This window comes from Bufo bufo, chromosome 3 (assembly GCF_905171765.1).
Source record: "Bufo bufo chromosome 3, aBufBuf1.1, whole genome shotgun sequence".
NCBI lineage: Eukaryota > Metazoa > Chordata > Amphibia > Anura > Bufonidae > Bufo > Bufo bufo.
In genome coordinates, this window is record NC_053391.1 from 597,934,300 (window position 1) to 598,511,015 (window position 576,716).

Here is a 576,716-nt window from a genome sequence, read left to right on the forward strand (position 1 = left end):
TAATGGGGACACCCTTTAGCTTGGTTTTTCTTCCCTGGAGGGATATCTGGCTTTCACTGTGTTAAAGACCCATAACTGGGGCTCCATAATTATTTTGCATATTACTGTTCCCCAGGAAGCTTTGCACTTAGGATTACTGTGTTGAGACTCTTAAATGAGGTTCAACGGGGGAAGAAGGAGGTGGACGTTCGCCCCAAGTGCCCTCTCTCAGGGGGGTGCCAAAAGCAAGAAGTGCTTCCATCAATACAGATGGAAGCGCTCATTGCTGGAGCATTGAGAGCTGCAGTCCTGTCACTCACTGACTGCTCAGATCCCCACTCTCCTTCCCTTCAGGCAGACAGCATACTGAGTGGTGAAGTACTAAGCCTGCAGACACAGATCCCGCTGCCGTCCTGTGTGGGAAGAGCCTGCAGCCGAGAAATCTGCCTAAGCTCCTCCCACATAGTGCTGCAGAGCGATCTGTGTCTGGCTGTCTGCAGGGGGAGAGCTGGATGTGAGCTTCAGGAATGGGACAAGGTGAGTAGTTACTGTTTGTTTGTTGTTGTTTTTTCATTAACACGGGGAGGGGCACAGAGGGCATTATGACTGTGAAGGGGGCACAGAGAGGGCATAGCTACTGTGAGGGGGCATAACTGTTATGAGGTCACAGAGTGGGCATTACTACTGTGAAGGGGGAAAAATGGTCATTACTACTGTGAAATGGTAACAGAGATGGCATTACTACTGTAAAGGGGACACAGAGAAGGAATAAGTATTGTAAGGGGGCACAAAGAGGGTATTACTACTGTGAAGGGGCAGAGATGGGGCATTACTACTGTGAAAGCAGAACAGAGAAAGCATAACTACTGTGAAGGGGGCACAATAAAGGGATAAGTACTTTAAGGGGGGCACAATGTGGGCATAACTACTATGAGGGGACACAGTGTGGGCATATCTACCGTGAGGGGGCATAATGTAGATATTATTACGGGGCACATATCTGGACATAACTACTGTGAAGATTGCACAATGAGGGCAATGCTACTGTGAGAGGGTACAATTTTGCAAGTATTGGGGGGGATGATGCCAGAGAAAGGACCCGCCCCAGGTTCCAAACACCTTAGGCACACCACTGGGTCTCCCTAAGATCAGCTATTGTTTTGTTTGACACTCCAGAGTTAGAACCTGCCAAAGAGGTAACCATTGTACTGTTTCATTTAGGGTTGCCACCTTTCCTACAAAAAAAAACAAACCAGGTTTACAGGGGTAAAAAGAGGCTATAGTTTTAAAGGCATGGCTGATCACGGGTGGTATTTCACACCAATGGTTTGATCATAATTTGTATTTTGCAGCATTTTTTCCTGTCATTTTAAAAATAAAATGCAGCCAAAATGATACAGTGCCATCATGTGTGGACAGTTGTAACTAAATGAACTCTTTTTTGAGAAGCAAATAACCACAATGCTAGAAAAATACATCTTCTACATCCATTTCAGTGCTGTCCTCGAACCGTATGCCTTATCCAGGAGTCCACTTGCGCCGGTTTGCCATTTTCAAATTGAAAATAATCGTTTTTGATGACAAAGAGTGAAAATGTATTTTCTGACTGACAGATACCTTTTCAATCTGTCAGACATATATTAAATATCCCCCTCTAGTGATAATCGTTATCACTGTTACTGTACAGAATAATAAGTAATGTTTTATGTTATAGAGGACTTGTCACAAGAAATTCCATTTTTATTTTTTTTAAAATTATCATTCGGCCTTTCCTTCCACCGCATTGCCCCCACTCTGTTTTGGTGCCTAATATTCACATGGAGGAGGAGACCTCTGCTCTCCTCTTCGGACATTGTATTTTCCTTGGCTATGACGCTGTCCAGGCGCAATGGACACCTTCACAGCCAAGAGATTTACCAAGTCGTGTGAGAACAGACAATGTAAGCAATTCCCGACCAATGTCACTTCGATGAGAGGAGAAGACATGACAGGCAGAAAGGAAGAGGAATCAAAGATGTGAGTGAAAGATCTTAGGATTTGAGCGTTGGATCTTCACGTTCTCCTTCTCTTCTGCCTGTTGCACATTCTCCTCTCGTCACAGCTTCTACATTTAGGAAATAACTCTTTTCAATGAGCATGGTCTTATTAAAATGATATTCCAATCCCAAGCATTTTTGGCATATCCAAAGAAAATACCAAAAATGCCTCATGGATGCGAATCTCGCCCCTGGGGCCTACACCTGTCTCTAGAATTGTCCAGCCTGGATGCACATCTATAGGTGGGTAGGACTACAAAAACAGCAAAGTGGCCTGTGCTAGGCGGGCTGTTTCTGCGTCTCACAAGAATGGTAACTGCCATATAAAATTAAAACTGGAATTTAGTCTCAGGACATTTATACTGTATCTCCCAATAACAAAGGATAAAGCACCACCTTCTGGCCTGGAGAGCTAAGCACTACAGACAAGTTGAAGCCTGAACATAAGTGCAGAAAGAGGCTGCCCATCCCCAAGACCAGTCAGCCTACTGCCAAGTTCACCATGCAGAGGTGAACTGTGAGCTATACTGTGTGTTGTGAGAGGGATACTGCAACTGTGGTGGGATAGCACATAGTATGCATGTACCTCATGCATGTATAATACATCTACCACACCTGTTAGAGACTGTGTAACACCCCGGAGTGGTGTTACCATTCCTACATCCTGCTACTGTCTCTAATGGGCAAACACCAATGCCATCTATGTATTTCTGTCTAGGTCCTCTACATTGTACAAAGATATGATTACTATGCAACTGTTATGTTCATGTAATATGCCTGATTCACCAGCAGGTGGCAGCGTATATGGCAGAGCGATATTTAGATAGAATTGAACTCACCATTCCATTCTCCCCCCTTTGGGCAGAAGTGGGCCAGTCCTCTTCCCACCAGACGAAGGGGTTGCAGTTCTAGTTTACTCCAGTTTAGACTCCATGTTGGGGCCGAGAACACCTGAAAGAAGTAGCAGTCAGAGGAAATTGTTCTTCGGCTGAAAATAAGTTGTTTACCGAGTGTCAGGAGAGGAATAACAGTCGACGGCACCCCATCCAAGGATACCAGAACAGACCTAAAGTATAGAAACCAGACTTATGCGCCTTTCACTCGAGCGAGGTTTCCACACTGGTGCAATGTGTGACGTGAATGCATAGCACCTGCACTGAATCCTGACCCGTTCATTTCAATGGGTCTGTGTACATGAGCTCTGCGTTGCTTGAAAAACGCAGCATGTTCTATATTCTGAATTTTTCACGCAGACCTGGCCCAATAGAAGTGAATGGGGCTTCAGTGAAAAGCACATTGCATCCGGAAGCAAGTGCGGATGCAATGCGTTTTTCACTGATGGTTGCTAGGAGATGTTTGTAAACCTACAGTTTTTTATCACACACGTAAAAAACGCATCAAAAGGAATTGCACCCGCGTGGAAAAAACTGAACGCAATTGCAGACAAAACTGACTGAACTTGCTTGCGAAATGGTACGAGTTTCACTGAACGCACCCTGAATGCATCCGGACCTAATCCGTCACACTCGTGTGAAAAAGGCCTTAAGCAGAGTTTAGTGCAGCACAGAGCAAGAAAGCAAAGTATTTAAGCAAGCCTGTCAGCCCAGCAGAGAAAGAGAGAAAGCAGAGTTATTGAGTTTGCCTGCCAGTTTATGCCAAAACCTGCTGGGACCAAGAGAAAGCCTGAATATTGTCTGGAAGAACGTTTATTCAAGTAAAGCTGCCATTGAATTTCACCACAAGGTCTGGACTCAAGTTATTTTTCCTTCATCCCTCAATTATTCCCCCTTTATTTTGCTTCGGAGCCAAAGCCTGGGGTCCAGGAGTATGCAGGTAGGAGCACAGCGACGCATAAAGAGATATTTAGGCTGCACTACACCACTTGGCATTCCTACTACACCTGGGACTCGATAGGGGCCCTGGGGGGCGGCGCATTGCAACTGTCCATATGGTGTGAGGCCACACCACATGGAAGAGATGTGGTAATGCCAACTAGTAGACTCCAACCAGAATGTTGGCACCCAAGGAACTTGGGTGCACATTAAGTAAAAGGAAGAGAGTAAGATGTTTCCTCTTAAAGACACAGTATTACTGTTACATCTGTTTCCACTGACTAATACTGTGCCCTCATTGAGAGACTTTGTAACTAGGGATGAGCGGACCCGTGGATGTTCGGGTTCGCCAGGTTCAGCTGAACTTCAGGTCAAAGTTAGGGTTCGGGACCCGAACTCGAACCCCATTGAAGTCAATTGGGACCTGAACTTTGGTGCACTAAAATGGCTGTAAAATAGTCATAGTAAGGGCTAGAGGGCTGCAAAAGGAAGCAAAAGGGGGGTACAAGTAAGACAGTTGCCCTGTAAACAAATGTGGATAGAGAAATGACTTAAAACAACAGAATAGAAAAAAATAAAAAATTATCTTCTTGAACTAGGTCAAGGTGTAGTAGGAGGTTGAGGAGGCGGTGGATATGACAATGTAGGTGGAAGCGGTGGTGGAGGAGGAGGATGTAGCCAACATTGTTTTTGTTTTATTTTTATTTTTTCCTTTATTTATTTATTTATAAATTTGGGAAGACCCCAAAACATTGGGAAATAGAAAAGAGAATGCAAAAAGAAAGTGCGGAGTATAACAATGGCTGGGTGCGGCCGGTATACTTGTCTACTCAGCACAAGGTACGGCCAAGTCCTGTGGGATCCATGCCTGGTTCATTTTAATGAACCTGAGCTTGTCCACGTTGGCTGTGGACAGGCGGCTGCTCTTGTCTGTGATTACCCCCCTGCCATGCTAAACATACGTTCGGACAATACACTTGCTGCAGGGCATGCCAGCACCTCCAAGGCGTAAAGGACAAGCTCATGCCACGTGCCAGACCCATCAGTCAGTACATGTAGGCATGTGCACACATATTGTTCCACCATGTTGCTGAAATGCTGCCTCCTGCTAAGACGTTCTGTATCAGCTGGTGGTGCTGATTGTTGTGGCTTGCTGACAAAGCTTTTCCACAATTCGGCGATGCTAACCCTCCCTTCTGTGGTGCTGGTGGTTCCCCAGCTATGTTGGCAACTTCTTCCTCCTCCTCTTCTGCCTTGTGTTTCCACTGACCCCCGCTTTCAGGTGTAAATGCCATTAGCAGCACATCTACCAGCGTGCGCTTGTACTCGCTCATCTTCCGATCACGCTCCAGTGATGGAATTAAGGACAGCTCATTGTCCTTGTAGTAGGGATCCAGCTAGTGAACACGGTTCCTTCTCTCATCACCCTCCTCCTCCTCATCCTGCAGAACTGTGCCCTGGCTGGACAGTTTTGTACCTGGCCTCTATTGGTGCAGGAACCCACCCTCTGAGCCACTTGTGAATGATTGGCCTGATAACCGTGGAAATGATACCTCTTTCTCCGCCTCCTGTGCACACCTCTTCCATTATCACCCAAAGTGTTTTTTCAAGGAGACATAGAATTGGGATAGTAACGCTGAGGACTGCGTCATCGGCACTGGCCATGTTGGTGAACTACCCGAAACAGTGCAACACGGCACACACCACACGTCCAGCATGGAGGCCTACTCGTTGGTGGTGAAGTGGTGCTGTTACGCAGTGCGACTCACCCGTGCGTGCTGCAGTTAAAACTCCACTTTCGCCTGCTGCTGCTCGCACAGTCTCTCCAGCATGTGCAAGGTGGAGTTCCGCCTTGTGGGTACGTCGCATATGAGGCGGTGAGTGGGAAGGCCGAAGTTACGCTGGCGAGCAGCAGCAGGATGAGAACGCTGAAAGCACGCACAGACGGCCCGCACTTTCAGCAGCAGCTCTGACATATCGGGGTAATTTTTCAGGAACCTCTGCACCACCAAATGCAGCACATGCGCCAGGCAAATGATGTGCATCAAACCGGCTAGCCCCACAGCTGCTACGAGATTTTGCCCGTTATCGCACACCACCAGGCCAGGCTTGAGGCTCAGCGGCACCAACCACTCATCAGTCTGTTGTTCAAGCTCCTGCGCGGTGTGGGTTTTTTCCCTACAAACAGATGAGTTTCAAAATAGCCTGCTGTCGTTTTCCCCTGGCTGTGCTGAAGTTGGTGGTGAAGGTGTTACGCTGACTGGATGAGGAGGCAGTAGAGGAGGAAGCGGAGTAGGAGGAGGAGGCAGCGAGAAATGTCCTGCAATCCTCGTTGGCGGAAGGACGTACGCCAAACTGCTATCTGCCTCAGGCCCAGCCACCACTGCATTTACCCAGTGTGCAGTTAGGGAGATATAACGTCCCTGACAGTGCTTACTGGTCCACCTATTGGTAGTAATGTGGACCTTGCCACAGATGGCGTTGCGCAGTGCGCCACTGATTTTATCCACCACTTGATTGTGCAAGGCAGGGATGGCTCGCATGGAAAAATAGTGGTAGCTGGGAACCACGTACTGTGGGACAGCCACCGCCATAAGGTTTTTAAAAGTCTCTGTCTCCACCAGATGGAATGAAATGCTGGCATTCAGGGCCAGGGATCACGGGTGGGTAGGGGGGTACTTCCTCTTTCTCTTCAGTGTTTGGGGAATGGACAGCTGAACGCTTCCATGGGACAGTGTGGACAAGCTGGGTGACAGTGGTGGAGGTGGTGGTGTTGCTGCCACATCCTCTGTTTGCGGGGTGGCAATGTCACTCCAGAGGCAGAGGAAGAGGCCAAAACCGCATCACAAGAGGGAGCAAGAAGAGCCTGAGATCTTTTGTGGTTTTTCAGGTGTGTACTCCACTGCAGCTCGTGCTTTGCATTTAGATGCCTGGTCATGCAGGTGGTGTTCAGGTTTAGAACATTTATGCCTCGCTTCAGGCTCTGATTGCACAGCGTGCAAACCACTCGCGTTTTGTTGTCAGCACATTGTTTGAAGAACTGCTACGCCAGGGAACACCTTGGAGCTGGCTTTGGTGTGCTCAGTCCCGGGGTGCGGTGGGCAGTAGCAGGCATACTGGCTACGGGATGGCCACTCTGCTTTTGCACCCTGCTCCCTCTTTTGTTGTGCGGCTGGCGCTGTCTGACCACCACCTCTTCCTCCGAACTGCACACATCACTCGCATGACCTTGATTCCATGTGGAGTCTAGGACCTCATCATCCTCCACATCATCTTCTACCCACTCTTCACCCCTGCCCTCCTTGCCAGTCTGCACACGGCAGAAAGCCGCAGCAGTTGGACCTGTGTTTCGTCATCATCATCAGAGACTTGCTGCGGTGGTCCTCCCATGTCCACATCCTGAAACATAAGTGGTTGGGCATCAGTGCACTCAATCTCTTCCAATTCTGGGGCAGAGCTAGGTGGATGGCCCATGGAAACCCCGCCAGCAGAGTCATCAAAAAGCCTAAGAGACTGCTACATGACTTGGGCTTGCAGGTGCCAACTCTGCGGTTTCAGCGGGGGACCAGGTGGGAGACAATGTCAAGGAACTGGAGGCACTGTCAGCCATCCAATCTACTGCCGCCTCTATACAGTAGGTGAAACTCAAAAAATCTGAATATCGTGCAAAGTTCATTTATTTCAGTAATGCAACTAAAAAGGTGAGACTAATATATGAGCTAGACTCAATTTGGATGATTATGGCTTACAGCTTATGAAAACCCCAAAGTCGCAATCTCAGGTACCCTTTTCTCAGGGGGTATGGATTAATTAGCTGACTAGAGTGTGACACTTTGAGCCTAAAATATTGAACCTTTTTTCACAATATTCTAATTGTAAGTTGCATTAATGCAACTCCTTTTAAGTTGCATTACTGAAATAAATTAACTTTTGCACGATATTTAAATTTTTCGAGTTTTACCTATACTTGTTCTGGCCTCACCATTCGTACACCGATATTCAGACCTACAAAATGATGCTGAAAGTCCTGTTGCCTACGTTCACCTGAGGAAGGTGTTTCATTTGGGGGCGTGTAGCTGGCACAGATCGACCACGTCCTCTCCCTGCAACAGGAGCTCCACCAGCAGCACCACAACCATGGCCACTTCCCTTATTTATTGCTCTCCTCATTCTTTGAGGTCACCCACCGAACTAATAGACAGATTAACTATATTAATTTCCCTGTCACGTATGCAGTGCAAGTGTACATCACACCAAAAATGGGAATATGTCACCCACCGAACTAACAGACGGATTAACTATATTAATTTCCCTGTCACATATGCAGTGCACATTTATCTCACACCAAAAATGGGTATATGTCACCGGCTGAACTAATAGATTAAGGCCGAATGCACACGTAAGAATGTATTACTGTAGTGCAGCGGCGGCATGAAGCGCGCGGTATCATAGCAACCAATGACGCCGTGCGCTCCTGCTCTCAGCAGGATGCCAGGCCGGGATACCACGGACCGCTCAAGGCTAACTATATTAATTTCCCTGTCACATATGCAGTGCACGTGTCTCATACCAAAAATGGGTATATGTCACCGGCCGAACTAACAGATTAACTATATTAATTTCCCTGTAATGTATAAAGTGTAGGTGTATCTCACACCAAAAATGGGTATATGTCATCCACCGAACTAACAGTCGGATTAACTATTTTAATTTACCTGTCACATATGCAGTGCACGTGTACCTCACACCAAAAATGGGAATATGTCACCCACCGAACAAAAATTGCACCCACAAAAAATCACTATAGGTCACCCACAGAATTAACATCCAGATTAATTATTATATTTCTGTGTCAGGGGTACAAAGCTGGTATATTGCACCCACAAAAAATCATTATTGGTCACCCACAAAACAAATAGCCAGATTCCTAACACTCTCCCTCACTTCAGCTGCCTGCTTCCTGTCCCTGCACTACTCAGAGCTGATGGGCGGTGCTACACGTGATCCAGCTTGTATAGAGGCTGGGTCACATGATGCACTGGCCAATCACAGCCATGACATTACTAGGCATGGCTGTGATGGCTTCTACGCGCCCACAGCTTAAAAGCTTATTGATTGACTGACCTGCAACCTTTCAAAAGCTTTATTAAATGCCAAAACACCGAACTCGAACCCAAACTTTTCCGGCACATTGTTCTATGTGACACTGTAACCACTAAGCCTGTTCTCTCTTTTAAGACTGCTGTAACCATCAAGCTTGTCTCGTGTGACATGAGCAAATATTCTTTTTGCAAGTTTCATCTTTGTTATTACCCCATCAATATCAGATATATGGGGGCCCGATTCTTAACACCCCCACCAATCAGCCTTTTGAAAGGTCCACGGTGCTCTGCTCCATTATCATTATTTTCCTAGATTTGTCTACCTGCATGGCTGATTACCATCTACTAAGTAGCAGCTCTGCAGGATATTGCAACTTTCATTCACTTGAATGGGATAAAGATGAATCCACTGCATCACCACTACAAAGTAGACAGTATGCAGATAGACATCGCCCTTGCCTAACATTGAAGAGGCCGCAATGCTTGCACAAGTGTTTTGGCCCCTTCAGGTAGCTGACTGATGCAGGGTATCAAGAGTCTGACCACACCAGTCTGATATTGATGGCCTATCCTGATGGGTGATCAATATGCAGACGCTAGAAAAACTGGAAATATAAAGTATGACAATGTTACTAAGATTCTAAGTTGTTTTTATTATGTTTTGTATTGTAGTTTTCATTTTCATTTAATGCACTGCCCAGCTTCACACATGACATTTATATATGCAGTTATATTAATAATCTTTCAAAATTCCTCTTGGGTAATGAGCTTTGGGACATATGCGTCAGTCTAACTAATTGGCTCAACCTTTCGCAGATGGCTTTAGGGGCCACAGAATGGATTAAGCAGCGGTTGTTTGGTGGATTGATGTCACCTGTATTTATTTTCATCCTTGCTATGCTTATTTGTCTAATGTCTGTTAGATATGCTCCACCACAGCCAATGACCAGGTAAAATGTTTAAGTTCTTGTCATATTATTCTACTGGATCAATATAGCCAGTGCGTACACGGGTGTACTTCCTCCAAATATTTCTCAACACAATAAATAAAGTACCAATATACCCATAAATATATCCAAATTTATGATATTCTCATAATTTTTTTTTTATTACATTTAATTAATTGCTGTTCCCCGCGCGGCACAGATGATAAGAAAGTGATGCTCACATTGAAAGACAGATAGGGATATCCGGTTTGTGTTACACATTGTATGTATCTTAGAAATATTCTGTTGATGTTATATATCGTATGTCTTGAAAATCCCAAGATTATTTAAAAACTTTAAATGTTATATATATTTATGTACTGGAGAAAAGATAAGAACAATGATAGGAAATAGTTAGATAATAGATCCTCATACAGATCAAGATTATTAACCTTCTGACTCCAGTGCGCATCGCGGTTCAGAGGTGGGCGGACTTGCGCCGTTCCGTCACTGGTGTTCTTGGTGATGTCAGACGTAGGGCTGCCCTCACTGGGATCACGTAGGCGGAAGGGCGGAAGTTCCAGATGCGCCATACTAGTGAACTATCGCGATGCGCCGATAACCGAGCAGACGTATCTTTGATCACATGGACGCTAGGGAGATAGATCATTGGTTGTTAGGACAGTTAAAAAGACCTTCATGGAAATAGTGTAGCCACTCCTCCCGAAGAAGCTAACGCGAAACGCGCGTAGAGGGGCACGCCAGTTAGCGATTGAGAGCCATCACACATACCAGAGTGACTAGGTAAGAGTGGATAGGATTGTGCAGTTATATTCCTAGGATACGTTTTTGGATGCATGAGCATACTGGTGAGAGTGGTCCCGGTCTGTGTGGACCAATTAATCAGTATAGATATAGGATGTGATGCACTATATAGGGTGATTCCTGTGCTCTTTACAGTCTTACATGACATTATGACATGTTAACTATATATGGCTGCATAGTTAGTCTGAGAGGACATAGACATATGTTTATATTTATGATGTACTTCAGATAGTAGTCTATGCATGACATTATACTATGGTGTCATAGGATAGATGTGAGCAATCGCTTGTTGGCACTTTATTTGTTTCCACGTTATTGTATGTATGTATGTTTTTTAATGAGAATATAATAAATTTTGATATATTTATGGGTATATTGGTACTTTATTTATTGTGTTGAGAAGTTCTTGTCATATTGTAGGTATTGAGGGAGATCTATCAAAACTGGTGCAAAGAAAAACTGGCTTATTCTACTTTCACACTTACGTTTTGGCTTTCTGTTTCTGAGATCCGTTCAGGGCTCTCACAAGCGGTCCAAAACTGATCAGTTTGCATTCTAATGCATTCTGAATGGAAAAGCATCCGCTCAGAATGCATCAGTTTGCCTCCGATCAGTCTCCATTCCGCTCTGGAGGCTGCCTGCAGCATTTTGGTGTCCGTCTGATGAAACTGAGCCAAACGGATCCGTCCTGGCACACAATGTAAGTCAATGGGGACGGATCCGTTTTCACCGACACAATCTGGCACAATAGAAAATGGATCCGTCCCCCATTGACTTTCAATGGTGGTTAAGACGGATCCGTCTTGGCTATGTTAAAGATAATACAAACGGATCCGTTCTGAACAGATGCAGATGGTCGTATTATATGAATGGATCCGTCCATGACGGATCCGCACAAAACGCGAGTGCGAAAGTAGCCTTAGCTGTCCATGGAAACCAATCAGAAACCACCTTTCTTTTTTTTAAAGATATATCCCCCCCCCCCCCTTTGTGTGTTGTTGATGTCTCAATAGTGGTTGATGAGTCAATTTCTTGAAATTCAATTCAGTTTAATCAGTCAGGCAATTCTATTTGGGTCTGAATAAATTCAACCTGAATCAAAAGTGCTCCAATTGCCCTGAAAAATTGTGGATGACATTCTGGGGTCTCCTAGGACCATATGTAACTCATTTTAAGCTCTTTAACGCCAAGTCAGCATCAGTAATCTTAAAGTGACAGTGACATACCATATATGGCTATAGGTAAATGCGTTGCTGCAGGTAGCAACAAACAGCCTGTTTAAAAGTTAACTGAACTGTAGGATTTTTTTATGCTTTTAAAAAACAAATGGTCCAAAAATTTTTTACTTTTTGGTGGCAAATGCCTGCCAGTGTATATACACATAATCTGCCTGTGGTCATATGATTCTCCATGGACTACAATGTCAACAGTGCTGTGTAGGTGCTGACTTCTGTTGATGGAGCTACACAGACCAGCTCAATTTAAACTCTTGGCAACCCCTCTAAAACTGGATTTTTTTTTTTTTAAAGTTTAGCAAAAAGCTAACCCATTCCTGATGCAGCAATTTTCAGGGGTTTTTTTTGTTTCAGTTTTTTTCTCCCTGCCTTCTCGGAGCCATAACTTTTTTTTATTTTCCTGTTAAAATAACCGTATGAGGATTTGTTTTTTGCAGGACAAGTTGTACTTCCTAATGCCACCATTTAATATGGCATACAATGTAGTGGGAACCGGGAAAAAAATTCCAAATGAGGTTATATTTTGACGGCTTAGGCGTTCACTATGCGGTAAAACTGACTTGTGCATATGTGGTGCGATTACCAATATACCACAGATGCATAGTTTTTCTTGCATTTTAATAATCAAAAAATAATAGTTTGTTTTCTTTTCATCGCCATATTCTGACCCCGATAACTTTTTTTTATAGTTATGTCTACAGAGATGTGTGAGGGCAAAATTTTTGCAGTCTGCCGTTTTTGATAATACCATTTTGGGGTGTGTATGGCTTTTTGTTCCCTTTTTTCCTTTTTTTTTTTAGAGTGGGGTAAAGTGATGAAAAATTACAAATCGGACATTTTTATTTCCGTTACGCCATTCACTGTATGGGATAAAAAAATGTATATCTTATTAGTACGGGCATTTTCGTATGTGGCAATGCCCATGATGTTGATTTTTTGTTTAAGTATTTTCATTTTGGGGAAATGGGGGTGATGGGGGGAGGTGTTCCAGCCTGTGAAGAGCCACTTCCTGGTTTCTGGCTGCTCAGATGCCGCGGTCACATATTAAATCAATAAATAGATTAATACATTTTGGTTAATATGCCTTAAAAATTTATTATACAGTATGTACAGTCGTGGCCAAAAGTTTTGAGAATTACATAAATATTGGAAATTGGAAAAGTTGCTGCTTAAGTTTTTATAATAGAAATTTGCATATACTCCAGAATGTTATGAAGAGTGATCAGATGAATTGCATAGTCCTTCTTTACCATGAAAATTAACTTAATCCCAAAAAAAAAACTTTCCACTGCATTCCATTGCTGTCATTAAAGGACCTGCTGAGATCATTTCAGTAATCGTCTTGTTAACTCAGGTGAGAATGTTGACGAGCACAAGGCTGGAGATCATTATGTCAGGCTGATTGGGTTAAAATGGCAGACTTGACATGTTAAAAGGAGGGTGATGGTTGAAATCATTGTTCTTCCATTGTTAACCATGGTGACCTGCAAAGAAACGCGTGCCGCCATCATTGCGTTGCATAAAAATGGCTTCACAGGCAAGGATATTGTGGCTACTAAGATTGCACCTCAATCAACAATTTATAGGATCATCAAGAACTTCAAGGAAAGAGGTTCAATTCTTGTTAAGAAGGCTTCAGGGCGTCCAAGAAAGTCCAGCAAGCGCCTGGATCGTCTCCTAAAGAGGATTCAGCTGTGGGATCGGAGTGCCGCCAGTGCAGAGCTTGCTCAGGAATGGCAACAGGCAGGTGTGAGCGCATCTGCACGCACAGTGAGGCGAAGACTTTTGGAAGATGGCCTGGTGTCAAGAAGGGCAGCAAAGAAGCCACTTCTCTCCAAAAAAAACATCAGGGACAGATTGATCTTCTGCAGAAAGTATGTTGAATGAACTGCTGAGGACTGGGGCAAAGTCATATTCTCTGATGAAGCCTCTTTACGATTGTTTGGGGCATCTGGAAAAAGGCTTGTCCGGAGAAGAAAAGGTGAGCGCTACCATCAGTCCTGTGTCATGCCAACAGTAAAGCATCCTGAGACCATTCATGTGTGGGGTTGCTTCTCATCCAACGGAGTGGGCTCACTCACAATTTTGCCCAAAAACACAGTCATGAATAAAGAATGGTACCAAAACACCCTCCAACAGCAACTTCTTCCAACAATCCAACAACAGTTTGGTGAAGAACAATGCATTTTCCAGCACGATGGAGCACCGTGCCATAAGGCAAAAGTGATAACTAAGTGTCTCGGGGACCAAAACGTTGACATTTTGGGTCCATGGCCTGGAAACTCCCCAGATCTTAATCCCATTGAGAACTTGTGGTCAATCCTCAAGAGGCGGATGGACAAACAAAAACCCACTAATTCTGACAAACTCCAAGAAGTGATTATGAAAGAATGGGTTGCTATCAGTCAGGAATTGGCCCAGAAGTTGATTGAGAGCATGCCCAGTCGAATTGCAGAGGTCCTGAAAAAGAAGGGCCAACACTGCAAATACTGACTCTTTGCATAAATGTCATGTAATTGTCGATAAAAGCCTTTGAAACGTATGAAGTGCGTGTAATTATATTTCACTACATCACAGAAACAACTGAAACAAAGATCTAAAAGCAGTTTAGCAGCAAACTTTGTGAAAACTAATATTTGTGTCATTCTCAAAACTTTTGGCCACGACTGTAGTACTCTAATAAATAGCTGTAACAGGAAACTTTTTTTGAACCAGTTTCCCTTTAAATACCAACCTAGAAGAGGGCTGTGGGTGTATCTCTTTCCAGTAAAAAGTAAAAGGATTAGACACCTTCCTTCTTTGTGATCACCCTGCTTGTTGAGGCACTTATAACCTATAAGTATACTTGGAATGTTTAATGTCTAAAACATTTAAGACTTTAATTCTACCTTTGGGCAGTGAATTTCGTACCAAATCTATGATCCCATCTGACAACTTCCAATGACCTTTTCGCTTGTCCAACATCTAAGAAGAATATATAGTTGATATGATTAGTCTAGCAGCTTCTTGTAGATGATGCAAAGGACCACAGTAACACCTTCTTGGAAAGTCACAATGAAGGAGTGGAAATTATAATGACTTGAAGTCTAAAATGAGATGCTCTATTGACCTACCTGTCATCTGGGAGTTTTGTGACTGCATAAAAAGGACAACACATGGAAAGCAGGTCTAGAAACGACACCATCAACTAACCGAGAAACCAGAGAGCCGTAATTAAGCTCTTTACAAGGTAAGTTTATGAGATCGTGATATGAAATCTTCAAATTTGTTTTATTGTATAGATGTTGAAAAATATTTTACTATAGTCCTGTAGCTTTCATTTATACATTTTTAAAGCATGCTTCAAGATGTAGACAAAACTCTTCTGATAATAAAATATCATTGTTATAAATAAATGCTGTAATAAGTTTGATTATTTGTTACTGTTCGTGCACAAGAGATGTCTGTCAGGCATAGACATCAGTTGTATAGGTACCTAACAATCACACCACAATCTATCTAGACTAGGAGCTGAATACATTAAACTTCATACGTACAGCAGCATTACAATTATAAAAGGGAATAAAAAATAAATTGTGCATAGTTTTATTCATTTGTCTATGTTATATTACTTGTTCCATGCAGAAATACAAGCACAAACCTAATCTGTCGCTACTTCCCCACATGTAATCTCTGATCAGGGTTGCCAACCAGAATTTTTGTTTTCTCTGGATAACAGCCAACAATTTTAAATGGACAAATTGGAAAAGCATAATGAATGATAAAGATTATAAGTATAATACATTTATACCTCAATAAACCGAGAAGAACTCATTTACCGGTATTAACTGTGAACTGTAAAATAATAATATTAATTACGACTAAAATTACTTGCTCAAGTACAACAAGCCTCAAAAATATCATAGACTCGTGAATTATTTTTTTCACCGACACAGGAAAAAATCTGGACTGTCCAAAAAAATTGGGATGTTTGGCAACCCTGTCTCCTCTTGTCTGCTCCGCACAAAACCATCTCAATGTTTCTCACCTGCATCCTCCATATTCTAGAACTTACTACCCCAACATAGACTGTCCTCCAAACTTTAGTAACATCAGTAACACACATCTTTTTGGAAAGGCTACAACCTTGCAATAATCCTGCTGCCAACTACATAGCTGTAAGAGCAGCGTCTATCCTCACTTACTGTCTCTTTCCCTCTTCCCATGTAGATTGTAAGCACTCCATAACTATAAGTAATATAGTAACTATATCCTCAGTGTCAGACTGGGGTGCCTAGCGCCCCCACCATGAAAATTTATTTGGGGCGCCCAATGTACGGATACATTCAAATACTACCTGTTTACACAGCAGCAAGATGCTACCAGATGATTGAATATGGGGGTCTCTGCAGCAACTTTGAGAACCTTCTCAAAGTTGCTGCAGAGACCCCCATATTCAATCATCTGGTAGCATCTTGCTGTTGTGTGAGCAGGTAGTTTTTAAATGTATCCGTACGGTGGGCCTCCAAAATTAATTTTTATGGTGGGCCCTAGGCACCCCAGTCCGAAACTGGGGAAAAGAGGATACTGACTAGCTTTCCTCTATATCTAGAAGTCATCTCAGCTTTCTGATTCTGTCTATAATGTCTATCAAGTTTTTTATATCTACATAGGGTGGTTGAGATCTGTATATTGAATATATGTATGTAGAGCAGTAAGTCTCCTGTGTTATATGCTGCTTGTGCATGGGGTTGGGAGACTAGGGGTCCATCGGGGGATTCACCTGTACCCCTGTGGGCCAGTCAGAGCCTCGATATCCTTATGAGCAGATTATTAAATAATCACAATGCATTGATATCATACTACTATTATGATACTATTCTCATGTCTTGGATGCTTTTCTCCAGCTTACCAGATGACAAAGACGCAACTAATGTACCTAGTAGTGGCAATCATTTTGGCTATGGCTACAGAAAGTCTGCAGATCTTGGTAAGAGATTCTTCTGATGATACCAGGTAAGAGTAGGTATAAAGGTATGAAGATATTGATGGAAGGAATGTGATTTCAAGCACTGGTCTTGGCTACATGGGCAGTCATACCATTGGAGCAACCTGTGGAGCTGAACTGCAGCCCTTTCGCAAAAAAATGGGGAACATACCAAAAGGGCACCAAGGTTGTCCTGGCTCAAAATTACCAATGAAGTCATCCATCAGATGAAGGATTGACCAGATAGTCATAGCAAGGAGAAGTATTATGAGCCCTACACTGTTGATAAATTAGCTGTCAAACAAGGGATCTGCATACATCTATATCTATATGTCCATCCCTGCTCAGATATAAAATGTATTATAATGACCCTCAACATAACATGGGTCATTTGTAGTATTGATGTGCTCTTCTATGGTAGAGGAACATTTGGTCTTCCTAACGCACTGGGGCCTTGGTATGACTACAACCATTGCTCCATAATTATACTCCTTTGTGAAGCCCTTGCTCATTTGTCATTCTACATCATATGACAGTATGTGGTAATCCCTGGACATTCTTAATTTGTAGAGCCTGTTCTCCGAAATTAAAGAGAACCTGTCACCTCTCCTGACATGTTTGTTTTAGTAACTGCTTGCATTTCCCTGGTAATGACTATTTTGGAGATTCTATTCTTAGCACTCTATGTTGTGCCATGTTTCTATTATCCCTGCTAGAAGTTATGAGTGCATTGCCAGTAGTCTGCAATGAAGGTCCAGCTGAATGTTACCAGTTGGGGGGGGTGTCCCAGAACAGGCTGTCTGATCCAATCAGTGCCTCCAGTGACAGACTGTGCTGGGACACCCCCCCAACTGATAAAAATCCGTCTGGACCTTCATTGCAGACTTGCTAGAAAGTCATTCATAAATTCTAGCAGGAATAATAAAGGAACGGCACAACACAGAGTCATAAGAATAGAAGCTCCAGAATAGTTATTACATGAAGAATGCAAATAGTTACTGAGACATCAGGAAAGATGATAGGCCCTCATTAAAGAGGACCTGTCACCACTCCTGACATGCCTGTTTTAATAGTTTCATGCATTCCCCATGTGATAACCATTCTGAAGCATCTATTATTATGGCTCTTTGTGCCATTCCTTTATTATTCCTGCTAGAAGTTATGAATTAATTGCTATTAGACTTCAGTAAGGGTACAGAGGGGTGGTTACCAGTTGGGGGGGGGGGGGGGGGTACCTGCACAGACTGACTCTATCCAATCACTGCTGCCATTTTCAGACTGTGCAGGTACACCCCCCCCCCCCCCCGACTAGTTACCTCCCCCTCTGTACCTTTACTGAAGTCTAATAGCAATTCATTCATAACTTCTAGCAGGAATAATAAAGGAATGGCACAACATAGAGCCATAATAATAGATGCTTCAGAATGGTTATCACATGGGGAATGCATGAAACTATTAAAACAGACATGTCAGGAGCAGTGACAGGTCCTCTTTAATGAGGACCTGTCACCTTTCCTGATGTCTCAGTAACTATTTGCATTCTTCATGTAATAACTATTCTGGAGCTTCTATTCTTATGACAGGTGGCAGGGCCTCTTTAAATGTGCACCCCGTTTCTTCATTGCACTCACTAGGCAAAATTGAATGCACAATTCTGTCAGAAGCAGCACAAAACAATAGTAATACAATGCCTGCTTCAAAATGTCTTTGTATCTTAGATATGTTTTGTAGAGACTAAATAAAAATCCATGGCTAAAAAGTGTCAGATGTATTAAAGATATGCCCCAGTTTCTAGTTTAAATTATATGTATTATGCGGGAGATGAGGTGCAATCAGGAGCACATTTACTAGTGCGAGAACTTACACTTAGGCCTCTTTCACACTACCGTTTTTTCTTTCCCATTTTGCGGACCGTTTTTGGAGTTTCGTATACGATCCGTATACGGAACCATTAATTTCAATGGGTCCGCAAAAAAAAACGGAATGTACTCCGTATGCATTCCGTTTCCGTATCTCCGTTCAAAGATAGAACATGTCCTATATTTGGCCGCAAATCACGTTCCGTGGCTCCATTAAAGTCAATGGGTCTGCAAAAAAAACAGAATGCATCCGTATGTCTTCGTATCCGTTCCGTTTTTTGCGGAACCATCTATTGAAAATGTTATGCCAAGCCCAATTTGTTCTATGTAATTACTGTATACTGAATATGCCATATGGAAAAACGGAACGGAAAAAACGGAACAGAAATGGAAATACAACGGAAACAAAAAACGGAACAACGGATCCGTGAAAAACGGACCGCAAAACACTGAAATAGCCATTCGGTAGTGTGAAAGAGGCCTTATATGAAGCAAATCTATTCATTCCACTCTACTAATGAATTGTAGCCTAGTCTATTTTTTTCACTACTAGAATAAGAAGACACAAAAAATCAAAAATTAATTTCTTTGCCTATTTTGGATTATATATGTACTAAATCAGGAACAGGAGATGGCATTGTAATGATGGTATTTCATAGCAGAGCTATAAATGGGATTCTGATCTACAATGAAAAGTTTAAAGCCTCTTCCACACTACCGTTTTTTTTTCCGTTTTGCGGGCCGTTTTTTGCGGTCCGTATACAGAACCATTCATTTCAATGGTTCCGCAAAAAAAATGGAATGTACTCCATATGCATTCTGTTTCCATATTTCCGTTTTTCCGTTCCGTTGAAAGATAGAACATGTCCTATTATTGCCCGCAAATCACGTTCCGTGGCTCCATTCAAGTTAATGGGTCCGCAAAAAAAACGGAACACATACGGAAATGCATCCGTATGTCTTCCGTATCCGTTCCGTTTTTGCGGAACCATCTATTGAAAATGTTATGCTCAGCCCAATTTTTTCTATGTAATTACTGTATACTGTATATGCCATACGGAAAAACGGAACGGAAACACAATGGAAACAAAAAAAACACAACGGATCCGTGAAAAACGGACCGCAAAACACTGAAATAGCCATACGGTATTGTGAAAGAGGCCTAAAGGCGATTACCACGTTGAAGATTAGCAATCAAGACCTATTGTGTGAAGGAAAAAAATCTAACTCTGCTGCAACCAGCAAACATCTTTAGAAGCTTCCTTTCCCATCTCTTAAAGCACAGGAGTAGGAGGAGGCAAAGCAAAAAAGATCCAGTTACATGCACATGGCTATAGAGTTTATACGGATTTTCGTGCTGTTTTCTTTGCATTTCTGTCCCAACTGCATGTGTTACATGCCGATTTTTTTGTGGATTTTTACATAGATTTGTCCTATATTTTACCTTTTGCATATATACAGGTGAAACTCCAAAAATTTGAATATTGTGCAAAGTTCATTTATTTCAGTAATGCAACTTAAAAGGTGAAACTAACATAAGAGATAGACTCATTACATGCAAAGTGAGATATTTCAAGCCTTTATTTGTTATAATTTGGATGATTATGGCTTATAGCTTATGAAACCCCAAAGTCACAATTTTGAGGTCCCCTTTGCTCAGGTGTATGGATTAATTAGCTGACTAGAGTGTGACACTTTGAGCCTAGAATATTGAACCTTTTCACAAAATTCTTATTTTAAGCTGCATTAATGCAATTCCTTTTAATTTGCATTACTGAAATAAATGGACTTTTGCACGATATTCTAATTTTTAGAGTTTCACCTGTACAAAGATAAAGTAACAGTCACAGAAAATAATCCAAACAAATGGGCCAGCTCCACATCAGCCAACACCCATATAATACAAAAAGAGATGATCACAGCTAGACACATCTAAGGCTAGGTCTACACGACGACAATAATTCGCGCAACAGATAAGACACAACTACACTGCAACATTTGTCGCGCAACATTTTGTTGCACCAATGTCGCACGTCAATTTTTATAATGGCAGTCTATGGTGTGGCACTGCAACATGCGACATGCTGCGAGGCGACAGTTGCAGAAAAATCCAACTCGAATGGATTTTCAGCGACTGTCGCGTCGCAGTCGCAGAATGTCGCATGTTGCAGTGCGACACCATAGACTGCCATTATAAAAATTGACGTGCGACATTGGTGCAACAAAATGTTGTGCGACAAATGTCGTCGTGTAGACCTAGCCTAAAGGTACTTTCACACTTGTGTTTTTCTTTTACGGCAGAGAATTCCGTCCTAGGGGCTCTATACCGAAAAAGAACTGATCAGGTTTATCCCCATGCATTCTGAATGGAGAGCAATCCGTTCAGGATGTCTTTAGTTCAGTCTTTTTGACTAGAAGGAATTAAAGTGGAAGGATCAATTAAAACCTTGTTTTACACCCCTACACAAATCATACCATTAAATAATGAACTACATTAGTAAATAGCGTTTATATTAGACTTTTTCTTTTTACCACGATCACAGTTGGCAGGAATACCAGGCCCAGGTTTTCACATCGAATATTAAGCGGCACTCTGAAGGAACCTTCTCCAGTGACCTGACGAGATATCTGGACAGGAAGAAAGCAAAAGACTTTGTGCAGTGGTTGATGAACAAAAAACGATTCAGGTGAACATATGTGCTTGTGTCACACACATACACACACGTTTTTTGGGGGGTATTTTTGAGGGGTTTTGTGAGTTTTGGTGCTTGGCAAAAAATGCCAGTTCCAGATGTTGCATGGAAGTCTATGGGAAATATTAAACAGGAATTTTTGTAGTGCAATTTTTTAACCTTTGAGGTGCACTTTTTGGGTCAGTATTTTTTAAATGCAGCATGCTATGGGTCTGGCATTTTTTACATCATTGTCTGGCAGTTTTATCCCATAGACATCCATAATTTTTTTGTCCTGTTTGAAAAGACCCACTGTATGTTGCTTTTTTTAATGGCGTTTGCATTGTGTTTTTTGTACCATAAAAATGCACAATACAAAACTATGTGTGGCAGCCTCCTAAGACTGTTTTAAAGAATTTGCCTCATTAAGACAACTTACCCTCTATCCACAGTAAGGCTGGGTTCACAATTGAGCGCATTTTATATGCGCGTTTAACGCGCGTTTTTGTCGCGCGTTTTTATGAGCGTTTTTTGCAATAGTAAACGCGCGTTTGTGTGATTGACTGCAGTGTCCTATGGCCACAAACACGCGTCAAAACGCCCCAAAGAAGCTCAAGAACTTGTTTGAGCGTAGGGCGTTTTTCAGCGCGTTCAAACACACTGTAAAACGCTCAAGTGAGAACCAGGGCCATAGGGAAGCATTGGTTTTCATGTGTTGAGCGTTTTACAGCGCGTTTAAACGCGCTGTAAAACGCTCAAGTGTGAACCCAGCCTAAAGGGGATAAGTGTTTGATCAGCAGGGGTCCAACCACTGGGATCCCAACTGTTGTAGAAATATTATCTGTTGTAGAAATATTAATAGTTGTAATCCGCTCTCCAATGTCTTTGTATAAGGAAAGGTAAGAATCTCAACCGCAGTCAGAGGCACACACAGGTATTACCATCTTGCTTGAATTCTTGCTGAGCACTCCTCCTCCCCCCTGCCCAGTCTGTTTCTTTTATTTACTCACAAAAGGTGTAAAAGGGGCTGGCCCATAACAAGGATGCAGGAAGTGATGACATACAGGAAGTGATGACATACAGGAAGTGATGACATAGGAAGATGAGAACATAGCCAGCTCACAAACACATGTATACAATAACCACTGGAGCGAACTTTATTCAGCCTTGCTCAGTGATCAATGCCAGATAAAGTTACTATGATCCTCATGCATGTTTATTTACAGGACAACGTCATTATCTCCAGCGGCTGATCAGGCGCACTAGAGACAACAAACGCACGTTCCTTTCATATATTGTTCTCTTAACAAATGCATCCACACCAAGCCAATAAATTTGCGTCTTGCGCGAGGGCCCTAGCCGGCGTCCATACATGAGCCAACAAAACACTGCTCTGCCAAACACATCAGTCTCCCCTGGCCCACAGCCCAGTGCTTAGCACATGGACCATTCGCCGACGGAGACCTCTGCGCCCAGCAGCTGTGACAGGACATACACGGGAAGATATCCACTCCAATGGTTTACCCTGACACTGAGAGACATGGTGACAATACACAATATATTAAATACACATCCTAATAAAATTTCCACAACAGTCCCTCCTCTTTGTCATATGCTCCCCAGTGTCCCTCGACGAATCTCGATCTTCTTCTTTGAAAAAAACAGTCTTGTCTGCGAAAGGTCCTGAATCCATAAAACAAAACATGATGGAAAACAGAAAGTCAATCTTGACACGTAGCTTAAAACAAATCTTGAATTGGAGATTCTTTTCTTCGGGAGCGGATTCAGGAGGTGGTGTTTCGCGCTGGTCGTTGGTTGGTTTGGAATCCTCTGCATCTGGTCCATGGTTTGGTCTTCAGGGCATCTTGTCTGTTCGGGCTTCGGTAACTCAGTCTATTAGACATAGTAACATAGTACATAAGGCCGAAAAAAGACATTTGTCCATCCAGTTCGGCCTGTTATCCTGCAAGTTGATCCAGAGGAAGGCAAAAAAAAAACCTGTGAGGTAGAAACCAATTTTCCCCACTTTAGGGCAATAAAACATTCCTTCCCGACTCCAATCAGGCAATCAGAATAACTCCCTGGATCAACGACCCCTCTCTAGTAGCTATAGCCTATAATATTATTACGCTCCAGAAGTACATCCAGACCCCTCTTGAATTCCTTTATTGTACTCACCATCACCACCTCCTCAGGCAGAGAGTTCCATAGTCTCACCGCTCTTACCGTAAAGAATCCTTTGCTATGTTTGTGTACAAACCTTCTTTCCTCCAGACGCAGAGAATGTCCACTCGTCACAGTCACAGTCCTGGTGATAAATGATGGGATAAATCTCTGTACTGACCCCTGATATATTTATACATATTAATTAGATCTCCCCTCAGTCGTCTTTTTTCTAAAGTGAATATCCCTAATTTTGATAATCTTTCAGGGTACTGAAGTTGCCCCATTCCAGTTATTACTTTAGTTGCCCTCCTCTGGACCTTCTCCAGCTCTGCTATGTCTGCCTTGTTTACAGGAGCCCAGAACTGTACACAGTACTCCATGTGTGGTCTGACTAGTGATTTGTAAAGTGGTAGGACTATGTTCTTATCACGGGCATCTATTCCCCTTCTGATGCAACCCATTATCTTATTGGCCTTGGCAGCAGCTGCCTGACACTGTTTTTTGCAGCTTAGTTTGTTGTTTATTAAAATTCCTAGATCCTTTTCCATGTCAGTGTTGCCGAGTGTTTTATCATTTAGTATGTACGGGTGACTTGCATTATTCCTTCCCATGTGCATAACTTTACATTTGTCAGTGTTAAACCTCATCTGCCACTTATCTGCCCAAGCCTCCAATCTATCCAGATCCCTCTGTAGTAGTATACTGTCCTCTTCAGTGTAAATTACTTTACACAGTTTAGTGTCATCTGCGAAAATTGATACTTTACTATGCAAGCCTTCTACAAGATCATTAATAAATATATTGAAGAGAATAGGGCCGAATACTGACCCCTGAGGTACCCCACTAGTGACAGTGACCCAATCTGAGTGTGTACCGTTAATAACCACCCTCTGTTTTCTATCATTGAGCCAGTTACTTACCCACATACAGACGTTTTCTCCCAGTCCGAGCATTCTCATTTTATATACTAACCTTTTATGTGGTACAGTGTCAAATGCTTTGGAGAAGTCCAGATATACGACATCCATTGATTCACCGCTGTCAAGTCTAGAACTTACCTCCTCATAGAAACTGATTAAATTAGTTTGGCATGACCGATCCCTCACGAAGCCATGCTGATATGGCGTTATTTGCTTATTTCCGATATAGCATCTCTCAGAAAACCTTCAAACAGTTTACCCACAACAGATGTTAAACTTACCGGCCTATAGTTTCCAGGCTCTGTTTTTGGACCCTTTTTGAATATTGGCACCACATTTGCCATGCGCCAATCCTGTGGGACATTCCCTATCAGTATAGAGTCCGCAAATATCAGAAATAAGGGTCTGGCTATGACATAACTTAATTCCCTTAGGATACGGGGGTGTATGCCATCCGGTCCTGGCGATTTGTCTATTTTAATCTTTTTAAGTCGCTGATTTACTTCTTCCTGGGTCAGACAGGACACTTTTAATGGGGAATTTATTTTTACATTCTGCATGTCATCTGACAGTTTATTTTCCTCAGTGAATACATTGGAGAAAAAAATATTTAACTGCTTTGCTTTCTCCTCATCACTCTCTGCGACTCCCCCTTCATTACTTTTTAAAGGGCCGACACCTTCAGATTTATACTTTTTAACATTTATATAATTGAAGAACATTTTAGGGTTAGTTTTACTCTCTTTGGCAATTAATCTCTTGGTCTCTAGCTTGGCCGCTTTTATTTGTTTTTTACATGTTCTATTTTTTTCCTTATAGTTTTTCAGTGCTTCCATGCTACCCTCCTGTTTTAGTAGTTTTTGTCATTTATTGCTTTCTTTACAGTTCTATTTATCCACATTGGTTTCTTTTTGTTCCTTAACCTTTTATTCACATACGGTATGTACCTCTCACAATGAGATTTTAAGATGTTTTTAAAGATATCCCATTTTGTGGCTGTATTTTTTATTTTTGAGGACTTTGTCCCAGTTAGTAAGGCCTATGGCCTCTCTTAGTTGGCTAAATTTAGCTTTTTTGAAGTTTGGTATTTTTGTTCCTCCCTGTAGAAACGCTCTTTTGAATGATAATTGGAAGGTTATTACTTTATGGTCACTATTTCCCAGGTGTCCACCAACCTGCACGTCTGTTGTTCTGTCAGGCCTATTGGTTAATACTAAGTCCAGTATGGCCGTCCCTCTAGTCGGGTCCTGAACCAGTTGGGAGAGGTAATTGTCTTTGGTTATTGCCAAGAACCTGTTTCCCTTATGAGATATACAAGTTTCCTTTTCCCAGTCTATATCTGGGTAGTTGAAGTCCCCCATAATAACCACCTCATTATGATTTGCCGCCTCGTCTATCTCGTTTAGTAGTAGATTTTCTGTGGACTCTGGTATATTAGATGGTTTATAGTAAACTCCTATTAGTAATTTATTGTTGTTTTTAGCTCCATGTATCTCTACCTACAGTGACTCCACATGTTCATGTCCCTCACTTATTTATTCCAGCGTATAGAAGGAATGGAAACAAAAAAACATAAGTACATGTCCTATTTCTTTTCGCCCGGATCCAATGGAAAACCAGTGAGCCCCAAGACCTCCCAAAGCTTTAACCACTTTACGTCCGCCCATAGGATATAAACGTCCTATGGGTTGATCTCTATTTCTGAAAGAACGTTTTAAAACGTAAGTTCAGAAATTGCAGCTGCACGCTAATCGTGCAGCTGCTGATCGGGTTGCCCGCTGTCAGTGACAGCAGGGCAACCCAGAGAGAAGGCAGGGACAGTTCCCAGGTGTCCCTGCCTTCTGGATCGCTGCATACACAGCGCTAACCGAGCGCTGTGTATGCAGAGCAGGAAGCGCTATGCGCTTCCTGTTCCGGCCCGGCGGTCATGTGACCGCCGGGACCGGAGAGTGCAGGGGCTGTGTGAGGTCTTCTACAGACCTCGATCAGCCCTGCTCTGAGGCTGTACAGCACAGAATTATGCTGTACAGCCTCTCTGGGGGGTGCATTTCTTCTGTAACTGGGGCTACTATGTCAGCCCCAGTTACAGGCGAAATCAACAGTGAAAAAAAAAAAGAAAAAGTGAAGTAAATGTCCCCCAGAAGTCTTATATGACCTTATGGGGGCCGAAAAGTGTAAAATAAAATAAAATAAAGGGTTGAAAAAATAAAATAAAAAAAAGTTTCACATGTAAAAAAAAAAAAGTCCCCAAGTAAGGAATAAAAAAAAAATGTTAAAAATAGAAAAAATAAAATAAAATAGACATATTTGGTATTGCCGCATCCGTAAAAACCAGCTCTATAAAAATATCACATGACCTAACCCCTCGGGTGAACACCGTAAAAAAATTAAAAAAAAAATGTGTCAAAACAAGCAATTTTTGTCACCTTGCATCAAAAAAGGTGCAACACCAAGTGATCAAAAACGCGTATGTCCCACAAAATGGTACCAATAAAACCGTCACCTGATCCCGCAAAAAATGAGCCCCTACATAAGAAAATATCTAAAAAAACTAAAAAAACTATAGCTCTCAGAACATGGACACATTAAAACAGAATTTTTTTGTTTCAAAAATGCTATTATTGTGTAAAACTTTAATAAATGAGAAAAAGTATACATATTAGGTATCGCCACGTCTGTAACAATCTGCTCTATAAAAATGTCACTTGACTGAACCCCTCAGGTGAACGCTGTAAAAATAAATAAATAGAAACTGTGCTAAAACAACCAATTTTTTGGTCACCTTGCCCCATAAAGTGTTATAATGAATGATCAAAAAATCATATGTACCCAAAAATAGTACTAATAAAACTGGCACCTTATCCCCTAGTTTCCAAAATGGGGTCACTTCTTGGGAGTTTCTACTGTAAGGGTGCATCAGGGGGCTTCAAATGGGACATGGCATCTAAAAACCATGTGGAGTTCCTTTTCTTCTGCGCCCTGCCGTGTGCCCATACAGCAGTTTATGACCACATGTGGGGTGTTTCTGTAAACCGCAGAATCTGGGTAATAAATATTGAGTTTTGTTTGGCTGTTAACCATCGATGTGTTAAAGAAAAAATTGGATTAAAATGGAAAATCTGACAAAAAAGTGAAATTTAAAAATTAGATCTCCATTTTACTTTAATTCTTGTGGAACGCATAAAGGGTTAACAAAGTTTGTAAAATCGGTTTTGAATACCTTGAGGGGTGTAGTTTCTACAATGGGGTCATTTATGGGGGTATCCACTATGTAGGCCCCACAAAGTGACTTCAGACCTGAACTGGTCCTTAAAAAGTGGGTTTTGGCAATTTTCTTAAAAATTTGAAGAATTGCTTCTAAACTTCTAAGCCTTCTAACGTCCTAAAAAAATAAAATGACATTTCCAAAATGATGCCGACATGAAGTAGACATATGGGGAATGTTAAGTAATAAATATTTTATGAGGTATCACTTTCTGTTTTAAAAGCAGAGAAATTGAAATTTAGAAAATTGCGAATTTTTCAAATTTTTGGGTAAATTTGGGATTTTTTCATAAATAAAAGTGAAATATTTTGACTCAAATTTATGACTATCATGAAGTACAATGTGTCACGAGAAAACAATCTCTGAATGACTTGGATAAATAAAGGCGTTCCAAAGTTATTACCACATAAAGTGAGATATGTCAGTTTTCCAAAATTAGGCCTGGTCAGGAAGGGGGCAAATGGCCCAGATGGGAAGTGGTTAAAAAGGATTCTGACCCTCACTAGTCATAGCTCCGCCTCTGCCCTGCTCCTGTCAGTATGGGCCTGACCCTTGTCAATGGTGTCTGCTAGCCAGGCATAACCGTATACCTTCCTCACAACTGGAGGATCCCACATCTACGGGTCGCCTAGCTGCCCAGACACCCATACAGGATTAACAAGCGAGGAGCAGGAGCCAGAGCTAATATTAAACCTATAGCTGATATTACCCTCTAGGAATGTAAAACCAGTGCTATCAACAAATGTCTCCTTGTGGACTAAACAAATAAACAAAAGTGATACTCTTCATTCTTTGACGTAGTTGAACAGCTTCTTGCAGTGACCCGTGTGGATCCAGTTGTCTCGTCCCTCTAACTTCAGAGAGGTTGGTGTCATCAGCAGCACCTGGAATGGCCCAAGATATCTCGGCTCTAGTCCCGTCCTCGGATGTTTCTTTAGCACGACCCAATCACCTGGTTGACTAGAATGAACATTGGTTATTGAGTCTGGGTCCGGGAGAGACTCCCGAACCCGGTGGTGGACATTGGGTGATAACCCGTGGGGCTGCCTGTGGGCATACCTGATGTAATAAAGGGTTACAGCGGAACATTCAGGCCATGGATCGGCCGTGATTTTTACCTTCTTTGCAAAAATCTGACCCAAGTGCCATCAAAGAAAAGGCAATCGTGATGGTTCTCAACGTAATTCTCTACTAGGTTAGAAATTGATTGACATTTGAGAGGGTAGAATGGTTAGTAAAAAGTTTGAAGATCGTTGTTTTCTGCACCACTTTCCCCCCTTCTCATCGTCCTTAAAACCAGGACGAAGAGAAGCTGGATTCAACATGGTGCATCGTCTGAAGGTTAGATGGAGAGATGAGGGAGGGATGAGAGGGAGAGATAGAGAAAGAGAAAAGCGCTTCTATTGGACTCTGCAGTCTTAGCGGGACGGGAGTACATGACAGTGTTAGTTTGCACTGTCTGGGACTTTTGAATGCCCTGTTGCTGGAGATCGATGGATTCGTGCAGCCACAGTTCTGCTTTCTGGAGGGAACCATGGCTTTGGAGTCTAGTGGGAAATTTACGGATTAACTTTTTCCCAATCCAGACCTGAAAGGTCCCTTCTTTGGGGATGGTCCACTCTGAACCTACAGTCCCTTGGTGTCAATCTTTGAGGGGCTTAACAACTCCTCCTCCATAGATGGATTTTATGTACTGCTTGGCTGTCCTATAGTCAGAAGTGGTACCCTTCTGTTCCCTAAATACCCTAAAGCCATGCTCGAGCCTTCTAAAAGTAGGTGCGTCCATCCTACAGTGTTCCGCGACCTACGCCTGGACTGTCCCGCGACACACGCTTGGACGGCTGCTACTCCCCTTCGTTCGCCTCTGAGTTGCCCTAGGGTTTCTGGCACCGACACACGGACTCCGTTCACCCTAGTTAGACCTTAGGAAAAGGAGTAATCAGTGTGAGGAAAAGGGCTCTCGCCGACACACTGCGGCCCTCAGAGTCTCCTAATGAGATATACCAGCCTTGGTTTTGGCTCTGAATAGTGACCTGACCACAGGATAGGGCTTCCAATTGACCTGGAGTGGAAAAAGGGGTGCACAGAGAACACACAGTACCTTCTGTGGGGACGAGGGGTGCACAGGAAACAAACACACAGTACTCCTGTGGGGAATGAGGTTACTCACACAGCTATTGGTATGCCTGGGTAATATAAATCACCTTGTCTCCTTAAAAAAAGCTCATCAACTCACTTTCCTTTGCCGATATGATTCTATATAGTCAAGCTGAACAGCACACAAAGCCCTTTTTGCAGTGACTGATCAAAAACCTCTTGCTCAGCAGCAACCCTTGAATTCAGACAGTAGTTCCCACACAATATCATGAGACCCCCAGTACTCCTAACCAAATCTACAGAGAAGAGAGAGGGAAAGAAAGAGAAAAAGAAAGAAAAAGAGAGAAGCGCCAAAATATGAAAAAGGAAAAAATTAATAGACTAAAAATAAAAATGGGTTGGTAAATAAGGAAAAACTGAAAAAAACTTGTTGACATCAATAAAAACCTAAAAAATAAAAATGGATTAGAAAAAGAAGAAAAATTTTAATGTAAATTAATACCCAAACAAAAATAGACAAAAATAGCTAAAAATAAAACCGAAAAAGATGGCAAAATATGAAAAAGGAAAAAATTAATAATAGACTAAAAATAAAAATGGGTTGGTAAATAAGGAAAAACTGCAATAAAAACCTAAAAAAAAAATGGATTAGTAAAAGAAGAAAAATGTAAAAAGCAGAGAAAAAAACAACATAGAAAACTTCAGTTACAGAAAATCTTGCTATATACATTGAGATTCAGTAAAAAGTAAATGTTAACTTAAAAACTGAGACTCAAATACAAAAACAAAAAACCTTTGGAACACATACAACTGTATAGGACTGAATTAACAAATCAATGTCTTGGAGGGTTCACCTGAAACCGTACAGGAGAATTTCTACCCACCCAGTCATTGAAATGTTAATTTGCCCAGCCCCAAACCAGCTTTAGATAAATTTTACCAGAGAAGCAGGATTTAACATTACAAGGTCCCAAAACCGTTTTTTCCTAGGGGAAGGGAAAAATCTATTTAACCACCTCCGGACCGCCTAACGCAGGATCGCGTTCCGGAGGTGGCAGCCCTGCGCAGAGTCACGCATATATGCGTCATCTCGCGATGGGCGAGATTTCCTGTGAACGCGCGCACACAGGCGCGCGCGCTCACGGGAACGGAAGGTAAGAGAGTTGATCTCCAGCCTGCAGCGGCGATCGTTCGCTGGCAGGCTGGAGATGTGTTTTTTTTAACCCCTAACAGGTATATTAGACCTGTTTTGATAACAGCGTCTAATATACCTGCTACCTGGTCCTCTGGTGGTCCCCTTTGTTTGGATCGACCACCAGAGGACACAGGTAGCTCAGTAAAGTAAGCATCCAGCACCACTACACTACACTGTACAAACCCCCCCCGTCAGCTTATTAACCCCTTATTAGCCCCTGATCACCCCTAATCACCCCTGATCACCCATATAGACTCCCTGATCACCCCCTGTCATTGATTACCCCCCTGTCATGATCAACCCCCTGTAAAGCTCCATTCAGACGTCCGCAATGATTTTTTACGGATCCACTGATAGATGATCGGATCCGCAAAACGCATCCGGACGTCTGAATGAAGCCTTACAGGGGCGTGATCAATGACTGTGGTGATCACCCCCATATAGACTCCCTGATCACCCCACTGTCATTGATTACCCCCCTTGTCATTGATTATCCCCCCTGTAAAGCTCCATTCAGACGTCCGCATGATTTTTACGGATCCACTGATAGATGGATCGGATCCGCAAAACGCATCCGGACGTCTGAATGAAGCCTTACAGGGGCATGATCAATGACTGTGGTGATCACCCCATATAGACTCCCTGATCACCCCCCTGTAAAGCTCCATTCAGATGTCCGCATGATTTTTACGGATGCACTGATAGATGGATCCGATCCGCAAAACGCATCCGGACGTCTGAATGAAGCCTTACAGGGGCATGATCAATGACTGTGGTGATCACCCCCCTGTCATTGATTACCCCCCTGTAAAGCTCCATTCAGATGTCCGCATGATTTTTACGGATGCACTGATAGATGGATCGGATCCGCAAAACGCATCCGGACGTCTGAATGAAGCCTTACAGGGGCATGATCAATGACTGTGGTGATCACCCCATATAGACTCCCTGATCACCCCCCTGTAAAGCTCCATTCAGATGTCCGCATGATTTTTACGGATGCACTGATAGATGGATCCGATCCGCAAAACGCATCCGGACGTCTGAATGAAACCTTACAGGGGCATGATCAATGACTGTGGTGATCACCCCATATAGACTCCCTGATCACCCCCCTGTAAAGCTCCATTCAGATGTCCGCATGATTTTTACGGATGCACTGATAGATGGATCCGATCCGCAAAACGCATCCGGACGTCTGAATGAAGCCTTACAGGGGCATGATCAATGACTGTGGTGATCACCCCCCTGTCATTGATTACCCCCCTGTAAAGCTCCATTCAGACGTCCGCATGATTTTTACGGATGCACTGATAGATGGATCGGATCCGCAAAACGCATCCGGACGTCTGAATGAAGCCTTACAGGGGCGTGATCAATGACTGTGGTGATCACCCCATATAGACTCCCTGATCACCCCCCTGTCATTGATTACCCCCCTGTAAAGCTCCATTCAGACGTCCGCATGATTTTTACGGATGCACTGATAGATGGATCGGATCCGCAAAACGCATCCGGACGTCTGAATGATGCCTTACAGGGGCGTGATCAATGACTGTGTTATCACCCCATATAGACTCCCTGATCACCCCCCTTCATGATCTCTCCCCCTGTCATTGATCACCCCCCTGTCATTGATCAACCCCCCTGTCATTGGATCAACCCCCCTGTCATTGATCACTCCCTCTGTAAGGCTCCCATTCAGATATTTTTTTGGGCCCAAGTTAGCGGAATTTTATTTTTTTTTTCTTACAAAGTCTCATATTCCACTTAACTGTGTCATAAATAAAATGCTCACATGAACTCCCCATACCCCTCACGGAATCCAAATGCGTAAAATTTTTTAGACATTTATATTCCAGACTTCTTCTCACGCTTTAGGGCCCCTAGAATGCCAGGGCAGTATAAATACCCACATGTGACCCCATTTCGGAAAAAGACACCCCCAGGTATTCCGTGAGGGGCATATTGAGTCCATGAAAGATTGAAATTTTTGTCCAAGTAGCGGAACGGGAGACTTTGTGAGAAAAAAATAAAAATATCATTTCCGCTAACTTGGGCCAAAAAAAAAAAATTTCTATGAACTCGCCATGCCCCTCATTGAATACCTTGGGGTGTCTTCTTTCCAAAATGGGTCACATGTGGGGTATTTATAATGCCCTGGCATTCTAGGGGCCCCAAAGCGTGAGAAGAAGTCTGGTATCCAAATGTCTAAAAATGCCCTCCCTAAAAGGAATTTGGGCACCTTTGCGCATCTAGGCTGCAGAAAAAGTGTCACACATCTGGTTATCACCGTACTCAGGAGAAGTTGGGGAATGTGTTTTGGGGTGTCATTTTACATATACCCATGCTGGTGAGAGAAATATCTTGGTCAAATGCCAACTTTGTATAAAAAAATGGGAAAAGTTGTCTTTGCAAGATATTTCTCTCACCCAGCATGGGTATATGTAAAATGACACCCCAAAACACATTCCCCAACGTCTCCTGAATACGGAGATACCACATGTGTGACACTTTTTTGCAGCCTAGGTGGGCAAAGGGCCCACATTCCAAAGAGCACCTTTAGGATTTCACAGGTCATTTACCTACTTACCACACATTAGGGCCCCTGGAAAATGCCAGGGCAGTATAACTACCCACAAGTGACCCCCATTTTGGAAAGAAGACACCCCAAGGTATTCCGTGAGGGCATGGCGAGTTCCTAGAATTTTTTATTTTTTGTCACAAGTTAGTGGAAAATGCTTATTTTTTTTTTTTTTTTTTTCATACAAAGTCTCATATTCCACTAACTTGTGACAAAAAATAAAAAGTTCCATGAACTCACTATGCCCATCAGCGAATACCTTGGGGTCTCTTCTTTCCAAAATGGGGTCACTTGTGGGGTAGTTATACTGCCCTGGCATTCTAGGGCCCAAATGTGTGGTAAGGAGTTTGAAATCAAATTCTGTAAAAAATGACCTTTGAAATCCGAAAGGTGCTCTTTGAATATGGGCCCCTTTGCCCACCTAGGCTGCAAAAAAGTGTCACACATCTGTATCTCCGTAATCGGGAGAAGTTGGGAATGTGTTTTGGGGGGTCATTTTACATATACCCATGTTGGTGAGAGAAATATCTTGGCAAAAGACAACTTTTCCCATTTTTTTATACAAAGTTGGCATTTGACCAAGATATTTATCTCACCCAGCATGGGTATATGTAAAAAGACACCCCAAAACACATCCTCAACTTCTCCTGAGTACGGGGATACCAGATGTGTGACACTTTTTTGCAGCCTAGGGGGCAAAGGGTCCCACATTCCAAAGAGCACCTTTCGGATTTCACAGGTCATTTACCTACTTACCACACATTTGGGCCCCTAGAATGCCAGGGCAGTATAACTACCCCACAAGTGACCCCATTTTGGAAAGAAGAGACCCAAGGTATTCGCTGATGGCATAGTGGAGTTCATGGAAGTTTTATTTTTGTCACAAGTTTGTGGAATATGAGACTTTGTATGAAAAAAAAAAAAAAAAAAAAAATCATCATTTTCCACTAACTTGTGACAAAAAATAAAAAATTCTAGGACTCGCCATGCCCCTCACGGAATACCTTGGGGTGTCTTCTTTCCAAAATGGGGGTCACTTGTGGGGTAGTTATACTGCCCTGGTATTCTAGGGGCCCAAATGTGTGGTAAGGAGTTTGAAATCAAATTCAGGAAAAAATGGAGGAGTGAAATCCGAAAGGTGCTCTTTGGAATAGGGGCCCCTTTGCCCACCTAGGCTGCAAAAAAGCGTCACACATCTGGTATCCCCGTACTCAGGAGAAGTTGAGGAAGTGTTTTTGGGTGTCTTTTTACATATACCCATACTGGGTGAGATAAATATCTTGGTCAAATGACAACTTTGTATAAAAAAATGGGAAAAGTTGTCTTTTGCCAAGATATTTCTCTCACCCAGCATGGGTATATATAAAATGACACCCCAAAACACATTCCCCACCTTCTCCTGAGTACGGAGATACCAGATGTGTGACACTTTTTTGCAGCCTAGGTGGCAAAGGGCCCATATGCCAAAGAGCACCTTTCGGATTTCACAGGTCATTTTTACTGATTTGATTTCAAACTCTTACCACACATTTGGGCCCCTAGAATGCCAGGGCAGTATAACTACCCCCACAAATGACCCCATTTGGAAAGAAGAGACCCCAAGGTATTCGCTGATGGGCATAGTGAGTTCATAGAACTTTTTATTTTTTTTTACAAGTTAGTGGAATATGAGACTTTGTAAGAAAAAAAAAAAAAAAAAAAAAAATCATCATTTTCCGCTAACTTGTGACAAAAAATAAAAAGTTCTATGAACTCACTATGCCCATCAGCGAATACCTTAGGGTGTGTACTTTCAGAAATGGGGTCATTTGTGGGTGTTGTACTGTCTGGGCATTGTAGAACCTCAGGAAACATGACAGGTGCTCAGAAAGTCAGAGCGGCTTCAAAAAGCGGAAATTCACATTTTTGTACCATAGTTTGTAAACGCTATAACTTTTACCCAAACCATTTTTTTTTTACCCAAACATTTTTTTTTATCAAAGACATGTAGAACTATAAATTTAGAGCAAAATTTCTATATGGGATCTCGTTTTTTTGCAAAATTTTACAACTGAAAGTGAAAAATGTCATTTTTTTACAAAAAAATCTTTAAATTTCGATTAATAACAAAAAAAGTAAAATGTCAGCAGCAATGAAATACCACCAAATGAAAGCTCTATTAGTGAGAAGAAAAGGAGGTAAAATTCATTTGGGTGGTAAGTTGCATGACCGAGCAATAAACGTGAAAGTAGTGTAGGTCAGAAGTGTAAAAAGTGGCCTGGTCTTTCAGGGTGTTAAGCACTGGGGGCTGAGGTGGTTAAATTAGGTCTTAAAGAGGTTAAAATGGTTTACAAAGACCTTAATGTACCCTTCTTTGGCACACAAAAATTAGAAACTCTACTGAATTCCAGGAAACGATCTCTTTCCTCTCTGAGCTTCACATTTTCAAATTTTAACTGTTCATATTGGGATTTAAAATCTGCTTCATTGATCAATGACCTTGGCTGTCCCTGGGTTCTATGCCTTTGCAAAGAACCATGTCTGGGACCATTACCCCACCTTGCTGAATAAACCACTTTACTTCTAGGTGTGGTTCTGAGGTACTTAACATACCTGTATCTGTTGCCATTAGCAACGTCACAATATCGTGCAATGTGCCCGTATTTCCTGCATGCAAAACAACGTATAGCTTGTCTCCCTGCACAATATCATGTCTGGGCACATGGTGATTTGACTTGGCACACAACATTAACCATCCTAGCATGACTATATCCCACACTACTATCTGTATTGAGTCCACTTACCACAGACTCATCTGAGGAATCTTCTGGCCTTGTGTTAATACTTCCAACTCCAGGGTCAGACACATTGTCCATCTCCACCCCTGATTCAGATCCACTATTTGAACCACAGTCCTCAGACTTCCCCATGCTTACAGCCCATACATTGCCTCTAATCCCAGACACATTGCTCTCCAACGGTTGTTTCAATAACTCTGACAATTCCCTTACAGCACCCTGTGCATGCGTCAGGCTTTCAGATAAACATTAATTTTCCTTGCGCAGCTCAGTATGACACCTCACAGTACATTCATAATTAGTGCTAGCTCAGGCTGCCTGCTGACAAGAGTTCTCAATTTAACAATTTCCACTTTTAAATCTTCCACTTCTCCTTCCAAACTCAGCTTCAGCCTACAAGACTCCTGATATTTATCCGCTATCCAACCCAGCAGCAAAAATCAAGAGCATACTTGCCTTCCCTTTTTTCGCCATTTTTTTGGTACCGATCAGGTTTGCTACACAATTCTGAGCCTGCAGCCATGGATCAGTAGATCCCTGCATAGCCTGAAGAATGGCCGTCGTGTCCTTCAACTTTGCGACTTCTTTAAAAATACTTTCCATTGCACAGCTACAGAAACACCACAATGGTTGCTTACAAAAAACAAGACACTAGTACCAATTTCTAGGAGTTGTCCCAATACTTTTGGCACAGAACCTTTCTACACTGTAGTACCCGTATTAATTATGCCAAACAAGTCTACAATTCAGTGTAACAGCCACAGATATACAAACATTAAGCAGAAGGACGATTTCACCGCTAAACTTCCACTAAGGCCTCATGCACACAACAGTATTTTTTCACGGTCCGCAAAACGGGGTTCCGTTGTTCCATGATCCGTTTCCGTTTTCGTTTCCGTGTGTCTTCCTTGATTTTTGGAGGATCACCAGACATGAAAAGTGAAAAATAAATCTAAGTCAAGTTTGCCTTGAAAATGATAGGAAAAAAACGGACACGGATCACGGACGCGGATGACAATCTTGTGTGCCTCCGTGTTTTTTCACGGACCCATTGACTTGAATGGGTCCGCGAACCGTTGTCCGTGAAAAAAATAGGACAGGTCATATTTTTTTGACGGACTGGAAACACGGATCACGGACGCGGATGACAAACGGTGCATTTTCCGAGTTTTCAACGGACCCATTGAAAGTCAATGGGTCCGCAGAAAATCATGGAAAGCGGAACAACGGACACGGAACACAACAACGGTCGTGTGCATGAGGCCTAATGCTTACACAATGATTCCCCTATCAGACTGGTCACTGCTCTATACCATAACCGAACACTCAACTGATATCCAGCACAAAACTTATCAAAACAAAATCAAACTGTACATAGAAAGTTACAAAAATACAAGATAATTATTCTGGACAAAACTAACATTTCAGGCAAAAACAACCAAATCGCTTTCCATAGCAAACTAACCAAGATGGCCGACAAACCACATTGCTTAAAGATGGTCAACAAAGCACATGGCCTTCACACAAAGGAAATCAAGATAGTGTCTACCAAATACAGCAATAGGAACAGTTTCTATATTCCCTGTTCCCTACCCCCGAAACCAGAGCAAAACCTCCACTCTGTGGGTGATTTACAGGTTAACAATCTAAACATGCTCTCTAAATGCTGTCTCTAATGTACAAACACTAAAACCAATTGCTGCCTCTATAAACCTCTATAAAATCGCTTCTTACAAAATCACAGTAATATAAAAGTTAAGAAGTTACAAAAAAACACAATACCCTGTACTGCTCGGCACACACATCACAATCTCTGTACAATCAACTCAGATCCACCAAAAACTACACAACGGAAAAACTCTTACCTTATCCTTACACAAATAGAGCGCAAAATCTTCTTTTAACAAGCAGAAATTTTCTCTGATACAGCAGACAAAACTATAGTTTACTACTCTCTCCCTTTTACCTGCTGTGCAGAGAAAAAAATCTGTTGAATCCTTCCAAGCTCGCCAAACTGTTGTAGAAATATTATCTGTTGTAGAAATATTAATAGATGTAATCCGTTCTCCAATGTCTTTGTGTAAGGAAAGGTAAAAATCTCAACCACAGTCAGAGGCAGACACAGGTGTTACCATCTTGCTTTAATTCTTGCTGAGCACTCCTCCTCCCCCCTGCCCAGTCTGTTTCTTTTATTTACTCACAAAAGGTGTAAAAGGGGCTGGCCCATAACAAGGATGCAGGAAGTGATGACATACAGGAAGTGATGACATACAGGAAGTGATGACATAGGAAGATGAGAACATAGCCAGCTCACAAACACATGTATACAATAACCACTGGAGTGAACTTTATCCAGCCTTGCTCAGTGATCAATGTCAGATAAAGTTACTATGATCCTCATGCATGTTTATTTACAGGACAACGTCATTATCTCCAGCGGCTGATCAGGCGCACTAGAGACAACAAACGCACGTTCCTTTCATATATTGTTCTCTTAACAAATGCATCCACGCCAAGCCAATAAATTCGCGTCTTGCGCGGGGGCCCTACCCGGCATCCATACATCAGCCAACAAAACACTGCTCTGCTGAACACCTCAGTCTCCCCCGGCCCACAGCCCAGTGCTTAGCACATGGACCATTCGCCGACGGAGACCTCTGCGCCAAGCAGCTGTGACAGGACATACACAGGAAGATATCCACTCCAATGGTTTTCCCTGACACTGAGAGACATGGTGACAATACACAATATATTAAATACACATCCTAATAAACTTTCCACAACACACCCATCATGAAAACAGGACTCATGCCCACCACTTGTTCCCAGCTACTCCCAGCAGTCCCATAGAGTTGGATAGAGTGGTGGACAGCATGTGTATGCTGCTCCATTCAAATGGGGAGCACTGGCCGTTATCATGATCAGCTGGGTCATCATTGATCAGACCCCCATCGATCAGACGCTTATGCCCCTATCCTGTAGATAGGGAGTTACGTTTTCTTAATGGGACAACTCCTTTAATTTAATTAGTATAGAAATCTTGTATTTACAGAGTTTGCATGCAAAACTATTAATACTGCAATCACAGAAGTCTGGGACAGATTTACTAATACTATCTCATTTTTAGGCCTCATGCACACGACCGTATGCTTTTTCAGTGTTTTGCGTCCGTTTTTCACGGATCCGTTGTTCGTTTTTGTTTCCGTTGTGTTTCCATTTTTGTTCCGTTTTTCCGTATGGCATATACAGTATACAGTAATTACATAGATAAAATTGGGCTGGACATAAAATTTTCAATAGATGGTTCAGCAAAAAACGGAACGGAAACGGAAGACATACGGATGCATTTCCATATGTGTTCCGTTTTTTTTGCGGACCCATTGACTTGAATGGAGCCAAGCACTGTGATTTGCGGACAAGAATAGGACATGTTCTATCTTTTCACGGTACGGAAATACGGAAATACTGAAACGGAATGCACACGGAGACACTTCAGTTTTTTTTTGCTGAACCATTGAAATGAATGGTTCAGTATATGTACCGCATACTGAACTACAAAGACGGCCAGTATACGGAACGCAAAATACTGTCGTGTGCATGAGCCCTTAGACAGTGCAGTAGTATAGTGGGACATGTCTCGTCAAACTCAAAGTGACAGGTGCCCCGCCCCATTTTCACACTATAACCCCTCCCAGAAACGCCCATAACCCTGCCCAGATCCGCCCATTTCTCTCCCTCGCCGCCCCAAACCACCCTAAATGCCTCCCACTTTGATATGATTTTCCTATCATTTTATATGGTTTAATATAAATTTTATATCAAATGATAAGCTTTTTATAATCATTTGATAAGGACTTATAAAGTGAATTAAAAAGCTTAGCATTTGATATAAAATTTATATTTAAGCCATATAAAATGAGAGGAAAATCATATCAAAGTGGGAAGGCATTTAGGCGTGGTTTGGGGCGGCGAGGGGAGAGAAATGGGTGGATATGGCAGGGTTAGGGTGTTTTCTGGGAGGCGTTATGGTGTGAAAATGGGGGCGGGGCACCTGTCACTTTGAGTTTTGACGAGACATGTCCCACTATACTACTCAGTGCACACAGACTAGACAGACTAAAATTGTGCCAGATTTATCACTGTGGGCTGATGTTGGATGATAAATCAGGGGGTTACCATGTATAGTATATGTTTATACCACTTATTAGTTGGTTTACTTTAAGAATTTTGCACCAAAATTTGGGTGCATTTTCAGCACCCATTGCTGCATCTTACATCATGCCATATTTTCAACCATGACTGTAAAGCAACAACCCTTCCTTGGTGTCAAGAAAAGTGGTCTAAAACACTAGAATTGTGCAAAGCAGTGCTCCAGTTTTTTTTATGTAAATTACGTCAGAATTTTGATGTCTTTCAGCAATGCTCCTACTCTATAGTATTTGTGTAGTGTGGACGTTCTCATACAACATGAATAAGCAGCATGCTATGCAAATAGAGTAGGAATGTTACATTAATGGTGTGGCACGCAACAGTATTTTTTTTTTATATTGCATCATTGCTATACACAATATCAGTTGGTACAGCAGTGGATGCAGAAGTTACCAAAATTACTCACTTTCTTAGAGTGCAGTTTCTGCAATTTCTGCGACTGAAAATCACTTCCGTTTGTTTGAATGGGGCAGCTAGCACATGGATTTCTGCATTCTCCATTCAAGTGATTGCAACTGATTTTCAGTCACTGAAATTTCTGCAATACAATCTGCCGTATGTGAAGGCACCCTTACCAAGAAGCACCAGAGGCGGTTTCTCTTTTGCGAGGTCCTCACGATGGAGTGTTGCTTAAAGGGAACCTATCCCCGGGATTTTGTGTATAGAGCTGAGGACATGGGTTGCTAGATGGCCACTAGCACATCCGCAATATCCAGTCCCCATAGCTCTGTGTGCTTTTATTGTGTAAAAAAAATGATTTGATGCATTTGCAAATTAACATAAAAGAGTCATATCTTACTTGTGAGAAGAGTCATATTTTCAAGCTCTGACTCATCTCAGGTTAATTTGCATATGTATCAAATCAGTTTTTTAACACAATAAAAGCACACAGAGCTATGGGGACTGGGTTATGCGGATGTGCTAGCGGCCATCTAGCAACCCATGTCCTCAGCTCTATACCCAAAATCCCGGTGACAGGTTCCCTTTAAGATATCCATGTGACTCCAGAGCTGACGTGTAGGGAACAAGACAGCCAACAGTAAAATCCTGGTGACCCCCAAACTTACTCCATGTTAATTCTGCAGACACATCCCCAGCTTCCATTACTCCTTGTGAGATCACTGCAGAGGAGTGGGGCAATTTATGTTAATGCAAACCTGAATGATTGCTATGTTATGCATAGTGCAAAGGTTGAAGGGGGATACATGACACGGGTGTTTAGAGGACACCAGAGAACGGATCAGTGTTTCATGCATTGTCCACTCAGTCCCTCACTAGGTGCTGTATAACACGGTCCATCTAATTTTCCAGATATGGTCCTTTAGTTATACAGGGGGAGATTTATTAAGATCGGCATTGACAACACCAGCCTTAATCTGTCCTGCACTTGCGTGAAATGTGCCACAATTATTAAGTGGGTGCACACCCATTAATCACTGTGTCCATTCAGGCTATCCATGTCCAGAAAACCGAAATATACTGTAGCCGGGGAGCTCATTTTCTGGTGCATATACGGCGAAAGGCTATGTACACCTTTGGAGGACAAGTTTTTTATTATTGCTTGTACTTATTTTAAGCTAAAACTGGTCTTTATTAAAAAGATGGTATCCTTTTTTTGTCTACATTAGCTGAGAGGTGCAGTAGCAGCCAGTGGATTTTCTCTCTTTTCCATCATTGGGGAGCTGACAGGCTCCTTATCTCTGCTCTCTGACCTTATAAACACTCATAGCTCAGTTCGTACCCTACTGATAAAATGTGCTTAAATAAGTGTTTATGACCTCTTAGTAGTTTAGAGATAAGGTTTATTAGATGACCGACACAAAGTGAAAGACAAAGCACCAGTCCACATGGCTAGAAAAACAGTTGTGACAAAAGTGCTCAATATTTTCAATTGAAATATGATTTTAGCGTAAAAATTAGTAAAATTCTATTGTAAACACAAATTGCCTCTGAAGGTGTACATAGACTTAAATGGTGTTGGGTCACTGATGTCCTGCCTGCTGACCATCCCCCCATGCCCATACCTCACCTACTTTTTACAAAAGTGGCAGGGGTGAACATAAAGGGGAGGGGAAAACGGCATCAACGGCCTAATAAATCTCCCCCTCAATGTCTACATTTATGCATAGAAAGCACTGCCCCAATTACCAGGGGGTAAAATGATCTCCCAGCACTGATGGGGATATCGCAGACACTGTATCCAACTATTGACTTAACTATATTTCTTAACAGTGACCGCAAACTGACATTGGCAGCGATATGAAGCTTTCAAAGCTCCAGCCGATGCTTCATTCCTTGGTAAGCCACAGTACATTTGCCAGTAATCATAAGTTACAGTATATTACATGGCTATTTTCTCTCTTTTTTATGTTGGACCAGTCCTGTTAGAACGACATAATTGGATGTTTTGTATAAGAAATATTCCTGTAATTAACAGACATTGCAGACTTTCTGCATTTTTTCTATGCAGATATATTAGTCAAATAAGACCCCCGGCTCTATTAAGAATATATGATTTAGGGAATACCCCTACATGCTCACAAATGATTGGGGTCATGAAGCCTCACAATCACTATTGACAACAAGGTTTGTGATTGGACAAAGCTCTCAACGAAGCTCCAACCTTCAGACATGTTTCCATACAGTTGGACCCCAGTAGAGTCATTCATCCCTAAGCAACATTTCCTGTAAAACTGCACAACAGGACACAAAATAAATAATTCAGTGATTACTTTCCAGAAAATGTAATTTTGAATATAAAATGCTCCTTAAAGAGATGCTGTCACCTTCTCCCTGACATGTCTGCTTTAGTAAATAACTACTGAAGGACCCGTGTATATTTAACCTATTTCATTTAATGTTTCTGTGTGTCGTTAAAAGATATCAACACTATCCACTGTAACAGTGACATCTACAGCACCCCGCCCCTTAACAGTGACCACCACAGCCCCCCACCTCTTAACACTGACCTCGCCCCCCACAGTGCCCCGTCCCTTGAAATTGGACCTCCACATCAGCCCACTCCCTTAAATTTGACCTTTACAGCAGCCTTCCCCTTTAACTGTGAGTTTCACAGCACACCACCCCCCCTTGACAGTGACCTCCAAAGGGGCCCACCCCCCTTAACAGTGGCCTTTACCAGCAATCTGCCCTTAACACTGACCTCCCCTTAACACTGACCGCCATAGCGGACCAGATTAGGGGCGTGGCTTAGCGGGACCTGGGGGCAGGGTTTTAAAGTTAATCTTTTGAGGTGGGCACAATTGTGGCAGGGGGGCGTGTCTGGGCTTCTTCCTGCAAGAGTGACGCCCCTCTGTGACCTCCTCAGCAGCCTGCCCCTAGGGTTGCCAGAGGTCTAGTTTTAGGGGCCAGGATAGTCCGGCTTTCAGACTCCCTGTCCTCCATCTGGCGCAGGGCCTGACGGACATAAAAACATCTATTGCTGGAACAAAGGCACATTTTGAAATAAGTTACTAAGTGCTATTAGGCCATGGCTTTACTTCAATAGCGATTATCCTGTGACAGATTTCCTTTAAAGTTCACCTACAGTAGTGAAAATAAAACTGTGTATGTGAGGCTAACGGCCCTGCGAGCTTCTATTGGCTGATAAGGATCATGTGACCAAGCTTCTATTGACTAATGCATTTTTTGGGAATATCTCATGAACGGTACGGTCCTAGAGAGCTGAGACCTGGTCTAAAACCTTCCCGACACCTGATGTACCTGTGTGCCAAATTTCGTGATTGTAAATGCGACGGTGTGGATTACTTTAGGCGGACATACATACACACACACACACACACTCAGCTTGATATATTAGATTGTATGCCTTATGAAATAACAATTATGCAGCTTTGATTTTTATGACTGGAGATGAGCGAAGTTTTGAAAAATTTTATTTCGCACTTCACCAAAGTTCGCCAAGAAATTCGATTCCTTCCGAATTAATTTGTCATGAATCGCTAAAAATTAGGCATACCCAGGCCACTCTGCCTTAGGGTCTCATGCTCACGACCGTTGTTGTCTTGCTGTCCGTTTTCAGAGATCCGTTGTTACGTCTCTGAGGTTTTTTTCTCTGATTTAAGTCCTTCTATCGTTCCGTTATTCCATGTTATCCGTATGGTTTCCGTATGCAATCCGTTTTTGCGGAGCGGAAACGGAAACAGTAACTTATTAATCACCAAACACATGAGCAATATGGGCTGGGCATAGCATTTCTACAGTATGGATCCGCAAAATACGGATGAAATACGAATGTGTTCCGCGTGCGTTTCGTATTTTTTGGGACCTATGTGACTTGAATGGGCTTTGGACAGTGATTTGCGGACAATAATAGGACATGCACTACTTTTTGGCGAACGGAAATAACGGAAACGGAATGCACACGGTGTTACCTTCCATTGTTTTTGCAGTCCCATTGAAGTGTATGGTTTTCCACATACGGTCTGCAAAAAAAACGGAACGGAAGCGGAAAGAAAATACGTTCGTGTGCATGAGCCCTTAGAGTACGGCCACACGGAGCATCTCTGCTACTGGCAGGTTTCTGTCATGCTGCGGTGAAGAACCATGTGGCCAATTAGCCGCATGTAATAATGAAGACCGCATTGTAAAGGGTGGGCCATTTATATGGATACACCTTAATAAAATGGGAATGGTTGGTGATATTAACTTCCTGTTTGTGGCACATTAGTATATGTGAGGGGGGAAACTTTTCAAGATGGGTGGTGACCATGGCGGCCATTTTGAAGTCGGCCATTTTGAATCCAACATTTGTTTTTTCAATAGGAAGAGGGTCATGTGACACATCAAACTTATTGGGAATTTCACAAGAAAAACAATGGTGTTCTTGGTTTTAACATAACTTTATTCTTTCATGAGTTATTTACAAGTTTCTGACCACTTATAAAATGTGTTCAATGTGCTGCCCATTGTGTTGGATTGTCAATGCACCCTCTTCTTCTCCACTCTTCACACACTGATGGCACACCTCGCAGAGAAATGCTAGCTCAGGCTTCCAGTATCCGTAGTTTCAGGTGCTGCACATCTCGTATCTTCACAGCATAGACAATTGCCTTCAGATGACCCCAAAGATAAAAGTCTAAGGGGATCAGATCGGGAGACCTTGGGGGCCATTCAACTGGCCCACAATGACCAATCCACTTTCCAGGAAACTGTTCATCTAGGAATGCTCGGACCTGACACCCATAATGTGGTGGTGCACCATCTTGCTGGAAAAACTCAGGGAACGTGCCAGCTTCAGTGCATAAAGAGGGAAACACATCATCATGTAGCAATTTCGCATATCCAGTGGCCTTGAGGTTTCCATTGATGAAGAATGGCCCCACTATCTTTGTACCCCATATACCACACCATACCATCAATTTTTTTGTTCCAACAGTCTTGGAGGCATCTATCCAATGTGGGTTAGTGTCAGACCAATAGCGGTGGTTTTGTTTGTTAACTTCACCATTCACATAAAAGTTTGCCTCATCACTGAACAAAATCTTCTGCGTAAACTGAGGGTCCTGTTCCAATTTTTGTTTTGCCCATTCTGCAAATTCAGTGCACCAATCTGGGTCATCCTCGTTGAAATGCTGCAGTAGCTGGAGTTTGTAAGGGTGCCATTTGTGAGTAGATAATATCCACCGAAGGGATGTTCGACTAATGCCACTCTCCAGTGACATGCGGCGAGTGCTACGCTGTGGGCTCTTGCTGAATGAAGCTAGGACAGCCACTGATGTTTCTTCATTAGAGACAGATTTCATGCGTCCACATTTTGGCAAATCCAACACTGAACCAGTTTCACGAAACTTAGCAAGCAGTTTGCTAACTGTAGCATGGGAGATGGGTGGTCTCATAGGGTGTCTTGCATTGAAATCTGCTGCAATGACCCGGTTACTGCATTCACCAGACATCAACACAATTTCTATCCGCTCCTCACGTGTTAACCTCGGCGACATGTCATTGGCTGTAAACAAAGAGAAACTTGTAAATAACTCCTGAAATAATAAAGTTACAGTTTTAAAGTTAAAACCAAGCACACCATTGTTTTTCTTGTGAAATTCCCAATAAGTTTGATGTGTCACATGACCCTCTTCCTATTGAAAAAACAAAAGTTGGATTCAAAATGGCCGACTTCAAAATTGCCACCATGGTCACCACCCATCTTGAAAAGTTTCCCCCCTCACATATACTAATGTGCCACAAACAGGAAGTTAATATCACCAACCATTCCCATTTTATTAAGGTGTATCCATATAAATACCCTGTATAGTCCTTCTTCATTGTTAATGGCTACGAGGCACCTTTAAACAGGGGCTGTTTCTGGTATGGGGTTAGGCTGGTTAGGTGGGGGGACAATATGCATATTATTACTGTTCTTGCCTGCAATCTCCTGCAGGTTATTTGACAGTAAACACAGAAAATTATTCAGCTCTGACATACCCACTTTTCCAACCCCAGCGCTCTCCTTTCCTTTTCTTTTCAGTTTGTTTCCAGAAGCTCATGTGCACACATCTTCGGCCAGGGGTGCGCAGCCCCCTCTGCCACATAAAAAGACACCAGTATTAATAAATGGCACAGGGTAGAAGAGGTCTGTTACCGAATTTCGCATTAGGGAAAAGGAAATTCAGCTTATACCTTTGACTTTGGCTTGTTGTTTCTGCAGTCCACCCCAACCCTCTTTAGCAAATAACCTCCCTATATAGTTGCCCCTTTAACACTGCCACCATGAATTGTCCACCAATACTATGCCCAGTACTGCCCCATGTGCCTATATTAGTTTACTTTAAAACTGCTAAGAACATGATAAAATAATAAAAGCAGTGAAACTTTTTCGATCCCACCGCTCACTTCTCAATCACTGGCTGCAGTGGTCTCATGTCTCAGTGGAGGGGGACATAGAAGTACATAGACCAGCGAAGACATGGGAAGTAGTGGAAGGAGTGCGGCAGGGATCAGAGATGTATCACTACTTTTATTACCACATTCAAATCAGTTTTAGAAATTGAATTTTACATGGCTGGATAAACCCTTCTTAACACAGAGCCCACATGAGATCCCATAATTAAGGCAGACCTCCAGACCAGATCTCAAAATGTATCCAGATTCCAGATCAGCCCCCAAATTCATACAGACCCCAGATTAGACCCTAAATTAGCCCCAATCCATTCAGACCCCAGAACAACCCCCAAATTCATACAGATCAGCCCACAAATTTATACAGGCCTAAAATTTATTCAGACCCCTGTCGCCCCCTATAACCTCCACCTCACTCCTTAGTACATTAAATACAGCCATGAGACTAAAAATATATATATATGGTGTAATACTCCCCTCTCGCTTCTCCTCCAGACGCCATCGCTCTTGGTTTAGCGTTGTGTCCTGGCGCCAGGTCATAGTGTGCTCCTATGTGCAATACGTCCTGGAACTGTGCGCTGCCAAGACATAGTGCAGCACTAGTGCCGCCACAGTATCTCCCCTCATACACTGAGCACCCCCATCCTCCACAGCATCTCCTCTCATACATTGAGCACCCCCATCCTCCACAGCATCTTCCCTCAAACACTGAACACCCCCATCTTCCACAGCACCTCCCCTCATACACTGAGCACCCCCATACTCCACAGCATCTCCCCTCATACACTGAGCACCCCCATCCTCCACAGCATCACCCCTCATACACTGAGTACTTCCATCCTCCACAGCATCTCCTCTCATACATTGAGCACCCCCATCCTCCACAGCATCTCCCCTCAAACACTGAGCCCCCCCATCCTCCACAGCACCTCCCCTCATACACTGAGCACCCCCATACTCCACAGCATCTCCCCTCATACACTGAGCACCCCCATCCTCCACAGCATCACCCCTCATACACTGAGTACTTCCATCCTCCACAGTATCTCCCCTCATACACTGAGCACCCCCATCCTCCACAGTCCTCAGTGCCTTGTCCTCTTCTCACACAAGGCCCTTCCTCCTCCCTCACACACACTGCACAGGCTGCTCTATCCCCGAAAATATTGCAGCCAGACAGAAGAGGGCCAGCGGTGAGTACAGCGAGTGCTGGGAGCGCTATACTCCCTGTTCCTTCAGCTTCCTTTACTAATTTCACAATGGAAGGGCTCATTAGTTGCGTCCTGGCCCTGTTGCTCATCAGCTGTAAATACCAGTGACCAGCGCCCCCTTTTGCTTGTTAACCCCTTAAGGACCGGGCTCGTTTTGACCTTAAGGACCAGGCCATTTTTTGCATTTCTGACCAGTCTCACTTTATGTGTGAATAACTTTAAAATGCTTTTACTTATCCAGGCCATTCTGAGATTGTTTTTTTTTCATCACATATTGTACTTCATGACACTGGTAAAATATAATTTTTATTTATAAAAAATACCAAATTTACCAAAAATGTTGAAAAATTTGCACATTTCCAAGTTTCTATTTCTCTACTTCTATAATACATAGTAATACCTCCAAAAATAGTTATTAATTTACATTCCCCATATGTCTACTTCATGTTTGGATCATTTTGGGAATGCCATTTTATTTTTTGGGGACGTTACAAGTCTTAGAAGTTTAGAAGCAAATCTTGAATTTTTTTTAGAAAATTTCCAAAACCCACTTTTTAAGGACCAGTTCAAGTCTGAAGTTACTTTGTGAGGCTTAAATATTAGAAACCACCCAAAAATGACCCCATTTTAGAAACTACACCCCTCAAGGTATTAAAAACTGATTTTTACAAACGTTGTTAACCCTTTAGGTGTTCCACAAGAATTAATGGAAAATGGAGATGAAATTTAGGAATTTCACTTTTTTGGCAGATTTTCAGTTTTAATCATTTTTTCCCACTAACAAATCAAGCATTAACAGCCAAACTAAACTCAATATTTATTGCCCTGATTCTGTAGTTTACAGAAACACCTCATATGTGGTCATAAACTGCTGTACGGGCACACTGCAGGACGCAAAATGAAAGGAACACCATATGGTTTTTGGAGGGCAGATTTCACTAGGATAATTTTAACTTGCCATGTCATATTTGAAGCCCCCCTGATGCACCCCTAGAGTAGAAACTCCCAAAAAGTGACCCCATCTTGGAAACTACGGAATAAGGTGGCAGTTTTGTTGGTACTATTTTAAGGTACAGATGATTTTTGGTTGCTTTATATTACACTTTTTGTGAGGCAAGGTAACAAAAAAAAATTGCTTTTGGCACTCTTTATTTTTTGTTATTTACAACGTTCATCTGACAGGTTAGATCATGAGATATTTTTATAGAGACGCGACAATACCAAATATGACTACTTTTTTGTTGTTGTTTGTTTCAGTTTTTTATAATAAAGCATTTTTTTTTTAAATCATTTTTTAGTGTCTCCATATTCTGAAAGCCATAGTTATTTTTTCTTTTTTGGGCGACTGTCTTATGTAGGGGCTCATTTTTTTCTGTATGAGATGATGGTTTGATTGGTACTATTTTAGGGTGCATATGACTTTTTGATCGCTTGGTATTACACTTTTTGTGATGTAAGGTGACAAAAAAAAAGGCTTTTTTGACACCGTTTTTTTTATTTTTTTATTTACGGTGTTCACCTGAGGGGTTAGGTCATGTGATATTTTGATAGAGAAGGTTTTTACGGATGTGGCAATACCTAATGTGTCTACTTTTTTTAATTTACACTAATATTTTTGAAACAAAAAAATAATCATGTTTTAGTGTCTCAATAGTCTGAAAGCCATAGTTTGTTTTTTTTTTGGGCGATTTTCCTATATTGGGGCTTATTTTTTTGTGGGATGAGGTGAATATTAGATTGGTACTATTTTGGGGGGCATACGCCTTTTTAATCGCTTAGTGTTGCACTTTTAGTGATGTTAGATGACAAAAATAGCTTTTTTTGACATTGTTTTTATTTAAATTTTTTATGGTGCCTATCGGACAGGGTGGATCATGTGATATATTTATAGAGTCGGTCGTTACGGACGCGGCAATATCTAATATGTGTGTTTTTTATTTTTTTTTATTATAAAATTAGGGGAAAGGGGCGTTTTTTTTTTTTAACTTGAAACTTTATATTTTTTTATTGAAAACACTTTTTTACATTTTTTAAAAACGTTATTTCTGTCCCACTCTGGGACTTCAACTTTTGGGGGTCTGATCCCCTCTGTAATGCATTACAATACATCTGTATTGTAATGCATTGCCTGTTAGTGTATTACACTGAGTAATACACTAACAGGTTGCCTAGGAGACCAAGCCTGAGGCTGGATATCCTCGGCACCCGTAGAAGGCAGTTCCCGATGCCATGCAAGGCATTGGGCAGCCTCTGCACGGCAACGGGATGCCTTGTCACGCATCGAGTCCCCATTCACAGCAGCGCAGGGATTCGATGCGCTCCCTCAACTTCTATGTTGCGGTCAGCGCGGACCGCGGCATAGAAGGGGTTAATCCACAGCGATCGCCGATATGGGGGAGTCACAGGATTCCCTTCGGCATTGTCACAGGGTGCCTGCTGAATGATTTCAGGAGGCACCCATTCCGATCACTGCCTGCCGCGCGGCGGTAATCGGAAATACACAGGGTGTACCTGTAAGCCCTGTGTCCTTAAGGACTCGGACATCAGGGCGTACAGGAATGCCCTGTGTCTGTAAGAGGTTAATGTGATGGGCCCCGTGCGGTTGCACCCCTCGCCCGGCTCTAGAAATGGCCCTGTCCTGCCTTACAGGTGGAAGTCCTTCTTCTGCCATCTGCTTTTCCTCCTTTTCCACATCATCTAATATCGATGAGAACATGTCATCGGGGACATCCAGCTCCTCCTCTCTCTGCATGTTGCTAACTTTTCTAGGAAGTAAAGCCAGCAAAAGATGAGAATGGTCATCATTAAGATCTGGCCCCTGGTCCCCCCTAAGGGGTGCAGACTAGCATGCTGGCAGTGGAATGAAAAAGTCTTACATCTTATTGATATTGAATTACATATCTTAGTTTACGGCTGATGTAGGAATAAGTAAATGTAGGGATAGATAAATAAATAAAACTGACACAGAATATGTCTCCCTGCACTCTCATTCTCTAATATTCTTCTGTGAATCATTTTCAGCAACACTGTCCCTAGCACATGAGCGCTCGCCACGTCTCTCCCTATGCTCAGCTCACAGGACAATGACGAAGACCACGCGGGATGAGGCTTTATAGGGCTGTGACATCACAGGGGATGGCTATCTGCGGATTTTCTTGCTGCACAGCATTATGGGTGATTTTGCATTCCCAGGCTTCTTACTTTCATTGTAAGCTGCCATTTTATGAAAAACTGACGTTTTAGAACCAATTAAAGTCTATGGGGCTACTGCCAAAGAAGCAATAATGTTCTTATTCACTGACAGCAAACTAAAATCTTAGAAATGCTAAGTATGAAAAGTATATTAGAAAGGTGTCTTTGTACACTGATTAAAGGAGTTTTCCAGGGCTTACGTACTAATGACCTGTCAATAGGATAGGTCATCAATATCACATCGATGGGGGTCCAGTACATAGCAAATGTGGTGCCAATATTCAAAAAGGGTCCAAAAATAGAGCCCAGAAACAGTGGCGGATTATAATTGGGGCGTTTGGGTCGGTAGCCCCAGGCCCGGCATCGCTGGGGGGCCCAACGCCGACCCAAACACCCACAAACTATGGTGGGGCATGGGAGCGCATAGTTCCCTGCCCCGCCGCAGTCCACTGATCACGGCCATAGGCCTGAACCCTATGCGGTAGTAAAATCCCGACGCAGGCGGGCGAAATTATGTCATCGCGCAACGCCTGTGCCCGGTCAGTATGCGCAGTGCGCCTGCACCATCGATGAGTGAGCGCCAACTGGGACACAGGTAAGTATTAACTTTTATTTATTTATTTTTTTGTGTGCCAACTGCCAACTTTGGGGGACATTACTGAAAGGACAGTGGGGGAAACTACTACGTGGGGCAAATTACTAGTGTGCGGGAAATTAGTACTCTGGGGGCAGTGTGGGGGACAATTAATACTGTGGGGGCAAATTACTACCATGGGGGGAATTAAGACTGTGAGGGCAGTGTGGAGAAATACTGTGGGGGCAGTGTGGAGAAATTAATACTGTGGGAGCAGTGTGGGGGGCAAATTACTTAATGGATGGCAGTGTCGGGGCAAATTACTATATGGATAGCAGTGTGGGGGCAAATTACTTAATGGATGCCAGTGTGGGAACAAATTACTATATGGATGGCAGTGTCGGGGAAAATTATCTAATGGGGCAGTGTGTGGGGTTATTACTTGATGGGGGCAGTGTGGGGGGGAAATTACTTTGTGGGGGGAATTACTACATGAGAGGCAGTGTGGAAGAAATTACTGTATGGAGCAGTGTGTGGGGGAAATTACTATATGGGGCAGTGTGTGGGAAATTACTATATGGAGCAGTGTGGGGGAAATTACTGTATGGGGATAGTGTGGGGGAAATTACTATATGGGTTAGTGTGGGTAAATTATTACTATATGGGGCAGTGTGGGGAAAATTACTATATGGGGGTAGTGTGGGGGAAATTACTATATGGAGCAGTGTGGGGGAAATTACTGTATGGGGATAGTGTGGGGGAAATTACTATATGGGGCAGTGTGGGGGAAATTACTATATGGGGTAGTGTGGGGGAAATTACTATATGGGCACAGTGTGGGGGAAATTACTATATAGGAGCAGTGTGGGGGAAATTACTATATGGGGCAGTGTGGGGGAAATTACTATATAGGAGCAGTGTGGGGGAAATTACTGTGTGGGGGCAGTGTGTGGGAAATTACTATATGGGGCAGTGTGGGGGAAATTACTATATGGAGCAGTGTGGGGGCGTTTCTATTAGGGGACATTATTTTTGGGGACACAATACAGGCATTATTACCTGGAGCACAATATAGGCTGTTATTATTACTGGGGGCACTCTAGGGGACATTATAATTGCTGTAGACACTATAGGGACCTTTGGGGTAATTTATCAAACTGGTGTAAAGTAGAACTGGCTTAGTTACCCATTGCAACAGATTTCACCTTTCAATTTTGACAGCTCCTTTGGAAAATGAAAGGTGGAATCTGATTGGTTGCTGTGGGCACCTAAGCCAGTTCTACTTTACACCAGTTTGATAAATTACCCCAATTATGATAACTCTAACAAGTCTATGTAACAAACTCTGTGGAGACGAGATGCAGCTGAAAGAATTTGTCATGGTGGTCTGGGTCAAACGGAGGAGGGGAGGAAAGAGAAGATCTACATGACTGGAGATGTCACTGGATGTAACAGGTATGTGGAGCTGTATTCTCCTATATGTAGAACTGGCTCATTACTGTGAACCTGTGTCTCATCTTCTCCTCCAAGTATTTTTTTTATCATAAACGTATGTATTTTAAATTTGGCAACTAAAATTTTAATTTAGTGGTAAGTTGTGGTGGCTCACTAGCAAGTAGTTAAGGTATGGTGCTGCAAGCTCATATAGAGGGAATCACCCCACCCTCTCTTAAAAGGCAAATGTAGTAATAGAATAATGAGCGAGCACTCATACACTTGGCAACCAGATTGACATGTGCAGAAAATATTTATTAAATCCCCATAAAATACAAGTAATAAAATTTATAAGAACAATGTAGCAATAATATACAACATTACAGTCACATATATTGTGGTAGATATGATCGACACTATATTCATATGACTCAATAGATAAATTCAATAGTATATATCTCACCAAAGAACTTCAAGTATATGCTGTTATTTGGGAAGAGGGGGTATTATCTTCTAGCGCTCTATCCCAATTTGGGAAACTGAATGTCACTGAAAATGTTGTAGGTGTATTCACTGGGAGCGCAATATGTTCATAAAGTGTCCACAGGAATCCTGATAATGTGAAAAGTCTCTTATAGCATATCCTTTTAAGCTCGATATGAGCTTTGGATTGAAGAAAACTTTAAATCGATGTTTGGCTTACCGTCTAGCGTCTGCTGTCTCCCTATTGCTTCAATGGAGCTTTAAATATTTGCCGGCTTATTCAGTCGCTCCATACAGCAAGCTGGTTTAAATTTCGCGGGAGTTCCAAAGATCGCAGGAGTTGCCACTCTGTTCCGCAATTTCCTTTGGTGCAGCTTTCAACGATAAGAATAGTTAATCCTTTACTGTAGAGATTTTCTTCTGTATGGCCATACAGTATTATCGGAGGCTTTTCAATGCAGGTACATCACTTGTTTCACCATACGCGTTACGGGTAGATTCACTCTCCCTTCCTCAGTGGTCCTTCTGAGGAAGGGAGAGTGAATCTACCCGTAACGCGTATGGTGAAACAAGTGATGTACCTGCATTGAAAAGCCTCCGATAATACTGTATGGCCATACAGAAGAAAATCTCTACAGTAAAGGATTAACTATTCTTATCGTTGAAAGCTGCACCAAAGGAAATTGCGGAACAGAGTGGCAACTCCTGCGATCTTTGGAACTCCCGCGAAATTTAAACCAGCTTGCTGTATGGAGCGACTGAATAAGCCGGCAAATATTTAAAGCTCCATTGAAGCAATAGGGAGACAGCAGACGCTAGACGGTAAGCCAAACATCGATTTAAAGTTTTCTTCAATCCAAAGCTCATATCGAGCTTAAAAGGATATGCTATAAGAGACTTTTCACATTATCAGGATTCCTGTGGACACTTTATGAACATATTGCGCTCCCAGTGAATACACCTACAACATTTTCAGTGACATTCAGTTTCCCAAATTGGGATAGAGCGCTAGAAGATAATACCCCCTCTTCCCAAATAACAGCATATACTTGAAGTTCTTTGGTGAGATATATACTATTGAATTTATCTATTGAGTCATATGAATATAGTATCGATCATATCTACCACAATATATGTGACTGTAATGTTGTATATTATTGCTACATTGTTCTTATAAATTTTATTACTTGTATTTTATGGGGATTTAATAAATATTTTCTGCACATGTCAATCTGGTTGCCAAGTGTATGAGTGCTCGCTCATTATTCTATTACTAAAATTTTAATTTGTCACCTGCAGTCCTATGTAACAGCTCAGATAACAGTGATAACTTTCTGTGTACAGATAATGTAGTAGATGTTACATGCAGTCCTATGTAACATCCCACATAATGGACTTTCAATACTGTTAAAGACGGATCCGTTTTGGCTATGTTACAGATAATTCAAACGGATGCAGAAAGTTGTATTATCTGAATGGATGCGTTTGTGTAGATCCATGACGGATCCACACCAAACGCGAGTGTAAAAGTAGCCTAAACTGTTTGAAGGTTTTCTAAGAGATGCTATCTTGGAGTACCTCAAGGAAAATAAGCAATAACGCCATATCAGCATTGCTTTATGAGGGATCAGTCAAGTCAAACTAATTTAATCAGTTTCTATGAGGAGGTAAGTTCTAGACTTGACAGCGGCGAATCAATGGATGTCGTATATCTGGACTTCTCCAAAGCATTTGACACTGTACCGCATAAAAGGTTAGTATATAACATGAGAATGCTTGGACTGGGAGAAAATGTCTGTATGTGGGTAAGTAACTGGCTCAATGATAGAAAACAGAGGGTGGTTATTAACGGTACACACTCAGATTGGGTCACTGTCACTAGTGGGGTACCTCAGGGGTCAGTATTGGGCCCTATTCTCTTCAATATATTTATTAATAATCTTGTAGAAGGCTTGCATAGTAAAATATCAATTATAGCAGATGACACTAAACTGTGTAAAGTAATTAACACTGAAGAGGACAGTATACTACTACAGAGGGATCTGGATAGATTGGAGGCTTGGGCAGATAAGTGGCAGATGAGGTTTAACACTGACAAATGTAAGGTTATGCACATGGGAAGGAATAATGCAAGTCACCCGTACATACTAAATGGTAAAACACTGGGTAACACTGACATGGAAAAGGGGCCTGATGAGATACACCCAAAATTATTAAAAGAGCTTAGTGGTGAGCTGGCAAAACCGTTAACAGATTTATTTAACCAATCATTAGTAACAGGAGTCGTCCCGGAAGATTGGAAATTGGCAAATGTCGTGCCCATTCACAAGAAAGGTAGTAGGGAGGAATCGAGCAACTATAGACCAGTGAGTCTGACATCAATAGTAGGCAAATTAATGGAAACCCTATTAAAGGATAGGATTGTGGAACATCTAAAATCCCATGGATTGCAAGATGAAAAACAACATGGGTTTACTTCAGGGAGATCATGTCAAACAAATCTTATAGATTTTTTTGACTGGGTGAATAAAATAATAGACGGTGGAGGTGCAGTAGACATCGCATATCTAGATTTTAGTAAGGCTTTTGACACTGTCCCACATAGAAGACTTATCAATAAACTGCAGTCATTGAGCATGGACTCCCATATTGTTGAGTGGATTAGGCAGTGGCTGAGTGACAGACAACAGAGGGTTGTAGTCAATGGAGAACATTCAAAACAAGGTAATGTTACCAGTGGGGTTCCACAGGGATCTGTACTGGGACCGATTTTGTTTAATATCTTCATAAGTGATATTGCAAAAGGCCTCGCTGGTAAGGTTTGTCTTTTTGCTGATGACACAAAGATATGTAACAGGGTTGATGTTCCTGGAGGGAAACGCCAAATGGAAAAGGATTTAGGAAAACTAGAAGAATGGTCAGAACTCTGGAAACTGAAATTTAATGTGGATAAGTGCAAGATAATGCACCTGGGGCGTAAAAACCCAAGGGCAGAATATAGAATATTTGACACAGTCCTGACCTCAGTATCTGAGGAAAGGGATTTAGGAGTAATTATTTCAGAAGACTTAAAGGTGGGAAGACAATGTAATAGAGCAGCACGAAATGCCAGCAGAATGCTTGGATGTATAGGGAGAGGTATAAGCAGTAGAAAGAGTGAAGTGCTTATGCCGCTGTACAGAACACTGGTGAGACCTCACTTGGAGTATTGTGCGCAGTACTGGAGGCCATATCTCCAGAAGGATATAGATACTCTAGAGAGAGTTCAGAGAAGAGCTACTAAACTAGTACATGGATTGCAGGATAAAACTTACCAGGAAAGGTTAAAGGACCTTAATATGTATAGCTTGGAAGAAAGAAGAGACAGAGGGGATATGATAGAAACTTTTAAATACATAAAGGGAATCAACTCGGTAAAGGAAGAGAGCATATTTAAAAGAAGAAAAACTACCACAAGAGGACACAGTTTTAAATTAGAGGGGCAAAGGTTTAAAAGTAATATAAGGAAGTATTACTTTACTGAGAGAGTAGTGGATGCATGGAATAGCCTTCCTGCAGAAGTGGTAGCTGCAAATACAGTGAAGGGGTTTAAGCATGCATGGGATAGGCATAAGGCCATCCTTCATATAAGATAGGGCCGGGGGCTATCCATAGTATTCAGTATATTGGGCAGACTAGATGGGCCGAATGGTTCTTATCTGCCGACACATTCTATGTTTCTATGTTTCTATGACTTAGGTATTTTTGTGAACAGCAAACTTAGGCTACTTTCACACCTGCGTTAGGTGCGGATCCGTCTGGTATCTGCACAGACGGATCCGTACCTATAAATGCAAACAATGGTATCCGTTCAGTATGGATCCGTCTGCTTACACTTAGTCAAAAAAAGTCTAAGTTTAAGTCAAACGGATCCGTCCTGACTTTACATTGAAAGTCAATGGGGGACGGATCCGTTTACAATTGCACCAATATTGTGTCAATGTAAATGGATGCGTCCATATTGACTTACATTGTAAGTCAGGACGGATCCGTTTGGCTCCACCGCCAGGTGGACACCAAAACGTTGCAAGCAGCGTTTTGGTGTCCACCTCCAGAGCGGAATAGAGGCGGAACGGAGCCAAACTGATGCATTCTGAACGGATTTGCATCCATTCAGAATCCATTGGGGCTAAACTGATCCGTTTGGGGCCACTTGTGAGAGCCTTGAAACGAGTCTCAGAGGCGGACCCTGAAACAGCAGTGTGAAAGTAGCCTAAGCTGTAGAAACCAGTGTCAGGCAGCTGCAGCCAAGGCCAATAAGATAATGGCTTGCATCAAAAGGGGTATAGATGCCTGTGATGAGAACATAGTCCTACCACTTTACAAATCACTAGTCAGACCACACATGGAATACTGTGTACAGTTCTGGGCTCCTGTGAACAAGGCAAACATAGCAGAGCTGGAGAGGGTCCAGAGGAGGGCAACTAAAGTAATAACTGGAATGGGGGGACTACCAGGGGCGTTGTTAGGGCAAAACATTCAGGGCTGGAGCCCCGAATGTTTTGTCCAGTGCCCCGAATGTTCATGCTGGCAGCTGGTGGTGGGCAGAGGCGTTGAGGTTCTGTCAGGGCCGGCAAGAGCCCTGACAGACTCACCTTTTCCTTCCTGGTCCTCGGCACTCCACTATAAAGGCTGCGCACAGTGTGAGGCTGCACTGTGACCTCACACTGTGCGCGCCCACACAGCAGACTATACAAGAGGATTACCGAGTGGTGAAGAGCGGCAGCATCCGGAGCAGGAACGGTAAGTGTTTTTTTTTTTCTTTTTTTATTTGGCGGCTGATGAAGGCACTGGGGGCTGAAAAGAGGCTGCTGGGGGGCTGATATGAGGCACGGGGGGCTGATATGAGGCACTGGGGGGCTGATATGGGGCATTGGGGGCTGATGTGAGGCACTGGGGGGCTGACGAGGGGCATTGGGGGCTGATGTGAGGCACTGGGGGGCTGATGTGAGGCACTGGGGGGCTGAAGAGAGGCTGCTGGGGGGCTGAAGAGGGGCACTGGGGGGCTGAAGAGGGGCACTGGGGGGCTGAAGAGGGACACTGGGGGGCTGAAGAGGGGCACTGGGGGCTGATATGAGGCACTGGGGCTCTTATCTGAGGTCTGATTGGGGGTCATTCACATTGGGGTCTGATCTGAGGTCTTATTGGGGCCTTATTTACATTGGGCGTCTGATTGGTGGTCTGACCTCGGGTGTAATGAAAAATATTTTTTTCTTATTGCCCCCCTCTAAAACCTAGGTGAGTCTTATGGTCCGGAGCATCTTATAGGGCGAAAAATACGGGTACGTTTAAAAATGATTTCTTCTCCCTTCATTATATTGATAGTGCAGGTCTGTATGTATGTATATATAGTGTATTTGTGTATATATATATATGTGTGTGTGTGTATGTGTATATAATATATACATACATACACGCGCGGCGTGTGTGTGTTTGTGTTTGTAGGGTGCAAACCCTAATGCAATAGGCTGCGCACGCCTATGATGGTGGGATTTTTTTATTTTTATTAGGCTATTCGTAGCCATCTGGGCAATCCCACAGATCATCCCCCAACCCCCCTTGTACTTGTTCCGCTACTTGCAGGTTGCACGGGCATGAGTTCAGAACTTCAGTCACTTCTGTCTGAAAGGGTGACTGCTGAAGGGGTGACTGCTGAAAGGGGTTAATAACTACTGTGAAGGCACCCGATGCCGATGAGGGCGTGGCTTCATGGGGTGGGGGCGTGTCTTCATGGGGTGGGGGGGTGGCTTCAAGTGGGCTCGTGCCCCGGATGTCTTCAGACCCTAGCAACGCCCCTGGGGACTACAGTACCCTGAAAGATTATCAACATTAGGGTTATTCACGTTAGAAAAAAAGACGACTGAGGGGAGATCTAATTACTATGTATAAATATATCAGGGGTCAGTACAGAAATCTCTCCCATCATCTATTTATCCCCAGGACTGTGACGAGGGGACATCCTCTGCGTCTGGAGGAAAGAAGGTTTGTACACAAACATAGAAGAGGATTCTTTACGGTAAGAGCAGTGAGACTATAGAACTCTCTGCCTGAGGAGGTGGTGATGGGGAGTACAATAAAGGAATTCAAGAGGGGCCTGGATGTATTTCTGGAGCGTAATAATATTACAGGCTATAGCTACTAGCAGTAGCGACTCTAGGAACAATATATAGGGGGGTACATAAGATACCACAGTCAAAAATAGGGGAGGCACTAATCATTTTCACCACTTAATTATACTATTGAAAAAAAAACGAAATAAGTATATATAAATAAGATTACAAAATATGAGAGTATTGCGGTATTCAGGGATACCTTTTTATTGTACTAATCTAATCCTTAAAAGCCAAGCTTTCAAGAGTTTTCCTTTCTTCCTCGGTATTGCTTCAGACCTGAGAAAGAGAGAAACACTCAAAAACTTTTCTTTATAGTTTAAAGCAGTTTCCGCAAACACCAGGGCTGTGTAAATAATCCCATATGTTAAACATGTCACTAAAGAAGACCAATGATCAGACGCTCACAGGCTTATTCAGAAAAGGGTGAAGAGTTTGGAGAAGGGAACAATCTAGGATAGTGGTGGCGAACCTATGGCACGGGTGCCAGAGGCGGCACTCAGAGACCTATCTGTGGGCACTCGCACCCTGGAAAAAGTCTATGGTGTACCAATATGCCTTAGACTTTTCCTGCCATTAATCAGCGCAGGGCGCACTATGAACGGCACAGGCAGCGCAGTGAATGCAGACAGGCTATTATAGCTACATGATAAAGTACATGGAAGATATACTATATTGGACTGTAGTATTTAGGTTAAATTGCCGTGTTGGCACTTTGCGATAAATAATGGGTTTTGGGTTGCAGTTTGGGCACTCAGTCTCTAAAAGGTTCGCCATCACTGATCTAGGACAACATAACTGAATAGGAAAGTGAGCTGAATTGGATATTTTTTTTTAAATCAGCTATGTTGTCCTATATTGTTCACTTCTCCTGACTTCTCCAAACTCTTCACCCTTTTGTGAAATAACCCTGTAGGTGTTGTTGGTGTGTGCAACTAATACTACTTATTCTGCTTATAAAGCATAATGCGGCGGTCAGGTGTGCGTGTAACGCAGAATGCAGCGGTCAGGGGTGCTTGTAATTCAGAGTGCGGAGGTCAGGGGTACTTGTAACACAGGGGGCGCTGGTCAGGGTTGCATGTAACGCAAGGTGCGCTAGTCAGGGGTGCATGTAACGCAGAGTGCGACGGTCAGGGGTGCATGTAACGCAGAGTGCGGTGGTCAGGGGTGCATGTAACGCAGAGTACGGCGGTCAGGGGTGCGTGTAACGCAGAGTGCGGCGGTCAGGGATGCGTGTAACTCAGGGTGCGCTGGTCAGGGGTGCGTGTAACTCAGGGTGCGCTGGTCAGGGGTACTTGTAACACAGGGGGCGCTGGTCAGGGGTGCATGTAACACAGGGGGCGCTGGTCAGGGGTGCATGTAACGCAGGGGCGCTGGTCAGGGGTGCATCGCAGATAGAAAAGGTACTTACAGTTCTGATGTGCTCTGTCCTCATGCTTTCTTCCTCTAGACATGGTGGCAGGGGGTGGGGCGCGCAACGATGTTTCCTGATGTTAAATCCCCAAGCAGCATTCTCTTCTGCCTCTGCAGGCCCTGCTAGGCTGAAATACACAGGCATCCAATGGCAGTGCTGCCCTATCCCTTCCAGCCAATAGCAGGTGGGCAGGGAAAGATTCACTTGGCTGCCGACTGCCAAGGAGCCCGTAGTGAGGCGGGTGGGCAGAATGGGCAGTACTTTCAATTTGGCAAAACAGACAGATCGCTGCTGCACTCAGGGCCATCTTTAATATTGATTGGACCCTGAGCAAGAATTTACATGGGCCCCCTGGATCCCGCCTTCCCACACCCTAGCAGGCAATCACGTCCTCCACCACAACACACACACAAAAAAAATCCACACACCTCGTAGTAAACAGTAAATAGCAAACTTTAATACTGATGAGTGGTCACTAGAGGTGTTCCTTGGCAGTAATGTAAATACTGCCTTTTTCTGAAAGGGCAGTGTTTACATTAGAAAGCTTGCAGAGACATGCTATAGCCACCAGAACTACTACGTTTAGCTGTTGTGGTTCTGGTGACTATAGTGTCCCTTAATATAGAAAAAAATGAATCAGCACAAAAGTATCAAATAAAATGGCTGTATCATTATTCTAAAAATTAAAAAAGCACAACTTCTGACACAAATATATATTGTTTTGCAGATTACTTTTTTTTTACAATGTGCAGATAGTACTGTACTACTAACCCCTCCATCCACCCCTACATAGAGGATAATACAGCGCCACATACCTCTTACCTCCAGTGATGTCTCTTTGATGTAGATGTTCTCTTTCCTCATCTTCTCCTTTCAGACCTTCAGACCAGACCACCATTTTTCAGCCATTTCTCGTCTCTGCAGTTTGATAAACAAAATCTTAGTTTACTACTTTTCATCATCCTCCCATCTTCTGGACAAATCATCCTACCACCCCCAATACTGTTCCGCTGTGCTCCCCAATACTATACTGCAGAAACAGATAAACCCCCTAATAATAGTAGTACCATGCAGATAGTGCCCTTCAATAATTATTGGCACACAGTGCCCTAAAAGCACAGTTATTTTAGGACGCTGTCTGACAATAATTATTGAAGGGCACTATCTGCATGGTACTACTATTATCAGGGGGTTTATCTGTTTCTGCAGTATAGTATTGGTGAGCACAGCGGAACAGTTTTGGGGGAGGGAGGATGATTTGTCCAGAAGATGGGAGGATGATGGAAAAGTAGTAAACTAAGATTTTGTTTATAATCTATGCAAATAGTGCCCATGACACTAATAGTGTAAACATAATGCCCCCCAAAAATAATTGTGGTAAGCTGATACTGTGCCAAGGTGCCCCCACAGTAATAGTGCTCCCAAAAGTCCCACCAATAGGAATAATTCTCTGTTAGAGCACACATGGTAGTAATAGTGCTACTACAGTGCCCCCAACATGTCCCCACTGTGCCCCAGAAGTAATATTGCTCCCATAGTGCCCATACTAGTAATCATGTTCCCCATAGACCCCCAGTAGTAATAAAGCCCATCATAATGCCCCACCCCCAGTAATAATAATTTTACTTATAATGTGCCAGTGCAAAAAATACCCCCTTTTAATTCCCCCAGTTGAGCTAATGTCCCCATAGTGCCCCCATAATGTGCCAGCATAAAATACCCCTATATAGTGCCCCCAGTAAATGCCCCATAGTGCTCTTCTCCCCCCTTCTTCCTAGTGCCCCCATAACGTACCAGTATAAAATGCCCCATATATAGTGCCCCAGTAGATGCCCTCAGTGTACCCCATAATTTGCAAGTATAAAATACCCCTTCTTAGTGCCCCCATAGATGATCCCATAGTACTCCTCTCTCCCCTTCCCCATAGTGCCCACCATAATGTGCCCCAGTATAAAATACACCTATACAGACCCCCCCCCCATATAAAATACCCCTTCTTTGTGGCCTCAGTAGAAGCCCCATAGTGTTCCTCTCCCCCCTTCCCCCATATAAAATACCCCTTCTTTGCGGCGTCAGTAGATGCCCCCATAGTGCCCCCAATTATGTGCCAGTAAGAAGTGCCCCCATAGATGCCCCCACAGTGCCCCCCAATAATGTGCCAGTAAGATGTGCCTTCATAGATGCCCCCCAATAATATGCCAGTAACAAGTGCCCCCATAGATGCCCCCAATCATGTGCCAGTAACAAGTACTACTATAGATGCTCACCAATTATGTGCCAGTAACAAGTACCCCCATAGATGCCCCCAATCATGTGCCAGTAACAAGTACCCCCATATATGCCCCCCAATCATGTGCCAATAACAAGTGCCCCCATAGATGCCCCTCAATCATGTGCCAGAAACAATTGCCCCCATAGATGCCCCCCAATCATGTGCCAGTAACAAGTGCCCCCATAGATGCCCCCAATCATGTGCCAGTAACAGGTGCCCCCATAGATGCCCCCCAATCATGTGCCAATAACAAGTGCCCTCATAGATGCCCCCCAATCATGTGCCAGTAACAAGTGCCCCCATAGAGGCCCCCCAATCATGTGCCAGTAACAAGTGCCCCCATAGATGCCCCCCAATCATGTGCCAGTAACAATTGCCCCCATAGATGCCCCCCAATCATGTGCCAGTAACAGGTGCCATCATAGATGCCCCCCAATCATGTTCCAGTAACAGGTGCCATCATAGATGCCCCCCAATCATGTGCCAATAACAAGTGCCCCATAGATGCCCCCCAATCTTGTGCCAGTAACAAGTGCCCCCATAGATGCCCCCCAATCATGTGCCAGTAACAAGTGCTCCCATAGATGCCCCCCAATGATGTGCCAGTAACAAGTGCCCCCATAGATGCCCCCCAATCATGTGCCAGTAACAGGTGCCACCATAGATGCCCCCCAATCATGTGCCAATAACAAGTGCCCCCATAGATGCCCCCAATCATGTGCCAGTAACAAATGCCCCCATAGATGCCCCCCAATCATGTGCCAGTAACTGGTGCCATCATAGATGCCCCCCAATCATGTGCCAATAACAAGTGCCCCCATAGATGCCCCCCAATCTTGTGCCAGTAACAAGTGCCCCCATAGATGCCCCCCAATCATGTGCCAGTAACAAGTGCTCCCATAGATGCCCCCCAATCATGTGCCAGTAACAAGTGCCCCCATAGATGCCCGCCAATCATGTGCCAGTAACAGGTGCCACCATAGATGCCCCACAATCATGTGGCAATAACAAGTGCCCCCATAGATGCCCCCCAATCTTGTGCCAGTAACAAGTGCCCCCATAGATGCCCCCCAATCATGTGCCAGTAACAGGTGCCACAATAGATGCCCCCCAATCATGTGCCAGTAACAGGTGTCCCCATAGATGCCCCCCAATCTTGTGCCAGTAACAAGTGCCAACATAGATGCCCCTAATCACATGCCAGTAACAAGTGCTCCCATAGATGCCCCCAATCATGTGCCAGTAACAGGTGCCCCCATAGATGCCCCCCAATCTTGTGCCAGTAGTAGTACCATATAAAAAAAATAAACACATACTTTCCTCCATCAGTCTGGCAGCGATGCAGGCCTCTTCCGGCCTGTGTCCGGCTCAGGTGGTGCGATGACGTCATCGCGTCACCTGCAGTGGCCTCTGAGGAGCGGGGACGGGAGATGCCTCTCCCTCCCCTGCCCCGCCGCAGCACTTCCATCTACATCGCTGTCCTGAGGATGGCGATACAGATGACTATGGAGATGAGCGCTTCCACAATGGAAGCGCTCATCTCCCTGTGCCCTGCCGCTGCCCCCCACGTCACCAGTGGCCAGCAGGGCTCAAGAGGCAGCTCCCTTGGGCCCCCCAGGAGCAACTGGGCCCAGGGCAGCTGCCCTTTTTGCCTCGCATTAAAGACGGCCCTGGCTGCACTAGTTTTAAAGGGGAATCAGCGGGGGGGGGGGGAGAATTGCCCCCTCCTTGTCTCCCTGTGGCGGCGCCTATGGCTACTAGAGAGGGGTCGTTGATCCAGGGAGTTATTCTGATTGCCTGATTGGAGTCAGGAAGGATTTTTTTTCCCCTTAAGTGGGGATAATTGGCTTCTACCGCACATGTTTTTTTTTTTTTTTGCCTTCCTCTGGATCAACTTGCAGGATATAAGGCCGAACTGGATGGACAAATGTCTTTTTTCGGCCTTATATACTATGTCACTATGTTACTATGTTCCCTCTGCGATCAGCTGTTTGAAGCAGCTGCCCTGCTGAACGGGAGGATGCCGAAAGTCAGACTCTGACTATCTGATATTGACGACTTCTCCTATGGATATGTCTTCAATATTTAAAGTGGTATTCCAGTTATATAAAGTTATCCACTGTCCACAGGATAGGGTATAACTGTTAGATCGTTGGGGGTTCTACCGCTGGGACTCTACCTATCATGAGAACTAGGGCCTCAAGTCCATGGTGCCCCCCTGGGATGAACGGAGCTTAAAGAAAATGCAAATGCCAATGTGTGCTGTGTTTTTAATTGCATATTGGCATAACATTTTTTAACAAATACATTTTTACATACTGCTCTACCAAGGAGGTGACATCGAAGGGAGCACATACTTTTCTATGTAAAAATGCATGCAATAAAAAAAGGTCTACAAAAATGTTGTCAGGCATTGTTGGATGCGTTTTTGGGTGAAAAAACAAACTCCCAAAAACTGGGTGTGGCAGTACCATCACACGGACTGTGTGACATTAGAAAAACATGTCTGTTGTTTTCCAGAAACAGCACCACTCTTCTCGTTGGGCCATGTCTGGCATTACAGCTAGGCTCCAATCAAATGACCTAAATTAATTTCAGTAGAAGCACATCCATAATACAGCCTTGTAAAATCTTCTGTAATCTTACAGAATGCAGTAAAACAGAACATAACATGATCTGAGCTCATCTACAGATATTAGTGCAAAGGTTGTGCTCTCCAGGGATGATACTCCAGATGTATAATACCTGCATCTAGTGAGATTGATATCCCAGGTGATGGAGAGACAGGCTTCATCAGTAACTAAGGTCGGATGTGTCAAATGTAATAAAATAAATTACAAGTTCACATGAACACGTATATATCTTGTTCTGAGTTCTGTTCACCGTTCTTGAAGGCTCTATACACCCCAAAACACCCAGCGCTTTTTGTGGAACAAAGAACTACCATTAATGGCCAACTGGTGGGTTCAGTGCTGCCTTCAAGACAATATTGTTGGTGCCATCTCTGTCAGATACCTTTTTAAAAAGTGACAGAATAGATGCCAGCATGTACTGTATGTCTGGGGCATATTGCTGTAGTAGTTTCCCTGCAGGGACATATCCGAAGAGTCCAGGAGTAGAGAAAATACTGACTACCGCACATACTTCTGGAAACTCTTTATTTATTTTTTAAATATCTTCTTCCAATGACACTGGAAATGTGTACAGCTGATTTGACCGTCGTGATTTGACAGGGTTCATAAAGGATTAGAAAAATATGGTAGGTGTCTGCCAAAAACAGCATCACACCGGTCCACAGGTTGTCTGTGGCTTTGCAGCTCAAACCTATTTTCTTCAAATAAGTTGATGTGCAATATTAATCACAACCCATGGATGGGGGTGTTGTTGACCAAGGAAGGAGACCAGAGGTGGGTTTGCCATTTCTGCACCCACCAATCCACTGTTAGTCTTACCACAGCTGTAGTAGGATCACGCAGCAAGTCCTCAGTGTCCTGTCACTTCCACCTAAAAACAAGGCCCAATGGAGCAGATAAGAAAAGGTGGCACTAAACCAGCAAACCTTGTACATGGAAATATATAACTAAAAACATAATAGTGATATGTGATAAATTGTATATTTTACAGGTATGACTGAAAAGGGGCCTTCTCCATGGACTCCTGAATGAGCAACTTCTTATTTCTGAAATAAAAATAAGAAATCTTTATAAGTAATAAAAGAAATAGCGAATGCAGTCCTACAATCCACATGCTGACATTATTATTTACTGGAAATGAATATTATATGTTTTTATAACCTCTGATTGTTAATATTAACCTGTCTTAAGGGGCTGGATGACAGAATATCATTATACTCACTCTTTCACTGTCTATTGTGCAGTTATGGAATATTTCACCATACTGATGTAAACCTTGTTTGACATGTAATAAAAGAACATTATGTCTTCTACAGTTTTTATCCCCGCATGTTCTATTGGTGCCCTGAAAGTTACCCACCAAAGATATAAAAATGAATAGTTGAGAAGGTTAGGTTATTCAGAAAAGAAATTGCCATTCTGGCTATTTCAAAGCTAGATTGGTTCAGCGGGTGCATTTATCAATTCTGCTTACCAGTTGGCGTAAAAATGTTGCAAGCTATGTCGTATACAACATTTTGTGCATTTTCTTTTGCTAATTTTGGTGAAATTTTGCAACTTTTTATGAGATTCACCACTTTCAAAAGTGGAGTGAAAAGCTAGTTGGGTTTACAGATCAGAAAAACTTTTGTGTCTCAGTTATTATATTAGACTACTTTAAAAGGAACCTAGAGCAGAAGTAGCTAAGCAGATTTTTTTTCTACAAGCACCCGTACCCTCTGCAAACCCTTTGTATGCCACGGTCAGCTTTGACTGCTGCATACAAGAGGTTAACTCGCCAGCATTGGTGTTTTCACCGATGCCGGTGTATGCAGCAGGGACCCGGCAGCTCCTGCACCCGCCCAATCATCCTGCCATACATGTACATCACTGGTCTTTAAAGGGAACCTGTCATGTGGATATTTGATTATAATCTAACTAATTATATACAATCATAAACTACTAAAAAGTACCTTAGATGTATTCAGTTACTGGTGGGACAGATGGTTACCTCATAATATACACACAAAGATGCCTCATGCTGCATGCTAATGAGCTGATTTGAGTCTGGCGTGATGACATTGAGTCCAGCGTTTATTTAATTAACAGCTATAGCCACTCCCCTGCCCACCTGCTGCTGATTCATATGGAAAAAAATTGTCATTCAGCAGCAGGTAGGCGGGGAGAGTCAGGAGCTCATGAATATTCAAGACTCATCATTATCAGCTGGAGCTTTTCAATACAAGATGTTGGCAGATTGACTGGGTCAATTAAAGAAAGTGACCCAGCATTGTGCTAAGAGAATCAATCACTTATTTATGTTGCCCTTAGTTAGGACACCATAAAACTGATGACAAGTTCCCTTTAAGTGACGTCCAGCTTTGACGTACATGTATGGCAAGGGTCCTTAAGGGGTTAAAAGGCATAAAAAATTAGCATCTCAACACAAGGTAACCCTTGGAATAATTTTACTGACAGTGGTGAAACCACATCACACTTATACCAAATTTAATAAAACCGAGCGCCATCCTCATAAATTTGGTGCAGGTGTGCAAAGCAACTATGGCCTAAAAATAGCCCCAAACACACCTACAATGATAAATTCCCCCCATTGTTTACAAGCAAATGAAGAGCATTCAGGCATGGTTCATTCTACAGTCATATGGAGACTGTGGTTTCCTACTGCATTTATTTGCCTAAGCCTCATTCACAAATCAGTATTTTGGTCAGAGATTTCCATCAGGGATTGTGAGCTAAAACCAGGACTGGAGCCTCCACAGACATAAGGTATAAGGGAAAGATCCGTACCTGATGTGTGTTTAGAGCCGCACCTGGTTTTAGCTCAAAATGACTGATGGAAATCACTGACCAAAATACTGACGTGGGAATGAAGCATACCCATAATGTCATACCAGAGAGGGATTCATTCAGATTCAATAATATGGAGGGACAGATGTGGCGAAACCAACCTCACCACTGGGTTTTGGAGGGGCCTGTTTGCCAGCCTCTTGCCCCAGGATTATGGGCCCTCTCATCAGCCCATGCTAAACTGTTGAACCCCTGGTCTAATTCGTGCCATTTTGGGATATGTTAAATGTCTATGTGTACTGTAAAGGGTGGGACATTGTATATTTCAGTAGTGATGTCTGTCCTATTGTCTCCACGTGTGTATTGGCGATTTCCCTTTGTCCTGAGAGATAATTGACTTACTCCTCGGTTGTCTCCAGGACAGAAGACATTGTGTATTGTGTAAGGTAATTGTATCACAGGCAGAGGGGAGGATTTTGTGTGGGAGTGTTTTACTGTATTGTACGTGTTTATTGGTTGTTTTTACAAAACCCTGTGGGTGGTACTGATGTGTACCAATGTTATATAAGATCAATAAACACACAGCTATGGCTGACCACTGCTTGACCCTCAACACGGAACCTCGTCTCGTTCTTGGGGGGATTCACTGTATGCTGTTAGAGACTGATTGCTAGGAGTGTAAGCCACTTGGGTGCGTTTCCTATTCGTCTGCTAGCAGCTATTTGTGAGGTTCCGTTCCGAGTTTGGAGCATTCCCTTGTATGCCGTTACAACAGATAGATTCAGTTATAATTGTGTAAAAAATCCATTAAAGGGGTTGTCCGGGTTCAGAGATGAACCCGGACATACCTCCATTTTCACCCAGGTAGCCCCCTTGACTTGAGCACACCCTTCAGAGCCGGTGATGTCACCGAACACACTGCCGGGTGGAAGCTTCCGCCCGGCAGTGTGTTGTTCTAAACAAAAGAGCCCTTGCCCTGCGTGATCTAGCGCAGGTCAAGGGAGTGCATCAGAGCATGAGATGCTCCGATGCCAACATCAGGGGTGCTGCCTGGGTGAAAATAAGGGTATGTCCGGGTTCAGCTCTGAACCCGGACAACCCCTTTAAGGGTACGTTCACACGAGTAAATTGATGGCCATTTTCAGAACCAATGCACTTTATAATTTTATTCACATGGCCATTTTTTGTAAAAGGCCATAAATAACAGATGTTAAAATATAGGATATCCTATTTTGTCCATTTTTTTTCACAGACAAACAACCCCCATACAATTCAAGGGGAACATGTTTCAGAAAGGCATCACTGAAAAAACAGCCAGAAAAAATAGACCGTTTTGCTGTTTTTAACGTCCATTTTTTTCACTGTTGTAGTAGTCTAATATTTCATTGGTTGGAAACAACAGGTTCATAAGAGGTCAACAGAGCAAGTTGAGAAGTTGCCCATACTGTAGTAAAGCAGAACGTCGAGAAATACTGCATCTTTAAGGCTACTTTCACACTAGCATTCGGGTGTCCGCTCGTGCGCTCCGTTTGAAGGGGCTCACGAGCGGCCCCGAACGCATCCGTCTGGCCCCAATGCATTCTCAGTGGAGGCGGATCCACTGAGAATGCATCCGCCTGCCAGCGCTCAGCCTCCGCTCCGCTCAGTGAGCGGACACCTGAACGCTGCTTGCAGCGTTCGGGTGTCCGCCTGGCCGTGCGGAGGCGAGCGGATCCGTCCAGACTTATAATGGAAGTCAATGGGGACGGATCCGCTTGAAGATGACACAATATGGCTCAATCTTCAAGCGGATCCGTTCCCCATTGACTTTCAATGTAAAGTCTGAATGGATCCGCTCAGACAACTTTCACACTTAGAAAATTTTCTAAGTTTTAATGCAGACGCATCCGTTCTGAACGGATGCGAACGTCTGCATTATCGGAGCGGATCCGTCTGATGAAACATCAGACTGATCCGCTCCGAACGCAAGTGTGAAAGTAGCCTTAGTCTACCACTCTCTGCATCTTCTCATACGTGAACTTCAGAACTAGATGAGAGCTCCTGACTCCTCTTCTGTCTCAAGTCAATATAATAGAAACATTGCTACAGTGGGAACACAAAACTAATATTGGGATCAATGTACAATGGTGCTTTAAGGTTTGCTAAGCCTTCAGAAGCACAGTGGCTCAGTGGTTAGGTACTTTTACACTTGCGTTAAAGTTTTCCGGTATTGAGTTCCATCAAAGGGACTCAATACCGGAAAAAAAAATGCATCAGTTTTGTCCTAATGCATTCTGAATGGAAAACAATCCGTTCAGTATGCATCAAGATGTCTTCTGTTCCATTTCTTTTACGGTATTTGGCAGTAAAAAATACTGCAGCATTTTTCTCCGGCCAAAATTCCGGAACACATTAATTTCCATTGAAATGTATTAATGCCGGATCTCGTACCAAGTGTTCAGGAAATTGCCGCATTGATGGATCCGGTCTTCCGGTCTGCGCATGCGCAGACCTTAAAAAATGTGAAATAAATAAATACCGGATCCGTTTTTCCGGATCACCGGAGAGACGGATCCGGTATTTCAATGCATTTGTCAGATGGATCCAGAAACAAATGATATCCGTTTAAATACGGATTTCCGGATCCAGCAAGCAGTTCTGGCAACGGAACTGCCTGCCAGAATCCAACAACGCAAATGTGAAACTAGCCTTAGCACTGGTGCCTTGCAGCGCTGGGGTCCTAACTTCAAATCCAACCAAGGACAACATCTGCATGGAGTTTGTATGTTCTAACCATGTTTGCGTTAGTTTCCTCTGGGAACTCTGGTTTCCTCCCACACACCAAAGACATACTGATAGGGAACCAAGGCTAGTTTCACACTAGTGCTAACCAGGGGCGGACATACACAGGGAGGGGGGCCCTTCCCAGTGCTAACAGAGATGTTTTTTGTATTTTATTATTTTTTCCCTCCCTTCCTCTGCCAGGGTAGCCTGGTCACCTTGGGGTGGAGGGGGCGTTTGGGAAGGGGGGGCTGATAAGGACTGAATCTGCTGCCTGTTCTGCCTATACTCCATAGCTGAAGGACCTGTGATGATATCATAGTCATGGGATCTTTTCAACAGTGCAAGTGGTGGCAGGACCTGTGATGAGGTCACCATCATGTGAACAGTGCAGAAAAAGGTAGCGCTCAGCAGTGGAGACCTGTAATGCCATGGAATGAATGTAAGTGCCAGAGAAATGCTGGGAGATGTGGTTCTCCCCATTATACCTCCTCTCTGCTTAGTGGGAGGGAAATATGCTATTTAACTGGGACTGTATGTTAGAGGGGCTGAAGGGAGGGGAGGGGTGTCAGTTACATAGGACTGTATGTTATAGAAGATTGGGGGGAGATTGGTGTTATTTACATGGGACTGCATGGTATAGAAGACTGGAGGGAGAGGAGTGATGTTATTTACATGGGACTGTATCATATAGAAGACTGGAGGGAGAGGACTGGTGTTATTTACATGGGACTGCATGGTATAGAAGACTGGAGGGAGATGAGTGATGCTATTTTACATAGGACTGTATTGAATAGAAGACTGTAGGGAGAGGACAGGTATTATAATTTATGTGGGCACTACAGAGAAGATTATAACTTCAGGGGGTATGGCAGGAGGCATTATAATTATAGGGGGCACTGCAGGGAGCATTAGAAATACTGTGGGCAGTGGTGGCGGTATTACTACTACTGAGGGCTCCATAGGAATGTCTTTTACATTGGCCTTATTTCTATTAGGGGTGCCTTATTAGTACTGAAGGCACTGTAGGGGTACTATGGTGAGGGGGGGGGCTTCCGCCTAGCAGTGAGCCTGGTGACGTCACCTGCACTAATGGACGGGCTTTAGTGCTGCCTTAGCCTGTAAAGCCACCCATCAGTGCCGGGAACACTGCTAGGGCTGTAAACAAAACAGCCCTTTCCCTACGCTTTACAGCGCAGGCCAAGGGAGAGCATCGGAGTATGAAATGTCCGAGGGGCTGAGTGGGGGGAGAAGGGGAACCCGGACAACTGCTTTAAAGGGCATCTGTCAGCAGTTTTGAACCTATGAGCGCTTGGCAGCTGAAGGCATCTGTGTAGGTCCCATGTTCATATGTGCCCACATTGCTGAGAAAAATGATGTTTTGATTTATGTAAATGAGCCTCTAGGAGCAACGGGGGCGTTGCCATTACACCTAGAGGTTCCGGTTTCTTTGCAACTGCCGCTCCCTGTCTACTTTGACAGGGCCTGGCAGTGAACATGTCATCACAACTGGTCATGTCAAAGTGCAGAGGGCGCTGCAGTTACAGAGAGAGCGGAGCCTTTACACTGCGTGCAGAATTATTAGGCAAATGAGTATTTTGACCACATCATCCTCTTTATGCATGTTGTCTTACTCCAAGCTGTATAGGCTCGAAAGCCTACTACCAATTAAGCATATTAGGTGATGTGCATCTCTGTAATGAGAAGGGGTGTGGTCTAATGACATCAACACCCTATATTAGGTGTGCATAATTATTAGGCAACTTCCTTTCCTTTGGCAAAATGGGTCAAAAGAAGGACTTGACAGGCTCAGAAAAGTCAAAAATAGTGAGATATCTTGCAGAGGGATGCAGCACTCTTAAAATTGCAAAGCTTCTGAAGCGTGATCATCGAACAATCAAGCGTTTCATTCACAATAGTCAACAGGGTCGCAAGAAGCGTGTGGAAAAACCAAGGCGCAAAATAACTGCCCATGAACTGAGAAAAGTCAAGCGTGCAGCTGCCAAGATGCCACTTGCCACCAGTTTGGCCATATTTCAGAGCTGCAACATCACTGGAGTGCCCAAAAGCACAAGGTGTGCAATACTCAGAGACATGGCCAAGGTAAGAAAGGCTGAAAGACGACCACCACTGAACAAGACACACAAGCTGAAACGTCAAGACTGGGCCAAGAAATATCTCAAGACTGATTTTTCTAAGGTTTTATGGACTGATGAAATGAGAGTGAGTCTTGATGGGCCAGATGGATGGGCCCGTGGCTGGATTGGTAAAGGGCAGAGAGCTCCAGTCCGACTCAGACACCAGCAAGGTGGAGGTGGAGTACTGGTTTGGGCTGGTATCATCAAAGATGAGCTTGTGGGGCCTTTTCGGGTTGAGGATGGAGTCAAGCTCAACTCCCAGTCCTACTGCCAGTTTCTGGAAGACACCTTCTTCAAGCAGTGGTACAGGAAGAAGTCTGCATCCTTCAAGAAAAACATGATTTTCATGCAGGACAATGCTCCATCACACGCGTTCAAGTACTCCACAGCGTGGCTGGCAAGAAAGGGTATAAAAGAAGAAAATCTAATGACATGGCCTCCTTGTTCACCTGATCTGAACCCCATTGAGAACCTGTGGGCCATCATCAAATGTGAGATTTACAAGGAGGGAAAACAGTACACCTCTCTGAACAGTGTCTGGGAGGCTGTGGTTGCTGCTGCACGCAATGTTGATGGTGAACAGATCAAAACACTGACAGAATCCATGGATGGCAGGCTTTTGAGTGTCCTTGCAAAGAAAGGTGGCTATATTGGTCACTGATTTGTTTTTGTTTTGTTTTTGAATGTCAGAAATGTATATTTGTGAATGTTGAGATGTTATATTGGTTTCACTGGTAAAAATAAATAATTGAAATGGGTATATATTTGTTTTTTGTTAAGTTACCTAATAATTATGCACAGTAATAGTCACCTGCACACACAGATATCTCCCTAAAATAGCTAAAACTAAAAACAAACTAAAAACTACTTCCAAAAATATTCAGCTTTGATATTAATGAGTTTTTTGGGTTCATTGAGAACATGGTTGTTGTTCAATAATAAAATTAATCCTCAAAAATACAACTTGCCTAATAATTCTGCACTCCCTGTAGATGTAATGGTAACGCCCTCCGTTTGTATATAATAAAACATAATTTTTCTCAGCAATGTGGGCACATATCTGGACATAACTACTGTGAAGGGGGTACATATCTCGACATAACTACTGTGAAGGGGGCACAAATCTGGGCATAACTATTGTGAAGGAGGCACATATCTGGATATAACTATTGTCAAGGGGGCACATATATGGGCATAGCTACTGTGAAAGGGGCACATATCTGGGCATAACCACTGTGAAGGAGGCACAAAGGGGAAATAAATACTACGTGGGAGCATTAAGGGGACTAGGTGTATATAGTTATGCTTTAGGCAGAGTTAGAGGCTTGGCCTAGTATAAAAAAAATATATATACATATTGACCCATACTAACAAGTAGAGTTGAGCGAACACCTGGATGTTCGGGTTCGAGAAGTTCGGCCGAACTTCCCGGAAATGTTCGCGTTCGGGATCCGAACCCGACCCGAACCCGAACCCCATTTAAGTCAATGGGGACCCAAACTTTTCGGCACTAGAAAGGCTGTAAAACAGCCCAGGAAAGAGCTAGAGGGCTGCAAAAGGCAGCAACATGTAGGTAAATCCCCTGCAAACAAATGTGGATAGGGAAATGAATTAAAATAAAAATTAAAAAAATTAAAATTAACCAATATCAATTGGACAGAGGTCCCATAGCAGAGAATCTGGCTTCACGTCAGCAGAGAATCAGTCTCTTCATGCCATAGCAGAGAATCTGGCTTCATGTCAGCACAGAATCAGTCTTCATGTCATAGCAGAGAATCAGGCTTCACGTCACCCACCACTGGAACAGGCCACTGTCACACATTTAGGCCCCGGCACCCAGACAGAGGAGAGAGGTCCCGTAACAGAGAATCTGGCTTCATGTCAGCACAGAATCAGTCTTCATGTCATAGCAGAGAATCAGGCTTCACGTCACCCACCACTGGAACAGGCCACTGTCACACATTTAGGCCCGGCACCCAGACAGAGGAGAGAGGTCCCGTAACAGAGAATCTGGCTTCATGTCAGCACAGAATCAGTCTTCATGTCATAGCAGAGAATCAGGCTTCACGTCACCCACCACTGGAACAGGCCACTGTCACACATTTAGGCCCCGGCACCCAGACAGAGGAGAGAGGTCCCGTAACAGAGAATCTGGCTTCATGTCAGCACAGAATCAGTCTTCATGTCATAGCAGAGAATCAGGCTTCACGTCACCCACCACTGGAACAGGCCACTGTCACACATTTAGGCCCGGCACCCAGACAGAGGAGAGAGGTCCCGTAACAGAGAATCTGGCTTCATGTCAGCACAGAATCAGTCTTCATGTCATAGCAGAGAATCAGGCTTCACGTCACCCACCACTGGAACAGGCCACTGTCACACATTTAGGCCCCGGCACCCAGACAGAGGAGAGAGGTCCCGTAACAGAGAATCTGGCCTTTGTCAGCACAGAATCAGTCTTCATGTCATAGCAGAGAATCAGGCTTCACGTCACCCACCACTGGAACAGGCCACTGTCACACATTTAGGCCCCGGCACCCAGACAGAGGAGAGAGGTCCCGTAACAGAGAATCTGGCCTTTGTCAGCGCAGAATCAGTCTTCATGTCATAGCAGAGAATCAGGCTTCACGTCACCCACCACTGGAACAGGCCACTGTCACACAATTAGGCCCCGGCACCCTGACAGAGGAGAGAGGTCCCGTAACTGAGAATCTGGCCTTATGTCAGCGCAGAATCTGTCTTCATGTCATAGCAGAGAATCAAGCTTCACGTCACCCACCACTGGAACAGGCCACTGTCACATATTTAGGCCCAGGCACCCAGGCAGAGGAGAGAGGTCCCGTAACAGAGAATCTGGCCTTATGTCAGCGCAGAATCAGTCTTCATGTCATAGCAGAGAATCAGGCTTCACGTCACCCACCACTGGAACAGGCCACTGTCACACATTTAGGCCCCGGCACCCAGACAGAGGAGAGAGGTCCCGTAACAGAGAATCAGGCCTTATGTCAGCGCAGAATCAGTCTTCATGTCATAGCAGAGAATCAGGCTTCACGTCACCCACCACTGGAACAGGCCACTGTCACATATTTAGGCCCAGGCACCCAGGCAGAGGAGAGAGGTCCCGTAACAGAGAATCTGGCCTTATGTCAGCACAGAATCAGTCTTCATGTCATAGCAGAGAATCAGGCTTCACGTCACCCACCACTGGAACAGGCCACTGTCACACATTTAGGCCCCGGCACCCAGACAGAGGAGAGGTTCATTCAACTTTGGGTTGCCCCGCAATATAATGGTAAAATGAAAATAAAAATAGGATTGAATGAGGAAGTGCCCTGGAGTAGAATAATATATTGTTAAGGGGAGGTAGTTAATATCTAATCTGCACAAGTGATGGACAGGTCCTGTGGGATCCATGCCTGGTTCATTTTTATGAACGTCAGCTTGTCCACATTGGCTGTAGACAGGCGGCTGCGTTTGTCTGTAATGACGCCCCCTGCCGTGCTGAATACACGTTCAGACAAAACGCTGGCCGCCGGGCAGGCCAGCACCTCCAAGGCATAAAAGGCTAGCTCTGGCCACGTGGACAATTTGGAGACCCAGAAGTTGAATGGGGCCGAACCGTCAGTCAGTACGTGGAGGGGTGTGCACAGGTACTGTTCCACCATGTTAGTGAAATGTTGCCTCCTGCTAACACGTTCCGTATCAGGTGGTGGTCCAGTTAGCTGTGGCGTGTTGACAAAACTTTTCCACATCTCTGTTATGCTAACCCTGCCCTCAGAGGAGCTGGCCATGACACAGCTGCGTTGGCGACCTCTTGCTCCTCCTCTGCCTTCGCCTTGGGCTTCCACTGGTTCCCCTGTGACATTTGGGAATGCTCTCAGTAGCGCGTCTACCAACGTGCGCTTGTACTCACGCATCTTCCTATCACGCTCCAGTGTAGGAAGTAAGGTGGGCACATTGTCTTTGTACCGGGGATCCAGCAGGGTGGCAACCCAGTAGTCCGCACACGTTAAAATGTGGGCAACTCTGCTGTCGTTGCGCAGGCACTGCAGCATGTAGTCGCTCATGTGTGCCAGGCTGCCCAGAGGTAAGGACAAGCTGTCCTCTGTGGGAGGCGTATCGTCATCGTCCTGTGTTTCCCCCCAGCCACGCACCAGTGATGGGCCCGAGCTGCTTTGGGTGCCACCCCGCTGTGAACATGCTTCATCCTCATCCTCCTCCACCTCCTCCTCATCCTCGTCCTCCTCGTCCTCCAGTAGTGGGCCCTGTCTGGCCACATTTGTACCTGGCCTCTGGTGTTGCAAAAAACCTCCCTCTGAGTCACTTCGAAGAGACTGGCCTGAAAGTGCTAAAAATGACCCCTCTTCCTCCTCTTCCTCCTGGGCCACCTCCTCTTCCATCATCGCCCTAAGTGTTTTCTCAAGGAGACATAGAAGTGGTATTGTAACGCTGATAACAACGTCATCGCCACTGGCCATGTTGGTGGAGTACTCGAAACAGCGCAACAGGGCACACAGGTCTCGCATGGAGGCCCAGTCATTGGTGGTGAAGTGGGGCTGATCCGCAGTGCGACTGACCCGTGCGTGCTGCAGCTGAAACTCCACTATGGCCTGCTGCTGCTCGCACAGTCTGTCCAGCATATGCAAGGTGGAGTTCCACCTGGTGGGCACGTCGCATATGAGGCGGTGAGCGGGAAGGCCGAAGTTACGCTGTAGCGCAGACAGGCGAGCAGCGGCAGGGTGTGAACGCCGGAAGCGCGAACAGACGGCCCGCACTTTATGCAGCAGCTCTGACTTATCGGGGTAGTTGCGAATGAACTTCTGCACCACCAAATTCAGCACATGCGCCAGGCAAGGGATGTGCGTCAAACCGGCTAGTCCCAGAGCTGCAACGAGATTTCGCCCATTATCGCACACCACGAGGCCGCGCTTGAGGCTCACCGGCAGCAACCACTCGTCGGTCTGTTGTTCTATACCCCCCCACAACTCCTGTGTGGTGTGGGGCATGTCCCCCAAACATATGAGTTTCAGAAAGGCCTGCTGACGTTTACCCCAGGCTGTGCTGAAGTTGGTGGTGAAGGTGTGTGGCTGACTGGATGAGCAGGTGGAAGAAGAGGAGGAGGAAGCTGAGTAGTAGGAGGAGGAGACAGGAGGCAAAGAATGTTGCCCTGCGATCCTTGGCGGCGGAAGGACGTGCGCCAAACAGCTCTCCGCCTGGGGCCCAGCCGCCACTACATTTACCCAGTGTGCAGTTAGGGAGATATAGCGTCCCTGGCCGTGCTTACTGGTCCACGTATCTGTGGTTAGGTGGACCTTGCCACAGATGGCGTTGCGCAGTGCACACTTGATTTTATCGGACACTTGGTTGTGCAGGGAAGGCACGGCTCTCTTGGAGAAGTAGTGCCGGCTGGGAACAACATACTGTGGGACAGCAAGCGACATGAGCTGTTTGAAGCTGTGTGTGTCCACCAGCCTAAATGACAGCATTTCATAGGCCAGTAGTTTAGAAATGCTGGCATTCAGGGCCAGGGATCGAGGGTGGCTAGGTGGGAATGGAGTCAAGCTCAACTCCCAGTCCTACTGCCAGTTTCTGGAAGACACCTTCTTCAAGCAGTGGTACAGGAAGAAGTCTGCATCCTTCAAGAAAAACATGATTTTCATGCAGGACAATGCTCCATCACACGCGTTCAAGTACTCCACAGCGTGGCTGGCAAGAAAGGGTATAAAAGAAGAAAATCTAATGACATGGCCTCCTTGTTCACCTGATCTGAACCCCATTGAGAACCTGTGGGCCATCATCAAATGTGAGATTTACAAGGAGGGAAAACAGTACACCTCTCTGAACAGTGTCTGGGAGGCTGTGGTTGCTGCTGCACGCAATGTTGATGGTGAACAGATCAAAACACTGACAGAATCCATGGATGGCAGGCTTTTGAGTGTCCTTGCAAAGAAAGGTGGCTATATTGGTCACTGATTTGTTTTTGTTTTGTTTTTGAATGTCAGAAATGTATATTTGTGAATGTTGAGATGTTATATTGGTTTCACTGGTAAAAATAAATAATTGAAATGGGTATATATTTGTTTTTTGTTAAGTTGCCTAATAATTATGCACAGTAATAGTCACCTGCACACACAGATATCTCCCTAAAATAGCTAAAACTAAAAACAAACTAAAAACTACTTCCAAAAATATTCAGCTTTGATATTAATGAGTTTTTTGGGTTCATTGAGAACATGGTTGTTGTTCAATAATAAAATTAATCCTCAAAAATACAACTTGCCTAATAATTCTGCACTCCCTGTAGATGTAATGGTAACGCCCTCCGTTTGTATATAATAAAACATAATTTTTCTCAGCAATGTGGGCACATATCTGGACATAACTACTGTGAAGGGGGTACATATCTCGACATAACTACTGTGAAGGGGGCACAAATCTGGGCATAACTATTGTGAAGGAGGCACATATCTGGATATAACTATTGTCAAGGGGGCACATATATGGGCATAGCTACTGTGAAAGGGGCACATATCTGGGCATAACCACTGTGAAGGAGGCACAAAGGGGAAATAAATACTACGTGGGAGCATTATGGGGACTAGGTGTATATAGTTATGCTTTAGGCAGAGTTAGAGGCTTGGCCTAGTATAAAAAAAATATATATACATATTGACCCATACTAACAAGTAGAGTTGAGCGAACACCTGGATGTTCGGGTTCGAGAAGTTCGGCCGAACTTCCCGGAAATGTTCGGGTTCGGGATCCGAACCCGACCCGAACCCGAACCCCATTTAAGTCAATGGGGACCCAAACTTTTCGGCACTAGAAAGGCTGTAAAACAGCCCAGGAAAGAGCTAGAGGGCTGCAAAAGGCAGCAACATGTAGGTAAATCCCCTGCAAACAAATGTGGATAGGGAAATGAATTAAAATAAAAATTAAAAAAATTAAAATTAACCAATATCAATTGGACAGAGGTCCCATAGCAGAGAATCTGGCTTCACGTCAGCAGAGAATCAGTCTCTTCATGCCATAGCAGAGAATCTGGCTTCATGTCAGCACAGAATCAGTCTTCATGTCATAGCAGAGAATCAGGCTTCACGTCACCCACCACTGGAACAGGCCACTGTCACACATTTAGGCCCCGGCACCCAGACAGAGGAGAGAGGTCCCGTAACAGAGAATCTGGCTTCATGTCAGCACAGAATCAGTCTTCATGTCATAGCAGAGAATCAGGCTTCACGTCACCCACCACTGGAACAGGCCACTGTCACACATTTAGGCCCGGCACCCAGACAGAGGAGAGAGGTCCCGTAACAGAGAATCTGGCTTCATGTCAGCACAGAATCAGTCTTCATGTCATAGCAGAGAATCAGGCTTCACGTCACCCACCACTGGAACAGGCCACTGTCACACATTTAGGCCCCGGCACCCAGACAGAGGAGAGAGGTCCCGTAACAGAGAATCTGGCCTTTGTCAGCGCAGAATCAGTCTTCATGTCATAGCAGAGAATCAGGCTTCACGTCACCCACCACTGGAACAGGCCACTGTCACACAATTAGGCCCCGGCACCCTGACAGAGGAGAGAGGTCCCGTAACTGAGAATCTGGCCTTATGTCAGCGCAGAATCTGTCTTCATGTCATAGCAGAGAATCAAGCTTCACGTCACCCACCACTGGAACAGGCCACTGTCACATATTTAGGCCCAGGCACCCAGGCAGAGGAGAGAGGTCCCGTAACAGAGAATCTGGCCTTATGTCAGCGCAGAATCAGTCTTCATGTCATAGCAGAGAATCAGGCTTCACGTCACCCACCACTGGAACAGGCCACTGTCACACATTTAGGCCCCGGCACCCAGACAGAGGAGAGAGGTCCCGTAACAGAGAATCAGGCCTTATGTCAGCGCAGAATCAGTCTTCATGTCATAGCAGAGAATCAGGCTTCACGTCACCCACCACTGGAACAGGCCACTGTCACATATTTAGGCCCAGGCACCCAGGCAAAGGAGAGAGGTCCCGTAACAGAGAATCTGGCCTTATGTCAGCACAGAATCAGTCTTCATGTCATAGCAGAGAATCAGGCTTCACGTCACCCACCACTGGAACAGGCCACTGTCACACATTTAGGCCCCGGCACCCAGACAGAGGAGAGGTTCATTCAACTTTGGGTTGCCCCGCAATATAATGGTAAAATGAAAATAAAAATAGGATTGAATGAGGAAGTGCCCTGGAGTAGAATAATATATTGTTAAGGGGAGGTAGTTAATATCTAATCTGCACAAGTGATGGACAGGTCCTGTGGGATCCATGCCTGGTTCATTTTTATGAACGTCAGCTTGTCCACATTGGCTGTAGACAGGCGGCTGCGTTTGTCTGTAATGACGCCCCCTGCCGTGCTGAATACACGTTCAGACAAAACGCTGGCCGCCGGGCAGGCCAGCACCTCCAAGGCATAAAAGGCTAGCTCTGGCCACGTGGACAATTTGGAGACCCAGAAGTTGAATGGGGCCGAACCATCAGTCAGTACGTGGAGGGGTGTGCACAGGTACTGTTCCACCATGTTAGTGAAATGTTGCCTCCTGCTAACACGTTCCGTATCAGGTGGTGGTCCAGTTAGCTGTGGCGTGTTGACAAAACTTTTCCACATCTCTGTTATGCTAACCCTGCCCTCAGAGGAGCTGGCCATGACACAGCTGCGTTGGCGACCTCTTGCTCCTCCTCTGCCTTCGCCTTGGGCTTCCACTGGTTCCCCTGTGACATTTGGGAATGCTCTCAGTAGCGCGTCTACCAACGTGCGCTTGTACTCGCGCATCTTCCTATCACGCTCCAGTGTAGGAAGTAAGGTGGGCACATTGTCTTTGTACCGGGGATCCAGCAGGGTGGCAACCCAGTAGTCCGCACACGTTAAAATGTGGGCAACTCTGCTGTCGTTGCGCAGGCACTGCAGCATGTAGTCGCTCATGTGTGCCAGGCTGCCCAGAGGTAAGGACAAGCTGTCCTCTGTGGGAGGCGTATCGTCATCGTCCTGTGTTTCCCCCCAGCCACGCACCAGTGATGGGCCCGAGCTGCTTTGGGTGCCACCCCGCTGTGAACATGCTTCATCCTCATCCTCCTCCACCTCCTCCTCATCCTCGTCCTCCTCGTCCTCCAGTAGTGGGCCCTGTCTGGCCACATTTGTACCTGGCCTCTGGTGTTGCAAAAAACCTCCCTCTGAGTCACTTCGAAGAGACTGGCCTGAAAGTGCTAAAAATGACCCCTCTTCCTCCTCTTCCTCCTGGGCCACCTCCTCTTCCATCATCGCCCTAAGTGTTTTCTCAAGGAGACATAGAAGTGGTATTGTAACGCTGATAACAACGTCATCGCCACTGGCCATGTTGGTGGAGTACTCGAAACAGCGCAACAGGGCACACAGGTCTCGCATGGAGGCCCAGTCATTGGTGGTGAAGTGGGGCTGATCCGCAGTGCGACTGACCCGTGCGTGCTGCAGCTGAAACTCCACTATGGCCTGCTGCTGCTCGCACAGTCTGTCCAGCATATGCAAGGTGGAGTTCCACCTGGTGGGCACGTCGCATATGAGGCGGTGAGCGGGAAGGCCGAAGTTACGCTGTAGCGCAGACAGGCGAGCAGCGGCAGGGTGTGAACGCCGGAAGCGCGAACAGACGGCCCGCACTTTATGCAGCAGCTCTGACTTATCGGGGTAGTTGCGAATGAACTTCTGCACCACCAAATTCAGCACATGCGCCAGGCAAGGGATGTGCGTCAAACCGGCTAGTCCCAGAGCTGCAACGAGATTTCGCCCATTATCGCACACCACGAGGCCGCGCTTGAGGCTCACCGGCAGCAACCACTCGTCGGTCTGTTGTTCTATACCCCCCCACAACTCCTGTGTGGTGTGGGGCATGTCCCCCAAACATATGAGTTTCAGAAAGGCCTGCTGACGTTTACCCCAGGCTGTGCTGAAGTTGGTGGTGAAGGTGTGTGGCTGACTGGATGAGCAGGTGGAAGAAGAGGAGGAGGAAGCTGAGTAGTAGGAGGAGGAGACAGGAGGCAAAGAATGTTGCCCTGCGATCCTTGGCGGCGGAAGGACGTGCGCCAAACAGCTCTCCGCCTGGGGCCCAGCCGCCACTACATTTACCCAGTGTGCAGTTAGGGAGATATAGCGTCCCTGGCCGTGCTTACTGGTCCACGTATCTGTGGTTAGGTGGACCTTGCCACAGATGGCGTTGCGCAGTGCACACTTGATTTTATCGGACACTTGGTTGTGCAGGGAAGGCACGGCTCTCTTGGAGAAGTAGTGCCGGCTGGGAACAACATACTGTGGGACAGCAAGCGACATGAGCTGTTTGAAGCTGTGTGTGTCCACCAGCCTAAATGACAGCATTTCATAGGCCAGTAGTTTAGAAATGCTGGCATTCAGGGCCAGGGATCGAGGGTGGCTAGGTGGGAATTTACGCTTTCTCTCAAATGTTTGTGAGATGGAGAGCTGAACGCTGCCGTGTGACATGGTTGAGATGCTTGGTGACGCAGGTGGTGGTGTTGGTGGTACATCCCATGTTTGCTGGGCGGCAGGTGCCAACGTTCCTCCAGAGGCGGAGGAAGAGGCCGAGGCGGCGGCAGCAGCAGCAGAAGAGGCCGAGGCGGCGGCAGCAGCAGAAGAGGCCGAGGCGGCAGCAGCAGAAGAGGTAGCAGGGGGAGCCTGAGTGAGTTCCTTGTTTTTAAGGTGTTTACTCCACTGCAGTTCATGCAGGTGCCTGGTCATGCAGGTTGTGCTAAGGTTCAGAACGTTAATGCCTCGCTTCAGGCTCTGATGGCACAGCGTGCAAACCACTCGGGTCTTGTCGTCAGCACATTGTTTGAAGAAGTGCCATGCCAGGGAACTCCTTGAAGCTGCCTTTGGGGTGCTCGGTCCCAGATGGCGGCGGTCAGTAGCAGGCTGAGTCTCTTGGCGGCGGGTGTTCTGATTTTGCCCACTGCTCCCTCTTTTGCTACGCTGTTGGCTCGGTCTCACCACTGCCTCTTCCTCCGAACTGTGAAAGTCAGTGGCATGACCTTCATTCCATGTGGGGTCTAGGACCTCATCGTCCCCTGCATCGTCTTCCACCCAGTCTTGATCCCTGACCTCCTGTTCAGTCTGCACACTGCAGAAAGACGCAGCAGTTGGCACCTGTGTTTCGTCATCATCAGAGACGTGCTGAGGTGGTATTCCCATGTCCTCATCATCAGTGCGTTAGTGCATTCTATCTCTTCCACCCCTGGGGAAGGGCTAGGTGGATACCCTTGGGAAACCCTGGCAGCAGAGTCTTCAAACAGCATAAGAGACTGCTGCATAACTTGAGGCTCAGACAGTTTCCCTGATATGCATGGGGGTGATGTGACAGACCGATGGGCTTGGTTTTCATGCGCCATCTGTGCGCTTTCTGCAGAAGACTGGGTGGGAGATAATGTGAACGTGCTGGATCCACTGTCGGCCACCCAATTGACTAATGCCTGTACCCGCTCAGGCCTTACCATCCTTAGAACGGCATTGGGCCCCACCAAATATCGCTGTAAATTCTGCTGGCTACTGGGACCTGAGGTAGTTGGTTCACTAGGACGTGTGGCTGTGGCAGAACGGCCACGTCCTCTCCCAGCACCAGAGGGTCCACTAACACCACCACGACCATGTCCACGTCCGCGTCCCTTATTAGATGTTTTCCTCATTGTTCCCGTTCACCACAATTTTGAGAATGGCAAATTTGGGAATAGTTTTTCAACCCAGAACAAAAAATGTGCTTTTACGGTCACTACAACTAACTTGACCAGCTAAAACAGTACAAATTTGGTTGAATAGAAATGTCAGGTCTATTTTTTAGGCGCTGAGTGACAGGCTCAACTTGCCCCTGATGTAGTATATGGCCAAAAAATAACCACACTATTGATGGTTAAATGCACTTCGGTGACACAGGCTCAGCCTGCAGCTGATGTAGTATATGGCCAAAAAATAACCAGACTGTTGATGGTTAAATACACTTGGTGATAGCTTGTGCTGGCGCACCACAAGCCACAAAATGGCCGCCGATCACCCCAGAAAAAAGTGATCTAAAAACGCTCTGGGCAGCCTCAAAAAAGTGAGCAAGTCGATATTAGCACTTCAATGATCCACAGCTGCAGATCGATCACAGAATGAAGTCTTTTGGAGGAGTTAATCTGCCTAATCTCGCCCTAACGTCGCAGCAGCAACCTCTCCCTATGCTTCACAATCAGCAGAGTGACGTGCAGCGCTACGTGACCCAAGCTTATATAGAGGCTGGGTCACATGATGCACTGGCCAATCACAGCCATGCCAATAGTAGGCAAGGCTGTGATGGCCTCTTGGGGCAAGTAGTATAACGCTTGTTGATTGGCTGCTTTGCAGCCTTTCAAAAAGCGCCAAGAAAGCGCCGAACACCGAACCCGAACCCAGACTTTTACGAAAATGTTCGGGTCCGTGTCACGGACACCCCAAAATTCGGTACGAACCCGAACTATACAGTTCGGGTTCGCTCATACCTACTGTTGAGACATTCAAATGGTAGAGTCCGAATTTGGCGTAAACAGAATGAGAACATGTATCTATCCTCTGATGGCTATTTCCAGCAGGATAATGCACCATGTCACAAAGCTCGAATCCTTTCAAATTGGTTTCTTGAACATGACAATGAGTTCACTGTACTAAAATGGCCCCCACAGTCACCAGATCTCAACCCAATAGAGCATCTTTGGGATGTGGTGGAACGGGAGCTTCGTGCCCTGGATGTGCATCCTTGTAGTCTGGAGGAGCTATATGTTTGGTTGGTGACTTGATCACCAGTAGTTAGAATGTATGTAAACAAAGTGGTAGTGGTGATTTTAGGTTAAAACATAACTTTTAATATATACAAAATTAGAATATGTCCCTAGATGCTATGATGAAAGGTAAAGAAAAAGTGCATGATGGCACCAGGGATACGAGTGTGCTTGGTGCACGGCGGCACCTTTAAATGCAAAAAATAATAATAAATGGGTGCACGGCGGCACCTTAGATAACCAGTAGGTCCTACCGTTGTGGCCGTGGTCCTCTGGTCTCTGGAGATGTCCAACGCAAGAGGGTTTTGCTGTAGAGAAGAGCGAAGGGGGCCCGGCAGGGATATTTAGTGGGTGAGGGGTACCTGGACAGCCCTAAACTAAGGGTGCTATCTCGCCCCTAGCGTCCTAATACGGAGCACCCGTTCTGAAAAGAACGACCCCGTCCGGAACCTGGCCCTTTTTCTACTTGGCCCTATTGTGCCCTAGTGTAGCTAGTCCCTACACGCATGTTTCATTTTTGCTATAAAACTCATCAGGGGAATGTTAGGCACACATAGAGGGGCAATATAATCTAATGACATATAGTGTTGGTAACTTGTGATCAGTGAACAACACATATGTCATATATAATTAGGATGAAAATATGACACAAATGATACTGAAACGTATTGGCCTTTAGTGAAGGCTCTAATCGAGTATCAGGGCTGGGTACTTGCCTAAGATATAGAGACAAGATCGAGGGGGTCACCTGGAGATAGTCCGGTCCCTCTCTTGGAGCGCAGCGGCGTGTCCAGAGGCCGTGATGAAGCCTGCTTGCCGGCAGTCGCCCGCTCCTATTTGAACACCAGATGGCCTCAGAGCGAGGCTTGAAGCGCAGCGTGATGACGTCAGCGGGACCGTCGACGCGCTCACGCATGCGCTATCAGTGCTGTGAGAAAGCACAGAACGGCCTCAGAAGGAGGCTTGAAGCGCAGTGCCGTGACGTCAGCTGGGCAGCCGACGCAACCGCGCATGCGCTGCCCATGCTGAAGATAACCAGCATGGTAATAAATCTACTGACGTGATCCGATGCCGATACGTCATTTCTAATGGCTGAGGATTGTGTCATCTGCCCGGGACATGTGTTATCCACCAGCCAATGTTTAGTTGGTTGCCAGGTGACCGGGACTCTGTGTGGCAACCATAAATTCAACACCGTCTATAGCAAATGCGGTGCATGTTAATGTGACATTTCTTGCAATATGATTATATTAAAAGTGTTCTGGTCAGTGGTACATAGGCACGGGTGCATAAAGAGCAATACATGATAAATGGGTGCTCTTGTCTATCGGGGTGCACCTGTCTGGGTTTTAGCATCCAATAGACGAGTTTTGAAATGCCAAAAGGCACATTGTTTGGTATCAGTCTATACAAGTATCGTCACAGGGACGCCCCCTAGATCTGATTATTATTATAATGGGCATGAAGCGTGCCCTAAGGAGGGCACGGTTCCTGTGCCCACAAGGTGTATAAAGCATAGACTCTGATGTACTTTTATCTTTTATTTCCGTGAAGTAGGTGCGTTCTGGATAAGGAAACCAGCCAGAGGGGGCTTATTGTTTAACGTCTCTCGGTTGACAAATGCTGTTTCCATGGTATGTGTTCTTATCATGTCTTGTTCTGCCAGCCAGTCCAGGTCATATAGGGATATGTGGCGCTTCGTGGCTGGTCTAGTACTCATTAAATGAAACAGCCGAAGCACAATTGCTCGTTTAGACCTTGGGGGGCTGTGGGGGGCTGTGGTCCGCAGCGTGTGCGATGTGCATCCCTCAAATCTCCATCAACTGCAAGATGCTATCCTATCAATATGGGCCAACATTTCTAAAGAATGCTATCAGCACCTTGTTGAATCAATGCCATGTAGAATTAAGGCAGTTCTGAAGGCAAAAGGGGGTTCAACACCGTATTAATATGGTGTTCCTAATAATTCTTTAGGTGAGTGTACATATACCTGCTCACATTTGTGAAACTTCTCATAACCAACACTCCTCCAAAAGATAACACATTTTTATTCATTTTGTCATACACACAGATTTCCTACATTGTCCATTATTATATATTTTCTATATATATATACTTTTCGTTTTAACTTAACTTTTTATTCATGGATTCGTTTATTTGTATATACATTATATTATCGACCTTTGTGTTGTTTTTTTAGACTTGATAATGGGGTCCTGCGTACCCCGAAACGCGTCGTCTTTTCTAAACAAAAAATAAAAAATACTTTGTATCCTCAACTGGGCTGTGAATTGCGCCTTGTGTCCATCCGCTCACCGCACGAACCAAGTGAAGACGAGATCCCCTTCATATATCACAATACGCACCAAAGCGGCGGCTTGGCTCCCGCTAATGGTCAACTTGGACGAAATTCGGCTGCACCAACCCAGATTACCCCTACTATTTTATCTCTACCGGAACTGCACTGCACACAGTGCATCTAAACCAAGGTGAGTAGCAATCACTCACCCTGGTTAGGAGTAAGTAACAACATATCTTGTTCACCACCACCTATGAGCGCCTTCTCCCCTTTCTTTTTGGCCATTTAATCACAAGCAGTGTAACGGCAGGCGGTTCTGTTTATACAATTCCTGGAGGGCATTCCTTAAGAATGGCTGAAATGAGAAGACAGTTTGCCAGCATCTTCAACAAGCCATGTACTTTTCTAAAAGACATTGCAAGACTGGGTTTATCGTGTGTGCCATGCAGGGAGCATGTGTTCTTTCTCCTATGTTCAGCGTGGCCACGATGTTGCAGCCATTGTAGCTGACTAGCTTTCCCAGTTGGAGTTGGTGAAGAGACAGCCATTGGGATGTTTTCTGCTTGATGCGCTTTAGCTAGTGATGGCTACTCTTGCCCAGGCTGATCAGCTTTAACACAGCATGGTGACGCTTGACTTTACATGTGACAGGAAGTCAAAGGAATGGAAGCGACGCTCTGCCCTGCCACTGCGGGAGATGGGAGGATGTCCATCGGGGAGGAGGTAGAGGTTAAGGATAAGAGCCAGGGCAACAAAATCATGAAGGGGGGGCATGTCCTTGTTGCAGGGGCGCTGTCGCAGTGAAAAACATGGACCCCTTGGTCCATGAAAGACATGCACTCTACCTGCCCTTAACAGCTGATCACTGTGGCGTGCACCTTGTTGCATAGCAACAATTGCTAGGAGTGGCCCACATTTTCTGCCATGAGAGTAAAAGGAAGGGGTGGCTTTTTGTGAGAAATAATGCCAACTAGGTATGTTCTAGTGAGGCTGAGCGCATGCCATCGGTTCCCTAAAGGTAGCAGACTATATTAATGATACAGCAGCAACTGCACCACCAGAAACTTGGCAAAGTGGGAGTTAAGCTGGCGCGCCATGGGATTGCTAGTTGTGCAGAGTTGTTTCCTGGCTACAAATACCATTGTTGATGGTTGACAATGGAGCGGAGGAGAAAAGTCTCAGTGGAAGAAGCAGTAAGTGATGATGACGAACACAAGGACACCATACTGCCTCTGGATACGGCATGGCTGCTGCAAAGGAGACCAGGAAAATGAGGAAACTCTTATTGCTCTAGCTGGCGGACACCTATGTTTTCCAACTGGATCGAATGGTGCTGCTTCATGTGGTTTAATAGAGCTGTGGTGCCATGTTTTAGACTGCCAAAGGCTTATTTTACTCTTGCAGATATTGCACAGGGCAATACTGTGGTTTTCGACCATGTGGAGAAAAACTACCAGACGGGAGATACTCATGCAGAGCTAGTAGCAGCCGAGCTTGGCTTAGCTGTAGCACATTTTGGGCCTGCTGCACTCACAGTGGCATTACAAGTCACAGAAGCAGATTTGCCCCTGGAGGTTCTTTGGGAGGTAATGGCCATATATCGCCTCTGCTCTTTATTGCTGCCACTGCCCTCTTCCCTTGATGTTACTTCCTCCTCAGCACCCCGATGTGGCTTCCAGGTCCTGTCCAATCATCACAATCATTATGAGAGTTCTCACTTTCTTTGCCACTTCTATCAGACTGTGATATCTCATGGTGGGCTCCTTGGCCTCAATTCCCTGCTCTGTATTTTACCCATCTGCCACTGTAGCTACCAGTGCCATCACCACTACCACAAACACAAAGGGGTCCACCATCCCTCCTTGAACTTCCCACGGTAGTATTTCTGGATACCATGTAATTTGCATTTAGTTTTATTGGTATAAAAATGCTTTAGCTGTTATGTAACACGTTGAAGTGCTGCAGTATGCTCAGCCTTACTCCGAGAGCTTACCCTGATTAAACTCCCTCTTTTCTTTCTATTCTTTCCCTACACTGTCCCTGTTACACTAGAATAGATGCTTGCTTATGCCTCTGTACATTGTGTAAAATCGTTTTCTGTCAGACATTGCATAGACCTATCCATCCTCATCAACAGGTCAACACGGATTAGCAGATTGGCTGATGAGGTTTTTTCAGCCTCTGAGCCAATCAGGGCAACCCCCTCCCCTCCATTTCCTCCCATGTGAGCATCCTTCTTCTTCCTCCAACTTGGTTTTGCCAGCCAATATGTTCAGTACAATGGTGCTGCTCGCCTTTTTATTCAGTTCCTCCGAAGCAAACCTGAAACGCTTTGGTTTCCCTTGGCGGCCAAATTTTTGTGTAATTCGTGACAAACCCCATTTGTAACCAATAGATTTGCTCATCCCTAATTTGAACCTTTGCTTTCAGTATTTGGTGTAAGCCCCTTGTGCAGCAATAAATGCTTGATTTATAATAAATAAATGTTGATTTGTCCTGCACATCAGCTTAGAGGAATTTTTAGCCCATTCCTCTATACAAAACAGCTTCAACTCTGTTATGTTGGTGGGGCTCCTCCCGTGAACTGCTCGGCACAGGTTTTTCCACAAAATTTCTACTGGATAAAGGAAATATCGGTATAGGATTGGCGTAACCACAATCCAACGAATCACAGAGTATCACCTGCATAAGAAGTAACCTTTATTAAAATTAAAATTTGAGTTAAAAAGCAAGTTAAAACTTCCATGGGAGAGGGTCGGGGGGGGGGAATTAAGTGCCTTGGTGATGTAAGAATGGAAAAACTCGCCCTTATCGCTGACCCTACAGGCAATTAGCATTGCCTATAAAAGGAATGGTCACCTCGATAGGTCTGGAACCCCCTATGTATCCCTGTGATGGTACTCTGTGACTTACACTCTAGTGATGCCAGTGCTATACCGAGATTTTCTGATAATTCTAAAAATCAGACCTGTGGTTAAATTATTTGAGAATTCATATTCCCTTTCTGTATCTTTCTAAATTATCTTTCTAAATTATGGTCAGTTTTTTTAAATCATACCATGATACTGATAAATGGTCAACTTGGAGCAATTGATGTGTTTTCTGACAGGGAAGTTTAACCTCTAAAAAATCAAATCACCTTCAATCAAGGAGGTCATTAAGGAATTATACAATATACACAAGGAATATTTAAATTCCTGGCGGGAGGTACAATCCCTTATATCTATAATAATATGAAAGAATAATATGGTCCCAAAGGGGTTACGAATTTAACACCCGTCCGGCTGCTAGAATATCTACAAAACAGCTTCTTACTAGTTACTTGGGAATCCACAAAAACTGAGAGCTCAATTCAGTTTATGAAACTACTATTAAAGGAGGAAAATAGATATGTTAATTCACTAGAAAAAAAAATTGAAGAATTGACACAGAACACACTAATTTGTAAAGACCATACTGAGTTTAATAAAAAGAGTCTGAGTTACAGACAAAAATTGAGAGATTTAAGTCTATCTTGTTGGATCGCAAGCACAGAAAACTTGACCGGGACATAGCAGAGTTCAGACACAAAATAGCATACTCTAACCCCCAGCAAACGAGAAGGGGCTCCATTACTGAAACTTCTGCCTCAGATATAGGCAGGTCAGACTGTGAGTGTCAAAACTCACAACAACCTTGGGTTACCAGAGGTTCCAATAGAGGCAGAGAGCACTCTACCGGCCGAGGGAGAGGCACCTCTGGAAGAAGGGGGGGGGGGCTCTCATTCATATTCCTACACCTACTTAGGGCCTCATAATCAATGGAGGAACCCTACCTCAAATGTTCATACCCCAACCCTGGGGGAACTGTTAATTGGTGTGTCAAACTCATCCCTGTATTCTCCTGCTTCCTCATCATCCCTAGGAACTTTGAATCCAACAGTACCGTCTTTTTTAGGACACGCCACACAACAAAGCTCATACACGCTACTAGACCATACACAAGTCCAATGGAGGTGACTAACAGCCCTGGATCAGATTCCCCACTCATTATCAACCTGTCGTGGCTAATTCTTGCAGATTTCGAGCTGTCGATCATATCTAAGGGGCTAACCTCTATGACCACTAGGTTTTTCTTATTAGAAAAATTCAGTGGCACAAAACATTTACACAAACTAACAGCAAAAAGTGTCAGGAACTCGGGGTTGACTTGGAGGACCTACAGGAAGTTGGGGACCTAGTGCATCTATTAGATAACATTGAAAGGGAGAGGGGGAGGGAACCTTTCACATCTCTAAGAAATAAAAGTAAAAAAATTGATTTAAAAGGGGCAGATCAACACATTGATCTATTCCTAAACTCTGTCATAAGGGATCTTAAACACCTGGACTGCGACAAACATACACCACAGACAAATTACTCTTTCTCCGAGATGGAAGGTTTGAGAAACTTTAGCAAGAAGAGGGATTTAATTATAAATCCTCGCATAAAGGGAGAAATAGTGTGGTCCTAAATTACAGAAAATATAAATGTGTCCTTGTTGTCGGATACCACCAGTTATGAGGTCCTTGATATGGCCCCTACTACAAACTATTGGTCTGAACTCTCTTATCTACTTAAGGAGTCTCTAGAGAACCAGTGGATTGATCGCAATGAGTTTGACTTTATAGTTCTCCATAACCTGAGGATTACCACGTTTTATGGACTCCCAAAAGTCCATAAAGGTCTAGATCCATTGAAATGCTGCCCCATTATTTTGGAAATGGGGAATCTTACGCAAAATGCAGTTACATATATTGACAAAATCCTACACCCTTTTGCTGTAACGTTAACTTCATACATACGTGACACCACAGATCTATAAAAAAAAAACTGAAAGATGTGTGGTTGGAATTTATTGATGACCTCTACACATCCATCCCACACATCAAAGGTCTGTTGGCAGTGAAAGATTATCTTGATACCAAAAGTAACCATTTTCAGGGTCACAATGGATTTGTATTGCATCTTTTGAAGTTTATTCTGAGCCATAATTTCATTTGTCTTAGACTCCAAGTACTACCACCAGTTCAGGGGCACTGCGATGTGTAGCCCATGCGCATCCACATATGCTAACTTGCTCCTGGGTTGGTGGGAAGACACTATAGTGTTCTCAGAGAAATACAGTCAATGGACTTATGCCATCTTACTATTGGTTAGATTAATAGACAACATTCTAGTCCTTTGGTCCGGTAGAGATGGGGAATTCAGTCAGTTTGTTTATGAACTAAACCAAAACCATTGGTTTATTTTTCACTCATGAAATCCAAAGGGAATCAATCTCCTTTATGGATGAAACACAATATTATCCATACTACTCTCTTTCGGAAGAAGACAGCTACAAATCGTTTTCTACAATGGGGGCATTTTCATCCAAACCCTCTAAAAAGAGGGATCTCCAAGGGGCAGTTTCTAAGGATACAGAGAAACTGCTTTGAGGATGTGAGAGAGGCTTCTTGTCTTTGCCAATGTTTCTGCCAGAGAGGGTATCCTGACTAGGTGCTGAGACGAGCATGGGACCATGCAAGCACCAGCGAAATATCGATATTATTGACCCCACGACCAAAAGAACAAAACCAAATTACCATTCGGGTCATAGGGACCTATGACTCCGTGACATAAGAAGCAAGGGACATCCTGGGGAAATATTGGTCTATCCTTAACTCTCATCTGGACCTCTTTGATATGATCCCAGACTTCTCAGTTCTGAAGTATTTGGGAAAGAATATGGGCGACAGATTAGTACACATGCATTTTCCCCCCCCCCCCCCAAAAAAAAAAGGAACCTGGTTCGCAAATAGAAGTATGGGTACTTTTAGGTGTAAACACGGTAAGGCTTGTCAGTTCATCCTAACTAGATCAACTTTCTTTGATTCCAATGGCTCAAGGACATTTGCTAACTGCAATACAAGAGGGGTGGTATATCTTTGCAGATGTATCTGCAATCTTCTTTATGTATGTAAGACCTGCAGAGAATTTAAAAAGAGGCTCCTTGAGCATGTTGGTGATGTGAGAAATATAGGAAAAGCCAGTCTCCAGACATGTTGTCCTGAAACATGGAGGTCACCCTAGAGTTCTAGCATTTTCTGATTGAAATTATCACCACAGGCATGAGGGGATGTGACATGGTCAAAGAACATTCCATTAAACAAGGATATTCAAGGCCCAAGGGGGAGAATTTAGTGAGATTCATCACGACCTTCTCCCATGGACATCAGGACATAAGGAGGGCCCTGGCGAAATATTGGAATGTTCTGAATATGGACACCATTATCTATCAAAGACATCTAGAATCAAATTTTGGAAAAACAAAAATTTTAAGGACATACTTACGAAGAGTCACTACACTGGAATGAAACCGGAGAGAGCCTTTGGATCCAATTGACCTAAATGGGGGGTGCCGACCGTGTGGGGTGTCCTAATGTGATCAGAACTACGGTCTTTACATATTCTGGAGGAGACAAACAAAATACAACCACACAGTCTATCACATGTAACACCATCGGGGTGATCTACTTAGCAAGTTGCCCATGCAGTCTTTCGTATGTGGGTCAAACGACACGAGAAATGAAAAGAAGGGTACGGGAACATGTGCTGGGTATACAGGCAGCAAAGGAGGAACAAGACATCTCAAAGTTGAAAACCATCCCTAGACATTTCAAACAATACCACAACAGTGATGGTCGCCTATTACAGGTGAGGGGGATTGAAAAACTGCACTTTAATTTCAGGTAATCGGAAGCGCCTTTTGGTACAACGAGAAGCACACTGGATATTTATATTGAATACGGTGACTCCACATGGACTCAATGAGGGGTTTAGCTTTGCCCCATTCTTGTGAAAATGGGTATCTATCTTCTGCTCTGGGTTGTGACATGCACATATGGGATAACTGGTCCCTTGGTACTTTTTTGGTTTTAATTGTTTTTAGTTATGTACTGAGAATACTTACCTCATTAACTATTTCTGGTTTCTCCATAGATACAGAAGTATTGTTGATACTATCTGCCGCTGGATGGATTTGGGACATCACCAGACACATTATAATGCGAGGGCTGGCACACATATACATTCCTGTATATAGACCCATTATGGGAATTGATCCCTGGACCGTCGATAACAGTTTGGATTGATTAAAGCCACCACATTAAGCATATATAGTTAGACATGTTGGGCTGTATATTGAGGACTACTTTATTATGACTGTATTGTTTGTGGTGTATTTTCTTCCATAGTACTATGATGTAGGGGATCCATCATGTAATATAACGTACTATTGAACTGGCATTTATGCATATTCTCTTTCTCCCCCCCTTTGGTTATCCGTTTCCTTTTCCCGTTCCTCCCCTTCCCTCCCTCCTTTTGCCTTCTTTTCTTTTCTACTATCTCGTTCTTCTTCCTGTGATAGGATCATCACATTATTATATTATATCACACATTGAATTATGAATAATAAGGTTGGCACAGTAATAATGTTTTTCTATTAATAATCATGCATTGAATTTGGTGATGCACTTTAAGTATTATTTTATATGCAATCAATCATACCATGGTTATAATTAAATATTAATCATGACTTTTGAAATTGTATTAAGATTTATGAAATTTGTCATTAATTATGTATAAATTTTGGTGATGTATTATTATTAACTATTTTTTATTTCTTATATAGTAATGTAATTAAGTTAGTATGGTTATAATTAATTATGAATTATGATTCATTAAACTATATTATGATCACAGCCCGGGGCGCACTTCATCACTGTTATTTTATCACTTTTTTTTTACACGGTTTCTGTAATTAATGTTGTTTTTTCACTTTCACGAGTGTAGCACTGTGTCACTTTAACCACCTCCGGACCGCCTAACGCAGGATTGCGTTCCGGAGGTGGCAGCGCTGCGCAGAGTCACGCATATACGCGTCATCTCGCGAGACGCGAGATTTCGCTCAAAGCCGGCCCGCGCATGCGCATCGCGGGCCGGCAAAATTAAAAGAAGTATTTCGTCACCAGCCTGCCAGCAACGATCATTGGCTGGCAGGCTGGCGATTTTCAAAAAATCCAATCCAAAGTCATATAACAGATCATATTAGTAAATATGATCTGTTATATGGCTTGTCTGCTCCTGTGCTGGTCCTTTTCGTCGGTTGGATCCAGCACAGGAGCAGACTGAACTGTGAGTAGCACCAACACTACACCTTAGCCCCAGATCACCCACCTGCACCCCAATTAACCCTTTGATCACCCCTTTGATCGCCCCTGTCAATCACTAGTGAAAGGAAAAAAAGTGATCAGTGTAAACTGTCACTTTTTTTTTTTCACTGGTATTGGCTGTTAGGTTTTAGGGATAGTTTAGGCCCCTTGGTTAGGTAGTTAGCGTCAGTTAGCGCCCACCCCACCGCACCGCAGTCACTTTTATTCGCTGTTTAGCGTATCGCTAATCAGCATTTGTACTTTTATAACTGATCACGGTCAGATCTATAATAGTATTAGTGTCACTTTAGTTTGCCCTCCACCCAAAACGCAGTGTTTGCCCGATCAGGCCTGATCGGTCGCCCACACGTGCGTTCACCCACGCCCGCCCCACCGCAGTGACAAAAAATATATATTTTTTGATCACTGCACATTCATTTTACACGCACTGCGGCGATAAAAAAATCAGTTTTGATATTTTTTATCAACCGCAGCAGCCTCCGGTACTTCGCTAGCCTCCCCTTTGTAAGACAGGTTTGCTTTTTTTCTTGGGTAGTCTCAGGGAATACCCCTAAATTTAGTAGTCCAAAATGTCAAACAGGGGGTATTCTTCTGAAGAGGCCTACAGGATTCTGACCCAGTCGGATGAGGAGTGGGAACCCTCATCTGACGAATCTAGCGGGTCAGAATATGAACCTGTGGAAAGCAGTGGCTCTCTGACCCAAAGTTCGGACGAGGAGGTGGAGGTCCCTGGCAGCACCAGGCGTACCCGGCCCCATGTCGCTAGACCACAGGTTACGCAGGATCCGCTTCAAGAGCAGCAGAGTGGGGCTGTCGCTGCCGGATCACGTGGTGAGGCATACACCAGCAGCGCAGCCCTTCCTGGACCTAGTACCAGCACTGCCGTACAACATGGTGAAGTAGCGAGCACCAGAAGGGCAGTTGAAGCTGGTACGGTGGCACGTGCAATAGTTACCCCGTCGCAGCCACCGCAAAGACAGGCCCGTAGAGCCCCTAGAGTCCCTGAGGTGCTGGCAAATCCTGATTGGCAGTCACCAACTTCAGCCGCACCAGTAGTTCCCCCTTTCACCGCCCAGTCTGGAGTTCGGGTTGAGACGGCTCAAATCGGTTCGGCCCTGGGATTTTTTGAGCTGTTCTTGACTGCGGAGCTCTTGGACTTAGTCGTGGCAGAGACCAACCAGTATGCCACACAATTTATAACCGCTAACCCGGGAAGCTATTATGCCCAGCCTTTCCGGTGGAAACCAGTCCAAGTTTCCGAACTTAAAATTTTTTTGGGCCTTCTCCTCAACATGGGCCTGACAAAAAAGCAGGAATTGCGGTCATATTGGTCAACGCACCCAATTCATCACATGCCCATGTTCTCTGCTGCTATATCCAGGACACGATTTGAGACCATCCTACGTTTTCTGCATTTTAGCGACAATACCACCTCCCGTCCCAGAGGCCACCCTGCTTTTGACCGGCTCCACAAAATTCGGCCCCTCATAGACCATTTCAACCTGAAATTTGCAGATTTGTATACCCCTGCGTAGACGAGTCCCTAATACATTTTACCGGGCGCCTTGGCTTCAAACAATACATCCCAAGCAAGCGTGCCCGGTATGGGGTCAAATTGTATAAGCTCTGTGAAAGGGCCACAGGCTATACCCACAAATTTCGGATCTATGAGGGAAAAGATCAGACCCTGGAGCCGGTCGGTTGCCCTGACTACCTGGGGAGCAGTGGGAAGACAGTCTGGGACTTGGTGTCACCCTTATTCGGCAAGGGGTACCATCTTTATGTGGACAATTTCTACACAAGTGTGGCCCTCTTTAGGCATTTGTTTATAGAACGGATTTGCGCCTGTGGCACCGCGCGAACTAGTCGCGTGGGCTTCCCCCAACGGCTTGTAACCACCCGTCTTGCAAGGGGGCAGAGGGCTGCCTTGTGTAACGAAGAACTGCTCGCGGTGAAATGGAGAGACAAGCGTGACGTTTACATGCTCTCCTCCATTCACGCAGACACGACAATCCAAATTGAGCGAGCAACCCGTGTCATTGAAAAGCCCCTCTGTGTCCACGACTATAATGCGCTCATGGGAGGGGTGGACTTCAATGACCAGATGTTGTCTCCGTATTTAGTTTCCCGCAGAACCAGACGCTGGTATAAGAAGGTGTCTGTATATTTAATTCAATTGGCGCTCTACAATAGTTTTGTTCTCTACAGTAAGGCTGGGAGAACAGGATCCTTCCTCAAATTCCAGGAAGAGATCATCGAGAACCTCCTTTACCCAGGAGGTTCCGTGGCCCCATCCACCAGTGTAGTTAGCCGTCTACACGAGCGACATTTCCCCAGTGTCGTTCCTGGTACCTCAACCCAACCGTCACCCCGAAAAAGATGTCGTGTCTGTAGCAGGAGTGGAATAAGGCGTGACACCCGCTATTTCTGTCCTGACTGTGCTGACCACCCTGCCCTATGCTATGGAGAGTGTTTCCGGAAGTACCACACACAGGTACACCTAGCATAGGGATCACATCTCACCAGGACAGGCACACAGGGCTATTAGGGCCCATTCACTCACAGCTGCTGCAAACCTCTCCTTTCACCTGGGATAAAGTGCATAACGTACTTCGCCACATCTTTGGGCGATTTGCGCTTTGCACATTGTCCCATGGGGAAGGAGAGGTTTGTTCTATAAAAGGTAAAAAAAACTAAACAAAAAAAAAAATACCGGTAAGTAAAAAAGTTAAATGTTCAGTTAAAAAAGTTTAAAAAAAGTTTCTATGTTCTGTTCAACAGTTAATAAAGTTATTGCTTTGCGGCCTGGTTTTTTCTTTTTTGTTTTGTTTTTTTTACCTTTCAGGTGGACCAACCGATCGACTAGCTGCAGCACTGATGTGCATTCGGACAGAAGCATTGCGCTGCTGTCAGATTACACGCAAGTCGGTGTATGCGGCGCTGCAAGACGAGATTTCTCCTCTGCAGTAAAAGATACGTTTGCCGAGGCATATGAGCTGAGGAGGTGGCGGTGTTCATATACTTTGGCAAACACTTTGTATATATAAAAAAAAAAATCCCGGCAATGATTTATTCATCCACATCGATTGATGTGAATGGAAAAATCTGGTTTGCCAGGGCATACGAGCTGAAGTGGGTATGGATGTTGGGCGGAGCTCCTATGTCCTGGCAGACGCCTTTCCCCTCCTTTTTCTTTTTTTGGCAGAGATTTTTTCATCCACATTGATCGATGCGAATGAAGAAATCTGTGCCGTATGCTCAATATAAGGAGAATAGCAGAAACTCCTAATGCTGGGCATACATGTAATGATTGCGGAGACCCTCAAATGCCAGGGCAGTACAAACACCCCACAAATAACACCATTTTGGAAAGAAGACACCCCAAGGTATTCGCTGAGGGGCATATTGAGTCCATGAAAGATTGAAATTTTTGTCCCAAGTTAGCGGAAAGGGAGACTTTGTGAGAACAAAATCAAAAAAATCTATTTCCGCTAACTTGTGCCAAAATTTTTTTTTTCAATGAACTCGCCATGCCCCTCATTGAATACCTTGGGGTGTCTTCTTTCCAAAATGGGGTCACATGTGGGGTATTTATACTGCCCTGGCATTTTAGGGGCCCCAAAGCGTGAGAAGAAGTCTGGTATCCAAATGTCTAAAAATGCCCTCCTAAAAGGAATTTGGGCACCTTTGCCCACCTAGGCTGCAAAAAAGTGTCACACATGTGGTATCTCCGTATTCAGCAGAAGTTGGGGAATATGTTTTGGGGTGTCATTTTACATATACCCATGCTGGGTGAGATAAATATCTTGGTCAAATGCCAACTTTGTATAAAAAAAATGGGAAAAGTTGTCTTTTGCCAAGATATTTCTCTCACCCAGCATGGGTATATGTAAAATGACACCCCAAAACACATTCCCCACCTTCTCCTGAGTACGGAGATACCAGATGTGTGACACTTTTTTGCAGCCTAGGTGGGCAAAGGGGCCCACATTCCAAAGAGCACCTTTCGGATTTCACAGGTCATTTACCTACTTACCAGACATTAGGGCCCCTGGAAAATGCCAGGGCAGTATAACTACCCCACAAGTGACCCCATTTTGGAAAGAAGACACCCCAAGGTATTCCGTGAGGGGCATGGCAAGTTCCTAGAATTTTTTATTTTTTGTCACAAGTTAGTGGAAAATGATGATTTTTTTTTTTTTTTTTTTTTCATACAAAGTCTCATATTCCACTAACTTGTGACAAAAAATAAAAATTTCCATGAACTCACTATGCCCATCAGCGAATACCTTGGGGTCTCTTATTTCCAAAATGGGGTCACTTGTGGGGTAGTTATACTGCCCTGGCATTCTAGGGGCCCAAATGTGTGGTAAGGAGTTTGAAATCAAATTCTGAAAAAAATGACCTGTCAAATCCGAAAGGTGCTCTTTGGAATATGGGCCCCTTTGCCCACCTAGGCTGCAAAAAAGTGTCACACATCTGGTATCTCCGTACTCAGGAGAAGGTGGGGAATGTGTTTTGGGGTGTCATTTTACATATACCCATGCTGGGTGAGAGAAATATCTTGGCAAAAGACAACTTTTCCCATTTTTTTATACAAAGTTGGCATTTGACCAAGATATTTATCTCACCCAGCATGGGTATATGTAAAAAGACACCCCAAAACACATTCCTCAACTTCTCCTGAGTACGGGGATACCAGATGTGTGACACTTTTTTGCAGCCTAGGTGGGCAAAGGGGCCCACATTCCAAAGAGCACCTTTTGGATTTCATAGGTCATTTTTTACTGAATTTGATTTCAAACTCCTTACCACACATTTGGGCCCCTAGAATGCCAGGGCAGTATAACTACCCCACAAGTGACCCCATTTTGGAAAGAAGAGACCCCAAGGTATTCGCTGATGGGCATAGTGAGTTCATGGAAGTTTTTATTTTTTGTCACAAGTTAGTGGAATATGAGACTTTGTATGAAAAAAAAAAAAAAAAAAAAAAATCATCATTTTCCACTAACTTGTGACAAAAAATAAAAAATTCTAGGAACTCGCCATGCCCCTCACGGAATACCTTGGGGTGTCTTCTTTCCAAAATGGGGTCACTTGTGGGGTAGTTATACTGCCCTGGCATTCTAGGGGCCCAAATGTGTGGTAAGGAGTTTGAAATCAAATTCTGAAAAAAATGACCTGTCAAATCCGAAAGGTGCTCTTTGGAATATGGGCCCCTTTGCCCACCTAGGCTGCAAAAAAGTGTCACACATCTGGTATCTCCGTACTCAGGAGAAGGTGGGGAATGTGTTTTGGGGTGTCATTTTATATATACCCATGCTGGGTGAGATAAATATCTTGGTCAAATGCCAACTTTGTATAAAAAAATGGGAAAAGTTGTCTTTTGCCAAGATATTTCTCTCACCCAGCATGGGTATATATAAAATGACACCCCAAAACACATTCCCCACCTTCTCCTGAGTACGGAGATACCAGATGTGTGACACTTTTTTGCAGCCTAGGTGGGCAAAGGGGCCCATATTCCAAAGAGCACCTTTCGGATTTGACAGGTCATTTTTTTCAGAATTTGATTTCAAACTCCTTACCACACATTTGGGCCCCTAGAATGCCAGGGCAGTATAACTACCCCACAAGTGACCCCATTTTGGAAAGAAGAGACCCCAAGGTATTTCGTGATGGGCATAGTGAGTTCATAGAAGTTTTTATTTTTTGTCACAAGTTAGTGGAATATGAGACTTTGTAAGAAAAAAAAAAAAAAAAAAAATCATCATTTTCCGCTAACTTGTGACAAAAAATAAAAAGTTCGATGAACTCACTATGCCCATCAGCGAATACCTTAGGGTGTGTACTTTCCGAAATGGGGTCATTTGTGGGGTGTTTGTACTGTCTGGCCATTGTAGAACCTCAGGAAACATGACAGGTGCTCAGAAAGTCAGAGCTGCTTCAAAAAGCGGAAATTCACATTTTTGTACCATAGTTTGTAAACGCTATAACTTTTACCCAAACCATTTTTTTTTTTACCCAAACATTTTTTTTTTATCAAAGACATGTAGAACTATAAATTTAGAGCAAAATTTCTAAATGGATCTCGTTTTTTTTTGCAAAATTTTACAACTGAAAGTGAAAAATGTCATTTTTTTGCAAAAAAATCGTTAAATTTCGATTAATAACAAAAAAAGTAAAAATGTCAGCAGCAATGAAATACCACCAAATGAAAGCTCTATTAGTGAGAAGAAAAGGAGGTAAAATTCATTTGGGTGGTAAGTTGCATGACCGAGCAATAAACGGTGAAAGTAGTGTAGGTCAGAAGTGTAAAAAGTGGCCTGGTCTTTCAGGGTGTTTAAGCACTGGGGGCTGAAGTGGTTAATATCGCTTTATAACGATGTGATCTTGATGTATTATATTATGTATTCATGCCAGATATGAATTCCAGTATCTGATATTGATAGACCTGAGGGGTATCTATGGTTATGGATTGATGTCCCTAGATGGATCCTTTTAATAAACGGCCCTGTGCTGCGTTCCATTGCAGATCATCTGCAGAGTGTTGAGGATGCGGTAGGAGGAGTTCCAGCCAGCCGTGCATACTTCCGATCATATGTTATGACACGTGCGCTCAGTGTCGGACTGGGGTGCCTAGGGCCCACCAATGGAATTGATTTTGGGGGCTCACCCTAGAGCTGGAGATATTACTTGTTCATTTTTCAGTCTCGCACACATGAATGTATGCATTTTAGCACACAATACAGTAACAGTATGCTAAACAGAACAGTATTGTGCACTGCACTATATCAAATTGTTCCTCCTTAACCTCTTCAGGACACATGACGTACCGGTATGTCATGTGTATTTCTGATCATCGGCGGGCGGTGATCGGAACAAGGTGCCTGCTCAAATCATTGAGCAGGCACCTTGGCTAAATGCGCGGGGGGTCCCGTGACCCCCCGTGTCGGCGATCAATTCAGACCTGCGGTTTGCGGCTTTTACCTGCGGTTGCGGCGCCATCGGGTCCCCATGTGGCTGTAGGGGGGACCAGATGGCATGGAAGGCAGCACGATGCCTAAGGAAGGCATTGCGCTGCCTTCCGGTGACGAGCCTGTGAGATCCAGCCCCCTGGAGCTCACAGGCCGGAAGCTGTATGAGTAATACTCACAGTATTACTCATACAGCCAATGCATTCCAATACAGAAGTATTGGAATGCATTGTAAAGGGATTAGACCCCCAAAAGTTCAAGTCCCAAAGTAGGACAAAAAATAAAGTGAAAAAAAAAGTTGAAAAATAAAGTTTCCCCCCCCAAAAATTAAAAGTTTCAAGTAAAAATAAACAAAAACGTCATTTTCCCCAAATAAAGTAAAAAAAAATTGGTAAAAAATAGGGGGGGGGGGGAAAGTATACATATTAGGTATCTCCGCGTCCGCTCTATAAACATATCACATGACCTAACCCCTCAGATGAACACCGTAAAAAATAAAAAATAAAAACTGCTAAATAAACCATTTTTTTGTCACCTTACAACACAAAAAGTACAACAGCAAGCGATCAAAAAGGCGTTTGCCCACCAAAATAGTATCAAATGGTCACCTCATCCCGCAAAAAATGAGCCCCTACCTGAGACAATCGCCGAAAAAATAAAAAAAAACTATGGCTCAGAATGTGGAGACACTAAAACATCATTTTTTTTGTTTTAAAAAAGCTGTTATTGTGTAAAACTTACATAAATAAAAAAAAGTATACATATTAGGTATTTCTGTGTCCATATCTACCGGCTCTATAAAAATATCACATGACCTAACCACTCAGATGAACACCGTAAAAAATAAAAACTGTGCTAAATAAACCATTTTTTCTCACCTTACATCACAAAAAGTGTAATGGCAAGCGATCAAAAAGTCATAGGCACACCAATATAGTGCCAATCACACCGTCATCTCATCCCGCAAAAAATGAGACCCTACCTAAGATAATCGCCCAAAAACTGAAAAAACTATGGCTCTCATAATATGGAGACACTAAAACATGATTTTTTTTTTTTTGTTTCAAAAATGATATTATTGTGTAAAACTTACATAAATAAAAAAAAAGTATACATATTAGGTATCGCCGCGTCCGTATCGACCAGCTCTATATAAATATCACATGACCTAACCCCTCAGATGAACACCGTAAAAAAATTTAAATGAAAACTGTGCTAAATAAACAATTTTTTGTCACCTTACATCACAAAAAGTGTAATAGCAAGCGATCAAAAAGTCACACGCACCCCAAAATAGTGCCAATCAAACCGTCATCTCATCCCGCAAAAATCACCCTACCCAAGATAATCGCCCAAAAACTGAAAAAATTATGGCTCTCAGACTATGGAAACACTAAAACATGATTTTTTTTGCTTCAAAAATGAAATCATTGTGTAAAACTTATATAAATAAAAAAGTATACATATTAGGTATTTCCACGTCCGTAATAACTTGCTCTATAAAAATATCACATGACCTAACCCCTCAGGTGAATACCTTCAAAAAATATAAATAAAAACGGTGTAAAAAAAGCCATTTTTTGTCACCTTACATCACAAAAAGTGTAATAGCAAGCGATCAAAAAGTCACACGCACCCCAAAACAGTGCCAATAACACCGTCATCTCATCCCGCAAAAAATCATACCCTACCCAAGGTAATCCCCAAAAAACTGAAAAAATGATGGCTCTCAGACTATGGAAACACTAAAACATTTTTTTTGTTTCAAAAAAGAAATCATTGTGTAAAGCTTACATAAATAAAAAAAAAAGTATACATATTAGGTATCGCCGCATCCGTGACAACCTGGTCTATAAAAATACCACATGATCTAACCTGTCAGATGAATGTTGTATATACCAAAAAAATAAAAACGGTGCCAAAACAGCTATTTCTTGTTACCTTGCCTCACAAAAAGTGTAATATAGAGCAACCAAAAATCATATGTACCCTAAACTAGTACCAACAATACTGCCACCCTTTGCCGTAATTTCTAAAATGGGATCACTTTTTTGGAGTTTCTACTCTAGGGGTGCATCAGGGAGGGGGGCTTAAAATGGGACATGGTGTCAAAAAAAAACAGTCCAGAAAAATCTGCCTTCCAAAAACCGTATGGCATTCCTTTCCTTCTGCGCCCTGCCATGTGCCCGTACAGCAGCTTTCGACCACATATGGGGTGTTTCCGTAAACTACAGAATCAGGGCCATAAATATTGAGTTTTGTTTGGCTGTTAACCCTTGCTTTGTAAAAGTAAAAAAAATATTAAAATGGAAAATCTGCCAAAAAAGTGAAATTTTGAAATTGTATCTCTATTTTCCATTAATTCTTGTGGAACACCTAAAGGGTTAACAAAGTTTGTAAAATCTGTTTTGAATACCTTGAGGGGTGTAGTTTCTAGATTTGGGTCATTTTTGGGTGGTTTCTATTATGTAAGCCTCGCAAAGTGACTTCAGACCTGAACTGGTCCCTAAAAATTGGGTTTTTGAACATTTCTGAAAAATTTCAAGATTTGCTTCGAAACTTCTAAGCCTTGTAACATCCCCAAAAAATGTAATATCATTCCCAAAATGATCCAAACATGAAGTAGACATATGGGGAATGTAAAGTAAGAACTATTTTTGGAGGTATTACTATGTATTATAGAAGTAGAGAAATTGAAAATTGCTATTTTTTACAAATTTTTGGTAAATTTGGTATTTTTTTATAAATAAAAATGTAATTTTTTTTACTTCATTTTACCAGTGTCATGAAGTACAATATGTGACGAAAAAACTATCTCAGAATAGCCTGGATAAGTCAAAGGAGGGGGCTGGTACACACTAACTAGAACTTTTCTTCCTCCCCATGAGGCAGGATGTGGGAACATTCCACTCCTCCTCAAAGAGGGGGGAGCTAGATTGGAATGAACTATTCCAGGCTAGCAATACTAAACTGCCTAAGATCCTGTTACATACTGCTGCCACCTGCTGGTGTACATGGAAATTACAGCAAAATACATAAAACAGGCCTGGATAATGCACATTATGGAGAGAGTGATGCAAACTTATACCAGATGACAATATACATACACTGAACATGTTGTAGCGGGGAGAAAGAGTTTTAGTGACATACTCTGGGATGTTACATACCCGCTTACTTTAAGTGAAGCCGTCCTCGGCGTATGCTTAGGAGGGTGGAGAAATCAGCTCTGGGTACCCAATAAATACAAAGTGCTGCGTGAATTACATATAAAGACATACATAGACAAAACATGAAACGGCTTTCTCGAGGTTCCTGCCCGCTAGAGTAAGGTGTCCAACACACAGTTTCCTTCTCTTGGTATAACCAGGTAACCTAAATACTGCACAAAGCAAACATTACTGACTGACTTCGTATGTCTTTAGCGCTGTTGACATCAAAGAAAGCATGGGGGTGTCTTTACTCCGTAATCCCACCATTATGTAATGGAATGCCCGCAAATGAAAGGGTGGCTTTATCCTGTATTCCCTTCCCTGCACCATAGCCTGAAGAAATTTGGCTTGTAGCACGATCACTATGATGACTAAGAGGAAGCTAAAATAAGGCTCTAAGGCTTGAGGTACCATACCTTAGGCAAAAGGCTCAGAAGGGGAGGTATTTATCATCTCCGTATCTTCTGGCAAGTCATAGGAGGAGGGCCTTTAATCCTGTGCGCTCCTGGAAATGAGACACCTCAGGATGGGAACAATCCTGAACATTTAACAAGCGGGAAGGAGCAGTCTAGGGCTTCTAACGATTCCCGAAGCAGCAGGGGTACCTGTGAAGTTACTGGATCTGCCAGGACTTACCACTTGGTCCTACTCTGGATACCTATGGGTATATATCACCGGGTGTAGGCCATTAGTATTCAGCGTCTGTGTGAAGACAGTCCGTATAAAGGGGGGAGAGAACAAGAGCTGTAAAATACGGCATACTTTAAGTGGGTTACATGGCTTTTGCCCATTTTTGTTAAGTGCAATGGTTAAGTGCAATCATTCTAAACAGTGCATAAATTCACATTGCGGCACCTAGAAGGATAATACACACAATGGGCAGGTTATCTTAAACGTTGCATAACATGTAAACTGGTACTATAAGTGCAAAAACATTATGCAAATATCAATGCAATAATACGTTCAAATATGACTTGAGTCCTTTTACTAGAAGTACTTGACTGTGGACAGGAACAAAAAGTCCATAAGTCACTTGTAATCCAATGGGCAACGATAGAGTTAATTGTAATTCACACAAGGTAGTGGGTATTTGCAATAGTGGGTAGTTTTCCTCACAGGAAAGTCTGGAAAACATCCTCCTGGATCCCATGTTTGAGGAGGCAAAAGTTCTTCTTTAAGCTGTCTGGTGCTCTCTGCAGCTGTAATGGTGCACCACTGCCCTTTTGTGGTGTCTTTTGGAATTGGCTGAGCAGCTGCAATAAACAGAAAGACCATATCCACATCATCTAACATCAGGGATAAAGTTTAACATAAGTCTATGACCACAAGGGTAGTCCTCACTGGCAGATGGAACTTACACAGGAGGATGACTCCAGCTTACATAGCTGAAGTACCCTCAGACTTCTGAATCACAGCAGAAGCTATATAGGCCCAAGTAGCCACACCCACACAGACACACCCAGTGCTCACATACTCAGAAGGGAGTTAACCCTTCCTAGACCAGGCAAGGGAAAACAGCCACATACAGGGGAAGTGTACAAACCCTTATCACACTGCAGCTGTTACCGCAGGCAACGACATGCGTGGCAACCGTGTCCTGGGACTCAGCCAGAAGGCCAAGACACTGCCACCACATGTACAGAATACAACACGTTACCTCGGGCAGCCACAAGTGAAGGGAAACTATCACAGTGCACACACCCAAACTTCGTGCACACCAAACATATAAAACGGCACACCTACAAAGACAGGTTGCCAGGTGTAACCGCATGCAGATTGCAGCAAGGTGCCAAGCACAAACATGTTGCCAGCGGCAACCACATGTGAGGCAACAATCCAGCCGCCCTCACCATGTGATTGAAAAAAACCAAACCGCAGGCAACAGCCTGCGGATCAGGAGTCACGACCATAACCATGGTCGTGACAACCTCCGGCTGAAGGGGCTCTGGTAGGTAAACTGAGGGTGCCTGGGACAGCTTCCAGGGCAAAATGTAGGGTTGTACTCTGGGATTGAAAGTCAGGACAGAGTTATTTATTTGCCCCACATGTAGAGTTGGAGCCGCCGGGATTTCAGGAATCACTATGGGGACCTCTGGGTTTAAACGTCCCGCTCTGGCGGTATTAGCTCTGGGCGGCAAAGTGGATGTTCCAGCCGCCTCCGCCGCACCAGTATGTGTGCATGGCGGAGCAGGCGTGTGCCTATCAGGGGTATTGGGACCCACAGGGATCCTGGGCCTCAACTGAGGCTGGATCTTAGGTTGGGATCCCTGTTTCTGGGAGCTCCTACCAACACAGTCTTCCCCAAGGAGAGGGCAGGTACACACTGACTAGAACTTTCCTTCCTCCCCATGAGGCAGGATGTGGGAACATTCCACTCCTCCTCAAAGAGGGGGGAGCTAGATTGGAATGAACTATTCCAGGCTAGCAATACTAAACTGGCTAAGATCCTGTTACATACTGCTGCCACCTGCTGGTGTACATGGAAATTACAGCAAAATACATAAAACAGGCCTGGATAATGCACATTATGGAGAGAGTGATGCAAACTTATACCAGATGACAATATACATACACTGAACATGTTGTAGCGGGGAGAAAGAGTTTTAGTGACATACTCTGGGATGTTACAATATAACCTCCAGAGACATTACATCACATGTGACTGATATCAGCCGCTCCTCTTATAATGCTCCAGTACTGATATAACCTCCAGAGACATTACATCACATGTGACTGATATCAGCCGCTCCTCTTATAACGCTCCAGTACTGATATAACCTCCAGAGACATTACATATTATGTGGGGGTGAGGGGCTGGGAAAATGTGAAATGCCACTGATGAGAGGGAAGAGGGGGACACTGGGAGACATAACTTCTTGCTCTGTATAAAGTATAGGTGAGATAGTCAGTGGGCAAAGGTCTGTGAGGGGCAGGAACAACAGGGGGACACAAGATGTGCAGGGGCAGCAGCTTCAGGACTCTACTAACTTCCCAGTTCCCTCCCACAGTAACTTACCCCAGTGCTGCTGTGTGGAGTAGTGGGACCAGTAAGAGAAGTGAACTTTATACTGGAGGCACAGTGACACAGGAGGTCAGAGAGAGCAGCGTCTCCATTATCTCCTGCTGCTGCCTTGGCTCCTCTGGCTCCGCCCCCTCCTCACACATGATGGAATCTCACACTGCAGAGAGGAGGGGGGGGCTGTCCGCTCATGTCGGGTCCGTGAATCTTTACTTTGGAGAAAGGAACAAGCGCTGCAAGGTATTGTGCTGTCCCTTTCACCAAAGTAAAATGATATGTGTGCCAGTGCTGCAGTCCAGCACCTGATAACAGCCAGGCGCCTGAAAGTATAGTAACTGCCCTGCTGGTGGCTCTGGCTGTAGTATAAGCAGACAGGCAAGGGGCCCACCGGGCATTTCACTGGGTTCCCGGTGAGCCAGTCCGACCCTGCGTGCGCTCCATGCTGGAGCGCACGCACATTACTTCCGGTCTGGGTTTGGCGGCAAGGCGTTGTTTGGGCTACGTATTCTCAGGTGGGTTACATGGGTTTTGATGAGGGTGGGTATATATGGTAAAGGAGGTACATAGCTCAACTAGCACTACCCCCTGATGAAGCATTGAGCGAAACGCGCTTCGGAACACGGGAGATACAGATTTTACTTTTAGGTATACCTATGTTACCATGTGGGGATCTAGGAGGTTGGGATTATCTATCGATTCATAGTGAGGCACTTGGCACTTTATGTGATGATCTTGTCAAACTCTATGTAGTGGCTTTATACCCTATTTATGTATGACCGACCCATACTTTGGCACATATACTGTTTGTTATCTCCTGTGAGGGCATTTTACTGCCTTATGTGCATCTGCACTACCAACTGATTTTAAGTTGTATTTTATTAATTATGTATTAATAAAGGTATTTATTATTTTCTATCCGGATTGGCCTTTTTTGTGTAACTTATCTTGGGGTAATGTCCGGATGGTGTTGTCTTTTTCCCCATATATATTGGTGTTTATGGTCAAACTATTGAAACAAAAGGAGGCTAGATGGACATACTGACTCAAAACCATAGCCCCCCTGGGACTTAATGATTAAATTGATTACACCTATTTTATTGAGTAACTGACTACTTTAGTAATTTTTGCTGTCTAGGGGAAAGAGGCTGCAAGGTGATCTAACTAGATGGTATTAATTGTTCAAATGTAGGGGGTAGTAACTTCCCCCTTCCCTCCAATAGATATATCCCATTAACATATTACCATTAATATTCTGATTTATAATTATATTTGTAACATAGTAACATAGTACATAAGGCCGAAAAAAGACATTTGTCCATCCAGTTCGGCCTGTCATCCTACAAGTTGATCCAGAGGAAGGCAAAAAAACCCTGTGAGGTAGAAGCCAATTTTCCTCACTTTAGGGGAATAAAAAATTCCTTCCCGACTCCAATCAGGCCACTGGGTTTTGGAGGGGCCTGTTTGCCAGCCTCTTGCCTCAGGATTATGGCCCATACTAACTTTAAAGGAGAAGACAGACCGGCCGCACAGCTTAAATCTGTGGAACTGTTTTGGGCAGGAAAGCCATGCTTGCGGTCGGCCAAATGTGACTTCCATGTAATTCGGGAACCCCTGCTCGGATCTGGGTGATTTTTGGATATGTTGTTCACCCAGATCAGAGCTATCCATGGATGTATACATTATGGGGATATGTGGGGTTTTGAGGTGTGTGACAGAACCATCTGTCTTTGGAATTGTATTGCATGTTATGTGAGGGTACCCAGATAGCTAATTTTATTGTATTCGTGTAGTCTGAGTGCCATTCACCTAATAATATGCACTCATACTTGAGCTATCTGGGGATATGTTAAATGTCTGTGTTTACTGTAAGAGTTGTGACATTGTATGTTTAAATGGTGATTTCTGTCCTGTTGTCCCCACATGTGTATTGGCGATTTTCCTTTGTCCTGAGAGATAATTGAATTACTCCTCGAGTGTCTCCAGGGCAGAGAGGAGGAAACCATGATGCATTGTGGGGATGTATTGTGTCTGTGTATCCTGAATTGCTGCATATCTGTCCTGTGTCACAGTCTTCCATCTGGTCCCCTAGGGGAGTGTCCACCAGATGGGGACCTGCATAAATACGGGCGGGTAGCCGTCAATAAAGAGTTCCTGTTTTACACTCAACATAGAGCCTCGTCTCATTTGTGTGGGGATTGCTATACGTGTATACTCCCCTGGCTATTACTCCTAGCTCTTGTAAGAGCTGTTCCTGTTCTTGGTTCCTGTGGTGGTATCGGTGTCGAGCGGAGTGCTTGGAGTCCTCAAGAGGCACTGGGAGCATTTATCAACGGAGGTACCCGGTTGGGGGGCCAGGAGATCCGTTACATTGGTGGCAAGCGGCGGGATCGTACCCACAGCCAGAATGACAGCTACAGGAGACACCATTCCATGGATTTTACAATTTGAGGGCAACGCATGTCCTAGTACAGTGACCCTGACAGCACCAGAATGGAAACAGCAGTGGAGTACGATGAGGGTGTCATGGATGACCAAGATGCAGTCCGCAAAGGCATCTGGTACCAGGTACTGGGTATTGTGGAGTATATGCGGGACGAGAGACTCCCCACGGAAGACCAGCGGTTGCAGAAGCGAGTAGCTCTGCGGATGCCCTTGCTGGGAGAGCAGCCCCGGGAGGAATGGGTAAAGGAATCGGAACTCCTAGCATGGCAGGAGCTGTGGCTGGAAGATGCCTACCAGGCGCTCTGGTGGTATGGGGCACAGTACCTACCCAGGACAGCTGAGCATGACAAGCCAGAGGGAGAGGAGTTTGATGGTCCTGGCTTGTTATGGGAGACTTTTTCAGAGCTGGAGTTTGGGAGCCCTACACAAGCCCGGTTCAGAGACCTCTTTGAGTGGCGGGAGAGCAGGTATGACTTGGACGACACTCATGAGATTGAGCAGGACCTGGTCCACCTGGTGACCCGGGAGATGGAGCTGGAACAGGGCTACCAGCAGCTGTTCCACTCCAGTGAGAAGGCTCAGCAGGAGAGCAGAGTGACAGACCCAGAGCCAGACCTCTTCAGCTGGGAAGATATTGTGGATGTTTACTGGGAAGAACCCCCAGGTGGCCGGTGGAGATGGGACCGAGGTCTCTCCACTGCTCCTGCAGGGAATTGGGAGCCCAGTCTCCATTCCACAGCGGCAGGCTGAGTTACAGGGGGCAGAGACAGTCAGTCCTGTCCCCCAGCGGCAGAGTGTCCTACAGGGAACAGAGAGCCCAGTGTCCTTTCCCCAGCAACAGGACACTGTATTGGGAGCGGAAACAGTCGGTCTCCCTCCCCAGAGGCTGGAAGTATGTATGGGAGAGGAGCTTGTTACCCCCTCTCCCTATTGGCAGTGTGAATTGCAGGGAATTGGGAGCCCAGTCTCCATTCCCCAGCGGCTGGGTGATTTACAGGGAATTGGGAGCCCAGTCTCCATTCCACAGCGGCCGTGTGATTTATTGGGAATTAGGAGCCCAGTCTCCATTCCCCAGCGGCAGGCGGAGTTACAGGGGGCAGAGACAGTCGGTCCTGTCCCCCAGCGGCAGAGTGTCCAGCAGGGAATAGAGAGCCCAGTCTCCTTTACCCAGCAGCAGGACACTCTATTGGGAGTGGAGACGGTCGGTCGCCCTCCCCAGCGGCTGAAAGTATGTATGGGAGAGGAGCTCGTTACCCCCTCTCCCCAGCGGCAGCTAAACGCACCAGGGGGAGACAGTAAGCCCCACAACAGTGCAGATGGGACCGTGGTCTCTGCACTTACAGCACAGGGGGTAGGGACAGTTGGTCCTGTCCCCCAGCAACAGGGCTGTTTAGCCAAAGGGGAGACAGTCGGTCTCCCCCTCCAACAACCAGACTACAACCAGGCTTCTTCCGTGGTAGCGCTGGCACCAGGGCAGAGTACCGCTGATCCCTGCCCACAAAGCAACCTCCACTCCAAGCCAGGGAGCAACACAGAGACCGGGAGTACCAGCTACCAATATAACCTTGGTGGATTCACTGGACAGAGACAGGCTACCAAATTCAACAGGTCCAGTATTTGGTTATGGGTGGGCTGCCAGACTAACTCAGGTACTGACCGGCGCGAGGTCAGGTATCTGGTTAGTCTTCCCTGGGAGGGGGAGATGTGTGGCGAAAATAACCTCGCCACTGGGTTTTGGAGGGGCCTGTTTGCCAGCCTCTTGCCTCAGGATTATGGCCCATACTAACTTTAAAGGAGAAGACAGACCGGCCGCACAGCTTGAAACTGTGGAACTGTTTTGGGCAGGAAAGCCATGCTTGCGGCCGGCCAAATGTGACTTCCATGGAATTCGGGAACCCCTGCTCGGATCTGGGTGATTTTTGGATATGTTGTTCACCCAGATCAGAGCTATCCATGGATGTATACATTATGGGGATATGTGGGGTTTTGAGGTGTGTGACAGAACCATCTGTCTTTGGAATTGTATTGTATGTTATGTGAGGGTACCCAGATAGCTAATTTTATTGTATTCGTGTAGTCTGAGTGCCATTCACCTAATAATATGCACTCATACTTGAGCGATCTGGGGATATGTTAAATGTCTGTGTTTACTGTAAGAGTTGTGACATTGTATGTTTAAATGGTGATTTCTGTCCTGTTGTCCCCACATGTGTATTGGCGATTTCCCTTTGTCCTGAGAGATAATTGAATTACTCCTCGGGTGTCTCCAGGGCAGAGAGGAGGAAACTATGATGCATTGTGGGGATATATTGTGTCTGTGTATCCTGAATTGCTGCATATCTGTCCTGTGTCACAGTCTTCCATCTGGTCCCCTAGGGGAGTGTCCACCAGATGGGGACCTGCATAAATACGGGCGGGTAGCCCTCAATAAAGAGTTCCTGTTTTACACTCAACATAGAACCTCGTCTCATGTGTGTGGGGATTGCTATACGTGTATACTCCCCTGGCTATTACTCCTAGCTCTTGTAAGAGCTGTTCCTTGGTGGTATCTGTGTCGAGCAGAGTGCTTGGAGTCCTCGGGAGGCACTGGGAGCATTTATCAACGGAGGTACCCGGTCGGGGTGCCAGGAGATCCGTTACAATATTATCATAACCAAAATTTATATTTGGACTAACATCAATAACTATAGACCAATTTCCCTTATAACATATCCCCTATAGGGATGAGCGAATTTAAACTTTACAGGTTTGGGTTCAGGTCGTGTAGGAATTCCGTTATAATAGAATATAACGGATCCGTCATGCTTGACCATAGACTTCTATTATGACGGAGCAAAACGGAATGCCTTTTAAAGGCTTCCATTTTGCATTTAGTCTACGAATTCGTACACTACCCGAACCTGTGTATGGGTTTGCTCATCCCTTATCCCCTAAATTTCAAGGGGCCATAAAAAGCATCATTATTGCTAACTTCTTGGTTTTGCATGTCATCATGCGTTCCAACTGCTCTCCACATTCTGACAGAGGGACTTCAGGGTGGCGCAGAGTGCGGCTATTAACAGACACGCCAACCCAGCATGTGCACAAACATCCATCGGCAATCTTTCCACTTGACAGTTGTCTCTCTGTCTGAGGCACAGAGCGCACCTTAACCATTTCTTCCTCAGGCGGAGGAACAGCTAGTGCGGGCACGCATGTATCATGTCATCATTTGTGGCAGTTCATCATTAATGCCATCACTTGCGCTCCACAGCTCTGATGGTATAAAGTCCCTTATACATATTTAGTATCCCTTGGGACATCTTTAGCGATATGTATGCTGCCTTTCTCTACAATAGATCATTTTGTTACGGTTATTGTCATCTTTTCTGGATAATTCATTGATACTTTTGTTGGGCATTAACCCTTGTTAAACACTCCTAAACTAGAGACCTCACAGTCCCCTAATGAATGAGACCATAGATGGTGCAGGAAAATGCGTCGGGATGTGTGTTGTTGCAGGTTTTTACCATCTATACATCTTGGGGTAACCATCTGGAGTATCTATATGCCTATTAAATATATATATGTTGTTGATGACACTTTTTTCTATGTGACTATACATCCATTTATTGGGAATAGTCATAAGGACCATTGACGATCTGTCTGGTGATAGTATCTATCCCTTGTCAGGGCATAGCAGGGAGGTTCCAGACATGGGATTGCCCCTATCGGGGCGGCCATTCCGTTTATAGGCAAGGCTAATAGCCTGTAGGGTCAGCGATAAGGGCAAGTTTTTCCTTTGTTACATCACCAAGGCACTTAGTGGCCCACGGCCCCCTTTCCCCCCCGGAAGTTTTAACTCACTTTATAGGGTATTTTAATTATTAATAATAATGGTTATGTTCTATATTGGTGATAGTACTCTGTGACTTACTGCATTAAAGGGAACCTGTCACCGGGATTTTGTGTATAGAGCCTAGGACATGGGTTGCTAGATGGCCGCTAGCACATCTGCAATACACAGTCCCCATAGCTCTGTGTGCTTTTATTGTGTATAAAAACCGATTTGATACATATGCAAATTAACCTTAGATGAGTCAGAGCTTGAAAATATGACTCTTCTCTGGTCAAACAAGTAAGATATGACTATTTTATGTTATTTTGCATATGTATCAAATCATTTTTTTTACACAATAAAAGCACAGAGCTATGGGAACTGGGTATTGCGGATGTGCTAGTGGCCAACTAACAACCCATGTCCTCAGCTCTATACCCAAAATCCTGGTGACAGGTTCCCTTTGAGGTAAAAACTTTGACTTGGTAATTCCAAAATTTCAACTTTATTCTTGAACCTTTCTTTGGTAGAAGGACTTTGGGTCGTTGTCTTGCTGCATACCCCATGTTCTCTTGATATTCATCTTATGGAGAGGTGTCCTGACATTTTCCTTTAGAATTTGCTAGTATCATTCAGAATTCATTGTTCCAAAAATAATGGCAAGCTGTTGTGGCCCAGATGTAACAAAACAGGCCCCAACCCTGATGCTACCACCACAGTGTTTCACAGATGGGATGAGGTTTTTATGCTGGAATGCAATGTTTTCCTTTCTCCAAACATAATGTTTCTCATTTAAACCAAGAAGTTCTACTTTAGTCTCAACAGCCTTCTGGCTTGTCCAGGTGAACTTTAGCAAACTCCAAACGGGTGGCCATGTTCTTTTTGAAGAGCAGCAGCTTGGTGTATTACAGTTTGTATCATTATTAGAGACGAGCAAAGTTTTAAAAAATTCGATTCGGACACTTCGCCGAATACATTTTTTATTTTTAAATTCAAATTAATGTCACGAAGTGCGTTATATATCAGCTATTTTCTGGCCTGAAAGGAGAGTGTATCTCGGTGTACATCATTGTGCATCGCAGAAACATGTATAGCTGTGAAAAAAACTAGAAGAGTCCAGCTTCTGATAAAACGATATCCTTTATGCGATGCGGTAAAATCCATACAAGCCAAGACAGATGCAAAATCAACGCGTTTCGGATCTCAAGTTAACGATCCTTACTCATGATGTTATACTCCTATCTATATCATGAGTAAGAATTGTTAACTTGAGATCCGAAACGCGCAGATTTTTGGATCTGTCTCGTCTTGCATGGAATTTTCCGCATCGAATAAAGAATATCGTTTTATCACAGGCTGGACCCTTCTACTTTTTACACAGTTTATGTTGGCTTTGTCCTGGCCACATCCGTGCCTCTGATACGATACACAGGTGAGCGCTGCAATTTGACTTTCTATATCTGAACATGTATAGCTAGTCCATTGTGGTAGTGAAACAGTTACTGTGTGTCAGTATGACAGGCAGGTGACAGGCGTCACCCTTAGACTCACTTCACTTATTTGGTCAGTTATGGGCCAAAAACTGACCAAATACCAGGTCAATGTTAGCGTCAGGTATAATGTACTTAGCCGTGCAGTGGCCCAAGATTCTACTATAGAGTGAAAGAGCGCACTCCTTTTACACCGTCTGCTGATTCCACAAAGATTGCTAGAGAACCTGTTCTGTTAAAAGCTGATACAAATAGTGGCCCCATGGCACAGTGGAAAGGGTGTCAGGAGTACGTTTGTGTTGACGTCACTGCTTATCTTTCCCTTCTTCTGATCCATCATTAAACATGGGCAGCTTCTTTTCAGATGACTATAGTTTGTCATCAGTTGGCTAAAGCAGTGGTCCCCAACCACTGGGCCATGGCTCGTCTGGTACCACAGAGAGTAGGAGTGAGCTTTATTTATTTTATTTTTTTGTGGACACTATGTGGAAGAGTCTGGAGCATTATTTTGGGCAGTAATTTTTAAGAGGCCACTACAAGTATAGAGGCTACTATTGGGCAGTACTATATGTAAAGAGGCCACTACTAGGGGTTATTGTAAAGAGGGTATTACTGAGGGACATTATACGCAAAGAGGCCAATACTGGGGGCATTATATGCGAACAGGCCACTATTGTGAAATATTATATGTAAAGAAGGCACTACTGGGGGTCATTATATGTAAAGAGGCCCCTACTAGTGGCATTACATGTAATGAGGGCACTTTTGGAGGCGTTTTATACAGATGGTACTACTGGGGGGCATTATATGTACAGAGGGTACAACTGGGCAACATATGTGTAGATGGCACTACTGGGGGGCATTATATGTACATAGGTAACTACAGGAGGAGTGGTGTAGTGGTATTATTTAGGAGTAATGTTGACCACTAATTCTGTAATATGAACTTTATTGTGTTTTGCTATGGCCATGATTTCCATAACCGCCTAACTCCCGCCTTCCCTCTTCTGTGGGAAAATTTTGATTGTCTTGCATGAAACTGGTTTGCGGTGCAAAAAGGTTTGGGACCACTGGGCTAAGGATCCTCCTAGTTTATTTTTAACTTTCACCTGACAAGCAGTCATTTTGGTTTAAATCATCCATTTTGATCAACTTTACACTAATGTGTATTGCCACCGTAACTGTAAAGAACCCTTTCCTTTACTGATGTCTAAATAGTTTTTCCTCCACATGTACTGAGTGTCCTTGGTCTTTTTCATTAAATATGCTTTACTTCTAGTATGGAGGTTTAGAAATTAGAAACATTTATACAGTATAATATTAACAATTTGGGCCTGTTCCTAATGTGACACAACATGCTCCATATCTTTTCAATAAACCTTGTGCATCTTATAGCAGTACAGACTGTATTATCCTGATGGCGGTCCTGATCCTGATGGCGGTAAGCCACAGTACTGAATAGTTGTGTTTGGACAAATAAAAAACAGCACACTTGCAAGTTTTTTTCTATTTATTAAACTTTGCCAATAACTTTATAATATGTACCCTTAACTAAAGTACACAGTGTATGCAAGTAGTGTTAAAGAGACAAATCCCCAACCTATATTTTACAAGTCATCATTTGGTCTACCACATGACAACCGCCTCGGAAAGTTATTACTGTAAAGCTCAATGTCCCCAAACACTCCACAAAAGGTAGGGATGTATTTCATAAAGTTCACTACCCAGCCATGCCCACATGATGTCCTGTTTGACACCACAATGTGCTTTAATATCTGTCTTATAGCATGGCATCTGGCAGTGGTTATTGTCAAGGATTCCACCAAATAGTAAAGTATTAAACAAACTTACATAATCAGTGGCACCCATTAGATGAAAAAAAATTAAAAGTGCTACAAAAATTTGCGAAACTGATTACCTAATTCACATATATAATGTTCTTTTCGCATTAGCTGAGATTATACTCTTGTAGACATTACTGTGTCTTCATTTCACCAAGAACAATACATAGAACAATAAAGTGGAAACATTCTACTGTACTGTATGTCCAATTATTTCAGAGCGTGTCAAAGTATAGACACATTCATCACCTATGTGCTTTGTCAGTAGCCTTCAACCTGCACAGAGTGAAATGACAATTGACTCACATAGGAAATATGTACAGCAGATTATTTTATGGTTATTTTGCTCTGCAGAAACGAAGACCACTATACACTACTTGTATACATCAAAATCACTAATATGTTGTTGAGGATTTGTCTCTTCACTATACACCAATAGATGGTACAGTACATAGCTTTTTTTTATTTTTTTTACTTTTACTCAATGAAAACAACAGATATACCCAAGACCGACAAAACTTAGACAGTGGAACACACAACCACAATCACTGGCTAAGAATGACTGAAAGACAGAAGAGCAACCAGGTTCAGAAAAGATGTTTGAAGTTGTAGAAGAACATCTATTTTTTGTCAACAATTCCATGTAATGTTAGGTTTTCTAGAGATATCTTGTACAAGGTTCTATTGTATCTAGATTCTATTTATCAAAGTGAGAAAACGTCAAAGTCTTCAGCAAAAGACTGTAGACCCGATGCTAAACTCAACATCCACTTATCGATATCCAAACTTCTGTTGGCCAAGCAAGCTGGCCAGATAAGACATAATTGAATTATAGGATGCCTCAGTACGTAACCTGGTTGTTCAACTATGAGAAGACACAGTGTTTGGAGAAGAATGGAAACAAAGCACGTATCTGTACCTTACCAATACCTCATAGGAAAATGAGAAGAATTAAAAAAAACACATTGCTTTTTACATCACTCACAACAAGAATTGTTTCTACATTCTTTAAAACAAAATAAATATATATTTCAGTATCTCAAACAAAATAATCTATATTTCTACTAGTGGTTAAGGAAGAAACGCTCATTGTGCCAGCACCGTATTTGTATTCCTTCCTTATTATGGGACCACCAACCTGCTCAAGCGACGAGGTAATCTGCTGGGAAGAGAGACAAAGACTTGCCTTGACATGGATGTCTAGATCTGAGCAAGAAGGTTTTGTATTTGATATTGGCTTTGGTAGGCAGAGTGCCTCTTTTTTTACTTCAGAGAGCTCAGCTCATGAACGTGGTATGATAACTTCTTATAAAAGATGTGTGGAGGCAATTCAGTGTTTAATCACACTTAGCTGCTAAAGCCAAGGGGCAACAGGGCACCCATCGGGGAGTGGGAAGCTTCATCATTAGTTTAATGTCCTTAATGTGGTCTGATGCAATTTTCAACACAATATCCATTAGTTACATATGTACAAAGCTTGAGCCACATTCAATCCTATAACATTAAAGAAAATTTTAAACAGGATATGAAAATAAATTACCTAATTCTACATAGGATGTGGATGTAAAGTTTCTCTAAACATTAAGCCTGATTCATGCAGGATTAATATAATGAAAAGGGAAAGAAATTATTCTTTGTTAGGCTTTGGTATAATTTGCCTTAATCTAATATAGTAATTTATTTCAATGGGCTGAAGCTAAGCCACATACAATACACTGAATACTTTTTTTTTTTAGACGGTTCGTTAAAACACAGTAATTGATTCTTCATTATTGTCTGCAGAAATTAAAAAATTTACAGTGTATTTTAGATATATGTAACTGAACAGAATATTGTCAATTTCTTTTTGAACTTGGCATGGATATGGGCAAATAGACATGATAGCAGGAGTACACAAGAGCAGCTAACAGCCACTTTAGATGATTCTGCAGTCAATCACACATTTTTACTGCCTATATATTTAATTTTTCTTAAACAGGTTTTCTGGTTTCATAGTGAATTTTTTTTCTGTCCAGAGTACCCCAAACACTGCATGATTTTGACCCATATACCTGTTTTTCATGCCAGCACTTTCCTTCCCATGACTGGATCCTGGCAGTATGTTTACATGCAGAACTTCCCATTTCATCAGCTTTCTCCTTTCTAACCAACCCCAACTAATTGCTCTGTAATGTTGCTCAGGGCTTTTTCCACTAGTTAACATGGAAAGGGAGGTGTAGCGGGTGTGACTATTTCAGCAAAAGAACAGTGAGGCAGGCAGAGCAAGTCCTGAGTAACATTATAGAGCAAAGCAGGTTTGGTTGAACAAAAACAGCAGGAAGGTGATAAAAACAGGAAGTTCTGCATGTAAACGTCCAGTCACAATGCAGTGGTGTTGAGAACAAGGTAAAGAAAGTTCTGGCATGAAAAACAGGTAAATTAGTAAGAATATGCAGTGTTTGGGGTACTATAAGCTGACAAGAAACTTCATGATAAAACAGGAGCACCTCTTTAAAGCAGTGCTCTTCAAATATCATGAAAGTACAACTCCCCGCATGCCCTGCTGGGGAGTTGCAATTTCAAAAACACCTAGAGAGAAAAAGATTGGAGACCAGTGGCTTAAGGAGCTTCTGTAAGCATGATTAACCCTGTTAAACCATGCATATTTCCTGGTGGGGTTGATTATGCCGACTAAAATTATACCTTTCTTTTGTCTCTAGGGTTAATATTTACAGATTTACATTCATTTTGGAGCACCAAGGGGCTGGCTATAGTACAATGAGCACTGCAAGCGCAATGCCCATGTGCTCTCTGTATTCCCCCCTCCCCTTGTTTGACACGGCTGGACAACTTGTCTAGCCCTGTGTTCTGGTGTCAATGTCCAGTCGGCTCACCGACTCAGCTTCTGTGCAGTGGGATCTGATGAGCTCAGAAAGAAGCGCTCATCAGATCCACTGCACAGGTTCTGAGTGACTTCGTCGTCTTGGCACTTACACAATGGATCTGCTGCTACTTCCCAAGCTCAGGAAGCAGCATATGATCCCCTACACAAGCGACGAGTCACTGAGACGACTTTTCCCTGGCACGAGAACACAGGGCTAGATGAGATGCTAGGCTCTGTCAAAGGGACGGGGGTAGTACAGAGAGCAGAGGGGTGTTGTGCTAGCGGTGCTCCTAGTGCTAAGGCAAGACCCTTGATGCTCCAAATACATTGTTTGCATAATTACAAAAATGACAGTAAGTCTACTAATATTAACCCTAAAGACAAAAGAAAGGCATCATTGTAGTCAGCATGATCAGTCCTACCAATATGCATAGTTTAATAGGGTTAATAAGCTGACAGATGCTCTTTAAAGGGTACCATTTTAAAACTTTTGTTATAATGATTGTCAGTTTTAACTGATGGGGTCCGAGTGCTGGGACCCCTACTGATTGCAGAGCCCCTTTGTTTATGATTAGCGATGCTAAGCTCTTCTAGGATAGCGGCGTATGCGGTTCATGTGCCAAAAACTGAAATTTTACACCAGACAGGAGCTGATTTAGATTTCAGGAGTAATTTATGCATTTTTTGCATAAATAATGAAAAATCTGTTATAGGAGCATCCTTCCACTCACTTTTTAAAAAAAGCTGAGAGCGTAGCATAAACGATCAAATAGTAAGAAATTTTTGCACAAAAATGTGCAATTTTTCTACGCCAGAACATAGACGCAGCAGCTTTAATAAGTGCCCGTCTCTTTGAGGACACCCATGGAAAGCAAATCAGAAACTAAGGGGTTTCAGCAAACGCCTCCCCCCACCAATCAAAACTTTACTATGACACGTCAAAGGGTTTTTTAAATATCTGGTACCCCTTAAAGAGAATTTATCACTATGACAAACCTATCGTATTAAAATAAGGATATCAGTATGATACCCTTATAGTAGTAGTAACAAATGTCATTTCAACCACTAAACAGCCCCCAAAATACCAAGCAGGAGGGCTGAAAACAAAGCATTCTTAGTAAAGTCATGTCTGGTATCATATGAGCTTTCTCAGCCAGTTATTGCCTCAGAAATGGATCATGTGACATACACTCGAGTCAGAGACTGCATCACATGAGCCTTTTCTGAGCTGCCAACTGGCTGAAGATCACGTGATTCACCATGTGACTCCACAGAACCAGGAAGTACTTTCTTTTCCACCTCTTTGTTTGCCACTTCAGTTGGCTGTTTACTACGTACATTTGCACTCACTAATATAACGCAATTAGGGTTTCTTAGTGTCAAGTTGTCTTTAATTATGTTTATATACCTCTCAACATTCAAATCCAAACTCGCATTAAATTTTCCACCCTGCTTTTGTTTTGCTTGGAACACCCCCAAATTAACAAACTAGTCTGCACCCTCTGTGACCCAGTTCATGGGACAGTCTCACAAAAAGGATGGCGGGTGTATGATGTTAACGTACATAAAATAATGTTTAATGCAGACAAGGTTTTGCCCATAGGCAGGTCAAGCAACATCACCTTATATTGCTCGTTACTTAGAACATTAACTAAAAATCTAACAGTAACAAACTGTCACAAATCAGGTTTAGCAATAAAATACACGTACATATTTACAATGACATATGCAAATGGAATAAAAATAAAATGAACGTAAAAAAAAAAAAATCAGCACTAGCTAGACAGAAGACTGCTGCCTGCTTGCCTGAAGCAAGTCGGGATAACTTTTAGGAACAATGTTCTATTGGTTAAACCTAGTTGGTTAGTATTTATGTTATTTGTTGGCTCAGTATTCTGTTGCTGTAGTACCCACATGCCCAGTAGGTGGTATCACTGGAGGATCAGGCATACACTCTAATCAGTTTGAAAGAGGGTGACATTTGGCTTGTAGCAGCTAATAATTAAATTACATGAAGCTATAATTAAATTCTTTAGTTAGTTCAGTGTAATCCCGGCAGAGGATAGGTCTAGTATCAGTTCAGCTCGGATCAGCTGAACTTGCCTTAAATTACAAAGCTATATAAACTCTTATTGCATACCGAAAAATACAATGAAAATCAAGGAAATTTTACTAGAGATAGAAAAAAAAAAAAAAAAAAAAAAAGATTTATAGATTACACTGAAATTGTAATCACAACATCTTGTGTGAGTGCTAAACATCTGCCACGTTTGCCTACGAGTTTAGGTTGAGACTCACCCACAGCGATACACTATGCCGAATGTCCAGTTTATACAAGGTCTACAGATGCACAGATATTCACATAAGCATGTGCCATAGACAACACCAAGAGCCTGTGACAAATAATTGCTGATTATATATGTTCATCTCTGTCTAGAATCCTTCGGCTGATGCTGGTAATAGGATTATATATTTACAGGAAACCCATGTCACATGCCTAGAATGCTTGGTAAAGGAGCATAAAATATTAAGAAAAATACCTTCAAAGAGATACATAAAAAAAACAACACTGGTGTCTGCACTCTTATTGCCATGTCATTAAAGATGCTAAATAAAAGTGGATTACACGGAAAATGTAAAATACATAGTCTATTACTTTCCAATAAGGCGCAAAATTAATTATTCACTACACCAGATTAAAGGAAGAGCAGTGCATCGAATCTCCAGACTATGGCCACCTTTTTATTGCTCCAATTCAGCGCAGATTAAAAATCTCCAAGCGGTTTGCGTCTGCAGCTCCTATGCAGACCTATGTGCCCCTATAGGTGCAAATTATAAAGTACCTGTATTCTATGGTACTCCCGTTCAATTTGATCCCTACTTCCTGCTAGCATACATTTGGTGGATTATCACAAAGTAAGGGCCAGATAAAAGGGAAGTATAAATTCAGTACCAGACTACAAAGTGCTTGTTTGTAGTCTGTAACCATGGAGAGACATGGGAATGTACTGGAACAGCAGGCGCTAAATAGTAGACCTTAAAACTATTTCAAAAAGTGCGTAATTTTTTTTATTTTGAGTGCTTTGGTGCAATGTAAAGGTGTAAATAGCCTTAGAGTCTAGATGTAACAGAGTTGGAATTGTCATTTATGTGTTTCTTCTATTACGCAATGGGAGAACATGCACACACGCACGGCCCCTCCATTCATTTCTGTGGGAGTTCCGGAGATAGCCGAGTACAGTGCCGCCGTCCTACCACTGGGACCCCCACCGATCTAATAGTGAATTGAAACAACCTGAATTATCCTTTTAAAGTGTAACTGCCATTCTATTTGTGTAATGTGTAGGGGCAGTGATGCTGACCCTTTTTGTAATATTCTTTAATTACTGAAATCATACATTTCTATTAGAAAATTAGCTCTAAAGTGGCCCATTTTGAGCCCTAGAAACGCTCCTCTGTCTTCTGTTTACATAACTGTGGAGACGCGCTCCATACTGACTGTGGTATGTAAAGAGAAGACAGAGGAGCGTTGCGAAGGCTCAAAATGGGCCACTTTAGAGCTAATTTTCTAATAGAAATGTATGATTTCAGAAATTAAAGTATATTACAAAAAAGTCAGTATCACTGCCCCTACACATTACACAAATAGAATGGCAGTTACACTTTAATATATATTTTTTTTTAAATAAGCTCTGTTGTCTCATACACCGGTTTGCGAGACAATCCCATGAAAAAAAGTACTCTGGCTGGTACATAGTAAGTTTATCTGTATTCCTATGTCAAAAACATAGGTAATATATAATGTGCTATCATGGCGCAACTAGCTAAATGACAAATTCAGCACTGCTATATCTACACAGCGTACACTGCTCAGACTTCCGGGCTGGAAATTATAGGCACAAAAACAAAATAAAAGTGTACTCCATTATAACTGCATACTGACTGATTGTAATACATTACATCTCACCAAACAGCAGTGCACCCACCCAGGTCAGGCCCCTGCCAGCGGTCTAGATGCTGTGAACCTGTATTTTGCAAGACAACCAGCCAATTACCACTGCCTGTCTGAATATATTGTTTTCTATGTCGTACAAAACTCTAGACTATACTCATGTGCTAGGAGTACATAGTAACATTTCTATTTTGGCTGCCAAATAGGAGAACAGGTAAAATGTAGATTGAATGTTCCCCTCACAGGGGTAAGTGGATCTTGTGAGATTCTCAGAATCCTTCTTGTCACGCTTTCACTGAATCCATGTGAAGTCCCAGTTCGACATTGCTGTGGTGGAGACTCCCTCTTTACACGTGCACCGATGGCACTGGACGATACCAGCTTGTTAAAGCACACACTGAAAATTAAATAGAAAAACTATACATTTATATAAGAAAAAAATTCGGATGGCTTTAACATGGATCCTTCGTGTGAAGAAAATACGGGGAACTCCTTTCAAAAACGGTATGCCACATTTGGGTCTTGGCCTTTCCCTGAGTCATCGCAGTGTCCTTCACTTGCCAAGACGCCTATTTACAAAAAGCTGCAAGAAATGGAAATGAAATGGTTATAAATAGGAATAATTCTGACGTGAGCAGCACATTTTTATAAATAAGCCAGTCATGGTCGAATACACTCATTTACAACAACAGTTGTACAATACATCAGGTCAGTGACTTGACAGTTAGGGAATGTGTCATCAGAAAATGACCTATTGTTTAAATCCCGTTTTTATGTTTAACATATTTTTAAAGAATTTTTGATGAGGTTATTTTTAATTTTCCACGTCACTGTCCATATTTAAACAAAAAACATAAAATCCTGCAGTTTTCCCACTGGCCACTAAGGCTGTATTTACACGAGTCAAAAATCGTCCAGATTATCAGATTATTCCTGCAAGAGGTCGTTCCCGACTAGGGTTGTCTCGATACCAAAATTTGGATTCGGTTTCGATACCATAAAAAAGTATTGCGATACTCGATAACATGAAAATTTTAATTTTTTTAAAAACACACACAAAAAGCCGCCTGCATTCTGCATTTTTATGGAACCTCCGGCCCATAATAGAACAGTCCTATCCTATTTTTTGGGGGGACAAGGTGACTAAAAATGGCGAATTTTTTTTTTCTTTTACAACGTTCACTGCATAGAAGATATTTTTTTATATTTTAATAGTTTGGACTTTTCGGACGTGGCGATATGTAAAATGTTTATTTATTGTTTATATATTTTATATGTAAAATTGGGAAAGGAGGTGATTTATACCTATAGCTTGGTGTTTTTTTTTTTTACTTTATTTACTATTAGCCCCCTTAGGGGCTACAACCTAGGATGTTTTTATCCCTTGTCCTATTCACCCTAATAGAGCTCTATTAGGGTGAATAGGACCTCACACTCTCCCTGCTGCCCTGTGCATCAGGGAGCTTATCATGGCAGCCAGGGCTTCAGTAGCGTCACCACTGTTCTTAAATACTGGGGAGGGGAGGGGGCGCACTGCGCCACCAATGAAGATAACTCGCCCATTAATTCAAATACAGGAGGCGGGTACTGTCTGCAGAATCATATAGCCGGCACCCGACCTCTATGAGAGGTAGCTGCGATCCGCGGCAGTTAACCCCTCAGGTGTGGAAACTGAGCTCATGAGGAGACATGAAGTACAGAGAGTAGGGTGGGGATCTGGCTAGTCTCCATTATGACAGCCCCACATTACCACAGTCTGTCCTGTCTGTCTTCTCTGTACTTCATGTCTCCTCATGAACTCAATTTCCACAGAGATTCAGCTGAAGATCCAAACAGCTGTACTCAGGATCATAATCCCTGACAAGTAGAGCAGAGAGGAGGATGAGGCAGCATTTTAGCTCAGTGTTGTGAAGTGACTTGTGCTGCTGTGTGATTAGGACAGGTTTTGTGTGCACTAATAGGACGGCGGTCATTTTATTTCTCCTAATGATTGCTTCGTAGACAAAACGAGCCATTATAACGAATGAAAGGTACTTGGGGATATATTTATGATAAAAGTAATATTTAAGTATTTTCATTTTCTTAATTCTCAGAGAACCCCTTTAAATTGTAATGCTCTGCTGGAAAAATGGTCAGGATTATCAGACTGCCCAAAACAATTAAAAAAGACCTTCATCAGTAATCATGGGCAGCATGAAACAATAATGCTTACCCTTTTTAAGTATAGATAGAGGGAGTGGTCGAGTAAACCAAAAGTTTCTCATTGGAATTATTGGTCAATATAGTTGCCCACTGATTTCAGGCAGGGGAGGACTGGGAACTTGAAGTGGCCCTGGAAAAAATACTAAAAGTGACCCCTTTTGTAGTGGGGTCCAAATTGATGGAAGGCAGAGCCAGCAATACTATATTGTGGCACATTATACCATCCCACCAGAGCCGAATACCAGTCTAACACAAAATACTGCCAGCAGATACAAAATGCTTCCCCAAAAACTTCCACTAGCCAGCTATGAGGAGGGCCCAGGTGGCCCCCTGGGCATCGGCCCACCGGGAAATTTCCCTGTAAGGTCTATGTCCATTCCGCCCCTGATTTCAAATAAATTGACATCACATTTCCTCACACAGCTAAAAGATTATGGCAGAGGTCTGATCACCATGTGAGGGCATACAAGCCTGACAAGCCTTTTTTTCAGAGGACTCTTATAAGACCACCTTCACATCATTGTTTTGTTTTCTGTTCTTCTGATCCATCAGAAGAACAAATAAATAAAAAAAGGGTCCTTGATTTTGTGCATCCGTTGTGTTTATTTTGCATCCGTTTTTGTCTGTTCCCTCCTCCTCCTCCATAGAAGACCTTTTCCTTGTAAAAAAAAGACGTAACTGACAAAAACAGATGCAAAATAAAGGATGTTTTTTTTTTTCCTATTCTTCTGATGGATCAGAAGAACGGAAAACAAAACAACGATGTGAACGTGGCCTAACTAGTTACAGTTGCAAGAAAAAGTATGTGAACCCTTTGGAATGATATAGATTTCTGCACAAATTGGTCATAAAATGTGATCTGATCTTCATCTAAGTCACAACAATAGACAATCACAGTCTGCTTAAACTAATAACACACAAAGAATTAAATGTTACCATGTTTTTATTGAACACACCATGTAAACATTCACAGTGCAGGTGGAAAAAGTATGTGAACCCCTAGACTAATTACATCTCCAAGAGCTAATTGGAGTGAGGTTTCAGCCAACTGGTGTCCAATCAATGAGATGAGATTGGAGGTGTTGGTTACAGCTGCCCTGCCCTATAAAAAACACACACCAGTTCTGGGTTTGCTTTTCACAAGAAGCATTGCCTGATGTGAATGATGCCTCGCACAAAAGAGTTCTCAGAAGACCTACGATTAGGAATTGTTGACTTGCATAAAGCTAAAAAGGGTTATAAAAGTATCTCCAAAAGCCTTGCTGTTCATCAGTCCACGGTAAGACAAATTGTCTATAAATGGAGAAAGGTCAGCACTGCTGCTACTCTCCCTAGGAGTGGCTGTCCTGTAAAGATGACTGCAAGAGCACAGCGCAGACTGCTCAATGAGGTGAAGAAGAATCCTAAAGTGTCAGCTAAAGACTTACAAAAGCCTCTTGCATATGTTAACATCCCTGTTAGCGAATCTATGATACAAAAAACACTAAACAAGAATGGATTTCATGGGAGGATACCACAGAGGAAGCCACTGCTGTCCAAAAAAAACATTGCTGCACGTTTACAGTTTTCACAAGAGCACCTGGATGTTCCACAGCAGTACTGGCAAAATATTCTGTGGACAGTGTGAAACCAAAGTTGAGTTGTTTGGAAGAAACACACAACACTATGTGTGGAGAAAAAGAGGCAAAGCACACCAACATCAAAACCTCATCCCAATTGTAAAATATGGTGGTGGGGGCATCATGGTTTTGGGGCTGCTTTGCTGCGTCAGAGCCTGGACGGATTGCTATCATCGAAGGAAAAATGAATTCCCAAGTTTATCAAGACATTTTGCAGGAGAACTTAAGGTCATCTGTCCACCAGCTGAAGCTCAACAGAAGATGGGTGTTGCAATAGGACAACGACCCAAAGCATAGAAGTAAATCAACAACAGAATGGCTTAAATAGAAGAAAATACGCCTTCTGGAGTGGCCCAGTCAGAGTCCTGACCTCAACCCAATTGAGATGCTGTGGCATGACCTCAAGAAAGCGATTCACACCAGACATCCCAAGAATATTGCTGAACTGAAACAGTTCTGTAAAGAGGAATGGTCAAGAATTACTCCTGACCGTTGTGCACGTCTGATCTGCAACTACTGGAAACATTTGGTTGAAGTTATTGCTGCCAAAGGAGGTTCAACCTGCACTGTGAATGTTTACATGGTGTGTTCAATAAAAACATGGTAACATTTAATTCTTTGTGTGTTATTAGTTTAAGCAGACTGTGATTGTCTATTGTTGTGACTTAGATGAAGATCAGATCACATTTTATGACCAATTTGTGCAGAAATCCATATCATCCCAAAGGGTTCACATACTTTTTCTTGCAACTGTATCTCTGCTGAGTATCCTGCTTGTAGTCCCATAAGATTACAAATGGCCTATGAGCCATGATGTCTCTCACCTTCTCTCCTTTGATTTTGAGCTTTCATTATTCATGCTGAGTGCTTTCCACACAGTAGTTTTCGGCATCTCATCCGAGATATTTATATCAGAAGGATCGCACCTTTAAAAAAAAAAGAAAAAAGACTATTATAGAAGGCAATGGGAATTTCAAGCGTGGTCTTACATTAGGAGTACATTCACATGACCGCGTATGTATTTTGAGGTCTGCAAAACTCGGATCCACAAAATACCAAGGATGTTCAGTTTTTGCGAACCTACTGATTTCAACAGGATAGATCATCAGCATCTGATCGGCGGGGGTCCAACACCCGGGACCTCCGCCGATCAGCTGTTTGAGAAAGCAGCGGCGCTATAGCAGCGCCGCGGCCTTCTCACTGTTTACTGCTGGCCCAGTGATGTCACGACTAGTATCAACTAGCCTGGGCACGGCTAAGCTCTGTTCACTTGAATGGAGCTTAGCCGCGCCCAGGCCATTGATACTAGTTGTGACGTCACTGGGCCTGCGGTAAACAGTGAGAAGGCCGCGGCGCTGCTGGAGCGCCGCTGCCTTCTCTAACAGCTGACTGGCGGGGGTCCCGGGTGTCGGGCCCCTGCTGATCAGAAGCTGATGATCTATCCAGAGGATAGCTCATCAGTTTAAACAAAGTGCAGAACCCCTTTAACTGAGACAATGAAATAAAAAGGAAATCGCCTACAGTTATCCTTTTAATTCAGCTGACAAGTCACTAAGGATAGGGAATAGCAAAGGGCCATGGCTCAAAAGGAATCTATCATCTCCAAGATTCCCTGAAAGTACACTAAGTGGTTTATAGTGTAAATGAGTCCAATTATGTACTGCCTTTTTCGGACTATAAAACACACCTGACTATAAGACGCACCCAGGTCTAGACAACAGAAAATGAGAAAAATATATATTCTACTTAATAAATCTTCCCTGGTGGTTTAATGAAGTGGAGGGGTCAGGGTCACTAACTTTGGGGTCTAGCGTAGAGAGGGTTAATAGTTTTGGTCAGCTCCTATTAGTCTTGGTGTCTCATCTGCTGACCATTGTGCTTGTGGTCATCTCATTAAATGTACCTAGCCAAGTAAATGTTTCTCCTGTCATTGTTCTGTAGCGTCTCGCCATGCTTGTTCTGCTATAGTATTTATTGTTTTAGGTACTTTTTTTTTTTTACTTTCCATGATCAGGACACTATACAAATACACACACACAGCTCTGCAGCACACACTATACATACACACAAACAGAAATCTGCTCTATGCACAGCTGGCATATATATGCGCACACACAGTCCTGCTGCATACACACCCGACAAAACACAGGTGTCATTCGTGTGCTGTCCGCATCCATATGCCCGTTCCACAAATTATAGAACAAATCCTATTCTGGTTTGCAAAACAGGACCACAGGAGTCAATGGGACCAAAAAATAAATGCGGACACCACACGGATCCACAATTTGCAGTCTGCAAACGGAAACAGTCGTCTGCACGAGGCCTAATTGGAGTTTGCAACTCCTTTCACTGCAGCTGGGAGACCTTCAAGATGGATGTGATTCTAAGGGCTGTTTCACATGAGCGGATGCCATGCGTGACATCCGCTCCGTGAATGACAGCCAAGACCCGATGCAGATTGCAGAAGCACGGAGCATTAACATGATTGATAATGCTCTTTGCCTCTCTGTGATCTCTTTACTACGAAATCACAGTGAGATAAAGTTGTCACCGTGATTTCGTAGTAAAGAGATCACAGAGAGGCAAAGAGCATTATCAATCATGTTAATGCTCCGTGCTTCTGCAGTCTGCATCGGGTCTTGGCTGTCATTCACGGAGCGGATGTCACGCACGGCATCCGCTCGTGTGAAACAGCCCTAATAGTCCTCTCCATGATGGCTCACTGTTCTCTCCTGCCTGCACTGATCACCTAGGTGTTGGCCAGGGAGAGAGAGAAGTGTGCAGACGCACAACTTTCTCTCTGACTGTGCAAAGCGCTGTATAAGAGCTCTGCTGCATCATTAAAGGGTTCTTCCTTGACTAAGGCCTCTTTCACACTTGCGTTGTCCGGATCCGGCGTGTACTCCACTTGCCGGAATTACACTCCGGATCCGGAAAAACGCAAGTGTACTGAAAGCATTTGGAAGACGGTTCCGTCTTCAAATGCTTTCAGTATTACTATGGCACCCCGGACCTATTAAAGTCCTGGTTGCCATAGTAGGAGCGGGAGCGGTGGGAGCGGTATACTTACAGTCCTGTGCGGGCTCCCGGGGCGCTCCAGAATGACGTCAGAGCGCCCCATGCGCATGGATGACGTGATCCATGCGATCACGTGATCCATGCGCTTGGCGCCCTGACGTCACTCTGGAGCGCCCGGGGAGCCGCACGGACGGTAAGTACACTGCTCCCCCGCTCCCCGCTACACTTACCATGGCTGTCAGGACTTTAGCGTCCCGGCAGCCATGGTACCACTCTGAAAAAGCAAATGTCGGCTCCGGCAATGCGCCGAAACGACGTTAGCTTAAGGCCGGATCCGGATCAATGCCTTCCAAAGGGCATTAATTCGGATCAGGCCTTGCGGCAAGTGTTCCGGATTTTTGTGGCCGGAGCAAAAAAGCGCAGCATGCTGGCGGTATTTTCTCCGGCCAACATAACGTACGCGTTACCGGAACTGAAGACATCTGATGCATCCTGAACGGATTACTCTCATTCATGAATGCATTAGGATAATCCTGATCAGGATTCTTCCGGCATAGAGCCCCCGACGACGGAACTCAATGCCGAAGACAATAACGCAGGTGTGGAAAGAGCCCTTATGTAAAAAATGAAAATCGGTACATCATACAGTACATGAAAGTCTCTTTCTAACAAAGCTTAGAACCGAGCCCTGTACGCTCACATGGAGACTGTATCTACACCATTCATTGTTTTGGCTAGATTTATATCAAGCTGACAGCTCAGAGGCAGTTGAAGGATGACACTGAGCATGTGCAACCTTCTGAGTGAGCAGGTCAAAGAATAAAGAAAAAAAAACTAACAGCAGGTGGCGCTATACAGATGCATTTTATTGAATAACTCAGTGGCTATACTAAATTTTTCATTACATGCAATTACAAAAGTATTCAGATCCAGATACTGGTTTGAAACCTCTAGAATACTTTTTTGGGGAACCCCTTTCAGGAAGCAGTCAGGGAGGTTTGGCACTGCCTGGAGAGAGAAAGAGAGAGAAATAAAGAGAAAGAGAGAGACACTTACCGTGTATTATTGTTTCTGCCAGGGCTGCCCAATAACTTTCTGGTTTCTAAGGGAAGCTGTACTCCTTTATCATCTGGAGCCTGCAACATCTTCTCTGCCTCCTATAAAAAAACGTTTCCTGTAATGACTGTAAATGCGTACGTCTGCCTTTCTTTACTGCGTAGGGACAGTTTATCCTAGTTATTAAATAAATTGAATATGTAACATTTCTGCAAAGCTATTACACAAGCTATTTGTCCAAAACCATCCAGGACAGATCAAAAGTGGGAATCTAGAGGGAGTTATATACAAAGCTTATTCTTAACTCTATCGGACTTTGTAGACAGATCATGGCACGTTATGGTCATAATTTTAAGAAGATAACACATTTACAGCTTGTATTGTACTGTAGTGACCTCTAGTGGAAGCAATTGGTAATACAGATATATAAAGACAATATTATTTCAGACTTTTCCTTGTTTCAAGATAACTACCTGCCGTAATCAGCATTGAAAATGCATATGTAGCCCACTGCACAGTGGAAAGTTCAGAGAAAGATGGATTTCCACCATATGCATTGCCTTGGAGAGGGAGCAATAGAATCACGCTATAATATACTTGATCTGCAAATGCTATAAAATATATCTAAAATAATTTCCTTATTTTTTTTTAAGCTACGGCATTTTCTCTTTTTCCCATGGAAAAGAGTCAGTTGTGACTGCAACCTATATAACTCCTATTGCTACAAAGCTGCCATTGAGGATAATAGCAAGCAACCGGTCGGTCAAGTAATTTTACAATATGGAAGCTACTATAAAAGAAACAAGTGCCTAGAACATATTCAGTGTCAGATAGGTGCAGATCCCACCTCGAGAACAGACGCCCCCCCAAAGTGGAGGAGAGTGCACAGCGCAATCACAGCCAAACTCCATTCACTGCTATGGGAGTTCCAGCAGTCTGTGGTGTCTGTGCATGTGCAGCGTGTTCTCCATTCACTTCTATGAGACTCCTGAAAATAGCCGAGCGCTCACGCTTGGCTATTTTCTGACCTCCCATAGAAGTGAATGGGAGCAAACCGCAGTTTGCTTTAGGGGCCAAGTTCTGGAGGAAAAAATGCTTCATCTGTAACTGGTGATCGATATGAACGAAGTGTTAAGAAATACAACCTATGCCAACTTACACATATATATTGTGTTAAGTTATATTATTGAATTAATCTATTACAGGTTCAGTCTTCACACTGGATGGGTGCAGTCTGATATGCATATAACCAGGGGTGCACCTAGCCTTCTGCTATCTGAGACGAGAACTGAAACGGCGCCTCCCCTCAATGCCAATTTCTTAACCTAACCCCTTTGCCACAATGAAAGCGCTCATTGCCCATGGCCCTTCTGCTGCCCCCCTCTTGCCCCTACCTGGTGCTGCCTGAGGCAATCGCCTCACCTGGCCTCATTGGTGGTGCACCCCTGCATATAACAGTCATACACAGTCTCCATCCTTTACCTCCAGTTCCTTGGCTTTGTTCTTCGCATCATCCAGTTTCTTCTTCTTACTCTCCGGCATCAAGTCGTCCAGCCAGCTCAGCTCCCGGTTAGTGAAACAGAAATCCATTACTTTGCGGACAAACACCAGAGCCAGGACCTGTCACAGGCAAATAGTCACTAGCATTACCATAAGGAGGAGAGTAAAGCTGGAAGAATCTAAGTAACTTCTCCAAATGATTCACATGATATACTCTAGGCACAGAGGGTGTCTAGCTGCACAACATGTCATTATATCAATATTACACAAGCCATGAACGCTCACACCTAATACTCATTTATCATATCTGCGTCCTTGTTCCAAATGTCACACATGGTTTGTTTTTTATACGCCCTTTCCCACATGATAGACAACAGCAAATCTTTGGGACTTGTCAGTGCTCCTCTCTCTAAACATGGGTTCATAAGCATCTCCTTCAAAATAGGGACAGCACTGAAACAAAACTATTAGTAGTGTATTCACACTGCTGTAAGACAAGACGTGAGGCCTTTGGGCGATTATATCACTATTCTTCAGAAAGATTAATAGTAATGGTGTTTCTTACCCCACACACCCCGGCTCTACAGACACTAATGCTACTAATCCGGCTGAAGAAGAGCGCCAGAAACATTGCTCGCTCATAGTGGTGGAGAGAGACGGAGAACTTACTTATGATGCTTCTCCTTCTAAGGAAAGATCACAAAGTACATATCTGGCAACACCTCTATTGATGCATTTCACCCTAAAAATAAACTCTAGCGAATTCTGGAGCTTCCCGAGTTTCTTTGGAAGTACTTCACTATTTGTCCTCGCAACAGATCCCTCAGACAGTGGGCATCTGAGGAGGACGTCCCACCAGCAACTGTATCCCTGGCATTTCTCAGGGCCATATGGACTGGGGAGACGGTTGTTTTATAGGTGGTGGGTGGGAGGGTTCGGTGATGGCAGGAGAAATGTTAGCTATCCAACACTGTAAGTGTTATATAGGATATCGGATTGCAGATCCCGTGAAAATCTAATATCGGAGATTTATCAAAACAGGTGGAATGGAAAAGAGGAGCAGTAGTCCACTTACCGTATATACTCGAGTATAAGCCGACCCGAGTATAAGCCGAGCCCCTAATTTACCCCCAAAAAATGGGAAAAATTATTGACTCGAGTATAAGACTAGGGTGGGAAATGCAGCTATAATGCAGAGTGTATGTGTATATAATGCACACACTCTACATTATATACACACATCTGCAAGAGGGTGACTCCCTGTATTTAATGCAGAGTGTGTGCATTATATACACACACACCTCTGCATTAAATACAGGGAGCCATCCACAGATCTCCCCCCTAAACAGTGCCATCACAGATCTCCCCCCTAAACAGTGCCATCCACAGATCCCCCCTAAACAGTGCCATCCACAGATCCCCCTACAGTGCCATCCACAGATCCCCCTACAGTGCCATCCACAGATCCCCCTACAGTGCCATCCACAGATCCCCTACAGTGCCATCCACAGATCCCCCTCCCCGACGCTCACAGCAGTATATTTAAACTAATCAGTAACCTTTAACTGTGGATAATCTTACTTTGTCTTTGCTCCGGTAATACAGGCAGTGCGGGAGCGGCGCTCACTCACTGACGTCACGCGCCTTCTCCCACTAGGCGGCGCAGGCGTGTGACGTCAGTGAGTGAGCGCCGCCCCCCGCACTGCCTGCTATTACCGGAGCAAAGACCTAGACTCGAGTATAAGACGAGGAGGCTTTTTGAGCACAAAAATATGTGCCAAAAAACTCGTCTTATACTCGAGTATATACGGTATTCCCTGCACCAAGTTAGACAAATCTCTTCCAATGTGTATTGGGATATATGACCTCCCGATTGTACCATGGGGGAGGATGATTTGGATGAGTCAGATAAATATCCCATCTGATCCTCCTAAAACAACATGCATATACTGTATGAGCATGCTAACAGAGAAGATGGCGAACCAATTGTTCCTCTGACTGTTACCTTCTGTGCATGGTCAGGTTTGACCTTTTGAGAAGTCATACCATTTAAAGAATGTGCACAACATAAGGCTCATGCACATGGTCGTATTACAGCTCAATTTGTACGGAGCTGTAATAGGGCAGCCACAGAGGTACAAATACCGTGGAAACATTTTTTCCATAGCACTCTGTATATACAGAGCTATAGCATTGCTTCTAGGGGAGAATATCTCTATATACAAGGAGTCTGACTGAGCCTGCACGGCGGTGAACAAGGACTGTAAGGCTCCATACTAAGGTGACATACAGGCACCGTACCAGGTTACATGAGTCATTTCAGATATTGGCAAAAATTGTCTTTCCGGAATATGAATAGACATACCATCATAGGAAACACAATTGCAGCTGGAGAAGCTTTAATAACCCAAAGTAGAACCAGGCAGGTGAGCTGGATTATAGTGAAAAGGTGGACTTTGCGCAGCGGAACGTGCCGCAGGTAGATGAAGTCCGGCTGGTGTTTGGCCGGCATTGCAAACAGAAGGAGACGGTCGAAGAACTGCAATTAGAAAAAGAAAAATTAGAAAAAGTGACCATTCTCAAAAGAAACACATTAATTGCTATTGGCTTTAGCGTTATGTTTCATTATTATGTTAATTGTAGGTCAACCTTAGCATTTCAAACTTATTTTCCTAGAATTTAGCAGCTGGTCTGCTGCATATTATAGCTTTGATCACCGAGACTGAATGTTATCTGAAATATAAAAAAGTTTTCTTATACATCACATAAAAGAAACTATTAAAGTTGGAAGATTTAATTAGAAAAGTCCATAAATTGTAATAATTCTAATAAAATTAAGGCAGGTTTATTACAGGTCTATTCCACCTCAGATGTAGTGATCCAACCTACATCAGGGGTACACCACTTAGGCTACTTTCACACTTGTGTTCAGAGCGGGTCCGTCTGATATCTGCTCAGACGGATCCGCTCCTATAATGCAGACGTTTGTATCCGTTCAGAACGGATCTGTCTGCATTATAGTTTGAAACAATTTCTAAGTGTGAAAGTAGCCTGAGCGGATCCGTCCAGACTTTACATTGAAAGTCAATGGGGGACGGATCCGTTTGAAGATTGAGCCATATGGTGTCATCTTCAAGCGGATCTGTCCCCATTGACTTACATTGTAAGTCTGGACGGATCCGTTTGCCTCCGCACGGCCAGACGGACACCCGAACGCTGCAAGCAGCGTTCAGGTGTCCGCTTGCTGAGCGGAGCGGAGGCTGAACGCCGCCAGACTGATGCATTCTGAGCGGATGCGCGTCCACTCAGAATGCATTAGATCTGGACGGATGCGTTCGGGGCCGCTTGTGAGCCCCTTCAAACGGAGCTCACGAGCGGACACCCGAACGCTAGTGTGAAAGTAGCCTTAGAAGTACATGATGCAAAAAGAGAAAAATGGCAAAGTACAATAGGAAAAAGTAAAGTGGTTTGCTTCAAATATACATTTTTATAGTATGGAATCAAAATTCCAATTTGAATTAAAGGGGTTGTGTGGTTTTAGGAGGAAACTGGACAACACAGAGGATCCTCCTGCAATAAAGAGCTGACCATTACTTAACTGGCAGATCTCACGCCATTGCCCTGGTTTTCCAGCTGTGATGTTGCATCTACAATATGTGACTACAGTAGCCAATCACTGTCCTCAGCAGTACATCATAAGGCCAATGATTGGCTGCAGCACTCACGTGCTGTTGCAGTAGCCGGGTTTGCACCCCCAATGCTACGCTGGGTCCCCCGGACACAGTCGAGGTGTCACCGCGTGTTACTGCTCTCCAGAAGGGATAGTAAGGCATAGTGCACCCCAATGGGAAATAAGTCCAGGGAGTGAGTGTCTGCAGTAATCCAGGGTGCTTCTTTACTGGAGGAATTCAGGCGAGGCATAGGGCTGACTTCTCCAGTCTTCTCGTTGGCAGAAGAAGGGTTTGATGCAGAGGAAAGGCCTGAGCTAGCTGTCCCTTTCTCTCTCTCAGATGGTTGGTACCCTGGTCAAAGGCTGGAGGCCCAAGGTCTATAGCTCAGTAGTCAAGGTGGCTCCTTGGTCATAGGGTTGGTGACCCATGGTCTGTGGCTCAGAGTCCCCTTCTCAGCGTCTTCTTCTGGTCACTCATGCAGACAGGCATGAGTCTCCTCTTCTAACCACTAATCCCTAACTGCAGAACACTAAGGCCTCTTTCACACGGGCGTTGCGGGAAAATGTGCGGGTGTGTTGCGGGAACACCCGCGATTTTTCCGCACGAGTGCAAAACATTGTAATGCTAATGTAGTTCGGGCTTGGGATCGGTGTTCTGTAGATTGTATTATTTCCCCTTATAACATGGTTATAAGGGAAAATAATAGCATTCTGAATACAGAATGCATAGTAAAATAGCGCTAGAGGGGTTAAAAAAATAATAATAATAATTTAAAGGGTTTCTATCACTTCGTTTCACATATTTAGCTGTCAGACACTAGCGATCCGTTAGTGTCTGCTCTAACAAACCATCCTAATATAATAGGTTTTGGGGCAGCCGTTTCCCTAAAAAAAGAACTTATATCGATATGCTAATGAGCCTCTAGGTGCTATGGGGGCGTCATTAGCACCTAGAGGCTCGGTCTACCTTCACAAACTGCCGCCGCCCAGCGCGCCCCTCCAGCCCACCCATCTCCTCCTGAATGCGATCCTCCCCATGCGCCTCTGTATTCGGTGCATGCGCAGTGAATGTCTGACCGCTTCCCGGCTTAGACATCTCCACTGCGCCTGCGCCGATGACGTCATAGTGCTCCGAGGAACAGGCGCAGTAGAGATGTCTGTGCAGGGAAGCAGTCAGACATTCACTGCGCATGCGCCGAATACAGACGCGCACAGGGAGGATCGTTGCTTTCGCCCCAAATTTTTCATTTTCACAAGGGGTAACAGGAGAAAAAGCACCCCATAATTTGTTACCCATTTTCTCCTCAATATGGCAACACCCCACATGTGGTGGTAAACTGCTGTGGGGGAACATGACAGGACTCAGAATGGAAAAAGCGCCACATGGCCTTTGCAGTGCAGATTTTGATGGATTGGTTGATGGGCACCATTGGTTTTTATTTTTTGAGTGATTGTCTTATGTAGGGGGTAATTTTTTTGCGGGATGAGGTGACCATTTCATTGGTACCATTTTAGCGTACATAAGACTTTTTGATCGCTTGGTATTACACTTTTTGTGAGGCAATGTGAAAAAAGGCTATTGTGGCGTGGTTTTAAAATTTTTATTTTTTACAGTATTCCCCTGGGGGAGGGGGGGGGGGCATATAATGTGATATTTTTTATAGAGCAGGTTGTTACGGACGTGGTGATACCCGATATGTCTTTAATTTTTATTTTTGTTGTAGGGTCTCATTTTTTGTGGGATGAGATGGCGGTTTGATTGGTATCATTTTGGGGTACATAAGACTTTTTGATAGCTTGGTGTTACACTTTTTGTGACGCAAGGTGACAAAAAAATGGCTATTTTGGCATAGATTATATATTTTTTTTACAGCATTCACCTGAGGGGGCATCTCATGAAATATTTTTATAGAGCAGGTTGTTACGGACGCGGCGATCCCTAATATGTCTATGATTTTTATTTTTGTTCAGTTTTACACAGTAAATGGATTTTTGAACAGAATTAAATGCTGTAGGACCTTGTTAAAAACTCCTTTAAGTGGCGACATTTCCTTCCTGCCTCCTATTCCTTCACTGCAAAGGACGGCGCTCACTGGTTATTACCACCTCCTGCACCCCCAGATATACTGTAGGTGCCCTGCAATAACCAGTAAGCATTTTTTCTGAGGGCTAACGCACACTGCCAATGTTTTAGTTCGCATCTGAGCCGCATTTTTTTTTATGTGGCTTGGATGCGGACCCATTCACTTCAACGGGGCCACAAAAGATGTGGACATCACTCCATGTGCTGTCCGCATCTGTTACTCCGTTCTGCAAAATGCAGAACACACATGGCTGGTGTCCTGCGGACCAAAAGAAAAGGTGCGGTCGTGTGTATGAGGCCTTACTAGTCGGGAAAGCACTTATTGGTTAACCCTTTAATGATCAGGCCTGAAAAGACCTTAATGACCAGTCACTTTTTTGTGATTTAGCACATGTGGTTCAAACACTTGTAACTTTTTTATTTTTTGGACTACTCAAAAAAACTTTTGCAGCTTTTTATTACATAACACAGAGCTTTTTTAATATATATATTTTTAATTTTATTAGGGGGAAACTCTACAATATATATTTTTTTAAACGTAATTTTTATTCAAACTATAGCTCATTTAAATATGCTAATTATTATAATTAGTTCCCCATAATGTGTTGGATAATTGTATTATACAATATGTATAGTTTTACATGAATGGGGTGATAAATGTAATGGTTTTGGTTGGTGTGGGTGTTTTTTTAAAATGTATTTTACAATTTTAGCGGGAATCTGTCACTAGCGACCTCCCTATCCAGCTGTTTGCATAGACACATAGCTGTGGTTCACCTGATTAAAACACGGTTATGTTTTTGTTGATCCGATGCTCCGTTCCAGAGTTATAATGCTTTTTCTTAATACGCAAATTGGGAGTTTGGTGCAATGAGGGCGTCACCATTCTCTTGTTGCACCCAAGCACCACTCATTTCCGTGGCCAGCCCCTCCCTCGCTGCTTTGATTTACAGGGCCAGGAGTGGTAATACAGCGAAAGAGGGTCTGGACACAGAAAGGAGTGGAGCTTGGGAGAAACAAGAGCAATGGCGAAACACCTTCATTGAGCCAAAGGCCTAACTTGCATATTAAGAAAAGTATAACTCGGGAAAGGAGCGTCAGATCAACAAAAGATTAACAGCGTTTTAATCAGGAGAACCACAGCTATGTGTCTATGCAAACAGATGGATAGGGAGGTCGTGGGGACAGATTCCCTTTAAGTGTGTCAAGCTACTGCTGCAGATCCTGCCTCTTCTGGTTGGGACAACACTGAGCAATTAGAGTACAAGACTAGTATTAGATTTAATTAGGTTATTTTATATTCGTATAATATATCTGCCCCTTCTTATAGTTGGGTGTGTATGTGTTTCTGTTTTCTCCTCTATGCAGTATATCTGGTTTGGTAACCATTATCCACACCAGCTTTCTATTTTATGATATGTGTCACTACTTTGTAAAATCCAAAATATATGTATGTATCTTTGCGTGTAATAATGTATATAAAGAGAATGATTCCTTAACATGTCAGACAGGCCTCGTTACCCACAACAACTAATAAGAGCTCCGGTTTCAAATCTTAGGCTCAGTTTACATCACGTTTTTGCCCTACTTTTAACGTACATGTAATATAAAAAAGGTTACAAAAGAGTAATACACTACATTTTTCCATCCTGGTGACCATAGAACTCTATGGAGACGGATGTATGGTATCCGTTTAACATAAATAGTTTTTTTTATATACGTTAAAAGTAAGACAAAAACGTAATGTAAACCCAGCCTTAAACTGCTGTGGAAAAATGAAAGCTGCATTGTGATTAGTTGCTGTGCGCTAGAATTTCCAGTTCATTCCACGTGTTTTCCAGGTGCTGTCTGTATGGAACGATTTTTGAGTAGGTACAGTAATGAGGAGGATGGGGAAGCAACAGGTCCAGAATTTGGGGTATGAGTTTTATGGGGAGTTTGTGTAGGTTGGGGAAAATACAAGACAAACGACTTGACTGGAAGAAGTCGTCATAGTGGTCCGAACCAGATGGAAAAGGCAGGTAAAGTGAACAACTCCAATCAGAGACGTCAACTGTAAGGCATTGGCTATAACTGTACTGTAATCACTTATATTGCCTGCAAACACTTATGTCAAGCTGATAGCTAACAATATATCGTCAGAGTATGGTGGTAATTGCTGTTTGCACAGTAATAGTATGGTAGTGATAATCAGACTTGGTCATGGTGTGGCATTTTTGGGGCTATAAACCTGTCCAGGTCAAGTGCATTATCAGAGCTGTGTCTCCTAAGCTGTGTACATGTGTGTCCATTACAGGACAGATTAAATTAAAGTTCCCATGGAAAACCAGCAAGCAGAGATGTTGAAGCCCACAAGTAACTGATGCAGAAAGTATAATGGAAAAAGTTATAACCTTAATAACATTTATTTGCTGGAACAGGAATACCCCTTTAGCCGAGGAAGAACTTAAAGCAGGGCTTGACAAATTTCCTTGGAATCTAGGAGCCAGCTAAAAAAGTTAGGAGCCAGGCGGAGCCGCGTCATAAAGCCCCCAGTAGGTGCCCCCATAGTGCTCCCCCCCCCCCCCCACTTTTCCATAGAGCCCCCCAATAATGCTGTATACCATGTTACATATACCGCCGCTCCGTCCCCGGACCCTATTGACTATAATGGGGACGGGGGTGGAGCTTCGGCGCAGCACGGCAGTTCGCGGTGAGAGGCCGCCGGACTAAAAAGTTGGACATGCAGTACTTTTAGTCCGGCGGCCTTTCACCATGCACTGCCGTGCTGCGCCAGAGCACTGCCCCCATTATAGTCAATGGGGACGGAGCGGTGGTCCGGCGAAACAGCGGAAGGACGGATCCGACAGGGTGAACAGCCTGCCGGATCCATCCTGCCGCAAGTGTGAAAGTAGCCTTATAGTTATATAGCTACTGAATGAGACAGAAGGGATGCCTTTAACATATATATCTCCTTGAGAAGCCAATTTGATCCTAAAGGGTTAATTAAACCTGTAATCTAAACTCTGTCCTGTCACTTCTCTTATCTCTCTGCTCCTGTCCCTTAATCTTATCACTGCTGCAACAAAAGCATCAGCCGACAGCCTCAGTGTAACCTGTTCTTTTAACTCAAAGAATGAAATGAGTCTCTAACTAATCGGATCTTTAGATTCTTTTAACCGGAGACTCATTCGATTCTTTCTAGACTCCCTCCTGTACTTGTGTCAGTGACTCAGAGCTGCTAGTGCTTACCTTGCCTCAGCTCTGATTGGTTGGTGGGCGGGGAGGGGAGGGGCTGCCAGAAGCAGCTTCCACTCTAGGATCAGATTACACTCCTCCCGAGCCCCTCCCCTCCCTGCTGCCAGCGTCTCGCTCTCTGTGTGCTGTGACTCACTGACTGAGGAGCTGTTCACACGGTGCTGCCTCCGGACAGAACGGCAGCTCCGCACACATCGCCCGGGCACCTTTGAAAACGGGCTGACAAATACCCAAGCGCCAGGACTAAATTCCTGGTCGCCATGGCGACCTGGCGCCTGGGATTTGTCGAGCCCTGACTTAAAGTAGCCCCACATTGTAGGTGGGTCCAAGCTGAAAGAAAGTGGGGCAACACAAGTAGGCAGGGCCAACAGGGATAGGTGGGGCCAGCAATACCACAGTGCAGAACAAAATACCGCCCCAGCAGAACAAAATACCACAGTGCAGCACAAAATACTGCTGCCCCACTGCAGCATTCAACTGTACCACCGTCCTGAGAAAGAATTCAGAGGGGCACCTGCGCACATTGGCCAGGTGCATAAGTAACTGATGCTACTAGCATTATTAATACTGAGAGCATTAGATCATGTCCCTGGCCAGGGGTGTGAGGAGGGCTTGGATGGCCCCCCCCTGTGCATCTGCCCACTGGGAAATTTCCCTGTAGGGTCTATACCCAGTCCGCCCCTGCTTTTTAGGGATTTCTTAATAACAGGTTTAAAGGGATGAAATCATCTCAGAAATTGAAAGCATATCGCTAGGACGTGGCCCCGCTGGCACGACTATTTCTGTCAGCCCATGCAAGTGAATGGAGCGGTGGCCGCGCTTGCACTCTCCATTCATTTCAATAGTACAGCCGGAAATAACCAAGCGCGCTGCACGCGAATGAATGGAGAGAAGTCACACATGCATGGTACGCCCTCCTTCACTTTGCATGCTCTGTTCTATAGATAGGTACAGGTCCCAGAGCTGAGACCCGCACCTATCAGACAATGAACAATATGCCTCCAATGTCTGAGATGATACAACCCCTTTAATATCTTGAGACTGAATATTTTTTGAAATGTAAAAAACGTATATTTTTATCATTTATATTTTCTATAGTGCCGTCGTATGGCTGTTTTCTTCAGCAGTGCTACTCTTCCCCGCAGTCTGTGTCTGGTAGGGCAGCGCAGTCCCAGTAATGTCACATACAGTTACTGGATATGATGTCTTCCTAACTGTGAACCCATGGGAATCCGCTGCCCTCAGCTCTGATTGTTGCACACCACTCGGCACTGGCAGCTGCCACAGGTAGGTAGAACATAAGGCATCTCACCGGAGGCTTCCCAGGCAATTACTCAGGCACCTGGGAGCATTATTATTTATCTGCAGGAGGGGAATAATAGTCTGCCAATCTTCCGCAGCTTTTCTCCAATAAAGACGGAAGGTACTGCCTCATGAGCTCCTGTGAACCGCAGTAATGTATGTGTGCTGGCACGCAGCCTGGCAGAATACATCAGGGTAAAGAACTCTGAAGAGAGTTGGCAGAAATGCCAGCTGAGTTAATTATTTAAACTGATACCTCCACAAAGAGATTCACAATGTACCCTCTGCTGACCTTTGCTTTTTCATGAAGCTCTGCTCAAAGGAATAATGTATCTGTATTATTGTGGTTCTTGCGTGTTTAATAGACAGGGAGGCCCGTCCAGACATTAAAGCCATCAATCTTCCATATAAAAAGCCAACTACGATGGACTGAATTTAAAGTGGATCTCTGTATTGCGAGCATTGTTCCACCTCTCACAAGCACCCAGGACCACCTCTTTATTTCTACCTCCCCCTGCACTTTCCACTCTACCCCTCATCTTAGATGTCAATCACATTGAAAACTTGCTCAGAAGTAGAACGTGGATCTGCCCGCACCCTGCCTTCCATGTAGTGGGCATCAGACTCACTGTAGATATAGCACATATGACCTTCCTCCGAGGTGGAAGGAAAATAGTGACATCTAAGAAGAGGGGCCAAGTGGAAAGCCAATTAGAAATGAAGAGGCAGTTTTGGGCACTTGGAGGAGGCGGTTCTGGGCTCTCGGTGGCGCCCTGTTCGGCAATTTGAACTGTATTTGCATACCAAATAAAGTGCATTTTCTGGAGTTCGAAAGTACAGATAAAGCTAACAAAGGTATGGTTGAAATGCTATTAGACGGACGGCACTGCTTACATATAGTAGAGGTGAACGACGGATTCCCTTTAAACAGCTTATTTTTGCTAGTTATAAACAAAGTATATTTACCTGAATGCCTCTTAAAGAAGAGACCCCCATATACAGAAATACTCCGTAGAGTACTGGCATCGGTATAAACTGGAGAAAAAAGAAACATCATGTAAAACAAAGATTAGGTCATTTTTCCAACCACTGAAAAATATTATTCATTATGTTTCTTTATTATACAACAAAACACGGCATTATTAGATATTTCCAATGAGCGAATACTTATACAAAAATAACAAACCCTCCGACAATCAGCTGATATCGGTGGAGGTAGGTCCAACAGACCACACATCTCTGCTGCTACCACCAGACCTAACAAATAACTTAGTGACCAACACATGGTCAGGCCAAGTCTTATTTAGCAGCTCTCTGCACTGGGGAGTCCTGAGCCGTGGATAACAAATGTCACTTTAAGGGATTGTCCAGGATTTTTATATTGATGGCCCATCCAGAGGCTAGGCTACCAATATCAGAACAGTGGGGTCAGACATCTGCACGCTGTTCTGCAGTCAGAGCTGGTTACTGCGACGCTGCTCCCATCAAAGTGAATGGGTGCAAGACTGCAGTAACCAGCTTCGTCCACTACACAATGGACCGAGCTGTGTAGTTCTGGCAGTGGAGCTACTTCAGAACAGAACTCCCGCCGATTAGATATTGATGACCTATCTATAAGATAGATGAAATCAATACAAAAATCCTGGACAACCCTTTTAGGGCTGTTTCACATGAGGGAGTCAATTTCGGGAATCATGCTCCATGTGCGAGTGTGATCCTCCGTTCTGGACTTGCAGGAGCGCACGGCATTATACCGAGTTATAAAGCTGTGTGCTTTTACTTGACCTTATTTCTACAGGATCATACTGACAGCTTTATGTCACTAGGATTCTGTGTCTGTAAGGTCAAGCAGAGGCACATAGCATTATAAATCACTATAGTGCGCTCCTGCAAGTCCAGGACGGAGGATCATGCTTCCCGCAATAGACTCATGTGAAACAGCCCTTAAAGTGGGAAAATTTCACAAAAAAAAAAATCTGTTTGTAGTCCTAGCCTAAGGGGTCAATTTAACACAAATGTAATACGAGCATTTTGAGAATTTGTCTCGATGCATTATCATTTATTTACAATATTGGTAACAATATAAAGTCAGGACACCGCATTACTATACTATATTCAATGTACCTTACCAAGAGTGAAATGACTCTAGGGAATTCCTAGAATGAAAAGACAGAGGTTCCTTCACCTTTTCCTACACAGCAGCCCTCTTCCCCTTCATTGTGAGGATTGGTGGTGCATCCAGCAAGTAAGACCCCTGCTGTTCAGGAAGAATTTGCATCTCCTAGCAATATGCCATCACTTTTAATGGTGGGAACACCCCTTTAACTTTTTCAGCTTGAGTAACGTTTACGAAGGGGCCCATAAGGACCATTTTATACTCAAGCTGTGAATTTGAGGCATATTCATTTGCAAATCAATATGCAGGTTTTCGGTGAATATTTATTGCATCAGAAAAATACATACAATATAACTTTTGTTTTATCATTCTTATATTATCATGCTCAATAGTAAGACCTTTTAGCGTGGTAGCTTTCCTTGTGAAAGTATTATATATTCATGCTTTGATGCATTTAACACAATCCAATGAATACAACTCCCACATTATACACTCAGGCCTATTTCATAGTAAGCTAATAAACCATCCAGTATGTTTTTAGCATATGGAAAGAAACCAGAGAGCTTAAAGCAAACCTGTGCAAGAAGTGGAAGAACGCACATGCATACACTGCTCTACTCAGTTACATACCTTCAACACTGTAGTCATAAACACAGAGCAACCCATAAGCACAAAGATCATCAGGCCGGTCACTCTCTGCTCCCGGATGCCAAGAAATTTGGGCTGTTCCCCTGGAGCCGAACACTCAGATTCCAACTTAAGACTATTGACATGGGTGATGGAGAGGACAGTAGCGGCGACAAACCAAGGTAATCCCATGATAGAGCAGATTCCGAGCATCAGCCCCACCATCAGCAGATCCAAGTGGTAGCCGCATCCTTTCTGCAAAATTGAAATTATTTATTACTCTTTTTGAGTACTGTAGAGCAAAATATAGCAGTACATACTTTATTTAGTAGACCAGTATTATCTCTGGTGTTAAATGTACTGGGTCCTGCATCCACCAGGTTTCTAGGGTATGATTCCGAGGTATACAGATGTATGATTGGGCCACATAGAAGTAACTTGGAGACTGTACAGAGCCGTAATACACTCTAGTGCATGAGCCCTTAAAGCAAGTAAAATCTGAGTTACTCAAAATCAGCACCAAGTAAATGAAAGCACCACAACCCAACCAATATAAAAGTATAAATAAGGCACGAAAATACACTGGGCTCATTTATAGACTCCACGAGACTAGCAGACACATGGAGATACTTACATCCAGAGGGAAGGGAATACTCGTTCCATTCACATGCTCACGTCTCCTGGTCCAGGATTGATTATATGCTTGTACAAAATCCCCTGCTGTCCAGGGTCATTTCAGCAAAACTACAAGATATAGGTATATCTGACCATGCCCCATTAGTACTGACAATGGCAGAAACTCAAAGAAAGGGCAGTGATATTATATGGAGGTTTCCAACCCATCTAGCCAGAGATGAGGATTTTGCTTCACTCTTGAGATGATGGTGGGGGGGAATATGACATAGATAATATGGGCCACAGAGACAATATCAGTCTGTTCTGGGACACTGCAAAGGCTGTCCTGAGGGGCAGGATCATTCCTTATGTAGCAGGAAGGAAAAAGGAAATGTGGAATAAATACAAACAGACTAGCCAGAAACTGGGATGCGCATATGCCAGTTACATAAGATCCCCTTCATCTCAACACCTCCAAGATTGGAAAGAGGCCCAACAAGCCTTTAACCGATGGGCAGCAGAGAAAGAGAGTTTCTATAGAAAAGAATGGGAGGCCACCCTTTGCAGACCTGGCAATAAATCGGGAGGATTACTAGCAGGCCTTTCTAAGGATAAGCCTCCAGCTACCCATATAGGGGCGTTAACTGATGAAAAGGGTGATATACCTACAGACCCCCAGAATAAAAATTTGTACAAAAACCTATAAGCTGATACAAATCACCCCATACCGCAAACCACAATACTAGACCAGATACACATCCCTAAGGTGTCAAATGAACAATTATCTTTTCTGAATTCCCCAGTGACGGAAAGAGGTGCTGGAAGCCATTGGGTCACAAAAAAACATGCAAAGCACCAGGCCCAGATGGGTTAACGGGGGAATTTTATAAAATCTTATAAGAGCAAATAGGGAATACTCTAACTAGGGTATTTAACTCTGCCTTGGGATATGGAGGTCTTCCACAGTCGTCCTTCTTAGCATACATTAAACTCCTGCTCAATCCGGGTAAAAATGATCTGCATCCAAGCTCCTCTCGGCCTATCATTAATAAATGTAGACGCAAAGATTCTGTCAAAGATTATGGCCGACAGATTAGGAAACTTTATGCCATTACTAATTAGCCCTGTGCAGGTGGGTTTTACTCAGGGTAGAGCAGCTGTGAGAAATATCCGAACGATTTTGGCAGTTCTAGACAGGGTTCAGCACTGGCCCCACCAGGGAGAGACACCAGCTTTGTTGATGTTGGATGCGGAAAAAGCTTTCGATAACGTCAAATGGAACTGGCTAGGGTCAGTGTTGGACAAGATGGGGTTTGAGGGCCCCTTTCGAAAGTTACTTAGCCATATTCACAGGCATCCTCAGGCAAGGGTTCACACAGGTGGATATTTGTCATCGCCCTTCGAACTGCAAAAAGGTACAAGACAGGGATGCCCCTTATCACCCTTGTTATTCAATTTAGCTATTGAACCCTTATCCCGATATCTCCAAATATCAGAAATATTCAAAGGTATTAAGGTGGGAGATCAAGAAGTTAGGTTAGCACTATTTGCTGACGATATCATTTTATTTTTGGGTTACCCGACCACACACATCCCTAAAATATTCTCTGCATTGACAGAATTTGGTACATACTCGGGGTATAAAGTAAACCTATCCAAGTGTGAAATGTTAGATCTAAGTGGCAACACAGGCAGAAGTACCTTGATACACAAATCTTATAGCAGAGCATCACCAAGCGACTATATTAAATATCTGGGGATAAAGATAGGCCGATCCCCTGTCTCTTTGTACAACTTAAACTACAAACCCATACTAGAAAGGATATTCTCTGACTTGAAAAGGTGGGCTAAACTTCCACTCAACTTGGTGGGGTGGTGTCACTTAGTCAAAATGTCATGCTTTGCTAGACTTTTGTACCCCCTACAAACGATACCAGTACTGATAAAACACAAAGATGCAATTGCATTAAATTCACATTTCGTCTCATTTATATGGTCGGGACGGAGGCCCAGAATAGCTCTAGACAAACCTATGAGACCTAAAGCAGAGGGTAGAGTACATTTTCCAAATGTGAGGGGATATAATATAGCATGTTTATTACGTCATATTTTGGATTGGAAAAGAAACACCAACTACTACTCCAATCTACCATTAGAAAAGGATATGGAAAGTCCATGGGATCTGATGGCTTTGGTAGAGTCTCAATTTTCCAATCTCCCACCAAAGATAAAACGTTCCACCCTTCTCAGAGATACCCTTATTACATGGAAAACAACACGTAAACTATTTAATCTTTCTTATCAATGTTCTAAACCTCTCCCCTTGTTGGGTTCGCCAGAATTCCAACCGGGAAAAATGAGTCATTTATTCCAAAGCTGGAAAGATTAAGGAATAAACAGAGTAGAGCACTTGATTCATGATCAAGAACCAAGATGACTAACACTTTAAGAAATATGTGAAAAATATAACCTCTACCAACCAGCTAATAATGCATTATTGTAGGTCAAAGCTATCAGATATTGTCAGAGAGGCTCCCTTGAATGCTTTTGATACTCTCCTTACTTCCAATGACAGATACTCCATATCACATTTGTATTCCTTCATTAGAACCAAGCTGCTCTCAGGGAACATCCATTCCATTTATACAAGTTGGGCAAAGCAATTGGATGAGGAGGAGGTGGGAAGAGAGATAGTTAGTGGGTGGACAGACTTTAGAAAACATATCCTATTTGAAAATTGGAGGGAAACCCCATAAAAAATCAGGCATAGGCCAATCTATGCATTTAATTTGCCTCCATCAGCCCTTATGCCAAACAGGCAAACCCAATGCCCAAAATGTCAAGAACAAAAATCTGATTTGTACCATGGGCTTTGGAGCTGTAAACAATTGAAAGCCTTTTGGGATTACACTCATGCAATAATTAAAAGGTCAAGCAATCTTATGGGTCCCAAAGACTGCAAAATTGCATTGTTTCATTCCTGCAGTAAAAGGTCCAGCTCTACAACAGGCAAAGTCACCCATCTGCCTCCCATAGGACATATCATTATCATGGCGGCAAATAAATGCATATTAGGTAACTGGTTACTTCCACAACTCCCAAATTCTAAACAGGTAATTCTGACCACAAAAAAAAATATTGTGGATAGAACAATTACTAGCAACTAATGATAAAGAAAACCAGACAAAATGTTTTTTTTTTTTTAAGAAATCATTTATTATCTGTTATTGTGAAGACAGGGAGAGAAAACAGCTGGTGGGTCCCTTTAGACATACCCGATGGTACTTATTAGAAGAGCTCAAAGGTACTTTAGGGAAATAAAAAAAAAAGGAAGCACCTAGAGAGTTGGTATAAAAGAACATGATAGTTCTGACAAAGGAAATGTTCGTTTACACATTGTTCTCTGTATTTTAAAGTAACAGACTCAAAGGGAAATCTATTTTGTTTTAAAACTGTACATTGTTTCATATGAAGCTTGATTGTCAACAACTAGCAGATACGATATTGTATATGTTAATATTGTTTATTATGTTAAAAAGTAAAATCAAAAAATATTTTGAAAAAATAAATAAATAAAAGTAGAAAGGCATGCATTACCTTGAGTTTATGTTCCTTCCTGTTGATAATGACAGCAGTTATCTGTTGGTCCATAAATATCAAAATGGTGCACAAGAGGGCAGGGATTACTGTAGGGAACACGGTCCACCAGGGGTTGTCTCCAATAGGATTTACAAACCATCCTCTGTCATCTCTGGTTGGCTTTAATAAAAAAAAAATATATAACAGAATGAATGTGTTTTTCATTGCTATACACCACTACTCTACATGTTAGAAATGTAAAAATGAGTAAACTTCTAGAATTTCTGTGGGATTTCCAGGGAAGTGAACACATTTGTATAATTTATATATAGTAGATATATTTTACATGTAGTATATATTAGCAACAAAGCTTAGGGGAAGTTGCAATTAAGGCTACTTTCACACTTGCGGCAGTGTGATCCGGCGGGCAGTTCCATCGATTTGGATGTGACTGAAAGCATTTGTGAGACGGATCCGGATGCGGATCCGTCATACAAATGCATTGCAAGAACGGATCCGTCTCTCAGCTTGTCATGCGGACAGACGGATCCGTCTTGTATTTTTTTTCACATTTTTACCGGTCTGTGCATGCGCAGGCCGGATCCGGCATTCCGGTATTTTGAATGCCGGATCCGGCACTAATACATTCCTATGGCATTCAGGCAAGTCTTCTGTTTTTTTTTTGCCGGAGATAAAACCGTAGCATGCTACGGTTTTATCTTTTGCCTGATCAGTCAAAACTACTGAACTAAAGACATCCTGAACGGATTACTCTCCATTCAGAATGCATGGGGATATGCCTGATCAGTTCTTTTCCGGTATAGAGCCCCTGTGACGGAACTCTATGCCGGAAAAGAAAAACGCTAGTGTGAAAGTACCCTAACTGATGTTTGCATTTAACCAGTTCTAGACTAGGCCATTTATCCCTTTTCCAAACCAGGCAGTTTCCGTTTTTTTATTTTAGTAAGCGCATCTTTGAAAGTCTTAAAGGGGTTATCTAAGACTATAAAAGTCCTCACAGAGCGGCTAAACTATGGTGGTGGCCCCGCCGCTGTGTTCGATCTCCAACGCTCCATGGGCGGCTCTTCATCTTCCTGCTTCACTGGCTGCAGCCCTCACGTGCCCCCCATCAACAAGATATTGGTGCCCCCCCATTAACAAGATGATAATTTCAGCTGGGAGAAAAAGAACTGGAGATGGAGATCAAACCCAGCGTCTGGGACCAGGTAAGTATGATAACCACCATGGGTAGGCCACTCTGTGAGGTCTGTTATAGTCTTGCAGAACTTCTTTAACAATTGTTGTTGTTTTTTCTGTTTGATTATGTAAAGATTTGCAGTAATACACCAGGCTTTATTTGTGTAATTTATTTTAGTTAAAGAAGGGACAAAAATTATCTTTCCATAAAGGTCATTTTGATATATAGGATGTATGAGTTTGGTTGCTAGAAGCTGCAGTGTGGTGGCTTTTTTTAAAATTATTTTTCATATTGTCTTTGTTTTTTATTTTACACTCCCATAAGGTCATCAGCAGAGAGGACCAGAGCGCACTGCTGGAAGCATCAGGGGAGAAAAAGATTCATTTTAGGACATTTACAGGGGCTGCCGGAGTTATTTAACTAGGAGGACCCCTTTAATAATACATAGTCTGAAATAAATGAGTAACAGCAATGACGGAACACAAAAAGTCAACAGCCTAAATGGAGGTTGGCACTACAGGTCTGAATATAAGGCTGGGTTCACAAAACGTAGACTGAAAAAATAGTGAAATAGATGCAACAAATTGTATTCTTCTCCATTCAACAGGGCAGAATAATGTGTCAATTTTCTGTCTCATAAAAAACAATAAAAAACACAATGTCCAAAGGGAACTTTGTGAAACACATGGCTCTCTTCCAAACGCCTACCCCATAGAAACCTTATTTGACAGATGGTCGAAACATAATGTAAACCCAGCCGGATATCACCTCCCGATGTGCCAGAAAGAAAATAGATCACACTTTCTTTTTTAATTCTCTAAACAGATGTAGCTGAAACATTAGCCTCTGAACTAGAGTGAAGGAGGCAAAAAATTACCTTAAATTCATTTGGAACTTGAAGCTTTGGTGAGGGCACGCCAATTAAATAATCCATAATCACCATGGACAGGATTGTGAGAAACACTGCAAAGTCACTCACCATTGATCGCACCTGAGTATAAAAATGTACATTATTATGATACTGGAGCAAAATATGTGAGGGCAAAATAGAACATGGCTTCACAATGCTTAATCTGTGGTGCTAGAGCAGGGCTGTAGGTACCAGTGATTTTGTTTAAAGGGTCTGTCACCAGGAAATTCACTGTTAAACCAGGAACAATGCCTTGTAGGGCTAAGTCGACTAAATGTAATTATACGTCTCACTTAGCGATCCACTGCTTCATTCTGGAGAAAAGGTGATTTTAATGCAAATGAATGGTTTAGTGCACTGAGGGCAGACCAAAGCCATTCGGTCCACCCTTGCTCTTCCTCCTTTCCCTGCAAGCCCCCCCGTCTCCTCCTTGAGCTGGCAGAGGAAGGAGGAGCAAGGGTGCGCAGAATGGCTTGGACCCACCCTCAGTGCACGTAACAGCTCATATGCAATTGGATTAACCCTTTCCCTGCCAAGAAAGTATCTCATTTGTCCTGGCAGGGTGGCAATTCAGTAGCCAAGGACATACCACTGGATCTCAGGCTGTGTAACGGCTAGAGATTTAAGCCTGGTCTTGTTTTAGAATCAGGTCCCAACCTGATCTCTAAGTGCTCTAACTTTAAATATATCGTAGTTAGGTCTTATTTTAAAGCTGAGATTGTTAGCTTTAAAACACATCTTGACGAGAATCTCCAACTGTTATAAAGCCAGAGATATGCCATCAGAAAGCAGCCCCCCTCCCTTCAGCAGGCCGAGATGTCAGCCAGTGTGAAGGAGGTGGGGGGCAGTGGGGGTGTGCAGAAAGGCTATACAGGGAGAGAGACATGGACCTTCTCTCTCCCTGTGTGATTGTACATGGTCCCAGAAGGAGGATAACATGCATGTTATTAACCCCCATCAAACAAACAGCATGCTTGCTCTCTGATTGACTTTTTCCCCCCAGAAAGGTAGTAAGAAGATGAGTGCTTGCTCATCTAATCGCCGCTCTGCGCCTAATTAGGCCATCTATTGACGCACTGACTATGACGTTTACTAGCGTCCCAATAACAGCGCCAATTAAGTTGCACCAAACACACAATCATCAATAAAGTTTACATTATACACTGCCCCTATAGAGTAAAATATATAGACTGCTTCTGTAGTGACACCTGTTATATGCTGGAGTAATAACCATAACAACTATCACTAGTGAGGAATCTAATATATTTCTGACAGATGGAAAAAAAATGCTATCAGTCAATCAGTCAGAAGAGACAATTTCACACATTGACGTTTCCATAATAGTTTTCAATTACCGTAGTTTCGGGGAGGTTTTTAAAGGAAAAAAAAACAGAAGTATTCAGATGCTTTTCAGACAGGTGTAATACAGGAAATACAGGAACTTCTTTTTGTGCCTAATAACACCATGACCTCTCGCTTGCTAATAATCATTGTTTGCTGCAAAGTTGCATGAAGGTAGTTGTATTAATTATTAGGTTATATTTTTGTGTACACTGCATGCTTTGCACTCTCAGAAAATGTAGATTTTGGTAACTAAGAAGATGTTTGCCGTGCACAGCATACACTTTTACACATATGTGGATGACTTCCAAATATTGCATGACTTCTGTTCCAGTGTTAAGAGCACAAGCTCTTGTTGATGTATATACAAGATTTTCACACCTTAATATATTACATTTAGGCCTCATGCACACGACCGTTGTGTGCATCCGTGGCCGTTGTGCCGTTTTCCGTTTTTTTTTTCGCGGACCCATTGACTTTCAATGGGTCCGTGGAAAAATCGGAAAATGGACCGTTTTGCAGCCGAGACCGTGATCCGTGTTTCCTGTCCGTCAAAAAAATATGACCTGTCCTATTTTTTTGACGGACAGCGGTTCACGGACCCATTTAAGTCAATGGGTCCGTGAAAGAACACGGATGCACACAAGATTGGCATCCGTGTCCGTGATCCGTGGCCGTAGGTTAGTTTTTATACAGATGGATCCGAAGATCCGTCTGCATAAAAGCTTTTTCATAGCTGAGTTTTCACTTCGTGAAAACTCAGAACCGACAGTATATTCTAACACAGTGGCGTTCCCATGGTGATGGGGACGCTTCAGGTTAGAATATACTAAAAGAACTGTGTACATGACTGCCCCCTGTTGCCTGGCAGGCGCTGCCAGGCAGCAGGGGGCAGTTCCCCCCCCCCCTGTAGTTAACACATTGGTGGCCAGTGCGGCCGGCCCTCCCCTGTAGTTAACTCGTTGGTGGCCAATGGCCCCCCCCTCCCTCCCCTGTAGTTAACTCGTTGGTGGCCAGTGGGCCTTCTCCCCTCCCTCCCCCTCCTAATTAAAATCTCCCCCCTATCATTGGTGGCAGCGGAGAGTACCGATCGGAGTCCCAGTTTAATCGCTGGGGCTCCGATCGGTAACCATGGCAACCAGGACGCTACTGCTGTCCCGGTTGCCATGGTTACTTAGCAATTTGTAGAACCATTATACTTACCTGCGAGCTGCGATCTCTGCGTCCGGCCGGGAGCTCCTCCTACTGGTAAGTGACAGGTCATTAAGCAATGCGCCGCACAGACCTGTCACTTACCAGTAGGAGGAGCTCCCGGCCGGACGCAGGAATCGCAGCTCGCAGGTAAGTATAATGGTTCTACAAATTGCTAAGTAACCATGGCAACCGGGACTGCAGTAGCGTCCTGGTTGCCATGGTTACCGATCGGAGCCCCAGCGATTAAACTGGGACTCCGATCGGTACTCTCCGCTGCCACCAATGATAGGGGGGAGATTTTAATTAGGAGGGGGAGGGAGGGGAGAGGGCCCACTGGCCACCAATGAGTTAACTACAGGGGAGGGAGGGGGGGACACTTGCTACCAACGAGTTAACTACAGGGGAGGGAGGGGGGGCCCACTGGCCACCAACGAGTTAACTACAGGGGAGGGAGGGGGGCCCACTGGCCACCAATGTGTTAACTACAGGGGAGGGGGGGGGGGGCGGCCGCACTGGCCACCAATGTGTTAACTACAGGGGGGGGGGGCTGCCCCCTGCTGCCTGGCAGCACCTGCCAGGCAGCAGGGGGCAGTCATGTACACAGTTCTTTTAGTATATTCTAACCTGAAGCGTCCCCATCACTATGGGAACGCCTCTGTGTTAGAATATACTGTCGGATTTGAGTTTCACGATGTAACTCAAATCCGACGGTATATTCTAACATAGAGGCGTTCCCATGGTGATGGGGACGCTTCAAGTTAAAATATACCATCGGATTGGAGAAAACTCCGATCCGATGGTATATTAACTCCTGACTTTACATTGAAAGTCAATGGGGACGGAGCCGTTTGAAATTGCACCATATTGTGTCAATGTCAAACGGATCCGTCCCCATTGACTTGCATTGTAATTCAGGACGGATCCGTTTGGCTCCGCACGGCCAGGCGGACACCAAAACGACTTTTTTTTCATGTCCGTGGATCCTCCAAAAATCAAGGAAGACCCACGGACGAAAAAACGGTCACGGATGACGGAAAAACGGAACCCCGTTTTGCGGACCGCCAAAAAATACGGTCGTGTGCATGAGGCTTTAGGCTCCATTCACACGTCTGCAAAATGGGTGGGCATCTTTTCCACAATTTTGCGGAACAGGTGCGGACCCATTAATTTCCCATGGGGACGGAAAAGATGCGAATGGCACACTATGTGCTGTCCGCATTCGCATTTCCGGATCTGCATTTCGCATCCGCACTTTCGTTTCTGCAAAAAAATAGAACATGTCCTATTCTTGTCCGCAATTGCGGACAAGATTAGGCATTTTCTATTATAGTGCCGGTGATGTGCGGTCCACAAATTGCGGAACGCACATTGCCGGTGTCCGTGTTTTGCGGATCCCAATCATGGAGATGCGGAACGGAAGCACGGATTGGAACCCCACGGAAGCACTACAGAGTGCTATCGTGGGGTTTCTGTCTGTGCCTCCTCACCGCAAAAAAAAAATAGAACTTGTTCTATTTTTTTGTGGTGCGGACAGATCACGGACCCATTCAAGTTGAATGGGTCTCGATCCGTCCCAGCAAATTGCGGTCCCCAATGCACAAGGTTCAAGAGGCCTTAAATGAAGGTGGACATGGTTGTCAAGGTAGGCAACTGCAAACATCAGGCTATAGGTTGCTACTTAAAAAAATAAAAATTCCAGCTTAAAGCCAGATTTCTGATCTTTCCAGTTCTTGTGATTTTATGAAGATATATGTGTATGTAACTTCAGTGGTATGTATGAACTCTGCACTTGATGAAGAGTTGTTTTTAAGAGGTGTGGTCCATAAAACTTTCTGCCTGGATTACACCTTTATCCACTAATATCCATTTTTTTTATGAAAAATTACATTTTGACGCAAAGTTGCGGCCCGTATGCAAAAACATTCACTTCAATGGGGCCGCAAAAAACAGAAATGACTCTGTGTGCATTCCGTGTCCGTATGTTCACATGGCCGTTTCCCCAAAAAATAGAACATGTCCTATTATTGTCCACATTACAGAGAAGGATAGGACAGTTCCATCTTGAGCGGGCCGTTCCGTTCTGCAAAATGCGGAAGGCACACAGTCAGTATCCATGTTTTGCAGATCGACTGGATCTATGATTCGAAGCTTGATTCGCTCAAGTCTACTGATGACCTATCCTCAGGATAGGTCATCAGTATCTGATCGGTGGGGGTCTGACACCAGAGACCCCCGCTGATCGGCTGTTTAAGAAGGTACCGGCACTCCTGTGAGCGTCGTGGCCTTCTCGCAGCTTACGAAGCACAGTGCTATACATTGTATAGCAGCTGTGCTTGGTATCACGCTCAACCCCACAGAAGTTAATGAGGCTAAGTACGATACCAAGCACAGCTACTAAACAATGTACGGCGCTGTGCTTGGTAAGCTGCGAGAAGGCCATGGCGCTCACAGTAGTGCCAGTACCTTCTCAAACAGCTGATCAGCAGGGGTCCCTGGTGTCAGACCCCCACCGATCAGATACTGATGACCTATCCTGAGGCTACTGTTTATTTTTCCGTTCTTCTGATCTGTCAGGAGAACAGAAAAATAAAGCAAAAAAATGGATTTTGGCATCCGTTTTAGCCATTTCCATCTGAGATCCGTTATTTTAGACTTTTTTTTTTTTTTTTTTTGACATTTACAAGCTAATCTAAATTTGCATAAATAAGCATAAAATATGCTTAAAATATAGGTTCCATTTTTTGGAAAGCCAAACTGGGAGTGCCACGTGAACCCAGCCTAAGAGTCATAGGTTTTCATCTAATCATAAAATCAGAAGACGTTTCAGTTCACACAAGTTGAGCACTACTCTCCTATGGTGTAACACAGCACAGTTTCCACACAACTTACCTTGGTAGGAAAGTAGCGACTCGTTTTAAAGGTTTTCAATGTGCCGGACAGTGCAAACGTAGTGAAAAACAGGATGCAGCACCAGAAGAGGACATCTGGAGTGTAAGGCCCATGGTGTCCGCAGGCAGGTCCCACAAACTCTCCTTGCATCATTTTACAATTCTTAAAAGTAAAATATAAGAATGAGAGCTCTTGAACAAGCCAGTCCCTTCTTAAAGTCTAGATTTTAGGAGGAGGGTAAGGGAGATTAAAGGGGTTGTCTCACTTGGAGCATTAATATATATGTTAAACAGAACCCTATAATAAATGACTTACTAATATACTTCTTTAGACAATATTGCCTCCTCTCCTGTGGCGTTTTGTAGTCCTTTATAGACTGCTTTTTGTCGGGGGTTAGTTGGTTCAGTTGGTTTTAATGGCCAGCTTCAGTGGTGGCCGGGATCGTGGGAGCGGCGGATACAAGCATTCATGTGCAGTAGATCCCTCCAGTCCCGGAAAACTCATATACTGTGAGGCGCCCCCGGCAATGGAAGTAACCTGGGAGCAGTTCACGAGAATAAAAGACGGCCGCATGTAAGTGAAGCAACCACAGTGCTCCCCTGAGGCTTCTATTGTTCTCCTGAGTCATTAGCAGCCTCGGGAGTGCACCACTAGCAGGTACCACTCCCCTAGAGTGCCGAAAGTCCTGGACTGAAGAGCAGAAGTGACAAGGTGAAACAACCCCTTTAGGGCTCTTTCACACCTGCGTTCTTGTCTTCCGGCATAGAGTTCCGTCGTCGGGGCTCTATGCCGGAAGAATCCTGATCAGGATTATCCCCATGCATTCTGAATGGAGATAAATCCGTTCAGGATGCATCAGGATGTCTTCAGTTCCGGAACGGAACGTTTTTTGGCCGGAGAAAATACTGCAGCATGCTGCGCTTTTTGCTCCGGCCAAAAATCCGGAACACTTGCCGCAAGGCCGGATCCGGAATTAATGCCCATTGAAAGGCATTGATCCGGATCTGGCCTTAAGCTAAACGTCGTTTCGGCGCATTGCCGGAGCCGACATTTAGCTTTTTCAGAGTGGTTACCATGGCTGCCGGGACGCTAAAGTCCTGGCAGCCATGGTAAAGTGTAGTGGGGAGCGGGGGAGCAGCATACTAACCGTCCGTGCGGCTCCCGGGGCGCTCCAGAGTGACGTCAGGGCGCCCCAAGCGCATGGATCATGTGATCACATGGACACGTCATCCATGCGCATGGGGCGCTCTGACGTCATTCTGGAGCGCCCCGGGAGCCGCACGGACTGTAAGTATACCGCTCCCCCGCTCCCCGCTCCTACTATGGCAACCAGGACTTTAATAGCGTCCTGGCTGCCATAGTAACACTGAAAGCATTTGGAAGACGGTTCCGTCTTCAAATGCTTTCAGTACACTTGCGTTTTTCCGGATCCGGCGTGTAATTCCGGCAAGTGGAGTACACGCCGGATCCGGACAACGCTAGTGTGAAAGAGGCCTTAATAGGAAAACACAATGCTGCATATATAGTCAATTTAATTTCAATTTAACATTTTGAAGATTTAGGTTGAGAGTTTACGCTCATATTCAGTGTTGGACTGGGGGCCTTCGGCCCACCAAGGGAAATTATTCTTGAGGCTTAACTGCTATATCATCAATAAAGTTTGCATGAGAGCTACGGAAACAGTGTAGCACAACAAGCCATGCTATATCCCTAACTAAGAAACAGCATAGCCTGCTGTGCTATGCTGTTTCGGTAACTCTCATGCACCGCAATGGGAGCTACTGAAGCAGCAAGCGCTGGACGCTCTACTATTTCCCAGCTGAGAGGTGGTCGTAACTGTGTCTCATCTCGTATTAGTAATGGCGAGATGAGACAACCTCTTTAACTAGTTTTGAATCAAAAATATAGACCCTAGTGGTAAGTTATTGGCTTCAAGGGCAGCTAAATGTTTCGTTTTTCCTGGATATTTCGAAGCCCACTATGGTATTAGAGCATGGGCCCTGAGTTCTCTCAGCATAGTACTGCTTGACCACCAGACACAATGGTCTATAATGGGAACCGGCAGGGAAGTGGAAACAAGCCGGCATAGATATCTGTGATTGTAATCCTGTCTGCACTGTCAGCAGCACAGCAATGAGATGTCTGCTGAAAAGTCATCTGTACCACCTATTATTAAGCATAGTGGCCAGTGCAAAAACTGCAGGATTTTAGGATTTTTCTTAATTAGTACCATGAAAAAAAATAAAAAAAAGAGCATCACCAAAAATTCTTTAAAAATATTTAAATAGGCCATTTTCTGATGACACATTCACTTTAATCATGGCCATTGTATCTATGGAGCTGTGAGATGAGATGTGTCATTGATAAGTCTCTATGTAGATGAACTATCATCCCTCAAGTGCTAATATACTGTTATAAAACCTGTAGCAAGTTTCGCATGATACTATTTCATGTACTTACACTAACTGTGAGGTTGGCCCAGTCATCTTCAGAGAGGCTGATGTTATTATTCCTCCAAAAGCGTATTGTGTTGTTGGATGGCGCTTCTGGGGCAGCACATTTACAGCTAAACAGAATAAACAGAGGAATTTTTATATTCTGTCGGAAATATTTAGCAATCAATCGATCAATTTGATTAAAATACTCAAAAACTCAGTTCAATCATATCTCACATTATTTTCTCAAAGGGTTGTTCAACTTGAGCTCCCACATCGCCTACGTACATGAAGGTACACTAACTGATTTTCCCAGGATACGTCACCGGCATGTAGGTGAATACAGCCCTATACAGATATCTTTGAGGACAGTACTTACACACCAGCATCCAAACATGTGCAGAGGACATCAGTCTGTATACCAGGAGCCCAAACATCTCCTTTGTAAAAGGTGCACCCTAATATATACTTTTATGATATCTTTCACACATTCCATCTTAAAAGAAGACATGTTTGTTGGCCACACACCATTAGGTGAACGACTTTACGTATCTCCCAAATTTGCGGACACAATATGCATTTTGAAATGACGCTACATTCAAATATGTCCCCCTTAAATCACAATCCTCCTAAAGCCTCACTTAGAGTGGCATAGGTACCGCAGGGGCAGGACTAGTGACTAATGAGGGGTCGTGTCATGGAGTGAATCAGCCAATAGTGGGAGCTCGATGCATACAAATTGCTCCCATGCAGTTCATTACTAGCTGTATATATGAAGACACATTAGCTTCTCCTAGAGGATGTAGCGTACAGCCAAAGATTTATAATTTATAAAATAAAAAATACAGACTGAGTGGTAATTAATAAAAAAAATAATTGTTTGTGAGGAGCTTGCAGCAGTGGACAATTCTGTCTGTGTCTCCATTTTCCTACCCCTAATGGTCAATTCACACATTTGCAATTTTTTCCGGTTCCGTTCCGGATTTTGCGGACCCATTGTGCTGTCCGCATCCGCATTTCCGGATCCGCAATTCCGTTCCCGAAAAAAAAATAGAACATGTTCTATTCTTGTCCACAACTGCGGACAAGAAAAGGCATTTTCTATTATAGTGCCGGCGATGTGTGGTCCGCGAAATGCGGAACGCACATTTCCGGTGTCCGTGTTTTGCGGATCCACAAAACGCTTACGGACGTGTGAATGGACCCTAACATGAGATACATACATTGCCAGTAAACTTACTAATAAAGAGTTAGCTTGTCCAGTTGACTGTGCATGTGAACAGGATATGTCTCCCCCAGATGTATCAGCTTCTCTATGGCTTCATAGATAAAAATAATACAAATCAGTGAGGCAAATGCTTCTTCTGTAAAACGCGTAATGTAACAAACCAAAGAGCTGGCATCAGTGGCAACCAGGACAATGCAGAGGAAAGCCGTCCACAGCCCAATGCACGCTCTCAGTGATAGATATGACAGTTCATATTCTCTAGAAAAGAAGCGAGACAGACAACCATTAATATGGGAAGAGGGAGGTAGCGCCGGCTAGAAGGGTGAAAATAATTATTAAAGACAGACATGCTCTACAGCACACGGCTGGAAGAAAGTGGCATTAAAGCTCTTCAATTTACAGTGGCTTTCTATTCAATTCAACTGAAGTTTCACCTTCAAAGGCGGTTTTGTTATGATGCCTGTGCTCGCCTCTAACATAATGAATGGTCCTGTACTTTGCTGTGATCTTTTCACATAACAAACAATGGATTATTCTATTAAAGACATAAAAGACTATAAATGAACTTGTGTGATCAGCTCATAAAAAGCATCGATCCACATGTGGATATTTGCAGGTAAAAATATCAAATGGAAGTCAGGTATATACGACTTCTGTATTCAGGGGCAGACTGGCCATAGACCCTACAGGAAAATTTCTCAGTGGACGGATACACAGTGGGCACCTGGACCCTCCTCATGGGCTCCAGCTGCTGACATAACGATCAGATAGGCCTGAGCCCGCGCACCACGCCAAGGTTTCTCAAGTGGCACAGGACCTAACGCTAAACCTACCTGTACCGTATGGGTAGTACCAGGAGTCAGTGGGCAAATTACAGCAGCGTAAGGTCCGACTCACAGCAAACAGCTCCCAGTTCCCTCCAGTGTGACTAACCACACATACAATGGGAGGAGGCTTAGAGTCCCACCCATGGCTGGCTGATATGTTGCAGGCCTCACAGATGCTCCTAAATGCTGCATATGGATGGTAATCAAGGCGCATTTAGATTGGAGTTTATACACCTCCACATATAAATATATGATTTAAATGACAAAAATATGTGCTTTCAAAAGGCAGGAAATGCTGCATTTATGCTGGGAGGGGGAGGGGGGGAGAGAGCCTCCTCCACTGTATGAATTATTTTTTACCACGTATTTTTGTCACACTGGAGGGAACTGGGAGCTGTGCTGTGAGTCAGACCTTACGCTGCTGTAATTTGCCCACTGGATCCTGGTACTACCCATACGGTACAGGTAGGTTTAGCGTTAGGTCCCGTGTCATTTAATAAACCTTGGCGTGGTGCGCGGGCTCAGGTATGTCCTTAATATAAGGATATATTGGCTAAATTCTCATTTTTAACATCAGTGTGAGGGTTTAGTCAGATGTTACTGTTTGCATCCACCATAGCAGTGCACCTATTCTTAGAACTATTTATTCCATATATCATTCCACATCCACACATTTTACCATTTGGTGTAGAATGTCTCTGTGGCACTTGTGGTCTGCTGCGGGCAACCTCCATTGTATGCATTTTTTGCTGGGGATCGCCCTTAGCAACAGACAACAAGCACAGTATCTGCTCCCCCGGGCATAAATGCACAACTGAATTTGGGGTTGAGCATTTCCTGCCTTTTGAGACAACGTATTTTTGTCATTTAAAGGGAATCTGTCACCTATTTTGAGCATATAAAACTGTTAACATAGCAATGTGCAATAAAGTACCTTCATCCCTGCATGTGTCTTCTTTCTTTTATTCAACTTTTCATTTAGATAAAAAAAAACAACTGATATGCTAATTAAGCCTCAAGGTGCCCAGATAGAGGGGCATTAATACTCTCCTCAAGTGCCAAGTAACGCCCCCCAGCAGTGCCAGCTCGCCTTTCTTCCAAGCCCAGCACGCCTCCTCAGAAATAAATTTACTCCCACATCCTTGCCAAATGGCGCCGCCCCCTCCACTACGTCATGTAATATATTCACCCCACCATCCTTGCGTCCTCCTTTCTTGGCCTCTGAAATCCCGTGCAGCCGCGGTATCGCTGACTGCCTGCGCCTGTACGATACTCCGGCTCCTGAGTGCAACAGCCTCAATAGTGTCACTGGGCATGCGCCGAGCCCAGTGACGTAATCAGAGCACTGTTGCCTCAGGAGCTGGAGTATCGTACAGGCGCAGGCAGTCAGCGATACTGCGGCTGCGCGGGATTTCGGAGGCCAAGAAAGGAGGAAGCAAGGATGGTGGGGTGAATATATTACATGACGTAGTGGAGGGGGCGGCTCCGTTCAGCAAGGATATGGGAGTAAATTTATTTATTAAGAGGCGTGCAGGGCTTGGAGGAAAGGCTGGCTGGGCACTGCAGGGGGGCGTTACTGGGCACTAGAGGAGAGTAATAACGCCCCTCTGGGCACCTTGAGGCTTAATTAGCATATCAGAAAAATCGCTTTTTTATCTAAATGAAAAGTTGAATAAAAGAAAGAAGACACATGCAGGGATGAAGGTACTTTATTGCACATTGCTATGTTAACAGTTTTATATGGTCAAAATAGGTGACAGATTCCCTTTAAGTCGTTCTGCTGGGGTGGTATTTTGTGCTGTACTGTGGTATTTGGTTCTGCTAGGGTGGTATTATGCTCTACAATATGGTATTGCTGGCCCTTTACACTTCTCTTGTCTTTACATCATGGGGCCACTTTTAGTTTTTTTTTTCCAGGGCCACTTTAAGTTCCCAGTCCACCCCTGTCTATATTTCAGGAAGAAAACATATTTGTTAATCAAAGAGGACATTATGTGTTACTCAGAACATAAGGGAAAGAAGGAGGAAATTGTAGCATCAATGCTGACATGTGCCACGTGGAAGAGAAAAACAGATGCTGTCAATTGTCAAGTGGAAAAAAATAGCATTTTCTATAGAGACAATGGTTCCACCACATAAAGCAGACAATGTCTGGAGGATGACTGTTCTTGATGAACAATGACAAAATAATGATGGTGTTTTCCTCTATATGTGGATAATAATAAAATAATAAAAAAGTCAAGATATTTACTACCTATGTTGTTGCACTGATTTGCATGTATGAGTTACATGACAGGGGTCAGCAGTTCTCATTCACTGACATCCAGAGCATACACGATTCATACATTTTTTCACAGAGCAGTATTCTTGGACGCAGTTATGTCTACCTGCACCTGGCATCACCTGCTGAATGAAATGCTGCAACTACCTGGTTAAAGAGGACCTTTCACCAGTCCTGGCATTACCATCTAAATAGCTGGCAGGGTAGGGCATACTGATGGCATGTGATTAGGGCTGCAGTAAACGATTATTTCAGTAATCGAGTATTCTATCGATTATTTTTTATGATTAATAGAGTAATCTAATAAGAAAAAAATTATTAATAGACTGTTTTCCTTTATAAAAACTTATCAGACCCCCTGCCATCAGTCCCCAACACCCTTCGTCCCCCTCCCCTGTGCGATCAGCCCAAGTGCATCAGTTCCCCCAGTGCCATCGGATCCCCCCCACCCCAGTGCCATCAGCTCCGTTCCCCCAGTGCCTTCAGCTCTCCCCCGCCCCAGTGCCTTCAGCTCCAATCCCCCAGTGCCATCAGCACCTCCATTGCCATGTCCCCTCCTCCCCCAGTGCCATCAGATCAGCCCCTCCATGTCCCCTACTCCCCCAGTGCCATCAGATCAGCCCCTCCATTTCCCCACTCCCCCAGTGCCATTAGATCAGCCCCTCCATGTCCCCCACTCCCCCAGTGCCATCAGATCAGCCCCTCCATTTCCCCACTCCCCCAGTGCCATCAGATCAGCCCCTCCATGTCCCCCACTCCCCCAGTGCCATCAGATCAGCCCCTCCATGTCCCCCACTCCCCCAGTGCCATCAGATCAGCCCCTCCATGTCCCCCAGGGCCATCAGATCAGCCCCTCCATGTCCCCCAGTCCCATCAGATCAGCCACTCCATGTCCCCACTCCCCCAGTGCCATCAGATCAGCCCCTCCATGTCTCCCACTGCCATCAGTCAGCCCCTCCATGTCCCCCACTCCCATCTGCCCCTCCATGCCATCCATTGCCAGCTGTCCCCTTTCAATGCCATGTCGCCAGTGACAGTGAAATAAAATACTTACCTTTCCTGTAGGGGCGCCGCTCCACAGCTCCTTCTTCTTCTTCTCCGCGCGCTGCACTGGATCCTGACGTCACACAGCGTCGGGTCATAGTGTGCGCTTACGTGCACTATGACCAGGCGATGTGTCAGGATCCAGTGCAGTGCGGACCGGCGGGTGACCACGGCGCGGTAAATAATAGCAAGCGCTTCACTTGGTCTCCATGGTCACATGACACAAACGAATCCTCGGTGCCAAAAATTTGCATCAGGGATTTTTTGTGTTGAATTACTCGATTAAATTGAGTAATCGTTTCAGCACAACATGTGATATCGCTTACTATTTTTTCCATGCGCTGCTCCGCTCCCCTGCTGTGCCCCTCCCTTCTGGTTTCCCGCCTGGTATGTAAATCCATACCATCAGTAAAGGGAGGAGATGGCTGTATTTCTCAGGGGGCGTCTCCTTCTCCATGGCTGTAACGCTCTCCGCTGGAATTGGCCAGCTCACAGCCAGGGAGAAAGAGACACCCCTTGAGAAACATGGCCGTCTCCTCCTCCCTGTACCGATGGTATGGATTTACACACCAGATGGGGAACCAGTACGGGGGGCACAGCGGGTGAACGAAGCAGCGCTTAGGAAAAATAATATAACATGCCATCAGTATGCCCTACCCTGCCAGCTATTTAAATGGTAATGTTAGGACCGATGAAAGGTCCTCTTTAACCACCTCCGGACCGCCTAACGCAGATTCGCGTTCCGGAGGTGGCAGCGCTGCGCACAGTCACGCATATACGCGTCATCTCGCGAGACGCGAGATTTCGCTCCAAGCCGGCCCGCGCATGCGCATCGCGGGCCGGCAAAAGTTAAAGAACAAGTTAGTCACCAGCCTGCCAGCAACGATCATTGGCTGGCAGGCTGGCGATTTTTAAAAAATCCAATCACAAGCCATATAACAGATCATATTAGTAAATATGATCTGTTATATGGCTTCTCTGCTCCTGTGCTGGTCCTTTTCGTCGGTTGGATCCAGCACAGGAGCAGACTGAACTGTGAGTAGCACCAACACTTCACTGTAGCCCCTGATCACCCCCCTGCACCCCAATTAACCCTTTGATCACCCCTTTGATCGCCCCTGTCAATCACCAGTGAAAGGAAAAAAAGTGATCAGTGTAAACTGTCACTTTTTTTTTTTCACTAGTATTGGCTGTTAGGTTTTAGGGATAGTTTAGGCCCCTTGGTTAGGTAGTTAGCGTCAGTTAGCGCCCACCCCACCGCACCGCAGTCACTTTTATTCGCTGAATAGCGTATCGCTAATCAGCATTTGTACTTTTATAGTATCTGTAAGTGATCAAAACTGATCACGGTCAGATCTATAATAGTATTAGTGTCACTTTAGTTCGCCCTCCACCCAAAACGCAGTGTTTGCCCGATCAGGCCTGATCGGTCGCCCACACGTGCGTTCACCCACGCCCGCCCCACCGCAGTGACAAAAAATATATATTTTTTGATCACTGCACATTCATTTTACACGCACTGCGGCGATAAAAAAATCAGTTTTGATATTTTTTATCAACCGCAGCGGCCTCCGGTACTTCGCTAGCCTCCCCTTTGTAAGACAGGTTTGCTTTTTTTCTTGGGTAGTCTCAGGGAATACCCCTAAATTTAGTAGTCCAAAATGTCAAACAGGGGGTATTCTTCTGAAGAGGCCTACAGGATTCTGACCCAGTCGGATGAGGAGTGGGAACCCTCATCTGATGAATCTAGCGGGTCAGAATATGAACCTGTGGAAAGCAGTGGCTCTCTGACCCAAAGTTCGGACGAGGAGGTGGAGGTCCCTGGCAGCACCAGGCGTACCCGGCCCCATGTCGCTAGACCACAGGTTATGCAGGATCCGCTTCAAGAGCAGCAGAGTGGGGCTGTCGCTGCCGGATCACGTGGTGAGGCATACACCAGCAGCGCAGCCCTCCCTGGACCTAGTACCAGCACTGCCGTACAACATGGTGACGTGGCGAGCACCAGAAGGGCAGTTGAAGCTGGTACGGTGGCACGTGCACTAGTTACCCCGTCGCAGCCACCGCAAAGACAGGCCCGTAGAGCCCCTAGAATCCCTGAGGTGCTGGCAAACCCTGATTGGCAGTCACCAACTTCAGCCGCACCTGTAGTTCCCCCTTTCACCGCCCAGTCTGGAGTTCGGGTTGAGACGGCTCAAATCGGTTCGGCCCTGGGATTTTTTGAGCTGTTCTTGACTGCGGAGCTCTTGGACTTAGTCGTGGCAGAGACCAACCAGTATGCCACACAATTTATATCCGCCAACCCGGGAAGCTTTTATGCCCAGCCTTTCCGGTGGAAACCAGTCCAAGTTTCCGAAATTAAAATTTTTTTGGGCCTTCTCCTCAACATGGGCCTGACAAAAAAGCATGAATTGCGGTCATATTGGTCAACGCACCCGATTCATCACATGCCCATGTTCTCTGCTGCTATGTCCAGGGCACGATTTGAGGCCATCCTCCGTTTCCTGCATTTTAGCGACAACACCACCTCCCGTCCCAGAGGCCACCCAGCTTTTGACCGGCTCCACAAAATTCGGCCCCTCATAGACCATTTCAACCAGAAATTTGCAGATTTGTATACCCCCGAGCAAAACATCTGCGTAGACGAGTCCCTAATACATTTTACCGGGCGCCTTGGCTTCAAACAGTACATCCCAAGCAAGCGTGCCCGGTATGGGGTCAAATTGTATAAGCTCTGTGAAAGGGCCACAGGCTATACCCACAAATTTCGTGTCTATGAGGGAAAAGATCAGACCCTGGAGCCGGTCGGTTGCCCTGACTACCTGGGGAGCAGTGGGAAGACAGTCTGGGACTTGGTGTCACCCTTATTCGGCAAGGGGTACCATCTTTATGTGGACAATTTCTACACAAGTGTGGCCCTCTTTAGGCATTTGTTTCTAGAACGGATTTGCGCCTGTGGCACCGCGCGAACTAGTCGCGTGGGCTTCCCCCAACGGCTTGTAACCACCCGTCTTGCAAGGGGGCAGAGGGCTGCCTTGTGTAACGAAGAACTGCTCGCGGTGAAATGGAGAGACAAGCGTGACGTTTACATGCTCTCCTCCATTCACGCAGACACGACAATCCAAATTGAGCGAGCAACCCGTGTCATTGAAAAGCCCCTCTGTGTCCACGACTATAATGCGCTCATGGGAGGGGTGGACTTCAATGACCAGATGTTGTCTCCGTATTTAGTTTCCCGCAGAACCAGACGCTGGTATAAGAAGGTGTCTGTATATTTAATTCAATTGGCGCTGTACAATAGTTTTGTTCTCTACAGTAAGGCTGGGAGAACACGATCTTTCCTCAAATTCCAGGAAGAGATCATCGAGAACCTCCTTTACCCAGGAGGTTCCGTGGCCCCATCCCCCAGTGTAGTTAGCCGTCTACACGAGCGACATTTCCCCAGTGTCGTTCCTGGTACCTCAACCCAACCGTCACCCCGAAAAAGATGTCGTGTCTGTAGCAGGAGTGGAATAAGGCGTGACACCCGCTATTTCTGTCCTGACTGTGCTGACCACCCTGCCCTATGCTATGGAGAGTGTTTCCGGAAGTACCACACACAGGTACACCTAGCATAGGGATCACATCTCACCAGGACAGGCACACAGGGCTATTAGGGCCCATTCACTCACAGCTGCTGCAAACCTCTCCTTTCACCTGGGATAAAGTGCATAACGTACTTCGCCACATCTTTGGGCGATTTGCGCTTTGCACATTGTCCCATGGGGAAGGAGAGGTTTGTTCTATAAAGGTAAAAAAAACTAAACAAAAAAAAAATTACCGGTAAGTAAAAAAGTTAAAAAAGTTTAAAAAAGTTAATATGTTCTGTTCTAAAGTTAATAAAGTTATTGCTTTGCGGCCTGGTTTTTTCTTTTTTGTTTTGTTTTTTTTACCTTCCAGGTGGACCAACCGATCGACCAGCTGCAGCACTGATGTGCATTCGGACAGAAGCATTGTGCTGCTGTCAGATTACACGCAAGTCGGTGTATGCGGCGCTGCAAGACGAGATTTCTCCTCTGCAGTAAAAGATATGTTTGCCGAGGCATATGAGCTGAGGAGGTGGCGGTGTTCATATACTTTGGCAAACACTTTGTATATATAAAAAAAAAAATCCCGGCAATGATTTATTCATCCACATCGATTGATGTGAATGGAGAAATCTGGTTTGCCAGGGCATACGAGCTGAAGTGGGTATGGATGTTGGGCGGAGCTCCTATGTCCTGGCAGACGCCTTTCCCCTCCTTTTTCTTTTTTTGGCAGAGATTTTTTCATCCACATTGATCGATGCGAATGAAGAAATCTGTGCCGTTCATTTTTTTCTTTCAGCCCAGAGGCTGAACGGAAAAAAAAAATCTCATTACCCGTATGCTCAATATAAGGAGAATAGCAGAAACTCCTAATGCTGGGCATACATGTAATGATTGCGGAGACCCTCAAATGCCAGGGCAGTACAAACACCCCACAAATAACACCATTTTGGAAAGAAGACACCCCAAGGTATTCGCTGAGGGGCATATTGAGTCCATGAAAGATTGAAATTTTTGTCCCAAGTTAGCGGAAAGGGAGACTTTGTGAGAACAAAATCCAAAAAATCAATTTCCGCTAACTTGTGCCAAAATTTTTTTTTTTCAATGAACTCGCCATGCCCCTCATTGAATACCTTGGGGTGTCTTCTTTCCAAAATGGGGTCACATGTGGGGTATTTATACTGCCCTGGCATTTTAGGGGCCCCAAAGCGTGAGAAGAAGTCTGGTATCCAAATGTCTAAAAATGCCCTCCTAAAAGGAATTTGGGCCCCTTTGCCCACCTAGGCTGCAAAAAAGTGTCACACATGTGGTATCTCCGTATTCAGCAGAAGTTGGGGAATATGTTTTGGGGTGTCATTTTACATATACCCATGCTGGGTGAGATAAATATCTTGGTCAAATGCCAACTTTGTATAAAAAAAATGGGAAAAGTTGTCTTTTGCCAAGATATTTCTCTCACCCAGCATGGGTATATGTAAAATGACACCCCAAAACACATTCCTTACCTTCTCCTGAGTACGGAGATACCAGATGTGTGACACTTTTTTGCAGCCTAGCTGGGCAAAGGGGCCCACATTCCAAAGAGCACCTTTCAGATTTCACAGGTCATTTACCTACTTACCAGACATTAGGGCCCCTGGAAAATGCCAGGGCAGTATAACTGCCCCACAAGTGACCCCATTTTGGAAAGAAGACACCCCAAGGTATTCCGTGAGGGGCATGGCAAGTTCCTAGAATTTTTTATTTTTTGTCACAAGTTAGTGGAAAATGATGATTTTTTTTTTTTTTTTTTTTTTTTTCATACAAAGTCTCCTATTCCACTAACTTGTGACAAAAAAAAAAAATTTCCATGAACTCACTATGCCCATCAGCGAATACCTTGGGGTCTCTTCTTTCCAAAATGGGGTCACTTGTGGGGTAGTTATACTGCCCTGGCATTCTAGGGGCCCAAATGTGTGGTAAGGAGTTTGAAATCAAATTCAGTAAAAAATGACCTGTGAAATCCAAAAGGTGCTCTTTGGAATATGGGCCCCTTTGCCCACCTAGGCTGCAAAAAAGTGTCACACATCTGGTATCTCCGTACTCAGGAGAAGGTGGGGAATGTGTTTTGGGGTGTCATTTTATATATACCCATGCTGGGTGAGAGAAATATCTTGGCAAAAGACAACTTTTCCCATTTTTTTATACAAAGTTGTCATTTGACCAAGATATTTATCTCACCCAGCATGGGTATATGTAAAAAGACACCCCAAAACACATTCCTCAACTTCTCCTGAGTACGGCAATACCACATGTGTGACACTTTTTTGCAGCCTAGGTGGGCAAAGGGGCCCATATTCCAAAGAGCACCTTTCGGATTTCACTCGTCATTTTTTACTGAATTTGATTTCAAACTCCTTACCACACATTTGGGCCCCTAGAATGCCAGGGCAGTATAACTACCCCACAAGTGACCCCATTTTGGAAAGAAGAGACCCCAAGGTATTCGCTGATGGGCATAGTGAGTTCATGGAAGTTTTTATTTTTTGTCACAAGTTAGTGGAATATGAGACTTTGTATGAAAAAAAAAAAAAAAAAAAAAATCATCATTTTCCACTAACTTGTGACAAAAAATAAAAAATTCTAGGAACTCGCCATGCCCCTCACGGAATAGCTTGGGGTGTCTTCTTTCCAAAATGGGGTCACTTGTGGGGTAGTTATACTGCCCTGGCATTCTAGGGGCCCAAATGTGTGGTAAGGAGTTTGAAATCAAATTCTGTTAAAAATGACGAGTGAAATCCGAAAGGTGCTCTTTGGAATATGGGCCCCTTTGCCCACCTAGGCTGCAAAAAAGTGTCACACATCTGGTATCTCCGTACTCAGGAGAAGGTGGGGAATGTGTTTTGGGGTGTCATTTTACATATACCCATGCTGGGTGAGAGAAATATCTTGGCAAAAGACAACTTTTCCCATTTTTTTATACAAAGTTGTCATTTGACCAAGATATTTATCTCACCCAGCATGGGTATATGTAAAAAGACACCCCAAAACACATTCCTCAACTTCTCCTGAGTACGGGGATAGCAGATGTGTGACACTTTTTTGCAGCCTAGGTGGGCAAAGGGGCCCATATTCCAAAGAGCACCTTTCGGATTTCACTCGTCATTTTTTACAGAATTTGATTTCAAACTCCTTACCACACATTTGGGCCCCTAGAATGCCAGGGCAGTATAACTACCCCACAAGTGACCCCATTTTGGAAAGAAGAGACCCCAAGGTATTCGCTGATGGGCATAGTGAGTTCATGGAAGTTTTTATTTTTTGTCACAAGTTAGTGGAATATGAGACTTTGTATGAAAAAAAAAAAAAAAAAAAAAAAAAAAAAATCATCATTTTCCACTAACTTGTGACAAAAAATAAAAAATTCTAGGAACTCGCCATGCCCCTCACGGAATAGCTTGGGGTGTCTTCTTTCCAAAATGGGGTCACTTGTGGGGTAGTTATACTGCCCTGGCATTCTAGGGGCCCAAATGTGTGGTAAGGAGTTTGAAATCAAATTCTGTTAAAAATGACGAGTGAAATCCGAAAGGTGCTCTTTGGAATATGGGCCCCTTTGCCCACCTAGGCTGCAAAAAAGTGTCACACATCTGGTATCTCCGTACTCAGGAGAAGGTGGGGAATGTGTTTTGGGGTGTCATTTTACATATACCCATGCTGGGTGAGAGAAATATCTTGGCAAAAGACAACTTTTCCCATTTTTTTATACAAAGTTGTCATTTGACCAAGATATTTATCTCACCCAGCATGGGTATATGTAAAAAGACACCCCAAAACACATTCCTCAACTTCTCCTGAGTACGGGGATACCAGATGTGTGACACTTTTTTGCAGCCTAGGTGGGCAAAGGGGCCCATATTCCAAAGAGCACCTTTCGGATTTCACTCGTCATTTTTTACAGAATTTGATTTCAAACTCCTTACCACACATTTGGGCCCCTAGAATGCCAGGGCAGTATAACTACCCCACAAGTGACCCCATTTTGGAAAGAAGAGACCCCAAGGTATTCGCTGATGGGCATAGTGAGTTCATGGAAGTTTTTATTTTTTGTCACAAGTTAGTGGAATATGAGACTTTGTATGAAAAAAAAAAAAAAAAAAAAAAAAAAAATCATCATTTTCCACTAACTTGTGACAAAAAATAAAAAATTCTAGGAACTCGCCATGCCCCTCACGGAATAGCTTGGGGTGTCTTCTTTCCAAAATGGGGTCACTTGTGGGGTAGTTATACTGCCCTGGCATTCTAGGGGCCCAAATGTGTGGTAAGGAGTTAGAAATCAAATTCTGTAAAAAATGATGAGTGAAATCCGAAAGGTGCTCTTTGGAATATGGGCCCCTTTGCCCACCTAGGCTGCAAAAAAGTGTCACACATCTGGTATCTCCGTACTCAGGAGAAGGTGGGGAATGTGTTTTGGGGTGTCATTTTATATATACCCATGCTGGGTGAGAGAAATATCTTGGCAAAAGACAACTTTTCCCATTTTTTTAACTTGTGACAAAAAATAAAAAGTTCTATGAACTCACTATGCCCATCAGCGAATACCTTAGGGTGTGTACTTTCAGAAATGGGGTCATTTGTGGGGTGTTTGTACTGTCTGGGCATTGTAGAACCTCAGGAAACATGACAGGTGCTCAGAAAGTCAGAGCTGCTTCAAAAAGCGGAAATTCACATTTTTGTACCATAGTTTGTAAACGCTATAACTTTTACCCAAACCATTTTTTTTTTACCCAAACATTTTTTTTTTATCAAAGACATGTAGAACTATAAATTTAGAGCAAAATTTCTATATGGATGTCGTTTTTTTTGCAAAATTTTACAACTGAAAGTGAAAAATGTCATTTTTTTGCAAAAAAATCGTTAAATTTCGATTAATAACAAAAAAAGTAAAAATGTCAGCAGCAATGAAATACCACCAAATGAAAGCTCTATCAGTGAGAAGAAAAGGAGGTAAAATTCATTTGGGTGGTAAGTTGCATGACCGAGCAATAAATGGTGAAAGTAGTGTAGGTCAGAAGTGTAAAAAGTGGCCTGGTCTTTCAGGGTGTTTAAGCACTGGGGGCTGAGGTGGTTAAAGAGGGTTTCCATATTTGAGATACTGATTACCTACCCTCCAGATAGGTCATCAACATTAAATTGGGTGGGGGTCTGACACCACAGATCAGCTATTTGCGACAGTCGCCAGAACTAATAACATAATAATAAAAAGTCTTCCTATGTATCCTATACTGATTCCTGCACCTGCAGCTTCTGGGGGTGCTGGGCATCGGACCCCCATCAATCCTGGAGTGTAAATCCTCTTTAAAGGGGTTGTCTGAGTTATTATGTTTCTAACTAACCAAATGCAAAAGGTTTACAATGCACTTCCTTCATCTGCAGTGGCTCCTTTCTCAGATTTCACTGACCTGTGATGCCAGATCTCACATGACCAGTGATGTCAGCTTCTCTCCCTGCCCTGATAAGGTCTCGTACACAAGTCTGAGGAGCATTGTCTGTGTCTGTGCACAGGACGTCAGTGTTCTGGCCATCCCCGCTGCACTGCCATCTGCTGCTGTCTGCCCTGTATCTCCCTCCCACTGGATTCTTCATGAAAGATTAACCCCTTATAACATCAACAGCACAGACTCAGGGCTGGAAGCTTTGCTGAGCCGCTGCGGGCAATGAAGAGACACAGGATCTGCCCTCCTCATCCTGCAGACACAGAGCTGACAGACTGGAGAAGTTCTACCGAGCATTGCACAAGAAAAGGTAGGGGGAAGATCCTGTGTGTATCAGCAGTGTCATTGTACAGCTGGGACTTGTAGTCCTATACATACAACATGCTGTTGAGTATCCCAGCAGTCAGACATTTCACTCAGCACTTTTATTCAATCCCTTTGCAGAGCAGGGGGGTGGCAAAAATATTCATGAGGAAAACCTCAAAGATTGTTGTTACTGCAGGTAAACAAAGGGCCAGAATACAGGGAAATGAGGAAATATATTTGTTTTGCCTAAAACTTGCTTAGCTTATGTACATATTGCTGACCATCAAATTAACAGTGCAATATTTTTTTTTTTTCATAACTCGGACAACCCCTTTAAGATCTTGTGTGCTAGGTCATATCAAAGGGAACTTGTCACAATGAACATGCTGTCTGAGCTGCAGACATGAGTTTACAGAGCAGGGGCAGCTTAGCAGAATGATAAACAGTTTTATTGGGAATGATTCATTATACCCTGTGATCAGGGATAGACAGCTTTCCCTCTATGTGTGTGCATACATAGATAGCTGTCAATCACTGATAGGACCGCCTCCTTGACTTCAAATGAATGAATGAAAAACAGGTTATGCTAAATCTATTCTCATACAATTATATATGAATTTGCTCATCTCCTCCTGCTCTGTAACATGCCGTGGGCAGATTACACTATGTTTTCATGCTGGCAGGTTCCCTATAACCCCTTCCTGACCAGCACTGTACATGTATGGTGTTGGTCGGGTGTTTAAAGATGCCGTCTGCTCCAGGGTGAAGCAGGTGCTATAGCCGCGAGTTTCTGAGACTTCACACACCAGAGATCTGAGGCTAATTGTCTGGGATCGGATATAACGCTGATCACAGGCATTAAACCCTCCAGATGCAGTAATTGTGACCAAAGCCTCTGAGGCGGCCTTACCAGGGAGCACCTGAGCGGCTTTCCAGCACGGAGATCGTGCAAGCCGTTCATTCTCTGTAATAGTCTAAGTCTCTATGAAGGAACCCAGGCTATTACGGCTGTAGTTCCTAAGGAGGCCTGCAGATGCAGAATTCCATAGTAACATAACAAATCTCCCATACACTGCACTGGTAATTCATTGCAGTGTAAGAGAGATGAGATCTGGAGATAGCATACTCAAGTTTCATTATATATATAATGATTATATATATATATAATATATACACACACATACACTGCTCAAAAAAATAAAGGGAACACTTAAACAACACAATGTAACTCCAAGTCAATCACACTTCTGTGAAATCAAACTGTCCACTAAGGAAGCAACACTGAGTGACAATCAATTTCACATGCTGTTGTGCAAATGGGATAGACAACAGGTGGAAATTATAGGCAATTAGCAAGACACCCCCAATAAAGGAATCGTTCTGCAGGTGGTGACCACAGACCACTTCTCAGTTCCTATGCTTCCTGGCTGATGTTTTGGTCACTTTTGAATGCTGGCGGTGCTTTCACTCTAGTGGTAGCATGAGACGGAGTCTACAACCCACACAAGTGGCTCAGGTAGTGCAGCTTATCCAGGATGGCACATCAATGCGAGCTATGGCAAGAAGGTTTGCTGTGTCTGTCAGCGTAGTGTCCAGAGCATGGAGGAGCTACCAGGAGACAGGCCAGTACATCAGGAGACGTGGAGGAGGCCGTAGGAGGGCAACAACCCAGCAGCAGGACCGCTACCTCCGCTTTTGTGCAAGGAGGAACAGGAGGAGCACTGCCAGAGCCCTGCAAAATGAGCAGGCCACAAATGTGCATGTGTCTGCTCAAACGGTCAGAAACAGACTCCATGAGGGTGATATGAGGGCCCGACGTCCACAGGTGGGGGTTATGCTTACAGCCCAACACCGTGCAGGACGTTTGGCATTTGCCAGAGATCACCAAGATTGGCAAATTCCCCACTGGCGCCCTGTGCTCTTCACAGATGAAAGCAGGTTCACACTGAGCACATGTGCCAGACGTGATGGCGCCCTGTGCTCTTCACAGATGAAAGCAGGTTCACACTGAGCACATGTGCCAGACGTGACAGAGTCTGGAGACGCCGTGGAGAACGTTCTGCTGCCTGCAACATCCTCCAACATGACCGGTTTGGCATTGGGTCAGTAATGGTGTGGGGTGGCATTTCTTTGGAGGGCCGCACAGCCCTCCACGTGCTCGCCAGAGGTAGCCTGACTGCCATTAGGTACCGAGATGAGATCCTCAGACCCCTTGTGAGACAATATGCTGGTGCGGTTGGCCCTGGGTTCCTCCTAATGCAAGACAATGCTAGACCTCATGTGGTTGGAGTGTGTCAGCAGTTCCTGCAAGACGAAGGCATTGATGCTATGGACTGGCCCGCCCGTTCCCCAGACCTGAATCCAATTGAGCACATCTGGGACATCATGTCTCGCTCTATCCACCAACGTCACGTTGTACCACAGACTGTGCAGGAGTTGGCAGATGCTTTAGTCCAGGTCTGGGAGGAGATCCCTCAGGAGACCATCCGCCACCTCATCAGGAGCATGCACAGGTGTTGTAGGGAGGTCATACAGGCACGTGGAGGCCACACACACTACGGAGCCTCATTTTGACTTGTTTTAAGGACATTACATCAAAGTTGGATCAGCCTGTAGTGTTTTTCCACTTTAATTTTGAGTGTGACTCCAAATCCAGACCTCCATGGGTTAAAAAATTTGATTTCCATTTTTTTATTTTTGTGTGATTTTGTGGTCAGCACATTCAACCATGTAAAGAACAAAGTATTTCAGAAGAATATTTAATTAATTCAGATCTAGGATGTTATTTTTGTGTTCCCTTTATATTTTTTTGAGCAGTGTATATATATATACGGTGAACACTCTAATGGGAAAAAAAAATCAAAATGGCCAATTCACTGCTTTTTCGTAGCGTCACTTTCCAAAAAAATGAGATACTGACTTTTGGGTTTTCATTAGCTGTAAGCCATAATCATCAACATTAAAAGAAAGAAAAAAGTCTGGTACCGTGTTAGCCAGTAGAAAACTAGTTTAGTGCTCTGATTAAGAGAAACAAAATAAGAGTATTGCAGGTTTGATACCTATTGATCGGCCTACATACCTCAAATGGGACAGCTTCCACCCCAAACATATTAAAAAGTCCATCATCTATAGTCAAGCAGTCAGATATAACCGAATCTGCTCCAGCCCATCAGACAAGGATGAGCATTTACAATATCTGAAAAGGACATTTTTACACCAGGGCTATCATCCTGCCTCAATTGAAGATCAGATCACAAGAGCCACCAAGATCCCCAGAAGTCAACTTCTCCAATACAATGAAAAGAAACAGAACCAGCGCATACCTCTGGTTGTGACCTACAACCCACAACTAGAGGTACTGAGGAAAACTGCCAAAAAATTACATCATGTCCTACGTAAGGATGAACGACTAAAAACAAACAATCTTCCCAGATCCCCCCTTACTAGCTTACCGACAACCTCCAAATCTAAGGAACATTCTGATCAGATCAAGTTCAAGGCCATGTACCACAGAAAAAGGAACCCATCCCTGTAATATAAGAAGATGCAAAACCTGTTCCCATGTAATGACAACAGATAAGATCCGGATCTCCAACACACAGTAGGACTATAGGATCCCTGGGACATTCACATGTTCTACATCTAATGTTGTGTATCTGATTCTCTGCACTAAATGTCCTGTTGGAGGCCTCTACGTTGTAGAAACAGGACAGAGACTCAATGCAAGGATGAGGTCCCACCGCCACACAATTAAAGAGAAGAAGCTACACTTTCCTGTGGCTAAGCATTTCTGTAGCCCAGGACACAATGCTGAACACATGAAAGTTCTCATATTAAAAGGTAACTTCAAATCCCAAACAGCTAGAAGAATTTGGGAATACAAATTTATGACACTGCTTGACACTTTGAATACTGGACTGAATTATTCCCCGGGATTTATGACACACTACAAGATCTAAAGAGTCTTCTATAGACATAGTCGGGGCACCAGGTCTCTGAGATGACATCAATTTAGAGACCATAAAACTTTCACACCCCTTATCTGTAAGATAATTAAGGACTCATTCTCAAGATCTTTAATATGTTGTTCTGGTTTTTTTTTAAATGTCCATTCATTCCCCCAATATATATTGCTGTTTCTTCATATATTCTTGCAGTACGCCTGATGAAGAGACTGGTGATGTCTTGAAAGCTCGCTATGTAACATCATTACTTCTATTTTTGTTAGCCATTAAAAGGTATCAAACCTGCAATACTCTTATTTTGTTTCTCTTAATAAGAGCACTAGCAGAAGAACCCGTCTTCGCATGGGTATATTTCATTTTTTGTTTGTGTAGTGGTCCCATAAGAATTGCCCAGTTTTGCACTAGTCTATTTTGTATGTCGTTTGTGTGTGTGGTTAAAAAATTTGCTACTGGTTTGAGGACATCATTTTCCTTAAAGGGTTTCTATCACTTGGTATCACATATTTAGGTGTCAGACACTAGCGATCCGCTAGTGTCTGCTCTAACAAACCATCCTAATATAACTGCTTTTGAGGCAGCCGTTTTGCTAAAATAACAACTTATATCTATATGCTAATGAGCCTCTAGGTGCTATGGGGGCGTCATTAGCACCTAGAGGCTCCGTCTACCCTCCTAAACTGCCGCCGCCCAGCGCGTCCCTCCAGCCCGCCCATCTCCTGCTGAATGCGATCCTCTCCGTGCGCGTCTCTGTTCTGCGCATGCGCAGTGAATGTCTGACCGCTTCCCTGCTCAGACATCTCCACTGCGCCTGTTCCTCGGAGCACTATGATGTCATCGGCGCAGGCGCAGTGGAGATGTCTGAGCAGGGAAGCGGTCAGACATTCACTGCGCATGCGCAGAACAGAGACGCGCACGGAGAGGATCGCATTCAGCAGGAGATGGGCGGGCTGGAGGGACGCGCTGGGCGGCGGCAGTTTAGGAAGGTAGACGGAGCCTCTAGGTGCTAATGACGCCCCCATAGCACCTAGAGGCTCATTAGCATATAGATATAAGTTGTTATTTTAGCAAAACGGCTGCCTCAAAACCTATTATATTAGGATGGTTTGTTAGAGCAGACACTAGCGGATCGCTAGTGTCTGACACCTAAATATGTGATACCAAGTGATAGAAACCCTTTAAAGTAAACGTTTTACTACAAAATAGAAGTAATTGTACTCTTAAAGATTATATATTTATTTAATCATACAGGAAACAAATGAAACACTTCAACAATGTCGATAAGTGTGTAACAGTGGAAAACAAAAGGTAGAAAACATTCTAATTTAATAGAAATCTAAGACAGCACTCTTGGATAAACTACATTTGGTGTCTTGTTCGCCGGTGCAAGTATGTAAAGGTTTCTGCCTGAGCCAACTCTGAAGCAGACAACATATAGTTGTCCATGAGAGAAGTATGGTAGTTCCAAGCAATTGACACCAGCAATTTCAGGGACTGACCTTGTGCCTTGTTAATTGTCATTGCAAAAGAAAGTCGAACAGGAAACTGTAGTCTCTTAAAATGCAATGGTGAATGCTTGTCATTGTGGATTAGAGGGATGCGAGGAAGAAAGACATCTTCATTCTGAGAGCAGCCAGTCAGTGTTGTAGCCTCTATCACATGAGGCATGCATTGTTTGACACAGAGTCGGGTTTCATTGCAGAGTCGTGGTGCATCAACATTTCTTAACAGTATTATTGGAGCTCCAACTTTCAATTCTAAGTGATATGGCGGCATTCCAGTTGGTTCTAAGGAATTCAAAAACTCAACAGGGTATTCTATGCTGTCCTCAAGATCTATAGTTGTGTCAACAGCAGTGTATGTGAAAATTTGTCCTGGTATGTCCCTCAAAATTTCAGCATGAATCACATTCACTGCATTTCTCCTGGGAGCCAAAATTGCCCGTTCACAAAGCCAAGGATAGTAAACCTCCCTCCCTTGTGCAAATATCTTAGCAATGCCAGGAAATACATAGTTTTTTTTAAGTCAGCAAGTAATGGAATAATGTTGCAGAATTTAGCAGAAAAAGACACATTTCCACATGCATCATTGAGTCGGCCGCTTCCAAGCTGTAGCAACATTTGCGCAAATTGCTGTGCAGTATTGTGGCCAGAAGTAAGGGCACGCATGTTTGTACTGAGTGTAAGCCTCTTAACAAAACGCCAAAATGGTGAAGCTTTCAGGGAAGCATTCAGCTCATCAGCTACCGTGCCTCTTTGAAGATTGGAAATGTCTGCCTAAAGTCTCCAGCCAGTAAAAGCAATACTCCTCCCATCAGTTTCCTATTTTGTCTGCAATCCTGAAGTGTTTTGTTGACTGCTTGTAAGCCATGCTTGTGTGCCATGGTGCTTTTATCCCAGACAATAAATTTGCACAATTAACCTGTTGTCAATTTCAACACTGATGACCTGATGACTATTTTCAACAGTCAGCACTTTAACCCTTTTGATGAATGAAAAACCACCTTCGCCAGGCTTTCTACGCCGGTACAATGGGTAGCCATCACCATCGGACTGCGTTTCAGATAAAAGCTGCCTTGGGCATCTCTTTTTGCATTTACCCTGCTCCACACAGCCTGGATTTGGGTAACCTGCTCCACAGGGGCCATGAATCATGTGCTTGGTGATCGTCTGGAAGAGTGCAGGATCCACTTCTTTGTTAGGTATTTCAGCACTAATTATTGAATCAATCTGGTTTGGCTGAATCTTTTCCTTAAGCCACAATAAAATGTGAGTGTGGCAGTCCTCGCTTTTGCTATTCTATTGTGTAACACCAACACTGGGGTTCTCCAAAAAATACAACCCTTGGTGAGAAAATCCATTGGCTTGTTTACTTTTAGCTGAAAGACTTGTGCAACAAAGTCATGTCGCACAATGTTGACCTGGCTAGGGAATTGCATGGTCTTAATTTTTGGCCAATCTGGATTGCATGTGAAAGTAATGAAATGGTGTGGCAGAGCATACTTGCGGACATATGTCATGCAATCTTGGGCATACTCATTCATGTGCCTCGGGCTGCCAATAAAGCAAGAAGGCAGGATGACTTTTCGTCCAACAATGTCAGGTCTCCTGTCAGTACAAATTGCATCCAAGAGGTTGATATATTCTATTGCACGCAGTTGTGCCTGAAGTGTTGCATCAGAAGTTAGCCTTTCGGATTTAACCTTGGCATAAACGTCGACCAACAGTTGGTGAGTCAAGTGGCCAAAGGCCAGTAGCCAGTTTGTAATGCCAGGACCACTGCTGCAAATCATAATCATGGAGGCATAAAAGTCCATGCACGATACAGTCTTATCCTGTGATGGTGATTCATTTATTATCTGAGGAATGTAAAAGTGATAGCCATCCTGCCCATTCCAGAAAACCAATGGATACTGTAGGGCATCATAGGACCTGTGAAATTCATTTATCCTTTGTAACACATTGTCTTTCTTGTGTAGGATGATATCCCGCCTATCGTTGATAGTAGGTGCATTGAATGTTCCAGGATGTTGGCCTCGCGGTGCTTTGTCAGCTTGAATGGCCATTTTGTATTTGAGTGATGGCATTCTTTCAATGGCAGCCTTAAACAATCGTACATATGGATTGTGCTGGTGCAACATATTTTGCAACATACGGACTATATGTGGTTTAGTGAGGGGATTGTTTCTGTGATGGGTATTTACTTCACCCAAGAAAAAAACTTGAAGACATAAAGGCAATGTTTCTAAATTGTCTTCATTAAATGATGGCAAAAGGGATCCAATTGTGTCATAGACTTGCCCCTGGATCTTGAAGGTGGGCATGTATCCCTGCTCCAGCACACGTATTCCACATCCAAATGAGGTAATCTGGAAGGCATTGTTGTATACCCGGATATGTTTAAGAAACTCGGTAAAGTGAGGGGAGGAACCATCAAGCAACGTTATAAGCTCTTCTGGTGAATCAGGTAAATCGGGTACTTTGACCTTTCCTCCAGAGCAGCACATTCCTGGTCCTTCACCTTTGTACTTTAATGCACTACAGTGTTTGCATTGTTTATTTATTTGGCCAAAATGAAGCAACCCAGCATGATCATATTGGGATTGGGAATTATAATGGAAAGCAGCACAACACATATCAGCCCAGTCAGTAGCTTGTTGATTAGAATATCGCACCTGGTCATCCTGAAGACGGCCTTGAGTCTGCTGGGAAGTTTTGTTTTAAAAAGGCTTTATGTTTACATTTTCACAGAAATAAAACAAACTTTAAATAGGGGAACAACCCCCTCAACAAGGTGTAACCTCGAACATCACATTCAATTGACAGGCAAAATAATAGTATTACATATAGATATCTCAGTTTGGATATCAGTGAAAAACCTGCGATCAGTTGTTATGGAAACCTGGAGTAAAACTATGTGTATGTGGACACTAAGGGCCTGAGAGCTTCTATTGGCTGATAAGGGACATGTGACCGTGTGTATGGCAGTTGGGATATGAGTAAAAGACCTGTTGTCATCGCCAGCTCTCTGAGAAGGTCTGGCAGACGTTCTTCTGTACCTCTTGCATGATGTTCTTTGTTTTGGTTTCACTTTGTCATCTCCTTTCCTTCTCCCAGCTGTCACCTATTTACACTAATTGCCTCGCTTTATATTCCCTCCCATACTGCCTCACTTTGTGGTTTATACTACTTCCTGGATTGAAGTGTTCACTGCTGAAGACTTCTGTTACTGCTTGTTCAGATAAGTCCTTTCATGTATTGTGTTTCCTTGCTGGCTTGATTCTAGGTGACCCTGACTCCCTCCGTATTTAGTGCAGGGAGCCGGTGGTCGTGTCCCCTCACTATTATAGGGTTTTCAGGTGTCACACAGTCTAGGTACGAGGGCATGCAATCGTCTACCTCTGAGACCCTTGTATCTGCTTAGCAGTCAGAGTGAGCTCTTAGGGTTTTATAGGGGTCACCTTTTTGTTCCTTTGTTTGGGATCAAGCCAGTCGGATGTTTATCCATAACTTCCAGCTATCTGCAACATCATCCGTGACACCTGTAGGCTTCTATTGGCTAATTTAGGTAATTTTTTAAAAATATCTCAGGAACAGTACATCCTAGAGAGCTGAGACCCAATCTAAAACGTTCCCGGACACCTGATGTACCTGTGTGCCAAATTTAGTGAAGATCGGTACAGTCGTTTGGTCGCGCATAAAGAACAGACAGACAATAATATGAGCTTCAGTTTCGGAACAATTACGGAAATAAATAACCTTTTCGATGATATACTAATTTATTGAGATGTACCTGTAATATATACTATATGGAGCCATTTTGTGGTGCTTATGGGTTTACACTGTTTGCTGTATATTATTCTGCATTACCACCTTTTAATACATGACATGTTGCATCCTTTAATGGGGACAACATATACTCGGCATACAGCCTCTTACTGGACAGAAAGATGGTTGATTAAGTGATTTGCTTCCATTTCACCTTATTAGGCTGGTGTCACACACAGGTTTCTTTTCAGAGTTTCTGAGGGAGTTTTGAGCCAAAGACGCCAGGGCCAAAAATTAGGGTACGGCCACATGGTCAAGTTTCTTGATGCAGATTTGGAAGCCAATAAAAGGAGTGGATTTAAAAAAAAAAAGAGGAGAAATCATATCTGTCCTGTATACTTTCTCTCCTTTTACGATCCACTCCTGATTTTGGCTTCCAAAACTGCCTCAGGAAACCTGACCGTGTGGCCGTACCATAAGACAGGTAGAAATAGACTGGTGGACATGAACAATCATGGCTGATCAAGGTGAATGTGGATTGTAACTGTGGACTAGGTACCTTAGCCACAAGCTTTCACATAGGGGTCACTTGTAGACATCATAATGTTGTACATTTATTTTAAATTTTTTGCTCCTTTTTTGTTGCAATATTAGGTTTCCGGGAAGTATGCATATTTGAAGAAATCTGGACTTTGATACACATTGTATTTTGGAAACCAACTTCACTCCCCAAATAAAATAGCAATGAGGCTTGGGCAGAGAAGTGGCAGATGAGGTTTAACACTGAAAAATGTAAGGTTATGCACATGGGAAGGAATAATGCAAATCACCCGTACATACTAAATGGTAAAACACTCGGTAACACTGACATGGAAAAGGACCTAGGAATTTTAATAAACAGCAAATTAAGCAGTAAAAAACAGTTTCAGGCAGCTGCTGCCAAGACCAATAGGATAATTGGTTGCATTAAAAGGGGCATAGATGCCCGTTATGAGAACATAGTCCTACAACTTTACAAATCACTGGTCAGACCACACATGGAGTACTGTGTACAGTTCTGGGCTCCTGTAAACAAGTCAGACATAGCAGAGCTGGAGAGGGTCCAGAGGAGGGCAACTAAAGTAATACCTGGAATGGGGCAACTACAGTACCCAGAAAGATTATCAAAATTAGAGTTATTCACTTTAGAAAAAAGACGACTGAGGGGAGCTCTTATTACTATGTATACAGGTGAAACTCGAAAATTAGAATATCGTGCAAAAGTCCATTTATTTTAGTAATGCAAATTAAAATGAATTGCATTAATGCAGCTTAAAATTAGATTTTTTTGAAAAGGTTCAGTATTCTAGGCTCAAAGTGTCACAGTCTAGTCAGCTAATTAATCCATACCCTTTGAGTAAAGGGTACCTCAAAATTTAGACTTTGGGGTTTCATAAGCTGTAAGCCATAATCATCCAAGTTATAACAAATAAAGGCTTGAAATATCTCGCTTTGCATGTAATGAGTCTAGCTCATATGTTAGTTTCACCTTTTAAGTTGCATTACTGAAATAAATAAACTTTGCACGATATTCAAATTTTTCGAGTTTCACCTGTAAATATATCAGGGGTCAGTACAGAGATCTCTCCCATCATCTATTTATCCCCAGGACTGTGACTGTGACGAGGGGACATCCTCTGCATTTGGAGGAAAGAAGGTTTGTACACAAACATAGAAGAGGATTCTTTACGGTAAGAGCAGTGAGACTATGGAACTCTCTGCCTGAGGAGGTGGTGATGGGGAGTACAATAAAAGAGTTCAAGAGGAGCCTGGATGTATTTCTGGAGCGTAATAATATTACAGGCTATGGCTACTAGAGATGGGTCGTTGATCCAGGGAGTTATTCTGATTGCCTGATTGGAGTCGGGAAGGAATTTTTTCCTCCTTAAGTGGGGAAAATTGGCTTCTACCTCACAGGTTTTTGTTTTTCCTTCCTCTGGATCAACTTGCAGGATAACAGGCTGAACTGGATGGACAGATCTCTTTTTTCAGCCTTATATACTATGTTACTATGTTACAATGAGAAAGTTGGTCTTACTTGCAAAACTTGAAAAGAATCTTCTCAAACACCAACACGGGTCCTGTACTCCCCAAAATGGTGAGGGGTTGTCCAGCAAACAGCGAATAAGCAATTCCTGTCATAGAAGCACCAAACAGGGATTCTATTGCACTCTGTAGGGGCACAAATACCGGTTTATTCAAATTACATCTCATGGAAGACAACACATCAATACAAATCGGATTTCCGAGACAACATGCAGCTGCCCGTTCACAGATGGGATTGAATTATTGTAATACATTTATGTCTTGAAGTGATTTGCCCACCCTTAAGACTGTTATGTAATAGTTTCAGAACAGCGTAAATTGGGAATATATATTTATCTGTACATTGCAGACAACCGGCATCAAGGCGGTGGAAAAAGCGGAACTGTAAAGCCATTAACTGGTCATTAAAACAGGCAGCGCTCAGCCAAAGCCAGAGACGGGGATTATCCTGATTAGAGGCAAAGGATGGCAATTAAATTGCTGATCTAATGAGCAAGATTTTCTATGTGAAGATAAGTGAGGATGGAACCACTCAGAATTAGGCACACGTAATTTTCTTACTATTCGACCTTCTGTAGCTTCTCCAAGCAAGCCCCCAAATGTGATGACCGGAGACATACAAGCACAGTATAGGAAGAGGAAAGAAGCCACACACTGCAAGCTCAGCGCGTCCCTGTAGTCACTCCAGTACCAAGGAGCTTTCCTCTTAATGTCCACCACCAGACCGCCAAATAACCTGCAATGAATAATAGAGAGTGTGCTTCACTGCCAGACAGATCACCAGGGGGAGTCTGGAAATCCTGTCTCCACAGCTGCCATTACTGTGCCAGCCGCTGGTTGACAATATGATCAGATGCACTGCCGGTGCCTAAAGGATATGATCACATGGGCTTACTGTACTCACTGTGTATATTGGTATAAATACACTGCATGGATATACATTTGTAGTTATAGTCATAGCATTGATACACTGTAGAGTAAACTGTTAATATACTAGTATGCTTGTGATCATAAAACTTTGAGAGTTTTTATATAGCAATGGCACGAGATCATCACCATCAATATATACTACAGAAGGAAATCCCAGCGCCCAAGCAGACTAAAACGCCCATCTTTATTAGACAGGAGCTGTCACCTCTCCTGATATGTCTGTTTCAGTAACTACTTGAATTCGTCCTTTAACCCCTTAAGGACCCTGCCATTTTTCACCTTAAGGACCAGGCCGTTTTTAGCAAATCTGACATGTGTCACTTTATGTGGTGATAACTTTAAAACGCTTTGACTTATCCAGGCCATTCTGAGATTGTTTTTTCGTCACATATTGTACTTCATGGCAGTGGCAAAATAGTGTCAAAAAACTTAATTTTTATTTATAAAAAAAATTCTAATTTACCAAAAATTTTAAAAATTTAGCAAATCTCCAAATTTCAATTTCTCTACTTTTATAATAAATAGTAATACCTCCAAAAATAGTTATTACTTTACATTCTCCATATGTCTACTTCATGTTTGGATCATTTTGTGAATGCCATTTTCTTTTTTGGGACGTTAGAAGGCTTAGAAGCAAATCTTGAAATTTTTCTGAAAATTTCTAAAACCCACTTTTTCATGACCAGTTCAGATCTGAAGTCACTTTGTGAGGCTTACATAATAGAAACCACCCAGAAATGAACCCATTTTACAAACTACACCCCTCAAGGTATTGAAAACTGATTTTACAAACTTTGTTAACCCTTTAGGTGTTCCACAAGAATTAATGGAAAATAGAGATAAAATTTCAAAATTTTACTTTTTTGGCAGATTTTCCATTTGAATCAATTTTTTCCAGTTACACAGCAAGGGTTAACAGCCAAACAAAACTCAATATTTATGACCCTGATTCTGTAGTTTACAGAATCACCCCATATGTGGTCATAAACTGCTGTACGGTCACACAGCATTGTGCAGAAGGAAAGGAATGCCATACGGTTTTTGGAAGGCAGATTTTGCTGTTTTTTTGACACCATGTCCCATTTGAAGCCCCCCTGAAGCACCCCTAGAGTAGAAACTCAAAAAAAGTGACCTTATTTTGGAAACTACGGGATAGGGTGGCAGTATTGTTGGTACTATTTTAGGGTACATATGATTTTTGGTTACTCTATATTACACTTTTTGTGAGGCAAGGTAACAAGAAATAGCTGTTTTGGCACCGTTTTTATTTTTTGTTATTTACAACATTTATCTGACAGGTTAGATCATGTGGTATTTTTATAGAGCAGGTTGTCATGGACGCGACAATACCAAATATGACTACTTTTTTTGTTTGTTTGTTTCAGTTTTACATAACAAAGCATTTTTGAAAAAAAAAAAGAAAAATATTTTTTAGTGTCTCCACATTCTGAAAGCCGTAATTTTATTTATTTTTTGGGCGACTGTCTTGTGTAGGGGCTCATTTTTTTCAGGATGAGATGACGATTTGATTGGTACTATTATAGGGTGCATAGGACTTTTTGATCGCTTGCTATTATCATGTTTCAGTGTCTCCATAGTCTGAGAGCCATAGTTTTTTCAGTTTTTGGGTGATTATCTTAGATAGGGTATGATTTTTGCGGGATGAGATGACGGTTTGATTGGCACTATTTTGGGGTGTGTATGACTTTTTGATTGCTTGCTATTACACTTTTTGTGATGTAAGGTGACAAAAAATTGCTTTTTTTACACCGCTTTTATTTTTTATGGTGTTCACCTGAGGGGTTAGGTCATGTGATATTTTTAAAGAGCAGGTTTTCACGGATGCGGCAATACCTAATATGTCTACTTTTTTTTTTTATTTATGTAAGTTTTACACAAGGATTTCATTTTTGAAACAAAAAAAAAATCATGTTGTAGTGTCTCCATAGTCTGAGAGCCATAGTATTTTTATTTTTTGGGCGATTGTCTTAGGTAGGGGCTAATTTTTTGCGGGGTGAGGTGACAGTTAGATTGGTACTATTTTGGCGGGCATACGCCTTTTTGATCGCTTGGTGTTGTACTTTTAGTGATGTAAGGTGACAAAAAAATAGTTTATTTAGCATAGTTTTTATCTTTTTATTTTTACGGTGTTCATCTGAGGGGTTAGGTCATATGATATGTTTATAGAGCCGGTCAATACAGAGGCTAATATGTCTACTTTTATTTTTTTCCCAATTTTTTTTTACTTTATTTGGGGAAAATGAAGGTTTTTTTTAAACTTGAAACTTTTAATTTTTTGGGGGGAAAACTTAATTTTTTCAACTTTTTTTCACTTTTTTTTTGTCCCACTTTGGGACTTTAACTTTTGGTTGTCTGATCCCCTTTACAATGCATTTCAATACTTCTGTATTGGAATGCATTGACTGTATGAGTAATACAGTGTGTATTACTCATACAGCTTCCTGCCTGTGAGATCCAGGGGGCTGGATCTCACAGGCTCTCCACCGGAAGGCAGCCCCGATGCCTAAAGAGGGCATCGAGGTGCCTTCCATGCCATCGGGTCCCCGTCACAGCACCACCTATGGCAGCTCCGATCCCCGCCCGACATCGCACGTGCCGCAGTCAGTGCTGACCGCGGCACATGAAGGGTTAATGCGTCGGCATCTGTGATTTCACCGATGCTGGTGCATGCAGCAGGGGTCTGGCTATTAGTGACTGCCAGACCCCTGCCGCGGATCGGGCAGGCGCAGCTCCTGCACCCGCCCGATCCCCATGAAGTACATGTACGTCACGGGTCTTTAAGGGGTTAAAGTTACAGCTGGGTGTTACCAGTAGCGGGTGTGTCCGACTCTGTCCAATCAGTGCTGCTGGTGTCAACTGTACAGGGACACGCCCCCAACTGGTAACACTCATCTGTATCTTTACTGCAAGCTGCTAGCAATTCATTCATAAAACTCTAGAAGAAAGAATAGAGGAATGAAGAATAGATGCTCCAGAATTGTTACTACATGGGGGATGCAAGTAGTTACTAAAACAGACATGTCAGGAGAGGATACAGGGTACTCTTTAAATGTCAGTAAAGTCCATGATACAACTGGCACTCCGTTAGAGACCTACAATTAGTAGCTTATCGGTGCTAAAGTGACATGGAACATTTATAATAAAATACAAACTGTCCTCATCTGGATAGGACCATCATCATAGCAACTAATAAACCACGGAACATCTTTCTTCACAGAAGGGTTCACACACAGAGGTTACAGTATAGAATATGCCCAAATGAGGGCAAATACCTGTTCTTAATTGTGATCTGGTTTTGACTGTGGTTCAAAGGATGGGCATAAATGTGTATCTAGAGGCACACCCAGTTTAGGACAAACCTTGTCCTCTAGCCTCTATGTAGATAAGCCATTAAAGGTGTTGTCCCACTTCAGCAAATATAATTTATCATGTAGAGAAAGTTAATACAAGGCACTTACTACTGTATTGTGATTGTCCATATTGCTTCCTTTGCTGGCTGGATTAATTTTTCCATCACATTATACACTGTTCGTATCCAGAGGTACAGACACCGACACAGCACAGATATGAGGTGGCCGGGAGGGAAACTGCTGTGCATGTGTGCCTATGTGTGCACCCACGGTGCTTTTTCCTAGTGTGCGAGCACGACCACCGATGCTGGATTGCAGGTTGGTCATGAGCAGTGTATAATGTAATGGAAAAATGAATCCAGCCAGCAAAGAAGCATATACACTATGCTATATCTCATGCAAGGCCCCTGGGGACAGTATATGAAACAGTCAGGGTATCGGTTTTGCCAGAGAGTTCCTTTATCTGATTCACTCCAGATTTTCAAACATTCTGGATTATCAATTTTATGTTTCAGGTCCTGTTAGATTCCAGATTATGAGATGGACTAAAATAATTACTGTTTAATAGATGCCTGATTAAAGGGATGTTTACTTTAGTAAATTTGTTAGTGTTTATTTTTTGCAGTAAATTTATCAAAATGTCTTGTGCAATTTGTCTAATTTGTCACAAATCAAATTTTAAAGAATTAGACAAATTCTAATTGAGTGTCGTCCTTTTGCTCAAAGATTTTTTTAAAAATACAATTCAAAATATTTGTGCCACCTAAGCCAAACCCATTTAGACTACACAAAATCGAAATATGTGTATAAGGTGCAAAGGAGAGGATAATTAATGTTAGGCATGTAAAAATATAGAGCACAAATGTAGCACAAACTAGCTTTATGCAAGAAGATTAATAAAGCAATGGTATTAGGAAAGAGATATACAACGATGATTCATTATGTGATCAATATCCATCACTGCAGAAACCATTTTCTTTGTATACTTATTAGTACAGACAGACAGTATGTTATGTGGAAAGTCAATATCCTATCTAGAAGAAACAATAATGTGGAGCTGCTTTTACTTGATGTGCACTAATAGGAAACTGCTTATCTCTGGAGCTCCACAAATACAGCTCAAGCAGTGCACTACAGATTCTTCATATCTGAAGCGAAAAGCCACCTTTAATCAGGACAACCTCAAAGTAATTGATTCTAAAGAAGTAATTACTTTTGTAAAATTCACCTTCTATCTCCCACTGAAGTCATTCCCCGCTCAAGTGCCAATGAGTCCTCCTAATGATGTGCACGGGCCCAGCAGTCCTGTTATGAGTATAAGTATTGAGGCCTGCCCATCTTCTCTGAGCTACCCAATCCCAGCCAGCCCAGAAGCTGCTGATTCTGAATACTGAATAGGTGGGGTGGAGTGCAGGGGAGGGGAAGACATGATGTCTGATCTGAGGTCTAATAAAGATCGGGGTCTAACTGTGGGTCTGATCTCAGGTCTGATAAAGTTTGGGGGGGTACAATATAGATTCAGGGTTTGACCTGAGGTGTAATAGAGTTTAGGGGTCTGATGAAAAATATTCCTCTAAAACCTAGGTGCGTCTTATAATCAGGTGCATCTTAAAAAGTGAAAAATATGGGACTTAGAATCAGTGTCACATTACTTAGAATCAGCATTACTTCTGGCCATCTGATGGGGTTATAGGTGATGAGAGATTGCCTTTGACAGAAGGAAGTCCCCTACTCCCTCCTATCATGTTACATATATAGAAATGGGTTGAAAATTCTAATGTGAATATACATGATCTGATAAATGCCACATTTCCTAGAAATTTTCCTCACTGCACCAATGACAGCTCGCTTTCTCTAAGACTGAGGTAATCAGAATCTTGTACGGTTCAGGACAGAGCCGGCACATGACGGCACCCTCCTTAGAGTACTGGGAGCTTCTGTCACACTGACTGTTCACATTATTACAAGTCTCATTCACTGACCTCCCCGTGCGCTGCAGTTCAGGCCCACTGTGCTCATGCTCCGGCTCAGGATCCACATGACAGACATTTCCGTTGGGGACTCCCGGCATCTTCCTTTTCTCCTGAAGGACGATTATGTAACAAAACCTTTTACAGTGCCTTAGCAATTATTCAGTAAATTACTCCTCACTAATCACTGCTCTGCCATTTACTGTTCTGTGAATAGCCTTCTCATATATTAATGAAAAATGGCCAGGGGCTCTACATAACTCTAACCCAGGTCCAAACAGAAGATCAATGCAACCACTATAAAATGTAGTAAAGGTAATTAAAGGCATGTATAACTCCTCCACTGCGGTCAAAACCAATAAACTAAGATGTTACTGAGCATTCGACAGAATCAAGTGCAACTCACGTATGTGATCAGGAGTGTAGACATAGCCAGACCCTGGTAAATAATCTGCCTGTGTCCCTCTACCACAGCAGTATTATAAATGGCACATGGGGCCCTCTTACAAATTTTACAATAGGGCCCACTATTTTCAAGTTAGGCTTTTGTATGTGAGGCCTGGGTGTATCTCTACAGAGCTGTGATGCTTGAGACAGATAAGTTTGCCCTTTCTGCACATTACTGTAAATTAATTTTCAGTATAATAAACATTTGGCTCATATCCGATACTCACTTGAGAAGGAACATTCTTTGGTGGCTCAATTCTGATCGATGGGTCCCATTCTCCTGGGGGGAGCACCGTTACTTGATCCAAGAACTCGTCAATCCCAGCTAACAGGTCCCCTCTGTCTTTTGCTTTGTAAGCAACATCATGGAAAATCTTTAAAAGTATTAGGAGTTCATTATAGTAACTGGTTAGGACAGGGGTGGACATTTAACAGAACATTTCCCGGTCTGGCTTTTTGAACTTAAAGAGGACCTTTCACCTCTCCTGACATGCTTGTATTAATAGCTTCATGCATTCCCCGTGTAATAACAATTCTGGAGTATCTATTCTTATGGCTCTATGATCTGCCATCCCTTTATTATTCCTTATAAAAGTTATGAATGAATTGCTAGTACTCTGCAGTAAGGGTACAGAGGGGTGGAAACTAATTGGGGGGGGTGTACCTGCACAGACTCACTCTATCCAATCAGTGCTTTCAGACTGTGCAGGTACACCCCCCCCCCCCCCCCCAACTGGTTACCACCCCTCTGTCCTCTTACTGCAGACTGGTAGCAATTAATTCATAACTTTTAGTAGAAATAATAAAGGAACGGCACAACATAGAGACATAAGAACAGATGTTCCAGAATTGTTATTACACGGGGAATGCATGAAGCTATTAAAACAGGCATGTCAGGAGCAGTGACAGGTCCTCTTTAAAGGGGTTGGCCCATCTCATACATTGGGGGCATATCGCTAGGATATGCCCCCAATGTCTGATAAGGGCAGGTCGTACCTCTTGGACCCGCACTTGTCTCTAGAATGGAGCCCACAAAGCGAAGGAGACCAGAATGATCATGAGCGGCCATCCTCCATTCATTTCTATGGAAGTAGAAATTAATGGGAAGCGCGCCGTGCAAGAGCAGCCAGTGCACCATTCACCTCTATGGGGCTGATCGAAATAGCCAAGCTCACCTATTTTCAGCAGGTCCATAGAAATAAATGGAGGGCAGCCGCACATACTCAGTATGGTCTCCTTCACTTTGCAGATCAACCCTTTTAAAGGAAGTCTGTCACCTCCAAAATCAGCTTCAAGGTATGCATGCCGCTATGGAGGATAGAGGCCCTAAAACACAACACTTGTGAACATCTCTTATTCTGAGAAATGCTAGTCTTTATGTTTATATAAGCAAGGTTTTCACTGCCCCTGGCATCCCCTGTGTCATCGCTACCTACTCAAATCTCAGGGGCTGTCAATAAAACAGGATAGGAGGTGCTATGGTGCACCAAGTGAAAGGACCTTGCTCGCGGTGCGCCAGAAGCCTTATTTGAATAACAATAAGGATTAGCGGACCAGATTTTTTAGAAGAAAGGTATGGTTTATGTTTCAAGGCACAACCCTACATGGCAGCATGTTTACTTTGAGCGGATTTTGGAGGTGACAAATAAAGGCCCCTTCAGACGAGCGAGTTCCTCGCATCAGACTTGCAGTGGGAGTATGCGGCTCCCGTCCTGACCACTCAGCACTATATTGATTTATGAAGCTATGTAACCCTTACGGTTCTGGAATGTATTGTATAACACCGACAGCATTATGACAGTGTTACATAATACATTTCAGACCTCTAAGGGTACATAGCATCATAAAGTGCTGGGGGGTCAGGACGGGAGCTGCCGCATACTCACTCTGCGAGTCCAGAGAGTGGAACTCGCTCGTCTGAAAGGGGCCTAAAATACAAGTTGTGCTGAAGCTGAAATAGGTTCAGAATGCGCTGAAATTGAAGGATGGAGGTCCAAGTCAATCATTACACCCTTTTCTTAGCAACCTCCACAACATGTAAAAGTTCACAGTGAAGCAATGAGGCACTTATAACACAAAGTATCAAATATTGAAACTGCTTTGCTTATTTCCTAAGGTGTAGATAGTTAAATACAAAGGATAGACGGACCGTGGCGAGACGCCCTCTTCAAAATGTACAAAATACCAGTAATAAAGATAAAATAAAAGTGTTGTGAAAAAAAGAGAATAACATAGATAGCATATGTAACAGATTCCAGATTGCCTGATCCTTCACCTCACCATATTTTTGTCACTCATGTTAGCTTAACGTATACTATACCTCATCTGTCATTATGGTAGCCATCGATCGGCCAATCTCATGGTATTGTTGTGCTTTTCCTACTGGCCCCAGTAAGATAAATAAAAACCTAAAAGACATATAAAATCATATAGAAAGAAACCACCTACTTGAAAAATGTGGAAACATTAACTTGATTTTGGTTAATTAAAAGAATTATAAAATGTCAATTTTTTTTTAGTTCATTACAATTTAATTTTAACCTAATAAAGGGTATGTAAACCTTTATTGCACTACTTATTTTGAGCAAAAAAATAATTTTTTAAATTGGTCTTTTGCTAAAAATATGGAATCCTTTTTTGTGTACATAGGTGAGAATCTCTAGAAGCAACTTGTGGTTTTTATATCTCTTCCGTCCTTTGGGGAGCAGACTGACTCCTTATCTCTGCTCACTGACCTTATAAACACCCATTATAGCTCAGTTCTTATCTTACTGATAACAATGTGGCTTAAATAAGTGTTTATGACCTCTTAGTAGTTTAGAGATAAGGTTTATTAGATGACGGCACAAGGTGAAAGTGAAATGCACCAATTGAAAATATGATTTTTAGCCAAAAATGAGTAAAATGCAATTATAAACAAAAGTTGCCTCCGAAGGTATACATAGCCTTTAAGGATGCAACCAGTTTGGCCTCAACCCCTTCTACCCCGGGCCAGTTTTCACCCTACTGCCAAGACCATTTTTGGCAAATCTGACGTGTCACTTTATGTGGTAATAACTTTTGAACACTTACTTATCCAAGCCATTCTGAGATTGTTTTCTCGTGACACATTGTACTTCATGATAGTCTTAAATTTGAGTCAATATATTTCACCTTTATTTATGAAAAAATCCCAAATTTACCAAACATTTTGAAAAATTCGCAATTTTCAAAATTTCTATTTCTCTGTTTTTAAAACAGAAAGTGATACTTCATAAAATATTTATTACTTAACATTCCCCATATGTCTACTTTATGTTGGCATCATTTTGTAAATGTCATTTTTTAAGTTTAACAGCAATTCTTAAAATTTTTAAGAAAATTTCCAAAATCCACTTTTTAAAAGGTCCGGCTCAGGTCTGAAGTCACTTTGTGGGGCTTACATAGTAGAAACTCACCATAAATGACCCCATTGTAGAAACTACAACCCTTAAGTTATTCAAAACTGATTTTACAAACTTTGTTAACCCTTTAGGTATCCCACAAGAATTAAAGAAAAATGGAGATAAAATTTCTAAATTTCACTTTTTTGGCAGATTTTCCATTTTAATCTTTTTTTTTTAATTAACACATCAAGGGTTAACAGCCAAACAAAACTCAATATTTATTACCCTGATTCTGCGGTTTACAGAAACACCCCATATGGGGTGGTAAACTGCTGTAAGGGCACACGGCAGGGCGCAGAAGAAAAGGAGCGCCGTATGGTTTTTGGAAGGCAGATTTTGCTGGACTGGTTTTTAGACACCATGTCCCATTTGAAGCCCCCCTGATGCACCCCTACAGTAGAAACTTCCAAAAAGTGACCCCATTTTGAAAACTACGGGATAAGGTGACAGTTTTATTGGTACTATTTTGGGGTACATATGATTTTTAATCTCTCTATATTACGTTTTTTGTGAGGCAGGGTAACAAAAAAATGGCTGTTCTGGCACAGTTTTCATTTTTTGTTTCTAACAATGTTCATCTGACAAGTTAGATCATGTGCTAGCTTTATAGAGTAGGTTTTTACAGACGAGATGATATCAAATATGTCTACTTTGTTTGTTTGTTTCAGTTTTAACATAATAAACATTTTTGAAAAATGTCTCCATTTTCTGAACGCCATATTTTTTATATTTTTCTGCCGGGCTCGTTTATTGCTGGAAGAGTTGAAGTTTTTATTTGTACCATTTTTGGGTACATATGATTTTTTGATAATTCATTATTACACTTTATGGGGCAAAGTGACCCAAAAATTGGTTGTTTTGGCACAATTTTTATTTAGTTATTTTTACACCGTTCACCTGAGGGGTTAGGTCATGTGATATTTTTATAGAGCAGGTGGTTACGGACGTGGCAATATCTAATATGTTTACTTTTTATAATTTTTTTAAGTTTTACACAATAATAGCATTTTTTAAACAAAAAAATAATCATATTTTAGTGTCTCCATAGTCTGAGAGTCATATTTTTTTTATTTTTTTGGGCAATTGCCTTAGGTAGGGTCTCATTTTTTGCGGGATGAGGTGACAGTTTGGTGTTGCAATTTTTGTGATGTAAGGTGACAAAAAAATTGCTTTTTTCTGGCACTGTTTTTATTTTTTATGGTGTTCACCTGAGGAATATGTGTTTTTTTTTCTTCTATTTTTAATTATAAAATCAGGGGAAAGGGGCGTTTTTTTACTTGAAACCTTTTTTTTTTATTATTAAAAACAACTATAGGACTTCAACTTTTGGGGGTCTGATCCCCTCTGCAATGCATTACAATACATCTGTATTGTAATGCATTGTCTGTAAGTGTATTCCACTGAGTAATACACTAACAGGTTGCCTAGCAGAACCAGCCTTGGGCTAGATCTTCTCGGCCTCCGTAGAAGGCAGGTCCCGATGCCTTGCAAGGCATTGGGCAGCCTCTGCAAGACATCGGGCTGCCTTCTCAACCATCGGGTCCACACCACAGCAGCGCGGGGACCCGATGGGCTCTCTCACCTGCCGCAAATGCGTTCTAGGCCGCGGTCAGCGCTGACCGCGGCATAGAAGGGGTTGATCCGCCAGCATCGGCTTTTACAGGGCCCCTGCCCGCCCGATCACCATGATGTAATAGTACGTCAAAATGCGGAAAAGTCACCTGCCGTCATGACGTACTATTACGTCATGTGTCGGGAAGGGGTTAAAGGGATTGGCCACTTTCTGGCTACTGTTGATGAATGTGTTTGTAAGAAGACTATATGACACTGACTAATTTAGCCTTTGTGCACCATTTTTTATTTTTCCTAAGATATGCTCCAATGTGTTTCAAGCTGTCCACAAAAAGGTTCTGTCCAGAAAATGGCCTCTTATGGAAGATCATGTGACCAAGCAAATCCCTCGGTCTCCTCCATTCCAGTACACTACAGCTGCCATCTTCACTTGCACTGTTGGGAGTTTAGCACAAGTGTTGGGAGTTTAGCACATAATTTTTTTCTGGGGATGTTAGAAGGCTTATACTTTTAGCAGAAGTGTTTTACATTTTTAAGAAAATTAAGAAAACTTGTAGGGTACAATTCAGTTCTGAAGCAGCTTTGAAGGGCCTATATACTAGGAACCTCCCTCTATCGCCCCATTTTAAAAACTGCACCCCTCAAACCATTCAAAACAGCATTTAAGAAGTTTGTTAACCTGTTTACCTCCTTCAAAGAAATTAACCCAACATGTAGGTGAAATTTAAAAATTGAAAATTGCTTGCAGATTTTGGAATTTAATCCATTCTTTTTTTGAAGCAATTAAAAGTAAATTTTTAAGGCCTCATACACACAGGTCTGTATTTCATCTAGCAAAAAATATGCATACCTTCCATATTTTCTCTCATGCCCATCAACAGAAAGGACAATTCACACCGGCAATATCAAAGAATAGGACATATTCAATAATGTAGGACAAACAGATCCGCAAAAACCACTGATGAGTGCACGACCCCACAGAAATCAGTGTGCCATGTGTGCACTAAAATTCTGACAGCTTGTGAATGAATAAATAAAGTCATGTGCATTGCATGGTGAATTAAAGGGGTTGTCTCTCTTCAGCAAGAGCCCTTTATCATGTACAATAAGCTAATACAAGGCACTTACTAATGTATTGCTATTATCCATGTTGCTTCCTTCGCTGGCTACACTGCTCATTTCCATGGGCTCAGAGGGGAGTGCCATTTGGCTTTTGCAGAAATAATTTTCTAAGAGCTATAACTTTATCCTTTTTATTCTGTGTGAGAGCTCATTTTTTGAAAGATGAGCTGAAATTTACATTAGTACCACATACATTTTGGCAGGGAACGTGGAAGAGGGAATTTATCATGAGAGGAATACTTGACATCAGTTTTGCTTGAGTCTGCATTGTCTTACCTTATGCCACTTTTATCAAAAGTAACATGTTTCAGAAATTTGTCTTATTCTTAAACCGTACACTTTTGTCTAGAAAAGCTACTCCAGTTTTCCTACTTCACCCTCCTACTGGAGTGAGATTGGGACTTTAAAAAAAAAAGTCTCAATGATTAATCTGGAGTGAAACTCATTAACATAGCTAAGCACACCCACATTACAAAACTGGAGTGGCAAAAATGCAAAAAGTCGCAAAAATCCTAGTTTGCGACTTTTTGAAGCCAGAATCCTGGAGTGCAGGCATGATAAAGCAGGGACAGAAAGTCTATCAACTTTTTCTATTTTTTATGGGGTTCATAGATCATGATGACACTTTATTCTGCAAGTTGATACGATCACAGCAATACCAAATGTACAGTATATTGTATTTTTTTTATTTTATTACATTTGCACCATAATAGTCTTTTGTGTTACAAAATTCTAACAAACAAAAGCCATATTCTTTTCTAATAAAGGCTCTTTCACACGAGCGGATGTCCCGCTCCGGACAGCAGAGACACGGAGCATTAACATGATGGATAATGCTCTTTGCCTGTCTGTGATCTTTTTACTACAAAATCACAGTGAGATAAAGTTGTCACCGTGATTTTGTAGTAAAAAGGTCACAGAGAGGCACGGAGCATTATCAGTCATGTTAATGCTCCATGTCTCTGCTGTCTGGAGCGGGACATCCGCTCGTGCGAAAGAGCCTTTACGTAGCTATCTTGCTACTGCAGATGGGCTGTAGTTTTTATTAGTGCCATATAGGGGAAAGCATGACATTTTAATGGCTTTTGGTTCCTTTTTTTTGAACGTGTCTAAAACACAGCAATTCTGGAATTATTTCTCATTTTGGATTACACTGTGCAGGAAAACAAACATGACCATTTTCATTTGAGTCGTTACGGACGTGAAGACACCCATTATGTGTAGTTTATTTAATTTAGTCCCACTAAGGGATTTACAATACTTGGATCACTGCTATAATACACTGCAATACTTCTGTATTGCAATGTAGTATACCTGTCAGCTTTACAACGACTGCATATTAGGCCCTACCAGATGCAGGGTTTGACTTCAGTAGCTGGCAAACCCAGAAGCAAAGTTAGGCCTCCAGGTGCCATAACAAAATGGTATCATGCAGTTGTATAAGGGCCTGACAGGTTACAACATTAGCTCCCTCCCTTTGTCAACCACTTAGATGCCAAGGCAACTATTTACAGTGGTATCTAAGTGGTTAAGCACCTGCGATCAGTGTTACTGCCGACTGCAGGTGTTGCAACGGGGTATAAGTTGTACCTTACAGCTGACATCTGCTGCTAATGGCCAGGGCTCCGCAACTCAGCAGGCGGCATCACTGTGCTGTAGATGTACGGCATGGCGTGCAAACCTGCTACTGGCAATGCAGTACAATTAAGACCAGATAAAGATACATATTCTTATCAGTTTTTATTTTGTTGGTAATTATTAATTATATTTTTATGCCAGATTTTGGGGGTGGTATCTTGCCTGAGCTGCTGTTACAGCTGCCACATGGGCCACAGGCACAATGGGCAGGAAATATTCAATGCTCTATGATCTGTGCAGAGGTCATTATGCAGGGAGGGGGAGGAGGTGAGCTGCGACCATCACATGTTGTGAATAGTGGATTCTGTATTATCTATACAGAGGTGTTGTCATTGTAATCTTGCCTGTGGTCATAATGAGATGACTGCTGAAAAGTGGTCTCTGCAGAAGAGGAAATATCAGTCTATTATTAAAGTCCAGTGAGATTAGCCTGTATAACATTATATAGTGTTATGTGGAGTCTTGAGCTAGCAGGATACACTATATCCAGCCCCTGACAACCTCATAACCTTAGTGTGCATTAGTTGAGGATTTTATTGCTAAAGGAAGAGCAATTACTAACAGCTCTCTTTTTCACTGAGGTATAGAAAAGTTTAGAAATGTAATGAAGTTTACACTAATACTGGTGTGGCTGGTAAAGTAAGTGCCACATGCCAGTGTTTCCCAGCCACGGTAGGTCCTACAGATCCAGATCTGTCGTCCTTCATACTGCTTCAGTAAATAAAGAATATATGAACTCACACGTTAAGTTTAGATTGGGGGCTATGTAAAGTCTTTTGTCAAATGATACAGTCCATAGGAAGTATTGCATGGCAGTAATACTATATACAGGTGAAACTCGAAAAATTTGAATATTGTGCAAAGTTCATTTATTTCAGTAATGCAACTTAAAAGGTGAAACTAACATAAGAGATAGACTCATTACATGCAAAGTGAGATATTTCAAGCCTTTATTTGCTATAATTTGGATGATTATGGCTTACAGCTTATGAAACCCCAAAGTCACAATTTTGAGGTACCCTTTGCTCAGGGGGTATGGATTAATTAGCTGATTAGAGTGTGACACTTTGAGCCTAGAATATTGAACCTTTTCACAAAATTCTAATTTAAACTGCATTAATGCAATTCCTTTTAATTTGCATTACTGGAAAAAATGGACTTTTGCACGATATTCAAATTTTTCGAGTTTCACCTGTACAAAGTACAATACAAATTTAAATGCATTACTTGTGGAAATGTATGCCACTTCTCTGCAATGTCACTTTAAGGAATTCGGCCTGTTTCAAACTAACACAATGCCGTATCTGCTGTATCCCTATGGTGCTATTATTTCCAGTCATAAGTCGCATTAATGGGTGTGGATTTTCAGGCATAATACAGGCACAAAAACAAAACCAGCCTTGCTATGAGAAATGACCTGATGTCGTTGTGTGACAATTGGCTGTGCAGCACAAGCTTTAGTAGACCTGACCGATGCATTCAGTCATTATCCCCCTCCTTATACAGCAAGTCCAGATGTGACTGCTCTTTTGGTTTGTGTCCCCTTATAATAATGCTCAGAAGTTCACTAATTCATGAATATATGACTATGCTTGAAGTCTTGAACAACTTCTCTCTTTTTCTTAAAAACCTTAAACAAAAATCTGGCAAAATATAAACTTAATTTATTGGAGTCTCAATATGTACGTAATTATGCCATAAATAAAAGGGTAATTTGGCAGCTTGGTATGAGGTAATGAGAATTTTTGGCTGGAAGAATGCGGTCGAAGCGGAGAAAGATCTCAGCAGTCTCAGAGTAACAGAAGGCCAACAAAATAAAATATAGCAGTCAGGAGCTGGCATGAAATATAGGCAATTAAAACTGAAATAAAATAGACCACCATTGTGAACCTGCTAGCAAGTCATCTAGGCGAGGAATGAAGCAGAGAAGATAGGACACAGAGAAAGTGTTAAGCTGGGCGTATACGCATTTAACCGCTGTTGGCCAATCCATCGTTCAACCGACAGCTATCTCCATCAACTCCCTAACGACTCAACGTTTAGCTCAGCCAAACATGTATGTGTATTCTATGGGGAGGGAGGAGAAAGCCACCAGAAGACACCTCTGTCAGGGGCTTGTCTTCTGGGAGAACAATAGGATAGGGCGAAAATATTCAGTCGGGGGCAGAGTCCGGAACTCCCCTACACATTACAGGATTGTCCGAACTCACCGAAGGCTGACAGTATAGTATTGTATATGAGCTTTTAGAGAGATAGCTAGACAATATATATACAGAGATAAAGATAGATAGATAGATAGATAGATAGATAGAGATAAAGACAGATATTTATGGCAAAAATGGATCAAACAGTCAAGGTCTAAATCTAAATTGCACCTTTGTCATGCACATGGGAAAGTCTGTGCTTGGGGTGTGGACAGGGCTGTGCTAATTTAGCTCTGACTAATAATTGGGAAATAACAAGTTGTCACTTGCTCCTTATTTCCAGCAGACCATGTGGTGACGCCTTAAAATATAGTAAAAGTAAGTACTGCTCCTGGATGACAGAACACACAGTTTGTAAAGACAATACATGTTACTTCTGCAAATACACAATGTGCAAATGCAGACCTTCCATACATTTTCAGATGCTCTATCAATAACCAATCAGTAACCCGGGATTGACAGAGACCAGTTGTTTCATGGGACAAACGATTTGTCTTACTCACCTTGTAGGTATCGGGACTTCTGTCAGTCCAGTAAGAAGAACTGCTGGGGACAGACGGACAAAGGCTACGATTGGTCGCTCTAGGAAATCCAATTCTCCAACTAGTACGTTGGAGGCTTCTGCTCCTGTGGGTATTTTTTTCATGAAATGAAGATCCACCTTAAAGTAACCATGAAATGTATAGGATCAGGATCAGTGATTGTTGCACTTGCATAAATAGGTCTAGCTTTACCTAAATATGCATACACATATATAAAAAAAAAGTTACCCGTATATGCCGGCGTATAAGACGACTGGGCGTATAAGACGACTCCCAACTTTTACACTGAAAATATAGAGTTTGGGATATACTCGCCGTATAAGACTACCCCTTTTTCAACACACAGCAGTACATTACTGCATCCCACCACCATCCCTGGGTACCTCTGCCATCCCTGCATCCCACCACCATCCCTAGATACCACTGCCATCCCTGCATCCCACCACCATCCCTAGGTACCACCGCCATCCCATGGTATCACCACCATCCCTGCATCCCACCACCTTCCTTGTCCTCCCTCCCTGCCTCCCAGACCCTAAACATGTGCCACGTATACCCTGAACATGTTTTTGTTATGTTATTCTTCATATTCACATTCACATATGCACATCTGAGCCGCACTTAGATACACCGCACGGAGATCTCGCACATGCGCAGGAGCGAGATGCGAGCGGCCGTGAGGATCCCGTGTATCCACGCTCGCCGCATGAAATCTCGCACATGCGTAGGAGCGAGATGCGAGTGGCCGGGAGGATGGCGGTACAAGGAGCATACAAGGTACAGAGCAGGGGGGAGGCATACAAGGTACAGCGCAGGGGGGGCATATGCCGTGGGTTACATCGCAGCTCTCAGCTGCTGGGGATACAAGGCAATAGCCCGGGCTCTCTCTGTTGATAATTCGGGCGTCCCGGCACTGCAGCGCCCACCATACCTGGCGTATAAGACGACCCCCGACTTTTGAGAAGATTTTCATGTGTTAAAAAGTAGTCTTATACGCAGGAATATACAGTAAATATATTCAATGTACACAAAAAAGGGGCATTCTTAATCTTATTCCAGGGATGAAGTTTTGACAATGTCCATGTCCAAAAGTCATCACTGGAGGTCAGGATACAGAAACTGGTGGGGGCTCCAGGAATGGCAGGGAAATGGTAACGTGAGAATTTCTCAGCTTCTTATTTTTTTCCCACCCTGTAAAGTTTCTCAGCGAGTCTCATATAAACATTAATCGTTTTCACACCAGAAGTCCAGAATAATAGCAGATATAAAGTATGGCTGAACAGGGTGGGACGCCCACCAAAGCTTTTACTGCAATTCAGAAGCAAAATATTTAATGATTATACTGGTACTGTTATATGCTGCAAATTTTCCGCCCACAATTCCACAGCCGAAGGGTATCTGCCAAGTGGGAACATACCTTTAAAGTAATTTTCAGTGTTCCTAGTATAAACAATTTTCACTTCAATGTGTCCCTCTTGATGCTGCTACTGATCTATGCTGCAGGGTAGGGGTGGGCGATATGGCCTAAAATCTATATTGCGATATAATTTGAAGCATGTGCGATATGCGATATATATTGTGATATATTATTTTCTTCTGTATGTATACAAAAAATAAAAAAATTACAAAACTTATCCCAGAGCCAGTGCCATTAGCCCCATGGCATTTGCCATCATCATACTTGTTCCCCTGTGGCCCAGAGCCAGTGCCATCAGCCCCATGGCATTTGCCATCATCATCATACATGATTGTCCCTCAGAGCCAGTGCCATCAGCCCCATGGCATTTGCCAATTGCCATCATCATACATGTCCCCCAGAGCCAGTGCCATCAGCCCCAAGCCCCATGGCATTTTCCATCAGACATGTCCCTCAGAGCCAGTGCCATCAGCCCCATGGCATTTGCCATCATCATCATACTTGTCCCCCTGTGGCCCAGAGCCAGTGCCATCAGCCCCATGGCATTTGACACTGATAATGGCAATTGGCAAATGCCATGGGGCTGATGGCACTAGATCTGAGGGACAATCATGTATGATGATTGTCCCTCAGAGCCAGTGCCATAAGCCCCATGGCATTTGCCAATTGCCATCATCATACATGTCCCCCAGAGCCAGTGCCATAAGCCCCAAGCCGCATGGCATTTGCCATCAGACAAGTCCCTCAGATCCAGTGCCATCAGCCCCATGGCATTTGCCATCATCATCATACATGATTGTCCCTCAGAGCCAGTGCTATCAGCCCCATGGCATTTGCCAATTGCCATCATCATACATGTCCCCCAGAGCCAGTGCCATCAGCCCCAAGCCCCATGGCATTTGCCATCATCTGCCATCAGACATGTCCCCCAGAGCCAGTGCCATCAGCCTGGCATTTGCCATCATCTGCCATCAGACATGTCCCCCAGATCCAGTGCCATCAGATCAGCCCTATGTACAGCCCCTTTGCAAATAGATCCCCCCCATCCCCCCGATCCTCCAGCCCTGCCCAGAAGAATCGCTATACTTACCTTTCCTGCAGGGTGCTCGGCAGTCTGCAGGTGTCGTGTCTTCTTACCAGCATGCATTGGGCGGGACCTGACGTCACACACAGCGTCAGCCAGCGGGCTAAAGCTGTGTGCACGCCAGGCCCTGGCCACTCCAGTACAGCACGGTGGGGACTGCGTAGTCGGGAGCCGGAGCCACGGAGCGGTGAGAAGCTTCTTCAATTCACTACCGCTCTGTGGTCATATCGCAGTCCGGCGATATATGCGATATGGACAAAATCTGAATCGTTGCACAGATTCATATCGTGCATATGGCATATATTGCCCTCCCCTAGTGCAGGAGGTGTGCTCTGAACAAAATCAGTCTCCTTTTCCCACCGGCAGCTGACAAAATAACTATTTTTTTACTTCCTCTGCAGAAAGAATCTTCTCAACTATACTGCCTTGCTCCTGCTCCTTTCCAAAGAAGCAGGGCAGAAAGTTATTCCTATTGGCCGTTCTGCCAATAGAAATAGCTTCATTGGGGGAATTAAAGAGCGCATTAAAGGCTATGGACACCTTTGGGAGTATTTTTTATTATTATTATAGCATTGTACTTATTTTGGGCTATTTACCCAGTTGGTTTTTATTCAAAGTGTTTTAGGCTAGTTTCACATCTCCAGCCACGTAGATCCGACCACCAATGCCAGGAATCGGCCAGACGTAAACCACAGCGTGCAGCAGTGTGTGTCCGTCCAATTCTGCCCATTTTTGCATTCTCTGCTGGAACATCCTGCCAGAATTCATGCCGCAGATGCGAAACTAGCCTAACCATTTATCTTCCACAATCTTCGGGCTCCACTGCCTGTGCAGTCAGCTCTTTCTCCTGTTCACTGAAATTCATCTGTCGCCTCGATCTGTAGTCCTTATCTCTACTCTGCTGACAGCTCAAACACGTTTTTAACTTGAAGTCTTATCACACTGATCATAATTCTGCTTCACTAAGGAAAAACATTAAACCGTCAGTGCAGCTCTCTATTGGATTTCAGTGGAAAGTGCACAGAACAGTCCACAGAGTAAATAATACATGTAGAAGACAAACGGTGGGAATTTTTTCATAAACCCCAATTGGAAAAATGCTTTTTAACCCAAAGTAAGCACAATTAAATACAAAAGATATGTCCCAAACGTGTTCATAGCCTTTAATGAAGAATTACAATGAGAATTTCCAGTTTTCACTATTCAATACAGCACATAATAAATACAGGGTGGGGACAAGGGGCAGATTTAGTAGGTGGTCCCCTATGAAGCCATTGAGGGAAGGGGCCGTCATTTACAAATTTAAAAAAGACCTAAGCAGTGCTCAAGTTTTTTTTCTTCAACCAAACGGACTGCTGGGGGAGGAGATGGGGATGGAGGGAATTCAGAAGCATGTATTATAAATAAGGACACTAGGCACTGGTGGAAAACGATTATGCTTTATTACAGGTAGACTTTCTATGGAAAAGTTTACGATGTAGAACTGAAACCCAGTAAATAAATGATAAAAAATATACAAAAATCAACACACATTTTTTCTGTACAGATTTTAACAGAAGTGGACCAAGACAGCCAAGACCAAGGTGACCTCTATGCAAGAATAGTATATAGGCCTTAATCTCCTATAGTTCACCATAGAGCACCCCTCTTATAGCAACATATATTCTGTAGCAAGGAGTATTTACGATAACAGTTCTACAGGGTGGCCTATGAAAAAGTAGCCGGCCTCCAATATCTCCAAATCAAACTGCCTAATAGTAAATCTGTCTTAGTTGTCCATTGCAACCAATCAGAGCTCAGCTTTCATTTTTTTCAGAGCCCTGTAGGAACTGAAAGCTGAGATCTGATTGGCTGCTAGGGGCAACTAAGACATTTATTATTCAGTTTGATATAAGTGGCCTATTGTGTCAGAAAGATAGTGTTCTCCCTGGAACAGTGCATAGTGATTGTAGAAGGCTATGTGCGAAGCAGATTGATTAAAGAAAAAAAGCAAGAGACCTTTGCAGACAAGCACCCAGGAACAAAACCACCAGCTAACCGTTGTACTCAGAGTCTGGTTTGGATTAGACATCAAACTGGCTCTGTTGAAAACTTGAGAAACTGAGGCCTCCATCAATCAGGACGGCAGAAGTTGTGCATGAAATTCAGCAGCGGATTGCAAGTAGCCCCCAAAAATCAACTGGAAGACTGTCTCAGCAAGGTGATGTATCATGAACGTCATGTCAGCGAGTGCTGCCATCCCTGAACCTGAAACCGTGCCGAATAACGTGTGCGCAGTACCTGGAAGAGTCTGACAAAGATAAACGTGTAAATTACTGGACTTGGTGCTGACTGCTGTACTTATTGATGGATGAAGCTTGGTTTCATTTATCAGGTCATGTAAGTTCCCAGAATACGAGGTACCGATCTGCTAAAAATTCAAATTTGGCTTAGGAAACACGACTTCACAACCAGAAAATTGGCGTTTCGATGTCAGTGCCAAGAACACGAAGAGAGGGCCCAACTTTCTTCAAATCAACTGTGAATACCGCAATTTACCTGGACATCTCTGAACAGTTTTACAACCAAGTAACACCTGAAGAAAAAATGTCCTGCTTTCTGCAACAAGATGGGGCAACATGCCGCACCTCACAGGACTCACTGGCACCGGTTCATGAACTGTTTACGGAGGAGCGAACGGTGAGCAAGGGGTTATGGCCACCAACTTCCCCAGACTTGTCCACATGCGATTTTTATCTGTGGGGAAATTTAAACCAGAAAGTGTCCGCTAACAACCCACAACCCCTTGAGGAACTGAAGGAAAACATCACAAACACTATCCGCAGCATCACTGCTGAAGGCAGTATCAGCCAACATAATTCTATTTGCCACAGATGTGAATGGGGACCACTTTCATCATCTTTTGTGGCTTGTGGGTAATAAAAAAATAAAAAAAATCCACTTGCTCGTTCATCTTGTCATACTATCACTGGAGGCGGGCTATTTTTTCGTGGGCCACCCTGTAGAAAACATTCTCCTAGACTTGACTCCTTTCTAGGACGTCAAGTGTGGAAAAATACACCCGCTTTGTTTGGCCACAGTTTTTGGTTTGCTGTAACGGTGTGGCTCTATTACTACCCATGTAAATATTCCCTAAGGAGCTGCCCAGTCTATACCAGTTTAGATTCATTAAACAAGGATAATATGGAATTAGAAATGATCGTCAACCTGGACTTCTGCAAGACCTTCTAATAGAGGACACCCACCTTGCTTAGATCAACAGCACTGCTGTTGTCATGGCTTCCACCATTTTTGACTTCTAAAGTAGAGGGGGTAGGTTGTGGAAAGACTGACAGACCTGTGGGACAAGAATACTTAAATTAATAACTCAGACAATTATCGTGAAGACTGAAAATGTATTAAACGGTTGTTCATGCACATTTTTCATGTATTTTCAGTATAGACCAGGGACTACTATTCACAGTCGGCAATGTTTTCTTTCCACCAGCATCTGTCATCTTCAATTAAAATGGCTTCAATCCATTCTGAAGGCAGCAGCCAGATAAGCCTTCATTTTAATAGCTGCCCCAATGTTTTCTCTCCTGCCTGCGTCTTCTAGAATAGCATTTTGGTTCTGAGCATTGCTGCACGTCCTCATCTCTGCTACTGGCATGAACTCTATACTGTACCAATGCACCCAATAATTATTGCCCCTGATCTCCCACCACTGAAATTTCCCCCATGCTGCATCTATACCCTGCAATATTTTGTTTCAGACAATCCGATCAAAGCCTCTTGTACAGAAGTACACGGAACCCCCCGTTGAGATGCGTCAGTGGAGAATAGCCCCAAACATACACTATGCAAATTCAGATTTAAACAAAATTGAACAGAAAACCCTCTACAGCAGGCATGCTCAACCTGCAGACCTCCAGCTGTTGCAAAACTACAACTCCCATCATTCCCTGACAGCCTACAGCTATCATCCTACAGAAGGGCATCGTGGGAGTTGTAGTTTTACAACGGCTGGAGGGCCACAGGTTAAGCATCCCTGCTCTAGAGCATATATCTTTGTATGAAACTGGAGGCATATGGATGGTAAAGTCAGGGGCAGACTGGCCATAGACGTTACAGGGAGATTTCCTGGTGGGCCAATACCCAGGGGCTCACCCCAGCCCTCCCACCAGCTGATTAAATACTGTAAGAATCTGATGCTCTCAGCATTAATGCTAGGAGCATCAGGTACTTAAGTACTTGGCCGAAAGCCGCCGATGCCCTCCTGAATTCAACTATACCGCTGTCCTCAGAACGGTAATAAAGTTGATTACTGTGGCAGGATTTTGCGCAGGACTGCGGTATTGCTGCCCCCCTCTACAGCATGTGGCCACTTTTAGTTTTTTTTTCCAGAGCCACTAAGTTCACAGTCTGCCCCTGGGTACAGTAGGGTTCCATGAACCCCTATAGGTGTCATAACGGAGGCATGGCAGAGCTGCAGTATTATCACATATAAAAAAAAAAAACTCTATCCCATTTAGGCACTTAACAGCTACTTACTAAAGGGGTATTCCAGCACAAAAAAAAAAAAGTTTCCATAGTCTGCGCATGATCTAAAAAAAAAACAGAACTCATACTAACCGATCCCCAGCCGCTGCTGTTCAGACAGTGCTAGGGTCCCCACTGTGCTTCACTTCCTGCTCCTGTACTGACACAGCAGGAAATGGCTGTGAATGCAGCTCAGCAACGGTGACCCGCCTCAGCCAGCGATTGGCTGAGAGGCAATGCCAGCCATTTCCTGCTGTGTCTATACAAAAGAGGAGAGTGGACCCCAGCACTGTTACACCATCTTAAGGCAGCAGTGGGGCGATTGGTGAAGTGATTATAATAAGTTGTTTTTTTACAGGATGTGAAGCCTCTGGGAACACCTTTTTTTTTTTTTTAACTCTTTTTATTAATAGAAGAGAAATAAAGTCGAAATCATACATTCCTGTTACATGTCATAATACAAACAGATATAAAGAATCTTTTTTGTCCAATTACTTCAATCACCCACTGCTCTGTTTGGCTGGCTTTACATTGTATAATACATTCAGGTGGCCCCATTAAACCGACGGAGCCATGGATCCTCGAGCCATTGATAAAGAATGCCGCAGTCTCGAGGTTGAGTACATCGTGTGGGGTGACCCACACCACAGGCCCCAAACCTTGTTACATTTTTGAGGTTTATTGCGGAGTTTGAACACCAACACTATATATGGTAGAATCTGATTTATCTGTAATTTCCACATGGACAAGTTCGGTGTATTGGGGTTGTACCATCTGAAAGCAATACATTTATGTGCCATAAATAACGACTCCCTCAAAAATGTTGTCATGTAATGATCAATATTCCCAGCAAGCAAACCTCGGGGGTGCAGGAAACCTGAACCGGCAGCAAGTTAGAGAGAAAAGCAGTCACGTCCACCCAGAATGTAGCAATCGGGCTGCATCTCCACATGTGCCAGAAGTCCGCCTCCAGTTCCCCACACCGTGGACATGCTGTGTGTTATAGGAAATATGGCTTTCAGCCAGAACCTCAGCCCGATGACCACACAAATATGCCTAATAATTGGACCCAGTGGTATTCACCCATTCAGTGATATCAGTATGGCCAGTGGCATTGTGTCCCTTGTTAGCATATCTAAGGCAGGAAGGGCACATTGTAAAAGTAGTTGAACAACATTCTCTTGACCAAGAGATGGGGGAAGATATTTGGGTGATTACAGGGTGGAGTCTATGCTGGGGGACTGGGACACAGGAACATATAGGTGAAACTTGGGAGTCGGGCTCTCTCGTCTCTTCCTGGACCCCCTTGGATCAACAGCACTTCAGGAGCAAGCTAAGTTATATGTGTGCTTATGTGGGTATGTATATACGTTTAATATCCCAGTAGACTTTATCTGTGTACATATAGATATTTGTGTGCAATTGTATTACCAGTAGATTATATATGCTGTTTATGCATGAGTCTCTATATGTACATGTACTAATGGTCAGGTACTGGATGTGAGTTGGTTAGAAGAGTAGATCCAGTAGACTGTATATTAGTGGACTCTGGATATACTGTATATACATACACATTATTAGCCACATTTGCTTAGCATCCAGGGTGGGCAGGAACTGAGGTGGCTGTGTGTGGTGGTGTCCTCTCTGTATTGTGTTATCTGTATCTCTATGTATATTGTCTATTGCTTTGTCATCTCTATGTTATCAGTAAACTATTTTTATATATAAGTATCTGCGAGGGTTGTATGTTACTCCTGGGGTAGAGGTGTAATAATACACAGAATAATCGGGTTATATGAGAAACAAGCACAACAGTCTAGGAATAGAATAGAAGGGACGGAAAACGGAGATAGACATAAATTTCCAATAAGCAAAATTCCCTTCATCATTGTGGATGATGCTCTACCCATTCTATATAACCTAGTTGGTGTGAGATATGTTTGATGGATGATGTATAGTTGGTAGGGTTGTTTCGATACCAAAATTTTGATTCGGTTTTGATACCATAAAAAAGTATTGCGATACTCGATACCATTTGATACCACGCAAAAATAAATAAAAATGCCCAAAAAAGCCTCGTGCATTCCACATTTTATGGAATGTCTGGCCCATAATCGAACAGTCCTATCCTATTTTTTTGGGGGGACAAGGTGACAAAAAAAAAAGGCAAATCGCGCAGCTTTTATTTTATTTTTCTTTTACGGCGTTCACCGCATAGGAGATATTAGTTTGGACTTTTTGGATGCGGCGATATGTAATATTTTATTTATTTATTGTTTATATATTTCATATGTAAAATTGGGAAAGGGGGTGATTTATACGTAATATTTTGGTGTGTTTTTTTTTTACAGTTTATTTAAAAACTATTTTCCCCCCTTAGGGGCTGGGATTTTTTAATCCCTTGTCCTATTCACCCTAATAGAGCTCTATGAGGGTGAATAGGATCTCACACTCTCCCTGCTGCCCTGTGCATAGTACACACAGCAACAGGGAGATTACCATGGTGACAGCCAGGGCTTCAGTAGCCTCCTGGCTGCCATGGTAACCGATCAGAGCCCCAGGATTACACTGCTGGGGCTCCGATCAGAAACTGCCACTGCCACCAATGAGAGGAGGTGAGGGGACTCTGCGGCCACTGCCACCAATGATTTTAATACTGGGGGGGGGGGGGGGGGGTGGAGGGCGCACTGCGCCACCAATGTTTTTAACACTGGGCCACTGATGATAATTAACGTTTAATATACAAACACAGCCGGCGGCAGAAACACATTGCCGGCACCCGACCTCTGACAGGGAGCTGCGATCAGCGGCAGTTAACTTGCCGCGGATCGCAGCGCCCTGTCAGAGGCAGGTTGCCGGCAATGTGTTTCTGCAACATTAGTTATCATTGGTGGAGCAGTGGTCATAGCCCCTCCCCTCCTCCACGTTCTCAACGGAGGCAGCGGCAGCAGCAGCACAGGGGGGAGGCCCAGCAGCTGTTCCATCCCTTTTCTACACTGTCTATACTGTCACTGTATATAATTTCATTGTGCAATACTGTTGAGGGGGCCCTGACAAAATCTTGGATGGGCCCCTTCTGAGTCAGGGCCCCAAAGCAGCCACTTCCCCTGCTTCCCCTATAGCTACACCCTTGCTGCTGGTGATACTTGTAAATGTGATTCTAATAAATCTGTTATGGATTCTTCTGCAAGTGTGGGTATCAGTCTTTTCCATTTGTCTATTACCCTGAGGGGATTAGCACTGACCTTTGCTTGTACTAAATGTGAGTAGATTACTGATACTATTCCTCTGGGTCCCTGGGTTTTGACGATTCCTATGAGTGGGTACTTAGAAATAGTGGTGTTGGTGTTCGGGAATTTACTCTGTATGGCGGATCTGAGTTATAGGTATGAAAAGGAGTACGGGGGATGTTGTATTTCTGAGATAGTGCTTCGAACGTCATTAACACTCCCTGGTCATATATATCTCCAAGGGTTTTGACCTCTGCCGACTGCCATCTGTTTGCCCCCATAACCACCTGCATATGCAGCAACAATTGATTAGCCCACAGAGGTACAGTACAGACCAAAAGTTTGGACACACCTTCTCATTCAAAGAGTTTTCTTTATTTTCATGACTATGAAGGCATCAAAACTATGAATTAACACATGTGGAATTATATACATAACAAACAAGTGTGAAACAACTGAAAAAATTTCATATTCTAGTTTCTTCAAAGTAGCCACCTTTTGCTTTGATTACTGCTTTGCACACTCTTGGCATTCTCTTGATGAGCTTCAAGAGGTAGTCCCCTGAAATGGTTTTCACTTCACAGGTGTGCCCTCTCAGGTTTAATAAGTGGGATTTCTTGCTTTATAAATGGGGTTGGGACCATCAGTTGCGTTGAGGAGAAGGCAGGTGGATACACAGCTGATAGTCCTACTGAATAGACTGTTAGAATTTGTATTATCACAAGAAAAAAGCAGCTAAGTAAAGAAAAACGAGTGGCCATCATTACTTTAAGAAATGAAGGTCAGTCAGTCAGCCGAAAAATTGGGAAAACTTTGAAAGTAAGGGCTATTTGACCATGAAGGAAAGTGATGGGGTGCTGCACCAGATGACCTGGCCTCCACAGTCACCGGACCTGAACCCAATCGAGATGGTTTGGGGTGAGCTGGACCGCAGAGTGAAGGCAAAAGGGCCAACAAGTGCTAAGCATCTCTGGGAACTCCTTCAAGACTGTTGGAAGACCATTTCAGGGGACTACCTCTTGAAGCTCATCAAGAGAATGCCAAGAGTGTGCAAAGCAGTAATCAAAGCAAAAGGTGGCTACTTTGAAGAACCTAGAATATGACATATTTTCAGTTGTTTCACACTAGTTTGTTATGTATATAATTCCACATGTGTTAATTCATAGTTTTGATGCCTTCATAGTCATGAAAATAAAGAAAACTATTTGAATGAGAAGGTGTGTCCAAACTTTTGGTCTGTACTGTATATCGGACACTACTTCCGTAAATTGGGTCAAATGATTTAGCCTCTTTCCAGACCGTCTGTGCCAATTTATGCAGCGGCTTCTGGAATTTAGGGGGCATTTCCAAGACTGACCATAACGTGTAGCAGTTTAGGTAGCGTTTAAAAAAGTACTCCGAGGTGGGTAGATCTTCAGATGTATACCATGTATTGATGAGCCTCAGCTGGCCTGCCAGGTAATAAATATAGTAGTCCGGTAAAGCCATACCTCCCTCTGGTTTTGGGCGGTTTAGTGCGTCCAGGCTTAGTTTAGCGCGGGATCTGCCCCATATAAAAACTCTGGTCAAGGAATCTATATCTCTAAACACTGATTTGGGTATGTGCACCTCTGAGTGTTGAAGGGCATACAGAGCCTTGGGAAGAATAATCATTTTAACTAAGTTAAAGGGCTTCTGTCACCCCCCTAAAGTCATATTTTTTTTTTTTGGCTCCTTAAAATCCTTATGCTGCGATTTATCAATATACTCATTTTCGTTCAGTAGTTTCTTCAAAAAACTGACTTTTATAATATGTAAATTACCTCTCTACCAGCAAGTAGGGCGGCTACCTGCTGCTAGCAGCCGCATCCTCCTTTCATAATGACGCCCCCTCCTCATGTTGATTGACAGGGCCAGCGAACGCGCTCGTCCTCTGGCTGGCCCTGTCTGCGTTCAAAATCTCGCGCCTGCGCCGTACCGGTCTTCAGTCGGCGCAGGCGCACTGAGAGGAGGACGCTCGCTCGGCCGCTCCTTCCTCAATGTGCCTGCGCCGATGACGTCACATCTACACCCGGCGCAGGCGCACTGAGAAAGGAGCAGCCGAGCGAGCGTCCTCCTATCAGTGCGCCTGTGCCGACTAAAGACCGGTACGGCGAAAGCGCGAGATTTAAAACGCAGACAGGGCCAGCCAGAGGACGAGCGCGTTCGCAGGCCCTGTCAATCAACATGAGGAGGGGGCGTCATTATGAAAGGAGAATGCAGCTGCTAGCAGCAGGTAGCCGCCCTACTTGCTGGTAGACAGGTAATTTACATATTATAAAAGTCAGTTTTTAGAAGAAACTACTGAACGAAAATAAGTAAGAGCATGACGTCTTCTATTTCGGTGATGTCATCGGCGCAGGCGCACTGAGGGAGTGCTGAGGAGGCGAGCCTCCTCATCTCAGAGCGCCTGCGCAGAATGAACACAGGCGCGCGATTTTTGAAATGCCGACAGGGCTGGCTGGAGGAGGAGATCCCGGCTGGCCCTGTCAATCAACACGACGAGGGGGCGGTTTTCTGCAGCTGCTACCAGCAAGTAGCCGCCCTACTTGCTGGTAGAGACCTAATTTACATATTATAAAAGTTCGTTTTTAGAAGAAACTGCTGAATCAAAGTAAGTAACACCATTATATTTTCATATATCGCAGGATAAGTAACTTAACTAGCCCAAAAAAAAAATAATTACTTTAGTGGGGTGACAGAAGCCCTTTAAGGAGCCAAAAAAAAAAAAAATGACTTTAGGGGGGTGACAGAAGCCCTTTAATACGTCCTGCTACTGAAATTAACAATGCCTTCCAGCTTTGGAGCTTGCTCCTTTTATGATCAGTTAAGGGATAAATGTTAAGTGACAGGGCCTGGGAGTATCTTTTAGTGATGTTTACTCCGAGATACTTGAATGTATCTACCACCTTTAGTCGTGCCACATGGGAGGGACCCGTCCAGTCTGCCCTGCCCAAAGGCATGTAAACGGATTTCTCCCAGTTGATTCGTAGGCCCGAGAACTCCCCAAATTCATCTATCAAAGCCACTGCACCACTAAGGGATGTGTCAGGTGATGATAAATATAAAATGATATCATCAGCATATAGTCCTATACGGACTTCTCTCTCTGCCATGGTCAATCCAGTTATGTTGTTGCTGCTTCTCACTCTAATTGCCAGTATCTCAACCGCTAGGGCAAACAAGAGCGGCGACAGGAGGCAGCCTTGTCTCGTTCCCCTGTAAAGACGGAAGCTTTCTGATAATTCCCCATTTATCAATAGCCTGCTTACCGGGCTGCTGTACAGGATAGCAATCCATCTGAGGAACTGTGGACCAAACCCAAATCCTCTCAGGCAGTTAATCAAATAAGCCCTCTCTATAGAATCAAATGCCTTGGCTGTGTCTAATGAGGCTAGGGCCCAATCTGCACTCAGAGAATATCCCACCTGCGTAACTACCTGAACCCGTCTAATGGACTTCCCTGGCATAAATCCTGTCTGGTCCTGGTGAACCAATGGCAGAATTACCTGACGAGTAGCCAGAATTCTGGTCAGGATTTTGTAGTCTACATTTAGCAATGCTATGGGTCTATAGGAACTACATTCTAGTGGATCTTTATCAGGTTTGAGTAAAAGTATAATAGTGGCTTTAATAAATGATTCCGGCAGGCGTCACAATTCCAAGGCCAAGTGGAGGGTGGATAACAATTGAGGGGCTAATACCTCCGCATATTTGGCATATACTTCTTTGGGGAGCCCATCTGGGCCAGGAGATTTCCCGTTGTAAAGGTCTGAAATAGTTTGTGTTATTTCTTCCAGGCTAATTGGTAGATACAATTCAGCTCTTTGGGTTATAGTAAGTTTGGGTAGGGATATGTCCTCTAAATATGTGGCTCTCTCTCTTTCAGATGCTGTTATGCTAGATCTATATAAATCTTGGTAAAAGTGTGTAAAAGTGTGGAGAATTGCTTCTTGGGGCGTGCAGAATTCTTGTCCTGAATAGTTCCTGACTGCTAAAATTGTTGAAGAGGGTGAATTATGGTGGATTAATTAAGCCAGTATATTAGCTGATTGATTACTGTCTGTTTCATAAAAAAGTATTGCTAGGTATTGTCTGCCTGGTTAGAGCCAAGCATTCCTGTTAGTATCCGTCGGGTGATGGATATATTGCTGCTCAAGTGCAGTACACTGAGATTCCAGCATCATCTCCGAGAGTTTAGTATCTTTTTTTTATATAGGATATACTGGAGTGTAGGGACCTGTGAAGAAACGCCTTTAAGGTATCCCACACCAGGGCTAGATTAGGCTCATCTGCATGTATTTCCAAGAACTCTTTTAGCTGATAAGAAGTCCCATCTGCTGAACCCAGAAGATTTGGAACACCTTTTTTAGCTGGAATATCCCATTAATAAGCAATCCATACATTATGTATTTGTGACATGGTGACATCTTTCCAGACATACATGATCTGTGTATAATTCTTATAATAATTAGCTGGTAACAGAGATACTTACTATTTTTGTCTAATAAATGAGGCTCTGACTGCTTCTTACCAACTTCTGCGAAAGAGCGCACCATTGGAATGAGATTGTTACGTTTCTTCTCAATTTGATGGTGATGTTTTTTCAAAAGTGCTTCCTTTACTTTTACCCGAATATTATCTCCTAATTCCCCAGAAGAATCGTGATGATCCAAGATCATATCTGAAATTGTGAATGATAAAAAAATATATATATCTTGTGACTGGATTTTAAAAAACACTTCATAATATTTCTAACACAGATCTGAACATGCTTTTGGAATGATATTCTACCAGTCATTTACTTTACTAGGCAGATAGTGAAGGACTCTTAGGACTCATTCATATGTCCGTATTAATGCTCTGTTTTGTACAGAGTCGTAATAGGGCTGTCATAGAGCTAACCCTAAGGGCGTTATCCTGGCAGTCCCCTAGTATTTACCCTTTAACCCTTGTACAGGCATTTGGACTTTAGTGCAGGGACACCACCAGGCTGCTACCTCCTGGAGTAGTCTCAGTTTGATTGACAGCTGACTCACAGGAGTCAGAGACACCATTGTGGGTTACCTAGGAGTCAGGAAAAACCATAGTCAGGGACAGGCAAAGGTCAGGGCAGGCAGAGTATGTGCTTAACGGTAAACAGTGTGAGGTCAGGGCAAGCAGGGGAAGGTCAGGCATAGGTCAGGTCAGGTGGCAGTAAACAGGCAGAGGTAGATACACAGGCAGACAACAGAAATACACATCTCTGCAGGAACTAGTAAGCTTCAGAACCTATTATTCAAGTATCCCAGACTACTGGAATACTTGAATAATAGCTTCCAATACATGCTCTGGCCCTTTAGGCTAGGGATACACGGCGAGATGTGTCGCGCAACATTTTTTATAATGATAGTCCATGGTGTTGCACTGCGACATGCTGCGATTGCAACACGACAGTCGCAAAAAATCCACCCAAGTTGGATTTCTGTGCGACTGTCGCGCCACAGCCTGTTCATGTTGCATGTCGCTATGTGACACCACTGACTGTCATTACAAAAATTTTTATGCAGCATGAATGTCACATGACATGTCGCAGAGTAGTTGTTCCCTTTTTGTCACGCGACACATGTTGCAGTGTAGCCCTAGCCTTAGGGTTCAAAGTAGAAGGCGGTTTAAAGGCAAAGGAGGATATGCCTTGCCCGCAAGCAGGCCGCAGTCTATATTGTGGGACAGAACAGACCTGGCAGCCGGACCGGCCAGAAAAAGGGCAGTGGGAGGCGAGTCAGGCCAGCGGGGCGAGGTAAGCAGGGCAGCGGTGGCTCGCAGCCACCTCTGTAACAAGCAGGATACACCATCCCTATATAAGGTTGGAAACCCCTTTAATCATGCGGCCATGATTAATCCTTGGGACAGCTCCATGTGCCATTCATGGCTATAATTTCTGCTGCTGTTAAAAAGTAAAATTGCTCAGTCACAGCAACCAACAGAGTATTTCCTCTCAACGTCTTTTGCCCTGGACTGTTAAAACAAAATGCTAATTCACTGCTGTGGTTTAATGCACAATTGCTTCTAAATCACAGAATGAGTCTCCTATATTGACTCCGAATTCCCTAATAGTTGAAAACAGATTTTCTAAACCAGACAACCCTTCTATGGCGGCCTTTCTATTGCATCAGCGTCAAAATCTCTTAGAAAATACAGCAAAAAAAAAAAAAAAAGCAGCAAATGATGAATTCTAAATATCAGTTACAATGGCGTCTCAAACCACACCGGTAAGATCAATGTAGTTTTTGTGCATATTGTAAGTCCTACAATATATATGGAAGAAATGTGTCAGATATAGTAGGCATAAATAAGTGACATAGGAAGGGAGTTTTTTTTTTCTCTTCTTCTCCCCTGAATTTATAATACCCAGACCTCCCATTCCTGCAACTATCATTGCCCTGGTAAATTGCCTTTATCTCTGATATTTATACATTCCATCACTGGGCCCTTCCATTGGATGTTATACGCTCAGTGGTAGTTGGGCTATATCGTTGCCTTTGCATTCTTGTATTCGCCTTGATTTGTAGAGCGCATTTTATCATAATTAAATTAAAATTTTATTTTTAAGGGTATAAGGAGCAGTCTGTGTAAAATCGGCAAGGACATGGGAAGTATAATGTGAGAGGGATGGTGGACCATAGATGTGATCTGCTTGAAGAGGAATGAGGTGCAGTCTATGAGTGTGGGAACCAAAATCAACAGTCTGTATGAGAGCAGGGAACCATGTGGAGTGGTTATTGAAAGATGGGGGACCATATTGAGCAGTGTGTGTGTGTGTGTGTGTGTGAAGGGGAACCATAAAAAGTGGTCATTGTAAAAGGGGGAACCATGGAGAGCATTCATTGTAAGGGGGGGGGGCATATGGAGCAATGTGTGTAAAAGGGAGAAGCATGGAGAGCAGTCATTGTAAGGGGGAGACCATATGAAGCAGTGTGTGAGAGAGGGAAACATGGAGAGGGGTCATTGTAAGAGGGGAGGACCATATAAAGCAGTGAATGTATGAGGGGGAACCATAGAGAGCGGTCATTGTAAGGGGGGGGGGGGGCATAAAGCACAGTGTGCATAAGAGGGGGAACCAGGCAGACTGTAAGAGTGGGGGGAACATATGGAGCAGTGTGTGTGAGAGATGGAACCGTGGAGAGGGGTCACCATATGGAGAAGTGTGGTGAGAGAGGAATATCTGTCTATTCTAGTCTCAGCCTTCTTGCTATAGGGACAATGCTGGAACCTGGAGCTGTGAAGTAACCTACTGACCACAGGTATACTACATTAACCTTTTATTTTTTGCCCTAGACTACCAGAATTCATATTTCAACCCCTTGACTAGCCATAGACCACAAGGAATGCAGACATTAATTCTTTCTCTGCTCTGAACTCCAAGGGTATTACCACTAACTACCCTAGTAAATTATGGCAAATCATTTGGCACTATACACCAACATTTACTCGCTGCTGTTTTCGATCATCCAATTTACAAGGAAAAGTGCCATGTCCCCGATTTCCCCACTCACTAGGTACAAAGGCTTCGAGGTAACATTGGCTGAAGCCATACCAGGCCCTTACCTAAATCCAACTCTGCAGAAGACATCTTCCACTGGCTAAATCTTATACGGTACACAAGTGTCTAGACTCCATAAGACTGCCTGAAGAGACCAGCATTTTTAATATCTTACTGTGGAAACAACAGAACTGACATATAACATACATCATAGTAATCTCACTACAGATTGTGTCTAACGTGCATTTAGAGAAAGTAATATTGTCTTATTTAATGACATGACACACAACGGCTTCAGCTATTCCATAATTGTCTCCTGTCTACTACTCACATGGAGCTTGTCCAGCCCTCCAGGGTTATCCTGGGTAGTCTTGTGTTTACTTAGCTAATTGCAGCAAACAAGTGATTTTCTGTTCCTTATTTAAAGGGGTTGTCCGGGTTCAGAGCTGAACCTGGACAAACCTCTATTTTCACCCAGGCAGCCCCCCTGACTTGAGCATCGGAGCAGTTCATGCTCCGATGCTCTTCTTGGCGCAGGTCAAAGGCTCTTTTGTTTACAATAACACACTGCCGAGAGGAGGCTTCCACATGGCAGTGTGTTCGGTGACGTCACCAGCTCTGATGCGCAGGCTTTAGCGCTGCCCTAGCCCGCTCATCAGTACCACCGACGTCACCGGGCTCCCTAAGCAGCCGGGAGAAGAGGCTTCAGCACTCCTGCAAGGGACCCGGTAAGTCACGGAGTCTAAGAAAACTTCACTTCCGGCTAAGAATTTCGTAAAAGATAACGGGGCTTCAGAAACATGTGGAAAAGGTAGGACATGGATGTATGTTATATGTATGTCTGTCTTGTACTAATGGAACAAAGTCCTCAATCCTGGACAACCCCTTTAAAGTCATCTCAAACTCGCCCTGAGAAAAAAGACTGTGGTTGTACATTGCACCAAATATCAATACAACAGCATTATCAGACTTCAGTGTTTAATGGCTACAGAGCCAATGAAATGTCAAACAAAACTGCATATGTCTGTCATTGCTGGCGCCACCTAACCAACCTATAAAACTGAAATTCTTCTCTCATTGCTCAGTATAGAAACACACTAACAGTAAATATAATGACACATATGTCCCTGACAGTAAAGTAAGAGAAATACTATAAATACAGGTGCATCTCAATAAATTAGAATATCATTGAAAAGTATACAGTATACAGAAGATAGCTACCATGTCCGAAATATCATCAACAAACACTGGCCCATTTTGAAACATGGTCTCAGTGAGGTTGATGAATTTAGGAATGCACCCTTGATGTCTTATAGGCGACCCAGGAATTTGAAGGACAAATTGGTCCATGCTGATGTAGGCCCAATGAAAAAAGTGGGACAAACCTTCTTAAAATTTCCTAGGAAGGGATGTTTCCCATGTTTGAATTGCATCAATTGTAAACAGATACAGAAGGGAGGAGGTTTTATACATCCAAAAACTAAGGCTACATACAAAATTAATCATTATTTGACATGTGATTCGTCGTTTGTGATATACGTGTTGTGGTGCCCGTGCTCATTATTGTATGTAGGAGAAACTACACTTGATTTCAAGACATGTTTTAATTACCATCGCTACACCATCCATAAAAAGCGGATGGATTTACCAGTGTCAAAGCATTGTACAGAAATGGGACATGGTGAACGAGACATTCAGTGGATGCTCGTGGACCATGTCCCACTATCACAGAGAGGTGGGAACAGAGTATTATCTTTAAAGAAAAGAGAGATCTTTTGGACCATGAAATTGAATACTTTAAAACCAATGGGATTAAATGTTGAGTTCAGACCTTGGATATGTACTTAGATGGCGCTCTGTCTTGATGTGGTCCCGGATCCTGTTTTGTCTACCTGCTAGTTATATGTGGGGTGCTTGGAAAGAAGATTTTGTTTCTAATGCTTTTCCCTGATTATGATTATTTTTACTTGCAGATTATGTAAATCTGAGCGTTCGGTGGACATAGAAGTGTTTGGGATCCTCGCCACACACGATGATGCTGGACAACTATGGAATTGATACAAGTTGGGATGTGGTGATGGGAACTGATCACCAATGGGAGGTCGCTGGCTGTTTGTTTGGGTCATCTGAGGTTCTGGAATCTAGCCTTGTGTACCTATTGTACTTTTTTGACAGGGGTGAGCTGCAGATGGTCAGTAGATTAACAAAGGGGATGTGGATTTGATACGCTAGAGCCCCGTTTTATGGGAGCTTGATGCGCGTCCATGAATACCCATGATGACAGTGTGTGATGGGGCCGCCAAGCATTTATGTCGCCAGGACTGCTGTATGTGGTGGTTGATCCTCCCTGTCAAGATACTTTTATTCTACTGTATTGGGGGAGGGGGGAGCAGGGCTTGACGCTGCATTTGGGGACAAGTGCAGTGTCGCCTTTGCTACCCTCGGATACAGCTGGTGGGATTTAGCAATCTCTACAGATGTTGATGACCCCGTAGGTAGAGCAATCATATCTGCACCTGATGCCTGTTTAATAATGATAATTGTAATAGAGATGGTGTTTCCATGATCCGGAACTTCAGATGACGTTTAGACTTTGGGAAGAACGTGAATACCAGAGTGAAACGGCCAGATAGAGAATCTTTGACCTTTAGATTGCAGGACCTGAGTCACGTGATGGTTGTCGTAGCAACATGTATCAATATGCCTCACGTGACTTAACCACTTCCCGACCGCCTAACACAGGGATACGTCCTGCGGGCGGCCGGGTTATTCCTCCATGACGAATCGGCGCGTCATCTCGCGTAAACCGACATTTCCTGTGAACGCGCGCTCACAGGATCGCAAGGTAAACAAGTTGATCTACAGCCTGCCAACAACGATCATTCGCTGGCAGGCTGTAGATGCGATTTTTTTTAACCCCAAAAAAGTATATTAGACGCTGTTTTGTTAACAGCGTCTGATATACCTGCTACCTGGTCCTCTGGTGGTCCCTTTTGCTTGGATCGACCACCAGAGGACACAGGCAGCTCTGTAAAGTAGCACCAATCACCACACTACACTACACCCACCCCCCTGTCACTTATTAACCCCTTATTAAACCCTGATCACCCGATATAGACTCCCTGATCACCCCCCTGTCATTGATCACCCCCCTGTAAGTCTAAGAATAGGACATGTTCTATATTTTTGCGGAACGGAAGTGCGGACCCGGAAGTGCAGATCCGCAATTTCTTATCCGAGCGGGACAAAGTCTGTCCCCATAGAAATGAATGGGTCCGCAATTCCGTTCCGCAAAATGCGGAACAGAATTGCGGACGTGTGAATGAGGCCTAAGGGTCCCTTATCACCGCCAGTTAGTTAGCCACTTGTTAGGTAGTTAGCGCCCAGCCCACCGCACCGCAGTCCCTGATTAGTCGCTGATTAGCGTCATCGCTGTTGCTAATCAGCACTAGTACTATATAGTATCTATAAGTGATCAAGACTGATCGCAAACAGATCTATATCAGTACATTAGGGTCACCTTAGGCTCTACAAAAAACGCAGTGTTTGCTTGATCAGGCCTGATCTTGTACGCACACTTGCGTTCAGTCCGCCCCACCGCAGTGACAGAAATGTTTTTTTTCTGATCACTGCAAAAACACCGTAAAATCGTTATAAAGATCACTTTTGAGCTTTTTGGATCTTTATTAGCGATCACAGCTTTTTTTTTTTCATCCACATTGATCGATGCGAATGAAGAAATCTGTGCCGTTCATTTTGTGCCATAACATGGTTATAAGGGAAAATAATAGCATTCTGAATACAGGAGGGGTTAAAAAAATAAATAAAATATTTAACTCCACTTGCTCGTGCTGCCGGCATCTCGTCTGTCTCCTTCTTTGCTGAACAGGACCTGTGGTGAGCATTCATTCCAGGAACAGGACCTGTGGTGACGTCACACCGGTCATCACATGATCCATCACCATGGTAAAAGATCATGTGATGGATCATGTGATGACCGGCGTGACGTCACCACAGGTCCTGTTCCTGCAATGAATGCTCACCACAGGTCCTGTTCAGCAAAGAAGGAGACAGACGAGATGCCGGCAGCGCGAGCAAGTGGATTAAGGTGAGTTAAATTTTTTTAATTTTTTTTTTTAACCCCTCCAGCGCTATTTTACTATGCATTCTGTATTCAGAATGCTATTATTTTCCCTTATAACCATGTTATAAGGGAAAATAATAATGATCGGGTCTCCATCCCGATCATCTCTTAGCAACCGTGCGTGAAAATTGCACTGCATCCGCACTTGTTTTCACGCAACCCCATTCACTTCTATGGGGCATGCGGTGCGTGAAATATGCAGAATATAGAGCATGCTGCGATTTTCACGCAACGCACAAGTGATGCGTGAAAATCACCGCTCATGTGAACAGCCCCATAGAAATGAATGGGTCGGTATTCAGTGCGGGTGCAATGCGTTCAACTCAATATATCTCTGTAAATGACACCTTTTTAAAAAAATGTATACAAAGTTGTCAATTTACAGAGATATTTCTCTCACCCAGCATGGGTATATGTAAAAATACACCCCAAAACACATTGCCCTACTTCTTCTGAGTACGGCGATACCACATGTGTGACACTTTTTTGCATCCTAGGTGCGTAAAGGGGCCGAAAGTCCAACGAGTACCTTTAGGCTTTACAGGGTTGCTCACAATTTAGCCCTGCCCAAAATGCCAGAACAGTAAACACACCCCACAAATGACCCCATTTCGGAAAGTAGACACCCCAAGGTATTCACTAAAGGGCATAGTGAGTCCGTGGGAGATTTTTTATTTTTTTTGACAGAAGTTAGCAGAAATGGAAACTTTATAATTATTTTTTTTTTCACAGAAAGTGTCATTTTCCGCTAACTTGTGAAAAAAAATTAAATCATACATGAACTCACCATGCCCCTCCGCGAATACTTTGGGGTGACTTCTTTCTAAAATGGGGTCATTTGGGGGGTATTTATACTATCCTGGCATTCTAGCACCTCAAGAAGCATGACAGGTGCTCAGAAAGTCAGAGCTGCTTCAAAATGCGGAAATTCACATTTTTGTACCATAGTTTGTAAATGCTATAACTTTTGCGCAAACCAATAAATATACACTTATTGGATTTTTTTTTATCAAAGACATGTAGCACAATAAATTCTGACACAAACTTGTATAGAAATGTAATTATATTTGAACAATTTAACCAGAGAAAGTTAAAAATACACTTTTTTTTAGAAAATTGCAGCCTATTTTGATTAATATCGGAAAAATGAAAAATCTTAGCAGGAATCAAATACCACCAAAAGAAAGCTGTATTTGTGAGAAGAAAAGGATGTAAAATTCATTTGGGTGGTAAGTTGTATGACCGAGCAATAAACTGTGAAAGTAGTGTAGTGCAGAATTGTAAAAGTGGCCTGGTCATTAAAGGGAGTCTGTCACCAGATTTTGACCTAATAGACCGCTTACATAGCGCTCTAGCATAGCGGTCTATGATTCTAATGGTATCTTTGATGTTTGCTTGTGAATTTCCCCAAGGCAAAAACGGACTTTTATTCATATGTAAATTAGGGCTCGCAAGTGCCCAGGGGCGGCGCTCACCTCGTTGGAGCCCAGGCTGTTCTGCCTCTTTTCGTCATATCCCCGTCCCAGCCTCTTCCTCTGCCCGCCCCGCTCTTCCTTTGCGTCCTCCTTCTCTGCAGCGAGATCCCGCGCCTGCGCTATCCATTGCTTGGCCGGGGCATGCGCACTGCGATGCCCATTGTGGGTGTCTCTGGTCCGCCTCCTCGCCGCTGTTTCTCGCCGTTGGCTGGCGCATGCGTAGTAGCTACTGCGATGCCGTGCCCACAATGGGCATCGCAGTGCGCATGCCCCGGCCAAGCAATGGATAGTGCAGGCGCGTTATCTCGCTGCAGAGAAGGAGGACGCAAAGGAAGAGCGGGGCGGGCAGAGGAAGAGGCTGGGGCGGGGATATGACGAAAAGAGGCAGAACAGCCTGGGCTCCAACGAGGTGAACGCCGCCCTGGGCACTTGCGAGCCCTAATTTACATATGAATAAAAGTCCGTTTTTGCCTTGGGGAAATTCACAAGCAAACATCAAAGGTATCATTAGAATCATAGACTGCTATGCTAGAGCGCTATGTAAGCGGTCTATTAGGTCAAAATCTGGTGACAGACTCCCTTTAAGTTTAAGCTAGGGGAGCTGAGGTGGTTAAGGATCCAGATCACCTGACCCTCTAACTTCCGATCAGCTGACTTGCAGGCCCGGAAGATTGCTGTTACTAAGAGAAGCCGCGCAGGCGCAGTTGTGCTTGCACCACGCCAGACCCTCGTGAGCAGCTTGGATCCCAATCAGGTCACGAACGCTCAGTTATTGTTTTTAATTAAGTTAATTATGCACATCACCTGGGCACTGTTGATTGTTGGAATTAGAGGAAATATGACTTATGGTCCCTTTAACCAACACTGACTTTTTGATATACATTAAATGTGTATATGAACTTTACTGGCTTTTTAATCATGTATTTTGATACTTAATTATGTTACTGATTGATTGATATGAAACATGCCATAAATATGTTATGTGTACACCCCTTTCACATCACTTTTTTCCAGAAGGAAGTGCCGCGGATTTCCTGGATTGATAGTTTTTTGAAGCCTGGATCGCTTCATCAGCCGCGGGCTCCCACCATTACAGATTAGTGCTATGCCGTTCACAGTTGCTGAATACTTGATAGATATATATATATATATATATATATATACACACACACATACCATATTTTTTGCTTTATAAGACGCTCTTCCCCCTCCCCCCAAAGTGGGGGGGAAAGGTCAATGCGTCTTATAAAGCGAACGTGCCAAGAAATATGGCCATCACATTGCAGGCTGATATCAGTGTTAATAATGTGAGGCGGTGCTCCCTAGTAGGAAGTGTGGGGCAGGCGGCGGTCATTGAAGCTAAATGCCGCCAGCAGGCATGTTTAATAGGACGGTGTGAGCGCTTAGTCTGATGTTGCTTAGCAGCACTGACGCTGTGCTGTCCTCCCTACCCTACTGTGACGCGCTCCGGCACTGCTGCCCTGTATGTTGAGCTGATTGGTGGTGAGCACAGCGGGAACTGCTGCTCCGCCGCCTCCACCAATCAGTTTAGTCAGTTGCATTACTGAACCTCTGGCACACCGAGTCAGCACTGCTTTCCCCTGGGACTACTGGGCTGTCTCCACCTGAGACTTGGTGAGTGACAGCCTGGATATAAAGAAGGGGAGCTCAAGGGCTGGCCTATTACAAATGGCTATAACCTTTCCTTATCTATATGAATACACCCATGTACTGCAGCACATGGGAGCACTCTAAGATGAGGGGGGTTATAGTCACATTTAATATAAAACACTGTCCAGGAGCTGTACTATTATTGGCCTAAGTGTTTGCATTACATGTGACTACAACCCCCCTCATCCATAGGACAACAACCACGTGGAGCAGCGCATGGGTGAATTCCTATGGATGAGGGGGGTTATAGTCACATTGAATATAGAACACTGTCCAGGGATTGTACCATAATTGACCTGTGTATATTAAATGTGACCATAACCCCCCTCATCCATAGGTATGCACCCATGCACTGCAGTACATGGGTGCATTCCTATGGATGAGGGAGGTCACTGGACAATGTTTATGTTATATGACTATAACCCCCCTCATCCATAGATATGCACCCATGTACTGAACATGTTTTAGTTGAAAATATGTTTTGGTTGAAAATATTTTTTTTTGTTATTTTCCTCCTCTAAAACCTGGAGTGTGTCTTATATTCAGGTAGGTCTTATATACACACACACTGTATTTTTCGCTTTATATCTATATCTCTATATAAATCACACCTTGCATCACATGCGTGGCACTGTTCGTATGCAATCGTTTCAATGTAGTTCTATTTCCGACTTGGCCGACATGAATATTATGATTCTGTCCTTCACACTTTGGATATGTTCTGCTGCCTTTTATACTGTATATTACTGCCTTATGTTATTAACAAAGTCTATTTTGTAGCTTTCGCATCACTGCAGACTGACTAGCTATTATTTAGTCACTTTAAATACATTTATATGAAACACGGTACAATGTGTGCATTAAGCTTCAACTACACATCGCAATACACAAGTGAGTCTTCAAAGAAGATGCTGGATCACATTAAAGGATTTGGATAATCTCCCCAAGGCCACTTATTACAGTCTCCAAGCCAACAAAGAAGCAATCAGTTGTCTTGCTTTGATAATTCTTTTTCTATTCTGTGCTCAAAATACCAAACATACTCCCTGTTCTGCACAGAAACATCAAAATGGACCTTTGTACTCCCGACATGGTGCATCAACATAAAACCTACAAGTAAAGATATACACTGATGTATATAAGCATTCCACACATCTAACTTTGAACGAGGACCTCTTAGCATCCCTGACATGTCTGTTCTCTGAAACCACCGCATTCCCCATAAGGATGCTGGAGCTTTATTTCTCTGTTATTTCTCCTGGAGGGGAATGGGAACGCCCAGTTGTCCATTTATTAATGTATTTCAAGGAGGAATAATACAGTAACGGCACTATTCAGAATTGCAAGAAAATGTGCTGCAGAATTATTTCATGAGGAGTACAATAACCTATTGAGGCTACTTTCACACTAACAGCAGGACGGATCCGTCCTGCCGCCATTTCGCCGTGCCGTCCCCATTGACTACAATGGGGACGGGGGTGAAAGTAGTACTTTTAGTCCGGCGGCCTCTCGCCGTTCACTGCCGTGCTGCGCCGAAGCTCCGCCCCCGCCCCCATTATAGTCAATGGGGACGGCGCGGCGGTCCGGCGAAATAGCGGCAGGATGGATCCGACAGAGTGAACAGCCTAAGTAGCGTAAAACAGACATGTCAGGAGAGCTGGGAGGTCATGTTGTAAACCTTTATATGTCTTTCATTTTCCTCAAAACCTTATATGTATGAGTATGTTAGGATTAATCAAATTTTGTTTATTTTAAGTTTTAACCCCTTAAGGTTTGTTTTTTTTCCCTCCACACATTCTAATAGCTGTAACCTTTTAAGTTAAATGCACACGATCAGGATTGCGTGCAGAATGTCCGCGCGGATTTGTGTGCGGAAAATCCGCACCGTAGGTCATGTACATTGAAATTCTCAATGCACACGATGCAGATTTTTTCCGCGCGGAATTTGACCTGTAAATCTATTTTATTTTTCTTGACCAGATTTCCTTCACTCACTTAGTAAAATCCGCACTGAATCCGCACCAATTGATGTGGATTGACCGCACAGATTTCCCTGCGAACACCTGCGGATTTCAGTGCGGATTCTCCGCACATGAATCCTGACCGTGTGCATGTACCCTAAACTTCCCATTCACATAGCCACAGGAGGACTTATTTTTTGTGGGACGAAATGCATTTTTTTATGGCACCATGTAATTTACCATGTTTTGTATTGGAAAACAGGAAAAATAAAAATGATCTAATGTCCTTATTCTGTGGGTCAATACGATTATGGCAATACCAAACTTGTATAGTTTTTATTTTGTTTTATTAATTAAAAAAAACAAAAAAACTTTTTTTATATTTCTGTCTACAGAGCTGTATGAGGCAGGGGCGTAACTACCATAGCGGCAGACCATGCAACTGCTATGGGGCCCAGGGCAAGAGGGGGCCCAGTTGGGATCATCCAGCCTTCTACTGGGGGTGAAAACTTTGTCTGGACTCTACCATCTAAAGCAGGGATCAGCAACCTTTGGCACTCCAGCTGTTGTGAAACTACAATTCCCAGCATGCTCCTTCCACTTGTGTGGGAGTTTAGAGAACAGCCAAGCAAGTGTGCATGATGGGAGATGTAGTTTCACAAACACCTGGAGTGCCAGAGGTTGCTGACCCCTGATCAAAAGGAACAAGTTTTAGCAAATAAGGCAAAAAAAAAAAAAAAGCCCATTGGTTTAGGCAGAAACCCTTCTGTCCTGTGTGGGGGCCGGGTTTGATCCTTGCTATGGGGCCCTTATTTCTTACCTATGTACGCCACTGGTATGAGGGCTTGTTTTTTTTGTGGGACAAAGTGTAGTTTTTATTGGTGGCATTTTTTGGGTACGTACAACTTTTTGATCACTGTTATTCCATTTTTTGGGGGACAAGGTGACTAAAAAAATGGCAAATAGTTTTTTTTGTTGTTTTTGTTTCCTTTGCGGCGTTCACTGCACAGTAAAACTATTTTAATATTTTAGTAGTTTAGACATTTTGGGGGTGAAATTTCAGGATGAACCTAAAATGCACTTTAACCTTTGCAGGTGAACTTCTTCTCTAAACTTTTGCATGAACATGAACAACTGTTCAATGTTTCATGACTTTTTGCACAACTTACTGTTCTCTAACAAGGAGCTTAACGGCAAAATTCACAACATCCATGAATCGCCCAATAATATTCCCTGTTCAATCAGAATTGGTATTTAAACAGTCCTCCTCATCATGCTGCTCACATTTTGACACCATGAGACCAGGACGACACATAACAATTGATCAACAGTACCTCGGCTCCGAGAGATTGGAAGAGTCACAGAAAGGCATAGAAGTGGACGTCTTTAGCCACATCCCAAACGGAAGACCGTTTCATTGTGAAAAATATACCTCAATAGACACCCCACTACAAAGTGTATCCTGTATGATAAATTAGAGGATAATCCACTTTAGTTTTTAAGATACTGTGGATGCAAATACACGATGGCTGAGCAGTGCCCTGCATGGAAACTATGGGGGACGCTTAGCATGGGATATGGTCACAGATTACCTCTAATCTGTCAGATAGAATGTTTCTTCTAAATTCTAGTGCATGCCCTGTTCACATTAGTTCAAAAGAATAAGGCGCTTTATATTGTTGAAAGGAATTGCCGAGATAAGATAATGACTTTACCTGCTATCTCCTCTATGGTGTTTGCACGCATGTCCAGCTGAACAGTTCCATTTATAATACAGCTCCTCAGTTCAAATAGACTATGTAGAGAGAGGGTGGCGACATATGGTTTACTCCAGCGTTCTCCTCCATCTTCTACATCCTCCTCAAACTTTAACCACCTGAAGTCACAAGCAAACAGAAGAAGAACACAGTTTACTACAAGTCTTAACTTGTCTGACTGCACAGTAACGATGGTCAATAACCATTCCACAACTGGGCCTACACTGTGCAGATACTGAACCAGCAGGGAGTACTGTGGGACTTCACTTCTAAAAACTGCACAACTGTAGGATCAATAACACAATATAATTAGATAGGCTACGTTCATAACACGGTTTGTAGATACGTTCAGCCTTCTGGCGGGGAAATGCTCCCAACTCATACAGCAAGCAAGTCCATAGACTCCATGTGTCCAACGTACACCAAATGAGTGCTCTTATGACATCGACCAGGCTGATATATTCACATTGGTGTACCTAGATTCACACTAGCGCTAAAATCTTCTGGCAGAGTTTACTGTATACGGCCTGTTTCCAGCATTAGCGCCAGGATTTGGCCAGACAAAAAATACTGCTTGCAGTGGTATTTGTCTGGCCGAATACCAACACAAATGCCGGACATAGGCCAGATCCCAGCCGGGTCCCATTATAGTCAATGGGGCATGTTGGTTGCCCGGCCTTTTCTGGCTATGCCAGATACGTAGAATTTTCCTTGGTGAGCTAGTAGCTGCAGAGGATTTCTCCAGAACTAGATGTGCCAATTTACAGAGCTCTAACATTAGTAAATGTGGGCCACTATTGAGAAAATCCTCGACAGGCTGCAACTCACATCACAGCCACTGGGTGGCCACGTGTAGCATAACAAACTCCTGTAAGAGTTTCAACCAGTCAGTTTTTTTGCAAAGCTTGCTATCTCTCTGTGCTCATTTCAAAAGATGACAAGCCAAGAGGAAAGGTAAGGAACGACACATCTGTATGGTAGATGTCAAGGGTAAAATGATCAAAGGGATTCTGAATACACAATTTAAGAACAATCCCTTTCACCCAGCCTCTGCCCTCTGTGTTCTAGAACTACTAATAACCAAGCTGCTTGTCCCACTTCTTCATAGAGCTGTACATTAGACTCTTGTCCAGGGTGACTAGCTGAGACAATCCCACCCAATCACCTTTTCATATTTCACTGTTCTCTCAAGGCCTGGAGCACTGATTACTCGTTTTCTATTTTTTAACCTGAAGTTTAGGAATTTTCCTTTTAATGAGAAAAAGAAAAAAAGTGCTAATTATTTTTGACAATTGAATTCTGCAGAGAGTTAAGCGCTCTCATTCTGGAGAAACCATTTGGAGCCTGCATATGTGTCAATGACACCGCCGTTAAATAGGAGCTAATGAAAAAGGTGTTTCTCCCTAGTGTTTACAATGGCGAATGGTGCAGTGAACGATCGCCGATATCACTTAGGCTTTAATTAGCTTACTATCATAGTGGGTGTTACATATAATAATTATCAACATGAACTGAGACAGCAACCCACTTATGCACTCGTGTCCTTACACTAAACCATATATCATATATAGTGCCAACATATTCTGCAGCGCTGTACACAGAATGCATGCAAACACCTTGTTTTTTTATCTACTGAATTTCATAAAAACTCCCAATGTAGGTAAAAAAATTATAATAATTGTACTTTATACAGATGTAGCAGAGCTAAACTTGACTCTTAACACGTGGCAAAGTGTTATCTCAGTTATCTCGTGACAAAAGCCATTGAAATCTATTGAAAACTCCGTTAACATTTTATCGCCATTTTTTCTATTTAAATAGGGTTCTCTCACTACAGCAAATTGCGTTTATTATGTAGAGGAAGTTAATACAAGGCACTTACTACTGTATTGTGATTGTCCATATTGCTTCCTTTGCTGGCTGGATTCACATTTCCATCATGTTATACATTGCTTGTTTCCATGGTTACAGTGGTGGCCGTGCTTGTGCACTATAGGAAAAAGCACTAGCCTACGGTCCCGGACACCAGAGACGCCGATGCTTTTTCCTATGGTGTGCAAGTACGACCACCTCTGACAGATTGCAGGGTGGTCGTAACCGTGGAAACAAGCAGCGTATAACGTAATGGAAAAATGAATCATGCCAGTAAAAGGAAGCAATATGGACAGTCACAATACATTAGTAAGTGGCTTGTATTAACTTTCTCTACATGATAAATGGCACTTGCTGAAGTGACACAACCCCTTTTTAAGGGGTTAACCATCAAGTTTAGCTTGGCTGCATCTGTACACTACCCAACAGGGCTCAAATTTGTGCCTTTTGGCTGAGCCCAAGACATATGACAACTCCTTATAGCAACACTGGTGTGACTTGTAGCACCACATCACCTGATCTTAATATACCTTGAGATCCCCTATGACACCCGTATGATATCTAGCAGGGCCACACTACTTCAATCTGTGGCTGTCTGAACTGGTGACATTCTATTGTTGTGACGTGTGGTACTACAGCACCTATCATTTATACTGTACTAAGTAATGCATGCTTTTTGTTTTTACAGGGTTACTTTAGGCATTACTGGTGATTGATTGGTTGGTTGAAGTGTCTTATTTCAGAAAAGCCAATGAACCTGTCGGCATGCCTTAGAGAAGTGCAGGAACATGGAGAGAGCAGAACCACACCTGCAAATGTTCCTCTTGTTCTGATTTGAAGCCTGGAACCCATTTTTGTTAGAAGAGTCCCCTAAGATGATCACAAGGTATCCCTGTGAGGGGATGACCATTTCATCGTTCCACAGCCCCTCCTCTCTGCTCCGAGTGATGGCATACGTGGTCTCCGGGACGGATGCTAGGCATGCATACACTTCAATAATTCCATCCTGCAGTGGATAGTGAATTTACCAGCGTTCTACTCCATGGAGTAATAGAAGCAGGAGGTTAGCAGGTCAGAGAACATTCATTAGGTTAGGCCCCAAGTTGCCAGGTCCACCAATAATATTCCCGATCCTCCTCCCCTGCTCAGATGTTGAGGTTGCCATTGCCCTTGTCATCTGAGAGGTTACAGGTAGCAAAGATCTCTCTGTATAGCACAGCCATCACCTGCCACCAAGTATGAAGCAGGCTCAGCTCCTGAAGCTCTGCCTCCTGGGCACATAAAAGAGCAGAACCTGGCAAAATAAAAGTTGATATTCACACTACTCCTGATAATTATAGCTTCTCTAAAGGTATATTTGTTCTGTTCTCCCCAACTCCAGTGCAGTGCTGTCAGCAGTCTACCATGATCAAAGCTGTTGACAGACTACCTTTAAAGCCTCTTTCACACGAGCGAAATGGATTGTCTCAGGATCTGTTCAGGAAAATGATTCTTTTGCACGCAAGCTGAATCAGTTCTGACTGAGACTGCGTTCACTGTTTCCATTTTTCCATCCAGACTACATATGTTTTTCACGTGAAAAAAAACTGAAGAATAACACTCAACATCTCCTAGCAACGATCAGTGGAAAAATGCTAAAGTATTCACCCCCTTGACTTTTTTTGTGTTTTGGTGCCTCACAACCTGGAATTAACAAGGATTGTTTGAGGATTTGCATCATTTAATTTACAGAACATGTCCACAACTTTGAAAATGTTTTTTTTATTTTTTATTGTGAAGCAAACAACAAATAGGACAAAATAACAGAACAGGTCAATGTGCAGAACTATTCACCCCCCTAAAGTCAATACTTTGTAGAGCCACCTTTTGCAGCAATCACAACTCCAAGTCGCTTTGGATAAGTCTCTATGAGCTTGCCACATCTTACCACTGGGATTTTTGCCCATTCCTCCTTGCAAAACTGATCCAGCTCCTTAAAGGGGTTGTCCAGGACCAAATGTTTAAAAAAAAAAAAAAAACATGTTTACTCACAATGTACATCTAAATAAAGGTGCCTCCATATATTTTCAGCTATTTCCGCCACTTCTATGTGGCTCCAACGGTCCCCCACTCATTGTTTATTTATCTGTTTATCTTTCCCTGACTTCCGGCTGCACTGCCCTGTGGGTCCTGGGGCAGCGCAGCATCAGGTGGTTACAGCTGTCTCTCTGCTCCGCTGTAACTACACCCCCTCATCAATATTCACCTCCATTCATTCTGAAGCTCCCCACTCTGGAGGGGCAGGGCTTAGCAGGATGTCAAGGGGCGTGGCTTAGTGGGTTGTCAAGGGGCGGGGCTAGCGGGATGTCGGCCAGCCGATGTAACTCCGCCCCTCATCAATATTCACCTCCATTCATTCACTGGCAGTGACGTCACCGGGCTCCCTGAGCAGCGGAAGAGGAAGCTTTGCTTGCCTTCAAGGGACTCGGTACGTCACTGAGGAGAAGAAACCAGTAACTTCTGGCTATGAATTTCAAAGATGAAAACGGGGCTGCAGAAATCTGTGCCAAAGGTACTACCTGCTTGTATGTAATGTGTATGCCACACTTGTACTATTAGAGCAATGTCCCCAATCCCGGACAACCCCTTTAAAGTTGGATGGTTTGCGCTTGTGAACAGCAATCTTTAAGTCTGACCACAGATTTTCTATTGGATTGAGATCTGGGCTTTGACTAGGCCATTCTAACACATTTACATGTTTCGCCTTAAACCACTCGTGTTGCTTTAGCAGTGTGTTTGGGGTCATTGTCCTGCTGGAAGGTGAACCTCCGTCCGAGCCTCAAATCACGCACAGAGTGTACAGGTTTTGCTCAAGAATATCCCTGTATTTAGCACCATCCATCTTTCCCTCAACTCTGACCAGTTTCCCAGTACCAATCCCCCCAGCATGATGCTGCCACCACCATGTCTCACTGTGGGGATGGTGTTCTTTGGGTGATGTGTTGGGTTTGTGCCAGACATAGCGTTCTCTTTGATGGCCGAAAAATGCAATTTTAGTCTCATCAGACCAGAGCACCTTCCTCCATACATTTTGGGAGTCTCCCACATGCCTTTTCGCAAACTCACAATGTGCCTTTTTGTTTTTAGCTGAAATAATGTCTTTCTTCTGGCTACTCTGCCATAAAGTCCAACTCTATGGAGCGTACGGCTTATTGTCGTCCTATGTACAGATACTCCAGTCTCTGCTGTGGAACTCTGCACCTCCTCCAGGGTTACCTTAGGTCCCTTACTTGTTTGGAGAGTTCCTTGGTCTTTATGGCAGTGTTTGGTTAGTGATGCCTCTTGCTTAGATGTTGCAGCCTCTGGGGCCTTTCAAAAAATGTGTGTATATGTAATAATGACAGATCATGTGACACTTAGATTGCACACAGGTGGACATCATTTCACTAATTATGTGACTTATGAAGGTAATTGGTTGCACCAGAGCTTTTTATGGGCTTCCTAACAAAGGGGATGAATACATACGCACATGCCAATTTTCTGTTTTCTATTTCTAAACAATAGTTTTATTTATATATTTTTCTCATTTCACTTCACCAACTTAGACTATTGTGTTCTGATCCATCACATAAAATTCAGATTAACAAAACATTGAACTTAAGGCTGTAATGTAACAAAATACAAAAAAAGTCAAAGGGGGTGAATACTTTTGCAAGGCACTGTAGTCTCATGTGATCACCATATGTCTTGCCAAATGATAACCTCGGTTATGCCTGTATACATGACATTATTATATCATCTAATTTATTATTTATTCACGTGATAGTTTCTCTGAACATTATTTATTTTTTACCTTGCTGTCTCTTTCCATTCAGCATCCTCACCATCTTTAACACAGATTTCGTCCAACTCTGTGAACAGCTCATGGGGAACATGTTCTTCATCCTCTTCTGTTCCAAGGATGAACTGCACTCTCTGGGACGGTGTGTCTACATTAAAGACAAGCAGACACTTATGTGTATCCGTTATTTGTACTGTGCCAACAACATACACCAAGGGCGTAAGACTGGTTTCTGGCTGCAAACCCCATACATGTCCTCGCTGATCCATTTTGTACACATCTAGATAGATTAGCACTAAAATCTTTGGCAGGCTGTTTCCGGCAAAGGGACAGCCTGCCAGAGTTCATCGTATCGGCATAGCCAGATATTACCATTGCCCGCCGGATCCCATTGACTAGAATTGGACCCAGCAGGGATCCGGCAATAGTGCCAGGGCTAAAACCAGTATTTGTCCACTAAAGGACTAATGCCTGAAACAGGCACTGGGGCCTGGCGGTGCTCCAGCCCTTTCCAGATATGATGGACTCCATCCAGCAGGCTGTTCCAGCAGAAGAAGAGGATTTTACCGCTAGTGTTTAACTAGCCATAGCCCTGTGGAATATGGTAATGCAGTAGATTACCTGTAGTCTCTGAGAGCAGGAGGTAAGCAGTGCTAGCCGGAGGAAGCCAACATACTAAGGCTTCATTCACACGTCGGCAAATTCCGTTCCGAATTTTGCAGAACGGAATTGCGGACCGATTAATTTCTATGGGGGAGCACGATGTGCTGCCCGGACACGGAATTTGCGGATCCGCACTTCCGTTCCGCCAAAAAATAGAACATGTCCTATTCTTGTCTGCAATTGCGGCCAAGAACAGGCATATTCTATTAGTGTCGGCAATGTGAGGTCCGCAAAATGCGGAACGCACATTGCCGCTGTCCGTGTTTTGCGGATCTGTGGATCCGCAAAACACGTTGCGCACGTGTGAATGGAGCCTAATGCCTTGCAAGGCAGCAACACATTCATTACATGATGTAAATCTGTATTCGCTGGGTCAAATTACTAAAATAATGGTCTTGTCTTTCTTTAGGATATCGGATATGCAAAGCTGTATCTCTAGACACTGATTGGATTGGGAGTTATGATGTTTAAAGATAACAGCACCTGATCCACAGACATGAGATATCCAGTACAAGTATAGTCCCATTTGACGAGTTGTGATGTACCCCCACCGATCTGATATTGATGACCTATCCGGGTATCAAAATCAGAATCCCAGAAGACCCCTTTAAAACATAAGTAAACTCATTGGGTTGCTAAATTAAAAGAGTGAGTGGACACTTCACTATTCAGGAATTAAATGAATACCGTGTACATTTAGTGGGCATATTGTTCAACTGGTCAAGACCTACTGTAAGCAGGCCTTGAAGCAAGACGACTACATACCATGAGCCAGTGACTCATCGTGGCCTTCCTCTTGTATAACTCCCTTCATGCGGTCTCGTTTTCTGTGCTTCTGTCCATGTGTCCGATGATGTCTATGGCTTTGCCGACCCAGTGGCATCCGAACTCCAACATACAACGTTCTGTGTCCTGGAACCGGAATATGAGATAACATTTAATAAACTGTTATTATGCAGGTATTCTCATTCATGCGATACCAACTGCTAGTGGAATAGAGACTCTTTAGCACATGCAAATGCAATAATTGGACAGGTAATCAGGCCAATTATCGGGGATAAGGATAAGTCATCGACACTGAACTCCTTTAAAGGGGTTTCCCAATCTCACTGTTTCCAAGGCAAGACGGGACTAAGCGCCAGTCCCCCAGGTGGCCAGGCTTACGGATAGAGCCGAGCAGACTGGTGCTTCATTGTTACTGCAACTCCCATCGTAGTGAATAGAAGCTACGCAAACAGAGTAGCAGAAGAAGCTACACTAATTCTGTAGAACAAGCTCTGCTGCTCCGCTATTTCCAAAACTCCCACTGTAGTGAATGGAAGCTACGCAAAGTTTTGGAAGCAGCGCACCTTGTTGTGCTACGCTGTTTGCTTACCTCTCTTTCACTACAGTGGGAGTTACGGAAACAGCGGGGTGCCGGTCCGCTCATCTCTTTCCACAAGGCCGCTGCTTAGTCCCACCACACCGTGGAAACAGCAAAATGGGACAACCCCTTTGATTGCATCCATAAATTTGATTTTCTTATTTTATTTAAAAAAAAAGTTCAGTGACTCCTACCATCAGATTGAATCAACCAATAAATTCAACTCAAGAGAAAAATCTTGGCACGTACTGTATGTTGAATTTGTAGTTAAGAAAAAAAAAAAGGTGAAAGCAGACAGCAACCATCGATTCCACCAACCCTGGGGTCATTTGCTACTGTTCAATGTCACTTAATAAACTTGGCATGAATACATTTTCTATCCTTAGTGAAACAACAGGAGACAGAAGAAGACAGAGAACGTACAAAGGAAAGGAAGGACAGAATGCACAGAGCTGTCAGAAACAGAGCATTATCCATCTGCTCAAAAACGGCGAGTGGAGCTTCTCAAGGTTAATTGTTTTTTAAGTTGTTTTTATATTGGAAGCTGTTGTGACACAACATTAGGTAATGGCAGTAAATCCAGAGCCGGATGTTTGTCCTGGCAAAAGGGATTTTTCCAAAACAGCTAAATGAATAAATTGCAAATTAGGTATTAGGCTGAGCTGCAACAGACTTTGATACTGGTGATAGCGACAACCGTACATAATCAGAGCTAAAGTCCATAGAAATATATCGCGTCACAGTGCATTCAGTGCTTGCATATTTCATGTACTAGTCAGGCAACTAATCATCAACATGAAGAACCTAGACATGGAAGTCAAGAGCAGTCAGCACCAAAAGCTGTCCCACAAAAGTGGCTGGATGGTCAAAATGGCAAACAAAAATAGGTTATGACCTATTTTCTATACCTTATAGGGAATTCTGAAGAGAGCGAGGTCCATTTTAGTATCATCATTTATTAGCCTAAGCAGAACTGTGCAGTGCTTCATTTGTCCAGTGGTGGAACTGCAAGGAAATACAACTGCTGCTTGGTTCTTCCATAGATGGAGGCATGGTGTGATAAGCTTCTCATTTGGGGATCCTTGTAGGGACAAACCCCTTTAACCACTTAAGGACCACAGGTTTATACCCCCCTAGTGACCAGACCCTTTTTTCCAAATCGGCACTTCACAACTTTAACGGTTTATTGCTCGGTCATGCAACTTACCACCCAAATAAATTTTACCTCCTTTTCTTCTCACTAATAGAGCTTTCATTTGGTGGTATTTCATTGCTGCTGACATTTTAACTTTTTTTGTTATTAATCGAAATTTAAAGATTTTTTTGAAAAAAAATGACATTTTTCACTTTCAGTTGTAAAATTTTGAAAAAAAAACGACATCCATATATAAATTTTTCTCTAAATTTATTGTTCTACATGTCTTTGATAAAAAAAAAAATGTTTGGGTAAAAAAAAAATGGTTTGGGTAAAAGTTATAGCGTTTACAAACTATGGTACAAAAATGTGAATTTCCGCTTTTTGAAGCAGCTCTGACTTTCTGAGCACCTGTCATGTTTCCTGAGGTTCTACAATGCCCAGACAGTACAAACACCCCACAAATGACCCCATTTCGGAAAGTAGACACCCTAAGGTATTCGCTGATGGGCATAGTGAGTTCATAGAACTTTTTATTTTTTGTCACAAGTTAGCGGAAAATGATGATTTTTATTTTATTTATTTTTTTTCTTACAAAGTCTCATATTCCACTAACTTGTGACAAAAAATAAAAACTTCTATGAACTCACTATGCCCATCAGCGAATACCTTGGGGTGTCTTCTTTAAAAAATGGGGTCACTTGTGGGGTAGTTATACTGCCCTGGCATTCTAGGGGCCCAAATGTGTGGTAAGTAGTTTGAAATCAAAATGTGTAAAAAATGGCCGGTGAAATCCGAAAGGTGCTCTTTGGAATGTGGGCCCCTTTGCCCACCTAGGCTGCAAAAAAGTGTCACACATCTGGTATCTCCGTACTCAGGAGAAGTTGGGCAATGTGTTTTGGGGTGTCATTTTACATATACCCATGCTGGGTGAGATAAATATCTTGGTCAAATGCCAACTTTGTATAAAAAAAATGGGAAAAGTTGTTTTTTGCCAAGATATTTCTCTCACCCAGCATGGGTATATGTAAAATGACACCCCAAAACACATTGCCCAACTTCTCCTGAGTACGGGGATACCAGATGTGTGACACTTTTTTGCAGTCTAGGTGGGCAAAGGGGCCCACATTCCAAAGAGCACCTTTCGGATTTCACCGGTCATTTTTTACACATTTTGATTTCAAACTTCATACCACACATTTGGGCCCCTAGAATGCCAGGGCAGTATAACTACCCCACAAGTGACCCCATTTTGGAAAGAAGACACCCCAAGGTATTCGCTGATGGGCATGGCGAGTTCCTAGAATTTTTTATTTTTTGTCACAAGTTAGCGGAAAATGATGATTTTTTTCTTTTTTTTTTTTCTTACAAAGTCTCATATTCCACTAACTTGTGACAAAAAATAAAAACTTCCATGAACTCACTATGCCCATCAGCGAATACCTTGGGGTGTCTTCTTTCCAAAATGGGGTCACTTGTGGGGTAGTTATACTGCCCTGGGATTCTAGGGGCCCAAATGTGTGGTAAGTGGTTTGAAATCAAAATGTGTAAAAAATGGCCGGTGAAATCCGAAAGGTGCTCTTTGCAATGTGGGCCCCTTTGCCCACCTAGGCTGCAAAAAAGTGTCACACATCTGGTATCTCCGTACTCAGGAGAAGTTGGGCAATGTGTTTTGGGGTGTCATTTTACATATACCCATGCTGGGTGAGATAAATATCTTGGTCAAATGCCAACTTCGTATAAAAAAATGGGAAAAGTTGTCTTTTGCCAAGATATTTCTCTCACCCAGCATGGGTATATGTAAAATGACACCCCAAAACACATTGCCCAACTTCTCCTGAGTACGGAGATACCAGATGTGTGACACTTTTTTGCAGCCTAGGTGGGCAAAGGGGCCCACATTCCAAAGAGCACCTTTCGGATTTCACTGGCCATTTTTTACAGATTTTGATTTCAAACCACTTCTCACGCATTTGGCCCCTAAAATGCTAGGGCAGTATAACTACCCCACAAGTGACCCCATTTTGGAAAGAAGACACCCCAAGGTATTTCGCTGATGGGCATAGTGAGTTCATGGAAGTTTTTATTTTTTGTCACAAGTTAGTGGAATATGAGACTTTGTAAGAAAAAAAATAAAAATAAATCATCATTTTCCGCTAACTTGTGACAAAAAATAAAAAATTCTAGGAACTCGCCATGCCCCTCACGGAATACCTTGGGGTGTCTTCTTTCCAAAATGGGGTCACTTGTGGGGTAGTTATACTGCCCTGGCATTCTAGGGGCCCCCCTAATGTGTGGTAAGTAGGTAAATGACCTGTGAAATCCGAAAGGTGCTCTTTGGAATGTGGGCCCCTTTGCCCACCTAGGCTGCAAAAAAGTGTCACACATGTGGTATCGCCGTATTCAGGAGAAGTTGGGCAATGTGTTTTGGGGTGTCTTTTTACATATACTCATGCTGGGTGAGAGAAATATCTTGGCAAAAGACAACTTTTCCCATTTTTTATACAAAGTTGGCATTTGACCAAGATATTTATCTCACCCAGCATGGGTATATGTAAAATGACACCCCAAAACACATTGCCCAACTTCTCCTGAGTACGGCGATACCAGATGTGTGACACTTTTTTGCAGCCTAGATGCGCAAAGGGGCCCACATTCCTTTTATGAGGGCATTTTTAGACATTTGGATCCCAGACTTCTTCTCACGCTTTAGGGCCCCTAGAATGCCAGGGCAGTATAAATACCCCACATGTGACTCCATTTTGGAAAGAAGACACCCCAAGGTATTCAATGAGGGGCATGGCGAGTTCATCGAAATTTTTTTTTTTTGGCACAAGTTAGCGGAAATTGATATTTTTTTTTTTTTCTCACAAAGTCTCCCTTTCCGCTAACTTGGGACAAAAATTTCAATCTTTCATGGACTCAATATGCCCCTCACGGAATACCTTGGGGTGTCTTCTTTCCGAAATGGGGTCACATGTGGGGTATTTATACTGCCCTGGCATTCTAGGGGCCCTAAAGCTTGAGAAGAAGTCTGGAATATAAATGTCTAAAAAAATTTACGCATTTGGATTCCGTGAGGGGTATGGTGAGTTCATGTGAGATTTTATTTTTTGACACAAGTTAGTGGAATATGAGACTTTGTAAGAAAAAAAATAATAATTTCTGCTAACTTGGGCCAAAAAAATGTCTGAATAGAGCCTTACAGGGGGGTGATCAATGACAGGGGGGTGATCAATGAGTCTATATGGGGTGATCACCCCCCTGTCATTGATCACACCCCTATAAGGCTCCATTCAGATGTCCGTATGTGTTTTGCGGATCCGATCCATGTATCAGTGGATCCGTAAAAATCCTACGGACATCTGAATGCAGCCTTACAGGGGGGTGATCAATGACAGAGGGGTGATCAATGACAGGGGGTGATCAGGGAGTCTATATGGGGTGATCACCCCCCTGTAAGGCTCCATTCAGATGTCCGTATGTGTTTTGCGGATCCGATCCATGTATCAGTGGATCCGTAAAAATCATACGGACATCTAAATGCTGCCTTACAGGGGGGTGATCAATGACAGGGGGGTGATCAGGGAGTCTATATGGGGTGATCACCCCCCTGTCATTGATCACCCCCCTATAAGGCTCCATTCAGATGTCCGTATGTGTTTTGCGGATCCGATCCATGTATCAGTGGATCCGTAAAAATCATACGGACATCTGAATGGAGCCTTACAAGGGGGTGATCAATGACAGGGGGGTGATCAGGGAGTCTATATGGGGTGATCACCCCCCTGTAAGGCTCCATTCAGACGCCTGTATGTGTTTTGCGGATCCGATCCATGTATCAGTGGATCCGTAAAAAAACATATGGACATCTGAATGCAGCCTTACAGGGGGGTGATCAATGACAGGGGGGTGATCAATGACAGGGGGGTGATCAGGGAGTCTATATGGGGTGATCAGGGGTGATCAAGGGTGATCAAGGGTGAATAAGGGGTTAATAAGTGACAGGGGGGGGGGGGTGTAGTGTAGTGGTGCTTGGTGCAACATATTACTGAGCTACCTGTGTCCTCTGGTGGTCGATCCAAACAAAGGGGACCACCAAAGGACCAGGTAGCAGGTATATTAGACGCTGTTATCAAAACAGCGTCTAATATACCTGTTAGGGGTTAAAAAAATCACATCTCCAGCCTGCCAGCGAACGATCCACTCTCTTACCTTCCGTTCCTGTGTGCGTGCGTTCACAGGAAATCTCAGCTCACGCGAGATGACGCCAATCGGCGTTAGTGTGACCTGGGAGCGCCGCAGAGATGACACCTTTCGGCGTTAGTGTGACGGTAAGTGGTTAAAGTCTATGTCTGACAGCTCGTTCTCTGGCACCCCCTGACTTTTGTTGAACTCTCTAAGCTAATTTATGCCCAAATCAAGGTTGAACTTTGATTTTGGCATAAATCAGCTTAGGCTATTTTCACACTAGCGTTTTTTGCGGATACGTCATGGATCTGCAAAAACGCTTCTGTTACAATAATACAACCGCATGCATCCGTCATGAACGGATCCGGTAGTGTTATGTCTTCAATAGCCATGACGGATCAGTCTTGAACACCATTGAAAATCAATGGGGGATGGATCCGTTTTTCATTGTGCCAGATTGTGTCAGAGAACAGATCCGTCCCCATTGACTTACATTGTGTGCCAGGACAGATCCGTTTGGCTCCGCTTCGTCAGGCGGACAGCAAAATGCAGCGTTTTGGTGTCCGCCTCCAAAGCGGAATAGAGACTGAACGGAGGCAAACTGATGCATTCTGAGCGGATCCTTTTCCGTTCAGAAAGCATTAGGGCAAAACGGATTTGTTTTGGACCGCTTGTGAGAGCCCTTAACGCTAGTGTGAAAGTAGCCTAGAAGAAAGTTTAGCAGAGAAAGGAGGGGTGCTGGACAACAAGCAGTTAGAAATAGACTTTAAAAGTGTTTGTCCCTAGAAGGATCCCCAGGTCATGAGGTCATGTGCAGTTATACAGGGAGAGGTGAATCTATAACCCTCATCTTCTCCTTGCATCCTTTTAGCATGTCCTCCATGCCCCCTCTGCCATACTCCCTCCTCTACACTGGCTGAGTTCAGAGACAGCAGAAGGTTGGCTACCTGCCATACAGGTGGAGATAGCACGTTTAGAATCTGGGTCAGGAGTGAGAGCGGTAGATATGTGCAGCTCCAACTTTATCTAGCTGTATCATGGCTAGAATCACCAGCTAATATCTCTAGCTGTTATACAGTCTAGAGCAGCTAGTAGCAAGGACGTATCTCAAGTGCCACCCTGCAAGGATGTATCAGATGCGTCCTTGGCAACAAAAGGGTTTAAGGCTATAAGCACCTTTGCATTTGTTTTGTTTTTTATTATTTGTGTCCTAAATGCAAAATCAAGAAAATTTAATTAAAAATTCCATATCAGTTTGCGTCTGCAGAGTGTGTGTAAATGCTTCTTCTAGTTGCTGATGCTGCTCAATCAGAATTAAATCCAGGGTGCTGCTCCTGCTTCATGCGGCTCTCTCTGCCCCCCCCCCCCTCCTTCTCTTAGTGTTGAAAATAGGAGCAGGAGTTTTTCTATCACAAATGACAAAGGCTGTATTATAAATGAGGAAAGCACACACAAGCCAGTTTGCAGAAAGAAGATCCAGGATGTATTATTGGGAAGGACATCCTCACGAGAAAAGTCTAAAGCAGCAGGTTCAGTTTTTTTACTCACGCTAACTATTAAAAAACATGTACTGTATGTAAACATCATTCAAAAGGTATCTATAATCTTTCATCTACAGGCATAGCTTCCATGGAAGAAGACCACACGGCTGCTATGGGGCCCTGTGAGAAGGTGCCTGGCGCTTAGCTCCTTCTGTAAACACTGCATTTTCATGTAGCTGCCACTAGGGGGGAGCACAGTGCAAAGAGATTTTACAGCTTTCATTGCAGTTAGTAGTAACTGTATAAACTCCTATGCACTAAGCTCCCCCTATTGATGGCTTCAGCCAGACAGTTTTGTAACACACTGTATGAGGGAAGCCACAGGCCTAGATCTGTACAGGGGAGTTTTGTATGTATGCCTGCTGTGTGGTTTAAATGGTGTTCAGAATGAGCGCCATGTTTATAAAGCACCCGTTCCACTTTTTGCAATAAACAAATCAGATAACATGGGTAAGGCAGAGGGCAACTTTTTTATATTACAATTTTTTTGTAAGGGACTGTCCCACGAAAAATATTCTAGTTTTCAAACCAGCACCTGGATCTGAAAAGTTTTGCAATTGCATGAAATTAAACATTTAGTATAGCCACAAAGTTATTCAATAAAATATCTGTATAGCGCCACCTGCTGTTTGTTTCTTTTTCTTTGACCTGCTCACTGAGATGGCCGCACATGCTCAGTTTCATCCTTCAACTGCCTGCTGAGCTGTGATAGGGAGAGCTGAGACACGCCCCCTGAGCTGCAGCAGAAAAGACACTCCCCTTGAGCTGCCAGCTCAACATAAATCTAGCAGAGCAATGAATGAGGAGATCTCTGGATCCATGTGAGGTACAGGGCTGGTTCTAGCTTTGTTAGAAAGAGACTGGCATGTACTATATGAAGTCTGATTTTTATTTTTTACATTAGTCATGGGAGAACCCCTTCAATCGTAAATTTGTCAGAAATCTGGGGCACAGCATGTTGCCTGAGAGTGTTTGATGCACACCTACTGGGAAGCTGGGTGGGACAGGGTGGCCCATACTAAGTTTTGCTAAGGAGTCCTATGAGATCAGTGGACCCCCCTGTTTTATTCCTTTTATAATGCAGATGTAACCAGTTGGTAGCTACTGGTCAATGGTTACTGCCACCCCACCCAGAAATCTAAAACACCCCCTCTCTTAAAAGTAACTTCCATTTATACATGCCTACATACATTACCAGAGATGGCCACAAAAGGGATATACCCTTTATAGCGTGAGCCAGCTAAAATTGTCCCCAAATTCCTCCTAACCAATATGGCAACTAAACTACTTCCACTCAAGTCCCATTTAAGCTACTCACCAGTGGGCATTTCTGACTGAAGCACTGCCTATGGTAAGCTAATGGTCAACCACTGGCGATAGCCATAGCCCCGGATCTACGCTGTACAATGAGGAGCTGAGTGTGAGTGTACATTTTAGAGAACATCTGTGTAGAAAAGCTCTTTCAATGAAATCCCTTCCTTCCTATCCTCTGGCTTTCAAATGGCGAAATGGGGAATTTTAAATGCTGCTCTGCGTGAATTACTACTGCGGGAAAAGAACGGATGAAAATAATTTTTAATAAAGCTTTAACAATCAGCGAGACAACGCATCTAAAAGATCAGGGTAATATTTGCTGTGCACTTAAATGGAGAAAAACTGCGGAGAGCGGAAATACCAATTCCATTTAATATCCTGCCGTAAATAAAGAAATGTGAATAAAAACCTCTTAGCAATAAAATGCTTGTTGAAAGCACGGTTCTGCAGGAAATGACCCAATGTTCATCTCGCTAACGCTTCTCTTCTGCGTAGGGTTTTAAAATAGAGATGAATAATGATCTGTCAGTAGGACTGGCATAAAGATGTGTAATTGATATATTCTCGGCGCAATGCGTAGCCTTCCATCTCCTTGACAGTACTGGATATATGAAAATGTTTACGTAACAGGCCATTCTTTCCACGGAGGTGGTTATTATTATAGACAAGAGTCAATTCAATGGCTTTGAGCGCTGGAAAATCGTGCATTAACGATCCCATTAGTTCTACAATGCGTGGGTGTAAGACACACTCAACGTCACGTGGACCCCAAAGTAATAACATGTCAAGTACATGGGACTCCATATATACACCGGGATAGAAGCAATGCTTAGAGGCCATGAACACTTTCAGGGGCGAATTTTAATTTTTTATTATTATTATTATTGCAATCTACTCTTACTGGGCTACACATCATTTTTTCAATTGGTCTTTATTAAAAATTTTCACCCCTTTTCTCTATACAGACGTCAGTCTCTGTTAACCTTTTCAGGACCTCCACTGTACAAGTCTGGTCTTTAAAGATGGCGCTCACTCATAACTGCCGGGTTTTTGCTGTTACAAAGCAGAGGCCTGGAGGTAATGTCTGTGATCAGCGTCAATGCCGATCAGGGACATTTAACCCCCATAGGCATCGCCGTGTCTGAAAACTCCCATACTATTAAAATATTAAAATATCCCATACAACAAACGGCAAAAGGAAAAAAAATAATCAAAATAGCGGATTTGCAATTTTTTGTCGCTTCACCTCCCCAAAAACTGAAAAATGATCAAAAAGTCATACACACATCAAAATGGTATCAATAGAAACTACAGATCGTCCCGCAAAAAATTAATTCTGACACACATCTGTAAACATAACTATCGCTTAAAAAATAAAAAAAATAAAAAAAAAAAGGTATGGGGGGCAGAATATGGCAATGTAAAGAATTATTATTTTTTTTTTTTTCTGTATTAAAAACACAAGTAAAATTACAGTATATAAACATGGTATCACCATAATCGAACTGAACCAGAGAATGAAAGTAACAGGTCATTTTTACCGCAAAGGGAATGCCATAAAAACAAAACCCATAAAACTGTGGCGGAATTACAGTTCTTTTCCAATTCTATTCGATTTGGAATTTTTTCCCAGCTTCCCACTACAATGTATGCAAGAGTAAATGGTGCAATTAGAAAGTACAACTTATCCTGCAAAAAACAAGCCCTTATAAGGCTATGTGAACGGAAAAATAAAAGCTATGGCTCTGGGAAGGCAGGCAGTGAAAAAACTAAAATGCAAAAATTTAAAATTGCTGGTGGTTAAAAGGGATGTCTCATCTCGCCATTACTAAGGCCCAGCAGGGAAACAGCAGAGCGCTCTGCTGTTTCAGTAGCTCTAATTGCGGTGGATGACAGCTATGGAAGCAGTGTAGCACAGCAGAGCTATGTATGCAGTTTCTGAGGTAGGGATATAGTATAGGTTGCTGAGACTTGGTTGAGTGGCTCACTCAGCCTTCCGCTTCTGCACCCTCCTCATCCTCTCTATCTGCACCCTCTTCAATCTCCGCTGTGTGCACCCCCAAAGACACCATCACCACCACCGTATCCCCTCTGCTCGAGTCAGAGGAATTATTTTCACATCCATTACAAGACCTTACCGATGCGCAGCCATTCTTGGCATCGGATCAGGAAGAGGAGGTATCAACGGTCGCCACCTAGCAGTCTGACGACAGTACCCAGATCAGCCCAAGGAGGGTGGTCTCCGCTGTTGCTGCCTACTCCGAGATCTCTAATGTCAGTGGCGGTGAAGGGGACGATGATGACGTGTCAATGGACGTCACGTGGATGCCCACAAGAGAGGGAGAGGAGGGGAGTTCAGAGGGAGAGACGGAGCAGCAGATAGGGAGGAGAAGAAGCAGGCAGAACTTACAGGGCACAGGAGGCAAAAAGCAGACTGCTAATGTATCTGGAACGAGCCATCCACCATGCACGGTCACATCTGGGGCTCTCAGTACGCCGGCACATGGCTCTGCAGTGTGGGCTTTTTTTCATGTGTCCGTGGCTGACAATAGTGTTGCCATCTGCAGCCTGTGCTGTCAATGCATAAGTCAACACTCACCTAGGGACGACTGCCTTCAGAAGCCACCTGGCCTCCCATCACCGAGCCCAGTGGGAGCAACACCTTCAGAACCCACAAAAACACACTCCTGGTGCTCCACGTCCTGCCTCTTCTGCTTCCCCTTCTCCTCTCTCCTCCCATTTATCCTCCACTCCACCTTCTACCCTGCAGTCGTCGCGTTCATCTGGCAAAAGGCAGGCTTCCGTTGCCCAAATTATCGAGCGAAAAAAAGATGATGATGCCGTATAACCCTCTTGCCCAACGGCTGACCGCCGGCTTGTCGGAACTGCTAGCCTGCCAACTACTGCCATATAAATTGGTGGACGCAGAGGCCTTTAGAAAATTTGTGGCCATTGGCACACCACAATGGAAGGTACCCAGAAGGAAATATTTCTCCCAGAAGGGCATCCCAGAGCTATATGGCCATGTTCAGCGGCAAGTGAATGTATATCTGGCACACAGTGTTGGTGCCAAGATACATCTGACCACAGACACAAGGTCTAGCAAACACAGGTAGGGAAGGTACATACATTTTACTGCCCACTGGGTGAACCTTCGGACGGTTGTCAAGCATGCAACCTGTGGCACCTGTGTGGATTTGGTGTAATCGATATGGATTGCATGCAGGCCTGCCTCTTCTTCTCCTCCTCCTCCTCCTCCTACTCCATCCTCCGTCTCCTCCTCGGCTGACTCCTCCTTTTCCACTGCTACTGCCTCTTCCGCTGCGCTCCCCAGAACCTATTCGACGTGCCAGGTGAGACGTTGCCATGCTGTGCTGCGGCTGTTGTGCCTGGAAGCCAAGAGCCACACGGGTCCTGCATTCCTTTCAGCTTTGTGGTCACAGGCTGATCAGTGGCTAACCCCGCTCAATTTGACAGTTGGTAAAGTGGTGTGCAACAACGGTGCCAATCTGCTGAGCGCACTGAAACAGGGCAAAATGACACACATGCCGTGCATGGCACACAACCTGTACTTAGTCGTGCAGCGATTCGCTGCCAAATACCCCGGGGTCCAGGACATCTTGCGGCATCTTGCGACTGGCCATTCTAGAAGATTTCAGCGGCGACACCACCTGCCCGTCAGACGTCTGATATGTGACTGCCCGACGCGATGGAACTCCACCTTGTATATGCTTGATAGGCTGCTCCAGCAGAAACGTGCAGTTAACGACTAACTGTACGAACTCTGCAGTAGGACAGTTTCTGGAGAGCTTGGTTTTTTTTCACCGCGCCAGTGGCTGCTCATGCACGGCCATTTGATGAGATCACCAAACTGGTCAGTCGCAGCCAGGGCGCCACCAGTGACATCGTACCTTACGCCTTCTTTCTGCATTGTGTCGTGTCATTGATCAAGCCATTGAGGAGCAGGAGCAGGAAGATGAGGAAGTTGCAATGCTGGATGAATTCCCAGGGGAGGCTACTCCATCTGAGACAAGTGAACAGGAGTCTGAAGAGGAGTCAAAGAAGGATGGTGCCGGGGCGGAGGAGTAGCAAGAAGAGCATGCTTTAAACGTTTCTTGGATCCCTGGTATTGTCCGTGGCTGGGGGGAGGAGACCGAGGACAACATTATCCTGGACGATGAGCAGGAGCCAGGCCACTCCACCACTTCGAGTTTAGTGCAAATGGGGGCCTTCATGCTCCAGTGTTTGAAGAGGGACACCCGTATAAAAAGCATAAAGGGCAAGAACCAGTACTGGGTGGCAACGTACTTAGACCCCCAGGTACAAACACAAAATGGCGGACATGTTACCACCATCACAGAATGCAGCACTTACAGGTCTTGCTTTGAGAAATGCTACATTCTAATTTTGCGGGCGCTGGCAGAGGAATTTCCACTCACAGAGAAACAGTTGCGGGTACCAATCCAACAGTGCATGCAAGAAGAGGGCGATTTGAAGATGTTTTGGTCACTTCGGATATGGGATCATTCTTGCAGCCAACCCATCGACAGTCGCCCTCAGGATCCAGCCTCACGAAACGCCTAGACCGGCAGGTGTCCGACTACATCGGGTTAATGGATGATGTGGACGCTCTGAGAAGCGAGGAACCCCTGGACTACTGGGTGTGCAGGCTTGACCTGTGGCCAGAGCTGGCACAATTTGCCATGGAACTCTTGGCTTGCCCCTCGTCCAGTGTCCTGTCCGAAAGGACGTTCAGTGCAGCAGGGGGGATCGTGACCGACAAGCGCACTCGCCTAGCTCACGACAGTGTGGACTACCTCACATTTATAAAAACTAATGAGGCATGGATCTCGGAGGAATTTAACAACTGTGACAACCACGTTTAATTGAATTTCCTCATGCCAGCCCACAAATATCCACCACAACCCAGAACAAATATTGGTCCGTCTTAGCTAAATACATCGGCATAAAAAGGCCTTTTCTGTCCGTTGAATGCCTAATGTTTTGGGCCTCTGAGGAATTCAACAACTGTGACGACCATGTGTTTCAACTATTATCATTAGGGGTTTATTCAAGAGGGGGGATTTTGTTAGCCATGTTTTTAACCCAATTTTATATTTTTAGTTATTTTAAACATATCTATTTGACCTGTATTTGTACTGGCCTTCAGTAATATTGATATCCATTGACCATCTAATAGACCTCCAGCCACATACTTACTTGTTCTTTTAAATCCACTGAATGCATAATTTTTGGGGCCTGTTGTACACTGGCCTGCTGGAAAATTGATATCCAATGACCGTGTAATCTACCTTCAGCCACTTACTTACTTGTTCTTTTATATACGCTAAATGCATAATTTTATAGCCTGTAGTACACTGGCCTGCTGGGAAAATTGATATCCAATGACCGTGTAATCTACCTTCAGCCACTTACTTACTTGTTCTTTTATATCCACTGAATGCATAATTTTTGGGGCCTGTAGTACCCTGGCCTGCTGGAAAATTGATATCCAATAACCGTGTAATCTACCTTCAGTCACCTACTTACTTGTTCTTTTATGTACGCTGAATGCATAATTTTTGGGGCTTGTAGTACACTAGCCTGCTGGAAAATTGATATCCAATGACTGTGTAATCTACCTTCAGCCACTTACTTATTTATTATTTTATGTACACTGAATGCATAATTTTTGGGGCCTGTAGTACACTGGCCTGCCACATAATCAGAATTTCTTTTATGTCAGGTGAATGCCAAATTTTCCTTTAAGACGCATAAAAATGTCCCCTGATTAAGATACATATTTTTTGTTGGAATTTTTGTCATTGATCCCCCTCTAGTATACCACTGTCCATGTTGTGGGACTATTTGTACACTTCTACTAAGTATTTGGTGGCTGCAAATATGAGCTGAAGGTTTTTCAGGTTCGCCTGCCATTAAAGTGAATGGGGCCGCCGCAAAAATTGGCGGTTCGCGAACATTTGATCGGGTTCGCGAACCGTCCCGGCCGATGTTTGTCCATCACTAGCTGACAGTTCAATTCAGTACAATACAGAATAGAAACAGGGATCAAACCCTGAAAAATGAAAATTAAGTTTCATGTAAAAAAAACAACATTTTTTTGTCACCTTACATCAATAAAAGTGCAATACCAAGCGGTCAAAAAAGCATATGCCCCCCAAAATAGTACCAATCTAACTGTCAACTCATCCTGCAAAAAATTTGCTAAAACAATCGCCCAAAAAAAAAAAAAAAAATATGGCTCTCAGACTATGGAGACACTAAAATAATTTTTTGTTTGTTTGTTTCAAAAATATTAGTGTATAAAATTTTAATAAATAAATAAAAAAGATGACATATTAGGTATTGCCACATCTGTAACGACCTGCTCTATATAAATATCACATGATTTAACCCCTCAGGTGAACACCAAAAAAAAAAATGGTGTCAAAAAAGCAATTTTTTGTCACCTTACATGACAAAAAGTGTAATATCAAGCGATCAACAAGTCATATGCAACCCAAAATAATACCAATCAATCCGGCATCTCATCCCGCAAAAAATGAGACCCTACCTAAGACAATCTGGAAAAAATGGATTAAAATGGAAAAATCTGCCAAAAAAGTGAAGTTCTGAAATTTCATCTCCATTTTGTTTTAATTCTTGTTGAACACCTAAAGGGTTAACAAAGTTTACAAAATCTGTTTTGAATACCTTGAGGGTGTAGTTTCTAAAATGTGGTCATTATTGAGTGGTTTCTATTATGTAAGCCTCACAAAGTGACTTCAGACCTGAACTGGTCTGTAAAAAGTGGGTTTTGGAAATTTTCTAAAAAATTTAAAGATCTGCTTCTAAACTTCTAAGCCTTCTTACGTCCCCAAGAAATAAAATGGCATTCACAAAATTATCCAAACATGAAGTGCACATATGGGGAATGTAAAGTAATAACTATTTTTGGAGGTATTACTGTGTATTATAAAAGTAGAGAAATAGAAATTTGGAAATTTGCTAATTTTTCCACATTTTTGGTAAATTTGGTATTTTTTTTATAAATATAACATAGTAACATAGTACATAAGGCCGAAAAAAGACATTTGTCCATCCAGTTCGGCCTGTCATCCTACAAGTTGATCCAGAGGAAGGCAAAAAAACCCTGTGAGGTAGAAGCCAATTTTCCTCACTTTAGGGGAATAAAAAATTCCTTCCCGACTCCAATCAGGCAATCAGAATAACTCCCTGGATCAACGACCCCTCTCTAGTAGCTATAGCCTGTAATATTATTACACTCCAGAAATACATCCAGGCCCCTCTTGAATTCCTTTATTGTACTCACCATCACCACCTCCTCAGGCAGAGAGTTCCATAGTCTCACTGCTCTTACCGTAAAGAACCCTTTTCTAGGTTTGTGTACAAACCTTCTTTCCTCCAAACGCAGAGGATGTCCCCTCGTCACAGTCACAGTCCTGGGGATAAATAGATGACGGGATAGATCTCTGTACTGCCCCCTGATATATTTATACATAGTAATTAGATCTCAGTCGTCTTTTTTCTAACGTGAATAACCCTAATTTTGATAATCTTTCAGGGTACTGTAGTTGCCCCATTCCAGTTATTACTTTAGTTGCCCTCCTCTGGACCCTCTCCAGCTCTGCTATGTCTGCCTTGTTTACAGGAGCCCAGAACTGTACACAGTACTCCATGTGTGGTCTGACCAGTGATTTGTAAAGTAGTAGGAATATGTTCTCATCACGGGCATCTATGCCCCTTTTGATGCAACCCATTATCTTATTGGCCTTGGCAGCCGCTGCCTGACACTGTTTTTTGCAGCTTAGTTTGCTGTTTATTAAAATTCCTAGATCCTTTTCCATGTCAGTGTTACCCATTGTTTTACCATTTAGTATGTACGGGTGACTTGCATTATTCCTTCCCATGTGCATAACCTTACATTTATCAGTGTTAAACCTCATCTGCCACTTATCTGCCCAAGCCTCCAATCTATCCAGATCCCTCTGTAGTAGTATACTATCCTCTTCAGTGTTAATTACTTTACACAGTTTAGTGTCATCTGCGAAAATTGATATTTTACTATGCAAGCCTTCTACAAGATCATTAATAAATATATTGAAGAGAATAGGGCCCAATACTGACCCCTGAGGTACTCCACTAGTGACAGTGACCCAATCTGAGTATGTACCGTTAATAACCACCCTCTGTTTTCTATCATTGAGCCAGTTACTTACCCACTTACAGACGTTTTCTCCGAGTCCGAGCATTCTCATTTTATATACTAACCTTTTATGAGGTACAGTGTCAAATGCTTTGGAGAAGTCCAGATACACGACATCCATTGATTCGCCGCTGTCAAGTCTAGTACTTACCTCCTCATAGAAACTGATTAAATTAGTTTGACATGACCGATCCCTCATGAAGCCATGCTGATATGGCGTTATTTGCTTATTTCCCATAAGATGCTCTAACATAGCATCTCTCAGAAAACCTTCAAACAGTTTACCCACAACAGATGTTAAACTTACCGGCCTATAGTTTCCAGGCTCTGTTTTTGGACCCTTTTTGAATATTGGCACCACATTTGCCATGCGCCAATCCTGTGGGACATTCCCTGTCAGTACAGAGTCCGCAAATATCAGAAATAAGGGTCTGGCTATGACATTACTTAATTCCCTTAGGATACGGGGGTGTATGCCATCCGGTCCTGGCGATTTGTCTATTTTGATTTTTTTAAGTCGCTGTTGTACTTCTTCCTGGGTCAGACAGGACACTTTTAATGGCGAATTTATTTCAGCATTCAGCATTTCATCTGACAGTTTATTTTCCTCAGTGAATACATTGGAGAAAAAAATATTTAACAGCTTTGCTTTCTCCTCGTCGCTCTCTGCGACTCCCCCCTCATTACTCTTTAAAGGGCCGACACCTTCAGATTTATACTTTTTAACATTTATATAATTGAAGAACATTTTAGGGTTAGTTTTACTCTCTTTGGCAATTAATCTCTCGGTCTCTAGTTTGGCCGCTTTTATTTGTTTTTTACATGTTCTGTTTTTTTCCTTATAGTTTTTCAGTGCTTCCGTGCTACCCTCCTGTTTTAGGGTTTTATATGCTTTCTTTTTGTCATTTATTGCTTTCTTTACAGTTCTGTTTATCCACATTGGTTTCTTTTTGTTCCTTAACCTTTTATTCCCATACGGTATGTACCTCTCACAATGAGATTTTAGGATGTTTTTAAAGATATCCCATTTTTTGGCTGTATTTTTATTTTTGAGGACTTTGTCCCAGTTAGTTAGGCCTAATTTAATTTTTTTTACTCAATTTTACCACAGTCACGAAGTACAATATGCGACGAGAAAACAATCTCAGAATGGCCTGGATAAGTAAAAGCGTTTTAAAGTTATTACAACATAAAGTGACATGTCAGATTTGCTAAAAAATGGCCTGGTCCTGAATGTAAAAACTAGCTTGGTCTTGAAGGGGTTAAAGGGAGTGATTTGCAGTTTTTTGGTCGCTTCACCGCCCAAAAAAAAATAAAAAGGGATCACAAAGTCATACATAGTATTAAAATGGTGGTATTGCTGTAATCGTACTGACCTGGAGAATAAAAGTAACCAGTTAGTTTTACCACATAGGATATGGTGTTAAAAAAAAAACTGGTGGAATAGTGTTTTTTTTTTTTTTATACAACTGTAAATGGTGCCATTCGAAAGTACATCTTGTCTTGCAAAAAATAAGCCCTCATACAACTATGTGAATGAAAAAATAAAAAAGTTATGGCTTAGGGAAGACTGAGAATAAAAAACAAAAATTAAAATTTCCTGGTCATTAATGAGTTAAACTCGGCATTCATTTTAAATTATTATACTGGGGATACTCTTCAAGCATTTTTATACTTTTCAGGAGAAAGTGGCTTTTATTGCTGCATTTTCTTACTCAAATTTCTGCCAATACTTCCATATTGTGTTAGTTTTTTAATGTGTTAACTTGGGAGGTAAATTCCATTTTACTGCTCAGACCATATTATTGCTGTGGTGCTGGAGTGTTGAAAGAAGGACAGTATGAAGTTTGGGTCTGTGCACATGGTAGTTTGAGACTATGGGACTTCAGAAAGGACGAATGGTGGCAGCAGTATACATTGGTTACCTAAGGTCAAATTTCTACTTTGGACTGGAGGGCTGCTTTACCCAGATGTCCCTATTTCCTACCATGGAGATATAAATACTACAGGTTAACTCATTCATCTGAATATACAGGATGCACTGGGCTAACTCTAGAATGATGACGAGGGAGCCCGACTGACTGTGACTGGGCTCCAGCACACAAAAGCAGCAGAATCTGAAATTGTAAAACGCCTTCTGCAGCTATGCATTATTTATTGTGGGCAGATTGCTTGGCACAGCATCATGCTGTGTTGGCATAGAAACACCGGTAAACAACAATGCAAATTACAACAATGCCCGCTGATGTTCTGAAAGATCTACGTTTTACATCTTAGTGTGTAATATAATAAATCGGGAAAAAATAACAAAAATGCAGCCATATCAATGTGTTCTTCTGAAATCAATGGCTGATCACGTTTGAGAAAATATATTACAAAAGAATCTAAAATTGGCAAATTAAAGAAATCTTTTTACAACTTCTTGGTTGTAATAGAAAGAGCGCTGGTGAACGTGTATGCGTCTCATAGGGTGGATAAACGTTCCCCAGCGCTCTTACTTCTACTGCTTTTCCTCATATGTGTCAAACTGAATTGCCGCGTATGTAGCTTCTCAATAATAAAAGCACCTTTGATAGTATCTTGAACAAGTCTCCTAGCGCTGGGGTTCTTCCTTATACTACATGAACGGTGTAGGAACCCTACTCCTAGCACTGCACAGTCACAGTGTGTCGTAAGAGATTTTGATTGGATCTGATTTCCTCTCTCACCTAGTTCACTCCCCATTAATTAGACCACAACATGCATGGAGGGGGGAAAAAAACAGAAAGGCCTCATTCACACGGGCATCCCGGATTTGCTCCGCATGCGTCGCGTGTGCAATGGCGGGAAAAACACGCGAGTAGGCGCGCAATTGCAGTCAGTTTTGACTGCGATTGCACTCTGATGTTCAGTTTTTTCCGCGCGAGTGCAATGCGTTTTGCATGCGCGTGAGAAAAAACAATGTGGTACCCAGACCCCAAACCCGGACTTCTTCACTGAAGTTCGGGTTTGGGTTAGGTGTTCTATTCATTTATTATTTTCCCTTGTAACATGGTTATAAGGGAAAATAATAGCATTCTTAATACAGAATGCTTACTAAAATGTGGATTGAGGGGTTAAAAAAATGTAATAAAAAAATTAACTCACCTCATCCAATTGATCGCGCAGCCGGCATAGTCTTCTTGCTTCTTCTTTCAGGACCTGCAAAAGGACCTTTGATGACGTAATCGCGCTCACCACGTGCTGAGCGTGGTGACGTTAGCGAAGGTCATCTTCTACCTTCATTCAGCAGGACCTGCGCTGATGTCACCGCGCTCACCACGTGGTTAAGTCATCAAAGGTCCTTTTGCAGGTCCTGAAAGAAGATGATGCCGGCTACGCGAACAATTGGATGAGGCGAGTTAATTTTTTAATTTTTTTTTAACCCCTCAATCCACATTTTAGTAAGCATTCTGTATTCAGAATGCTATTATTTTCCCTTATAACCATGTTAAAAGGGAAAACAATACAGTGAATACTCTTTAATTGGGGCCTGGGGATGCAAATAGTCCAATGACAATAGTGGATATTGGGAACACAGAGCAACAAAGTACAAATTCTGTCCCTACCTACCTGTTATGAATGAAGTGACCATAAATACTCTGCTAGTCCCTGAGAGTTTTAACACATACATAGTCCTCGTTCTCTAGTTTTTTTAAAATTAGTATTTAATAATAAAAATGTAGTTTTAATCAGTATTTTTGTTAGGACCCCAAAAGGGATTTTTTGGGTCATTTGACCGTAGTATAAATAATATATACATACACAGTTCAAATATATACACTGCTCAAAAAAATAAAGAGAACACTTAAACAACACAATGTAACTCCAAGTCAATCACACTTCTGTGAAATCAAACTGTCCACTTAGGAAGCAACACTGAGTGACAATCAATTTCACATGCTGTTGTGCAAATGGGATAGACAACAGGTGGAAATTATAGGCAATTAGCAAGACACCCCCAATAAAGGAGTGGTTCTGCAGGTGGTGACCACAGACCACTTCTCAGTTCCTATGCTTCCTGGCTGATGTTTTGGTCACTTTTGAATGCTGCCGGTGCTTTCACTCTAGTGGTAGCATGAGACGGAGTCTACAACCCCCACAAGTGGCTCAGGTAGTGCAGCTTATCCAGGACGGCACATCAATGCGAGCTGTGGCAAGAAGGTTTGCTGTGTCTGTCAGCGTAGTGTCCAGAGCATGGAGGTGCTACCAGGAGACAGGCCAGTACATCAGGAGACGTGGAGGAGGCCGTAGGAGGGCAACAACCCAGCAGCAGGACCGCTACCTCCGCCTTTGTGCAAGGAGGAACAGGAGGAGCACTGCCAGAGCCCTGCAAAATGACCTCCAGCAGGCCACAAATGTGCATGTGTCTGCTCAAACGGTCAGAAACAGACTCCATGAGGGTGATATGAGGGCCCGACGTCCACAGGTGGGGTTGTGCTTACAGCCATACACCGTGCAGGACGTTTGGCATTTGCCAGAGAACACCAAGATTGGCAAATTCACCACTGGCACCCTGTGCTCTTCACAGATGAAAGCAGGTTCACACTGAGCACATGTGACAGACGTGACAGAGTCTGGAGACGCCGTGGAGAACGTTCTGCTGCCTGCAACATCCTCCAGCATGACCGGTTTGGCATTGGGTCAGTAATGGTGTGGGGTGGCATTTCTTTGGAGGGCCGCACAGCCCTCCATGTGCTCGCCAGAGGTAGCCTGACTGCCATTAGGTACCGAGATGAGATCCTCAGACCCCTTGTGAGACCATATGCTGGTGCGGTTGGCCCTGGGTTCCTCCTAATGCAAGACAATGCTAGACCTCATGTGACTGGAGTGTGTCAGCAGTTCCTGCAAGACAAAGGCATTGATGCTATGGACTGGCCCGCGCGTTCCCCAGACCTGAATCCAATTGAGCACATCTGGGACATCATGTCTCGCTCTATCCACCAACGTCACGTTGCACCACAGACTGTCCAGGAGTTGGCAGATGCTTTAGTCCAGGTCTGGGAGGAGATCCCTCAGGAGACCATCTGCCACCTCATCAGGAGCATGTACAGGCGTTGTAGGGAGGTCATACAGGCACGTGGAGGCCACACACACTACTGAGCCTCATTTTGACTTGTTTTAAGGACATTACATCAAAGTTGGATCAGCCTGTAGTGTGTTTTTCCACTTTAATTTTGAGTGTGACTCCAAATCCAGACCTCCATGGGTTGAAAAATTTGATTTCCATTTTTTTATTTTTGTGTGATTTTGTTGTCAGCACATTCAACTATGTAAAGAACAAAGTATTTCAGAAGAATATTTAATTAACTCAGATCTAGGATGTGTTATTTTTGTGTTCCCTTTATTTTTTTGAGCAGTGTATATTATACACATACCACTTTTTATTCCACTTTATGGGAGGCAGAATGAATTAAAAAAAATATCTATTTGTAGTATATCTGTGTAGTATAACCGATATGTAGAATTGTCATGACACCAAAATTTTGATTCGGTTTCAATACCAAGTAAAAGTACTGTGATACTAGATACCATGCAAAAAAAAAATATATAAGAAATCACAAAAAATACCCACACATTAACCTCATGTTGCCGGTTCAATAGTATTCCATGTGAGGTCACCCTACTTGGTCACATGGCCTAGTTGCAGCTCAGCCCCATTGATGTGAATAGGGTTTAGCTGCGATATCGAGCACAGCCGATATACAATGTACAGCGCTGTCCTTGGTAAGCTGCCAGGAGCCGGTTGCACTCACCAGAGCTCCGGTGAGCGCGTCAGCTCCCTGAGACAGCTGATCGTCAGGGGAAGCCCGGATTCGGACCCCCGCTGACGGGATAATGATGACCAAATCTGAGGATAGGTCATCATTATCAATTCCTGGATAACACATTTAAGCTTCAATTAAACTAGTGCAAGTGAAATATGCTTAGTGCAATTGAAGACATTTCAGATATTATTCTGAGACTGTTATAAAAATGAAAGAAATCCATACTTTCCAGTCTTATTGAGCTAGAAGGCGCACCCAGATTTAGATAACAGAATAAAATAAGAACATTGGGGGGAGGTTTATCAAACTGGTGTAAAGTAGAACTGGCTTAGTTGCTCATAACAACCAATCAGATTCCACCTTTAATTTTCCAAAGGAGCTGTGAAAAATGAAAGGTGGAATCTGATTGGTTGCTATGGGCAACTAAGCCAGTTCTACTTTACACCAATTTGATAAATCTCCCCCATTTTCCATACTAATCAAAATGAATCTAAGGAACTGGAAGGGGTAACCTCACCAACTAGTGGTCTAGGATAGCCCTTCCTTTTTGGATGGTCTACAGTGGACGAGGGCACTCATATTATATTTTATGGTGGTCTAAGGTAAAAGAAAGGATTAGTGTAGGAGGGGTTAATATTTTCTTCCCTAGTGGTCTTAGGCAAAAATGGAGACTCATAATTGGTGGTCTGGGGTATATTAGTTGGGTTATCACATGGTTCTCTGGTCGTCTAGTGTAAAATAAGGGGTTTCAACCTGATGGTTTATGGTGTGGCACCACTGAGCCCCACTGGCTGCAGACTAAAGGACCCAGGGACTGTTCATCTAAAAACAGTAATATGATTAACTGCTATGGGTACTCATCCAATTTCCTCTGCACCACTTTTGACAAATCTCCAGCAGTGTTTTCTTGTGGTGTTGTTTGCATAATATTATTTTTTTCAAATCATGATATGGTCTTAACATGGCACTTTTTATTATTTATATTTTTCTAGACATAGATCCTCATTTATCCAAAACAGTATGACTGGCTAGTGATTGGCTGCAGCGGTCACATGCTCCTGTGTCGGAAAGTCATCCCTGGAACAGGAAGCAGAGAGTGAAGGGCAACCAGCAGGGTCGCCAACCGTCCAGAAATTTTAAAAATAGGTGACTTTTTTAGGCTGGTGGTACTGGACTAGATTATTTTAGTGGTAATTATCATCATTTTACAGCTCACAGTACACTGCGTGCAGAATTATTAGGCAAATGAGTATTTTGACCACATCATCCTCTTTATGCATGTTGTCTTACTCCAAGCTGTATAGGCTCAAAAGCCTACTACCAATTAAGCATATTAGGTTATGTGCATCTCTGTAATGAGAAGGGGTGTGGTCTAATGACATCAACACCCTATATCAGGTGTGCATAATTATTAGGCAACTTCCTTTCCTTTGGCAAAATGGGTCAAAAGAAGGACTTGACAGGCTCAGAAAAGTAAAAAATAGTGAGATATCTTGCAGAGGGATGCAGCACTCTTAAAATTGCAAAGCTTCTGAAGCGTGATCATCGGACAATCAAGCGTTTCATTCAAAATAGTCAACAGGGTCGCAAGAAGCGTGTGGAAAAACCAAGGCGCAAAATAACTGCACATGAACTGAGAAAAGTCAAGCGTGCAGCTGCCAAGATGCCACTTGCCACCAGTTTGGCCATATTTCAGAGCTGCAACATCACTGGAGTGCCCAAAAGCACAAGGTGTGCAATACTCAGAGACATGGCCAAGGTAAGAAAGGCTGAAAGACGACCACCACTGAACAAGACACACAAGCTGAAACGTCAAGACTGGGCCAAGAAATATCTCAAGACTGATTTTTCTAAGGTTTTATGGACTGATGAAATGAGAGTGAGTCTTGATGGGCCAGATGGATGGGCCCGTGGCTGGATTGGTAAAGGGCAGAGAGCTCCAGTCCGACTCAGACGCCAGCAAGGTGGAGGTGGAGTACTGGTTTGGGCTGGTATCATCAAAGATGAGCTTGTGGGGCCTTTTCGGGTTGAGGATGGAGTCAAGCTCAACTCCCAGTCCTACTGCCAGTTTCTGGAAGACACCTTCTTCAAGCAGTGGTACAGGAAGAAGTCTGCATCCTTCAAGAAAAACATGATTTTCATGCAGGACAATGCTCCATCACACGCGTCCAAGTACTCCACAGCGTGGCTGGCAAGAAAGGGTATAAAAGAAGAAAATCTAATGACATGGCCTCCTTGTTCACCTGATCTGAACCCCATTGAGAACCTGTGGTCCATCATCAAATGTGAGATTTACAAGGAGGGAAAACAGTACACCTCTCTGAACAGTGTATGGGAGGCTGTGGTTGCTGCTGCACGCAATGTTGATGGTGAACAGATCAAAACACTGACAGAATCCATGGATGGCAGGCTTTTGAGTGTCCTTTCAAAGAAAGGTGGCTATATTGGTCACTGATTTGTTTTTGTTTTGTTTTTGAATGTCAGAAATGTATATTTGTGAATGTTGAGATGTTATATTGGTTTCACTGGTAAAAATAAATAATTGAAATGGGTATATATTTGTTTTTTGTTAAGTTGCCTAATAATTATGCACAGTAATAGTCACCTGCACACACAGATATCCCCCTAAAATAGCTAAAACTAAAAACAAACTAAAAACTACTTCCAAAAATATTCAGCTTTGATATTAATGAGTTTTTTGGGTTCATTGAGAACATGGTTGTTGTTCAATAATAAAATTAATCCTCAAAAATACAACTTGCCTAATAATTCTGCACTCCCTGTAAATGCTGGTAATCAGTTCTTATCTATATATTGAGCTATAGACATATATTACTTATAATCTTCATCATTCATTATGGTTTTCCAATTTGTCCTTAAAAAAATGTTAGATGTCCGAGATTTTGGGATAAGTTGTCCAGAAAAAAAAGAAGCAACAGGTTGGCAATTGGGTAGCATTGGTACGGGAACAGTGGTGAAACCGTGAAGGGAGTGCTGTTTTTTTTCATATGTAAACAGCACCCCACACAGTCCTACATTTTTTTTCCATAGCGGAATACCCCTTTAAATCACATATAGCCTTCAATGTCCATGTACTCTTACAATATAAAGCAGAACATTGCAGTAGCTTCTCACATAATCTACCACCCTCTGCAGTCTTCCCCTTATCCTTCCCTGGGTGTTCTCCTATTAATGGCATGCAAATCCAATTATTAACATATGAATGCACACTATTTACATATGAATGCACAATCATTTTCCCTTCAGCAGGTTCCATTCTACTAGGGCATCCTATAGGCAAAGGCCAACTGTGCCTATTGGTAAATCCGGCCCTGATGATTGTCGTAATTGTAAATGTTTACAAAGCAGTGAAAGTGAAAGGCACTGTCTGCTTGCAATCAGTATAAACTCCATTTTTAGTCATCATGTACAAAGTTAACATGAGGACTCATGAGGACACATGAAATTAAAAGGGTCTCATTGGTCTTTAAAAGGAAATCTGCTGTACGCAACAAGAATATACTGTAACAAAGCTACCATCTGCATAATACACGTAGGCTAGTTTCACATTGCCGGCAAGAGTTCCAGCCGACTATTTCAGCAGAGAATAACCCGCTGGAGCCCTCTGGATCCAGCATTGCCAGAGGGTATAGGAATGCCCGCCAGCCCCATTGGCTATAATGGGGTCTGGCGGAGATACATGAAGGGATTCAGCCGGACAGATACCGCTGCTGCACACAATGGTTTTTGTCCGGGCGTTTGCCGGCATTCTATGCCTGCCAGAGAGCACAGGACCATTCTGGTCCTCAAGTCGAATTTTCTTGCATTCAATCTTACCTTCAAGCTCTTCCTTTTCATAATGAATATTAAGGACGGAGCTGGTTCCACCCTGGTCAACAACAGCTTCTTCATCAGATCTCTGTTAAACGATATAATAAAAAGTGTCATATTAACAAAGGACAAGGCAAGTTGAACACATTTAGAAATACATATACACTGCCTGTCCAAAAAAAAGTCGCCACCTGGATTTAACTAAGCAAATAGTTATGGGCCTCCTATTGGATAATTACTGCATGGGCGATTATCTTTCAGCTGGCAATAGGTTATTTAACCCCCACTGGTGCAATGAGTTGCTTCTCATTTCTTAAACAACCATGTCGAAAGACACATCTCGTGGTCGTGGCAAAGATGTTAGTCTGTTTGAGAAGGGTCAAATCATTGGCATGCATCAAGCAGAGAAAACATCTAAGGAGATTGCAGAAACTACTAAAATTGGGTTAAGAACTGTCCAACGCATTATTAAAAACTGGAAGGATAGTGGGGACCCATCGTATTCGAGGAAGAAATGTGGAAGGAAAAAAATCCTGAATGATCGTGATCGGTGATCACTTAAACGTTTGGTGAAATTAAATCAAAGAAAAACTACAGTAGAACTCAGGGCTATGTTTAATAGTGAAAGCAAGAGCATTTCCACACGCACAATGCGAAGGGAACTCAAGGGATTGGGACTGAACAGCTCTGTAGCCATAAGAAAACCACTAATCAGTGAGGCAAACCAGAAAAAAAGGCTTCAATTTCGCTAGGGGCGATTTTTTTTTTGGACGGGCAGTGTATTTTTCAGCCATTATAGATGGTAGATATTTTTTAAAAAAAATAAAAATAAAAAATAAAATACAAATTAGCATTTTTTTAAGTTCTCTCATGACAATGAATGTCATACAGAAATTGGTATAATCGCCTCTTAGCAAAGCCAAAATAGCCACCTTTTGTGTGATACTATTAAAACCAAAAGTACTCAGACATGATTATAGCTCCATGAAATGGAAACACACTGAGATACTGAGATAAGAATTTACCGTATTTATTAAGCAGTAAATAGTAAGCTTCAAGCTATAAAGACATAATAAAATATAGTAGTACACAGAGTGAGTCAGAATGAGCTTGTAAGTTTATCCCTCACAGCTCTTACTATTATAGTCTTTACCGGCCTTTATGTCTTACAGGATTGTAAAAAACACAAATTAGCCCCTAGACCTGCTTCCTCTCAGCCAAAACTGACCCTTGTGGAAATCATTTCAGATTCACCAGCCTGTGTAGTTCTTCTGGATAATTGTGTAACTGGCACAACTTAAAGGGGTTGTATCATCTCAGACAATGGGGGCATATCCTAGCACCGCATGTGCGCCGCACCTTCTGTGACTTTCAAGGCTCAGTTTATGAGATAGGTGCAGGTCCCAGAGGTGGGACCAGAACCTATCAGACAATAGGGGCATATCCTAGCAATATGCCCCCATTGTCTGAGATGATACAACCCCTTTAAGCAACTTTTTCCCAAAATAAGTCAAGGGGCATTCCCTTGCATGCCCCCAACATCAAAAGTCATACATTGCTCCATACAAATCAGACATGTAGAATACATGAAAAGGGGTTATGAAAAGAAGAAGTACATGTATTGAGGCCCAGGTTTGACCAGGGTTTGGAAAGTCTCTGTGGTACGTATTTAAGCATTAATAGTCTGTGCATACAGTACCATAGATGCAATGCAAGTTTATGGCGAGTCTGGATGGCCACCTAGGGTCCATGGCTCCTGGAGGGCCAATGGTTGCCCAAAATGTGCAAAGATTTGCTGCAAATTTCAGTTATGTTCCCTGCAATAAAGCTGTGATATTCTGTGGTCCCTGAAGGAATGACCTACACCGAGAAGGTTCACATTATGTAATGTGTGCAGATCTGGAAGTCAGAGGCCAAAGCAGCAATGATCCAATAAGTAAGGGTGTGAGTAGCTGTATGTAAGTGTATGGTATGTGTATAGTGTATAAGGTTAGAGAATCTGTAATTAAGGGGGATGGTCTTGAATCTAAATTTATTTAGCAAGTCTGGGCCTGTATTTAAGGGTCTTGTTTGGGATCTGTATTTTTTTTTTTTTTTTTTGGGGGGGGGGGGTCTAAACTGGAGACTGTAAGATTTAAGGGTGTTTGGTCTGGAGCATGTATTTATTCTGGGGTGAATTAATTTAGGAGATCTGATCTGTGGTCTTAACTTATTTTGGGGTCCATCTGTGGTCAGAAATAATTCAGGAGTCTGGTGGTCGTCTAAATTAATTTGTGTAGCTACAGAGGATGGTAATGGCTGCAGAAGTGAGGGGCAAAAGATGTCTCAGTATCAAACTGTGCAGTCACTTAGAAAAGTCATCATGGCAGTCTAGGTTGGATGGAAAAAAAATGAATAAAAAGATCATCTCCAGTCCCTGTATTTATAGTGAAGCTGGTGCCGCTCCTGACCCAACTTTTACTAAAAACTTGTACACCACAAAACATACCATATACAGAAAGTTTCTGTGTTGCCCAGAACGAGGCAATGCCTTTCACATTGTCAAAAAGATGAGCCCGTATACAGTCTGATACTATAGAAATGGGAAAATGGACTCAGCACAAGTCCTGCTTGAAGGAAAGCAATGGCCCGTACGCCAAGTCAATGCAATGCTAATACTAGAAGATCCTTGTAGATATCAAAAGACACCAGCATATCCTCCAAAACATTAATTTTATTCCATCAATAAAAACTTTAAAAAAAATGTGCAACATTTAGGCTTTAACTGAAGTGTTTTTCTAGGTTATGCTGAATTTTTTGATCTTCACAGTCTGAGACTGTCAGCCAATGGTAGACACTGTCAGTGTGACAGCGTGGAAGGTTGGTGGTTGAAGCAGCGTTGGGGGCCAAGTTAGGCTAACAGTCCAGGCCCTATAATCTACTTAATCTACAGTTGCATATAGTCAAAACATAAGACTGTTATACATCACCATGGAGATAGGAAGTCCATTCCAGGCTGGTCTCATGGACATTATAATGGGTGATAAAATATGAACAGTGATGAGGGGTCCACAGATGCTGCATGCTAGGTCATGAAAATAGGTTGGAGGGTACCAAGAAACCTTTTCAGAGGTATGAGTGTTGTGGTATCAAGTAGAACCTATAAAAGGGCCTAATTTTTGTATTTGCAATAGAGTCTCCTATCCTGCATGTCAGCCATTATCTTACTATTCCACTCATGTAGCTTAATACAAAAACAGAGCACTGTGCACCCACTAAAGGCCATCAAATCCACAACCAATATGTTTAACCTACTCTAGCCATTCCTGGATGAAGGGAGTTACGTAATAACCTTGTTTAGTAGAGCATGAAGTCTCATTATTGTTATATTAATTGTTAATCTTTCAGATTCTGCAGACCAGATAATACATTCAAAGCTAAAATCCACACTAATGAGAATGAAGCTTTCAAAACCTGAAAATTTAATTATTGGCAGCAGAATTTCTACAATTATTGGCAGGAGAATAAAAAGCCCTGTGTTCACTTACTGTTCTGCAGCTATTTTTATATTGAGAAATAGCACACAATATAGCATCAGAATAGAAGTACAAGTTGTCTACGGAATATGGGGGCTGGAAACGCTGCCAGCCACTTGGTGACATTTATGGAACAGACTTTGGAATACACAAGCCACTGATCTGTACAACTGCATGAACAAATAAGTAAAGCCTCAAGAATTACCTACAAGGATTACCGTACTAATGAAATGTGGTGTGATTCTTACACAAGTCACAATAACAGACATATACAATCTAACTTTTGAATTTTTCATGTCTTTTAATGAGCACATTGCTTAAATATCTACACTGCAGGAAGAAAAATTAAATTAAACCTTGGATTTAATAATCTGTAAATAACCTTTAGCAGCAATCACCTACACCAAATACTTCCTGTAGCTGAAAATAATATTTACACAGTGCTGAGGCGGAACGTTAGACCATTCCTCCTTGCAGATGTGTTTCAGTTCAACAAGGCATCAATGTTTTTATAGATGCCTTATGTGTACAACATGTCTATGGGCTTAAAGGGGTTATCCCATCTGCGCTCTTGACACAGGTAATGGGGAGGGGAAAACACCAGATAACACACAGAAGGAAATAGACCCGAGTCTAGGCATCAAAGCTAAGGGAAAGGGATGGTGACCTCCTAGGAATCCCTAGCCCTCTCCCTGACTCCTGTCAATATGAGTAGACCCCGAAGGTGGAAATACTCATACACCAGAACCTTAGCCCTGGAGACTCTGGAAAGCCCTAGGAGTGGTGGCAGGGAATGAGACTACCGGTTCCTTCGCAGATGAAGGAACCAGCATCTCCCTGAGCCCTAGAAAACAACAAAAACAAGCTAACAACAAAATGCTAAACAAAATGCATTTAGATAAAGAAGAATGGAGGAGCAGGAGATCCAAAGGAACAACACACCAGCTCAACCAACTCCAGCAGAAAATATCAACCGCATGGTGAGCAGTGTGAGTCAGAACTAAATAGAGCCTCAGTAATGACCACAAGCTGCACCTGACAAGAGGTGTAGTCATTACCGAACAACAACACTGCAAGGAGAAACAGAGAGACTGTCAGATACCCTCATGTGCTGCCAGTACCCCCCCCCCCCCCCCCCTTACGGGTGACCTCCGGAAACCCAGGGCCGACTTCAGGATGCGCCCTGTGAAAGGCCTTCACAAGGCGACTGGCATTAAAATCAGTCGCAGGAACCCACATTCTTTCCTGAGGACCGTAACCTTTCCAGTGCACGAGATATTGAAGATATCGACTGAGAATTCGTGAGTTCACTATCCTGGCAATCTGAAATTCAAGATTACTGTCCACCAAGACAGGAGCAGGAGGTAAGGAGGACGGTTCAGCAGGTTCGACATATCTTTTCAGTAATGATTTGTGAAAAACATTATGAATCTCTAAAGCTTGCGGAAGTTCAAGATGAAAAGCAACCAGATTAATAATTGCAGAGATCTATAATGGCCCAATAAACCTTGGCCCCAACTTCCAAGAAGGTACCTTCAATTTAATGTTTCTTGTGAACAGCCACACAGAATCACCCACTCTCAGGTCCGGACCACTCATACGTCTCTTATCAGCCATACGTTTAAACTTTTTGCCCATTTGATTTAAATTGTTTCGAATTTTCCGCCAAATAGATGACAACGAAGAGGAAAATCTTTCCTGTTCCGTATACCAGAAGTCTAAGTACCAGAAAATATGCCAAACTGCAGATGGAACCCATATGCCCCAAAAAACTGCGACTTATCAGTTGACTCCTGGCTACGGTTATTTATGGAAAACTCAGCCAATGACAAAAATTAAGACCACTCCTCCTGATTCTCCAAGACAAAACATCTTAAATAAGTCTCCAGATTCTAGTTAGTGTGCTTAGTCTGTCTGTTCGACTGAGGATGAAAAGCCAAAGAGAAGGAGAATTGGACCCCCAGGCAAGTACAGAACGCCTTCAAGAATCTGGAACAAACTGAGTCCCCCTATCAGACACCACATCAGAGGGGATACCGTGTAGTTTCACGATGTTATCGACAAACACTTGTTCGAGAGTTTTAGCATTATGCTATAAAGTGCGACATCTTGCTGAAGAAATCAACAACCACCAGAATCATAGTTTTCCCTGAGAAATTAGACAAATCTGTGATAAAGTCCATGGACAAATGAGTCCACGGTCGGGACGGGATAGACAAGGGAAGTAGAGATCCTGAAGGCCGAGTATGTGTCACCTTGGCACGCACACAAGTCTCAAAAGCTGACACATAGCCCTCAATACATTTACGCAATCCTGGCCACCAGAATCTCCGGGAAATGAGATCAACCGTGGATCTGCTCCCAGGGTGTCCCTTAAGAACAGTACTGTGATGTTCTTGAAACACCTTGTGCCGTAGTTCCCTAGGGGACAAGAATCAGGTGCATCTCCCTGGGCCTCCAACACCTCTGATTCAAGTTCAGGATAAAGGGCGGATGCAACCACCCCATCAGCTAATATTGGGCCAGGATCCTCCGGGACAGCTACGCGACAAAGCATCTGCTTTGACGTTCTTAATCCTACGGCGATAGGTGACAACTAAATTAAATCTGGTAAAAAACAACCTTGGATTCAGACGTTTAGTCGACTCCAGATAAGCCAGATTTTTGTGATCAGTAATTACCACAATGGGATGAATCACTCCTTCCAACCAATGACGCCATTCTTCAAAAGCCAGCTTAATGACCAGAAACTCTTTATTACCTACATCATAATTTCTTTCAGCAGTAGAGAGTTTTTTTTTTTTTTTAGAAAAGAGCACATGGGCGCTATTTGCTAGGAGAAGGGCCCTGGACAAGACTGCTCCAACCCCTACCTCGAATGCGTCAACTTCCACAATGAATGGCTGGGACACATCAGGTTGCACCAGTATAGGAGCAGAAGCAAAACACATCTTCAACACTGAAAAGGCATGTAATGCCTCATCAGACCAGACTGAGAAATCTGCACCTTTCTTAGTCATATCTGTTAATGGTTTAACAACAGTCGAGTCTTTCTGGATAAATTTACGGTAGTAGTTGGTGAACCCCCCAAAAAAAATCGATCCCAGTCCAACACAGCACAGACTTTTTCCGGATCCATAGGAAAACGCGTAGGTAACCCAGGAATTGCACTTCCAGAACCGCAAATACACACTTCTCAATCTTAGCATACAATTTATTCTCCCTTAGGATCGGTACTAATTAGCATGTAATTTATTCTCCCTTAGGACATGTCTCACGTGATCATGATACTTCTCCATGTCGGGGGAATAAATTAAAATATCATTCAGATACACCACCACAAACCTGCCCACCAGATGATGAAAGAGGTCATTGATGAAATGTTGAAAAACAGCAGGAGCAATGGTCAACCCAAAAGGCATGACCAAATTCTCAAAATGACCTTCAGTGGTATTAAAGGCCGTCTTCCAGTCGTCCCCCTCCTTGATCCTTACCAAATTATATGCCCCCCTCAAATCCAACTTAGAGAACACCTTGGCACTGACAATCTGATTGAACCCTAGTGCCTGGAACATTCTGTCCTGAGTGGACAGAGGTTTCTTAACTTCTTCAATATTCATGGTGGCTCGTATGGTCTTTAATAGTCTTTTTGTATCCTCTGGGGTACAGAAGGGTCTCCCTAAGTCATCTTCAGAGGATTCTGACCTGTCATTTGATAGAATCTCTCCCTCATCAGAGCCGAGTTCCTCCTTAAGATCCGACCTTTGCGATCTCTGCGAGGTAGAGGGTCGTGGAGAACTTGGTGGTAATCTTGTGTCAATTGCCGTCTTAACCTCATCCTTTATCATACTTCTTATAGAAGCAAGGATAGAAGGTGACTCCTCAGTCACTACTTTGTCCGTACATCTGGGACATAACGCTTTTTTAGTCTTGGACGGAAGAGACTTCCTGCATATCGCACACTTCTTCCGTCCTAGAGATATATCAGAGGCCTTTGTGGTGCTGGTTTCCCTGCCCTACAAGGTAATATAGATAGTTTAGGGCTTCTTATTAAGAACGACCATGCAGACCACCAGCACCACACCAGTGATGAATTGCTAACATTTGTGCCCCCCACCTTCACTCTACCATCCAAATAACATAACATATTTGGGAGGAGGCTTACCGGGCTCTGGGCGGTAGGAGGATTCACAGGCTTGCGGGACATCACCGGAGCGTCCACAGCAGCTGACATGCTGCAACAACACCATTATCTCTGGGCATCCCTGATATAAGCAAGCCCTCTGACATCATTCGAGCTCCAGAAGTGATGCGCAGAGGCATGGCCAATGGAATTCTCGGCCCTAGAGAACTTCCGGCCTGTTTGCGCTCCACGCTGGAGCGCGATCCCTCGTTCCCCGCAATGGCAGAAGCGTGGGAACGGAAACCCGGGGCTGCCTTCATAGAAGGGCTTATGCCAAGGTACAGGCTAGAGGAAGCTCCTCACTGCACCCGTCCTCTGCACGGCCCTCCCGAAATGGGGCAATAGCAACAGGCCGTGCACTATCCAATTAACCCCTGCACGGCAGGAGCGGCTTCCACGCGATCCCAAGGACAGGAAACAACTAAAACTGAAGCAGGTAAGGGGAGGGGGCCTTTTAAACTTGTGCTTCTACGTTGTTTCCTGTCCTAGGAGGCAGAGACTTCATCCTCCTGGAGTGTCGGGGAAAATACTCATACACCGGAACCTTAGCCCTGGAGACCCTGGAAATCCCTAGGAGTGGTGGCAGGGAATGAGACTACCAGTTCCTTCCCAGATAAAGGAACCAGCGTCTCCCTGAGGCCTAGAAAACAACAAACACAAGCGAACAACAAAATGCAAAACAAAATGCACTTAGCTTGAAGAATGGAGGCCATGGAGATCCAAAGGAACAACACACCAGCTCAACCAACTCCAGCTGGAAATATCAACCGCATGGTAAGCAGTGTGAGTCAGAACTGAATAGAGCCTCAGTAATGACCACAAGCTGCACCTGACAAGAGGTGTGGTCATTACCAAACAACAACACTGCAAGGAGAAAACAGAGAGACTGTCAGATACCGTCACGTGCCGCCAGTCTCTCAGATCTTCTCACCTCTGTCATGTGAGGGACTGCGACAGATCTTCGTTAACCTTCCACCGCCATAGGTCTCCTCCTCTTGTATCTGCCTGGGGTGGTACCATCAGGCTTGATTGACAGTACAGGAAAGTCACGCTCTGGTGATATCATCGCGCCGCTTGCTTGTACGAGCACTCTCCCAACGCAGCTGCTAGCAGTGTCCAATAGCCGCTTCTTCAGTGAGGGAGTATTACAGGATCCTGAGCCCTGGCCACGGTAAGTGTGGTTGGTGAAAGCTACTGCTCATGCACTGGGCTGTTTAATTAGTTTAAATGGAGTTGCATTGAGGGGTTAGAACAGAAAAGAGCACATGCGCGAATATGCGCACTTCAGAGTACCCGGCCGGCCAGCCGACAAGGTAAAAGAGGAAGACAATGTGCAAGCGTGGCCACCATTGCACTATCGCTGCAGTGGCCAAAATCAATGACAACTATGTGTAAACACAGCTCAGGAAAAAAAAATATGGAGAAAAGGATAATTACATGTATTGGGTAATAAGTTGAATGTGGTGGTATAAGGAATGAAATCAATGCTAGTTCACAAGATGGGACAACTCATTTAAAGTCAGGACACTGACTAGGCAATTCAATAACACACATCTTCCTTCATTCTTTAGTAGATTTACTTCAGTTTTTTGGGGTCCTGTTTTATCACCCAGCATGTCATCAGCTTGATGGCATGGACTGCTGCCCTTATGGGTGTTTTTTCAGGTTGCTGTTGAAAGTTGATGGATGGAGAAGAGTCTGCTGAGTAGAGGTAGTCAATTGCAGAATATGGAGAAAACACGAGAAACACTTTGTGAGGAGCAGACAAGAGGAAAGCAAAAAAGGAGGTCTTGAGAGTATTGGAGATTACATGTGGAGAGGCAGCAAGAGAGTAGGTCAAAGATGTAGGGAGAGGCTGTACACAGTCTTGTACTGTAGGTCATTAATATTTTGAACTGAATTTGCTTGGAAATGAGTAGCCATTGTAAGAATTAGAAGAGAGGAAGGTTGGAGGAGAAGTGAGGGGAGATGTGGATTAACCAGGCAAAAAACGGATTAGTAGTAGCTTGCCTATCATTAATGACCATGTAGTTTTGCAGAACTGCTTGACTAATGAGCAATAAGCAATATATTTTTTTGAAGATCCAATACCAAACAGCTGTGACTCACATGTCAGCAAGATTTTCATCGCATCATGGCGGCATCTTCAACACCCACCAGCCCTCCCTCTAGATGTACCCCAATGGAGGAAAAGCAGGGAACAGAACAGAGAGTTAGGTAGAGGAGTTGCCAGTACTGCAGAAAGAAGTTTTCTCTGATGTTGTTAATCTTGTTTTTTGAAGTATAAGACAAAATCCTCCCCTTAGATGAGAGACGTGGGAATGGGTGACAAGGGACAGAGTAGGGAGTTAAAAATATTTAACAATTTTATGGGGAGTTGTTAAGCATAATGGGAAATATGAGGGTACCAAATACATCTGAAGGAAGTCAACTGATTTGCCCATAGAAATGATAGCTACACATCGGCTACTGGATACATACACTTTTACCCCTCCTACCAAACGCATTTATATGTAGAAAGCTAACACAACTATATAAATTTTTCGTGAATATACAGAAATACCATTTCTGATTTCCAAAAATGCCATTTTATTAAACACTGTGCAGTTCTCCTTTTCCATGACCCAATGAAGTTCCCATTAAACATATCCTACAATTTTTAAAAACAATCTCACTTTCTGCTACTCACAGTAAGTTTCATGCTTTTGATACTTTTGATCCTATCTTACATTATACCTAAGTAATGTAGATTCATTGCAGCAGGTGAAAAAGTAATTAGGCAAGAAATAGCTTATGTATATGGATATCTTCTACTAATTTCTTGACTTTTTCCACTCTCTAACTTGACCTTTAATTTACTGAAACACAAAGGGAACGGGGAAATCAATTGGAACATCTTTTCGAGCACATCATTTCCAATTACAGCTTCTCTGTAATGAGATCAGGACCAAGCAGCTTCACCGTGAAAACGGCATAGATCTAGGATAACTATACAAATCCTGCCTAATATTGTGTAGGTCCCCCTTGTTTCACCAACACAGCTTTGACCCGTCATGGCATGGACTCCACGAGACCTCTGAAGGTGTCCTGTGTTATTTGGCACCAGGACGTTAGCAGCAGATCTTTAAGTCCTGTAAATTCATTAAAGCAGTTGTCCAGGGTATAGATATTGACGCCCCATCTTTAGGATAGGTCATCAATATAAGATTGGCGAAGGTCTGACTCCCGGCCCCCAGGCTGATCAGTTGTTTGAAGAGGCCGCGGCGCTTGCGCGAGCACTGTGCCCTCTTCAGTGTCTACCTGCATGCTGCATTCCTTGTAGCAGTGGTGCAATGTAATTATATCTTCGTCTCCCATTCTCTTCAATGTGATGAACACCTGCAATTACACTGCAATGATGCTACAAGGGAGGCGGCGTGCGGGTAAAGAGGATGCAGTGTTCGCATAAGCGCCACAGCCCCTTCAAACAGCTAGTCGGCGGGGGTGCTGCGAGTCGGACCCCAACCAATCTTATATTTATGACCTATCCTAAACACAGGTTATAGATATCTGTAGCTTGGAGAACTGTTTAATCTAATTACATACGGTAGTTAAGAGGACGCGGCAGTTGGGAAAGAAGCGCACTCTAGTGTATCTACTGTACCACTAAACCCAGGGGGATTTCTGGTTCCATTTTTTCAATCTATATCAAAGCTCACAAAATGTAAAATTCACATTTTAGCCTCACCCTTTCCAACTGAAACTCTCTTAAAATTGCATATAAATGACTGATTTTATACAAATTAAAGCAAACCCCACCTCTCTGTGGTTTCAATGAGGCTTGTGGACACACTGCTGAGGCCTGTGATTGGCTGCAGAAGCGCATGAGATCTGATCTGTGCAGGAAGTTTACATGTGGGGACAGGAAGTCCAGTGAAGACAGCCCAAGAGCAGTGAGCATGGATTTCTCAACAGGTACTGCTGATTAAAAATAAAAAGGGACAACCCCATTAAGCTTCCACCATACATTTTTTGATTTGTAAAATAAAATCCCAAAAATACCAGCCTTGTGCTTTTTCTGTAACATAATGGCAGTCTGTAACAAAAAGTGGTGAAAACTAAAGTATTATAAGCAGCACGCTACTGCTAAAAGATTTACCATGTTTACTGGCAGTCAGTGGTACATGACATTGATTCCAAGAGCTTGTACTCAGTAGAATGCACTTTATAGATGGGACAGAACCAATGCAGGGGAAGTTCCTAAAATGTGTCTTTTTAAGCATAAAGAGGACGCCTCTTGTATTGCATGTTCCTCAGACCAGTGTAAAATGCTGTACTAAATGTTTATCGGCTGAACTAGAATATAAGGAACAAGAACACGACTTATAAAATGCTCTAAAAGGGTGGGGTCTCCAAACGGAGAGTTTGTAAGATATTCCGAAATATTCCGAACGGTGGACTCATTATAAGTATATACAGGTGAAACTCGAAAAATTTGAATATCGTGCATTCCATGTCCATTTATTTCAGTAATGCAAATTAAAAGGAATTGCATTAATGCAGCTTAAAATTAGAATATTGTGAAAAGGTTCAGTATTCTAGGCTCAAAGTGTCACACTCTAGTCAGCTAATTAATCCATATCCCCTGAGCAAAGGGGACCTGAGATTGTGACTTTGGGGTTTCATAACCTGTAAGCCATAATCATCCAAATTATAGCAAATAAAGGCTTGAAATATCCCGCTTTGCATGTAATGAGTCTATCTCATATGTTAGTTTCACCTTTTAAGTTGCATTACTGAAATAAATTAACTTTGCACGATATTCAAAATTTTCGAGTTTCACCTGTAGTGCCATATGTTGGCCATTGATTCCCACTGTAAAAAAAAAAAAAAAAAAGTATTTACCGAGCAGTATATATATACATACATACACTCACCTAAAGAATTATTAGGAACACCATACTAATACGGTGTTGGACCCCCTTTTGCCTTCAGAACTGCCTTAATTCTACGTGGCATTGATTCAACAAGGTGCTGATAGCATTCTTTAGAAATGTTGGCCCATATTGATAGGATAGCATCTTGCAGTTGATGGAGATTTGAGGGATGCACATCCAGGGCACGAAGCTCCCGTTCCACCACATCCCAAAGATGCTCTATTGGGTTGAGATCTGGTGACTGTGGGGGCCATTTTAGTACAGTGAACTCATTGTCATGTTCAAGAAACCAATTTGAAATGATTCGAGCTTTGTGACATGGTGCATTATCCTGCTGGAAGTAGCCATCAGAGGATGGGTACATGGTGGTCATGAAGGGATGGACATGGTCAGAAACAATGCTCAGGAAGCCCGTGGCATTTAAACGATGCCCAACTGGCACTAAAGTGTGCCCAGAAAACATCCCCCACACCTTTACACCACCACCACCAGCCTGCACAGTGGTAACAAGGCATGATGGATACATGTTCTCATTCTGTTTACGCCAAATTCGGACTCTACCATTTGAATGTCTCAACAGAAATCGAGACTCTTTAGACCAGGCAACATTTTTCCAGTCTTCAACAGTCCAATTTTGGTGAGCTTGTGCAAATTGTAGCCTCTTTTTATTATTTGTAGTGGAGATGAGTGGTACCCGGTGGGGTCTTCTGCTGTTGTAGCCCATCTGCCTCAAGGTTGTGCGTGTTGTGGCTTCACAAATGCTTTGCTGCATACCTCGGTTGTAACGAGTGGTTATTTCAGTCAACATTTCTCTTCTTTCAGCTTGAATCAGTCGGCCCATTCTCCTCTGACCTCTAGCATCCACAAGGCATTTTTGCCCACAGGACTGCCGCATACTGGATGTTTTTCACCTTTTCACACCATTCTTTGTAAACCCTAGAAATAATTGTGCGTGAAAATCCCAGTAACTGAGCAGATTGTGAAATACTCAGACCAGCCCGTCTGGCACCAACAACCATGCCACGCTCAAAATTGCTTAAATCACCTTTCTTTCCCATTCTGACATTCAGTTTGGAGTTCAGGAGATTGTCTTGACCAGGACCACAACCCTACATGCATTGAAACAACTGCCATGTGATTGGTTGACTAGATAATTGCATTAATGAGAAATAGAACAGGTGTTCCTAATAATTCTTTAGGTGAGTGTATATATACACACACACATACTTTTATTTTTAACTTTTTTCTATATACTGAATAAGGATGCATTCACACAACTGTATGTATTCGTAAAAAATATGGATTATTTCCGTATTGCATCCATATTTTTTTGTGGACCCATTGTAACAATGCCTATCGTTGTCCGCAAAAACAGACAAGAATAGGATATCTTTTTTGCAGGACTGCAGAACGGACATACAGATGCGGTGTGCTGTCCGCATTTTTGGTGGACCCATTGAAATGAATGGGTCCGCATCCAATCCGTAAGAATGATGGATCGGATGCGGACTAAAAATATGGTCATGTGAATGGGGCCTAAAAGGTATGCTAATCCATGCCTGTCCTGCATATGCGGATGGAACTGAGGTATACCCTGAAGTAACGAATGAGAATTACCCTGCAGGGAGGTTGTTCCAAACATCTTGGAGAACTAACCACAGATCTTTTGTTAATGTAGGCTTGCTCAAATCCTTCTGTCTCTTCCTGTAATCCCAGACAGATGTTGAGATCAGGGCTCTGTGGGGCCATATCATCACTTCCAGGACTCCTTGTTCTTCTTTACTCTGAAGATAATTCTTATGACATTGTGTGTATGCTTGGGATCATTGTCCTGCTGCAGAATACATTTGGAGCCAATCAGGGGCCTCCTTGATGGTACCGCATGGTAGATAAGTACCTGACTGTATATCTAAGCAATTATTAGTACTCTTGAAAGCTTTTTTATTTTGCAGCATATTTTGCACACCTGCCTAAAACATACACAATACTGTATCTACATAGCCAAAAACGAGATGTGAAAAGAGGCTAAGCAATATTAATGAACTGAAACACATACAAAGAATTAACATTTTACAGAGGTCGTCTCAGAAAGACAACCTGGAGATGAACTGATCACTATAGGTCCAAGTTCTCCAACCCCATTGATCAGTGGGTATTAGCTGGGGAAGCGGCATTTGGCCACACCAATACGTTATAGAAGCTCAAATGAATGGCCACCTATACCATGTATGGATGTACTAGGTCCACCAGATCGGGAGCCACTATTACACCAGACCTCTCCGTTCTGCCTCAAAGAAGGGCAACCTAACAGCCATGTCCTTTTGTCCCAAAAGAGCATATGCACAGGGGGTTGAAGTTATACGTTTTTTAAATGTTAAACTTGCAGTTTTAAACATTTTAGGCTTTATGTTTTTTACTAGTTTGTTTGTCCACATCTTCTGAAGAATCCTGCTTTCTCAAGGGCATGCACTATAGCATGTGTATATTTTTAGTTCTATCTGATGGCACAGACGAGGAGCATCAGCTGCCTCTAAGCACGTAAATTGATTTGGAGTTAAACATGAACCAGTTTACAGATTTCTTTTTACATCAGATGAAATAACACTCGACAATGCCACTGACTGAATGCATTCCTCATTCTGTAATGAAACTGTACAAGGGATTAGGTCAGAGCCAGTCCAGCACCCAGATAGTCCTTCCGGGGTACACTGTAATGACTGGAAATTAAAGGGGTTGGATAAAATAAAAAAAACAAACAGCACCACATCAGTCTACAGACTGTGTATGGTAAACACCCCAACAACCACCAGACTATCAGCACCAAAAGTTCCACAGTGGTCAATTACATAAAAATAAACAAACACTTCATACATAGTTTATATCCATATAAGTTTTTATTAATAATCCGATGAATAAAAATGCAAACATTACCCAAAGAGGACACTAGAGGGCGCTAAGATATTATGAATGGTCCGGATCCGCAACTATGCGGAACGGGTGCAAGACCCATAAATTTTCAATGGGGCAGGAAAAGATGCGGACAGCACACAGTGTGCTGTCCGCATCCGCATTTCCGGTCAACGGCCCCGAACTTCTGGTCCGCGGCTCCACAAAAAAATAGAGCATGTCCTATTCTTGTCCACAGCTGCAGACAAGAATAGGAATCCTCTATATAGTGTCAGCCATGTGCGGTGTCAGTGTTTTGCGGTCTGCAATTTCCGAACCGCAAGACACTACAGACGTCTGAATGGACCCTTAATAATAGATATCAAACAACTATGTAGTAGAAGGACCAGCCCATAAGTAAATAAATAAGCACCAGTGGGAGTTACCAATAGATATAATAATCATACCAAACAGTAATAGAGAATAAAAATATAGATTACCAACAGATATGATGGCGCCCCCGTCCCAATGCTGTTTCCTCCCCCGAAAGAAGACTCTAGGGTTGTGCCATGACTAATGTAAAAGGCGAAAATCAGACATCATATAGGACATGACAACCTCTTTCTAACAAAGCTAGAACCAGCCCTGTACCTCACATGGATCCAGAGATCTCCCCATTCATTGCTCTGCTGGATTTATATCAAGCTGACAGCTTAAGGGGCGTGTCTTTTCTGCTGCAGCTAAGGGGGCGTGTCTCAGTTCTCCCTATCACAGCTCAGGAGGCGGTTGAAGGATGATACTGAGCATGTGCGACCATCTCAATAAGCCGGAAAATAAACAAGAAAAAGCCAAACCGCAGGTGGCGATATACACATATATTTTATTGAATAACTCAGTGGTTATACAAATTTTTTTATTACATGTAATTACAAAAGTATTCAGATCCAGGTGCTGGTTTGAAAACTGTAGAATATTTTTCATAGTAAAACCCCTTTAACACCAGTTTTGAAAAACCTCCCAAAATATCCCCGGACACATCGCCATGCATCTGTGAATACTGCTTAGTCTACTTTCACACTGGCGTTTTGGCTTTCCGTTTGTGAGATCCGTCATGGGCTCTCACAAGCGTTCCAAAACTGATCAGTTTTGCCCTAATGCATTCTGAATGGAAAAGGATCCGCTCAGAATGCATCAGTTTGCCTCCGTTCCGTCTCCATTCCGCTCTGGGGGCGGACACCAAAACGCTGCCTGCAGCGTTTTTCTGTCTGCGATGTGGTGCGGAGCAAGACGGATCCGTCCTGACACACAATATAAGTCAATGGGGACGGATCCGTTTTCTCGGATACAATCTGGCACAATAGAAAACGTATCATTCCCCCATTGACTTTCAATGTTGTTCAAGACGGATCCGTCATGGCTATAGAAGACATTATACAACCGGATCCGTTCATGGCTGTATTATTGTAACGGAAGCGTTTTTGCAGATCCATGACGGACCTGCAAAAAACGCTCGTGTGAAAGTAGCCTTAGCTACACTGGAAAGATTCCTGGCATAGCAAATGCGGCATCCCAGTTGCCATATTTCCTACTCAGCAGTGGGGCAAGCATACTGTAGTCTCAATGGGGTAGTCCCCCCTTAAATATTAAATGTCTGATAGATGCATTTATCTATAAAGACAACACATTATAGGTAGACCAGAGATTGGAATGTACTATATAGGATATAGAATAAGGTTTGTGTTCATACTGGTTCCGGGGCCCAACCCATTTAATGTTTGACCACTAAGTGGTAACAAAGCTCACCATGCTTCTTTTCATCATACAGTAAATGGAATCCGAGTTGTCAATGAGGAATTATGGAAATTCAATAAATGAATGTAGCTGTGGACTTTCTTTTTGTGATATATCAAACTAATGAATGGGAGAAGATTAACCCTACAGACCTACAACATATGCTCTTCAACCAGGGAATTTTACAATCCAAGATTTCAGGATTTTAAAGGGGTTGTCCCACAAAAAATACCCTACAGTTTTCAGACCAGCACCTGGATCTGAATACTTTTGTAACTGCACGTAATTAAAAACTTAGTAAAGCGTCACCTGCTGTTTGCTCTTTTTCAAAATTCTTTGTCCAGCTCACTGAGATGGAAGCACATACTCAGTTCCATCCTTCGGACGCAGCAGAATGGACACACTCCCCTGGGAAAGGACACGTCCTCTGAGCTGCCAGCTTGGAATAAATCTGGCAGAGCAATTGGAGCAATGAATGGGGAGATCTTTGGATCCATGTGAGGTACAGGGCTGGTTCTAGCTTTGTTAAAAGAGATTGCCATGTATTATATGATGTCCGATATTCATTTTTTACATTATTCATGGGATAACCCCCTTAATGGAAGTCAGGCGCCTGGCGCACAATATCCATCAGATGCTAAACCATCCAGGGCACTTTCCCTGTTGCAAGATGCAACTCTGATGTGCTACTACCCTGTCTTTGATAGATGCCATTCTATGGGGGGATTTATCATGAGGAGAATATTGGAAGTCCGTTTTGCTTGAGTCTGTGTTGGAGAACTTTACGCCACATTTATCAAATGTCACTTGATAAACTTGTTTTATCCTAAAACCTAACACTTCTGTCTAGAGAAGCTACTCCAGTTTTCCTACTCCACCCTCTTCCTGGACTGAGATTGGGAATTTTTTTGCGACTTTTAAAAAAAAAAGTCTCAAATGATAAATCTGGAGTGACGCTCATTAACATAGCTAATCACAGCCATTCCTCCGCCCACATTACAAAACGTGAGTGATTGGTGTAAAGATGTAAAAAGTCGCAAAATTTTGCACAAGTGAGTGCAAAAAGTAGCAAAAGCCCTATTTTTCTGACTTTTTGACACCAGAATTCTGGAGTGAAAGTATGATAAATCAGGGCCTATGTGTCCAAGGCATGGTATGGTATTTCCCATAAATACCAGGCAGCTGTTCTCCATAGATGTAAATGTCCATATGGATAAGGGTGTCTGTACTGTGGACAATAGTCATTTCTAGAGAAAAATTTGGACTGCACATGGAAGGTCGTGTGCATGAGGCCTAAAATACACTGTAAATTACTCTCAGTCAGTGCCGGCCCTGGGAAAGTAATACAATGGGGCTTCCATCTTACCACTGGGACCCAGACCCTCCTCAACCCCCATCATAAGTACATAGAAGTGACCACTCTATAACGTGGACCTCCCCTTCGAATTGTAGCCAAGTAAGCACGTTTGGCCACCTCTCCACACCTTTGTGATTGGTTATGATCACCCAACGTCTATAATGGAGGATGGTTAGTGGAAACATGTAGACCCTGCTCCCAGTTAGGGAAGAACGGTCCCAAATCCCTATTTTGCGACTTTTTGAAGGCAGAATTGTGGAGTGCAAGGCTTGAGAAAACACCCAAAAAAGTGTTGCTAAGGGAAGAGATAGGAATCTGCGCCTTCCATCCATTTTCATTTTAGCCACATAAGGACAAACCTCATGAAGAGGTGGATTTTTTTTCTACTCCGTGTCTGTATCTACAAACGCTTACCTTTTAAGAACACACGCTGTACTTGACAAAAATAAAATGGAGAATGTCAGCAGGAGCAAAGCTGATAATAAATCATGTTTTTCTCAATGGAAATGAGTCAGCCTAGCAAGCAGAGCCTGGCTTCGCAAAACACTTGTATATAATGATGAAATGTGTGGGGGGAAAGAAAAGCTAATTATCTGCGTGATACTAGCGCCATGGTCTGAAGCATGTTACCAGCATGGGTTATCTACAAAAAGTACAAACACAGAACACAAGATCCCAAAATCAGGTCCGCTTTCTTACAAAAGCAACACCAACACCACATCTGTCCATAGGCTGTTTGTGGCATTGCCACTCAACCACATTCACTTCCATGGAGCTGAGCTGCAATACCCAATACAATCTATGATGAAGAGGAGAAAATAAAAAGTTTCGGGGAGCTGATCACCAAAAGGTTAGTTTAATAATACACAGGAAAATAAAAACAGAGAGCGTCATGTTCGGTTCCCGCCACTCCCTAGTGGCGAGGGCGGCGTAAAAACCCATGTGACAAAATATTGTCAAACAGGCATTTACAAAGTCGAAAAATAGGGTTTTGAGACTTTTTTACTCCAAAAACTGGCATAGTGCTGTAAGTATTGTAATTGACCCGCAATGTGCCCAGGAGATGTCCAAGATATCTGTCCACAGATTGTCCGTGGTATTGCATATCCTTCACTTTAATGGAGCTGAGCTATAAAACCAAATACAATCTACGGATAGGCAAGGTACAGTTTTTGGAATAAATCAGCTTTTCTTTTAACCCTTTTAAGAATTAGACATAGAAATGCATATAGAACAGGAGTTCTACACTGAAGATCACACTCTCCTCTCTAGTCATGTACTAAAATAACAAATGAAGACTTCAAAATCAATAGCGGACACATACCGTGGCCCCCAGGCTGAGAATAGCAGTCATTGCATCCTCCCGCATTGAGAAATCAATGTAGACAACCATGAGCACAGCAAAACAATATTTCACATACTTGCCAACTTTTAGGAAGAGGCAACGTGCAAAGCTGGTTGATAACATTTTTGGGTAATCACTTCCTTATTTATCGGCTGCGCTCTTTTATACAGACGCAATGAGCGTTAGAACATCAGGGCTGAGTATGATGACGCAGCACCCTGGCGCAATGCACAGTAAACTTACGATGGGTGGTGTGTTTTGGGAGGCTTTTGCAGAGCCCAGGAGATCTGCAAATACTTCTAGAAGTTTTGGAGCATCATTGATATTCCAGAAGAGTTAGAAAGTTTGTTTTTCACTTGGCACCAACAGTGGTCAGAAAGTTAATATGGGTAAGACTGCATGCACACGACCGTTCAGTTTTTTTGCGGTCCGCAAACCGCGGATCCACAAAAAACAGAATCCGCCCGTGTGCCTTCTGCAATTTGCAGAACGGAACGGCCGGCCCATTGAAGAAATGCCTATTCTTGTCCGCAAAAACGGACAAGAATAGGACATGCTATATTTTTTCTGCGGGGCCACGGAATGGAGCAAAGGATGCAGACAGCACAAAGAGTGCTCACAAGAAAAACAGTCGGCACTCACTCTGCACGTTGCACGGAATAGGAAATGGTCTCCACGAATATGCAAAGAAAATCCCAGCAATTGTGTCTTCAATCATATGATGTTTATTTCATCAAATCAAAATGTCCTCAATCCTGGACGCGTTTCGGCTAGCATGCCTTCATCAACAGGTACAGGTATATAAAATGACCAGTCATATATAATGGGATAAACTCCTCCCCTTGTGACATCATCACCAACTCCCCTCACCTGCACAGGTGGTGGGAGGGGTGAATGACTAACTAAAGTACGCCCATCAATAAATCTCTACAGCTGGGTATGTGTCTCAAACTACACTTCACAACAATATATATATATAGAAAATCCTCCAAACCATATGTATATATGCATATCTACCACAAAACTTATTTCATACTTCCAGGTGTATGAGATCCCTCAGCGAATATTTGATGTCTGAAAAATAAAAGTGTATATATAAATAACACTATATCAAATATGCATGATCTCATAATCCCTATTGAGGCCTCTAGGGTGCAGAGTATCCAACGTATGGATCCAGTACGCCTCTCTGCATAATAACAGCTTCTTCAAATCTCCTCCTCTCCTAGGTCTTCTAACTTGTTCCAATACTTGGAACCTCAATTGAGCAATCCCATGTTTGCACTGTTCAAAATGAAATGGGATAGGTAACATTAAATTCTTAGTGCGAATATGCATGTCAGGATCAGATACAATACGCTGCACTCGCTGATATTGGGATTTTGGAATAGCTCTTTTTAATGATGGTGGGTGAGAGCTTGTGAAATGGAGAATGCTGTTCCTGTCCGTATCCTTTCTAAACAGGTCTGTAGATAGCCTGCCATGTTGATCCTTTATCACCATCGTATCCAGAAAACTAACTTTCTCATTATCATGAACTAAGATAAATTTTAACCCTTTATGTGCATGGTTCAAGTGATCGAGGAAGGTCAATAGGGTCTCGTGACCCCGCCCATATGCAAAAAATGTCATCAATAAATCTCTTCCAAACGAGGACATTATTTAAATACCAAACGGTGTTATATACCTGTAATTCCTCAAATTGTGACATATATGCATTTGCATAGGGCGGGGCCACATTCAACCCCCTTGCGGTCCCCCGCCGTTGTAGGTAGTAGTCATCCTCAAACATAAAATAGTTTTCATATAACACAAGTTTCAATAATTGCAACAGAAATTGGGGTCGAATTAGAACAGCACAACAGCGGGGGAATCGGGGGCAGTAGAAAAATAAAAAATAGTGCTTTGGACTCCTTATGTGCAGTACTACAGATTCCCTTTAAGTCCAAGACTGCTCTCAAGTTTTGAATGGGAAATCTGCTCTGCTGTACATGTTTTTCATCAAAAGGAAAATTAATATCTGTATCTGTACTAGGATCCAGAAATTTACATTCATTTATGGGAGAGCGGATTTGCTAGACCACCAACAGGGGTGTAACTTAGGGCTCATGGGTCCCCATGTAAAAGTTCAGCTTATGGTCCAGCAAAACGTCCCCTCACACTTGCTTCACTGGGAAAGTGACCCATCGATGCAGCACTGCAGCCATTAATAACAAAGTAGATACATCATCTCTGACTGGGGTCGTCTTCTTCCCAACAGTGACCACAGCATCAAAAGTGTCTGACAGAGGGGGATTTCACACCACTGTACTTTTTGTACAGTTCTAGGCATGCACTTGCTCTCTGGTGTCATGAATTTTATCTAATTGGGCTGAAGGTCCTGATATGGGCCTCACTTTAGGCTACTTTCACACTTGCGGCAGGACGGATCCGACAGGCTGTTTACCATGTCGGATCTGTCCTGCGGCTATTTTGCCGTGCCACCAGACCGCCGCTCCGTCCCCATTGACAATAATGGGGACGGGGGCGGAGCTCCGGCACAGCACGGCGGTGCACGGCGAAAGCCGCCGGACTAGAAAGCCTGACATGCAGTAATTTTAGTCCGGCGGCCTTTCGCGGTGCACTGCCGTGCTGCGCCGGAGCTCCGCCCCCATCCCCATTATAGTCAATGGGGACGGAGCGGCGGCACGGCGAAATAGCCGCAGGACGGATCCGACATGGTAAACAGCCTGTCGGATCCGTCCTGCCGCAAGTGTGAAAGTAGCCTTAGTTAATGGATGCAGGGGTGTAGTATAATCTCCTGAATATCTCAGTAGTCCATCCATAAAAATGTGCACTATGACAACACTGTAACCCTTCAGGTCACCAATCTACCTTGCCTTGACTATTTAGCAACCCACTGCTACTTTTAGCATTAAAAGTTTAAAGGGGTTGTCCCACAAAAAATATTCTACATTTTTCAAACTAGTACCCGGATCTGAATTAAAAATTTAGTATAGCCACTGAAATCTGTATAGCGCCACCTGCTTTTCCGAGATGGACGCACATGCTCAGTTCCACACCAGCTGCAGTAGAAAAGACCCTTCCCCTGAGAAAAGACATGCTCCCTGAAAAAAGATACGCCCTTTTGAGCTTGAATAAATCTAGCAGAGCAATTGGAACAATGAATGGGGAGATCTCTGGATCCATGTGAGGTACAGGGCTGGTTCTAGCTTTTTTTTAGAAAGACACTGTCATGTACTATATGATGTCTGATTTTCATTTTTTAAATGAATCATGAGACAACCCCTTTAATGATCTCCTTTCTAACAGTGGGGGAGGTCCAGCATCAAAAAATCTTCTCCCCCTGTCTCCTCCACTCCACTGTCCCAGATTTACAGTATGATACTTTGGATGTCAGAAATCAAAGGAAATCAGAAAGGAGATCAAACAAGTCTGTGGGCTCCCCTGGCTTGTGGACCCTGTTGCAAATGTGATTGCTGCAACCCCTATAGAAGTCCACTCCACGCTAGCACTGTGGCTGGTTCTTATAGAGCAGGGATGCCCAACCTGCGGCCCTCCAGCTGTTGCAAAACTACAACTCCCAACATGCCCGGACAGCCTACAGCTATCAGCCTACAGCAGGGCATGGTGCGAGTTGTAGTTTTACAACATCTGGAGGTCCGCAGGTTGGGCATCCCTGTTATAGAGGAAGAGAACCTCTAAAAAGGTATGACACTTGAAAACCAATCCATCAAAGCCAATATGGCCACTGTGAGAGATGGGCTTTATTTCTCTCTATATATAGTGTGAACATTCTGTAGTATGCATTTTTGTGTAGTACACATTTTTGTCCACTAGATGGCCGCAAACTAGACGTATGAGCCACATGTGCATTATGGTCAATAGGGGAGGGGGGACTGGGTTGCAGTTTTCAAATCTACCTATGAACTCAGAGTTGAAGTTGCTGAAACCACTCCTATCAGATTAAGGAGCCAATATTCTCTTCTTAAGCAACACCCCTTTTGTGATGTCATGTCTGCTATTTAAGTCAATGTAACATGAATAAAACGCTCTTCTACCATAGCTCAGGGGGGATGAGAAGATGCTTTCATGAAACCACCTAGTGTGTCTGGTCTCATTATGAAAGCAGTATGGTGTACACATACTTATACTTCTAATTGATTTGGCGCCACACAAAGAAGATGAGAATGCATGAATTGCGACGACACCACCATTGCAGGCTCTCCAGAGGAATGTTACTGAGCAACCTCCCTGCAATCACCTTAAAGGGATTGTCCAGCTTATAGATCTTACTAGGTAATCAATATTAGAATAGTGGGGGTCCGACACCTAGAAACCCCACGATCAGTTGTTTGAGGCAGCCACCAGTTCTGGAAACAATAGTTGATGAAGCTGGAAGCAGAAGGCTCTGTCCACCTTGTAGTGGCCATGCCAGCATACTGGAACTCTTAGTATGCCAGCATACTGGAGCTGTTTGCTGGGTACTGGGTACCCAGCAAACAGCTGCTCGTGGGGGGTTCCATTGTAAGGGCTAGAACATTAAAGGTCACCCTAAGAGAAAAGTGACAATTACATTGGTCAGGGGTACTATGTGGTACTGTAAGAATTGCTTTGTGGGAAAAATATATCCTAAATATGGTGCCATAAAATGCACCATACAGCAGGTTATTGAGTACCTCTTCAGCTCCCTAATGTATTGCCATGCAGGGTCAACGCACACCTCTCTGCCCTTTAGGTCTGAAAAACCCCTATATAAGCAGGGTCCTGTATATGCGCCCTGTGTGCTCCCCTCCACACAATAACCCTGGTGAATGTAAGTGTGGATTAACCAACTAATTAACCCCGTACGCCCATATTCCTGAGTAAATAGAAAAGCTGGATGACAAGCTATGTTGCTGTACACAGTAGGGGTAATTTACTAAACGCGCCTTGGGAACATTTTGCCTAATTAAAGTTGAATAGCCACCTTTTGCAACTTTTTTTAGTTATTTTTTTATGCCTGTGCAACAATATTTAGTTGCACAGACGTCGGTCATCAGGGAGTGGCGGGGGCCAGGACATGGATCCCGGCAAATTTACTTTGGGTGAATGGGTTAATTTAGTGAAAAACAACTCCACTCCTGCATTATCAAAAAGCCAATGAGTAACATTATATCCCTTTTAAAAAATATTACTTTTTTAAAAAATATTCATAAAATACATTAAATAGTATGAGTCAATAATAAGGTGCCACCAAATTTACACACTGACAGTCGGCTCAGTACATTATTTTTTCATTCATATATAGAGTCAATCCTGTGGTGGTTGAGAGGCCTAAGACAGAGGTAAAAACGGATCTTGGTAAATGGCCCCCAGTATCTCGTTCCTGACTGCCAGCAGCCCTATGTCTTTGTACACCAGAAGCCTATGATTATACTGTACAAGTAACTTTTCCTGCAGACTCCGCTTTGTACTTGTCCCCGCAGAAGGTGACAGATTCAGTGGGTACATCCTGAACAACAATGCACAGCACGCCACGGCAAAGATTTTCTTTCCTTTCAGCCTGAATGCAAAAGATGGATTACTGAACATTTGGGAACGGCACTAAAAGGCACAGCGAGGCGCTAAGTACTTTGTCAAAGAGTAAATATAAGGTTTGCCTAATGATCAGAAGCTTCAGACAATTCGAAGGGACTCCTGTTTGCAAGTAGGATTTGCTGTGACCCTGGGGAGCGCTACATAATTATCCCTGAAAGTAAATTTAGATATAGCACAATGATTGCCAAAAAAAGACGCTCTAATAGCACGCAAGGATGGAACATTCGGATAATTACAGCAATTATACCGGGTTTTCTCCACAAGACTAGGATGTGAGCTCACCGGTTAAAGGGAAAGCAATCTTTAAGATCAACTGCAATCATATGCGGCGCTGGCGACCGGCCAACCGAATTATCTCAGCTCAGAAACCGCCGTCACCTTCCTTACACATTAATAATAGAAGGGGACTGTGTGTCCCAAGTGGTCTCTGTTTTCTGCAGCACCACGGTGGGTGACGTCAAAGGATACTCTTAAAAATGAACAGACGAGGAAAAAGCGAGGCCTGCTCAGCATCAAATATGGCTGCAGGGATGGTAATTGAAGCCTCTGTCACCAGGCACAAACAGCAAATGATCACCCAGGCTGTCCTTCTCTACACTACACATACATAGCAGCAAGATGCAATAAATCTCCAGCATGTCAGAGGACGGCTGTCCATGAAGAAAGAAACACCAGACTATCTGACGCAACGGGCTGCAGAGGAAATGCATCACTCTCAACAGGGCACAGAGCCTAGTTTAAAGGGGCTATGCAGGCCATATATATTGATGACCTATCGTCAGGATAGGTCATCAATACCAGATTGGCAGGGTCTGACACCCGGCACCCCCGCAGACCAGCTGTTCATTACACTGCCTGTCGTCTCGGGGGCGTAGTGTACCGACGAGTACTGGTGCCATTCAAGTAAATGGAGGGAGTACTTGTCATTAGGGTCCATTCACACGTCCGCAAATGGGTCTGCATCCGTTCCGCAATATCGGGAACAGGTGCGGAGCATGTAAGTGAATTTAAACGTGACTAGTAGCAATAAAAAGCACACTGACACATAGGGGGAGATATATCAAGACAGGAGCCATCTGCGCCAGTCGTCCTATCCCCTGCACTGCCGGAGGATGCGCCAAATTTATGATGAGGCACAGGCCTCACCATAAATTAGGCGCATCCTCCAGCAGTGTGTGTACCTACCCAGAAATCTACGACAGCTCTGAGCTGCCGTAGATTTCTGGCTTCATTTGCACCAGAAAACTGGCGTAAATAAAGATAAATCTGTCTCGATTGTTGGCCACACCCCTTCCCACTCCCCTTTTGGAAAAGTAGCGAGGGCGGTGTAAAAAGAGGCACTTGCGGCTATTTTTTATTTCTTTTTTTTCTTCCAAAAAGTCACATTTAAAAAGTCACAAACACACAGCCACTTCTCAAAGTCTTTTAGGGTACCTGCATACACTGGGGATAACGCGCGGCCATCTGCATATACACAGTGATAGGGCTGTCAGTTACGGATAGGACCGTCTCCTGGACTTTAAACCCAGAATGAGCCGCTATATAAATGAATGAATTACAAGTTTTACTGAATCTTTCTCCAAAAAACTATATATCAATCTGCTCAGCTCCTCCTGCTCTATAACCTGCAGACACTGTGTTCACCATCACAGGTTCCTTTTAAACAGTATTCTTATTATTTTGATTAGGACAATTCCCTTTACAGGCAAGAGAAAGCTGATAGGACCGGCAAAGCTGAAGGAGGCTCCGGGAGCCTGCTCTGCAGAATGCAGACTGCTGTCTACAACATCCTGTAGACATTCTCAAAGCACTGTGAATACAGGTGGTGCTGATCCGTGGATGCTGCTGACAGCTCCACAGGGCATCCCAGGGAAATCTGCAATCTTCTACCGCCCCAAATGTTATTACGAAACTCTCCCAAATGAAAAGCAATATAATTATATCAGGTAATTGCTATTAACACAATTAGGAAGGTTGAATTTCTTCTAATCATTTCGCACTAAGGGCTCTTTCACACCTGCGTTCTTGTCTTCCGGCATAGAGTTCCGTCGTCGGGGCTCTATGCCGGAAGAATCCTGATCAGGATTATCCTAATGCATTCTGAATGGAGAGAAATCCGTTCAGGATGCATCAGGATGTCTTCAGTTCCGGAACGGAATGTTTTTTGGCCGGAGAAAATACCGCAGCATGCTGCGCTTTTTGCTCCGGCCAAAAATCCGGAACACTTGCCGCCCATTGAAAGGCATTGATCCGGATCCGGCCTTAAGCTAAACGTCGTTTCGGCGCATTGCCGCATCCGACGTTTAGCTTCTTCTGAATGGTTACCATGGCTGCCGGGACGCTAAAGTCCTGGCAGCCATGGTAAAGTGTAGTGGGGATCGGGGGAGCAGTATACTTACCGTCCGTGCGGCTCCCCGGGCGCTCCAGAGTGACGTCAGGGCGCCCCAAGCGCATGGATCATGTGATCGCATGGATCACGTCATCCATGCGCATGGGGTTCTCGGACGTCATTCTGGAGCGCCCCGGGAGCCGCACGGACTGTAAGTATACCGCTCCCCCGCTCCCCGCTCCTACTATGGCAACCAGGACTTTAATAGCGTCCTGGCTGCCATAGTAACACTGAAAGCATTTGGAAGACGGTTCCGTCTTCAAATGCTTTCAGTACACTTGCGTTTTTCCGGATCCGGAGTGTAATTCCGGCAAGTGGAGTACACGCCGGATACAGACAACGCAAGTGTGAAAGAGGCCTAAGCCATGCACGCTTGCGGATCCGTACTTTTGGCTTATTGTTTCCAGGTAATGCATATAGGACCATGCAAGCAAAAGACAAAAAAAAAAAAAAAACACCTGAAAACAAAATGGATCTTTAATTACAGTATATGCCCGACACATTTAATAGGCTATCTGGCCCGGCTCCCAGATTTTATTGTAGCATTTAGCCTTGAAGGTTTTAGAATTAATGAAAAGCACTTAAAAAGATTAATCTGAGCAATTCTAGAGAAGAGCTGCAAAATCACCCATTACTCTGTCTAGTCTTCCAAACCAATACACTACAGCTCCGATTATTTCGGCACTTTACATTAATACATCATACATTTAAGCACAGTCTGTAGTTCCGTGGAGATAAACCTATAATGGCATATTCACAAGCGGCAGATTTTGTGGCAGAAGATTCTGTGACTGAAAATCGGTTCCATTCAACTTCATGGAGCTTGCAGAAATCTATGCGCTTGCTGCCCCCATTCAAAGGAATGGAACGGACTTTCAGCCCGAGTTATCCTGACATGCCAGGGAGCTGTGGGCGCAATGGGGAGATTGCACCTGAGCTTCCTGAAGTCCATGTGATCTCCTGCACTGGCACTGGCACTTCACGTCTCCTCCTGGTCCCCTGGTAGAAGCTGCCTCCTACTCTGCAGAGAAGAGGAAGTCACCTGCCTGTGCCCACCACCAATGCACCCGCTCAAATGCCAGCAGTTCTGGGGTATCCCACCTCCTCCTCACACAATGTGCACAGCGAGGCTGGGGAAAGCAGCAGCAAGACCGCGATGAGCAGAGCCAGGCACACACCGAGGAGGAGATGCTAACAGCATCTTAAACCTCATCTGCCACTTCTCTGTCCAAGCCTTCAACCTACCCAGATCCATCTGCAGCAGTATACCAGCCTCCTTTATGTTATTTACTCCGCACCATTTGGGCTATGTTCAGCTCATATTTCTATCATCCACTTAACAGATCCGGTTAACAGATACACTAAAAACGTATACAAACAGATTTTTTTTTTGAGGACACAAAAGCATGGTATTTGTTTTTAGCAAGAGGTCATGATTACATAGCAAAATATGCTGTGCATTTTGTTATGTAAAAAGCCATTTAACTCACTGTAATATGCTTCATAAAGGCAAGAAAACAGATGATTTATAAATATATTTAAAAGAAAATACTAACCAATGTGGTACAACACTAGAAACTGTGACCCTATCTGAGTATGTACCGTATACCCACTGTATCTTTTCTGTCACTGAGCAGGTTAGGGTACTTTCACACTTCCGTCGCCGGAACTGCCTGCCGGATCCGTCAAAACGTATGCCAACTGATGGCATTTGTAAGACTGATCAGGATCCTGATCCGTCTTTCCGGTGTCATCCGGAAAAACGGATCCGGCATTTATTTTTTTCACATTTTTTTTCCGTCTGCACATGCGCAGACCGGAAGGTAGGAACCGGCATTGCAGTATTTTGAATGCCGAATCTGGCACTAGTACTTTCCTATGGAAAAAAAAGTGTTCCAGATTTTTGTCCGGAGATAAAACCGTAGCATGCTGCGGTATTATCTCCGTCCTGAACAGTCAAAATGACTGAACTGAAGACATCCTGATGCATCCTGAACGGATTACTCTCCATTCAGAATGCATGGGGATAAAACTGATCAGTTATTATTTTCCGATATAGAGCCCCTGGGACGGAACTCTATGCCGGAAAAGAAAAACGCTAATGTGAAAGTACCCTTATTCACCCAAACGCTGGAAAAAAACTGCACAGAAGAATGAACATGCTGTGGATTTACAAATCCATAGTACAGACTGTGGCCAGAAAATACACAGAATAGCTCCACTAATTTACTATACTTGGGCTACTATACTCTCCTGTAGGGTTGTTTCGGGTATTGAATTTTCGATACCCAATCGATACTTTTGCCTGGTATCGACCTCGATACCGGTATTTGCCTTTTTTCGATACTAGGCTTCGCTATTGCGCAGTCTAGTATCAGAGAACATGGAGCGCGCTGCTCTCAGCGTGCTCCATGTTCTCCTCAGCAGCACAGGGGAGAAGGTAGCACTCTCTCCCTACCCCCTGTGCCGCTGCTGCTGCCACCATGAGGAGAGAGGGGGGGGGGCACACTGCGCCACCAATGAAAGTAAACGTTTAATACAAATCCAGGAGGCGGGTGCTGGTGGGGAGCTGCAATCAGCGGCAGTTAACCCCTCAGATGCCGCACCCGCCTCCTGTATTAAATGTTAATTATCATTGGTGGCGCAGTGCCCCCCCCCCCCCCCCCAGTATTAAAATCATTGGTGGCGCAGTGCGCCCCCTCCCCTCAAACCCCCCAGTATTAAAATCATTGATGGCGCAGTGCGCCCCCTCCCACCCACTCCCCAGTTTTAAAATCATTGGTAGCAGTGGCCTCCTCCTCATTGGTGGTCCAGTGGCAGCTTTTGATCGGAGCCCCAGCAGTGTAATCCTGGGTCTCTGATCATGTCCTATGCGGTGAACGCCGAAACAGAAAAAAATAAATTTAAAAAACTGCGCTATTCGCCATTTTTTTTTTGTCACCTTGTTCCCCCCAAAAAATAGGATCGGACTGTTCTATTATGGGCCGGACGTTCCATAAAATGTGGAATGCACACGGCTTTTTTTGGCGTTTTATTTTTTTCGCGAGGTATCGAATGGTATCAAGTATAGCAATACTTTTTTACGGTATCGAAACTGAATCAAAATTTTGGTATCGAAACAACCCTACTCTCCTCAACACTGAAACAATCCGTAAGGTTATGCAAATTGAGGAGGCAGCAAGTGTCACTAAGATCTGCAGTTGATCACATTTTCAAGCACCTGGCTCCAATCTGTGGCATGTGGGAGGGGCATAAAAGACATACAGAAAGCAAAGTTTTTTTAGCCACATGAAACCTCAGAAATTGGATGAAGTTGTGTGGGATGATTGTGCGATGCCTCCTGCTCATCAATGTGCCAGTTATCGCCACTTGTCACAGACAAGAGGGACAGAATCCTTGAACTGAGCGACCTTGGTTTATCACTTCAGCAGATCGCAGTGCACCTAGGCTGAGTTGTCACCATAGTTTAGCTATGCCTGTCCTGGTAGTTGGGAGAACGACAACAAACTGGAACGACAGGTGAACAGAGGCGAATCCCTGCATGGGCGGATCGTCTGATTAGAAGAATGGCGAGTAGTGATCCATTCTGTACTTCAAGTGATTTTGGATGTCGCATCTCAAGCCTACAGTGGCAAACAGTGTCTACCCAAACCATCAGAAGGTGTTTGCATGAAACTGGGCTACAAGCCAGACATCCAGCCACAGGGGGTTTCATTGACCTCGTGTCACTGCTCTCAAAAGCCATCATGGTGCACACTACAGCAAGACAGCAATGGAGGCTGTAATGGAAGGCTATCCTCTTTAGAGATGAGCCATGCTTTTTTCTCAGATGCAATGATAGCTGGAGATTGGTCTGGAGACCACGTGAGCAACACCATGAAGAGGCTTTCACAATGAAATGTCACACCGGTCCTACTCCTAGGATTATGGTGTGGGGTCGCATAATGTATGGCAGCCGGACCGCTCTAGTTTTCATTTCAGGTACACTAACAGCTCAACGTTACATTGATTTGGTTGTGGAACCAGTAGTATGGCCATTTCTCCAAAATGTTACAGGAGATGTTTTTCAACAGGACGACACCAGGCCATACACTGCATGTGCTACTGTGAGTAGCCTCAGCCGCATCTCTAGACTTGTCTCCCATCGAGCACATCTGGGACATCATTGGTCGGCAAATGCAAAGTGAGCTGCAAGCAGCAGATCTTGATGATTTGCATGCCTAAGAGCATTCAGCATGGCAGAACATTCTTCAACCATTAATAACCAAGATGTGCAGGTGCGCCCATTTTTGCACATGGCGCTTATATTCGATACTGAATATCATTTGCACATATCTATCATAATAATTTCAACTTTTCCGTCTAGGTGGTGCAATTTCAATGTTGAGGATTGTACATGCACAACTGTTGGCTTACTTTAGTGCTCACATATGATCACATGAAGTTACAGGCCCAAAGCCTGACATGGCAGACAATTTCTATAGTACTGTATATTGTACCTAGCTACATTGTGGCAATTAAACAGAAGTAGATATTAATAAATTGATTTGTATGAATTGATTTGCTCATCATAATGAGTTCTTCACCTGCAAGGGGTTTGGCCCACGGCTGAAAAAGCTCTGCCTTGCCAACTGATTGACAGACCCTGACATTCTCATGCCTGCACTGCTGCTCGAGTAGTGGCGCAAATACAGAGGCTCTGCTTATGCTACCAAAGCTGAGACTGTGCATGCTTGGGACACAAAAGGAGAGCCTCTGTGGTTGCACCCCAACTAGGAGTAGTGGCACAGGCGCGAGATTGTCAGGGTCAGGCCACTAGGGGGAGCTTAGTGCAAATAGATATTGGTAGATTCCATTGCATTCAATGGTAACTTTATAAATTCCTAAGCACTGAGCTCCCTCTAGTGGTGGGTGCAGGCAATCAGTTTTACTGTATAATATGCTATGACTAAGATCTTATGATCGAAACGTGTAAGCAAAGATACTGAAGATATTTCCATGTTGAGGTTTTGAAATAAAGTGTAGATGATCTTATACCACGCACAAGAGAGATAGGGTCACAATAGATTCATGATTTCCAGCTACAAGTGTGTATTCAACTCTTACTGTATAATATACTGTATAATATAAAGGGAAGCAGGAGACACAGGGGTAGATACAATATTGAGTTTGCCCCAGAAAGGTAGTGTTAAAAATTCTCAAATAGGTGTAGCAGGTGCAACTTTTTAAAATATAGTCGCAAGTGGCTTTTTCACACCGCCAGTGCCACATTTCCAAAAAGTGGGCGTTGCAAGGGTGGGTAGGGGCTATGGCCAGAAGGCGCAACAAATTTAACCTCATTTACACCAGTCATCTGGCGCAAATAAAGTCTGAAATCTACAGCAACTCAGTGCTGCCATAGATTTCTGTTTTGGAGCAAGGACTGCTGGAGGATGCACCTAGTCATAAATGAGCGCAACGGATATCAAGATCGGTGCGAAAAGTATCGGTCTTGATAAACCTCCTCGATAGAGCTTTACAGGGAATATTTTGTGAAAATACCCTAAAAAAAGTTTTCCGAGTGCCACAATATTCAAAATTTGGTAGTAATTGAAAACTTGAGGGTACGGTAATTTCTTTCGTATTCAGAGAACATATATATGAAATATATAGTAACTCTTTCTGGGGGGAGGGGGGAGAAACAGCAATATTGCCACTGAGTTTTTATGTTATACATTTTGCAGCATTTATTTTTAGGCATAAATAACATAACTTTATTCTCTGGGTCAGTATGATTACAGTGATACCAATTTATTTTTACATTTTTCTACTTTTGCACAATAAAATCTTTAAAAAATAAACCAAAAACAATGTTTTTGCATCACTGAATCTACAGACCCCTAACTTGTATTTTTCTTCTATGGAGTTGAGAGAGGGCTTGATTTTTGTGGGATGACTTGTACTCTTCATTGGTATCATTTCACTACAGCATTCAGAGAGAAACAGTGCAGTTTTTGGTGGCCGGTATCCAACTGGTTATTACATGTTCTTAAAACTGATGGGGCCTTTTAATTCACAAAGCACCTTAGGGAATTACTAAACTGCTCATAATGCAGTTCCCTAATATGTTTGGAAATGCAGCTCCAAGTGCTACTACAGACAACGTATCATAAAAAAGTCTACAGTGTCATACACAAGCCACTCCCCCCGTCTCTTACTTGGTTTGAACCATTTCCAACTGCCGTCATGTTTTCTGTTATCTTGTACGGAATCTATTGCTTGTAAATTACATTGTGAGTGGAATCCACCATAAACCCGTGATCTGTGGGCATTCAACTTCCTGGGACCCCTCCAATCACCAAAATGAAGGGCCTTTGGCACAGTCCAAGATCTGAAGCTCTTCAGCTGCCATTGGCCAAGCTCAAGTTTACCAAGGAGACACCATGGGCTATGGACTATGGGTTGACCTGATGTCTCCCAAGAAAAGCTAAACATGGCCATCAGAGTCTAAAAGGGTTTCAGTACTTGAAAGAGCACAGACAGCTCGTTCATTCCTGCAATCAAGGGGGTCTCGGTGATAGGCGCATATTCCGAAATAGCAATGGAAGCAATATCCTGCTTCTCGTGGTGGAACAATCTTTTTCTTCTTGCATACTACAAATTACAATCTGTTCTCATACTCCCCAATACAATTCACGTTGTATTGTAATGTATTCACGGTCAGTGTAATACACCGACAGCCTGCCTAGAGGCTGGGTCTCACATGCTCCCATCGGAGGAAAGCCTCCGATGCCTGTGTAAAGCATTGGGCTGCTGTTCCAGCCATCGGGTCCCCATCACCGCAGCTCGGGGACATGATCGGGTAGGAGAGACAGCCCCACCCCTGGCGTTCTACACCGGTCTATATCCCCTACGCTGCCAGATGATCCGCCTAATTTATGACGAGGCAATTCCTCCGGCAGTCCGTGCTCCTAAACGGAGCTGCCATAGATTTCTGTCTTCACTTACACCAGAAAACTTGTGTAAATGAAGATAAATATGCCAGGCCCACTGGCCCCGTACGCTACCTTGCCATGCCCTTAATTCAGCATGTGGACATTGTATTGGAAGCTTACAGAAGTTTTGGATGGTTTCAGTATGATGAGAATTTTCGTCAGAAATTGGCAGTTTATTCTCAGTTAAACTGGGGTATAAAAGATGTTGGCCTTTGGCTGAATCTTTTGGTTCCCCAGAAATCACCGGCAGTAACCCAGCAGCCTTCCCCTGCGGGGGGGTTTGTTGAAACGTGGTCTTTGCTTACAATGAATCGCAGTGTAAATGGCCTGCGAGTTTTGAAGCCGGAGTCACCCTCTTTCCAGATGTTTTAGAAAGGCGAGTTTGCTGTCGCAACCGACGGCGAGGGAGTTTCTTTCCAAAAGCTTGGACGGCTGTAAACTTAGCGAAAATGCTGCCATGGTTAAGCAAGTTTCCAAATCAGCAGATAGCCGATTTATTAACTGCTGGGTATTCTGAAGGCTTCGTTCTCCCTCCATTTTCGGGACAGGGCTGTACAATGGTGAGCAATTTACCTTCTGTACAGAGTTTCCCGGAAGTGGTTAGATTAAAAATACAAAAGGAAATCGATGCTGGCAGGATTTCTGGTCCTTTTTTGGTGCCGCCTTTTGAGGATTTTCGTTTGTCTCCTCTTGGGGTAGTACCAAAGAAGGAGCCTAACTCTTTTCGGATTATACATCATTTGTCTTATCCGTTTGGGAAATCTCTGAATGAGGAGATTGATAAATCCTTGTCGCGTGTCTGTTATTCCACGTTTGATATGGCGGTTTCTGTTGTTAAAGCTTTTGGTAAAGGGGCTCTAATGGCTAAGGCTGATATTTAGTCTGCATTTTGGATCCTTCCAGTTCATTCATCTGCTTGAATTCATTTAATTTTTGTTTTGTGGGTGTTTTTTTTGTTTGTTTTTTTATTTATTTATTTTATTTTGATAAATGTTTACCCAGGGGGTGTTCTATTTCGGATTTTCATTTTGAGACTTTTTCCATGTTTTTTGAATGAGTTGCTGGAGTGCGCTCCATGAGAGGAGGCATTGTGCATTATCTGGATGATTTTGTATTTATGGGTCCAGCTGACTCAAGTGTTTGTCAGGAGTTGCTGTCAGTATTTTCTGGTGTTTGTTCAGAGTTTGGTGTTCCTTTGGCTTCTGAGAAGACCGTGTTTCCTTCTAGTTGTGTTGAATATTAAGGGATAGTTATTGATTCATGTGTTGGTGAGTTTCGTTTACAGGAAGAAAAATTTTTAAAAGCAGTTTTATAAATTAGGAATTTTTTATTGCGGCATACTGTTACTGTTAGAGAAGTTCAATCGTTGTTAGGTCTGTTAGCATTTTGTTGCAGAATCATGTCTATGGGGTGAGTTTTTTGTAAGCAGCAAGTGGTATTGTGGGATTGCGCAATCCTTGTTTACATGTATCTTTATGCAAGGATGTCTGGGATGACCGGTTAGTGTGGTCTAGTTTTTTGCAGGAATTTAATGGGAGGTCTTTGTGGCAGTATGTTTTTATTGACGCAATACAATTGAACCTATTCACGAATGCAGCAGGTAGTTCGGGCTTTGGCGCTTTTTGGGAAGGTCATTGGTATGCTGCTTCATGGCATGAATCGTGGGTTGAGATTGCTGTATTGTCTAATTTGGTATTGTGAGATATATTTCCAGTTGTGGTAGCGTTAGTGCTTTGGGGTCAGAATTTTAGAGATAAGCGTATCCGTTTGAACACGGATAATAAGGGCGTAATTGTTTGCGGTTAATTGCTTGTCATCTAAATGTCCTTTGGTGATGAAGCTTTTACGTCCTTTAGTTTTGCTCTGTTTGAATTTAAATATCTGGCTTAAAGCTGTGCACATCCCGGGTATTGATAACAAAATTGCTAATTCTTTGTCACGTTTTCAGATGGATCGTTTTTTCGGAATTTGGTGCCGTCGGACGATGTTTTAGGGACTCCTTGCCCGAAGCACCTTTGGGGTCTAACTTGGTCTTAGCGTTTGATTTGTTGAGTCGCTCGGTGGCTACGGCAACATGGAAAAGCTATTTATCAGCTTGGTTGTGCTGGTATCACTTTGCTTCTGGTTTATCATTTTCTCTTTTGGTAGCTAATAAATCAATGGCATTGGCTTTTTTTTTGGAGCTGTTTGGGCAGAAATTGGCATATAGTTCTGTTTGTAGAATTTTAGCTGGTGTTTAGTTTTTTCTAAACATTTTTTGGATCTAAGTCAATTTCTGAGTACTTCTTAAAGGGTTTCTGTCACCCTGCAAAACTCTTTTTTTTTTTTTTTGATAGTTAGATTGCTCATAGTGCGATATAGCAGAATATAATGCTCTTACTTACATTCATGCGGCCGATTCTTTATAAAACGAACTTTTATAATATGTAAATTCGGGCTCTACCAGCAAGTAGGGCGTCTACTTGCTGGTAGCTGCTGCAGAAATCCGCCCCCTCGCCGTGTTGATTGACAGGGCCAGCCGTGATCTCCTCCTCCGGCCGGCCCTGTCAGTAATTCAAAAATCGCGCGCCTCGCGTCATTCGGCGCAGGCGCTCTGAGATGAGGAGGCTCGTATCCTCAGCACTCCCTCAGTGCGCCTGCGCCGATGACATCACTGAAAGAGAAGACGTCATCGGCGCAGGCGCACTGAGGGAGTTCTGAGGAGACGAGCCCACCTTCTCAGGATGGGACCTATGGAAAGCCCTGATGAGACGAGAGGCCTTAATGTCCGTCACTGGGACCCACATCCTCTCCTCAGGACCATAACCCTCCCAATGAACGAGGTACTGGAGGGAACCGCGGACAAGACGAGAATCCACAATCCTAGAGACCTGAAATTCAAGATTTCCATCAACCATAATCGGAGCAGGAGGCAAAGGCGAGGGTACAATAGGTTGAACATAAGGTTTCAATAAGGACTTATGAAAAACATTATGGATCTTCCAAGTCTGAGGAAGATCAAGACGGTAGGCAACAGGATTGATGACAGACAGGATCTTGTAAGGCCCAATAAACCTAGGACCCAACTTCCAGGAGGGAACCTTCAATTTGATATTCTTGGTAGACAACCACACCAGATCACCAACATTCAGGTCCGGACCAGGCACACGTCTCTTATCCGCCACACGCTTATATCTCACACTCATGCTCTTTAGATTATCCTGAATCTTTTGCCAAATAGATGACAAAGACGAGGAGAATCTGTCCTCATCAGGCAAACCAGAAGAGCCCTCTCCCGAGAAAGTCCCAAACTGCGGATGGAACCCATATGCACCAAAAAATGGTGACTTATCAGAGGACTCCTGACGACGGTTATTTAAAGCAAACTCAGCAAGGGACAAAAAAGAACACCAATCCTCCTGATTCTCCGCCACAAAACAGCGCAGATATGTCTCCAGATTCTGATTGACGCGCTCTGTCTGGCCATTCGACTGCGGATGGAAAGCAGAAGAGAATGACAACCGAACCCCCAAGTGAGAACAGAAAGCCTTCCAGAATCTGGAAACAAACTGCGTGCCCCTATCAGAGACTATGTCTGAAGGAATCCCATGCAATTTGACAATGTGGTCAATAAATGCCTGCGCCAGCGTCTTAGCATTGGGCAAACCAGGAAAAGGGATAAAATGCACCATTTTGCTAAAACGGTCCACCACCACCAGAATCACAGACTTCCCCAAGGAACGAGGCAAGTCCGTTATGAAGTCCATGGACAGATGTGTCCAAGGACGGGAAGGAATGGGCAAAGGGAGGAGAGGACCTGATGGCCGTGAATGAGGGACCTTGGCACGAGCGCAAGTCTCGCAAGCTGCCACAAAACCCTCAACCGACTTACGAAGCGCAGGCCACCAGAATCTCTGAGCGATGAGATCCAGTGTGGCTCTTGCCCCCGGGTGCCCAGCAAGGACCGTGTAGTGGTGTTCTTTAAAAATCTTGTGTCTCAAAGCGAGAGGCACAAACAACCTCCCAGGAGGACAAAGATCAGGAGCTTCTGACTGGGCTGCCTGCACCTCTGCCTCCAATTCAGGAAAAAGAGCAGAGACCACCACACCTTCAGCCAAAATGGGACCCGGGTCTTAAAAATTCCCACCTCCCGGAAAACAACGTGACAGGGCATCTGCCTTCACATTCTTAACCCCAGGGCGGAACGTAACAACAAAATTAAACCTTGAAAAGAACAAAGACCATCTGGCCTGTCTCGGGTTCAGACGCTTGGCTGACTCCAAGTAGGCCAGATTTTTATGGTCAGTAAACACGGTAATAGGGTGTCTGGCTCCCTCTAGCCAATGGCGCCATTCCTCAAAAGCCAACTTGATGGCCAACAATTCCCTATCTCCCACATCATAATTTCTCTCTGTGGAGGAGAGTTTCTTTGAGAAAAAGGCACACGGTTGCCATTTGGCAGGAGAGGAACCCTGAGACAAGACCGCACCCACCCCTACCTCAGAAGCATCAACCTCAACTATGAAGGGTAACGAAATATCAGGTTGTACTAGGATGGGAGCGGAAGCAAAACTCTCCTTGATATTAGAAAAGGCCTTACGCGCCTCTACCGACCAGGAAGAAAAATCTACCCCCTTTCTGGTCATATCAGTGAGTGTTTAACAACAGAGGAATAATTCAAAATAAATTTCCTGTAATAATTGGCAAAGCCCAAAAAAACGCATCAGCGCCTTCTGATTCTCAGGAAGCTCCCACTCAAGCACAGCGCGGGACTTTCTCGGGGTCCATGCGAAAACCAGAAGCGGAGACAAGAAACCCCAGAAATTGGATTTCTGGACCGCAAACACACATTTTTCCAGTTTCGCGTATAATTTATTCTCCCGCAGGATGAGCAAGACCTGACGTAAGTGTTCCTTATGAGTCTTGAAATCAGGAGAAAAAAATCAAAATGTCATCCAAATACACTAATACAAATTTCCCCATTAAATGATAAAAAATGCTGTTGACGAAATGCTGAAAAACGGCTGGGGCATTCATCAAACCAAAAGGCATAACCAAATTCTCAAAATGGCCCTCAGGGGTATTGAAAGCCGTCTTCCATTCGTCTCCTTCTCTGACCCTAACCAGGTTGTATGCCCCTCTTAGGTCTAATTTGGAAAAGACTTTAGCCCCAACAACCTGGTTAAACAGGTCCGGGATCAGAGGAAGCGGATAAGGGTCACGAATAGTGATACTGTTCAGCTCCCTGAAATCCAGACAAGGTCTTAAAGAACCATCTTTTTTCTTAACAAAGAAAAAAACCAGCGGCAACAGGTGACTTCGAGGGTCGTATGTGTCCTTTTCTCAGACTCTCAGAGATATAAGCCCGCATAGCGACCCTCTCAGGTTGGGAGAGATTGTATAAACGAGATTTAGGCAGCTTGGCGCCTGGGATGAGATTAATAGGGCAATCATACTCCCTGTGCGGAGGTAAACCCTGAACTCCACTCTCAGAGAAGACATCCAAAAATTCAGAAAGGAAAGGTGGTACAGACTTAGTAGAAACCTCAGAAACAGATGTTATGAGGCAATTCTCTCTGCAAAAGTTACTCCAACCATTTATTTGCCTCGCTTGCCAATCAATGGTGGGGTTATGTTTAGTGAGCCAGGGTAGCCCCAACACTAGAGGAGTAGGCAAACCGCTAAGGACGAAACATGACACATCCTCAACATGAGCATCACTCACAATTAAACGGATATGTGAACTATGCCCTTTAATGATTTCTGAGAAAGTGGAGCTGAATCAATAGCAAAAACAGGAATATCCTTTCCCCAAAGTGCATACCTGGAAACCATGAGTTATTGCAAATTGATTATCAATGAGGTTGACAGCTGCTCCACTATCCACAAAAATCTCACAAAAAATGCTCGTGCTCTCTAGCGCCACCCTAGCAGGCAGGACAAAACGGGAACTACAAGCAAACGGAAAACCTTCAATTTCCGCCTCAACCCTGCCAATAGTAACAGACGGAACATTTTTAAAAGATTTTTTCCTTTTTGTCTCTTTATTACTCCCAGAAAACTGCCTGAATCTGCTAGAGGGACAAACATTTGCCAGATGATTTATACCTCCACAACAAAAACAAACCCTCCCCTGCGGGCTGAATCTTCTATTGTCAGAGGCAATCAACCCCAGCTGCATGGACTCCTGCTCAGAAGGGGCTGACAGCGACTGAGACCCCTGTGCACAGAATGAGACCGCTGCACTGTCCCGGGACTGAGTATGACAGGAAGGAGAGATCTCTCCTCTCTCTCTAAGACGCCTGTCAATACGAACAGCCTGAGACATAGCAGAATCCAAGGAGGTAGGTCTTTCATGAAAGGCAAATGCATCTGTCAATCCCTCTGAAAGACCATAGCAAAATTGACTTCGGAGTGCAGCATCATTCCAACCCGTATCTGCTGCCCATCTCCGAAATTCTGAACAGTATATCTCTGCGGATTGTTTACCCTGGCATAACAGACGTAGTCTAGACTCAGCCAGAGCAATACGATCCGGATCATCATATATCTGACCCAGGGCTAAAAAGAATTCATCCACTGAACGAAGGGGGCCGTGCCCCCTCCGGCAGCGAAAAGGCCCAGGACTGAGCGTTACCCCTGAGCAGCGATATAATGATCCCCACCCTCCGTTCTTCATCACCAGAAGAATGGGGAAGAAGGCGAAAATGGAGTTTGCATGCCTCTCTAAAACGCACAAAATTCTCACTACCCCCGGAGAACGTATCCGGGAGCGAGATCTTAGGCTCAGCACAAACTCCATGAACGCAAGCTGAAACCGGTCACTTGAAACTGAGAAAAAGTCTTACGGAGATCAGCTACCTCCAAAGAAAGACCCTGAAAGCGTTCAGCCAAAAGTGAAACCGGATCAATGCTTGAGACGGTTTTGGCAGCTGATAATGTCACGGATGGTGTACAGGAAACAAGACAATACCATATAAACAATGTCTCTCTGGATCCACAACTAAGGAACAAAGGGAGACCCCTGCAATAGACCTGCCGCTCTCCCTCACTGCTCAGCCTATGCGAACACCCAAAGGTGGATGGCCGCATATCCACGTTCCTCGGCTATCTATTACCTGAAGACCTACAATAGTGAAGGGACACGACCACCGGCTCCCTACACTGACACGGAGGGAGTCAGGGTCACCCTGGATCCAGAAAAAGGACAAATCATAAATACATAAACAGCACATATCTTGCAGACGACTGACGACTGAGGACTGGGAACTGGGAACAGCATGCAACACACTCCAGGAAGTTGTATCAGCCGCCACACTACTGCATTATGGGGAGGAATTTAAAGGGTAGCAATCAGTCCAACTGCATGACAGCTGAGATAGACTAACGAGATGAGAAACTAAACCAAAACAAAGAAATTCAAGGAGGAGGATCTGAGAAGCTCCTGTGAGCGCTTTTCAGCTGTCTGGCTGTGACAACAACGGAAAGAAAGGTATTGTTTTCTTCAGCATGATCAACCCTATCAGGCTATATGCCTGGTTTAGTAGTGTAGATCATGCTGACAGCTATTTAATTGCTAATTAGTTTGGTACAATGTAATGTCTGATTGTAAAGTGATGTGGAATATGTTGGAATATGTTGGAATAGTTTTTTTTATTATTATCTGATAGCCAGATATGACAGAAGGGGAGATGCTAAGCTCTGATTTATAGGTTAATATGATATGGATCAGGATTTCTGAGTAAAACGCAAAAGAATCCTAACAGGACTCCTAGGAGATACAGTGAGAGTCCTGATTACCCCACCCACATGAAATGACTGACAGCTTGCCTTATATCACTTTATGTACAGAGCAGACTGCAAATTATCCTGTGTGGGACGGGTAATCAGGACTCTCACCGTGGCTCCTTTTTGACTGAAGAGAGGGAGGGACTGGTCACAGAAAGGAGTGGAGACTGGCTGTAACAAAAGCAATGAAGACAGATGATTCACTGTACTTTGACATAATTTCATTTCATTTAATAGAGAATGATGTAAATAGCTAATTCCTAAATCACTTCCTTTAAAAAAAATATGCCTGCATCTACCTGTAAAGTCATAGCTACTAGGGGTCTCACTTCCACCTAATTTGCAGTCACTTGCCTGTTATCGGAAGATCTGTCCCTGGTAACAGAGAGGCAAAAAGTGGCAGACAAGAAGCGGGGGCGTGTCAGAGTTGGCTGAGATTCTGAGCCTGATAAAAGAACTGCTTCTGAATTCACAGGACCCTCCTGCCTTTCTATAAGTGTGATCTATCCCTCCTTATCTGTTCTGTGACCTCCGGAGCTGAAAACAAACACAGTGGGAAGAAAGGGAAAGGACTTCACAGCAGTACAGTGCTGGCAGATTCCACAGAAAGGAGACACCCCTGCTTCTAAGCGAAATGCATCTAGCTGTGCAGCTGAAGAGGGGAATAATTAGTCTAAAAGAGCCATTAAGGAAGCCCAAAAAAAGACCCATTCCTTCACAGTTATGATTGTACAAAGAAGCACAGCCATTATGCAACTTTTTTTTCTAACTCAGGTACACTTTCAGCAATTAAAAGTGACATAAATGGGTTCTGTCTAGATAGAGAGTGAATCCTCTAGTAGACACAAGAAACCCGATTTAAACAATGGCTGTGCATATAAAACCAGCAGCAATCCGATACTGGGGCCCTACAGTGTCCTTTATGAACTTCGGAAATTGCAACATCTGCTTTGCATTCTGCACCATACTGCCTAAAAACAATCTTTCCATTAAAGGGAAAATATGAGATTACTGATTTGTACAACATGCACTTATAAATATCAGAAAACTGTATTTTAATCAGTTTTGCCTTTTTAGTTAAGCTAAAAGAGCCATGATGGATTAAATGTGGGGATTTTGCAGGGGTATTACTGAAATACAGCGCAGTTAGCATTGCACACCATAAGCTTGGGGGATATGTCTTTGGCATACTGAAATGGTTTATCGAACATGCTTTTCTAAATGCTGTACTAACATTTTGAATCTCGTTTCCGTTCTGTGCCTGAACTTTGCCTAATTAGCTACCCACAATGCCGTAACCTAAGCATGAAGCATGTGTCTTCGAGGGAATGCCTCAAGTATTGAAATTTAGTTTAATTAAGATGTATAAGTAATGTAATCTGTAGAAATAAGACAATTTATTTTTATTTTTTTATTGGATTACTGGGTGAATCCATTTTGAGACACATTTGCTTCCTGCATTGCCTGTACATTCAGAGAAGCAGGGTGTGTGTGCTTTCTAATCATTGAATCAATGAATGTGAGTTAATTGACTGAGAAATGTTACACTATCAGTCTTCAGGGAGTGATGGAATTCAGATTTTATTTTCAGAGACTGTGGAGATGCATTCATTACTGCTATCCTGCCTTGTTTGGGTTTATCATCAGTACAAAAGAGTGGTCATTAAATCTCCCGCCTCTGCCCACCCTGTCAAAATCTATACAGTAAAGCTGACAAGTGATCAGCAGAAAACCGGAAACATCAGCCTACTGCAACTACAGCTTTTCCAAGTATTTATTTATTAAAGGGTACCTAAACCTTTAAAAAAATAAAATAAAAAATTAAGGATGAAGAAACAAAATCACTACTGAGAATGCTCTGCCCCTTTGGCTTTTCGAGCATGTATATGGTATCTGTAATCCACACCCTCGAAAAGTTGTTCAGAGCCAATGAAAGCTGAAGGGGCAGAGCACTTAGAGCAGCGCTTCTGCCCCTTTGTGTTTTCAACAAAGTTTCTGTTACCATTTAACCCCTTAGTGACCACCCATACGCGTTTTTACGGCAGTCACTTAGGGGCCTTAGGCTGGGCCGCCGCTTTTTTGCGGCAGCCCGGTCGAAGCGTTGCACGGGTCCCCCGGGCAGCGGGGACTCGGTTCTCGCATGAGTGCCCGCGGTCCCTGCTCTAACAGCCCAGACCAGCAGGAGTGCCGATCCGGGCTGTTTAATGTTTTACATGCCGCGGGCAATGGCACCCGCCACATGTAAAGTGCTGACAGTAGTGAATTTTTAAAGTAAATTCTGTGTTATGTTTTTCTTGTATTTTACTTTTTAATTTCTAATTACTCTTATTTTTGCTCCTGTTGTGAATGTGATTGCTGCTGTTATGCCAAAATTTCCCAACTGAGGGACAATAAAGTGATTTTCTTCTTCTTCTTTAGAGGGAGTGGACTCCCTCTGTCTCCCATTGGCACCAAGCAAATGCGATTGCAGGGTGTGTGAGAAGGCTGGCTGGGGTCTGATGTAGGCCCCAAACCAGCCTTGAGTGGTTTCCAGCAGGCTGTGCCTCTCTGGTGCATAGGGATAGTGCATTGCATTTTAAAATCAATCAGAATGTTGCCTGTTATAGTCCCCTTGTGGGACTATTAAGTGGTAAAAAAAGACAAAAAAAAAAACAACACATTAAAGGGAACCTGTCACTGGGATTTTGTGCATAGAGCTTAGGACATAGATTGCTAGATGGCCGCTAGCACATCCGCAATACCCAGTCCCCATAGCTCTGTGTGCTTTTATTGTGTAAAAAAAAAAACTATTTGATACATATTGAAATTAACCTGAGATGAGTCCTGTATGTGAGATGAGTCAGGGACAGGACACATCTCAGGTTAATTTGCATATGTATCAAATCGTTTTTTTTACACAATAAAAGCTTCCTTTGTTGACAAGAGCTGTTTAACGCTGATCATGCCACCGGAAATAGTTTAGAGCACGTTTACTGTGTAGAAACGGCTCCGAATGAATGTTTATAGATGATGCCCAATTGTGGAACAACTGTTAGAAGCTTTAGCTACAGTACTGTTTCATAGATCGCAACTGTTGTAATAAAACTAATATTAACCTGCAGGCATGCCATTAAAACCACCTGTCATTTTGTTAGATCCAGTGTATTTGCAGATAAGCAGCGTGGCTGCCTATATAGGACTATACAATTTTTGCTTTCAAATATATGCAACAATAAGAATTAGGGTGTTTTCTTGCTCGCCTCACAAACTGCAGGCATAAAGGGTCAATTGTGACTCAACTTGACCTGCGTTAGTTGTCAAGTGAAAGGCGAGGATCTGTTATCAAGGGAGAATATACAAAAAGGTGCTGTATTTACTTTTTTGTGATCTTACGCCTTGAATATCTGATCTCATCATCCCACAATAAAAAATAAAAAAATCTGGAGTATTACACACCATTATTTTAACTATATCAATGCAAAAAATATGCTGCTCTACAGAGTAATGTTCTTTTTTTTTTTTTTTTTTACTTCGTTACTTACCTTGCTGCAGCTCTTGTCTCTTCAGTGGGTGAGCAGGAGGTCATCCCATGTGATCAAGCACAGAGGAGAGCATTGAGGTGAATGGAACTGATTTTCAGTTGCAGAATTTTCTGCCACAAAATCTGCCACGTTTGAAGGTGCTCTTCTAGAGAGATCTATGCAACTTGTTGCCACAGCAGCCAAGGGCTTAACAGCTGACACGCTTGAAAGCCTGGCAAACTACATTGCAATACTGACGTTTTGTAAAGTATTATGAAAGCGTCATAAGGATGCCACTGAACCTTCAGCAATGACACTGATTCGACCAATAAACACTCACATACGTACAGTTCATGTGGAAGGGCGGAATTTGAAGCCAGCAATTCTATTCATTTACACCCATATGTTTGACCAGGTGGTACTAATAAGACCAGCAACTGACTCCTCTCCAGTACATATGCATCAATAGGTGTTGTATCAACTACAGGTGAGGTATAGATCAGCCATCCCCAACCACCGGGCCACGGACCATTTCAAGGCCGCCATGAGGCAGTGCTAACGTGCAGGAGGTTGCAATTACATCATCGCGACCTCTTGCGCCATGTCACTATGTCTTCACACCACCAGAGACTAGGAGCAGAGCGCCTGTAATGCAGTGCCGTAATGCAGGAAGCCAGGGAGGAAGTAGCAGCAGGGTGGAAGAATTATGTGGATACACAGCAGGAGCGAAGTCAGTATTTTGCATTTTTTTTAAAAAAAATTGGTTTAGGGACACTACTAGGGGGCTAGAGTGAGACCACCACTGTGGGGGTGGGGGTTACTATATTAAAAGAGAACACTACTGGGGGAGCACCATCTTAAAAGAGGCCACTACTGGGGGCATTACACGTAAAGAGGCAACTACTGGGGGGTGTTAGGCTGCGTTCACACGGGCGAGATTTCCGCGTGGGTGCAATGCGGTAGGTGAACGCATTGCACCCGCACTGAATCTGGACCCATTCATTTCAATGGGGCTGTTCAGATGAGCGATGATTTTCACGCATCACTTATGCGTTGCGTGAAAATAGCAGCATGCTCTATATTCTGCGTTTTTCACGCAACGCAGGCCCCATAGAAGTGAATGGGGTTGCGTGAAAATCGCATGCATCCGCAAGCAAGTGCGGATGCGGTGCGATTTTCACGCACGGTTGCTAGGTGACAGTCTATACACTGTATTATTTTCCCTTATAACATGGTTATAAGGGAAAATAATAGCATTCTGAATACAGAATGCTTAGTAGGTGATCAATTGAGGGTTAAAAAATAAAAAAAATTAACTCACCTTGTCCTCTTGTTCGCGTAGTTCTCCCGGTCTTTAGTTCTTTAAAAAGATGAACTATGGGCTAAAGGACCTTTGGTGACGTCAGATCACATGCTCCAATCACAGGGTCCATCACCGCGGTGATGTACCATGTGATTGGAGCATGTGATCTGACGTCACCAAAGGTCCTTTAGCCCATAGTTCATCTTTTTAAAGAACTAAAGACCGGGAGAACTACGCGAACAAGAGGACAAGGTGAGTTAATTTTTATTTTTTAACCCTCAATTGATCACCTACTAAGCATTCTGTATTCAGAATGCTATTATTTTCCCTTATAACCATGTTATAAGGGAAAATAATAACATCTACACAACACCGAACCCAAACCTGAACTTCAGTGAAGAAGTTCGGGTCTGGGTACCACAGTCGTTTTTTTATCACGCGCGTGCAAAACACATTGCACCCGCGCGATAAAAACTGAACATCGGAACGCAATCGCAGTCAAAACTGACTGCAATTGCATTCCTACTCGCGCGGGTTTGCCGCAACACACCGGGACGCATCCGGAACTAATCCGGACACGCTCGTGTGAACCCAGCCTTATATGTACATAGGGCACTACTGGGGGGCATTATATCTACTAGGACCTAAACAGGGATGATTACCAAGTAGGGACATAAAAGGAGGCAATACTAAATAGGTGTGTTCAATTATGCAGAAAGAAGTTGTGGTTAGGAGATGTCATCATGGTGATCTGTGCAGGACTGAGAAAAAGGAAAGAGAATGACTCCAGCCAGAGGAGAAATCACTTGTAAGTCACTAAGTGGGGGCTTAAACGGGATTATTAATAACCGGGTCATGGTGTAGCGGTATTACTTGGCCTTGTGTTATTATTGACCAACTTGGCCATGTATTCTGTAATAAGTACTTTATTGTGTTTTATTATGTACATGATTAACCTTCGTGCCTACAATATCACCCCCCCCCCCCCCACTCCCCGCAGGTCCACGGTAAAAATGTTGTATGAAGGTTGGGAACCACTACTTTGTTTCAGTTTGACCGTGGTGTTTATGAGCCACTAGGTACTATGTATACCTTTCTTTCTTTGAATCCATTAGAAGGAAAGACGACTTACCTGGCTCCTTCTCCTGCAGGCCTGCAATGCTCTGCTGGGCTCCGACAACATCCAGTTTGACACTGCTGCAGCCAATCAGTCATGACGTAAGGGGAGCTGGTCACCGCCATGGCCATTGATTGGCAGCAGCGATGTCAAATCAGATTTAAAGCCTTTAAGGCTTAAAATAAGCTGCTCACTAATAAAATAAAATAATAATAAAATGTGATCGACACCATCACATGAGAGTTTTTTTTTTTTATAAAACATTGATGCAACCGATCTAATGATGCATCTTGATAGCATTGGTACACGTAACATTAACCCATCTGCTCTTGTGACCAAGATGTGGATTCAGATTGAGTAAAAACATTTTGCTCATGTATTATTTAACCAAGGACACAATTGTAACTGAATGCGCTTTGATCGGTTATCCGAACTAGAGGTAGAAGGAATTAACGTCCCCTACACAGTTCCATCAAGTGACGCAGCTCTGAATGATTTTGAGAAATTGTTACTGTACATAAAAGCCCCAATACTAACAAAAAAAAACTAACAATCCAAAATGAAGACTATTAATCATTATTTATAGATCTGACCATTTATAAAACAATATTTACTCCTCGTGAATTAAACGGAACCTGTTACATTGAACATGGTGTCTAAGCTGCAGGCAGCATGTTATACAGCATGTTATAAAGTTTTTTCGGAAATGATTTAGCAAAACACCTATACTGATCATTTTGGGCTTTAAAGTCAAGGAGACAGAAAGATGTCAGTCACTAATAGGGCCGCCTCGACTCCCAAGCCCAAAATGTGTAGAAATTTAAACCCTTCAAGACGAAGCCCATTTTAGTTTTTGCATTTTAAATTTTTAAATCCCCACATTCCAGGAACCATAACTTTTTTAAGTTTCCGCTCACATAGCCATATGAGGGCTTATTTTTTGCAGGGCAAATTGTACTTTTTAATGGCACCATTTAATTTACCATGACTTGTATTGGAAAACGGAAAAAAAATTATTAATGGGGTGAACTTGAAAAAAATCCACAATTCTGCCAAGATTTTTTCGGATCGCCCAGGAGAGAAGCTGATGTCTCCTCCCCATTGCTCCAATAGTAGTAATTGGCATACGGAGCAGGAGAAAGTAATGGGGGCACAGCGGGCGAACGGAGCGGCGCCCAGGAATAATAGTAAGTGCAGGGAGATCCCTGGGCACCGCTCTATGTAGCCTGGAAAGTCCGAACCTATAAAAAAGATTGGTGGCGCAGTGCGCCCGCCCCTCCTCCGCCCCTCTCTCCTCATTGGTGGCAGCGGCAGCACAGGGGGAGGGAGGACGGCTTCCTTCTCCCCTGTGCTGCTGAGGAAACATGAGCGCGCTCACAGCAGCGCAGGCCAGTATTGAAAAAATGGAAATCCCGGTATCGTATCGACACCGGAGCAAAAGTATCGATTGGGTATCGAAATTTCGTTATTACGTTATTCACTGTGTACTAAAAATGACATGACGTCTTTATTCTGCAAGTGAATACGATTACAGCAGTATCAGATTTGTATAGTTTTTATTTCGTTTTATTACTTAAACAAAAATAATCCTTTGGGGGAAAAAAAATAAATACATTTTCTTTGTATCACTATTTTCCGATAGCAATAACTTTTTAAAATTTTCGTCCACAGAGTTGTATGAGGGCTGTTTTCAATTTTTTGGGTACATATGACTTTTTTAATCACTGTTATTAAAAATTTTGGGTGGGACAAGCTAACTAAAAACATTTTTTGTTCCCCCTTTATGACGTACACCACACACGAAAAATTGGGAAAGTGGGATGATTAAAAATTTTTATATTTTCATGTTTGGGGAGTTTTTAAAAAAATTTTTTTTTTTTACTTTTTAAATAAACTTTTGAACCACTGGATTTTCACTAGTTAGTAGTGCAGCCAGGACAATGCACCTCCGAGCTTTAGAAACAAATATTAGTAAAAACTGCCTCCCCTGTTACACCTCACCAGACAGATGCAGTAAGTGTCTGGGAAGAGCTGAAAGGAGCTGGTTGGAGGAAGCCAACAGAGCACTTGCTCGTCTGCCCTTCTATTTATCTGGCCCAGCAGCTTAGCTCAGTGCCTTAGCAGGAATCCCACAATTTTACTATAAGGGCTCTATCAATAATTAATTCAAGTAGATTTTACCTTTTGTGTCACCCCCAATCCCTCTTAGATTATAAGCTCTTGCGAGCAGGGCCCTCACTCCAAGGCCTCTTTCACACGGGCGTTGCGGGAAAAGGTGCGGGTGCGTTGCGGGAACATGCGCGATTTTTCGGCGCGAGTGCAAAACATTGTAATGCGTTTTGCACGCGCGCGAGAAAAATCGCGCATGTTTGGAACCCGAACTTCTTCACAGAAGTTCGGGATCGTTGTTCTGTAGATTGTATTATTTTCCCTTATAACATGGTTATAAGGGAAAATAATAGCATTCTGAATACAGAATGCATAGTAAAATAGCGCTGGAGAGGTTAAAAAAAATAAATAATTAAACTCACCTTAGTCCACTTGATCGCGCAGCCCGGCTTCACTTCTGTCTCCTTCTTTGCTGATTGCAGGAACATGACCTGTGGTGACGTCACTCCGGTCATCACATGGTCCGTCACATGATTCATCACCATGGTAAAAGATCATGTGATGGACCATGTGATGACCGGAGTGACGTCACCACAGGTCCTGTTCCTGCAATCAGCAAAGAAGGACACAGAAGAGAAGCCGGGCTGCGCGATCAAGTGGATTAAGGTGAGTTTAATTATTTATTTATTTTTTTTTAACCCCTCCAGCCCTATTGTACTATACATTCTGTATTCAGAATGCTATTATTTTCCCTTATAACCATGTTAATAAGGGGAAATAATAATGATCGGGTCTCCATCCCGATCGTCTCCTAGCAACCGTGCGTGAAAATCGCACCGCATCCGCATCATTTCTATGGGGCCTGCGTTACGTGAAAAACGCACAAAATAGAGCATGCTGCGATTTTCACGCAACGCACAAGTGATGCGTGAAAATCACCGCTCATGTGAACAGCCCCATAGAAATTAATGGGTCGGGATTCAGTGCGGGTGCAATGCGTTCAACTCACGCATCGTATCCGCGCGGAATACTCGCTCGTGTGAAAGGGGCCCAAGTGTCACGTCTACACTGCAGACGTGACAGAGTAAGAAAATGACCCGGATGAGTATTTCATTCTGCATGAGGCTGTACTACAGGAAGCATGGTTACAGCACCAAGCCTTGACCGATGTGTTCGGTAACACTTGGACTAGTGGATTTCTTGCAGGTCACGTTAACCCTGGAGTGGAATTGACTAGAGATTGATTCTATGACTCGGTTCTCATTTCCATCTGGAGGCTTCATCAGAGGATTCTGTCATTTTGGACAGGAAGAATAATGCAGCCCTATTCCTCCAATCAAACTAATGAACACCATGGAGGAACCCTATGGACCCCATTATATATCTTTGGGTGCAGCTGGTGTCCATCTTATGACAGATATGACACTCAGATTTTTTTTTTCCATGTTTCTGCTACTCTGACGGAACAGAAAAATTTACAGAGATGTGAATAGAGGCAATCATACAGAACAGGAACGAGAAGAGAACTTTCAGCTCTTCAGTTCATTTCTCGGATGTATGAATGAAGATGCTATGAGGGTTATTTCTTTTAGACCATTTCAACTAAAATTATATATCCAGTTTGTAGCATTTGAGTAGTCGAGCAATAGTTAGAGGGGTTGTCCCATGACAAACACTTTTCCCCGAGCCACAGGATAAAGTACAAGTGTTCCAACCGCTGGGGTCCCTGACTCTCACTGTTCATGCATGCACACTGCCGCTCCATTTAACTTTGTGGGACAAAGGGGACGCCAATCTCCAGCAGCCACATAAATGGAGTAGCAGTACAAGTGCATGACCACCATGCCTTCCAAACGGGGGAACACGGGACCCATGTTCTCGTGATTGGTGGGGGCCCAGCGGTTGGACCCCTAATGTTCAGACACTTATAAAAAGTTGAAGCATTGAGGGTGCTTAATAAACCTGTATAAGGTTGGGACTCTTGACTGAACATTTTTAATATTAACTGCAGCGAAGCCTGAGAAGATTGAGCCTCCAATGCTAGAGACGGAAAGTGTAATCTTTTTAGAGAGACTGATAACGTGGAAGTGATTCTGCTTTATAAGAAATCTGATAGCTGCTGGAATGCAATGCATTCAATTCTTTTAGCTCCGTGGTCTAGAAATCCTGATAGTTTAGGATGGAATAAAAATAGGCTAATGCCACAAGTCATTTCACTCACAGTCCAGGTTCTCAGTGCATTGACATGCTAATACTAGAATGCTAGTGGACATCAAGGTCGCACCACTGACTATTAGAGATGGCCTTGCGGTTTGCCCGGCGGTTGTTTTGCGGCGAACTTTGCTCGTTCGCGGTTCGCCGAACGGGCAAACATATGCCAATGTCCGCCGGCGCCATATTCTTTTACATTGTGAAGAACTTTGACCCATGACACATCCATCAGGTGGTACAGGACAGCCAATTGAGACGTTTCAGCACATGGACACACCCCCTACCTCATAAATAAACCCGATCTCGCCTCCATTTTACATTCAGTGCTTTGCCAGTGTAGGGAGAGGTTGCTGTGTGGAGCAGGGACAGGCTGTTAGGGACACCAAACGCTAACTAATAGAGCCACAAAAGTCCTTTTAAGGACTGGTATAGGTGTGCTATCGATATGTGTGATACACAGAGGGGTGTGATATACTTATAATATACTTTCTAACATAGAAAGTATATAGTGCATTTGTATTGTGCAGTAGTTGGGTGCAGTTTTGCTGAGATACTGCAGCTATACAGAGTGCCAAACGCTATTGGAACAAATAATTTGTACTGGTGTGATATACCAGTTGCCCCCCCAAAAAACTGATTAAAGCGGGGGTGTTATATACCAATTACAGGTAAAACTCGAAAAATTTGAATATCGTGCAAAGTTCATTTATTTCAGTAATGCAACTTAAAAGGTGAAACTAACATATGAGATAGACTCATTACATGCAAAGCGAGATATTTCAAGCCTTTGTCTGTAAAGGTTCTCATTTATCCAGGTCATGGTATATCTGTAAAGAATAAATCAAAGTATAAGAACGAGTGAAACGATTTCAAGAAATCTACAGTAAGTCCAGTTGCCTTGATTTATTCTTTACAGATATTTCAAGCCTTTATTTGTTACAATTTGGGTGATTATGGCTTATAGTTTATGAAACCCCAAAGTGACAATTTTGAGGTACCCTTTGCTCAGGGGATATGTATTAATTGGCTGACTAGATGTGACACTCTGAGCCTAGAATATTGAACCATTTCACAAAATTCTAATTTTAAGCTGCATTAATGCAATTCCTTTTCATTTGCATTACTGAAATAAATGGACTTTTGCACGATATTCAAATTTTTCGAGTTTCACCTGTATATACTTTCTATATAGTTGGGTACTGCAGCATTTGTTTGCGGTTTAGCTGCATTACAGCAGCTACACAGAGTGACAAACGCTATTGGAACAAATAATTTCTACCGGTGTGATATACCAGCTGCCCCCCGAAAAAACGGATTGAAGCAGGGGTGTTATATACCCATTATATACGTTCTATATAGTGCATTTGGGTAGTGCAGCATTTGTTTGTGGTTTTGCTGTGTTACCTCAGCTACAGATAGTGACAAACTACATTGGAACAAATAATTGCTACTTGTGTGAAATACCAGTTGCTCCCCCCCAAAAAGTGAAAAAAATAATATATATATATATATATTAGGAAGGCTCAAGGGTCAGTCGTTGACGGAAGGTATGTGTCACCGAGGTTCCTGGCCTCTGTGAAGTAAGGCCTCTTTCACACGGGCGTTGGGGGAAAATGTGCGGGCGCGTTGCGGGAACACCCGCGATTTTTCCGCGCGAGTGCAAAACATTGTAATGCGTTTTGCACTCGCGTGAGAAAAATTGCGCATGTTTGGTACCCAAACCCGAACTTCTTCACAGAAGTTCGGGCTTGGGATCGGTGTTCTGTAGATTGTATTATTTTCCCTTATAACATGGTTATAAGGGAAAATAATAGCATTCTGAATACAGAATGCTTAGTAAAACAGCGCTGGAGGGGTTAAAAAAAATAATAATTTAACTCACCTTAGTCCACTTGATCGCGATGCCGGCATCTCCTTCTGTCTCCTTTGCTGAACAGGACCTGTGGTGAGCGTCCATTACAGGTCAAGGACCTTTGATGACGTCACTCCGGTCATCACATGATCCATCACTATGGTAAAAGATCATGTGACGTACCATGTGATGACCGGAGTGACGTCATCAAAGGTCCTGTTCCTGTATTTAATGCTCACCACAGGTCCTATTCAACAAAGGAGCCAGAAGGAGATGCCGAGCCACGCGATCAAGTGGACTAAGGTGAGTTAAATTTTTTATTATTTTTTTTTAACCCCTCCAGCGCTGTTTTACTATGCATTCTGTATTCAGAATGCTATTATTTTCCCTTATAACCATGTTATAAGGGAAAATAATAATGATCGGGTCTCCATCCCGATCGTCTCCTAGAAACCGTGCGTGAAAATCGCACCGCTTCCGCACTTGCTTGCGGATGCTTGCGATTTTCACGCAACTCCATTCACTTCTATGGGGCCTGCATTGCGTGAAAAACGCAGAATATAGAGCATGCTGCGATTTTCACGCAACGCATAAGTGATGCGTGAAAATCACCACTCATGTGAACAGCCCCATAGAAATGAATGGGTCGGTATTCAGTGCGGGTGCAATGCGTGCACCTCACGCATTGCATCCTCGCGGAATACTCGCCCATGTGAAAGGGGCCTAAGAGTTGGCAATTTCAGGTGTCAGAGGCAGCTAATGCTGATTGAGACTTTGCTATCTTAGTATGGCTGTATAGCTGATCCGGGGCGGCTCTTACTTGGAGTAGCCAAAGTGATAGGTGGGTGACTACTCCCCACGTTCCAGGCCGGGTCTTGACTGACCTATAAGAAAAAACAGCCAGCAGTGTCAGCTGTGAGTGGATTACTCCTCTCTGACAGTGGAGCTCTGTCAGTCTCTGTGTTGGGACCTAGGAGTTTGGGCCTGGATTAAGGCCTGCTACCTTGTTGCTGTGAAAGCAGGTGGATTCGGCTTTGTCCAAGGACTTCTTTGCCGCACGGTGTGTACAAACACCAGAATAACATGGTGACTGTTTTCCTTAAAGCAGACCTTTTGTTTTGTCATTTACTTAGGCCTCCTGCACACGACGGTATGGCTTTTTCAGTGTTTTGCCGTCCATTTTTCACGGATCCGTTGTTCCGTTCTTTGTTTCCGTTGTGTTTCCATTTCTGTTTTGTTTTTCCGTATGGCATATACAGTATACAGTAATTACATAGATAAAATTGGGCTGGGCATAACATTTTCAATAGATGGTTCCCGCAAAAAACGGAACGGAAACTAAAGACATATGGATGCATTTCCGTATGTGTTCCGTTTTTTTGCAGACCCATTGACTTGAATGGAGCCACGGAACGTGATTTGTGGGCAATAATAGGACATGTTCTATCTTTAAACGGAACGAAAAAACGGAAATACGGAAACAGAATGCATACGGAGTACATTCCGTTTTTTTTGCGGAACCATTGAAATGAATGGTTCCGTATACGGACCGTATACGGAACGCAAAAAACGGCCAGTAAACGGGGGAGGCCTTAGGCCTCCTGCACACGACCGTTGTGTGCACCCGTGGCCGTTGTGCCGTTTTCAGTTTTTTTTCGCGGACCCATTGACTTTCAATGGGTCCGTGGAAAAAACGGAAAATGCACCGTTTTGCAGCCGCATCCGTGATCCGTGTTTCATGGCCGTGAAAAAAATATGACCTGTCCTATTTTTTCACGGCCAACGGTTCACGGACCCATTCAAATCAATGGGTCCGTGAAAGAACACGGATGCACACAAGATTGGCATCCGTGTCCGTGATCCGTGGCCGTAGGTTAGTTTTTATACAGACGGATCCGAAGATCCGTCTGCATAAAGCTTTTTCAAAGCTGAGTTTTCACTTCGTGAAAACTCAGAACAAACAGTAAATTCTAACACAGAAGCGTTCCCATGGTGATGGGGACGCTTCTAGTTAGAATACACTACAAACTGTGTACAAGACTGCCCCCTGCTGCCTGGCAGCACCCGATCTCTTACAGGGGGCCGTGATCAGCACAATTAACCCCTTCAGGTGCGGCACCTGAAAGGGTTAATTGTACTATCATATCCCCCTGTAAGAGATCAGGGCTGCCAGGCAGCAGACCCCCCCCCCCCCCCCTCCCCAGTTTGAATATCATTGATGGCCAGTGCGGGCCCCCCCCCCCCCTCTATTGTAATTATTCGTTGGTGGCACAGTGTGCGCCCCCCCCTCCCTCCCTCTATTGTGATAATTCGTTGGTGGCAAAGTGTGCGCCCCCCATCGGCCCCCCCCCTCCCTCTATAGCATTAACAACATTGGTGGCCAGTGTGCGGCCTCCCATCTCCCCCCCCCCCAATCATCATTGGTGGCAGCTGAGTTCCGATCGGAGTCCCAGTTTAATCGCTGGGGCTCCGATCGGTAACCATGGCAACCAGGACGCTACTACAGTAGCTACTACATAGCAATAGTACAATAGTAGAAGATTCATACTTACCGGCTGCTGCGATGTTCGTGTCCGGCCGGGAGCTCCACCTACTGGTAAGTGACAGCCTCAGGTCTGTGCGGCGCATTGCTAAATGAACTGTCACTTACCAGTAGGAGGAGCTCCCGGCCGGACACGAACATCGCAGCTCCCAGGTAAGTATGAATCTTTTACTATTGTACTATTGCTAGTAACCCGCTGCCACCAATGATCGGGGGGGGGGGGGGGGGGGGAGATGGGAGGCCGCACACTGGCCACCAATGTTGTTAATGCTATAGAGGGAGGGGGGGGCCGATGGGGGGCGCACACTGTGCCACCAACGATTTATTACAATAGAGGGAGGAAGGGGGGGGGGCGCACACTGTGCCACCAACGAATTATTACAATAGAGGGAGGAAGAGGGGGGGCCGCACTGGCCACCAATGATATTCAAACTGGGGAGGGGGGGGGGGTCTGCCCCCTGCTGCCTGGCAGCCCTGATCTCTTACAGGGGGATATGATAGTACAATTAACCCCTTCAGGTGCGGCACCTGAGGGGTTAATTGTGCTGATCACGGCCCCCTGTAAGAGATCGGATGCTGCTAGGCAGCAGGGGGCAGTCATGTACACAGTTTGTAGTATATTCTAACTAGAAGGGTCCCCATCACCATGGGAACGCCTCTGTTAGAATATACTGTCGGAAATGAGGTTTCACGATCTAACTCATATCCGACAGTATATTCTAACATAGAGGCGTTCCCATGGTGATGGGGACGCTTCAAGGTAAAATATACCATCGAATTGGAGAAAACTCCGATCCGATGGTATAAAAGGGACTCCAGACTTTACATTGAAAGTCAATGGGGACGGATCCGTTTGAAATGGCACCATATTGTGTCAACGACAAACGGATCCGTCCCCATTGACTTGCATTGTAATTCAGGACGGATCCGTTTGGCTCTGCACGGCCAGGCGGACACCAAAAAGACTTTTTTTTCATGTCCGTGGATCCTCCAAAAATCAAGGAAGACCCACGGACGAAAAAACGGTCACGGATCACGGGAAAACGGGACCCGTTTTTGCGGACCGCAAAAAAATACGTTCGTGTGCAGGAGGCCTTAATGTGTGAATAAACACTGAACTGTTTAATTCAAAGACTTTGTTGTTGCCTCTAGAGTCTATACTGCGTCCGCTAACGTGTCTACCTGAGCGAATCCCCACAATATATAAAGTGCCGTGAAAAAGTATTCACCCCCCTTGACTTTTTTCATTTTTTGTTACATTACAGCTTTAAATTCAATGTTTTGTTAATCTGAATTTTATGTGATGGATCAGAACACAATAGTCTAAGGCTACTTTCACACTTGCGTTCAGAGCGGATCCGTCTGGTGTCTGCACAGATGTTGGGATCCGTTCAGAACGGATCCGTCTGTATTATAGTTCAGAAAAAATTCTAAGTGTGAAAGTTATTCAGACGGATCCGTCCAGACTTTACATTGAAAGTCAATGGGGGACGGATCCGTTTGAAATTGCACCATATTGTGTCAACTTCAAACGGATCCGTCCCATTGACTTACATTGTAAGTCTGGACGGATCAGTTTGTCTCCGCACGGCCAGGCGGACACCCGAACGCTCCAAGCCGCGTTCGGATGTCCGCCTGCTGAGCGGAACGGAGGCCAAGCGGAGCCATCCTGATGCATTCTGAGCGGATCCGCATCCACTCAGAATGCATTGGGGCTGGACGGATGCGTTCGGGGCCGCTTGTGAGAGCCTTCAAACGGAGCTCACAAGCGGAACCCCGAACGCAAGTGTGAAAATAGCCTTTGTGTAGCCTTGGTGAAGTGAAATGAGAAAAATATATAAATAAAACTATTGTTTAGAAATAGAAAACAGAAAATTGGCATGTGCGTATGTATTCACCCCTTTTGTGAGAAAGCCCATAAAAAGCTCTGGTGCAACCAATTACCTTCAGAAGTCACATAATTAGTGAAATGATGTCACCTGTGTGCATTCTAAGTGTCACATGATCTGTCATTACATATACACACACCTTTTTTAAAAGGCCCCAGAGGCTGCAACACCTAAGCAAGAGGCATCACTAACCAAACACTGCCATGAAGACCAAGGAACTCTCCAAACAAGTAAGGGACAGCATTGTTGAAAAGTACAAGTCATGGTTAGGTTATAAAAAAAAATATCCAAATCTTTGATGATCCCCAAGAGCACCATCAAATCTATCATAACCAAATGGTAAGAACATGGCACAACAGCAAACCTGCCAAGAGACGGCCGCCAACGAAAACTCACGGACCGGGTAAGGAGGGCATTAATCAGAGAGGCAGTACAGAGACCTGAGGTAACCCTGGAGGAGCTGCAGAGTTCCACAGCAGAGACTGGAGTATCTGTACATAGGACGACAATAAGCCGTACGCTCCATAGAGTTGGGCATTATGGCAGAGTAGCCAGAAGAAAGCCATTACTTTCAGCTAAAAACAAAAAGGCACGTTGTGAGTTTGTGAAAAGGCATGTGGAAGACTCCCAAAATGTATGGAGGAAGGTGCTCTGGTCTGATGAGACTAAAATTGAACTTTTCGGCCATCAAAGAAAAAGCGATGTTTGGGGCAAACCCAACACATCACATCACCCAAAGAACACCATCCCCACAGTGAGACATGGTGGTGGCAGCATCATGCTGTGGAGATGTTTTTCAGCAGCCGGGACTGGGGAACTGGTCAGAGTTGAGGGAAAGATGTATGGTGCTAAATACAGGATATTCTTGAGCAAAACCTGTACCACTCTGCATGATTTGAGGCTAGGACGGAGGTTCACCTTCCAGCAGGACAACAACCCCAAACACACTGCTAAAGCAACACGAGTGGTTTAAGAGGAAACATGTAAATATGTTGGAATGGCCTAGTCAAAGCCCAGATCTCAATCCAATAGAAAATCTGTGGTCAGACTTAAAGATTGCTGTTCACAAGCGCAAACCATCCAACTTGAAGGAGCTGGAGCAGTTTTGAAAGGAGGAATGGGCCAAAATCCCAGTGGTAAGATGTGGCAAGCTCATAGAGACTTATCCAAAGCGACTTGGAGCTGTGATTGCCGCAAAAGGTGGTTCTACAAAGTATTGACCTTAGGTGGATGAATAGTTCTGCACATTGACTTTTTCTGTTATTTTGTCCTATTTGTTGTTTGCTTCACAATAAAAAATAAAATAAAAAAACATCTTCAAAGTTGTGGACATGTTCTGTAAATTAAATGATGCAAATCCTCAATCCATGTTAATTCCAGGATGTGACTCCCCAAAATTCAAAAAAAGTCAAGGGGGGTGAATACTTTTGCAAGGCACTGTAATTATATTTATTTATATATATATATATATATATATATATATATATATATAAATATAAATATATATATACAGTACAGACCAAAAGTTTGGACACACCTTCTCATTCAAAGAGTTTTCTTTATTTTCATGACTATGAAGGCATCAAAACTATGAATTAACACATGTGGAATTATATACATAACAAACAGGTGTGAAACAACTGAAAATATGTCATATTCTAGGTTCTTCAAAGTAGCCACCTTTTGCTTTGATTACTGCTTTGCACACTCTTGGCATTCTTTTGATGAGCTTCAAGAGGTAGTCCCCTGAAATGGTCTTCCAACAGTCTTGAAGGAGTTCCCAGAGATGCTTAGCACTTGTTGGCCCTTTTGCCTTCACTCTGCGGTCCAGCTCACCCCAAACCATCTCGATTGGGTTCAGGTCCGCTGACTGTGGAGGCCAGGTCATCTGGCGCAGCACCCCATCACTCTCCTTCATGGTCAAATAGCCCTTACTTTCAAAGTTTTCCCAATTTTTCGGCTGACTGACTGACCTTCATTTCTTAAAGTAATGATGGCCACTCGTTTTTCTTTACTTAGCTGCTTTTTTCTTGCCATAATACAAATTCTAACAATCTATTCAGTAGGACACTCAGCTGTGTATCCACCTGACTTCTCCTCAACGCAACTGATGGTCCCAACCCCATTTATAAGGCAAGAAATCCCACTTATTAAACCTGACAGGGCACACCTGTGAAGTGAAAACCATTTCAGGGGACTACTTCTTGAAGCTCATCAAGAGAATGCCAAGAGTGTGCAAAGCAGTAATCAAAGCAAAAGGTGTCTACTTTGAAGAACCTAGAATATGACATATTTTCAATTGTTTCACACTTGTTTGTTATGTATATAATTCCACATGTGTTCATTCATAGTTTTGATGCCTTCAGTGTGAATCTACAATTTTCATAGTCATGAAAATAAAGAAAACTCTTTGAATGAGAAGGTGTGTCCAAACTTTTGGTCTGTACTGTATATATATATATATATATATATATATATATATATATACACACACATATACATATACATATACATACACACACACACTCACACAACTATATTTTTCATTTTATAAGATGCACCTGATAAGATGCAAACCAGGTTTTAGAGGAGGAAAATAACAAAACAAAGTTTAGACCCCTATATCAGTACCTCGCATCAGATACCCATCAGACCTCAGATCAGACGTCCATACCAGACTCCCATCAGACTTCCATACCAGACCCCCATCAGATCAGACTTCCATACCAGACCCCCATCAGATCACACTTCCATACCAGACCCCCATCAGACATCAGATCAATCTTCCATACCAGACCCCCATCAGACCTCAATGCCAGACCCCCATCAGATCTCAGATCAAACTTCCAAATCAGACCTCCACTTCAGACCCCATCAGACCTCAGATAAGACTTCCATGCCATAATGGAAGCGCTCACTAGTATTCCCTTTATAAGATGCACAGCTTTTTATAAAGGCAAAAAATACGGTGTGTGTATATAAATTAGGGTTGCACCAGGTATCGAATTAGCGATACCCAATCGATACTTTTGTACCAGTATCGATTCGATATTTGACATTTACCCATACTAGGCTGTACAGTAGCGCTACTGCACAGCCTAGTATCAGAGAACATGGCGCGCCCTGCTCTCAGCGCACGCCATGTTCTCCTCAGCAGCACAGGGGAGCAGGAGTATCTCCCTCCCCCCGTGCTGCTGCTGCCAATAAGAAGAGAGAGAGGCGGAGGAGGGGAGGGGCTGTGGCCACTGCGCCACCAATGATGATAACTAACCCATTAATACAAATACAGGAGGGGGGTGCCGGGGGCAGCATCACATAGCCGGCACACGGCCTTTATGAGAGAGCGCTGCGATCTATGGCAGTTAACCCCGGATCGCAGCACCCTGTCATAGAGGTTGGGTGGCGGCTATGTGTTTCTGCCGCTGGCACCCTCCTCCTGTATTTGTATTAAAAGGTTACTCATCTTCATTGGTGGCGCAGTGCACCCCCCCAATATTGTAATCATTGGTGTCAGTGGCCACAGGGTCCCCTCCTCCTCATTGGTGGTGCAGTGGCAGTCGTGATCGGAGCCCCAGCAGTGTAATCCTGGGGCTCCGATCGGTTACCATGGCAGCCAGGACACTACTAAAGCCCTGGCTGCCATGGCAATCTCCCTGCTGCTGTGTGTACTATGCACAGGGTAGCAGGGAGAGTGTGACCCTAATAGAGCTTCAGGTTCTAGCCCCTAAGGGGGCTAATAGTTAATAAGTAAAAAAAAATTAAAAAAACACCAAAATATTAAGTTTAAATCACCCCGTTTCCAAATTTTACATATAAAATATATAAACAATAAATAAACATATTACATATCGCCACACCCGAAAAAGTGCAAACTATTAAAATCGAAAAAAAAATATCTCCTATGCGGTGAGCGCCGTAACAGAAAAAAAATAAATAAAAACCGCGCGATTTGCCATTTTTAGTCCCCTTGTCCCTCCAAAAAATAGGATCGGACTGTTCGATTATGGGCCGGACGTTCCATAAAATGCGGAATGCACACGGCTTTTTTGGCGTTTTATTTTTTTTCACGTAGTATTGAACAGTTTCGCAATACTTTGTGGTATCGAAATCGAATCAAAATTTTGGTATTGTGACAACCCTAATATATTTAAAGGAGAACTCCTGGCAAAATGTTTATTCTCTGACATGCTAGAAAGTGACCAACTCTCTGATCTCCAACTGACACAGGACAGGAAGTCTGTTACTTCTCTATTCATTCCTATGAGACTGAGAGTGAGGCTCCCATAGGAATACATAGAGAAACTGACTTCCTGTCCACACATAAGATGCTGTGTCAGTTAGAACAGCGGTCCCCAACCGCCGGGCCGCGGCCCAGCACTGGGCCGTGGAGGATTGTTAGCCGGGCCGCGACGATCAGGGCAGTCTTTAACTCTGTACTAATGAAGCGCTTCCATTATGGGCTAATGGGGGGCTTATGGCTGACATGAGGGGCTAATGGCTGACATGAGGGGCTAATGGCTGACATGAGGGGCTAATGGCTGACATGAGGGGCTAATGGTTGACATTAGGGGCTAATGGGGGGCTTATGGCTGACATGAGGGGCTAATGGGGGGCTTATGGCTGACATGAGGGGCTAATGGGGGGCTTATGGCTGACATGAAGGGCTAATGGCTGACATGAGGGGCTAATGGGGGCTTATGGCTGACATGAGGGGCTAATGAGGGCTTATGGCTGACATGAGGGGCTGATGGGGGGCTTATGGCTGACATGAGGGGCTAATGGGGGGCTTATGGCTGAAATGAGGGGCTAATGGGGGGCTTATGGCTGACATGAGGGGCTAATGGGGGGCTTATGACTGACATTGGGGGGCTTATGGCTGACATTGGGGGGTTTATGGCTGACATTGGGGGGGTTATGGCTGACATTGGGGGGGTTATGGCTGACATTGGGGGGGTTATGGCTGACATTGGGGGGGTTATGGCTGACATTGGGGGGGGTTTATGGCTGACATTGGGGGGGTTTATGGCTGACATTGGGGGGGTTTATGGCTGACATTGGGGGCTGATAGATGGCTAAAGGTTTGGGGGTTGATCTGAGCCATTGGGGGGTCTGATCTGAGGTCTGATTAACATTGGGGGTCTGATTGCTGGTCTGACCTGAGGTGTAATGAAAAATATTTTTTTCTTATTGTTCTCCTCTAAAACTAGGTGCATCTTATAGGGCGAAAAATACGGTACAGTGCAGCAGAGACCATAGTCAGTTTATATAGTCATTATATAGTGTTATATATTTTAATATGCACCTTGTGTTTTGTTATGCGCGTGAATCAGTCGGTCCCGCCCACCCCCTAAAACACCCTCCCCCCCACCCCCCCGGTCCCTGGGAAAATTGTCTTGCATGAAACCGGTCCTTGGTGCAAAAAAGGTTGGTGACCACTGAGTTAGAAAGTCTGATTGTTGGTCACATGACACAGCTGAGGATCAGAAGGGCGGGGACAGCTCACAAATACAGACACTGGCAAGATTACATTCACTACAGATTACATCATGTACCTTACTAGCAGGTCAGAGAGTAACATTTTTGGCGGGAGTTGTTCTTTAACATACAAATGCAAATGAAGCAATAGGTCATTTTCTGATGACACATTCCCTTTAAAACAACTTTAATTGGAGTGTTCTTATTCCACAGACACAATCAGAACCGTGCTCTTCACAGGGACAATTCGCCCTCATGTCTCCATCTAGAACTGCTGTAGAAGCTGCTCTGTAAACAAATGCTTGCAGTCTGCCAAACTGATGATGAAAAGCCCCCTGGGCATAATGTTGCCCTCATAAAATTCAACTGTGTCCAGCAGCGTGCCAGCAGAGACCGTTACTACATTATTTATTGGTCCAAACATTGAGAACACTGCTGTCACTCATGGTACACAGGGTACTGTACATCGCCCGGTGAGAAACAATTCCTAGCAGACCAGGGGAAAAAGGTCCTGCCATCCAATTATAGGGGGAAAGTGACGTAGCTGTACGGCATGTGTACACTTCTTCTAAAGAGCACCTGTCCCCTCTCCTAACATGTCTTTGAATACCCACTTGCATTTCCCATGTAATAGCAATCGTGGAACATCTATTTATATGATTCTAGGTTGTGCCGTTCCTCTATTATATCTAATAAAAGTTTATGAATGAATTGTGACCAGTTTGTAATGAAGGTCCAGATGTGTGTTACTGGTTGGAGGCGTATCCCTAAAGTAGCAGCACTTATTGGGTAATGACAGACTGTGCAGGACACACCCCCAACTAGCAAAACCCTTCTGGTCCTTCATTGCAAACTTCTGGAAATTAAGTCAGCATTTCCAGCAGGAATAATAAAGAAATGTGACATCACAGCGTCATAAGAATAGATGTTCCAGGACTCTTATTACATGGGGAATGCAAGTTGTTACTAAAACGTGTCAGGAGAGGTGAGCGGTCCTCTTTAAAACAAGCCTATCCATGCCGGATAGTCATGCGGGTGCAGGAGCTGTGCATGTATGATCACCGAAGGATGCCAGCACTCGCTTACAGTTGCACTCCCTTTAGGTGCCATGGTCAATAGTGACAACATCTAGACAGTTAGACAGAGGGATGGAGATTCTTTATGTCCCTATCAGCTGGGTGCTGATGCATTGCCATAGCAGCTAGCTATTTATCATTAAAGGGGCTGTCTCACTTCAGTAAGTTGCATTTATCATGTAGAGAAAGTTATTACAAAGCACTTACTAATGTATTATTATCCATTTTGCTTCCTTTGCTGTCTGGATCAATAGAACTGTAAAGAAAGCAATAAATGACAAAAAGAAAGCATATAAATCACTAAAACAGGAGGGTAGCGAGGAAGCACTGAAAAAAATAGAACATGTAAAAAACAAATAAAAGTGGCCAAACTAGAGACCGAGAGATTAATTGCCAAAGAGAGTAAAACTAACCCTAAAATGTTTTTCAATTATATAAATGTTAAAAAGTATAAATCTGAAGGTGTCGGCCCTTTAAAGAGTAATGAGGGGGGAGTCGCAGAGAGCGACGAGGAGAAAGCAAAGCTGTTAAATATTTTTTTCTCCAATGTATTCACTGAGGAAAATAAACTGTCAGATGACATGCAGAATGTAAAAATAAATTCCCCATTAAAAGTGTCGTGTCTGACCCAGGAAGAAGTACAACAGCGACTTAAAAAGATTAAAATAGACAAATCGCCAGGACCGGATGGCATACACCCCCGTATCCTAAGGGAATTAAGTAATGTCATAGCCAGACCCTTATTTCTGATATTTGCGGACTCTATACTGACAGGGAATGTCCCACAGGATTGGCGCGTGGCAAATGTGGTGCCAATATTCAAAAAGGGTCCAAAAGCAGAGCCTGGAAACTATAGGCCGGTAAGTTTAACATCTGTTGTGGGTAAACTGTTTGAAGGTTTTCTGAGAGATGCTATCTTAGAGCATCTCAACGGAAATAAGCAAATAACGCCATATCAGCATGGCTTCGTGAGGGATCGGTCATGTCAAACTAATTTAATCAGTTTCTATGAGGAGGTAAGTTCTAGACTTGACAGCGGCGAATCAATGGATGTCATATATCTGGACTTCTCCAAAGCATTTGACACTGTACCACATAAAAGGTTAGTATATAAAATGAGAATGCTCAGACTGGGAGAAAACGTCTGTATGTGGGTAAGTAACTGGCTGAGGGATAGAAAACAGAGGGTGGTTATTAACGGTACACACTCAGATTAGGTCACTGTCACTAGTGGGGTACATCAGGGGTCAGTATTGGGCCCTATTCTCTTCAATATATTTATTAATGATCTTGTAGAAGGCTTGCATAGTAAAGTATCAATTTTCGCAGATGACACTAAACTGTGTAAAGTAATTTACACTGAAGAGGACATTATAATTCTACAGAGGGATCTGGATAGATTGGAGGCTTGGGCAGAGAAGTGGCAGATGAGGTTTAACACTGACAAATGTAAGGTTATGCACATGGGAAGGAATAATGCAAGTCACCCGTACATACTAAATGATAAAACACTTGGTAACACTGACATGGAAAAGGATCTAGGAATTTTAATAAACAGCAAACTAAGCTGCAAAAACCAGTGTCAGGCAGCTGCTGCCAAGGCCAATAAGATAATGGGTTGCATCAAAAGGGGTATAGATGCCCGTGATAAGAACATAGTCCTACCACTTTACAAATCATTAGTCAGACCACACATGGAGTACTGTGTACAGTTCTGGGCTCCAGTGAACAAGGCAGACATAGCAGAGCTGGAGAAGGTCCAGAGGAGGGCAACTAAAGTAATAACTGGAATGGGGCAACTACAGTACCCTGAAAGATTATCAAAATTAGGGTTATTCACTTTAGAAAAAAGACGACTGAGGGGAGATCTAATTACTATGTATAAATATATCAGGGGTCAGTACAGAGATTTATCCTATCATCTATTTATCCCCAGGACTGTGACTGTGACGAGGGGACATCCTCTGCGTCTGGAGGAAAGAAGGTTTGTACACAAACATAGAAGAGGATTCTTTACGGTAAGAGCAGTGAGACTATGGAACTCTCTGCCTGAGGAGGTGGTGATGGTGAGTACAATAAAGGAATTCAAGAGTGTAATAATATTACAGGCTATAGCTACTAGAGAGGGGTCATTGATCCAGGGAGTTATTCTGATTGCCTGATTGGAGTCGGGAAGGAATTTTTTATTCCCCTAAAGTGAGGAAAATTGGCTTCTACCTAACAGGGTTTTTTTTTTTTGCCTTCCTCTGGATCAACTTGCAGGATAACAGGCCGAACTGGATGGACAAATGTCTTTTTTCGGCCTTATGTACTATGTCACATTATACACTGCTTGTTTCCATGGTTATGACAACCTGCAATCCATCAGTGGTGGTCGTGCTTGCACACTGCATGAAAAAGCACCGACCTCTCGGGTGGCCGTGACCGTAGGAGCTCACATAGGCTAGTGCTTTTTCCTATATTGTGCAAGCACGACCACCACTGATGGATTGCAGGGTGGTCTGTAACCATGGAAACAAGCAGTGTACAATGTGATAGAAAAATGAATTCAGCCAGCGAAGGGGAAAATATGGACAATACCAACACCTTAGTAAGTGGCTTATATTAACTTTCTCTACATGATAAATGCCCCTTACTGAAGTGAGACACCCCTTTAGGACAACAGACAGCCCGTTGGTCTTACAGTTATGGGCTATAATGCATATAACATATACCAATACCAATATAAAGGTGATGTCCCCTAGTGGAACTGGAACAAATTATAGCTAAAAGGTTTATTTAATAAGGTTTATTGAAGAAAACAATTAATAAAAATATATAGTTTTCCATAAAAACTGTTTTTATTTTGCAAAAGAAAAAACACGAGCACAAATATATGGCTTCACTGTGTGCGACTAGTATAATGATTAGCAGATGTTAAAATACCCAATGAGCAACATTAAAAAATGCAAATAACAATGGATTTTATTCCCCCCACCTCTGAAAAAAATAACAAGCCTTAATAAGTCCCATGTACCCCTAAATGGTATGAAAATGACCCCTCACTCCACATACACCTACATCAATGAAAAAATGGCCGTAATTGTACTGACCAATAGAATAAAAGTAACATGAGAATTGTGCCACATGGTAAACATCGTAATTTTAAATAAATAAAAAATTGCAGAACTTTTGTTTATTTTTGCCCAAAAAAAAAGCTAACAAAATTAATCAATAAGTTATATTTACTCCACAATGGAGTCACTAAAAACACAATTCTGCCGCAGATTTGCAGTTTATCATGTCATGCAGGATCTGTGGTTTCACATCATGAAGGGATGTCACTTCTAGGTGTCAAATACTTGGAAAAAATCTGCAGCTCCATGGACGGCAACATGGATTCACGGCGAACACAATGGGAAGCAGGTCTGATACTCTAGGCCAAGTGAACATACTCTTCAAGGGGCAGGGGACAACTATTAGACTGGTGGGGGTCCTACCACTTGGACTTCTACTGATAACAAGAACGAGGGCCCATACCCTGTGGAGAGGCAGGTCATGCATGCGCTATGCTGCTCCATTAATTCTCCATGGGACTGGCAGAGAGTTCATTTTTGGGGGACTGTCGAGCACATGGCCCTGGGTCCGGTTATTGGTAGGGGTCTGAGTGGTGAATCTAATAGTTATCCCCTATACTATGGACAGGGGGATATCTGAAAATCATTGGAATACCCCTTTAAACTGTTTTATGCAGAGACGTCTGTGCCGAGCCCTCCTGTTCAGCACAGTATCACACCCTAATCTTCAATGTGAATTCTATTGTTTAAATGTGACGGTGAGTCAGCAACCTGATAACAGGTGGGTGTGGGGGGAGCGGAGGCCACCGCAACCGTCACTGTGTGACTGTCAGCGACAGAGGATGTCACAAATCAACGCTTTATTCATCTCTGCAGAATACATCAATGGTAAGGCATGGACGTAACAAAGGCTACATGGGGCAGATTTTCCTCAGCTAAATTTTTGCTGTGGATTTGCTCCAAAATTCAGCTTCTCCATTGCTCGGGGTGCATTCCACAATGGAAAGCATAAACGGACATGCTGAAGATTTGGGATAACAATTGATAGGCCAATTGACCCTGCAGAAATTTCTTAAAATCTCATCCACTTTGCTGATACTGTAAAACCCTGCAGAAATGCAACAGGCAAATCTGCAGGATATCAGCCCCATGTGGATGTGCCCCAAGGGCTCTTTCACACGTGCAGAGACACGGAGCAGTAACATGACGGATAATGCTCTTTGCCTCTTTCTGATCTATTTACTACAAAATCACGATGACAACTTTATCTCACTGATTTTGCAGTAAAAAGATCACAGAGAGGCATGCAGCATTATCAATCATGTTAATGCTCTGTGTCTCTGCTGTCCGGAGCAGGGCTCGGCTCTTTTTACCCACATGGCATCCGCTCGTGTGAAAGAGCCCTAAGGCTGGTTTCACACGGGCGTAGCGGGAAAAGGTGCAGGTGCGTTGCGGGAACATGCGCGATTTTTCCGCGCGAGTGCAAAACATTGTAATGCGTTTTGCACTCGCGTGAGAAAAATCGCGCATGTTTGGTACCCAAACCCGAACTTCTTCACAGAAGTTCGGGCTTGGGAACGGTGTTCTGTAGATTGTATTATTTCCCCTTATAACATGGTTATAAGGGAAAATAAAAGCATTCTGAATACAGAATGCATAGTAAAATATCGCTGGAGGGGTTAAAAAAAAATAATAATAATTTAACTCCTTCTGTCTTCATCTTAGCTGTGTGGAGGAACAGGACTTGTGGTGATGTCACTCCAGTCATCACATGGTCCATCACATGATCTTTTACCATGGTGATGGATAATGTGATGGACCATGTGATGACCGGAGTGACATCACCACAGGTCCTGTTCCTCCACACAGCTAAAATGAAGACAGAAGGAGATGACGGCTGCGCGATCAAGTGGATTAAGGCGAGTTAAATAATTTTTTTTAACCCCTCCAGCGCTATTTTACTATGCATTCTGTATTCATCCATGTTATAAGGGAAAATAATAATGATCGGGTCTCCATCCCGATCGTCTCCTAGTAACCGTGCGTGAAAATCGCACCGCATCCGCACTTGCTTGCGGATGCTCGCGATTTTAACGCAACCCCATTCATTTCTATGGGGCCTGCGTTGCGTGAAAAATGCAGAATATAGAGAATGCTGCGATTTTCACGCAACGCACAAGTGATGCGTGAAAATCACCGCTCATGTGAACAGCCCCATAGAAATGAATGGGTCGGGATTCAGTGCGGGTGCAATGCGTTCAACTCACGCATCGCATCCGCGCGGAATACTTGCCCCTGTGAAAGGGGCCTAAGGGTAAGGCCCCTTTTACACAAACGAGTTTTCCGCGTGGGTGTGATGCGTACTGAAACCTTACCCATTAATTTCAATGGGTCTGTGTACATGAGCGTTTTTTTTCACGCATCAGTTCTGCGTTGCGTGAAAAACACAGCATGTTCTATATGCGTTTTTCACGCAGCCCTGGCCCCATAGAAGGCTATGGGGCTTCAGTGAAAAATATCAGTGCGTTTTTCACTGATGGTTGCTAAGAGATGTTGTTTGTAAACCTTCAGTTTTTTATCACACGCATGAAAAACGCATTAAAATGCATTGCACACGCGTGGAAAAAACTGAACAACTGAAGGCAATTGCAGACAAAACTGACTGAACTTGCTTGCAAAATGGTGCGAGTTTTTACTAAACGCATCCGGAGCCAATCCGCATCGTTTGTGTAAAAGAGACCTAAGTCTAAAAGGCCTATTGCTTTTGCAGTCCGACATTAGGCATTTAGCGCCTGAATACACATATATTAGTGTTTTCTCATATTTTCGAAAACATTTTAGGGGACTTGAAAAAAATTGAACATGTCCTATTCTTGCCCGTTTTGCAGACAAGGATAGGCATTGTTACAATGGAATTATCAGGGGGAGAAAAACAGAACTGGATCGCACATCCACAATGCTATGCTTTGATCTAATTAAACTCACTTCTCAGCGCAATATTAAAGGGGTTCTGCACTTTGTTTAAACTGATGATCTAATCTCTGGATAGATCATCAGCATCTGATCAGCAGGGGTCCGACACCCGGGACCCCCGCCGATCAGCTGTTTGAGAAGGCAGCAGCGATCCAGGAGCGCCACAGCCTTCTCACGGTTTACCGCTGGCCCAGTGACGTCACGACTAGTATTAAGTTGCCTGGGCGCGGCTAAGCTCTGTTCACTCAGTAGCTACTGAGGAAGAGGTCCGTGACCTCGAAACGCGTATAGCGGGAGTGGATGAGATCCTTATATTGAAAAGACGCCCTACTGTATTGGAATGATCAGCTGATTGTTACGGAAAAGTAACGAAAAATCGTGCACACAGAGGTTGGTACCGCCCCCGATAAAACACAGGAACTGTAATTAAGCCAATCAAAGAAGCTTCAGATCACGTGGGTTCCTCTGACGTCCCGATCACGTGGGACGCTGGTAAGACGTAGGACGCCAGCAACACGTGAGACGCCCAGCCGAAAGCCGGAAGGAGGCCCCTGATCACTCCAGCGGCATCTCGGAGGTAAACTTTCGGCGGATACACGCTATCGAGTAAAAGAAATTGGGTGAGTGCACTGACTTGTGGTGGGACGCCGCCACAGTCAGAAATAGAAAACTGGACAACAATCAGTGAGTATAGAATAAGCACTAAAACCCACTTGTGTACCATATGATCGAGATTGTGGATCAAAACATCTAACAGTGTGCTATACAAATTGAGACTTTTAATTGAAGTGCAGTAACAGGACACCATTGAACGCGCTACAATAAGCGCATAAGAAATCTTCTGGGAATTATATGGAATCATTTTAAGAATTTTAATTTATGAATAATTAACCCCTTTATTAAATACAGTAATGCATGTAACAATCTCTGAATTTTTAGGAATTACAGACAGACTACAGTATGATTAATATCTTATAGTATTTGTTATTATGTCCTATTGAATTTCATTGCCTATAGATTTATGATATCTCATCTTGTATCCAGGCTAGAGGCAGCCCAACAGGGTCCTAAAGCCGCCTTTCAGTTGTACAGTTTTCCCTAATAAACCTAACCTTTTGATCTAATATAGTAATCACTTACATCTATCACCATTACATTCACACAGAGAAAGTTTAATTCGATCCCAACAACTCCTTCCTGGTGCTTTTTTATTTTTTTAATCAATGAGTGTACAGACATAAAATAATATTTCTCATTATTCAGTTGCAGATGAGCTAAGGACAATATAAAGGCAATTAAACGATGGCCACTTCTGTACTCTTCTAATACCCTTAATATCACCAGGACTACTAAACGCTATCTAAGAGATGTCTACGTCTCATGACAGGTTCACACTTATGGGTTAAGCAGTTTGTTACTAAGAAGATTAAGAATTTGTCCTACCTGAAAGCAATTATCATCCTTCGCAAACAAAGCCGGTGTATAGCCCAGACGTCAGCTACAAGTAATATGAACCTTTAAAGGATAACGGTCATATTTTTTTTTATTTGCTAGTTTATTAGAGCTAGGCATGTATACCTGAGTTAGTCTGTCAATGATTGCCAAAAGATCTGTAATTACCTTATAATAACAGCTTTCATTAATGTCCTCTGTCCCTTTCCACTGCTCCCTTAAAAGACCGTTGCTATGGCTTGTCTGTCTCTGGCTAAGAAGACAGGAAGACAGAGGGGCGGTCCTTCACACTGCATGCCTGCATTAGGCTTCAGAGTGAGGAGGCGTGTCTCTCAGTAATCCAATCTGATTGGCAGGGAGCTGCTGGCTACAGCAAGTGTGTATGGGAAGTGAGGAAAAGCAGTTTTGGCCTCAGAGAACTGGCAGAGGAGCCATCCTGAGAAGATCCTTATATTGTAAATGTTTAAACAGACGTAACTAAGAAAAAAAACTCAAGGAAAACAATGGTATGTGAAGAAACTAAAGCCTGCTTTATGTATAATGCTGCTGCAGAAGTAAAATATGCTAAAATAGATTTTTGGATGAAAACATGACAGTTACCCTTTAAAATTTCATCTGCATTGTGTCCACGAGAGAACCAGAACAGCCTGCAATTATCTTCCAAATTCTTTGAAGAATACTTTCCAGTTTGCAGAGAGCAGTCAGGCATGTGACTGTATTAGAAGGAGCTGGATGACACAATCTGCAGCTCTTCCTGACAAATGCTGATAACGAGGAATCGGCTGCTGGGATCTACAACACAATCAATTGTTTTTGCACCATTGGAATTTCAATGTGGAGTCCTGCTCGCCCTCCAGCAGCAACTCTTTCACCCAGTTTATTTTCTATTCATTGGAAAACATACAAATAATGGCAATGTGTTCAATCTGTTCTTTTCTATGGCCAAAGGATCATGCTCCACAACTCCAGTAGGGCTACGGGAGTCAGTCCAAAATATTGCAGCTAAAATGTGATTGTTTTCCAGATGCATGAAACCAGACCAACCGAAGTTGCAGTCAAACCCAAACATTTGTGAGGTCATTTATCAAACTGGCGTAAAGTAGAACTGGCTTAGTTTCCCATAGCGACCAATCAGATTCCACCTTTCATTTTCCAAAGGAGTGGTGAACAATGAAAGGAGGAATCTGATTGTTTGCTATGGGCAACTAAGCCAGTTCCAATTTACACCAGTTTGAGAAATGACCCCATTGGTTCGGTTTAACCAATTTGCAATATCTTTGTAAGTTAGCACTATTTACTATAGGTGACCACGCAAGCGCATTTTAATCCGTAATATGAAAATGCAAAATGAAACATATAAATTGTGAAATCATCCCCACTTTTCTTTTTAGGGTGCCTGTAACCGTAGCACCTTTTGCCATGAATAGCAGTAGCTTTTGCAATGTGGTTTTTGGTTACATCGCAAGTGAAGCACCTAGAAAACACGTGCATCACCTGTGCACATGCGATTCAACCACAAAGCACAAAACCACTACGGTATGTATATGGGTAATCTCTGGATAGGTCATCAATATCAGTTAGGGGGGTTGGGGTCCGACTCCTAGCACCCCCACCAATCATTTGTTTAAAAGGGTAGCAGCACTTGTGCAACCACTGCTTCCTCTTCAAAATTACCTGCACGTCATCTCTTCTAACAGCTGATTAGCGGGGGTGCCAGGAGTCGGACCCCCGCCCAGCTGATACTGATGACTTATCCACATAAATATTAAAAAGAGCACCTGTCAGCATGATCAACCCTTAAATCATACTGATTAAAACAATATCTTTCTTTTGCTTTTAGCTTGTACTGCTGCAGAGATATTATCACTTTTATATGTATGCAAATTACTCAGTTGGAGCACCGAGGGCTTTAGTGCTAGGAGCACCACTACATCTACGCCCTGGTGCTCCGTACAATCCCCCTCCCATTTGATTGACAGGGCAAGATATCTCATCTTGACTTATCTTCTGACGCTTGCACTCTAGATATGCTTGCAGAGCGGCGCAAATTCACAGTGCTCAGGCACCGACAATGTTATACCACCGGCAGCTTTAGAGACACTGGAGGAACACTTCTGGGTGGAATCATGTTGTTGGTGTCTGCACAATGTGAATCTGCGCTGCTCTGCAAGCAGATCTAGTGTGCAGGTGCCAGAGCAAGACAAGATGTCTTGACCTGTCAATCAAATGGGAGAGGAGAGTGTGATGAGCACCGGGGTGTAGCTGTAGCGGTGCTCCAAGCACTACAGCCAGCCCCTCGGAGCTCCAACTAACTATTTTGCATAAATAGAAAAGTAATGATAACTCTGCAGCGGTACAAGCTAAAAACAAAAGAAAGATATCATTTTAATCAGCATGAGCAACCCTACTAGGCAGTATGCCCGGTTTCATAGTGTCGATCACGCTGATTAAGCCACTGCACAACCCCTTGAACACCGGAAGCCTGGACATGTAGCGGTTGTGTGTTTCAAAAAGAATCAAAAAGAATCTCCACCCAAGAACGCCATATTATTATTTTAGTTATGAATAGATAGGAGCTACGTTTTACTGATCCATCTGTGATAAAATTCCATCTGCCAACAGCCGCCATAACAGGGATTTTAGGAGCTTAGTGCATACCATTTATACATTAAACTTGATATAGTAAGAGCAAATACTAAACATAATTTTTCTATCTTCCTTAGGCCTCATGCACACGACCGTTGAGTGCTGTCCGCATCTTTTGCGGCCCCATTGAAGTAAATGGGTCCGCATCCAAGCCGCAACTACTGCGGCTCGGATGCGGACCAAAACAACGGTCGTGTGCATGAGGCCTTAGGGCTCATTCACACAAACGTTTTTTGCGCTCCGTATATGGGCCGTTTTTAGCGTTCCATATAAGGTCCGTATACGGATCCATTCATTTCAATGGTTCCACAAAAAAACGGAATGTACTCCATATGCATTCCGTATTTTCGTTCCGTTGAAAGATAGAACATATCCTATTATTGCCCGCAAATCCCATTCCGCGGCTCCATTTAAGTCAATGGGTCCGCAAAAAAAACGGAACACATACGGAATGTCTTCCGTATGTCTTCCCTATCAGTTCCATTTTTGTGGAACCATCTATTGAACATGTTATGCCCAGCCCAATTTTTTCTATGTAATTACTGTATACTGTATATGCCATACGAAACAACGGAATGGAAAAACGGACCGCAAAACACTGAAAAAGCTATATGGTTGTGTGCATGAGCACATACAGGATATACCTAGGTTGCAATATCTCATATATAAGCTAGGTGGCGACATAGAGGACCTCATATATTCAAAGAAATTCTTAACTTCCCATTCTACATTACATACTTCCAGATGGATACTATGAGGATATACGCATCACTCTTTGTTAAAACACGTATCATAATCCTATTGGTTGATTCGTAAAGGGGTAACTCCTGGGACTTTTCTATAATAAAGGAAACTTCTGCTAGTGGGTCAGAAGAAGATCAAAAGCTACCATAAGTCATGTCTTCTATTTTAAGCAATATTCCTTTACCCCTAGGAGGAATTTTTAGATTAGAAAATCACAGACAAAAGAGTTAGTTCAGGGATCATACCTAAATTCTACCATGAAAAACTCAAATAAAAGTATATGTAGAACGCTCACTGAGGAGGTATGGGCTGGTAGAAGAAGTAGGAGGGTTCACGTAACCGCTCAGTTGGATACGGAGTAAAAGAATGGTACTTTTTCTCCAGAATGAAGCAACAGATCTCTAAGGCCGTTTTTTGCGTTACGTATACGGACCGTATACGGAACCATTCATTTCACTGGATCCGAAAAAAATATGGAAGGTACTCCGTATGCCTTCAGTTTCCGTTTTTCCGTTTCATTCAAAGATAGAACATGTCTTATTATTGTCCGCATAACGGACAAGGATAGTATTGTTCTATCAGGGGCCAGCTGTTCCGTTCCGCAAAAAACAGAATGCATACGGACGTCATCCGTATTTTTAGCGGATCCGTTTTTTGCGGTCACGTGGCCTAGGTGCTGCTCAGCCTCATAGAAGTGAATGGGGCTGACGCGATACCAAGCACAGCCGCTATACAATGTGCAGAGCTGTGCTTGGTAAGCACAGAGAAGGCCGCAGCACTCACAGGAGCCCAGGGGCCTTTTCAAACAGCAGATCGTCGGGGGTCCTGGGTGTCTTGTAAAACCCTTTTAATGTTCAAAGACATAACGTACCATTCTCACATCATACTCAGCCTGCCCTGACCTTGGACTGTGTTCAGACTACGCCTTGCTTTATCCCTTTTCTCTTGCATCGTACCTGCATCATCTCCGACCTGTATTCCTGCGAGTTCTCCAGTGCTACCTGCTCCCCCCATGTGCTCCAGTAACTCTAGTTTTCAGTGTGAAGTTTAGGTTAACCAGTTCATCTGTATTGTCTGTGGCCCTACCCAGTATCCTGCCTGTTTGTCTTGCCCGAGTCTGCTCACCTCACTGCTTGAAAGCTTCTCTCTGTGTCTTCGTGTTTCTCTACAGCCAGGACTGCAAGTTACCAAAAACCTCAGTGCCTGTTCACACATACCTGCAGTTTTGGTGCGTTTTCCTGCATCCTGAGCTCTCGGTGCTTGCACCAGAATCCATAACCCCAGTGGGTCAGCTGCCAACCACACCGGGACCATCCCAGGAGGTAGCAGCCTGGTTGTTTCCCTGCAGCGGTCCAAATCCCTGTATAGGGGTTAAAGGGTGAATACCGTGGAAGAGCCAGGATAACACCCTTAGGGCTCTTTTACACAAGCGGATGCCGTGCGTGGAATTCGCTGCGTAAAGACAGCCAAGCCCCGCTCCGGACAGCAGAGACACAGAGTATTAACATAATGATCTTTTTACTACAAAATCACAGTGAGATAAAGTTGTCACCGTGATTTTGTAGTAAAAAGGTCACAGAGAGGCAAAGAGCATTATCAATCATGTTAATGCTCCGTGTCTCTGCTGTCCAGAACAGGGCTTGGCTGTCTTTACGCAGCGAATTCCACGCACGGCATCCGCTCGTGTGAAAGAGCCCTTAGGGTTAACCCTAAGTCAAACTAGTTTGTAGGAGCAGTGGGTCCACACTCGCTGATCAACAATCCTTTATTTAAGTCACACTGTGAACACTGGCTGCTATACTGGGACCTCTATTAAAGGGGTTATCCTAAGATTAATGGAAAAAATGGAAAAAAAAAAATCAGACATCATATAGGACACGACCAACCTCCTTCTAACAAAGCTACAACCAACCCTGTACCTTACATGGATCCAGGGATCTCCACATTCATTGGTCCAGTTCCTCTGCTACATTTATTTCAAGCTGTCATACCTAGGGATCAAAATAGGGCGTACGCCTCACTCTCTATACACCCTTAATTTTCCACCACTATTTGCACAAATAAAGCAGGAACTAAAAAGAAGACAGAATCTGCCGCTGTCAGTGATGGGCAAATGTCATTTAATGAAGATGATTAGTTTTCCAAAACTATTATACCCTATGCAGACTATGGCAATTTTACTTCGACATGCGGGTGTGGTTTGTCTAAATAGGGCCTTTACAAATTTTATTTGGTCCGGGAAAAAACCACGTATAGCTTTAAGAGCATTATGGGCCCATATAAATAAAGGAGGGCTAAGATTGCCGGAGGTGAGGAGCTACAACCTGGCATGTCTTTTCAGACATTGTAGAGATTGGCTGAATTGGACATCACATTACTCTAATTGCAGTCTGGAGAGAGAGTTGGCGGTGGGTGGGGTCTTGGATCTCTACTTCACTCCCGGTTGGGTTATTTACATCCGAATATAAAAAACTCAATAGTTATCAGAGATACGGTGGTCACCTGGAAGGAGATCCGGAAAATGTTCAGCCTCTCATTTTTAGCATCTAAACATATGCCTTTGTGGAATCATCCAGATTTCAATCTAGGCAAAGCAAACAAGCTGTTCCATCCCTGGAAGTTGCTAGGTATTCACAAAATGTCGCATATTATTCATGAAACAGAACCTAGATATCTATCGCTAGGGGAACTACAAAATAAATATGGGCTTCCTAGAGAACAATTCCTACAATATTACCAGGTTAAGAATTTTTGTGGGTCTAGATTGAGGGACTTGCAAAATGAGTATATCTCCAATCCCTTTGACATTTTGCTGAAACAAAGAGAAAATAAAGTATCACTTTCTGACATCTACAAAACCTTGAGAGAAAAAGGTGATAACAGATTGTCCACTAAAATATTCCAGGGATGGGAAATCCACTCTTGGGATCTAGTGAATGGATTGATAAGATTATGGGGGGATGGGAGAGAGTGAGGAGAGCCAGTCCCGTGTGAAAAATGGAGGAATCTCACTTTAAACTGCTGCATAGGCAATCTATGCCTTTAACATCCCCTTTAAGAATAGCCTACCTGACAGGATAACGGAATGCCCTAAATGCCAATTATCCAAAGCGGGATTGGACCATCGTATCTGGGAATGTCCGCAAGTAGGTATTTTCTGGAAGGAAACTCTTGCCTGGATAAAGAGAATATGGCTGTTAGACCTACCACTAGAACCTCTGGTAGTCCTGTTTCATGACTTCCCAGATAAGTTGGTAGTACCTAGGTTGCTAGATGGTGCTTTGCTGGTGGCACTCAGATGCTTATTGAGCTTGTGGTTACAACCGAAAGCTCCCTCAGTCGTAGAAGTTCAATTACAAATGAGATACTTCCTATTGATGGATCAATTAGAAACAGAAAAACAAAAATTGTGTAAAACTTCACACTTTTTTGATAAGTGGAAGGTTTATATTAGTAAGCAGCTATCAGAAGCTGAAATTCTGAAAATTATGAAGAATTTCCAGTACACGGAATGGTACCTACTTGCTGACTTGAAAGGGAAATTGGGTAACCTGAAAGTAAACCAGTCAGCCTGAATGGGAATCTCTAGCAGTATTCAGAAACTGAACAGTATTACCTGGGACGGGTACACATCCAGAAAGGGGGGGGGTATTATATGTTGAACAGAGATTACTGTTATATCAAGCAAAATATGTTACTCTTCTTTTGTACAAGAATAATTCAAAAACATTTAACCATGTTGACTCTTCTTCTGTACTTACATGTAGTGAAAACCATGCTTTGCTTTTAAGACGTATCTCTCAGAAAATAAATAAAATGTTCTTAAAAAAAAGTATAACAAGCGATCAAAAAGTCACACGTACCCCAAAATAGTGCCAATCAAACCGTCATCTTATCCCGCAAAAATCATACCCTATCCAAAAACTGAAAAAATTATGATTATGGAAACACTAAAACATGATTTTTTTTTGTTTAAAAAAAAGAAATCATTGTGTAAAACTTACATAAATAAAAAAAAAAGTATACATATTAGGTATCGCCGCGTCCGTGACAACCTGCTCTATAAAAATACCAGATGATTTAATTTGTCAGATGAATGTTGTAAATAACAAAAATAAAAACGGTGCCAAAACAGCTATTTCTTGTTATCTTGCCTCACAAAAAGTGTAATATAGAGCAACCAAAAATCATATGTACCCTAACTAGTACCAACAATACTGCCTCCCTATCCCGTAGTTTCTAAAAATGGGGTCACTTTTTTGGAGTTTCTACTCTAGGAGCGCATCAGGGGGCTTCAAATGGTACATGGTGTCAAAAAAACAGTCCAGCAATAATTCTGCCTTACAAAAACCGTTATGGCATTCCTTTCCTTCTGCGCCCTGCCGTGTGCCCGTACAGAGGTTTACGACCACATATGGGGTGTTTCTGTAAACTACAGAATCAGGGCCATAAATATTGAGTTTTGTTTGGCTGTTAACCCTTGCTTTGTAACTGGAAAAAAAAAATATTAAAATGGAAAATTGATAAAAAAGTGAAATTTAAATAATTTTATCTCTATTTTCCATTAATTCTTGTGTAACACCCTAAAGGGTTAACGGCGTTTGTAAAATCAGTTTTGAATACCATGAGGGGTGTAGTTTCTAGAATGGGGTTCATTTTTGGGTGGTTTCTATTATGTAGGCCTCACAAAGTGACTTCAGACCTGAACTGGTCCCTAAAAATTGGGTTTTTGAAAATTTCTGAAAAATTTCAAGATTTGATTTCTAAACTTCTAAGCCTTGTACAACTCCCCAAAAACTAAAATATCTTTCACAAAATGATCCAAACATGAAGTAGACATATGGGGAATGTAATAGTAATAACTATTTTTGGAGGTCATTACTATGTGTTATAGAAGTAGAGAAATTGAACTTGAAAATGTGCAATTTTTTACAAATTTTTGGTTAATTTTTTTTTTTTTTTAATTAATAAAAATATATTTTTTGGACTTCATTTTACCAGTGTCGTGAAGTACACATATGTGACGAAAAACAATCTCTGAATGGCCTGGATAAGTCAAAGCGTTTAAAGTTATCACCACTTAAAGTGACACTGGTCAAATTTGCAAAAATGGCCTGGTCCTTAAGGTGAAATAAGGCTGTGTCCTTAACCCCTAACCACCTCAGCCCCCAGTGCTTAAACACCCTGAAAGACCAGGCCACTTTTTACACTTCTGACCTACACTACTTTCACCGTTTATTGCTCGGTCATGCAACTTACCACCCAAATGAATTTTACCTCCTTTTCTTCTCAATAATAGAGCTTTCATTTGGTGGTATTTCATTGCTGCTGACATTTTTACTTTTTATGTTATAATCGAAATTAACGATTTTTTTGCAAAAAAATGACCATTTTTCACTTTCAGTTGTAAAATTTTGCAAAAAAAACGACATCCATATATAAATTTTGCTCTAAATTTATTGTTCTACATGTCTTTGATAAAAAAAAATGTTTGGGTAAAAAAAAAAATGGTTTGGGTAAAAGTTATAGCGTTTACAAACTATGGTACAAAAATGTGAATTTCCGCTTTTTGAAGCAGCTCTGACTTTCTGAGCACCTGTCATGTTTCCTGAGGTTCTACAATGCCAGACAGTACAAACACCCCACAAATGACCCCATTTCGGAAAGTACACACCCTAAGGTATTCGCTGATGGGCATAGTGAGTTCATAAACTTTTTATTTTTTGTCACAAGTTAGCGGAAAATGATGATTTTTTTTTTTTTTTTTTTCTTACAAAGTCTCATATTCCCTAACTTGTAACAAAAATAAAACTTCCATGAACTCACTATGCCCATCACGAAATACCTTGGGGTCTCTTCTTTCCAAAATAGGGTCACTTGTGGGGTGGTTATACTGCCCTGGCATTCTAGGGGCCCAAAATGTGTGGTAAGGAGTTTGAAATCAAATTCTGTAAAAATGACCTGTGAAATCCGAAAGGTGCTCTTTGGAATATGGGCCCCTTTGCCCACCTAGGCTGCAAAAAAGTGTCACACATCTGGTATCTCTGTATTCAGGAGAAGTTGAGGAATGTGTTTTGGGGTGTCTTTCTTACATATACCCATGCTGGGTGAGATAAATATCTTAGTCAAATGCCACTTTGTATAAAAAAATGGGAAAAGTTGTCTTTTGCCAACATATTTCTCTCACCCAGCATGGGTATATGTAAAATGACACCCCAAAACACATTCCCCAAATTCTCCTGAGTACGGAGATACAGATGTGTGACACTTTTTTGCAGCCTAGGTGGGCAAAGGGGCCCATATTCCAAAGAGCACCTTTCGGATTTCACAGGTCATTTTTTACAGAATTTGATTTCAAACTCCATACCACACATTTGGGCCCCTAGAATGCCAGGGCAGTATAACTACCCCACAAGTGACCCCATTTTGGAAGAAGAGACCCCAAGGTATTCGCTGATGGGCATAGTGAGTTCATGGAAGTTTTTATTTTTTGTCACAAGTTAGTGGAATATGAGACTTTGTATGAAAAAAAATAAAAATAAAAAAATCAGCATTTTCCAATAACTTGTGACAAAAAATAAAAAATTCTAGGAACTCGCCATGCCCCCTCACGGAATACCTTGGGGTGTCTTTTTTCCAAAATGGGGTCACTTGTGGGGTAGTTATACTGCCCTGGCATTTTCCAGGGGCCCTAATGTGTGGTAAGTAGGTAAATGACCTGTGAAATCCTAAAGGTGCTCTTTGGAATATGGGCCCCTTTGCCCACCTAGGCTGCAAAAAAGTGTCACACATGTGGTATCGCCGTATTCAGGAGAAGTGGGGAATGTGGTTTTGAGGGTGTCATTTTACATATACCCTTGCTGGGTGAGAGAAATATCTTGACAAAAGACAACTTTTCCCATTTTTTTATACAAAGTTGGTCATTTGACCAAGATATTTCTCTCACCCAGCATGGGTATATGTAAAATGACACCCCAAAACACATTTCCCAACTTCTCCTGAGTACGGCGATACCAGATGTGTGACACTCTTTTTGCAGCCCAGATGCGCAAGGTGCCCAAATTCCTTTTAGGAGGGCATTTTTAGACATTTGGATACCAGACTCTTCTCACGCTTTGGGGCCCCTAGATGCCAGGGCAGTATAAATACCCCACATGTGACCCCATTTTGGAAAGAAGACACCCCAAGGTATTCAATGAGGGGCATGGCGAGTTCATAGAATTTTTTTTTTTTTGGCACAAGTTAGCGGAAATTTATATTTTAATTTTTTTCTCACAAAGTCTCCCGTTCCGCTAAACTTGGGACAAAAATTTCAATCTTTCATGGACTCAATATGCCCCTCACGGAATACCTGGGGGTGTCTTCTTTCCGAAATGGGGTCACATGTGGGGTATTTATACTGCCCTGGCATTCTAGGGGCCCTAAAGCGTGAGAAGAAGTCTGGAATATAAATGTCTAAAAAATTTTACGCATTTGGATTCCGTGAGGGTATGGGGAGTTCATGTGAGATTTTATTTTTTGACACAAGTTAGTGGAATATGAGACTTTGTAAGAAAAAAAATAATTATTCGCTAACTTGGGCCAAAAAATTTCTGAATGGAGCCTTACACAGGGGTGATCAATGACAGGGGTGTGATCAATGGACAGGGGTGTGATCAATGACAGGGGGGTGATCAATGACAGGGGGGTGATCAATGACAGGGGGGTGATCAGGGAGTCTATATGGGGTGATAACCACAGTCATTGATCATGCCCCTGTAAGGCTTCATTCAGACGTCCGGATGCGTTTTGCGGATCCGATCATCTATCAGTGCATCCGTAAAAATCATGCGAACATCTGAATGGAGCTTTACAGGGGGGTAATCAATGGACAGGGGGGTGATCAGGGACGTCTATATGGGGTGATAACCACAGTCATTGATCATGCCCCTGTAAGGCTTCATTCAGACGTCCGGATGCGTTTTGCGGATCCGATCCATCTATCAGTGCATCCGTAAAAATCATGCGGACATCTGAATGGAGCTTTACAGGGGGGTAATCAATGACAGGGGGGTGATCAGGGAGTCTATATGGGTGATCCCCAGTCATTGATCATGCCCCTGTAAGGCTTCATTCAGACGTCCGGATGCGTTTTGCGGATCCGATCCATCTATCAGTGGATCCGTAAAAATCATGCGGACGTCTGAATGGAGCTTTACAGGGGGGTAATCATGACAGGGGGGTAATCAATGACAGGGGGGTGATCAGGGAGTCTATATGGGGTGATCACCACAGTCATTGATCACGCCCCTGTAAGGCTTCATTCAGACGTCCGTATGCGTTTTGCGGATCCGATCCATCTATCAGTGCATCCGTAAAAATCATGCGGACATCTGAATGGAGCTTTACAGGGGGTTGATCAATGACAGGGGTGTAATCAATGACAGGGGGGTGATCAGGGAGTCTATTATGGGTGATAACCACAGTCATTGATCACGCCCCCTGTAATCCTTCATTCAGACGTCCGTATGCGTTTTGCGGATCCGATCCATCTATCAGTGCATCCGTAAAAATCATGCGGACATCTGAATGGAGCTTTACAGGGGGGTGATCAATGACAGGGGTGTAATCAATGACAGGGGGGTGATCAGGGAGTCTATATGGGGTGATCACCACAGTCATTGATCACGCCCCTGTAAGGCTTCATTCAGACGTCCGGATGCGTTTTGCAGATCCGATCCAATCTATCAGTGGATCCGTAAAAATCATGCGGACGTCCTGAATGGAGCTTTACAGGGGGTAATCAATGACAGGGGGGTAATCAATGACAGGGGGGTGATCAGGGAGTCTATATGGGGTGATCACCACAGTCATTGATCACGCCCCTGTAAGGCTTCATTTAGACGTCCGATGCGTTTTGCGGATCCGATCCATCTATCAGTGGATCCGTAAAAAATCATGCGGACGTCTGAATGGAGCTTTACAGGGGGTTGATCAATGACAGGGGGTAATCAATGACAGGGGGGTGATCAGGGAGTCTATATGGGGTGATCAGGGCTAATAAGGGGTTAATAAGTGACGGGGGGGGGGGGGGTGTAGTGTAGTGTGCTTGGTGCTACTTTACTGAGCTACCTGTGTCCTCTGGTGGTCGATCCAAACAAAGGGGACACCAGAGGACCAGGTAGCAGGTATATTAGACGCTGTTATCAAAACAGCGTCTAATATACCTGTTAGGGGTTAAAAAAAACACATCTCCAGCCTGCCAGCGAACGATCGCCGCGGGCAGGCTGGAGATCCACTCTCTTACCTTCCGTTCCTGTGAGCGCGCGCGCCTGTGTGCGCGCGTTCACAGGAAATCTCGCGTCTCGCTGAGAGGACGCGCCGGCGCGTCCAGGAGGAATGAATCAACCACCTCCAGGACGCGTCTGTGCGTACAGCGGTCCGGAGGTGGTTAAGGACACAGCCTTATTTCACCTTAAGGACCAGGCCACTACAGCTCTGAAGTCACTTTGCGAGGCTTACATAATAGAAACCACCCAAAAAGGACCCCCTTCTATAAACTACACACCTCAAGGTATTCAAAACTGAATTTGACAAACTTCGTTAACCCTTTAGGTGTTGCACAAGAGTTATTGGCAAATGGGGATAAAATTTGAGAATTCATTTTTTGCCTAATTTTCCATTTTAACCCATTTTTTCCACTAACAAAGCAAGGGTTAACAGCCAAACAAGATTGTATCTTTATTGCCCTGACTCTGCCGTTTACAGAAACACCCAATATGTGGCCGTAAAACTACTGTACGGCCACACAGCGGGGCATAGAGTGAAAGGTGCGCCGTTTGGTTTTTGGAAGGCAGATTTTGCTGACTGGTTTTTTTGACACCATGTCCCATTTGAAGCCCCCCTGATGCACCCCTAGAGTAGAAACTCCATAAACTGTGACCCCATCTAAGAAACTACACCCATCAAGGTATTCAAAACTGATTTTACAAACGTCGTTAACCCTTTAGGTGTTGCACAAGATTTAATGGAAAATAGAGATACAATTTCAAAATTTCACTTTTTTTGGCAGATTTTTCCATTTTAATATTTTTTTTCCAGTTACAAAGCAAGGGTTAACAGCCAAACAAAACTCATTATTTATGGCCCCTGATTATGTAGTTTACAGAAACAGCCCCATATGTGGTTGTAAACCGCTGTACGGGCACACGGCAGGGCGCAGAAGGAAAGGAATGCCATATGGTTTTGGAAGGCAGATTTTGCTGGACTGGTTTTTTGACACCATGTCCCATTTGAAGCCCCCCTGATGCACCCCTAGAGTAGAAACTCCAGAAAAGTGACCCCATTTAGAAACTACGGGATAGGGTGGCAGTTTTGTTGGTAATAGTTTAGGGTACATATGATTTTTGGTTGCTCTATATTACACTTTTTGTGAGGCCAAGATAACAAGAAATAGCTTTTTTGGCACCGTTTTTTTTTTTTGTTATTTACAACATTCATCTGACAGGTTAGATCATGTGGTAATTTATAGAGCAGGTTGTCACGGACGCGGCGATACCTAATATGTATAGAATTTTTTTAATTTATGTAAGTTTTACCCAATGATTTTATTTTTAAAACAAAAAAATAGTTTGTGTCTCTATAGTCTAAGAGCCATAGTTTTTTCAGTTTTTGGGCGATTATCTTAAGTAGGGTCTCATTTTTTGCGGAATGAGATGATGGTTTGATTTGCACTATTTTGGGGTGCATATGACTTTTTGATCGCTTGCTATTACACTTTTTGTGACGTAAGATGACAAAAAAATGGCCTTTTTTACATCGTTTTTATTTTAATTTTTTACGGTGGTCATCTGAGGGGTTAGGTCATGTGATATTTTTATAGAGTCGGTCGATACGGAAACGGCGATACCTAATATGTATACTTTTTTTAAATTTATGTAAGTGTTACACAATGATTTCATTTTTGAAACAAAAAAAGGATGTTTTAGTGTTTCCATAGTCTAAGAGCCATAGTTTTTTCAGTTTTTGGGCGATTATCTTAAGTAGAGTCTCATTTTTTGCGGGATGAGATGACGGTTTGATTGTTACAATTTTGGCGTACATGCGACTTTTTTTGATCACTTTTATTACCTTTTTTTGGGAAGTAAGGTGGGCAAAATTTAAATTTCATCCTAGTTTTTTATTTTTTATTTTTATGGCGTTCACTGTTTGGGTAAAGTAACATGACCGTTTTATAGATCAGGTCGTTACGGACGCGGCGATACCAAACATGTGTAGGGAATTTTTTTTTTTTTAATCAGTGATAAGTGTTTTTTGATTTTTACTTTTTTTTCCCTTTTTTTTTGACCCAGACCCACTTGGTTCTTGAAGATCCAGTGGGTCTGATGTCTGTATAATACAGTACAGTACAATATATATTGTACTGCACTGTATTTTACTTACACTGAACAGATCTATGCCTTCAGCATAGATCTGTTCAGCACCATGGACAGCAGGATGCCTGAGACGGCGTCCTGTTGCCATGGGAACCTTCCCCGTCTGCCACAACTTCGCAGACGGGGAAGGGTGAGGACGGGGCTGGCGGGGGGCTGTCTGGGAGCTCTCTCCCTCTCCCATCGGGGGGCTGCAAAGGCACAGCAGCCCCCCGATCGGAGAAGGAGGGAGCTCCCTGAGCTGTTAACTTTTTAAATACAGCGGTCCGTACGGACCGCGGTATGGAAAGGGTTAAACGGCTGACATCGCATCACCGATGTCAGCCGTTTATACCAGGGTGTCAGCAATGTGCTGGCACCCTGGTATACCCACTGTACACCAACGATTATTCAATGGGAGGCGGGCGGGGGATCGCGATCCCGCCTGCCGCACCGCCCGCAACCCTTCCCCCCCCCTGCACCTCCCACCGGGCTAAAATCATTCAGAGGTGCAGGGGGGTGATAAATATATATTTTCGCCACACTAAAGTTTCTGATCGCCACGGTCAGGGACCGCGGGGATCAGAAACTGCAGAAATCGCAACAAACCGCAGGTCTGAATTGACCTGCGGTTTGTTGCGATCGCTGACATGGGGGGTCACGGGACCCCCCCGCGCATTTAGCCTAGGTGCCTGCTCAATGATTTGAGCAGGCACCTTGTTCCGATCACAGCCGGCCGGGCGGCAGTGATCGGAACAACACATGACGTACCGGTACGTCATGTGTCCTTAAGGACTCGGGAAACATGCCGTACCGATACGTCATGTGTCCTTAAGGGGTTAAGGGGTTAAATGCATGACACTGTTGACTTCCTCAAACAGCTGATTGGTGAGGGTGCGGGGTGTCGGACTCTCGCCCATCTCATATTGATGACTAGAGATGAGCCAATTTCATATTTTGAAATTCGTTCACGCTTCGTTTGGTGGTAAAAGAATTGCGTTATGGATTCCATTACCATAGACCATAACGCAATTCTATGACGGAATGCATAACGGAAGCCTTTAGAGGCATTCCGTTATTCATTCCATCATAACAGAAGTCTATGGCCTGCATAACGGAAACGGGACAGATCCGTTTTGCAGCCCATAGACTTCTATTATGACGGAATGAATAACAGAATGCCTCTAAAGGCATTCCATCATGCATTCCGTCATAGAATTGAGTCATGGTACGTGGTAACGGAATCCATAACGCAATTGTGCTTTTACCACCAAACGAAGCGTGAACGAATTTCATAACATGAAATTCACTCATCCCTATTCATGACCTATTTTGAGGATCCCGGAGAACTCCTTTAATCCTAGTCGAGTAAATGATCCTTTATTTTTGCCGCTCTTTACAAGCGCTAGACCTGCCACAGATATAATGCTGATGGAATATAAAAGATTCAGATTGAAGATGAAATATTTAGAGTATATATGAAATAAATATGACGTGCAGCAAAAAAAACACAATATATGTGAGTAGATCGTGTGTTGTGTATTTAACGCTCCCCTAAAATAGACCACACGGAGGATCTACCTTCCAAGGAGGACGCAGGTCTGCCCAGCAACACGGTCCACCAATAAAGACGTACAGCCGGCTTTTATAGTCACTTCTGCTGTGCGACTTCTGCTCACAAAGAACACTTTCTGTCACTTATTTTGACAGCCAATTAATGGTCCACAATAATGGATACTAAAAGTAATCGTACAATGCGTCCTCGCATTACCATAATGCTAGTGCAGCTCTTGAATGTTAAGCAGCTGCACCGCACTGGCTGAGCACAGCATATGGCACGCTGCGGCTCTGCGGGTTATCACGTATGCATGCTGCAATAATATTTACCATTCACACTGGAGAGGAGCAGTCAATCTGCTACTGACTGCGCAGGGTGGGCTCAGCATGCTGGGAGTTGTAGTTTACAAACAAGTTAGGTTGTAGATACGAAAATAACAAAAATGCTGCCGGCTGAATGGTTGTGTCGGAAAAATCTGGGCAACAGAAAATGAAGAGGCATACCGTTTTCCAAATACCGCTCACACTTCGCTCTCACAATTGACACATCTTTGACCACCTTACCTTTGCTGAAATTTGGTGAAGGACTCAATTTCTCATTACCTGCATCAGTCAGGGTGAAGAATGTCCGTCACATGCAGCCGCCCGTCTCCTCTGACTGCTCAAACCAGCACTAACCACAGCATTTTGAACAAAGATCAAAGGGTGCTCCTTATGATGTTACCTAGAAAGCCCGATGATGTCATCTGCTGGGGTTTCCTCTGTGATTACGCAGTCATGTGTCTCAGCAAGGACCCCAGGACTACCCATTCAGAGAGAGTGTGCCGTTAAGGCCTCATGCACACGACCTCACTGTATTTTGTGGTCCGCAAATTGCGCAAAAACACGGATGCTGCCCGTGTGGAATAGAAATACCTATTCTTGTCCACCAAACGGACAAGAATAGGACATGTTCCTTTATTTTGTGGGGCCACGGAACGGAACAACGGATGTGGACAGCACAAACAACGTTCGTGTACATGAGGCCTAAGGCATAGGTTACATTGCTTAAAAGGGTTTTCCAAGACTTTACAACTGATGACCTATCCTGAGGTATCTGATCGGTGGGAGTCAGACATGGTATTTAAAGAGGTTATCCCAGGACTAATGTAAAAAATGAAAATCAGACATCATACAGTACATGACAACCTCTTTCTAACAAAGCTAGAACCAGCCCTGTACCTCACATGGGTCCAGAGATCTCCCCATTCACTGCTCTGCTACATTTATATTAAAGGGAGTCTGTCACCTCCATATGGCCATATACAGCGCTTACATTGTCCTATCGCACACCTATACATGAATGTTATGGTACCTTTGCAGTGCGCATGCTCCGGCCCGGCGAGGCAGTGCGCAGTGTGCAGGATCTCGGCCGGACCTTAGGATGACGCAAGGGAATAGGAGGGCGGGCATATGCAGAGGCTGGCGCGGGGGAACAATGAAAAAAGCAGGGCAGCCTGGGCACCAACACAGTGAACGCCGCCCCTGGGCACTTGCGAGTGCTCATTTGCATATCAATCAAAGTTCGTTTATCCAGCTTCTGCAAGTGTAAAGACAAAGGTACCATAACATTCATGTATAGGTGTGCTATTGGGCAATGTAAGCGCTGTATATGGCCATATGGAGGTGGCAGACTCCCTTTAAGCTGACAGCTCAAGGGAGTGTCTTTTCTGCTGTAGCTAAGGGGGCGTGTCCATGCTCTCCCTATCACAGCTCAGGAGGCAGTTAAAGGATGATACTGAGCATGTGCGACCATCTCAGTGAGCAGGACAAATAAATAAGAAAAAAAAACTGTAGTTGGCGCTATACAGATACATTTTATTGAATAACTCAGTGCCTAGGCAAAATTTTTAATTATATAAAATTACAAAAGTATTCAGATCTAGGTGGGTGCTGGTTTGAAAACTGTAGAATATTTTTCGTGGGACAACCACTTAAAGTCTTGGAAAACCCCTTTATTATTAGCCTCTACAGAAGGCCATCACAGCTCTAGAGAAGATTTTCTATGACTGATTTTCAGTTCTCTAATTTCCTATTTATAAATGTACCCTCCTCTTCGTATAAAAGACAATTTTTCAGGACAATTATGGGTGTTCATTTCAGAGGCTTTACTGTATGAAGCATAATATGGCACTTTTTTTTGCTTATTTCTTTCATTATAAAGTAAATTGCAGCGGGGATAGTTTATTTTAACCCATTCTGTGTCACATATAGAAGAATACTGGTTTGAAACCCCCTTAAAATTTTTACTCCTTAAGGGTTTGTATACACTAATTTCTGAGACTGGCAGGACCTTTGTTGGTTTTCATACTTACTTGATCCCCAGTGCTGGGTCCTGGCTCGTTTGCTCCACAGCCCCCATTGCTTGTCTTGAGTCCCTTCATGAAAACTTCCTGTTTGACGCCGTTTACAGCCAATAACTGATCACTGCTTCCCTTGCATTATGTTAAATGGTCTTGTAATGCAAGGGGAGCAGATCTCCACTGTGGCCAGTGATTGGCTGCAGCGGCATTAAGATAAAAGTTTTCATGGAGAAACCCAAGACAAGCAGCGGAGGCCTGGAAGCAAATGAGCCAAGGCCCAGCACCTAGGGATCAAGGAAGCAGGATCAGCAACGTGAATCTGGCTAGTCTAAGAGTTCATGACTCTGTGGGCTCTAGCCTAGGACCCTCATGCTGCTAAGCATCCCAGTTTTTTTTATTTTTATTTTTTATTGAAACACTACAGTAGCCATGTCAGTGAGAGTTGGTGGGGGTTTTAATGGAGGAACAGTGAGGTGGTGTAATAAAGTACGGTGAGCCTCCTACACAGCGATTACACTGTACTTGGCTGATAGCTATGAGAATAAACAGACAGAAGTGCAGGGACGTGAAATCACTCTCGATATGATATCTCCTGTGTCTCATGGTCTTTTCAGAAGCATCTATGAAGTTACACCAAGTACCAGAAGATTTGCTTGTTGCTCATTTTATCTCTAGAAGAGAATCTCTGCATTTTGTGAAGTGACAATACTACAGAGGGAGGCAGGGGAACAGGCAAAGGTTGTGCGTTTATGTGCCGCCATTTCACTGAATCCGTGCTGCTCTATGTCACACAGTGGATCTACTTTAACGTTTACCCTTTCCATTGAGGGGGTGAAATCCAGGGTGGAAATCTGTAGAATTAAAGGGGTTGCCCCACTGAGACGACGTATAATCTGAGGAAATTCAACCTCTGGGGCCCCAACTGATCACAAAAATGGTGGCCCATCCACTGTTCGAATGGAGCGGCAGACATGCATGCATATCCGCCGCTACATTCTACAAGCGCTCGCTATCTCCGAAAGCCCCATAGAGCTAAATGTCTGCATGTGTGACCGCTAAAGATGGAGCTCAGGACCCTGTTTCTGTGATTAGCGGGGGGCCCAGTTATCGAGCCCCCACCAATCAGACACTTATCCCCCATAGATGTCTTAATGAAGGGTCATATACCCTACAGCAGTGGTGGCAAACCTATGGCACGGGTGCACCCAGAGCCCTCTCTGTGGGCACCCACGCCCTGGAAAAGGTCTAAGGCGAATCAATATGCCTTAGACTTTTCCTGCCATTCATCAGCGCAGGGCGCACTATGAATGGCACAATTAGCGCGCTAAATGTAGGCAGGGTATTATAGCTAAATGATAAAGTACATGGAAGACATACTATATTGGACTGTAGTATTCAGGTTAAATTGCCGTGTTGGCACTTTGTGATAAATATGTGGGTTTTAGGTTACAGTTTGGGTACTTAGTCTGTAAAAGGTTTGCCAACACTGCCCTACAGGGAAGTTTCCTGGTCTGCCTATGCCCTGTAGGCCGTCCGAGCCCTCCTCAGAGCCACCAGCTGAGTACATAACGATTGGGTGCTCCAATTTTAATTAATGCTAGGAGCATCAGGTACTTATCCACTTGGCCAACGGCCAACGGCCACAGGTGCCCTTCCATACTCAGGGTGGTGAGCCAGTAGAACACTGTTGTGAAGCAGGGCTGTGGAGTCGAGGAGTAAGAGTCGGAGGCAATTTTGGGTACCTGGAGTCGGCAAAAAATGAACCGACTCCGACGACTCCTAGATTTAAATTGGAATAAAAAAATAAAAAAAAGCAAGTTTAAATGTCCCAATTCACAAAAAAGTTATAATTAATTACCGTATTTTTCGCCCTATAAGACGCACATGCCCATAAGACGCACCTAGGTTTTTGAGGAGGAAAATAAGAAAAAAAATATTTTGAACCAAAAAGGTGTGCTTTTGGTGGGTTTTGAACTAATGGTGGTCTATGGATGACACTGTTATGGGGGCATCTGTGGATGGCACTGTTATGGGGGACCATTGTGGGGGCATCTGTGGATGACACATTCATAACAGTGTCGCTGTGTAGTGAATGGGGGCCGGCATCTGTTTCGAGTGGGCGGAGCAGGCGCGTGACGTAGTGAGCTACTCTACGAGCGCCCACCCGACCTCCTGACTGCCAAGAAGTTAGTAGTAAGTAGTACAGCGCTAGATTTAAGATGATTGGAATACTTTAACAATACCCACAATTTACATATGATTACTGTATACTACAGTGAGCGGGGCCCGGTGTAGTAGAATACAGTGACTGCACCGGGCCCCGCTGCCATTACAGAAACAGATGCCGGCCCCCAGCCCCTCCTCCCTCTCAGCCTATTCACCGGACGGTCGCAGCATTCGCCCCCATAAGACGCACTGCTATTTTTCCCCCACTTTTGCGAAAAATACGGTTCTTCTCTACTGTAAGAATAAAGGCCAATGCATGCAGTGCGTCACGTTACCGCAATACGAACATGTTAAGTGACTATGAAGAAGCATGCTTTTCATATGCTTCACTATATGGCACGCAACGCACAGTTAAGGAGCGGCAATACCTATACTTTCCATTGTGTTGTGCTCCGCTGTTACAGGGAACGCATCGCCCATGGTTAACCTAGCCTCTCACTGATAACTGATCAAGTAGATATGTTTTTTGCAGTGACTGGAGACACTTGTATAAGTGAAGGGAATGGATAGTCAATAGCTCAAGACTGAAGCTGTAAACCATTGGAAAAACTGCTGTCATTCAGCTAAGGCTATAAAAACTTGGAAACTCAGATTGTTGGCTTAAACTTTAAACATGACTATGGGATTCTACTAGGGAAATCATGTTTTACAATAAATGCCCCTTCCTCTGCCCCTTCCTGGATCCCCCCACTGCCCGATCTTCAGCAGAAGATCAGCACACAAAGGAGAAGGCAGCGGCTTCCTAGCCAGTAGTTCTGTGGTAATGACATGTATGTTGCCTTTCTTTCCTTCAAGGAATGTATAAAATACATTTGCATATTAAATACAGAGGAGTCTGAGTCTGAGTTGGAGTCGGACCATTTATCTACCGACTCCACAGCCCTGTTGTGAAGGCAGCATTATTGTGTCCTGCACTGTGGTATTTGGTTCTGCTGGGGCGGTATTTTGTGCTGCACTAAAGTATTGCAGGCTCCGCCTACTTGTGTTGTCTCTAGTTACTTATATTGGCTCTGCCGTCAGTCAATTTGGACCCACCTACAACATGGGGCCACTTCTAAGTTTTATTTCCCGTGTCATTTTAAGTTCTTGGTCCGCCCCTGTCTTAATGGGACAACCCTGGCTGGAATGGCTGTGGCCTAATATGGGATATTTTACTCCAGAATTGCACCATAAATTTCTGCTAAATTATCTACCATAAAATTCTGCCTCCCAATAGTTGGCATACGGCTAGATAAAAGTGTCCATCTCTGCACCACATAAAATGGTTTGTCTCATCATAGACAATGGGGGCATATCGCTAGGATATGCCCCCATTGCCTGATAGGTGCACCTATAAAGAGAATGGAGCCCCGAAAGTAAAGGAGGGCGCACTGCGCATGCGCAACTGCCCTCCATTCATTTTCTGTGGGGACGGCGAAAATAGCCGAGCGCTATATTTCTAGAAAAAAGTATTGACCCCCTTGGCCAGACTGGCTCATTCGTATTTGAGAGATACAGAACAGTTTTTAAACGAGATCATGCCATTGCAAGTGAATGGCGACTGCATTTCCGTTCCATTCGACGTTTGCAGTCTCTATACATCCATTAAACATGAAAAAGGACTCAATGCAGTGAAAGGTCTCCTTGATCGAAGTAGGTATAAGGATGTGGAGCCAGATTTTTTTCTTTCTCTCTTGACCATTGTATTGGAACAGAATTATTTTATGTTCCAAGATACCCTTTATCAGCAGTAGTGTGAGGTGTATTCTTTACTGTTTGACCAAGACACAGTCTGTGCCGAAACGCGTCACAGATATACAGTAGATATGTGGCAATAAAGAGAATATTTGCAAGACTACGAACAGCGAGTGCCGGTCCTTTATTACCATTATTTCTATGGTGACGCCAATCCTAGGACACGTGCACCGCCACGCTACACCTGCAGTGCCGACTGATTTGCAGCGCATAAAAAATAAATAAAAAAAAATTAATAAAATATAATAATAATAATAATAATAATAATAATAATATTGTACTTGACCACCCCTTTACCCATAACTATTAATCAAACCTATTGTTTATTCAGTATGTAAAACCACACTGCAAAATAGCCAAAAGTGATCCATTTTTGCTCCTTGAACATCTGACATTGCTATATGATATTCATAATCTGTCCCTCTGGGCTGTGTTGCTGTGGCTCTGGCAGTTAGTGGGTTAAAAATAATTTACAATAAGAGGGAAACTGATAATGTATCTTTTAGTGACTTCTATACAAGGCCAGGGAAATGTATTTGAATATATTTATCAGTTATTTTTCTAAGCAAGTGAGCTGTCATCTCAGGGGTAAGCCAAGGTCACATTCCTGGTGGCGCTCCTGGTCTCTGTCACGTCCCCCTCTTTTCACACAATCCTAGCAGCACCGGGAAACGGCAGGTGCAAGACACCAGATAGATGCTACTAAAGCCAAAAAACACGCCATGCGTATCACAACATAAGAGCACATCCTCCTTGTTCCCGCCACCTCGCTCTCCGTCCGGGTTGAGGCCTCATGCACACACCCTCGTATGTATTTAGCAGATGTGTTGCATCCGCATGGATGACCCGTGTGCTTTCCGCATCCGTATATGTCTGCGGACCACTCATCCATTAAAGTCAATGGGTTAGCAAAAAAAAAAAAAAGGACCTGGTCTGCATCTGTATTATGCGGTATGTGGACCCCAAACAGACACAATCATGTGCAGAAGACCTAAGAGGAAAGGCCCAGTACGTGTTTGCATCCATCCCAATACTTTGTAGGACCAAACATCTTGGGTAAAATCTGCACGTATAACTTGCTGCATGTTCACACAAGATTATTTTCAGTCCACGTCCGATTTTTTTGCAGCTCGGACATGAACCCATTTGTTTCTAAGGGGCTGCAAAAAAATGCGGACTGCACGTGAATGTTATCAGCGTGCTGTCCACATCCGTACGGCTGTGCTGCAACTTACAGAACATGTCCTATTCTTGTCAGCAGTCTGGGTCTTCGAGTTGTATCCCAGTCGGACACTATCCTATTAGTGCTGCCAGAGGAAGACTAGCCCTCTTCAAATGGGTTGTCTCACCTTGATGGCATATCGCTAGGATATGCTACCAATGTCAGATAGGTGCAGGTCCCAGAGGTGCGACCCTCTGCCATCTCTAGAACGAAGCTCCCAAAGAGAACGAGAGCGCTCCGCGCATGCGTAACTGCCCTCCATTCATTTCAGGAAATTGCAGAGAGCGCAGCTCAGCTATTTTTGCCGCTCCCATGGCTATGAATGGACCAGGCATGCAAGGTGTGCGCTCCTGAACTTTGGGTGCTATGGGACCTGCACCTATCTGTCCCAGATGAGACAACCCTGTTAGATTCTTTCATTACATATTTGTTGCAGAAATGCTGCAAGTGTTCACTGTGAATTTAGTTCATGTGTGAATCTGTAATGAAATCAACATGTAACACAAGTTGATTTCATTGTGGATTTTGATGCAGATTTTCATGCAGATTTACCTGCCGAAAAAACTACTCAATATGCGAAGTCACCCTTAATGGTTTGCCATCATTGTGTTGCCTGAATATAGAGGGGATAGAGTAGGGCTGAAACGGTTACTTGATTGAATAGAGTAATTCAACACCAAAAAATTCTCAATGCTAATTTTTTGCATCGAGGATTCATTTATGTCATGTGACCACGGAGCGACAGTGAAGCGCTTGCTATTACTCTCCATGGTCCCCCGCAGGCCCGCACCGCTCTGCACTTTCCTCCTGACACATCATCAGGACATAGTGCAGTGCACATAAGCAGCACGCGGAGAAGAAGATGGACGAGCTGTGGAGCGGTGCCCCTACAGAAGAGGTAAGTATTTTATTTCACTGGCACTGTGGACATGGCTGGGAGGGGAGATGGCGGCAATGGGGGGGGGGGGGGAGCTGATGGCAATGGGGGGGTAAGCTGATGGCACTGGGCGTGCAGCAGACAGCACTGGAGGCTGATGAGTTTTTATAAAGAAAAACATTATTTTAATTTGTTTTTTGTTATTAGAGTACTCGATTAAGCGTTGGATTCATCTATAGAATACTCGATTACAAAAATAGTCGATTGCTGCAGCCCTAGGAAGGAGCTCTACGAAGGTCCATACTGTCATGGATAAAGTGTTATTTTCATGTTAACGTTATCAACAGGCCTGAACATTTACAGAGAGGGGAAATACAGGATGCCGAAGGCGGAGATAGACCCTACCTACCCCTCCTAATATATATTACAATTCCATGTATGCACATATGCAAAAAAATCTAATACAAAACAAACAAAAATAGATATGCTTAAAATTTCTTACAGATGACAACTAAGAGATACTGTATTTTTCGCCCCATAAGACGCACTTTTACCCCCCAAAAGTGGGTGAAAAGTGCCCCTGCGTCTTATGGGGCGAATGCTGGCAATTTACATCGCAGTCTACGATGCTGCAGCATCGCAGACTGCGATGTATTAGTGAGGAGGGAGGAGGGTCTGTAGTAGGCGGGGAGGTACAGGCACAGGTACAGATCCCCCCCATCATTATCCCATTCACAGATTCCTAGGGAGGGACTGTAGTAGGCGGGGAGAGCGGCGGGGCCGTGCAGGCACTGTACTCTGGCCCCGCCGCTCAGTATGTACTGTATTATACGTAGTGTTAATCATCAGATCTATAAACTGAATAATGATGCTCCCCATGTGTACTTACATGTCACGGCCGCCCGGCCTGCCTGCTAGCTGCTAGTGCTTACTACAGGAGCGTGACATGTACCGGTAAGTACGGTACACATGGGGAGCAGGGGGAGCGCATCATTATTCAGATTAGATCTGATGATTAACACTACGTATAATACAGTACATACTGAGCGGCGGGGCCAGAGTACAGTGCCTGCACGGCCCCGCCGCTCTCCCCGCCTACTACAGTCCCTCCCTAGGAATCTGTGAATGGGATAATGATGGGGGGGGATCTGTGGATGGGACTGTTATGGGGGGGGGGGGGGGTCTGTACATGACACATATAGCAGTGTCATCCACAGATCCACCACCCTATAACAGTGCCATCCACAGATCCCCCCCCATCATAATGCCATCCACAGATCCCCCCCACCATCATAATGCCATCCACAGATCCCCCCCACCATCATAATGCCATCCACAGATCCCCCCCACCATCATAATGCCATCCACAGATCCCCCCCACCATCATAATGCCATCCACAGATCCCCCCCACCATCATAATGCCATCCACAGATCCCCCCCACCATAATGCCATCCACAGATCCCCCCCACCATAATGCCATCCACAGATCCCCCCCCACCATAATGCCATCCACAGATCCCCCCCCACCATCATAATGCCATCCACAGATCCCCCCCACCATCATAATGCCATCCACAGATCCCCCCCACCATCATAATGCCATCCACAGATCCCCCCCACCATCATAATGCCATCCACAGATCCCCCCCACCATCATAATGCCATCCACAGATCCCCCCCACCATAATGCCATCCACAGATCCCCCCCACCATAATGCCATCCACAGATCCCCCCCCACCATCATATTGCCATCCACAGATCCCCCCCACCATCATAATGCCATCCACAGATCCCCCCCACCATCATAATGCCATCCACAGATCCCCCCCACCATCATAATGCCATCCACAGATCCCCCCCACCATCATAATGCCATCCACAGATCCCCCCCACCATCATAATGCCATCCACAGATCCCCCCCACCATCATAATGCCATCCACAGATCCCCCCCACCATCATAATTCCATCCACAGATCCCCCCCACCATCATAATGCCATCCACAGCTCCCCCCATAACAGTGCCATCCACAGATCCCCCACATAACAGTGAAATCCACAAATCCCCCACCCCATACCAGTGCTTCATCCACAGATCCCACATAATAGTGTCATGCACAGACCGCCATTAGTTCAAACCCACCAAAAGCACACCTTTTGGTTAAAAAAAAGTTTTTCTTATTTTCCTCCTCAAAAACCTAGGTGCGTCTTATGGGCCGGTGCGTCTTATAGGGCCAAAAATACGGTACTTCACATTTGGTGAACATATGCCAGATGTATCTATAAACATCTACAAAACATACATTACCATAACTCCTCCTGAGGACGCAGAACGGCGAAACGTACGTCGAGGAGATCACACACACCTATCCTGACCCTTACCGGTATGTTCTTAACTTAGTCTCTGGTTTTCTTTTTGTACTTCACTTTGTTATCCCGATTGCCAACTAGGAATAGGGGAGCCATCAACCTTATGCTGAGCGTTATATATAGTGAGTGTTAGTTCACACCAGGCTTAGCGCACCATTGGTTTTAGAGCCCCCACCTCCTGTTACGGTATTTACCACTGATTGATTCTCCTTGTAGATTAATATTAAGTATAGGTGTTGTAAATTATTGGATACATCTACTAAATGCTTCATTATTAGAATTATATGCAATGTGTTATATGTGTGAAATTATGTTTATACTGTGATTTTTGAATAAAGATTATAAACTTTTACATTTATGGGACGTGTAGTACTCATTCAGTGTGGTTCATATCTATATTCTGAGTATCCCAGTGACAGTAATTGTTACAATATTTGACCAAATAGGTGATTATTACCATAAAGTGTCCTTATGTCATATGCGTAAACCTACAGTGGCATGCAAAAGTTTGGGAACCCCTGGTCAAAATTACAGTTACTGTGAACAGTTAAGCAAGTTGAAGATGCAATAATCACCAAATGGCATAAAGTTAAAGATGAAACACACTTTTCAACATTTTAAGCAATATCACTGTATTATTTTGGTTTTGTACAATTTTAGAGTAAAAAAACCCGAAAGGAGTACCTTGCAAAAGTATAGGACCCCAAGGAGATTTGAGCCCTCAAATAACTTTGACCAAGGTCTCAGATCTTGAATAACCTGTTAGTGTTGCTCATAATCATCATTAGGAAAGGCCAAGTGATGCAAATTTCAAAGCTTTATAAACACCCAGACTCCTCTCATGTTGTCCCAAAAAACAGCAACCATAGGTTCTTCTAGTCAGCTGGCTAACACTCTGAAAATGAAAAATGGTTGAGGCCCACAAAGCAGGAGAAGGCTATAAGAAGATTGCAAAGTGCTTTCAGGTTGCCATTTCCTCAGTTCGAAATGTAACTAAGAAATGGCCGTTAACAGGAACAGTGGAGACCAAAAGAAGGTCTGGAAGACTAAGAAAAATTTCAGAGACAGCTGCTCATAGGATTGCTAGAAAAGCAAATCAGAGCCCCGCTTGACTGCAAAAGACCTTCAGGAAGAGGGAGTTGTGGTACATTGTTCTACTGTTCACCAACACCAGCAAAAATATGGCCTTCATAGAAGAGTCATCAGAAGAAAACCTCTCCTGTGTCCTCACCACAAAATTCAGAGTCAGAAGTTTTCAAAAGAAGATCTAAACAAGTCTCATTCATTTCTAAAAACAAGTACCGTGGACCGAAGGGGTTAAAATAGAACTCTTTGGCCACAATGAGCAAAGGTATGTTTGGAGAAAAAAGGGGCACAGAATTTCATGAAAAGAACACCTCTCCAACCATTAAGCATGGACCAATCATTCTTTGGGGTTGTGTTGCAGCCAATGACAAAGGGAACATTTCATGGATAGAGGGAAGAATGGATTCAATGAAATTCCAGCAAATTCTGAAAGCAAACATAACACCAACTGTAAAAAAAAACTGAAGTTGAAAATAGGATGGCTTCTACAAATGGATAATGATCCTAAACACACCTCAAAAGCCACAATAGACTAGACTACCTCAAAAGGTGCAAGCTGAAGGTTTTACCATGGCCTTCACAGTCTCCTGATCTGAACAAAATTGAAAATCTGTAAATAGACCTAAAAACATGCAAAACGGCCCATGAATCTCACAGAACTGGAAGACATTTTGCAAGCATGAATGGATGAAAATCCCTTTTACAAGCTGTGATACTTGCCAAAGGGGGTGCTACTAGGTAATAACCATGCAGGGTGCCCAAGGTTTTGCTTTGGGTCCCATTCCTTTTTTATCCTGAAAAGATAAAAAAATGTTTTTGCTTAAAATCCAAAGGGAATGTGTCGTTTTTACCTTTCCTTTTGGAGATCATTTCATCTTCAACTTGTTTAACTGTTCACAGTAACAGTAATTTTGACCAGGGGTGCCCAATCTTTTGCATGCCACTGTAGCTCAGAGGGGCAGCATTCTTTTTTTTTTTTTTTTTTCATCTATACAGTTGCTCAAGACCTACATATGCATCGGGTATGCATACCGAATGTAGTGTGAGAATAGCCTTACACAGACTGGCTCACATATAATCCAACATGCCCGATCCCTTTACTCATGGGAGATGAGCTACCGCTAGAAGAGTCTGGCAGCGACTTGTTCCCCTCTCCATATTGCATGTATATGTTGGGGGCAGAAGGTATGGCTATCTTCATTCAGCCAACAGGTATCTATTGGTGACCTTACACATTCAATAGCCATTGGCCAAATGATGCTCTCTCACTGGACTCCCTCCCGACTCCCCCAAACACATACATGCATGTGTATTCAATAGGGAGAGGGGAGAGAGCTGCAACCAGACACTTCGAGCAGTGGTCTATCTCCCGGGAGAAGAAAAGGATCAGGCACAAATATTCACTTTGCCCCCATCCTTCTCCAGGGGCGGACTAGCCATAGATGCTACAGATAAAGTCCCTGGTAGGCTGATGCCCAGGTGCCGCATGAGCCCTCCTCACGGCCACCAGGTACATAACGATCTGATCCTTTAAGCACTAATTTATGCAGAGGACATCAGGTATTTACCGTATGCACCTGACCAACGGCCGCACTGAGCTATTTGGTTCTGCAGGGGCGGTATTTTCGGCTGCACCGAGCCATTTGGTTCTGCTGAGGTGGAGCTCCCAACACAATTTAGACCATTGGCCGAACCCACCATTCATGGCCCAGGTTGTGATCTTCTCAAGAAGATGGCCAGTATGCATAACATAGGTTGGAACTGAAAATCTCTCACGGGACATCTGGTCTGTACAATAAGGGGGTGGTCTTCTGAATGAGGTGGTCTTTTGGATAGCTTCACTGAATGCCGCTTCTGTCAGCCTCCTCAGCCATTCACCAGAGCTAAGGTCAAGTGACTGTGCTGGTATCAGCTGCAGTAAATGATTGCCTTTCGAATGAAGGAGACAATCACGGCCCGCGCCGCAAACCATTCACCATACACCGCTCACTTTAGGGTTTCTATTTAGTGCAGAAAGTAATGCTTTGTTGTAGAGCATAAAATGGAGGACTATAGTCCCAATATCCCAACTACAATCTAAGAAGCATTTATTCACCATGGCAGGAGCTATAAAACGTTATAGCCATATGACAATCGGAAATATTTACGCATGCAGTATCTGCGTCCGTCTCTTGACGTAACGGATCCCATAAGGGATCATAAGCTCACGTGTGGTGTCATCACTGCTCGCTGGATGAACTTGGAAATGTTAGGAGTCACATAGAAGTACAATTGCCATTGTAACTAGGACCAAAGCAAAACATGTACTAGTCCTGAAGTGGCCAGAACGCAGCACAAAGCCCTAAGACGTAGCTGCCGAGATCCTGGAGGAAGCCCTGCCTGCTTCACATATGGGCCACCATGATCTGCGTATACAGCAGCCGGGGACAATAACACCAGACATGTGGTTTAGTATTGGCCTAACAGGTACACCATCATCGCGGACGCTTGGCCATCTAGCCTCAGCCATGCAAAATGCGGTCATATGGACTTCAAATACAGAATGCCAGGGGGGCTTCATCATCACCCCTCCTGCAGACACAAGGAGGCATCTCCTCCAGCATGTTCCCCTATGGCACAGTGCTCTCCAATGACCTCCACACAAGGTGACATTACCAGAAAGGAAGAACATGCCACTGGCTCATCAGTGGACCTGCAAAGTGGATGTCATGTTCTCCAACACCATGACCACCGGGGAACCAGGCTTTTCTCTACCCATGGCTGCTCCAGATCACGGGCAGTGGCAGGAATGGGCATCTGTGGGGTGGCCTCCCCCTGGGTCTGCACTGCAGTAACTTACTGAGCCCCTTCTTTGTCACACATTTGTGCAGGGCAGGAGGCACATGCCCAGTATCAGTCCCCGGGTCCACCCCTACAGACAGCGGGCACTGGTTACCTGGTAGCTGAGGGCGCTCTCGGGCTCGCTGCTCCCCGCGGGCATGGCTGACGCCTTGTTATTGCCGGAGCCGCTCTCGGTAATTTGCTAATTCGCCTTCTGCTGGAGAATGCACAGAGAAGATGTCCTCCAGGCTCCCATGGAACAGGGAGGCTCTGCACCGAGACGCTGCTGCTGCTGCTGTGTCACTGCTCGGGGTACAGTCCGGCTAGAGCCATGCCATCGGCGGGCGGCGCCCGGTCACAACGTGCCAGGGACCCGGCGAGGATGGGGCTCTGCAGGTGCAGCGGACACCAACATACAGAATCCCAGCGCGTCCGGAGGGGGAGGGGCTCCGCACAAGAGGCCACGCCCATCGCCGACCGCATTGGTTTACATGGAGCGCGGCTGAAGCCTGTCACGGAGGGGAATGTTACCTGTCACCTCAGGTTATAGCGGCGGACGAGAACCAGTCCTGGCGCTGGGGACAAGCTGGCTTTTCATCTGCGACATCATTCATGTCGCAGACAAGTCCGGCTGCGAATTGTGAAACGTCGGGTGCAGCACCTTTGGCTGACGATACGAAGAGTCAACAGTCAGTGTTGCTGGGTTTCAGGACTGCACCCTTCCATTTAGCAGTGTACCCCTCTGCAGGTGACCAGCTGCTATCATACAGATTGCAGTGTAACTGCAGTACATGCAACCTCCATGTGGTGGCGCACTGACCATAGTCTCTACAGGAAATTTTTTCCAATGGGCAGATGCCCATAGGGCCACCGGGGCCCTCCTCACTGCCGCCAGCTGTGTACATACTCCTGGGGTCATTATTAGAGGATGTCCAGGCAGCATGCTGAAGGTCGGGCTGGCCTGGAGTCAGGGGTGCACCACCAATGAGGCCAGATGAGGCGATTGCCTCAGGCGGCAATACCCAGAGACAAGTGGGAGCAGTGGCAGGGCTGTGGGAATATCTATATTCAACTGTATCACAGTATGCCTTAAACAGTAGGGCTGGAGGGCTTGGGCTCTGTTTTAATTTTCGCCCCAGGCAGCAGAAAGGCTAGGTGCACCCCTGCTTGGAGTTGCAGCCCACATGTCGCCCCCTGCTCCGTATCCATATTACAGACACTTGGAGGAGGACGGACCGTGCATAGCTGCCAACTGTCTCGAATTTGCCAGGACTATCCCTGAGTTTCAGAGACAGTCCTGGAGAAGTTGCGCTGTCTTGGGCCAAAAATAGATGGGGCTAACAAAAACTCTGTCCGTAAGTGGGCGATTAGGGCAGGTCTGGGAAGTTCCTGGAGTTGGGGCTTATTTGTCCCGATTGTACCAACTGATATGTAGGTAAGTATGAACCAGCAGCTATTGATGGCCACCACAGAGGGACAGCTTCTGGGGAGGTATTCTGTTCTGCACGGTGGTATTACTGACCCTGCCTACTTGTATTGGCGCAGTCTACAAGTGTTGCCCCACCTTCTGTCAGTTTGAACCCACCTACAATATTGGGGCCATTTTTAGTTGTTTTTTTTTTAGGGCCACTTTAGCCACTTCCCGACGGCCCATTGACTATAAATGTCCTAGTTGTCTGGATTTATCTCTGAATGGAAGTTTTAGAACTTCCCTTCAGAGATTGCAGCTGCTGAGCAGGGACTGTTCTTCTGTGTTCCTGCCTTCTAGATCACTGACTCCACAGCGCTGAAGGAGATGGTAGGAGATGCTCTGAAAATAAATTGTACATGGAACACAGAGGGCAAAAAATGGACACACGGGTCCTTCACTGACATCTTCACGGATGAACCACTGACCATCTTGTCATGGATGTCATCACAGACGTGTGAAAGATGCCTGGGTATTTTTAGTAGGTACTGCAGTTTGTGGTGCAGTTTTTTTTTAGCCAAAGCCAAAATTGGATTCAAATGGAACGAGAAATATAAAGGAAGGAGCTACGCTATGAAAGGGGTTGGCCAAAGACTGAAATTCTGATGCGTCAGATTACTAGGGGTTCCCTCCCTGGGACCCCCACCAATCTTGAGAATGTTTTTTTTTTGTCCCATGCTTGGATGGAGTGACAGACGAGGATGTATGCTGTCCCTCCATTTAAGGTCTAGAGAACCGCATAAGACACACTACACAATCTCAGTCCAAACAGTTGATTCATGGCAGATGGGTCCATGCATTCACGCGGTCTATGCCTATGTTTGGCCATAGCATTCCAGAAATCAAGATTCGTTAGATCAGGCAAAGTGTTTACAGTCTTCCTCTGTACAGTTTTGGGAAGCTTGTCCCCCTCCATAGCCTCAGACCTCTGATGTCTGACAGGAACATCTTTGCCAATTGACTTTAAGGTTCAAGGGCTTCACATTTGATCTTCTTCGTGCCGCTCCTGTACCACAAGGTTATTCCTGTCTTCTTGCCTGGCCATTCTCCTCTGACCTCTCTGTTGGATGTTTTTCTTTAGCAAAATTCGGTTTTACCTTTAGACACAGCTGTAAGTGGTTTCTGAAGTACTCAAAGAAGGTCGTCTGGCACAGAGAATCATTTCATGGTCAAAGTCACTCAGACCACATTTTGTCCCTATCTTGTTTTGAACAATAACTGAACGTCCTGATCATCTCTGCATGTTTTTATAAAATGAGCGGTGGCCACATGATTGGCTGGTTAGGTATCTGGATTAGTGAATAGACGCATCGGATAAGTGGGTCTGTGAGTCAGGGGACGAGTCACTGCTCCGGTCAGTGATAGGTCTCAGCAACCGTTAAATACCTGGAGACCAGAGAGTGGCAGGGGAGCAAAGGAACCAGAACCCAATGACAGGGAGCAGGTAAGTATGCTTCCCTCCACAAGTCCGGCACAGTGGTGGGGTTCAGCTGAAAGGCCCTCAAAATCAAAATACAATTTTTCCAGCTTTTTTCCTTTTTTTGCAAAAATGCTGTGGCCAGATATTTACTGAAAGTCAATATTGAAATGTAAAACTCACTACAAATAATGATTTTTTTGTTCGTTTTTCGTGCACTATTGCCATTTACAGGGAAGACAGTCCAGCTATTGTGGTAGCTAGAACCAAATCCAGGCCTGTGATCTCATGACTTTCTATAAGGCGCAGTTCATGGCTGAAACCGCCCTGTGTATTCCAACATTCATTGTGTTTGCATGAGTTGTCAGGCTATGATAATTACAAGATACAGTTGTTAGGGATTATGTGCTCGATGCCCGTTTCACCTACATTAGGGTGTTTCATTTTGTAATGGAAAAAAATAAAATTAAAAATTTTTGCAGACTTTGCTTACGCCCAAAGTCTCAGTGATGTAAAAGCTATATTGTATAAATTTCAAGAACATTGGATAATATTTAGAGGTTGCACACTTTGATCAGTTTTGTAAAAGCAGGCAAAAAATTAAATTTTTCAATGTTAATTACTTTTATTGGGAAAACTAGAAATCGAAATCTTAAAATAATATTAAAACTAGACACTAAGATAAATAGGTAGTATGATAGGCAAAGCATGTGTTATATTTATCACCTTTGAATGATGCATTCCCTTCTTTTTTTAGCTTGGTGACGACTTTTCCGTGATGCTCGACTACCCTCAACAAGAATTGTTTTTGTTGTTCGTCCCTGACCGATTCGTTAAACTTTTTTATCAGAGCAATTCCTCATTCTCCGGTATCATTGATCACCTTAAGAGTGTTCACATGGCTTCTTAGAGAATCACTGCAGTATTCTGTCACGTCGTTGATCCCAAACAATTCAAAGAACGTCTTTGTTTTATTAGTAACGAAATGGCTCAGGTCTTTTCCTTCAAAAACTAGGTTTTTACCCTCTAATCGTTTCATTTCCTTTTTATTTGCAGGTTTGGTTTCTAAATTTTTAGTCATATTTTCCTTAACAGCCTGATTAATACGTTCGTCCAAAAAAGCTAATCCTACGTTTGTTTGTTTCTGACAGATACCAAAGGTGTCTCTTAGCAACTGTGAGAGCACTTTTTTGACGTCTGCATCTGGGTAAGTGCTCAGAAGCTGTAGCATATCCAAATAATTCTTTGGAACCCATCGACTTACAATTGCCTCGTGCAAAAAGCAAACATATATGAGGCTGACAAAATGTGCAACCCGTTTCATTCCTTTCAATTATTGTTGAGAAATATTCAACTGTTTAGTGAAGACGACAATTTTACGTGCATATATTGCATAATGACCTCTGACCCCATGCTGGGTATAATTACCAGATGTTGATTCAGTTACATATTTATTCCCAGAGAATTCTTGTACAGTCACTCAGAATTGAGAAAGCTCGTTGGAAGAACGAGTGAAATGTTTTCAAGAAATCTACAGTCCAGAAGTCCAGTTGCCTTGATTTATTCTTTACAGATATACCATGACATGGATAAATGAGAACCTTCACAGACATATTTAGAAAGACTCATGTCAAAAATGTACCTACACTCCCTGTCAGTAACAGCACAAAAATGTATTCTGTAAGAAGACATTTCAAAGATTCCTGCATGTTTAGCTGAAGGACGGCTATGTAGAGCCATAAAAAGACACTCTTGCACTTCTGCATGGACCTACTGTACCTCCATATATCTCTAGTTTCAGTAGGTGTAATTTTAAGTAATTGAATGGAACTATTTTCCTCTAGAAGCATTGCTTCTATGGCAAAATAACTCAGAAATATATTGCCACATGAGCAACATATACTGTAGCTTTCAATAGATTTCCTGTGCTGCCATACAACCTGCTGCATGCAGCTGTTCTGTAGACCTTAAAGGGGTATTCCCATCTTAGACAATGGAGGCATATAGCTAGAATATGCCCCCATTGTCTGATAGGTGTGGGTCCCACCTCTGGGACTCACACCTACGTCGAGAACAGACCCCTGAAGATAGTGGAGGGCGCACTGCAGATACGCAGCCGCCCTCTATTCATTTTTATGGGGCCACCGAAAATAGCCAAGCACTGGCTCAGCAATTTCCGTCAGCCCCATAGAAATGAATGGGAGCAGTGTCCACGCAAACGCAGTGCGCTCCCATTTAATCCTATGGTGAGAGCGCTTGGCGGTGGCCAGACCCGGGATCTTCCGGCCACCACCCTGACCACCTTCTCCGGATTGTTCTCAGTGTAGGTGAGACTCGCACCTACGCATGTAGCAGGGTTAACACACATGCTTTATGAGACATGTTATCTAAACTAAATGCGTTAAGCAATTGCTTTTCAATGGCTTTGGTTTCAAGTTAAGGTGATGAGTTAAGAAATTTGAGTTAAGAGTTTGTGTGTTACTTCTGCTACATCTGTATCAGACAATAGGGGCCTATTCTAGCAATATGCCCCCATTGTCTCAGATGGGAATACCCCTTTAAAGGGGTTTTCTGAGACTTCAGTGCTGATGACCTAGCCTCAGGATGGATCATTAGTATCCAATTGGTGGGAGTCCGTCACCAGGGACCCCCAGCGGTCAGCTGTTTGAGAAGGCAGCAGTGCTTCTGTGAGTGCCACGGCCTTCTCTCTGCTTTTCCTAGGCTGAGTGAAGACACGTTCATCTGTCACGTGGCCTAGGTGCAGCTCAGCCCCATAGAAGTAAATGGGGCTGAGCACGATACCAAGCACAGCCGCTATACAATGTACGGAGCTGTGCTTAGTGAACTGCAAGAAGGCAGCGTCGCTCAAAGGAGCGCCAGTGCCTTCTCAAAACAGCTGATCGGCAGGAGTGTCAAACCCTCAACGATCAGATACTGATGACCTATCCAGAGAATAGTTCATCAAATAAAAAATTCTGGAAAACCCTTTTAAAGGGTCACTGAGTTTTGGTAAAAGTTTTGATATGTCATACAGACATATCCAAAGTTTTGATCGGTGGGGGTCTGAGCGCTGAGACCCCCACCAATTATGAGAATGAGAGATAGAAGCACCTGCCTATCTCACTCTCTCTTATCACTACAGAGGATGGAATCAAGATGGGCCCATAGACTTTTACTGAGCCCAACTCCTGCAGCAGAGAGAGAACGCGATATGTAAGCTCTTCCCGTTCTAGGTATTGGTGGGGGTCTTAGCATTCTCAGTGACCCTTTAGTCTGTTGATCTATGTCCTTCTTTGTATGTCTGAAGTCAGAAATTAGTTTATGAAACAGACTCAGGAGCAGAGCCTGAACAATAAAAGGAATTTATTACACACAATAACACGTCTACAGTCCACTATTACGCTATATCTACCGTAGTTTTCACCCTATAAGACGCACCGGCCTATAAGACGCACCGGCCTATAAGACGCACCTAGGTTTTTGAGGAGGAAAATAAGAAAAACAAATTTTTAACCAAAAGGTGTGCTTTTGGTGGGTTTTGAACTAATGGTGGTCTGTGCATGACACTATTATGGAGGATCTGTGGATGACGCACTGTCATGTGGGGGATCTGTGGATGACGCACTGTCATGTGGGGGATCTGTGGATGACGCACTGTCATGTGGGGGATCTGTGGATGGCACTGTTATGGGGGATCTGTGGATGGCACTGTTATGGGGGATCTGTAGATGGCACTGTTATGGGGGATCTGTGGATGGCACTGTTATGGGGGATCTGTGGATGGCACTGTTTATGGGGGATCTGTGGATGGCACTGTTATGGGGAGGGGCATCTGTGGATGGCACTGCTATGGGGTGGTGGATCTGTGGATGGCATTGTTATGGGGTGGGGGATCTGTGAATGGCATTGTTATGGGGGGATCTGTGGATGACACTGCTATATATGTGTCATCCACAGATCCCCCTCATAACAGTGCCCCCCAATACACCGGCCCTCTGCTCAGCGCAGTATTTCTAGACATTAATCCTTAACCTGTTAATTCTGTAAGTTTAACTAAAGCTGCGCTCGCCACTGTTCCCCTGTATCCGTACAGCACTTACTAACAAGCTTCCATAGCAGGCAGAGCAGATGGCAGCAGTAACGTCACTCACTGACGTCGCACGCCTGCTCCGCCTGCTTCATTCATAAAGTGGGAGGAGCAGGCGCGCAACATCAGTGAGTGACGTTACTGCTGCCGTCCGCTCTGCCTGCTATGGAAGCTTGTTACTAAGTGCTGTACTGATACAGGGGAGAGCGCAGCTTTAGTTAAACTTATTAACAGGTTAAGGATAATATACTGCGGATAGAAATACTGCGGTGAGTGGCGGGGCCCGGTGTAAGAGTACAGTGACTGCACCGGGCCCCGCCCCTAGTTCCGGACTCCAGCCCCTCCTCTCTCCCCGCTCATACATCGCACGCTGCGATGTAAAATGGAAGCATTCGCCCCATAAGACGCAGGAGCTTTTAGAGGGAAAAAGTGCTTCTTATGGGGCGAAAAATACGGTATATATATTTATATATATATGAATGGTTATAAATATATATACATATAGACACACACACCACAGTACAGCAATACAACACGGCAATATAATATTAGACCTAACTACACTACACAGTACAATATCTACACAATTCCTCCCCAAATCTACCTAAAATACACTTACACACACACACCTAATAGCAGCAACCCACCCACCTAACTACACACTGTCCCTATGGGGAAACAAAGTGACACTGCAAGGGTTAATATACATGCATGCCAGGGAACACAATGCAGATCAGGGGTATGATAGCACTGCAAGGGTTAACACAGCAGTGGCTGCTGGGAATGCAGGGGTTAAGGAGGTGCAGGACAGTGCAATAGAGGTTAATGGTGGTACGCAGGGGTAGGTAATCAGGGCAATGCAGGAATACTCAGCCAGATGCTTGTCCTGGGGCTGGTCTTCCTTCCTTCCCTTCTCCCTCTAGCTGGCTTTGAGGGCTGCCTGCGCTCTCCTTCATCTGGGGCAGGTCAGGGGTCACCGCATACTGAGCGCTGGCTGCTCTCTCCTTCCTCCTGAGCACAGTGCAGTGTGCGCTCTCTGCTGGGGATAGTCGGGTTCCTCCTCTGAGTGCTTCCTGCCCTCTTCCTCTTATGGGGGGTGTCTGGGATCCTCTCCCTCGAGCGCCGCACGGCCGGGGTATTTAAACCTGGCCGTTCCCACTCCTGTCTTCCCACGCTGCAGGCGTGTGCACCCATGCCTGCACCCAAGTCCACGTGGGCTGGCGCGGTGATATGACATCATCGCACCAGCCCGAGGGATCTATAAGTCCCTCCTATAGAGCCCCCAGTAGTAATAAGAACGCCTAATGTCTCCTAGATTTAAAATGCCCCACAGTGCACCCCAGTATTTATAATGCCCCCTACTGTTATAATGCTCATCCTGAAGCGCCCCCAGTATTTATAATGCCCCCTGCAGTGCCCCCTGTAGTTATATTCCTCAGATGAGTGTCAACGTGTGGGTATGATTATTTTGTTGCTTAAAGAGGATGCCTAATCTTGGGCTTTTTCTCTGCCGAGTGGATCACCATCCCTCCGGTCGGTAGATTAATTCTTTAGAGCCTTGGGTCTTATCTACGAGACCAAGTTACGGGGTTTGCGGCAGGGAGAACGTTCCGCGGGGACCTTTTGCTCTAAATTTAGGAGATGGGCTACCGATACAGAGTTGAACGATCCTGCTCACGATAGCCAATTCTGTCAGGGTCTCTCTGAGAGACTGCAGGACGCGTTGGCTTTTCATGAAAATCCTCAGTCATTGGAAGCAGCTATGTCCCTTGCTGTACATCTTGATAGACACCTGAGGGGGAGATCTAGGGGTCCTCACCTTCAGGACGTACTGTCCAACAAGGGTACTGCTTCTTTTAACACTTATGGTGGAGAGACACTGGTGGTTGAGCCTATGCAGTTAGGAGGAGCTACTCCTGGAACTACTGGCAAAAGCTTGGGTCATGTGAAAGGAGTCTGCTTTTGTTGTGGCAAGAAGGGACATTTTGTGAATAATTGTTCTTACTTGCAGCATCAAGGTGTAAACAAAAAGAAAAAGACGTTTAATCCCCAAATTACTATTGGTAGTGTGGGTGGGGAGCAAGAAAAACTACTTTTGTCTTTTACTGGTAGTACCTGTTTTCTTCTGTCTGCCGAGGTGGCGCTAGAGTCCAAAGCTATGAAAATGGAAACATTTATCGACAGTGGGGCAGGAGTTAACTTGATTAATGGACAGTTTGTTTGCATTCTTGGGTTGACTCCTAATGCATGAGAGAAAAGTATTTCTGTCTTTGCAATTGACTCAGCCCCTTTCTCCCAAAAATGCCTGTCGCAGGAATTGAATGACATTCATTTAAGAGTGGATGATTTTCATCAGGAATCTATCTCCTGTTATGTGTTGGAGGGTCTGCCTGCTCCGCTGTTGTTGGGTCTACCATGGTTAAGCAAATATTACCCTAACATAGACTGGCAAATGAGACAGATTCTCAATTCAAGTGATTTTTGCATGGACAACTGTCTTAATGCATCGTTCTCTATGGTTACCACTAAAACTGTACACTCGTTAATTTCAGAATTTTCTGATGTGTTCTCTGAGAGTGGTAATCAAGAGTTGCCTCCGCTCCGGGAGTATGACTGTCCCGTCAATCTTATTCCCGGAGCTAAATTGCCCAAATCTTGGTTGTATAGTCTTTTGGAACCCGAAAGAAAAGCCATGCGAGAGTATATCACTGAGAGTTTGGCAAAGGGACATATTAGACCATCCAAGTCCCCAGTGGCTGCTAAGTTTTTCTTTGTAAAGAAAAAGGATGGTACCCTGAGGCCATGTCTGGACTTCCGTGAGCTCAATCGTATTACCGTCCGTGATCCTTACCCCCTTCCTTTGATTCCGGATTTGTTAAGTCAGATTGTCGGTGCCAAGGTGTTCTCTAAATTGGATCTGCTGGGGGCATATAATCTGGTAAGGATCAAAGAGGGGGATGAGTGGAAGACCGCATTTAATACCCCTGAGGGTCATTTTAAAAACCAGGTCATGCCCTTTGGGTTAACCAATTCTCCTGCGATTTTTCAACACTTTGTCAATGACATCTTTCATCATCTGGTGGGGAGGTTTGTCGTTCTATACCTTGATGACATACTAATTTATTTGCCTAATATGGAGACTCATCAGGATCATGTGAGACAGGTGTTACAGATCCTAAGAGAGAATAAGTTGTATGCTAAGATGGAAAAGTGCGTATTTACTGTACAGGAAGTGCAATTTCTGGGTTACCTGCTCTCATCCTCAGGTTTTTGTATGGATCCTGAGAAGGTCCGTTCTGTGGTGGTCTGGGATCGACCCGAAAACCTGAAAGCGCTTATGCGGTTTTTGGGGTTTGCCAACTACTACCGTAAATTTATCTTGAACTATTCATCAGTGGTTAAACCTTTAACATACATGACTAGGAAGGGTGCTGATATATCTATCTGGTCTGATGCGGCATTACAGGCCTTTTTTTGCTGTGAAAGAATGTTTCGCTTCGGCCCCTATTCTGGTGCAACCGGACGTGTCTCAACCATTTACTGTTGAGGTTGATGCGTCCGAGGTAGGGGTAAGAGCAATCTTGTTGCAGGGTCCTTCACCCAGTAAATGGCGCCCATGTGCATTTTTCTCAAAAAAACTCTCGACTGCTGAAAGGAATTATGATGTGGGGAATAGGGAATTGCTGGCCATTAAGTTAGCGTTGGAGGAATGGCAGCATTGGTTGGAAGGAGCAATTCTTCCTATTACAGTAATTACGGATCACAAGATTCTGGCCTACCTGGAGTCGGCTAAGTGACTGAACCCAAGGCAGGCCAGATGGTCATTGTTTTTCACCAGATTTATCATCGTCACTTACTGCCCTGGGGTTAAGAATGTCAAGGCGGATGCTTTGTTGAGTAGCTTTCCTGGGGGGGGTAGTCATATCCACTCTTTATCCCGATATCGAGGCCAGGGTGTTGGAGGCACATGAGGATGCTCCAGACTCTTGTCCTCCGGGGAAATTGTTTGTTCCCTCCGAATTACGTCACAGGGTGTTCGAGGAACATCACTGTACTGTGCTTGCTGGGCACCCTGGGAGTAGATCGACTGTCGATCTCATCTCTCGCAGATTCTGGTGGCTGGGGTTGCGTAAGTGTGTTGAGGACTATGTGTCAGCCTGTGGTACCTGTGCACGTGCTAAGGTGACACATACTCGGCCCTCCGGATCTCTGCTTCCATTGCCCATACCATCCAGACCTTGGACCCATTTGTCCATGGATTTTATCACAGATTTACGGAATTCTTCGGGAAAAAACATGATTCTGGTGGTTGTCGATCATTTGAGTAAAATGGCACACTTTATTGCATTACCTAGTCTACCCAATGCTAAAACTTTTGCACAGGTGTTTGACGAAAACATTGTGAAACTACATGGCATTCCCTCTGATGTGGTGTCTGATAGAGAGATTCAGTTTGTTTGCAGATTCTGGAAAGCGTTCTGTACTCATCTGGGTGTACAATTGTCCTTCTCTTCGGCTTTTCATCCTCAGTCGAACGGACAGACGGAGCGCACTAATCAGAATCTGGAGACTTACATCTCTACCATTGAGAGGTGCCCATACGGATAGGAGTTAGGGCCAGGAGCAGGGTTTTATAGGTGGTGACCCTTTTCCTTCCCTAGCAGTGAGGCCTAGTGTCTTTCCCCTTCCTTCTTGTTGTCTTTTCTTTTAGTGTTCTCCCCTACTACATCCGTGACAACATGAGGCTCACACATCTGGTTTACTGCCATCTTGTGGACAGAAAAGAGTAATACAGTACATATATATAGAGAGAAATAAAACCTATCTCTCACAAATCCCTCCTTTTGCGGGAAATAGACCAAAGGTGAACAGACAAAGTGAGGTACTCTCCCAATGGACTTTCCTTAATGCTTCACCAGGTCCCCTCAACTCCCTTTCGAGCTTGCCTTTACCTTGTCCAATTTACCCCACAACCATCAACAAGGTTTTATTTACTTCAGGATGGAATAATCTTTGTCTTTGACAGGGACACAGCACATATACATAGTGTGGGCATGGATGTATACACTGCGTGCAGAATTATTAGGCAAATGAGTATTTTGACCACATCATCCTCTTTATGCATGTTGTCTTACTCCAAGCTGTATAGGCTCGAAAGCCTACTACCAATTAAGCATATTTGGTGATGTGCATCTCTGTAATGAGAAGGGGTGTGGTCTAATGACATCAACACCCTATATTAGGTGTGCATAATTATTAGGCAACTTCCTTTCCTTTGGCAAAATGGGTCAAAAGAAGGACTTGACAGGCTCAGAAAAGTCAAAAATAGTGAGATATCTTGCAGAGGGATGCAGCACTCTTAAAATTGCAAAGCTTCTGAAGCGTGATCATCGAACAATCAAGCGTTTCATTCAAAATAGTCAACAGGGTCGCAAGAAGCGTGTGGAAAAACCAAGGCGCAAAATAACTGCCCATGAACTGAGAAAAGTCAAGCATGCAGCTGCCAAGATGCCACTTGCCACCAGTTTGGCCATATTTCAGAGCTGCAACATCACTGGAGTGCCCAAAAGCACAAGGTGTGCAATACTCAGAGACATGGCCAAGGTAAGAAAGGCTGAAAGACGACCACCACTGAACAAGACACACAAGCTGAAACGTCAAGACTGGGCCAAGAAATATCTCAAGACTGATTTTTCTAACGTTTTATGGACTGATGAAATGAGAGTGAGTCTTGATGGGCCAGATGGATGGGCCCGTGGCTGGATTGGTAAAGGGCAGAGAGCTCCAGTCCGACTCAGACGCCAGCAAGGTGGAGGTGGAGTACTGGTTTGGGCTGGTATCATCAAAGATGAGCTTGTGGGGCCTTTTCGGGTTGAGGATGGAGTCAAGCTCAACTCCCAGTCCTACTGCCAGTTTCTGGAAGACACCTTCTTCAAGCAGTGGTACAGGAAGAAGTCTGCATCCTTCAAGAAAAACATGATTTTCATGCAGGACAATGCTCCATCACACGCGTCCAAGTACTCCACAGGGTGGCTGGCAAGAAAGGGTATAAAAGAAGAAAATCTAATGACATGGCCTCCTTGTTCACCTGATCTGAACCCCATTGAGAACCTGTGGTCCATCATCAAATGTGAGATTTACAAGGATGGAAAACAGTACACCTCTCTGAACAGTGTCTGGGAGGCTGTGGTTGCTGCTGCACGCAATGTTGATGGTGAACAGATCAAAACACTGACAGAATCCATGGATGGCAGGCTTTTGAGTGTCCTTGCAAAGAAAGGTGGCTATATTGGTCACTGATTTGTTTTTGTTTTGTTTTCGAATGTCAGAAATGTATATTTGTGAATGTTGAGATGTTATATTGGTTTCACTGGTAAAAATAAATAATTGAAATGGGTATATATTTGTTTTTTGTTAAGTTGCCTAATAATTATGCACAGTAATAGTCACCTGCACACACAGATATCCCCCTAAAATAGCTAAAACTAAAAACAAACTAAAAACTACTTCCAAAAATATTCAGCTTTGATATTAATGAGTTTTTTGGGTTCATTGAGAACATGGTTGTTGTTCAATAATAAAATTAATCCTCAAAAATACAACTTGCCTAATAATTCTGCACTCCCTGTATAACAGCCTGTTAAAGCCAAATGCTAAAAACACTGTAGTCACTGAACCAGTTCCCAAAACATTGTTCTGGCCATGATGTGATTAATTTCCGAATTTTTCCCGTCAGTTCATTTGATAAAGTCCATCAGTTTCTTCAGATCCTTGGTGATCCTTCAATCAGGGGCAGTGTTGTCCGGAATGTAGATGCAGCAGGAACTTCCAACGATCTTGTAGACCTATAATTTTTCTGCTGTCAAGGACCAGTCGGTTCTGTAGAGTCATCACCGAAAAAGAGCTCAGTTGTTCCGCAATCCCCTTGGCAGCATCATAGGTATAATTCAACAGAGATTTGTGATGACAATAGAGTTGTTAATCCAATCTACATTTTTTTTTTTTAGTACTACTAATCGTGGGAATTAACTCAAATCCTGAAGCTATATGATTTTTAGCCTACTACATCCGTGACAACATGAGGCTCACACATCTGGTTTACTGCCATCTTGTGGACAGAAAAGAGTAATACAGTACATATATATAGAGAGAAATAAAACCTATCTCTCACAAATCCATATTTTTTTTTTTTAGTACTACTAATTGTGGGAATTAACTCAAATCCTGAAGCTATATGATTTTTAGCCTTAAATTCGTCAGAAACTCTTCTACAGATTCCTATGGCATCCATGTATACATGTGAGTCAAAGGATGTAGGGAGTGACCTCTTTTGTTGTGACTGGACAGTGTGTTGCTTACTGATTTGATCTCACTCAGGAGGTGAGAATAGAACAAATGGCATCAGTACTTGATTAGGGTACATTGGCCACTTCTTTCTACCTGCATCTCGGGTCGGAGTTTCAAATCTCCACACAATTACCAGATATCTGCGTTTTGATAATTTTGGTTGATAAACCAAATATCAGAAACTATCAGAGTCACTACTTATTCAGCTGAATTATGTAAAAGCAATCTCCTGGAGGGAAAACACCAAATTGCTTTCCTTTATAAAATCCTGTCTCTAAGGCCAGTTTGTCTTCATATTTTTAAATTGGCCAAATATTTAATGCCAATTATAGGTAAGGATGTAGGAGCCACAGATGAAACTGAACTTTGAGGACTTTCCCTTACCAATATTCTAAATTCGCCTAGGGGATCTTTGTCACTTACAAATACTTCTAAAACATATATCCCCGAATCCTGTTGGATAGGATTTCTAATAGACAGGAACAGAGGATTACACTCATTATGTTTACAACTGTTTGGTTGTGTTCCCTTCAGGACAGTCATCCTTTGCTACAAACCTTCACCTTTACTGACTCTAGAGGTAGTTTCCACTGGTTTATTTTCCCAACACTTCAGACTAGTGTTCCATTCTGTTAATCTCCAATACCCACAGTTGGCATGGTCATATCTAAACACAATTACCATAGACTGGGTCAGTTCCAGTCACGCAGATGTATTTATCAGACCAAAACCAAGTATCCTATCTGTCATCTGTCTTACAGTCCACTATACTGCAAAAGTCAACTTAGTTGTTCCTGATTCATCTTGATAATATAACACTATTGGAATTTGATTTGACTGTGATTTCCCCCTTGTTCAATATGAAACAAACAATACGACATGCCAAAACATTATGGCTCTTATAGTCCTGACACTTGATTGCAATATGACACGTAGATCCAATTAGGCTCTCCTTCCAATTTTGACAGCAGTGGCAGTGGTTATCAAGACTTGATGTAGATCTTCAAACCGTAGCTCTAGGACTTTCCACACGTCTCTCGTTTCACCACTACCCAATCTCCTGATTGTAAAGAATAAATTGCTTCTATACAGTCTGGATTCTAGAAAACAACTAAACTTGGAAATACACATTAGACAATCAATTTGTGCACCAAACAACATAATTTGAAAAACTACTATGCTGCATCTTGAGCTGTTGGGGAAATAGAGACCTAATCTAGGGGCATTCCTAAAGAGTACTTCATAAGGTGTCACGGCTCTTGTGTCACGGCCTATGTTGTGTGCGCCGTGACACGGTTGCCACGCATGCTGTTGTTGCATGTGTGTACACTTTCCCTTTAAGAATTTTTCTTTCTTCCTGGTGTGCTTGGGTGAGCTGGGTGTGGTCTCTTGTCTCTTTATATTTTGTTGCTGTGAGACTGAGATCAGTTGGATGCCTGACTTTGTTGGAGTAGGACCTTGCTCCTAGCTCTTTGTCATCCAAGGGCCATCCTAGTTGTCATCAATGTCATCCCAGGGCTTCCTTCCCTTCATATCCCTATTTGTCTGGAGTGGATTATGTTCTGGGTGTTTGTATGTCTAGTTTAGTGTTACATGTCTGTTGGTGTTTGGCGTCCAGCAGGTTTGCTAGACATTCCCCTGTCTTACGTTGTATCCTCCGGAAGGGGGTCTCTGGTTCTCCGGAGGAGGGACCAATTGTCCGTACACAGCTATGTGTGTCCTGGATACCTGTGTGGTTGTTGTATGTGCTGTGTCAGTGGACATCAGCACTTCTGCACGGGTTCCAGTCGGTGTGCCTGTGGCAGGTAAGTGTGTTTTATTTGTGGCTTACCTGCCAATTCCATATGCTGTATGCCCCAAGGTTCCGAAGTATGAGCCCTCCTACCATCTGGGTTGGCTCATACGGTTATGAGTCAGGGTCAGAATTAGGGACGCTGTAGGAGGTTACCTGCTCCCTTATTCCTCCTCCTGGCCTTGTTGCTTCCCTGTTGCCTCCTCGTTGTACGGTGGGGAGTTTCCCCCACTCCCCACTTTGACATAAGGACTTAGGCCTATCTTCCGGTTAGGTGTGTACCGGATGGAGAAAAGCCCCAGGGGTAGGTACTCTCACCTCAGTCTGTATCTTTGAGCTGTAGCCTTTGCTACAGGCCAAATCTTCGAATCTCCTGGAAAGAGATCAATACAGACAAAGACATATTCACACTGTTCCACCTTTGTTTTGAATGTAGTTAATCCACAGTCTCTAAAATGGGTAAGATGACCTTGGCATATGCCTTCCTGGAACTCCCATAGTTCTCCCATCATTATTATAACATTCACCTTCAACTAACTTAGTGGCAGCATTGTTAAACCCAGGAGCCATCCACCACAGAACCCAATCACACCTTCCCTCTCTTGATTTGCCCATGTTCTAAATCCATCCTCTTTAGGTAGAGTGCCCTCTAAAGGAAGAGTTTCTTACCAGCCCTCCAGAGTCCATTTTCAATAATCACTTCTTCCTTTGTCCTTTGATGTTTCCTTTCAGCCTCTGTAGCCTGTATCTGAAAAAGACAAACTTTTTGGAAGTCTACTGGCCCTAAGCCATCCCATATCACACATATTTCCACTTAGCGTAGACTTCAAGTAATAGTTTGGCCTTTACCTTCTCAGGCAATATCAGGGCATCAAACATCTTTCATACACTCAGCATTTATTATTGATGGACTTACCCTTGGATCAAACAAAGTCTCTGCTTCACCAGATTAGACCATAATAATGAGTAATACTGAAGGCATATCTGGCTTAATATTGATGTTAGCAGTCTTACCCTCAGCCATCTTACAAACCTCAGCGAGTGTCTTCAGCTCTGTCTCCTGCACTTACATTGCTGGAGGGAGTGGTTCTTTCTTGACAACATCAGATTAAGTAGGAACAGTATATCCTGTCCGAGATGATCCATCTTCCTAGAACCTAAAATTATCTACCAAAACTCAAAAATTTGGTTATTAATTGGAGACAGTAATTTTTATTTTTAGAGGTGGGAAGGCACTACTACTCCCTCCCCCCTCCAGAGGCAGCAGAGTAGTCGGATCTAAATTTGTGCACCTTTAAGGCGGTGAACAGTTGGTGAGAGGAGTAGGAACTGCATTACTATCTACTCCTACACATGTGATACTACCCTTAGCCATGAGAGATCATGGAACATGTTTGCTATGAGGCAATGGCAGCAGATCCTAAGGATTGTATAGATAATAGGGATCTAGCATTTGATTCTGGATTGTTAATTTCCTATGGGCGTTGCACTGAACATTTGTAGCTCCTCCCATGGGCGAGGAAGTGGGCAAGTAGATAAAGTATGCTCAAAGCCCAAATCCACTCAACTTTTCTGGAGTCTAGTGAAAACTTTCTCCATACTCTCTGCCCTGTCCTGATGCATATTCAGACAATGTGACAGGATAATCACCTAAATGCTTTCTCCCCCACCCACTGTTGAAGCTACAATCTTGAGAGAAAGAATCCCCAGCTCTACAGTAGACTAAACCTTCTAAATCTCCCTAACAACATGAGAAAACTCTCCATATTTTAACTAATTCTTTACAAAGCAGCATAGGTAAGTCCTCTGAATTGGGTATTCCACTCATCGGGTAAAATTGATGTTACTACTGGGGATACTGGGTGCAGCAGATTTCATACATCATAAAATGATGCTAGAAATCTCACATTTTCCTGTGACTGTAATCCACTCATCTGAATAAGGACTTAGAATGGGTGTAACCTTAGATTGACTGGATTGGTCAGGGATACTTCCAGTTGGCATCATTAGAATAATTTCTGCGGCACATTTTAAACTAGTGAAACATACAATTGGGAAAGGTTATTTGCAGACATCATCGAATCTAATCCAATACTGGGACCCATAACATGAATGGAGCCCTGTCTGGAAGATCTATAGATAACACACATGTCAGTATCTTCACAGTCTGCAGATGCATTACCAATTACCAGCCCCCACCATAAGGTGGGTTGAATTCCTGTGTGGGGGGGGGGGGGGGGGGGACTTCATTAGAGCACAATAGGGGAATGGAAATAAAGCAGCAGAATACACGATAAGAGGGGTTCCCTCTGGAGGAGCACATTCCAGAGGGAGAAGAAAAACAGGAAAAGTTATTGTAGAACTAAAAGACACAGAATAGCCAGTGTGGGTTACAGCAGATTTTGAGAAAGGGGGATGGGATGCCACTTGGTTACTTCTTTGTTCTCTACCACATCCAAATCCTCTATCTTACAATAGAAATGCTGCTCATTTCATTTCTCCAACTTACTTTCATTTCTATCAATCACTTTCATAGACAATTTTCACCATAACTCAGCTTGCACCAGCCTATTACTCTTTAATCAACTTTCCATATCCTTCAATACACTTATCTACAAACTTTCATTTAATCTACCTCTTACTGCACTTTTCTTCCTATGCCGTTTCCTTCTTATGCAGTTTCTATATGCAGCCTCTAGGGGAACTCTTACACAATACTACGTATTTCTGGATAATACTGGATATCTCTGCTACACAGAATCACAAAAATGCTTTCAAATTTCTAACTGAAACTTTTCCTTCTCTTTCTCTCATCAGCTGAGCTGCTGTTGACATCTCCTCACTATATCCTGCAACATTAGAATTTCCCATTTTTGCACAAAGATCAAACAATATCTGATTACTATCAAAGCCGCCTCTAAGAGCAGTTACACAAAGATCAAATGATATTTAATCACTATCGAACCCACAAATCTTTTGGTGAAAACCCCTGGTCCATTCACCGGGACACAAAATCTTAATAACTTCCAATCGCCTATGATAATTGGTGTTAACCCTACTCATAAATCCTCAAGACTCTTATCAGACCTTGGCTGGGATCCAATTCTATGTTACGGATATCCGACTCAGCTGTCTACCAATTTCCGCTTTGTTTCATTACGTCCTACCATACAAAGAAGGAATTATTTAAACGAGTTCTTTCATTCTAAAGGACAGATCAGCTATAATTTGAACCCTCCTATCGTGTTAACACCAATTCAACTCTTGAGAATCTATTGGGCAAAAGGCTCAGAGAAGGTAAGAAATAAAGCTTTCTTACCTTGCTGCAGCATTTGACCTCGTTTGATGGTTTTGCGCAAGTCCTCTCGTGGCGTTTGAATTGGAAGCTATGCAAGCTGTCTTCCCACCCAGGGACGCCAAATTGTTATCGCAATTCATGCAATTCTCATCTTCTTTGTGTGGGGCCAAATCAATTAGAAGTATAAGTATGAATGCACCATACTGCTTTCATAATGAGACCAGACACACAAGTTGGTTTCATGAAAGCATCTTCTCATCCCCCTGAGCAAGAGAGCTTTATTCAAGATACATTCACTTACATAGAAAACATGACATCACAAAAGGGGTATTCCTTAAGAAAAGACTTCTTGACAAAATGGGTGTAGTTATCCAACTTTATCCCTGAGTTTCATTGGCACATTCAAAAATGGCAACCTAACTCCCACTTCCCCCAGTGATCTTAAGACAAAGAAATGCACATGAGGCTCACACATCTGGTTTGCTGCCATTTTGTGGACAGAAAAGAGTAATACAGTATATATATAGAGAGAGAGAAATAAAACCTATCTCTCACACCACGGACGATAATGACTGCAGCATCTGAGAAGTTAGAGCGAGGGAGACTCCTTCTGTCTGTCCCTCGTGCCCTAAATGTTACAGCACCTTGTTATGGTGAATGATGCAAAAAATGACAGAGATACCAATTTTAGAAAGTTTTTTTTCTTTTGCACCCTTACACAAAGCATTTTTATGGTATTACAATTTTTGTGAGGCAAGGTGACCAAAAAATGGCAGTTTTGGCACAGTTTTTTTTTGTTTTGTTTTTACAACATTCACCTGACAGGGTAGATCATGTGATATTTTTATAGATCCAGTCGTTACAGACGCAGCGACAACTTATATTCCTCTTTTTTATTTTTGTTAAGTTTTACACAGTAAAATCATTTTTGAAAAGAAAAATTCTTGTTTTTGTTTTGCCATATTTAAAAGCCATATTTTTCAAATTTTCAGGATGATTGCTTGGTGAGATGATGGTTTAAGTGGTACCATTTTGGAGTACATGCAACTTTTTGATCGCTTGGTATTACACTTTTTGCGATTCAAGCTGCCACCATTTTTATTTATTTATTTTTAAGGCATTCACTTGACTGGGTGGATCATGTGATATTTTAATAGAGCCGGTCGATACGGACATGGCTATACCTAATATGTCTACTTTTCTTTTTCTTCCTATTTTTTATATGACTAAGGGTCTTTTCAGATGTCTGTAGTGTTTTGCGGTCCGCATATTGTGGACCGCAAAACACTGATGCCACACATCGCCGGCACTTAATAGAGGATAGCGGACAAGAATAGGACATGCTCTATTTTCTTGCGGAGCCGCTGACTAGAAGTTCGTGGCCTTGGATCGGAAATGCGGATAGCACACTGTGTGCTGTCCGCATCTTTTCTGGCCCATTGAAAATTAATGGGTCCGGATCCGTTCCGCAACGTTGCGGAATGGATCTGGACCATTCATGCGGACATGAGAATGGAGCCTTAATTATGGGGGAAAAGGCACTTTTTTTTACTTGAAACTTTTATTTTTTTTATTGTGAAAAACACTTTTTTATACTTTTTTAAACTTTTTTTTTGTCCCACTGTGGGACTTCATCTTTTGGGGATCTGATCCCCAGTACAATGCATTACAATAAATCTGTATTGTAATGCATTGACTGTCAGTGTATTATCAGTGTAATACTTTAATAGCCTGCTTGCCTGTGAGACCCAGGGGCCTCGGTCTCACAGGCTTTCTGTAAAAGGCAAGCCCTGATGCCTGTGGAAGGCATTGGGCTGCCTCCCCAGCCCCCTTCCTCCACAAACCCTGTACATGCCGCGGTCAGTGCTGGCTACAACATAGAAGGGGTTAATGCACTGGCATCAGTGTGTTCACAGTTGCCAGCGTATACAGCAGGGGCACTACTGTAAAGAACAGCCAGACCCCTGCCACTGATCAGGGGGTGGCCCGATCAGCCTGCCATACCTGTACCACTTTTCTGACATAACGAAACGTTCCATTAATGTAACTGTAAAAAACTTACCTTTCCTGGCCCCAGTGACGCGATCCTTGGCATGGCCATGTCAGGAGAGATGCGCTGCTGAGCCACATCCCCTGGTGACGTGACAGCATCCATAGTAAACGGATGCAATGCTCTGTTTCTCCCTGCAGCGGGCGTGTGCTGGGGGAGATTAGCAGTGGGCTGATTATCTCAGCTGCTCTATTACTGTGTCTAGTGTGTCTAACTAATGAAGCGCCGACTCAATGGACCTATCAGGTTCTGATTCAGGGACTTGGCGCTCTAGTTAAATCCCTTCCTGGCCATACACCAGTGCCACTGATAGTCTTTGACTCACTATCTGTGTTCCTGGTTCCTGCTCCTGTGCTTATTTGGATTGCTCGTGTTTCTCACTCTGGCTTGTTTTCTGACCACTCTCTGTCTCTCGTTTGGTACTGCATAGCCCATCTGGTTCTGACCCTTTTTGTATGACTCTGGTATTGTGTTTATCTGTCTTTGTTTGTTAGTCCATCTCTGCACTTTAATACCGTAGGAACCGTTCACCAGTTCGGGTCTAGCTATCTAGGGCTTGTACTGTAAGTAAGTAGGGAAAGTGGGGCTGGGTTCTAGCCTTAGGGCTCACTGTCCTTGTCTGTCCTTAGCTACAGTCGTAACAGTTACTAAGTTAATGTTACTAAAGAATAAAGCAAAAATCATTACAATAAATGTGTATTTCTAACATACTATTAAATATCATACAACAGTACTTGGCATTACTGTAATTATAATAACCCATGCAATATAGTGAACTCATTATTTCTGGTGATCTAGTAATTTATGGTAAAGGGTTTCTGTCAGCAGATTTCTGTTTACCTGTTGCCTCATGTTTATATGTGCCCCCATTGCTGAGAAAAATAAAGCTTTAATATATGCAAATGAGCCTTTAGGTGTAATGGCAACACCCCTATTACTCCTAGAGGCTTATTTTCACATAATAAAACTTCATTTTTCTCAGCAATGCAAGCACATATGAACACGGGACCAACACAGATGCCTTCAGCTGCCAAGCGCACATGTAACAGATCAGCCAGGTCATAGGTACAAATCTGCTGACAGATGCCCTTTAACCCATAATAAAACTTGCTAGAAATTGAAATTTCACTTATGTGTATGGCAAAATGTCCTGACGCTATAACTAGTTATGAATCCGAGAAGGTGGAGGGGAGAAGGGGGCCCCCAAAGGTTTGCCTAAAATTCCTGATGGCAGCCCTTAAAAAGAACAGCAGATTGGAAATTTATCCTAGTTTTCCTTCAAAAATATCATTAATATTACCAGGAATGTTTCATTCCTATATGGCTACTTCAGGATTTAACCAGCAATCCAGATCTTGTTCTACATCTCCTTCTTTAATTTGCTTAGCAACGCATATAATAAAAAAACATGTCCCCAAAGACAGTTGTTCTATTGATTCTGTACTGCACTATAATTGCTAACAGAACAGCACTAAACAACTGATGAGATTATTCTTGGTTGCTGCCCACTCAAGATATATATTATCATGTAGGAGGACATTGTATTTGCAGAAAACTCTGGATTAACCAAACTCCTCCAGATTTGTCAAAGTGCAAAAAAATTTAATAAAATGCATTAACCCACTCATGACCAACAAAACTTTTACAAAAACAGAACAAAAAGCCCTACACATTCTGTGTAGTAACATCTAACACTCCTGGATTGGAATAAATGTCGTCCCCTATAATTGTCATCCACAGATCCCCCATAAGTGTCATCCACAGATCCCCCATAAGTGTCATCCACAGATCCCCCATAAGTGTCATCCACAGATCCCCCATAAATGTCATCCACAGATCCCCCTGTCATCCCCCACAGATCCCCATAAATGTCATCCACAGATCCCCATCAGTGTCATCCACAGATCCCCCATAAATGTCATCCACAGATCCCCCATAAGTGTCAGCCACAGATCCCCATTAGTGTCATCCACAGATCCCCCATAAATGTCATCCACAGATCCCCCATAAGTGTCAGCCACAGATCCCCATTAGTGTCATCCACAGATCCCCCATAAATGTCATCCACAGATCCCCCATAAATTTCATCCACAGATCCCCCTAAGTGTCATCCACCACAGATCCCCCTAAGTGTCATCCACCACAGATCCCCATAAATGTCATCCACAGATCCTCCTAAGTGTCATCCTCAGATCCCCTCCCCGCCCAGTGCCGCCTCCTAGCTAATTTATTCACTTCACTTGCCTCTGTGTAATCTCGCACAGGCGCACTGGCAGAGGCATAGTCGAACGAGGTGCGCTGGAAGACGGCGCATGCATACTTCGCTTGACGATGCCTCTGCCAGTGCGCCTGTGCGAGATTACACGGAGGCAAGTGAAGTGAATAAATTAGCTAGCAGGCCGCGCCGCAGGCCCCCACCGGCCCTGCATTCGGGGCACTGGACAAAACATCCGGGGCTCCAGCCCCGAATGTTTTGACCTAGCGACGCCCCTGATTGACAGTGTCACTTGCAGCAAATGCAGAGGAGGGAATTGGTAGGGGGTGCACGGAGCCCACAATGACATATCACAACCTGATAAAAGTGGTGGAAAGGGTGAGGACTATGATGACCATTGTGATTGAGACCACTGATGCTACCATTAAAAGCTATTCATGAATTCGCCAGACAGTAATACTAGGTAACCAACCTAGGGGCACCAATGTCTTGTGACATTACAGATCCTTCTCCCGAATATCTCTAACAATTGATCAGAAATGAATTGGTTCAGTCTTACATGCCATTTAATAGATAATATGAACCTGTAACTGCTTACGGTGCAGTAGTGGGCCCCTTTATCTTCTGCACTCCTGTGTCTTTGTATCTATGTAGGACTTTTTTCTCTATCCTTACCTGTTGCAAAAGCTGAATTCAGCTACTATGAGTGAACGTATCATGTCCTGCACTACAGATTTCTCAGTTCAAAAAGTAAAAAAATAAGCCTTTGTTTTGTTTGCACAAACATTTTGTGTCATTTAGAATTTTTTTGCACTCACTCTAGTTTCGAAAAGTGGGTGAGAAAGTGGACATGGCTAGCCTGTTGAGCTTTTTTAAACTACTTTCTACCCACCTCCAGTAAAGAGGTGGAGTAGAAATTGGAGTAACAGCAGTGTTACACTAAAAAGATGCACAACATTTATAATTATAAGCAGTGTGTGACATTTGATAAATTTGGGCAATGCAGAACCCTGAAAAATGTTTCCCTCATGATAAATCTTCCCATTTGTGGTTAAAGGCTACATGCAGGGGCATAACTACCATAGTGGCAGACCATGTGACTGCTATGGGGCCCAGGGCAAGAGGGGGCCCAATTGGGATCATTCCCTCTGCTACTGGGGGTAAAAACTTTGACAGGACTTTACCCTCTAAAGGAACAACTTTTAGCAAATGGGGCAGTGGAAAAAATGGTCTAAGGGTCAATGAAAGGGGTTTAGGTTGAAACCTTTTGTCCTGTGTGGGAGCCTGGTTTGATCAGGCTCCCACACGCCACTGGCTACATGCCAACCAGCAAAAGGTCTACTCCAATTTACAGTCCGACCTATGTTAACCCAAAAGATCTGCAGCTTAACTACAGGCAGATATAAATGGCATATCTAAGAGGATCGCTGTTTAAAAAGGTGAATTATTGGAAGAAAATTACTAAAGAAAAAGGGAATTTACTGGAATTTTTTTTGGAAGAAGCAAGATTAGTATGTATAATGAACCCTTCTGGAAATAATAATACGAAATGGGAGGAGGAACATAAAAAGCTAAAAATTTACCAGATAGAGAGAAGTAGGAAAGAATTGTTCTTCCAAGGGTTTCAGCTAGCCTCAGAGGGAGAAAAGGTTGGGAAAATTTTAGCAGGTATAGTAAAAAAAAATCAAAGAGGGAAATCATGGATAGGGGCGATTAGAGATAATACGGATGGAATAGTCAGTTCACCTGAAGGAATTAAAAAAGTTTTTGTGGATTACTTTCAGGAACTTTATAAGTCTAGGGTACAATATACACTGCTCAAAAAAATAAAGAGAACACAAAAATAACACATCCTAGATCTGAGTTAATTAAATATTCTTCTGAAATACTTTGTTCTTTACATAGTTGAATGTGCTGACAACAAAATCACACAAAAATAAAAAAATGGAAATCTAATTTTTCAACCCATGGAGGTCTGGATTTGGAGTCACACTCAAAATTAAAGTGGAAAAACACACTACAGGCTGATCCAACTTTGATGTAATGTCCTTAAAACAAGTCAAAATGAGGCTCAGTAGTGTGTTTGGCCTCCACGTGCCTGTATGACCTCCCTGCAACGCTTGTGCATGCTCCTGATGAGGTGGCGGACGGTCTCCTGAGGGATCTCCTCCCAGACCTGGACTAAAGCATCTGCCAACTCCTGGACAGTCTGTGGTGCAACGTGACGGTGGATAGAGCGAGACATGATGTCCCAGATGTGCTCAATTGGATTCAGGTCTGGGGAACGGGCGGGCCAGTCCATAGCATGCCTTCGTCTTGCAGGAACTGCTGACACACTCCAGCCACATGAGGTCTAGCATTGTCTTGCATTAGGAGGAACCCAGGGCCAACCGCACCAGCATATGGTCTCACAAGGGGTCTGAGGATCTCATCTCGGTACCTAATGGCAGTCAGGCTACCTCTGGCGAGCACATGGAGGGCTGTGTGGCCCTCCAAAGAAATGCCACCCCACACCATTACTGACCCAATGCCAAACCGGTCATGCTGGAGGATGTTGAAGGCAGCAGAACGTTCTCCACGGCGTCTCCAGACTCTGTCACGTCTGTCACATGTGCTCAGTGTGAACCTGCTTTCATCTGTGAAGAGCACAGGGCACCAGTGGCGAATTTGCCAATCTTGGTGTTCTCTGGCAAATGCTAAACGTCCTGCACGGTGTTGGGCTGTAAGCACAACCCCCACCTGTGGACGTCGGGCCCTCGTATCACCCTCATGGAGTCTGTTTCTGACCGTTTGAGCAGACACATGCACATTTGTGGCCTGCTGGAGGTCATTTTGCAGGGCTCTGGCAGTGCTCCTCCTGTTCCTCCTTGCACAAAGGCGGAGGTAGCGGTCCTGCTGCTGGGTTGTTGCCCTCCTACGGCCTCCTCCACGTCTCCTGATGTACTGACCTGTCTCCTGGTAGCGCCTCCATGCTCTGGACACTACGCTGAGAGACACAGCAAACCTTCTTGCCACAGCTCGCATTGATGTGCCATCCTGGATAAGCTGCACTACCTGAGCCACTTGTGTGGGTTGTAGACTCCGTCTCATGTTACCACTAGAGTAAAAGCACCGCCAGCATTCAAAAGTGACCAAAACATCAGCCAGGAAGCATAGGAACTGAGAAGTGGTCTGTGGTCACCACCTGCAGAACCACTCCTTTATTGGGGGTGTCTTGCTAATTGCCTATAATTTCCACCTGTTGTCTATCCCATTTGCACAACAGCATGTGAAATTGATTGTCACTCAGTGTTGCTTCCTAAGTGGACAGTTTGATTTCACAGAAGTGTGATTGACTTGGAGTTACATTGTGTTGTTTAAGTGTTCCCTTTATTTTTTTGAGCAGTGTACAAAAAAAGATCTGGTCCAATATCTCGATCAGATTGTCCTGAGAGAAATATCTTAGGCCCAAAAGGAATATCTGGAATAAGAAATATCTATTTTAGAAATAGAAGAGGTCTTGGGTATGGTGAAACCTGTAAAAACACCAGGGTGTGACGACTTCCTTTCGAAATATATAAGACCTTTGCGCAGGTGTTAATACCAGAATTAAGAGCGACACTATGTGAGGCCCAAAAAATAGGTGATTTACCAGACTCAATGAAAGAAGCAATTATTACATTGATTCCAAAAAAGGGTAAAGAACAACTAGACCCCGGTTCATATAGACCAATATCTCTGTTAAATATGGATGTTAAAATTTTGGCAAAGGTTTTGGCAGGTAGGCTTTCTAAGGTGATTAAAGGTATAATTCATGAAGATCAGACAGGTTTTATACCCGGAAGAACGATATATTCAAATATAAGAAGGCTGTACCTCAATATTGAAGCTAATAAAACAGAAATTGGTGAGAAAGCTATACTCTCACTGGATGCCCAAAAGGTATTTGATTGTATCGAGTGGGAGTATTTATGGGCAGTTTTGAAAAGGGTTGGTATAGGGGAGGGATTCATAAGATGGATTCAACTTATATACTCTAATCCGAGGTCTAGGGTGATGGTGGATGGGAGCTTGTCCCTGCCTTTTGCCCTTTACAGGGGCACCAGCCAGGGATGCCCTCTCTCCCCATTACTATTTGCTATTGCAATAGAGCCCTTGGCATGTATAATAAGAAATGATATGGAGTTTAAAGGTTTTCAATATGGGGAAGGAAATGAAAAATTATCAATGTACACCGATGATATTCTATTATTTATGCACAACACTGGGGATGAGTTTAATAGAGTAATAGATATAATAGATAAGTTCGTTTTTTTTTCCGGTTTAAACATTAATTGGGGGAAATCCCATATGATGTTATTAGGGAAGGGGCAACTACAGAATGGCTCAAGGGTGCATGTGCTTGAGAAACACGAGAGTTTTAAATATTTAGGTATACAAATTTCTAGAAATATAGAAGAATATGAAAAGCTAAATGTACTCCCCTTAATAAAAGAACTTAGAACTAAAATACATACAGGGAGTGCAGAATTATTAGGCAAGTTGTATTTTTGAGGATTAATTTTATTATTGAACAACAACCATGTTCTCAATGAACCCAAAAAACTCATTAATATCAAAGCTGAATATTTTTGGAAGTAGTTTTTAGTTTGTTTTTAGTTTTAGCTATTTTAGGGGGATATCTGTGTGTGCAGGTGACTATTACTGTGCATAATTATTAGGCAACTTAACAAAAAACAAATATATACCCATTTCAATTATTTATTTTTACCAGTGAAACCAATATAACATCTCAACATTCACAAATATATTTCTGACATTCAAAAACAAAACAAATCAGTGACCAATATAGCCACCTTTCTTTGCAAGGACACTCAAAAGCCTGCCATCCATGGATTCTGTCAGTGTTTTGATCTGTTCACCATCAACATTGCGTGCAGCAGCAACCACAGCCTCCCAGACACTGTTCAGAGAGGTGTACTGTTTTCCCTCCTTGTAAATCTCACATTTGATGATGGACCACAGGTTCTCAATGGGGTTCAGATCAGGTGAACAAGGAGGCCATGTCATTAGATTTTCTTCTTTTATACCCTTTCTTGCCAGCCACGCTGTGGAGTACTTGGACGCGTGTGATGGAGCATTGTCCTGCATGAAAATCATGTTTTTCTTGAAGGATGCAGACTTCTTCCTGTACCACTGCTTGAAGAAGGTGTCTTCCAGAAACTGGCAGTAGGACTGGAAGTTGAGCTTGACTCCATCCTCAACCTGAAAAGGCCCCACAAGCTCATCTTTGATGATACCAGCCCAAACCAGTACTCCACCTCCACCTTGCTGGCGTCTGAGTCGGACTGGAGCTCTCTGCCCTTTACCAATCCAGCCACGGGCCCATCCATCTGGCCCATCAAGACTCACTCTCATTTCATCAGTCCATAAAACCTTAGAAAAATCAGTCTTGAGATATTTCTTGGCCCAGTCTTGACGTTTCAGCTTGTGTGTCTTGTTCAGTGGTGGTCGTCTTTCAGCCTTTCTTACCTTGGCCATGTCTCTGAGTATTGCACACCTTGTGCTTTTGGGCACTCCAGTGATGTTGCAGCTCTGAAATATGGCCAAACTGGTGGCAAGTGGCATCTTGGCAGCTGCACGCTTGACTTTTCTCAGTTCATGGGCAGTTATTTTGCGCCTTGGTTTTTCCACACGCTTCTTGCGACCCTGTTGACTATTTTGAATGAAACGCTTGATTGTTCGATGATCACGCTTCAGAAGCTTTGCCATTTTAAGAGTGCTGCATCCCTCTGCAAGATATCTCACTATTTTTGACTTTTCTGAGCCTGTCAAGTCCTTCTTTTGACCCATTTTGCCAAAGGAAAGGAAGTTGCCTAATAATTATGCACACCTAATATAGGGTGTTGATGTCATTAGACCACACCCCTTCTCATTACAGAGCTGAACATCACCTAATATGCTTAATTGGTAGTAGGCTTTCGAGCCTCTACAGCTTGGAGTAAGACAACATGCATAAAGAGGATGATGTGGTCAAAATACTCATTTGCCTAATAATTCTGCACGCAGTGTATTTGGAAAAGACTACCGTTGTCAATTCAGGGTCGGGTGAATTTAATAATAATGATTTTTCTCCCAAAAATACTGTATGTTTTACAAAATGCCCCTTTGAGGTTGCCGAAGAAAATTTTCAGGTTATTAGACAGTTTAATGGGGGATTTTATTTGGAAAGGTGCCATTCCTAGGTTAAAGAGAGAAGTGCTTCAGCTCCCAGTAAGAGAGGGTGGATTAGCAGCTCCTAATTGTTTTTTTTATTATTTAATAACACAATATAGTCAGATAAAGGGAAGTTTAAATGGTTTAGTGGGAAGGGAGGATTTAATGAAAATGGGGTGGAGAGGGGAAATTAATCCCTTAGAGGTTTTGGAGTCAGGAACACTGGGGAAAATTGCACAGAAAATAGAATATTGAACTCAATGGAATATATATGGGTGGAAGTTAAAAAAATATTAGAGATTAAAGGTTATTTGCAGTATACACCTATATGGAAAAATATTAACTTAAAGGAATTGCAAATAATTAGGTCTTATATAGACTGGGATAAAAGGGGGATAAAATATCTAGGTCAAGTATTTGAGGAAGATAAACTGAAGGATTTTGGCACCTTGGTAAGGGAGTTTGGTATCCCCCAAAAGGATATTTATAAATATCTTCAGCTCAAAAATGCTATGAGGACATCGGCAAACTTAGATAAATATAGAAAGGAACAATCAGATAGAATAGATACATTTACTAATGGAGGAGAAAAAAGAGAAACAACGGCAAAAAGATGGGATTTTGATGGAAGGAAAAAAAAACGGATTACAATACTTGCCAGAGGAAAATGGGAAAAAGAGCTTCCGTCTTTTACGGAAGAAAAATGGAATGATGCTCTTAGAAGTTATACTGTGGTGTCGGAAAGGGCCTCACATAAGATCTCTCAGTTCTTTATAGTTCATAGGTTACATCGATCTCCTTGGGCGTTAAAGAGAATGGGTGTGAGAACTTCTGATAAGTGCCCAAAATGTAGGGGAGAGAAGGCGGATCTTATACATTGTTTTTGGAGATGCCCTAAACTTTTTAGGTATTGGAAAGAAATTGCAGAGATTGTATTAGTATTTCTGGGTGTTCAAGTTTTTAAAGACCCAGTAGTTTGTATATTAGGGGCTACAGAATATCTTAAACTAAATAAAGAGATACGATTGGTTTTAGGTAAAGTACTATTTCAAGCTAGACTTCTCATACTTCGGAAATGGGTAAATGAAGACCCCCCTACAGTGGGACAGTGGCAACAAGCAGTTGCTAATTTGATTAAATTGGAACGGGTGTCTGAGAGATATAGTGAGAGAGCAGAAAAAATTGATAAAATATGGAAAAATGGTTGAACTAGGGCCGGATGTTTGTGTAATTTTCTATTTATTTATTAATTTTATTTTTATTTTTTTCTCTCTTTCTCCAAAGGGTGGGGGGTGGGTATTTGGTGTAAAATGTTATTATATTCTTGATTTATATTCTTGATTTGTGTAATATGGATCTTTGGATTTTTCTGATTTTGTACATGTTTCTTAGATAATTGAAATAATAAAAATAAAAATATATATATATATAAATGGCTGTATGGAACAAGTTTCTTGAAAATCCTAAGGCAGAACATTAATTAAGTTGGACAATTAACAGATACCAATATGATCAATATCAAACTGGCTCTAAAGTCAACGTTTTGCTTTCAGAAGTTATGCTATTTAGCATAGATTTGCAGATTACTCTCATCAGTCTACTACTTATAGTACATAGCTAACATTAACACCCATTATATCCTGCATTTTCTTTCAGTCTATCTCACCAGAGTGCAATGCTTTCAAGGATAAAAGATGAACTTTACATTGACACAAAATCCTTGAAAAGACGATGTATCAAAGTCAACTTTTAAGTGCTGAATGGTGACTCTGAAATGTTCTGAAATACCATACAAGATGTGAAGGAGACAGAATAAGGAATATTTATTCCTTTAAAATACCAGGAAAGATACCAGGAGGATAACAGGAAAGATTCTTAGGTTAAAAAAAAATTTGGTTTTATCTCAGAAATTCTTTGTATACCGGAAACCAAAATTATTCCTGTTGTCTGCAAGTGTTTTCTTTCATATAGATTTTCATTTTCATAAGAGCTGTCTTGTGTCCCATCAATTTATGATGACCAGCATAGAAAATCTAAAAAGCATCAATGCCGTCAACCATATATACTACTGTGTTTGCCAAAACGTTGTTTCTTTGTGATGTTCAGTGGATTATGTAACTGAGAATGGGGTTTTTACATGATTGTGTTTAAATCAACTGAGGGCTATAAATAAAGACTATGTTGTAAATGCGTACCTAAGGCTGTCTTACATAAACTTAGCCGCTAGGAAATCCCAGCGCCGTAGCTGCGCCCGCCAGATCAGCTGCAGGAGTCCGGCAGTCACTAATAGCTGGACCCCTGCTGTATGCGCCGGCATCGGTGAAAACACTGATGCCAGCGCATTAACCCTTGCACTGCCACAGTCAGTGCAGACCGCTGCATGTGCGGTATCCTGCTAGATGTGGGGTGTCCATCAGGTCCCCGCGCTGCTGTGACGGGGACCCGATGGCTTGGACGGCAGACAGATGCCTTCCTTAGGCATTGTGGCTGTCATCCGTGTGAGCATGTGATATCTAACCCCCTGGATCTCACAGGCAGGAAACTGTAAGTGTATTACACTGGTAATATACTTACAGCCAATGCATTACAATACAGAAGTATTGTAATGCATTGTAAAGGGGATCAGATTGAAGTCCCAAAGAGTGACAAAAAATAAAGTTAAAAAAGAATAAAAATACAGTTTAAAAAAAATGTAAAGTTTCTAGTAAAAAAAAAAGCGTCCTTTTCCCAAAATAAAGTTTAAAAAAATTGTAGGGAAAAAGAGAAAAGTAGACATATTAGGTATCGCAGTGTCCGTATCGACCAACTCTATAAAAATATCACATATTCCACCCTGTCAGGTGAACGCCGTAAATAAATAAAATAAAAACAGTGCCAAAACAGACATTTTCTGGTCACCTTGCCTCACAAAAAGTGTAATACCAAGCGTTTAAAAAGTCTTATGTACCCTGAAATGGTACCAATCAAACCGTCATCTCATCCCGCAAAAAATGAGATCCTACCTAATACAATTGGCCCAAAAAAAAAAAAAAACTATGGCTCAGAAAATGGCAACACAAAAACAAGATTTTATTCTGTTCAAAAAGGCTTTCACTGTGAAAAATTGTTATGTAGCTGGCTGACATTAGCGATGTCAGCAGAACATAACTGTATGACTTATATCTCCCTGCCTGCCACCGTTCGCGCTAAATAATGACTATTATAATATGTAAATTAGCCTCTAGGTGCTAGTGGGGCGTTGCTGCAGCACCTAGAGGCTCTTTACAAGGGCGTGCCAAACGGTGAGAGGACGGAGCCTCTATGTGCTGCAGGAACGCCCGACTAGCACCTAGAGGCTTATTTGCATATTCTAAAAGTCATTATTTAGCGCGAACGGCGGCAGGCAGGGAGATATAAGTTATACAGTTATGTTCTGCTGACATTAGCACGCTAATGTCAGCCAGCTACATAACAATTTTTCTGATAACAGAAACCCTTCAACAACAAAAAAGAATGATAGACATATTGGGTATCACCGCGTCCGTAACAACCTGCTCTATAAAAATATCACATTATATGCCCTCTCAAGTGAATGCTGTAAAAAAAAGAAAAAAAAGAAAGAAAACTATGGCAAAAACAGCCATTTTTTTCACCTTGCCTCACACAAAGTGTAATACCAAGCAGTCAAAAGTTTATGTACCCCAAAATGGAAACACCACCTCATCCCACAAAAAATTAGCCCCCACATAAGGCAAAAAAATAAAAACCAATGGCACCCATAAAACAATCCATCAAAATCTGCACTGCAAAAGCCATATGGCGCTCCTTCCCTTTCTTGGAAGAAATGAAACTTTTTTATTTTCATAGCCAAATGTTTCCAAATTCTGTAAAATGCTTAGGGGCTCAAAGAGCTCAGTAACCCCCCCCCCCCCCCCACCTTAATATATTCTTTAAAGGGGTGTAGTTTTAAAAATTAGGTCACTTTTTGAGGGTTTCCACAGAGTATGGGGCCCCTGTTCTTGTGATCGGTGGGGATCCCAGTGGTAGGACCCCCACCAATCTCATAGTTATTCCCTATCCTGTGGATAAGGAATAACTTGTTATAACCAGAATAAACCTTTAAGTTTTCTGCCTGATTGATAAAATAACAAATGCATATGGGAATCTCAGGGAAAAAAGGGACTGGGCATGTTGAATCTCAATATGCCTCAGCCTTCAATCCCATAGGAGATAAGCTGCTGCAACAGGGTCTACCTTTAAAGAACCAACAACTTGGCCAACATCTATATAAAGTGTATATCCTTCTTGAGACTAAAAGTAAACAAAAGCTGTTCAATGTGCCATGTATTACAAAGCTTCCTCTGCTAGTCACTTATTGTATCTTGTACAAGTACTGGCAGCTCTGGGTACACAGAAGCCTGGATTTGGTTTTGGTTTCTTAATGAAATCAGTTTTTTTTTTTTTATTATTTTTATTAAAGACCAAACTGCAGTGACCAAGCTGTGTGAATATGTTACAGAGCTTGCCTGCCATGGTTACGGAACAAAACGTTAATTTTGCTTGGCATGTCTGTGCATTGCTGTTTATGAACAGGCATAGCCTGGCACAGCACCATCTAGGGGGCATACAAAGTATGGGTTGAATTATTATTATTTTTCCTCTTGTAGTATTCTTTCTTGCTAAGTAGTAACACATTTTCAAGGAAATAATTGCAAAAGTGCTATTGGATGATGGACATAATCATTTTGAGGCAACAATCAGTTATAATTTAGTGCAGAAACAGATGAAAAATGTCATTTATACCTTGGCTTATGTATTGCTTCCATATCGTGTCAAAGTAATGCAAGTTCAACGAGGAAAAAACATAAAACCCATATCTCTTAATATATGTATTAATATCCAGAGATAATGTGCAGTAAAATATCAATTGTTGCAGATTAAAAAGTGATTGACAGACAAGCAGACAGTGTACTGGTAGAGAAGGATCTGGGTAAGTTGGAGGCTTAGTAAAAGTAAAAGAATAAAAGTAATAGTCAGTGCAAAGGAAGGGGAAAATTATGTTAATGGTACTAAATGGGAGAACACTGCATAAAACTGACATGGACATTGGACATATTGTAGAATTTTTGTTGATTGTAAACTTAAATTCTTCCCAAGCTCCGCCATAGACGTACAGTCAAAGTTAGGTCTTAAACATGGAGCCGTGGCTGTCACAGCATCTGAGAGGCTTTTCTCTGGGAGCACTATACTCCTGGGGACCTAACAGTTCTTTCACTCTGAGACCCGTTTGTTTATTGTGGGTGCTTTGAGCCTTCTAAAGTCTCTGAGGATACCACAGCAATAGTTCTTATGGAATGGAACTCTGCCTGTGATGAAATTACCATTGGCTACAATAGTATTTCATTGCAGTCTATGGGACAAGCAATCAAACAACTCCCCTAGAGTTTGAAAAAAAAAAGTTTTTAACCCCTTAATCACCTCAGCCCCCAGTGCTTAAACACCCTGAAAGACCAGGCCACTTTTTACACTTCTGACCTACACTACTTTCACCATTTATTGCTCGGTCATGCAACTTACCACCCAAATGAATTTTACCTCCTTTTCTTCTCACTAATAGAGCTTTCATTTGGTGGTATTTCATTGCTGCTGACATTTTTACTTTTTTTGTTATTAATCAAAATTTAACGATTTTTTTGCAAAAAAATTAAAATTTTCACTTTCAGTTGTAAAATTTTGCAAAAAAAACGAGATCCATATATAAATTTTGCTCTAAATGTATTGTTCTACATGTCTTTGATAAAAAAAAAATGTTTGGGTAAAAAAAAAATGGTTTGGGTAAAAGTTATAGCGTTTACAAACTATGGTACAAAAATGTGAATTTCCGCTTTTTGAAGCAGCTCTGACTTTCTGAGCACCTGTCATGTTTCCTGAGGTTCTACAATGGCCAGACAGTACAAACACCCCACAAATGACCCCATTTCGGAAAGTAGACACCCTAAGGTATTCGCTGATGGGCATAGTGAGTTCATAGAACTTTTTATTTTTTGTCACAAGTTAGCGGAAAATGATGATTTTTTTTTTTCTTACAAAGTCTCATATTCCACTAACTTGTGACAAAAAATAAAAACTTCCATGAACTCACTATGCCCATCAGCGAATACCTTGGGATGTCTTCTTTCCAAAATGGGGTCATTTGTGGGGTAGTTATACTGCCCTGGCATTCTAGGGGCCCAAATGTGTGGTAAGGAGTTTGAAATCAAATTCTGTAAAAAATGGCTGCTGAAATCCGAAAGGTGCTCTTTGGAATGTGGGCCCCTTTGCCCACCTAGGCTGCAAAAAAGTGTCACACATCTGGTATCTCCTTATTCAGGAGAAGTTGGGGAATGTGTTTTGGGGTGTCATTTTACATATACCCATGCTGGGTGAGAGAAATATCTTGGCAAAAGACAACTTTGTATAAAAAAATGGTAAAAGTTGTCTTTTGCCAAGATATTTCTCTCACCCAGCATGGGTATATGTAAAATGACACCCCAAAACACATTCCCCAACTTCTCCTGAATACGGAGATACCAGATGTGTGACACTTTTCTGCAGCCTAGGTGGGCAAAGGGGCCCATATTCCAAAGAGCACCTTTCGGATTTCACTGGTCATTTTTTACAGAATTTGATTTCAAACTCCTTACCACACATTTGGGCCCCTAGAATGCCAGGGCAGTATAACTACCCCACAAGTGACCCCATTTTGGAAAGAAGACACCCCAAGGTATTCGCTGATGGCCATAGTGAGTTCATGGAAGTTTTTATTTTTTGTCACAAGTTAGTGTAATATGAGACTTTGTAAGAAAAAAAAAAAAATCATCATTTTCCACTAACTTGTGACAAAAAATAAAAACTTCCATGAACTCACTATGCCCATCAGCGAATACCTTGGGATGTCTTCTTTACAAAATGGGGTCACTTGTGGAGTAGTTATACTGCCCTGGCATTCTAGGGGCCCAAATGTGTGGTAAGGAGTTTGAAATCAAATTCTGTAAAAAATGGCCAGTGAAATCCGAAAGGTGCTCTTTGGAATATGGGCCCCTTTGCCCACCTAGCCTGCAAAAAAGTGTCACACATCTGGTATCTCCGTATTCAGGAGAAGTTGGGGAATGTGTTTTGGGGTGTCATTTTACATATACCCATGCTGGGTGAGAGAAATATCTTGGCAAAAGACAACTTTGTATAAAAAAATGGTAAAAGTTGTCTTTTGCCAAGATATTTCTCTCACCCAGCATGGGTATATGTAAAATGACACCCCAAAACACATTCCCCAACTTCTCCTGAATACGGAGATACCAGATGTGTGACACTTTTTTGCAGCCTAGGTGGGCAAAGGGGCCCATATTCCAAAGAGCACCTTTCGGATTTCACTGGTCATTTTTTACAGAATTTGATTTCAAACTCCTTACCACACATTTGGGCCCCTAGAATGCCAGGGCAGTATAACTACCCCACAAGTGACCCCATTTTGGAAAGAAGACACCCCAAGGTATTCGCTGATGGGCATAGTGAGTTCATGGAAGTTTTTATTTTTTGTCACAAGTTAGTGGAATATGAGACTTTGTAAGAAAAAAAAATCAAAAAAAAAAATCATCATTTTCCACTAACTTGTGACAAAAAATAAAAACTTCCATGAACTCACTATGCCCATCAGCGAATACCTTGGGATGTCTTCTTTCCAAAATGGGGTCACTTGTGGGGTAGTAATACTGCCCTGGCATTCTAGGGGCCCAAATGTGTGGTAAGGAGTTTGAAATCAAATTCTGTAAAAAATGGCCAGTGAAATCCGAAAGGTGCTCTTTGGAATATGTGCCCCTTTGCCCACCTAGGCTGCAAAAAAGTGTCACACATCTGGTATCTCTGTATTCAGGAGAAGTTGGGGAATGTGTTTTGGTGTGTCATTTTACATATACCCATGCTGGGTGAGATAAATATCTTGGTCAAATGCCAACTTTGTATAAAAAAATGGGAAAAGTTGTCTTTTGCCAAGATATTTCTCTCACCCAGCATGGGTATATGTAAAATGACACCCCAAAACACATTCCCTAACTTCTCCTGAATACGGAGATACCAGATGTGTGACACTTTTTTGCAGCCTAGGTGGGCAAAGGGGCCCATATTCCAAAGAGCACCTTTCGGATCTCACTGGTCATTTTTTACAGAATTTGATTTCAAACTCCTTACCACACATTTGGGCCCCTAGAATGCCAGGGCAGTATAACTACCCCACAAGTGACCCCATTTTGGAAAGAAGACACCCCAAGGTATTCAGTGATGGGCATAGTGAGTTCATGGAAGTTTTTATTTTTTGTCACAAGTTAGTGGAATATGAGACTTTGTAAGAAAAAAATAAATAAAAAAAATCATCATTTTCCACTAACTTGTGACAAAAAATAAAAAATTCTAGGAACTCGCCATGCCCCTCACGGAATACCTTGGGGTGTCTTCTTTCCAAAATGGGGTCAATTGTGGGGTAGTTATACTGCCCTGGCATTTTCCAGGGGCCCTAATGTGTGGTAAGTAGGTAAATGACCTGTGAAATCCTAAAGGTGCTCTTTGGAATATGGGCCCCTTTGCCCACCTAGGCTGCAAAAAAGTGTCACACATGTGGTATCGCCGTATTCAGGAGAAGTTGGGGAATGTGTTTTGGGGTGTCATTTTACATATACCCATGCTAGGTGAGAGAAATATCTTGGCAAAAGACAACTTTTCCCATTTTTTTATACAAAGTTGGCATTTGACCAAGATATTTCTCTCACCCAGCATGGGTATATGTAAAATGACACCCCAAAACACATTCCCCAACTTCTCCTGAGTACGTCGATACCAGATGTGTGACACTTTTTTGCAGCCTAGATGCGCAAAGGTGCCCAAATTCCTTTTAGGAGGGCATTTTTAGACATTTGGATACCAGACTTCTTCTCACGCTTTGGGGCCCCTAGAATGCCAGGGCAGTATAAATACCCCACATGTGACCCCATTTTGGAAAGAAGACACCCCAAGGTATTCAATGAGGGGCATGGCGAGTTCATAGAAAAAAAAATTTTTTGGGCACAAGTTAGCGGAAATTGATATTTTTTATTTTTTTCTCACAAAGTCTCCCTTTCCGCTAACTTGGGACAAAAATTTCAATCTTTCATGGACTCAATATGCCCCTCACGGAATACCTCGGGGTGTCTTCTTTCCGAAATGGGGTCACATGTGGGGTATTTATACTGCCCTGGCATTCTAGGGGCCCTAAAGCGTGAGAAGAAGTCTGGAATATAAATGTCTAAAAATTTTTACGCATTTGGATTCCGTGAGGGGTATGGTGAGTTCATGTGAGATTTAATTTTTTGACACAAGTTAGTGGAATATGAGACTTTGTAAGAAAAAAAAAAAATAATTCCGCTAACTTGGGCCAAAAAAATGTCTGAATGGAGCCTTACAGAGGGGTGATCAATGACAGGGGGGTGATCAATGACAGGGGGGGTGATCAATGACAGGGGGGTGATCAGAGAGTCTATATGGGGTGATCACCCCCCTGTCATTGATCACCCCCCTGTAAGGCTCCATTCAGATGTCCGTATGTGTTTTGCGGATCCGATCCATGTATCCGTGGATCCGTAAAAATCATACGGACATCTGAATGCAGCCTGACAGGGGGGTGATCAATGACAGGGGGGGGTGATCAATGACAGGGGGGTGATCAGGGAGTCTATATGGGGTGATCACCCCCCCTGGAAGGCTCCAGAGAGACGCCTGTATGTGTTTTGCAGATCCGATCCATCTATCAGTGGATCCGTAAAAATCATGCGGACATCTGAATGGAGCTTTACAGGGGGTTGATCAATGACAGGGGGGTAATCAATGACAGGGGGGTGATCAGGGAGTCTATATGGGGTGATTACCACAGTCATTGATCACGCCCCTGTAAGGCTCCATTCAGACGTCCGTATGCGTTTTGCGGATCCGATCCATCTATCAGTGGATCCGTAAAAATCATGCGGACATCTGAATGGAGCTTTACAGGGGGTTGATCAATGACAGGGGGGTAATCAATGACAGGGGGGTGATCAGGGAGTCTATATGGGGTGATCACCACAGTCATTGATCACGCCCCTGTAAGGCTCCATTCAGACGTCCGTATGCGTTTTGCGGATCCGATCCATCTATCAGTGGATCCGTAAAAATCATGCGGACATCTGAATGGAGCTTTACAGGGGGTTGATCAATGACAGGGGGGTGATCAGGGAGTCTATATGGGGTGATCACCACAGTCATTGATCACGCCCCTGTAAGGCTCCATTCAGACGTCCGTATGCGTTTTGCGGATCCGATCCATCTATCAGTGGATCCGTAAAAATCATGCGGACATCTGAATGGAGCTTTACAGGGGGTTGATCAATGACAGGGGTGTAATCAATGACAGGGGGGTGATCAGGGAGTCTATATGGGGTGATCACCACAGTCATTAATCACGCCCCTGTAAGGCTCCATTCAGACGTCCGTATGCGTTTTGCGGATCCGATCCATCTATCAGTGGATCCGTAAAAATCATGCGGACATCTGAATGGAGCTTTACAGGGGGTTGATCAATGACAGGGGGGTAATCAGGGAGTCTATATGGGGTGATCAGGGGTGATCAAGGGTAAATAAGGGGTTAATAAGTGACAGGGGGGGGGGTGTAGTGTAGTGGTGCTTGGTGCAACATATTACTGAGCTACCTGTGTCCTCTGGTGGTCGATCCAAACAAAGGGGACCACCAGAGGACCAGGTAGCAGGTATATTAGACGCTGTTATCAAAACAGCGTCTAATATACCTGTTAGGGGTTAAAAAAAACACATCTCCAGCCTGCCAGCGAACGATCGCCGCTGGCAGGCTGGAGATCAACTCTCTTACCTTCCGTTCCTGTGAGCGCGCGCGCCTGTGTGCGCGCGTTCACAGGAAATCTCGCGTCTCGCGAGATGACGCGTATATGCGTGATTGTGCGCAGCGCTGCCACCTCCGGAACGCGAATCTGCGTTAGGCGGTCCGGAGGTGGTTAAGGACACGGTATATTTCACCATATTTCAATTCCTCTACTTTTATAATAGATAGTAATACCTCCAAAAATAGTTATTATTTTACATTCCCCATATGTCTACTTCATGTTTGGATCATTTTGGGAATGGAATGCCATTTTATTTTTTGGGGACGTTACAAGGCTTAGAAGTTTTGAAGCAAATCTTGAAATATTTTAGAAAATTTCTAAAACCCACTTTTTCAGGACTAGTTCAGGTCTGAAGTCACTTTGTGAGTCTTACATAACAGAAACCACCCGAAAATCACCCCATTTACAAACTACACCCCTCAAGGTATTCAAAAATGATTTTACAAATAGAGATAAAATTTCACTTTTTTGGCAGATTTTTCATTTGAATCCATTTTTTCCAGTTACAAAGCAATGGCTAACAGCCAAAAGAAACTCAATATTTATGGCCCTGATTCTGTAGTTTACAGAAACACGCCATATGTGGTCGTAAACTGCTGTACGGGCACACGGCAGGGCACAGAAGGAAAGGAATGCCATACGGTTTTTGGAAGGCAGATTTTGCTGGACTGTTTTTTTGACACCATGTCCCATTTGAAGCCCCCCTGATGCACCCCTAGAGTAGAAACTCCCAAAAAGTGACCCCATTTTGGAAACTATGGGATAGGGTGGCAGTTTTGTTGGTACTATTTTAGGGTACATATGATTTTTGGTTGCTCTATATTACACTTTTTGTGAGGCAAGGTAAAAAGAAATAGCTGTTTTGGCACCGTTTTTATTTTTTGTTATTTACAAAATTCATCTGACAGGTTAGATCATGTGGTATTTTTATAGAGCAGGTTGTCACGGACGCGACAATACCCAAATTTTGGTTATTTCAGTTTTACATAACAAAGTATTAAAAAAAAAATGATTCTTTAGCGTCCCCACATTCTGAAAGCCATAGTTTTATTTATTTTTTGGGCGATTGGCTTAGGTAGGGGCTCATTTTTTGCGGGATGAGGTGATGGTTAGATTGGTACTATTGTGGGGGGCATAAGCCTTTTGATCACTTGATGTTGCACTTTTTGTGATGTAAGGTGATAAAAATGGCTTTTTTTTACACCGTTTTTTTATTTATTATTTTTTCATGGTATTTATCAGACAGGGTGGATCATGTGATATATTTATAGAGCCGGTAATTACGGACGTAGCAATACCTAATATGTGTGGGTTTTATTTTTTTCTGTCTTTTTTATTATAAAATAAGGGGAAAGGGGCGTTTTTTTTCTTTTTTTACTTTATTAATTTTATTACTTTATTGTTAACACTTTTTTTTAAAACTTTTTTTATTTACTTTATTTCTAATATTCACTTTTAGTGGTCTGATTCCCTCTGCAATGCATTACAATGCATCTGTAATGTAATGCATTGCCTGTTCCTCTACTACAGTGAGTAGTACACAAACAGGTTGCCTAGGAGACCCAGCCTGAGGCTGGATCTCCTCAGCTCCCGTAGAAGGCAGTTCCCGATGCATTGTAAGGCATTGGGCAGCCTCTGCACGGCATCGGGCTGCTTTCTGAGACATCGAGTCCCCGCAACAGCAGCACGGGGACTCAATGAGCTCCCTCAAACACAAACCCCTTTCTATGACGGGGTAGCAGCATAGAAGGGGTTAATCTGCAGCAATCGCTGATACGGGGGGTCACAGGAACCCCCTCGGCATTGACCCAGGGTAACTGCTGATTGATTTCAGCAGGCACCTAGTTCCGATCACCGCCGCGCGGCGGTGATCGGAACTACACAGGGTGTACAGGTACGCCCTGTGTCGTTAAGTACCAGGACATAAGGGCGTACCTGTGTCTGTAAGAGGTTAAAAATATATATAATTTTTTTTTAATTCAAATAACCTCCTTTAACTATAATAAAAATTTTATACAGAAAAAATAAAGATCATTTGCATTCTCATGTCCCAAAACGCCCATTGTATTAAAATATGGACTTATCCAATATGGTAAATGCTGTACAAGAAAAAAAATCTACATTGCCGTTTCATCTTTTTTGTCGCTTTACCTCTCCTAAAAAATTAAATAAAAAGTGATAAAAAGCCATACACATTCCAGATCTCCCAATAAAAAAATTTGATGTAGCTATAAAGTTATAGTTCAACATATTTTTAAATATTAAAACACAAGAAAAACTATATAAATGCAGTATCGCTGTAATCATACTGACCGGGAGAATGGAGGCAACAGGTCAGTTTTTCTGCAAAGTAAACACCATAAAATGAAAACCCATTTGGAATTTTTTTCCAGTTTCCCAATATGTCATATGCATTGTTAAATGATGCCATTAGAAAGTACTGCTTGTCCTGCAAAACACAAAGCCCTTATATAGCTATGTGAAAGGAAAAAAAAAAAAAGGTTTGGCTTTGGGAAGGCAGAGTAAAAAAAAAAAGCAAAAACTGAAAACGGCAGGGTCTGGAAGAGGTTAAAGGGGTTGTCTGAGGTCTAGATACTGATGACCTACCCTGGGGAGGGGGTGGGGGTGGGAAGAGGAGTAAACAGCTGGTAACTTACAACCAGACATTTTTTACTGATAAGACATATTACAAGGTTTCTAACGGTTGCTTAGACTATTGATTTATTCAAAGGGATGTGAAAAGGTAGTGATCATTTAATATAATTGTGCTCCAAACTTTTTAGGTACCGGGATCATGTGACAGTCACTGGAGGATGTGCATCATATCACAATTAATCTTAATATGTGTACATGCGTTTGGGTGATTATTATACTATTCTGAACAAAAATAGTAAAAGACTTTTATTTTGCTAGATACTATGAATATACTACAAAATCATAAGGTTTTGGAAAAATAGGAAACCACCGTCACTCATAATATGAAAGAAAATGGTGGCTGAAGTGAGGAGACTATTTTGGAGAAACTCGTGGATGTGACTATAGGTCAGAAAAATACATGCTGGGCATCTTGGCTAGAGAAATTCCAGGTGACTTTGGTAATATAGTTATAGGATTTCTTGTTTTCTGATTTCCTCTCTTCCTTTCTCTCCAATATGGCTTTGGATGGGGGTGAATTTTTGGGGGATTGATTGTTAGATTCTGTTTTTTCAGCATTATATTTTTTATGTATGGCATTTATGGAGAAGGGAAAAAATATATACCTTATGTTTAAATTCCGCACCGTTTTTAATGTACAAATGTAGCAAACTTTAAGGGAACTGGCGAGCCACACGGCTCTACACTATTTGTGGAGAGCAGCCTTCATACACATTATATTAGAATGTATATTGTGCAGAAGGGTGGCTCGCTACATCTGTATTTGTTTGACTTCAGTAAATAATAACACTATTGTTCATATTAGGCTTCGTTCACATCACCGTTCAGCCTTTCCCATTCTCCTGCTCCGAAAGGACGGATTCGACACATAACTGAGACAAACAGAACCTAAGGACCCCATAGACTATAATGGGGTCCATTAGGTTTCCGCTCAGAAGAAGATTTTTGAAGCGGAGACAAAAGTCCTGCGCGCACAACTTTTGTCTCCGCTCCAAAATCATCTTCTGAGTGGAAACCCAACGGACCCCATTATAGTCTATGGGGTCCTTAGGTTCCGTTCAGCTCAGTTATGTGCCGAATCTGTCCTTTCCGTTCTCCTGCTCCTAAACGAAGGTGATGTGAACAAAGCCTTAGGAGATTGAAAACCCAAAGAAAGCTGAGAAGTGGATACAACTGTATCTAGGTGAATTTCTGTGAGTCAAATAGTCTGGACACTAGACTGATACACTGTAGCAAACTATCAATGAGATTTGTGCAGCTGCTGTATTTAGCTCACAGAGCATTGCCTGGACTGGATACAACTGCATTGGTTTGTGCATTCTCATATCAAATCATATCAAACAAATATTTTGAAAATGGTCAGAAACTGATAAATAAATTATGGTGCATTAGATAAGTATAGAAAAATATGCTTATCTTTACTCAGTGACCATTATTTTAAGCCACTTTCATACAGTAAGTGATTGATCAGTGATTGTGAGGCAAAACCACCTTATCTCTGTAGTCTCTTTTCTTACAGGAGTCTCTTTTTCTAAAGGGGTCTACACACTGATGAAAATCACTGAACAAACACTGACTGGGTGAAGGCAGCCTTAGTGTGATTTGATATTGATATTTTGAGGATAGATCTTTTATATTTAACACCTGAACAACCCTTTCAAGTAACAAAATTCAGGCTGCCTATAGCCACCACTAGAAGGAGCCTCTTTCATAATTATTATGCATTCCACTCAATTATAAATCATTGTCCTGTAATCTCCTACTGTATATGCCCCTTAGTGGGGCAAGTGAAATGCAAGCTCAATCGGATTCAGGTCAGGTAATTGACTTGGCCATTGCATAACATTACACTTCTTTCCCTTAAAAAACTCTTTGGTTGCTTTTGCAGTATGCTTTGGGTCATTGTCCATCTGCACTGTGAAGCGCCGTCCAATGAGTTCTGAAGCATTTAGCTGAATATGAGCAGATAATATTGCCTGAAAAAAACTTCAGAATTTATCCTGCTGCTTTTGTCAGCAGTCACATCATCAGTAAATACAAGAGAACCAGTTCCATTGGCAGCCATGCATGCCCACGCCATGACACTACCACCACCATGCTTCACTGATGAGGTGGTATGCTTAGAATCATGAGCAGTTCCTTTCCTTCTCCATACTCTTCTCTTCCCACCACACTGGTACAAGTTGATCTTGGTCTCATCTGTACATAGGATGTTGTTCCAGAACTGTGAAGGCTTTTTTAGATGTCGTTTGGCAAACTCTAATCTGGCCAGGAAGTTTTTGAGGCTCACCAATGGTTTACATCTTGTGGTGAATCCTCTGTATTCACTCTGGTGAAGTCTTCTCTTGATTGTTGACTTTGACACACATACTCCTACCTCCTGGAGAGTGTTCTTGATCTGGCCAACTGTTGTGAAGGGTGTTTTCTTCACCAGGGAAATAATTATTCAGTCACCCACCACAGTTGTTTTCCGTGGTCTTCCGGGTCTTTTGGTGTTGCTGAGCTCACCGGTGCATTCCTTCTTTTTAAGAATGTTCCAAACTGTTGTTTTGGCCACTCCTTATGTTTTTGCTATCTCTCTGATGGGTTTGTTGTGTTTTTTCAGCCTAATGATGGCTAGCTTCACTGATAGTGACAGCTCTTTGGATCTCATCTTGAGAGTTGTCAGCAACAGATTCCAAATGCAAATAGCACACTTGAAATTAACTTTGGACCTTTTATCTGCTCATTGTAATTGGGATAATGAGGGAATAGCGCACACCTGGCCATGGAACAGCTGAGAAGCCAATTGTCCCATTACTTTTGGTTCCTTAACAAGTGGGAGGCACATATGCAAACTGCTGTAATTCCTACACCGTTCACCTAATTAGGATGTAAATACCCTCAAATTAAAGCTGACAGTCTGCAGTTAAAGCACATCTTGTTTGTTTCATTTCAAATCCATTGTGGTGGTGTATAGAGCCAAAAATTTTACAATTGTGTCGATGTCCCAATATTTATGGACCTGGCTGTATGTAGGGAACACAAGTATAAGCCGGAGCCGTCAAACCTATTTGAACTATTAGACCCCTTTCACACGGGCGAGAATTCCGTGCGGGTGCAATGCGTGAGGTGAATGCATTGCACCCGCACTGAATCCGGACCCATTCACTCCAATGGGGCTGTGCACATGAGCAGTGATTTTCACGTGCGTTGCCTGAAAATCGCAGCATGCTCTATATTGTGCATTTTTCATGCAACGCAGGCCCCATAGAAGTGAATTGAGCTGCGTGAAAATCGCAAGCATCCGCAAGCAAGTGTGGATGCGGTGCGATTTTCACGCATGGTTGCTAGGTGATGATCGGGATGGGCACCCGATCTTTATTATTTTCCCTCATAACATGGTTATAAGGAAAAATAATAGCATTCTTAATACAGAATGCTAAGTAAATTAGGGATGGAAGGGTTAAAAAATTTAAATAAATAATTAAACTCACCTCATCCACTTCTTCGCGCAGTCCGGCTCATCTTCTTCTTTGAGGACCTGGGAGGAAGAGGACCTTTGGTGACGTCACTGCGCTCATCACATGGTCCATCACATGGTCCGTCACCATGGTGATGGGCCATGTGATGAGCGCAGTGATGTCAGGTCCTCAAAGAAGAGGAAAGAAGACGAGCCGGGGTGCGCGAACAAGTGGATGAGTTTAATGATTTATTTTTTATTTTTTAACCTCTCCATCCCTAATTTACTTAGCATTCTGTATTAAGAATGCTATTATTTTCCCGCACCGCACCGCACCTGCAATGCCTGTGTAGAAAAAACAGCCTTAGAATCAGGCAAGATGTCGAATACAGGACCAGCAGGTCAGGAGATATCTCACCTTTGCCAAAACAAATTTGGAAATGTGGTCAGTACAGCCAGGGTCTCTCTCTTTTACTCCATTGTGGAATAAATGTACACTATCAGAAACACAAAGGGGCAGATTTATCATCTCTCTTGCACCTGAAACGTGGCATTAAGAAGTCACAAGCTATGGGGGAGATTTATCAAAACTGATGTAAAGGAAAACTGGTGAAATAAAAAGTGGAATCTGATTGGTTGCTATGGACAACTAGGACAGTTTTGACTAGTTTTGATAAATCAACTCCTGTGTGTTTGCAACTTTTTAACTGCAACTTTTTAAAAATTGTTTCATCTTCTAGTTTTTACGGCGCCCTTGCCACTTTTCCTAAAGAAAGCGTGAAAAGGGCAGGAAGGGGGCACAGTCAGCAGCAATGACAAATTTATCTTCATTTACACCAGTTTTGTAGGGCTAATGAAGCCAGAAATCTACAGCAGCTCAGAGCTGCCGTATATTTCTGTTCAGCACTGCAAGAAAACTTAGACACATCCAAAGTCACAGGTAAAGCGAACATACAAACAGCAAACAAAATATGGCAGATGGGTACCTAATACTAACCAGAGTATAAATATAGCTGGTTCCTACACTGCCCTCAACATTGTAGGATTAAGTTAGGCCCAAGAGAGGCAGTTCTGTTTGTGTTAGGTACCCATCTGCAGAAGCCACCTTGACGTTGGTAGATGGGCTTGACACACGATTGATCAAAAATGTGCATGAAGAGCTTCCATTTTTCATGTATTGTAGGCATAGTACCACTGTATTCCTAAATAACCTCTAATCCCTAGTCCTATTGTCTACATGTACAGCAGTGTACTACCATATTTTGTTTGCTGACTGTATATTTCTGGTTAGGTGCACTTACTGCAAGAGGATGCACCTAATTTATGACGAGGCTTGAGCTGCATCATAGATTAGGTCAGTGGCGTACTGCCAATATAGGCAGACCACGCCGTTGCTATGGGGCCCGCAGCACAGGGGGGCCCGGAGCGCATGGAAGGCCCCGCCCCCAAAGTCTACTCTGCACAAGTTTTTATTCATAGTTAATTGAGGCGCTCAGGCTGCCGTGGCCCGCCCACTTGTGTTATTCCCGCCCCCCCTCCCCTTGGTTTATGCGCCAGCTCCCTAGCTGACCTGGCTACAGGCTCCAGCTGCGGGCTCCCGGCGTCTGCTGCATTTCACACTGGCCAATCCGCATTTAGCAGTGCAAAGATCCTGCTGCTAATTGGCCAGTGTATTGCAGCAGGAACAGGCTCAACGATCACAAACAGAGTGCGCTCGTAGTTGTCCTCCGCTCTGCGCTTACGCTCTGCCCACCATCTGCCCATCAGCCAGTGAGTGCAGCCTCGCCGACACAGACAGAAGGACCGATCCATAATGTGCCTGCCACAGTAAGAAGACAGCAGTCAGTCAAAAAGTTAAAGTTCATGTATGGTTGGATGGGTATTCTTGATGGGGGGGAGGGCAGCAGCAAGCAGTGTTTTTTTTTTTTTGGGTGGGGGGCCCTGTAAGATCATAGAGGACTCAGGAGGACAGTGTGGTTTCCTCCTAATCCTCCCCCTTCCCCCGGGGGGAGCACACTGTCCTCCTGAGTCCTCTATGAGCCTACAGGGCCCCCCCTCCCCAGCACATCAGTCACCTTGCGGGGGTGGGGGGGGGGATATGATTAGTGGCTATGTTCACACTGTGCTATCTAACCCCTATAATGCCCCCCAAAATGCCAGGGCACTGTACTTACCTCATTCTCCGGCACCCACATTGCTCTTGATGCCCACACAGCCGCCACTGCCTCCCTCCCGTCACGCAGATGAAAACATCCAGTGACATGGGGGGGGGGCAGCCAATAGCAGGCCACGATGGTAACGAGCCTCCCTAGCATCGCGGGTGACGCTAGGGAGGCTCATTTCCGACACGGCCTGCTATTGGCTGCCCCCCCCCCCCCCCACTGGGCATAAGTATTATCTGTATGCGGTGCCTGGGCATTTTGGGGGGCATTTTTAGGATACTGGAGGGGTTTTTTTTCTTTCGTTTATGCATTAATTTTTGCGGGAGAAGTTGTACTTTAATATCGCATACAATGTAGTGGGAAGCGGGCAAAAATAATTCCAAATGGGGTGAAAAAAGAAAATTCTTCACCGTTTTATGGGTTTTGTTCCTACGGTGTTCTCTTTGCGGCAAAACTGACCTGTGCCCTTTATTCTCTGAGTCAGTACGATTACAATGATACCACATATGTATAGTTTTTTTTTTATGTGTAAATAGTGTAAAAATAAATTAAAACTTTGAAAAAATAAATTTATTAACTTTTTCACATCACCATGACATGGAAAAGGATCTAGGAATTTTAATAAACAGCAAACTAAGCTGCAAAAAACAGTGTCAGGCAGCTGCTGCCAAGGCCAATAAGATAATGGGTTGCATCAAAAGGGGCATAGATGCCCGTTATGAGAACATTTTCTTACTACTTTACAAATCACTGGTCAGACCACACATGGAGTACTGTGTACAGTTCTGGGCTCCTGTGAACAAGGCAGACATAGCAGAGCTGGAGAGGGTCCAGAGGAGGGCAACTAAAGTAATAACTGGAATGGGGCAACTACAGTACCCTGAAAGATTATCAAAATTAGGGTTATTCACGTTAGAAAAAAGACGACTGAGGGGAGATCTAATTACTATGTATAAATATATCAGGGGGCAGTACAGAGATCTATCCCATCATCTATTTATCCCCAGGACTGTGACTGTGACGAGGGGACATCCTCTGCGTTTGGAGGAAAGAAGGTTTGTACACAAACATAGAAAAGGGTTCTTTATGGTAAGAGCAGTGAGACTATGGAACTCTCTGCCTGAGGAGGTGGTGATGGTGAGTACAATAAAGGAATTCAAGAGGGGCCTGGATGTATTTCTGGAGCGTAATAATATTACAGGCTATAGCTACTAGAGAGGGGTCGTTGATCCAGGGAGTTATTCTGATTGCCTGATTGGAGTCGGGAAGGAATTTTTTATTCCCCTAAAGTGAGGAAAATTGGCTTCTACCTCACAGGTTTTTTTTTGCCTTCCTCTGGATCAACTTGTAGGATGACAGGCCGAACTGGATGGACAAATGTCTTTTTTCGGCCTTATGTCTTATGTACTATGTTACTATGTTACTATGTTACCATATTCTGACCCCCATAACTTTTTTTTATAGTTATATCTACTGATCTGTGTGGGTGCTTATTTTATGCTGTATGAACTGTCGTTTTTATTGATACCATTTTGGAATGTGTGCGCCTTTTTTATCACATTTTTGGGGGTTAGAGCAGTGATGAAAAAATGGTGCTGGTAGCAAAGGGGTTAAGATGTGGGGGATGGGCTATGTCAGGCTTTAGCACAGTGGACACAGGCACTCGTTCAGCTGTGCTCGCATACATATCGCGCCCTGTATCCACTGTCCTGTGCCCACTCTGCTAAAGTCTACATAGCCCATCTATGTCCGGCTTTACCAAAGCAGACGGGCAGGAGCAGTGATGTGTGCTGTGCATGGCTCACTGCAGCCCCAGTGAGATCCTTACTCCCATACAGCACTGTCATATCAGCAGTGTATGAGAGTTAATAAAAAATAAAATAAAAAAGATTTATCCCTAACGGTTTCAGTAGGTCAAGTATACATTTCTTTATTGGCAAATGGGGGTGTGGCAGGGGGAGGAGCCAGGACAGTGGGCGGGGTTAGGGGGCCCAAGTCAGATTCTTGCTATGGGGCCCAGTGATTTCTATGTACGCCCCTGCATTAGGTGCATCCTCTGGCAGTGCAGGGGATAACAAGACTGGTGCAGAAAACGACTGTCTGACTCTTGATAAATCTCCCCTGAAAAATTCTGGATTATCTGGGCGAATGTATGAAGTAGAATACTTTTACTTTAGGGGATTTTCAAAGATTTTGGGACTCTTCAGAATAAATGTAATATTTCATATAATTTTATTATAAATATGGTGAGTGGGTAGCATCAGATGGTAGGCGGGTTATGATTTGGCAAGCACTTTTACTAAAGGCAAAATAAACAGAATGCTTTACCAGCAGCAGGAGCGATGCTTTCCTCAGCAACGATAAACAATATGAGCCTTATCCTTAGGCAAGTTTCACATAGTCCTTATGGTCATATAAAAGTGATAGCGTAAGAGGGCTCGCCCTGTAAAGGTCACCAGAAGCCAGTCCAAGAGTGGCAGTAGTCTGGTCTCAACAGCTCTGAACACACGGCTTTTCTCTCTCCTCACAGGCAGTGTACCCTCATTACCTTTATAGCCTCACCTGAACTCTTAAAGTTGAGTAGGATAAAAACCAGAAGGGGGAGATTTATCAAAACTGGTGCAAGGGAAAACTGGCTTAGTTCCCCATAGCAAGCAATCAGATTCTACCCTACATTTTTCAGAACTCCTTTGGAAAATGAAAGGAGTATTCTGATTGGTTGCTATGGTCGCCTAAGCCTGTTTTCTTTTGCACCAGTTTTGATAAATATCCCCCAAGGGTGTAGTAAGGGAGTGCATACCACTACTACACATACTACTACCACATACCACTACTACAGCTAAATCTCAAACCCTAGAATCTAATACTCTTAAATGTTACTCAGTGCCCCAATCTTTCCAGAATGTATAGCACTGAGAGTAGCAGCCTCAGTGGCAGGTACCTTACACATCCCCCACCCAAGGCCAGAGGACTGGGCACTTGAAGCTGACAGGCAATGGACCGTGACATGGCATCTGCATTTATATGGGAGTCATTTATTAAACTGGTGTAAAGTAGAACTGGCTTAGTTGCCCATAGCAACCAATCAGATTCCTCCTTTCATTTTGGACAGCTCTTTTGGAAAATAAAAGGTGGAATCTGATTGGTTGCTATGGGCAACTAAGCCAGTTCTTCTTTACACCAGTTTGATAAATGTGCCCCATAATCTTGTAGTGCATTATTCTCTGTATTTCTGCTCATCTGCTTTAATGGAGCATGGTCTGTCCCCAATGCCTATTATATAGTCAGACATTCCCTTTCAAAAATTGAATAATTACTTTTTTTTTCTGCCTCAGCTGACCACTGGTCAATAGCTGTTTTTCTACCGTTTGTGAGATCAGTCATTGGTGCTGCACAAAACCTGTGGTATTACCCAACTAGCTTAACTTGTTTTTGAGGGGGTGGCCAACTCTGAAACGCTTCCACTAACCAGTAGCACACTTGCCAGTGTTAGCAGTAAAACCAGCTTTCCTGAGAGAGTATCGTACAGCCTGAAATGACTACAATGTCATCCAAGTAAGCAGCCCAATACCTCTTGTTAGGCTTCAAAATCCTGTCCATGGCTCTTTCAAATGTAACAAGTGCATATTGTACCCCAAAGGGCATCCTAGTATACTGAAAGAAGCTTTCAGGAGTTGAAAATTCAGTTTTTACCTTTCTCTCCTCTGAGAGGGGTATTTGCCAATATCCCTTTGTGAGGTTGATGGTTGTAATGTAACTAGCTGGCCCCAACCTCTCATTCATCCACCCTGGACATAGGGTAGAAATTACATTTGAGGACTTAATTACAGAACCTGTATGACCCATTTGGTTTTGGCAGTAACATGGGACTGGACCACCCACTCTTAGACTCCTTAATAGCCCCAGCAGCTAACAATTTTTTCCCCTCCTCAGAGACAGTTTGTCTATGGGCTACAGGGTTTCTGACACTCTGCATATGAAGCTGTGTATCAAACACTGCTTTGCAGGAAGTTAGGCATGAGAGGCCTAGGAAACTTATCGCTATTGATTGTGTCATTAGAGGGGTTAAATGACCAGGATCAGGGTTATCGCCAATCCCAGTAATTGCAGCGAGTTCCTTCTGTATTACACAGCCAGTAGCTGCCACATATGGAGCGGGCTCAGCTCCTATGCCTGCTCTATACAGTGAGCACTGCACCATGATATAACTGTATGTCGTGGTCCGTGTCCTAGAAAAGGTTTTTAGTTAAAACTTGGGAAAACCGTGTTAGTAGATATGAGAAATAGCAGAAGGCAATTTACAGTTTCCTCCAACTCTTGTTGACTGAGGGAACAAAGATCTCTTTGCCACATAGCAGGACAGCAATGCCATACATACCACAATATGATTAACAGGTTTTAAGACCCAGAAGTTTCATGGTGCATCTTTGGCTATAGAATGAAGCATGTTTATTCTAGTTATGATACCATACAAAAGGATTTTTAACAGATTTGCAATTCAGGAAGTCAATGGACTATGCAAATTTGAAATGTAACTGAGAGACAGAAACAGTACTTTGTCATGTGTTTATTGAAAAGCAAGACAGCAGAAATATCCTGAATCATGTATCAAGAAGACTGATCATCAGGTACGACTACTAAAGGTTGGTCCAACTTGTGCAGATTAAAAACAGACAGATGCTTATCCATCATGTAGTACCATCAGGGAGACTATCTTCAGTGTAAAGAAGAACAAGGGGTCCTGAAGGTGATATGACCCCCCACAGAGCCCTGATCTCAACATCATCAAGTCTGTCCGTTACTGACAGAGGTGACAGAAGGATTTGAGAAAGCCTACATCTACAAAAGATCTGTGGTTAGTTTCCCAACCACCTCCCTGCAAAGTTTCTTCAAAAACTGTGTGCAAGAATACGTAGAAGAATTGATGCTGCTTTGAATGCAAAGGGTGGTCACACCAAATATCAATTTGATTTACATTCCTCTTTTATTCACTCACTTTGCATTTTATTACTTGATAAAAAAAATATTTAAAGTATAAAATGGGTTTAAAATATTAAAAGGGATTTAGAATATTAAAGGGGTTGATTCACTTTTTTCCATCACATTACATACGCTGCTCGTTTCTAGGGGTTATGACCACCCTGTAATCCATCAGCGGTGGCCGTGCTTTCACACTATAGGAAAAGGTGCCAGTCTCTCTGGTGTCCAAGATTGTAGAAATGTGCATAGGCAGGAGCTTTTTCCTATAGTGTGTAAGCATGGCCACCACTCCTGGATTACTGCATACATGAGGCTGGGGGCTACAGGCTGCATACATGAGGCTGGGGGCTACAGGCTGCATACATAAGGCTGGGGGCAACAGGCTGCATACACGAGGCTGGGGGCTGCATACATTAGGCTGGGGGGTTGATCTGAGGCATGGGGGTCTGATCTGAGGTCTGATTGAGGGTCTTATTAACATTGGGGGTCTGATTGGGGCTGTGAGCTGAGGTCTGATAACATTGGGGGTCTGATTGGTGGTTTGATCTGAGGTCTAATGAAAAATATTTTTTTCCTATTGTCCTCCTCTAAAACCTAGGTGCATCTTATGGGCCGGTGTGTCTTATAGGGCGAAAAATACGGTATATCTTAAATTCACAAATATCTGTTAAATTCACATGTACTTTTTTATGCAAAGTTGTCTGAAAAGTTAGAGACCATTGCAAGACGTTATCTCATTAAAAGTATCACTATGCAATAGGGATCGACCGATATAGATTTTTTTACTGCCGATACCGATATTTTGTGAATTTTCAGGCCGATAGACGATAATTTATACCGATATTCTGGGAATTTTTATTTTTGAAAAAAAAAATCCTACACAAATCTGCTGAAAATGAATATGTTTATTGTTAACGTGTAGTTTTTTTTTGTAAATCTTTATTTTTCATTTATACTTAATATTTTTATTTATTTTTTAATAACTTTTAGCCCCCTTAGGGACTAGAACCCTTGTCCTATTCACCCTGATAGATCTCTATCAGGGTGAATAGGAGCTCACACTGTCCCTGCTGCTCTGTGCTTTGTGCACACAGCAGCATGGAGCTTATCATGGCAGCCAGGGCTTCAGTAGCGTCCTGGCTGCCATGGTAACCGATCGGAGCCCCAGGCTTACACTGCTGGGGCTCTGATCGGAGGAGCAGGGGAGAGGGGACCCTGTGGCCACTGCCACCAATGATTAATACTGGGAGGGGGGGGCTTGGGTGGGGGGGGGCGCACTGCGCCACCAATGTTTTTAATACTGGGGTGGGGGGCGCACTGCGCCACCAATGATTAATACTGGGGAGCTTGGGGGGGTGCACTGCGCCACCAATGAAGAGAAATCTCTCATTCATTTATATACAAGAGGCGGGAGCTGGCTGCAGAATCACATAGCCGGCTCCCGACCTCTATGAGCGGTAGCTGCGATCCGCGGCACCTGAGGGGTTAACAACCGCAGATTGCAGCTACTTGTCATAGAGGTCGGGAGCCGGTTATGTGATTCTGCAGCCAGCTCCCGCCTCCTGTATATGAATGAATGAGAGATTTCTCTTCATTGGTGGCGCAGTGGCCATAACCCCTCCCCTTCTCTTGTCCTCCTTCCTCTCATTGGCGGCAGCGGCAGCACAGGGGGAGGGAGACACTGCTTCCTTCTCCCCTGTGCTGCTGAGGGAACGCGGAGAGCGCTGTCAGCAGCGCGATCTGTGTTCCCCATACCTTATCGGAATATCGGCTAAATAGATGCCGATACCGATAACGGTCAAAATACTGAATATCGGCCGATAATATCGGTAAAACCGATAATCGGTCGATCCCTACTATGCAATGAATAGGGCATTGCAAATTAAGTATTATTGTATTTTACATTAACCCTTTCATGACCAGGGGTCATTGATACCCCCGTGACCACATCTAATTTAGCAAATCTGACATGTGTCACTTTATGTGGTAACTTTGGAACGCTTTTACTTATCCAAACCATTCTGAGTTTGTTTTCTCGTGACACATTGTACTTAATGATAGTCATAAGTTTGAGTCAATATATTTCACCTTTATTTATGAAAAAATCCCAAATTTACCCCAAATTTTTTAAAATTTACAATTTTCTAAATTTCTATTTCTCTGCTTTTAAAACAGAAAGTGATACCTCATAAAATATTTATTACTTAACATTTCCCATATGTCTGCTTTATGTTGGCATAATTTTGTAAATGTCATATTTTTTTTAGGACGTTAGAAGGCTTAGAAGTTTAGAAGCAATTATTGAAATTTTTAAGAAAATTTCCAAAACCCACTTTTTAAAGGGAACCTGTCACCGGGATTTTGTGTATAGAGCTGAGGACATGGGTTGCTAGATGTCCGCTAGCACATCTGCAATATGCCTGTCGCATAGCTCTGACAAGCATATTGTGATGAGTCCTGTACATGAGAGGAGTCAGGGACAGGACTCATCTCAGGTAATTTGCATATGTATCAAATCTGGTTTTTTACACAATAGAAGCACACAGAGCTATGAGGACTGGGTATTGCGGATGTGCTAGCGGCCATCTACCAACCCATGTCCTCAGCTCTATACACAATATCCGGTGACAGGTTCCCTTTAAGGACCAGTTCAGGTCTGAAGTCAGTTTGTGGGACTTACATAGTGGAAACCCCCCATAAATGACCCCATTTCATAAACTACACCCCTCAAGTTACTCAAAACTGATTTTACAAACTTTGTTAACCCTTTAGGTGTTCCACAAGAATTAAAGGAAAATGGAGATTAAATTTCTAAATTTCACTTTTTTGTCAGATTTTCCATTTTAATACATTTTTTTCTTTAACACATTGAGGGTTAACAGCCAAACATAACTCAATATTTATTACCCTGATACAGCGGTTTATGGAAACACCCCACATGTGGTTGTAAACTGATGTAAGGGAACACGGCAGGGCGCAGAAGAAAAGGAGCGCTGTATGGTTTTTGGAAGGCAGATTTTGCTGGACTGGTTTTTAGAACCCATGCCCCATTTGAAGCCCCCCGTACAGTAGAAACTCCCACAAAGTGGCCCCATTTTGGAAACTAGGGGATAAGGTTCAAATTTTATTGCTACTATTTTGGGGTATATATGATTTTTTATTGCTCTATATTAAGTTTTTTGTGAGGCGAGGTAACCAAAAAATGGCTGTTTTGGCACCGTTTTTATTTTTTACAACATTCATCTGACAGGGTAGATCACGTGTTATTTTTATAGAGCAAGTTGTTACGGATGCAATGATATCCAATATGTCTACTTTGTTTGTTTCAGTTTTACATAATAAAACATTTTTGAAAAGAAATTATGTTTTTGTGTCTCCATTTTCTGAACTAATTTTTCTGCCAATCGTCTTGTGCAGGGGCTCGTTTTTTGCAGAAAGAGTTGATGTTTTTAATGGTACCATTTTTTGGGTACATATGATTTTTTGATCATTCATTATTACACTGAAGGTGACAAAAAAATTGGTAATTTTGGCACAGTTGACAAAAAATTTGTAATTTTGGCACAGTTTTTATTTATTTATTTATTTTTACAGCGTTCACCTGAGGGGTTAGGTCATGTGAGATTTTTATAGAGCAGATCATTATGGACATGGCAATACCTAATATGTATACTTTTTCTTATTTTTTAAGTTTTACACAATAATAGCATTTTTGAAACAAAAAAAAATTATGTTTTAGTGTCTCCATAGTCTGAGAGCAATAACTTTTTTATTTTTTGACCAATCGTCTTAGGTAGGATCTCGTTTTTATGCGGGATGAGGTGACGGTTAAATTGTTACTATATTTGGGGGCATACACCTTTTTGATAGCTTGTTGCAATTTTTGTGAAGTAAGGTGACAAAAAATTGCTTTTTTGTCACTGTTTTTATTTTTATTTTTCTATGGTGTTCAGCTGTGGGGTTAGGTCATGTGATATTTTATAGAGCTGGTTGTTACGGATGCGGCAATACCTAATATGTATACTTTTTAAAATTGATTTCACTTTAACACAATAATAGCATATTTGAAACAAAAAAAAATTTGTTTTAGTCTCTCCACGTTCTAAGAGCTATATTTTTTATTTTTTTTAAGCGATTTTCTTATGTAGGGGCTCATTTTTTGTGGGATGAGGTGACGGTTTTATTGGTACCATTTTGTGGTAAATACGCCTTTTTGATCGCTTGGTGTTGCGCTTTTTGTGATGTAAGGTGACGAAAATGGCTTTTTTTTAATGGTGGATCATGTGATTGATTTATGGATACGGTCGTTACGGATGCGGTGATATCTAATATGTGTAGGTTACTTTTTTTTTCTTTTTTTTATCTCTTTTAAATGAGCGAATATAGGAAAAAGCAGAATTTTATTTTTAATTTACATTTTATTTATGAATTTTTAACTTTTTTTATTTTCACTTTTTTTATCAAGTCCCACTTGGACTTGCATTGTAAAGTATAATACTATCAGTTTTACACTGATAGATAGCAACACTGGACACCTTTTGCAAGGAGTCTGGTTGCCATGGCAACCATCAGGCCACTGCCATTACAGCGCGACAGCCTGATGGTTGAGAGAGGGAGTCCCCTCCCTCTGTTAACCCCTTGGATGCTGCGGACAGCGACATCTAAGGGGTTACAACAGAGTGTCAGCATACAGCTGATACTCGCTGCTGATGGCGGCGGCTCAGGAACAGAGCCGCCGCCATCACAAATGCCTTAATCTGTTGCTGACACTAGACAAACTTGCTTCCTGAAGAGCCGTATGTTATAGGCAAAACGCGTAGAAGCTATCTAGTAGGAATAATTCAGCAAGAATTACTTTAGCAAGATAAAGTGAGGGTATGCTTTAGACCAGGACCAAGGTATCCAGAGGCTGAAGGTCGCTCTTTTCAGGGTGAGTGCTCCGACATGAAGCCATGCTAGATTTCCCCAACCTGAGATAGGGTTTGTTAGGGAAAATAGCGGCAGGCTGAAGCGACTTAGGAGTACCGCCATCTATATCGAACCCCAGCTGGTATACAGGGTGAATCCTGGCCATCCAACCCTATCTTGTGTCTTTTAGTTACCACCTTTTTCAACTGATTTTTAAATGCATCTGAATAAAAGTTATATTTTATCCTTTTGAAAAGGCACACTCAGTTTACACAGAATAATTTTAAATTGGTCTTTATTTGAAAAAATATGGAATCCTTTTTTATGTACAGAGCTGACAAGCCTGTTGATTTTTTTGTCTTTTTCATCATCTGGGGAGCAGACAGACCTCTTATCTCTGCTCTCTGACCTTATAAACACTCATCAAAGCTCAATCCTTATCTTACTGATAAGAATGTGCCTTAAATAAATGTTTATGACCTCTTTGTAGTTTAGAGATGAGGGTTATTTCATGACTGGCACAAAGTGAAAGTTGTGTCAGAATGGCTCAATATTTTTTTTAATAAAGGCCAATTGAAAATATGAGTGAAATGCAATCAGAAAAAAAAATTCCTCCAAAGGTGTACATAGCCTTTAAATGTCCCAAAAAATATACATTCAAGTGTTGTCAGGTATGTTTTTATAACTTGCATTTTGGTATAATAATTTTATTATTTATGGCAGTATTATCTATTCAATTAGTGTTTGTGTACGCTATGATGGAAAAAATAGCATACTGCAGTTTATAGTGGTAATAATTGTGTACTGTAATGGTGGTGTCAATTACATACTGTGTGGTGATAATTGTATGCCTGTATTTTTTATTAGGACTATGTATAGCAGCATAGTTGCGTACTATATGGCTGTATTGTTTATTAGGCTTTGCACGGCACTATTAATTGAACAGGTCAAGGAGGTATTGAGTGTACCAGTAGTAACCCTGATAATGTCATAGCTTGGTCCCTGCCTTGGATCTTTTTGGGTCCTACCAATGTTTATGCCTTCATTTCAGTATAAACCATTGCCGTTTCTCCTCGGTGGACTTTCACCGGTGGAGTAATCAGTAGGGCATTATTACATGTGTATTTAAGGCTACTGTGTGGTACTAATGAGAGTTTCTGGCAGATGCAGCTTAATGTTTTCATGTTTGTACATTGTTAGCGCTGGTTACACAGAAGTGTAGCTACAAATTAAAGAACTAATTATCTGTTATGAAGACTTCAGTGATCATCTCCAAGCTGGCAATTCCAAAACGTCCTGTTCTAACAGTTCTGCAACAGTAATCTGTTACATTTAATTGAACTAATTGTCTCTGTTATAAATCAGAAGTGTCTTGTATTTTTTTCAAATATTAAATACACAATATTTTGTCTTTACAGTTTACATTTTTCTAACCATGGTAGAACCTTGTGTCTGAATAGCAGCCCCCCACAAAGCTCAGCAGTCTACATTTTCTCAAGGATAAAACTGAACAAAAACCCTTTTACAAGTATTGAGAAAATTATTTCAGACAAAGAAGATAATAAAGAGATGAAAGTATAAAGTCTAATTTAATTCACAAATTTCAGTACATGATGTGTCCTTTTTGTGCCGCAATTAGTAGCTTCGCCTTCTTATGAATCGATTCTTTCTGCACATCTCTTTCACTTCTTGAACCTGGAACCACACATTTTGATCATCACACAACCATTCTCTTTTTTATTTCTCAATCCATTTTTCATACTCATTACTTCATAATAGCCAACAGGTTTTCTATTGGGTTCAGATCCAGGCCACTGAAATAATGCAAGCTTATGTTGTGTGCCAAAAACTCCTTGGCATACCAGGTCTTGCTGGGACATGACATCACCTCTTGGAAACCCCTTCTGCAGTGTTAGTAGCAGTTTCATCTTCAAAATAGCCACATATTTTTCACTGTTCATCATATGTACCTTCAGGGGTGCAGTGTGTGCAATGAGACGCTTGTTGGATGTTGAAGTTCTCAAGGTGAGTGCTGAACAAACTTTGATCTTTCATTTCAAATTGAGTTTCATCAGAATAAAAATCACTTTGTCCCCTGGTCTGGATGTTTCTTTGTCCATGACAATCAATTCTTCATTTTGTAAGAGTTTCTTACCTTTCTTCAACAGGTTGTCTAGCCCTGCAACCACAGTCCAAAAGTCGTCGGCCTCCATATAGACATGGACCTCAACGCCATGTAATGACAATTCTTTATTGACATCCCCACCTGTTTTTTGAAGGTTGATGCTTACCCTCTGAATTAGAGCTTCATCGCACTGAGTTGTTTTCTTTTTTCTAAGGCCTCATGCACACGGCCGTTGTTTTCGTCCGCATCCAAACCGCCATTTTGGCAGCTCAGATGCGGACCTATTCAATGGGGCCGCAAAAGATGCTAAATATGCTAATATTTACATGGTAGTGGTAGGGCAGAAATATATTTATGCCTCTTCCTTTTGGGTGCACATCCACAACTGGCTAAGATATATAGATGATGTATTTGCTATCTGGAAGGGCTCATTAGAGGAATTGAAACTATTTTATAGTCATCTGAATGGTATATATTCAGGTTTATTGATGGATCACGTCATCCATGCGCATGGGGCGCTCTGACGTCATTCTGGAGCGCCCCGGGAGCCGCACGGACGGTAAGTATACTGCTCCCCCGCTCCCCACTACTACTATGGCAGCCAGGACTTTAATAGCGTCCTGGGTGCCATAGTAACACTGAACGCATTTTGAATACGGATCCGTCTTCAAATGCTTTCAGTTCACTTGCGGTGTTACGGATCCGGCGGGCACTTCCGGCAAATGGAGTGCACGACGGATCCGGACAACGCAAGTGTGAAAGAGGCCTAAGTCTAAATCTATAATAAATGCAATACCTTGGAGCCAATTATTACGGATGAGATGTATCACCGAGGATGAAAATAGGTTTAATGTAAATGTGGATAAGATTTGTGAAAAATTCCTTCAGCAGGGGTACCCGAGACAAGTTTTGTATATTTATAAAAATGAAATATATAGTATGACACAAAATATGGCAATCACAGGAGCTAGGCAGAAGGATAATGGGATGAGAATTTGTTTCGACAATTATCAATGTGAGTGGAAAAGTGTCCCAGATTTGGAGACGTGAATGGGGACTGTTGAGAAGAGGTCTGGGTTCTACTATTCCTGAGTTCTCCAGTCTCCCAATGACAGCTTATAAAAGAAATAGTAATTTTAAAGATTTTTTAGTAAAGCCAGACCTTGGTCCAGGTAACAAGGGTGAGCAATCCTTGCTGAGTCCCTCAAAATTGGAAACCTTCCATGCCACTGTAATAATTTTGTAAAAGAGTATTCTTGTTCAACCAACATTGCAACCTATATGATCACATGCCCCTGCGGAGTGGCTTATATAGGCAAGACTGAGAATGAGGTTAAAGGGAACCCGTCATCAACTTTATACTGATCTCACTGAGAACAGCATAAAATAGTGACAGAAATGCTGATTTCAGCTATGTGTGTCACTCATAAGCTAGAAGTAAGTGGTTGCTGAGAACCAGCATCATCATCATTGCAGCACAGGCCTTGAAAAGAGTCAAATCTACTTGAGAATAGTCATGGTTATTCATAATCTCCTGCTCTCCCCGACCATCTGCTGATGATTGGCAGTTCTCAGAGAGAAAGGGAGAAAACTAGGTAGAAGCCTATCAATCATCAGCAGGGAGAGCAGGAATTTATGAATAACCAAGACTATTCTCAGGTGGTGAGATGTTGTGATGTTGGTTTTCTGCAACCACTTACTTTTAACTTTTAAATGACAGACCCCTGAAATCAACTCACCTGTCTCTACTTTATGTTGCCGTTAGTATTGGCAGCATAAAGTTGATGACAGGTTCCCTTTAAAACTCGCATAGGGAAACATAAAAGTACTGTTACAAACAGGAATGTAGATTTACAGGTTGTACAAAATTTTTTGGATAAAAAGCATAACATTAGTCAGTTAAATTATAGGGTTATAGATCATGTACCTGTCACTGCCAGCTCTCTGAGAAGCTCTGACAGACGTTCTTCTGTACCTCTTGCATGATGTTCTTTGTTTTGGTTTCACTTTGTCATCTCTTTTCCTTCTCCCAGCTGTCATCTTTTTACACTGATTGCCTCCCTTTGTATTCCCTCCCATACTGCCTCACTTTGCGGTTTATACTACTTCCTGGATTGTGTTCACTGCTAGAGGCTGCAACTGCTGGTTCCTCAGATAAGTCTTTTTCCTTTATTTGTGTTTCCGTGCTGGCTTGATTCTAGGTGACCCTGACTCCCTCCGTATTAAGTGCAGGGAGCCGGTGGTCGTGTCCCCTCACTATTATAGGGTTTTCAGGTGTCACACAGTCTAGGTACGAGGGCATGCAATCGTCTATCATAAAGATCTTTGCATGGGCATACCAGTCAGGCAGAGCTCTAGGGGTTTTATAGGGCTCACCCATATGTTCCTTAGTTTGGGATCAAGTCAGTCGGATGTTTATTTATAACTTCCAGTTTTCTGCAACACCATCCGTGACAGTACCTACACTAGGAAGAGTCGGAGACAGGGAGTTATTTCTTAGAAAGAAACACAGTGAATTTATGAATTGGATACATTAGTACCAAAGAGTATAAATGTCGATTTCAATATTAAATTATTTAATTACATGGACCCATAGATATCCTAATGCTTTTTAAATGGGTAGATGGCAATTATCATTTTTGCTTTGACCCTCAATTTTGATTAGCATTTTTTGCACTGGTTATTAGATGGTGGATGCTTTATGCAGAGGCCAGATCTGGACTATAGAAGCACCATGTGGTTTAACGCATTATGTAATAAGTCAATCATTTTTATAGTTGGAGATGGTTATAAACTGTGGATGTATTAAACATTGTTTTAGTGACTAAGAAATAATAAATTATTTGTAACGCCTTTAAGTAGCAATCTGGAGCCCTACCGATTATTAAGGGGTTAAAGTGGTGGCAACATAATAGATGGGAAAGGATTGTAGATTATTTTACTCCATTAGGTACTACTGAATGTCCCGCAATGGCGCCAGCACACTACATAGTTCACGCTTATATACTGAAATCCATGTAGTGGTGTGGTCAAGCTGACCTCAAGCAACATCTCCTTGATAAGTAGCCGCAAATCAGCTGGGGAGCCAGGGAGGGTAATAATAGTGAATATGCAGTTTGTTGAGTATACTCTGAGTCACAGGTTATGGACTCTACAATGACAGGATTGGCACTTAGCAAATGTAGTGCCAATATTCAAAAAGGGGTAAAAAAAAAAAGAGCTTGAAAACTATATGCTGGTAAATTTGCACAGTAAAATATCATTTTTTGCAGACAATACTGAACTGCATAAAGTAATTAAAAGAGTATACTGCTACAGATGGATCTCGATAGATTGGAGGCTTGGGCAGAGAAGTGGCAGATGAGGTTTAACACTGACAAATGTAAGGTTATACACATGGGAAGGAAAATTACATGTCACTAGTGCATACTAAATGGTAAACAATGGGTAAAGGCTCATGCACATGGCAGCAAATTACGGATCAGCAAAACAAAGACATCGGCTGTGTGTGTTCCACATTTTGTGAAACGGAATGTCCAACCCTCTATAGAACTATCCTATCCTTGTCCGTAATCATGACAAGAATAGGACATAGTGAAGGAAAATGGTGGCTCACCCTGTCAGTAACTCTGGAGTGGGTGCTGCAAAGCCCTATTGACTCACCTGGTCAAAAAGTAGTAATAGAATATAATATAAATTACGGCTGAGCACTCATCATCTGTAGGACAATATAGCAGAATAAACACCTGTGTGATTCAAACACCTGAGTAATTTATTATAAACAAAATATATAGACATAAATAAGACCAATAGAATAAATCATAAAAAATGAATGTTCATGAGTAGCGATGCTGAGTAAAATTGCATGTAGCGACAATGAGCAAAATAAAGTGCGATTATGCTGAATCACTGGCTCAATATATGTAGAGCAATAGTATACAGTGGGATGCGAAAGTTTGGACAACCTTGTTAATCGTCAGGATTTTCCTGTATAAATCGTTGGTTGTTACGATAAAAAATGTCAGTTAAATATATCATATAGGAGACACACACAGTGATATTTGAGAAGTGAAATGAAGTTTATTGGATTTACAGAAAGTGGGCTATAATTGTTTAAACAAAATTAGGCAGGTTCATAAATTTGGCACTGTTGTCATTTTATTGATTCCAAAACCTTTAGAACTAATTATTGGAACTCAAATTGGCTTGGTAAGCTCAGTGACCCCTGACCTACATACACAGGTGAATCCAATTATGAGAAAGAGTATTTAAGGGGGTCAATTGTAAGTTTTCCTCCTCTTTTAATTTTCTCTGAAGAGTAGCAACATGGGGGTCTCAAATCAACTCTCAAAAGACCTGAAGACAAAGATTGTTCACCATCATGGTTTAGGGGAAGGATACAGAAAGTTGTCTCAGAGATTTCAGCTGTCTGTTTCCACAGTTAGGAACATATTGAGGAAATGGAAGACCACAGGCTCAGTTCAAGTTAAGGCTCGAAGTGGCAGACCAAGAAAAATGTTGGATAGACAGTAGCGACGAATGGTGAGAACAGTCAGAGTCAACCCACAGACCATCACCAAAGACCTACAACATCATCTTGCTGCAGATGGAGTCACTGTGCATCGTTCAACCATTCGGCGCACTTTACACAAGGAGATGCTGTATGCGAGAGTGATGCAGAGGAAGCATTTTCTCCGCCCACAGCACAAAAAGTGCCGCTTGAGGTGGGCTAAAGCACATTTGGACAAGCCAGCTTCATTTTGGAATAAGGTGCTGTGGACTGATGAAACTAAAATTGAGTTATTTGGCCATAACAAGGGGCGCTATGCATGGAGGAAAAAGAACACAGCATTCCAAGAAAAACACCTGCTACCTACAGTAAAACATGGTGGTGGTTCCATCATGCTGTGGGGCTGTGTGGCCAGTGCAGGGACTGGGACTCTTGTCAAAGTTGAGGGACGCATGGATTCCACTCAGTATCTGCAGATTCTGGAGACCAATGTCCAGGAATCAGTGACAAAGCTGAAGCTGCGCCGGGGCTGGATCTTTCAACAAGACAACGACCCTAAACACTGCTCAAAATCCACTAAGGCATTTATGCAGAGGAACAAGTACAACGTTCTGGAATGGCCATCTCAGTCCCCAGACCTGAATATAATTGAAAATCTGTGGTGTGATTTAAAGAGAGCTGTCCATGCTCGGAAGCCATCAAACCTGAATGAACTAAAGATGTTTTGTAAAGAGGAATGGTCCAAAATACCTTCAACCAGAATCCAGACTCTCATTGGAACCTACAGGAAGTGTTTAGAGGCTGTAATTTCTGCAAAAGAAGGATCTACTAAATATTGATTTCATTTCTTTTTTTGTGATGCCCAAATTTATGCACCTGCCTAATTTTGTTTAAACAATTATAGCACACTTTCTGTAAATCCAATAAGCTTAATTTCACTTCTCAAATATCACTGTGTGTGTCTCCTATATGATATATTTAACTGACATTTTTTATCGTAACAACCAACGATTTATACAGGAAAATCATGAGGATTAACAAGGTTGCCCAAACTTTCGCATCCCACTGTAGTGTCCAATGTTGGTTGTCACGTCCTGGGACATAGAGGCTGGATTGTTTCTACAATATTGGTTAATTAATGTCACATAACAATCACTATTGTATCTTCTCCCATATATTAAAAGCAATTATATTGCATGAAGGAATAGATGTAAATAATGCTGACCGTAATATTATAGTTGCACTCAACGGTGTACTATGACACCAGCGTATAATAGAAAAAGTAATAGTAATATGCTGTGCGATCTGCGCTCACAGTGGCGTCCCACGTGGCTGCAGTATCTAAAACAGCAATATCTTACCGTGAGTTGTCAGCTGGAGCTGCTGGAATGGGTGGTCGCTTGACTGGGCGGACTTTAGTTTCGTTATCCCGCTTTCACTTTGTAAAACGTCGCCGACCAATGATCGTAGGATGACTCTAAATGGCTTGCAAAGCTGGAGAGTCAGATCGCAGCATTCCTTGTTTGTCAAATGGGAGGTAAGGCTTGTCTTTATTGTATAAGACCTTGCATGCAAATGTATCCAAAGATGAAGTCGATGCAGGGGTATACGTCCATCAGCTGATGTGCGGGTCTCCTATTAACCATACGTGTTTCGGGGTCTATACCTGGCCCTTTTTCTATTATTAAATTCTCATGCAGAAACCTCAGCTGGGAGGAGAAGTAAGGAAAATCACTGTGACTCTGGGTGGTTTTTGCAGTGTGTGGAGCTGAGGCCTGGACCCCGACACAGGCGTACAGAGTGCCCAGCATCCTGTGAGAATACTTTATGTGGCTGTGCAATCGGCCAGGACAGGACTCATTCAAGTAAAGGAGCCAGGGGAAGCTCTCTGTTATTTTGTGTGTGAACTAACACCAAGTGACTGTTTTGCTTTTCTGTTTGAGCAAGTGTGAAATAAACGCTCTTTTGCTTCGTTACCTGGACTCCATTTGCCTCTATACTGCACCCGCACCCGCGTCTTAAAGGGAAACTCTCAAAAATGTGCCCTGCTGGAGTGTAGAAATTTTTTATTTTAGGCCAGAGGGAGGACAGGCCCTAAAAATTAGGCATTCACCTGACAGAAAAGAACTTGTGATTATGTGGCTGGAGGTGCATTAAGCGGTCACTGAATAAAAACATTTACTGTAGGCCACTGGGGTGGAGGCCCCAAAAATTAGGCATTCACCTGATAGAAAAGGCCTTTTATGCCGCTGTATATACATAAGACAAGGACCATTCTATGCTCTGGGTGGTGGCAGATATGTGTGGGCTGGCATGAGGAAATTCAATTACACATGGTCGTCACAGGTGTTGAATTCCTCAGAGATCCATGCCTCATGATCCCCCCTGCTGCGCTGAATGTCCTTTCGGACAGGACACTCGATGAGGAGCAAGCAAAGAGTTCCATGGCAAATTGTGCCAGCTCTGGCCATAGGTCAAGCCTGCACACCCAGTAGTCCAGGGGTTCTCAGAGTGTCCACATCTGCCTCTAACCCGATGTAGTCAGACACCTGTCAGTCTAGGCGTTACCTGAGGCTGGATCCGGAGGGCGGCTGTCGATGGGTTGGCTGCAAGAATGATCTCATATCCGAAGTGGCCAACACATCTTCAAACCGCACTCTTCTTGCAGGCACAGTAGGATTGGTACCCGCACCTGATTCGCTGTGGGTAAAAATTCCTCTGCCTGCGCCCACAACAGCAGAATGCAGCATTTCACACAGCAAGGCCTGAAAATGCTGCATTCTGCCAGCGCTCTGTGATGCTGGTAACATGTCCACCATTTTGTGTTTGTACCGGGGGTCTAAGTACGTTGTCGCCCAGTACTGGCCCTTGCCCTTTATGCTTTTTATACGGGGGTCCATTTTCAAACACTGGAGCATGAAGGTCCCCCTTTTGCACTAAATTGGAAGCGGTGGAGCGCCCTGACTCCTGCTCATCGCCCAGGAGAATGTCATCCTCGGTCTCCTCCCCCCATCCACGGACAACACCAGGGATCCCAGAAAAGTTTAAAGCCTGCTCTTCTTGCTCCTCCTCTTCCTCCTCCTCCCCACGGCCACCATCCTCCTCTGACTCCTCTTCAGACAACTGCTGACTTGTCTCAGATGGAGTAGCCCCACCTGGGAATTCCTTCAGCATTGCGACTTCCTCATCTTCCAGCTCCTGCTCCTCAATGGCTTGATCAGGGACACGACGCAATGCACGCTTCAGAAAGAAGGTGTAAGGTACGATGTCACTGATGGCGCCCTGGCTGCAGTTTAGTGATCTAATCAAATGGCCACAGAAGTCTGCATGCATCGCGCATGAGCAGCCACTGGCACGGTGAAAAGAAACCAAGCTCTCCAGAACCTGTCCTGCTGCAGAATTCGTACAGGTAGTCATTAACGGCACATTGCTGCTGGAGCAGCCTATCAAGCATATACAAGGTGGAGTTCCAGCGCGTCCGGCTGTCACAAAACAGAGGTCTGACGGGCAAGTGGTGTCGGCCGCTGAATGCCAGCAAGGTGAGCCATGGCTGTGTAAGATCTTCTAAAATGGCCAGAGATTTTCCTGGCCTGCCGCAAGACATCCTGGACCCCAGGGTAATCGCTGCACGACTAAGATCAGGATGTGTGTCATTTTGCCCTGTTTCAGCGTGCTCAGCAGATTGGCACCGTTGTCGCACACCACTTTACCAACTGTCAAATTGGGTAAGCCACTGATCGGCTTGTGACCGCAGAGCTGAAAGCAGTGCAGGAACGGTGTGGCTCTTGGCTTCCAGGCACAACAGCCACAGCACAGCATGGCAATGTCTCATCTGGGACGTCAAATAGGTTCTGGGGAGCTTGGGGGGCGCAGCGGAAGAGGCAATAGCAGTGGAAAAGGAGTAGTCAGCCGAGGAGGAGACGAAGGATGGAGTAGGAGGAGGAGAAGAAGAGGCAGGCCTGCATGCAATCCTTGGCGGTAATACCAAATCAACACGGGAGCCACAAGTTACTTGCTTGATGGCCGTCAGAAGGGTCACCCAGTGGGCAGTAAAAGTTATGTACCTTCCCTGCCCGTGTTTGCTAGGCCATGTGTCTGTGGTCAGATGTATCTTGGCACCGACACTGTGTGCCAGAGATACATTCACTTGCCGCTGAACGTGGCCATATAGCTCTGGGATGCCCTTCTGGGAGAAATATTTCCTTCCGGGGACCTTCCATTGTGGTATGGCAATGGCCACAAATTTTCTAAAGGCCTCCGAGTTCACCAGTTTATATGGCAGTAGTTGGCAGGCTAGCAGTTCCGACAAGCAAGCGGTCAGTCATTGGGCAAAAGGGTTATCCGGCGTCATCAACTTTTTACGTTCAAACATTTGGGTCACGGAAGCCTGCCTTCTGCCAGATGAACGCGACGACGGCACGGTGGAGTGGAGGACAAATGGGAGGAGAGAGGAGAAGAAGAGGCAGGACATCGAGCGCTGGGAGTGTGGCTTTGTGGGTTCTGAAGGCGTTGCTCCCACTGGGCTCGATGATGGGAGGCCAGGTGCCTTCTTAAGGCGGTCGTCCCTAGGTGAGTGTTGGGCTTACCGCGACTTATGCGTTGACAGCACAAGCTGCAGATAGCAACACTATTGTCAGCGGCTGACACATAAAAAAAAATGGTGCATGGTGGATGGCTCGCTCCAGATACATTAGCAGTCTGCTTTTTGCCTCCTGTGCCCTGCGAGCTCTGCCTGCTTCTCCTCCTTTTCCTCCCTCTCTGCTGCTTCGTCTCTCCCTCTGAACTCCCCTCCTCTTCCTCTCTTGTGAGCATCCACGTGACGTCCATCGACATGTCATCATCATTGTCACCTTCACCACCACTGACATTTGAGATCTCAGAGTAGGCAGCAACAGCGGGGACCTCCCTCCTGGGGCTGATCTGGGTACTGTCGTCAGACCGCTGGGTGGCAGCCCTTGCTATCTCCTCTTCCTCATCTGATGTCAAGAATGGCTGCGCATCGGTAAGGTCTGGGAATGGATGGGAAAATAATTCCTCTGACTCGAGTGGAGGGGCTATGGTGGTGGGGGTGGTGGTGTATTTGGGGGTGCACACAGCAGAGAGTGAGGAGGGTGCAGATACAGAAGATGAGGAGGGTGCAGAAGCGGAAGGGTGAGTGAGCCACTCAACCAACTCTGGTGTGCCCTTTAAAGTAATCGCACTCGCCTTCTCCAACTTCCCACTTAGACTCCGGCCTGGTGAACCTGCCCGACTCCTACCACCCCTGTGGAATTGCCTGCCTCTTCCTCTGCCTGTCATTTTCAAAATGACCCTGTACCTAAGTCCCTAGAGAAGAGCAGTATTTGTGGAAGCAGGTATATCGCAGGCCTCAATAAATATTTGGTGGAAATAGGTATATCGAACCCCTAATCAGTATTTTGTGGAAGCAGGTATATCAAACCCCTTAATCAGTATTTTGTGGAAGCAGGTATATCGCAGGCCTCAATCAATATTTGGTTGAAACAGGTATATATCGAACCCCTTAATCAGTATTTTGTGGAAGCAGGTATATCGCAGGCCTCAATCAATATTTGGTGATTTGGTGGAAACAGGTATATCGAACCCCTTTATCTGTATTTTGCAGAAAAAGGTATATCACAGCACTCAATTAGTATTTTGTGGAAGCAGGTATATCAAACCCCTTAATCAATATTTGTGGAAGCAGGTATATCAAACCCCTTAATCACTATTTTGTGGAAGCAGGTATCTCGCAGGCCTCAATCAATATTTGGTGGAAACAGGTATATCAAACCTCTTAATCAGTATTTTGTGGAAGCAGGTATATCGTAGCCCTCAATCAGTATTTTGTTGAAGCAGGAATATCAAACGCCTTAATCAATATTTTGTGGAAGCAGGTATATCACAGGCCTCAATCAATATTTGGTGGAAACAGGTATATCGAACCCCTTAATCAGTATGTTGTGGAAGCAGGTATCTCACAGGCCTCAATCAATATTTGGTGGAAACAGGTATATCAAACCTCTTAATCAGTATTTTGTGGAAGCAGGTATATTGCACTACTCAATCAGTATTTGGTGGAAACAGGTATATTGAACCCCTTAATCAGTATTTTGTGGAAGCAGGTATGTCGCAGGCCTCAATCAATATTTGGTAGAAACAGGTATATCAAACCCCTTAATCAGTATTTTGTGGAAGCAGGTATATCACAGTCCTCAATCAATATTTGGTGGAAACAGGTATATTGAACCCCTTAATCTGTATTTTGTGGAAGCAGGTATATCGCAGGCCTCAATCAATATTTGGTAGAAGCAAGTATTTCATACCCCTTAATCAGTATTTTGTGGAAGCAGGTATCTCGAAGGCCTCAATCAGTATTTTGTGGACAGAGGCAGCAGTCCATGGTGGATTTTATGACAGCTCTGTTGCACTGCTGGAGCCTTATATAAGCCTACAGTAAATAGGATTAGCATGATAAAAGATTAGATATTGTATACACATCTATACATCCGCGTACTCACTGGTCTCTGGGGAAGGACGCTTATCACTTCTTGGACACTGTAGTGGTTTATTCATTGCAGCTGCCATCAAGTACACACATCTAGCTGCACTACCTATACAAACAATGCAGGAAAAGATTAAAATAAACATACATTCAAAATATTGAATAAATATCAAAAACATTATATAAACACATTTGCCAATATTTTGAACAGACTTAAAATGTAATCCAAGCTCTGTTTACATTTATGTTGCAGGCCCTGTAGAAAATGATATCAGATTTGACAAGAAAAGATCATCATGCGGCACTGTTTCCTGTCAAAACAATGGAACCTGACGGACTCCACTTTATGTTTTGGTCCATTGTTCACCTTCTGTATGGAAAGTGCAACGCATGTGTTATCTTAACCGTATGAAACTGATCTCTGATGGGATTCACTGTCAAATGCACAGAAACTGAAATCTGTTCAGGGAAAACTTTTGAAATTTTGTAATAAAGACCAATTAAGAAAAACTATTTTTAGCCCAAAATTATTAGAATACAATAATAAAATGAAAGTCACCAAAGGTGTCCATAGCCTTTAATTATAATGAAATACAATTTAGTTGAACGGCATGACGTATGTTGTCTTATAATATTCTTTCCAGCATTATAACTTGAAATGGCAGAGAACCGTAAGCTTTATTTTATAGTAATCTCCCAAAATCCCCAAGCACTAAAATATCAGTATAGACGTCATTTGACATCGGATACAGATGCTGCGACTATTTATTAAAAAAACAACAAAATGTAAGAAACTTTTAAATGTTTCTTCCCTCTAGAGTAAATGAAGAGGCGCCGCAAGATCATCCCCTCATATGTTATTACTACATCACTATATCCTTATTTTTAAGGTTCTGAAGTTTAATAAAGATAAAATTACATATATATTGTATGTGACTGAAATCTTCTTTACACGCAACCTGAGGAAATACAACTGGAGATCATATTAAATTGTATTATGATAGGTTTCGTCAATGTGGCCCTTTTGTGTAATGTACAGTGTACAATGAGATTGCACTCTTCAGTCTCTTAGTTGCAGGAGTACGACAAATAAGGCAAAGCAAATGACCCTGTTTATCTAAGCCTATATTCCACCATTTACTATGAGAGAGAAGTGATAAGAGCGGTTACATGGTAGTACTGAATCATGAAATCATGATTAAAGAGCACCTATCAGCAGGATCAACCCAATTAGTGTCCAGTAAGGTTGATCCTGCTGGTTTAAATGATACCTGAATTGTCAAACTTGTTTGTGGCATTCCAGAAGAAAACAGACTTTTATTCTTTATGCAAATGTCCAGAGGGGCGTGGCCAGCACTGGAAAGCTGAGCAGCTGAGGTGTACCATGGGGCTAGGCCCCGCCCATAGTGCACTAAAGCTGTACTGATTTTTAGTAAGCTCTTGGTATCAATACTTTTCAGATTATGATGCACACCATACTTGTACCATAATTTGTGACTTTTTTAAAGTGGAAAGAAAAGGGCTAGTGCTTGGTGAGACGTGGGAATCTCTGCTCCCAGTCATATTTACTATAATTTACACAAGAAACTGTTGTACATTATAGCTCAAGTATATGCCAGCCCCTTAATAATTAATTTGTCAGAAATCTGGAATGTCAAGATTTGCATTCCACGTTATTTGGGAGTGTTTGATGCATGCATACTGGGAAACTGGGTGAGGCAGAGAGGCCCATACTAAGTTTTGCTATTGGGGCCTATGAGACCTATGTGTCACGGCTGAGGATGGGGGAAATCCTCAGCCGTGTGAAGCCCGGTGATGTTACGGCTGCTTGGCCATGAAGACAGGATTAGGGAGCAGGTCACCTCCTAAACGCATCCCTAACCTGACCCTGGCTCCTAGCTACATGAGCCAACCTTGATGGTAGGAGGGCCCATGCTCCGGAACCTAAAAGTCCCTGCTAGCCCTCAAGATGACCCTCACCTAGGAGCTGAGTAAGACAAGCCCACTCCTCCTAGACACGGAGGAGCAGGAGTCTCAACGGCCAAGCTGCAGGAAAAGGGGAGACATAAACAGCTCTATGGATATGGCAGGTGAACAAAGAGTTCCACCTACCTGCCACAGCCTTGCTGACTGGATCCCTGTGTTAGCAGGGTGCAGATCACAAACGCATCCCCACACAGGGACCCAGATCCATAGCTGCACAAAATCACATATAAAACATCACACGGACATCACGCATAACTAGAAATAACTTAAAGCGACATTATGGTTATGACCAGAGGGGGTGGCTCTTACTGGCAGGTAATAAAGACATGAGGCTGCTCTCAGCTAAGCATGGCTGAAGCAACCTGCAGGCCTGCAAAAGCAGTGAGGCTTTATAGGCCAAGAAGCCACACCCCACAGTCGGACACACCCAGTGCACACACACACTAGGAAGGAGATTAACCCTTCCAACACCAGGGAAGGGAAAACACCACTTAAAGGAGATGTGCACACAATAACATAAAAAGGAAGTGCACACATACACACATAACACAAAACCGCATGCACAACGTAGCGAGCTGCAATGGCACAGCTCAGCCTGCTACGCTGCCACATACACACTGTTGCCAGCGGCAACCACAGGTGAGGCAAATACCACAGCCCTCACCTGTGATTGAACACCAAAGAAAACCGCTGACAACCGCATGCGGTTCAAGAGTCACGGTCATAGCCATGGCCGTGACACTATGTACATCCCTGTGCACAGTCATGCATTTTCACTCCTCTTTGTCAAAAGATGTATGATTTCCGTACTGCCAATGCCCTACAGCAGTTGTCCACCCTTATCAAAACCTTTCTCTTATGTCTCCTGGACTTCTCTGCACCCATGTTGTGGAAAACTATCATTCGGATCAATATACTCTCTCTTAATTCTAGACTATCCTAAATAAAACCTCACATATTTAATAATATCATTTATCACACCTGTCACCTCAGCCAATGATTCACCTGCAAAGTGACTAGGCTGCCCATACCTTTTAATGCCACTTTACTCTACTTACACTGCATGTGTTGGCATAGATACTTGGTGGGTGACCATCTCATGCAGATTTAGTGAATGTTAGGCAGTGTGTATGGAACTTCTGTATTAACTGAACAGATTTGACTTGGGGCTACTCCTAAGGGAGTTATCCTGGCAGTCATCTAGTCTTTATCCTTTATCCTCTGTAGAAGGATCTAGACTTTGCAGGGGAACCACCAGGCCACAACCTCCTGGAGTAGGCTCTGTTTAGTTGACAGCTGACCCACAGGGGTCAAGAGACACCAGGCAGAGTGCTGAGGGAACTGGAAAAACCTTAGGGACAGTCTGAAGTCAGAGCAGGCAGCTCCGGGTCAGTATGGCAATTAGGCAGATGTCAGGTTGTGAATGGTCAAATCCAGGAAACAGGCAGAAGTTGGTACACAGGCAAACAAATGCATAAACTTACACTTTATAAGACATTAGAAGACTAGGATCTATTGCTTAGGCACTTTCCCACGGGGAAGAGGCCTTAAGTGACCCAAGGTGGCCAGCCTTTAGCTGGTGGAAGATTAGAATGTGTGTGTTGGCTCTTTAAGAGCCAGAGGGAGTGCACATCCTATGGGCAGAACGGGAGAGGCTTAGCTGGCAAGCAGGCCATAGTCTTCGTGGAGTGAGAGAGCTACCCTGGCTGCTGGGCCCGTTGGGAAGGACAGCGGTAGGTGAGTCTGGGACCAGGAGCACTGGACAGGTAGGGGCTTAAGAAAAAAATGGATTGTACTTACAGCAACAACAAAGATGAATAATTACTAGTGTTGGGCAAGCATGCTTGACTGAACACCTTTTTCACTTGAGCATCGCTATGCTCAGCACACGTGTGATCGAGTGCGTGTGCTCAAGCGTGATGCTCGAGTCTCCTCTCCGCACGTTTGTTGGCTGCTACGCAGCCAATAAACGTTCGGGAAGGTAGTGGAACTCACTGTAATGCCGTAGCCATGTTGATTACTGGCATTACAGTGATTGACTGGCCGGAACTCGTCATCGGTGCTATATAGCAAATTAGTGTTTCACGAAGTGGATGATGATGATGAGACACAGTTGCCAATAAGTCAACTGCAATTAGTGTCTCAAGAGGTTTATGATGAGGATGAGTCACAGTTGTCAATAAGTGAGGTTCTTGTTAGGTCAACAAGTCAGGAGGATGACCAGAGTAAGGAAGTGGAAGAGGAGGTGGTGGACGATGAAATCACTTACCCAACCTGGGAAGGTGGCAAGCTGAGCGAGGACAGCAGTACAGAGGGGGAGGGATCTGCAGCACCTCAACAGGCTGGAAGAGGCAGTGGGGTGGCAAAAGGGAGAAGGCGGGCTACACCAAACAGGCCCGCAACTGTTCCCTGGAGCACCTCCTTGCGGCAATCTCCCTTACCAAAGGGTAGGTGTTCCGCAGTCTGGAGCTTTTTTGAGGAAAGTGCGGACGATATAAGAATTGTCATTTGCAATTTGTGCCGTACCAAAATTAGCAGGGGCGTGAACACTAGCAACCTCACCACCACCAGCATGATCCGCCACATGGCATCAAAGCACCCTAATAGGTGGGCCGAATGCCTGGGTCCACAATCAGTGCCTGCGGGTCACACCACTGCCTCCTCTTCCCTTGTGTTACGTGCTGGCCAATCTCCTGTCCAAAACGCAGGCCCGGATGCCTCTCGCCCTGCACCTGGACCTTCGCAAGCACCATCAGCTAGCACATCAACTTCTGTGTCCCAGCGCAGCGTACAGATGTCCATACCCCAGGCCTTTGAATGAAAGTGCAAATTCCCAGCCACCCACCCACAGGCCATAGCACTAAATGCGCACCTTTCAAAATTGCAGGCCTTGGTAATGTTGCCATTTAGGTTTGTGGACACTGAGGCTTTCCGCAGCCTGATGGCGGCGGCAGTCCCTTGTTAGTCAGTCCCCAGCTGCCACTATTTTTCCCGGTGTGCCGTCCCTGCCTTACACCAGCATGCACATAACATCACACGTGCCCTGACCAACGCAGTTATTGGGAAGGTCCACTTAACGACTGACACATGGACAAGTGCTTTTGGCCACGGACGCTACATTTTCCTGACGGCACACTGGGTGAACGTTGTGGAGGCCAGGAGCAAGTCGTACCCTGGGATGGCACAGGTGTTACCGACGCCAAGGATTGCGGGCTCTAGTTCCATCAGGATTTCGGCCACCACCTACATTAGTGGCTGCAACCCTCTCTTCTCCTCCTCCACCTCCTTCTTCACTTCCACCTCTGAATTGTCATCTTGCAGCACCAGTCAGTAGCTGGAAGCTGTGCAGCACTTCAGTGGGGAAGCAGCAACAGGCTGTGCTGAAACTAATTTGCTTACGTGACAAACAGCACACCGCCGGAGAGCTGTGGCAGGGTATAAGGGACCAGACTGAACTGTGGCTCTCACCACTCAACCTACAACCAGACATGTGTCACGACCATGGTTATGGTCGTGACTCTTTGGTCGCATGCAGTTGTCAGCGGTTTGTTCTTTGTTGTCAACCACAGGTGAGGGCTCTGTGTTTGTTGCCTCACGTGTGGTTGCCTTTGGCAACATATGGTTGTTGGCAGTGTAGCAGCTGGAGCTGGGGGCTAGGCGGCTCGCTGTCATGGCATGCGGTTGCCTCAGGCAACGTGTGAGTTTAAGTGTTCACTTTCTATGTTTGGTGTTAGGGAGTTTGTTCTGTTTACACTTCTCCTTCAAGTGACACTTACCTTCTCTGGTGATGAAAGGGTTAAATCCTTTCCTGGTGGGTGTGTGGGTGTGGCTGCTTGGGCTATTTAGCTCCTGCTGGATGTCAGAACTCTGAGGGGTACTCCTTCCATGTTTATGCTGGAGTCATCCTCCTGGTTCATTTACCATCTGTCCAGTGAGGGCCACCCTTGTGGTCATAAAAGTTATGCATGATGTTAAGTTGATGTTGTTATCCTTTCTATGTTTATTGCAGCTATAGATGTCCTGGTTACCTGTGTGTTTTGTGGTGTGCTGTCTCCTTAGTGTTTGTGTGGACAGCAGTACTGGTGCATGGGTTCCAGTCAGCGAGGCTGTGGCAGGTAGGTTTGAAACTGGTGTAGTTCACCTGCCATATCCATATGTCTGTATATGTTTCCCCTTTCCTTGCAGCTTGGCCAGTGAGACTCCTGTTCCTCCGTGTCTAGGAGGAACAGGTTGTCTTACCCTGCTCCTAGCACAGGGTTGGTCCTGAGGGATAGTAGAGACCCTAGGTTCCAGAGTATGAGCCCTCCTACCATCTGGGTTGGCTCATACAGTTAGGAGTCAGGGTCAGCATTAGGGACGCGATAGGAGGTTACCTGCTCCCTGATCCTGTGTTCCTGGCCTAGCAGCTTGGCCAGTGAGACTCCTGTTCCTCCGTGTCTAGGAGGAACAGGTTGTCTTACCCTGCTCCTAGCACAGGGTTGGTCCTGAGGGATAGTAGGGACCCTAGGTTCCAGAGTATGAGCCCTCCTACCATCTGGGTTGGCTCATACAGTTAGGAGTCAGGGTCAGCATTAGGGACGCGATAGGAGGTTACCTGCTCCCTGATCCTGTGTTCCTGACCTAGCAGCTACCATCCATCCTCTTACATCATATGGCTGAGAGTTTCCCCCACTCACAGTAGTGACAACATGGTTGTGTCTGATAATGGCCGTAACTTGGTGGCGGCTTTGGAGCTCGGCAAGCTAACACACATACCATGCCTAGCCCACGTGTTCAACTTAGCGGTTCAGCGGTTTCTCAAAACCTACCCCAATTTGCCTGAGCTACTGGTGAAGGTGCGCCTCGTGTGTGCCCATTTCCGAAAGCTGCCACCGATCTTGCAAATGCCAGCTCACTGACTGTTGTGCGACGTGAGCACGCGCTGGAACTCCACGTTCCACATGTTGGCCAGGCTTTGTGAGCAGCAGAGAGCAGTAGTGGAATAGCAGCTGCAACATGGTCGTCTCCTTTCCGGTCAGCTTCCGCTCTTCACAAGCGACGAGTGGGCATGGATGTCTGACCTCTGTGAGGTTTTACGCAACTTTGAGGAATCAACACAAATGGTGAGCGGCGATGCCGCTATTATCAGCTAATCCATCCCACTTCTGTGTCTACTGAAACGCTCGCTGCTCACAATGAAGGCGGATGCTTTGCATGTGTAAGATGTGGAAATGGGGGAAGACAGTACACAGGGTGATAGCCAGACCACATTCGTCTTCTTAGCGTGAATTGGATGATGATGAGGAAGGAGAAGCTGGAGACGGTTGCCTCCGCTACAGAGGGTAGTACCCATAGCAGGTTTATTCCATCTGTTCAGCATGCATGGGCCGAAGAGGAGGAAGAGGATGAGGAGATTAAGAGTCATCCTTCTGACGAGGACAGGGAAGTCTTGTCTGTTGGGACTCTGGCACACATGGCTGACTTTATGCTATGCTGCCTTTCCCGTGACCCTCACTTTATACGCATTTTGTCCAACACCGATTACTGGTTGTTCACCCTTCTCAACCCCCGCTACAAAGAGAACCTTTCAAGTCTCATTCCTGTGTTGGAGAGGACTAGCAAAATGGTGCAATACCAGAAGGTTCTTGTGGAAAAATTGCTCAAAAAATGTCCAGCTGACAACGCTGGCAGCAGAGTACATATTTCCTTGGGAAACCAAGGAGGGGAGAGGAGGGGAACACACAGCAGTTCCAACAGAGGCAGGGCAACACTCTTCAAGGCATGGGAAAGTTTCATGACACCCCGCCAGCACTCTCACCCTGATGCGCGGCCTAGTGTCACACGGAGGGAAAATTTTTGGAAGATGGTGAAGGAGTACATAGCAGATCGTGGTAGCGTCCTCAGTGATCCCCCTGTACCTTACAACTATTGGGTGTCCAAGCTGGACACGTGGCATGAACTGGGGCTCTACGCCTTGGAGGTGCTGGCCTGTCCTGACACCAGCATTTTGTCAGAGCGGGTATTTAGTACTGCTGGAGGCATAATAACTGATAAGCACAGTGGAAAGTGGCTGAACATAAAGGCACTTTAAATGTGGCTTTTATGGTGTATTGAATACACTGTATTCCCATGCACCCCTTCCACCACACAAAAGGGTATATGGTTCAATCTTCCTTTTCTCGTCCTCCTCCTCCATCATATCAACATGCTTATTAGGCTGTCCTCGCTTCTAATGTTTTAGAGGGTCAGCTCAGCAGCAGACCCCCATCCCTAAAGTTTTAGAGGGTCACCAGCAGGCCCTTGCCCATAATGTTTTAGATGGTCAGATCAGCAGAAGGCCCTCGCCCCTAATGTTTTAGATGGTCAGATCAGCAGCAGGCACTCGCCCCCTAATAATTTATTTATGCACAAAACATCTTGTTTGCATTCCTACTTGTGATTAATATTTTGACATCTCCATTGTGACAGATGAGAAAACTAATTCAAATTTGGAACACCGTCACCAGCCTGACAAATCCTTCCTAGGAGCTTGTAGATTTTGTATTTTAGCCTAGAATTTATAATTTCAAGGACAGAAAGCCTTGTCGTGGTGAAATGAATGTGTTTCTGCTTATGTGGGACTCATTACTCAAATAAACCACTCTGTATTGTAAATCTGGTGTGATTTACAGATATACTGTGCATGTGTTTAATGAAAAAGAACAGCTTCAAATATGGCTGAATGATTTATTTTGGCAGCTTAGTACAAAAATTTAGATGGTTACAGTCTCAATACTGAGAAATCCAAATGAATTAAATGTAAATTATTATTCATGCTAAGTAATAGTTACAAGAACTCATGCAATCAATGAATCTATACTAGTGAAATTATAAGGAAGGTCACCTTGAAAATGGGCACTTATAGAATTTACAGGAGAAGATCTATCATTGGTAGCTGTGCCCAAGAGGATAGATTCCCAAGTATCACGTTCATACAGACCAGAGGAGATAACACCAGGTGTCATAGGGCAACAATGCCCTATGATCTGCTGATTTTAACTAAATACAATCTAGATGCAATACATTCTGACATGAAATTTAGACATTTAGATAATGATATGTTTGAGGAGTCTTAGATGTGATGCCCCATCGGCACCCTGATCTAAGGGACACACATATCCCCAGCCTTCAGAAATCCATATTAATCTGTAAGTAGAAATTATGTTAAGTGACTGGCTTTTGGGGTGGCCAGAATGCTTGTGTTGCTGCTCTCCAGAGGGGATGGTAAGGCATTGTACACCCCAATTGGAAATAATTCTAAAGACTTTGCTTCTTTACTGGGGGAACTCAAGTGTAAAACAATACAGGCAAGGCACTGAGCTGGCTTCTCCAGTCTCTTCCCTGCCAGAAGAAGGTTCTATGCTGATCTGTGTTAGTTGTCCCTTTCTCTCAGAAGGCTGGTGGCCCAAGGTCTGTGGCTTAGTCATCCGGCTGGCCCTATGGTCAAAGGGCTGGTGACCCAGGGTCTGTGGCAGAATATCCCCATCTCAGCATCTTCTTTTGGTCATTCGTGCAGTCTGGCAGAGTCTCTGCCACTTAACACGGGTCCCTATCTGCATACAACTTGGGGCTCTAACTGCTCTCCTTACATGCAGTTTCTAACTGAACTAGAACCTTCTAGTGGGAGGGATAGAGTGGAGAATCACAGCCTAAAGAGAAACATTGCTACAATTTCAGTCTGCCATAGACTTGTAGTGCCTCAATACAAGTCAATGGAATTGACTAATCAGTTTTCTCAGACATAAACGAGTCTTCATACATAAACAACAGAGCTAAACGAGCCAAAAGGTCAGTGTGTCTGTTTTTTCCCTCCAAAACTTTGCATACTCTCTTATAGTAATTGTGGAGGATTTCTTAGATCTCTGTGCATTGCTAGTCCCAAAGTCACTCAGAAATGGCTGGCTGTGCATTAACCCTTTCCACTGTGCAGTTCAGATACAATGCAATAACAGTGCAAATAAAGAGGATATATTACAATAATTATAAATATTTACTATACATTAATATTGTATTAATATTTGCTGTATTCATTTTTCCAGATACTACCTAAATTTATTTTGTGTGTGTGTGTTTTTTTTTTGTCAGTTGAGCAGCACTGACACCTGGCATGGAATGAAGGAAGATTTATTGGCAAATCCCAAGGCTTCTTGGAGAGTTAGATCTTTACTCAATAGGTAGCCACTTTCAATAGGTAGCGCTGGTGAGATGATTCTCTATTTTGGGAGATACCTCTTAGCATATTTGTTTCCCATGGAGTTCTGGTCTCTTTAAGGAGATTCAGCACTCTGCCTAAGCCTCTCCCCATTGAAGCCATGGGTGTTAAATGGCCAAGGTGCTTGTCTGCATGTTTTTCCATATGAGACAGGAAGCCATAAATGTAGCTCAGACCTGACTTACCCGTCCGTCATCCAACTGTGAAAAAATCAGTACATACTGTAGATATGACAGAGCAGTAATACTCACCACAATGTATACTATGTATACACAAAAGATGTCTTCAGTAAAGCATTTAGCACCCTTTCACATCTTAATTACAGCATGTTCCTATGGTTTGCTACAGACACATTTGGCTTTGGTATATCTGTGAATACTTCTTTCTTTCATGAAGACATAAATCTGTGTTTCTTGCGTTGGGGTTTACGTCTGATGTGTTCTTGATATCCATTTTTGGGGTACATATAACATTAATTATAATAAATTATATCTAATTATTAATATAAAATTGTTATAATTCATTTTTTTTATATATACACTGCTCAAAAAAATAAAGGGAACACTTAAACAACACAATGTAACTCCAAGTCAATCACACTTCTGTGAAATCAAACTGTCCACTTAGGAAGCAACACTGAGTGACAATCAATTTCACATGCTGTTGTGCAAATGGAATAGACAACAGGTGGAAATTAAAGGCAATTAGCAAGACACCCCCAATAAAGGAGTGGTTCTGCAGGTGGTGACCACAGACCATTTCTCAGTTCCTATGCTTCCTGGCTGATGTTTTGGTCACTTTTGAATGCTGGCGGTGCTTTCACTCTAGTGGTAGCATGAGACGGAGTCTACAACCCACACAAGTGGCTCAGGTAGTGCAGCTTATCCAGGATGGCACATCAATGCGAGCTGTGGCAAGAAGGTTTGCTGTGTCTGTCAGCGTAGTGTCCAGAGCATGGAGGCGCTACCAGGAGACAGGCCAGTACATCAGGAGACGTGGAGGAAGCCGTAGGAGGGCAACAACCCAGCAGCAGGACCGCTACCTCTGCCTTTGTGCAAGGAGGAACAGGAGGAGCACTGCCAGAGCCCTGCAAAATGACCTCCAGCAGGCCACAAATGTGCATGTGTCTGCTCAAACGGTCAGAAACAGACTCCATGAGGGTGATATGAGGGCCCAACGTCCACAGGTGGGGGTTGTGCTTACAGCCCAACACCGTGCAGGACGTTTGGCATTTGCCAGAGAACACCAAGATTGGCAAATTCGCTACTGGTGCCCTGTGCTCTTCACAGATGAAAGCAGGTTCACACTGAGCACATGTGACAGACGTGACAGAGTCTTGAGACGCCGTGGAGAACGTTCTGCTGCCTGCAACATCCTCCAGCATGACCGGTTTGGCATTGGGTCAGTAATGGTGTGGGGTGGCATTTCTTTGGAGGGCCGCACAGCCCTCCATGTGCTCGCCAGAGGTAGCCTGACTGCCATTAGGTACCGAAATGAGATCCTCAGACCCCTTGTGAGACCATATGCTGGTGTGGTTGGCCCTGGGTTCCTCCTAATGCAAGACAATGCTAGACCTCATGTGGCTGGAGTGTGTCAGCAGTTCCTGCAAGACGAAGGCATTGATGCTATGGACTGGCCCACCCGTTCCCCAGACCTGAATCCAATTGAGCACATCTGGGACATCATGTCTCGCTCTATCCACCAACGTCACTTTGCACCACAGACTGTCCAGGAGTTGGCAGATGCTTTAGTCTAGGTCTGGGAGGAGATCCCTCAGGAGACCGTCCGCCACCTCATCAGTAGCATGCACAGGCGTTGTAGGGAGGTCATACAGGCACGTGGAGGCCACACACACTACTGAGCCTCATTTTGACTTGTTTTAAGGACATTACATCAAAGTTGGATCAGCCTGTAGTGTGTTTTTCCACTTTAATTTTGAGTGTGACTCCAAATCCAGACCTCCATGGGTTGAAAAATTTGATTTCCATTTTTTTATTTTTGTGTGATTTTGTTGTCAGCACATTCAACTATGTAAAGAACAAAGTATTTCAGATGAATATTTAATTAATTCAGATCTAGGATGTGTTATTTTTGTGTTCCCTTTATTCTTTTGAGCAGCGTATTTTTTTTTTGCTACTTACCATATGGAAATAATAGTAGCTAACTTATTCTACCAAAGATGTACCGTATATGAACATATTTGAAAAAATAAGGAAAAAGTCTTATTTTTCTTTTTATGGGTGGGAACTTTTTTTTTAAATGAAAACTAATAAACTGATTTGTACTTTTTTGCCCCCCTACCCTTCCCAAGGAAACTTTATGCAACAACTGCTCCTATAATTGTTTGAAATAATGTACATAGTATTTCAAGGAATTGAAATGCAGCTTGCTACAGCCTTTGTGGCTCCACCAGGGGAGTAGATTTGCTATGGATGCGTGGTGTACTCCTCATGTGAGAACTGACGTGGGAGTAGGAGTAGCAAATGTCCCTAGCCCTCTGCTGGACTGTAAGTGCTGGACTGTCTGGCGCTCAATCCTGCTATATCATATCCTCCATTACTGCTGTTGTCTCTGACGGCTTGCTACAGGGAGTTAGGGAGCAGGATCCCCTATTTCTGTACATCCTGTGCTTGGGCAGACGTCAAAGCAGCTAGTCTCTGAGATAACTGAGAATTCACAGACTGCAGTGGAGAAAACTGCTAAACATGGCAGATGCAAGTCATATAATGGTCAGAAATTGTGTTATCCTCCTGGACATCAACATGGCAGCTTTTTCTGAACAAATACAGTACCTGATACAAGTATCAGGACCATGGCCAGCACCTGTAATGCTCACTGACAAAAATGGAGGAGGATAATATTATGCTTGAAGTCAAATAGAAAAAGACTTCAGATATAGTCTATATCCTTCTATATCTAAGACAATTAATAGTATATATCAAAGATAGTAAAATTTAATTATTTTATTTTAGTTGTATTCAAATGAATAAAATAGAAAGACAATATTATCAAGCACAATTTAGCTTTTTTTCCTTGTCACACTGAATCTAAAATAAACTAAATGAATCAACTACTGAAGCCACAATTTTGGAGTGCAGGGTTTGATAAACTTCCCCCACAGTACATTGGTATGTCTATAGTAATTGATGACTTTTTATTATCCTTTATCTACAAAAGATTTTAGATTCATTTTAAAGGATATAGATACCCTTTGATATGGATTTTATTTTTCATGTGTCCCTCCTAGTAACGCGTGCTGGATCCGTGTGTCCAGGATGCTGCTGTCCTCGCCCTGCAAACTGCCTAGTGTGTGCTTTTCTCCCTTGCCTGTGTGAGCTGCCTCTATTGGGTTCCTTCCCCTCCCCCCCCCCTCCATACACATCTGCTATGTACACATATCTGCTGCTATCTCTAACACTAAGGATATAGCCACACTATCAGGTTTTTGGATACAGTGTTGGAAGCCAAAACCAAGAGTGAATTTAAAAAAGAGAAGATTATTTATCTGTCCTTTACACTTTCTCTTCTTTTATGATGCACTCCTGATTTTGCCTTCCAAAACCACATACAGAAACCTGATTGTGTTGCCGTACCCTAGGAGAAGCAGTGCTCTGAAGTGCTTTGACAGATTTATATCGTATTCTGTAGAACCAGCAGATAAGTGAAGGACATTCTGCATGACTATTTTAATGGAGACTATTTAGAAAGTCTTTAATCAAAGCTCTAAGGCTGAGCACCCATTCGCTCTCCTTCCCGCTCCCCATTCTTTACCCAATCTTTATACTCCTCACCTTATCTTACCACTGCTCATTCTACTACTTCCCTTCCTCTCTCTTCTACTTCTCCCTTCCTTTATCCCCCCTTCTATTCCCCTCCTTATTATCCCATTTGAGAAGTGCTTTTAATGTTACAGGCTTGTGGCAGGTAGTTAATGAACAGGCTGTTAACTCTATGACAAATACGTGTCTGCTTTATATGAATTAATACTGTGATTTCCTCCCCGTTAGTTTGATCTTAGGTTTGCCACTTTGTAAAATGGAGCATATACTGTATAATTGCTATTCAGCGTATGTATAATCTATGACAAGCTGACTGTCTTGTTTGTATTGCAAGATACAATAAAAAGAGATTGAAAAAGAACTGAAAATTTTTTAATTTTGCATTCAGGAAGCAAATGAACAATAAAAAATCAGGCAAAGGTTCCCATAGCCTTTAAATGTGTTTTCTGTGAGTTACATATTTATGATCTATCTGCAGGAGTCTGACTTTGGGAGCCCCTACTAGTATACTATTGGAAAGCTAGGTCGTTAATATTAAACCCCTTTGTACACCCGGATGTGCCTGTACGTCTGTGGTGCACAAGGGGTGCATGGAATGGGCGTGATCAGAGGGAGGGGACTCCTTCTGACCCCCCAACATCACCCCTCCAACAGCAAAATATTAGGATGCCAATCAGAAGGAATAGGAAGTACAGAGAATCCTCATAGACTGTAATAGTAAAATATTAATCACATGTTGAATTCTCTCAGGGAAACTTAAAAAAAAAGTAAATTTTTTAAAAAATAAAAATAAAAAAAACAACAAAGGAATTAAAAATTCCAATCATGCCCTTTACATATGTAAATATAAAAAAAATACAATATTCAACCATCACAAGAATATTCAAGTGGTAGTGTGCTAGCAGCCAAGGACATGACCATTGTTGCAAACTATTAAAAAATAGAAAAATGCAGCAGCACTCCTACGTGTAGTTCAAATGTGTTGTCCTTTATTCACCAGAAAATGTAGAATTAAAAAAATATATATATTATTGATGTCACTATGTTTGAAAAATGTAACAAAGTTATGGCTCTTGGAAGGTGAAGAGGAAAAGAAAATGAAAAGAAAAAGGAAAACTGGCCTGCCCCAAAGGGGTAATTCTGGGAAAACTCCTTTATGCTATGCAAATACATTTTTATGTTATAAAAGCACAGCCATTGTATTGTTTGGGTTTTAAATGCATTATCATATTCAGGGTCTTACATGTACATTTACATTGCCTCACACTAGATAGAAGACAGGTCACAATATGCTGAAGACCACCACAATGTAAACGGAGCCTCTGTGCTGTTGATAAAAAGGGTGTACATGGGCACTGCCGGTGGTAACGGTCCCCTGAGGGTATGCCTGGTGAAGAAGCTTGCTCAGCTCAGAAACACATTGCATATTTTACATTAAAGCATCACTCCCGCTTTTGCTTATGAATACTGTTTTTCTTTTTGGGACTATTACCAATGGCAGCCCCGGACCCACGCACACTTTCGAGTTATGGCTACTTCAAAGAACTGCATTGTTTATCAGTCGTTGCCTGGATTCTGCTGTAGAATGAGATCCCATCATGGGTAATGTAACCCTGTGTGCTATAGTAATGTTTCTTTTTCCTCAGCACAATTAAATGAGCTTAGTGCATGATCGGAATGGTTTATCCTTGCACGACTTGTTTATAGAAATACCAGGTGTTTAGTGGTATACCTTTCTGTAGGTAGGGGCAGATGCAAGACATATTCATCAATATCTAAAGACACTATTACCTAAGTAAGTTGTGCACAGAAATGATAGGGTCATAACATCAAACTTCAGAATGGCACTCTATGCATAACCCATATTGAACTCATTGGAAGCTGTATAAATCTGTATGCAGTGAGCTCTAGTGGCAGCTACAGGTGAACGGACCTTTATCATTGCACTGCGGCAGAAGTACAGTAGAGTCCTGGCACCCTTCTCCGGGCTGGCTTCATTGTAGTGCGGTGATCACCCTTTATGGCTCTGTGCCACTGGCATATACAGTACCATAGGTCTCATCTGTGGCTGTGTTTGTGCCTCAATGAGTAACTAAACCTGACAGGATTTAGTGGAACGGAGCGGGGTCCTGCCTGTGCCCGCCCTTCTCAACGCAAGGCTCTCTACAGCACATCAGTACAGGAGCCTTGAGCTGAAAGAAGTAGGCACGGGCAGGAGCCTGCTTCACTCAGCTAAATCTGCCAGCGCAGGGCAAGGGCTCTTTTGTTTAAAATAACACACTGCCAGACGGAAGCTTCCGCCCGGCAGTGTGTTCGGTGACGTCACTGGCTCTGATGGGCGTGCTTTAGCGCTGCCCTAGCTGTTTTAGTGGCGCTAAAGCCTGCCCTAGCCAGTCAAACGGCCCATCAGGGCCGGTGACGTCACCGGGCTACCTGGCTGCCCCATGGAGAGCCCAATTCGTCATCGGAACTCCTGAAAATGCCTTTGCACTGCACAATTTAGCGCAGGGCAAAGGAGAGCATCGGAGCATGAACTGCTCCAATGCTCAAGTTAGGGGGCTGCCTGGGGGCAAATGGAGGGATGTCCGGGTTCAGCTCTGAACCCGGGCAACCCCTTTAAGAGGAGCACAGGCAGGAGCAGTGTTCTCCACAGTGGCCAGTAATCTGTACACCAGTACAGCACTGACAAGCAAGCGCTGTACTAGAATAATGATTTTAAGAAGCAGTAAAATCCAGGACTTTGGATGGAAAACAGCATAATTCATTAATAAATTATAGTACAAAATTGATTTTTGGGCTATTTAGAACAGTTTAAAAGAAAATTGTAAAAAAATTTTAGTTACTCTTTAAGTATTACAAATATGTACTTATTTCATGCACTTTTACAGTGCTGATGTATTCTGCAGCGCTTTGCAAACATTAGCATCAGCCTGTCCTCAATGGGGCTCACAATCTAAGGTCCCTATCAGTATGTCTTTGGAGTGTGGGAGGAAACCCATGCAAACACAGGAAGAACATACAAACTCCCTGCAGATGTTACCCTTGGTCGGATCCCAGGACCCCAGTCCTGCAACATTGCTAAGCACTGAGCCACCGTGCTGCTGTGTAGCAAATATGTCATAGATATTACTAATATACAGTGGCGTAGCGTGGGTTGCCAGCACCCGGGGCAAGCCAAAAATTGTGCGCCCCCCAGCTTGTGGGCAACCCCGTTTTAACAGATAATGTAGTAGATCATTTGCAGTCCTATGTAACACCACAGATAACACAGTGATAACTCTCTGAGTACAGATAACGTAGTAGATGTTACCTGCAGTCCTATGTAACACCAGAGATAACAGTGATAACTCTCCATGTACAGATAATGTTGTAGATTCACATGCAGTCCTATGTAACACCTCAGATAACAAAGTGATAACTCTCTGCATACAGATAATATAGTAGATTTCACCTGCAGTCCTATGTAACACCACAGATAACAGTAATAACTCTCTGAGTACAGATAATGCAGTAGATATCACTTGCAGTCCTATGTAACACCTCAGATAACACAGTGATAACTCTCTGAGTACAGATAATGTAGTAGATTGGTGTGAGCCCCCAAAATTCAGAACGCGCACAGTGTGACCTGAAGTCTGGGGCCAGGATGCGGCAGTGAGGGCCAAATTCTCAATCTCCTCCCCCAACTCTACCGTGAAACAGATATGTGCATGGACATTATTATATACAGGAGAAGACCGCACCATACCTGTTACACCCAGTGACGTCTCCTGTGATGTAGACTCTTTCCTCAGCGTCTTCATTCAGAGATAAGACCTCCATGATACCTTCTTTCAGCCACTTCTCGTCTCTACAGAGTTTCACAGAAAAAAATGTATGTACCTCATTTTACTATCATCCTCTCCTTCCTGGTGTCTCAACACTGTCATCCTCCTGCCCCCAATACTGTGCTAGAGCCAGACAGATAGTCCCCCATTCCCCATAATATTATTCCCCCTGTATATTATAAAGACGCCCTCTGTATTATTATTATTATTATTATTATTATTATTATTATTATTATTATTATTATTAATAATAATAATATAATGGCCCCCTCTTTATTAATAATATAATGGCCCCTCTTTATTAATAATATAATGGCCCCCTCTTTATTATTAATGTAATGGCCCCTCTTTATTATTAATGTAATGGCCCCCTCTTTATTATTAATGTAATGGCCCCTCTTTATTAATAATATAATGGCCCCCTCTTTATTATTAATGTAATGACCCCCTCTTTATTATTAATGTGATGGCCCCTCTTTATTATTAATATAATGGCCCCTCTACTCTTATTAGTATGATGTCTTCGGTCCTCCTCTCTCTGCTCCTCCCCCACCCTCATAGTGCCCCCAGTACCTCTGCAATTAGGGTAGGGTACATAAAAAAAAAATACCTCTCTCCATCACAGCTTGTGGCGTCCCAGCGCAGGCGGTCACGAACGCCTTACTGTGCCTTCCCTCTGCGCGTCATCTCGCAAGATCCGATGCAGGAGGTCACAGTGTAATCATGACCGAGTCCTGCGTCGCTCTACTGCCTTATAGGCTTCAGGCCTAGTGGCCTGAAGCCTATGAGGCATAACGGAGGGGACGGGAGTCATAGGCTACCGTGGCCCTCATTAAAATTCCTGCTGCCTGGTGCCCCCTGCAATTTGGCACCCGGGGCAACGGCACCCACGGCCCCCCCAGGCTACGCCACTGCTAAAATAGTTACTGCTTGCACATTGCTCCAAAACTTGGATGATGTTACACAAAAATGCTGATTGCAGATCACAGTATACACTATATAAGTTACATTTTAGCGTTCACATTCCCTGTAAAATACAGTACGTAAATGGATTGACAAGCAAGGGTTTACTTTCTGGTGTTTCACTGCCCCCTAGTGGTAAGCTTAAATAATAAACCTGGAACTTTCTTCTTTGAGGCCTATTATAGAAGAATTCTTACACCAGGGCTCCTCTCTAGAAGAAATCATTATAAAATAAGTGTAGTTTTTTGAATAACTAGTAAAAGAAAGGGGATATTGCTATATTATAGAATATTTTTGAAGAATTGTGTTGCCTGTCTTTGAAATCTAGTGGTCAAGAAGAAATCACTCAGCTCTCCCAATAAATCCTTCAGTTATGGTTCACCTTAGTCAATGAAACTGCAAGTGCCTTAAATATCCTGAAGATAAAGGCTCGATCTATAGCCCCCTCTCCCCTCTCTCCTGAATACAAATCTAATCTGACAAAAGGGATGTCAGTTCATGAGCATTCAGGAGAGCAGAGAGAGGGTCCGGACTACATGATCACAGGGTTCATAGAAACATAGAAACATAGAATGTGTCGGCAGATAAGAACCATTTGGCCCATCTAGTCTGCCCAATATACTGAATACTATGGATAGCCCCCGGCCCTATCTTATATGAAGGATGGCCTTGTGCCTATCCCATGCATGCTTAAACCCCTTCACTGTATTTGCAGCTACCACTTCTGCAGGAAGGCTATTCCATGCATCCACTACTCTCTCAGTAAAGTAATACTTCCTTATATTACTTTTAAACCTTTGCCCCTCTAATTTAAAACTGTGTCCTCTTGTGGTAGTTTTTCTTCTTTTAAATATGCTCTCTTCCTTTACCGAGTTGATTCCCTTTATGTATTTAAAAGTTTCTATCATATCCCCTCTGTCTCTTCTTTCTTCCAAGCTATACATATTAAGGTCCTTTAACCTTTCCTGGTAAGTTTTATCCTGCAATCCATGTACTAGTTTAGTAGCTCTTCTCTGAACTCTCTCTAGAGTATCTATATCCTTCTGGAGATATGGCCTTCAGTACTGTGCACAATACTCCAAGTGAGGTCTCACCAGTGTTCTGTACAGCGGCATAAGCACTTCACTCTTTCTACTGCTTATACCTCTCCCTATACATCCAAGCATTCTGCTGGCATTTCGTGCTGCTCTATTACATTGTCTTCCCACCTTTAAGTCTTCTGAAATAATTACTCCTAAATCCCTTTCCTCAGATACTGAGGTCAGGACTGTGTCAAATATTCTATATTCTGCCCTTGGGTTTTTACGCCCCAGGTGCATTATCTTGCACTTATCCACATTAAATTTCAGTTTCCAGAGTTCTGACCATTCTTATAGTTTTCCTAAATCCTTTTCCATTTGGCGTTTCCCTCCAGGAACATCAACCCTGTTACCTATCTTTGTGTCATCAGCAAAAAGACAAACCTTACCAGCGAGGCTTATTGCAATATCACTTATGAAGATATTAAACAAAATCGGTCCCAGTACAGATCCCTGTGGAACCCCACTGGTAACATGACCTTGTTTTGAATGTTCTCCATTGACTACCACCCTCTGTTGTCTGTCACTCAGCCACTGCCTAATCCACTCAACAATATGGGAGTCCATGCTCAATGACTGCAGTTTATTGATAAGTCTTCTATGTGGGACAGTGTCAAAAGCCTTACTAAAATCTAGATATGCGATGTCTACTGCACCTCCACCGTCTATTATTTTATTCACCCAGTCAAAAAAATCTATAAGATTTGTTTGACATGATCTCCCTGAAGTAAACCCATGTTGTTTTTCATCTTGCAATCCATGGGATTTTAGATGTTCCACAATCCTATCCTTTAATAGGGTTTCCATTAATTTGCCTACTATTGATGTCAGACTCACTGGTCTATAGTTGCTCGATTCCTCCCTACTACCTTTCTTGTGAATGGGCACGACATTAGCCAATTTCCAATCTTCCGGGACGACTCCTGTTACTAATGATTGGTTAAATAAATCTGTTAACAGTTTTGCCTGCTCACCACTAAGCTCTTTTAATAATTTTGGGTGTATCTCATCAGGCCCCTGTGACTTATTTGTCTTCACCTTAGACAGCAAACTTAGAACATGTTCCTCTGTAAAGATACATGCATCAAACGATTTATTAGTCATTCTTTCTAGTGGAGGTCCTTCTCCTTTTTCTTTTGTAAAAACTGAACAGAAGTATTCATTAAGGCAGTTCATTAAGGCAGTTCATCTGATGGATTTCACACTGAATGGCATTGAGCAGCCTCCAATGTATATGTATACAGGCAGGCTGCAGAAGACAGAGCAGCATTTTTAATAAAAACAATTGCAAATTTGTTTTATCCCATAATACAGCCAATGGAATAAAATTTAGCCCAAAAGTGTCCATAGCTTTTACATACATTATCTTTCTGTACAGTCCTATTATTTCATCCTATTATCAGATGTATTTGTATATATTTTCACTAATACACGCATGTCTAATGGACCAGCATTTGAAGAACATTTCAATAAACCAAACAGGTTTACTAATGTATTCATAAACAGTTGCAGGATGTGATTTAAAAACCAAGTAATGAAGGTTACATGAAGGTGCAAAACTGAGACAGATATTTGCTAATATCTCGATTTTTCATTTCTACTGTATGATAGGCCAACTTCATAAATGTTCTAAATAAATGGCCTGAGGATGACGTTCACTCCATGTGCCCAGCGAGGTGTCCAAGAAACTCTCCTCCAGTCGCTGCTCCTGCTGGAAATACTGCATGGCAGAACTCACATATCTGAGAACTCAGTCCAACATCTGAGTTGACATCGACATGTTGGCTACAAGGAAAATCCTCTGACAGACAGCCTGGACTCCATGAAGACTGCAGGAAACAGGACATGATTTACTTAAATGTTAGAGATCTTTATTACATATACATAAAAACGCGTCATCTGTCTGTCTGTCTATATTTCTATCCATCCGTCTACCAGAATGTTGTGTGAATTATGACTGACTTTCCTCAAAGATTAATAGGCATTAGACCAAATTAATGGCTTAAAAGATTTTTTAACTGATGACCTGTCCTCAGGATAGGTCATCAGTATCTGTTCTGTGGGGGGTCCGACACCTGGGACCACCACCAATCAGCTGTTTGATAAGGCACCGGCTCTCCTGTGAGTGCTCTGGCCTTCTCTCTGCTTTTCCTAGGCCGATTGCTAACACGTTCATCGGTCACGTGGCCTAGGAGCAGCTCAGCACCGTTCAAGTGAATAGGGTGTGAAAGCGATACCAAGCACAGCTGCTATACAATGTACGGCGCTGTGCTTGGTGAGCCTGGAGAAGGCCGCAGCGCTCACAGGAGTGCCAGTGCCTTCTCAAAACAGCTGATCGGTTGGGGCCCCGGGTGTCAGACCCTACGTATCAGATACTGATGACCTATCCAGAGGACTGGTTATCAGTGTAAAAATCTTGGAAAATCCTTTTAGGCACATCTGTTGTGGGTGAGGGATAGGTGTGTGTGGGACGACGACAATGAGTCAAAGTATTCAACTGCAGAATTTTCCATAATGTAGCTGTGGATGGAAGACAAGTCCAACTCTAATTATTGATATATTCACAATGGAGATACGATAAAGTATCTTAATGGAACTAGAGCTTATAGCTAACATTGTAATGCTCTTATTTAAACCTAAATCCCTGAAATGTACAGTATACTCTGTGGATGAGTGATCAGAGAATTTGCAGTGGTTCATGATCAAGTCCACTTATCCTATGTCAGGAGTACACTACCCGCTTGTTTAAAGAGGATCACCAACAGTAAGCTGCATTTTGACCCTAGAATCACATATTCCAATAATCCTTTCACAGACGTCAAAGTGTGTCCCATATGTTAGCACTGAATGTAATAATGCAAACACGTGGGCTTCAAGACAGCACATTTAGTTCAAAGCAAGCATTATATAACGTACATACTGTAGTTGTATTAATACGTGTGATATTTAAAGAACATGACTTTACATACAGTATATATCCATAGAAAGAGACTGATGTACCTCTAACAGTCAGGCAAAAGCATGTAAGGGCCCCTCTCATTCTCCTTTGGTGTTGATGTTGTCTCTTCCCCTCTTGTATGTTTCAGTTTGTGTCTTTGTCGTGCTATTGTCAGCGTGTGTGCCGGCAGGGCCTGATAGAGGTAGAGTAGTGTTGTGGTGCTGAGATTTGTGCCATGGCGTAGCCTGCAAGGAGTGTGGGGGGAGGTGATTAAAGGCAGGAGGACAAGGAAGTACAAGGAGTGTGGCTGTGACCACATGAGGAGCTAGTATTGGGGCATGTGCTGCAGAGGCAGGAGGCCTGTACTCAGATGCCAAGAGCTTGTCTGGTGGCCAAAAGAGAGAGATTGAGAGACTGGGAGATTAGATAAGAGGATAACTGCTCTGTTAAAGGAGAGAGGAAAACTGCAATGAGATATTACTGCAATATCCCCTCTCCGATGAGCAGGCTCGCGGGGAACAGATTCTACTACCAAAAAGTATTATTTTTCCTGAGCAATTGCAATGAAAATCTAAAGTGTTGTACGGTAGCTGGACATTTAAAAGTACAAGTGGTCCCTCAAGTTACAATATTAGTTGGCTCCAGGCAGGGCCGGTGCAAGGATTTTTGCCGCCCTAGGCAAGATAAAAATTGCCGCACCCCCCCCCCCCCTTATCAGATGATCTGCCCATATCATGACATCACATATGTTCCACCCCTTTCTCAGCTTTTAAATTAAAAGAACTGCTATGTTTCCCTTAGTGTTAATCCAGCTTCTTGTAGCTGTCTCTTTTTGCGGAACGGAATTGCAGACCCATACATTTCTATGGGATCCGCAATTCCGATCCTGAAAAAAATAGAACATGTCCTATTCTTGTCCGCAATAGCGGACAAGAATAGGCATATTCTCTTAGTGCCCGCAAAATGCGGAACGCACATTGCTGCTGTCCGTGTTTTGTGGATCCGCAAAACACACACGGATGTGTGAATGGACCCTAAATGTGAGGTAAATTAGTCTCCAATGTAGTATTAATAACTAAACAATTACATAATAAACATATTGCATTGTCTACTTACCACCAGGACAATAAAATGATCTGGTCTCTGGCTGCAGTCTGGCTCTTGGTCTGGCTCAGAGGACTCCCTTGTCACTCTCTTCTCCCCCCCCCCCCCGTCCCTTGTCACTCTCATTCCCCCCCCCCCCCCACCCTTGTCACTCTCATTCCAGCCCCCCCTTCCTTGTCACTCTCATTGCAGCCCCCCCTTCCTTGTCACTCTCATTGCAGCCCCCCCTTCTTTGTCACTCTCATTCCAGCCCCCCCCACCCTTGTCACTCTGATTCCAGCCCCCCCTTCTTTGTCATCCTTGTCACTCTCATTGCAGCCCCCCTTCCTTGTCACTCTCATTGCAGCCCCCCCTTCCTTGTCACTCTCATTGCAGACCTCCCCCTTCCTTGTCACTCTCATTGCAGCCCCCATTCCTTGTCACTCTCATTGCAGCCCCCCCCTTCCTTGTCACTCTCATTGCAGACCTCCCCCCTTCCTTGTCACTCTCATTGCAGCCCCCCCTCCTTGTCACTCGCATTGCAACCCCCCCTCCTTGTCACTCTCATTGCAGCCCCCCCCTCCTTGTCACTCTCATTGCAGCCCCCCCCTTCCTTGTCACTCTCATTGCAGACCTCCCCCCTTCCTTGTCACTCTCATTGCAGCCCCCCCCCCCCTCCTTGTCACTCTCATTGCAGCCCTCTCCCTCTAGTGTAGTGTGGCCGAGCTCTGTTTGGTCCGCGGTACAGGAGCATTTGTTTCCTGTACCCGGCCAGACTGAAAGGAAGTGCACACTAAGTGAGCACTTCCTGTCAGTCCGGCCGGGTACAGGAGACAAAAGCTCCTGTACCGCGGACCGAACAGAGCTCGGCCACGCTACACTAGAGCAGACACAGAATGACAGCAGGCGCAGGCAGGCTGCGCAGCACTGAGCCGGCGGCCGGAGATTCTTTAGAGCGGCAAGCGCTCAGCCGCTCAGGAGGCGCAGCATGAGGGGCGCCACCGGCCGGCCGAACTTATATAACCAACTTTTTTTAATTTATTTTTTACACTGCAACTGGCGCCCCCTGCTAAATGGCGCCCTAGGCGACTGCCTAAGTCGCCTTACTGGTGGCGCCGGCCCTGGTTCCAGGACGACCATTGTATGTTGAAACCATTGTAACTCGAGTAATCGGTTCCAAAGCCCCAAAACGTCATCCAAGATGAAAGAAAATGAAGATTTAAGAAATATAAGCAGATAACTAAGACAGATAAAACAGGTCCTGACATATAACATCCAGGAATAACTGCTAACTAGCAACTAATCCAGCTATTATACCAGAGAAGTGACCTTGATGGGTTGGATCTGAGTCTGAGGCATTGTATGTTGAGTCTAGTTTCAACTTAAGATAGGTCAAGAAAAGACCATTGTATGTTGAAAATATTGTATCCTGAGGCCATTGTATCTTGAGGGACCACTGTATTTTCCACTTGTAAGTTATTGTTCAGACTGCGGTGTTACATAACAAATGTAGCTAGAAATCCTTACAGAGTTGGTACTGGACTGGAACTGTATTTGTCATGGCTTAGAGCTGTTCTGGTGCTGTCTAGAAAAATATGAAACGTGCATGTTACACCAAGGGGGGTTGGGAACCAAGCAAGGTACAGTAGAAGGGTAGTGGCGACTGTGACCCACATAGGTGCCAAGTATTTTTTTCACAAGGTGTCTTGTGTACCTCTGTCCTACACTTATAGGTAGAGCAGGATAGTAAAGGGTAGACTCCCAGAGACCAAGATCAACCATCTGTATAAGGACGTATAGTACGCGACAATACAGATCCAGCAAGAGTAGAAAAGAAGTAGCAAGAAACAAATGACGATTGTTCTAATTTTTCACTTAGAGGAGCTAAACACTGGATACTTTGGCTCTATGGTAGAAATATTTGTTTAGCAAAAAAATAAGCCAAACTGATACCAACTTTTGACTTAAAGGGGTTGTGTCACAAAAATATTCTGCATTTTTTCAAACCAGCACCTGAATCTGAATATTTTTGTAATTGCATACAATTAAACATTTAGTATAGCCAGTGAGCTATTCAATAAAATGTATCTGTATAGCGCCACCTGCTGTTTGTTCTTTTCCTTATTTTTTTGTCCGTCTCACTGAGCTGGTCAGACATGCTCAGATTAAATCTTCAACTGCCACCATCCATATGTTTTGTTAGAAGCTGTGACAGTTACAGGGAGAGAACTGCAGCAGAAAAGACACACACCCTTAGCAGCCAGGCTGAATATAATCTAGCAAAGCAATTGGAGCATTGAATGTCTGGACCCATGTGTGGTACAGGGCTGGTTTTAGCTTTGTTAGAAGGGTACTGTCTTGTACTGTATGATGTCTCATTTTCATATTTTACATAAATCATAGCAAAACCCAAGTCTCTAGCTTGCAGGCTGCTGGAAATTCCAACTTACTAATGCTGTTGCTGTCCTATTCATCTTGTAGCTATACAGAGGAAGATGTTCTAAGTTTGCTGTCTAAGGTGAAGACAGATAAGTCACAGGGGCCTGATGAGATACACCCAAAATTATTAAAAGAGCTTAGTGGTGAGCTGGCAAAACCGTTAACAGATTTATTTAACCAATCATTAGTAACAGGAGTCGTCCCGGAAGATTGGAAATTGGCAAATGTCGTGCCCATTCACAAGAAAGGTAGTAGGGAAGAATCGAGCAACTATAGACCAGTGAGTCTGACATCAATAGTAGGCAAATTAATGGAAACCCTATTAAAGGATAGGATTGTGGAACATCTAAAATCCCATGGATTGCAAGATGAAAAACAACATGGGTTTACTTCAGGGAGATCATGTCAAACAAATCTTATAGATTTTTTTGACTGGGTGAATAAAATAATAGACGGTGGAGGTGCAGTAGACATCGCATATCTAGATTTTAGTAAGGCTTTTGACACTGTCCCACATAGAAGACTTATCAATAAACTGCAGTCATTGAGCATGGACTCCCATATTGTTGAGTGGATTAGGCAGTGGCTGAGTGACAGACAACAGAGGGTTGTAGTCAATGGAGAACATTCAAAACAAGGTAATGTTACCAGTGGGGTTCCACAGGGATCTGTACTGGGACCGATTTTGTTTAATATCTTCATAAGTGATATTGCAAAAGGCCTCGCTGGTAAGGTTTGTCTTTTTGCTGATGACACAAAGATATGTAACAGGGTTGATGTTCCTGGAGGGAAACGCCAAATGGAAAAGGATTTAGGAAAACTAGAAGAATGGTCAGAACTCTGGAAACTGAAATTTAATGTGGATAAGTGCAAGATAATGCACCTGGGGCGTAAAAACCCAAGGGCAGAATATAGAATATTTGACACAGTCCTGACCTCAGTATCTGAGGAAAGGGATTTAGGAGTAATTATTTCAGAAGACTTAAAGGTGGGAAGACAATGTAATAGAGCAGCACGAAATGCCAGCAGAATGCTTGGATGTATAGGGAGAGGTATAAGCAGTAGAAAGAGTGAAGTGCTTATGCCGCTGTACAGAACACTGGTGAGACCTCACTTGGAGTATTGTGCGTAGTACTGGAGGCCATATCTCCAGAAGGATATAGATACTCTAGAGAGAGTTCAGAGAAGAGCTACTAAACTATTTTTCCTGAGTTGTCTCTTTACAGCAGTAGTCACTGCATGTCATAAAATAGCCTAAAATCAACTGAATTTCACAGGCCTGCTATGCTAAATCCAGCCTATCTCTAAAATATTCACAGGCATGGGATTCAGCCTGTTCCCTCAGGTTCTCCAGATCCAGTTGTTAAAGGGAGTTTTTCCACCAAATATGACCTTGCCGCTCCACACAGGGACTTTCAATGCGCATGCGCCAGCCTGTGCAACCCGATCCAGCCGGGGGGTGGTATGTGTGTGTAGTGTATATATGGCATATTTATGTATGTGTACCATGTATATGGTGTATTTATGCATGTGTACCATGTATATGGTGTATTTATGTATGTGTACCATGTATATGGTGTATGTAAACATGTGTCGTGACGCCGCGCGTCCACCACGGAGTAGGGAACCTGTTGTTAAAATTTTTAATCCCACCCCTGCATATTCATATAGGTTCCCCAATTTTGACCTACATATATTTGGTCAATAATTGAGTGCCAGTCTGCTGTATGGTAGTGCATAGTAATCCCAAAGACCCGTTTAGGCTGAGTTCACACTTCAGTTATTTGGTCAGTTATTTCCATCAGTGATTCTGAGCCAAAACCAGTAGTGAAGCCAGGGCTGGACTGGGGATAAAAACCAGCCCTGGAAAAAGTTGCATACCAGCCCGACAGCATTGCGTCATTACTTACTTGTTTATAATAGGAGAAAGCATTCATTTTAAAACACGTGTGTAAACACGAATATGAACTTTGCCCCACGATAGCTCTTTTGTAGAGCCCCCATTGTTCATATTATCACAGTGTTTTCCCAATCAGGATGCCTCCAACTGTTGCAAAACTACAACTCTCAGCATGCTCAGACAGTGTGTTACCACGCCCTTTGACCCGCCCCTTTTTTGTTGGCCACCTATTTAATGATTGTTGCATGGAACATTTTACTTGACCAGCTATTTTAGATATTCTACGGCAGTCCTGTTACAATCCCCCCTCCCCCCAATGAGCCTTTCGACCAAATAATAAAAATATTTATAAAATTTCACCCATATGCTGCAAAAAAATATCTGCAATGTAAAGTCGATAATAAAGATCAACTACAAACAAACATATTTCACATGAAAACTTACAGTTACTTGGCTTGGCCCTTGGGGATCTCGGACACCACTTCAACACTTTGGCTGGGGGGCTCTGCGGAGCTGATGTTGTAATTTATCCTAATGAGAAAGATTTCATAATAAGGATTTGGAGAAGGGGCAGAGGGATAGCAGAGCAGGGAGAGGATGGTGCTGCTACTAGGGGGCCATACCATGGGGGACTAATAAAGCCCACCATAATGCCCCCCCCCAGTAGTAATAATTCTCCTTATAATGTGCAAAACATACCCCTTTGTAATGCCCCCAGTTGAGCTAATGTTCCCATAATGTGCCAATATAAAATACCCCTTCTCAGTGCCCCCGTAGATGACCCCATAGTGCTCCTCCCCCTTCCCCATAGTACCCACCATAATGTGTCCCAGTATAAAATGCCCCTATACAGAGCCCCCCATATAAAATACCCCTTCTTTTTAGCCTCAGTAGTGCCACCAAATAATTTGCCTGTAATAAGTGCCCCAATAGATGCCCCCAATCATGTGCCAGTAAGATGTGCCCCCATAGATGCCCCCCAATCATGTGCCAATAAGATGTGCCCCCATAGATGCCCCCCAATCATGTGCCAGTAATAAGAGCCCCCCCACCATCATGTGCCAGCAGCCAGAGCCCCCGTATCATGAGCCAGTAGCCAGAATGCCCCCCTATCATGTGCCAGTAGCTCCCCTTATTATGTGCCAGTAGTCCCCCTTATGTGCCAGTAGCCGTCACTTATCATGTGCCAGTAGCCCCCTTATCATGTGCCAATAGCCCCCCATGTGCCAATAGCCCCCCATGAGCCAGCAGCCCCCCTTATGTGCCAGTAGCCCCCCCTTATCATGGGTCAGTAGCCCCCCTTATGTACCAGTAGCCCCCCATCATGTGCCAGTAGCCATCCTTATGTGCCAGTAGTCGTCCTTATGTGCCAGTAGCCCCCCCATCATGTGCCAGTAGCCCCCCTTATCATGTGCCAGTAGCCCCCCCTTCTTATATGCCAGTAACCCCCCTTATGTGCCAGTAGCCCCCCTTATGTGCCAGTAGCCCACATATCATGTGCCAGTAGCCCCCTTATCATGTGCCAGTAGCCCCCCTTATCATATTCCAGTTTCCCCCCATCATGTGCCAGTAGCCCCCCTTATGTGCCAGTAGTCGTCCTTATGTGCCAGTAGCCCCCACTTACCATGATCCAGTATTGTACCTATATAAAAAAACAACAAAAAAAACACTTATACTTACCTCCAGCGATGCGATGCAGGCCTCTTCCGGCCTGTGTCCCTCTCTTTACGGCTCAGGCGGCGCGATGACGTCATCACGCCGCCTGCACCGGCCTCTGATAGGCTGCCGGCCTAGTGCTGGCAGCCTATCAGAAGAACAGGAGGGGACACACCTCTCCCTCCCCTGCCGTAGCATAGACATCTGTATCGCCATCCTGAGGACGGCGATACAGATGACTATGGAGATGAGCGCTTCCACAATGGAAGCGCTCATCTCCTGCTGTGCCCTGCCGCCGGCCACCCCCACTTGTCACTAGGGCCGCGGCCTTGCGGCACTCAGGCCTGCCGGCCTAACGGGAAATTTCCCGGTGTCCCGGCAGGCCAGTCCGGCCATGACTGAAGCCTCCACAGAGAAGGTGTAATGGAAAGATCTGCACCTGTTCTGTGCTTTTGACCCAAACCTAAGGGCCTTATGTTGATTATATTATTTTTGTAGGACTATCTTTTTGCACCTATCCCGGATTATTTCCCCTGATCAGGGCCGTCTTTAATATTGATTGGACCCTGGGTAAAAATTTACTTGGGCCCCCTGGATCCCGCCTTCCCACACCCTAGCATGCAATCACGGCCTCCACCACAACACACACACACAAAAAATCCACACACCCGGTAGAGTACAGTGATATAAATACTTCCAGTTCTGAAGACTCCAGCTGCTCAGGATCAGTGCTCTGGGCAGCTGGGCTCAGGCTGGAAGTGGGCACCGCTCTGCAGGGAGGAGAACGGGGCTCGGTTCACCCTAGCATTACAGTGCACCCCAGAGTATGCAGTATAGCACCCTATAGTATACAGCAACCCACAGTATGCAGTGTAGCACCCTATAGTATACAGCACCCCATACTATGCAGTATAGCACCCCACACTATACAGTATACAACACCTCACCGTATACAGTAGAGCAGTATAGCTGTCACGAGGGTATCGAGAACCACGCCTGACTCCGTTATACCCGGGGTCAGGAAGTCGCAGCGGTTGGCTGCACGCTCTATTTAAGATAGGGCTGTTTTCCTTATGGTAGCTTTCTGGGTTTGCTTTGGCTCACTTTTGGCTCACTCAGGGATCCGTAGCTCCTTCCCCTCAGCTGTTCCTTGTCCAACACTCCCAGACCTCCTTATATTCCTCTCTCACACTTCTCTGGTTGCCAGAGATAGAGCTTCCTGCCTGGACATCTATTCTGACCTTCTGGAGCTGTGTTGCTGCGTTCTCTGGTAGTTGGTCCAGAACGCTACCCTCCGGATCCCTGTTGGACCTTTTTGGTCTATTGTGGTCGCCCACCTGGGTGTATGTGTTTGTCTGTTTTGTCTGTCCTCTCCCTGGTGTTTCCCTCTTAGTGATAGTGGTGCGGACTAGCGATCCCACCGGCCCGTTCACTATCTAGGGCTCATATTAGGGAAAGCCAGGATTTAGGCACGTGATCGCCGCACGGGTGAGGAACCCGTCTAGGGACGTCAGGGCAGTCAGGTGCCAGCCGCAAGGTGAGTTAGGGGTCACCACCTTTCCCTCTCCCTTGGGCAGGGCTTTCCCTGTTTTCCTCCCTGTGCGTGACGTCGGTCATTACAATAGCACCCCACAATATACAGCACCTCACAGTATACAGCACCCCAAACTATACACTATGCAGCACCCCACACTATACAGCCCCCCACACTATACAGTACAGCAGTATAGCACTCCACAATATACAGCACCCACAGTATACAGCACCTCACGATATACAGCACCCCAAACTATACAGAATACCGCACCTCACAGTATACAGCATCCCAAACTATACACTATACAGCACCCCACACTGCACAGCCCCCCACACTATACAGTACAGCAGTATAGCACTCCACAATATACAGCACCCACAGTATACAGCACCTCACGGTATACAGCACCCCAAAATATACAGAATACCGCACCTCACAGTATACAGCACCCCAAACGATACACTATACAGCACCCCACACGATACAGCCCCCCACACTATACAGTACAGCAGTATAGCACTCCACAATATACAGCACCCACAGTATACAAAACCTCACGGTATACAGCACCCCAACCTATACAGAATACCGCACCTCACAGTATACAGTATCCCACAGTATACAGCACCCCAAAATATACAGCCCCCACAATATACAGTATACAGCACCCCCATAGTATACAGTAGAGCAGTATAGCACCCCACTATACAGTAGCTTACAGTATATTAGCATTACAGCCCCTGTCACCTTTTCCTGATGTAATCTTCTCAAAAAAAGCTCCACAATTATGGGAAACTTCTCCTGCAGCAACACTCTTGGAAGACCGGAGCTGAGATGACCTCATAGCCATGTGACCAGTAATATTGCTAGGTTTCTGGTCACATGGTGATGATGTCATCTAAGGTCCTAGAAAATCACAGCTCTCACAGTACGCTGCCTAGAGTGCCGGCAGGCAGGCATGGCAGCACCCCCATGTGTAGCTGATAGCCTGATACTCGGGGCAGTGGCCAGCAGGGCTCAAGACGGCCCTGCCCCTGATGATAGACCACTTGAAACGTGACACGTCGGGAACTATCCAATAAGGCTTATTAGGGACACCTCCCTACCTTAGGGTAAGGTATCCAGACAGGGCCGCCCCTTGCGGGGTAGGAACTCTGTATAGACAGGCAGGGCCGCATTAGCAATGGCCCCATCCCCAACCAGGGATTTCTAGGGACATCGGTTCCCTGCACTGTCTACCTCTAGCAATTACCAACGACCATACCTAAATACCAGCCTGGACGTGGTGCATCCTCTATACCACGCTCGGTTGATTACAACCAGGGTTGCGTCGGAATGGTAAGACTGTTCCTTATCTCTTAAGCCATATTTATCATTATCACAATTTATTTGTGTGTGGCGCTATGTTTTAACTATATTAGTAAAAGTTATATTTTAAGCTCCCCCATGGCTTTGTGGATGGCACTGTTATGGGGCCTTTGTGGATGGCACTGTTATGGGCGCTCTGTGGATGGCACTGTTGTGGGGGCTCTGTGGATGGCACTGTTGTGGGGGCTCTGTGGGTGGCACTGTTGTGGGGGGGATCTGTGGGTGACACAAATATAGCACCTATGCTATATATGTGTCATCCACAGATCCCCCCATAACAGTGTCCCTGTGAGTGAATGATCCCCAATACAGGGTCGTGGGGCCCGGTGCAGTCACTGTATTCTATTACACCGGGCCCCGCTCACTGTAATACTAATATTCATATGTGAACAACTTGAAATCCTCTGCGAGTCTCTCCCTCTCTGTACTCACAAACTCAGTAGCAGGCCGGGCGGCAGCGCAACTCACTGACGTCACACAATATACAGTATACCGCTACACTGTGTAGTCTGTTCTATTAGCACCATTGTTTTGTGGTGGTGGACAGAAAATAATCTGGAAGTGCCCATCCTGAGACCAGGCTCTGACTGCTAGGGGGGTCTGCTGAGCGAACGGATGCCCCCTATGGCAGCAGCACCACCATAGCCCCCATATATGGCTGACACCATTTTCTACCACACCGGGTGACACCAGCCCTAGCAACGCCACTGGCTCCGCCTGCTTCATTCATAAAGTGGGAGGAGCAGGCGCAGTGAGTTGCGCTGCCGCCCGGCCTGCTACTGAGTTTGTGAGTACAGAGAGGGAGAGGATCGCAGGGGATTTCAAGTTGTTCACATATGAATATTAGTATTACAGTGAGCGGGGCCCGGTGTAATAGAATACAGTGACTGCACCGGGCCCCGCTGCCATTACCAGGCCAGCATAACATTCGGAATCGGGGTGCTGGGCACAGTGCTCCTGGACTGAAAAATTTAGGAGCCAAATTACATTTTTAGTCGCCAAATCAAAACTGAATCAAAATTTTGGTATCGTGACAACGCTACGCCGATCAGATTGGCGTAGGGTTGTTTAGATACTAAAGTTTTGATTCGCTTTCGTCACCATAAAAAAGTATTGCGATACTTAAATCCGTGCAAAAAAAAAAAAAAAACACCAAAAAAAGCTGCGTGCATTTCGCATTTTATGAAACGTTCGGCCCATAATAGAACAGTCCTATCCTATTTTTTGGGGTGACAAGGTGACTAAAAATGGCGAATGCTCACCGCATAGGAGATATTTTTTAATAATTTTATAGTTTGGACTTTTCGGACACAGCGCTATGTAATATGTTTATTTATTGTTTATATATTTTATATGTAAAATTGGGAAAGCGGGGATTTAAACTTAATATTTTAGGGTACTTTCACACTAGCGTTTTTCATTTCCGGCATAGAGTTCCGTCACAGGGGCTCTATACCGGAAAAGATGTCTTCAGGTCAGTCTTTTTGACTGATCAGGCAAAAGATAAAACCGCAGCATTCTACGGTTTTATCTCTGGCGAAAAAAACAGAAGATTTGCCTGAATGCCGGATTCAGCATTTTTCCCCATAGGAATGTATTAGTGCCGGATCTGGCATTCAAAATACCGGAATGCCGGATCCATCCTTCCGGTTGAACCGTGCGATTTTCACGCATGGTTGCTAGGATGAAAGTCTATTCACTGTATTACTTTCCCTTATAACAACATGGTTATAAGGGAAAATAATAGGATTTTTTAATGCAGAATGCGTAGTAGAAGGTCAATATAATAAACATTGGTGGCGCAGTGCGCCCCCCCCAGCACCCCAGTATAATAAACATTGGTGGCGTAGTGCGTCCCCCCCAACATAATAAACATTGGTGGCGCAGTGCGCCCCCCCTCCCTAGTATAATAAACATATAAACATTGGTGGCGCAGTGCGCCCCCCCCAACACCCCAGTATAATAAACATTGGTGGCGCAGTGCGCCCCCCCCTCCCTAGTATAATAAACATATAAACATTGGTGGCGCATTGCGCCCCCCCCCAACACCCTAGTATAATAAACATTATTAGTGGCGCAGTACGTCCCCCCCCAACATAATAAACATTGGTGGCGCAGTGCGCCCCCCCCTCCCTAGTATAATAAACATATAAACATTGGTGGCGCAGTGCGCCCCCCCAACACCCCAGTATAATAAACATTGGTGGCGCAGTGCGCCCCCCCCAACACCCCAGTATAATAAACATTGGTGGCGCAGTGCGCCCCCCCTCCCTAGTATAATAAACATATAAACATTGGTGGCGCATTGCGCCCGCCCCCAACACCCCAGTATAATAAACATTATTAGTGGCGCAGTACGTCTCCCCCCAACATAATAAACATTGGTGGCACAGTGCGCCCCCCCTCCCTAGTATAATAAACATATAAACATTGGTGGCGCAGTGCGCCCCCCCCAACGCCCCAGTATAATAAACATTGGTGGCGCAGTGCGCCCCCCCTCCCTAGTATAATAAACATATAAACATTGGTGGCGCAGTGCGCCCCCCCCAACACCCTAGTATAATAAACATTGGTGGCGCAGTGCGCCCCCCTCCCTAGTATAATAAATATATAAACATTGGTGGGCAGTGCGCCCCCCCCTAGTATAATAAATATATAAACATTGGTGGGCAGTGCACCCCCCCCCTCCCTAGTATAATAAATATATATGGTGGGCAGTGCCAATGAGGGTTAAAAAAATTAATAAAAATTAACTCACCTCCTCCAATTGATCGCGTAGCAGCCGGTCTCCTGTACTTTCTTCAGGACCTGTGGTGACATCACTGTGCTCATCACATGATACATCACATGATCCATCACCATGGTAATGGACCATGTGATGGAGCTCAGTGACGTCACCACAGGTCCTGAAGAAAGTACAGGAGATCGGCTGCTACGCGATCAATTGGAGGAGGTGAGTTAATTTTTATATTTTTTTAACCCTCATTGGCACTGCCCACTGCGCCACCAATGTTTATTATAGGGGGGGGGCCGCACTCAATGTTTATTATACTGGGGGGGGCCCGCACTCAATGTTTATTATACTGGGGGGGGGGGCCGCACTCAATGTTTATTATACTGGGGGGGGGGGGCCGCACTCAATGTTTATTATACTGGGGGGGGGGGGCGCACTCAATGTTTATTATACTGGGGGGGGGCGCACTCAATGTTTATTATACTGGGGGGGGCCGCACTCAATGTTTATTATACTGGGGGGGCCGCACTCAATGTTTATTATACTGGGGGGGCCGCACTCAATGTTTATTATACTGGGGGGGGCGCCACCAATGAAGATAACTGAGCTGTTAATACAAATACAGGAGGCGGGTGCTGGAATCAAATAGCGGCACCCGACCTCTATGACAGGGAGCTGCGATCAGCGGCAGTTAACCCCTCAGGTGCCGCTCCCTGTCATAGAGGTCGGGTGCCGCTATTTGATTCTAGCACCCGCCTCCTGTATTTGTATTAACAGCTCAGTTATCTTCATTGGTGGCGCAGTGGCCACAGCCCCTCCCCCTGTCCCTCTTCTAATTGGCCGCGGCGGCAGCAGCACAGGGGGAGGGAGAGACTCTTCCACTGCGCTGCTGATAAGAACATGATAGTTCAGCTTCTGTGCCTGCCGCTGTATTCAGAGCTGCGGCGCGGCTCTAGTCGCAAATGGCGACAAGACTGGAGCCCTGGGGCATAACATTAACACATAATGTTATTCTGCGGCGGGCCCCCATCCCGGCCGGCCCTCGGACCGTGTCCGAAGTGCCCGACCGGTCAGTCCGCCCCTGGATACACCCAATCCAAACAGTAGGCAAGAAGTAAAAGTAATAAAATAGGCGTGCACACCTTGCACTGGCTCTGCAGACAAGTTTAATAAAAGTAAAAAATGATAAAGATAAAATGAAATAATAATCAAGATCCAAATAAAAGAAAATACATATAAAAGTATGTAAAAACACACTCTGGGCTCATGCCCATGGACGTAAGGGCGCCGTGCCTGTGCTGCGGACCGCAAATAGTGGTCCGCAATGCACGGATACAGACCGTGGGGCAGCTGCATGAGGATCGCGGACCCATTCACTTGAATGGGGTTCGCGATCTGCATCCGACTGCCCGCACCGCAAAAAAGTAGCGCATGCACTACTTTTTTGCGGTGCGGAGACACAGCCAGAAGCACCACGGAAGCACTCTTTAGCACTCATATCCCGGATCCTGGACCCATTAGAGTGAATGGGTCCATGATGCGGGCTGCACACGGCCAGTGCCCGTGTATTGCGGACCCGCCGTATGTGGTCCGCAATACAGCAACGGCGGGGCACACGGTCGTGTGCATGAGCCCTAATAGTCCTCACTGGTACTGTTGACGCAATACATTCAACAGGACTTTTCATTATATTGTTCCCAAGATCAGTTCCTGCAAAAAGAATGATAAAAGAACATACAATGCTGTAGACTCTTACATTTGTGGCCTATTGCAAGGATATGGCACTAATGTCAGATAGGTGTGGGTCCCAACCCGCAGCCATCTCTAGAATGTGTTTCAGAAAGAACATCTCTCTATTCATCTTTATGGGAAATAGCTGGGCCACTATTTTCGGCACTACCATAGAAATGAATGGAGGGTGGCTGTGTTGGGTGGTACGCCCTTGTTCACTATGAGGGACCTGGACCTATCTGACATTGGTGGCATATCCTAGAAATAGACTACCAATGTGTGAGATGGGCCAACCCCTTTAAAGAGCACCTGTCACCTCTTCTGACATGGCTCTTAGTACCTACATGCATTCCCCATGTAATAACAATTCTGGAGCATCTATTCTTATGACTCTATGATGTGCCATTCCTCTATTATCTCTACTAGAAGTTTGTAAATTAATTTCCAGCAGTCTGCAGTAAGGGTACAGATGGGTCTGGGGTTGTCTCCCTACACTGGCAGCAATGATTGGATAATGTCAGACTGAGCAGGGACACCCTCCCCCATCTTACTGCATACTGTTGGGAAAATTAATTTACAAACTTCTAGCAGGAATAATAAAGGAATGGCACATCATAAAATCATAAGAATAGATGCTCTAGGCATGTCAAGGGAGGCAACAGGTCCTCTTTAAGAGTCATTTCCCTACTTCATCTGCCACCAGTCGCATGTATTGTTAGAAGCTAGGAGAGAACTTCAGTAGAAAATACATACTCTCTGAAAAAGGCCATGCCCCCGAGAAAGGACCTGGGACCTTCACCTATCTGACATTGGTGGCATATTCTAGTAATATGCTACCTATGTACGAGATGGGCAAACTCCTTTAAAACTCTGAATCATTTCATTTCCGATTATTCCTCGCCTACTATTTATTCATATTGTATTTATTGGGTGTTTTTTATTCCCTTTTTAAGAAGACATGTCCAAAACCACTCTGATAGTCCAATCAGTCATCATAGCCTCCGACTATGTAGATCCAGTTATACAGTCATACATCTCCAGCAAGAATAACTGAGTAATGACACGACAACAGAGACTTCTCAGAAAAGATGCTCTAGTTACATCAGGAGAGGTCCTCTTTAAAGGGACTCTGCACCTTGGACCACCACGATAAACTACAGTACTGGACACATAGTAAACAGGATGCTCAAATCACTAATTGTTATCTTTATATGCATGCCTTTCACGCTCCATGCAATACAACCTTGCAATACATAGAGAGGACTCCTGAGTGCAGGCACAATCGAGGGGACTCCAGGGCTCGTCTCCTCTATTCATCACATGGCCGGTTTATAGGAACACACCTGGGTAATATGGATGACTATAAAAATAATAAATTTTTTAACTCAACGTCCAGTATGCTATGCATCATTTCTTATACTTAATGGGGGTGGTCCAAGATGCCAGAGTCCATTTAAGAGCAGACATACATAGATATAAATACACTATGGGATTCATACCTGAGCCGGTCCTTTAACTTCATTAAAGTTCTTATGTGGTTCCAAAAGTGCTTCAAACGATATGTCTGTTGACTGCAGGAAACGTATATCTTCTTGATAAATATTTGATAAACTAAAATTATGTTCTATATTAATCGGAGTAAGAAAGTCAAGATATACTCCTGCAGGGGTTATTTTACTCCCATCGTTATCCATATTCAAAAATTTAGGAGTGTCGTTTTTGATAAACAAAGCATAGTTTGAATTGACTTTGCTTTCATCCGTGGTGATCTCTGCACACGGCAAACCAACAGCAGTCTCTTCTTTATCAGGCACACTGGCCAGGAAATTATATTGGTCCTCACATGGGGGGAACCGGACATCTATGTCCAATAGCAGACTGGGATTTTCTTCAGTTTCTAAGGGCACTGGCACATCATCGGCCTGGGTCTTGATTGCTTCGACACATTGGTCTTCTTTACCTTTCAGCCTAAAGAATGGACTTTCAGAGCATACATCGTCCCCTGTGTCAGTGCATTGGATTGGTTTTGAAACAGGCATCTCTGCAATATGAAACATGAAACATGACGAGACCATTGATGTTAGGGGTTTACACTACTATGGGTCTAGGACAGGGATCAGCAACCTTCGGCACTCCAGCTGCATGAAAAAATGCTGAACTGTTCTTTTAGCTCCTATAGAAATGACTTGAGCATTCTGGGAGTTGTAGTTTCTGAACAGCTGGCGTGCCGAAGGTTGCTGATCCCTGGTCTAGGATACTTGACTTTGGACCAACTTTGCAGGATAGCAGGCTGAAGTGGATGGACGTATGTCTTTTTTCAGCCTTGCAAACTATATTACTAAGCTACTGTGAGTTACTGGAGGAGTATATTCTATATTATTTACTTTCTTTCATATATGTTTTGGCTCTTTTATGCTTTTATAAAGTAAGCAGCAAACATCATATAGTATTATAGAATGCTACAGCCTACTACAGTGATGGCTAACCTTGGCACTCCAGCTGTGGTGAAACTACGACTCCCAGCATGCTCCATTTATTTCTATAGAGTTCTGAGAGCAGCCAAGCAAGGGGGGCATCTTGGGAGTTGTAGTTTTACCACAGCTGAAGTGCCAAGGTTAGCCATCACTGGCCTACTATATCTATTGTAAAAAAAAAAATCCCATTTATTGTGTAATATTGTCAATTTTAATAAAACTATACTGATATATTATTTTGACATCTGATCCCCAAGGATCAGTCCTGGGTCCTATTATTTTTAATATTTTGTAGGCGATATAGAAGAAGGTTTGGTAGGTAAGGTTTCCCTGTTTGCAGATGAGACAAAACTGTGTATTAGGTTTGATATTCTTGGAGGGCTTTGTAACATGGAAAAAGATTTAGCTTCGCTTGATAAATGATCTAAACAATGGAAACTGCAGTTCAATGTTTTCAAATGTAAAATGATGCATTTGGGGAGAAGAAACCCTCATCTGGAATAATGTGTCCAGTTCTGGAGACCCCACCTACAAAAGATATAGATAAAATGGAAAGGGTAAAGAGGGTCTTAAAACATACCATGGGAGACTTAAATAACCTAATCTGTATAGCCTTGAGGAGAGAAGGAAAATGGGTGCCATGATCGAAACCTTTAAATATGTTAAAGGTTTAAATAAGGTTCAAGAGGTAAGTGTTCTCAATAAGAAGCTAAACACGAGAATAAGAGAGCACAATCTGAAATTAGCTGGGGTAAGATCAGGAGCAAGGTCAGGAAATATTATTTTACTGAAAGAGTGGTTGAAGCTTGGAACAACCTTCCAGCAGATGTGGTTGGGAAATCTACAGTAAGTAAATTTAAACATGCCTGGGATCACACATGACTGTAGATGGACCAGGTGGTCTTTATCTTCTGTCAATTCTCTATGTTTCTAATTCGATCCCTTTGTTACAATGCATGTGCCGTAAATATATCATCTACTGTCTATACATAGTTATAATTGAAAAGGTTTTTCTACCCTTTTATATTGATGGCCAATCCTCAAGATAGGCCATCAACTTCTGATTGGTAGTGGTCCAACACCCTGTATCCATGTTGACCAGCTGTTCGGGAGTAGAACCAGTGCTGGACAGTAGTTTGCTGGAACTACAGGTCCATCCAGTGTGTGTCACGGATGAGAGTGGGGGAAACCCTCATCCGTGCGATGTTATGAAATCAGGTAGCTGCTAGGCCAGGACCACAGGATCAGGGAGCAGGTCACCTCCTATCGCGTCCGTAATACTGACCCTGACTCCTAACTGTATGAGCCAACCCAGATGGTAGGAGGGCTCATACTCTGGAACCTAGGGTCCCTACTATCCCTCAGGAAAACCCTGAGCTAGGAGCAGGGTAAAACGACCTGTTCCTCCAAGACACGGACGAACAGGAGTCTCACTGGCCAGGCTGCAAGGATGGATATGGCAGGTGAACTACACCAGTTCCAAACCTACCTGCCACAGCCTCGCTGACTGGAACCCATGCACCAGTACTGCTGTCCACACAAACACTAAGGACACAGCACACACCATAAACTCACAGGTAACCAGGACATCCATAGCTGCAACAAACATAGAAAGGATAACCACATCAACTAAACATCATGCATAACTTTTATGACCACAAGGGTGGCCCTCACTGGACAGATGGTAAATGAACCAGGAGGATGACTCCAGCATAAAGCATGGCAGAAGTACCCCTCATAATTCTGGCTTCCAGCAGGAGCTAAATAACCCAAGCAGCCACACCCACACACCAGAAAAGGAATTAACCCTTTCATCACCAGACAAGGTAAGTGTCACTTAAAGGAGAAGTGTACACAGAACAAACTCCCTAACACCAAACATAGAAAGTGAACACTTAAAATCACACATTGCCAGAGGCAACCACATGCCGTGACAGCGAGCCGCCTAGCCACCAGCTCCAGCTGCTACACTGCCAACAACCATATGTTGCCAAAGGCAACCACACGTGAGGCAACAAACCCAGAGCCCTCACCTGTGGTTGACAACATAGAACAAACCGCTGACAACTGCATGCAACCAAAGAGTCACGACCATAACCATGGTTGTGACACTCCCACCCCTCAAAGCCCCCCACCAAAAAAAAAAAAAAGGGAAAACTAGAGAGGGACCCAACAAGGGGATAGGAGAAGGGGAAAAAGTAATAGAATCAGTGTCAGTGCAAAGCAAGTCTCCCTGGACTGCTGCCAGCCCCTGGAGCAACACACAGGAACCAGGGCGCCAGCCAACAAACAGCCAGGAGAGACCGCACTGACACTGCGTCCACACTCAGGTCACGGTTCCCACCAGGTCGCTGCCAGCCTGCATCCTTCACTAGCATACACCAAAGCCAGTCTCACAAGGACTGCAGCCAGCCACATCGACACAAGTCAGAGAACCACTGAGACATGGACTAGGAGAGACCCAACCACAAGAGTAAGTTCATACACACTACAGCAACTGCTACAGAGAACTGCACTGTACTAGGGTTCCCCTTTCACCCTCCCTCCGGAGGATAAGCATGTGTGCCAGAAAGCGACAGGCGCCACATGCTGCGCCCTCTTCTGAAGGCGTAGACACTCCCACCGCTCAAAGCCCCCCCAAAACAAAAGGGCAAAGTTGGTGGGGCACAACAAACAATGGGAGGGGGGTGGGGAATGAAAAGTAAGGGGACACCAAAACAGACAACGGTGAAGGAATGGCGGGGAAATGCCATTCACCGCGCCGTTAACGGTGAAACCCCCATAACGCTCTCCCTCTGGAGAATGCGCATGCAGCCCAAAAGCAGATGGCGATGCATGCTGCACCCTCTTTCGAAGGTCGGTCCAAGCAAGGAGCCATTGTGGTCATACTGTCACGGATGAGAGTGGGGGAAACCCTCATCCGTGCGATGTTATGAAATCAGGTAGCTGCTAGGCCAGGACCACAGGATCAGGGAGCAGGTCACCTCCTATCGCGTCCCTAATACTGACCCTGACTCCTAACTGTATGAGCCAACCCAGATGGTAGGAGGGCTCATACTCTGGAACCTAGGGTCCCTACTATCCCTCAGGAAAACCCTGAGCTAGGAGCAGGGTAAGACGACCTGTTCCTCCAAGACACGGACGAACAGGAGTCTCACTGGCCAAGCTGCAAGGAAGGGGGAACATATACAGACATATGGATATGGCAGGTGAACTACACCAGTTCCAAACCTACCTGCCACAGCCTCGCTGACTGGAACCCATGCACCAGTACTGCTGTCCACACAAACACTAAGGACACAGCACACACCATAAACTCACAGGTAACCAGGACATCCATAGCTGCAACAAACATAGAAAGGATAACCACATCAACTAAACATCATGCATAACTTTTATGACCACAAGGGTGGCCCTCACTGGACAGATGGTAAATGAACCAGGAGGATGACTCCAGCATAAAGCATGGCAGGAGTACCCCTCAGAATTCTGGCTTCCAGCAGGAGCTAAAAAGCCCAAGCAGCCACACCCACACACACACACACACACACACACACACCAGAAAAGGAATTAACCCTTTCATCACCAGACAAGGTAAGTGTCACTTAAAGGAGAAGTGTACACAGAACAAACTCCCTAACACCAAACATAGAAAGTGAACACTTAAAATCACACGTTGCCAGAGGCAACCGCATGCCGTGACAGCGAGCCGCCTAGCCACCAGCTCCAGCTGCTACACTGCCAACAACCATATGTTGCCAACGGCAGCCACACGTGAGGCAACAAACCCAGAACCCTCACCTGTGGTTGACAACATAGAACAAACCGCTGACAACTGCATGCAACCAAAGAGTCACGACCATAACCATGGTCGTGACAGTGTGTGTAGTGGATGGAGCTAGTAAATGTTGCAGAGCTGTTAAGTCCTACCATCTGAGCCTAAACTACTGCAGCTGATAGGTAGGGGTGCATCACATAGGTCATCAATATAAAAGGAACGAGAAACCCTTTTAAGGATTAGAATTAATCAATGGAAACAACATATTGGGGGATTTACAAGCTAAATGCTCCAGAATTCTGTCTCAATATGTGCTTAAAAACTGGCATACATGACTTGCGGAAGATTTATTAAGCATTTTAGATAATTGATCACTGTCTATGAAAAAGTTAGAAAAAAACTAAACAAAAACAGGTTTCTTGAATGTAAAATGTAAATCTAAATGCAAGGACGACAACCCAATGATTCACAATTAGGCAAAAATACCCTAGCCAACAGAGTGTAAGAAAGGAATATGAAACATGAGTGTGGTGGCCACGTAGTAGTGATAGAGATTTTACTATCGCCACCCGCTATACCATCATATCATGCATGCCTAGTAGTGCAGTGACTGTGGCATATGACATGAGTCACGTAGGGCATACGCCATCCCCTATTTCTCTGCTAATGGATTCACTAAGCTGCAGCACATAATATGAGAATATCACAAATAAGAATTAATTGGCAGTGAGCCCAGGCCACAGTGGGTGGATGGTGTGGTATGGGAGACTATGAAAAGGTTCTAACATTTTCATAGGCATTAATCATATTTTATTAGAAAACACCAAATTTTATCACAGACCAGCGCTGCTGGAGGATGGACCTAATTTATGGTGAGGTGCAGGCCTTCACCAGGCTTGCTTCTTGGAAAGTGGCAAGGGTGGTGTAGAAATGCCACTTGCATTCTAGATTCAGGTGCAATGGCATTTAAAAAGTTGCAAACACGAGGTGTGTTAGTTTTTTATGCCAGAAAACTGGCAAATGATACATTCCCCCCTTTATGCCCCTCACATGACAGTTCTGAAAATGTCTAAGAAAGGGAAATGGTTTAGAGAAGTCTTAAAGTGCAGCAAATTGCATTGCTAAATATTGGTGTAAAGTAGACCAACTGTGTGGCAACATAAGGAATAGAAAACTATCTAACTTGTCTAGCAAAATGAGCCAAATCTATCTGTGAGCCATTGTTAAAATTTGCTGCATGATGTAGTTTTACTCTGTCTGAATTTAAGATAGTAATAATAAATCTCTACCAGCAGCTTTTGACATTTCCATTGTCTTACCTGTAACATGGTCTTTTTTTGAGAGCAACTCTTGCAGAAGGTCAGCCTGTTTTGAGCATATCATTTTCAGCTTTCTAACTTCTTCATATAGTTCCAAGAAAGCATTTTCCATTTTACATTACCTAAAACAGAGGAAAATAAGGGAAGACAACTTTAAACAAATAGTCATACGTCCACAGATATTGTCATGTTCAAAAGTTCTCCTTAAGAGCTAATGATCCACTTTTAATGACTTGTGACCCACAGGACCTCCACCACCTAACTTGATATAGTGGCCTCTAGCAGAGGCAAAACACCTTTTGGGTAAATGTTACAGTTTTGCAGTTACTTTTGGTTGGGGGTGAAGCAGACAGGGCAGAGGAGCGGGTTTCTTGAATGTTTTGGTTTGGTCTATGGCCTAAATTAAATTTAGAGTCTGGTGTGGGGTCTGACTTTTTTTTTTTAATCTGATCTGGATTCATTTTGGGGCCTTGGGTCTAGATCTACATACATTTAGTGGTCTGACAACTTGCAGTATAAGAGACTGAACTAGATGTATTTTTTCGGCCTTATAAACTATGTTACTATGATAAATGTATGTGAATATATAACCTTGATAATAATCAGATAACCTATTTAAAGTATGTGCAAACTGTTGTCTTTGATAAAAATGTAAATAATAATGGCACTCGTTGTTTTATTGCCTAGGAGACTGCACCACCTTAATTAAGCCCGCAGTGCACTGTAGCTGCAATGTGCCATCCCCAGGGCCCCTAAAGCGTCCCAGGTGTAGTAGGAATGCCGAGTGGTGTAGTGTGGTCTAAATGTCTCTTTATGTGTCACAGTGCTCCTACCTGGATACTGATGGACCCCAGGCTTTGGCTCTGAAGCAAAATAAAGGGGTAATAATTGAGGGATGAAGGAAAAATAACTTGAGTTCATACCTTGTGGTGAAATTCAATGGCAGTTTTACTTGAATAAACGTTCATCTAAACGATTGGCAGGCTTTATCTTGGTTACAGCAGGCCTTAGCATAAACTGGCAGGCAAACTCAACTCTGCTTTCTCTCTTTCTCTGCTGTACTGACAGGCTTGCTCAATAACTTTGTTTTCTTTCTTTATTCTGTGCTAAATTCTGCTTAAGTCTGGTTTCTGTACTCATGATCTGTTCTGATATCTTTGGATAGGGTGCAGTCGACTGTTCCCCTCCTGACACTCAGTAAAACTTATCTTCAGCCGAAGAACTCTTCCTCTTGCTGATTCTCTTATGGTGGCCGAATAACTATTCCTCTGGCCCCTATGGCTTCCAGACATCTTTCTTCATGGGCAGCAGAGCTTATGGTGCTCTGGCTGGCGTAGGCATGCCTGAGCGTGCCCCACCTTGCTCCTCTCCTCCTGTCCAAACTCGCACTAACTCTCTCACTGACTGCTGCCCCACCCTTCCAGCAGGAAGCAGGACTTGCCCACTTTTGCCGAAAGGGGGGAGAATAGAATGGCAAGCTCCATTCTCTCCAACTATAGCTCTGCCATTTGTACTGCCACCTGCTGGTGAACCAGGCAAATTACATGTAATAACAGTTGCATAGTAATAATATTACTGCACGATGTGGAGGACCTGGACAGAAATACATAAGATGGCATTTATGTTAGCCCATTAGAGACAGTTACAGGGTGTAGGAATGGTAATATATATAGGGTGTTATATATCATAAGACTAAAGATGGTCAGTCAGGAGAAGACAGGAGTGTCTCCCTGATTACTGCTCAATAAACAATATCGATAAACTAGAGGGGGCAGTAACTACTAAAATATCACTTTTATTAAATAATAGGAGTAAAACGACGGCCCCTACAGACAAACAACAAGTAAGACAAATGCATACACAGACTGGTACATAGATAAAGACCAGTAAATTAAGATTTTGGTAAGGTGTGAGTGGTGGACTGGACCATTAATGGCAGGCCAAGCACGGCTGTGTCAGATGAAATTGGCGAGCCCTAGTAACTCCCTGCTTGGCCTGGTCCACCCTATAACAAATATCCTCGGGACGGGGTCCAAAAAGCCCCCCGAGGGGTGGCCCAGACAGGAGCTCTTTACCTATATAGATGACCCTAGTAAGGCCCTAACACATAAGGAAAAGAAAATCCGTCTGGAGGAGCAAAAAACACACACATTTACCAAAAAAAGCGTAACCCCACCACAGAAAATATCCACTGCGGACACCGGTCACCCCACCACTGCGGACACCACCACCCTGGGTCACAGTCTGTTCGTGGAATTAGAGCCATACGCCTGACCGCTGCCATACAAAAAACTCAGCCGCAACCTGACTGTAGTAACTGCCCCGTGTCCCCTGATAAATCCTGGGGCATACTCTTTTTGAAGAAACGCGTCGGGACACTTGAGTATTCCTCTCACTTTATCCCTTTCAGTGGATATTTTCTGTGGTGGGGTTACGCTTTTTTTGGTAAATGTGTGTGTTTTTTGCTCCTCCAGACGGATTTTCTTTTCCTTATGTGTTAGGGCCTTACTAGGGTCATCTACAGTATATAGGTAAAGAGCTCCTGTCTGGGCCACCCCTTGGGGGGCTTTTTGGACCCCGTCCCGAGGATATTTGTTATAGGGCGGACCAGGCCAAGCAGGGAGTTACTAGGGCTCGCCAATTTCATCTGACACAGCCGTGCTCGGCCTGCCATTAATGGTCCAGTCCACCACTCACACCTTACCAAAATCTTAATTTACTGGTCTTTATCTATGTACCAGTCTGTGTATGTATTTGTCTTACTTGTTGTTTGTCTGTAGGGGCCGTCGTTTTACTCCTATTATTTAATAAAAGTGATATTTTAGTAGTTACTGCCCCCTCTAGGTTATTGTTATATATCATATACTGTATTTGCTGTACAAACACATGGTTATTTAAGAAGTACAATACCAACCTTCTTATCCAAATAACTAACAGATTTAGGCCTCTTTCACACGGGCGTTGCGGGAAAAGGTGCGGGTACGTTGCGGGAACATGCACGATTTTTCCGCGCGAGTGCAAAACATTGTAATGCGCTTTGCACTCGCGTGAGAAAAAACGCGCATGTTTGGTACTCAAACCCGAACTTCTTCACAGAAGTTCGGGCTTGGGATCGGTGTTCTGTAGATTGTATTATTTTCCCTTATAACAGGGTTATAAGGGAAAATAATAGCATTCTGAATACAGAATGCATAGTACAATAGGGCTGGAGGGGTTAAAAAAATAAATAAAATAAATTTAACTCACCTTAATCCACTTGCTCGCGCAGCCCGGCATCTCTTCTGTCTTCTTTTTTGCTGTGTGCAGGAAAAGGACCTGTGGTGACGTCACTCCGGTCATCACATGGTCCATCACATGATCTATCACCATGGTAAAAGATCATGTAACGGACCATGTGATGACCAGAGTGACGTCACCCAGGTCCTTTTCCTGCACACAGCAAAAAAGAAGACAGAAGAGATGCCGGGCTGCGCGAGCAAGTGGATTAAGGTGAGTTAAATTTATTTTATTTATTTTTTTAACCCCTCCAGCCCTATTGTACTATGCATTCTGTATTCAGAATGCTATTATTTTCCCTCAAAACCATGTTATAAGGGAAAATAATAATGATCGGGTCCCCATCCTGATCGTCTCCTAGCAACCGTGCGTGAAAATCGCACCGCATCCGCACTTGCTTGCGGATGCTTGCGATTTTCACGCAACCCCATTCATTTCTATGGGGCCTGCGTTACGTGAAAAACGCACAAAGAGGAGCATGCTGCGATTTTCACGCAACGCACAAGTGATGCGTGAAAATCACCGCTCGTGTGCACAGCCCCATAGAAATGAATGGGTCAGGATTCAGTGCGGGTGCAATGCGTTCAACTCACGCGTCGCATCCGCGCGGAATACTCGCCCGTGTGAAAGGGGCCTTAGAAGACTGTATCATACAGACTTCACGTTTACTCTTGGTAGTCAAATTTCCCCTGACGTGCGTAAAGGAAAACTCCAATGAAAACCACAATTCCCATGTGAATTCTCAACTGTAATCATAATATCTGATACCACCTTTTGTGCATAACGACAAGTTAGGAATGAAGTAGGTTCCAACCACAAATCTGCATAGGCCACAAAGCAGAAATCAGAAATGCTCCCCCCACAACAGAAAAAATGCTTTCTTTGCACGAGGAAATCATTTTGTGGATAATACCCAAATAGCAACATAGTCTTACATGACCCCTATAATCACCACAAAGCAGGAACAGTGCATGTGCCTATACAATCCCACATACAAACACTTTTTCACCATAGAACACACAGTATAAAATACCCCTTCTCTCCAGCCCCAACCTCCATATCTTCTTTTAGAGACATCTGGACGAGGAAAATGACTGTAATAATAGGGCCCTATTATAGATTTTTCACACTGTCTAGGAAGTAAAAATTACATTGTACAGTACCTCATTTAAAGTGTACTTTTGGTAATATACTGTACATAAAATATAACCTTTGAATACCATTCTCTTGTAGGTATTCCTTATCCTAAGGCCTCATGCACACGACCGTTCCGGATAGGATGGGGACCCATTGATTTCAATGGGTCAGCAAAAAAAATGCTGATAGTTCGTCCGTTTGTGTTCCGCGTCCGTTGTCCGTGTTTCCCTTCAGCAAAAAAAATAGTGCATGTCCTACTTTTTTCACATTTGCGGACAAGGATAGGCATTTATTACAAAGGGTCTGTGGAAAAAAAACGGATCCTCCCAAAAAAAACTATGCCGCATCCGGACGCAAAAAACAAAGTCGTGTGAATGAGGCCTAAGGCTAGTTTCACACCTGCATCTGGCTACGATATCAGGTAATCCATAATCCGGAGAACAGCCTGCCGGTGGCCACCGCGCAGCGCCGCGCCAATTTTAGGTTAGGACCCACTCATAGAGGCAACCTTGGCGTGGTGAGTGGGCTTATGCCTTTTGATCAAAATGTACACTAATGTCTCATTTAGCATGTAGCATAGGAGGCGGTACACATGCGCTATTTAGTGCTGTCTCCTGCTAAAGTAGCAGGGATGAGAACAAAGCATAGTAGCTGGATGTGCGATTCATTTCTTTTCTTCTTTTTTTATATACAGCCTGCTGGAGAGACAGCTGCAGATGTGAAACTACCCTACGTGCAGAGACTGCCCAGTGCACCTGATGCATTCTGCTCATGAAATGTGTGTACTCAGTACAGTGCTATTATGTATTTTATGCATGTATATAGCGCTGCTATATTTTACAGACATTAGCATCAAGCTGTCCCCAGTGGGGCTCACAATCTCAGTTCCCTATCAGTGGGCCTTTGGAGTGTGGAAGGAAACCCAAGGAAACATGAGGAGAACATACAAACTCCATGCAGATGTTGTTCTTGGTCAGATTCAAACCTAGGACACCAGTGCTGACCACTGCGCCACCGTGCTGCCCATTAAAGACATCACTGGAAGGTCAATGATTCAGTAACTAAATGGTATGGTATTTTTTAGACATTTAATATTAACACACATGAGCAAATCATTTTATACACACAAGGGGGAAATGTCGCAGGGTGTTTACGTGAGACGGGCTGATAATTCATGAGCTTGTGCCTGCGGGCTAGTAAGTGCACCGCTGAGGTATTACTTGTGTTCTTGAGTCAATATAGGCACTGAAGAATTAACTTGCCAAAAAAGTTGTAAAACGAGAATTGTTAAATATTTAAACAAAAAGCTCAGGAGCCGTATCAAGCACATTGTTTCCAGAGGATAATTACTGTGAGATAGTCAAATAAAACTGGGTGTTATGCAGTAGACTAATATTATATTGATACATACATCTGAAACAGAAGTCGTTGGGTCTTCATACGTGACATAATCTTAGGGCTAGGAGATTAATCTAATTAATTTGATTAACCTGTCCTTTTACATCAATGTCACAGTGCTGTTCACTCCGACATTCTCTGCCATGTAGGCTGGCTCTTGCGTACTGGCTGTGGTTAATGTTCCAGTGTATGCTGGTTGCTTGTGTGGTGCATGCTGGCAGCAGTCCTCTATAGTGTGTGAACTGTGTTCTGTGAATTGTGTGTTCCCTGTGTCTATTTAGGCTTAATGCTTCCCTGAGTCTGTTTGAATATCAGGTGGTCAGTTGCCTGCTATTTAGACCTGTGTGTGGTATGCCTATGGGTTCAGTATGTCTCCAGGAAACCTGAGTGCAGGGTGCTTGCACTCCTGATTAGGAACCGAACTCGAGTTCGGTAAATGTTTTTTTACAGTAGAAATTGATTTTTCAATTTCTGAAGTTATCACCCAAAGTCCCGCAAGACTTCGCGAAGTAATAACTTCGGCTCATCTGAGCTAATACATTCTAATAAAGTATTCTAAGAAAGTTTTATGCGAATCAACTTTGGATGTTTCATCCGAAGTCGATCCGCTCCTCCCTTCTCCTGACCATTGTCTTTGTTACTCCATCCTGACTTGTGTGGTCAGAGTGGTTATTCATTAATGTATTTTTGTCTTGATCTGTCAGTGAATGCCATGATCCTTGTATTCCTGTTCTGCTTGGGTTTCAGGCATGTTTGTATGTCTATATATAAACCAACACTGTTTCCTTATTTCAAATAAGTAAATGATCCATAATCACTCATTACAAAACCAATAAAAGATATATGGATCTATAGGTACCAAATCACAACTCAAGCAACAAAATTTTATACAAAATCACAGATGTTTTTATTGGTACAAAATAGAGTTGTGACCACTGGCCACACAGACATTTAAGAACACTTAAAATGCCATACAGACCGCAGATATGTGGTAGTTACAATGATTATGCGTAAAGTGCAAGTGCTAAAATTACTTTACAGCAAAGGAGATTGGTCAGTGCCTAACACCGAGTTTGGTCCTGTCTATACTATATTGCAAACGGTAAACAATGGACCGTAGACTAAAAGGACCTGATACTCACATCAATGACTCTAAACAAATAATAACATAAATGAGAAAGCATACTGACCAAAATCTCTACCACGGCACTGACTGTCAGTGCCGTGGTAGAGATTTTGGTCCATTGTTTACCGTTTGCAATATAGTATAGACAGGACCAAACTCGGTGTTAGGCACTGACCAATCTCCTTTGCTGTAAAGTAATTTTAGCACTTGCACTTTACGCATAATCATTGTAACTACCACATATCTGCGGTCTGTATGGCATTTTAAGTGTTCTTAAATGTCTGTGTGGCCAGTGGTCACAACTCTATTTTGTACCAATAAAAACATCTGTGATTTTGTATAAAATTTCGTTGCTTGAGTTGTGATTTGGTACCTATAGATCCATATATCTTTTATTGGTTATGTTTGTATGTCTGTCTGTGAATACCATGCTTCTTGTTCCACTTGGGTTCCAGGCATGTTTGTAAGTCTGTCTGTGAACGCCATGCTTCCTGTTCCGCATGAGTTCCAGGCAAGTTTGTATGTCTGTCTGTGAATACCCTGCTTCTTGTTCCACATAGGTTCCAGGCATGTTTGTAAGTCTGTCTGTGAACGCCATGCTTCCTGTTCCGCATGAGTTCCAGGCAAGTTTGTATGTCTGTCTGTGAATACCATGCTTCTTGTTCCACATAGGTTCCAGGCATGTTTGTAAGTCTGTCTGTGAACGCCATGCTTCCTGTTCCGCATGAGTTCCAGGCAAGTTTGTATGTCTGTCTGTGAATACCCTGCTTCTTGTTCCACATAGGTTCCAGGCATGTTTGTAAGTTTGTCTGTGAACGCCATGCTTCCGGTTCCAGGCAAATTTGTATGTCTTTCTAAGAATGCCATGCTCCATGGGTTCCAGACACGCTTGCATTTTTCTGACTTTGATCCTGTATCCTGGTCTTGTGTCTTAACAATGTGCTATATTGCCTTGCACCAGTGTCTCAGTTTCCTTGCAGGTCAGCTGCCAAGTGTACAGGGACCATCCTAGGAAGTAGAGTTCTGGTTGGCCCACTGTGGTGAAGACCAGATCCCTGCGTAGGGGATTAAAGGGTGAAAACCAGGGGAGCACCAGAAAAATGCCCTTAGGGTTTAGCCCAAATTCAAACTGGTCACTTGGCACAGTGGTACACTTCTGCCACTGATCCACCTGATTCATACAGCTTGCTCAGCTTTGAAACCTGCTGTTCTTCTCAGTTGCAGTTTCTTCCTGGCCTGGTTTATTCTGATTATTTGTGTCTGGTACTTTTGTTTAATATGTAGAGATAAAATTGGGAGAGTAGAGCGCCACATGTGCATTAAACGCTTCCTTATTGTGTTAAAGAGCTTACGAGTCTGCTTACCAGATGTTGTTGTGAAGAGTCACAACAACTGTAGATCGCTTTGCTGGTTATTTGGTGTCCCGGCCAGCGTGCAGTTGTCTTGGGCTGCGGCTGCGGTCCTCTGCGTGTGCTCAAGGCAGATGGCAGATGAAGAGAAATAACCTTTAAAAAACGTCGTTGTGGACCCCTTTGGCGCTGCCTAGACCTTGATTGAATGAACTTCAGAATTGAAGTGTCTGGTATTAGGAGATCTTTTATTATACAGTATAGTCTACTGGACTATATTGTATAATAAAAGATCTCTTAATACCAGACACTTCAATTCTGAAGTTCATTCAATCAAGGTCTAGGCAGCTCCAAAGGGGTCCGCAACGACGTTTTTTAAAGGTTATTTTTACTTTTGTTTAATAAACATTCGTTTTGGCTTTCTCTGGACCTTGGTGTCTGTTTGGCGAACGCTCGTGATATGTTCAGGGGTTTCCTGATCCCTGAACATGACAATTAATTTAAAAAAAACAACTTTAAATTATATATTTTTTCTATGGAGTGCAGCATGTCTTTTTAATGAGACAACCCCTTTAACCCCTTCCAACCTTCCACCGAACAGCCTTCTGCTGTTTTAAAATCAGTCACCTGGGGCTAATGTCTGTGATCTGTGATAACACCAATCATGGACATTTCACGCCTCAGATGCCGTGGTCAGTTGTGCCCATAGTATCTGAAAGGCTTTTCACTGGGAGTACTGAAGTCCTTGGGCCCGAAGGGATGCCCTGTGGTGAGATCGGGGAAGACATTCTTTTGCTGTGGTAACCCTCGACCCTTAGGAAGGATCCAAAGCTACCAGAGGAATAGTTCCTATGGAGCCATGCCTCCCATAGGATGAAATAGTAATTAAAATATAAAAAAATATTAAGCTAAAAATAAACAAGCAAGATCATGGGTATCATCATTTTCAGGTTGCTATTCCTCCACTAATTTCAAAATGTATTTGTACTGAAACAAGAGATCAGATCAGCGATCATCTGGCAGCAAATCTATTTCTATCACAAGAAGCATAATAGACACAATAACTGTAAGATAGTTTGTAACACTGAGAAAAGCCATATGTCCATCCAGTTCAGACCATCATCCTGCAATGTTGATCCAGAAGAAGGTAAACAAACACCCATGAGGCAGAAGCCAATTGTATCATCTTAGGAAAAATATTCCTTCCCAACTCCAAATCAGGCAATCAGAATAACTCCCTGGATCAACCACCTCTCCAGAAATCTAATAACTATAACCTGTAATATTATTACACTCCAGAAATACATCCAGGCCCCTCTTGACCTCTTTTAGTGGGTTTACCATCACCACCTCCTCTGGCAGAGAATTCCATAGTCTCACTGCTCTTACAGTAAAGAATCCTCTTGTCACGTTCACTGGGTATAATAGTCCTGGGTATAAATAACACTTTTTTGTAATCTCGTGAGTTCCTTTAAGACTGACAGTGTAATTTTCATCAAAGTTCCCATCTGCTTTCACTCCATGGGCTACATATTGTGCAATGCAATAAATGTTAGAAGGAAACTGAACAATCTTCTCCGCATTACTAACCAAATAACTAGTAATAAAAAAGCTAATTAAATCACATACTTCCTCTTTTATGTCCATCTCTGTCCACAAGTGAAAGAAAATCTGTTTGGTCACTAATTCTAAAGGTTTTTCTTATTTCAGTTGCAATAGCTATAAATGCTTACAAATAGGTTAGTCAATATATAACAGTGATGAGCGGCAGGGGCAATATTCGAAATTGCAATATTTCGCGAATATTCGTCCTATATTTGCAACTTCGAGAATTCGTGATCTCCAGTCATTATTTTCTTGATTGCAAAAATCGGCAATCGTAAAATTTGCGACAAAAATTCACGATACAAAAATTTGCGATCACAAGCAAGAAGCAGTGAGGGATCATGTGTACTGATGAAAAAAAATCTAGAATATTCACGATTACGAAGATATAGATATTCGCGATTTCTCGAAGTGCTATTATTCGCGATAAAATTTCGCGATTAGAATATTCACAATCAACACTATTCTATATTCTAATGGATGTATATGGAGCTCTAGGTACGCAGCATAAGGTATGTAAAAAGCTTATTTTCCTGTAAGTGCCATTGTATGGTTTATATAGAGTTTAAATATAGCATGCTTAAAAGCTGCAGTCAGCATAAAAGTCTACAACTTCCCTTTCTCATGAACTACCACAAGCTGATATATTTTTGCATACGTTTGCATTATGTACAAATAATGGGGAATTTGTTCAGTGGCATACCCCCAGAGGCAGACTAAGGCTACTTTCACACTAGCGGCAGGACGGATCCGACAGGCTGTTCACCCTGTCGGATCTGTCCTGACACTATTTCGCCGTGCCGCCGCTCTGTCCCCGTTGACTATAAAGGGGATGGGGCGGAGCTCCGGCGCAGCACGGCAGTTCGCGGTGAGAGACCTTTCGCCGTGCACTGCCGTGCTGCGCCGGAGCTCCGCCCCCGTCCCATTATAGTCAATGGGGATGGAGCTACGGTCCGGCGGCATGGCGAAATAGCGGCAGGACGGATCCGACAGGGTGAACAGCCTGTCGGATCTGTCCTGCCGCTAGTGTGAAAATAGCCTAAGCAACTGCTATGTGGCACTAAATGTCTTCTTTCTATACACAGTCATAGGTGAGTATTTATCAAGTCCCTGTGTTGGGAAAAAGGCACCATGTTGTTCACAGAATACCTTGGTTGGAGCTCTCAGTGAGGTTATATGGTCTCTATGTAAGGTTCTATTCACATCAAGCTACAGTATGTGATCACATATGGCGTATGCATTGAGAAAGTGCAAATACCAAACAAAGCCATAGTCTGCTTTTCACTCAATAGTAGCCATAAGAGTGCTCTTTTTGGCCTTGGTTGGAGTGGTATACTTTATTTTTGACTGAATAGGAAAGCACAGCAGACTACGCTTTCCTATACAGTGGGCCATCACAATAAAAAAGTATACCCCACTAGTGTTGGGCGAGCATGCTCGGCTGAACACCATTTTGACTCGAGCAACGCGATGCAGGGCACATCGCGGTGTTCGGCCGAACACCACTTGTGCTCGAGCGCGATGCTCGAGTCTCCTTCCCGCACGTTTGTTGGCTGCTGCTGTCTATTCTTCAGCCAACTGCGAATCCACTGAACTACCCAAGGATTAAGTTCAATCTTCAATAATTTATCACCTCTCTCTGTGGCACTGTATCAAAGTCTTTGATGAAGGCAAGGTGGGCAATAACCACGGCGCCACCTTCGTCGAACACTTTAGTCAAAGAAATCAGTAGGATTAGTGCAGCAAGCCAGAACTGCAGGGGCAACACGTGAGGTGCACGGTGGGCCGATGAGGGGCCAAATAATAACATAGTTCATCGGTTTACTCACAGTTAGCAGAAAGCCTCCCTCGTGTTGAGGAAGACAGCACGAAATCCTCCAGGGCACGCTCTGTGGTAGGGAAGCACCAGCCTAGATGGAGGTTGAGGTGCCCTTGGTGGCAGTGGTGTTTAGGGTGCTTGTGGCGGCTGGGTCCCTTGGTGTTATTTGTCGTGACGCCAGTACCGTTAATGGTGGTACAACCAATGGTAAGAATGAAGTAGACAGTGGTAGGAGGCAACTCACAACTTTTACTGATGTTGGTTCCAGTTGCAGCATATACATCAGACAGAATACAGTCTTTTGCAATTTGAAGGAATCCTGTTGATCCACTGTTAATAGGTTTGGCTGGGTTTAGCTTAGCTTGAAGGTTCCGTATCAGTAGTTCTGGTAGGTGACTTTGCTTCAGGTCCCTAGTAAGTGTTAAGCAAAGAAGTTTGCTGAATTTGTGGGAGGGGAGGGTCATTACAAGGCTACTTTCATGCACCTGTGAGCCCAGGCTGGCTGGTTACTAGGCTATTTATAGGCACCTGTGGGTCCAGACTGACGCCGATTCAGCTGATTTCACTACCTCTGGCTCAGCTCTAGGATACAGCAGCATGGTGTGGAGGCTCCTTACGGCTGGGCGACGACAGGAGGGCGCTGGTATCCATGGTAGGATCGGAATTGGTTGTACGGGACCCACGCTGCGGCCCGCGATATGTTAGCGCTCTGGGATACAGCAGAGTATGGGTGCTAATGGTCAAACCATGGTTGTTTGTATTGTTTGTCTGGCTATTCAGAGGCCTGATGGGGCCATTGCATACAGTTATTGGGGTAGCATGTGCTTAGAGTGGGCATGGTTGTATGTTTTCTGATACCTGGTTTACATGCGGGGCGCGTGTCTGCAGTTGGTTCAAGCTACGCTTGCTGGGTTTAAGTGATGGTGAATATGGATCAATGGTCGCTGATTTAAAAAAAAAAAAAAAAAAAAACCTCCGGCAGCATCATGTGGAGGTTCGGTTGTGCCTGGGCAATGGCAGAAGGTTGCCAGGCAAGTGCTGGCATTCACGGTAGGATTGGACTTGGTTACACGGTCCGTGACTTGTAGCGCTCTGGGGCAAAGGGGGTTGGGCTTCAATGGTCAAATGATCGTGGTTAGGATTGTTACCTTCAAAGCTACGTCCGTGTGTCTGCATTTACATTTTGTCCTATACACCGTTCACTACTAGAGCTGCGTTCATACGTCCGCTGTTGCATTACATTAATACTCTGCTCACTTTCAGATTGCATTCATACGGCTGCTTTATACCATGCTCCTCATACTCATAGCTGTGCCCATAACATGTTTTTAGGCACCACTCACATCCAGAGCTGCATTCACCCACTTGTTCTTACATCATGTGTTATACTCTGCTTCCACTTAAAGCTGCATTTCTTTTCATTGCTACATAATGGTTACTCAGTATTCTTACTAGGGCTATCAGCACACCGCTCTGATACTGCTCTTCCGATAAAGATAGCCGCTTTCTTTTCAGGCTTACGTTTTGATATCTGCTTAAAAAAAAAAATAAAAAAAAAGTGTGGGGTTTCTGTTACCTGTTTTACATGTGGGGGCACATCCGCAGTTAACGCCAGACATGCTAGGTGTGGGGGTTTGTATATCAGTGGTCTGTATATGGGTACTCAAGCAGATCGGTCTAGGTGCCTGTATTTGAGTTCTGATGCTCTTGTATGGAAGTGTTTAATCTATAAACCGTATGTTATGGGCACGCATGTGTCAGCGGTTTTGTGCTAGGTCATAGGTGCACTATATGTTGATTAATTGGCGTTGCATCAGGGTTTACGTTCAAAACGCATTTATGTTTTCTTGGGTGGTGGTGATGTCCATTTAAAAAAAAAAAAAAAAAAAAAAAACTACAGCATTATGTGGAGGTTTCATTCGCACCTGGGTAATGGCAGAAGGTGCCAGGCGAGTACTAGCATTCACGGTAGGATTGGACTTGGATACACCATGGGGGACTTGTAGCGCTCTGGGGCGAGGGGGGTGGGGCGCTAATGGTCGAATGATCATGGTTAGGTTCGTTACCTTCAAAAGCCACGTCCATGTGTCTGCATTAACAATGTTATACTCCATTTACTACTAGAGCTGCGTTTATGAGTTGCTGTTGCATCACATCAATACCCTGTCACTTCAGATTGCATTCATACAGCTGCGTTATACCTTGCTCTTCATGCTCAGAGCTGGGCCCATACCATGTTTTTAGGCACTACTCACATCCAGAGCTGCATTCACCCACCTGTTCTTACATCAGTTGCTGCATATTCGGCTTCCACTTAAAGCTGCATTTTCCTTTTCGTTGCTACATCATGGTTACTGAGTATTTTCTCTAGGGCAGTCAGTGCACCGCTCTGATACCGTTCTCCCGATAAACATAGCTGCTTTCTTTCAGGTTTACGTTTCTTTCCTCACTGGTGGTTATGTTATAGGCCCACTTACTGTTTCACTTCAGCAGGAAAAAAAAAAAAAAAAAAAAGTGTCCTGTTCTTTAGTCCTGGTTCGCATTCACTCAGACTGGTCTCCTTTACTTCTGGTTCGCATTCACTCGGATTGGCCTCCTGCCCCAGTTCACCATGCAGTCCTCAGCGGTTAGTGGGCTAATAGGAGTAAGATTCCTACTATGTTTCACAAGTAGTTCATTTGTTTTCACGATAAGGGTCTTCTCTTAGCGAACTGTAATGCCTCTGGCGCTTTTCTCCCATCTGTTTATTCACGGTTGGTTTAATGTTTTATTTAGGCACGTGGTTCGGTTCACTAACGTCGATGCATATCCCATCAGGTCTAGCTCACATTTTAATTACTTATCGTCACTGCAATGTCATCGAGTGCAGTCTTGGCTTCGGGAGCCTGATGATCTCTTCAGCCTCATGGCTCTGTGGGGCCTATGACTGATCTTCATGTTGTTAGGGGTACGATATGGTTATAAGCTTGCTAGTGTCCTAGGTTTATTGTCGAAGGGGGTCATGGTTATGCAAGTCCCCAAGTCATACTGGTGCTGCATAAGTGGATAAAAAAAAAAAATATATATTAAAAATAAATAATAATAATAAATCGCCATTTGTTTCGCATTCATGGCTACGCCATTAGAGTCTCTGACGCATTGCTTCTCCGTTTAAGTTTGACGCGCATGGCCCCGCCATTAGTGTCTCTTGCGCATGGCCCCGCCATTAGTGTCTCTTGCGCATGGCCCCGCCATTAGTGTCTCTTGCGCATGGCCCCTCAATTAGTGTCTCTTGCGCATGGCCCCTCAATTAGTGTCTCTTGCGCATGGCCCCGCCATTAGTGTCTCTTGCGCATGGCCCCTTTTGCGCTTGGTTCCACCATTAGTGTCTTTAGTCCCTCTAGCGCTTGGTTCCACCATTAGTGTCTTTAGTCCCTCTAGCGCTTTAGTCCCTTTCGCGCTTGGTTCCGCCATTAGTCTCTCACGCATGTCTTCAGTTTACATTTTACTCACACAACTCCGCCATTCGAGGTTGGCTGCGTGGTCCCGCCACAGTATGTTCATGCCTTTTCTGCATTCAGGCCGCTCGCATGCCTCGGTCAGCTGTGGATCGCGTTACAATTCTTCTCGTGGTGGCTCGTAGGCGCGGCTTTGCCATTAGAACCTCACTCACATTATTGTTGTAGGTCGTTGGGTCTTCATTGTTTCTTTTCAAGCAGTCATCCCAAGCCTTCCTTTCGGACATCACCTTCTCCCGGGTTCGCATTTTCTCACATTTAATCTCTCTAGGTTCTTGAATTATAGACCTATTCTCCCAGGGAGATGACCCTGGGGTCTCACAATTCCGCTTCTCAAGGGGTTGTTTAAAAAAAAAAAAAAAAAAAGGGAAACAACTATACTGTGGCATCAGGTTCGTCCACAGGGAGTCCGGTCACCACTACAGGTGATTACGAAGTCTGTCACGACTACAGACTAATAAGTCCTGTCACGACTACAGGCGATTTACGAAGTCTGTCACGACTACAGACTAATAAGTCCTGTCACGACTACAGGCGATTTACGAAGTCTGTCACGACTACAGACTAATAAGTCCTGTCACGACTACAGGCGATTTACGAAGTCTGTCACGACTACAGACTAATAAGTCCTGTCACGACTACAGGCGATTTACGAAGTCTGTCACGACTACAGAATAATAAGTCCTGTCACGACTACAAGCGATTTACGAAGTCTGTCACGTTTACTGACACGATAAGTCCTAGCACGACTACAGGCGCAGCATAGCTAGTCTATCATGACCTTAAGCTCGTCCTGTCATAGCAGTAGGCATTGTGTGTACATTATGTCTTCATTATAGGCACGCTTACTTCATCTTCAAACTCGGGCTGAGGGTGTTGGTGTTGCACCTTGTACCGGTCCATCTTCAAGTGGGAGGTACAACAATAAGGCGCAATATATATAGTCTGTCACGTCTACGGACACAAGTCCTATCACTATCACAGGCGCAGCATACATAGTTATCATGACTTTAAGCTTATTTCCTGTCACAACTGCTAGTATAGTGGGTATGTTTTTTCCTCAGTGCAGGCAACATTAGCTCGTTAATTTCAACCAGCCATGTATTCGTGCTTATGGTTCCCCGGGCCTGGTGAGTCTACACATTTCACTTGATCCATTACTAGAGTTAAACGGCATACGCCATCTTCTAACTTTTGGGTCCTTTATAAAATAATAATAATTAAAGCGGTCGCCTGGGGAATAAGTATAGGTGAAGTATTTGCCACCAGTAACAGTTGGTGTCCAAGCAGGACCCTTAGCGAATGGTTGGACTTAATTTAAGCCCTTCCATCAGATTCACCATTGTTTCAGTCTGCAGCTCTCGGGATTCAGACCTCCTCGTAATATGTTCATATGTTTGTCAACATAGGAGTAAATCGTTCCTGATTACCGACCACTCTTTCAAAAGCATCAACTTTAGCTACCTTCAAGAGCAATGTGCCGTCGCACGTGACAAAGAGGTAACATATATAGAAGTCTCTGATATGTACGGTATATTCCGCACCTTCATCATGTAGTGTCTTTTGAGTGCAAAGCGGGTGTCGTAATGGTATGTATATGTTTTACTCTAAACTAAGGTCTACGCTTTTTGGCCACTTTAGGCTGCCCTACCGCAGCAGTTATGGCACAATTCTACTGCTTGTTGTAGATGGGTGTACCCATCCTATCTAACCCTTTCTGATAGCCGATCCGACCACAAATCTGAGTTATTTGGTGAGGTTGCCTGTAATGCTTATTTGGTATGCTTAGTCCTTTTGTTTCTGTATCTTCCAAGCCCTTGAACAGGTAGCTAGTCTGTATTCTTCAATGTATGGTGAAGCTGCCTGAAGCTAGATTGTCCTCCACCATGTGCAAAGGTGCCCATTAAGCCTTAAGTAATGGCTGTTATCACCGATGTCTCTCTTTAGCTTGGTTATCTTCTTCCAGGGACGAAAAACGCTATCCTCTGGTTATAGGATCCAGGATCTAAGAAGGTCACAGAAGGAAAACGCTCTCCTGTGCCTTATACCTTGGCTCTACCTCATTTCTGCAGCTGGCTTCACCCAATAATCTGTGGTGTGTAGCCTCAGAGTAACCATTGACTCTGCTCTAACTCTCCCACTTTACTTCTACTACCAACTGACTACTCCTTCCCCCTTCTCCTCTCTACACTGGGCCTGACCTAAGTATATGTCCTAAGTGCTATCCGCATCTAGTGGTGGAATGTATAAATTGCACCAGACCAGGGATACAACACGTGTTGCAATACAAAATGACATGCAAGATGATAATGCCATTTCACAGTAATTTTGCAGTTCCCAAGTGTCCTGAGTGGGACGCTGCATTAGTTTGACATGATCAGCCCTCAGTAAAGCCATGCTGTTTTGGATCCAACAGATTGCTGGTTTTTAGGTGTTCAACTATCTCCTTTTTCAGGAGGGTTTCCATTATTTTTATTACTACCGAGGTCAAGGTCATTGGTCCATAGTTTCAGCTTTTTCTTTGCTAAACTTCTTGTGGATAGGTACAATGTTGGTCATTTTCCATTCTTCTGGAACATCCCCTGTCAGGAGGGATTGGTTAACTAACTCAGTAAGAGGAGCAGCAACCACAGACAGGCGTTCTGTAAGGACTTTGGTGTGGATGCCATCTGGACCCATTGCCCTGGTAAACTTTAAATGTGCCAATTCACCCATAACATCATCCTCCTTAAACACTGCGGCTGAGCCTTTACAGCCAGCAGTAATGTCATAACCACACAAATTACGACTTTAAAAGCCGCCTTATGAAAATACTGAATTAAGGTAACTATTCAAATTGTCAGCGACAGCCTTGTCCCTATCAATATAGTGACTTTGCCCATTTTTCATTTTTGTCGATTTTTTCTTCCCATCACTAATGCACCTGAAGAAGGTTCTATCCCCCTTCTTAATAGGTTTGGCCATTTCTCTCTTCCTTTGATGCTTTAGCAGTATTAATAATATACTTGGCTCTGTTCCATTTAATTTTATACAGTTCTCTATCAGCTACACTTCTGGTTTCTTTATATCGCTTATACAGCCTTGTTTTCTTTTACTATATTACTTACCTCTCTAGTAAACCATACTGGTCTCTTCCTCCTTCTACTCTTGCTAATCTGTCTGACATATAGTTAAAGGGGTTTTCTGACATTTTAATACTGATGACCTGTTTTCTGAGGATTTTGCATGAAGATACTCTTCTGCTGTTGATAGAGCTCCATTGAAAGAGTGACAGAACAAACTTGAAAGGAGGATCATAACATAAAAATAAATCAGGAGAAGGATCTGGATTCACGGAGAAGGGAATACACTTACCTTTTAGAGACCGCTGCAGAGAATCATCGCTGATCCGGTAATAATTTGCATTGAGGCTTTTCTATGCTTTTCCTAGGCCGGGTGATGACACGTTCATCGATCACGTGGCCTAGGAGCAGCTCAGGCCCATTCAAGAACTACAACACCAAGCACAGCTGCTTTACAATGTATGGCTCTGTACTTGGTAACTGTGAGAAGGCAGTGGTGCTCACAGGAGCACCGCTGCCTTCTCAAAACAGCAGATCCCAGGTGAGAGGATAGGTCATCAGTATTGATGTCACGGCGGACAAGATCTCAGATACACAGACAACCAAATACACAAGTGTCTAGGCTAGATGCTGGGGAAGGTCACCTCCTAGCACATCCCTGACTTCTCTCCCTATGCTGCTAAGCCCACATTGAGACCTAGATGGTAGGAATGATGTGTCCTCGTGCCTGGACTGCAAACACCCTAGAATCCCTGAGATGGTGAAAGGGGAGAAGGGGCAGAAGACACACAAATAGCCTAGACCGCAAACAACACAAACAGAAACCAAACTTATCTGAGCTGGAACAGACAATCCTTCCTTCCTTGAATCCAAGGCCAGACTGAATTCTATAACCCGCACGGCCTCTGGGATTGAAGGCAATTTAAGCTAATGACCCCACCCAGAGCACCTGAAGGAAGGCGGATCCAGCATGATTCCAAAACAAACAAAAGGTTAGACACGTGCTGCCAATCTGACAGACCTATGCACACCGTCCGAGCAGGGCATGACAGTACCCCCCCTTCTACGGGTGACCTCCGGGCACCCCGGACCAACCTCATCCGGGTGGGCTCTGTGAAAAGCCCTAACCAGTCGGCTGGCGTTGACCTCCAGTGCCGGAACCGACATCCTCTCCTCAGGGCCGTATCCCCTCCAGTGTACCAGGTCCTGAAGGGAACCCTGAAGAACTCTAGAGTCAAGAATCCTGGAGATCTCGAACTCTAAATTCCCATCGACCAGAACAGGAGGAGGGGGCAATGGCGATGGTTCCACTGGTCTCACATATTTTTTCAATAAAGATCTATGGAACACATCATGGATCCTCCAAGTCTCTGGAAGATCCAGTCGAAACGCTACTGGATTGATCAGCGCAGATATTTTGTACGGGCCGATAAATCTTGGACCCATTTTCCAAGATGGCACTCTGATTAGTACGCTCCGTCTGTCCATTCGACTGCGGATGGAACGCCGAAGAGAACGAAAGTTTAATGCCAAGCCGAGAGCAGAACGCCCTCCAGAACCTGGAGACAAACTGCGTGCCCCTATCAGAAACCACATCCGAAGGAATACCATGCAATCTCACGATATTGTCAACAGAAATTTGCGCAAGAGTCTTGGCATTAGGCAGACTAGTTAACGATATAAAATGAGTCATCTTGCTAAAACGATCAACTACCACCAAAATTACTGTTTTCCCCGAGGAACTCGGCAGATCCGTAATAAAGTCCATGGACAAGTGCGTCCAAGGACGAGACGGAATAGATAAAGGAAGGAGTGAACCAGCCGGTCGAGTATGAGCAACCTTAGATCGTGCACAGGTTTCACAAGCTGCCACGTAATCCTCAATGCTACGTAACCCGGGCCACCAGAACCTCCGGGACACAAGGTCACAGGTGGACTTACCACCAGGATGTCCGGCAAGGACAGTATCGTGATGTTCCTTGAAAACCTTGTATCGCAGTTCTTCGGGAACAAACAACCTCCCTGGGGGACAGGAACCAGGAGCCCCCCCCTGGGCTCCCAACACCTCCAACTCCAATTCGGGATACAGAGCGGAAACCACAACCCCAAAATCGGAGCAGGATCCTCTGAATCACCTCCCCCAGGAAAACTGCGAGACAACGCATCTGCCTTGATGTTTTTGACCCCCGGACGAAAAGTAACAAAAAAATTGAACCTGGTAAAAAACTGTGACCAGCTGGCCTGTCTAGGGTTCAGACGCTTGGCAGATTGCAGGTAAGCCAAATTCTTATGATCCGTATAAACAGTAACGGGGTGAGAAGCCCCCTCCAACCAGTGATGCCATTCCTCAAAGGCCAACTTTATAGCCAGCAATTTCTCTATCTCCCACATCATAGTTCCTCTCGGCGACCGAGAGCTTCTTGGAAAAGAAAGCACACGGGACCCATTTGCCAGGAGAAGAACCCTGCGACAGCACCGCTCCCACCCCCACTTCTGATGCATCCACCTCCACCACGAATGGTTGAGACACATCGGGCTGCACCAGAATGGGAGCAGACGCAAAACACTCCTTAATAGTCGAAAAGGCCTGCAATGCCTCCTCCGACCAAACAGAGACGTCAGTGCCCTTCTTTGTCATATCAGTCAGAGGTTTAACAATGGTGGAATAGTTTAGAATAAATTTTCTACAATAGTTAGTAAACCCCAAAAACCGCATCAAAGCTTTCTGATTCTCTGGTCGGTCCCATTCCAGAACCGCCCGGACCTTTTCGGGGTCCATACGAAAACCAGAGTCGAAAAGCAGATATCCCAAAAACGGAAGCTCCTGCACAGAAAACACACATTTTTCCAATTTGGCATATAACTTATTCTCCTGAAGGATCGTCAAAACCTGTCTCACGTGATCCTGATGGGTCTTCAGATCAGGAGAGTAAATTAAAATGTCATCTAAGTAAACTACCACGAACCTCCCTACCAAGTGATGAAAAATGTCATTGACGAATCGCTGAAATACTGCTGGCGCGTTAGTCAGCCTAAAAGGCATAACCAGATTCTCAAAATGACCCTCGTGCGTATTGAAGGCCGTCTTCCACTCACCCCCTTCCTTGATTCTGATCAGATTGTAGGCCCCTCTCAAATCCAACTTGGAGAACACCCTGGCACCAACAATCTGATCAAAAAGGTCGGAGATCAAAGGAAGGGGATACGGATCCCGGACCGTAATACGGTTCAATTCCCGAAAATCCAAACACGGTCTCAGTGATCCATCCTTTTTCTTGACAAAGAAAAAACCTACTGCCACCGGAGACTTAGGTGGCCTAATAAGACCTTTTGCCAAACTCTCGGCGATATACTTTCGCATGACCTCTCTTTCAGGTTGGGAAAGATTGTAAAGGCGAGACTTAGCTCCTGGGATGAGATTAACTGGACAATCATAGTCACGATGAGGGGGCAATTCCTGGGTCCCACCCTCCGAAAAGACATCCGCAAAGTCTGAGAGATATTGAGGTAGAACCGCAGTGGACACCCCAGAGATAGATGTGCCAAGACAATTCTCCGAACAAAATTCTCCCCAACCGATAATTTGTTTTGCTTGCCAATCAATAATTGGATTATGTTTTGTCAACCACGGTAAACCTAGGACTATAGGAGCAGGCAAATCCCTCATGACAAAACAAGATATAAACTCTACATGTGAATCACCCACCCTCAACTGAATACCATGTGCAATATGAGTGAGACTCCTTTGAGAAAGAGGTGAAGAATCTATTGCAAACACCGGAATCTCCCTTTCTAAAGTGCACGTACTTAGACCCAGATTTTGAAGAAAAAGAAAGTCAATAAGGTTTAACCCAGCAACACAGTCAATGAATACCTCAACAGAAAATTTTCTTGAGTCTAGCGCCACCATAGCTGGAAGGAGAAAACGAGAATTACAGGGAGCTTGCATACCTGCTTGTTCCACTACTCCATTCACGCTACCAAGAGTCAGGACGTTTTTTTTTTCTTTCTTTCATATCATCATGTATTTTAACAAAAGGACAAGCAAAAACAAAATGGTCACTTTTTCCACAGTAGTAACATAGTTTATGTAATCTCCTAAAGTTTTTCCTACCTGAACGAAAAGATATCTGATCCAACTGCATGGGTTCCTCCCCTACCCCAGAGCTATAAGTAATATCACCCTGGGCAGCAGGTGAGACGAAACCACACGCAGAAGGGATCCCTTGCACGGAGGGACCCTTACACCTCTCTCTGATACGTCTATCCAACCGTATAGCCAAAGACATAGCATTCTCTAGAGTATCCGGGTACTCATGAAAAGCCCGGACATCTTTCAACCTCTCAGACAACCCCTGACAAAACTGACTACGTAACGCAGGGTCGTTCCACCCTGACTCAGTAGCCCATCTCCTAAACTCTACGCAGTAAACCTCTGCAGTATGTTCACCCTGTAATAAGTTACGCAATTTAGATTCTGCCATCGAGACACGATCTGGGTCATCGTAAATCAATCCCAGGGCTTTGAAAAATTCCTCCACCGACCGGAGGGCCAGAGAACCGGGCGGCAGAGAAAAAGACCAGGATTGCGCGTCCCCTTTAAGCAGAGACATGATGATACCAACCCTCTGACTTTCATCACCTGACGAAAATGGACGCAGTCGAAAATACAATTTGCATGACTCTTTAAAGCGGATAAAATCATCCGCACCCCCTGTAAATTTCTCGGGAAGAGCGACTTTAGGCTCCCCACCAATTTGACCTGCACCTGATGCCAGAACACTCTGACACTGTGTGACCGAACTACGCAGATCTGCAACCTCTAGGGATAATCCCTGCATGCGGTCAACCAGTGCATCAATTGATGCCATCACAAAACCGCTGAGTAATGGCAGTCACAGTATGGCGGGTTATAATGTCACGGCGGACAGGATCTCCGATACACAGACAACCAAATACACAAGTGTCTAGGCTAGATGCTGGGGAAGGTCACCTCCTAGCACATCCCTGACTTCTCTCCCTATGCTGCTAAGCCCACATTGAGACCTAGATGGTAGGAATGATGTGTCCTCGTGCCTGGACTGCAAACACCCTAGAATCCCTGAGATGGTGAAAGGGGAGAAGGGGCAGAAGACACACAAATAGCCTAGACCGCAAACAACACAAACAGAAACCAAACTTATCTGAGCTGGAACAGACAATCCTTCCTTCCTTGAATCTAAGGCCAGACTGAATTCTATAACCCGTACAGCCCTCTGGGATTGAAGGCAATTTAAGCCAATGACCCCACCCAGAGCACCTGAAGGAAGGCGGATCCAGCATGATTCCAAAACAAACAAAAGGTTAGACACGTGCTGCCAATCTGACAGACCTCCGCACACCGTCTGAGCAGGGCATGACAATTAATATGTTGGAAAACCCTTTCAATATCTAAAAGAAAATCACAGCACACACCAATATATTATTTGTAGCCATGTATTTCATAAAGTGGTAAACATTAATGCCATCTGTGTATTTATTTCCAGGTCCTTAACACTATGCATTCATAATCTTATTATGAAACTGTTATGTATTATTACATGCAATATGCCTGGTTCACCAGCAGGTGGCAGCATATATGGCAGCGAGAGAGATATCTAGATAGAATGGAACTCACCATTCCATTATCCCCCTTTTGGGCAGAAGTGGGCCAGTCCTGCTTCCTACCAAAGGGAGGGGTTGTAGTTCTAGTTTATGGCAGTTTAGTCTAGATAGTGGAGCTGAGAGGACATGAAAGATGTAGCAGCAAGGGGAAAAAGATCTCCGGCTACGGCAGGAGTCTGTCCAAAGGGAAGTAACTCATAGAGCTCCTGACTCCTTGTTAATTTACTTACTGAGTGTCAGGAGGGGTAAAACAGCCAAAGGCACCCCAATCCAGGGATACCAGACCTGACTCAAAGTCCAGTAACTATATTCAAGCTGAGTTTAGCACAGCAGAGAGAGAAAGCAGAGTTATCAAGTTTGCCTGCCAGTTTATGCCAAGACCTGCTGGAAACAAGCGAAAGCCTGAATCTTGTCTAGATGCAAGTTTACTCAAGTAAAGCTGTTGAACTTTATCAAAGGTCTGGACTCGATATTTATTCACCATCTCCTACCTCAACTTTTCCCCTTTATTGCTTTGGAGCCTAACCCTGGGGAGAGACTGTATCCTGGTAGGAGCACTGTGACACACACATAGACTATTAAAAGCCGCACCGCACCACTTGCCATTTTCTATAGACCTAGGACACGATCGGCCCTGGGGGCGGCGCATAGCAAATATATCAGGGCGAAAGTATAGTCTGAAGAAAACTACTGCATTGTCTACAGGCTCTTAAAGAGGAAATTTACTTTTTAAACTGTAAAGGTTCTCCATGCTACTTCTTGTTTCCATGCCATGTTCTTGTGTGCAGCCCTCAGGGTCAGACATTGATCACTATTTATAGATTACATCCTGATTGCTACACATACCTTCACACGGGTCCTTTCAGAGATATCATATAGAGCTGTATATACATACACACAGGTCCTCTCAGGAACATAATATACAGTCGTGGCCAAAAGTTTTGAGAATGACACAAATATTAGTTTTCACAAAGTTTGCTGCTAAACTGCTTTTAGATCTTTGTTTCAGTTGTTTCTGTGATGTAGTGAAATATAATTACACACACTTCATACGTTTCAAAGGCTTTTATCGACAATTACATGACATTTATGCAAAGAGTCAGTATTTGCAGTGTTGGCGCTTCTTTTTCAGGACCTCTGCAATTCTCTCAATCAACTTCTGGGCCAATTCCTGACTGATAGCAACCCATTCTTTCATAATCACTTCTTGGAGTTTGTCAGAATTAGTGGGTTTTTGTTTGCCCACCCGCCTCTTGAGGATTGGCCACAAGTTCGCAATGGGATTAAGATCTGGGGAGTTTCCAGGCCATGGACCCAAAATGTCAACGTTTTGGTCCCCGAGCCACTTAGTTATCACATTTGCCTTATGGCACGGTGCTCCATCGTGCTGGAAAATGCATTGTTCTTCACCAAACTGTTGTTGGATTGTTGAAAGAAGTTGCTGTTGGAGGGTGTTTTGGTACCATTCTTTATTCATGGCTGTGTTTTTGGGCAAAATTGTGAGTGAGCCCACTCCCTTGGATGAGAAGCAACCCCACACATGAATAGTCTCAGGATGCTTTACTGTTGGCATGACACAGGACTGATGGTAGCGCTCACCTTTTCTTCTCCGGACAAGCCTTTTTCCAGATGCCCCAAACAATCGGGAAGAGGCTTCATTGGAGAATATGACTTTGCCCCAGTCCTCAGCAGTCCATTCACCATACTTTCTGCAGAAGATCAATCTGTCCCTGATGTTTTTTTTGGAGAGAAGTGGCTTCTTTGCTGCCCTTCTTGACACCAGGCCATCTTCCAAAAGTCTTCGCCTCACTGTGCGTGCAGATGCGCTCACACCTGCCTGCTGCCATTCCTGAGCAAGCTCTGCACTGGTGGCACTCCGATCCCGCAGCTGAATCCTCTTTAGGAGACGATCCTGGCGCTTGCTGGTCTTTCTTGGACGCCCTGAAGCCTTCTTAACAAGAATTGAACCTCTTTCCTTGAAGTTCTTGATGATCCTATAAATTGTTGATTGAGGTGCAATCTTAGTAGCCACAATACCCTTGCCTGTGAAGCCATTTTTATGCAACGCAATGATGGCTGCACGCGTTTCTTTGCAGGTCACCATAGTTAACAATGGAAGAACAATGATTTCAAGCATCACCCTCCTTTTAACATGTCAAGTCTGCCATTTTAACCCAATCAGCCTGACATAATGATCTCCAGCCTTGTGCTCGTCAACATTCTCACCTGAGTTAACAAGACGATTACTGAAATGATCTCAGCAGGTCCTTTAATGACAGCAATGAAATGCAGTGGAAAGTTTTTTTTGGGATTAAGTTAATTTTCATGCTAAAGAAGGACTATGCAATTCACCTGATCACTCTTCATAACATTCTGGAGTATATGCAAATTGCTATTATAAAAACTTAAGCAGCAACTTTTCCAATTTCCAATATTTATGTAATTCTCAAAACTTTTGGCCACGACTGTAGAGCTGTATATACATACACCTTTTAGGCGTCCTATCTATATGTTAAAACTTTAACCTTTATTATTTACTTTCAAAACAAAAATATTCAGAGAAACCAATACTGCAAGGTAATTAAAAAATATCAGGTTGCAGTTACGGACTAAATCAGTTAATTTATGTATTTTTTGGGTCACTGTCGCTCGCTCTACATTCTATTTAAGAGGTGGTTAACCTCATGGATAAAAATATAGAGTTCGGACCGCGCATATCATCAAGGCCAGTTTGCAAACAAATTTTCCTTTCTTCCTTCTCCCTTTTGAAAGAGAACCGAGGGCTGCAAATACCCTATATATGGATATCCTGCAACTGATAAAAGTTTAAGATAGTGTAAGTCCGTATGATTAGGTGACCTGCACTGTACAGATTATACTTACACAGCGCTATGTCAACCAAGGCGTGTATATAATCACTCCGTAGCTAGTTGTTCTTATTTTGACGGAGATCGACGTTCTCATGCAATACCGCAGGATCTACACACGGACTTAATTCAGATATACCCCAGGTGAATCAGCTGTTTTTTTCTTTCGATTTCTTTTCCTAGAGGTTTCTGTGAATACAAGTGGCTTCTGCAATAGTGAAGCTCCGTTGGTGTTTGGTTAAAAAAATTTATTTGCACATACTCACAAACGCTCTTTAAAATTGGCATTTAAAAATCCCAGCGTCTCAAATTTTTAAATGCCAATTTTAAAGAGCGTGTTTGTGAGTATGTGCAAAATAATTTTTTTTAACCAAACACCAACGGAGCTTCACTATTGCAGAAGCCACTTGTATTCACAGAAACCTCTAGGAAAAGAAATCGAAAGAAAAAAACAGCTGATTCACCTGGGGTATATCTGAATTAAGTCCGTGTGTAGATCCTGCGGTATTGCATGAGAACATGGATCTCCGTCAAAATAAGAACAACTAGCTACGGAGGGATTATATACACGCCTTGGTTGACATAGCGCTGTGTAAGTATAATCTGTACAGTGCAGGTCACCTAATCATACGGACTTACACTATCTTAAACTTTTAGCAGTTGCAGGATATCCATATATAGGGTATTTGCAGCCCTCAGTTCTCTTTCAAAAGGGAGAAGGAAGAAAGGAAAATTTGTTTGCATACTGGCCTTGATGATATGCGCGGTCCGAACTCTATATTTTTACCTGTTTAAAACGTGACTGACCCCACAACACTTTTCGGACCTGCAGCACAGCATTGTTGCGGACTGGTGATTAATTTCTTTTATATTAACCTCATGGATACTCTGTGGCAATGTATCACCGCAGGCAGGGCCGGTACAAGGGTTTTTGCCGCCCTAGGCAAGATAAAAATTGCCGCCCCCCCCCCCCTTATCAGATGATCTGCCCATATCATGACATCACATATGTTCCACCCCTTTCTCAGCATTTAAAGCGGTTCTGCACTTTCATTTAACTGATGATCTATCCTCTGGATAGATCATCAGCTTCTGATCGGCGGGGGTCTGACACCAGGGACCCTCGCCGATCAGCTGTTTGAGAAGGCAGCGGTGCTCCAGCAGCGCCGCGGCCTTCTCACTGTTTACCGCTGGCCCACTGACGTCACGACTAGTATCAACTAGCATGGGCGCGGCTAAGCTCCATTCAAGTGAACAGAGCTTAGCCTCGTCCACGCTAATTGATACTAGTCGTGACATCACTGGGCCGGCGGTAAACAGTGAGAAGGCCGCGGCGCTGCTGGAGCGCCGCTGCCTTCTCAAACAGCTGATCGGCGGGGGTCCCTGGTGTCGGACCCCCGCCGATCAGAAGCTGATGATCTATCCAGAGGAGAATTGTATAGGAGTTTCTGTTGTAAATAGATGAGATGTATTCCTATATCCCAATGCGATGTATTCCTATATCCCACATCTCACACGCTGGGAGATCAGGCAGTTGGCCTCCGAACATTTGCACAATATGTATTGAGCTGGACAATGATTGCGACCCTACTAGTTGTGGATCTTGCCCTATACTGCAACCTGTCTAAAAATTGTAGATTGTCACTACCCCACCCGACATGTTTCGCTACGATGCGGCTTTGTCAGGGGAGTTGGGGTTTATATATAGAGATGTCGCGAACATAAAATTTTCCGTTCAAGGACGGCGAACGCGAATTTTCGCAAATGTTCGCGAACGGGCGAACCGCCATAGACTTCAATAGGCAGGCGAATTTTAAAACCCACCGGGACTCTTTCTGGCCACAATAGTGATGGAAAAGTTGTTTCAAGGGGACTAACACCTGGACTGTGGCATGCCGGAGGGGGATCCATGGCAAAACTCCCATGGAAAATTACGTCGTTGACGCAGAGTGTGGTAAGTTGAATTTGCAATGCGATTAATATAACCTGCATTAATCGCATTGCGAATTCAACTTAGAGCTAAGTTCCTAATGGTTGTATTGCTAGAATTGACGAATATAACGAATATAGCACTATATTCTCAATCTTTGTTATATTCTAGCAATACAACCATTAGGAACCCAGCTCTAAGTTGAATTCGCAATGCGATTAATATAACCTGTATTAGGCTGAGTTCACACGAGCGTGTCCGGATAAGGTCCGGATGCGTTGCGGCAAACCCGCGCGAGTAGGTACCCAATTGCAGTCAGTTTTGACTGCGATTGCGTTTTGTTCAGTTTTTATCGCGCGGGTGCAATGCGTTTTGCACAAGCGTGATAAAAAACTGACTGTGGTACCCAAACCCGAACTTCTTCACAGAAGTTCAGGTTTGGGTTCGGTGTTGTGTAGATGTTATTATTTTCCCTTATAACATGGTTATAAGGAAAAATAATAGCATTCTTTAAAGGACCTGTGGTGACGTCAGATCACATTGTCCAATAATAATAATAACATGGTCCATCACCACGGTCACCACAGGTCATTTAGCCGGCAGCTCATGATTAAAGAAGTAAGAAGAGACCGGCAGCTACGCGATCAAGAGGAGAAGGTGAGTTAATTATTTTTTAACCCTCAATTGACCACCTACTAAGCATTCTGTATTAAAGAATGCTATTATTTTCCCTTATAACCATGTCATAAGGTAAAATAATACAGTGAGTAGACTGTCACCTAGCAACCATGCGTGAAAATCGCACGGCATCCACACTTGATTGCGGATGCTTGCGATTTTCACTCACCCCCATTCACTTCTATGGGGCCTGCTTTGCGTGAAAAACGCACAATATAGAGCATGCTGCGATTTTCACGCAACGCATAAGTGATGCGTGAAAATCACCTCTCATGTGCACAGCCCCATAGAAGTGAATGGGTCCGGATTCAGTGCGGGTGCAATGCGTTCACCTCACGCATTGCACCCGCGCGGAAATCTCGCCCGTGTGAACTCAGCCTTAATCGCATTGCGATTACAACTTAGATCTGAGTTCCTAATAGTTGTATTGCTAGAATTGACTAATATAACGAATATAGCACTATATTCTCAATCTTCGTTATATTCTAGCAATACAACCATTAGGAACCCAGCTCTAAGTTGAATTCGCAGTGTTGAATGTGACACTGCAGCTTCAGAATGAATCTAAGATGGATGCTGTCCTTGCTTTTTGATAGGAGGTGGGAGGGTCTGGGAGGGAGGGTATGCTGATTGGCTGGAATGTGTCTGCTGACTGTGAGGTACAGGGTCAAAGTTTGCTCAATGATGATGTATAGGGGCGGACCGAACATCGCATATGTTCGCCTGCCGCGGCGAATGCGAACAAGCTATGTTCACCGGGAACTGTTCGCCGGCGAATAGTTTGGGACATCTCTATTTATATACATACACACACATCCTCTTAGAGACATCACATAGAGCTGTATACACATACACACACGTCCTCTCAGAGACATCATACAGAGCTGTATGTACATACACACACGTCCTCTCAGGGATATCATATGGAATTTTCTGCAGCTTTTTGCTGGTGTAACATTTTGACAGACATTCAGTGTTACTGTAGCCTAGGACTCAAGGTAGCAATGAAGGTGAGGAATGTATATTAAAGATGTTTTATGTTCTTCTCCTCTCAGACATCATATAGAGCTGTATACATTCAGGTCCATAAATATTGGGACATCAACACAATTGGATTTGAAATGATTTGAAATGAAACGAACAAGATGCGCTTTAACTGCAGACTGTCAGCTTTAATTTGAGGGTATTTAAATCCAAATCAGGTTAACGGTGCAGGAATTACAACAGTTTGCATATGTGCCTCCCACTTGTTAAGGAATTAAAAGTAATGGGACAATTGGCTTCTCAGCTGTTCCATGGCCAGGTGTGTGTTATTCCCTCATTATCCCAATTACAATGAGCAGATAAAAGGTCCAGAGTTCATTTCAAGTGTGTTATTTGCATTTGGAATCTGTTGCTGTCAACTCTCAAGATGAGATCGAAAGAGCTGTCACTATCAGGGAAGCAAGCCATCATTAGGCTTAAAAAAGCAAAACAAACCAATCAGAGAGATAGCAAAAACATTAGGCGTGGCCAAAACAACTGTTTGGAACTGTCAGAGCCACTATCTCTGGCTGTGACCTTCCAGTTTTGTTTCTGTGTGTTATTTGTGGTTCTGTACGGGTTAACTCCCCTGTGTTACTATTAGGAGTTAATCATCTCTGTCTGCTCCATGGGTGTGGCCTCTCTGCTGCACCCATGGAACCTGTATATAAGGGTCCATTCACACGTCCGTTGTTTCTTTCCTGATCTGTTCCGTTTTTTGCGGAACAGATCTGGACCAGAGCTGGACCCATTCATTTTCAATGGGTCCTGAAAAAAAATCAGACATTGAGCGGTCCGTTTTTTTTTCAGGACCCATTGAAAATGAATGGGTCCAGATCTGGTCCAGATCTGTTCCGCAAAAAACGGAACAGATCAGGAAAGAAACAACGGACGTGTGAATGGACCCTAAGGCTGAGGTTTCCTCAGTTCTGTGTCAGCTCTCCTGGTGTGTGTTGTCTTGTCCTGCTCCTGGTTTGTACTCTCTCTCCCATGCTGCTGACCCATGGGATCCGTGTCTGTCTGTCTGTGCTCTGTGGGTTTCCCTACTTGTTCATTTACGTCCTTTCCCGTCCTCTTTGATGTCCTCTTTCCTGTCTTTCTGTTATCTGTTCTGCCAGTTATGTTTTAGTTACTTTGTGTGTATTCATATGTCTTGGTTCAGCAAGCGCCTAGCTGCAGAGTGCTATGCGCAAGGCCACGCAGTATACCACTGGTGGAGCAAGTCGTTCTCTGCTCATTGCCACTCCTGTTTCCTTGCTACGTATTTCTGCTTGTGTTATTAGTTGCCCTGTTTTGTATTTGCCTGTCTGTTATGTTTGCCTATGTGCCGTCGGTACCTTCTGGTACCTGTTGTCCATTCGTTCCTGCTGTCACTGTCTAGTTCACGCTCCAGAGTGGACCCTGGCAACTTCCTGCGGCAAAGTCTAACCCTTCCATCTAGGGCTCTAGTGAATACCAGGAGTTGCTTAGTCACGCCCCTCTGGAGTATTACTAGACAGTGGCGCAGTGGGGGTTTTCTCCCATTGTGCTGACGGTACATAGAGCTCATGTTTTGTCTGTGCTGCCTTCCCTGATTTTTGTTTGTGCAATAAACTCTTGTGTGTCTGTATCTGATTTCCGTTTGTTTATTGCTTGACGACGCGGTGGTCTCTCCTGGGACCTCCAACTCGTGACAGGAACATTCTTAAAAAGAAGGTGAGCTCAGCAACACCAAAAGACCCGGAAGACCACGGAAAACAACTGTGGTGGATGAGCGAAGAATTCTTTCCCTGGTGAAGAAAACACCCTTCACAACAGTTGGCCAGATCAAGAAAACTCTCCAGGAGGTAGGTGTATGTGTGTCAAAGTCAATAATCAAGAGAAGACTTCACCAGAGTGAATACAGAGGGTTCACCACAAGATGTAAACCATTGGTGAGCCTGAAAAACAGGAAGGCCAGATTAGAGTTTGCCAAACGACATCTAAAAAAGCCTTCACAGTTCTGGAACAACATCCTATGGACAGATGAGACCAAGATCAACTTGTACCAGAGTGATGGGAAGAGAAGAGTATGGAGAAGGAAAGGAACTGCTCATGATCCTAAGCATACCACCTCATCAGTGAAGCATAGTGGTGGTAATGTCATGGCGTGGGCATGTATGGCTGCCAATGGAACTGGTTCTCCTGTATTTATTGATGATGTGACTGCTGACAAAAGCAGCAGGATGAATTCTGAAGTGTTTCGGGCAATATTATCTGCTCATATTCAGCCAAATGCTTCAGAACTCATTGGACAGCACTTCACAGTGCAGATGGACAATGACCCAAAGCATACTGCAAAAGCAACCAAAGAGTTTTTTAAGGGAAAGAAGTGGAATGTTATGCAATGAATGGCCAAGTCAATCACCGGACCTGAATCGGATTGAGCATGCATTTCACTTGCTGAAGACAAAACTAATGGAAAAATGCCCCAAGAACAAGCAGGAACCGAAGACAGTTGCAGTAGAGGCCTGGCAGAGCATCACCAGGGATAAAACCCAGCGTCTGGTGATGTCTATGCGTTCCAGACTTCAGGCTATAATTGACTGCAAAGGATTTGCAACCAAGTATTAAAAAGTGAAAGTTTGATTTATGATTATTATTCAGTCCCATTACTTTTGGTCCCTTAACAAGTGGGAGGCACATATGCAAAATGTTGTAATTCCTACACCGTTCACCTGATTTGGATGTAAATACCCTCAAATTAAAGCTGACAGTCTGCAGCTAAAGCACATCTTGTTTATTTTATTTCAAATCCATTGTGATGGTGTATAGAGCCAAAAATGTTAGAATTGTGTCAATGTCCCAATATTTATGGACCTGACTGTATACTGTACATACACACGTCCTCTCAGAGACATCATAAAGAGCTGTATACACATACACACATCCTCTCAGAGACATCATATAGAGCTGTATATACTGTACATACACACACGTCCTCTCAGACATCATATAGAGCTGTATATACATACACACACATCTTCTCAGACATCATATAGAGCTGTATATACATACACATACACACATGTCCTCTCAGAGACATCATATAGAGCTGTATATACATACACACACATCCTCTCAGAGACATCATATAGAGCTGTATACACATACATCTTCTCAGACATCATATAGAGCTGTATATACATACACATACACATACACACACGTCCTCTCAGAGACATAATATAGAGCTGTATATACATACCCACACGTCCTCTCAGAGACATCATATAAAACTATATGTACACTGCTCAAAAAAATAAAGGGAACATAAAAATAAAACATCCTAGATCTGAGTTAATTAAATATTCTTCTGAAATACTTTGTTCTTTACATAGTTGAATGTGCTGACAACAAAATCACACAAAAATAAAAAAAATGGAAATCAAATTTTTAACCCATGGAGGTCTGGATTTGGAGTCACACTCAAAATTAAAGTGGAAAAACACACTACAGGCTGATCCAACTTTGATGTAATGTCCTTAAAACAAGTCAAAATGAGGCTCAGTAGTGTGTGTGGCCTCCACGTGCCTGTATGACCTCCCTACAAAGCCTGTGCATGCAGCTGATGAGGTGGCGGACGGTCTCCTGAGGGATCTCCTCCCAGACCTGGACTAAAGCATCTGCCAACTCCTGGACAGTCTGTGGTGCAACGTGACGTTGGTGGATAGAGCGAGACATGATGTCCCAGATGTGCTCAATTGGATTCAGGTCTGGGGAACGGGCGGGCCAGTCCATAGCATCAATGCCTTCGTCTTGCAGGAACTGCTGACACACTCCAGCCACATGAGGTCTAGCATTGTCTTGCATTAGGAGGAACCCAGGGCCAACCGCACCAGCATATGGTCTCACAAAGGGTCTGAGGATCTCATCTCGGTACCTAATGGCAGTCAGGCTACCTCTGGCAAGCACATGGAGGGCTGTGCGGCCCTCCAAAGAAATGCCACCCCACACCATTACTGACCCAATGCCAAACCGGTCATGCTGGAGGATGTTGCAGGCAGCAGAACGTTCACCACGGCGTCTTCAGACTCTGTCACGTCTGTCACATGTGCTCAGTGTGAACCTGGTTTCATCTGTGAAGAGCACAGGGCGCCAGTGGTGAATTTGCCAATCTTGGTGTTTTCTGGCAAATGCCAAACGTCCTGCACGGTGTTGGGCTGTAAGCACAACCCCCACCTGTGGACGTTGGGCCCTCATATAACCCTCATGGAGTCTGTTCCTGACCGTTTGAGCAGACACATGCACATTTGTGGCCTGCTGGAGGTCATTTTGCAGGGCTCTGGCAGTGCTCCTCCTGTTCCTCCTTGCACAAAGGCGGAGGTAGCGGTCCTGCTGCTGGGTTGTTGCCCTCCTACGGCCTCTTCCACGTCTCCTGATGTACTGGCCTGTCTCCTGGTAGCGCCTCCATGCTCTGGACACTACGCTGACAGACACAGCAAACCTTCTTGCCACAGCTCGCATTGATGTGCCATCCTGGATAAGCTGCACTACCTGAGCCACTTGTGTGGGTTGTAGACTCCGTCTCATGCTACCACTAGAGTGAAAGCACCGCCAGCATTCAAAAGTGACTAAAACATCAGCCAGGAAGCATAGAAACTGAGAAGTGGTCTGTGGTCACCACCTGCAGAACCACTCCTTTATTGGGGGTGTCTTTCTAATTGCCTATAATTTCCACCTGTTGTCTATCCCATTTGCACAACAGCATGTGAAATTGATTGTCACTCAGTGTTGCTTCCTAAGTGGACAGTTTGATTTCACAGAAGTGTGATTGACTTGGAGTTACATTGTGTTGTTTAAGTGTTCCCTTTATTTTTTTGAGCAGTGTACATACACACACATCTTCTCAGAGACATTATACAGAGCTGTATACAAATACACAGACATCCTTCCAGGGACATCATATAGAGCTGTATGTACATACACACACGTCCTCTCAGGGACATCATAAGGAATTTTCTGCAGCTTTTTGCTGGTGTAACATTTCGACAGACATTCAGTGTTAATGTAGCCTAGGCCTCAAGGTAGCAATGTAGGTGAGGAATGTATATTAAAGATGTTTTATGTTCTTTGATCTGAGGGAAATGTTAGGAATTCTGTAAGGTGATATTAAAGAACTCCTTCCACCTCCACATGCCTATCTTAGTACATAATTGTATTTCACATGAAGTAAAAAATCTGGAGGATCTTTTCTTAGAAGTCTGTGCGTTCCTCTGTTATTCCCCTAGAAATGTTTGAAGAAATTGACAACTGGGTGTTACCAGCTGGGGGTGTGCCCCTACAAATCTGGAGCATCTTTTCTTGGAAGTCTGTGCTGTTTCTCTTCTATTCCTCCCAGAAATCTATGAAGAAATTGACAACTGGGTGTTACCAGCTGGGGTGTGTCCCTACACGCTCATCCAAAAAACAACCGTTTCCACCCTTTGGCCTCTTGCACGCGACCGTATGTATTTTGCGGTCCGCAAAAAATACGGATGACATCCGTGTGCATTCTGTATTTTGCAGAACGGAACAGCTGGCCCCTAATAGAACAGTACTACCCTTGTCTGTAATGCAGACAATAATAGGATATGTTCTATTTTTTTGCGGAACGGAAATGCGGACATACGGAAACGGAATGCACACGGAGTAACTTCCGTTTTTTTTGTGAACCCATTGAAGTGAATGGTCTCCAAAAAATATGGAACGGACACGGAAAGAAAATACGTTCGTGTGCAAGAGGCTTTTTCCAGGGCAATTATCGGAAATAAGCATTCCAAGGAACGCTCCTTCCTGATAACTGACCCAGTTATTGGCCCTGATAAAGGGGCCTTTAGTGACCTGTCCATATCTGGATTACTGTGCACTGCTTGTTTCAGTGATTTCCTACATTTGTAAGCCAAGTACCCCCTACTGAAAAAAATTACTAAAATGTGTTACCGTACAGCTATTATAAGCATACTCTGAGGTTGTTGCCAGTACCCCCAGACATGGCACGTACCCCCAGGGTTACACAAGTAGAGAACCTAGGATGTAGAAAAATATGGATAATTCAGCACTTACCTCCAAGATCCTAAAATCTCAAAATTTCAGCAAAAATGCTCAAAGAAGCAATTGGTATTAGTCTGCATGTGCAGAGGCGACCAGGAGAAGCCATGAAATGAAGAACTTGCATTAACTAATATCGGAGGACTTTCTTACGTTTGTGGGCTCCATACAGCGCAGTTTTGTCCCTTTGCTGGCTGTAAATCTGCTGTGGCAATAGAACCTGTTCGCAGAGCAGTCTGCTTTACAAGGGGAAATTCCCAGCTTCATTACACTGAAAATGAAACCCGCTACCCTGACAAAAACAGGAAACTTGAAAACTTTCTTGATAACATTGCTGTATGTAAAGGATTCACTCATCTCTGGTAAAGACACTGGACATCAGAGACCTGGACAGGGCTGCCACCATGAATGGGTTAGTCAAAGGGGCACTCCAGTAGCAAGTAAAAAGTATATGTCTCAGAAGATGAAATGTAAAGGCTCTGTGAAGTGGGACAATACCCCATACTTGCCAGCTCTCATAGAACAATCCTTTAGAGAATATACTTTATTGTATTCACACATTCACAAACAGTATTGGTTGAGATATACCATCGTTTTGTGTCTACAGCTCATATGCCAACCTATGTGCCTGTTCAAGACTACAAACAAACCCCGGGTTGGTCTCCTTGTGCAGTTAAACTTTATTATATCTCAACCTTATTTGTGGCCAACCTAAAATGCATGTTGGAGGTCGGCGCTGGAGCTATCAGTGGTTCATGGCAAAAGCCCGAGATTTTTTGATCCAGACTATTGCTGTAGCACCACTACTATGAGGGGCAGTAAGGAGTCAGTATTACTGTGTGGGACACTATGATTGGGTGGTGCAGTAAGGAGGGCGGCAAACGCTGCACAATGAGTGATGGATGAAAGAAATCATCATGGTGGTCTGGGCTGGATAGATAAGAAAAGAAAAAGCAAAAGACCATAATCAGAGACCGTGCCAGTCACTGTATTTAACTGTATTGTATTCACTTATATAAAGCCTATAATATGATTATACTCTGCAGAGCTCCACCTAGTATTGGTATGTGACTACTATGTACGGTGATATTATTGGTTATATTGATGTTGTTGGTAGTTATACGTGATCCTAATGTGGCGGTATTATTTAATCATTGTATAGCATTATTATCTGGTAATTGTATGACTACATTATTCAGTCACATGTAACGATAATATTTGGTGACGTTATAGCAGTATTATTCAGTAGCAGTAGAGTGGTGTTCTTCTAGAAATATTATTCAGAGATATATTAGTTGCCAGTCAAGATGTATCGGAAGGATGAAAAAAGAAAACGAACCTGCAAATGGCTGCATAGTGCTGCATGTAGGATTGGGGTTATATTGTATTCTGGATACGGGTCTGGGATGCTGACCAAGAAAATTTCGGTAAATGATGCTGAACTGCACTACCTGACACAGCCCATAGACACGAGCTGCACTGGGGAAAAGCATAGCCTTTTTTCTAAACTAGTTCATAGTAAACGCTGCTAATGTGTTTATATTAGTATTCTGAGCTATAGGCATATGTTACTTGAGCTTTATGTTTTTTTTTCAATTCATATGTTAAATTCTGCCTATTATCAAGTTGTATTAAATGCTTTACATAAAATAATAAAATCATTGCACATGATGTGTCTTTATATAAACGTGAGATTACTGCTTGTCACCACCAGGTGGAACTATTGAGCCAGCAGAACAACTTACAGTAGAGAAGCAGCTGATTCAACCAGTAGATTCAATAGAAGGTCCCATTGACAAAAGGAAGTGAAGAGTCAAAGCGCATGAAGTTGTGAGATTGTAGGAAGTGAACTGCACTGCATACAAGACCACCGTAAGTTTCGCTAATGTCTCCTTTTGCCTGAAGAAGAGCTTTACATCTGGAAATGCGTTGTTTGTAGAGACAAATTAAATCCATTTTTTGTTTTAAGCTACTTGTATTGGATTTATCCTGTCCAGAATTTGGAAGTGTCAAGGCTGTCTTGTATATTACCTATACTGGTTATAGAGGTGGGGTTTATTCTTTAGCCTTAGAAATCCCTACACAAAGGTAGCTGCACCCGGAGGACAGCATCTTACCTGTCTCCATATATGACTGTATAATCTCCTTGCCATTAGCCTGACCTACTCTCCTAGAAGTTTTGCCTCTTGTGTCTCTTTTTTCCCAATACCTCCTTTAATATGAGTCTCAACAAGGGAGTGTCCCTGGGTCTCGTAGTCTTAGGCCTTAGGGCTCATGCACACAACCGTAAGTGTTTTATGGTCTGCAAATCACGGATCCGCAAAACACGAATCCAAGCCATCATTTTTTTAACTGCTGTAAAAATGTCCTATCTTCGTCCGCAAAATGGACAAGAATAGAACATGTTCTATCGTTTTTGCAGGTCCGCAGAATGGACGCGCGGATGCGGACAGCACAGGGTGTGGCCCCATTGAAATCAATGAGTCCGCATCCAATCCACAAAAAATACGGATCAGATGTGGACAGAAACTACGACTGTGTGCATGAGCCCTTATTCACATGTCCACGTCCAGTTTCTGTCCACAAAAAAACTGTCCATGCTTCATCCGTGACGATGTCTGGGTTTCATTGGTTTTTCGTCTGTGTGTCCAGTTCATTACTTCTGTGTGTTATCTGTTTTTCACTTGCATGAAAAAAAGGAAAGTGGCCCATTTTGATCGCTCCCAATTTCCAGAGCGTCCCCCAGCATAAAAAAGGAGTGAATATGGATGGTTTTTACAGATCTGTAGACTTGAATGGGTGCGTTTGATCTGAAAAATGGACCTAAGTAATGTAGGTATGCTTCCGTTTTTTTTTTATTTTTTATCGTGGAACAGAAGAAAAAATGGATTAGTGAATAGACCTATTGAAATCAGTGGATGGTTCTCCATGTCCATGATTTACTGATGTATGAATAAGTCTTTATAGTCAGCCTTCAATCTTGTCTGATTACGTCAACGCGTTCTTTGGACTCTTCCATTGCTACGCCTCTCCTGCATCCTATGGGTGCAGTGAAACCTACGCAGCTTGTGTTGCATATGTACTAAGAGAAATACAAGCAATGACAAAACTGTATATCTATAGTAGCAAGGGTAGCAGTCACATCTGGGCCCTGGTGCCAGAGGGGACCCAAAAACTCCCCTGCCACATAAGAAGATCCCAGTATTATAAATGGCACATTTTAGGTGGGTGGACCTCTTAGCGAAGAACTGCATGGTGCGGCCTAACCACTCCCGTCAGTGGCAGCAGCCAAATTGTGTTCCCATTTGTTGCCATGGGTGGGAGTAGATTGCTGCATGCAGCCAGCTGCACAGTGGGTGTCATACCCTTGCAGTTTTTGCATTGCGGCCTAGGAGCTTCTGTCCCTGCATCACACATCCCAATAATAATAATCATAATCTTTATTTATATAGTGCCACCGTATTCTGTAGCGCTTTACAATTCAGAGGGTTCATGCACAATTTAAAAAAGACATCATAGGATTAGAGGCTAATATACAAATGAAACATTAGGAGTGTGGGCCCTGCTCTCAGGAGCTTACAATCTACGAGGTAAAACTGCTTATTTTATAAAGCGGTCCAGCCATCTTTGTACTAAGTAGAGTAGTGCAGACAGAGCTGCATGAGCTAGTTCATTGAATGTTGGGAAAACTGTCAGAAGAAAGCGATTGGTTCTGAAGAATGAGGGGTAGAGTCAGTTTAGGAAACAAGGGAAGCCTGCCTAAAAAGATTTAAGGCAGACTTAAAGCTAAGGAAGTTGATAATTAACCTGATTGTCTGGTGCAGTGCATTTAAGAGGACTGGTGCAGCTTGAGAAAAGTCTTGAAGATGGGAGTTAGAGGTTTGAATTATGGAAGATGTTAGTCTTGGATCATTGGCAGAACGAAGAGCGTGAGTGTGGTGGTAGACAGAAATGAGGGAGGAGATGTATGGAGGTGCAGAACTGTGGAGAGCTTCGCGGGTGCGAAGTTTGAACTGTATTCTGTGCTGGATCGGCAACCAGTGAAGTGACTGGCACAGTCTAGAGGCATCGGTGTAGCGGGTGGACAGATAAATAAGCTTGGCAGCTGCATTTAGGACAGACTGAATGCGGAAAGTTTAGGGAGGGCAAGACTGATTAGTAATGAGTTACAGTAGTCAAGATGAGAATGAATCAAAGCAACAAGAGTATCACGGTGAGAAAAAGGCAGATTCTGGAGATGTTCTTGAAGTGCAGATGACAAGAGCGAGCAAGTGATTAAATATGGGAAACAAAGGAAAGTTCTGAGTCAAACACAACCTCAAGACATTGGGCATGCTGCCCAGGAGTTATGATAGTACCAAAATTGAGATATCAGGTTTAGGTAGGTTAGTAGATGAGGGAAACACAAGAAGTTCAGTTTTTGAGAGATTCCGTTTCAGATAGATAGAAGACATGATGGTAGAGACAGCTGCCAGACAACCTCTGGTGCTTTGTAGTAGTGTTGGAGTGATGTTACGGGAAGACGTATGTAGTTGAGTGTCATCAGCATAGGGAAGGTACTGAAAACCAAATCTGCTGAGGGTCTCATCCTGTGTCTTTTCCCCTTTCTTATGATTAGCAGTTCACTTTAAGACCATGGCTGTGTGGCTTCAGAAGAATTTAATATCCACAAATTTGGTCACCAAAGCTTTGTTAGGCCTCCTTGAAAAAAGAAGAAACCCCCACTATTATGGGACTGTATAATAAGACCAGGTATTACCATAATAATTACCTTTACAGACAGGAGTAATCTGATAATAACCCAGCAGGACCTGGCAATATATAAGACAGCCTGCACTCTGTTTATGGCCAGTAAATGAGGCTGTCATGATAAGCATCAGCGGTTAATTGCATTAATAGTTCATAACTAATTATTCTCATCACCTCGCCTGCCCTCCCTTCCACTCACCTGTTTGATAGAAATGCTGTTAAACTGGTTCCATGGTCTATGCCACGAATGCAATTTAAATCCTAATGAACAATATCAAATCAAATATAGACTAGGTCATGCTACACTAGGTCGAGCTGTGTCTTGGCATGTACAGAATACAGGTGACTTATAGGTTTCTCACTCTGAGTCATAAAGAATTGTGAAGGCTATGACGGATAAAGAAATATTAAGCAATAATTGTTTGATACCACATGAGTCACCACGGAAATATTCTAGATTTAGAAACATTATGGGAAAGTGCACAAAGGCAGGACCAAGGCAAGTGTGACCGATGTTTTCACGATATCTTCTGCTTCCTTCAATTTTCCTTCTCTTAGGCTACATGCACACGACCGTATGAGTTTTGCAGTCTGCAAATTGCAAGTCCTAAAAAAAAAAACGGATGACATCCATATGCCATCCGTTTTTTTTGCGAATCCATTGTAACAATGCCTAAAACGGACAGGAATAGGACATGTTATATTTTTTTTGCAGGGCTACGGAACGGACATACGGATGCGGATAGCACACAGTGTGCTGTCCGCATTTTTTGTGGACCCATTGAAATGAATGGGTCCGCATCCTATACGCAAAAAAAACGGAATGGACACGGAAACAAAATACGTTTGTGTGCATGAGGCCTTATCCTTAGGCCGTTCTCAGATGGTGTGTGGTCCAGGATAAATGGTCTGTGCGGCCACATCTCCCAGACCAACTGCTGCTTATCTGACCTGAACCCAAACCAGAATAGCGATTTATGATACAGTGAGTCCCTGCCTACTGTAAATCATCATGTGTGTACAGTCCAGCAGACCTGCAGTCAGGCAGGAGCCTACCGCAGCATAGAATGCCTTCGTCTTCACTGTTTCACATTTTGTTATGTTGTGACCTTGTGCTCAAATAAAAATAAAAATAAATCTAGTTTTCGCCATCAATTTGCACTAAATACTCCATAATGAGAAAGTGAAAACAGAATTTTAGAAATATTTGCACAATTATAACAAAGGAAAGACTAAAATTTCTCATGGACTTAAGTATTTAGACCCTTTGCTGTGACACCTGAAATTTAGCTCTGATGGCCAACTATTTATCTTGATAATCCTTAAGATATTTCTACACTTTGATTGGAGTCCACCTGTGGTAAATTCAGTTTACTGGACGTGATTTGGACAGACACAGCCCTGTCTATGTAAGGCCTCACAGTTGATAATCTATATCTGAGCAAAAACCAAGCCATAAAGAGGAAAGAACTGCCTGTAGAGCTCAGAGACAGGATTATGTAGAGGTACAGCTCTGGAGAAAAGATTTGTGCTGCAAAGTTCCCAAGAGCCCAGTGGCCTCCATAATTCTTAAATGGAAGAAGTTTGGAACAACCAGGACTCTTCCTAGAGCTGGTCACCCCCACCACATTAGTTAATCAGGCATTGACTTGCCTCCTATAGTGCCAGACCATGCAGCTGCTATGGGTCATGTGGGAGAAGGTGGCCCAGCCATGGACGAAAGGTCCCATCCCCTAATTACACTCGGCAAGCTAGGAGAAGGACCTGTGTAAAATCATCATCATTTGACCAGTGCAGGAAGAGATCTTAGATGTGCAGCGGAGAAGTGGTGAAGGACCTATGTGATGTCACAATGTGAGATAGAAGAGATGCTGTGCTCTGTGTAGAGGAGACGTTGGTGGTTTCTCTTTCTCTGTAAGTTGTAAGGTCCCGTGGTATCCAATAATAACATCCTTTAAATGCTGAGAGTTGTAATTCTTTTCTATTATATCCTTCTCCATGTAATGTATGTCCACCGATGCCCTATGATAACAGTCTGGTCATGCTGAGATTTGTAGTTCTCTCCTCTTATACCCCATCCCTATAAAATGTTCACTTGTGTCCCATAATAAAAGTCTGGACATGGTGGGAGTTTTCGTTTTCTGCTTTCATCCTCCTCTATATATTCCCCTCTAATTTACAATAATATCAACCTGGTCATGATGAGACTTGTAGTTCTTTTCTCAGTATTATGATGCTCTGTAGTATCTGAGGTGTTTACTGTTGTTCTGCTCTATCATAGTAGCACAACAATGAAAATCAGGGTAGTGCCGGATCACTAACAGCAGCACCTGACAGATCCTGCTGACTAAGATGAGATCTAATGGGTTTCAATCAGGGAGCCCAGCAGACTACCAGCATTTATAACCTGATCTGCAACGGAAATGTGATCATAGCCTTATGTGTTCTGTAGCATCAGATTATCATGTTCTGCAGCTGCTGAGGTGTGTACTATGAGGCCATGCAGCAGCTGAGGTGTGTACTATGAGGTCATGCAGCTGCTGAGGTGTGTACTATGAGGTCATGCAGCAGCTGAGGTGTGTACTATGAGGTCATGCAGCAGCTGAGGTGTGTACTATGAGGTCATGCAGCTGCTGAGGTGTGTACTATGAGGTCATGCAGCAGCTGAGGTGTGTACTATGAGGTCATGCAGCTGCTGAGGTGTGTACTATGAGGTCATGCAGCTGCTGAGGTGTGTACTATGAGGTCATGCAGCTGCTGAGGTGTGTACTATGAGGTCATGCAGCAGCTGAGGTGTGTACTATGAGGTCATGCAGCAGCTGAGGTGTGTACTATGAGGTCATGCAGCAGCTGAGGTGTGTACTATGAGGTCATGCAGCAGCTGAGGTGTGTACTATGAGGTCATGCAGCAGCTGAGGTGTGTACTATAAGGTCATGCAGCAGCGGAGGTGTGTACTATGAGGTCATGCAGCAGCTGAGGTGTGTACTATGAGGTCATGCAGCAGCTGAGGTGTGTATTATGAGGTCATGCAGCTGCAGAAGTGTGTACTATGAGGTCATGCAGCAGCTGAGGTGTGTACTATGAGGTCATGCAGCTGCTGAGGTGTGTACTATGAGGTCATGCAGCAGCTGAGGTGTGTACTATGAGGTCATGCAGCAGCTGAGGTGTGTATTATGAGGTCATGCAGCTGCAGAAGTGTGTACTATGAGGTCATGCAGCAGCTGAGGTGTGTACTATGAGGTCATGCAGCAGCTGATGTGTGTCATGATGCTCTGCAGCAGTTGAGGTGTGAATTATGATGTTCTGAAGCAGTTGAGGTATGTATTATGAGTAGAGAAGAGCGAATCGACTTCGGATGAAACCTCAGAAGTCGATTCACATAAAACTTTGCTCCAATACTGTACCGAGCAGGAGCTCCGTAAACTATTAGAATGTATTGGCTCCGATGAGCCAAAGTTATTGCTTCATGAAGTAATTTGTACTGTAAAAAAAAAAACATTTCCCGAACTCCGGAAATGTAGCAAACTCATGCATCGTTTACCACAGGAAGCCCCAGAGAAAAGTGACTACATAAAGAGTAGGTCCTGAGATTAATATTTGCATAGTCACCACTAGGCAGACTAGACTCTGTGTGAATGATGTTTACACTGCTGGGAGACACACTGCGGAATTACTGACAGACTAGCGCACGGCCTTTCTGCCAGACATGTCATAATACTTACCACACAGAATAAATGATAGCTCCCAGCCCTCACAGCGTTATTAGCCTGGTAATGAGCAGTTTCTCGAGACATTTACCACAGTATTCTTCTTACAAAGGAAAGTCGGCTATGCAGCATGTTATAGACATTCACGATCTGTAAAATGGATGACATTTGTAGGGCCACAGTGAAGGAAGGCTTTAGTTAAGGGCCTACCAATTTCACTCGGTCATGACTTCATAAAATAGGGAAGATAAAAGTTGGTTCCCTGACATATTTTACAAATTGTACTTTGTGAATATTATATACAGCGGTGAATGTGGGCAGATGTCCACTCTCCTGTTTTTCCCAGGGGTCACTCATGTTCCGGACCCCCTGAAATCAATTGTGTCTACGTCCCACATGCAACCACCTCAGCACTGGAGGAAGAGTTTCCCGCCTTACTTTTTTGTGCTTTTTTATGACTGACACAGCAGCGCAATGATGCCTGCAACCTTTCACAGGAACAGGCCTGGCTAGTAAGGGCCACGTCAGGTATGCATCATTGGATTACAATGGACTAGGGGCAGTTTCATGCTACAGAGTGTGTGCACTATATACAGTACAGGGGGGCACTATATACAGGGGGAACAGTCTGTGGTACTATATACAGGGGCACTGAACCAGGCACTATATACAGGGGGCAGAGAAACCGGCACTATATATATATATATATATATATATACATACATATACATACAGAGGGCACAAAACCTGGCACTATTTACAGGGGGAACATAACCTGGGCCATATATATATATATTGTGGTAAGGTGAACAGAAATGTGTATGGTAAAGTCCTGGAAGGGGTGTTTATCCCACCCAGCTTCCTCAACTGGGTGAGGTAAATAAAATCCAGAAGGTTAAAATGGTCTCAGCAATGGGTAGGTTGCTGAGACAGTTTTGTTAAGTTTATGGGCTGGATTTTATTGGACTGGGAGAAGGTAGGCTCGGTAGAGGGACCTTCACAGTCCATCCAATTCCGGGGCAGGTTTTCCCCTAGCCTGAGGGATCCCCAGCTGAAGCCAGCTGGGATTGTTAAGGGGAAATAAAGCACAGTCCAGGTGTCAGTCTGGGGAGAGTAATGCCTGGAGAAAGTCTGGGAAGATGGCTGCCCTGCTGGTTAGAGAAGCCGAATTCTCTGTGTGACCTGTGCTTAATAGGTGAGCTAGGATCTTCACTGTATTAGCCAGAGCCCAGACGGGCAGGTGTTTAGTTTGGTTTGGTTTATGTTTTGTGGTGCTGGGCCTTCACCTTACCCAGTGAATTATAACTGGGTTTGCCTGTATTGCCGGAGTGTTATAAAAGAATAAAGCAACGTTTGGACTTTAACCCTGTGGTCTGTATGAGAATCTGTCATCGCCGCCCAGCCTGAGAGTGTAACCCCTTACTATATATATATATATATACACTTACCTAAAGAATTATTAGGAACACCTGTTCTATTTCTCATTAATGCAATTATCTAGTCAACCAATCACATGGCAGTTGCTTCAATGCATTTAGGGGGGTGGTCCTGGTCAAGACAATCTCCTGAACTCCAAACTGAATGTCAGAATGGGAAAGAAAGGTGATTTAAGCAATTTTGAGCGTGGCATGGTTGCTGGTGCCAGACGGGCCGGTCTGAGTATTTCACAATTTGCTCAGTTACTGGGATTTTCACGCACAACCATTCCTAGGGTTTACAAAGAATGGTGTAAAAAGGGAAAAACATCCAGAATGCGGCAGTCCTGTGGGCAAAAATGCCTTGTGGATGCTAGAGGTCAGAGGAGAATGGGCCGACTGATTCAAGCTGATAGAAGAGCAACGTTGACTGAAATAACCACTCGTTACAACCGAGGTATGTGTAGTGTCCCACTAGATAAAGGTGGGCACTGCACAAAAGGGGTTAATGTGTCTTTATTACATTTAATGTTATGTGTATGCATTTCCCTGTGTTAGCTGGTGTCAGGCTTGTCAGGGTGTAGTTTAGCCTCCCAGACGTTAGGGGGAGATAGAGAGCCCTGGTTATATATAGGTAGGCCCAGACAGGGGAAGGTAGTTCATTCCAGGGGACTAGAGTAGTTACTTCGTCCACCTGAAGCTCCTGAGGCTAGGATTAGCTCAGTAGAGACACCCCAGTTGCAGGACAGCACCTCCTGGGAGAAACCCGCAGTCCTTCCTCATCCAGGCAAAGATAAGTAACACTGATGGGCAGATGCTTTAGAAAGAAAAGCAAGGATTTAATACGAGAGGAAGATATATATATACCAAGGATATAAGCCACCATTTAGGCATCCGGGCCTTGGGATTGAAGCCAGACAGGAGTTCTAGAAAAGGACAGTGTACGCTATTTCTGAGGAAAGGTACAACCTGATTCTGGGTGCATTGTGGAATTACCCTCTGAGTATCTTGCATAATTACTACCTGCCATCGTGTGGAATAAAGCCTGCTTGTAAAGCTGTGATCTAAAGGACTGTGTTAACATCTGTATGTACAAAGTTGGACTGTTCAGTAAAGCAACGTTTGGTTCACTATACCATCTGTGTACCTCAGTTATTCCAACTATAAACCGGTGTGCCACCGTTACAGGCACTGGCGTCACGAATCCAAAAGGGACCTTGCCCCAGGCACTCAAAATACCTGTAACATCCAGGGCACCTCATCCACCATCAGGCCTGGTCCCTACATACCGAGTGTGCCCCAGAAGAACTGTGTCTACATCTCCTTCACTGCCGCATGCCTGCCCAGGGTTCTCCAATACAGTGAGCAACCCTCGATTGCCTATAACCGTGACCTGGCTTCGCTACACCCTGCAGGTCTGGCGTGCTGCATAAATTGGTGTCACGAACAGGATTTACGGAACATTCCTGCGCCATTGCGGATATAAAACTGTGTGCTAAAAATTGCCTTAAAGTGACCAAGCCCTATTGTTTTATTCAAAATTGCTGGGCCAAAGAACTGTCATCATTTGCGGTGTGAAGATAGTGTTTTCTGGACTGTTTGCTGCTTATTTGAGCCACCGCTTGCTGTCAGTGAATAGACAGCCATTTTGCCACTTAAACCTGAGGTGGATTGCAAGTGCGCCCGGTGAACTGTTTGGCGCCAAAAAGAGGACTTTGGCGCGAAAAGAACCAGGCGGAGTCATCACCCAGCCGGCGAGGAGGAAGAACGCCGCCCTGTCTGGAGGAAAAGGTGCCGCCTACCTGAGTCCCGGAGCTACGAGAGGCTGCGCCCACCTGCTGACGCTGTACGCAGGACGTCCGACGGCCGTAGCCACGCATCTCGCGAGACTTGGAGCGAGCACCACCGTAGTGAGTACCGACTTAAAACTGTTGCCGGCTCGTATGTTTACCTTACCGGAACATTCCCGACCCCTGCCAGGGCACCGGAGGGAGCCCCGTTAGTAACAAAAGACTTTTCTGTGAAAAAAAAAGTTATCATTGCCGCTCCGGTCCGCTTTTCTACATTTAAAGGGCCATACCCACCTAGCAACACCATGTCTACACCGGAGGAAATCGGACAGGTGGCCCCAGTCGTGCCTTCTGGAGTATCCCCAGCCGACCCTAGGGCCCCTGCCGCCGCGGCACCGCCAAGTCTGGTGCCGCTAACTATGCCGTACTATTTTGGGGCCCCCTGGTTCCCACGTTATTCAGGGGAGGCCCACAAGTTAAAGGACTTTAGGGAGCAGATACTGGCCTTGTTCTGGCTTTATCCCATAACTGCTGAACAGCAAATGGAGATCCTCCTGGCTCAGTTGGAAGGGGCCGCCCGCAGGGAAGTCATGTCGTGGCCCCGCTCTGAGAAAAGTAGCCTGGAACAGATCTTTGATCGCTTGGGCACCACGTTTGAGGCCAGAACGGTGTCAGAAGTTAAAATGCGTTTCTTCAGCAGAAAGCAGCAGCCTGGAGAGTCGCTCCGCGATTTTGCCCTGTCCTTACAAGAGACACTGAGAGCGGTAGTCCAAGTGGATCCTAAAGAAGCTGAGGACCAGGACCGGACTCTTAGAGAGCAATTCATTGCGGGCGTAAGTAATGAGCATTTAAAGGGCCAGCTACGCATGTTGTCAGCTCAACACCCCCACTGTGCATTTCTGGATTTTAAGGAATTGGCCATCAGTATATTAGGCCAGAACCCTGCTCCAGGGCCAGCAGCCTCCTATGAACCCCAGGCTTGTCAGCCAAAGACTGTTAATGTGGGGTCTGCAGGGGTCAGTCAGGCCACCCAAGCTCCAGTCACAGATGTAGTGGCAGCCCTCATGGAGCAAGTGAACCATCTTACTCTAAGTCTAGAGAAGGTGTGCAAGAAGATAGAGGAATGGGAGAGACCATTGAAGGTCCTTTTCCTCCAAGGCTCCCACCTGCATATGGAGACGTATACCCAAAAGAGCCTGATGGGCGACCAAGGTACCGGCCCAGAAGTAGAAAGCAGCCTGTCTGCCATCATTGTAAGAAATATGGACATACTGAATCCATGTGCTGGCAGTTAAACCGGGCAACCCCTGAGGCAGAGGACCGCCCCTCGGGAGGTAGAACAGTAGGTCCAAAGGATCCAAGCTGGATGCCTAAGTATGTAGGATCCCGTCCAAAAATTAATATATGCATCAACGGGATAACCTTTGAAGCCCTCTTGGACACTGGGTCACAGGTCACCACCATTCAACGGCCTGCCTTTGACAAGTTCTGGGATCCAAGTCTTCTCACCCAGCTACCAGAGTCCTGGCTAGATATCATTGCCAGCAACGGTTAGCCAGTGAAAGTGCATGGGTATTGGGAACCTACCCTTCAAGTGGGAGAAGCCACCCTGCCACAGCAAGGCGTGATTGTGGTACAAGCAGGAGATAAAGGAGGACATCCTGTGATCTTAGGAACTAACGTTCTGAAAAATTGTTACTCTGAAGTGCTTGACGCATTAAATCAAACTATATCTTCAGCCTCACCTGCTTCCAGAAGAGTTATCCAAAAGACTATTAGTGTGCTGTGTGCTCAACAAAAGTTTGCCAATAAGAAAGGAGAAATTTGCACTGTCCGGATCCGGGATAACCGACCGGTAATTCTGCCTCCAAACTCCCAGATCATCCTGTGGTGCCGTGCGGTGTTAGGGATCCAGGGCCAGGACTATCAAGCCCTAGTGGAACCTATTCCCTTTGAAAATCATCCCTTCGTACGGACAGCCAAGAGCATGGTGACTGTGTCTCAAGGTAAAGTGCCTGTCCGTTTAATTAACTTTGGTGATCATCCCGTGACTCTCCTTAAACACTGCCCCGTTGCTCAGCTTTTCCAGGTGTCTTTCCAGGATGTAATCCGTCTGCCTGCCACGGAGGCGTTCCAGACCACACAGAGCAGCAGCACCCTTTCAACATCCTGGTGGGAAGAACTACATGTGGGGGACGAATCTACCCCAAAGGAGCAGATAGAGGGAGTCCTGAAGCTGGTGAAGGAGCACCACCAGGCTTTTAGCAAGCACTCCACGGACTACGGAGAGGTCAGTGTAATCAAACACACCATACCCACTGGCTCTCATCCTCCTATTAAGGAGAGGCACAGACCCATACCACCTACTACCTATCAGTCTGTGAAAGAGATGATAAAAGAGATGAAAGACTCTAATATAATCCGGGACAGCCATAGTCCCTGGGCTGCGCCTCTAGTTCTTGTCCGAAAAAAAGATGGCAGCATAAGGTTCTGCGTGGATTACAGAAAAATTAATCAAATCACCCACAAAGATGCATATCCACTGCCACGCATTGAAGAGTCCTTGACTGCCCTGGGGTCATCAGCCTATTTCTCTACCTTGGACTTAACCAGTGGGTACTGGCAAGTACCCATGGCCCCAGAAGATCGAGAAAAGACTGCTTTCACTACACCTATGGGCCTGTTTGAATTCAATTATATGCCGTTTGGACTGTGTAACGCTCCAGGAACGTTCCAGAGGCTGATGGAACGTTGTTTAGGCCATAGGAATTTTGAGACTGTACTCTTATATCTGGATGACGTCATTGTATACTCCAAGACGTATGAGGACCATTTAAAGCACCTGGGTGAGGTGTTTCAAATTCTTGCTAAATATGGCCTCAAAATCAAACCATCCAAGTGCCACCTACTGAAACAAGCGGTCAAATACCTTGGGCACGTTGTCAGTGCCGAAGGAATACAGCCTGATCCTGATAAACTTGCTGCTGTCCGCAACTGGCCTACTCCAACGACCGTGAAAGAGGTGAGAAGCTTTCTCAGTTTTGCAGGGTACTACAGGCGTTTCATCCCGCATTTCGCACAAATTGCGGATCCCATCCAGGAACTGCTGAGGGGGCATCCAAAGAAGAGCCCGAAAACCCCTATTCCTGTTGAATGGAACCAAGAACGAGAAATTGCCTTTCAACTCCTAAAGAAGAAGTTGACTGAACCCCCTGTTCTGGGTTACCCAGATTATCAGAAGCCGTTCCTCCTCTACACGGATGCCAGTAAAAGAGGCCTGGGGGCCGTGTTGGCTCAAGTGCGAGACAACAAAGAAAGGGTAATTGCCTACGCCAGCAGATCTCTGAAGGGAGCTGAAAAGAATGACCAGAATTACAGTTCTTTCAAGCTGGAGTTTCTTGCCTTAGTGTGGGCTGTGACTGAAAAGTTCAAAGACTATCTCGCTGCCACACCGTTTGTTGCCTTCACGGACAATAATCCCCTGGCGCATCTGAACACGGCCAAGTTAGGGGCACTGGAGCAAAGATGGGCCTCCCGCCTGGCCAACTATGACTTTACTGTGAAGTACCGGGCAGGCCGCTCCAATGATAATGCTGATGCCCTGTCGCGGCTTCCCACTACAGAGGCCCCAGATGAGCTAAAAGATGCCTGGGAAGAAGTGGAAATGCCCGCGTTCTACAATAAATTCGCCCAGCAGGATAATATCCGTACTGAAAATCTCCCTGCTGCTGATCCTCCCTCCTCAGATGATCCTGAGTCCAGAGGCGATCAAGAAAGATGGATTAAGCTCCAGTCCGAAAGTAGAGTCCTCGGTGAACTGCTCGACTTCCTTACCAGTGGGAAAATCCCTGAGAGAATCCGCAGGAAGAGTGCAGACCCGGAACTAGTGAGACTGTGGAGACATCGCCACCAATTATTCCTTCAAAGAGGCCTGTTGCTCAGAAGGAGTCTGGATCCAGTGTCCTGTGATAGAGTTTACCAAATTCTCCTGCCACGTCGGGATGCCAGCCTGGTACTGGACATGTACCACAACCAGTCCGGACACTTCGGTGTGCAAAAGACTGAGGCCACCATACGGAGAAGATTCTATTGGATTGGGATGAGAGAGGATATCGAAAAATGGTGCCGAGAATGCACTGCCTGTGCTGTGGGGCGGACTGAACGCCATGACCAGAGGGCGCCTCTCCATCCTATTGTAAGTACAGCTCCTTTAGAACTTGTCGCGATTGATCATGTGAAGTTGGAGCCGAGTCGCTCTGGGTATACTTATGCCATGACTATAATTGATCACTGCACCAAGTTTGTTGTAGCAGTGCCTGTGAAAGACCTGACAGCCAAGACCACAGCGGAGGCGTTCTGGAAGCATTTCCTGTTGCCCTACGGCTGCCCAGAGAGGATCCTCACGGACCAAGGGTCTGCGTTTGAGTCACAGCTGTTCCAGGAGATGTGTCTGCTGCACAACTGCCAGAAAGTCCGGACCACCGCTTATCATCCGCAAGGTAACGGACTCTGCGAAAAAATGAATAAGACTCTCATTGAAATGTTGAGAGCAGTACCCCCTGAGACAAGGGGTGATTGGCCTACTCTGTTGCCGCAGCTCATGTACACTTACAACCACCATCCATTGTTCCACCGGTTACACCCCGTTCTATTTGATGTTTGGCCGACAAGGGAGATTGCCTGCGGACCACTCCCTGGGTGTCCAGGTACCGGATGTAATCAACCCACTGCCCAGGACCGATTGGGTAGTGGAGCATCAAAGGCGTCTCCTCAATGCTAAGGAGATTGTCCAAGAACGGATGGAGATTGTTCGTGAAAGGCAGCAGAAGGACTATGACCAGACTGCCCATGCGGGACCCCTGGCTCTGGGAGACAAGGTATGGTTGAAAAACAACCACCGGACCAGCAAGTTGGACAGCAAATGGGAAAGGATTCCCTACCTTATTACTGCCATACCCAATGCTGCAGCCCACATTTACCAGGTCTCCAGAGAAGGAAAAGGTCCCCAAGTCGTTCACAGGAACCGTCTCAAGTCCTGTATAGAAGGAGAACCAGCGGCGGAGGAGATGGAGCCTGAGCCTTCTGAGGAAGAATTGCCGGCTCCACCTATGGACCCTATGCAGGCTGTGGAGAACTTGATCCACGATAAAGAGCCACTCCACTGGGCCCTCACGCCTTGGCTGAATTTGCTGGTTCCTGCTCCTGTTCCTGTTGGTCTCCCGTCTCAGGAGACTTCACCTCCAAGAGCTCCTGAAGAAGTTCCAGAGGCGGTGAGCTCCCTTGACCTTCCTGAGTCCAGGCAGGAAGAATCTCCGCCACTAAGGAGGTCTACCCGTTCTACCAGGGGACACCCACCTGTGAGGTTTGAGGACTACATCATGGGCCCAGGTAGCCCCTCACGGGAAACCCCTGTTTAACCCTGTTGCAAACCTGGGTACGGACTCATATTTGTTCCTTGAGCCTCCAAGAACTTTGAATTGTTTTATATTTTTCTACTGTTCTATTATGGACAATTTGCACTTATGGACTATCCTGGTATCACTGATACGCTGCACCAGGTCAGCGCCCCTGTTCCCTTCCATTATCCTGAGAGAAAAGAACGACGCCCCTTTTCACCATTCCTGCAGTTACAATGTTTGTTAATGGTTGTATTGTTGCTGTGATATTTGCCATGTATGCCGGTTCTCATTTTGTCTTTCAGGCTGCAGTGTCCAGCCGGGCGGGACCCCTCCATGTTGCGCCGAGGACGGGCAACGTAATAGCGTGGTATGTAGTGTCCCACTAGATAAAGGTGGGCACTGCACAAAAGGGGTTAATGTGTCTTTATTACATTTAATGTTATGTGTATGCATTTCCCTGTGTTAGCTGGTGTCAGGCTTGTCAGGGTGTAGTTTAGCCTCCCAGAAGTTAGGGGGAGATAGAGAGCCCTGGTTATATATAGGTAGGCCCAGACAGGGGAAGGTAGTTCATTCCAGGGGACTAGAGGAGTTACTTCGTCCACCTGAAGCTCCTGAGGCTAGGATTAGCTCAGTAGAGACACCCCAGTTGCAGGACAGCACCTCCTGGGAGAAACCCGCAGTCCTTCCTCATCCAGGCAAAGATAAGTAACACTGATGGGCAGATGCTTTAGAAAGAAAAGCAAGGATTTAATACGAGAGGAAGATATATATATACCAAGGATATAAGCCACCATTTAGGCATCCGGGCCTTGGGATTGAAGCCAGACAGGAGTTCTAGAAAAGGACAGTGTACGCTATTTCTGAGGAAAGGTACAACCTGATTCTGGGTGCATTGTGGAATTACCCTCTGAGTATCTTGCATAATTACTACCTGCCATCGTGTGGAATAAAGCCTGCTTGTAAAGCTGTGATCTAAAGGACTGTGTTAACATCTGTATGTACAAAGTTGGACTGTTCAGTAAAGCAACGTTTGGTTCACTATACCATCTGTGTACCTCAGTTATTCCAACTATAAACCGGTGTGCCACCGTTACAGGCACTGGCGTCACGAATCCAAAAGGGACCTTGCCCCAGGCACTCAAAATACCTGTAACATCCAGGGCACCTCATCCACCATCAGGCCTGGTCCCTATATACAGAGTGTGCCCCAGAGGAACTGTGTCTACCTCTCCTTCACTGCCGCATGCCTGCCCAGGGTTCTCCAATACAGTGAGCAACCCTCGATTGCCTATAACCGTGACCTCGCTTCGCTACACCCTGCAGGTCTGGTGTGCTGCATATGCAGCAAAGCATTTGTGAAGCCACAACACGCACAACCTTGAGGCGGATGGGCTACAACAGCAGAAGACCCCACCGGGTACCACTCATCTCCACTACAAATAGGAAAAAGAGGCTACAATTTGCACGAGCTCACCAAAATTGGACTGTTGAAGACTGGAAAAATGTTGCCTTGTCTGATGAGTCTCGATTTCTGTTGAGACATTCAAATGGTAGAGTCCGAATTTGGCGTAAACAGAATGAGAACATGTATCCATCCTCTGATGGCTACTTCCAGCAGGATAATGCACCATGTCACAAAGCTCGAATCATTTCAAATTGGTTTCTTGAACATGACAATGAGTTCACTGTACTAAAATGGCCCCCACAGTCACCAGATCTCAACCCAATAGAGCATCTTTGGGATGTGGTGGAACGGGAGCTTCGTGCCCTGGATGTGCATCCCTCAAATCTCCATCAACTGCAAGATGCTATCCTATCAATATGGGCCAACATTTCTAAAGAATGCTATCAGCACCTTGTTGAATCAATGCCACGTAGAATTAAGGCAGTTCTGAAGGCGAAAGGGGGTCCAACACCGTATTAGTATGGTGTTCCTAATAATTCTTTAGGTGAGTGTATATATATATATATATATACATACTAGCTGAAGGACCCGAGTATATTTAATCTATTTTATTTAATGTTTGTGTGTGTCGTTTAAAAGATATCAACACTATCCACTATAACAGTGACATCTACAGCACCCCACCCCCAAAACAGTGACCACCACAGCCCCCACCCCTTAACACTGACCCAGCCCCACAGTGCCCTGTCCCTTAAAATTGGACCTCCACAGCAGCCCAGCCCCTTAACTTTGACCTTTACAGCAGCCTTCCCCTTTAACAGTGACTTTCACAGCATACCACCCCCTTAACGGTGACCTCCACAACTCTCACTGTCACTGGGATTCTGTGTATAGAACGGAGGACATGGGTTGCTAGATCACCGCTAGCACATCCGCAATACCCAGTCCCCATAGCTCTGTGTGCTTTTATTGTGTTTATTTGATACATATGCAAATTAACCTGAGATGAGTCAGAGCTTGAAAATATGACTCTTCTCTGGGCATACAAGTAAGATATGACTCTTATGTTAATTTGCATATGTATCAAATTGTTTTTTTTACACAATAAAAGCGCACAGAGCTATGGGAACTGGATATTGCAGATATGCTAGCGGCTATCTAGCAACTCATGTCGTCAGCTCTATACACAAAATCCCGGTGACAGCGTGGCCTAACCAGATATGGGCGTGCCTTAGCGGGACCTAGAAGTTGATTATGAAAAAATAGAGCATGTCCTATTCTTGTTTGCAATTGCGGACAAGAATAGGCATTTCTATGGGGGTGCCGGCCGGGTCTATTGCGGATCTGCAATGCACTACGGACATCTGAATGAAAACTGAGTGTGAGCTGCAGGGAGAAAGTCACCCTCCCTCCCACCCCTGTAGCTGACAGTGATACCCCACAAGGTGAGATCTTGCATGGAGCCCCAGTCCGAGGGAGACTGACAGTCGTCTTTAGCCTCTTCCATTCTCTAACAATTGCTCCAACAGTTGATCTATTTTCACCAAGCTGCTTGGCAATTGCCCCGTAGCCCCTTTCCAGCCTTGTGGAGCTCCACAATTTTGTCTCTGGTGTCTTTTGACAGCTCTTTGGTCTTGCCCATTGTCGTAGTTGGCGTCTGAATGACTGTGGGGTGCACAGGGGCCTTTAAAGAGCTCAGACAGGTGCTACTAAGTTAGATTAATGAGTGGAGTAGAGGCACAGTAACAGGTCTTTGAGAGACAAAATTCTTGCTGTTTCTCAGGTGTTCAAATATTTATGTTCAGCAGTTGTCACTATCAGAGCTTGGAGGAGTTCTCACTGCTCTGTTTCTCCGCCCCTGTGATGAAGTCTTTACTTTCTGTTTCCTTCCTCCCAGCTGTTCCTCCTGCGTTTGATTTCCCTGCCTTTAAATCACCCCTCCTCCTATTGTAGGGCGTGGATTATATTTCTCATTTCAGTTGTAGCTCTTGCTTGAGTATCTTCACTTGTAGCTATCAGTTCACTGGACCTGTGTTCTGCTGCAGCAAGCACTCCGGATATTGCCAGCTGTCCTTGCATCCGTCTTCTCTGCGGCTGCAGCTCCTTCAGCTAAGTGTGCAGACATTGTTGTGTACCTGGTTATTTTCTGACTGGATCTGAGGTGGCCACGGTTCCCTCTATATACTGAGCAGGGCACCGGTGGCCGTGCCCCTTCCACTATTGTAGTGGTTACAGTGCTCATCAGTCTTAGGTACGCCGGCATGCCTCGTTCCGCCATTTGGATCCGGGCATGTGCTTTAGCAGCATAGGGAGAGCTTTGAGGGTCTGACAGGGGTCACCCTTTATCCTCCCTAGTTTGGGTCCGGTCAGTAGCTCTTTTTACTGTGTATACTCTTGTTGCTCACATACAGCCGTGACAGCAAATTCTTTAAAAATCATACAATGTGATTTCCTGATTTATATATTTTTTATTCTGTGTCACGGTCACGTACACACACAAGCAGGGTGGAGGACCACTGTGTTCCACCCTCACCCCTGGCCCTGCCTCCTTGCCTTGCAAGTTCTAATGACAGGGGACAACTGGACGGCAGTCCCTAGCTTAAAATACGTGCTGGGGGGACAGACAAGACAAACAACGGATTGTGAATGGACCGAGTCAAAACCAAGAGTGCGACGAAGTACAAATGGAGTAAGCAAAGAATAGTCAGGAAAAGCCGGGGTCAAATACCAGGAGAGTAATATGGTACCACAGGAATGAGAAAGAACAGGTCAGGTCACAAGCCGAAGGTCAAGCCAAGAGGTCACGTCAGGAACAAGGAGCGAGCAGGAGCGGGTCAAAAACAGGCATGGGTCAAATCCGCTCGGCGCTCCAGCAGGACACGGCGTGTGTGTCTGCCGCGGTGTTACACCAGGAGAGGAGAGGCACATCACCGGCGCCCTGTGACATTCTGTCTCTCGGAGTGGTAATGCACCTACAATGTGAATTTCAGACCCCTCCATGATTTCTAAGTGGAGGAACTTGCAAAATCGCAGGGTGTTCAAATACTTCTGTTCCTCACTGTGTGTGTGTGTATGTGTATATATATATATATATATATATACACCCATAGGGCACAGAATCTGGTACTATATGCAGGGAGCACCGAACCTGGCACTATATACAGGAGGCACAGAACCTGGCACTATACACAGGGGCACAGAACATATGGCACTACATACAGGGTGCAGAGTGCATGGCACTATGTACAGGGTGCACAGAGTATATGGCACTATGTACAGGGGACACAGAGTGCAGAGTGAGCTTGTGCTAAATATTTTCCACCTAAGCTTTGAACAGCACATAAAGCCACTTAGTAACACTCTAGCATTAAAGGGAATGTGTCATCAGAAAATGACCTATTGTTTAAATCACATTTTTATGTTAAAAATATTTTTAAATCATTATGTATTTTTTCATTTTCCATGTCACTATCTACAGAGCTGCCCATAATTATTCATACGCCTGGCAAATTTTGACTTAAAGTTACTTTTATTCAACTAGCAAGTAATTTTTGGACAGAAATTACATAGGTGTCTCCCAAAAGATAATAAGACGATGTACAAGAGGCATTATTGTGGGGAAAAAACATAATTCTCAGCTTTTATTTACATTTGAGCAAAGTGTCCAGTTGGCGTAAAAAAGGAGAAGCCTTCAACCCAAAGAACACCATCCCCACTGTCAAACATGGTGGTGGGAACCTAATGATGCTTTGGGGGTGTTTTTCAGCCAATGGACCAGGGAACCTAATCACAGTAAACGGCACCATGAAAAAAGAGCAATATATGAGGATTCTCAACGACAACATCAGGTAGTCTGCAGAGAAACTTGACCTTGGGCACCAGTGGACATTTCAGCATGATAATGACCCAAAACACACAGCAAAAGTGGTGAAGAAATGGTTAGCAGACAACAACATTAATGTTTTGGAGTGGCCCAGCCAGAGTCCAGACTTGAATCCAATTGAGAATCTTTGGAGGGAGCTAAAGATCAGGGTGATGGCAAGAAGACCCTCCAACCTGAAAGATTTGGAGCTCATTGCTAAAGGTGAATGGGCAAAAATACCTGTGGAGACATGCAAAAAGCTGGTCTGCAATTATAGGAAGCGTTTGATTGCTGTAATAGCCAATAAAGGCTTTTCTATTGATTATTGAGAAGGGTATGAATAATTTAGGACTGGACACTTTTTGCTCAAATGTAAATAAAAGCTGAGAAATGTTTTTTTCCCCCACAATAATGCCTCTTGTACATCGTCTTATTATCTTTTGGGAGACACCTATGTCATTTCCCGTCAAAAATTACTTGCTGGTTGAATAAAAGTAACTTTACGTAAAAATTTGCCTGGGGTATGAATAATTATGGGCAGCACTGTATATCTAAATAAAAGCCATAAAATCCTGCAGTTCTTGCACTGGCCACCAAGCCTAATAATAGGCACCACTTCTTGGTCTGTACAGATCACTTTACTGCAGTTATCTGCTTATCAGTACCTGCAGGAATAGAATGATATATATCACCTCTGCATATAGATAAGACATAATCCACCATTCACAATAGATTGCCAAATCTTATCTATTCTTTCCTTGTACAATGACCTCACAGAGGTCACAGAGCATGCCCAGAAAACTTTCCCATAGAAGTCAATAAGGGTCTCCTCCTGACCATTGTGTCTATGGCTCATGTGGCTGCCATAAAGCATTTCTCTTAATGCTTTGTAAATACTTTTAACAACAGCTCAGGCAAGATGGCCGTCCCTATAATCATGTTCAGGAAAAAGAATAAAAAAATCTGCAATCAAGAAATAAAAACAGATTAAAAAAAAAGGATGTCGCTATCTGGTTTTAACTGGCAGATAACATTTTGGTGACACACTTCCTTTAAGCTATTTGAGGTTTTAAATTGCTTACCCCTTGCCTACTGAATCTTTCTGACAGCCCAACACCCGACACCCATACAGATCAGCTGTTTTACGCTCCACTTCAGCGCCGCTTCCTGGTCTTTACACTATGTGTTGTCTCCTGTGGAGCGGCGGCGTAGTGTAATTACAAGTATTCGCTCCATTCCCTTGAATGGAGCAGGTACTTGTATTACACTGCACTTCTGAGACAAAGTGCAGTGTAATGAAGAGGAAGTGTCACTCACATGGAGCACCACCTCCTCTTCAAACAGCTGATCGGAGGGGGTGCCAGGTATCAAACCCCCGACAATCAAATATTGATGACCTATCCTGAGGATAAGTCATCAATATACAGTTAGGTCCATAAATATTGGGACATTGTGACATTTTTGGCTCTATACACCACCACAATGGATTTGAAATGAAACTAACTAGATGTGCTTTAACTGCAGACTGTCAGCTTTAATTTGAGGGTATTTACATCCAAATCAGATGAACGGTGTAGGAATTACAACAGTTTGCATATGTGCCTCCCACTTGTTAAGGAACCAAAAGTAATGGGACAATTGGCTTCTCAGCTGTTCCATGGCCAGGCGTGTGTTATTCCCTCATTATCCCAATTACAATGAGCAGATAAAAGGTCCAGAGTTCATTTCAAGTGTGCTATTTGCATTTGGAATCTGTTGCTGTCAACTCTCAAGATGAGATCCAAAGAGCTGTCACTAGCAGTGAAGCAAGCCATCATTAGGCTGAAAAAACAAAACAAACCCATCAGAGAGATAGCAAAAACATTAGGCATGGCCAAAACAACTGTTTGGAACATTCTTAAAAAGAAGGAACGCACCGGGGAGCTCAGCAACACCAAAAGACCCGGAAGACCACAGAAAACAACTGTGGTGGATAACCAAAGAATAATTTTCCTGGTGAAGAACACACCCTTCACAAGGGTTGGCCAGATCAAGAACACTCTTCAGGAGGTAGGTGTATGTGTGTCAAAGTCAACAATCAAGAGAAGACTTCACCAGAGTGAATACAGAGGGTTCACCACAAGATGAAAACCATTGGTGAGCCTCAAAAACAGGAAGGCCAGATTAGAGTTTGCCAAAAGACATCTAAAGAAGCCTTCACAGTTCTGGAACAACATCCTATGGATAGATGAGACCAAGATCAACCTGTACCAGAGTGATGGGAAGAGAAGAGTATGGAGAAGGAAAGGAACTGCTCATGATCCTAAGCATACCACCTCATCATTGAAGCATGGTGGTGGTACTGTCATGGCGTGGGCATGTATGGCTGCCAATGGAACTGGTTCTCATGTATTTATTGATGATGTGACTGCTGACAAAAGCAGCAGGATGAATTTTGAAGTGTTTCGGGCAATATTATCTGCTCATATTCTGCCAAATGCTTTAGAACTCATTGGACGGCGCTTCACAGTACAGATGGACAATAACCCAAAGCATACTGCAAAAACAACCAAAGAGTTTTTTAAGGGAAAGAAGTGGAATGTTATGCAATGGCCAAGTCAATCACCTGACCTGAATCCGATTGAGCATGCATTTCACTTGCTGAAAACAAAACTGAAGGGAAAATGCCCCAAGAACAAGCAGGAACTGAAGACAGTTGCAGTAGAGTCCTGGCAGAGCATCACCAGGGATGAAACCCAGCGTCTGGTGATGTCTATGCGTTCCAGACTTCAGGCTGTAATTGACTGCAAAGGATTTGCAACCAAGTATTAAAAAGTGAAAGTTTGATTTATGATTATTATTCTGTCCCATTACTTTTGGTCCCTTAACAAGTGGGAGGCACATATGCAAACTGTTGTAATTCCTACACCGTTCACCTGATTTGGATGTAAATACCCTCAAATTAAAGCTGACAGTCTGCAGTTAAAGCACATCTTGTTCGTTTAATTTCAAATCCATTGTGGTGGTGTATAGAGCCAAAAATGTTAGAATTGTGTCCATGTCCCAATATTTATGGACCTGACTGTATATGGCCAGACAACCCCTTTAAAGAAGAACTCACCCAAATTTTTTTATTCTCTGACCTGCTAGAAAGGTACATGATGTAATCTGTAGTGAATGTAATCTTCTTACCAGTGGCTGTATTTGTGAGCTATCCCTAATTGTAACTGTGTCATGTGACCACTAATCAGATTCTCCAAATAGCACAACATCTTATGTGTGGACAGGAAGTCAGTTTCTCTATGTATTCCTATGGGAGCCTCACTCTCAGTCTCATAGGAACTAATAGAGAAGTAACTGACTTCCCGTCCTGTGTCAGTTGGAGATCAGAGAGTTGGTCACATGACATCACTTTCTAGCAGGTCAGAGAATAAAAATGTTGCCGGGAGTTCTCCTTTAAATACTGATAACCTTTCCTCAGGATAATTCGTCAGTGTTAGATTGGTGGGGGTCCAACTCCTAGCACCCCCTGATCTGCTGTTGGAAGGTCTTTTTCTCTATCTGTGACATCATGTCCAGTGGTCATATGGCCTTCGTGTAGTTCAGTCACATTCAAGTAAGGCCTCATGCAAACCGCGGATCTGCAAAAAACTGAAGCCGCCTGTGTGCCTTCCGCAGTTTGTGGAACAGAACGGGCGGCCCATTCTAGAAATGCCTATTCTTGTCCGCAAAACGGACAAGAATAGGACATGTTATATTTTTTTTGCGGGGCTACGGAACGGAGCAATGGATGCGGACAGCATACGGAGTGCTGTCCACATCTTTTGCAGCTCCATTGAAGTGAATGGGTCCGCATCTGAGCCGCTAAAACTGCTGCTCTGATGCGGATCAAAACAACGGTCGTGTGCATGAGGCCTAAGGGTCGATTCAGACATGTGTTGTTCTGGGTCTGCATCTGTTACGCAATTTTGCGGAACGGTGCAAACCCATTCATTTCAATGGAGCCTCAAAAAAAGATAGAGCATGTCTTATTCTTGCCTGCAATCACGGACAAGAATAGGCATTTCTATCACAGGGCCAACCTTGTGCGGTCCGCAAAAAACTTACGGACTTCTGAATGGACCCTAAATGGGATGGGGCTACAGTACCAAGCATACCCCACTATACAATGTACAGCGCTGTGCTCCATACACTAGGAAGTGGCCCAAACTCTCTGAGCACCACAGCCTCTTTAAAAGCTGATTGCTAGGGTGCCGAGGGTCCCACCGATCAGATATCGATGACCTATCCTGAGGATAGCTCATCAATTTTTAACATCCAGTTAACACCTTCAGTGATGGTTGTGATCACATCAGTAGTATATAGTCATCTTCAACATTCAGCAACGGTAACAATTACTTTTGGTAAAAGTATTCAAATTTTTACATGACCTAATAATAAATATGTGCAGAATAAGACCACCTCATAACTTCCATGTGCTGTCAGGAGGTAACACTCTCTGTAGTTTATAAACCAGCTGAACCTGTCAGTCTACATTCACCTAGTTGCATTCCATTCACAGAATGTATTACAGGTTCTGCAGGCTCTAAGGCCCCTTTCACACGGGCGAGAATTCTGTGCGGATGCAATGCGTGACGTGAATGCATTGCACCCGCAATCAATCCGGACCCATTCACTTCAATGGGGCTGTGCAGATGAGCAGTGATTATCACGCATCACTTGTGTGTTGCGTGAAAATCGCATGTTCTATATTCAGCGTTTTTCACGCAACGCAGGCCCCATAGAAATGAATGGGTCTGCGTGAAAATCGCAAGCATCCGGCGGTGCGATTTTCACTCATGATTGCTAGGAGATGATAGGGATGAAAGCAACCCCGGACCCCATTAAAGTGTATTCATTTTATTATTTTCCCTTATAACATGGTCACTGTTAAGGGGGTGGGGTGTTGTGGAGGTCGCATTTTAAGGGAACGGAGCTCTGTGGAGGTCACTGTTAAGGGGACAGGTTATTGTGGAAATCACTGTTAACGAGACGGAGTACTGTGGAGGTCACTAATAAAGGGGCGGCCACTTTGGAGGTCACTGTTAATAGGGAGGGCGCCGTGGATGTTACTGTTAAGGGGGCAGGCCACTGTGGAGGTCACTGTTAAAGGGGCGGGTACCGTAGATGTCACTGTTATAGTGGATACTGTCTATCTTTTAACGACACACACAAACATTTAATGAAATAGATAATATACCTGTGAGAAGCCGGGTTCTTCTGCTAGTTCACAATATAAATTAGGAATGTTACCAGGTGGGGTGTGTCACTGTGTAATCTCTCACTGTCCAATCAATGTTGACTGTGCAGAGACATACCCCTATGGCAAGAGTAATGGTATCACCCAGTTGGCAATGTATTTATAAATTTTTAGGTGGAGGAACGGCCCAATGCCGAGTTGTAAGAAAAGATGCTACTAAATTGTTATATTATGTGGAATATACAGTAAGTATTTACTAGATCAGACATATCAGGAATGGTGACCGGTCCTCTTTAGGACAACTACATCCTTACTTAGATCACCCAAAATGATCCGGACAAAGAAATAAGAGGAAAAAAAAAAACACAGCAGGTGACGCTGTACAGATGCATTTTATTGAATAACTCAGTCGCTACATTTTTAATTACATGCAATTACAAAAGTATTCAGATCCAGGCGTTGGTTTGAAAACTGTATAATATTTTTCATGGGACAACCCCTTTAAATTCACTCTCCACCTTTTATGATCATGAGGTCTAAGACTAGTGCTACAAGGCCACGGCTCATGCTGGACTTATTGCTTATTTATATTTTTTTTACATTTTTTATGTAGTTTACGAACCACAGCTACAAGTAAATCCAGCAGGAGGTAGAAGTAGAATCCTTCCTTTATATTTCTTTGGGATCTATTTCTGGCTTTGGTGAAAGAAACTGCATCAAAATCTGGCCAAAATTATTATTTTTTCTCCTGAATAACATTAACCCTTTTCTGTCTCGAATCACAATGAATGGAGCATCTCTGAGCCTTTATAGCAAGTGATGGTAAATGTGAAACACCTACATGGAGTCTTGTTGACATGATATGGCTGTAGCTTCTACAGATTTTTATCCAGCAAGACAATAAAATCTGTTTTAGGGTCCACACACAATTAGGCCAGGAATATTAAGGCACGGAAGCAATCCCCTGAGGAGCCGGTGCAGAGGATGGGAGTGGTAGTGGCCCCCTCAGGCCATTGCTCCTTGGGGATCAGTGCAGTGGAAATATAGTGCTGAAGAAGGAGGCCAGAATTTAACGTAACAAATTTTTTTCTTCCTAATTGCACAGGAGCACTTCAAATACACTAAATAGCAGCAATTTCCAAGTGAACTTCTCTCTGACACCAGCAAGGAATCTGGACGCAGGTTGGATGGCTGCAGTTAAGCACTAAGACTGTACTGGCCTTGTAACGTGCTGGGTGATGGGTGTCTTAGCCGTAGTCCCTCACCTTACAGCAGTGTCTGTAGTTGCTTGTTAGAGCTGTTTACTCTGCTATCAGTATGGAGTATCTGTAACAGGAGCATGAGCTTTGCAGGTTACTTGCTCTCCTCTCTTTCTTTGGACAGGAACTCCCCTTTGGCAGGAAGCAGGATCATCCCACTTCTACCAAGAGGGGAAGAACAGGGTGGTTAGCCCTGCACTTTGCCAACCTTTGCCATCCATTCCCTGCTGGAAGCTGCGACCAGAAGCAAACAGTAAAGTTACATTAAAGATAACAATATAATTTGTAGTACCCCAGGTTTGGGGTACTACACTGAAAAACTTCAGTTTTTTTGGAGGGTTTTGTTACACATATATAATAATGTTATATTAAAAGAGTTTTTCCAGGGTTGTAAACATAGGCAAAATTAATCACTCTGAAGCCCATAGTCCTGGAGAAATGGTGACTCACCATGTATCCATGGCAAGAAATCTGATAAAACTGCCAGCAGTAATGAATGAAAAGCCCAGCTTTTTGAGGAATGTAGTAGTCACCGACAGGAGCAGTGTGGTGTGCGCTGACACTGCTATGACTGTGGCACCTATTTCTTTAGCACATGTGCACATATCTGTTACTTCCTCCTTGTAATCTAAGGCCCTGATTTATCAAAACCGGTGTAAAGGAAAACTAGCTTAGTTGCCCAACCAATCAGAGTGAGTCTTTCATTTTTTAAAGGAGCTTTGAAAAATTAAAGGTGGAGCCTGATTGGTTGCTATAAGTTTTCCTTTACACTAGTTTTGATAAATCTCCCCCCTAAGTGTCTAGAATCTGTGCACTGCATACATGGCAATGGTATATAGATTTTTTATGGCAACATTAGAAAGTGCGCATTTGGAGGGAGAAAAAAAGATATAGACTGTCTGAAACTTCAGGGCCTATTTTAGCAGGATGAAGATAAAATCAGTTCATGAAATTAACAAAAAAATAATTTTAGGGCATTTGGAATAGTTTTGCACAAAGTTTTCTGAAAGTTTAGCTACACCTTACTCTTACTGATATCACACATAGGGCTCATTCAGAAGAACGTATGGCCTCAGTGCCCGTAAACAGCTTTTCCATGGGTTTCCGATCCGTGTCTCTGTTCCACAACAGATAGGACATGTCCTATCATTTGATGTATGTTGCAGATCGCGGACCTATTCAAGTCAATCAGTAGTGATGGACGAACATTGAACGGATGTTCGTGAACCGTGCGTTTGCGGCGGGCCCCATTGACTTTAATGGCAGGCGAACCTGAAAAACCTTCAGGTCATATTTGCAGCCGCCAAATACTTACTAGAAGTGCACAAATAGTCCCATAACATGGATAGTGACATACCAGAGGGGGATCATTGGCAAAAATTCCCACAAAAAATATGTATTTTAATCAGGGGCCATTTTTATGCATCTTAAAGGGAAGCTCTCAAAAATGTGCCCTGCTGGAGCCTAGAATTTTTTTTATTTTAGGCCACAGGAGTACAGGCCCCAAAAATTAGGCATTCACCTGACAGAAAAGGCCTTTTATGCCACTGTATATACATAAGACAAGGACCATTCTTTGTTCTGGGTGGTGGCGGATATGTGTGGGCTGGCATGAGGAAAATCAATTACATGTGGTCATCACAGGTGTTGAATTCCTCTGAGATCCATGCCTCATTCATTTTTAGAAATGCGAGGTAGTCCACACTAGGTAGTCGAGGTAGTCGTAAGCTAGGCGAGTGCGCTTATCGGTCACGATCCCCCCTACTGCAATGAACGTCCTTTCGGACAGGACACTCGAGTTCCATGGCAAATTGTGCCAGCTCTGGCCACAGGTCAAGCCTGCACACCAAGTAGTCCAGGGGTTCCTCGCTTCTCAGAGCGTCCACATCGGCTGTTAACCCAATGTAGTCGGACACCTGTCAGTTTAGATATGTCCTACAGCTGAATCGGAGGGCGGCTGTCAATGGGTTGCTTGCAAGAATTCTCATATCCAAGTGACCAACACATCTTCAAACCGCCCTCTTCTTGCAGGCGCGGTAGGATTGGTACCCGCACCTGTTTTGCTGGGGGTGGAAATTCCTCTGCCAGCGCCCGCAACAGCAGAATGCAGCATCTCTCGCAGCAAGGCCTGGAAATGCTGCATTCTGCCAGCCCTTTGTGATGCTGGTAACATGTCCACCATTTTGTGTTTGTACCGGGGGTCTAAGTACGTTGCCACTAGTGATGAGCGGCAAGGACAATATTCGAATATTTGGGTGTATATTCGTCATAAATTTGCTAATTTGAGAATTCTCAATTATTTTCTTTATTATGAAAATCAGCAATGTAATATGCACATTGCGCAATACTGGCATGGCCTAGTTTTGCTAACTGCCAGAAGTTTTCTGAGTGGAGAAGATGGTTGGCAGCAACTTTCGCAAATGTGAGGATGAACTCCTGATCACTGTAAGTAATTTTACATTACAGCACTGATTTTGATTACATTTCGAATGCATGATGGAACAATAGCTTTATATGCAGATAGAGTGTTTCAATATATTCGTGATTAGAATATCGCGCATATTTTTGCGCAATACATACAACTTCACATTTTATCAGGTCTGAGTAGTTATTACTGATTGGTGCACTAAGTATTGCTGTGACATCAGACCACTATGTCTGTAGCATGTATGTATGGACAGCAGAGAAATTTCTCTCACATCTATTTTCCTGCCACACACTATATACCACACACATAGTCTATAGATTAGAGTTTGTGTCCTGTTGGTCAGGAGAAGGGTGCACCACGGGGAGGCGAACCAGCTGTACACCACATACCGTACTGTCCCTTCACTAGACAGGCACATCTCTGCTCAGCTGGACAATATCCGATTGCTCAGAACCCACACACATACAATTGCAATACAATCTGATCTTATAATGGTAACATTAAATCTAACATTTCCCCTTCAAAGACTTAAATACATTTTGCTGTGTTGTTGAGGACATTATTTTCAATACTTGTAGTTTAAAAATTTGTGATTATATGCTTGCATCTTTATTCTGCAGCGCATGTTGGAACGGGGATATGATCAGACCAGGGTCCAAGAAAAGAAGCAGGCCATTGTGCGGGGGATACGGAAGGAGCTTTTGAGGGAGTTCAAGGGGAAACACATTGCGATGGCCGTCATTAAGCAGTGGTCCGATCTTAAAAGGAGGCACATCGCTTGGATCACTGACAGAATATGCCCAGGTACAATGGTTACATTACTTTTGTATCTCTAGCCAACACTCTGTAATGTATATATACAATTATGCAAATAAGTATTTTTTCATCCATTTACAAATGATTACTTAGTACCTGGTGTGACACGTGGCAAATCAGCCGGTTACATCATACATCTCTACCTCGCCGCCATAAGTATATATTGTAAGGGGTTCTCTTGCAGACCACAGGGTTAAAGTCCAAATGTTGCTTTATTTATAACTCTCTGGTAATACAGGCAACGCCAGTTATAATTCACTGGGTAAGGTGAAGGTCCAGCACCACAAAACATAAACCAAACCAAAATAAACACCTGCCCGTCTGGGCTCTGGCTAATACAGTGAAGTTCCTAGCTCACCTATTGAACACAGGTCACACAGAGAATTAGGCTTCTCTAGCCAGCAGGGCAGCCAGCTTCCCAGACTTTCTCCAGGCATTACTCTCCCCAGACTAATAGCCTGGACTGTGCTTTATTTCCCCTAAGGCTCAGTTCACACCTGAGCGTTCTGAAAGGAGCGCTCTGTATGCGCGATTGTACGGGCGTTTACAAGCGCGCATACAGAGACAAGTGTACACACAGTGTCGCGCGTTCCCGAAAGTCTATGTACGGGAACGCGCGACAAGCGCCCAAAAAAACGCTCCTGTACTTGTGTGAGCGTCGGGCGTTTTACAGCGCGATCGTACGCGCTGTAAAACGCCCAGGTGAGAACCATTCCCATAGGGAAGCATTGGTTTCTCCTTGTTGAGCGTTTTACAGCGCGTAGGAACGCGCTGTAAAACGCTCAGGTGTGAACTGAGCCTTAACAATCCCAGCTGGTTTCAGCTGCGGATCCCTCAGGCTAGGGGAAAACCTGCCCCGGAATTGGGTGGACTGAGGAGGTCCCTCTACCAAGCCTACCTTCTCCCAGTCCAATAAAATCCAGCCCATAAACTTAACAAAACTGTCTCAGCAACCTACATATTGCTGAGACCATTTTAACCTTATGGATTTTATGTACCTCACCCAGTTGAGGAGGCAGGGTGGATATACACCCCTTCCAGGACTTTACCATACACTTTTCTGTTCACCTTACCATATATCCCCCCCCCCTCTTCTCCAGATATTTTTAGCCAACAAACAGTGTATCCTGGACAAAGCATCCTCGTTCCCCTGTAATTTCCCTGGTCTATGTTCAACCTTGAAATTAAAATTTTGCAGGGCGAGAAACCACATGGTCACTCTTGCGTTTTTCTTCCTGTTTTGTTTCATCCAAGTTAAAGGAGCGTGATCTGTTACCAAAAGACATTTTCTACCCAGCAGGTAATAAATAAGTGACTCCAGAGCCCATTTAATGGCTAGACACTCTCGTTCCACTATGGCATAATTTTTCTCTGCCGGGGTCAACTTCCTGCTTAGGTACATCATTGGGTGCTCCTCCCCATTTATCACTTGTGACAGGACCGCTCCCAAGTCTGAACCAGAAACTCTTTCCTGAAATCCTGGGAAATGAGCACTGGCTGTTCACAGAGAGCGGACTTTAGGCTTTGAAAGGCCTTTTCTGCCTCTGGGGTCCACTTCACCATTACTGACTTAGGGCCTTTCGTTAAGTCAGTGAACGGTGCTGCCATCGAGGCAAAATTTGGTACGAACCGGCGGTAGTACACGGTTATACCAAGGAAGGCCCTGACTTGTTTTTTTGTTAAGGGCCTAGGCCAGTCTTTTATCGCCTCTACTTTATTGATCTGGGGTTTAACCAGCCCTTTACCAATAATGTAGCCCAGGTATGTTGCTTCCTCTAGACCCACTGCACATTTCTCAGGGTTTGTGGTTAGTCCAGCATCACTAATGGAGTCTATAACGGCCTGTACCTTCCAGAGGTGACGATGTGGCTTCAAGATTAGGTCCATTAACCTCTGGAACGTAGCAGGGCTCCATGTAACCCGAACGGCATCACTGGGTACTGGAACAGCCCCTCTGGAGTGGAGAATGCTGTCTTTTCTTTTGCATCATCTGATAATGGTATCTGCCAATACCGTTTTGTAAGGTCCAGGGCCTCTCAAATAGTTCATCTACTCTGGGCATGGGGTACGCATCGAATTTTGACACCTCATTTAGCTTCCAGAAATCATTACAAAATCTCCAAGTCCCATTGGGCTTCGGGATTAAGACAATAGGGCTTGACCACTCACTGGTAGATTCCTCAATGACCCCTAACTCAAGCATGGGCCTGACCTCAGAGGATACCGCTTTTCTGCGTGCTTCTGGTATTCTGTAGGGCTTTAGATTCACCTTACTGTGGGGCTCAGTTCTCACGGAATGTTTTATCAGGTGGGTACGGCCTGGTAGGTCAGAAAACCTTCCTCTATTTTTCTGTATAAACTCCTTTACTTCTTGTTTCTGGGGTACTGACAATTTTTACCGGAGGAATTGGTGGTGACACCTCCTTAATCATGGTCTGTGCGGCCACCAATGACTCCCGATCTTTCCATGGCTTGATCAGATTTACGTGGTAAATCTGGTAGGGTCTTCTCTTTCCTGGTTGGTGCACCTTATAGTTCACCTCGCCCACTTTTTCCACAACCTCGTAGGGACCCTGCCACTTTGCCAGAAACTTACTTTCTACAGTGGGAACTAGAATCAGGACCCTGTCCCCGGGATTAAAGTCCCTTACCTTGGCAGACCTGTTATAGATTCTGCTTTGAAACTCCTGAACTCTTTGCAGATGGGCATCACATTCGCTATCCTGTCTTGCATGTCAGCCACATGTTCGATGACGCTCTTATAGGGAGTAGCCTCAGCCTCCCAGGTTTCTTTAGCTACATCGAGTAAACCCCTCGGGTGACAGCCATATAGTAACTCAAATGGTGAGAACTCTGTAGAAGCCTGAGGCACCTCCCTAACAGAGAACATAAGGTATGGCAGGAGGCAGTCCCAGTCCCGACCATCCTTTTCTACCAATTTTTTTAACATCTGTTTCAGCGTCTTGTTAAACCTCTCGACCAACCCATCTGTTTGTGGGTGGTACACCGAGGTACGTATCTGGGTGATTTTGAACAACCTGCACAACTCTTTCATGCCCTTGGACATAACGGGGGTTCCCTGGTCTATGAGAATTTCTTTAGGGATCCCCGTGCGGGAGAACATGAAAAATAATTCCCGGGCAATATTTTTGGACATCATGTTTCTTAAGGGTACCGCTTCCGGGTATCGTGTGGCATAGTCCAACACAACCAAGATATACTGGTGTCCCCCAGCTGACTTAACAATGGGACCCACCAAGTCCATGGCAATTCTTTCAAAAGGTACCTCAATGATGGGAAGAGGCACCAAGGGACTCTGGAAATGTGAGGTAGGGGCACTTATCTGGCAGGTGGGGCAGCAGGACTCGCAGTATATTTCCACTTCCTTGTATACTCCAGGCCAGAAAAATCTTTGTAGTACCCTCTCCTGTGTTTTGCTAGCACCCAAATGACCCCCAAGTACGTGGTTATGTGCGAGATCTAGTACCATACGTCTATAGGGTTTTGGCACCAGAAGCTGCTCCACAATTTCATTGTTGCATTTATTAACTCAATGCAGCAGGTTTCCATTCATGGCAAAATGCGGAAATTTCGGGTCAGCTTCTGGTACCTGTGGTATACCATCTATCACAGTAACATTTCCATGAGCACTCACGAGAGTGGGGTCTCTCAATTACTCTGTACCAAAGTTACCCCGAGGCACCCTTAAATCCAACACATTTTCCCCAGTTCGGGAAGCTTGATCTTCGCCAGCTAACACCTGCAATGGAAAAGTGTCATCATCAGGTACGTCACATAACCCCACATTTTCATCAGACATTTCAGTTAACATGACATCCTCATTTTGCACCTTATCGGCACCATTGTTTTCAACGGTCTCTTCCTTTAAACCATTAGATTCAATGGGCCACTCATAGCAATGATTATTTAAGTGAGAAGGCACAGATTCTGCTGGAGTGTTTCTCTTCTCCCAAAACTTCCAAAACAAGGGGAAGTCTCAGCCCAATATCATATCATGCATAAGTCTTTTTACGACCCTGACTTAATAGGATACAGTCCCAGCCGGAGTCTCCAGCTTAACGCAAGCCACCGGGTATGATTTTGCATCCCCATAGATACACAATAGGCAGCAATGTGTCCCCACTCACGGCACCTCCAGCACTGGGGCGTACCGGGTCTCCTAGGTGACAAGACCTCTCCGGGTCTGAACTGCCCGGGAGACTCAGCCTTATGCCCACGCCCAACTTCTAGAGCCTTATTCCCTCTTGCACCCTTCCACACAACCCCAACAGCCGGAACTCTCTTACCCACAGATGACACAGGTCGGGCACTCTGGGGAGGTGTTGGTGCAGTAGGGACATCACGGAGGTAGTCCTCAGTCACCAGGAACCTTTCCACCAGGTTTACGAGCTGATCCGCAGTTTTCGGGTCACCATGTCCAACCCACCGTTGCAGCTCCGCCAGGATCCACAACTACTTTCTCCACAATCTAGTCCAGTGTAGAAGACTCAGGTTCCAGCCACTTCCGTACAAGATGGAGGAGGTCAAACATCTGAGATCGGGCAGGCTTGTTCATGGTGTCGATCAACGTGTGGACCCTCCGGGCATGAACCGCCGGTATAACGCCCAAACGAGCCAGGATCTCCATTTTTCATTTGACATAGTCCCGGACAGCCTGCTCCCTGAGGTCATAGAAGGCCTTTTGTTGTTCGCCGGCCAAAAAGGGCGCAAGGACCTCTGCCCACTCTGCTACTGGCACCCTTTCTCTTTCCGCCACCCAGGGGCGGACTGAGAACCCTCAGGGCCCCCGGGCAAAATAAATCAAGGGCCCCCTTTCAGGCCCCACCCATGTTCCACCTTCAGCCACGCCCATGTCCCACCTCCAGCCATGCCCCTATCCCGCCTCCAGCCACTCACAGAGGTCAGCAGGGAGACCATGACCGGTCTGTGGGCTATATAGCCCCATCTACAGCAAGTCATGATGCCTTGTGTGTTCTTAGGCGGCCGTGGGGCTGTATGGGGTTGTATAGCCCACAGACCGGTCATGGTCTTTTGCGGCCCCATTGAAATTAATGGGTCTGTACCCGTTCCGCAAAGCTAGCAGCCATGAAAATGTACCAAGGGCAGGCACAGCAGCATCCAACTAAGTGGCCTAGCGCTCATCTTCTCTGAGAAGATGAGCGCTAGGCCACTTAGTTGGATGCTGCTGTGCCTGCCCTTGGACCCTTGGTACATTTTAATCATGGCTGCAGCCTGCTAGCTAGGCCCCCCTGCCTGCATTTAATGGATGCTGGTTGCCTTGTGAGTTCTTAGGCGGACGTGGCCTAAGAAGAACACATCACAAGGCATCATGACTTGCTGTATGGGGCTGTATAGCCCACAGACCGGTCATGGTCTTTTGCGGCCCCATTGAAATGAATCGGTCTGTACCCATTCCGCAAAATTGCAGAACGGATACGGCCGTCTGAATGGGCCCTTAAATGCAGGCAGTGGCCTAGCTAGCAGCCATGAAAATGTACCAAGGGCAGGCACAGCAGCATCCAACTAAGTGGCCTAGCGCTCATCTTCTCTGTTCTCTGAGAAGATGAGCGCTAGGCCACTTAGTTGGATGCTGCTGTGCCTGCCCTTGGTACATTTTAATCATGGCTGCAGCCTGCTAGCTAGGCCCCCCTGCCTGCATTTAATGGAGGCTGGATGCTGCTGTGCCTGCCCATGCCCTTGGTACATTTTCATGGCTGACGTCACCACCTACCCTAACAGTTGTCCTGAGTTGACTTGACTCTCCTGTCCAGGTGCTGTCTCCTGCTGCTGGCTGTGTGACCTGCGTTCACTTCAGCGTCGCCGTCTTCAATCTGGGGCTCTGACTGAGCTGAGGGCGGCTGACACACAGTCAGTCAGCTCACCTCTGCTCTAGGTAGGACCTGCACTCCAGTCCTGTCTCCTGCTTGAATGCTTCCCGCCGCCGCTGCACCGCTTGTCACGCCCCCGTGGCCTGCCCTGAGCTCATGTTGCTGAGGCAGAGGGCAGTGCCAGACAGTGGCGGCCGGGCTGCCTGCCTATCACAAGCAGCAGGCTAGGGATGGGCGGGACTCGGGAATCTGCAGGCGCGCCGCGCAACGGCGCAAGTGAGGTAAAGAAAAAAAAGAAAAAGAGGTCATTCATTTTTTCTCGCCCCGGCCGGGCCCTCGGGCCACGTCCGAAGTGCCCGACCGCTCAGTCCGTTCCTGCCGCCACCCTCTCAATTACGGTCAGGTAGGCCTCGATATCATCATCAAGTGTCAGTTTTTGCAAGGCCCGCTGCACAGCCCTCCTTACATTCAAAGTCTCTGGAGGCTTACCCCCACACGTGGGGTTGGAGCTACAACGGTCTCTCTAAATACAGCAATATGTTCTAGCAGTAAACGATTGGTGTCCTGCTGCTGTGCCATGGCCTGTTGTTGTTGCGCATTAGCTTGTTGTTGGACATGTAAGACTTCTTCGTGTCTATCTATCTATCCTCCATACTGGCCTTTAAAAACATCTTCATCATTTCCTCCATGGTATCTGATGAACTTTGCAACGCTGCAGCAGCTTTCACCCAGGACATTAAATCACCAACTTTCACGCCGTTGCCCTTAGCAACCTGCTATTGCCCGCATCCTCCATCAATTGTAAGGGGTTACTCTCTCAGGCAGGGCGGCGATGACAGATTCTCTTGCCGACCACAGGGTTAAAGTCCAAATGTTGTTTTATTTATAACACTCCGGCAATACAGGCAACCCCAGTTATAATTCACTGGGTAAGGTGAAGGTCCAGCACCACAAGACATAAACCAAACCAAAATAAACACCTGCCCGTCTGGGCTCTGGCTAATACAGTGAAGTTCCTAGCTCACCTATTGAACACAGGTCACACAGAGAATTCGGCTTCTCTAGCCAGCAGGGCAGCCATCTTCCCAGACTTTCTCCAGGCATTACTCTCCCCAGACTGACAGCCTGGACTGTGCTTTATTTCCCCTTGATGATCCCAGCTGGATTCAGCTGGGATCCCTCAGGCTAGGGGAAAACCTGTCCCGGAATGGGGTGGACTGGGGAGGTCCCTCTACCAAGCCTACCTTCTCCCAGTCCAATAAAATCCAGCCCATAGACTTAACAAAACTGTCTCAGCAACCTACACATTTACCTCACCCAGTTGAGGAAGCTGGGTGGGATATACACCCCATCCCAGGACTTTACCATACACTTTTTTGTTCACCTTACCACAATATATATATATATTTATACACATGACGAGGTAGAGATGTATGATGTAACCGGCTGATTTCATACATTTCACACCAAGAACTAAGTAATATATATATATATATATATATATATATATATATACACACACACACACACAGTGTATATACTGGTGAAACTTGAAAATTTAGAATAGTTCATTTAAAAACGTTCATTTATTTCAGTAATGCAACTTAAAAGGTGAAACTAATATATGAGATAGACTCATTACATGCAAAGCGAGATATTTCAAGACTTGATTTGTTATAATTAGGATGATTATGGATTACAGTTTATGAAACCCCAAACGTCACAATCTCAGGTACCTTTACTCAGGGGGTATGGAATAATTAGCTGACTAGAGTGTGACACTTTGAGCCTAGAATACTGAACCTTTTCACTCAGCGAGGTACAGATGTATGATGTAACCGGCTGATTTCGTACATTTCACACACACATAAATATATATACGTGTGTGTGTATATATACATAAACTTCAATCATCATTCTGTATTCCAGTAAAAGGCCCCGTCCATCATTACATTAGATACATCCCCCACTTAATTTGCATTTGTTAGGAATTTTGAGTTGCTTGTCTAAATTCAGAACATTGTGTGATTACAGGCGATAACGGACAAGATGGAGGAGGTGGAGGTGTCCGCCGAGGAGGAGGGAGAGCAGGCTGGACCCTCCCAGCCGCAGCAGGATGCACCACTCCCACCTGATGTGGGCGAAGAGGTGGAGGTGGAGGAGGCCGGACCCTCCCGGCTGCCGGATTCCTTCCCCCCCACCCCAGCTCCAGATGAGGAGGAGGAGGTTGTCACTAGCCTCCACCAGGAGGGTAAATATATGCACACAGCAATATAATTCTGTATCCATGCCTCTTAATCTGAATTGCAAGTAATTTTCATATTTTTTTGTTATCCTAACAGTACTCATTAAATTAAAACAAAAAAAGAGGACGAAAGACCGTGACACTAAACACTAGCAAAGTAATTTCTAAAATAGCACACTAAACACAAACCCTATTAAAGCACAGTAATCCCTCCCTATCACACTCCATTGTATACATGACTGCTGGGGATTGCCGTTGGCAACGGATCATATGAGCAGAATTTGCTCCCCCGTATGGAAGTGCGCTACAGCATAGGGGGTTTGGAGCATCTCCTGCTTTGTAAGACCACTTTATTTTGTGAATCTGTTTGTATATGCATGACTGGAGGTGTGGCAACTCCAGGACTGAATGTGCCTGATTTTTAACTATAGGTGACATTCAGGTGCACCTGTTTTGCATGCGTCACATGAATCAGTGATGTTACCCACAGCCTCCTCCCTGCTCCCATTGTATGTGTGATTTCACGCTGGACTTAACTGGGGGTCAGTTGGCTGTGTGTTGGACTCTATGCACCTATCAATAATTGCTTATATGGCATAAATGTGGTCCGTTGCGGGCATCCTCCTTTGTATGCAGAAAAAAATGCTGGGGATTGCTGTTAGCAACGGACCACATGTGCAGGATATGCTCCCCGTTTAAGAATACGCAACAGCATTTGGGGTCTGAGCATTTTTCTGCCTTTCTAAACCACTTTGGTATGTAGGTTGTTTTTGTGGCACATGTGGTCCGTTGCGGTAATCCTCCATTTTATATATGACTGCTGGGAATCCAGGCAACGGATCACATGTGCAGGATTTGCTCCCCCGGATGGAAGTGCGCTACAGCATAGGGGGTTTGGAGCATCTCCTACTTTGTAAGACCACTTTATTCTGTGAATCTCCCTATTACACTACCTAACATCCTGCACTGGAACCTATCAGCTACACTATATCAGGATACCCAGTACTGGTCCTTGCCCTTTATGCTTTTTATGCGGGGGTTCCTCTTCAAACACTGGAGCATGAAGGCCCCCATTTGCACTAAATTTGAAGAGGTGGAGCTCCCTGGCTCCTGCTCATCGCCCAAGAGAATGTCGTCCTCGGTCTCCTCCCCCCAGCCACGGACAACACCAGGGATCCCCGAAAAGTTTAAAGTCCCCCTCAAAGCCTGCTCTTCTTGCTCCTCCTCCTCCCCCCAGCCACCATCCTCCTCTGACTCCTCTTCAGACTCCTGCTGACTTGTCTCAGATGGAGTAGTCCCCCCCTGGGAATTCATTCAGCATTGCGACTTCCTCATCTTCCAGCTCCTGCTTCTCGACGGCTTGATCAATGACACGACGCAATGCTCGCTCCAGAAAGAAGGCAAAAGGTACGATGTCACTAATGGCGCCCTGGCTGTGACCAGTTTGGTGATCTCATCAAACGGCTGCAGAAGTCTGCATGCGTTGCGCATGAGCAGCCACTGGCGCAGTGAAAAGAAACCAAGCTCCCTAGAACCTGTCCTGCCGCAGAGTTCGTACAGGTAGTCGTTAACGGCACGTTGCTGCTGGAGCAGCCTATCAAGCATATACAAGGTGGAGTTCCAGCGCGTCGGGCTGTCACAAATCAGACTTATAAACCTACAAAACCTCTCTGTCTAACGCTGACAGCACTATGCTCCACCTGGGACAACACACAATGTCATAGCAAAAAAAACTGTGGGACCAATTATCAAAAAATTATACCAACTTTATTTCAATAATATATATAAAATATGGAGAAAAAGGGCAAGATGGAAAAAGATATACAGAGAAGCGAGGGGCAAAACCTCATTGGACAGCCATGTTACTCCACAGAACTGTGATAACAGTCTCCGGATAAAAGGCTACACCCTGTGCCTCACAAAAAATGGTCAAAAAAATATCAAATAAATAAACAAGAAAAATTATAACAAAAGTAGTGATAATATACACCACCCACCCCTATAAGGGATTATGGTGTGAAACTCTTGCTGCAAAATAAGCTATAACCACCATTTGATATGAGGCACACAGTATAAGACCCAATATAACTATGTAAACAATACGAAGTGGATGAGAAGTAACCAACGTCCAACCTCAGTATGTAACATAGGTCTAGTATAGACAATGTGGCATAATGGTATGACCATGGACACATTATACGAGGGACGTAACTGAAGACATGGTCTGACCAAAAGGAAGTGAAAAGCGCCAAGTGCAAGACCTCGACGCGCGTTTCACCTTGAAGGCTTCATCAGGAGGTACAAGAGATTTAAAATCAAGGGTATATATATAGGGACCGATGAATGGGTTTAATTACCTAAATACGGACACATGCGTTCTCACCAATCGGGCGCGATACCCCCATGATGTGCAGCGCCATCCTTCCAGCGCATCTGCGCCGCATCACTGCACAAGCGCAAGACCGTGATGACGACAATGGAGCACGTCAGGATGCCGGACAGCGCATGGGTGGGACCGTGACCCAGTGGGAAATAAAGTTGGTATAATTTTTTGATAATTGGTCCCACTGTTTTTCATGCTATGACATTGTGTGTTGTCCCAGGTGGAGAGTAGTGCGTTAGAGAGGTTTTGTAGGTTTATACGTATTTTATATATTTTTTAGGAAATATCTCATATATGGATTTTAGAAAACGTGACAAGGATTGGTTGTCACAACTTGGAACGGTTTTTGGAGAAAAATCGGCACAGGATACAGAGAAATGTGATAGTAAGGAGTTGAAGCATAAGATTAGAGACTCTTTTAAGAGACAAACGAAATTGTGGTGGAACAAGGCTGCATTTGAAAACTATCTGAATAAAAACATTGTACCACGAGGATATGTATTCAAATTTTTTTTCACCTTGAAGGCTTTGTCAGGAGGTACAAGAGATTTAAAATCAAGGGTACGGTATATATAAGGACCGATAAATGGGTTTAATTACCTAAATACGGACACATGCGTTCTCACCAATCGAGCGCAATACCCCCATGATGTGCGGTGCCATCCTTCTTAGCGCATCCGTGCTGCATCACTGCGCAGCGCAACACCGTGATGACGACAATGGACAGTGGAACGCACGTGACCCGCAACCTGGGATGGCCGTACGTAAGACAGGGACATAGGAGATTATACTAATGGGGCAACTATATATATATATATATAATGGAAAATTAAGATTCAATAAGGTAACTGCCGAACCTGTATGCAACTATGATCTATACTACACCTAATAATCGATAAAACAAAAAAAAAGAAACAAAAACAAAAGATAATACCATAAAAAGTGATAAAGTGACAGCGATGATTGTATACATAATTTAAAAAAAGCAACAGTGACCGATGTATTGGAATACATGTTTATGCACACACATTATGTGCAATCACATATATCATACATCACATATATTTCTTGCAATGTATGATATATGTGATTGCACATAATGTTTGCAATCATAAACATAAACTCACATTATACAACACATTATGCTCATATTATACAAACTCAAATTATACAACACATTATATAAGACAGTGATAAATATAATAAATATATTCAAAAACTATATTAATTCATAATACATCGAGCCCACATAGAGACCCGATAAAGTGATGAAGAATAAAGTGCATCATGTGTATATCTCAAACCATAATAAGATAAATAGTGCCAATGAATGTGTAAACATAAAATAATGGAACAGGAAAGGCCCAACCATACTATACAATATGAGGGACAGAGACTCACCTACAAGGCCACATTAGAATGACTAATGGGCGATTATCCACCCACACGGCCACCTTAGAGTAACAAATGGGAAATTATCCACCAACAAGGCCGCATTACAGTGACCAATAGATGATTATCTATCCCACATTCACAATATCACCTAATAAAAGACTGCTAATAAAAGCCAAATTACTACAAAGAACTCCCTTCCCATATACTGTATTATCATCTTCTCATAAGATACATCCCCAAAAAAGAATATGGCAATCCAATACTCCATCTCATATATAGTATCTTGTTGGAGAAAGAGTCCACTTGTATTCTTGATCTTTTTAACTGTTCCATCTCTTTCATTTTCTTGTCCAGAAGACTCCATCTCATGGCCACCTCATTTCACCCTACACGTCTTGTCCCAAGAAAACAGATAAGGCATGATTACCTCAAATAGAAAAAGAAACAAAGAATTAAAATAGTTCCTATATTTTTTTTTACTATCCACCTGATTTTTCTACGTAATAAAGCTTGTTTTATATTACCTCCCCTGGACCCCAATCTAACTCTGTCTATATGGCCGAATGCACACGGCCGCGTTCCGTGGCCGAGAGCGGTCCGTGGTATGCCAACCTGGATTCCTGTTCAGAGCAGGAGCGCATGGATTCATTGGTTGCTATGACGCCGTGCGCTTCATGCCACCGCCGCTGTACAGTAATGCACTCGTATAGTGTATTACTGTACAGCGGCGGCGGCATGAAGCGAACGGCATCATAGCAACCAATGAATCCATGCGCTCCTGCTCTGAACAGGAATCCAGGTCGGCATACCACGGACCGCTCTCGGTCGCGGAACACGGCCGTGTGCATTCGGCCTACCTCTTACTTTCAGGCCCCGTGGGTCACAAGCATGGTATTTACCAAAATGCTGTTGAACTGCTTGCAAGATGTCAAGATCTTTCTCAAGTACATCAGAGGCTGCATGGAGACTACTTACATGTTCTAATACATGGACCTTCAAGCCCTTGTAGTCATCCCAATGTAGATAAGATTACACGGGCACGTGATAAGATATACAACTGCCTCTGTGTTGCATAGAAACATAGAATGTGTCGGCAGATAAGAACCATTTGGCCCATCTAGTCTGCCCAATATACTGAATACTATGAATAGCCTTTGGCCCTATCTTATATGAAGGATGGCCTTATGCCTATCCCATGCATGCTTAAACTCCTTCACTGTATTTGCAGCTACCACTTCTGCAGGAAGGCTATTCCATGCATCCACTACTCTCTCAGTAAAGTAATACTTCCTGATATTACTTTTAAACCTTTGCCCCTCTAATTTAAAACTATGTCCTCTTGTAGCAGTTTTTCTTCTTTTAAATATTCTCTCCTCTTTTACCTTGTTGATTCCCTTTACGTATTTAAAAGTTTCTATCATATCCCCTGTGTCTCGTCTTTCTTCCAAGCTATACATGTTAAGTTCCTTTAACCTTTCCTGGTAAGTTTTATCCTGCAATCCATGTACCAGTTTAGTAGATCTTCTCTGAACTCTCTCTAAAGTATCAATATCCTTCTGGAGATATGGTCTCCAGTACTGAGCACAATACTCCAAATGAGGTCTCACTAGTGCTCTGTAGAGCGGCATGAGCACCTCCCTCTTTCTACTGGTAATGCCTCTCCCTATACACCCAAGCATTCTGCTAGCATTTCCTGCTGCTCTATGACATTGCCTGCCTACCTTTAAGTCTTCTGAAATAATGACCCCTAAATCCCTTTCCTCAGATACTGAGGTTAGGACTGTATCACTGATTTTATATTCTGCTCTTGGGTTTTTACGCCCCAGGTGCATTATCTTGCACTTATCAACATTAAATTTTAGTTGCCAGATTTTTGACCATTCCTCTAGTTTTCCTAAATCCTTTTCCATTTGGTGTATCCCTCCAGGAACATCAACCCTGTTATAAATCTTTGTGTCATCAGCAAAAAGACACACCTTACCATCGAGGCCTTTTGCAATTTCGCTGATAAAGATATTAAACAATATGGGTCCCAGAACAGATCCCTGAGGTACCCCACTGGTAACAAGACCATGGTCTGAATATACTCTGCTGACTACAACCCTCTGTGGTCTGTCCCTCAGCCACTGCCTAATCTATTCAACAATTTGTCCAAGCACAAAGACTGCAATTTATTGATAAGCCTTCTATGTGGGACAGTATCAAAAGCCTTACTAAAGTCTAGCTAAGCGATGTCTACTGCACCTCCGCCATCTATTATTTTAGTCACCCAATCAAAAAAATCAATAAGATTAGTTTGACATGATCTCCCTGAAGTAAACCCATGCTGTTTTTCATCTTTCAATCCAGGGGATTTTAGATGTTCCACAATCCTCTCCTTAAAGAGGACCTTTCACCGATTATTACACTATGAACTAACTATACAGACATGTAGAGCGGCGCCCGGGGATCTCACTGCACTTACTATTATCCCTGGGCGCCACTCCGTTCTCCTGCTATGTCCTCCGGTATCTCCGTTCACTAAGTTATGGTAGGCGGAGTCTGCCCATGTTCTTCTGTAGCGCTGGCCAATCGCATTGCAGAGCTCACAGCCTGGGAGAAAATAACCTCCCAGGCTGTGAGCTCTGCGCTGCGATTGGCCAGCGCTAGAGCAGAACAAGGGCAGACTCCGTCTACCATAACTTAGTGACTGGAATCACCGCCTACTATAACTTAGTGAGCGGAGATACCGGAGGGCATATCGGGAGAACGGAGCGGCGCCCGGGGATAATAGTAAGTGCAGTGAGATCCCAGGGCGCCGCTCTACATGTCTGTATAGTTAGTTCATAGTGTAATAATCGGTGAAAGGTCCTCTTTAAGTATGGTTTCCATTAATTTCCCCACTATTGATGTCAGGTTTACTGGCCTATAGTTGCCAGATTCCGCCCTACTACCTTTCTTGTGAATCGGCACAACATTTGCTAATTTCCAATATTCTGGGACGACTCCTGTTACCAGTGATTGGTTAAATAAATCTGTTAATGGTTTTGCTAGTTCACCGCTAAGCTCTTTTAATAGCTTTGGGTGTATCCCATCAGGCCCCTGTGACTTATTTGTATTCATTTTAGACAGCTGACTTAGAACCTCTTCCTCTGTTAAGACACATGCATCAACAGATTCATTAGTCTTCCTTCCTAATTGAGGTCCTTTTCCTTCATTTTCCTTTGTAAAAACTGAACAGAACTATTTATTGAGGCAGTCAGCTAGATCTTTATCTTCTTCCATATACCTTCCTTTTTTTTGTTTTTAATTTGTTAATTCCTTGTTTTAGTTTCCTTTTTTCATTTATGTATCTGAAGAATGACTTATCGCCTTTTTTCACTGACTGAGCAAATTTTTCTTCTGCCTGTGCTTTAGAAGCTCTTATAACTTGTTTGGCCTCTCTCTGCCTAATCTTATAAATTTGCCTGTCATCCTCGTTTTGCTTTTTTTTTTTTATAATTACTAAATGCTATCTTTTTGTTTTGAATAATTTTGGCTACTTCTGTTGAGTACCACAGTGGTCTCTTCCTTTTTTTGCTTTTACTGACAAACCTAATGCAATTATCTGTTGCCTTCAATAGTGCCACTTTTAAGTAGTCCCATTTCTCCTGGACTCCATTGAAACTGTTCCAATCTGATAGGGACTCGTACACCACTAATCTAATTTTAGAAAAGTCAGTTTTTCTAAAATCTAAAACTTTTGTTTTTGTGTGGTGTGACTCAGTCACTGTACTAGTAAACCACACTGACTGGTGATCACTAGATCCCAAGCTTTCTTCTATAGTAATATCATATACCAAATTCCCATTTGTGAATACTAAATCTCCGGGTTGGCTCCTCAACTACTTGCTGTAGAGATAATCCCAGTAGGTAATTTAAAATATCTGTACTCCTGGCAGAACTAGCTATTTTGGTTTTCCAGTTTACATCAGGAAGATTAAAGTCTCCCATAATGATAACTTCCCCTTTCAATGTCATTTTAGCTATTTCCTCAACTAGTAGATCATCAAATTCTTTGACTTGGCTAGGTGGTCTATATATCACACCTACACGAGTTACCTTATGATTATCAAGCTGCAAGGTAACCCAAACTGACTCTTAATTGGTCTCGCTAACTTGTATTAAATTAGATTTTATGCTATCTTTCACATACAGGGCCACCCCTCCCCCTTTCTTGCCTTCTCTGTCTTTCCTATATAGAGAGAACCCTGGTATTGTTATATCCCAGTCATTACTCCCATTGAACCATGTCTCAGTAACAGCCACTAAATCTATTTTCTCAGATGCCATTATAGACTCAAGTTCATTAATCTTATTCCCTAAACTGCGAGCATTTGTAGACAAGACTCTGAGCTTCTCATTTCTTAACCTATGTGCTATTGGCATCTTCTGGCATTGTTCCGGGGGGCATTCGGACTGCTGGATTATCACCCTTTTGCCCCCCTTTCCTAGTTTAAATTCTCCTTAGTAAATACTTTGAACTGTTCACTGAGGACATTCATTCCCTTGAACAAAAGATGCAAACCATCTTTCTTGGACAGTTCTTTTCCATTCCAACAAGAGCTAACATGAGACACAAAGCCAAACCCTTGGTTCAGACACCATTCACCAAACCATACATTGAATTCCTTAATGCGCATCTTCCTGTCATGCTGAAGGTTATGCACAGGCAAAGCTGCAGAGAATGAAACAGTTGATGCAATCTCCCGTATATCATTTCCAAGTGTGTGAAAAGCTTCCTTCACCTTTGAAACCTCATTACAAGCCAGATCATTTGTCCCAAGATGGAAAATAACATCCACCTCCCTTTCCTGCTTTGCTTGCCTAACAATATTAAGGATATGTCGTCTATCCCTGCTAGCGGTAGCACCAGGGAGACATCTCACAACACCATTTTCCTCAAACTTCACACCTCTTATGATAGAATCGCCCACCAACAGCTGCTTGCTATCAGTCATCACCTTATCCTTTTTGTCTTTGGCTGCAGTCTTGCATACTTTAGGCATGAGAGATGATTGTTCCTCACCCATTGTGCCCATTGTTCCATTTTTATGGACCTTTGGAAGTAAGTATAATGTCAGCTTAATAGGACAATCAACCATCAGTCCCTCCATCATTTTCAAACTAATAATGCCTTGGTCATGTGCATCCAGCAAGATCTCATCTAATTCCTTTTCGTAGAGGGCCGTAGGGTCTCTATCTATTTTCCCATAACATCCTCTATTATTCAATTGGCGAAATGCCTCTTTCTCGTACATC

The 576,716-nt window shown here is 43.7% G+C and overlaps 2 protein-coding genes across 5 annotated transcripts; both read right to left on the reverse strand.

The window, feature by feature from the left end:
• Nucleotides 1-126,622: 126,622 nt before the first annotated feature.
• Nucleotides 126,623-374,546, reverse strand: LOC120996158 (electroneutral sodium bicarbonate exchanger 1). Its single transcript, XM_040425910.1, has 25 exons — nt 374,268-374,546; nt 269,885-269,966; nt 243,256-243,402; nt 241,840-241,975; nt 236,094-236,254; nt 222,101-222,289; nt 213,082-213,173; nt 207,297-207,454; nt 199,153-199,240; nt 197,060-197,206; nt 196,398-196,498; nt 190,676-190,850; nt 190,107-190,240; nt 165,321-165,566; nt 164,106-164,211; nt 161,646-161,807; nt 156,189-156,302; nt 154,132-154,293; nt 149,923-150,174; nt 148,143-148,211; nt 139,250-139,423; nt 136,867-137,004; nt 135,385-135,485; nt 132,135-132,236; nt 126,623-128,072 (listed from the first exon to the last, which is right to left on the reverse strand). The coding sequence occupies exons 1-25, from the start codon at nt 374,310-374,312 to the stop codon at nt 128,063-128,065; spliced, it is 3,291 nt and encodes a 1,096-aa protein (XP_040281844.1). The 5' UTR covers nt 374,313-374,546; the 3' UTR covers nt 126,623-128,062.
• Nucleotides 374,547-446,263: 71,717 nt separating this feature from the next.
• On the reverse strand, nt 446,264-527,745 carry LOC120993851 (TRAF family member-associated NF-kappa-B activator-like). Of its 4 annotated transcripts, none has more exons than XM_040422326.1 (4): nt 527,531-527,701; nt 491,058-491,179; nt 484,986-485,527; nt 446,264-446,345 (listed from the first exon to the last, which is right to left on the reverse strand). In XM_040422326.1, exons 2-4 carry the CDS (start codon nt 491,167-491,169, stop codon nt 446,319-446,321), a joined length of 681 nt encoding a protein of 226 aa, XP_040278260.1. In that variant the 5' UTR covers nt 491,170-491,179; nt 527,531-527,701; the 3' UTR covers nt 446,264-446,318. The 4 variants fall into 4 exon arrangements, with proteins under 4 accessions (XP_040278260.1, XP_040278258.1, XP_040278257.1 ...); XM_040422324.1 differs by lacking the exon at nt 446,264-446,345 and adding an exon at nt 467,401-467,929 and having other exon boundaries at nt 527,669-527,745; XM_040422323.1 differs by lacking the exon at nt 446,264-446,345 and adding an exon at nt 467,401-467,929.
• Nucleotides 527,746-576,716: the final 48,971 nt, after the last annotated feature.

Excerpts from the sequence above, each read along its gene's own strand:
- LOC120996158 (XM_040425910.1), bottom strand. The coding sequence starts at position 374,312 with ATGCCCGCGGGGAGCAGCGAGCCCGAGAGCGCCCTCAGCTACCAG. Across the intron at positions 243,403-269,884 it reads TGAAAAGGAAGAGCTTGAAG|GACACAGAACGTTGTATGTT; the intron begins GTAAGATTGAAT and ends TTCCGGTTCCAG. Across the intron at positions 197,207-199,152 it reads CTACCATAATGACAGATGAG|ATTTTCCATGATGTTGCTTA; the intron begins GTATAGTATACG and ends ATACTTTTAAAG.
- LOC120993851 (XM_040422324.1), bottom strand. The coding sequence starts at position 491,169 with ATGGAAAATGCTTTCTTGGAACTATATGAAGAAGTTAGAAAGCTGAAA. Across the intron at positions 485,528-491,057 it reads AAAAAAAGACCATGTTACAG|AGATGCCTGTTTCAAAACCA; the intron begins GTAAGACAATGG and ends TTCATATTGCAG. Across the intron at positions 467,930-484,985 it reads AAGTTAAAGGACCGGCTCAG|TCTTCATGGAGTCCAGGCTG; the intron begins GTATGAATCCCA and ends TGTTTCCTGCAG.